The 498,426-nt window shown below is 45.0% G+C and overlaps 1 protein-coding gene and 2 pseudogenes across 1 annotated transcript; 2 read left to right on the top strand and 1 right to left on the bottom strand.

Annotated features, from left to right (window-relative positions):
- Nucleotides 1-12,122: 12,122 nt before the first annotated feature.
- lrrc1 (leucine rich repeat containing 1) lies at nucleotides 12,123-402,259 on the top strand. The gene is made up of 34 exons (XM_070884885.1): nucleotides 12,123-12,196; nucleotides 17,551-17,640; nucleotides 30,948-31,004; nucleotides 35,705-35,768; nucleotides 58,507-58,581; nucleotides 61,596-61,740; nucleotides 64,999-65,117; nucleotides 70,065-70,148; nucleotides 91,298-91,413; nucleotides 93,032-93,204; nucleotides 108,367-108,503; nucleotides 113,617-113,736; nucleotides 149,875-150,084; nucleotides 152,897-153,142; nucleotides 157,563-157,652; nucleotides 161,535-161,612; nucleotides 166,867-167,148; nucleotides 170,607-170,699; nucleotides 240,855-240,908; nucleotides 257,125-257,181; nucleotides 271,374-271,529; nucleotides 275,429-275,836; nucleotides 308,019-309,806; nucleotides 311,644-311,712; nucleotides 329,256-329,327; nucleotides 329,422-329,508; nucleotides 329,625-329,684; nucleotides 331,303-331,347; nucleotides 340,119-340,163; nucleotides 355,482-355,610; nucleotides 357,168-357,398; nucleotides 365,308-365,361; nucleotides 384,182-384,340; nucleotides 402,219-402,259. The coding sequence occupies exons 1-33, from the start codon at nucleotides 12,123-12,125 to the stop codon at nucleotides 384,311-384,313; spliced, it is 5,640 nt and encodes a 1,879-aa protein (XP_070740986.1). The 3' UTR covers nucleotides 384,314-384,340; nucleotides 402,219-402,259.
- LOC139267647 (U2 spliceosomal RNA) lies at nucleotides 230,586-230,824 on the bottom strand (annotated as a pseudogene).
- On the top strand, nucleotides 332,553-332,783 carry LOC139267641 (U2 spliceosomal RNA; annotated as a pseudogene).
- Nucleotides 402,260-498,426: the final 96,167 nt, after the last annotated feature.

The raw sequence follows: 498,426 nt of genomic DNA, 5'->3' as shown, positions 1-498,426 counted from the left end.
CGTGGTGCATATAGGTACCAACGATATATGTAAAAAGCGAGGTGAGGTCCTACAAGCTGAATTTAGGGAGTTAGGAGTTAAATTAAAAAAGTAGGACCTCAACGGTAGTAATCTCAGGATTGCTACCAGTGCCACGTGCCACTCAGTAGAAATAGTTAGGATGAATACGTGGCTTGAGAAATGGTGCAAGAAGGAAGGATTCAAATTCCTGGGACATTGGAACTGGTTCTGGGGGAGGTGGGACCAGTACAAACCGGACATCTGGGCAGGACTGGAACAGATGTCCTAGGGGGAGTGTTTGCCAATGCTGTTGGGTAGGATTTAAACTAATAGGGCAGGGGGATGGGAGCCAATGCAAGGAGACGGAAGTAAAATGGGGTCAGAAGCAAAAGGTATAAAGTAGACAAGTAGAAGTGGAAGGCAGAAAAATCAAAGGCAAAAATCAAAAAGGGCCACATTACAACATAATTCTAAAAGGACAAAGAGTGTTAAAAAAAAATCAAGCCTGAAGGCACTGTGTCTCAGTGCGAGGAGCATTCGTAATAAGGTGGCTGAATTAACTGCGCAGATAGCTGTAATGATGTAATTGGGATTACTGAGACATGGCTCCAGGGTGACCAAGGCTGGGAACTTAACATCCAAGGGTATTCAATATTCAGGAAAGATAGACTGAAAGGAAAAGGTGGTGGGGTAGCGTTGCTGGTTAAAGAGGAGATTAACGCAATAGTAAGGAAGGATATTAGCGTGGATGAGGTGGAATCTGTATGGGTAGAGCTACGGAACACCAAAGGGCAGAAAACGCTGGTGGGAGTTGTGTACAGGCCACCAAACAGTGGTAGTGAGGTTGGGGATGGCATCAAACAGCAAATTAGGGATGCTTGCAATAAAGGTACAGCAGTTATTATGGATGACTTTAATCTACATATAGATTGGGCTAAACAAACTGGTAGCAATATGGTGGAGGAGGATTTCCTGGAGTGTATAAGGGATGGTTTTCTAGACCAATATGTCGAGGAACCAACTAGAGAGCTGGCCACCCTCGACTTGGTGTTGGGTAATGAGAGAAGATTAATTAGCAATCTTGTTGTGCGAGGCTCCTTGGGGAAGAGTGACCATAATATGGTAGAATTCTTTATTAAGATGGGGAGTGACACAGTTAATTCAGAGACAAGGGTCCTGAACTTAAAGAAAGGTAACTTCGATGGTATGAGATGTGAATTGGCTAGGATAGACTGGCGAATGATACTTCAAGTGTTGACGGTGGATAGGCAATGGCAGACATTTAAAGATCACATGGATGAACTTCAACAATTGTGCATCCCTGTCTGGAGTAAAAATAAAACTGGGAAGGTGGCTCAACCGTGACTTACAAGGGAAATTAGGGATAGTGTTAAATCCAAGGAAGAGGCATACAAATTGGCCCAAAAAAGCAGCAAACCTGAGGACTGAGAAATTTAGAATTCAGCAGAGGAGGACAAAGGGTTTAATTAGGCCGGGGAAAATAGAATACAAGAGTAAGCTTGCAGGAAACATAAAAACTGACTGCAAAAGCTTCCACAGATATGTGAAGAGAAAAAGATTAGTGAAGACAAATGTGGGTCCCTCACATTCAGAATCAGGCAAATTTATAATGGGGAACAAAGAAATGGCAGACCAATTGAACAAATACTTGGGTTCTGTTTTCACTAAGGAAGACACAAATAACCTTCTTGAAATACTAGGGGACTGAGGGTCTAGCGAGAAGGAGGAACTAAAGGAAATCCTGATTAGTCAGCAAATTGTGTTAGGAAAATTGATGGGATTGAAAGCCGATAAATCCCCAGGGCCTGATGGTCTGCATCCCAGAGTATTTAAGGAAGTGACCCTAGAATTAGTGGATGCATTGGTGATTATTTTCCAACATTCTATAGACTCTGGATCAGTTCCTATGGACTGCAGGGTAGCTAATGTAACCCCACTTTTTTAAAAAAAGGAGGGAGAGAGAAAACAGGGAGTTATAGACCAGTCATCCTGACATTGATGGTGGAGAAAATGTTGTAATCAATTATTAAATATGTAATAGAAGCACATTTGGAAAGCAGTGACAGGATTGGTCCAAGTCAGCATAGATTTATGAAGGGGGAGTCATGCTTGACAAATCTTCCAGAATTTTTTGAGTATGTAACTAGTAGAGTGGACAAGGGGGAGCCAGTCGATGTGGTGTATTTAGACTTTCAAAAGGCTTTTGACAAGGTCCCACACAAGTGATTAGTGTGTAAAATTAAAGCACGTGGTATTGGGGTAATGTACTGATGTGGATAGAGAACTGGTTGGCAACAGGAAGCGAAGAGTAGGAATAAACGGGTCCTTTTCAGAATGGCAGGCAGTGGCTAGTGGAGTACCGCAAGGCTCAGTCCTGGACCTCAGCTGTTTACAATATACATTAATGATTTAGACAAAGGAATTGAATGTAATATCTCCAAGTTTGCAGATGACACTAAGCTGGGTGGCAGTGTGAGCTGTGAGGAGGATGCTAAGAGGCTGCAGGTTGATTTGGACAGCTTAGGTGAGTGGGCAAATACATGGCAGATGCAGTAAAATGTCGATAAATGTGAGGTTATCCACTTTGGAGGTAAAAACAGGAAGGCAGATTATTATCTGAATGGTGAAAGATTAGTAAAAGGGGAGGTGCAACGAGACCTGGGTGTCATGGTACATCAGTCATTTTAAGTTGGCATACAGGTACAGCAGGCGGTGAAGAAGGCAAATGGCATGTTGGCCTTGATAGCGAGAAGATTTGAGTATAGGATCAGGGAGGTCTTACTGCAGTAGTACAGAGCCTTGGTGAGGCCACACCTTGAATATTGTGTACAGTTTTGGTGGTCTCATGTGAGGAAGGACCATTCTTGCTATTGAGGGAGTGCAGCGAAGGTTCACCAGACTGATTCCCAGGATGACAGGACTGACATATGAAGAAAGATTGGATCGACTCGGCTTGTATTCAATGGAATTTAGAAGAATGAGAGGGGATCTCATAGAAACATATAAAATTCTGACTGGATTGGACAGGTTAGATGCAGGAAGAATGTTCCCAATGTTGGGGAAGTCCAGAACCAGGGGTCACAGTCTAAGGATAAGGGGTAAGCCATTTAGGACCGAGATGAGGAGAAACTTCTTCACTGAGTGGTGAGCATGTGGAATTCTCTACCATAGAGTTGTTGAGGCCAGTTCATTAGATATAGTCAAAAGAGAGTTAGATGTGGCCCTTACGGCTAAAGGGATTAAGGGGTATGGAGAGAAAGTAGGAATGGGGTACTGAAGTTGCATGATCAGCCATGATCTTATTGACTGGTGGTGCAGGCTCGAAGGGCTGAATAGCCTACTCCTACACCTATTTTCTATGTAACATTAACTGTTAATTAGAAGTCCATTTATAGTAACTGAGCTGATATCATTGAAAAATCTCACGGTTATATTAAATTAGAACTTCTGATTTATGGTAACAACTAGAATGAAACAACACCCCGACCTTAGTTGGACCAAATTATCTCTCTCTCTCTGGATCATTTTAGTGTTTTTTTTTCAAATAGCAGTTGAACTGGCTCCTTGCTTATTGTGTCTCACCTTCCCCATCTCCCACAGATTGTAATACTTTAACAATCATTATTGTGTTCCTAAGACAGATGAGACGCCACACACAGGTTAGAGTAACAGTGACCTCAGTCTTTATTAAGACACTCCAGAGTGAGGAACAGGCCTTGGGGATTGGCTTATATACCGTGCTCCCAAGGGTGTTGGGGTCCCTTGAGACTTCAGGGGATGCGTTCCCTGGTGGCGGAACATGGGAGTGCATGCTTTACAAATACACAACATCACTTCCCCCCCCCCCCCCCCGCAAAAGTCAAAGTGAAAACTATTTACAAGGGGAGGCGGTCGGGAGCCTTTCTTTCCCTGGTGGACCGTCTCGGTACAAATGTCTGTTCTGGTGTGTTGGCTGTGCCCTCGCTGGGCTGGCGTGCTGTTGGCCCTGCAGGGCTGCTGGGTGAGCCTGGCCTTGCTGGGCTGTTGGGCATGATAGGTTTGATTTCCTGGTCTGGGGTGGTGTCGTTGATCCTTTGGGTGTGTGTTGTGGGCTCGAAAAAGGTGGTGTCTGCTGTGGGTTGTTCAGGGCAGTTCTGTGACCCGCAGCCTCATTTGGTCCAGGTGCTTTCTGCAAATTTGTCCATTGTCTAGTTTGACTACAAACACCTTACTCCCTTCTTTAGTTATCACCGTGCCCGCGATCCACTTGGGACCATGTCCATAGTTTAGCACATACACAGGGTCATTCAGATCAATTTCCTGTGACACAGTGGTGCGACCATCATTTACATTTTGTTGCTGCCACCTGCTCTCTACCTGATCATGCAGGTTGGGGTGATTAGCTCTTGCATTTCAACGGGGATGCTGGCCCAGCTCCCATGCAGTATACAGTTTTTTTACTCGGGACAGCAGAGGATCTTGGCTGGTCCAAGTCCTAATCTGGTGGGTTGTCACGGGTGATTTATCATTTTATGTGTCCTTTTCATGAGTAGCTCAGCCTGCGGCACCCTTGCGTGCGGTAGCTGAGCAGTACTCAGGATAGCCGGGTTTGGAGTGAGCCTTCTGTGACTCGTTTGAGGCTCTGTTTGATTGTACTGCCCATTGGAGGCTGGTTTAAATGGGGCCGAGGTGACCTGTTTGATCCCATTGTCGGTCATGAATTCTTTAAATTCGACACTGGTGAAACATAGCCCGTTGTCACTGACCAATATGTCAGGCAGGTCGTGGTGTGTGCTGTGGAGATCCGAGATGAACGCCTCCCTGCCCTTTTTGGGTAGCACTACGCGGTTACCCCACAACAAGCAGTCTGCCTGAATGGACAGTTCGTCCTTTCGCCGCTGGAACGGCTTGATTAGCTCTTGCATTTCAGCGGGGATGCTGGCCCAGCTCCTATGCAGTACACAGTTTTTTTACTAGCAGAGGATCTTGGCTGGTCCAAGTCCTCATCTAGCGGGCCGTGAGTGGTGATTTATCATTTTCAAATGCTTCCATGACCATCAGCAAGTCTGTAGGCTGCGCCACCATCAACAAGTTTGCAGGCTGCGCCATTTCCACCCCCGTGGTGGGCAATGGTAGCCGACTGAGAGCATCCGCACAGTTCTCGGTGCCTGGTTTGCGCCGGATGATATAGTTATACGCTGATAGCGCGAGTGCCCACCTTTGTATGCGGGCTGAGGCATTAGTATTTATCCCCTTGTTTTCAGTGAACAGGGATATGAGGGGCTTGTGATCGGTTTCCAGCTGAAATTTGAGGCCAAACAGGTACTGATGCATTTTTTTTACCCCGAACACACACGCCAAAGCCTCCTTCTCAATCATGCTGTAGGCCCTCTCGGCCTTCAACAAGCTCCTGGAAGCATAGGCGACAGGTTGCAACTTCCCCGCAACGTTAGCTTGTTGTAATACACACCCGACTCCGTGAGACGATGCATCACATGTTAGCACAAGTCTTTTACACGGGTTATACAATACAAGCAGATTGTTGGAGCATAACATGTTTCTGGGTTTCTCAAAAGCAATTACTTTGTTTTTTTTCCCCATACCCAGTTCTCACCTTTACGCAATAACACATGTAGGGGCTCTAAGAGGGTGCTTAACCCCAGTAGGAAGTTACCAAAATAGTTGAGTCCCAGGAACGACCGCAGCTCCGTGACGTTCTGTGGCCTGGGCGCATTCCTGATAGCCTCTGTCTTGGCATCTGTGGGCCGAATGCTGTCCGCCGCGATCTTTCTCCCCAAAAACTCCACTTCTGTTGCCATGAAGACGCATTTCGACCTCTTCAGCCGCAGCCCTACGCGATCCAGTCGCTGGAGGACATCCTCCAGGTTTTGTAGGTGCTCGACGGTGTCCCGACCCGTGACCAATATGTCGTCCTGAAAAATCACCGTGCGTGGTACCGACTTGAGTAGGCTCTCCATGTTTCTGGAAGATCGCTACAGCCAACCAAATTCCAAACGGGCATCTGTTGTAGATGAACAGTCCCTTGTGCGTGTTGATACAAGTGAGGCCCTTCGAAGACGACTCCAGCTCCTGCGTCATGTAGGCTGAAGTCAGGTCGAGCTTGGTGAATGTCTTGCCTCCTGCCAACGTCGCAAATAGGTTGTCTGCCTTGGGTTGTGGGTATTGGTCCTGTAGCGAGAAACGATTAATAGTTACTTTATAATCCTGACTGTACCATCACTTTTGAGTACTGGAACAATCGGGCTGGCCCACTCGCTGAATTCCACTGGGGAGATGATGCCCTCACGTTGCAGCCTGTCCAGCTCGATTTTCACACTCTCCCTTATCATGTGAGGTACCGCTTGTGCCTTGTGGTGGATGGGTCGTGCCTCTGGGACCAAGTGGATCCGCACCTTTGCCCCGGAAAAATTTCCAATGCCTGGCTCAAAGGGAAGGAAATTTGTTACGAGCCTGTGTACATGAGGCCTCATCGACATGTGATAGCGCTCAGATGTCATCCCAGTTCCAGCGGATTTTGCCCAGCCAGCTCCTTCCAAGCAGTGTGGGGCCATCGCCCGGGACAATCCAGAGTGGCAGTTCATGCACCATGCCCTCGTAGGTGACCTTGACCATGGCACTGCCCAGGACAGTGATGAGCTCTTTGGTGTACGTTCTCAGTTTCGTGTGGATGGGGCTCAGGGCTGGTCTGAGTGCCTTGTTGCACCACAGTCTCTCAAACATCTTTTTAATCATGATGGATTGGCTAGCGCCAGTGTCCAGTACCATGGCTACGAGTAAGCCATTCAATTTTACATTTAGCATTATAGGTGGACATTGTGTCGCAAATGTGTGCACCCCGTGTATTTCAGCATCTGCCTCCTCTCTGAGGCTCGAAATTGCTTTGATCCGCCATGGACCGATCTTCATCTGCCACGTGGTGGTTAGCAGGTTTTGCAGAGCTTGCAGCTCGTTTGTAAGCTCATTGGAGGTGCCCCATTGTTCCACAGCTCTTGCAAACATACCCTTTGAAGCTGCAAGATAGGCTGAATGGAAGCCTCCATAATGCCAATAAGGTGTGAATTGCCTTGCATTCATCCTTTGTTGGGGACTCAGTCATCTGGGTCACCTGAGGCCTGCTGGCAGTTGCAGACTCGTGGTTTCTGTCCTGTACATTTCTGCTCGCAAACACAGTTCCAATTAATTTATGAACATTGCAAGCACTTGTGTGCTGAGAAATTTGTTTGGTGTTATCACTGGTGGACATAAATGCCTGTGCTATCGCAATGGCCTTGCTGAGGCTCGGTGTCTGTACAGTCAAAAGTTTTCGTAGGATGGCCTCGTGGCCAATGCCCAGTACAAAAAAGTCTCTGAGCATTTGCTCCAGGTAGCCATAAAACTCGCATTGTCCTGCAAGGTGCCTTAGCTCGGCAACGTAGCTCGTCACTTCCTGACCTTCAGATTGCTGGCACGTGTCGAACCGATACCTCGCCATCAGCACACTCCCTCGGGTTAAGATGCTCCCGAGCCAGTGTACACAGCTCCTCGTACGACTTATCTGTGGGTTTCACCGGAGCCAGAAGATTCTTCATGAGGCTGTAGGTCGGTGCACCGCAGACCGTGAGGAGGACCACTCTCCTTTTTGCAGTGCTTTCTTCACCGTCCAGCTCGTTGGCTACAAAGTACTGGTCTAGCCGTTCGACATAGGCTTCCCAGTCCTCATCCTCCGAGAACTTCTCCAGGATGCCCACAGTTTGCTGCATCTTTGTGTTGGATTTGTGTACTCGTCGCCAGTTATTGTGTTCCTAACACAGATGAGACTCCACACAGGGAGGTTAGAGTAACAGTGATCTGTCTTTTTTAAGACACTCCAGAATGAGGAACAGGCCTTGGGGGCTGACTTATATACTGCGCTCCCAAGGGATGTTGGGACTTCAGGGGATGCGCTCCCTGGTGGCGGAACATGGGAGTGCATGCTTTACAGATACATAACAATCATCATCATAGGCAGTCCCTGGGAATCGAGGAAGACTTGCTTCCACTCTTAAAATGAGTCCTTAGGTGGCAGAACAGTCCAATACGAGAGCCTCTGTCACAGGTGGGACAGACAGTCATTGTGGGTAAGGGCGGGTGCGACAGATTTGCCGTTCTTTCCGCTGCCTGTGTTTGATTTCTGCATGCTCTCGGTGATCAGCGCCCTCCTGGATGCGCTTCCTTCACTTAGAGTGGTTTTTGGCCAGGGACTCCCAGCTGTCAGTGGGGATGTTGCACTTTATCAGGGAAGTTTTGAGGGTGTCCTTCTAATGTTTCCTCTGCCCACCTTTTTGGCTCGTTTGCCGTGAAGGAGTTCCGAGTAGAGCACTTGCTTTGGGATTCTCGTGTCTGGCATGGGAACTATGTGGCCTGCCCATCGGAGCTGATCAAGTGTGGTCAGTGCTTCACTGCTGGGTTAACTGAGTTAAGGTGGTGTTTGCTGCTGCTGTCAATCAGCTGAGTTTGATGCACATAAAATGATGGATCGGCATAAACATTTTGTACTAGCATCAATCGATTGATATCAAATCATTATCACAGATGTTTTTTTGTAATGCTAATCTTCCAGGTTCTAGAGGTATGCAGTATTGAACAACATCTGCAGAGACCTCTTGTTAAAAAGAAAGACTTGCATTTGTATATCGCCTTTCATGACCACCGGACCCCTCGAAACGCTGTGCAACCAATGAAGTGTGTTTTTTTGGAGTGTAGTCACTGTTGTAATGTGGGAAACACAGCAGTTATTTTGTGCACAGCAACCTCCCACAAACAGCAATATGATAACTAAATCAGATAATCTGTTTTAGTTATGTTCATTGAGGGGTAAATATTGGCCCGGACAGCAGGGATAACTTCCCTGCTCTTATTCGAAATAGTGTTATGGGATCTTTTACGTCCACTTGAGAGAGCAGACTTGGTTTAATATCGCATCCGAAAAATGGCACCTCCAACAATGCAGCACTCCTTCAGTACTGTACTGGAGTGTCAGCCTAGATTTTTGTGCCAAGTCCCTGGGGTGGGACTTGAACCCACAACCTTCTGACTCCAAGGTGAGAGTGCTACCCACTGAGCCACAGCTGACTCTCTTTCACATAAATCAATAAGCTGAAGATTTTCACCCGTGGCTGATGTAGGGCAGCGTAATCATAAATTTGCTTTTAATTATATTGCGTTTTGGGAGAGGAAAAGGGAAGTTCTCAAATTCTCCTTGTTCTGTGGAAAATGTTTGTTTCAAATATTATAGTTAATGGTGTGCAGGAAATAAACTGCAGAAGTTACGAATTTACTGAAATTAGAGTTCGGTTGTATGAATGCTTTTGAAACGCTAAATTTTCTTCAGCCACCACTTGGAAGTAGAGTTAAGGGGTCCTTGGACAGTCTTTCAAGTTAAAATGATGGTTCACTTATTTGGAAAATGGAACCAGGGATTGAGGGACTTCAGTTATGTGGAGAGACTAGAGAAGCTGGATTTGTTCTCCTTAGGGCAGAGGTGGTCAAGGGGAGATTTATTAGAGATGTTCAAAATAATGAGGGATTTGCTAGAGTAAATGGGCAGAAACTGCTTCCACTGGCAGGAGGGTTGGTCACTCGAGGATACCGATTTAAGATAATTGGCAAAAAGCCAGTGAGGGATGACAATTTTTTTTTAAAGCAGCGCGTTACAATCTGGGATGCACTACCTGAAAGGGTAGTGGAAGCAGCTTCAGGAGCAGCTTTCAAAAGGGAATTAGATATGTACTTGAAGGGGAAAATCTGCAGAGCTTTGGGGAAAAAGCAGGGGAGTGGTACTAATTGCTTGGCTCTTTCAAAGAACGGGCAAAGACCTGATGGGCCAAGTGGTGCCCTTTTGTGCTGAGAGATTTTTTGACGGTTCAATACTCTGTTGTCTGTAACTTTCATTTAACCTTTTTTTAATCTGCTTATTCTTTTTCTGTAAGTTCCTTGACTGTGAAGAATTGGTGGAAGAACGTTAGATACTTCCTAAAGAAACTGCGATATTTGAATCTGGCAATTTGAACCTTTCCATTACTGAAGGGTCTTTTCAATTTTAATGTTCACAGTCCTCTCTTAGTTTAGCCTGTCTACACATTTTCACCAATATTATAAAGGACAAGGTTTGAAATGTGCAGAGGTCTGCAACATTTTAAATCGTAGTTGCTTTGGTATGGATGAATTGCAGTACTTCATTTTATCCTCCCCCCCCCAGAAATGCTGCTGCAGGACTTAACCATATTTTCTCTCTTGGTTAAGATTGCAGGAAAGGAGCTGGGTGTTGGGATATTGCCATGTTTGGGTTGTTTGGTGGTGTTGGGAGGAAGGAATAATATCTTGATTGAAAGATTCGGTGTCAAGCCATTATAAATCAGCTTTTATAGCTCGCAAATGGAGCATTTCCCAAGACAAATGTTTTCATGCATAAGCCTGTATGTCAAACCTTTAGTATGTAAACAAATCTATTTAACTGTATTCTTCAGTTTACAGTACACCCCCCCCCCCCCCCCCCCAACAACCATTGAACCAGTTTTCTGTTCTCCCTCACCTCGACCAGCCTGCGCAGTAAATGTCAGCAGGACCATGTGTGATGCATCAAAGCCCGGACAGAACCTATCCTTGTCCAAAGATTAAACAAGCCTACTTCCAACAGAAGTAGCTGAAAAGTTATTGGGTGCAGGCTTATTTTGGTCTTCCTAGCCTAGGGCTTCTGAGGTTAACTGTGATGCTGACTGAGATCAACTAACCCAGCGTAGACCCGGGTGGAACCTGGGATCTTTCCTGGTCTTTACTCAGCGAGTCTGTCCAGTGGTAGCAGCACCATCGGAGATGGAGGATGTGTAGATTGCACTTTTAACGGCACTGGAGGGAGCCATGTTGTGCTCCCTACTTGTCGTTTAGTCTAACACACCTTCAGATTTATACTGCACAAAGTGCTGATTGCCAGTGTCTTATTGTTGGAGAGAGTTCAAACAACAAAAAGAGCTGTTGCCACGGTTGGGTTATTCTGGTCTTTGGAAGTTGACGCGTGGCTTCCTGAGATGGTGTCTGTCCTTCTACTCCTCCTCTTCATGCAGCAGGCTTTACCTGCATCTGATAGTCAGCTCGCATTGGCCAAAATTGCCTCTTCAGTTTCTCATGCTCGTAGTGCCAGACTTAACACTTCAGTGAAATGTGACCGTGTTACACATGTTTGGTTCAGAAGATCGACATTTACACCAAACCATGCAGAATGACTGGAGTTGAGTATTGCACAGTCTTGGATAAACAGTGGCCCAGAAATTGCGGTCGGAGGCTTCCCACGGGCGGATGCCCCGACTTGAAAAATTTCTACGAACTTACCTGGTGGTTTCGGAGACTTCTGGTCCTGGGCCTCAAAGCAAAGATCTGATGAGAGGCCCACGTATGCCAGGGACTTGAGCGCTTCGTATACATCCCTGGGATGATGTGGGCCGGCCCAATCAAAGTAAGGGGATCCCCATTCATACTTATGGTGAGTTCCGTGTATATGAATGAGAATACCCCAAAAACACTCAAGTACTTAAGATTAAAAAAAAACGCATCACATATTTAAAATTAATCAAAATGGAATTTAATTAATTTATTTTTCAATTGTTTTTCAATAATTAACATTTTAAAGAGTCTAAAAATAATTTTTTAATTGGATTTTAATGGTTTAAATTATTGAAAATAAATGTATTTTTCTGTCCTTTAAAAGTCTTGCGCTGACAAAAACAGGCTTTACTCCTGCCTTTATGATTCATAAGCATTTCAAGGGCATTCGCTGGGCAAATAGCCCAACTCTCTGCCCGCGATGGCCCTTTACATTCGGATTCATGCTATGTGTCGATAGGATTCTTGACAAGATGGCAAGTTCCGGATTTAGGCGCATGTGCAGTGCATACCTAAACCCGGAACTCGTGCCACCCCTACGGGCACGTGGGCACCTCGTATACACCCGTAGGGGCCGCAAATTCAGTGTGTTTTTAGTGCAGTAAAGACTGCTGATGCTTTGACCATTTGTTTGCAAGGATAACTAGTTATACAGAGTACTGTTGGCAAGTATGTGACCAATTTCATCTTTTCTTGTTGCAGATATTATGGAAATTCCGGAAAGTATCTCGTTTTGCAAATCGTTACAAGTAGCAGATTTTAGTGGCAATCCCTTGACCAGGTAAAACAAACCACAAAAACAGGAGCTAGAATGCCTGATTGTAACTTTCATCGCACCTTGTCTTGTTTTAGTCTGAGCTGTTTGCTACTAGATATTAAAAGCCGCCATCGATTAAGTATAATATTATTAGCATAACTAAAAATAAAGTCATTTATGCATTAGTAGCATTACCATTTTGGTGATAAAGCAAAAGTTTATGCTAACTTAATGAAACTCTTGAGGTCTTCATGTTTTGAAACATAAACAATGACCTGGTGTTTTGAAAATGATCAATCTGAACGGGTTGGTAAAAGCTATGACAATGGAAGATAGTGTAGAGCTCTACAATCTAACGTGTCTTGTATCTTCATTGAACTCTGAGATTCTATAAAGGATCCACCTCGTATTTCATTTGCCTTTTAGATTCCACAGGAATGCATTATAAAGAATATTTTGGATACATGATACATGAAGAGTTGCTAACATATGCATTAAAAACTAAAGTTGGGCAGTTGGTTAGCAAAACAATTTGCATAATATGAGCAAGCCTTGACAGACTCTGATTATTAGGCTCATTATGCAGGTGTGTGTGTGACACACATTGTCTGACTGGACAGACACAACTTTGGAATTTAGTAGTTGACTAAAAAATCCTGCACTTCACAGATTTTCATCCTAAAATGACATCTTGAAGGAATACTCCTGAAGAAGAGTATATATAATTGTGTGCAATTATATGGGCACCCTCCCTTTGATGGGCCATTTTGTATACCAGAGTAATCAAAGAATCAACAAGGTCTTGGGCCTGTAAATTTTGACGAGAGCCTTGTTGCAGAGGTGAACTTGTTTACATTGGAGAAAAGATTGAGGGGACATATGAAGCAGGTGTCCAATTCTGAGGGTAGTGTATGATTAGAATCATAGAAACTTACAGCACAGAAAGAGGCCATTCGGTCTGTCGAGCCTGCGTTGGCTCTTTGAAAGAGCTGTCATGCTTTGTAACACATCCCTGCTTTCTGTCTGTAATCCTGTAAGTTCCTCATCCTCAAGTACCTGTCCAACTCCAATAATAAAATTATTTATGGAATCGGCGTCCACCATCACCTTGGGTAGAATGTTCCACATCCCAACCACCCTGAGTGGAAAATGAATTCTTCTTATCTCCCCTCCAGTGAACTTGAATCTATGACCTCTAGTTATTAATCCACTCACCAGAGGGAATAATTTTTCTCTAGCTGCTCTCAAATCTCTGATCTTGAAAACCTCTACTAGGTCACCTCTTAACCTTCTCTGTTCAAGGAGAACAGTCCCAACTTGTCCAACCTTTCCTCATAACTGAAGTCCCTCATTCCTGGTAAACCTCCCCTGCACCCTCTCTAAGGCCATTACATCTTCCTGAATTGTGATGCCCAGAATTGTCCATAATACTCCAGTGATTTAAAAAAAAAGTTTTAGCATGATCTCTTTGCTTTTATATTCTATTATAAACCAAAGTAACCCATATGCTTATTTAACCACCTTATCAACTTGCCCTGCCACCTTTAAGGATTTGTGTACATAAACAGCAACATTGCTCTACTCATTCACTATAAGCCCACTGACTCCCACAGCTACCTGGACTACACTTCCTCCCACCCCGCTCCCTGTAAGGACTCTATTCCATTCTCCCAGTTTCTCTGTCTCCGTCGTACCTGTTCTGACAATGCCACCTTCCATATGAGCACTTCCGATATGTCTTCCTTTTACCTCAATTGAGGATTCCCCTCTACTATGGTTGACATGGCCTTCAACTGTGTCCGTTCTATTTCCCGCACTTATGCTCTCGCCCCTTCCTCTCCCTCCCAGAACCACGATAGGGTTCCCCTTGTCCTCACCTTTCACCCCACCAGCCTCCACGTTCAACGGATCATCTTCCACCACCTCCAGCGTGATCCCACCACCCAACACATCTTCCCCTCCCCTCCCAGCATTCCGAAGGGACCGCTCCCCCCTGCGACACCCTGGTCCACTCATCAATCACCTCAATACCCCTTCCCGCGGCACAGGAGATGCAACACCGGCCCTTTTACCTCCTCCCTTCCTACTGTCCAGGGCTCCAAACATTTTCCAGGTGAAACAGCGATTTACTTATACTTTTAATTTAATCCACTATATTTACTACTCATGATGTCGTCTCCCCTACACTGGGGCGACCAAACGCAGATTTTGTGACTGCTTTGTGGAACACCTCCGTTCAGTCCATAAGTGTGACCCCGAGCTTCTGGTCACCTGTCACTTTAATTCTCCGCTCCACTCCCACTCTGACCTCTCTGTCCTCGGCCTCTTGCACTGTTCCAAGGAAACTCATCATAAGCTCGAGGAGCAACACCTTTTCATTCAATTAGTCACATTACAGCCTTCTGGACTCAACATCGAGTTCAACAATTTCAGACTATAACCTCTGTGCTGCTATTTTTCCTTTGGTAGCTGTTGATGATTCTGCCATTTCCATTTCCACCTCATTTAGACTCACCTATTGTTAATTTGTCCCATTTCCATCTCCTTTTGCCCTACTCTGTCATCCGTTTTGTCTCTTAATCTCTTCTGCCTAACGCCCTATCACAGACCTTCTCCTTTGTTCTTTCCTCCACCCCCCCACCCCCACCCCCCTCCTTTCCCTGCCCCTACACTTGCTTAAAAATCTGTTGCATCTCTAATCTTTTCCAGTTCTGACAAAGGGTCATCAACCTGAAGCGTTAACTGCTGCCTGACCATCTGTGTATTTCCAGCATTTTCTGTTTTTATCTCTCTACTAATGTACACTTTTCAAAATCGTGCCATTTAAAGTATACTTTCTTTCCATATTAGTCGACCCAAAGTTTATTACTTCATACTTCTCCGCATTGAGCTCCATCTGCCATGCTTCTGGCCATTTCACCATCCTGTCTGTCATCCTGAAGTCTACAAATCACTATCTACTATGGCCAAGTTTTGTACCATCTGCAAACTCTGTAGTGTGACTTCCGATACCTGAGTCTTGGATGTTTATAAAAATTAAAAAGAGTAATGGGCCCAAAGCAGACCCTTGGGAAACACCAGTGTGAAAAATATCTATCCACCACCACCCTTTGCTTCCTGTCACTGAGCCAATTTTGTATCCGTAGCGCCACTTTCCTCTTCATTCCATGGGCTTCCACCGTCTTAATAAGCCTCTTGTGTGGCACTTATTGAAAGCCTTCCAAAAGTCCATATATAAATCATCTGCACTACCTTGATCCATTTTCTCTGTTACCCCATCAAAGAATTCATTCAAGTTATTCAGACGCGATTTGCCTTCAACAAATCCATGCTGGCTCTCCTTGATTAACCAATGCCATTCCAATGAAAGTTTATTTTGTCCCTGATAATGGTTTCCAATAACTTCCCCATGTTAGGCTTACTGGCCTGTAGTTTACTGGTTTATCTCACTCCCTTTTTTTGAATAGTGGTATAACATCAGCAAATCTTCCAGTCCTCTGACACTACTCCTGTGTATACCTTTGCTCCTTTCAGCAATCTCGGATGCATTGTATGTTTATAAAATGTAAAGTTCAATTTAATCATAGAATCATAGAATAGTACAGTGCAGTTGGAGGCCATTTGGCTCATCGAGCCTGTGCTGGCTCTTTCGACGAGCGGTCCAGTTAGTCCCACTCTCCTCCCGTATCCCTGCCATTTTTGCTACTTCAAGTATTTATCCAATTCCCTTTTTACGTGGATCTGAATCTGTAAAATTGCTCGAATTTATATCTGTAAAATGGACAAAAGAGCTGAATTCCAGAGGTGAGGCGAGAGTGACTGACCTTAACATCAAGGCAGCATTTAACTGAGTGTGGTATCAAGGAGCCCTCGGAAAACTGAAGTCAATGGGAATCGGGGAAAACACTTCACTGGCAGACGTCATACCTAGCACAAAGAAGGATGTTTGTGGTTGTTGGAGGTCAATCATCACAGCCCCAGGATATGACAGCAGGAGTTCCTCAGGGCAATGTCCTAGGCCCAACCATCTTCAGCTGCTTCATCAATGACCTTCCCCCCCATCATAAGGTCAGAAGTGGGAATGTTCACAGATTGCACAGTGCTCAGTTCCATTCGCAACTCCTCAGATAATGAAGCAGTCCAAGTCGTGGACGACATTCAGGCTTGGGCTGACAAGTGGCAAGTAACATTCGTATCACACAAGTGCCCTTGATATTCAACGGCATTACCATCGCCAAATCCCCCACCATCAACATCTTGGGAGTCACTATTGACCAGAATGCCCTCCATTGCTCCATTACTGCTTTCAGCTGCAATTGTCTTTTCCAAACCACCTGTGCTAGATCCCTTCTTAAATCACTGAAAATAGCTCTTCCTCAGATGAACGTTTACCTTCGATATTTCATGGTCTCTTTCTGTAATTACTTTAAACCGAATTATGTTGTGGTCACTGTTAGCTCGATGATCTCCCACTGTAACACACGCCATATGCCCTAGTTCATTTCCCAGAACCTGATCTAACACTGCTTCCTTCCTTGTTGGACTGGAGACATATTGATCAAGAAAGTTCTGTGTACACATCAGAAATTCCTCTCCTTCCCTACTCTCAGTACTATGCTTTCCCCAGTCTATATTGGGGTAATGAAAGTCTCCAATGTTACTACTCTATTTTTGTTACACGCTGACAAATTTGCTCATCCATCTCCTCGTTATTTTAAGCTCTATTTATATAAAAAAAGCCTCCCCAACAATGTAACAACTCTCCCTCTGTTACTCAACTCAAGCCAAAAGATTCAATCCTGAAAACGTCTATTATACCCTTTCTATTTAGAACTGTAACATCATCTTTAATCAATGCAGCCACGCCCCCTACTCTTTTCCTTCTCTGTCATTCTTGAATACTTGGAAAAAAAATAGATTAAGGCTATTTAATTTAAAATGTGAGCAGTGAACTGAAGGGAACAACTCAAGTATTAAAAAGCTTCATATAAGTACAGTCTTAAGTATAGTGCCATCCAACAGCAGGAGCCTGTAATTATAGTGTGACAAGTTTACATTACAAATGAGGGCAAATATATTTATCATGGAACGTGTTAACACAAGTGTTGACAAATGTGACAACAGGAAGTAAGATTTTAGAAACATAGAAACAATAGAAAATAGGTGCAGGAGTAGGCCATTCGACTCTTCGAGCCTGCACCACCATTCAATACGATCATGGCTGATCATTCACCTCAGTGCCACATCGAAATATTTTGTCGACGGGAAGTGTGTGCAGATGAAAGCCTTTGAGCAGATTATGTGGATGAGGTGTATTAAAGCCACCATTGGCTGATGTGTGTAGAACATTATAGTGATGCTTGATGATCTGTCTACAGGTTGCCTGAAAGCTTTCCTGAGTTACGGAACTTGACGTGTCTCTCCCTGAATGACATCTCACTCCAAGCACTTCCTGAAAATATCGGAAAGTAAGTTTGATTGCTTACACAGCGGAGTTTCTCAGCTCTTGGGTGCACAATTTAAAAATGCTCAAATACATTTGGAGGTATTATGGTTTTTTTCAGCAATTTTATTGCTGTAACTATATGCTACCTCCACACAATGCAAACTAATTAAAAGGAAGTAGTTGGCAGTAGCCACAAAGTATAAATATTTTGGGCATTTGAAAAAAAGGATGGGGCCGATGAGGGACCAAAAAGAAAATCATCTTGTGAAGGCAGAGGGCATGGCTGAGGTACTAAGTGAGTGCTTTGCATCTGTCTTTACTAAAGAGGATGCTGCTGCTAATGTCACAGTAAAGAATGGGGGGTAGAAAATTGGATAGGATAAAAATAGATAAAGAGGAGATGCTCAAAGTCGAAAAGTCACCCATTCCAGATGGGATGCAACCTAGGTTGCTGAGGGAAGTAAGGGTAAAAATAGCAGAGGCTTTGGCGCAATCTTTTAAATCTCCTTGGATAAAAGAGTGTTACCAGAAGACTGGAGGGTTACAAATGTTACAACCCTGCTCTCAAGAAAGGGTAGAGGGATAAACCTGATAACTATAGGCCAGACAGTCCAATGTTGGTGGTGGGAAAACTCTTGGAGACCATAATCTGGGACAAAATTAATTGTCACTTGGAAAAACGTGTGTTATTAAATAACAGCCAACATGGATTTGTTACATGCAAATCTGACAAACGTGAGTTCTTCAATTAAATATCGGAGAAGGTTGATGATGGTTGTACAGCTGACATTGTGTGGATGGACTTTCAAAAGGAATTCAGATAATGGACTTTTTCACCAAATTGAAGTCCATGCGATTAAAGAGGCAGTGGCAGCGTGAATGCAAAATTGGCTGAGACAGAAAGCAAAGAGTAGTGGTGAACGAGTGTTTCAGACTGGAGGGAAGCATACAGTGGTGTCCCCAGGAATTGGTATTAGGACCACTGCTCTTTGAGACCTGGACTTGGATATCGGGGGCATAATGTCAAAGTTTGCAGATGAGACAACGCTGGGAAATGTAGTAAACAGTGAGGTGGATTGTCCTGGAAATCGGCACGGTCCCGGTCTGCAAGACCATCAGCAGGCCGGGGCCATTGGAGGGAGCAGCGTGCGGCGGCATACTACTGTAGGGAGCAGCGTGTGCTGATGCAGGAGGGCAACGGCTGCAAAGTCCGGTCGCTGATTGCAGTGCGGGCAGGCACAGCAGGAGGGACGAAGGAGCAGCAAGAGTTTGTAGAGGGAAGTGATCGGGACCCAGGAGAGGGCCCAGGGGCAGCACGGGCCAGCCCACACTGCGATGTGTGCGCATTAGGTCCGTGCAGCAGAGCAGGTCTCCAGTCGTCTTGGTTAACCCTTGTCACTGGACCAAGACCTAGCTCTGTCAAGCCCGTGTGGTGGCTGGTGAGCATCGGCCACCACATGTTTAAAAAAAATCCACACACAGGCATCTTCCACCCTTCACGATGTAGTTCGGGACCTGGAATATTAGGTCCTTCATTGAAACACCTGTAAATTTTTTGTCGTGGAAGCAAGTCATCCTCTCTTCGAGGGACTGATGATGATGATGATGATGGACAGTTGCAAGTTTCAGGAGGACATAGACCGGTGACATACACTGACACATGACTGATGAAATTCAATGCAGAGAAGTGTAAAGTGATGTATTTTGGTAGGAAAAATGAGAAGCAATATAAACTAAATGATAACTTTTTAAAGTAGGAACAGAGAGGCCTGGGGCTTCACATACACAAATCTTTGAAGACATTGGGAAAGTGGATAAAAATTTTTTTAAAAAGCATATGGGATCCTTTGCTTTATAAATACAGATGCAGCTTGGAGAATCTGAATCCTCGGGACCGAGGCCGTTCCGAATTCCGGGCTTTTCCGGACTTTAGATCGTCTTTCTGATGTCAAGAATCCAGAAATACCTGAGCCCAGGTTTGGGTATTTACGGATTTTGTAACGTCAGAAAGAAGGCAGGGGTCCCTGCCGAGGAGGAGCTGTTTGTCGGGCGGGGTCCTCGCCGAGGAGGAGCTGTTCGGGCGCGGTCCCCTGCCGAGGAGGAGCTGTTTGGGCGGGCCCTGCCGAGGAGGAGCTGTTCGGGCGGGGTCCCCTGCGAGGAGGAGCTGTTTGTCGGGCGGGGTCCTCGCCGAGGAGGAGCTGTTCGAGCGGGCCCTGCCGAGGAGGAGCTGTTTGGGCGCGGTCCCCGCCGAGGAGGAGCTGTTTGTCGGGCGGGGTCCTCGCTGAGGAGGAGCTGGTCGGTCCAGCCGGCCCCGCCGCAGAGGTGGTGTTCGGGCAAGCTGGTGAGGAAGCCCCGAGGTAAGGACAGCGGCAGTGGGTGAGGCGAGACGCGACGAGGTAAGGGCAGTCGAGGTGAGTGGCGGCGAGGCCAGAGGTCAGGCAGCAGCGGGGCTCTGAGGTTGGCAGGCCCTCTGGACGACCCTGCCACCGATCGGTCCGGATTCTGGAACTCCGGATTTTCGACGCTGCCACCTGTACAGGCATAAGAGTACAAAAGTAAGGAAGTTATGGTAAATCTTCATAAATTACTGTTTAGGCCTCAGCTGGAGTATTGTGTCCAATTCTGGGCACCACACTTCAGGAAGGATGCCCAGGCCTTGGGGAGTGAGCTTTGGAAATTTCCCAGAATGGTACCAGAGGTGAGGGACTTCACTTCTGTGGAGAGACTGGAGAATCTGGGGCTGTTCTCCTTAGAGCAGAGAAGGTAAAGGGGAAATTTAATAGAGGTGTTCAAAAGTAAGGGGTTTTGATCGAGTAGACGGGGAGAAACTGTTTCCACTGGCAGGATGGTCGGTAAGAAGAGGACACCAATTTAAGATAATTGTCAGAAGCTCCAGGGGGAGAATTGAGAATTATTTTACATAAGGAGTTATGATCTTGAATACACTGCCTGAACAGGTGTGGGAGCAGATTCAATAGTAACTAATAGTAAAAAGGAATTTGATATACTTGAAAAGGAGAAATTGGCAGGGCTACGGGGAAAGGGCCGGTGAGTGGGGCATTAGATCGCTCTCCAATAGAGCTGTCACAAACACGATGGGCCCAAATGGCTTGTGTCTGTGCTGTATAACTCTGACTTTCCGACTCACTAACAATAATTATAGCAACTATATATAGTCCTACAGTAGGCAATTCTAATTTATTACTTGAGCCTAAATTTAATATTTACCGGAGTACAGCAAACAACATTAACTGATCTCTGCATTATTTTGTAGCACAGATTTTAGAAGGTATGTGAACTTGAAGATTTAGGTGGTGGTGCAGATGACTTTGTGTAGCATATGTTTTCTTTAATTACTACCTCTAATTACTGCTTTGTTTTTGGTGTTGACATCTTTTCTGTACTGTAATAACCACTACCTGCATGGTAGTGTGCTACATCTGTTATTTCTTGGCAAATTACAAATAAGGGAAATCTATTGAAGTATCATACGGAGGAAGAATCGATTGAGTCATCCCATTGATAGTCTGATGGATTGTTTTGCAGCAGCCAGCGATATATTTGTGATTGGGGTCACTTTGTATTTTCAAATGTATGGCTTTAACTTTACCAAGTCACCCATTCTCTCTTTTAAATCAGCAAAATAAATAACCTTTGCTGGAGTTGTGTGCCTTTCACACAGCATTGCTGCTGTATGTTTTTCCATTTATTGGAGTGTAATTAATTTCAGACTATATTGATGCTGCATGCAAGCATGCCTGGGTCTTTTGCCAACATTATCTTGTGCGAACAGAATAGGAAATTGAGCTGTCTCTTTAAAAACGTGATTTAAACATCCAAATATTTGCACAGGCATGCTTGCTACAATATTTTGCCTGCTGCATTATTTCAACTTGTTTGTGAAAATAATCAAATAAAGTATGTTCCCTTGCACTGTGGTCGGAATTTGTTTGTACTACTTGAGCCTTGGCTGGTATTGTAAACTTGTTCCACATGGTGAGCATTGAAGACTGTTTGAAACCAGCTGTTTGTGATATATTGATCCCTGTTCCAGGCAGTGACTTGTATACAACACCCTTATGTGCTTGCCAGTGCCAAGTCAAAGTCTAAGTAATCAACAGTGATCTTCAGAAAAGTTTTTTAAAAAATCATTGGAGGATTGCTGAGGTACTGGGTTAGCAAAATGGCCTTTCACCTCTTAAGCCCTAGTTTGAATCTACCTCAGATTGTTGGGATGAAAACCTTCACTCTCTCCTGACTGTAAGGGTCTGATTTGCAATGAGTTTGGGGCCATGCTGATCTAGTTCCCAGTGAGTGTGGTCTCAGCAAAACATTGCTCCCAAGTTGGAGCAAAATGAGAAACTCCAAACAAAATACAGGATAGATGATGTGGGGAAATCTAAAGATTTCCACTGGTGCAGCAAGGAGTGGTCTTTTGAAGTCACCATTAAAGCACATTGTTGAGGTACAATTGAAGGAGCTTTACGGTGCATTTGACTGTGTTAAGTTCTCGGGCACTCATTGCTGAACCATTGGAGCACCAGTATAGATTGTAGTCTTGAAGGATTTGTTATATTTATCTAAGGATGGTTACAGTCCTTTGATAACAGCCAATCGTGTTTACAGTTTCTCACTCTGTACTCAGATAATGGAAAGCTGCATTAAGTTTTATAGATGTGGAGGTCATGGCATGATGTGCTGTTGTCTCAGTTGATGTATAATTTTTCATTTCTGTAAAGCTACTGATTTGTCGAAACTAGTAATGAGAAGCTTGAAATAATGCAATACAGTACATCCATTTCCCCATGTTTCTGAAACCTAAGCGTTTATGGGAATTCCAAATGTGACAGTGAAATACTGTAATTGTCCCTGCAAAACGTATTAGCTTTGTTCTGGTCTCCAACTGTGAGCCTCGTATCAGTACCTGAGTGCATAGCATTGGTGCATTGTTAGTGACATCCTTTGCATAAGATAGCATATGTAGTTCTCATCTGCCTGTTCTGATGGTTCAGATGATTGAACAGTGCCATGGGATCTTTTACAAAGAACAAGCAGCTTTCTCAGTGTCCTGGCAAACATTCCTCATTTGTGAGAAATTGCTGGTGCAGAATGTCCGCTGAATTTGGCCAAGTAACAACAGAAAATACTAGAAACACTCGGGAGGTCAAGTGGCATCTATGGAGAGAGAAACCGAGTTAACGTTTCAGTACTTCTGACAAAAGGTCATTGACCTGAAACATTAACTCTCTTTCTCTCTCCACGGATGCTGCCTGACCTGCTGAGTGTTTCCAGCATTTTAAATTTTATTTTAGATTTCCAGCATCTGCAATATTTTGCTTTTGTTGAAGTAACAGATAAAATATGCACCATTGTTTAAAAAGTTACGTACCATTTCAATGTGTGTGTGTGTGTGTGTGTGTGTGCATATATATAATATATAAAAACCAGGATGCCATTTCAATACAAACAAATTGCTTTGCTTTTTAAAATTGGCAATGCTTCAATCCACTGTTTATGTAACATTGCTGTTTAGTTTATGACTGTCTTCATTTGAAAACAAATAATTCATGTAATATGTTTGCTTGGAATTTAAGCCTTTTTAAAACTAGAATGGCATGTATTATGTGCAACAGAAATCTGCTAAATAACTCTGCTACATTTGATAATGAGATCATCCTAACTTTTAAAAATGAACTTTGCAGGTCAAACATTCATTGTGAACACACAATCAGAATTCCTGCTTTTCTGATTTAGTCACTTAACCACTAACTTAATTTAAACATATTGATTCATTCAAACATGGGTAGCAACGATCCTGCATCAACCAACCAACCAATTAATGAATTCATTATTTTATCAAAAAGCTCTGATCAGCAGCAGCTATCGCACAACAAGCCAATCACATCAAACACAAACAAAAGCAGATAATGCTGGTAACACTCAGCAGGCCAGGCAGCATCTGTGGTGTGAGAAACAGAGTTAAAGTTTCAGGTCTGAGGCCCTTCATCAGTCACATCACTTACTGATTTGCTAGCTTCAGTGGCTAAATTTAATTTCTGATCTAGCTAAATATATAGGCATATAAATAACAACTTACCGGTAAATATATTAAAATTAAATAATTCTGTGGATAAACACAAAATTGACCAAAAAAACAACTATTGTATGTTAGAAATGCCTTCAAGAAGCTTCCACTGCACAGGTCTGACTGTCGCTCTGCAGCTCCATTGTGTAACTTGGCCTTCCTTGAAAGTTCAACTTACTAATGCACTCACAGAGTACGCCAGTGTCACATTGTGCATGCCACAACGGTGACAACTCCTAGAATGCACTGGTGGTAGTGTGCAAGTCACTGAAGGACTACAGCTCTCAGAATGCACTTTATAATTGCCTCCTTTTCCTCAGTTATGTACTTGTGCTTATGTATTTGTGCATAGCAAGCACAGGATTAAACTACAACGCGTCACAGATCGGACAAATGTAATTTAAGGTTATTGCAGTAAAATTGTGAATAATAATAGCAACAAAGAATAAGAAGTGTCATAATTCATAGTTCCTGCCATACAGGAGAACATTTTAGAAATTGTTCAATGCATCTATAAAGCAATAAATACAGTTTTTAATACTCCACTATTTATCCATCCTTGTTATTTTTTGGTCATCACTCCATGTAATAAGAAATTAAACGTTAATTTCTATTCCATGAAAAGCCATTTGAGACTCCTAATTTTGGGCACAGTTGGATTTGGGGTTTGTATTTGCCAAATCTGAATTGTCAGGTTGAATAGAAACTTTTCTGACAAACTTCATTATCCTTACCCCGCCTTCCTTTCCAACCACTCCAAAAAAAAAGTGTGTCTGGACAAAATACAATTGCAGGCCCCTGAGATAGTGGCACCATTCCAACAAATTCAGCCACCGAGTCCAAATTATTTTCTGGTATGTTGACAGATTTGAAAATTGCGATGATTTGAGGTACGTTTTCTCATGGATCTCAAATAATTCCCACAAAGCCCTCGTAAATGTTGTCCTATTGCCAATAGGCAAGACTAGCTACTTGAAAAGCAGATTCAAAGATGGGAGAGGAGTTATATTTTTCACTTCAGCAAAAGATTAATTTCCAAACTATTAAAACCTTTTATGACTTGTGTTTTCATGAAGCAAAATAGCTGAGTCATAGCGACCATTTCAATCTTGTCTGTCTAAATCTGGTAGATTTTGAGTTTTATTAGTATCCTGTGTAATTAAACTTGGGATTTAGGATTGTATAGTAAATTGTATAATAGATGACTAGCGGTTAATGTCAAACAAATCTATCATCCTAAACTTCAGCAATTTGTGGATGTCTGGAGAATCTAGAGATTGAATTGCTGCCAAACAGCATTGTACAAAAAGCCTGATGTTTATAATTTTTTTAACCGTTAACATCGCAACCAAGTTATTTCCAGATAGACCAGGTGACTTCTGCAGTTTTGATATTCCTGTACAAAAGTGATGTCAAATGTTAACCTGGTCACATCTAAATTGTCTTGGTCAATCTTTATACGACTTGGTTTAGATTGGCTGAGCAAAATGTCTGGAGTGGCATTTCAACCAGTTGGAGACCAATTTCTTTGACATGGCTTCCAGCTCTCAAATGGATGATGGGATCTGTAAGACAGAGGAAAATGTGCTAACTTTTTTATTTAAAAGGTATGGAACAGACCCATATTAGGTTAAACAAAATAATAGTGTGGGGAAGGAAGTCAAGGTGGCTAGGAATAAAGTAACATTTTACTTATTACAATTTTTCAATACCAATTTTAGGGTTAATAATAATGACAACTTAAGGACCAGACTAGAGAGGTGCGATTCCCTGGAGTTGCTGGTACTCTAAAAGATAAGACTTCTGCTATTGATTCAGTGCGGGTGATGGAAAGTATGAATCTGCTCATTTGATTGTGACTTAGAAGTTGAAAGGTATATGGTGTCATGCAAGAAGATCCTAAGATGAGGAAAGCATTTTAGCCTATCCTAGCGCATCCACTTAGCAAGATCTTGGTCTCCCCTTCTCGATCTCTTCTCCATTCCCCACACCCCAACTCTCCTACCACCCCATGGGCATCACAGCATCCAGTTATTTTTTTCATGATTCCAAGGTTTTCGGTTTCAATGCCCTACTCCTAAGTCCATTCCACCTGCTGATCCTCTCTTTGTATGAAGAATTTTTGGTCATCAATCCTATATTTTGTTTTTTGCCAGTAGAAACTTGTTCCCTGGTGTGCTACTGTATCTGGTTTTCTCGTCATTTTCTTTCTCCTGCACAGAATATATGAAAATATAAAGTGTTCTATAGTTATAATAAACTTTTCAGAAAACATTGTTACTTTGTGTCCTTTCTGTTATGCAGACTGATCTACGTATGTGGTATTTGTTGTGTGTTTGAGATTCCTATCTTGTGCTGTACAAAGTGAGTGTTCACTCTACTTCCAGATACCTTAATTATTCAGTCTGATAAAAGTCTTGGAATTAATCTGACAAATGTGGCAACATGATCCCATGTTTTTGCACTTCTGTTGTGTTCCCTTGTTTCTGGTGCCTTTTTCATTTCCTATTTAAGTCGCTTAGCTCCAGCAACGAACCGTATTAATTAGTAACTTCAAAACGCACAGTAAAAAGTTCATTGTATGAAACAAAATAATGTAGGATATAATTAATAGACCATTGACTCGTATTCCGTGGAATTTGGGCACGTTGAAAGGGCCAAACAAAGCAGCGGAAAACATCTGCGAGATTTGATTTACTTTCCTAATATTGAATGGTGTCAGTGCTCGACATAATCACAATCCTATAATCTGCTTAAAATCTGATCCACATCAACTAAAGCCATTGTTTTTTCTCCAACTCACTCCCTTTTTATGCTTTTCTGTTCTGGGATATAGTTCTGTGGGCATCTGTAGCCCTGCATTACATTGCCTAAAGAGCCATTTGTCATGCGAGAACGACAATGAGTGCCTTTTGGCTATTCAACCATAGTTGAGCATGGCACCTGAATCTACAAATACAAATTCAGGTGCTGTGCTCAATTATGGTTGAATAGCCAAAAGGTGCTCAAGCTGATTCTGTACTCTCACTCTTACCTATAAGCATATATTCCAGCAGGAGTTGCTGGATAGTGAGCAAGAGAGAGAACATTAATTTTGTATGCCCTTCGATCACTCTTGCTCTCTTCCCTGCCCCTCAGCCTCTAGCTAGCAACTGGGGCTCACTGAAAACGTTTTTTAATGCCACTATCCCAAAATTATTGAAGACTGAGAATCAAACCCAAGGCCACCCTGGTCTCTCTGGCTTCATTCACACCAGGTAGTGCATTTGTAAACTGAGCAGTCAAGGATGTCCGAGCAAGCCCTTGTAAATTGCACAAGCTGTTGTATTTGTGGATATAGTATTTATGGCTGGAAAAATGTTTCCTTTCAGGTAAAATCAGCAAAACTTCCTCTAAATCCCTTTTGTGCACAGATGGGTTTGCTATATTTGGAAGAGATAGGATTTATCTAGATTTTAAGCAGATTATAGGTTTTTGGTAATGTCATACTCATTGAATTCAGCTCATTCATACTAAACCAACTCAATCCAAGTATAACCATGGCAATAGCAATAGTTATAAAAGCCTCCCTGTGAAGTATTGGGGCAGCTTAGTACACGAACAGCAGTTATAAAATTGTGAGTTGCTGGGGAAATTGGCCACTTCTGTGGTGTGTGTGTGTGTGTGTGTGTGTGTGTGTGTGTGTGTGCTCACGGTGAAATTTTGCTGGTAAATCTCGGACACTCACTGTCGGCATCCAAAAACAGCAACAACAACTTGTATTTATATAGTGCCTTTAACGTATTAAAATGTCCCAAGGCACTTCACAGGAGTAATATCAAACAACATTTGATATCTATCCACAAGATATTGGGACAAATGATGTAGGTTTTAAGGAGTGTCTTAAAGGAAGTGGAGAGGTTGAAGGAGGAAATTCCAGAGCTTGGGGCCTAAGCAACAGAAGGCATGGCCACCAATATGGAACAATTTTAAAATACGGAATGCTCAAGAGGTCAGAATAGGAGGAGCATGGATATCTGAGGGTTGTAGAACAGGAGGAGATTACAGAGGTAGAAAGGGGCGATGCCCTGGAAGGATTTGAAAACAAGGTAGAGAATTTTAAAATCGAGGTGTTGCTTAACCGGGAGCCAATGTGGGTCAGCGAACACAGGAGTGATGAGTGAATGGGACTTGGTGCGAGTTCAGACATGGGCAGCAGAGTTTTGAATGACTTGAGGTTTACGGAGACCAGCGCTCCCAGGCTAGGAATGGCCCAATTCAATGCAGTGTAAAGCTTGCTGTGCTTTCTACCAACAATGCACCTCCCTTAAGGTGGGGTTGAGACAGTTTTTCTTTGAAAATACCTTCTTTTCTCCCCACCTGCCCCTTGAGAATAGTGAATGCAAATCTGTTAGAGCTGCCGGAGAGTTTTGTCATGCACTCAAGATAACTGCTGTAATGGGAATTATTTAAAATCTTTCATTCAAGTCTTGTTTTTTGGTACTGCATCTGACACCAATCCTTGTGCTTTGTTAGAAGATGATAATGCAGTTATATGCCTGTAGAAGAAGAATGAGGAGTTTTACTGAAGATAACAATACTAATTAATACTGGGAATTGTGCTTGGAGAAGATTATTTGTTTCCTGTTGTCTCAAGTGGTTGTATGTTGAAAACCAAGTTGATGGTTTTTAGGTTCTGATTTTGTGTTTGGAAGTTTTTGTGTCTGAATTCAGTGCATTATATGCAGTAATAGTTGTGATTTAGCCCACCTTGAGCATCTGAGGGTTTCCAAATTTAGATGTATTCCAGAATATTATTATGTGGGGGAAAATTGCGGTTGGAGGCTTCCTTCGACCCGAAAACATTTTACGAAAATACCTGCCGGTCCCGGAGGAACGTAGGATTCCGGTCGAATGCCTCCATTCGCTATGCAGCGTACGGGAACATGTCTTTCAGGTACGTATGCGTATCCTGGAATCGCGTGGGCCATGACCACCAATCACTATTCAGTATTCTCATTGATGATAATGGGAATTCTGTTTGTATGAGCTCCCATTACTATCAATGAGAATAACCCCCAAAAACAAGAAACACAATGCAATAAATAAAAAAACACCTCACACATTTAAAATTAATTGAAATTGAATGTTTTAGAAACATTTTTTTTTTAATGTTTCAATAGGATTAAAAATAAACTTAATGGACAGAGTTTTTAAATATGAGTAAATTTAATTTTTCTATATTTTAAAACTCTTATGCTGGTAAAAGTCGACTATACATATGCTTTTACCAGGCGTAAGAGTTTGAAGGACACTCGCTGGGCAAGAGTTGGGCAAATAGCTCAATCTCTGCCCCGTGAATGTCCTTCTCCCATCGTAAAAGCTGGTTCTCGGCACATGCGCAGTGCGTGTTGAGAACCGGCATTTGCGAGGCCTCTTCGCGTGCGTGGGCACAACGTACGCACTCGGCGAGGCTGTGATATTTGGCCCATTAATTCCCTTCTAAAAAGTATAAAGAACATTTTAGGCAGTTTGTATGTTACTGAATGATCAATCATTACTCAAATCATCAGGGACATAGTGGCTGAGCAATTGGACCAGCACGAGCTGAGCAAAGAGAGTTGTCCTGGAAGGGCAAGATATTTCTGATTAAGCTAGTTGGATTTTTTGAAGATGTCACCTCTATGGATGTTGTCTGTGTGGATTTCAAGAAAGCATTTGATAAGGTTCAGTACAACAGATTAGCAAAATGAAAAGCACACTGAATTGGAAGTAACCTTGTGATGTGGGGTGGTAATTGGTTGGGAGATAGGAGACAGCAGAGATAAATAGATTGTACTCTGATGGGCAGAATGTGACGAGGTCTTCTCCAGGGATCTGCACTGAGGCTTCAGCTTTTCACCATATATATCAGTGATTTGGGTGAAGGGATAGAGAGTTGTACATTGAAGTTTGCAGATTACACCAATTTAGGAGGCACAGAAAGTAATGTAGATTCAACAGTCAGTTGCAAAGGGACATAGACAGATCAAGTGAGTGGGCAAAACTCTGGCAGATGAAGTTCAGCGTGTGCGATCTTTTACTTTGGATATAAGAAAATGAATTTGGAATTTTTTCTGTATGATGAGAGACTAGGAATTGTGGGGGAGCAAAGAAATTTGGATGTCCATGTGCATAGACCACTAAAAGCTAGTTGTCTGGTACAAAAAGTATAAACAAGCTCGCAGAATGTTGGCCTTTATCTCAAGGGGACTGGAATACAAAAATTAAGTAATGCTTCAGTTGTGCAGAGCTCTGCTTAAATCCCATTTAGAGTATTGCATTCAGTTCTAGGCACCGTACCTCGGGAAGGATATATTAGCCTTATGGGGGCACAGAGCAGATTCACCAGGGCTTAAAGGGTTAAATTACGAGGTTAGGTTGCATAAACTTAGCTTCTATTCTCTTGATTTTAGAAGGTTGAGGGGTAATCTAACTGAGGTCCTTTTATTTTAACAAAATGAAGGTATTTGATACTGAGTAGATACAGGTAAACTGTTTCTCGGGTGCGGGAATCCAGAACAAAGGGCATTATCTTAAAATTCGAGCTCGACTTTTCAGGAGGGGAATCTGAAACTTTCCACCGAATAGTTATGGATATTGGGGTCAATAACATTTTCAAGACTGAGATTGATACATTTTTATTAGGTAAAGTTATCAAGGGATATGGAGTTGAATTATAAGAACATGAGTAGGAGGAGCAGGAGTAGGCCATTTGGCCCCTCGAGTTGCTGTGCCATTCAATAAAATCATGGACTCAGCTCCACTTCCCATAACCCTTCTCTAATTACAGTTCAGTAATGATCTGATTAAATGGTGGAACAGGTTTGAGGGGCTAAATTGTTTCTATTTCCTATGCTCCAAATAGTTTGTATAATGGTACTTGTGATCAGTCAGTAATTTTGTATGTTGCAGCAAAAACGGAATTTGTTTTAGTGCCGATATACTATGCTGTCGGTTTTGTATCTGGTAGCTGCTGTTGCCTCTTCACCATTAGCATAAGGGCAATGTTGCTGCTGGCCTTGTACCTCCCCCAAGAATTCTCGGAATTTCCATGGTTTTCTTTTTAGTGGACTGTCAGACTATTTCTGGGATGATTCATTTTAAAAGGAGCTAAACATTTCATCTGTAAGATTCTCTCATTTTAATCCTTAGCATTGTTTGAGTACCTGTTTATCCAAAAGTTTTTTGTAAATCATTGTGTTTCTTCTTGCTGTTTGTTTCAGTCTTATAAACCTGGCATCACTTGAGTTAAGAGAAAACCTGCTGACCTTGCTACCAGAGTAAGTTCAAAGGATTTTTTTGTGTATTTGTGTAAATATACACCAATATAAGAATGTGAATGGGGATGAAATGAAAGTTTTTCAATCATAGGCAGTCCCTCGGAATCGAGGAAGATTTGATTCCACTCTATGGGCCCAAGTTTCCACACGATAAAAAACGGACGCTCCTCCGAGCTGGGCACCCGTTTTTCGTGCCTAAAACGGTGCCAAAAAAAATTACCGATTCTGGAGCGTTCTGCAGCTCCTTGTCTGTTTGGCGCGGCGCCCAGGGGGGGCGGAGCGTACACTCGCGCCGATTTTGTAAGTGAGAGGGGGCGGGTACTATTTTAATTAATTTTTTTTCCTGCCGGCAACGCTGCGCGTGCGTGTTGGAGCGTTTGTGCACGCGCAGTGTGAAGGAAACCTTGGCACTCGGCCATTTTTGTAGTTCTTTGTAGCTGTTTAATTTTTGAGCATTTTTTTAATAAAAGCACATTGCCATCAGCACTTGCAGCCTCCTCACTGTCTCTCCTCCCCCCCACCCCCCCTGCGGGAAGAACGGGCGCCTCCCCCCCCCACCCACCCGCGGGAAGAACGGGCGCCTCCTCCCCCCCCCCCCCCCCCCCCCCCCCCCCCGCGGGAAAGAACGGGCGCCTCCTACCTCCTAACCCGCCCCCCCCCCCGCCACGGGAAGAACGGGTGCCTCAGGCTGACTGCAGCATTCTCCCTGGCTGAAGCACTTTCACACAGGTAGGAAGATGGTTTATTGAATCTTTTCTTTGCTTATAAATGTTTATTCAAGTTGGATTTATTTGTAGAAGTATAAATAAGGATTTATTGTCTAATTTAATGACTTCCCCCCCTCCCCCCCCCACCTCGCTCTGGACGCCTGATTTTTTAATGTGTAGAACAAGTTTTTTCAGTTCTACAAAAATCTTCACTTGCTCCATTCTAAGTTAGTTTGGAGTACGTTTTCACTGTGGAAACTTTCAAATCAGGCGTCAGTGGCCGGACACGCCCCCTTTTGAAGAAAAAATTCTGTTCCAAAGTAGAACTGTTCTACCTGACTAGAACTGCAGAAAAAAAAAAATGTGGAGAATTGCGATTTCTAAGATAGTCCGTTCTCCACCAGTTGCTCCTAAAAATCAGGCGCAAATCATGTGGAAACTTGGGCCCTAAGAATGAGTCTTTAGGTGGCGGAATAGTCCAATACGAGAGCCGCAGTCCCTGCCACAGGTGGGATAGACAGTCGTTGAGGGTAAGGGAGGGTGGGACAGGTTTGCTGCTCTGTTGGAGGCCAACTGTTCCAGTTATCAGAAATACTTGCATCCTGTGTTCAATCTCACAAAAACCTATCTCTGTGAGATCTCCCTTCACACCCTGTGGCTGGATTCCCCGTGGATGAAATGACATTTCTTAGCTCTTGCTCCCAACGAGCTCTGTTTCTTATCCCTGTCAGTAAGGAGAGAGAAGGGAGATTGCTGGAAACTGCAGTTTTGCAAAAAAAATATTTTCAGCTTTTCAGTCTCTGACAGCGAAGAGATGACCACTTTAAATTTGGTGGGAGAGGCGGATTCTGCTACCAGATGAGCAAGGTATTTAAGAAATGTATTTTGTTTAAATGTAGAGAGGGAAAAGGGTATTTTCCCTACATATTCTCTGAAATTGTTATCCTGGAATATTCCTTTAATTATGCTGTATATGACCTGCTTCTGATTTAAATAGTTATTTGACCTAGCTCTGCTGGTAGTCTGTGGGCAAAGGTTCTGCACTGGTACATACCAAGAGTTCCGAGGTTCAATTCCTAGACTGTGCTGATCACAGCCAGAGCAACAAGTGGGGCTCTACAATTGGCCGTCGTTCTAGTTTGCTAAAAAGAGGAAAAAATTCAGACAACATTCCCACTGCTGCTGTAAAGTACTTGTGTGGTTTCTGGTAGCGACAGGTTCGGTCAGTCATGCTTCCATCAGTGAATAAACTTGACACGCCTGTCTAGGCTCACGCATGAATAATGGCCATGTCATGTGGCAGGGTAGTGAGAGGCTGTCGGTGCCTGTGATTTCAGCCATTCATTGCTGTTAAGGGAAGGTGCAAAGTGGGGTGGCGGGGGAGGTAAATCATGTTATCTACAGGGCAGGAGTTCGAAAAAGAATTTGAGGTAGTCACATAACTCCCAGAGACTACTTATAGAGCAATGAATATTTCAGCAGAGGATGACTGGCTCTGTCTTGGACAAAAAATTGTGCATGAGCAGGAAAGTTTTACATCTGTATGCTTTTCCCCCTAAATTGCAAACCAGTAAAAATTTGAATATATTTATTGTTCTTTCTCTGCACTACAAGATTAGAGACCTAGCATTGAGGGTAAGGCAAGAGGCATACATTAAGTACATAGACAGCAGGGGAGTGCATGATAAGGGAGAATATGAAACGATTAGGAGAAAAGTCAAAAAAACAATTGGGAAGGCAAAAAGGAACTTTGAAATTAAATTATCAAGGAATATAAAACAGAATATTTTACAGACACATCAAATAAAAAAAAAAAAACAGAAGGTTGGGATGGGAATAGGGCCATTAAGGAATAGACTGGATAATACCAAAGGTAATAATAAAGAGATGGCAGAAATATTAAATAATTATGTTGCTTCAGTATTTACCAGGGAGATGGAACAGGTGGACATGACATTGGATGATAGAAGTACATTTAAAATAATAAAAAAAGGGATATATGAAATAAACTAATCAAACACAGAGGATAAAACCCCTGGTCCGGATGGATTGCATCCATGCATTTTAAAAGAATCTAGGGAAGACATAGCAGAGGGATTACGACATGCAGGACTGGCGGATAACAAACGTAATACCTATATTTAAGAAGGGGGATTGAATATGTCCAGGGAATTATACCTATATTTAAGAAAGGGGATAGAATATATTCAGGGAATTATAGGCCAGTCCAGTTTAACATCGGTGGTAGGAATCATAATGGAATCCCTACTAAAGGAGAAAATAGAAGAACATCTAGAAACGAAAAATATAATAACAAATAGTCAGCATGGATTTTAAAAGGGAAAGTCTTGCTTGACCAACCTCATTGAATTTTTTGAAGAGGTAATAGAGACAGTAGACAATGAGAATGTAGTAGATGTAATTTATCTAGATTTTCAAAAGGCCTTTGATGAGGTACTCCATAATAGACTGATGAACAAGGTCAAGAGAATGCAGAGTCGGAACAAGTAGCAGAATGGATAGCTAGCTGGCTTCAAGACAGAAAGCAGAGAGTCGGGGTAAAAGGTAGCTATTCACAGTGGCAGAAGGTGGGTAGTAGTGCTCCACAAGGATCAGTGCTGGGACCAATGTGTTGACAATTTACATTAACAATTTCGACTTTGGAATTAAAACACAATTTCTAAATTTGCAGATGACACCAAATTTGGGTGGGATAGTCAATACTGAGAAGGACTGCCACAAATTACAGGAGGGCATTAATAAAGCTGCAGAATTGGCAAATGAAGTTCAACTCAAATAAATGTGAGATGTTACATTTTGGCAGGAAGAATATGGACGTCACTTATTATTTGGAGGGTGGGAATCTAGGTTTGGTAGAGGAGCAAAGGGATCTCTGAGTACAAATCACTAAAAGTTGCGACACAGGGTTAGCAAGGCCATTTAAAAAAAAAAGCAAACCAAGCAATAGGGTTTATTTCTAGAGGTATAGAATTGAAAAGTAGGGAAGTTATGCTTAACCCGTATCGAACCTTGGTTAGACCACACTTGGAGTACTGCGTACAGTTCTGGTCGTCATATTATAAAAAGGATATAGAGGCACTGGAGAGGGTGCAGAGAAGATTTACAAGGATGATACCAGAAATGCAATCGTATACATATCTGGAAAGGGTGAACAGGCTGGTTCTTTTCTCGCAAAAAAAAAGGCTGAGAGGTGACCTAATCGAGGTCTTTAAAATTATGAAAGGTTTTGATAGAGTGGATACAGAGAGAATGTTTCCACTTGTGGGGAAGAGCAAAACTAGAGGGCATCAAAAAAGATATCATCAAGAAACCCAATAGAGAATTCAGAAGAAACTTCTTTACCCCAAGAGTGGTGAGAATGTGGAACTCGCTACCACAGGGAGTGGTTGAAGCAAATAGTATAGATGCATTTAAGGGGAGGCTAGACAGGCATATGAGGGAGAAGGGAATAGATGGTTATGCTGATAGATTTAGATGAGGGAAGACTGGAGGAGGCTCGAGTGGAGCATAAATGCCGGCATGGACAGGCTGGGCTGCATGGCTTGTTTCTGTGCCGTATATCCTCTGTAATCCTATTAGTTGAATAAGGCCAGAGAAGAATTTGTGCTAATTGTGAAGAATTTCAAATTCAAATTATTGTTTTACTGCAGCCCTGAAATGGAAGAAACATTTTCTTTCCATTCCCCTTTAACAACTGAGCACAAGCAACAATTCCATGCAGATAGTAGTATCATTAAATTAAAAACTGGAAACGAAATTTCAAACCCAATTCCTAATGTGGGGAAAAAGGATTTTCAGAGCTGGTGGTTTCTACACCAATAAAGAGTACTTTTGTCTATGACCGATGCAGAACATTTGTGGTCAAATTTTGTTCAGTACATAACTGTTAATTGCTACAACAAACTAATTACCTGGGAATGAAAATGAAGTTGCATTAAAAATGTAATGTTCAGATACTATGTTAATTTACAGATCACTTGCCCTTCTTTGCAAACTGGAAGAATTGGACCTCGGAAACAATGAACTATATAATTTGGTAAGAATTTTTTAAAAACCAAGTGCTTTTAATTTTTTTCATGGCATGGAGAAGAACTAAAGTAATGTAGGTCCCATAATTTCATAACTTCTTAACATAAAAGATTACAGTGTACTGGGTTTGCGTATTCCACAGATTAGCCTATCACTTTGCCCGTTCTATCGGAGTTATTTGTTCTGACACCTTGAGTAAAGGTTAAGCTGTTTATTACATTGCGTACTTATTTTAGGATTCCTTATTTCACTTTGATTTTGGCAGTGTTTCTTTGACTTCAATGAAAAGAATGGAAACTCAACGATTGTGAACCAAACTGGGAACATTCTGCAAATTGTCCTTGTGAAGGGACAGACAATGCAGCAATGTTTAAGATTTAATTGCTTCAATCGATGTTGCTGTGACTCCTTGTAAATTGCCACTTGGAAAGTGTTGCGGCTGACTTGGGTTGTCGTTCATCTAAGGTGCAGCAAGAAGGTATTGGTTGGAATTTTCAGCTTTGCCTCAGTGCCACAGCACTTTCACCTGAGTCAAAAGATTGTGTTCAAATCCCACTCCAGAAACTGGAGCACTTAATCTAGGCTGACATTCAGTGCAGTATGAGGGAGTGCTTCAGTGCATCATCAGGGAGTGCTGCACTGTCAGAGATGCCGACCTCTCGGATACATGTAAAAGATTACACGCCACTTTGTTGAACAAGAGCCGAAGTGTTTTCCTGGTCTATATGTATCTTTATAACACATTATTAAAGCAGATTATCTGCTCATTTATGTCATTGCTGTTTGTGGCACCTTACTGTGCACAAATTGGTTACTACGTTACTACAGTGATTACACTTTAACAGTACTTCATTGCCTATGAAGCAATTTAGGTTGTTCTCAAAGTGAAAGGCACTACATAAATGCAAAGTCTTAATTTGCACCAGGAATTTCTCAAAACTTACCTCAGATTCTCCACTTAAATAATTAAGATTAATGGTTTAGTGTTGCCGTAACTCTAATAAGGTACAGGTTGAGTGTCCAGAATCTGGAATGATCCGGACTCCGGGACAATCCATGGCAGGGTCGTCTGGAATCCGTAAAATGTTCCAGAATTCGGACCGGATGACCCTGCCAACCTCAAGGCCTCGTCGCTGCCCGACCTCGGGGCCTTGCCTTGCCGCCCTTACCTTGGGGCCTCTTCACTGGCCCGCCTGAACACCACCTCGGTGGGGCTGGCCTGCCCGAATGCCTCCTTGGCGGGGCCCTGCCCGATGACGACAACATCCTTGGCGGGGCCCGCCAGCCCGACAACAGCCTTGGTGGGGCCTGCCCGAAACCACTTTCTCGGCAGGACCCGCCCGAACACCACCACCTGGACGGGACGGGTGACCGAATAGCTCCTCGGAGAGCAAACCCCCCCCCCCTGCTTCTGACGTTGGGAAAAACGCAAAAAACGGCTCGGCCTCGGCCCCGAGGTTGCCGCATTCGGGACGCTCAACTGTAATTGCTTGCATTGGAATAGTCAACCTAATTGATTTTACATTTTTTTGTTAAATTCAGTGATTTTCCAAACTTTATGCATGTTCTATACTCTTCTGTAGCAGAATAACATTAGTGGGTAAACTCCTATGCTAAGGTAGTACTGTAGTCTCTGTTCCATTGACATTCCCAATTACAATTCTAACCACCATCTTAAACCCCCCTCCCCTGTCTCCACCACATTCATCTCCAACAACGTGTGAGGAACTCATGGACTTCTTTGTCTAAAAGATTGAGACCATCTGATCAGCTGCCTCTGCCAGTTCCCTTCCTTTCCCTCGCCCACTGAGCCACACTGCTTCTGAGGCTCCCCCCTGCCCTAGCCCTGAACTCTCATCTCTCTCCAGTTTCTCTCTCTCCTCCCCTCTTGACCTCTTCATGCTTATCTTATCCATGAGACCCACTTCCTGCTCCCTTGACCCTATTCCCACTAAACTGCTGACCACCCAACTTCCTTTTCTGGCTCCCATGTTAGCTGACATGTTAACAGTTCTCTCTCCTCAGGTACTGTCGTCCCCTCCTTCAAATCTGCCGTTATCACCCCACTTCTCAAAAAAAACAACCCTTAACCCTACTATGCTTGCAAACTATTGCCCCATCTCCAACCTCCCTTTTTCTCTCTGAAGTCCTTGAACGTGCTGTCGCCTCCCAAATCCTGCCCATCTTTCCTGGAACTCCATGCTTGAATCCCTTCAATGTGGTTTCCGCTCCTGCCACAGTACGGGTACGGTTTTCATCAAAGTAACAAATTACATCCTTTGTGACTGACAAAGATAAACTATCCTTCCTCCTCCTTCTCGACCTGTCTGCAGCCTTTGATACGTTTGAGCACTCCATCCTCTCCAATACCTCTCCTCCACCATCTAGCTGGCTGGGACTGCATTTGCCTGGTTCCATTCTTATCTATCGAATCGTAGCCAGAAAATCACCTGCAACGGCTTGTCTTCCCACGCCCACATTGTTGCCTCCAGTGTCCCCATAGGATCTATCCTTGGCCCCCTCTCTTTCTCATCTATATGCAGCCCCTTGGCGACATCATCCGAAAACACGACGTCCGTTTCCACATGTATGCTGACGACACCCAGCTCTACCCCTCCACCACTTCGCTCAACCCCTCCATGGTCTCTAAATTGTCAGACTGCTTGTCCGACATCCGGTACTGGATGAGCAGAAATGTTTTCCAATTAAATATTGGAAAGACCAAAGGCATTGTCTTTGGTCCCCGCCACAAACTGTATTCCCTCGCCACTGACACCATCCCTCTCCCTAGCAGCTGTTTGAGGCTGAACCAGACTGTTTGTAATTAGGTGTCATATTTGACCCTGAAATGAGCTTCCGGCCACACATCCGCGGCATAACAAAGACCGCCTATTTCCACCTCTAACGTTGCCCGTCTCCGCCTCAGCTCATCTGCTGCTGAAACTCTCATCCAGACTTGACTACTCCAACACACTCCTGGCTGACCTCTCACATTCTACCCTACGTAAACTTGAGGACATCCAAAACTCAGCCCGTGTCCTAACTTGCACCAAGTCCCATTCACTCATCACCCCTGTGCTCGCTGATCGACATTGGCTCCCGGTTAAACAACGCCTCAATTTTTAAATTCTCATTCCTCCCCCGCCCAAATTTTAAAAAAGTTCAGGTACAGCAGAACTTTGCTGCACCAGTGTGACTTCTAATTTCTGCACAAATAGGGGCAGTTTATGCTGTGGGCACACAGCTACCAGGAACTGGATTCAGACAAAACTATCGTCCTCCATTCTCAACCCCGAACCCCATATCCTCTCAATCATAAGAGACTGCCTAATTGCAACTCTATATCATCGCCAACCTCCACCCCAACTGGGCTAATCAGCCACTGAAACACTCATCCATGCTTTTGTCACTTCTTGACTAAAGTATTCGAATACTCGCCTGGCCAGCTGCCATTCCTCCACCTTTCATAAACCTCACCTCATCCAAAATTTGCTGCCCATAGTATATCCTGCACGACTTGCCCATTATTCTTGCTGGCTGACTTTGGCTCACAGGCCAACACTTCAAAAAGGTAAAATTCTCACTTTGGTGTTTAACCTCCATGGCCTTGCACCCCGCCTTCTCCCACTCGCGCTCCCGCCCCTCGAGATCTCTGTAACCTCCTCCATCTCTATAAGCCCCCCTCCAACACTCTCCATTCTTGAGGCTCTAGTCTCTTGTGCATCTCTTCTTCCACTGGCAGCAATACTTTCAACCATTTGGATACTACGCTCTAGAATTCTCCCTTAACCTCATCACCACCAACTCAGTCAAGACCTCCATTAAAATATCTCTTTTTGGTCACTCTTCTTGATATCACCTTCTTTGACTCTGTGTGCATTTTCTTCCTCAGCTCGGTCATAGGGACATAAGAATTGAGAAACGCAATCTAGTTCAGCATCTACCATCTTGGTAGTTACATGATACAATGGTAATGGAGTTTTCGACTCCATTAACACTCAGGGCTCAAGTTTCGGCCTGAGTTGCTCCTATATTTTTGGAGCAACTAGTTTAGAATGGAGTATCTTAGAAATTGCAATTCTCGGCATTTAGTTTGCTCTACTTCTAGTGAGTTAGAATAGTTTCATTTTACATCAGATTTTTTTTTTCAAAAGGGGGCATGTCCAGCCACTTACGCCTGTTTTGGACGTTTAGGCAGCGAAAACTTACTCCAAACTAAACTTAGAATGGAGTAAGTGTAGATTTTCGTACGCTCAGAAAAACCTTGCCTACACTTATAAATCAGGCGTAGGGAACGAGAGATGGTGGGGGGGGGGGGGCGGTGGGGAATGGGGGTTTACAAACATTAAACACTTCTTTTACAAATAAAGAGCCATCATCAATAATAAATAAATCAATAAATCAACCAATAAATCAATCAAAAAAATTAATAATTTTTTAAAAAAAAATCAATAAATAAAAAATTAAGTTTCTACTCACCTACTGCAGCACCGGGAGCCCTCCAATAGCATGCTGGAACGGGGCCCCCCAGTGTGTGTGTCTGTGCTTCTGACAGCGAGGACTTGGGGGAGAGAGAGAGAGAGAGAGAAACACACACATGCAGGCAGCAGCAACAGGGACTGACTTGGGCACACGCTCAGCCGTCGGCAAGTGTGCTAGAGCCAGGCGGGCTACGTGTGGAAGGACACCGAAACACACGGCACCGCAGAGACTCTTTGGTAAACCGCCACCGAACCAAACGAACGCAAAGCCAGCCCAGCATGGCAAGCAATGTCGCTACATGACGAGCTATCCTCCAAACCACTAGACTGCAGCCAAAGATGACCAAACTCTCCCCCTCTCTCGCCCCGATCAGAACTCAGTTGCACCAACCTGTTTCTTGCAGCCCTCAGCGGCCGGCCATTCAGCCTGGGATAGGGGAGGGACGTGTTCTGCAGGCATCATCATCATAATTATGGGAAGGAGCTATTGCGCATGCACGACGGCTCTACTGCGCATGCGTGCAGCTGCCGGCACTGTTCGGCGCAGGACTGTAGCTCCGCCCCCCCCCACTCCACGAGGAGCGCCGTGCCAGGACCCGGGAGAGACACAGCAGAGCGGCCAGAAATGTGAGTAAGTTTATCGGCATCGTTTCCAGCGCATAAAGTCGGCGCATCTCTGGAGAGTGCGCTGAAAAAAGGGGTTGGGGAAATTTGGGCCCAATCTTTGCTTAGTGTGCGAGAACAGATTTATTTTGGTTTTAATCTTTTAAATTTTTGTTAAATTATTTTAAATGGGGAAAGACATTTTAAGGAGCCCATTGCTATAGGTTGTCCATGCACCAAATTCCTGTAACCCAAACCTCAATGTATCTAAGGAGTAAAAGAAATTGAAAAATCTACCTGTGCGTGCAAAATAAAATTCAGTGATAGCAAAATGTTTCATTTTCCTGTCTCATATATACATGCGACATAGAAAATATTTCTTCAAATGGAGGTAGAAATGCAGTCATTCTTCGAAGAAATTAAGCAACGTTGGGCATCATGTTTAAGAATTTATCACTGCTTCAGGCCTTGTTTTCAAATAATTACCTATGGCCTTGGATAACAATGGTTGTAGTGCTTAAGAGAGAAATTAAAACCTTGTAATGCAATGTGTTGTCATACTAATGCATAACGGTATGGAATGGTGGATTCACAGTTTTAATATTTCCTTCCACCTCGTCTGCTATTCTGAGTTCCCAGACACCGGGTGTGTGGCATTGTGGGAAGCCTCTCTGACATTGGGTGGGGAAAATTGCATGTCCTTCTCATAGTTAGCTCAGGGAAATAAAGAAAGAGCTTGCATTTATACAACTTCTTTCAGATCCTGAGGACATCCAACAATCTAGCACTTTTCAAGTGTAGTTGCTGTTATAATCTAGGGAAATGTGGCAACTGATTTGTGTATAGCAAGATGCCACAAACAACAATAAGGTAAATGACCAGATAATCTGTTTTAGCGATCTTGGTTGAGGCATAATGTTGCTCAGGACATTAGGAGAACTTAACTGCTCTTCAGATAGTGCTGTGGCATCTTTTTATACCAACCGAATATGGCCAATAGAGCATTGGTTTATTTTCTCGTCCGAAAAACGGCACCTCAGCAGTGCATCGCTCCCTCGGTGCTGCACTGAAGTGTCAGCCTAGATTATGAGCTCAAGTCGCTAAAGTAGGGCCTGAACTTGTGATATGACTGAGGTGGGGATGCTGCCACTGAGCCAAGGCCAACTGCAGTTAGTGTATGTTCTGAGCAGGCCATGCAGAGTGCACAGAAACTAGAATTTCTCAGTTTAGATCATTAGAATCATGGCAATTTTGACAACTAAATCTTTCAAATGAATCCATTTGTGAAGAAGCTCCAAAATGAGACTTGCAATAAAAGTTTGAAAGTTGAAGACCAACAGGTGAGCTACAAACTGATAGTAATATGTTTTCACCTTTTTAGTTTCTCCTTTTTGACCTTCTGCTGTTTTTGCTGTTGACTTTTTGTAACTGACTCAGTTTCTGTCTGGAGGAATTGAATGAGGTGTGAGTATACAAAGAGCTCTCTGGATAGTTAAGTAGAAAGTAGAAGAAATATTTTTTGCTCAGGAATCTGTGACGTAAGTAGGCTTCAGTAACTGTGAAGAAATGTGCAGGGATAAATCTCCAAGGTCCAAGGGTACACTTCAAAATCCTCAAGAAAATAGGTGATGCTATGCTAAATGTTTTTAGCGACCCAATAAACACAAGTCTTAGCTGAGGACTGGAGACAATAAATACTGACCTGAAAAAAGTGAATCTGGATTTTACAGACTAATTAGCCCAACATCTGTAATGGAGAAAGTGCTTGAGAGCATTGTATGGGGTGCTGTTGATGCTTATCTAAAGAGAACCAAGGTCATAAACAGTAGTTAGCCTGAATTTAAAGGCAACTTCTAATATTTGCATTTATATAGTGCCATATCTCAGTGCTCTGCGCAAACATACTTTATGGAATGAAGTGATGTATTTAGAAGCAGTAGGTCATGGCACAATAATCTTATGGAATATCTTGAAGGAGTAATTAAAGCAGTGGATGAGGCTATTTTGCGTATATAACGTTCTTGGATTTTAGAAGGTGTTTGATCAAGTTCCACAAGTAAATGGGCTAAGGAATGGCAGGTGAATTTTAATGTAGATTAAATAGGTCATTCATATTGAAACGGCAAACACGTACAGGAGAGAAAAGTGCTCATTAATGAAGCTGGTGAAGGAAAATAATTTAGGTGTCGTGAGTAATTACTGAAAGTTTCCAGCCAAAGTGAAGGTGTTCTCAAGTGGACCGAGTATTGAGTTCTGTTTTGAGAACATTTGACTTGTGCCAATATTTTGGAATAGTGTGCGCAGTTTTGGGCACCTTATGTTAAAAGCATATCCACAAACGGGAAAGGTTCAGACTTTGGGGAACCCCTATGGAAATTCTACCCATCAACCGCTAACTTCGGAGGAAGATCAGTGGAAACTAAAGTTCCACCACTTGTCTGCTAAAGTTATGGCGGACAATCGTGAGAATCCTTGCGGAAATTACTGGCATCGGATTGTAAGGACAGACTGGAGTACACCAAATTAGTTGGTTTCAAGTGAGACTGGAGTATTTACACACAAGCTGTCCCCAGGGAATTAAATATTCATCTCGAGTCTGTGGTAGGCTTTGCGGAAGGGGCAGGTTGATGAGCCAAATGGGGTTTTCTTTTCCCATATATCCTTGTTTCATCATGACAAAATGCCACACTCCCAAAAATTGGATTGTTCGGACGAACAATCATCAGTTGTCTTGAGAAGCAATTTGCTGAACAATAAAGGTTTTGCTGTATAACAGATTTGCTTGTCTGAAAAAAAGAAAACAAATGAAGTGTTTAAGTAGAATTGTTTCTTAAAACGCATAAAGATTAAAGGATGTTTTGGAGTAAATTTTCACAGCATGTCTGGTTGCGATTAGTCATTTAAGATGGATTCATGTGTGTCTGTAATTCATCTCTGCATAGTTAGTATGACATAAAAGCACTTTCTCCTCTCTCGTACCCTACACAACATTACCATTGTGAAACTTAGCTGTGTTGCACAGCTGGATAGTGTCAGTCATTGGGTATAATCTCATGGGAGCAAGAAAACCATGTTGGGTGCAGAAAATGTAATGAACGTTCTGACATGCCTGTGGTTTGCAGGGATATAATTTTCTGAAGTCAAAGTGAAGGTAAATGTTGGGTGGTACTTTAGATCGGTACACCGTAGAAATCTAGGAACATGCATTGTGATTTCATTTTAGAAAGCTGAGCCTTCACACAATTAACAGTGAGCAAAGTTGATAAATTTTTATTCTTCCTTCCTTCCTCCCCTCCAGACTTCAGCTATTTTTCTTGTATGACATCCACATGTACCATTCCTTAACTCAGCATGGTCTCTGGAGCTGGCCTGATGCCAAGATGCTAGAGTTTTGGATGAGACTTGATCGTTGCTGTGTAATTGGCATTGGTTGATGCTGACAAGCAACATTTGATGACAGTACCAGCTGTTGTGGAAGAAATGGACTAATGTGGAACTGAAACCACTTAGTGCATCTCCGCTAAGTTTGGGTGTCTTCAATCGATAATACAAAGCTGTACAGCATATCCTTTCCTCACTGTTTAGGATTAGGGGGTTCCACTTTTTTCCCCCCCCCTCTATTTGCTAAGTTTTTATTGAAGGTATTTAGTTATCTGGAGAGTTGGTGGTTTTTTCCATTGTGAATTGCAAATACCTTTAAAAAGAATTGCTCCTTCAAGACTTTCTTTCCTCTTTAATTATAATTAGCTGGAAACATTTGAGTGAGATTAGGCCATTCATATTGAGTTTACTCATCCATTATATCAGTTGTTCACCTTTTTAATTCTCAATTATCTGTTCTTTCTCCATATCCCTGAATATACCTGTCTTCCTTTTAAGCACCTCAATTAATTCTGCATAGTCAGGCCAGCACATGCCATTTTCTCTCAATTCTTTTTGTGTGAATATTTTTTCTTCCTAGATTCACTTTTGACAGGGTATTTTAATATTGCACCCCCTTGGTTTTTTAGTTCCCTTGCTAGGAGAAATAGTTGTTCTCTATCTCCCTTCATTATTTTCAACTCTTCACTCAGTAAGATCAACACACAGCCGTCTCTGCTCTACGAAATCTAACTCCAGTTTGTCCAGGCTTCATGTAGAAAAACGTCCCAAGGCATCACAGAAATTGATACCAAGTCAAAGAAGGATATATTTGGAGGGATGACTCAAAGCTTGGTCAACAGGTGGGTTTAATGAGCGTCTTGAAGCAGTAGAGTGAGATGGAAAGGTAGAGGTGTTTAGGGAAGAAATTCCAGAGCATAATGCTTAACAGCTGCATACACGGATGCCAGTGGCGAGCAGAATAGATTGGGGTTTCACGAGGTCTGGAGGAACACAGACTTCTCAGAAGGTTGTGGGGCTGGAGAAGGTTTCAGAGATAAGGAAAAGTAAAGGCCATGAAGGTATTTAAACAAAAGAATAATAATTTTACATTGAAGGCATTGGAGAACTCTGAGCCAGTGTAGTTCAGCGTGCAGGGGCGAGAGCAACGTTGTGGATTTAGTTGAAACGGTGGCCTGGATGGGGATGGAATCGGTTGCAAGGTTTGTGGCAGGGGCCGAAGACCATAGCTTTGATCTTCTACATGTTAAACTGGAGGAACTTGCAGCTCCTTCAAGACTGGATATCAGACAAACAGCATGTTAACAGAGGCTCATCATCATCATAGGCAGTCCCTCGAAATCAAGAAAGACTTGCTTCCACTCTTAGGTGACTGAACAGTCCAATTCGGGGATTACAGTCTCTGTCACAGGTGGGACAGACAGTCGTTGAAGGTAAGGGTGGGTGGGAGTCTGGTTTGCTGTATGCTCCTTCTGCTTGCTTTCTGCATGCTCTCTGCGACGAGACTCAAGGTGCTCAACGTCCTCCCGGATGCTCTTCCTCCACTGAGGGTGGTCTTTGGCCAGGGACTCCCAGGTGTCAGTGGGGGTGTTGCATTTTATCAAGGAGGCTGAGAGGGTGTCCTTGAAACGTTTCCTCTGCCTACCTGGGGCTTGCTTGCCTTGTAGGAGTTCCGAGTAGAGCGCTTGCTTTGGTAGTCTTGTGTCAGGCATGCGAACAATGTGGTCCACTCAACGGAGTTGGTCGAATGTGGTCAGTGCTTTGACGCTGGGCACGTTGGTCTGATTGAGGACACTAACGTTGGTGCGTCTGTCCTCCCAGGAGATTTGCAGGATCTTGTGGAGATTGCGTTGGTGATATTTCTCCAGCGATTTGAGGTGTCTACTGTATATGGTCCACGTCTCTGAGCCATGCAGGAGGATGGGTATCACTACAGCCCTGTAGACCATGAGCTTGGTGCCAGATTTGAGGGCCTGATCTTCGAAAACACTCTTCCTCAGGCGGCCGAAGGCTGCGCTGGCGCACTGGAGGCGGTGTTGAACCTCATCGTCGATGTTATGGAAAGTGGTCCACGTTGTCCAGGGCTGCGCCATGGATCTTGATGACTGGGGGGGCAGTGCTGTGTGGTGGGGTCAGGTTGGTGGAGGACCTTTGACTTACGGATGTTTAGTGTAAGGCCCATGCTTTCGTCAGCCTCAGTGAAGATGTTGACTGACTTGCTCGACAACAGAGGATGGAACGGTCTTGGATCTGGCCTGGAGACGACGAAGGTTGAACAGGTTCCCACTGGTCCTGTAGTTTAGTTCCACTCCAGCTTGTTGAGTGTGAGGTGGAACATTGCAGCGAGGAAGATCGAGAAGAGGGTTGGCATGATGTCGCAGCCCTGCTTGACCCCGGTCCGGACATGGATTGGGTCTGTGGTAGATCCGTTGGTCAGGATCATGGCTTGCATGTCGTCGTGGAGCAGGCGGAGGATGGCGACAAACTTTTGGGGGCAGCCGAAATGGAGGAGGACGCTCCATAGTCCCTCGCAGTTAACAGTGTCGAAGTCCTTTATAAGGCCAAAGAAGGCCATGTATAAGGGTTGATGTTCCCTGCATTTCTCTCGCAGTTGTCTCGCCGTAAAGATCATGTCCGTTGAGCATGTCAACAGAGGCTAGAGAGGTGGTGGAGGTAGAGCTTGGTGTCGTCAGTGTACTTGTGGACCCTGATCTTGTGTCTTCAGATGATGTCGCTAAGGAGGATCATGTCGATGAGGAAGAGGAAGGGTCGAAGATAGATCCTTGAGGGACTCACAAGGTAACAGTGTAAGGGTGGGAAGAGAAGCCATTGCTGCAGATGCTTTGGATTAGCTAGGTAAGAGCAGAATTAAGCAAAGGCAGTCCCACTCAGCTGATTAGCAAGAAAACGTGTTGGTGGAGGAGGATGTGACCAACTGTTGAAGTCGACAGAGAGATCTAGAAGGACGAGGATGTAATTTGTGACTTTGATTAAGATTGTGGCAGGTGTGGAGAGATTCAAACATTGAGTTACTGGAAAGGTGAACACTAATTTGGGATGCAACAACAAGGAGGTTGGAGATGGGGTAGTAGTTTGCAAGGATAAAGGAGTTGAGAGTATTTTATTTTGGGAGAGGGGTGATAATGGCAGTTTTGAAAGGGAGGGTGGCAGTACTTGAGAGAGGACCACTTACAATGTCAGCTAGCACGGGGATGAGGAAGGGGAGTTGAATGGTCTGCAGTTTGGTGCAAATGAAGTCAAGGGAGCAGCTTGTGGGTCTCTCAAGATGAAATTGACGATGGCATGAAGGGAGATGTGGGAAGATTAGTGGGTTCGGGGGTCAGGTAGTTGGGAACCTTGGGGCAACATGAAGCGGTAAAGGCAACTGACTGGATGGTCTCAATCTCATTCACCAAGAAGTCCGTTAGCTCCTTGCACGACAGGTTTGAAACCTATGCACTAGGGGATAGGAAACCAGTGGAGGTGGGTGAGGACAGGCATGAAAGGCGAGAGTTGGTGTAGGGTGGAGCTAACCGGTCAGCAAGGAGAGTATTGAACTTGAGTCTAAAGCAAATACAGAAAGGCTGAAGATGTGCTGAACTGAGTGAATCATCGGGCTGGATTTTGTTGTGAAAATAATGATGAGGATTACTGTTGTTTATGTGCAAATCAACTTCCGGCAAGTGCACATCCGCAGGTAAATGCGAAAATGCGGAAGTTGCTGTCCGAGATGCACTGATCCTCTCTAAGCTGCGCGAAAATGGCATCTCGCGGCTTAGCTCCCCATTCAAGTGTATTGAATGGCGACAAGTTATTGTACTGACGTCACAGATATGGACTAAATTAGATTTTAAAAAGTCAGATCTTTCTAGTTTAAGTCTCCTTTTTAATGGTGTGCTAAGTCTTAATTACTACTAAACAACCTCTCTGGCACTGAATATTAAGACCAACAAGCATGGAGTCGCATTCCTTCAGATTTTAATTATTTGAAATGTTTTTTTACTTTTTCTTTCTGTATCTTATCTCTCTTAACCCAATCTTTCTTTCCCATTCTTTATTGTGCTATCTCTATCTGATTTGACATTGAATTAAATATTTTAACTGACACTTTCTCTGGTTCAGACTCTGCGCTGCTCATTAACAATTCCTCAATCTGATTGATGAAGGAGATGCACAGTTGCTTGCCTTATTCAAACAGGTCCCAGGTGCCTGTAGAGAGCGCCGCACTGTTTGAATGTCCCTTTGACAGCAACGTGCCTTGCAAAAGCCTGTGGCAAGTGCAATTTAACCAACGGTTGGTGCCACTCTCAGCAAAATCCAGCTCGTTATCTTTTGGATCTTGAATAGGAGGTGATTTGGATTTATTGGGAGGTGAATGTTTATTAAAATACTGTTGCAGAAATCATCCAAATTTGAAGCATAATCTGTGTATTTTTGTTTCTGTATCACAAGCCAGGAAATAACTGCATCACACAAGAAATTGAGTCAGAGCATCATTAAATATCAAAGGCACATAGTGTCCTGCGAGATGAGCTATATTTTTGTAGTGTCGAACCTTTGGTTACTTGGTGTGTTTTTTTCCCTCTATTTTCCGAGTGGACTTTCTAAATGGAGGAAAAAAAGGAGGCCACAGAAGGAGACGCATGTTCACTGCACCATAGTGTAGTTAGATGTTAGATATCTGCATTAAACTGCAGCATATCCAGAGTGCTGCATGCTGGCTCACTATTGATGAGGTTTCTAATGATTGAAAACAGATGATTAGGCAATCTTTTTAAAATCATTAAAATGAGAATGGTATTACAACAATAACGACGGGTAATTATATAGCACCTTTAACACAGCAAAATGTCCCAAGGCACTTGGCAGGAGCGTTATTAAACAAAATTTGACACCAAGCCAACGAAGTAGATATTTGGGCAGATGACCAAAAGGTTGGTCAAAGAGGTAGGTTTTAAGGAGCGTCTTAAAGGAGAAGAGAGAGGTGCTGAGGTTTAGGGAGGGAATTCCAGAGCTTAGGGTCTCGGCAGCTGAAAGCACGGGCCCCAGTGGTGGAACGATTAAAATCAGGGATGCGCATAAGGCCAGAATTGGAGGTGCAGAGATATCTCAAAGGGTTGTTAGGGCTAGAGGAAGTTAGAGATAGGCGAAGGCGTGAAGGGATTTGAAAACAAGATTGCAAATTTTAAATTTGGTGTTGCTTGACCGGGTAGCAATGTAGGGGTCAGCGAGCACAGGGATGATAAGTGAACGGGACTTGGTGTGAGTTAGGACATGGGCAGCAGAGTTTTAGATGACCTCTAGTTTACGGAGGGTAGAATGTGAGAGGCCAGCAGGGGGGAATGTGTTGGAATACTTCAGTCTAGAGGTAACAAAGGCACGGATGAGGGTTTCAGCAGCAAATGAGCTGAGGCAGGGGCGGAGTCGGGCAGTGTTCGAAGTGGAAATAGGCGGTCTTGCTGATGGCGTGGATATGTGGTCAGAAGCACATCTCGGGGCCAAGGTTGCGAACAGTCTGATTTCAGTCTCGGACAGTTGCCAGAGAGAGCGATGGAGTCGGTGACTAAGGACGGAGTTTGTGGCGGGGACAATGGCGTCAGTCTTCCCAATGGGTTGATGGAGGCTTTTTTATTTTTGCTTTTGGAGGGGTCCACTTTTAAATTGCAGTTAATGTAGGATTATTATTATTATTAATAAGTTGTCCCTATATTTAGGGAAATAACCCTATTACTCGTTGTAACTTTGAATGAAGACAACCACCACAGAAACTGGCACTAAGATTATTAAACACATTATTCGATTGCCAAACAACAATAAGCAACGGATCTGAATAATTCTCAAGTGGGAACTGGTTTCAGAATAGGGATTGACCAGACCCTCATTCTGGAGGAGAGCCTGGGAGTGCCCACCACTGATTATTCCTTGTCGTCTTCATGTGCCCTCTCTTCCCGATGGCACAGTTCGTTCTTTCTTTATACAGCTCTGAGGTAAAATGAGCCTTCTGTGTCCAAGTCACGAACTTTCCTGTTCTTTCCTGTTTTTTTCTGGTTTTTTTCCCCTAGCAATCGACACAAGTCTGTGGCTTGTCACTGTTCCAGTTTACCTTTTTATGTTTTCTGTCTCAGCAGTAGACAAAAGTCTGTCATTTGTGGTTAACTTGCAGGCTGGGCTTTCCATTAGCCAAAGAGTCAAAAGCTCATGACATTTAAATGATCCAAAACAATCATGTACCCTATATTATGCTTTGACCACCAGTATTAGATCATCTTTTTCGAGATGGTTTTGTTCTCGGCAAGTTGATGCACATTTACCTGTTTTAAACTGCACTTTTACTGTGAAGCCACAGCCCAGGAGAACATGCTACCAACAAAAATGGACAGTATAAAAGAAGCATTAAATTATCGTCAATGACGCTCTCTTTTGCTGGTTTTATTTAGCATTTTCTTTAACTTGTACGTAATATTATAATACTTAGATTGAAAGTTTTATATTAATAGGATGGTAAAAGACAAATACAGAAAGGATTTAAAATGGGCCACAGATATCCATCAAATAAAACACAGTATCCCAGATGGCTGGAATGAGTGAATGTGTCTATAATTAAAAGTCTTGAATCCAGCACAGGCCAGTGGGGCAAAGAAAATGTGACTTAATAGTAGTTATTTGAGCCATTCAAATATAATGACTAAATGTGAACAAATGGAAAGCAGTTTAGCAGGTTGCACAAAATGCTAATGAGGAATGACTTAACTGGAACAAAACTGAGTAATCAAGTTGTTCAATCTTTTTCCAAAGGTATCATTCAAGAACCAAGTAACATAAAACTGACCAGAAAGATTAATTAAAAAGCAAAAACATTTTGTTCCAATATCTTTTGCCAAATAGTTTGTTTTTGAGCTACTGACTCTGGAGGGGCAGAACTCTCTCCCCACCACCCCCCTCCCCTGGACCATGGAGATGCCCATTGACTCCAGCCAACTTCACCCTTGGGTCATTAGCACGATGCAGGTGGACTTGCCAGCCTCTGCCAGCATTTGAGTTAAACCAAGGCCGGAAACTAGGCCTGTTGCAGTGAGATAGACGGTAGCTTACAAGCTGCAACTGGATAATAACATTTAAAGAATGCATTATTGATTCTCATGGGACTTGTGCACAACCATGCATTGAAAGTGATTGCACAGGCTAGTCTGTGAAGAAACCTCTGAGGGCTACTCCACTGAATTTTCAGTGTTTTATGCCAGGGTCCATCACTCACCCATTACATCTCATGTTCAAATGCGGATAATGCCATGAAACATGTCGGAGGCCATATTTCCCTCAATTCGATCTGCTTTACATATGACTGACCACATGGGTGGTGAGGGGGCAGAATTTTTGCAGTGTGTTCAGGAGAACTTTCTCGATCAGTATGTTTCTGGCTCAATGAGGAAGGAGGCAATGCTTGTTCTGAGGAATGAGGTAGGTCAAGTGGATCAAGGGAACAGTGATCATAGTATCCTAAGGTTTAGATCAGCTATGGAAAAGGACGGGGAGAAATCTAGAGTAAAAATACTTAATTGGAGGAAGGCAAATTTCAGTGGGATGAGAACGGATCTGGCCCGGGTAAATTGGAATCAAAGATTGGCAGGGAAAACTGCAGTGGGACAATGGGCTGCCTTTAAAGAGGAAATCGTTCGGGTACATTCCCACTAGAGGGAAAGATAGGGCAACTAAAGTGAGAGCTCCCTGGATGATGAAATAGATAGACAGTAAGGTGAAACAGGTCAAGAATACATCTGATAGTCAGGTTAAAAAAAGAAAGTTCAGAGGAAAAGTGAAAAAGAAAGAGGGGCCAAGAGAGGGTATGAGAATAGAATGGCAGCTACCATAAAAGGTAATCCAAAAGTCTTCTATAGGCATATAAATAGTAAAAAGGAGAGCTACACATGGAAGCAGACGGTATGACTGAGGTACCAAATGAATACTTTGCATCTGCATTCACCAAGGAAGAAGGTGCTGCCATAGTCATCATAAAGGAGGAGGTAGAGGAGATCGTGGATGGGATAAGAATTGATAAAAACGAGGTACTAGAAAGGCTGGCTGTACTTAAAGTAGATAAGTCATCAGGTCCAGATGGGATGCATTATAGGACGCTGAGAGAAATGAAGAAAGAAATCGTGGAGGTACTGGGCATAATATTCCAATCCTCTTTGGAAACGGCGGTGATGCCAGAGAACTCGAGAATTGCAAATGTTACACCCTTGTTCAAAAAAGGTGTAAAGATAAACCCAGCAACTACAGGCCAGTCAGTTTAAGCTCAGTAGTGGAGAAGCTTTTAGAAACAATAATCAGGGACAAAATTAAGTCACTTGGACAATTGTGGATTAATTAAGGAAAGCCAGCACGGATTTGTTAAAGGCAGATTGTGTTTAACCAACTTGATTGAGATTTTTGATGAGGTAACAAAAGATTGATGGGAGCAATGAGATTGACGTGATATACATGGATTTCCCAAAGGAGTTCGACAAAGTGCCATATGATGGGCTTGCCGGCAAAATTGAAACCCATGGAATAAATGGGACAATGGCAGCATGGATACGAAATTGGCCAAGTGACAGGAACAGAGAGTAGTGGTGAACGGTTGTTTTTCAGACTGGAGGAAGGTACACAGTGGTGTTCCCCAGGGGTCAGTTCTAGGACCACTGCTTTTCTTGATTATATATTAATGACTTGGATGTGGGTGTACAAGGCACAATTTCAAAATTTGCAGATGACATAAAACTTTGAAGTATAGTGAATAGTGAGGAGGATCATAATAGACGTTAAGAAGACAGACACATGGCAGATAAAATTTAAGGCAGAGAAGTGTGAAGTGATACATTTTGGTAAAAAGAATGAGGAGAGGAAGTATAAACTAAAGGGTACAATCCTAAAGGGAGTGCATGAACAGAGAGACGGTCGCAGGGCAGGTTGAGAAAGCAGTTTTAAAAAAAGCTTAGGGGATCCTGGGCTTCATGAATAGAGGTATAGAGTGCCAGAGCGTTGAAATTTTGATGAACCTGTATAAAACACTGGTTTGGCCTCAACTGGAGTATTGTGTCCAATTCTGGACACCATACTTTTAGGAAGGATGTGAAGGCCTTACGAGAGGGTGCAGAAAAGATTTGCGAGAATGATTCCAGGGATGAGGCACTTCAGTTCAAGGATAGACTGGAGGAACTGGCATTGTCCTCATAGCAGAGAAGGTTCAGAGGAGATTTGATGGTGTTCAAAATCATGGGTCCAGACAGAGTAGGTAGAGAGAAACTGTTCCCATTGTCATTAGGGTTGAGAACCAGAGGACACAGATTCAAGGTGATTGTCAAAAGAAATACTTTTTACACAGTGAGTGGTTAGGATTTGGAATGCACTGCCTGAAAGGGTGGTGGAGGCAGATTCAATTGCCACGTTCCAAAGGGAGTTGGATAAGTACCTGAAAGAAGACAAATTGCAAGGCTACGGGGAAAGGGCAGGGGAGTGGGACTAGCTGAAGGGCTCTTGCTGAAGGGCTCTTGCAGAGAGCCGGCATAGGCTCGACGGGCTGAATGGCCACGTTCTGTGCTGTAATCTGTATGGTTTCTATGAATAAAGTTGAGAGATTGTGCAGCCCAACTTTTCCTTCTGAAATCTTTGCTGCCAACAGAAATGTCGTTGGGCATCAAGCAATGTTTAGTCCACCAACGTACACTCAAAACTGGAGCCTAGTTATAATAAATACAAATAGCATATAGCAACAATACTAATACAGACATAACTGTATCCCAGGGCCCGGCCCCTTACCCCTCAATTCCAGTCCGAGGCTTGAGAATATTGCTGCCTCACCTAACCCAGGCTCTGATTTGCTTTCCCTTGTATGAATGTGATCAGGTGACACATACCCTAGCCCTCCACAGCCAGACAGAGGCAAAATCATTTCAGTGGTTATCAGATGTTGGAGTTCTGTTTGGTATAGAGAGGAAAGAGAATTTAAAAAGTTGTGCTCCAGAACTAGCCACACCTCCAGCCAAACATTTTCAGTACAACTGCAGCACTCGTATGTATGTATCTATCTAACAAAGTGGTAAATTGCCCAGGTATGTCCTGTCCACAAAAAGCAGGAAAATTCAATCCGGCCAATTGCAGTCCCATCTGTTTACTCTCAATCATCAGAAAAATGATGGAAGGAGTCGTTGACACTGCTGCTCTCAAGCAGCACTTACTCACCAATAACCTGCTCACTGATGCCCAGTTTGGGTTCTGCCAGGACCACTCTGCTCCAGACCTCATTACAGCCTTAGTTCAAACATTGACAAAAGAGCTGAATTCCAGAGGTGAGTTGAGAATGACTGCCCTTGACATAAAGGCAGCATTTGATAATGTGGCATCAAGGAGGCCTCGTAAAACTGAAATTAATGGGAATTGGGGTAAACTCTCCACTGGCTGGAGTCATACCTAGCACAAAGGCAGATGATTGTGATGGTTGGAGGTCAATCATCACAGCCCCAGGTATTGCTGCAGGGCAGTGTCCTCGGCCCAACCATCTTTAGCTGCTTCATCAATGACCTTCCCTCCATCATAGGATCAAAAGTGGGGATATTCACTGATAATTGTAGTGTTCAGTTCAATTCACAACTGCTCAGATAGTGAAGCAGTCTGTGCCTGCATGAAGCAAGACCTGGACAATTTAAACTTGGGCTAATAAGTGGCAAGTTACATTCGTGTCTCACACGTGCCAGGCAAAGATCATCTCCAACAGGTGAAGACAGCCACCACAGAACAAGTCTAACCACCGGCTCATAACGTTCAATGGCATTACCATCATAAATTCTCCCACTATCAACATCCTGGGGGTCACCATTGACCAGAAACTTAACGAGACCAGCCACATAAATACTGTAGCTACAAGGGCAGGTCAGAGGTTGGGTATTCTGCAGTGAGTGTCTTACCTCCTGACTCCCGAAAGTCTTTCCACCATCTACAAGGCACAAGTTGGGAGTTGAATGGAATATTCTCCACTCCTGGATAAGTGCAACTACAACAACACTCAAGAAGCTCGACACCATCAAAGACAAAACACCCCGCTTGATTGGCACCCAAGCCACCACCTTCAACATTCACTCCCTCCACCACCGGTGTACCGTGGCTGCAATGTGTACCATCTACAAGATGCACTGCAGCAACTTGCCAAGACTTCTTCAGCAGTACCTGCCATACTTGCAACCTCTACTACCGAGAAGAACAAGGGCAGCAGGCGCAAGGGAACGCCATCACCTCCAAGTTCCCCTCCAAAGACTCTCACCATCCTGACTTGGTAATGTATCATTGTTCCTTCATTGTTGTTGGTTAAAATCCTGGAACTCCCACCCTAACTGCAATATGGAAGTATCTTCTTCACGTGGATTGCAGCAGTTCAAAAAGGTGGCTCACCACCACCTTATCGAGGGCAATTAGGGATGGGCAATAAATGCTGGCCTTGGCAGCGACGCCCACATATCCATCAACACTTTTTTTTAAGCTGGTGCCGGGGAACACCACCACCTCCAAGTTCCCCTCCAAGTCACACACCATCCTGACTTTTTTGTTGTATTTATTCATGGGTTGTGGCCATCACTGGCAAGGCCAGCATTTTTTCCAATTAGTAATTGCCCTTGAGAAGGTGGTGGTGGTGAGCTGCCATCTTGAGCCGCTGCCGTCTGTGATGTGCTGTTGGGAAGGGAATTCCATGATTTTGACCCAGTGGTGATGAAGGAATAGCGATATATTTTCAAGCCAGGATGGTGTGTGACTTGTAGGGGAACTTGCAGTGGTTCCTGCTGCCCTTGTCCCCCTAGGTGGTAGAGATTGTGGGAATGGAATACTCCCCACTGATGCTGCCGAAGGAGCCTTGGCAAGTTGCTGCAGTGCATCTTGCAGATGGTACATACTGCAGCCACAGTAAGTCGGTGATGGAGTGAGTGAATGTTTAAGGAGCTGGATGGGGTGCCAATCAATGGGGCTGCTTTGTCCTGGATGGTGTTGAACTTCTTGTGTTGCTGGAGCTGCACTCATCTCGGCAAGTGGAGAGTATTTCATCACACTCCTGACTTGTGCCTTTGTAGATGGTGGAAAGGCTTTGGAAATATATCTCCGTTTCTTCATCGTCGCTGGGTCAAATCCTGGATCTCCCTCCCTAACAGCACTGTGGGAGTACCTTCACCACACGGAGTGTGGCTGCTCACCATCACCTTCTCATTAAAGATGGGCAATAAATGCTGGCCTCGCCAGCGACGCCCACATCCCGTAAATGAATTTAAAAAAAATACATACCCAAACCAAAGTCCCATTTTTACTCCAATTAAAAAGCCACAGTAAGCAAATGTGCTTTTAAACTCAATTTAAAAAAAAAAATAACACATTAATTTTAACATGATTTTGTCAACAGGATTTGCAATTAATTTTATTTTGTGTTTTTTTGTAACATTACACATTCTCAGATTTGTAGTGCTATTACATTTGCGCGAAGAGTTGGATAAATTTGCAAGGCCCTAATGAGGCTGAGATGCGTCTAAGGGAGTATTGGAAGGACCAAGTACTGTCTTACTGTGAGCTTCGTCTGTCTGATACTGGGTTGCTGTCAGCATGATTGAGATAGTCAGTTGAGGAATACGATTTTTTTTTGTGTACAAGACGTAGAGCGGGTGAGACATTCAATACAACAAACTCATTCCACGGAGCCACTTTGTGACCAGAAATTGCAACTACAGCATGATGGATGACTTGGCAAAATTAAATCCAAATATCGATTCAGGAATTTACAATGTATAATTCCCTGTACCTTCTGCAGAGGTAGTCCAATAGCTGTCTGATCCCCACACGTAAGAGTTACAGGTCCAGGTTTAGTTTTATCCGTGGCGTTAGAAAAGTGTTGGATCTTTTATTATTTATACCTGGGAAGGAGTGGCAGATAATTGTGCTGTTTCCAAAAAAAAAATAGTGTAGGTTGCTGCATTGGATCTTGTTGTTGCTTATCTGTACTTTTTAATAAACTGGCTCTGTAGCTTATGTGGCTTGTTCTTCCGTTATCCAAAATCTGGGAGGTAACGAGAGGACTTGTTAGATCCAGTAATGCCAAGTACAGTAATGAGGGTTTCTATTTGACCCACCCCGGGCAGTGCTCGAGTACGGGAAAGTGTGTGTACAGTCATACTTTCCGCTCGTGGAGAAGTGGGAGTGCACCTACAGGAATGGTCCTTGACGCTGAGCACAAGGCAAGTATCGGAGTAAAGCCTAAAAACACCACACTGAAATCCCGCTGCATCATGTGCATTGGAAATGTCTCTGCTAAATGGCTTGCTTACCTGAAAGCTCAGGGAATAGGAACAACAGCTCAGACATCCGTAAGAGTACCCATGTAGCGCCTCTGTAGCTTTTTGGACTGTGGTGCAATTCAGTAGAATAGATTTTCATGTTAAGATCACAAGGATTACTTTTCTTTGCCTGTATGAAACAGCCCTTTCTTCCAGTGTGCTAATTCCGAATGCAATTTATAAGCTAACTAAATTAAACATTCTCTGAATTCCATTAAAACCGATGTTAAAAAAAAAGGAAATGCCCGAAAGGAACTATCGATGCACTTTGCAAATTGGTCCAGATTATGGATCTTTAAGTTGTTGAGTGGATTGATATGTAGTTTGTGTGGTACCTGAATGATTGTGTGGTGCTCTCTACATTTACATTAAGTGTGAAGTCATTGGCTGAGAGATTGCTACTATTCTTCCCATGTCCACTATATCCCTTCCAGAAACAAACGAGCCCAAGTGATGTGTCTCCATTGTAACAGTTCAACCAATTTTAGGAACTATATCTGCTTTTCCCGGCATAACAGTCACATTTGTTTCCAGCTTTAATACATAATGTGAAAAATTAAAACGGTAAATGTCACTCCATCAAATTGGCCTCAAACGAGCCCCCAGTTTTGCATTGTTCTTCTGTCTCTGTTCCAGTGCTGTGTTTCGGCTGCACACTCAACCTATCCATTCCTTGTTTTTGCAAGTCAATTGTCAGTCAGCAATTCTACATTCACCCTCAATGATGGAGCAGTTACTGAAATAATTATAATCTGCTGTGAATATTTGCCAAAAACTGACAGGTTAAATAGTGCTTTAGAAAATATTATGAGGTATCTCAATTTAAAAAATACATACATATATTTTAATTTCTGAATGTTTCTGATGTGAAGTGAGTAGTACAATTTTCATAGTTGTATAGCAGTGATTAGTGAATTTTTATCCTTTTTATTTGTAGCCAGAAACTACTGGATCGCTTTCAAACTTGAAGGATTTGTGGCTGGATGGGAACCAACTGGTGGAACTGCCTGCGGTAAGCTTTTTCTGCAGTAGTTGTCTCCCCCCTCCCCTTCCCTCCCCCCTCCCCCCTCCCCCCCACCAAAAAAAAAACATCCATGCCTTAATGGTACTTTTCTATTGGAATTGTCCTGTTCTTTGTCTCTTGATTTTTCAGGTACTCTGTCTTTGCTGTGGTTCAGCTAATTACAAGTTCAATCTTGGCCCTTGCCCTTCTAAGTGCTGTTTGTACAGGTCTTTGATTTATTGCCCATCTGTATTTCCATTTGAGCATGCTTCGGCTGGAAAAGCTGGCACATTTATATTTATGTTTTGCCATAAAACTGAGATAGCTACTTTATATATTCCACATTTTGGAAAGCTTGCTGTTTGAATTATGGAGATTTATTTAAAAGGTTCATCATATTTCAGTTTTACTGTGATCAACTTTATCACATCAATATTACCTCCTCATTCTTACATTGGTGATTCTGTGCTATCTTTTAGATAGGAGGAGATGCGAGTACTGCTGAGAGCCTCTCCATGGCTGCCTCAGTCAAAAATAGGCATGCTTTTCAAGGTTAGAGGGGACAATTGTTTTCCTCTCCCAAGGTATAATGCTCTGTTTTCATGGAGTCCGCTATTCATTGCCTTCACAAGTATCAAATGTATCTAGCTGTTGGAGTACATTTATTTGTTTCTAGCTCTTAACGGTTTTCAAACCTCTCTCTCTGGGTAACACTCGCCCAAGGAAACCTCTGTCCTAATTTCTGAAAGTACCACTACCCAATGGAAAACAGAGCTTGTATTTAGACAAATACATTTTTCTTGGTATACGGCAATGTACTAGTCAATAAATACAGTATAATACAGAAATCTGTCGGCCTTTGGCGATCCTTTCACAGGTGGAAAGGTTGGCATGGAAGTGGGGAGAGGGATTTGCTTTTCCATGGAAGGGGGTGTTTGTTGAAACGGGGAGGAGAGACATTGTTTGTATTGGTGGGGAGGGGGATTTTCAAAACAAAAGTCATGCTGACTGTGATGGGGGAGTTGGTTCTAAAGTGAAACGGTGGCTGATTGAAGGAGGGGGTTCTGGACACCAGTCCTGTTGGGTGGCAGGGGGAGGAAGTACAGCAGCTTTCTAAGTAGGTGGGTGGAGTACTAATTAGAAATGCTGCTCATTTGACAGGCTTGGGTGAACACTATAGTATAAGGTATGCCGAGATGCCCCAGTGTAATTGCAGGGGTGCGAAGAAGCAGGCTGGGTCATGGGCAGCTGTATCTACGTAAGTCATCGGGAGGGGTTCAGATGGAATGAAAAGTGCCGGGTTTTACGGTATGCTGCCATCAAAGAAGGCAGAGGCAAGTATCGCCATGTCCCAGAGAGGAGTCTGGAGAGGTGAGCGAACTGAGGCCTGCGAAACATCAGAAGTTAGCAAGATAGATTTTACGCTTTATTGAAATATTTTGTGTTCCAAAGTTAGCTATTGGGCGCTGTCTGGAATGGGTAAGCAGCCGACAGTCTGAGAAGAGACACCGCCATAAGGACCAATAGCTGGAGAGCCCAAATAACACTTCAGTGAAAGTGATTTTTAAGTCAAACAGGAGTAAGAAAAATATGAACATTGTTGCATTTCAAAAAGATCATAGTGAAAAATAAATAAAAGATTGATGTGCTGTTTGATACTTAACTTATGGAAGTTGTGCTGAAAAATCAAGCTGGCACAGAGTGTTGAGAAAGCTGCTAGTCAACGTGTGTGAGAAGTTCCATAGCCAGGTTCAATATTAAATGTGGATGGAAAAAAAATGTTGAAAGCTTTTTGAAAATTGTGGGAATCCAATAGCACAACCTGGAGGTTATATTGCACATTGAGTGACAATATAATGTAGGCATTTTCCATTCTCAATGTGACGTAGAAATTTGTTGTTTAAAAATAGTTGGCACAAAAAGTGTGATAAACATAACAGGAAGTCAATTGGCACAGATGGGAAGTGAGTGCAGACAATATTTTTAATTTTGTATATTATTTCCTCTGGCCAGTGGGTCAATAACCAGAGGTCTTAGATTCAAAATCATTGGAAAACGATGTAGAGGGGAGAGGAGGAGATTTTTTTTCACTGTTATCAGGATCTGGAACGCTGTACCTGAAAGGGTAGTGGAAGCTGATTCCATAAATAATTTTAAATGGGAGTTGGACAGGTACTTGAGGGTTAGGGACAAAAAGCGGTGATGTGAGTCTAAGCACGACTGCTGTTTTTTCAGAGAGTCAGCACAGGCTCAACGGACCATATGGCATCATTCTGCTGTTTGTTTCTATGATTCACAAGAACATAAGAAATAGGAGCAGGAGTAGGCCATTTAGCCCCTTGAGCCTGCTCCGCCATTCAATAAGATCTGATCTTGGTTTCAACTCCACTTCCCCGCCCGCTCCCCATAACCCTTGACTCCCCTATAATTCAAGAACCTGTGTATCTCTGCCTTTAATATATTCAATGATTCACCCCCACAGCTCCCTAGGGTAGAGAATTTCAAAGATCCATGACCTTCTGAGAGAAGAAATTCCTCCTCATCTTTGTCTTAAATGGGCAACCCCTTATTCTGAAACTATGCCCCCTAGTTCTAGATTCTCCAACAAGGGGAAATATCCGCTCTGCACCTACCCATTCAGATGTTAGATGGCCGATCATCGATGAGTCCTACTCTAATAGCTAAAGAAGCTTAGAAGGAAATTGTGCAGGTGTGTTTAACATACAAACTTAAATTTGTGTTTTCAAAAGAAATTGGGATGTGCTAATCTTTTAATATCTGGTTAGCTGAACATTCGTTTTCACTTCTCATTAGCTTAATCTTTTGGGTGCTAAGTTAGCAAAAACTTCTAATAAGTACTTGCTTACCATTTTGGAAACGGTTGACTACCAATACAAACACAGTAGCTTTTTTTTTGTGTGTTTGAAATCGGTGGTGGTGAGATTGCCCTTCTCAGCAGTGCACTTTATCACGAAACCGTTCATGTATGGACATGAGTTCCATTTTATTTTTAATTAACACAGGAAATTGGAAACCTGAAGAACTTGCTGTGTTTAGATGTGTCAGAAAATAAACTGGAGAAACTCCCGGAAGAGATTAGTGGTCTTGGGTTGCTCTCTGATCTGCTGGTTTCACAGAATCAATTGGAAGTTTTGCCAAATGGCATTGGTAAGTTCACTTTCATGAAATTAGTGCGGTATGTGTGGGAGGGCTTCAATATGCTTTGACCAAGTTTATTTCCTCGGGTTCCATTTCCTTGCTTTTTGTTATGGAGCTCTATCAGTTAGGGAAATGTGGTCTTCTGGGAGAATATCTTGATGATCGAGGGATACTTTCTGTGTATGTATAACAAAAATTTTATTTTAATTTGACAGTGCTCTCGAATTTAAATGCCAAGAATTTTTTAAATCTATCTTCTCTCTTCCCCTTCCCGCTGCTGATGATTTTATTTTTAAATCGTTTGTCCCAAGAGGTGATACTGTAGTTTTTTGCAAGATTGCTCCAGAGACAATTTGGTGAGAACACCGAAGCATAAAGCACTTGTGTGAAATGTCTGTCATCAGTAGAGCTGTGTGAGAGTCCCATTGCAGGCATGATGAGCTGAATGGCCGCTTTCTGTGCTGTAAAATTCCATGTCTGGTTTATGGTTTGGTAACACATTGAGGAAAATTACAGTTGTTTCATATTCATCAGGCTTTATAAAATTTGAAAGAAACTAGCCCCAAACTATAAGTGTGTCCCAATAAGCTTTGCCTTCAGTTTCTTTTAGCGGGTGGATCTCCAGGCTTGAGAACACTTATGGAAGTGGCCCTAGAAATAGTGGATGCATTGGTGATCATTTTCCAACAGTCTATCGACTCTGGATCAGTTCCTATGGACTGGAGGGTAGCTAATGTAACACCACTTTTTAAAAAAGGAGGGAGAGAGAAAACAGGTAATTATAGACTGGTTAGCCTAACATCAGTAGTGGGGAAAATGTTGGAATCAATTATTAAAGATGAAATAGCAGCTCATTTGGAAAGCAGTGACAGGATCGGTCCAAGTCAGCATGGATTGATGAAAAGGAAATCATGCTTGACAAATCTTGAATTTTTTGAGGATGTAACTAGTAGAGTGGACAAGGGAGAACCAGTGGATGTGGTGTATTTGGACTTTCAAAAGGCCTTTGACAAGGTCCCACATAAGAGATTGGTGTGCAAAATCAAAGCACATGGTATTGGGAGTTATGTACTAGCGTGGATAGAGAATTGGTTGGCAGACAGGAAGCAGAGAGTCGGGATAAACTGATCCTTTTCGGAATGGGAGGCAGTGACTAGTGAAGTGCCGCAGGGCTCAGTGCTGGGACCCCAGCTCTTTACAATATACATCAATGATTTGGATGAAGGAATTGAGTGTAATATCTCCAAGTTTGCAGATGACATTAAACTGAGTGGCAGTGTGAGCTGTGAGGAGGATGCTAAGAGGCTGCAGGGTGATTTGGACAGGTTAGGTGAGTGGGCAAATGCATGGCAAATGCAGTATAATGTGGATAAATGTGAGGTTATCCACTTTGGTGGCAAAAACACGAAGGCAGAATATTATCTGAATGGCGGCAGATTAGGAAAAGGGGAGGTGCAACCCAACCTGGGTGTCATGGTTCATCAGTCATTGAAAGTTGGCATGCAGGTACAGCAGGCGGTGAAGAAGGCAAATGGCATATTGGCCTTCATAGCTAGGGGATTTGAGTATAGGAGCAGGGGAGGTCTTACTGCAATTGTACAGAGCCTTGGTGAGGCCTCACCTGGAATATTGTGTTCAGTTTTGATCTCCTAATCTGAGGAAGGACATTCTTGCTATTGAGGGAGTGCAGCGAAGGTTCACCAGACTGATTCCAGGGATGGCTGGACTGACATATGAAGAGAGACTGGATCAACTGGGCCTTTATACACTGGAGTTTAGAAGGATGAGAGGGGATCTCATAGAAACGTATAAGATTCTGACGTGATGGGACAGGTTAGATGCGGGAAGAATATTCCCGATGTTGGGGAAGTCCAGAACCAGGTGACACAGTCTTAGGATAAGGGGTAGGCATTTAGGACTGAGATGAGGAGAAACATCTTCACTCAGAGTTGTTAACCTGTGGAATTCCCTGCCGCAGAGAGTTGTTGATGCCAGTTTATTGGATGTATTCAAGAGGGAGTTAGATATGGAAAAGGGATCAAGGGGTATGGAGAGAAAGTGGGAAAGGGGTACTGAGGTGAAGGATCAGCCATGATATTGAATGGTGGTGCAGGCTCGAAGGGCCGAATGGCCGACTGTTGCACCTATTTTCTATGTTCTATGTTTCTATGTTACTTGCTCGAGTGACCTGCACTTTGAGCCTCTCGGGCAGCTCTCACTATATTGAGTAATCTAATCCTGGATGTTGATTACAGCACTCCAGTGTAACTAAAGATAATTGCATCATTTATGGGGGTAAGTAATCTGCCCCTCATTTATGACTGCACTCCCCTCAGAAGTAGTCCTACCTTTTGATGTGATACCTCTATATAAAGTGGAATATAAATAAAACAACGTGCTTGTATTGGTGGATGATCATTTATATCAACTAAATGTGGATGACATATAATGTAAACCTGCTGTGAACTTGCGGTGCTTACGATCTCAATGTGTTTTAAGTATAAACTTGTTCCAGAAAGCTGCTTACCTTCAAGCTCGCCACTCATCTTTGATGTATATTGCTGACTTTTGTCTGCGGTATGTCTCCGTTTTACTTTGCTCTGATTTCCTGTTTCCTTGGTTGCTGCTCACTGAGCGACATAAATGCGGTACCATATTGAAAGCTTTTTCTCCATTGCATTGTAACAACTGGTAGGATGTCCTTTCATACTCTGGTAGCCATTTCAGAACGGGCCTGGGAGCAGTTCACTCTCCCAGTTGGGATGGTTTAGAAAGAAAATTCCAAGAGTGTGAATTTTATTCTCTGAAATAAGGAAAGTCTAGATTGGATGGACTTTGCTCCCTCCTTGTGTGCATTGTCCTTTAAGGGGATTGCTCCGACTTGAGATTTCCTTTATCCAGTTAAGCAGGCACCTCTGATTTGATAACCTCCACTAACTGGTATAAACCCAAGACAATCTTCTTGGTTCTTTAATTAATGAAGATCATGATATTATTTGTACTACAATGATTAGAACCAAATTAATGTCTCTATCGATCTGAGTCCCAAAAAATTCAGCTTAATGCTGTATCATACGGTTAGAGCTTATAAATCTTGGAGGGACTGCCATTACTGACCCTGACTCATTTAAGTATAAACCTCTTTCAGCGCCTTCCCTGAGAGATGAGATTTCAAAACTCATTCAGTTGCAAAATAACTGCTTAATAAATTACCATAAGACGTTTCCTTTCTGATTTGTTTTTTTCCCCCCTCCCCCCTTCCTGTAGGAAAACTAAAGCAGCTTTCCATTCTGAAGCTCGATCAGAATCGTTTGGTTCAGTTGACGGACGCTATTGGAGAATGTGGAAACCTAACGGAGCTTGTACTCACAGAAAATCAGCTGGTGGTCAGTATTTCCATTTCACAATTCTTGCTGAGCTTACATCAGTAGCTCAGAATAAACTATGTGTGCGTGTCTGTATCTTCTCCCCATCCTTCATCTCCCCAGTTCGGTTGAGGTAGAATGACAATGGCAATGTTGTCACTCTGACGTGTTTTTGCAGCTACGAGTGACAAAACAGACCATTCGACCCAACTGGTCTGTGCCAATGTTTAATCTCTGTATGAGCTTCATCCACCCTATTTCATCTCACCCTATCAGCATAACCTTCTATTCCTTTATCCTTCATGTGCTTATCTCGCTAACCCATAAATACATTTAAGCTATTTGCCACAATCCCCCTGCACCACACAAAGCGTGGTCAGGCTTCCTAGTCAATGCCACTGTTAACAGGCCTCATCTCTCTCCCTGTCTCCCTAGACTCTGGTTTGGATGCCGGTTCCATGTGAAGGAGACAATTCTGAACTGGGAACCTCAGTCACAGCTGATCCGTACTTGGACATCACGCACTAAAACCATGCAGTGCAGACCGACCTGAACCAAACCAAGAGATCGCAGAAAGGGCCGTGGGCTCAGTGTTCGGGGAACTTCTCACAGGGCACACTGTCCCAAACCCAGCTCAGCACCAACATTTCTAAACCATTCCCTGAGCTCGGACTGGATACAGGAGAGTTTCTATAAAATTATAGAAATTACAGCACAGGAGGAGTCCATTCGGCCCCTGGAGCTCTCGCTCTCCCCTGTAACCCCCATCCCCCAAGAGATCCTTTCATATTCCTCCTTTTCAAATATTTATCCTCTTCCCTTTTAAATTCATTTTTAATCTCTGCCTCAGTAGCCACATATGCCGAACTATCCCACGGTCTATTAGTCCTCAGTTCAAGAACCTGCCTCCTCCTTCCCTCTTGGCTCTTCCAGAGTGAATCCTTGGTATCCATTCCCTAGTTCCCCGATCAATCTCCAGTGGGATAATTCTTTCACTATTTGCCCACTGTAAGGTGCCCAGGTTTCTCCCCTTTACTGGCTGCTCCTCTCGCGGTGCTGCTCCTGCTCACCACAATGCTACTGCTACTCCCGTCTAAAGGAATTGCTGGTCCCCACCCCTACTCCATTCTCCTGACCCCGAGTTCCATTCTCTCCCCGTACCTTCTCCCCCATAAGTCCTCATTCCTCAGTTTCGAGCTCTCTTTTCCCCCCCCCCCCCCCCCCCCCCCACCGCCCGAGACATTATTCCCAGTTTCCATCTCCCAAGCTCCCATTCCCTGGTATCCATCTCTCACCCGAGCCCCCAGTATCCACCTCTTTCGCCCCCTGAGCCCCCATTCCCATCTCCATCTCTTCCCCACCCGAAGACCTCATTCTCCATTCCTCATCTCGAGTCTGAGCCCCCATTTCCCATCTCTCGTCCGAGTGCCAATTATCCAACCTTGGAGGAACATTCGGAGACTTCCCAAGCCTTAACCTTTGAAAGTGTCTTTAGTGAAGCCAGTTTTTGAAATGGCATTGGTCCATTCCAGACATTTTTGAAAGAATTTTGACATTCCTTTTTGTATGGTATTGTGCTCGCAGACTCCGAGACTTTGCATACTCCACTAGCTTTCTTTAACAATGGACAAATCAGTAGTGGAGATGGTGGGTGACTCTGAGTACAGCATTACAGCTCAGGAGTGGATATTGGATGAATTGATTGAAATATATAAGGAACATCGCTTCCACTTGTAGATTCATATCGGTACTTGGGGAATACGGTGGTGGCAATTTTAGATTTGAAATAGTGGGACTCTTTATTTGTGCTGTATAAAATGTGACCAAACAATTCTCCTTTTATAGTTTGGAGCTCCTGGGAGTTGTCTGGAGGCTGGGCATGAGGCCACACATTATGGCCCCAAGTTTCCACATGATTTGCTCCTGATTTTTAGGAGCAACTGGTGGGGAACGGAGTATCTTAGAAATCGCAATTCTCCACATTTAAGTTTTCTGCAGTTCTAGTCAGTTAGAACAGTTTCACTTTTGAACAGAATTTTTTTTTCAAAAGGGGGCGTGTCCGGCCACTGACGCCTGATTTGAAAGTTTCCACAGCGAAAACGTACTCCAAACTAACTTAGAATGGAGCAAGTGAAGATTTTTGTAGGCCTGAAAAAATCTTGTCGACACATTAAAAAAATCAGGCGCAGGTTACAAATTAGGCGTCCGGAACGAGGTGGGGGGAGGGGGGCAAGGGAAGTCATTACAGTCCACAATAAATCCTTAGTTATACTTTTACAAATATTATACAAATAATTCCAACCTGAATAAAAATTTATAAGCAAAGAAAAGATTAAATAAACCATGTTCCTACCTGTGTGAAAGTGCTTCAGGCAGGGAGAAGGCTGCAGGAAGCCTCACAAGTTGAGGCAGCCGTTCCCGACGGCAGGCTGGGGGGGAGGGGAGGCCCCCCTGCCGTCGGTCGGGCCCGTCGGGAAACGGCTGCCTCAACTTCTGAGGCTTGCTGCAGCCTTCTCACTGCTGCAAGAAGCCTCAGTGCTGATCATGGAAGGGCAATGTGGTTTTATTTAAAAATGAGCAGCTACAAAGAACTACAAAAATGGCCGAGTGCCATTGTTTCCTTCACACTGTGCGTGCGATAACGCGCACGTGCAGGGTTGCCGGCACGAAAAAAACTAATTTAAATGGTATCCGCCCCCTCCTACTTACAAAATCGGCGCGAGTGGTAGGCTCCGCCCCCTGGGCGCCGCGCCAAGCTGACATCGAGCTGCAAAGCGCTCGAGAATAGCGCGGTTTTTTTTTCAGGCGCTGTTTTCGGCGCGAGAAACGGGCGCCCAGCTCGGAGGGGCGCCTGTTTTGCCGCATGTGGAAACTTGGGGCCTATATATCTATGTTTTGATGGCTACCATGTTGGAAAATGGAACTGAGCCTGTTCCTATGTTCTGTGGCAGAATCGGTAATCCAGTGCCTGAATCAGACTGGTTTGCTGTCCACCCAGATACTGTTTGGTTTGACCTGCCAGAATTCCTGAACAAGTCCGTGACCTGATGGGACCAGTAAAAGCTATACTCCCAGGCAGATTAGAACCCCACAACCATTGGAAATGCACAAGTACACCTTGAAGCTCCCTTACCTATTCACAGACATTTTGGAACATAAAGGTTCATGCCTATGGCCCCACCCCCACAAAGAAAGGAAGGGATGGTGGGATGAGGAGAGAGAACTTGCCCAATTGTTTGAAGGCATTATTCGAGCACAACTCCAAATACACAGCCATTTAATATGACTGTTGTCTTCAGGTCCTTCATTGAAACACCTGTGGACTCATCCTCTTGGCGTGGAAGCAAGTCATCCTCATTTCAAGGGACCGCCTATGATGTTGATGATGATGTCTCTAACTTCTGTGGAGGCCTTTCTTCAGATCTTGCATGGGCCACATCAAGTAGTTTTCATTTTAATATTTAATGTTTTGGGCAGTGGCAGTTATCAGATGTGCATTGCATTTTGAAAAAGTAGATATATATTATGAAACCAAGGACTCTAGCATTGGGAAATAGGTGTCTCCTGATTACTGGCTTTGCTTTCAGAGCCAGTAACCATGACGGTTAACCTGACGGTTTCTGTGTTTCTCAATCATAAAAAGTCAGAAGTATGACTCCCACAAACACTTCTAATTGATTATCTGCCACGCCATGTCATAGTATGCTACACAATTAATAGTGCTTGCAGTATACTGCTAATGTACATTAATATATTGCAGCTGGGCATGTTCCGAAGCCCTGTAAACAACCCTGAAACGAAAAGAGTTGTAAACAACCCTGACAATCAACAATAGGTTGTATTCTGATTGCCCAAGGGATATTGATGACTTTGCTAGGAATATTAGACGGGTTGTTTGCCCTTTTCTGCAAGATCTATAACTATTTTGTCTGGGGAGCTCTAGTCCCATGTATTTCCACTTTGGTGTTTTGTAAGGAGATTGCTGGTGTAGTTATCAGTTGCTGGCAATAAGTTAGTTTTCCTGTTCCCTCTTAATCTTGCCTCAGTCTTTGATTTTATTTGCATGAGGTGTCCTGCACAGTAGTTCAGTCCACATTCACGCAGTTGGAGAAATGGGCTGTCATACCATCATGGAAGATGCTGGCCTGCACTTAGAAAGAAACGGTGTGTGTGTGTGTGTATTTTTTTTATTATTGGATCACTTAGTTGGAGAACCAAGTACAGGACACGTTAATGTGAGGAATTCTCTCGTGTTGTGGTTTATGGGGGTGATTTGGGGAGACTGAAGAGAAGGCCAGGTTTATCTCATTGGTGAGTTGGTCAGTTTTACCGGATTCTCTCCTGCGGCCCTCTGGATCATTTGAGTTTTCCCCCAAATTGTGCCTTCCTCACCACATTTCTTCCCGTACTCTTCCAGGGCTTCAGGATTCCAATTTTCCATTTGATATCCCAGCACTTGCCTGCAAAATGTTGTTTGACACAGCAATATGCAATCCAGTATTTTGACTTGAATTGTATTTTTTTAAACTGAGCAAACTGTTAGTTGCACAGTTTAATTTCAATAACTTCTACTTGGATGCTGGCGAAGAGGAGGTGTGAAGTAAAACAACCATACGAGCCGCAATCCACTTAACTTGGAGCAAGCGTCCAGTTTAATGTTGGTTTAAACTTCAGATATTTAGTTAAGGATGAGATGAGCAAAGACTGATGATTCCTAGGCCACTAGAATATCAAGTGAAAAGGAGATATTTATATGCAAGAGAATGTGTGTATTGAAAACTGTAATGAAAATCATTTGATTTAAACCCTAATTGTTCTTTTAAATTGACTGTACTTCCAGTGTTTGGGTCGATAAGGAGATAAGAACTGTTTATACTTGGAAAATCCTTTTCAATATTTGAACAACATTATGAACTGGACAGATTTTGGATGTATTGTGTAACAGCTATAAACTTTTTTTTTAAAAAGAGTTTGCCAAGGAGTATTGGGAAGTTGCGGAAGCTGACAAATTTTAATGTGGACAGAAATAGACTGACCTCAATTCCTAAAGAGGTAAGGTTATGTGATTTATTTGTTTTGAATTGATGAAGCTGGTGTTTAGAAATTGTCTCAATTAGTGCTTCATGAATGTGCAGATGGTGCGTTTCTTTAAGTGCGTGCTTGCAGCAATCACTAGGATCACATTCATGACGCCTCTTAGACACCTGGTGAAGAGAGTGATCTCTCATATTGCTACACAATCTAGTATTATTTTGAAGAAGGCACCTGGCACAGGTCAAGTTCGCAGTCTTGAAAAGATTAATTTTCCAGAATGGGAACCACTCCAGTTTTCTGAAAATTGATCAAGTTCTCTAAGCTTTTCCTCAGTAACCTCTGATACCTATGTACATTGTGCGCTAGTACTTGGACTATTATTAAAGAGGAAGTAATTTAAATAATCTGTTGTTTAAAAATGTTTAACTTTTTGTTTTGAAATTATAACTAAATCATAAACTTTACTAGTTTATGATGTAAGCAAATCAATTTTTTATAAATTAGTCAGGATGCATACAATGTAGCGCTTCAAAGTGTTTGTGTTTCTTAGGCGTGATTCAAAAGAAAAAGCATTTCTAATGTACTATAAAATTTGGTGCACAAGTTCTGTGTGTGCATATGGCTTCACCTATTTTACTGTTGTCATATCAGTGCAAACAATGTCACTCCAGTGCTTAAGGCAGTTCCCTACAATTAGAAGACATGGAATATGTACTATTTCTATTTTCCTTGCCCCATTTTAAATCTACTGTCTTCCATCATTAAATGTTTTTAAGTCTTTCCTGCCATCCCATATCTAGCCACTTTAAAACTAAGTGTTCTGTACGCAAATATGACCCAAAGTATCCCGGCCAATGACTTCCCTTTTTTCCATGCTCTTCCAGTCCCCACCCTTCTTGGCCGTATCAAGGAATATCTTGCTATCTGAAACCGTTGTCAGTCAGAGTTGGAAACTTGATGCTTGGGGAACTGAGTGCAGTCTGCTGATGCACCAGTATGATGCATAAAACTTATTAGCTGTAATGTAATACTGTCGCATTTTAAAACTTGCATGTCAACGTAATTTTTAGGAAAGTATGCTGACACTTGGTTTATTTGTAGTGTACTTCAGATTAAGTGAGTTTAGTTTAATTAAGGAGGCTGGGAGGGGTTCTGTTAATTCCCATGCAGTTTGAAGTAAATGTCACATTTCTATTATTAAATATAGAAACAAATGCGCCTTTTATGTGAATTTAATATTTATTTAATTTGATATACTTTCTGGTACAAGTGAGCTTGATGAGCACTTCATTAGCAAAGCAAGTTATGCCAAAAATAATTTCAGTAACTTGATGGCATCCCATTGAGTCAACGATCATGTTAAAATTACAATGATCCCTGGTAAACTTTTTTCTTTCAAAATTACCATTTCTTTCTTTAAGCATGTTGAAAACTTGAAAATTCTGCCAATTTAGAATACAGTTAAGTTTTTGTAAAAGTTCAGCATAGTTTATAACTGCAGGAGGAAAACACGACCAGGTTAATTATTGTCAACAGTATCTTCTTCGAATTGCAAAGTTCTATGAGGATTTGAAAGCTTAATCCTTTAACATTTTTGCTTCCTGTGAATGTTCGCTGCTTGGGAAATGAGTGATATAGACATGTAAACCTGTGAGTATGCTTGAATATGAAGTCCATTTGCGATTGCACATGATCATGAAATGCTGTATTCTCGTTTGGGATCGTTGTTTGCTTGGCTTCATGTATTTCATATCCTGCTTGGATTGCTTGCAGCTTTGATATATTAACAAAATTGAATGTTTGACTGAAACAGCATGAGCATGCAAAAAAGTTTGTGTTTTTCGATGGTTCCGGGATGTTTCAGTGAATATTATGTGAATTTAAGGCATTGTTAACTTCAAGCGCCATTGCGCAATTGTTGTAATCGGGTTGCAGCGGGTGAATGCTGGAGATAACCCTTTCGTGGCAAGGCAGTGAGTGATAAACAATGTAGGGTTGTTTGTAAAATATTCTTGGAAAGTGACGATTTTATAGTGTAAAAATTATTTTCCTGTTCGCTGTCCTTGATAGGAGGCTTAGCTTCCTAAGAACATAAGAAATAGCAACAGGAGTAGGCCATATGGCCCCTTGAGCCTGCTTCGCCATGGCTGATCTGATCATGGACTCAGCTCCACTTCCCCGCCCATTCCCCATAACCCCTTATTGTTTAAGAAACTGTCTCTTTCTGTCTTAAATTTATCCAATGTCCCAGCTTCCACAGCTCTGAGGCAGCGAATTCCACAGATTTACAACCCTCTGAGAAGAAATTTCTCCTCATCTGTTTTAAATGGGCGATCCCTTATTCTAAGATTATGCCCTCTAGTTCTAGTCTCCCCCATCAGTGGAAACATCCTATCTGCATCCACCTTGTCAAGCCCCCTCATAATCTTATACGTTTCGATAAGATCACCTCTCATTCTTCTGAATTCCAATGAGTAGAGGTCCAACCTACTCAACCTTTCCTCATAAGTCAACCCTTCACCCCCGGAATCAACCTAGTGAACCTTCTCTGAACTGCCTCCAAAGCAAGTATATCCTTTCGCAAATATGGAAACCAAAACTGCACGCAGTATTCCAGGTGTGGCCTCACCAATACTTGTACAGCTGTAGCAATACTTCCCTGCTTTTATATTCCATCCCCTTTGCAATAAAGGCCAAGATACCATTTCTGATCACTTGCTGTATCTGCATACTATCCTTTTGTGTTTCATGCACAAGTACCCCAGGTCCTGTTGTACTGCAGCACTTTGCAATCTTTCTCCGTTTAAATAATAACTTGCTCTTTGATTTTTTTTCTGCCAAAATGCATGACCTCACACTTTCCAACATTATATCCATCTGCCAAATTTTTGCCCACTCACTTAACCTGTCTGTCCTTTTGCAGATTTTTTGTGTCCTCCTCACAGATTTCTTTTCCTCCCATCTTTGTATCGTCAGCAAACTTGGCTACCTTACACTCAGTCCTTTCAAGTCGTTAATATAGATTGTAAATAGTTGGGGTCCCAGCACTGATCCCTGTGGCACCCCACTAGTTACTGGTTGCCAACCAGAGAATGAACCATTAATCTCTGTTTTCTGTTGGTTAGCCAATCCTCTATCCATGCAAATATATTACCCCCAACCCCGTGAACTTTTATCTTGTGCAGTAACCTTTTATGTGGCACCTTGTCAAATGCCTGATGGTAAATGCTCTGTTTTTGACACAACCTTAGAGCAGATCCCAATGGTCATTACGGCAATGATAAGGAAAAATTAGTGGTGGTATTGGTAAGTGATCTTCCATGGTGAAAATCAAAATGGACAGACGTAGAAACGATAAAATATCCTTCTAGTTTGGAATGTTTTCAAGGCAGTTTTAAATTTAAAACACACAAACCTGCTTGTGCTTTTATAACCCACTCAGAGCATGTAATCTCTAAAATATATACAGCTATAATATACATTGGTTATCAAGTGAAACCATATTTTCTGTATTATTGGAAATGTTAACTTTTCACCTGTGCTCATCTCATTTTCTCCACCACATGGCTTTAAAAAAAAGATTTGATATCTATGAATGTGTGGGGTTGTTTATATACAGTAAAATAGCTGGTTGTGACTTTGAGGATTGATCTTGCCGTTTATGTAAGATAAACTGCCCAGGATGATTTAGACCACGGGCTCCAATCTGTTATCTGTGTATGATGCTGTGCATCTCGTGTGTCTGCAACGCGTTTCCCATGTTAATGATAGAAGATGAGCACTTTGTTTCGAGTCAGCTGTCAGGTTACATAGAGAAGGTAGTCACAGACTACTTTCTCTTCATGCTGGTTGTAGTGCAATCAACTCAAAGCAGCTTTAAACTTCGAAAAAGAACTCAGGCGGTTTTCTGAGACATCTTTATATTCCTAATGTTTAAAAAGAACTGACTTTCCAGTTAACATGAGAAATGTTACCAGCAATTGAAGGCCAGTGAACAGAGATTGGCATGTATTTAAATACGCCTGCACAGATCTCTGGTTTCCCTTGATTACAGAGCAGAGGCACTGTAACCCATCAATGGTGCCCATAAGCAGTGCTTTAATTGAACGGAGAGACTGGCACTTACTGTATTTGTGAACCATGCAAGGTTGAGTTAGATGACAGGCTCCAATCTGCCATTTGTGTATGATACCAGCTTTACCCTCGAGAGGTCCCAACATACAAGAGGACTTACTGCCTGTTCTAAATTGGAGTTTATTTTAGGACGAGATGAAGCAGATCAAAATCAGAGGAAAATTATCCGAGTTTTAAAAATGCAGTCCCATTCTCGCAGATGTTTCTCAACTTCTGAACAAAACAGAATTCATTTCAAGACCCATTTCCTTGTAATTATATTACAAAAATAGTCAAGTACGGATTTCCTTGTAGTTACAACAATTTTGAAGTGTAGTTCTTTCGTGGAACCCAGCTTGGCAATGGGGAAAATTGGGAAACGCTGCTTTTTGTTCAAGGATCTAAGAAGACATCCAAGTACATTTTTATGGTCAAGCCCACTAGAAGTTTTTCAGAAGCTTGTTCTTTCAAATGCAGTTTGTCAGTTAAATGAAACGTGATGAACTAGTAAAAGGTCTTCCTCATTTTAAATACCTGAAAAAAAGATGTCATTGGTTTTGCTGGAAGAATGCAGAAGCCAATCTTGGGTGACATTATTAATAGATGGGAAGGAAGACATGGTGTAACTTTCCAGATAATTACACCAGTGATACAAGACTCTTTTATAAACTGATTCATTTTAATGTTCACTGAGACTTCAGGACTAACAGGAGAAGCAAAAATGTGCAAAGTCTTTAGCTTTGTGGGAGGGTTGTGGTCGCTTAAACCTGACTGAATATGTTAAAAACACTGGTCTTTGAGTAGCCCAGCCATAGGAATCTTGTTAGTAGGTGAAAGGCAAGAAGGTGGTGCATGATTTCCCACAAAGATTAGTGGGAAAGCGGGTTGTGTAGAGGACACAGAGAGTCTGCAAAGAGATTTAGATAGGTTAAGCGAATGGGCTAAGGTTTGGCAGATGGAATACAATGTTGGAAAATGGGAGGTCATCCACCTTGGGGGGGAAACAGTAAAAGGGAATATTATTTGAATGGGGAGAAATTACAACATGCTGCAGTGCAGAGGGACCTGGGGGTCCTTGTGCATGAAACTCTATCCCAAAAAGTTAGTTTGCAGGTGCAGCAAGTAATCAGGAAGGCGAATGGAATGTTGGCCTTCATTGCGAGAGGGATGGAGTCCAAAAGCAGGGAGGTCCTGCTGCAACTGTACAGGGTATTGGTGAGGCCGCACCTGGAGTACTGCATGCAGTTTTGGTCGCCTTACTTAAGGAAGGATATACTAGCTTTGGAGGGGGTACAGAGACGATTCACTAGGCTGATTCCGGAGATGAGGGGGTTACCTTATGATGATAGATTAAGTAGACTGGGTCTTTACTCTGAGTTCAGAAGGATGAGGGGTGATCTTATAGAAACATTTAAAATAATGAAAGGGATAGATAAGATAGAGGCAGAGAGGTTGTTTCCACTGGTCGGGGAGACTAGAACTAGGGGGCACAGCCTCAAAATACAGGGGAGACAATTTAAAACCGAGTTGAGAAGGAATTTCTTCTCCCAGAGGGTTATGAATCTGTGGAATTCTCTGCCCAAGGAAGCAGTTGAGGCTAGCTCATTGAATGTATTCAAATCACAGATAGATAGATTTTTAATCAATAAGGGAATTAAGGGTTATGGGGAACGGGTGGGTAAGTGGAGCTGAGTCCATGGCCAGATCAGCCATGATCTTGTTGAATGGCGGAGCAGGCTCGAGGGGCTAGATGGCCTACTCCTGTTCCTAATTCTTCTGTTCTTATGATGTGCATGTTTCACTGCCAACTTTGAGAAATTGATCAAACGATCAGGAATGTTTTGGCATATTGTGGTTGTTCAAAGTCTGCTTCAAGACAAGATTACTGTCCAGTGTTGTCTGCAAAAGGCTGATTCCTCAGTGCCCCAAACCTCTCTAAAGGTTATTGGAGGTTACCTGAAACATTTTAGGCATAATCAGGTTGTCAGGTGACCTTTCGTTAGACCTTTCCTTAAGCAGTAGCAGTATTAGGAATCACGAGTGAAGTCGAGTGGATCGTTGTGGATAACCAACAAAGGCCCCGTTTCCATCATCGGCATGGAAATTGCTGAAGTCTGATGGCCAGAGTTGTGGGAGATAGTGGACCAGAAATTGTAGTCGGAGGCTTCCTGCGGGCGGATGTCTCTGACAGCAAAAATTTCTAAGAAGGTAGCTGGTTGTCTGAGGTTCGTCAACTTGCGGTCCTGGGCCTCTAAGCGAAGGCCAGCTTAGGGGCCCATGTATCTCCGGTGACTTGAGCAGTTCGTATCGATCTCTTAGGTTGGGCCGGCCCACATGATCAATCAGAGTAGCAGGATCCCCATTCAGGCTTATAGTGATTCCGTCTGTACGGAACTGCAATAAGTACGAATGGGAATGAACGCCCCTCACCCGCTGGGTTTAACCTCCGCCCCACCCCCGCTGGGCTGGAATCGCGACCCAGCGAGGGGTGGCATTTGAGCCCGGGGGTGGGGGGGGGGCGGTGGCGTGTGGAGGTCGAGCCCAGCGATGGGCGGCGTAGCATTTAATATCAGCAGAGTCGTGGCACAGCATATAACAGAGGCATCGTTGCCCAGGAGCGGCACAGCATACAACAGCAGCGGGGTCGGGGCCCAGCGAGGCACAACAGTGCTTGCTCTCCAGTCGTCTTGGCCAATTCTCGTCACTGGACCAAGACCTAGTTCTGTCACACCAGCTGGTGGCTGGTCTGCAACGGTCACCACACGCTAAAAAAATCCACGCACAGGCATCATCCACCCCTTTAAGATGAAACTCATTGTAACACCTGTGAGCCCATCTTTTTTGGTGTGAAGAGCGTCATCCTTGCCACGAGGGACCGCCTAGTAGAAGTAGAATGGGAATACCACAAAAACACTGAAAATAAACACAAAAAAAACATATTACATATTTAAAATTAATTAAAATGCAATTTAATTAAATAATTTTATCCTAAAATGTGTGTTTTGGGAATTTTTTTTAATGTGTTTTAACAGCTAAAAATAAACTCACCTTAATGGACAGGGTTTTTAATATATAAATAAGTGATAAAATTTTATTTTTCTATTTTTTTTAAAAAACGCTTGCATTGCGTTTACCAGAGTGAATTTGAAGGACATTCGCTAGGCAGGAGTTGGCCAACTCCTGGGTCATTCAGGGGTGATGTCAGGAAGCACTTCTTCACACATCATAATAGGCAGTCCCTCGGGGTCGAGGATGACTTCACACAAAGGGTAGTGGAAATCTGGAATCTCTTCTTCCAAAACGTTGTTGAGACTGGGTCAGTTGAAAATTCCAAAGCCGAGATCGATTGGTGTTTTAGTCGGCAAGCGTAGTAAGGGGAACGGAACCAAGTCGGGTAGATGGTGTTAAGATAAAGTAAAGATCAGCCCTGATCTAATTGAATGGCAGAACACGCTTAAGGAGCCTACTCCTGTTCCTATGTTCTTGCAGTATTATTCCAATTTTGAGGTGTGGGATTTCTGTATTGGAACTTCTGTGAGACAATGATATGAAGAATGAATGATCTGTTGCTTTGAGTATATTGTCTGCTCAGGTGCTGCCTCAACTTGAGAAATCAAACTGGGATAAAAGTAAATACTGGATTTACTAGCTGTGAGCGAGGGTGGCGGTTTGAAGCAAGAATGTGTGAGACAGCCACAATGTCAGCATTACTTACTCATTACTGAGTTGATGAGCTGTGAATGCATGCTTGAATGGATGTATAAAGGTAAATTCCCTCCTTTCTAGCTCCTCAGGTCTGGAATCACTCATGCACTTTCTCATCCACAGTCCAGGAAAACACTAAACATTTAACATGTTAAAACTGGTTTAGAGCATTTTAAGGGACACCAATGTTTGTTTCAAATTACCACTTCACTTGACCCCTATGTAAGTAGTGGAGAATAAAAGTTGATATCTTTGCATTCCAATTCTGGAGTCGTGAGCAGTCTCAGCAGAAGAGAGCATTAGGCCTGATGGTGTTTGATCAGGTCCAACCAGAGCTGGCAATGAATGGCTAAATCAACTGTGAGTCACATACGTTCATGTCTGTGCCCCTTGGGCCTAAGGGAGTGAAGATGTGGATTTAACGAACGGGAATGACCAGTGTGGGAGAGAGTAAGGGTTATACCTGGGACAAGGGCGTCAAAGGGGTGAGAGTGCTGAAGTGTCATGGAGAATGAAGGGCCAAAGCCTAGACAGTTGGGAGTCTGAAAGTGCCATGTTAACATGTAGGCCTGTTGAACCTTTTCTGCCATTCAATTCGATCAGGGCTGATTTTTATCTTAACTCTATCTACCCAACTTGGTTCCGTTCCCTTTATTACCCTTGCCGAACAAAACGCTAATCGATCTCTGCTTTGCAATTTTCAATTGACCGAGCCAGTGACTTGGGGAAGAGTTTGTTTTCCAGTAGTGGGCCCAGAAGGAAGTGGGGTTGGAAGGGGGAATGAGCGGTGAGGGATACAAGGATATGATCAGAGATGGCCTTGTCTGTGATTGAGACAGTAGGAGTAGAAAGGCCACATGAGATGGCCCAGTTGAGAGGGTGGCTGTGAATACAGATAGGAGAGTATCGAGGGAGAATTGGAAGGTAGTGAATCTGGAGGAGAGGGGGATGGCAAGCTGAGTCGAAATGGAGCCTGATATCCCTGAGGATAAAGAGTCGCTTCAGTTAAGGGCAAGATGTTGTCACCCATGATTAAGCCATGTTTTCATCAAAGCCATGATGTCAATGCAATCATCCACAGCAAGGTTGTGGATGACAAGGGTCTTGTTGGTGAGTGAATAGACAATCTGGAGGGAAATGTGGAGGCGGGTGACGATTGTTGACCTGGCGAAGTCCTAAAGGTCAGTGGTGATGGATGTAGGAAGTGGGGACAGGAAGGAAGTTGGAGAGATTCGTCTCCAGCAGGTGTGCAAGTCAGGAAGGTTGACTCGAAAGAAGGATGGGGCAGTTGGGGTTGCTAAGGAGGAAGTGGCAAGTGCCATGATGGTCCCTTCAGAGAAAGCTGATAGAGGAACAGAGGGTAGCTGTGGCATTAACTAAGAGGGATTGAAGCCTGCAATAGTGGCAGGAGAGTAGGAATGTAGAAGAATAGATAAAGTTTGGCATAGGGATTTGGGCGGTGGGTAAATACCTGACAGGGGAGAAATGAAAGGCATGATTAGGTGATAGGTTGGAGAGGAGACAGGAGAGGGCCCTGGGGCATTGAAGAGGAGAGAAAAAAATGCTATTTACCCGCCCCGTTCTTGTATCCTTTATCTGCTTTTCCTTTGCCCATCTATCACATCTAATCTGGAATGTTGTCATAATTTCTGCCTGAATCACTCACCCTAGAAGTGAATTCCACTGCATCACAACTCTAAAGTTTCCATTGTATATACTGATCATCTTTCCTTCAAATCATGTTACAACAACATAAATGTACAGTGATAAGTGACACAATCATTAATCATTAGTTGAGAGCATCAAGATCATGGATCAGACTGGCTGGTACCTGTCAGAACAGTCACTGGCAATTTAAATACAAATCATAAACACAATCGGGCCGAGACTGGAAACAAAATAAAACTGACGCCGTGCACTTCAAAATATATTTAAGTGAAGGACATTTTAATTCAAAAGCAAAATGCAATCTGCTTGAATTGGCAGATGCTGCTGGAACTGAAGGGAGTGGGACTGTCAAATCTGAATGATCTACAGAAAGTGAAAGAAAATCTGTAGACAGGCAGGTAGAGCAGTGATACATGAAATCCAACAAGGTTAAGTGTGAGGTATTACACTTGGGAAGAAAACAATGGGCAACATAAGTATTCTATGGCATTAAAGGTATAGAAATGGTCAATTGAGATGCTTCAAGTGATACTGTCATGGTGGGATATAGGCACAAATTCAAACTGGCAGAAGGGAAATTTACAACGAAATATCTGGAAATTCTCCACACAAACCATGATCCACACATGGAATGGATTTATGGTTAAAATCCTTTAATAATTTAAGAAACATTTGGAAGCTCTGATGGGGGGAAAGGACTGGATGAGTAAGAATGAGCCAAAACATTTTTGTTTTTCCATATTTATCCTTTGATATCAGGCATGCTTATAAGGCAGTAATCCTAGCAAGGATTTTGGTTGGCTTTCCAGCTTGTGTACTGTCCTCTCATCCCATGATGGTATTGAACTCCCCAATAAAAAGGTACAATTTTAAAAGGGGTGCAGGAACAGAGAGACCTGGGGGTTTACATACACAAACCTTTGAAGGTGGCAAGACAATTGTTGAAGTATGCAGGATTCTTGGCTTCATAAATAGAGGCATAAGTATAAAAGCAAGGAAGTTATGATGAACCTTTATACATCACTGGTTAGGCCTCAGCTGGCGTATTGTCTAATTCTGAGCACGCACTTTAGGAAAGATGTGACGGTCATGGAGAGGGTGCAGGGGAGATTTACCAGAATGATACCAGGGATGAGGGACTTCAGTGATGTGGATGTGGAGAGACTAGAGAAACTGGGATTGTTCTTGCCGTGACTCAGTCGTAGAATTCTCGCCTTTGAATCAAAGGTTCAAGTTCCACTGCAGAGACTTGAGCACAACATCTACGGTGTCACTCCAGTGCAGTACTGAGGTTGTGCTGCACTGCCAGAAATGCCATCTTTTGGATGAGAGGTTAAATCGAGGCCCTGTCTGACTTTTCAGATGGGCGGAAAAGATCCCATGGCACTATTCGAAGAGCAGAAGGGGAGTTCTCCCTGGTGTTCTGGCCAATGTTGGTTGCCACGTTTCTTGCATTATAACAGTGACTACACTTCAAAAATGTACTTTATTGGCTGTGAAGCACTTTGAAGGTCACGAAAGGCACTATATAAGTGCAAACCTTTTTCTTTCATAGCAGTGAAGGTTATGGGGAGATTTAATATTGTTCAGAATTATGAAATTTTGATACAGTCGGTTGGGAGAAGCATCTACTGGCAGAAGAGTCAATAATCAGAGGACACAGATTTAAGATAATCGGCAAAAAATTCAGGATGGGAAATGAGAAATATTTTAAAGCGGTGAATTATGATCTGGAATGCACAACCTGAAAGGTGATGGAAGCAGATTCAATAGTAACTTTCAAAAGAGTTCGATATCTACTTTCAAAGGAGACATTTTCAGGGCTGTGGGAAAGAGCAGGTGAGTGGAATTAATTGGGGAGTTCTTTCAAAGAGCCAGCATAGACATGATGAGCCGCATAGACATGATGAGCCAAATAGCCACCTCCTGTGCTGTACGATTCTATATTCTTTTGTTTATTTTGGAGTATATTACAGTGGAGGGGTGTGGTATTTGGTTATTGGGTGAGCAGCACGGCATGGCTGAAATTAGCCTGTGTACTCCACGTTGATGCCTGATAAAATGGTACTGAAGAGCTATCTATTGTGACACACTTTAATCAATATCATATTCGTTAACTCTTATTCAACAGATTATTGCTTGGCAATAAATAGGTGTAAGGTTACGAGGCTGCTGTCCTACCTGAGTTTGAATGATTCAGTGAAATTACGCCCTTGTAATCACTTCCTGTTGTCAATTATTTTATAGGTGCTTAGGAGTAGGCTGTTCAGCCCTTCGAGCCTGTTTTGCTGTTTAATCAGATCATGGTTGATCTGTATCTTGACTCCATTACCAGCCTTAGATCCATATATCTTGATGCCCTTATCTAACAAAAATCTATCCATCTCGGTCTTTAAAATTTCAGTTGCCCCACCTCATCCACGGTGTTTTGGGGAGAGGGTTCCTGATTTCCACTACACTTGTGTGGAAAAAATTCATCCCGATTTTACTCCTGAATGGCATAGCTCTAATTTTAAGATTGTGTCACCTTGTTTTGGATTCCCCCACCAGAGGAATTGGTTGCTTTGTATCTACCATAGCAAATCATTTTGTCATTTTAAACACTTCGATTAGTTCTCCCCTCCACCTTTTGCACTCCAGGAACACAAGCCAGCTTTATGCATCCTGCCCACATAATTTAATCCTTTTCGTCTCGCTATCATGCCAGTGAATCTATACTATTCCAAGGCCAATACATCTTTCCTGAGGTGTGGTGCCCAGAACTGAAGGCAGTACTCCAGCAGCTCTGTACAACTGAAGCATAACTTCCTCCTCTTTGTATTCGCCCCCTCGAGATAAAAGACAATATTCTGTTTAATTATTTTTTTGTACCTGTCCACTAGCTTTTAGTGGTCTATGTACGTGGACACCTAAATCTCTGCCCCTCTACAGTTCCTAGTATTTCACCATTTAGAGAACACTCTGATTTATCTCTCTTTGATCCAAAATGGATGACCTCACACTTCCCTACATTGAACTCCATTTGCCACAGTGTTGCCCACTCACTTAATCTGTCTATGTCCCTTTGTAACTTCCTGCTCCCCTTCCTGGTCCCATCTGCACAAATTACTGTGTCTCCCAACTTAATTTCATGTGCATGTTTACATATACAACTCTTTATTCCTTCATCCAAGTCATTGATATATATGGAGAAAAACTGAGGCCTCAGTACGGATTCCTAGGGAATTCCAATTGTCACATCCTGCCTATCGGAGCAACTTCCCTTTATCCCTACACTCCATCTCCTACCTCCCAACTAATGTTGCAAGGTTATCTCCAATTGCATGTGCTTTCATTCTTGCTAATAATCTCTGCAGAATGCCTGATCGAATGCCTTCAGGAATTCCATGTAGACAACATCCATAGACATTCCCTTATCCACCTTGTTACTTTCTTTAACTATTATTGTACCCAGAGTATTTGCATTTTCTTTATCTCTTTTGTGTTCTGACCTTTGCTCTCATCCTTTTTTCTTATCTGTAGGTTACTACAATTTCTACCCTCCCCCGCCCTCCTTTATTGGGTTGAAGTCATTACTCAGGTGCTCTTTTATCCTTTCTGTTGGGAGTTTGGTTGCAGCATGTTCCAGTGATACAGCTCCTTCCTGTCCCAGTACATGCGTCAGAATCCCATGAAATGAAACACCTCCTCCGCACACCACTCTTTCAGCCATTCATTTACTTTCCTGCTCTGTTTATTCCTTTGCCAGTTTGCATGTGGATCTGGAGATTACCTCTCTTGGTCCTGCTTTTTAATTTAGCTCCTAGCTCCTGGTACTCTCTTAGTAGGGCCTCCTCCCTCTCTTGCTAGGTTATTGGTTCTGACGTAGACCACACAACTGGTTCTCTCTTTCTCTCCCCCCTTTCCCACTACATATGTTTTTAATATTATAGATAGATTTTCTGCTTCTGCAGCTGGCCAGACTGCAATTTTCTTCTCCATTAAAATAAATAGGCTGGCAAACAGAAGCAGATAATTCTGGCTCGTCTGTCCACTGATTGTACTGTATTGGTTTCCATTGTTCTTTCATACCTAATCAGTATTGTGTACCTATTCTGCAAATATAAATTGGTTTTAATCGATTGTATGACTTGAATAGTGATGGTTGCTTGGTTAAAATTTCAGTTGTAGTTAATTAAATATAAATAGGTACATTTTTCAAGATATGGAAGCCTTATAATCCACATTTTGAATCGCTAATTGTACACTAATTTAAATTGACTACATTTGAGTTTGCATTACTCTTGTAAATGGAAGCTGAGACTGTTTAACTACTCTATTAAAATGATGTGTGTGTGTGCGTGATGTATTTTATTGTCAGCTTATTTTATGTAAATGTAATTACACACCGTTTGATTTAGTGATCAATGCTTTAGGAATATAAAGTAGAAACAATTGTTTCTTACTAATTTTGATCTGTATTGTATTTGGGCAAAAGTACAGGTGTACTGACAACATTTTTCTGCATGATATGGAATCTGTGCTATTGGGTCTTTCTATTAACTTACTGAAAGTTTAATGATCAGTTTTCTGAAGTGTACCTTTTCCGTTAAATTCTTGCTTTCCATTCAAGAAAACGGTTCTATTATTTCAAGGCATTTAGTTACTTGAGGAATTTTCTTATACACACTCGGTTCGTAATGTATTGAGTTTACCCTGGTTAAGAGCCTGACATAAAGTCATGTGGAGTTTTACTTCGATGCATGTCAGAAGTAATTTCCTGCTCATGCACCTGCCCCTTGCCTAGTCCTGTACTCCTGGTCTCTTACAGTCCAGTTCGCCAATAGGGGAAAACAGAGGCCTGCCAATTCCTATACTGTTGGAAGTATCAAACATAGAGAGTAATAGCACTGAGTGGTCCAACTTCTAGTTTTTGCTGACTCCGAGATTAATCATTCAGTAATCATTATTTACTTGTTTCAGCTGTGGTGTTGTTTTTTTTCCTTTCATGCTACTCTCTAACTGGGAGGTTGGTAAGGTGACTTGTTTCCCAGACTTTTGCCAACACTGGTCCGTTAACAGCTGCTCGGTAGTGCATGAGGACAGCATGGGTTGACTCACTTTTTTTTTTCTCTCTCTCTCTCTCTCTCTCTCTCTCTCTCTCTCTCCCTTCTCCTCCTCCCGCACCCTGCACCACACTAATGTGCTGTAGTGATTTGCATTCACAATTTCCCAATGGTGGATCACCAATTTGGATTGCGTTGTCGGTGGAAATGCCAAATTGGATGTGGCTCTTTCCCATAGGTGTTGTGAAGTGGGTGGGGGTGGGGGGGGGGGGAGTGGTTAAGTAGCACACAGACCACCTAAACCTCTACCAACATGCTCTTTGCGGCCTGATCAATGTAGATGCTGTCGGAGGGGTATGGGTGTTCATCGCAGGGGATGGATGAGCAGAGGATCAAGGAGAAGAGAAAACCAGAAATGACGGTTTTATTTTTCTTAATCTAAAAAAATCTTGAAATCCAGATGGTGATTATTGTAAAGATTAAATCATTTTGATTGTCACACCAACTACAGTCATTTCAGAATGCTGATACATTTTCCTGAGACTGTCCAACTTATCTGTCTTTTATATTCAATATTTGTAAAGGTATTTGACACCAGATTCAGACATATTATGATGTCCAATCGTTTCCCAACTTCTTTCATTTTATAGGATTTTTGATTCAAGCACAAGTCTTTCACCGGTCATCTCATTTTATGTTTAATATTGGCAGCGCAACTCGCACAAATTCTGTATTCGTATGTAATAGCCGTTTTAACTGCTTTTGTTGGATTTACAAAAGCAAAATACTGCGGATGCTGAAATCTGAAATAAAAGCAGAGAATGCTGGAAATCTCAGCGGGTCAGTCAGCAACCGTGGAGAGAAAGAGTTGTGACGAAGGGTCATCGACCTGAAACGTTAACTCAGTTTCTCTCTCCACAGATGCTGCCTGACCCGCTGATATTAAATTGGATTTAGTTGCACTGTAGATGATTACACTGCCTTAAAACTAGCCATTCTTGCTTCTTGTAAGTAGACTATAAAAACATTGATTCAAGTGACAAATGTATTGCAGTGTATTTGAGCAGCTTCCTGCTGTCTGCAGCTTCTGTAGTCGAAGCAGTTGTTGAGTTCTTTGTATAGCTCTGTCTGATACCATACAGTTTATAATGCCCCTACAGTAAGAGTTGATTTTATTATAAATTGCATTTTGTTATCATTTATTTTATAGAGCTTATTCCACATGATGTAATTCCTTAAAAGTACTCTCACTACATCTAAACAGTTATTATTTGCGTTGAGGATTTTTTTCTAAATTCATTCTCGGGACATGAGTGAAGCTGGCAAGTCCATGTATACGGCATCCCCAAGTTGTCCTGAGATAGCGCTGGTGGACCTCCTTTGTTAGGCCACTAGAGAGGGCATGAAGGTTCAACCACAAAGTGTGAACTAGAATGACATGTAGGCCGGACTGAGTGGAGGTGAAAGGGACCTTTCCCTGAAGGGCAGGACTGAAGTCTTTGGGTTTTTACAGCTTTCATGGTCAGTTTTCCAGTGATGGCCCATGAATTACCAAATTGTATTCAGTGCAGTTTCACAGATTGCCATAGATTTTAACTCTCCTACCTCTGGGTTGTTAGTCCAGTACCATAACCGCTATGGTTAAGGTACTAGACTTGTAATCCAGGCCTGGACGAATGATTTGGAGACATGAGTTCAGAATCTCATCACGACAGCTGTGGAATTTAAATTCAGTTATTGAAATAAATCTGGTATTATAAAGCTAGTATCAGTAATGCTGATCATGAAACCACCGGATTGTCATTAAAAACACATCTGGTTCACTCATATCCTTTAGGGAAGGAAATCTGCCGTCCTTACTGGGTCTGGCCTATATGTGTCTCCAGACCCACAGCATTGTGGTTGACTCTTAACTGTTCTCTGAAATGGCCTAGCAAGCCACTTATTTGTAACAAACCTCGACGAAAAACAACAATAAGAAAACCAGAGGGACCATACGGCATCGACCTAGGCACTAGATTCGGACACAGCAATAGAAAACCCAGCCCAGTTGACCCTGCAAAGTCCTCCTCACTAATATTTGGATACGAGGGCCATAATTGGGAGAGTTGTCCCACAGACTAGTCAAGCAACAGCCTGACAGTCATACTCACAGAATCATACCTTTTAGCCAATATCCCAGACTCCTCCATCACCAACCCCCCCCCCCCCCCCCACTCCTCCCCCCACCGAGTATGTCCTGTCCTGTTCCACCAGCAGGACAGACCCACCAAGGGTGGTGGCACAGTGATGTACAGTCGGGAGGGAGTGGCCCTGGGAGTCTTCAACATTGACTCCGGACCCCAGAAAGTCTCTTGGCATCAGGTCAAGCATGGGCAAGGAAATCTCCTGCTGATTACCACATACCGCCCTCCCTCAGCTCATGAATCAGTACTCCTCCATGCTGAACACCACTTGGAAGAAGCACTGAGGCAAGAGCACAAAATGTACTCATAATGGGAGACTTCATCGTCCATCACCAAGAGTGGCTCGGTAGCACCAGTACTGGCAGAGCTGGCCGAGTCCTGAAGGACAGAACTGCTAGACTGGGACGGCGACAGGTGGTGAGAGAACCAACATGAGGGAAAAACCTATTTGACCTTGTCCTTACAAATCTCCTGTTGTAGATGCATCTGTCCATGGCAGGATTGGTAGGAGTGTCTACCGCACAGACCCTGTGGAGATAAAATTCTGTCTTCACACAGAGGACACCTTCCATCATGTTGCATAGCACTACCACTGTGCTAAATTGGACAGATTCAGAACACATCTTGCAGCTCAAAACTGGACATCCATGAGGCGCTGTGGGCCATCAGCAGCAGCAGAATTGTATTCCACCACAATCTGTAACCTCGTGGCCTGGCACATCGCTCACTTTGCCATTACCGTCAAGCCAAGCAACCAACCCTGGTTCAATGAGGTGTGTAGAAGAGCATGCCAGGAGCAGCACCAGACATACCTAAAAATGAGATGCCAACCTGGGGAAGCTGCATGCTAGCAGCAGAAGCAGTATGCTATAGAGAGAGCTAAGCAATCCCACAACCAACGGATCAGATCAAAGCTCTACAGTCCTGCCACATCCGGTTGTGAATGGTGATGGACAATTGAAACAACGAACGAGAGGAGGAGGCTCCATGAACATCCCCATCCTCAGTGATGGCGGAGCCCAGCGCACGAGTGGAAAAAGTCAAGGCTGAAACGTATACAACCATCTTCAGCCAGAAGTGTCGCGTGGATGATCCATATCGGCCTCCTCCTGAGGTCTCCACCATCACAGAAGCCAGTCTTCAGCCAATTCCATTCACTCCACGTGATAGCAAGAAATGGCTGAGCACACTGGATACAGCAAAGGCTATGGGCCCGACAACATCCCAGCTGTTGTGCTGAAGAACTTGTGTTCCAGAACTAGCTGTTCCAGTACAGCTACAACACTGGCATCTACCCGACAATGTAGAATATAGCCCAGGTATGTCCTGTCCACAAAAAGCAGGACAAATCCAATTCGGCCAATTACCACCCCATCAGTCTACTCTCAATCATCAGCAAAGTGATGAAATGGTGTCGTTAACAGTGCTATTGAGCAGCACTTACTCACCAGTGCCCCTCTCACCAATGTTCAGTTTCGGTTCCCCCAGGACCAATCAGCTCCAGACCTCATTACAGCCTTAGTCCAAACAAGGACAAAAGAGCTGAATTCCAGAGGTGAGGTGAGAGTGACTGCCCTTCAGGCAGCATTTGACCGAGTGTGGCATCAAGGAGCCCGAGTAAAATTGAAGTCAATGGGAATCAGGAGGAAAACTCTCCACTGGCTGGAGTCATACCGAGCACAAAGGAAGATGGTTGTTGTGGTTGGAGGCAAATCATCACAGTCCCAGGACATCGCTGCAGGAGTTCCTCAGGGCAGTGTCCTCGAAAGAAAAAGACTTGGATTTATATCGCGCCTTTCATAACCACTGGACATCTGAGTGCTTTTTAGCCAATGAAGTACTTTTGGAGTGTAGTCACTGTTTTAATGTAAGTAACGCAGCAGCCAATTTGCACATAAACAAGCTCCCACAAACAGCAATGTGATAATCTGAATCTGTTTTTTTTGTTAATTGAGGGACAAATATTGGCCAGGATACCTAGAATAACTCCCCTGCTCTTCGAAATAGTGCCATGGGATCTTTTCCATCCACTTGAGAGAGCAGACAGGGCCTCGGTTTAACATCTCATCCAAAAGACGACAATTCGACAGTGCAGCACTCCCTCAGCACTGCACTGAAGTGTCAGCCGAGATTTTTTTGTGCTCAAGTCCCTGGAGTGGGACTTGAACCCACAACCTTCTGACTCAGAGGTGAGAGTGCTACCCACTGAGCCACAGCTGACACTGTCAGCTCTCACCTCCCTGTCTGGAGCTGCTACTCGGCCCAACTATCTTCAGCTGCTTCATCAATGACCTTCCTTCCATCGTAAGGTCAGAAGTGAGGATGTTCGCTGATGATTGGACAGTGTTCAGTTCCATTTGCAACTCCTCAGAAAATGAAGCAGCCCATGGCTGCATGCAGCAAGACTTGAACAATTTTCAGACTTGAACTGATGAGTGGCAAGTAAGCTTTGCTCCACACGAGTGGCAGGCAATGACCATATCCACAACAGAGAGTCTAGCCACCACCCCTTGACATTTAACAGGATTACCATCACCGAATCCCCCACCATCAACATCCTGCGGCTCATCATTGACCAAATTGGACCAGCCACATAAATACTGAGGCTACAAGAGCAGGTCAGAGGCTGGGTATTGTGTGACAGTTGACTCACCATCTGACTCCCCATAACCTTTCCATCATCTACAAGGCACAAGTTAGGAGTGTGATCGAATACTCTCCATTTGTCTGGATGAGTGCAGCTCCAACAACACTCGCAGCTCTACGCCATCCAGGGCAAAGCAGCCCACTTGATTGGCACCCCATCCACCACCTTAAACATTCACTCCCTCCATCACCAGTGCACCGTGGCTGCAGTGTGTACCATCTACAAGATGCACTGCAGCAACTCTCCAGGCTGCTTCAGCAGCACCTCTCAAACCCGCGACCTCTACCATCTAGAAGGACAAGGACAGCAGGTGCATGGGAACACCGCCACCTTCGTGTTCCCCTCCAAATTCCACACCATCCTGTTTGGAAATATATCGCCGTTCCTTCATCGTCGCTGGGTCAAAATCCTGGAACTCCCTCCTTAACAGCACTGTGGGAGTACCATCACCACACGGACTGCAGCGGTTCAAGAAGACGGTTCACCACCACCTTCTCGAGGGCAATTAGGGATGGGCGATAAATGCTGGCCTTGCCAGCAATGCCCACATCCCATGAATGAATTTAAAAAAAACACTGCTGTACTTAACAACTTATTGTGTTGCCTAGAAATTCTAACTACGCAGCTATTTTGACAGTAAATTTCCTCCAGAATTCATGCTGTGGGTCATTAACCTGGTTTCCTGGGTCAGGTGACTATCAACTGTCATGAAGTCCCAAAATTGTAATTTTCATTGCAGTCAATGAAACCTCACTGGGACATGGACTGATACCTGGTGATGTCAGGGAATGGTCTTGTTTTAAGTTTTTTCCTGCTATAACATGAAGGAGTATTGTTCAAGGGTGGGGAAGCAAGTTGGAGAAGTAAAGAACTGTTCTCTCATTTCCGCCCCCCCCCCCCACCAAAAAAAAAACTTCCCTTCTCCTTTACATTGGGCTGGGTCTTGCTGGAAAAATAATGAAGTGTTAACAACGCGCACTGTTATTAATGTGCAAACTGGCCAGCAAGTTCAGGGAATTAAAAGATGCGCGCGAGTTGTCAATCTCGAACTTACTGGTCGAATTACACTGTTTGCTTCACACTAAACAGCATCTCGCCCTTAGTGCCCCCGTTATTTTTAAGAACTTGCTAGATTTGCATGTTAATTGCCCACTAAACTCACTGCAAAAAGTTAGGGCTGGAATTTAACCGCAGAAGTACCTTTTTAACGATGTGGTGATAATGCGATGCCCAGAAATTCAGCAATTTAAACTGTTCAACCTCATTCCTGCATGTAGTGAATTGTTGGATTTAAAAAATGTTCAATTTAAAATTTTTACAATTTTTTTTCTTACTTTTCCTTTCTGCCTCTGTTTTTTCTCTCTCTCGCAATCCAATCTTTCTTCCCCTCTCTTTACATTCAAATCATGTACAGAAAGAAAAAGTCACCCTATTTCCTTCTGTCATTCCTCTGTTTCTTAATCGTTAAATCTCAGTGTTTAAGGAGATAGCTGTTCATCCCGCTTTTCACAGAGGTCCCAGATGTCACGTTGCCCTGACCGTGCTGTTATTAGCTCATACTTCCAGTAAGTTAAGCAACGGAAAAAGCTTCGAGCTGAAGGGTGGCGAAAATGGGCCCATTATTCTATAATTCAGTGATTGGTACTGGTTGCTGGCACTGTTAATCCAGTCCAGGTATTCGTACTAGTTACGAATGAATTCTAAATTCTGAACTGAGATAACACTGATGCAGGTAGATTCTAATCATTAGGGACAGCAAAAGAAGTTCGGAGACTTTTCTAACCACTCTGGTTTCAAATGCAGATTGGTGGATGCTGTAGCCTAAATGTCTTCAGTCTCCGAGATAACAGATTAACAAGAATCCCGCCAGAAATTTCGCAAGCAACTGAACTTCATGTGCTGGACCTAGCTGGAAACAGGTGAGCATGTTTTGGAGGGAGGATGGTTGGTTCCCTTTTGACATGGTTTCTTGCAATACATGAAGCTATTAGAATTGATAAAGATAATGAAAAATTAGGATAATCTTTTTGATAAACTTGCCAGTCAATATAGATGGTTTGTGCATGAATTTAGAATAGGTTTCGCAGTACACAATCTAAACAGAAAATAAATTGCTTTGCATTTAGTTTTTAGATATTGTGCAGTACCTGGAAGATATTGGGATGGGAGATTTTAAAAATACATTTGTTGTCTTAATGAACATCAGTATTATTTCAGTAGCAAACACTTTAAGGTCCAACAATAGCTCCAGGCCATTGCTGTATTCCTGAGGATACAGCACAAGGTAACCATTACAACCCAACTTCCCCTTTACTCCATGCAATTTTCCATGACAGCAGCAAATACAGAGACCAAGGTCACCCAATAATGGAAGGACTGGAAAGGGGAATAGCAAATCAATTTTTGTCATATCAGCTTTGTCAGCGATTGATCAGCCCGGCACTCTGCTGCAGTGCATCGGACTGATCTGGCCGGATCGTGGCTGCCATCGGGAAAAAGGTAAGTTCTTCTTTCACAGAGCCTTAAGGGAGAGGAGGAGACTTCCAACGCAGCAGCACTGCACAAGTACCACCCCGCCTGCTGCCTCTTGCGCTCCAGGAAGGAAGCTTGATTTAGTGCTCCACTTCCTTCCTGGAGTGCAATGCCAAATTTTTTTTAAGTTTGAAAATATTAGCGCCTGGAGCTAATTTTTCAAACTTTTAAAGATTCCCGAATTTCTCCCCCAAAGGAACTAAACAATCAACGAAAAATGTAGAGACAACAATTAAATGCCTATACTTGAAAGGTGGAAGCATTAGAAATAAGAGGGTAGATTTTAATTCTTAGGCATCCGATTGGCAGGGCATGTGGGTGCTGCTCAATCCTGCCATCGGGATGTCCATTCCTTACCATGCTACTGGCAAGTTGCATGCCCAGAATGGGTGTCTCAAACTCTGCTGCCCATGTCTTAACTCGCACAAGTTAAATTTATTGTAACTGATCATTGCAAGCAGGTGAATTTATCTTGTGTAGAACTACTGGCTCTTGGTGATAATTCATGTGTTAACCATTTGATTATTTTCTTTTCAGTGCCCCTCAACACTTTAAAGTTAAAATAACTCCTACAAAATACAATTTCCTTAATGTAACGTTTGGGTTTCAGCTTGTGATGGAATGTTAACTAGCTGAATTTTTTTTTTACTTTTGTGAACCACTCAACATTGTCCAGTTGAGAGAGAGAGAGAGGGAGTACTGCCAGGTACTGCTAATGCTACTTTGTAAGCAGTCCTATGACCCTCGTATGATTGTGGCTTGCAGTAACTTCCCCACTAATTTTTAACTTACTTTTCCCTTATCTTTCCTCCACTGGAAGGTTACACTCGGTCATGTCTCCATTTGTTGCTTCCTCCTGACATTCCATTGAAATTTAAGAATTGTGTATGTGGGGAATGAAAGTTGGTGAGCATGGTACTTTGGAACAGCTGAGGTGCTAGCCCACCAAACTGCCAAAGGCTCTAACAATTGATTTATATTGCCGTTTCTTTTTGTTCAACACAGGTTGACATACTTGCCATTGTCACTGATCACCTTGAAACTGAAGGCCCTTTGGTTATCTGAGAACCAGTCCCAGCCTCTCCTAACCTTCCAGACTGACATAGATGTAGAAACAAGAGAAAAGGTTCTGACGTGTGTTTTGCTTCCTCAACTGCCTTCTGAACAGAACAACCACGGTACAGTATCTGCCACTAGTTCTATTATAATCTTCAAGGACAGAATAGAAGGTCTTTGGGGGGGTTGTTGATGAAAATTTCAGGATTCTTAAGGAGATTGATTTGTTTCTGATTTTTTTTTTTTAAATCCAGTATACTTCCAGCGTGGGAGATCATCCTTGCATTTGTTTATATATGTAGACCTCCTTCTCTCCTTCCATCTTACTCGATAATCTCTATCAAAGTCTACATCGCTCTTGCTGCTTTCCCGCCTGCCCTTGCTTTGTTTGTGGAAATATTGAAAAATATGAGCACTGCCTTAGATTGGGTCAGTAAAATGTCAGGGAAAAGAGACTGCATTGCATGTATGCCTTTTTTTTTAAAATGTTCATGTGTAATCCAGTGGCATCATGTACACAGTGGAAGTATTCAGCAAGTGTCACTCAAGCACATGACATCATGTTGCTTGAATTTCATTCCATCTTCAGTGCTGTATGACAATTGTTTAGCAATGCTTTTGAGTTACTGTCTCGCAATTTCCCTGGTCCATACTTTTTTTTTCTTAGTCTTTCAATATGGGTGCTAATTTCTGTACTGTGCTGCTATGTTTGATCAGTATGTTCTGGAATCTTGTCTTGGCTCAGTTGGTTATGCTCTTGCCTCTGGGTCAGAAGATTGTCGGTACAACCCCCATTTGCTGCACATAATATCATCATCATCATAGGCAGTCCCTCGAAATCGAGGAAGACTTGCTTCCACTCTAAAAGTGAGTTCTCAGGTGGCTGAACAGTCCAATATGGGAATTACGGTCTCTGTCACAGGTGGGGCAGACAGTGGTTGAAGGAAAGGGTGGGTGGGGAGCCTGGTTTGCCGGATGCTCCTTCCGCTGTCTGCGCTTGTTTTCTGCATGCTCTCGGCGACGAGACTCGAGGTGTTCTACGCCCTCCCGCATGCTCTTCCTCCACTTTGGGGCGGTCTTGGGCCAGGAATTCCAAGGTGTCGGTGGGGATGTTGCACTTTATCAAGGAGGCTTTGAGGGTGTCCTTGAAATGTTTCCTTTGCCCACCTGGGGCTCACTTGCCGTGTAGGAGTTCCGAGTAGTGCGCTTGCTTTGGGAGTCTCGTGTCGGACATGCGGACGACGTGGCCTGTCCAACGGAGCTGGTCGAGTGTGGCCAATGCTTTGATGCTGGGGATGTTGGCCTGATCAAGAACACTGACGCTGGTGCGTCTGTCCTCCCAGTGGATTTGCAGGATCTTGCTGAGGCAGTGCTGGTGGTACTTCTCCAGCGCTTTGAGATGTCGGTTGTATTTAGTCCACATCTCTGAGCCATATTGGAGAGCGGGTTTGACTACTGCCATGTAGACCATAAGCTTGATGCCAGATTTGAGGTTCTGGTCTTCAAATACTCTCTTCCTCAGCCGACCGAAAGCTGCGCTGGCACACTGGAGGTGTCGTCATCGACATCATGCTGACAGTAGGCTCCCGTCTTATGGAAATGGTCCACGATGTCCAAGGCCGCACCATGGATTTTGATGACCAGGGGTCAGTGCTGTGTGGTGGGGTCAGGTTGGTGGAGGACCTTTGTCTTACGGATGTTTAGTGTAAGGCCCATGCTCTCGTACATTTCGGTGAAGGTGTTGACGATGTCTTGGAGTTCGGCCTCTGAATGTGCGCAGAAGCATGCGTTGTCCACGTTCTGTAGTTTGATGATGGAGGATGGGACGACCTTGGATCTAGCCTGGAGGCGGCGAAGGTTGAACAGGTTCACATTGGTTCTAAAGCCATTTTACCCGTGGCCATCCAATGCCATTCTACACCTTCTCTTCCCCCAATCTCTTCCCCCACCACTGTTTAAGTCGAAGTTTAAGCTTTAGCGCCCCCCCCCAGCCCTAAACGCGGGTACATTTCCCACCCCCCAAAGCATAAACCCATGCTGCACGAATACCAACCTTGGCCCACCTAACGGACCTCTCTGGAGTCCCAAGAACCTCCTGGATCTCTCCACTACACCTGGAACTCACTCCCTCTCCGGATTCCGAGGATTTGGAACAAATCCTCCTCCTCCTGAACCGGCGGAGTCCCTTCGGCCAGCTCAGAGCCTACCTCGGCAGGGACCCTCATAGTCCTTTCGGCCAGCACATAATATAAGCCAGAGGTGTCAAACGCAGTGAATATGGTGGTCCTGATCCGACATCCTGGCACGTGGTGTGGGCCACATTCATAGGATGCTATTTGGACAAATTGGGGTAGAAACTGCTGTGTTTGACCTGTTATTTGGACGTATAACATGCACAATGTCTACCATATTCTGGGCGTGAGGTCCTGCATCGACACCACATTGGTCTTCACTGTTTTTCAGCCTCCCTGGCGAGTGTCTGATATCAATGAAACACTGCACTGTCGGAGGAAGCTATCTTTTGGATGACATGTTAAATCAAGGCTCTATCTGTTCAAGGGTTGTTGTTCTGCTGTCCCTGATGATAATCCCTCAACCATCATCACTCAAACAGATTTATCTCATGGCTGTTGGTGGGACTTTGCTGTGTGCAAATTGCCTGCCACATTTGCCTACTACTTCTTGGGCAGTCCCCCGGAGTCGAGGATGACTTGTTTCCACACTAATGAGAGTTGTGAGGTGACTAATGAGTCCAATGCGGGATCTGCAGATGGTAGTTGAAGGGGACGGGTGGGTGGAGTGCTTGGTTTGTCCTACGCACCTTCCGCTGTTTGTACTTGGCTTCCGCGTGCTCCCGACGAAGAAATTCAAAGTGTTCGGCACCTTCCAGCAAATTACATTTCTCCAAAGGGGTTGCCATATGAAGAATTGTTGAGCAGGTTGGGCTTATGCTCATTGGAGTACAGAAGAATGAGAGGTGATCTTATTGAAATATATAAGATTCTGAGGGGTCTTGTCAGGGGAGATGCAGAGAGGATGTTCCCCCTCGTGGGGAAATCTAGAACTAGGGGGCATACTTTCAGAATAAGGGTCACATATTTAAAACAGAAATGAGGAGGAATTTCTTCTGAGGGCCGTGAATCTGTGGAATTTTCTACCCCAGAGAGCTGTGGAGGCTGGGTCTTTGAATATATTTAAGGTGGAGATAGACAGATTTTTGAATGATAAGGGAGTAAAGGGTTATGGGGAGCGGGCAGGGAAGTGGAGCCGAGCCAAGCCCATGATCAGATCAACCATGATCTTATTGAATGGCGGAGCAGGCTCGGGGGGCCAAATGTCCTACTCTTGCTCCTATTTCTTATGGTCTTATCCGCTTATGTTCTTCTCCTCCACTTTGAGTGGTCTTGGGCCAGGGATTCCCAAGAGTCGGTGGGGATGTTACATTTTTTCAAGGAGGCTTTGAAGGTGTCCTTGAAGCATTTTCTCTGCCCTCCTGGGACTTGCTTGCCGTGATGTAGCTTGGAGTAGAATGCCTATTTTGGGAACCTTGTATCAGGCATGCGGACAATGTGAACCGTCCATCGGAGCTGATTGAGCGTGGTCAGTGCCGTGTTGCCGACATTACCACAGTGACTACACTTCAGAAATACAGGTTGAGCGTCCAAAATCCAGACTCCGAGACGATCCGTGGCAGGGTCGGCCCGAATTCATAAAATGTTCTGGAATCTGCTGACCTCGGGGCCTCACCGCTGCCCGACCTCGGGCCTCGCCTCGCCGCCCTTACCTCGGGCCCTCCTCGCCGGTCCGCCTAAACACCACCTCGGTGGGGCTGCCCCGCCCGGCGACGACTTCCTTGGCGGGGCCGGGTGGTCCAAACAGTTCGTAGGTGGGAATTCCACCCACCTCTTTCTCCCCCCCCCCCCCCCCCCCCCCCCCCCCCGGCTTTCTGACGTTCCGAAATAAGGAAATACCTGAACTTGGGCTCAGGTGTTTCTGGATTTGTGACGTCAGAAAGACGTTCCAAAGTCCGGAAAGACGCAAAATCCGGAACGGCCTTGGTCCTGAGGGTTCCAGATTTAGGACGCTGCACCTGTATTTCATTGGCTGTGAAGTACTTTGAGACGTTCTCTGGACATAAAAGGCACTGCATAAATTCCTTCCTTCCTTCCCACCTTCCTTCTCTTTCTCTCCCGCCTTCCTTAAAAGCTGGCTGCTGGGAGGTTTGTGACTCGTCTTTGGCAATGGCCCCTCTAAAATTTTTTCCAATTTCGCTGTGGGCAAGAATGTTGATTCCACATGGCAACTCAGTGGCCTGGCTGAGGGTCAGAGTTCACTGTTGGGAATGATGGCTGCTGAAAATGTGCTGAGCTCTTGTAGTCCAGCATAAGAACATAGGAAATAGGAACAGGAATAGGCCATATGGCCCCTTGAGCCTGCTGCGCCATTCAATAAGATCATGGCTGATATGATCATGGACTCAGCTCCATTTCCCTGCCCGCTCCCCATAACCCCTTATCCCCTTATACCCTTATCATTTAAGAAACTCTCTATTTCTGTCTTAAATTTATTCAATGTCCCAGCTTCCACAGCTCTCTGAGGCAGTGAATTCCACAGATTTACAACTCTGAGAAAAGAAATTTCTCCTCATCTCTGTTTTAAATGGGCGGCCCCTTATTCTAAGATTATGCCCTCTAGTTCTAGTCTCCCCCTATCTTCTCTGTATCCACCTTGTCAAGCCCCCTCATAATCCTGTACGTTTTAATAAGATCACCTCTCATTCTTCTGAATTCCAATGAGTAGAGGCCCAACCTACTCAACCTTTCCTCATAAGTCAACCCCCTCATCTCTGGAATCGAATAAACCTGTTCTCAACTGCCTCCAAAGCAAGTATCTCTTTTTGTAAATATATAAACCAAAACTGCACGCAGTATTCCAGGTTTGGCCTCACCAATACCCTATATAGCTGTAGCGAGACTTTCCTGCTTTTATACTCCATCCCCTTTGCAATAAAGGCCCAAGATTCCATTGGCCTTCCTAATCACTTGCTGTACCTGCATACTATCTGTTATGCTAATAATAAAGTAAAGCAACTGTGTACTGTAAACAATGAGTAAGTGTGACCTTAGCTCCTATATTCAAACTCCAGAGTGCTGGTACAGCATGGGGGGCCTGCTTATATAAGAGTGCTCCCAAGGGATGCTGGGATCCCTTGGAACTCCAACAGGTAAGCCCTCTGGTGGCGGTATTATACAGGTTACCTGGGGTTGGATACATAACATCACTCCCTCCCAAAGTCAATAGTACTCTTATTTACAGGGTGAGACGATCTGGGGCTTTTCGCTCCATTGTTAATCATCTCAGTACAAATGCAGGTGTGGGTGAGTTGGTTGGTTCTTCGCTGGGCTGCTGGGGATGGCGAGTTCCATTTCGTGATCAACCGTGATGTTGGTTGTCACTTGTTTGTATGTTGGAGGGTCGAAGTTGGTGGTGTCCTCATCGAGTTGCTCATGGCTGTTTGTGAATCGCAGTTTGGTTTGGTCCAAATGCTTTCTGCAAGTTAGTCCATTGGCAAGTTTGACCTGAAACACCCTATTCCCTTCTTTGGCTTGACAATGCCAGCAAGCCATTTTGGACCATGTCCATAATTGAGTACAAATACAGGGTCGTTGACTTCAATATCGCGTGACAGGTTTGCGCGATCATGGTACGTGCTTTGATCATGCCACCTGCCCGATACATGATCATGGAGTACAGGGTGGACAAGAGAGAGCCTTGTTTTGAGCACCCTTTTCATGAGCAGCTCGGCTGGGGGAACCTTGATGAGCAAGTGGGTTCTGGTGCAGTAGTTGAGCAGGACTCAGGACAGGCGGGTCTGCAGGGAGCCTTCCGACACGGGTTTCAAGCTTTGCTTGATGGTCTGGACTGCCCGTTCTGCCTGACCATTGGATATGGGCTTGAATGGGGCAGATGTGACATGCTTGATCTCATTGCGGGTCATGAATTTCTTGAATTCAGCACTGGTGAAGCGCGGCCCATTGTCGCTGACCAGTACATCGGGGAGGCCGTGCATGGCAAACATGGCTCGTAGGCTTTCAATGGTGGCAGTGGATGTGCTTACAGACATTATTACACATTCAGTCCATTTTGAATAAGCATCCACAACAACCAAAAGCATTTTGCCTAGGAACGGGCCTGCAAAGTCGACGTGGATCCTCGACCATGGTTTGGAGGGCCATGACCACAAACTTAGCGGTGCCTCTCTGGGTACATTGCTCAGTTGAGAGCAAGTGTTGCATTGGCGCATGCACCACTCTCCGAAGTCTGAGTCGATGCCGGGCCACCACACATGGGATCTGGCTATAGCTTTCATCACTACTATGCCTGGGTGGGTATTATGTAGGTCGCGTATGAACGTTTCCCTGCCTTTATTAGGCAAAACCACGCGATTACCCCATAAAAGACAGTCCGCCTGTATGGACATTTTGTCTTTGCGCTGCTGGAACGGCTTGATCTCTCCATGCATCTCTGCTGGGACGCTGGACCAGCTCCCATGGAGGACACAGTATTTTTTTTACGAGGGACAGTAAAGGATCCTGGCTGGTCCAGGTCCTGATCTGGCAGGCTGTAACGGGTGACTTTTCGTTTTCGAATGCATCCATCACCAAGAGCAAGTCTGCAGGCTGTGCCATTTCCACCCCGGTGGTGGGCAATGGTAGCCGACTGAGAGCATCAGCGCAGTTCTCTCTGCCTGGTCTGTGGCGGATTACATAGTTGTATGCAGCCAACGTCAGAGCAAAGGGATTAATACCAATGCCTCTGCCCGCATCCAAAGGGATTACTACCAATCTTTGGATGCGGGCAGAGGCATTGGTATTAATCTCTTTGCTCTCGTGAGAATAGCGATATGAACGGCTTGTGGTCAGTTTCTAGCTCAAACTTGAGACCAAACAGATACTGGTGCATTTTTTTCACCCCGTAAACGCATGCCAGAGCTTCATTTTCAATCATGCTGTAGGCCCTTTCGGCCTTGGACAAACTCATGGGCGCATAGGTAACCGGTTGCAATGTTCCCGATTCATTAGCTTGTAACACACACCACACCCGACCCCGTATGAAGACTCATCGCAAGCTAGCACTAAACACTTATGTGGGTTATACAAGACAAGCAGTTTGTTGGAACACAACAGATTTCTGGCATTCTCAAAAGCAGCCTCATGTGATTTCCCCCATACCCAGTCATCTCCCTTGCATAGCAGCACATGTAGGGGTTTTAGCAGGGTGCTTAACCCGGGTATGAAATTAACGAAATAGTTGAGGAGTCCCAGGAACGACCGCAGCTCCGTCACATTCTGTGGTCTCGGCGGCCTCCCTCTTGACGTCTGCCGCGATTCTTCTCCCCAAGAACTCAACTTCTGGCACCAGGAAAACACACTTCGAGCGTTTCAACCTGAGTCCCATGCAATCCAGCCGATTTAGAACCTCTTCCAGGTTCTTCAAGTGTTCGATGGTGTCCCGACCTGTGACCAGTATGTCGTCCTGGAAAACCACGGTGCGCGGAACCGACTTTAGCAGACTCTCCATGTTCCGTTGGAAAATTGCTGCGGCCGATTGAATCCCAAATGGGCATCTATTGTAGATGAACAGACCTTTGTGCGTGTTGTTGCATGTGAGGCCTTTCGGAGATTCCGGCAGCTCCTGCGTCATGTAGGTCGAGGTCAGGTCCAACTTGGTGAACGTCTTTCCTCCAGCCAGGGTCGCAAATGGGTCGTCTGCCTTGGATAGCGGGTACTGGTCCTGTAGCGAAAAACGATTAATTGTTACTTTATAGTTCCCACAAATTCTGACCGTGCGGTCTCTGAGAACCGAAACAATAGGACTGGCCCACTCGTTGAACTTCACCGGCGTGATGATGCCTTCTCGCAGCAGCCTATCCAGCTCAATTTCTACTTTCTCTTGCATCATATATGGTACCGCCCGTGCCTTGTGGTGGATGGGTCGTGTACCGGGAGCCAAGTGGATCTGTTCCTTTGCCCCCGAGAAACTTCCGACGCCTGGCTCAAATAATGATGGTAACTTGCTCAGAACCTGGGCACATGAAGCATCGTCAACGGACGAGAGCGCTCGGATGTCGTCCCAGTTCCAGCGGATTTTTCCCAGCCAGCTTCTGCCGAACAGTGTGGGGCCATCTCCTGGTACAATCCATAGTGGGAGTTCGTGCACCACTCCATCATAGGAGACTTTTACCGCTGCGCTGCCAATTACACGGATCAGCTCTTTAGTGTAAGTTCTTAGCTTGATATGAATAGGGCTAAGCTTGGGCCTGTGTGCCTTGTTGCACCACAGCCTGTCGAAGGCCTTTTTGTTCATGATAGACTGACTCACACCCGTGTCCAATTCCATGGATACTGGAATTCCATCCAGTTCGACTTTTAGCATGGTCGGTGGACATTTCATGGTGAAGATGTGTACCCCGTACACTTCTGCCTCCTCGGTTCGAGTCTCGTTCAGTCTGATCCGCCATGAATCTGTTCTCTGCAAGGTGGTGGTTTGCACCTCGCTGGAGGTGTCTCATTGTTCCACAGCTTTTGCACACATAGTGTTTGAAGTGGCATTGATGGGCTCGATGATCACCTCCACAGCGCCAACAAGGTGTTAACTGCCTCGCATTAACGATTGATGGCGGGCTCTGGGTCATCTGAGGCCGTGCAGCTGCCGGCGTGTACATTCTGCCATGTTCATTCATGCTTGAAAACGACATTACTTTTTGTACAGTACTGGCCGAAACCTCTGAGTTGCGAAATTTGTTTGGTGTTATCGCTGGTGGACATAAATGCCTGGGCTATCGTTATGGCTTTGCTCAGATTCGGTGTTTAAACAGTCAATAGTTTGCAAAGGATAACCTCGTGGCCAATGCCAAGCACAAAAAAATCTCTTAGCATTTGCTCAAGGAATCCATCGAATTCGCAATGTCCTGCAAGGCGCCTTAGTTCGGCGACGTAGCTCGCCACTTCTTGGCCTTCAGACTGCTGACACGTGTAGAATCGATACCTTGCCATCAGAAAGCTTTCCTTCGGATTTAGGTGCTCCCGGACCAGCGTACACAGTTCTTCACAGGATTTGGTTGTTGGTTTCACGGGGGTGAGAAGATTCTTCATGAGGCCATAGGTTGTTGCCCCGCAGACGGTGAGGAGGATTGCCCTTGGTTTGGCAGCGTTCTCATCCCCTTCCAGCTCGTTGGCTCCGAAGTATTGGTTGAGTCGCTCCACGAAGGCCTCCCAATCGTCCCCTTCTGAGAATTTCTCCAGGATACCAACAGTTCTCTGCATTTTCGTGTGGCTGTTCATTATCTCGTCGCCAATTGTTATGCTCATAACAAAGTAAAGCAACTGAGTACTGTAAACAATGAGCAAGTGTGACCTTAGCTCCTTTATTCAGACTCCAGAGTGCTGGTATAGCGTGGGAGGCCTGCTTATATATAGTGCTCCCAAGGGATGCTGAGATCTCTTGGGACTCCGACACGCAAGCCCTCTGGTGGCGGTATTATACAAGTTGCCTGTGGTTGCATGCATAACACTATCCTTTTGTGTTTCATGCACAAGTACCCCCAGGTCCCGCTGTACTGCGGCACTTTGCAATCTTTCTCCATTTAAATAATAACTTGATCTTTGATTTTTTTTCTGCCAAAGTGCATGACCTCACACTTTCCAATATTATACTCCATCTGCCAAATTTTTGCCCACTCACTTAGCCTGTCTGTCCTTTTGGAGATTTGTTGTGTCCTCCTCACACATTGCTTTTCCTCCCATCTTTGTATCGTCAGCAAACTTGGCTACGTTACTTAGTCCCTTCTCCCAAATCGTTAATATTGATTGTAAATAGTTGATCCCTGATCCCTGCGGCAGCCCACTAGTTACTGGTTGCCAACCAGAGAATTAACCATTTATTCCGACACTCTCTGTTTTTTGTTCGTTAGCAAATCCTCTATTCTTGCTAATATATTACCCCCAACCCTGTGAACTTTTATCTTGTGCATTAACTTTTTATGTGGCACCTTGTCACATGCCTTCTGGAAATCCAAATACACTACATCCACTGGTTCCCCTTTATCCACCCTGTTCGTTATATCCTCAAAGAATGCCAGCAAATTTGTCAAACATGATTTCCCCTTCATAAATCCATGCTGGCTCTGCCTGACTGAATTTTGCTTTTCCAAATGTCCTGCTACTGCTTCTTTAATAATGGACTCCAACATTTTCCCAACCACAGATGTTAGGCTACACGGGTCTATAATTTCCTGCTTTTTGTCTGCCTCCTTTTTTTAAATAGGGGCGTTAAATTTGCAGTTTTCCAATCTGCTGGGACCTCCCCAGAACCCAGGGAATTTTGGTAAATTACAACCAATACATTCACAATCCCTGCCGCTACTTCTCTTACGACCCTAGGATGCAAGCCATCAGGTCCAGGGGATTTATCTGCCATTAGTCCCATTATCTTACTGAGTGCCACCTCCTTAGTGATTGTGACTGTGTTGAGTTCTTCCCCCTTCCCCCCCCCCCCCCTCCCCAACAGCCCCTTGACTATCCACTGACGGAGTATTGTTAGTGTCCTCTACCGTAAAGACTGATACAAAATATCTGTTCAGAGTTTCTGCATGAAAACTTTTCAAGTGCTTCATACTGACTTCAACTTTAGCAAAGCACAGAGACTGACTGAATCCTCAATCAGTTACCTTATCTTTTTGGGAATCACAATGAATTCAACTTTCTTTTCTTCTGAAATTCATTTAAAGTGGGCAAATAAGCAAATGCACCAGGGGAGGGGAAGGAAAGGTTACTTTGAAGTTCAATGTTTTTTTTGCAATTTTGTTTGCTTATGTTAAACAATTTGAATACCAGACATGCAGACCATCAGCTACCTTATCTTTATGTAATCTGAGCACGTCCCTGGTATGTTGGTATTTGTGCTGTTCCATCATAGTTTTCAATTCTAGTTTCCTTCACACCCACAACAGTACATTCAGCCAATCTGAGTAGAAGTGATTAAATTAATATTGACCTGTATGGTGCACCCCATCTACCAGCATACTGTGGGTGCTGATTTGGGAGAAGACAGCATGTTCAAGGACTTTGGAGAGGAAAGGGATGTTGGAGATGGGGCTGTAGTTTGCACGGACAGAAGGGTCAAGGGTGGGTTTTTTGAGGTGGGGCTGGCACATTTGAAAGGGATGGGGACAGTACCTGAGGCGTGAGAAAGATTTATAATATCGGCTAACATGGGGCCAGGAAGGGAAGGGATAAAGCAGTCTGCTTGATTTGCACGCCATCCACCACCTTAAATATTCACTCCCTCCACCACCGGCACACCGTAGCTGCAGTGTGTACCTTCTACAAGATGTTCTGCAGCAACTCACAAGGCATCTTCGGCAGCACCTCCCAACCCCGTGACCTCCACTATCTAGAAGGACAAGGACAGCAGGTGCATGGGAGCACCACCACCTCCAAGTTGCACACCATCCTGACATGGAAATATATCGCCGTTCTTTCATCGTTACTGGATCAAAATCCTGGAACTCTACCTGACAGCATTGTAGGAGTACTTTCACCGCAAAGACTACAGCGGTTCAAGACAACAACTCGCCACATGTTCTCGAACAACTAGGGATGGGTAATAAATGCCAGCTTTGCCAGCGATGTCCACAACCCAAAAATGAACTAAAAATTAAAGCATTCCCTACATGTGCTATTTCCATTTCCATCACACTGTCAGACTTGAATCTTTCTATTTAGCCTGCAATGTCTTATTTATTGCACTGAACTGTCTCTCCAACCTAGTTGCTGCTATTCTATTCATATTTACTATGATAGGATGATATTCCTTCTAACATTTTGGGATTTTTGATGGTTCCTTTTCTTTGAGGAAGGGATTTGGGGATTGCGATATGTTCAATGGTTGTATTTTAAAACAAGATGAATTTGCATAGGACTGAAAGTGAAAGCCACAGGCTGGAGAATGTATATTAAAGCCAGAAAAACCAGTATGATCAGGGTCTCAGGTGATTAAATAAATATTCAGCTCAATTGTCGAGATGAATTTATTCATGTGGACATGTCGTAATGTGTCTGGGGGATATACTCCTGCAAGCGGCATTAGTAAGTTTGGGTCATGGTGAATATCTGCTTCTTACTGGGGCCCGAATTAGGAGAGAAGAGGGCCACGGCAGCAATGGGGTTTTGAGCAGAGGTCTGCAATATGGCTCTTTAAATGCAGGTCAGATTTTTGCAGTTAGAAGTTGCTTGAAATAAAGAAGATGCTTAAAAACAAGTGAGTCGGCCCATGGAAAGGACATGGCATGTGGCTTATTATTCCACCCCCCCCCCCCACCCCCACACCTCCCCATGTTTTCAATGAGAGTAGGGGGATGGAACTTAGCAAGTGCGGTGTTTTTGACTGTTACTTTGTATGTCAGTTTCTGACTATGAAATAAAGCAGCTTGACTATTTCTATCTGGCCTGGTCTTACTGAGTGTTTCAGTCTACCCTCTCAAAATATTTTGAGAAATGCACGTGTGGACGTGTTTGAAAGACAGCATGAACAGTTCGCATCAGAAGCGGTGACCTATTGTTGCAGCCTTGGCTTGAGCTAGGAATAGTTGAGCAGTCGACACACTCCTGAATGTAAGGTGTTCAGCCCACTTGCGGGAGTGACCAGCAGCACTGTAACCAAGAGGCTATCTCGGGCAGACACTGTAACTCACCCCTGTGTGACTTTACTCTAAGCTGATCCTCTCGAACGTGTCTTCTAGGTATCTTCTTTTTCAGTGGACAGAATCCTTATCTTTGCTCTCCAAGTGTGGAATTTCAGAAGGATTAGCCGGTTTTTAGCTGCTTCTTGCAAAAAGACAAATTAATCTCATTGAACAAAAACACTCTGCAAATTGCAAGTCTATGAGGCTTTCCAATCCACAAACTGAAAATTAAATAAAAATATTGTACAATGGCTTCTAGCCTATTCATCTTTTATCACTACTTTAATTTATGCGCTGGCTACATGATGCTCCAATCTATAAATATTAAATTTAATGTGGTCCTAATCACACAAGGCAGACATGTAAATAAATGCTTTATTAAGCCTGCCCAGCTGCATGATCCGCAGGTTGAAAATTAAATGGATAAATGGTTGTGCTGTAGGTATCAACTGAGAAATCAGCTTTTGCAGGTTTAATTGATATGGTGGCTGCATGGTTTGCTTAATACTGTGTGCAGTTATGTGGAAATTAATTAATTCGTGCGAGTGCCTGACCTGGCCAAAAACTAATTCTGGGATGTATGCAGTTATTAATGACATTTTGGAATTTCAATTCATTTGTTTTATGAAAAATATAAATATTTGCTTTTCTGCATATTATGACGTTTGTTTTTTCAAGTCGCATTGTGCAATATTTTCTCTTTTTTTTGTTTTGAAGTCCCAATTGTGCACTTTGTTTGCTTTCTCCATTTATTTTCTTTAAAGCCTCTTTCTCTCTGCTTTTTTACGCCCTACTTTGTGCCCATTTAAGCACCATTGTGTACTTCCAATCCTTGCTCTCCCATTTTTTCTAGGTCCATTGTGCACTTTTTTTTTCTTGCCCTCTTTCTTTCAACCCTGTCGTCTTTTTTTTCTTTCCCATTTTCTCTTTCCACACTGTTTATCAAGGCTCTTTTTTTTTATTTTAAGCATCATTTTGTGTTTTTTTTCCCCTCTTTTTGAAAGGCATGACCCCCCTCCCCTCCCTTTTTTTAAAAAAAAGAAAAAACACCTATCACCTGTACACACTATTATTAAATAGATTTTTTCCCCATTGTCTTTTTTAAACACTCTTTATTTAGGTTGGGTTTTGATTTTGTTCTTTAGTATACTTTGTGCAGTTCCTGTGTTTGTTTTAGTTTGTGTCTGTGGTAGTTACTTTTCTCTTCCTCCTTTTAATTCTCATCCTCTTTACTTCTCTCCTTTCTCTCAACCCCAACATCACCAATCAGGCCAAGAAAAACAGTGTTTGTTTATGTTGATAAATGCAGCTAAATATTTGCCCTGTGGAATGCAAGAGTGTTTTATTTAAGTTTTGCAATTCAAGGGTAATTATGTCCTTTGCTTTCCAAACTGTGGAACATTTGAACAAAATAATAGGAGAAATTGTGTAAACTTTTAACTCCATGTCCTCTGCCATAAATGTCCAGTTCGGTTCGGATAACTGTCGAGCGCTAGTCATATTAGCTCTGCTCGTTCAGGTGAGGAATACATTTGATATTTAAGCTGGATTCAGTTCTGATTTCAAATATATGTCCCTGAATTTGCGGTCAGCGGCGAAGCAAAGGCGATCTCTGTGGCGAGAAGTTTGCTTTTTTCGTCGCGTAAGTGATTTCAGTGAAATATAATGGGGAATCCCTAGAACGCTCTGCTGTGACGTCAACAAGCTGTCTAAGCAGCCAATCACAATGCAGATTTCTCACGGACCGGGAACCAGGAAGTGAAGAAGCTGCTTTTATTCTGACTTAAAAATGTTACAGAGCAAAACAAAGATTGGAGCTCTCACACGGGAAAAGGTAAACCTGAAATAAATATGAACAAACTTTTTTTTTAAATGCAAATTTTTTTAAGTTTCTTAGTTTGTTTAGCAGTGATTACACTGTTGAAACCCCAGTTACACTTAATCCAACAAAGCCTAGCATTTAATGGGGTATTTGAACAGCCATATCACTGCGGAAAAGACCAGGTTTTCATAATTTTCACTGATTGTGGGTGGGTGGGTGGGTGGGGGGGGGGCGCTGAGAGAATGGTGGCAGCACACTGTAGCCTGTTGGAGCAGTGAATGACTGACTACAATTTCAGCGTTTAGATGCGCCTACGCTACGCCCTGAAGGTGTGGTCATTTTCAAAGGGGTAATAACAGCGAACGCTGTTAGTTCACCATTATCATCCACCGTGAGTTCGAGCCCATTATAATCTGTTTTGCAATCAGTTATTAACTGACGAGCATGTGAAACGTAGCGGAGAAAGCAACGAATCAAGTCAGAAATGGATGCTCAGTGCCAATTTAAAATTGGAAGAAAGTTTGAATGTAACCTTTGGAGCATTGAAAGGCTTCCTTCATAAAGAAAAATTTTATAAAAATGTTTCCTTTTGAATACAGGGCTACTTTTAAATAACTTAAGTTAGTGAATGTTGAGAGAATGCAAGTTTTTGACCAAGTTTTGGAAGCTTTTTATCTAAATTTGTTTACATCGTTAACTGTGTTAAACTGATTCCAGCAGATAACTTGCCACGCTGTGGAGCATTGGAAAGTTTGGTGAATGACGTGTCTGATGAAATGTGGAATGAACGTGCAGTGAACAGAATCAGTTCAATACGCTTCTTAGATGACCAAGATGAGGATGATGAAGAAAAGGTAATGGACGAGGTGCTCATTTCCAAACGGTGAAGGAGCATGTTTTCAAAGTAGAAGGCAAAACAAATGGTGTTTTCCATCAGCCTTAAATCTTTTAACCCTTACCAAAATTCATTGTTTTTTTGAAATAGTTTGGAGTAGCAGCTGTTAATATTCACACTAATGCTACACAATGCATCACAATTTACCTAAAGGAATTTCAACATGTAAATGAGTGATTATTTTGTGGTATAAGTAATTATAGTCCTAAACGCACCTTCCCCCACCAAAACGTAATCTTTTTACAGTGGACTAAAAAAAGGACCATTCCTGTTTTGGATTCACCAAGACCTTTGTCTAGGAATGAAGGCAAATGCTGCCGGATGAACCCCACTGCCCACCCTTCCCAGATTCCCTGGAAAAGTTCAGCCAAAGCCCAGAGACATCCAGTAATAGCACTAACTATGACACCCTGGAAAGAAGTATAGTCCACCCTGGAAGGGGCCCAGAGGCCCGTCAATTTGTCCCTGCTATTGTGTGCCCAGGGCCATCCAGAGGTTATGGCTGCAAAGTGCCTTGAAGACATGTCTGAAATGGGCAATACAAAATTGTGTCTTTCTAACGTTGGCTGACAAATTTCACCCCTCCCAACAGCATTACTAATGCTGTGCCCAAATCCCATGCCATATCTCAGACCAGGTGGTGCCACCTAAAATCTGGTGTAAGCCAACCCGATTTGAACTGGCCACGCGCAATATTGAACACACCCTGCAAAAATTGCCTTTGCTCAATATTGTTGTCTATGCCATTAAATAAGACGGGAAGCAAATTCTCAACTGAGGATTATGGCTTGGGTCACTCGCTCTCATTGGAGCAAAAGGAGGGAAATATGGAAGCTGGCTGTCACTATCTCTATCAGCAGTAGGTTGAAAGAGGAATGGTGCTAAATTCCTAACTGCTCAAACCTTGCCCCACACAATCAAATGAGCGATGTCAGATCTGTGACGTGCACTTCAGGGCACATTCTGGTCCTTCTCCTGGCTCCTGCCATTTTGACTGGAGCTTTTGGAGGCAACTTTAGCCATGATCAATGTTATAAACCACTATATCTGACCCCATATCTACTTGGCTTACTGCCAGTAGAACAAGGAACCGCTACCATGTGCAAGTTCACCCCAGCACTCACTCACTCGCAGCAAGAAAGTGCATCACGTCACTTTGGTGCAGCCCAAACCAACTCCTCCCCCCCACCCCCCCCCCCCCCACCCAACCAAACAAAAGTGGACAAAATAAAACCTCAGGACAAGTAGAGCAAGTAATGCACAGACGACATCCGGAGCTAGAAAAACAGCTTGCAGCTTGAGCCACCACAGCCGAAAGACTTGCATCAACCTTTGAATGAAGAGATTCTAGCCACCATTGCGGCCAAGACCCCCTCATTCATTTGCTCCTCCCCACTACAGAATAGTAGGAAAGGTTGTAACCCTGCCAGATATGTATAAGACTCTCAATATATGTACCTGCAGGTCCCATCAAACCTAATGGAGTCTATGACCTGTGAAGCATGTAAGTTTTTGTGAAACTTAATAGCAGCATAAAATTATTTGGATGGGGAGTAAAACAAAGAAAAAGAATGAATATGCTGGTGTACCAACTCACTGAGAACTGTAGATTTACATCTACACATTTTTCACATTTTGATTTTCTTGCTTTGACTTGGTTGTGAAAGAGAATTGCTCTGGATAAGAGATGCTTCTCATTCTTCCTCCCTGTCGCCAACACCACCAGCAAGCAGGGTGGAGAAAATTGCTGGCTAATCTGCCCTGTGCCATTATTTTGTAACTCCAGTAAACCTGTTTTCGTTATTCTTTATTATAACCCACAAAATCAAATGAATCAATTCAGACATGGTGTTCAAAAACCAAAACCAATGTCTACTTGTTTAAATTTAGATATACCCGATATCCACCTACGTCAAAACCTAACCACTTTAATAAGCCTATGCTTATCGACTGGAAAAGCAGATGCCTAATGTCTGAGCAGAGTTTAGATGTCAAAGATACCAATTCTATAAAAGGCTTCTTTCCAGTCTCTCATGTTGTCTTGCATTCAGTGAGCATTGCGTGCAAGTCAGTTAAAGTTTTAAAAATGTTTTAGTTTGTGTTATTCATAAAATATTCTCCCTTTTGTCCAAAATCTTTAAATCCTACAAATTCCATGCAGAAGTGATTCCTTACTTACTGCGGTAGAACCTGCTTTGTAAACCATATAAACTTGTAATCAGTGACCAGAACAACTGTTTCCTTAAGACTTGTTAGGGCCGAAATTCAGGGTCTCAGAGAGACCTGTTAATGCCCATTTGCGGCGCCCTTTCCTAAAAATCGAATGGCTGCCGTTTTGGGGTCAACTGGCCGACCCGACCTACATTCAGGTCAGGGATTTTTCGGCCTGGACCCCATCTCACCCAAGTAGATGCACCGCCAATTTAAAATAAAATAAATACTTAACTATCCATTTTCAGCTTGATCCGTCGATCCCCCGCCGTGTGGTGCCCCCGGCAGGTTTTTCTGCCAGTGCACACTCTGCAGAGTGAGTGCGGCCCAGCAGCACGGCCACCCTTAAAGGGGAGGGCACCCTGCCGCAGCCGCAATGAAAGATTTTTTGCCGGCCGGCAAAATACTGTCCCTGGGTTTGGCAGCCCGGCACCACCTCTTGGGTGTCAGGTTGCAAGCCCAGCTGAAATGCTCCCTGATGGGCCAGTGGCCAAAGTTTAAAATGTGCTCGAATCTCTCCCCTTTAATGGAGGGGAGAGAGCATGGTGACGCACACGCTGTGACATCACCACGTTGATTGATAGCGGCGGAATGCCCAACCCCACCCATTGTCAGCCAGGCTTTGAGTCCAAGACCCCCATTATGATCCGTTTCCTGTAGGACTTTGAAAAAAATTAAAAGTCCAGGGATTCCAGCAATAAGTACCACTCCAAAACCCATAGGTGCACCAGCTTTCTGGCCCACCTGAATTTTGGCCCCATTGTTTCAACATCCTTAATACTATCTATATAAAAGAGAATATTCTGAAATCTGTGAATCATGTTATTAAGTTGCCAAATAGCAACTGACAAACAAAGCTGCAATCTAGTGGTATAAATTACCTGGATCTCTGCGATGCTGTGTATTTGCTATGAAGCAGAATAAGTGGGTCTCCTGCTATATTGACCCATATTTTGCAGTGATCAGGGAAGAATTGGTGCTCACTGTTCATTGTACTTACAGCTGTCCACAGAATTTTCGTGGACTTTTGAGCGGCAAAAATTACGGTACCAATGATCCTTTTCAGCACGTGCCCTCCACAATGCATCTGTGGCATGTATGAGCAGGACAAGCAAACAGCATGTCTCTTCAACCAATTGGATTGAAGAATCCTCACCCTAATTCAAACCTGGAAGTATAAATTAGAATGTTTAATGCAATGTAAAATCATGTACAGAAAGCAAAATAAAGAGAGAGAGAGAAGAGACAAAGAAAAAGTAAAACATTAAAAAAAATATTTAAATGATTTTAATTTTTTTAAACTCCAACAATAATTAATTAAATTCGGAAGGATTGAGATTCCACACTAGTAATACTTAATTTTCAGGGCCAGAGAGATTGGAAGTAATTAAGATTTATCACTCCATTTAAAAAAAATTCACTTACACCTGAATGCACGAGCCCTAACTTTTTTTGGTGTATTTAGTGTGTAACTCGTGGGCAAGTACAGCAACTTCACACCCTTGCATGCATTTTAATATCGTTTCTCTCATCGAGGTACCGGTGGAGCACAGCATGTGGAGGAGAAGGGCAAATCAGACAGCAACTTTCAGATATCCACGTTTAACCGCACATGTGCGGACTGTGAAGTTGCTGTTCGATTTACTCCATAATAACGGTGAGCGCTGATAGCCTCACCATTATCCCAACCGCAAAATCTGGGGCCATTGTGTTTTTTTCCAAATAAAGCACTGTTTGGCTTCCTTCCATACAAGTAATCTGCTGTGCGACAAGCTTTGATGGCTAGACACAGTGACTCATACATTAGTTAGCTAATATAGTTTGGTAGTTTTTTCTTTCCTGTCTCAAGTGCACATTCTAAATATTGACTGCTCTTTGCAGTTGTTCAAGATGCACTGAGCTTGTGCAATGTTAAAATGATTTTATTAAATTTTTGTTGTATCTTGTAAAGCAGCATTGGGAGGTCTTTCAAGCTGGGTGGCAGATTGCCTCCTCATAGGAGCAGTTTATTCTAATCCTATTTCCCTGCTCTTACCCTCAATTCTTTTCTTTGTGTTTAGCTATTTCCCACTTAAATATGATTCACTCGGCTTTACGGGGCTATATGAGGCAAATTAATTGGTTTTAACAGTCTGGGGCTCGAATGTACAGCGAGTCAACAAATATCCTATCCTTACTGTTGTTCCACTAATCTCTTATGAAAAATTGAGAACAGGCACATTTATGCATGCAGGTATCTGATCCCTTTCCAAAAATGCCTGTAAATCGCATCCATCTTATTCATTTGACTGTCACGCATTTAAAAAAAGTAGCAATATGTTTTGAAATGTGGTCATCTTGCCGTGGGAGCTTCATTTACTCCCCTACCCTTCCTCATCTGCCTGACTATTTCCGGCACACATTTATACTGTATCTCTACAGCTTGTCAGCCTTTTCTATAGTCTGAGGGAGGAAGATCCCAGGCAACACCCCTCAGGCCATTCTTCATTCCATGTCCTTTTAAGTCCCAAGTGTGGAGAATTTGAGATATTTTGGTTATTGCCCAATGTCTAAATAATAACTTTAAAAATGTTACCATTTAATTTGAAATAACCCACAGAATTATAGGGTCAATAGGATTTAGACTTTATCTGCACCTCAGAAAATTATCAACTTGACAGTACTTCGAACTACTTAAACAGAACTGCCTCTGCACCCTCTGAAATATAATAAAATTAAAAGAAAACTGCTACCTCTGGTGAACACATTGCATTTTGTTTGTTTTTGGTTGAAACAGTTGGGTTACTTCCAGTGCCACAAATGAGATATTGTAGGTAGTAGCCTTGGCAACTGCTTTTTACTTACTTTCATTTTATGTCTAGGGTACACTTCTGAGGAGAGCCACTCCACATCCAGGGGAACTGAAGACCTTGAAAAAGACAGCAGAGAATGTGAGGAATGACCTGAATGCTGCTAAAGGATTGGACTCCAACAAAAATGAGGTCAATAATGCCATTCAAAGAGTGACCACTTCAGTATAGAGTTTTGCCTCAGACTCTCACCTCGTGTGTCTCCCTGACTGTGTAAACATTAACGTTAACCCATCCCTGGAACTGTTCCAGTCTGTTTGTGTACACCAATCCCACCTGATTTTGTTTCTTCATGTCAGCAAGGTTTATAGTAACTGCAACCTGGAAGAAAGTGCCTTGTTTCCGCCAGTGATTGCACCGATCTGCCCAAAAATATTCTGCACATTTTATCATGTCATTTTTTTTTTTAAAAGAACTATTCATTTTTTATATATATATATATATATGTGTGTGTGTATGTATGTATATGCATATGTATATATACGTATATATTTAGGTAGATGCACTACTGTATAGAATTAGAAATTCTTGCATATAATTTTGTTATACACAGGGTGAATGCATTTTTTTTAAAGTATATTTTTGGGGGTTGTATGCCCAGGTATTTGGACCTGCTGAAAAATAATTGTACAGTTTTATGTGAAATTTGATACTTTTATACGGTTTGGCAGCTTGGATTGTGTAAATTTTAAAATTTTGTATAGCAAGTTTAATAATAGAAGGTAATGCGAGTTTTGAATTTCATCAAGAGCTATCCTATACATTTTTAATAGCTGTAGAAATCAATTCTTAGTTTCCTAAATCATCCACAGTCTGTCTTCAAACTGTTGAACTACTCACTGCTCCTCCTTCCCCACCCTCCCCTCTCCATGTTGTAAGTCAAATTTTTGATGTGATGTACTAATAGCACAAAGCTCTTTTCTCCTTGGAATGATTTTGTAGAGGTTCGGTACTGTGGTTTTTTTCCAGGGGCGGGGGGGAGTGGGTACAGAAATACACCACACCAGAGGTGTACACGTCAAAATTTGCAGGTTTGTTGTAACTATTAAACCATGCCCTGCTGAATAAATGGAATTTGCACCAAACAAATATTATGTGACTAACGCTTGAAAGGGTTCATTCTAATCAGGGTAACCCCTTCCATCATGTTCCTGCTCTTAGCATTGCATTTTCTTTTGACTGGAATTTGTCAACTGCTGCACAGTTGCGAACAGTTTTATAATGTGTGAAACCTGGGGCCCAGTCTTGATTTTTGTTCATTGCTCACATCCTGCACAAGAAATGTTATGGTTTGTTTCACAATAAATGAAGGCTTTGTGCTGGCCAAACTTAACCACTAATGAATAAAATTTGGCAATAGTCCTTCAAACAAACAGGCCATTTTCCAGTTCAATTTATTTTCTGCTGGCGCTGGGAAATATCGAATTGATACCAGGGGTGAGGAAGGCTGTTATCTTATCATGTGACCTCCAGTGAGGTAAACTGTCGAACGGTTTGTGAACATTGTCCTAACATAGATTGTTACGGGTTTGTGGTCACGCCAGGCTATCTGTTCAGAATGTATCCCGAACACTTTCGTTTAGGTAATTAAATTGATGACTCTTTTCTAAGCTGTGGTCCTGTGTCTGGAAACTGTAGAGGTGGGTTTATATAGATTCATTGATCTGCTTGTTTGATAACATTAGATACATTTAAAAAAAAAATGTTTTGGCTGATAAACATGATTAACTTTTGTAAGAATCTATGATGAAAGCAAATGTTTCAAAATTAATTTTAATAAGTCGTCATGCCATTATGTGTGCTTTGAAATATTTACCTCCGGTGTTGTGTTGTCTACGCACGGTGAGCAGTATGTCTACCTACTGGGAGTTTGCTGCTTTAGACTTTTATTTATCCTTTGCAGTTAACACATTGATCAGGTTTGCTGGTTTTTTTCCCTCCAGTGCTGAAGCTTTTCAGCAACTACAGGTTTTTATTTGAAGGATATTTCTTTTTCTTTTGGTAGTTTTGCCCCAAATCTTCAGTTGAATTCATAAATGTTCTGTGTGTTGTATATATTGTAATTATATATTTCAACGGCATAATTTATGCCTTTTGTTAAGTTAATTGGTATTTATTAAGTCCTGTTGTTGACATCAATTTACTCCCTTGCTTGCAGTCTTGCTAACTTCTTCAAAGCAGGTTTTTGCGAAACTGAGTTACATGACCATGGTTTTACTCTAGTCTTTCATTAATGGGCAAATGATGGTGCAATTTGTTCCTATGTTGGGTTTTATGTTCTGACATTGTGCAGGAAATCTAATACTTTCCCATATCCTATATTTTGAATGCAAGCCTGCTTACAGTCTTGTCATCAGCTCTTGCCCCTTCCCGTGATTGGCAGCGATAAGCTATAAGTTTCAGCATGAATATGTCACCCACACCTTCTACCTTGTGAAGCTTTAGTCTTGATTCAAGATGTTTCGGTGTAAATCCTCTGCCTAGAGCATTTTATCTTATTTTTTCAAAAGGAAAGTGCTCCCATGCATCCCAGGCTTCAAAATATATATATTCTGAAGTTTGGCCTAATTCATTCAAGGATTCTCCACATGCTAAGAATCCGTCTTTTAAAATTGGATCTGTAGTTCAAGTCTAAAATGCAGCTCAGGTACTCCGTTAAAGAACTGTTTGTCTGCACAAGTGCTCATTGTATTTGGGTACTGATGCATGCCAAGGTGGCTTCTTTATTCTATGGCTAGGGACAAATCATTAAACATACTTTGAAACCAGCAGACTTCCTTCAGCTTGCACCCTAAAATCTAATTATTGGAAGTTGCTGATGGGTCTCTTGTATTGTGTGGCACTAGAACATCTGCCTCAGTGTCTACTGGGCAAAGGCAAAGATTTTGGCATGCATTTCGAAAGCTTTGCTATCTTGGTCATAACCCTTTCACCTTGAAACTTTGCTTAAACTGACACTCATGGTTCTGAACAGATTCTTGTGGTTAATGCCACTTCGCTGTTAAGATTTACAGTATGCTCTTGAATCCTTGATATTTTCAGGGTTCATTATCTCAGTCAGTTCAAGCTGGAAGTTAGATAGAATTACATATAAATTATAGCACAGAAACAGGCCATTCGGCCCAACTGGTCAATGCCAGTGTTTATGCACCACAGGAGCCTCCTCCTACCCGACATCATCGAACCCTATCAGCATATCCTTCTGTACCTTTCTCCCTCCATGTACTTATCGTGCGTCCCCTTAACTGTATCGATGCTATTCACCTAACAACTCCTTGTAATAGCAAGTTCGACATTCTAACTACTTTCCGTGTGAAAAAAGTTACTCCTGAATTGCTTATTTGATTATCTTTATATTTATGACCCCGAGATTTTTACTCCCCAGACATCGAAACGTCTTCTCTACGACTACCGTATCAAACTAATTTTATAGATCTCTTTTAGATTACCCCTCAGCTTTGTCTTCTCTAGACCTCTCTCTGGTATCATCCTTGTAAATCCTTTTTTAAACACCTCTCGAGTGCCTCTATATCTTTGTTGTAACATGGAGACCAGAACTGTGCACAGTGCTCCACGTGTGATCTAACCAAGGTTCTGTACAAGTTTAACATAACTTCTCTCCTTTTCAAATCTACTCCTCCTAGAAATGAACCGTAGTGCTTATTATCCTACATTGCTACTTTTAATGATTTATGAACGTGTACCCTTGGATCCCTTTTACTCCTCTATCCCATTTACTCTTATTTTCCAAGGAGTATGTGGCCTCCTTATTCCTCTTACTAAAATGCTTCGCCTCACACTTATCTATATTTAAATCCATTTGCCACTTAAACATCCGTTCTGCAAGCTTATTGGCATCATCCTGTATTTTGTCAGTCTTTCACAATATTAACTATTCACTCTCTTGTCCGTAAATTTTGAAATAGTACTTCTGATTCTTGAGTTCAAATCTTATGTAAATGATGACTTACAGTGGTCCCAACACTGATCCCTGTGGAACATCACTTCACGTCTTCTGCAAGTCTGAGAAACTACCTTTCACCCCCACATTTTGTTTTATACCCAGCTCGTTATCCAGTCTGCTACTTGCCCCCACCTCCACATTCTCTGACCGGAGCCATGAGTCTACCTTTATCGAAGGCTTTTTGAAAATCCAAGTATATTACATCTTCTGCATTTCCCTTGTCTACTTTGTTACTTCAGAGAATTTAATAAGTTGACTCTTTTGAAATCCATGCTGACTACTTTTTATTATAGTTTCTTTTTCCAGATCTCTCTATTACATTTTTGAGTAAAGATTCCATTATCTTTCCTACCACCGACATTACGCTAACTTCGTCTATAGTTCCCTACACTTGTTCTTATCTCCCCTTTTAAATATAAGAATAACATTAGCTGTCCACTAGTCCTCTGGCACTATTTCCTTTTCTGATGAATTTGTATATATGTATAGTGCGTCTAACTTTGTTTAAGATGCAAGGATACAATCTATCTGGAACAGGGTATTATCCTTTCTAAGTTTGACTAGTTTATCCATTATCTGCCCCCTGTCTGTCTAAAATGTTTTGAGAGCTTTTTTTGATCTCTTCTAATGTCATGCTGGTCTCCCTGGGAAATACTGAAGCAAAGTAAACATTCAATATTTCTGCCATTTCGCTGTCATTACCTGTGACTTTATCTTGTACAACCTTTAGTGGCCATAGACCTATCCTGATTTTCATTTTGTCATTCATGTGACTGGAATATTTTACTGAATTTTTATATTTGATTTAATTTTGTAGTTCCTCTTTGCCTTCCATTATTGGATGAGCAGAAATTTCCTCCAACTAAATATTGGGAAGACCAAAGCCATTATCTTCGCTCCCCACCACAAACTCCATTCCTGATCCATCAAGTCCATTCCTCTCCCTGGCCATTGTTTGAGGCTAAACCAGACCGTTCACAAATTTGCCGTCCTATTTGATCCTAAGTTGAGCTTCTGACCCCATATCCTCTCCATCGCTAAGACCGTCTACTTCCACTTCTGTTACATCACCTATATACCGCCCTGACATCAGCTCATCTGCTGCTGAAACCTTCATACATGCCTTTGTTACTTCTAGACTCCACTATTCCAATGCTCTCCAGGGCCGGTCTCCCAACCTGCTCTTTAAACTTGTCCAAAACCTGCTGACCTACATTGGCTCCCGATCTGGCAAAGTCTCGATTTATAAAATTATAATCCGTGTTTTCAATTCCCTACATGGCCTTGCCCCTTCCTATCTCTACAACCTCTTCCAGTCCTACAACCCTTTGAGATCTCTGTCCTCCTCCAATTCTGGCCTTTTGCACATGCTCGATTTTCACCGTTCCACTGTTGGTGCCTGTGCTTTCTGTTGCCTCGGCCCTATGCTTTGGAATTCCCTCCTTAAAACTTCCACTTCTCTACCTGTCGCCTCCTTTTAAGTCACTCGTTGAACCTACCTCTTTTGGTCAACTATCCTAATGTCTATGTGGCTTAGCATCAAATTTTGTTTGATAATGCTTCTGTGAAGGGCCTTGGGACATTTTTACTACATTAAAGGCACTGTATAAAAACAAGTTGTTAATGCCAGGTGAAACAAGAGGAAATCAATGGTGTCATGCTGTTTTCCCACTCCTTTTCCCTCCCATTGTGAAAAGTAACTCGGTGTTAAGTGACTAGTACTCTCCAGGATTTCTGGTATATAAAAATGTCACCGCGGTCAAAAAAAACAGCCTGTTATTGGTTGATTTCAGCCACACTTATTCCCTTCTCTCATTATCCCCCAGTACCTTCTTTCTTCAGAAACACATCTACTTGGATCTTAAACCTACTTGTGCTGTTTGCTTCAGTAGCCTCTCCTTCATAACTATGTCCATTGCCCTTTGTGACAGTTTGACCTGAATTTGTATTTGCCTCCTAATTGCTTCCTTAGTTTTTGAGATCTTTGTTAGCGTGGAATTTATCAATTCCTGTCACGATCTCAAAAACTTCGGTCATTTCATTGTAATCTCCTAATAATCAGATATCATTTTTATTGTCCAATTCTGCACTCTTGAATAATTATATTCTTCCTTACAGTATAGTGTCAGATAATGTAGACAGTACTCTACATAGCTCAAACCAATGCCTTCTACAGATATTTTCTTGTTTGGTATTTTCTTGCTGCCAGTGCAATCCTATATCTCGGTTTTCCGTTTTTATCTGCACCCGAGTACTGGGTAGATGGTTTCAACAGTTTGCTGCATTTTGATCAGACAGTTCTATTCAATATATATGACAATGCTGCTGTGAAGTGCCTTTGGAGGTTTTACTATATAAATAGAAGTTGTTGTATATATTCAAGCATCCATCATACACTAGGAACTTGTCCAACTTTCTGGTTCTAATAACAGAACTGATGATTTGGGTGTTTAACCTTTCATTCGACCATATAGCCTGTTAAATAGACATGTTTTCTCATGCCTGCTGGGGTGGGAGGGGGTGGCATGGTCTTATACGAGACTTTTTAAACAGCTACCTTTTATTAATGAGATGTGTTTACACACAGATTAATCTGTTATCGGGGTTAAGTGACAATTAAGCGCCAGTCATAATTCAACAGCTGTTATACAGCCAAGAGGTAGAAGAGGCTGAATTTGTTGTTGCCAGTGGTTATGACAATTGTTCAAATTATGTCACTTCAGTTATCAAATTTGTTTTGGTTTTCCTAATAGGACTCTGGTGTACCAAGATGAAGTGAAGTTTCAAAACCTTTTCGATGGTGCAGGTTTCTTCTGGTCAGGGCCAGTGTATCCTTCCCTACCTCCCTGGCGGGGGAGCTGAGATCTCGCATTTACCAGTCAATCTGGAGTAACTAGAAACTATTGGATTACTCCCCTCTGACTGGTGCTCAGAACCTCTCTTGTTTACCAGCACTCCTGATCAGCCCACCTTTAAATTGCTCCAGGTCTCATCTGTTCAAATTGCTTCCAATCTCAACAAGCACATTTGCCATAAAAGCACAAGTGAATGTATACAAGCAGCCTCCAAAGTTATTTCACACCCAACTGTGGAGGGTTTTCTCCTTTTAGCCCCTCTTCTCCTTTCGGGAAGGGAATACGCAAATAAAAGTAAATTAGTCATTTGTGGACTTAGTGAGTCAGCTCAGCATCTTAATTTTAACCTTACTGGAACATTCTTCTCTTCAGTCCAGAAATATGTTGGTGCATGAGAGATAAAGGATGAGACAGAGGCTACTGAATGCTTCCTGGAAAGATGGTGCCCTTGACTGTCCAAATCCACTGCTCTCCATTGGTCAGGATATCTTGCAGTAATCCTTGACTGTGCTCCATCTCCTTACACTTCAAAGTATAACCCAACTGGAGGTGATCTCATCCTCCTGGTGTGGAGGGACAATCACATGGTGATGGGCAGCATTTGAGTAGAGTGAATCGTCTCTTTTCATAACCTGTTACTCATTTGGAAGATTCTAATGGGCAGGAACAAAAGTGGGAGAGCTTGTAGTGATAGGGTATTCTATTCTAAGGCGAATAGATAGACGTTTCTGCGGCCGCAATAGAGACTCCAGGATGGTATGTTGCCTCCCTGGTGCAAGGGTCAAGGATGTCTCGGAGCGGCTGCAGGACATTTTGGAGGGGGAGGGTGAACAGCTAGTTGTCGTGGTGCATATAGGTACCAACAATATAGGTAAAAAAACGGGATGAGGTCCTACAAGCTGAATTTAGGGAGCTCGGAGTTAAATTTTAAAAGTAGGACCTCAAAGGTAGTAATCTTAGGATTGCTACCAGTGCCACATGCTAGTCAGAGTAGGAATTGCAGGATAGCTTAGATGAATATGTGGCTTGAGGAGTGGTGCAGAAGGGAGGGATTCAAATTCCTGGGATGTTGGAACCAGTTCTGGGGGAGGTGGGACCAGTACAAACCGGATGGTCTGCACCTGGGCAGGACTGGAACCAATGTCCTCGGGGAGTGTTTGCTAGTGCTGTTGGGGAGGGGTTAAACTAATATGGCAGGGGGATGGGAACCTATGCAGGGAGATGGAGGGAAGTAGAATGGGGGCAGAAGCAAAAGATAGAAAGAAGAAAAGTAAAAATGGAGGGCAAAGAAACCCAAGGCAAAAATCAAAAATGGCCACATTGCAGCAAGATTCTAAAGGGGCAAAGTGTGTTTAAAAAGACAAGCCTGAAGGCTCTGTGCCTTAATGCGAGGAGTATTCGTAATCAGGTGGACGAATTAACTGCGCTGGCAGCAATTAACGAATATGATATAATTGGCATCACGGAGACATGGCTCCAGGGTGACCAAGGCTGGGAACTCAACATCCAGGGGAATTCAAAATTCAGGAAGGATGGACAGAAAGGAAAAGGAGGTAGTGTAGCGCTGCTGGTTAAAGAGGAAATTAACGCAATAGTAAGGAAGGACATTAGCTTGGATGATGTGGTATCTGTATGGGTGCAGCTACGGAATACCAAAGGGCAGAAAACGCTAGTGGGAGTTGTGTACAGACCACCAAACAGTAGTAGTGAAGTTGGGGACAGCATCAAACAAGAAATTAGGGATGCATGCAATAAAGGTACAGCAGTTATCATGGGCGACTTTAATCTACATATAGATTGGGCTAACCAAACTGGTTAGCAATACAGTAGAGGAGGATTTCCTGGAGTGTATTAGGGATGGCTTTCCAGACCAATATGTCGAGGAACCAACTAGAGGGCTGGCCATCCTAGATTGGGTGATGTGTAATGAGAAAGAACTAATTAGCAATCTTGTTGTGTGAGACCCCTTGGGGTAGAGTGACCATAATATGGTAGAATTCTTCATTAAGATGGGGAGTGACAGAGTTAATTCAGAGACAAGGGTCCTGAACTTAAGGAAAGGTAACTTCGATGGTATGAGACGTGAATTGGCTAGAATAGACTGGCGAATGATACTTAGGGTTGACGGTGGATAGGCAATGGCAAATATTTAAAGATCACATGGATGAACTTCAACAATTGTACATCCCTTTCTGGAGTAAAAATAAAACTGGGAAGGTGGCTAACAAGGGAAATTAAGGATAGTGTTAAATTCAAGGAAGAGGCATATAAATTGGCCAGACGAAGCAGCAAACCTGAGGACTGGGAGAAATTTAGAATTCAGCGAGGAGGACAAAGTGTTTAATTAGGAGGGGGAAAATAGAGTCTGAGAGGAAGCTTGCTGAGAACATAAAAACTGACTGCAAAAGCTTCTATAGATATGTGAAGAGAAAAAGATTAGTGAAGACAAACGTAGGTCCTTTGCAGTCAGATTCAGATGCATTTATAATGAGGAACAAAGAAATGGCAGACCAGTTGAACAAATACTTTGGTTCTGTCTTCACGAAGGAAGTCACAAATAATCTTCCGGAAATACTAGGGGACCAAGGATCTAGTGAGAAGGAGGAACTGAAGGAAATCCTTATTAGGCAGGAAATTGTGTTGGGGAAATTGATGGGATTGAAGGCTGATAAAGCCCCAGGGCCTGATAGTCTCCATCCCAGAGCACTTAAGGAAGTGGCCCTAGAAATAGTGGATGCATTGATCATTTTCCAACAGTCTATCGACTCTGGATCAGTTCCTATGGACTGGAGGATAGCTAATGTAACACCACTTTTTAAAAAAGGAGGGAGAGAGAAAACGGGCAATTATAGACCGTTTAGCCTGACATCAGTAGTGGGGAAAATGTTGGAATCAATTATTAAAGATGAAATAGCAGCACATTTGGAAAGCAGCGACAGGATCGATCCAAGTCAGAATAAATTTATGAAAGGGAAACCATGCTTGACAAATCTTCTAGAATTTTTTGAGGATGTAACTGGTCGAGTGGACAAGGGAGAACCAGTGGATGTGGTGTCTTTGGACTTTCAAAAGGCTTTTGACAAGGTCCCACACAAGATATTGGTGTGCAAAATTAAAGCACATGGTACTGGGGGTAATGTACTGACATGGATAGAGAAATGGCTTGCAGACAGGAAGCAGAGAGTCGGGATTAACGGGTCCTTTTCAGAATGGCAGACAGTGACTTGTGGGGTGCCGCAGGGCTCAATGCTGGGACTCCAGCTATTTACAATATACGTCAATGATTTGGATGAAGAAATTGAGTGTATTATCTCCCAAGTTTGTAGATGACACTAAGCTGGGTGACAGTGTGAGCTGTGAGGAGGATGTTAAGAGGCTGCAGGGTGACTTGGACAGGTTAGGTGAGTGGGAAAATGCATGGCAGATGCAGTATAATGTGGATAAATGTGAGGTTATCCACTTTGGTGGCAAAAACACGAAGGCAGAACATTATCTGAATGGCAGTAGATTAGGAAAAGGGGAGGTGCAAATGAGACCTGGGTGTCATGGTACATCAGTCATTGAAAGTTGGCATGCAGGTACAGCAGGCAGTGAAGAAGGCAAATGATATGTTGGCCTTCATCGCTAGGGGATTTGAGTATAGGAGCAGGGAAGTCTTACTGCAGTTGTACAGGGCTTTGGTGAGGCCTCACCTGGAATATTGTGTTCAGTTTTGGTCTCCTAATCTGAGGAAGGACGTTCTTGCTATTGAGGGAGTACAGCGAAGGTTCACCAGACTAATTCCCAGGATGGCAGGACTGACATGAGGAGAGACTGGATCGACTGGGCCTGTATTCACTGGAGTTTAGAAGGATGAGAGGGGATCTCATAGAAGCACACAAAATTCTGACGGGACTGGACAGGTTAGATGCAGGAAGAATGTTGGGGAAGTCCAGAACCAGGGGTCACAGTCTAAGGATAAGGGGTAAGCCATTTAGGACCGAGACGAGGAGAAACTTCTTCACTCAGAGTTGTTAACCTGTGGAATTCTGTACCACAGAGTTATTGATGCCAGTTCATTGGATATATTCAAGAGGGAGTTAGATATGTCCCTAACGGCTAAAGGGAACAAGGTGTATGGAGAGAAAGCAAGAAAGGGGTACTGAGGTGAATGATCAGCCATGATCTAAATTCACTAAATTTATTCAAAATGGAGTTAGATGTAGTCCTTACTACGAGGGGGATCAAGGGGTATGGCGAGAAAGCAGGAATGGGGTACTGAAGTTGCATGTTCAGCCATGAACTCATTGCAGGCTAGATGGGCCAAATGGCCTACTCCTGCACCTATTTTCTATGTTTCTATCTTATCGAATGGTGGTGAAGGGTCGAATGGCCTACTCCTGCACCTATTTTCTATATTTCTATCCATTTTTCAGCAGTTGGGATGTCCAGAATGAAAAATAAATGGAGGGAGATGATGAAGATATTGAGTGGATTGATGATGGCGAGGGAGTGCCAGAGATCAGTATTACAGAAAGAAATGCCGTGTTTACTGAAGAATTTTACAGCTGGTGCAAAGGTTAGATGGTGCGAGAGTGCAGCATATTATGCCAGCAGTGCTTACTGGGGAATTGGTGAGTGACCATAGATACGAGGAATACATATTTTTACACAGCGATTCAACCCAACCAGCAACTATTTCATTTTCAGGATGTTAGTTACCAATACAGAGTTCTTCCTGTTGGCCTTTCCCAGGCTCCTCGAGGCTTTACCATGCATCTTTTCAGTAACCTCTGGACACCCATGTCTATGGCAAATTTATGTGTATCCCTAGGTAAGCAGCTGGTTATTATGAGCTTCCTGCCAGGACTCTGCCTGGAGGATTGTCCAATAAGCTACCGTGTACTTTGTAGAATTTGGTCAATTATGAAAAGTCTCAATTGGACTTCTTGCACAGCTTGTTTTTTGAAGGAGCGCAGTACATTAAGCACAGGGTGTTCTGGCCTGGGACAGATTTGTGGTGCTCAGGGACCACACATTCCTCTTGCAAATAATACCTGGAACTGGTTCCTCCAAGAGCAGCTACCATTTTTGTGGTTTCCAGTGCATGCCTATTTCAGAGCTCTTTGGTTAATCAGGTAATGGTGATCCCCCAGAAATATCCTTGCTCTGTTTAGTTCATGAAGACTGGGCATCAACATAAGATCTGTAGTGTTGGACTCAAGACAGCAATATACTTCTTAAGGTTCTCCTTCAGGTAATTTCCCCTTTAAGTCATAATGACCAGCGTCTGATGATGTGAGAGTGGGATGGGAGGCCTTATATTCAAGACAAATAGCGACAAACAGAAGGATAGGTCCTGGGGAAAGGAGGTCAAATAGAAGGGGGGTTTGAGCACGGGCTGGCCAGCGCCCACAGTAATGTTAAGAGTAACACACCTGTCCCGTCTGGCTCCACATTAAAGTAACATTTCTTTTACAACCCTATCTGCCCTCTTTTTCAACGGTCCCCTTTAAGGACTGCTGATTAGGCCACTGTAGAGCCTGAAAAACTAGTTGGAGCATGTGCAGTACAAGCACTTACTGGTCTTAACGAATTTCCCAGAAGTGGTTCTCGGACACTCAAATATTGAAATGAAGCCCGCGCTCATTACAGGCAGTGCCAGGGCCACCTTAAAAAAAAAAAAAGGCTCCTATGAATTTAGAGGCGGCCCAGGCAAGTGAGGCATGGGCTGTCGATCTGCTAAATTTGCCATTGTTGTGCCTGTTTCAAGCTCGTAAATTGGAATTTATGCCCCAATATGACTAGCCGAAGGAATATTTCTCTTGGTCCTTCACTTTGTGGGAGTGAACAACTCTTGGGCAAAGTTTCAATCACCTTATCACTTGAAAAGTCTATCCTAGGGTAATTCATAGAATATTCTGCAATTGAAGATCGACCTGTTTGCATGCACAGGGAATCTTCAGTAACGTTCCTGAAATAGGAGACACATCCATGTCGAAGCGGACAGCTTCTCTATTCCTGTAAATTTGAACTGTGTGTGTTTCCTCCCTTTCTCTGATCATCTAGTTTGCACAGAATTTACACGTGGTAGAACCCATTCTGAGCACCCTGTACTGACTCCATCAGCTATGTTTGATGATTTTGGCATTGAGCAGAACCAGTATTTGTCAACTCTGCAAGGGGGAGTGGGGATGGTGGTGGATATCAGAAACCTGTATCTCGAACTCTTTTGATTCAAGGCTTGGTTATTGGACACCAAATTTTGGGTACATTTCTATAGTGTGAAAGGGAGGTCTTTATTTAAAGAGCGATGATAACACCACAGGGTAAGCAATCTTTTTCCATCTTTTCGCCCATAGTAATTAATTTCATTGAGCTGTAAATCCCACTACTGTGTGGCACAGTATGTTGAAATTGTTCATTGTACTAAAGTACAGTCCATGTACAGAGCGAGAGAGATGTTGCAGATCTGTTTGATCAGATTTCAACAGAAAAAGAAAGACTTGCAATTCTATAGCACATTTCACAACCTCAGGACATCCCAAAGCGCTTTACAGCCAATTAATCATCATCATAGGCAGTCCCTTGGAATCAAGGAAGACTTGCTTCCACTCTAAAAATGAGTCCTTAGGTGGCTGAACAGTCCAATATGAGAACCACAGTCCCTGTCACAAGTGGGACAGATAGTCATTGAGGGAAAGGGTGGGTGGGACAGGTTTGCCGCACGCTCTTTCTGCTGCCTGCGCTTGATTTTTGCATGCTCTCGGTGATGAGACTCGAGGTGCTCAACGCCCTCCCGGATGCACTTACTCCACTTAGGGTGGTCTTTAGCCAGGGACTCCCAGGTGTCAGTGGGGATGTTGCACTTTATCAGGGAGGCTTTGAGGGTGTCCTTGTAGCGTTTCCGCTGCCCACCTTTGGCTCGTTTGCCGTGAAGAAGTTCCGAGTAGAGCGCTTGCTTTGGGAGCCTCGTGTCTGGCATGCGAACAATGTGGCCTGCCCAGCCGAGCTGATCAAATGTGGTCAGTGCTTCAATGCTGGAGATGTTGGCCTGGTCGAGGACCAAAGATGTCTCCGCAAGATCCTACAAATACCCTGGGAGGACAGACGCACCAACGTTAGCCAATTAAGCACTTTTTGTTGAAGTGTAGTTTGTTGTAATGTAGGAAACACGGCAGCCAATTTGCACACAGCAAGCTCCCACAAACAGCAATGAGATAATGACCAGATAATCTGTTCTAGTGATGTTTGTTGTGGGATAAATATTGGCCAGGACACCAGGGAGAACTCCCCTGCTCTTTGGGATAATGTTACGTGTACAGCACTGAAGTGCCACCCTAGAATCTGTACCCAAGTCTCGGGGTTGGACTTGAACTCAAAGACTTCTGCTGCATGCAAGAGTGCTGCCACTGAGCTATGGCTGATATTAACTAATTATATTTAACTAATAATATTCATTTATAAGATGCATGTGATGTGAACCACAGGAAAAAGAAGAGTACAATAGTCAGTGCAACCTGCTTCGACAAAATCAGTGAGGTATGTGTGATTCAAAAAATGCCATTTCTGTTCCATTTTATATATATATTCATCTGTCTTTGTTTAAAAATGATAACCAACATATTATTGACCACTTTAGCCTAAATACATATTTATTTTTGAAAAATCACATTATGGTGGCATTGTGTTTTTCCTTGAACAATAAGAATTTAAAATGTATCTATCATCCTCATGTCTACGCAATTTGTTCATTTTATATTTGTCTTGTGCTGTTATCGATGTCCACGTTCAATGTCCAACTCACTTGTACATTATCCAATCCTCTCAGTAATTAAAAACCTACATCATGCCTGTCTCCTTCTGAGTTTTTCTTTGGAGCTCAAAGCCCCAGCTCTGAAATCTTTCTCTTTCTCTCGCTCTCTTTCTCTTGCTCTCTTTCTCTCTCTTCTGATGTACCAGTGTCAGTTTGAAACAAGAGACCCAAAATTGCACATTCCAAATATGACTTCCCTAGTGACCTATACAAGGTGAGAATAATTTGTTTTTCCTTGTACTTAAATGGCTTTAAGATGCAGCCAAGTAATTGATGAACTTCATTTCATATATTTGCTGTGACTGGAAACTGTTACATGGTTAATAATTGCTTCCAACCCTTATCTGACTTGCTGGTTCCTTTATTGTGTGCAAGTTTCCTTTACTGGGGTGTGACAATTAAATTTTCTACATGTTGAAATCCAATGCCCTCCCTTAGTTAATTTTTTTCTTATGTTTGTCACATAGCATGCTGTCTCCAGAATGTTTTAAATTATGGGAAGTACTAGTATGAATAGTGGAATAGTCTGCACTAAAGTTGCACTCAGCATTTTTCAAATGCAAGATTTCTTTTATAAAATATTATTGTTAGGATTTGTATTGAATATATTCCTGTTTTATAACTTCTACATTTCCAGCTGAATTATCAGCAACTTTATATCGATAACCTCAATTAATTTTGAGAGCTGCTGTTATCAACTGATCTCTTGTGATGTCAAAGATCATTTGTCTGGTTTCTGGAAATAAATAGTGCTTTCAGAGATGGATTAACATCATCATCGGCAGTCCCTCGGAATCGAGGAAGACTTGCTTCCACTCGTGAAGTAAGTTCTTTGGTGGCTGAACAGTCCAATACAAGAGCCACAGACTCTGTCACAGGTGGGACAGATAGTCGTTGAGGGAAGGCGTGGGTGGGACAGGTTTGCCGCATGCTCTTTCTGCTGCCTGCGCTTGATTTCTGCATGCTCTCGGCGTTGAGACTCGAGGTGCTCAGCGCCCCCTCGGATGCACTTCCTCCATTTCGGGCGGTCTTTGGCCAGGGATTCCCAGGTGTCAGTGGGGATGTTGCACTTTATCAGGGAGGCTTTGAGGGTGTCCTTCTAGCGCTTTCGCTGCCCACCTTTGGCTCATTTGCCGTGAAGGCGGTCCGAGTGGAGCACTTGCTTTGGGAGTCTCGTGTCTGGCATGCAAACTATGTGGTCAGTGCTTCAATGCTGGAGATGTTAGCCTGAATGAGGACGCTGATGTTGGTGCGCCTGTCCTCCCAGGGGATTTGTAGGATCTTGCGGAGACATCGTTGGTGATATTTTTCCAGCAACTTGAGGTGTCCACTTTATATGGTCCATGTCTCTGAGCCATACAGGAGGACAGGTATTACTACAGCCCTGTAGACCATGAGCTTGGTGGCAGTTTTGAGGACCTGGTCTTCAAACACTCTTTTCCTCAGGCAGCCGAAGGCTGCACTGGCGCACTGGAAGCGGTGTTGGATCTCGTCGTTGATGCCTGTTCTTGTTGATAGGAGGCTCCAGAGATACGGGAAGTGGTCCACGGTGTCCAAGGCCATGCCATGGATCTTGATGACTTTGGGGGCAGTGCTGTGCGGCGAGGACAGGCTGGTGGAGGACCTTCGTCTTAAGGATGTTTAGTGTAAGGCCCATGCTTTCATACGCCTCTGTAAATATATCGACTATGTCCTGGAGTTCAGCCTCTGTGCGCAGACGCAGGCGTCGTCCGCGTGCTGTTGCTCGACAACAGAGGTGGTCTTGGACCCGGCCTGGAGACGACGAAGGTTGAACAGGTTCCCACTGGTTCTGTATTTAATTCCACTTCAGCGGGGAGCTTGTTGACTGTGAGATGGAGCATGGTGGCGAGAAAGATTGAGAAGAGGGTTGGAGCGATGATGCAGCCCTGTTTGACCCCGGTCCGGATGTGGATTGGGTCTGTGATGGATCTGTTGATAAGCATCACGGCCTGCATGTTGTCATGGAGGAGGCGGAGCATCGTGACGAACTTTTGGGGGCATCTGAAACTGAGGAGGACGCTCCATAGATAGACCCTCGCGGTTGACAGTGTCAAAGGCCTTTGTAAGGTTGACGAAGGCCATGTATAAGGGCTTGCATTGTTCCCTGCAATTTTCCTGCAGCTGTCGCGCTGCATAAATCATCATGTCCGTTGTGCCCCGTAGGGGATGAAATCCGCACTGTGACTCCGGGAGGAGCTCCTCGGCCACGGGAAGAAGACGGTTGAGGAGGACTCTAGCGACGACTTTCCCAGTGGCTGATAGCAGGGAGATTCCTCTGTAGTTGCCGCAGTCAGACTTGTCCCCTTTTTTAAAGATGGTCACGATTACTGCATTTCAGAGATCCTCCGGCATGCTCTCCTCCCTCCAGATGAGAGAGATGAGGTTGTGTATTCGCGCCAACAGTGCCTCTCCATCATACTTCAGTGCTTCAGCAGGGATTCCGTCCGCACCCATAGCCTTGTTGTTTTTAAGCTGTCTTATGGCTTTTTCTACCTTGTGCAGTGTTAGGGTCTCTGAGGTATTACTGATTAACATAGCACAGGTATATATATATATAGTTTGCATGTAATATGTGGGGAGCAACCTTCATCTTTACACTCCCATTTGTTTTGGGTGTGGGGATTTTAATAGTGAAAATTAAATATATAAAACTCAAGAAAAATTTAGAACATAAGAAATAGGAGCAAGAGTAGTCCATATGGCCTTTCGAGCATGCTCCTCCATTCAGTAAGATCATTGCTGATCTTCGACCTTAACTCCACTTTTCCGTCACCTTGCCATAGCCCTTGATTCCCTTAAGAGTCCAAAAATCTATTGATCTCAGCCTTGAATATACTCAATGACTGAGCATCCACAGCCCTCTGGGGTAGAGAATTCCGAAGATTCACAACCCTCTGAGTGAAGAAATTTCTCCTCATCTCTGTCCTAAATGGCCGGCCCCTTATCCTGAGACTATGTCCCCCAGTTCTAGACACTCTAGCTAGGAGAAACAGCCTCTCAGCATCTACCCTATCAAGCCCTCTCAGAATCTTGTATGTTTCAATGAGATCACCTCTCGTCTAAATTCCAAAGAATATAAGGCCATTCTACTCAATCTCTCCTCATAGGACAACCCTCTCATCCCAGGAATCAGTCTAGTGAACCGTTGTTGCTCCCCCTCTAAGGCAAGCATATCCTTCCTTGGGTACAGAGACCAAAACTGTACACAGTCCTCCAGGTGTGGCCTCACCAAAGTCCTGTCCAATTGTAGCAATACTTCCTTACTTTTGTACTTCAACCCCCTTGCAATAAAGGCCAACATACCATTTGCCTTTCTAATTGCTTGTTGTATCGGCATGTTAACTTTGTTTAAACTAATTAGCAACTTTTTTTTCCAAATATCTGCAACAATACATTGACATTTAAACCACAACTTTTATTCAGAATCTTCTTCATTCTTGACTAATGGTACAGTCCCCTGGGAGCCATCCTGGGTGCCAGGATCAAGGATGTCGCTGAACGGCTGCAGGACATTCTGAGAGGGGAGGGTGAACAGCCACAGGTCGTGGTCCATGTCGGTACCAATGACATACGTAGAAAGAGGGATGAGGTCCTGCAGGCAGATTTTAGGGAGCTAAAAGACAGATTAAAAAGCAGGACTTCAAAGATGATGATCTCCGAATTACTGCCGGTGCCACGTGCTAGTGAGTACAGAAATAGGAGGACAGAGCAGATGAATGCGTGGCTGGAGAGATGGTGCAGGAGGGAGGGCTTTAGATTCCTGAGGCATTGGGATCATTTCTGGGGGAGGTGGGACCTGTACAAGCCGGACGGGTTGCACCTCAACAGAACCAGGACCAATATCCTCCCGTGGAGTGGGGGTGGGGGGTGTTGCTAGTACTGTTAGGATTTAAACTAGCTTGGCAGGGGGATGGGAGCCTGAGAGTAGATTCAGAAGAGAGAGAAGAAAATCTGAAATGGAAGGCTGAAAATTAGTAAGCGAGTTTGGAAGGCTGAGGAAATAAAGGCTGGAAAATAGACAACTAGGGAGTTTGGCAGTGCTAAAATGGTACTTAAATGCAAGGAATCTGGGGTATGGCAGATGAGTTGAGGGCACAGATAGACACATGGGAATATGATATTTTATACACTGAGACATGGCTGAAAGAAGGGCAGGAATGGCAGCTCAACGTTCCTGGTTACAACGTTTTCAGACGAGATAGAGAAGGGGATAAAAAAGGAGGTGGTTGTGGTATCGATTAAAGAAACAATTAACAATTGCAGCTGTAAGGAGGGATGATATGTTAGAAGCATCATCAAATGAGGCCATTTGGGTTGAACTGGAGAACAAAAAAGGGGAAATCACACTGCTGGGAGTGTACGATAGACGCCCAAACAGTCGGAGTTAGAGGAGTAAATATGTAGGCAAATTTCTGAGAAGTGCAAAAACAATAGGCAGTAATAGGGGATTTCAACTACCCTAATATTAACTGGGATAGAATTAGTGTGAAAGGTGTAGTGGCAGCAGAATTCTTGTAATGCATTCAGGAAAACTTTTTTCGCCAGTATGTAGCAAGCCCAACAAGAGAGGGGGTAGATCTGGACTTCATTTTAGGGAATGAAACTGGGCAGGTGGAAGGGATATCGGTGGGAGTTTGGTTGTAGTTATCATAATCCAGTTAGATTTAGGGTAGTTATGGAAAAGGAAAAAGATAGACCAGAGTAAAAGTTCTCAATTGGGGAAAGCTCAGATATGATTTAGCCAAAGTAGACTGAAAATAGCTACTTGAAGATAAATCAGTGGGAGGCATTCCAGGAGGAGATCCAGAGGGTTCAGAGCAAGTATGTTCCCTTAAAGAAAAAGGGTGGGACTAACAAATCTAGAGCCCCCTGGATGTCAAGGGGCATACAGGGTAGGATAAAGAAAAAAAATGGAAGCTTATGACAGATACCGAGGGATCAACACTGCAGAAACCCTAGAGGAGTATAGAAAGTGCAGAGGTGAAATTAAAAAGGAAATTGGGAAAGCAAAGAGAGGGCATGAAAAAATATTGGCAAGTAAAATCAAGGAAAACCCAAAGATGTTTTATAAATACATTAAGAGCAAGAGGATAACTAAAGAAAGAGTAGGACCTATTAGAGACCATAAAGGTGGAGGTGGAAGATATGGGTATGGTTCTTAATGAATACCTGCATCTGTTTGCACAAAAGAGAGGGACGATGCAGACATTGCAATTCTGGAGGAGGAGTGTGAAATGTTAGCCGAAATAAACATAGTGAGAGAGGAGGTATTAAGGGGTTTGACATCTTTGAAAATTGATAAGTCCTCAGGCCCAGATGAAATGTATCCCAGGCTGATAAGAAAAGCAAGAGAAAGAAAGAAGGAAAGACTTGGATTTATATAATGTCTTTCATGACCACCGGATGTCTCAAAGCACTTTATAGCCAATGAAGTACTTTTGGAATAGAGAGGAAATAGCAGAGACTCTGACCATCATTTTCCAATCCTCTCTGGCTACAAGTGTAGTGCTGGAGGACTGCTAATGTTGTACCATTGTTTAAAAAGGGAGAAAGTGATCGATTGAGTAATAACATCCAGTCAGCCTAGCCTCGGTGGTGGGGAAATTATTGGAAAAAGTTTTGAGGGACAGGATAAATCTTCTTTTCACATGGATTAATCAAGGACAGTCAACATGGATTTGTTAAAGGAAGGTTGTGTCTGACTAACTTAATTGAATTTTTTGAGGAGGTAACCAGGAGGATCGATGAGGGTAGTGTATTTGTAGTCTTGTATGGATTTTAGCAAGGCTTTTGATAAGGTCCCACATGGAAGACTGGTTACTAAAGTAAAAGCCCACGGGATTCAAGGCACAGTGGCAAGTTGGATCCAAAATTGGCTAAGGGGCAAGAAGCAAAGGGTAATGGTTGGGTGTTTTGACTGGGAGGCTGTTTCCAGTGGGGTTCTGCAGGGCTCAGTACTAGGTCCCTTGCTTTTTGTGCTATATATCAATGATTTAGACTTGAATGTAGGGGGTATGATTAAGAAGTTTGCAGGTGATACAAAAATTGGCCATGTGGTTGATAATGAAGAAGAAAGCTGTAGACGGCAGGAAGGTTATCAATGTACTGGTCAGGTAGGCAGAACAGTGGCAAATAGAATTTAATCTGGAAAAAAGTGTGAGGTAATGCATTTGGGGAGGGCTAACGAGGCAAGGGAATGCTCAATAAATGGTAGGACACTGAGAAGTGTTGAGGAACAGAGGGACTTTGCAGTGCATGTCCACAGATCCCTGAAGGTAGCAGGCCAGGTGGTTAAGAAGGCATACGGGATACTTGCCTTTATTAGCCGAGGCATAGAATATAAGAGCAGGGAGGTTATGCGTGAACTGCTAGAGTACTGCATTCAGTTCTGGTCTCCATGTTACAGGAAAGATATGATTGTGCAAGAGAGGGTACAGAGGAGATTTATGAGGATGTTGCCAGGACTGGAGAATTTTAGCGATGAGGAAAGATTGGATAGGCTGGGATTGTTTTCTTTGGAACAGAGGAGGCTGAGAGGAGACCTAATTGAGATGTATAAAATTCTAAGGGGCTTAGAGTGGATAGAAAGGACCTATTCCCCTTAGCAGGTGGATCAATAACCAGAGGGCATAGATTTAAAGTAAGTGGTAGGAGGTTTAGAGGAGATTTGATCATTTCTTTTCACTCCGAGATTGTAGGGGTCTGCAACTCACTTCCTGAAAGGGTGATAGAGGCAGAAACCCTCATCATTAAAAAGTACTTGGATGTGCACTTGAAGTGCCATGACCTACAGGGCTATAACTAAGTGCTGGAAAGCTCTTTGTCGGCAAGCACAGACAATTTGGGCCGAATGGCCGCCTCCTGAGCTGTAAATTTCTATCAGCTTGCTACTGTGTATTTGAACAAGAGGTAGAAATTATTCTGGGCCAGTTTTTGAAACCAGGCTTAGCGCCGCACCTAATTACGTGGGTGAAATTCAAAATAAAATTGCTCGAGTGCTCGCATCATCAGGAAATGGGAGGGCTGTCAGCACTTTACTAGCTGTTCATTGGCAGCTCACTTTATTGGGGCATGTTTATTGTGTATTCCTGGAACAATCTAAAGGCAGAATGCACCTCTTAAAGGAGTGGTGCACTTTGGCTGCAGGCAACTGGAAGGCATCTTGTCAAAATGGCAGACACAGAAGAAGCTTGACGGGTCCCTGCAACTTGGATGCAGCACTGAAAGTCCTTGTGGAGGGTGAAGCAAATGCAGAATGACCAGAGGTTGAGGAGCTGGAAGGTGAAAGCATTCACAGTGACTCAGCGTCACTTATAAACTTAGATTTCGCAAGCACCAGCTCAGAGACTGGCATTACGCATACCTCATGGGATAGGCTCGCGGGATCTGCATTGGGAGGCTCACCAAGAACTCGTCCACAGGAGCATGACACGGCCCAGGAAGCAGCTTGCTGGTGGGAGAACTTGTATCCTCGACCTGCTGTGGAGGGCACAGATAAAGATCTCAAGGGCACAGTCTACCATCAAATTTCTATACACCTGGACGTTTCAAGTGCACTGGGCCGTCTGCCAGTGAACTTGCACACAATGGCAGAGGGCATGGAGGAGTCCAGTTTATTCTTCTTTGGGGTTGACCACCACAGCATTGGGACCATGCAGTCAACCATGGAGCAAGTGGTCAGCTCGGTTAACCCTGCAGCGGGGCCGACAATGAAGGAGCCTCTGACAACTTTGTCAGGAGCTCAGATGGATGCCACTGTGGCTCTGGGGTTCAGCATCTCTTCAGGCTTTCAATCCATGAAGGAGATAATTGATAGGAGTGAGGAGAACATAGATAGGGGCTTCTAGAGCATCATTATACTCCTTCACACTATTTTTTCACAGAGCGCTGGGAGTGCAGAGCCGCAGCCCCATGCTCCATAACGACTTGGAAGAAGGGACCGAGTGTAATGTAGCCAAGTTTGCTGACGCTACAAAGATGGGAGGAAAAGCAATATGGGAGGAGGATGCACAAAATCTGCAAAAAGGACATACAGGCTAAGTGAGTAGGCAAAAATTTGGCAGATGGAGTATAATGTTGGAAAGTGTGAGATCATGCACATTGGCAGAAAGAATCAAAGAGCAAGTTATTATTTAAATGGAGAAAGATTGCAAAGTGCCGCAGTACAGCGGGACCTGGGGGTACTTGTGCATGAAACACAAAAGGATAGTATGCAGGTACAGCAAGTGATCAGGAAAGCCAATGGAATCTTGTCCTTTATTGCAAAGGGGATGAAGTATAAAAGCAGGGAAGTCTTGCTACAGTTGTACAGGGTATTGGTGAGGCCACACCTGGAATACTGCGTGCAGTTTTGGTTTCCATATTTACGAAAGGATATATTTGCTTTGGAGGCAGTTCAGAGAAGGTTCACTAGGGTGATTCTGGAGATGAGATTGACTTATGAGGAAAGGCTGAGTAGAATGAGAGGTGATCTTATCGAAACGTATAAGATTATGAGGGGGGTTGACAAGGTGGATGCAGAGAGGATGTTTCCACTGATGGAGGAGACAAGAACTAGAGGACATGATCTTAGAATAAGGGACCGCCCATTTAAAACAGAGATGAAAAATTTCTTCTCTGAGGGTATTAAATCTGTGGAATTCGCTGCCTCGGAGAACTGTGGAAGCTGGGACATTGAATAAATTTAAGACAGAAAAAGAAAGTTTCTTAAACGATGAGGGGTTATGGGGAGCGGGCGGGGAAGTGGAGCTGAGTCCATGATCAGATCAGCCATGATATTGAATGGCAGAGCAGGCTCGAGGGGCCGCATGGCCTACTCCTGTTCCTATTTCTTATGTTCTTATGAACGTGGCATTGGCTCCATGGGAGAACCTGATCTTGTCCTTTCTCAGGGTGGCAGTACGCCTGCTCTCCTGCCAACCTCTGATGCAGTTCCATTGTTGGTTCCATGCAGCCAGCTGGTCCAGACAGCCCTGACCTGCACAGAGATACAACAGTCTACAGTTGAGCCTTCAACAGGTGCTGGAGGTTGCCGAGTACGACCATCTCAAGTCCCCTCAGTGATTGACCAACAGCCTACCACTTCCTGGCTCCTGCGATGGGGAAGCCATCTCCTCGGAGTGTGTATACATTTTATTTTTTTTATATATAGAGGAATACTCGAGTTAATGTTGGACAGCATTTAGAAGGTGAGTGGAAGAAGTGGGTCGAGTGATGGGACTTCTGGTATGCTTGGGGATGCTTTGCTTCAGAGAATATCTCAATATTTTGTTGATATACAGCTCTGGCAGCTGGCAGCATTTGGTCTTCCTCATCATCCTTCCTCATCCCTTCCTATAACAACTGCAAGGCTTGGCCCCTCCGAATGGAGTTGCGGAGCATACAGCAAACCACTACAAATCTGGAGACTTGCTCGGGGCTGTCCTGTTCTGGATGCGGTCCAAGCACCGAGAACGATTTGCTCAATGAGGGCTCCAGTTTGAGTGTGGCTCTCATTGTGTCGGTGCTCAGCGTCTGTGCCGTGTTCCTGACTGGAGTTATGAGCCAGGTGTAGAGGGGAAACCAGCTGTCTTCCAGGAACCAGCCTGCCACCCGGAGGCCTGGATGGAGGACGGAGTTGAGGACTGGCGTTATGACTATTGATTGGCAGGAAACCGGGCATTGACCCGCATTATTCACTGCCTGTGGTCACCGGCCAGCTGACTATTGAGGGAGTGGAACCTCTTCCAGTTATAGAATATGGCTGGATCATGATGGGGAGAATGCAGGGCATCGTGTGGGCAGTCAATAAGACCTGGGCAAACCCAGCGATACAAGTAAATCCCAGCCGCTGCTCTCCTGATCAGCCTGCATTGGGTGGGTGTGGATTGCTCTCTCCTTGCGAAGGGGACATCCTTCACCTGCTTGATGGTCCTATGGACAGCACACTGATTGTTATTGTTTGTCACCTGTTGAAGTCTGTAGTGAGCCTGTGGCATAGAAGAGCCATGGTTACCTTCACAGCAACAGGCAGTGCTGTGTGCACCCTGGTGTTTGGCTCCACTTCCTGTTTGCAACAGGTGATATATAAGAAATAGGAGCAGGAGTAGGCCATTCAGCCCCTCAAGCATACTCCGCCATTCAACTCCACTTTCCTGCACTATCCCTTGATTCTTTTAATATCTAATATGTAGGTCAGTGGCTGCCTGTCTGCTGAAGTACAACCTCCTCACACACTGCTCCTCTGCATTGTTTAGGTAAGAGATCCTATAGTGAAACATCCACATGCTGTAAGGCCTCTTTCGCCATCCTCTTTGACCTGCCCTGCTGGGTTTGCTGCTGCTGCTAATACTCCCTCTGGTGCAAGGAGCAGTTCACATAATGTTTTTTTGTATAAATACAAATTGAACTCTGAGGTAACTTTGAAAGCAAAGATAACTTGTACTATATATTTTATCAGTTCTGACGAAGGGTCATCGACCTGAAACGTTAACTCTGTTTTTCTCTCCACAGATGCTGCCTGACCCGCTGAGATTTCCAGCATTCTCTGTTTTTATTTCAGATTTCAGCATTGGCAGTATTTTGCTTTTGTATGTTGTGTTTTGTGTACTATATACTACATGATCTGTAAATATAGTTAAGTACAGGAAGGGAGCTGAACACGCAGGTACAGCTGAACCAAAATGGGAAAAGAGAGGGTCTTTATATTTTGTAATGTACTATAAATAGTTACAGCAGCCATCTTTATTTCTAATTATTGCTGAGAACTTAAAAACAATCGGTGGTAGCAATTCAATTGTGTTTTACCCTGTTTCTGGAAGTAAATCAACGTTCCACATTGCAATTTTACAGTGGGACGTCCTGCACCCGACATTTGCACAAAATTCAGTCATTTTCTCTCACTCCTTTGCTCACTCTCTCACTCATACAGTCTCTCACTTTATTAAAAAAAAGTTTTTTACATTTAACATTAATTATTAGTTTTACCCGTAAGGTTCCAGCCGAAGAAGTGCAATTGTGCCAAACATGTGCATGAGCTGGTGTGACACAGGAAATGTGATGGTTTTGTCAAGCGACTGTGATGGACAACAGGAAATATATGCACTCATAGCATGTTTTAAAAACCTATCTAACATAAAATAAGCACGTTTTCATGCACTTACCGTCACACTCTGGCATCATCCTTTGTTGATTGGCTCAGTGATAAATCAAGAAGATAGTGAATGTGCAAATTAAAAGCTAGGAAACTACCAATGAGAACTAATGAAAATGAGCAATCCTGAATGACCTACAGAGCCTGTCAACAGAAGGAAGGTTTATAACAATCAAACTGTTCAAAATATTTTTTTTAAGTTGCCATTTCTCACTACACCCTGCTGACTACAGGCTTACAACTAACCTATCAATAAAAGCACAATAACATGATTAAATTTAACCATAAAATTGTCAGTTGTTCAATAGCTTCATTAATGTGTTTGCTTGTTGAAGGCCTTTCACATGCTGGGCTGAGAATTTTATTTCACCGTAACTATCGCTCTATCTGTAGAAGGGAGTTCCTATTGAGTGTGCACAGTTTTCCAGTATGCATCAGTGCAAGTGGGAAGATATATCCACTGATAGTGTCAGGAGATTTCGGACATTGATTTTTTTTCTGGTAAAGTTTCACATTTTATCAACTGCTTAATTTTTAATTCAGAGAGTGAGTTCGAACTTTGCCATTATCTGCGCTTTGTTGAAATTTAAAGACAAATAGATAGTTACTTAGCATTTGAAAACACTGATAATGGAGTATTTTATTTTCCTTGGTGTCTTTCCTCGTGTTATCGAAAAAAAACATTAGAAAATAGGTGCAGGAGTAGGCCATTCGGCCCTTCGAGCCTGCACCACTATTCAATGTGATCATGGCTGATCATTCACCTCAGTACCCCATTCCTGCTTTCTCTCCATATCCTTGATCCCTTTAGCCATAAGGGTCACATCTAACTGCCTTTTGAATATATCTAATGAACTGACCTCAACAACTCTGCGGGAGAGAATTCCACAGGTTCGCAATTCTTTGAGTGAAGAAGTTTCTCTTCATCTTGGTCCTAAATGGCTTACCCCTTATCCTTAGATCATGACCCCTGGTTCTGGAATTCCTCAACATCAGGGACATTTTGTTGAAGCTTTTTTTTCCCCTGAAAATAAACTGGAATTTAATTCTGAAAGCTTTTCAGATAAATGTTTAACAAAGACAAAGGCTAATTATGGGCAACTGTGCTTTGTTTATACTTTCAGATTTAAAAAAAACATTGTAATGAATGCAGCTGTCTGACTAAAAGAAACAAATTTTGGAACTTTTTCTGACTAAACTGTTTCAGATGAAAACAATTATAGATGCCAAAGCAACAACACAAAAGCAAAATACTGCGGATGCTGGAATCTGGAATAAAAACAGAAAATGTTGGAAATCTCAGCAGGTCAGGCAACATCTGTGGAGAGAGGAAGCAGGGTTAATGTTTCGGGTTGATGACCCTTCGTCAGACCCTGCTGAGAATTCCAGTAGTTATAGATGCCCGCTGGAGTTCCGGCATAATCTGAACTTTCCCTCTCCCAATGTTAAGAATTATATCCAGGACCCTTGCCCCCCCCCCCCCCCCAATGCTACAAAAACCCAACAAACCTACCTCACACCTGATGGATACTGCAACGCATCTTGCATATTATATGCTGGACTTTACAAAAGTTGATGTAGAAATTGAGTTCGTCAGTAAAGGAACATGTGATAATGATCAACTTACAGATTTCCAAGATAACTGGATATAATTACTAGAATTTGATGCCTAAAACAGAGCTGAAAATCTCAGTTATGTAACCAACGTGTCAGCTGTGGCTTTGTGCTAGCTCTTTCACTTCCTGTTAAAAGGTTGTGGGTTCAAGTCCCACTCCAGAGACTTAAACACGTAATCTAGGCTGGCACTTAAGTGCAGTACTGAGGGAGTGCTACACTGTTGCAGGTGCTGTTTTTCAGACGAGACGTTAAACTGAGGTCTCATCAACCTACTCGGCACTATTTTGAAAAAGAGCGGAGATTTCCTCGGTGTCCTGGCCAATATTTATCCCTCAACTAACATCTGGTCATTTATTTCATTGCTGTTTGTGCGAGTTTGCTGTGCACAAATTGGCTGCCGCATTTTCTACAATTATAATAATGAATACACTTCAAAAAGTACTTAATTGGCTTTAAAGGTCCTGATGTCATGAAAGGCGATTTATAAATGCAAGCCCTTTCTTTAACAACAGAATTTAACTTTAAATCAGTCCCTTTAAATCAGTGGCCTCAGTATGTTTTACGTTACATGGCATAACACGCTTGTTATTAAACAGCATATCCTTTGGCTCACCATTAGCAATGCCACTGAGGATCTCCTAGTGTGTATGAATAAGATACTTATATATTGATTCTGCCACACAGTATTTAAAAAAAAAAAGATAATGTATAGTAATCATTTGATGTTGACTTTTTCTGATCTGCAAGCTTCTTCGTCAACAGCAATTAGTCTCTAATTTATACATATGACATATTGTGGCTTTAAAACAGGCCAATTTAAACATGGATTTGTCCCTTTGCCGTAGGGTAATATTTGTTCTGACACTCCTAACGCTATAAAACAACAAATTATCTGTCCTACTCTTGAGGAACTGCACGGGAGATCTGTTACTATTTTTTTCTTTGGAAAGTGGAGCTTAAACATATCAAAATTTGATAAATATTTTCTTTGACAGGGCGACAGTGCAGTGACTGTGTATTTGATTTTCTTTCTCCATTAGTTATAGATTTCTAAATGTACCAACATCATTAAAGCATGTATAAAGAATGGTTACAATCGTGCTATAAGCTTTCCCATATGACTCTCAGCTGTCAGTATTTATGCCTATGTCTATGTACATTAAACAATGAACACATACTGTACCTTTTGACATCAATAATTAACCTAAATTGCCGCTGCTTGAAACCAATGCACTCCTGCATGAGCAAACACGGACAACAAAATGCGCATGAAGAAAGCAAGACCTCCTGACTAGTGTGCTACAATTGTTTTTAGTTGTGATGGGGGGCGGTTGAACCTTCTTGGGTTTCATGGTGTCAAGTCACTTCTATAAGTGGATTCCACATCTATTCATGTGTAGAGCGTAACTCGGATTGCTCAATATCAACTGTTGTGACGGTGTTACCCAGGAAATGTAACCATGCATCATCCACTTTCGTGCATAAATTGGATATCGTGTTTAGTGTAGATGCCCTTGCAATGTGCTTCTCCGATCTTTCAGTTGGTGTTTAGACTTTAATGAGATATTATTTCTCAGTCAGCATGTAAACATGCACAGAAATAGTTACAATTAGATTTGTTTAGTTCAGTCAGTAAAAAGGAAAGATTGCATTCCGGTTGCACCTTTCACAACGTCGGGACATTCCAACGTGCTTTACAGCCAATCAAGTACTTTTTGAAGTTCAGTTACTATTGTAATGTAGGAAATGCAGCAGGTCCCTCAAACAGCAATGTGTTACTGACCAGATAAACGCTCTCAGTAATGTAGGTTGGCCAGGACACGGGGGGAAAATGCCCCTGTTCTCCTTTGAATAGTGCCATAGGATCTTTTACATTCACCTAAGAGGTTTAATGTCTCATCCAAAAGACGGCATCTCCGACATTGCAACTCTGCCTCCATACTGCACTGGAGTGTCAGCCTAAATTATGGGCTTAAGTCTCTGGAGTGGGACTTGAACCCCCCACGACCCTCTGACTCGGAGTGCTACCTCTGAGTCACAGCTGACCGTTTCTGACACAATAATGAACATGTTGCCCTTTCCTACATCAGTGAGCATCTAGTTAGACTTAAATAAAATATCTTCTAATTTCCCTCCTGCATCCAAACCTCTGAGCTTGTGCAAAAATATATCCTAGCATCTTTGTACTTGATGATTTCTGCCCCTATATTATCTGTGCTGTCAACCAGAGGACAGAGTCTGTGACCGATCACCCTGGGATTCGGGAGGTCCCAACACAATGGGTCTGAGATGTTTATCAATTAACCAGACATGACGACAAGTTGCTTATTGTTTACAATCTTTGGGTTGACAAGTTCAATAGCGAGCTCATTGGCATTTTAACCACATTTATTGGCTGTGGCTCTTAGTGGGTAGCACTCACCTCTGAGTCAGAAGGTTGTGGGTTCAAGTCTCACTCGTGAGACTTGAACCCACAAAAATCTAGCTTGACACTGCAGTGCACTGCTGAGGGAGTGCCGCACTGTTGGAGGTGCTGTCTTTCGGATGAGATCTTAAACCGAAGCCCTGTCTGCTCTCTCAGGTGTTCGTAAAAGATCCCATGGCACTATTTTGAAGAAGAGCAGAGGTGTTATCCCCGGAGTCCTGTCCAATATTTCTCCCTCCATCAACATCACTAAAACAGATTATCTGGTCATTATCACATTGCTGTTTGTGGGAGTTTGGTGTGACCAATTTGGCTACCGCGTTTCCTACATTACAACACCGACTACACTTCAAAAAGTACTTCATTGACTGTAAAGCGCTTTGGGACGTCCAGTGGTCATGAAAGTCGCTCTATAATTGAAAGTCTTTATCAGCGTGTTTTAAAAAATGTAAATGAGCATGAATACACTTTGTTTTATCCACCGGTATTTAAATGTAACTATTTTCCAAATCCTTTCGGTGTAAAAATTCCAAATGTGGTAGGATCATAAAAAAAACAATCTTAATTGGTGGTCAGAATCAGCAATATAATAATAAGGATAAAGAGAACAATTATTTCAAGAACTTAATGAAAATTAAAACTAAACAAAAGGAAAGAAATGATAACTTTGCCATGTGGGCAGTTTGATCGCAGCCCAAACTGATGGAATGAAAGCCTGCTTGAAGGTATGTTACATGAATGATGAGTTTGGGCACAGTCAACCCAGTGCCAAGTGTGCTTGAGACTATAGCACAAGACTGGTCTTAAATTGAAATTAATTGGGAAGGTGACGCAAGACAATTTATAATAGTTGATGGGGTGGGAGGAGAAACGGTCACACCAGTACAGGACTGGGTGCATTATTAATCTACAGTAACGAGCTTTATATTGCATCTGGCTATGTTATATCTGATGTAAAGTGCTCGAGATTGACACAGGATACCAAACATGGAAAGGGTTCCTGATGATTCTAATTCGAACAAGCACACACAAGATTCACTCCAAATCATAACATTTACAAAGAGGAATGTTCTGAACTGTATATTGATCAGAAACTTCTTTAAATTGTTTTCTGTTAGTGGAAGAAGAAAATATTGAAGGGTTTCATTACTAGCAGTATACTTGCCTTGGATGAGTTTTATTATCACCAGTATAATTTACCCCGGATGAGTTATATTATCACCAGTATAATTTACCCCGGGTGAGTTATATTATCACCAGTATAATTTACCCTGGGTGAGTTTATATTCTCAACTGTATAATTACCCTGGGCGAGTTATATTATCAACTGTATCAGTGTCAGCTGTGGCTCAGTGGGTAGCACTCTCGCCTCTGAGTCAGAAAGTTGTGGGTTCCAAGTCCCACTCAAGGGACTTGAGCACAAGAAAATCTAGGCTGACACTCCAGTACAGTGCTGAGTGAGTGCTGCACTGTCGGAGGTGCCATCTTTCAGATGAGACGTTAAACCGAAGCCCTGTTTGCAATCAAGTTGATGTAAAACATCCCATGGCATTATTTCGATGAAGAGAAGGGGAGTTATCCACAGTGTCCAGGCCAATATTTATCTCAAAATTTAACAAAAAACAAATTATCTGGTCATTATCACATTGCTGTTTGTGGGAGCTATCTTGTGCGCAAATTGGCTGCTGGGTTTCCTACATTACAACATGGACTATACTCCAAAAAACAGTACTTCATTGGTGTAAAGTGCTTTGAGACGTCTGGTGGTTGTGAAAGGTGCTATATAAATTCAAGTCTTTCTTTGTATAATTACCCTGGATATAGGTAAAAAGGAGCGTGCCTTTACCCTATGTTAGTGTTCGTGACTCCAGGTATATAGACCCATACACACAATGTTGGATTAACCATGAAGACTTTTATTTGCATAACTAAAGTTATATCTTGCACAGAGGCAATGATTATACTTAGCTAAACATAATTCAACTGAACACATACAAAGTAAGTATCTAAGGGCTCCCTTTTTATTCTACCCAGACCCAAGTGCTGGTCAGACCTACCTTGTCCTGGGTAACCTCATCTTGGCGACCAAATTAAGGGCATGTTCTTGACTGCAGTAAAAGTTATTTCTTCCTACCCTCATACTTATGTCTTGAATTACCGTGGCTGCTACCAAATGGTCCAATCTTGCTTGATCAGTGGTCCTTCGGTTGAAGACTGCTTGTTTGTTTTACAGAGCTCTCAAGGCATTAATCAGTTCTTCCCCCCCCCACCCCCAGCAGTGACACGGGTGTTGTGGCCTTGCATTATCTTGTTTCGATTTTACAACTTTGTTTTTGCAAGGCTCTTACCTTTTCCTTTTTGTAAGGCTTAGCTCATCTTGTATGTCCCAAATTATAACCGCCATCTTCCAGTTTAATAATTACAGCAGCCATCTTGCACATCCCCCCCTCACATACCTTCACTGATTGAAGGCCAGTGAAGGTATGTTCATTGGCAACTGGGTAGCAAAGACAAAGTTCCCCCTCTCGCGTTATAATTTACTTTCTCCCGCAGAGTATAGACATTTCACCATTGCCATCTGGCCCTGGGTAACCCGTAGGCTCCTCACCAGGCACCAAATGTAACAGCAATTCATAAGAGCTGGAGCATGTTACTGCAGCTTCCAGCACGAGCCGACACAAATGTGCGACGGCTTTGAAGTGGGCGACTGGATGACGTCATCCGACCTAGGTCGCCGTTTGGAGCGTGGGCAGAAGCATCGGTGGGCCCCTGGTACAGCGGGGAAGCGGGAAGGTCTTGGTGGACTTGCGACAAGTGATCGGGGCAGAGGAGTGATGAGGGATCATGCTGAGATTTGGTGGGTGATCGTGGCGGATATGTGGTGAATGTTCATGGCGAAGGAGCGGCAAATGTTTGTGGCGGAGGAGCGGCGAGAGATCGTGGCGGAGGTACGGCGAATGAGGATACGGGGGCCCAGGGGCAGCACGGGCCAGTCCACACTGCGATGTGTGTACACTGGGTCCGTGCAGCACAGCAGGTCTCCAGTCGTCCTGGTTAAGCCTTGCCACTGGATAAAGGCCTAGCTCTGTCAAGCCCGTGTGGTGGCTAATGTGCAACGGTCACCACACATTAAAAAAAATCCACGCACAGGCATCTTCCACCCTTCAATTGGAGTTTAGGACTGGAACATCGGGTCCTTCATTGAAACACCTGTGAACTCATGTGGAAGCAAGTCATCCTTGTTTGTGGGACCGCCGATGATGATGATGACATCGGAGAGACCCACCCGCGGAGTTGGTCGTCTGACACCCAGAAGGGGATCATCCTCTTTTCTAGGTCTTGCAGTTACTCCTGTACTTGTATTGGGAGAAAATTCCTATACACCATGCATGCTACCGCCCTTGCAGCTTGAAGATCTGATTCCCCATTTTCTGAAATAATGTCGTTAACTTTTTCCTGAGTTTTCCCCAAGTGCCTTCACCACCTCAATAATTGACTGGAGCGTTATGGTATGCTCGCTTAGAGACTGTTTTTGTTCCTCATTCATATCTTTCAGCAAACCGTGCAACACTTTGCGCATAGCCTGATGCTCCTCCCAAAAATCCTCTATGTCCCAAGAATTCATTGCTGTGGTTCCCAGGGCTCCTCCTATGCCTACCCGTTCCATAAGGTCTCTCTTTCTATGTGTACTCCCCTTCGATAACACTATTCTCAAAAGATGACCCCAGGACTTCTGTCCCTACATCATACCACCATATCTGCCATTATGTGCAAAAGCAGTGGCTGGCCATTTGATGCTGTTGGCAAAAGTCCAAGAAGGCCAGTCTTTCCTGACCTACTGTTATTAATTGGAATGTGGACACATTCATTGCATGAAACAAATATGTTACATGTGCCATGTGCCCATCCCACAGTAGCATTACCGATTGGTCTCCAATTCTGGGCATCTTCTATCCTTGTAGTGGTCCCCTTTTTACCGAGGCACATCGATAGTGTCTCTTATATTTAAACAGACTTGGCCATGGTTACACAGGGTGCTATTCATGTTGCATGCAATCCTGTTGACTGGAGGGCAATGATCACTCTGGACCCCAAGAGGCTCATAAGTACAAATCAGAGCATTGACCTTACGATTCTGCTAGACATCCCAATCTTCAGAGTCGTCATGGCAACCTGAAAGAGAATACATGGGTAACTCTCCTGATTGGCTCGTTCCTCAGGAGTATTGTGGGTTAAGTAGGTGAGAACCGAAGTGTCTTTCTCTTTTTCGGTTTATTTGCCTCAATTGTGGGGTAAACTTTCCAGTATCTTTAAAATTTAATTCAGCAATTCAAAAGTGGTTCCTTGCTGAATTAAGAAAACACTTGTCAGCTCTTTCTAGGTTTATAATAAGGCGGAGCAAAATATTGTCTGACGTCATTACGTCCCTTCACTTAACTTTAAGAAAACTTATCCACAAACAACCAAACGCCATTGTTTTATTTTCCTAGCAAAAATCATTATCAACATCATTTAACTTTAAACATTCTATGAACCAATTCTGTTCCCACTCTACAGTGTCTTCCCTTTTTCCCCATTGTGAAAGTCTCATGTCCGGAACTAGAGACATCACATAATTTCTAAGCTTTACTCTCGTCCTCTTGATTCACACGCTGACTTTTCAAACTTCTCTTCAAACTTTTCCTCCAGCTTCTCCTTTGCCTTTTCAAACTTTTCCGCTAACTTCTCCTCCAGCTTCCTCTTACTTTGTCTTCTAATTCCTTTCTACTCCTCTCCGGGCTAGCTTCTGACAATTTATTCCTCAACCTTGCTATTACTGCATCCTGGTTACTCAACTGTTCCTTCAACCGTTCGATCTCCCCATCTTGCAGAGTACTGTCCCTTCCTTTGTTTGTAATTTTACGATCCATGGTCGAAAGCCAGACCGCCCGTTCGGGGTATTCTTTTCCGGCCTAACTCTCTGACCTCTCAAACGCTTGGCCCCTCGGACTCGGCGCTTCCAAAATGGATTTCATTAATTCATCCTTCGGATTTACTTTCCCCAGACAATACTGGTACATTTACTCATGGCCCGGTGTGCGTCCCTTATTATTCCTTTTATTGCTTGAGCCCAGCACTCTGTAAAATAATCTGAACTCTGTGTCCTACCGCAGATCACCAATTCTGTCGGTAAAAAGAAACGCTCTTTTACCCTACGTTACAGTGCTCGCGACTCCGGGAATTATAGGCATATGCACACACTGTCGGATTAACCATCAAGACTTTTATTTGCAAAACTAAAGTTAGATTTTACACAGAGGCAATGATTATACTTAGCTAACCACAATTCAGCAGAATACATACAAAGTAAATACCTAAGGGCTCCCTTTTTATTCTACCCAGACCCAAGTGCTGGTAAGGACTACATTGTCCTGGGCAACCTCACCTCGGTGACCAAATTAAGGGCTCGTTCTTGACTGTAGTAAAAGGTATATCTTTCTACCCTCATAGTTATTTTCTGAATTACCGTGGCTGAAACCAAAGAGTCTAATCTCACTTGATCAGTGGTCTCTCAGCTGAAGATTGCTTGTTTGTTTTACAGAACTCTCAAGATATTAATCGGCACCCCACCCCCCAACAGCAGTTGTCAGGGGTGTTGTGGTCTTGCTTTAACTCGTTTAGGTTTTACGACTTTGTTTTTGCAAGGCTCTTGTCTTTTGCTTTTCTAAACACTTTTTGTAAGGCTTAGCTCATCTTACATGCCCCAAATTATAACAGCCATCTTACAGTTTCCTAATTTAATAATTACAGCAGCCATCTTGCATGGGCGAGTTATATTATCAACTGTATAATTACCCTGGGTGAGCTATATTACCTGTATAATTACCCTGGGTGAGCTATATTATCACGTGTATAATTACCTTAGGTATACTATATTAGCAGTATAGTTATCACTTGGGGGCGGTGGGGTGACTCGGAAATTAGTATATTTAACTCTGGTATATTTAGCGCAGCTCTGCTGAGATTAAAGAGTTTCCTGTCTACCCCCACCCCCCCAAAAAAATATTATTTGAAATGTTACTTTGATGAAATGTTCTTAGTGTTATTAATATTCGTCCTTTTATGTTATCACAGTATTGGATATCATTGTAGTAACACTTTTAGGGTCCTCCAATAATTAAACGGTAATTTGTTGTTAAGAATCTGAATTACATTTTGAACATTTGCATTCAACAAAATATTCTTGTGCTACTGGTTTTGGTGGTGAGTGGGAACAGGCTGACTTCCTGGGTGAAGACTATGCGATAAGGGCGATGTATCCCGTCAGCGTACACATGCAAATTGAATTATTTGTTATTAATGTTTAAACCATGTGACATGATTTCTGATGTCTCAGATAAAATTGCAGTTGACTTTTTTTTCCTCATTTCTCCATATGCATATTCACCGCATTTGATCCCAATCTTTGTTTCTTGACCATAGGATTCCTTAAAATGCCATCCTAAATCCCCAACAATCTGTGCTGTTCCTGGCTGGGACTTGAGTGGTGTATACTGGGCTGCTTCACTGTCCGAACAGCAACTCCCTTTTCACGAACATGAGTCCAAATGTTCTTCAGCCCGTGACAGGTGGATTCGTCGCCAAGCCAGCCCCGAGCAGGAGGCTGAGGAATTGGAGGATCACTATGAGGAAGTAAGGATAGTTTGTACAGTAATAGAAACATTGAATGAAATATTATTGAGCAGGGTTTAGGGACTGTATTATGTGATAAATTACAGGGGTCAATAAGATTGCTTCTGTCATATTGAAGTGTGCACCAATGATTAGCTGACATGGAGCCATAATTAGAGGTCACTTGATTTCGCATCTGAAAATAACATTTAAAACTCTTGCTTCATGTAACCTTTGACCATAATATTGTTAAAGTTGTTTGTTACCACACCCACCTGTCTTACCAATGTATTGCCACACCTCAGTGCAGCAGCTAAGGTGACCAGATATGTGCCTGAAAATCATGGTGTGTTGGTTTTAGATTTTGTTTTGCATTTAAATTGTATAAATGCTAAATATGGAAGCTGTGTATCACTAGAGTCCGGTTGAAATACTTTCTTGTACTGTTTTGTGTTAATTTTATTCAGACACATGCAGGCTATTTACGTAAACATGCCCAATCCTTCTGCTATTGCATCATTTGCCATTTTAATATTATAATTTCTGATTCTGTTCATTAAGCTTGAAACATGAGAGATATTTAACAATAAACTGAAACAATTCTGATACCATGCAGCAAATGTCATAATTAGGGCACTTTATTCAAGCCAATAAAGGAGCTATTGCAGATTATAAACTAAATGGTACAATTTTAAAGGGGCTGCAATTTTAGAAAGACCTGGGAGTTCATGTAGACAAACCTGGTAGGACAAGTTGATCGGGCTGCTAAAGCATTTTGGATCCTTGGCTTTATCAATACAGGCATCGTGTATAAAAGCAAGGAAGTCATGCTAAACCTTTATGAATCTCCGATTAGTCCTTAGCTGGACTATAGTTTCCAATTCTGGGCAACGCACTTCAGGATGTTGAGGTCTTGGAGAGGGTGCAGAGGAAATTTACCAGAAAAGTACTAGGGAAGAGGGTCTTCAGTTATGTGGAGCGACTGGAGGAAGTGGGATAATTCTCCTTGTAGCAGAGAAAGTTCAGGGGAGATGTTCAAAATGATGAGGGGCTTTGATAGAGTAAATAAGGAAAAACTGTTTCCTGTGGCAGGGTCAGCCACTAGATTAACACAGATTTAAGATAATCGGCAAAAGGACCAGAGGGGAGATGAGAATTTTTTTTTAACATAGTGAGCTGTTATGATCTGGAATGCGCTACCTGAAAGGGTGGTGGAAGCAGATTCAATAATAACTTCTTTGAAAAGGGAATTGGATACATTCTTGAATGGAAAACAATTTCTGGGCTATGGGACAAGAGCAAGGAAGTGGGGCGAATTAATAGCTCCATCAAAGAGCCGGTACAGGCACGATGGGCCGAATGGCTTACTTCTGCGCTGTATGATGTTATGATTATATGTTGTCAGCAATATTAAAATTCAGCATAATTTTCTGAAAGAAACAAATTCAATCTTTAATTCTATGCCACGCATGAATAGTTATTGTATTGAATTTGATTTAATTGTTCATTAAAATCGAAGACTCTGTGACAAAAGACTACAGCCTGAAAATCATCATGGATGATATCCACAGATGAACCAATAACGCAATCTGTTGTCTGCAATTGTTGCCTACTCTGCTATTTTTGCAGTGGCGTTCATCCATTTAACACAGTGGGTTGATTCCTGTGCTGCTCTTGTCCTTTTTGATTGGAACGATCACAGGAATGGGATGCATAGCAACAATACATCAATTGAATAGCAGACAAAGGATCATCACTGGAGCAAGTTTCATTTGCTGATATCGCTCACCGTAATTTCTAGTCTTGGATTTACGACAGTGTAAAATTCAACAACTCCAGCAAATAGCCTCCATTTTTACACTGAAGACTTGCCATTTAGATGCCTGATTGCTGCACCGATGTAACCCAGTCTTGTGATGTCTACCACTGAAAAGGGGAGAAACAACAATGTCACGGGTACATACAAGTTCCCCTCCAAGTCGCACATGATCCTGACTTGGCCATGTATGTTGCTGCTCCTTCATCTTAGAATTCCTTCCTAAACTCCAACACAGGAGCAGCATCACCACAAGGTCTGCTGCGTTTCATGAAGGCCCACCACCATCTTCTTGCGGCAACTTTGGATGCGGAATAGGTGCAGCCTCGCTAGTGTCAACCACGTACTGAGAACAAATAAACTTATTAATGCTCATGGAACGACTCTGAATTATATACTCAAACTCGTACATCATTATAATGTATACATTTGCAGTTGAATTAGCTGATAGAACAGTTAAGCACAATGGAACATCAATTAAACAAAAACAAAATCTACATTGTCCAGTATGTATGGTTACCATATAAACATGCCAGTCTTAGCTCAGTGGTAGCACTCTCGTCTCTGTCGAAGGTCATGGGTTCAAGTCCCACTCCAGAGACTCGAGCACATAATCTAGGCTGACACTGTCGGAAGTACTGTCTTCTGGATGAGATCTTAAACTGACCTCTCAGGTGGACGTTAAAGATCCCATGGCACTATTCGAACAATAGCAAGGGAGTTCTGCTGTTATCTTGACCAATATTTCTCCCTCAACCAATACCTAAAAGAGATTATCTGGCCATTATCACTTTGCTGTCTGTGACTTTGCTGTGTACAAATTGGCTGCCATGTTTGCTGGATTACAATAGTGACTACACTTCAAAAGTAAAGCGCATTGGGATGTCCTGAGGTCATGAAATGGATATATAAATATGTCTTTCTTCAAATGGGATTTTCAAACTTTTAAATGTTTCAACTCTCTAAAATTTCTTAATTGTTTTCTGGTACGTCACATATATCTTTTTAACACTTCAGGAACCTGTATCTAAATTTTCTGGCAGCCTGTTTGATACAGAAGAAGGTTTTCGTCGTAACCGACACACGAGAGCTTTTCTGCGCGACAATCACAGGCAAACCAAGCTCCCATGCACCTCGGGCAGCAGCAAGCAACAGGCCTGTAAATCACCGAACAACGCTGGTGTAGAGAGTAGGTGTCCAGAACGAAACAGGGGCCAAACAACACTTTTTATAGCCACTGGATTCAAAGGAACTTGGACAAAGGTAATATAAAAGCATCTTTTAAGTTTTTATGGTTAAATTATATATATATCTATATCAAAAGCAAAATACTGTGGACGCTGGAAATCTGAAATAAAAACCGAAAATGCTGGAAATACTCAGCGGGTCAGGGAGCATCTGTGGGGAGAGAAACAGTTAACATTTCAGGTTGATGACCTTTCGTCAGAACTGGAAAAAATTAGAGATGTAGCAGGTTTTAAGCATGTACAGAAGCTGGGAAAAGTGGGAGGGGAAAGGAGGGGAGGAAAGAACAAAAGGGAAGGTCTGTGAAAGACAAGAGAGATGAAATAACAAAAGGGATGATGGTGCGAGGCAAAAGGGCATGGTAATGGGACCAATAAAGAAACAAAAGATGGATCTAGAGGAGGTGTAAATGGGGATAGTGGAATCATTACCAAAAGCTGCCGTCTGGAAAAAATGGGAACAATGGTTATGATCTGAAATTGTTGAACTCGATCTCATGAGATAAGAAATAGGAGCAGGATTAGGCCATTTGGCCCTTTGAGCCTGCTCCCCCATTTAATAAGATCATGGCTGATCTGATCATGGACTCGGCTCCACTTCCCCGCCCGCTCCCCAAAACCCTTTATTCCCTTGTTGCTCAAAAATCTGTCTATCTCCGCCTTAAATATATTCAATGACCCAGTCTCCACAGCTCTCTGGGGCAGAGAATTCAACAGATTTACAACCCTCGGAGAAGAAATTCCTCCATCTCAGTTTTAAATCTGTGTCCCCTTATTCTGAGACTATGTCCCCTAGTTTTAGTTTCCCCTATGAGTGGAAATATCCTCTCTGCATCCACCTTGTCGAGCTCCCTCATTATCTGAAATGTTTCGATAAGATCACCTCTCATTCTTCTGAACTCCAATGTGTATAGGCTCAACCTATCTTCATAAGTCAGCCCTCTCATCTCCAGAATCAACCTAGTGAAGCTTCTCTGAACAGCCTCCAAAGCAAGTATATCCTTCCTTAAATACAGAGACCAAAAATGTACGCAGTACTCTCGGTGTGGCCTCACCAATACCCTGTACAGTTGTAGCAGGACTTCTCTGTTTTCATACTCTATCCCCCTTGCAATAAAGGCCAACATTCCATTTGCCTTCCTGATTACTTGCTGTACCTGCATACTAACTTTCTGTGTTTCATGCACAAGGACCCCCAGGTTCTTCTGTGCTGCAGCACTTTGCAATTTTTCTCCATTTAAATTATAATTTGCTTTTTTATTTTTTCTGCCAAAGTGGATAACCTCACATTTTTCCATATTATATTCCATCTGCCCAATGTTTGCCCACTCACTTAGCCTGTCTATATCCCTTTGCAGATTTCTTGTATTCTCCTCACAATTTGCTCTTCCATCCATCTTTGTATCATCAGAAAATTTGGCTATGTTACACTCAGTCCCTTCATCCAAGTCATTAATATAGATTGTAAATAGTTCCAGTCCCAGCACCGATCCCTGCAGCACCCCACTAGTTACTGTTTGCCAACCAGAAAATGACCCATTTATTCCGACTCTCTGTTTTCTGTTAGTTAGCCATTCCTCTATCCATGCTTATAAACCCCGTGAACTTTTATCTTGTGCAGTAACCTTTTATGTGGCACCTTATCGAATGCCTTCTGGAAATCCAAATACATCACATCCACTGGTTCCCTCTTATTCACCCTGCTTGTTACATCCTCAAAGAATGGCAGCAAATTTGTCAAACATGATTTCCCTTTCATAAAACCATGCTGCCTCTGAATTATGCTTTTCCAAATGTCCTGCTACTGCTTCCTTAATAATGCACTCCAGCATTTTCCCAACGACAGATGTTAGGCTAACTGATCTATAGTTCCCTGCTTTCTATCTGCCTCCTGTTTTAAATAAGGGCATTATATTTGCGGTTCTCCAATCCGCTGGGACCTCCCCGGATCTCGAGTCCGGAAGGCTTGTAAAGTACCTAATTGAAAGATGAGATGCTGTTCCTCGAGCTTCCATTGAACTTCATTGGAGCAGTGTAGGAGGCCAAGGACAGAGAGGCTAGAGTGGGAGTGGGGCGGAGAATTAAAATGACAGGCAACCGCTAGCTCCGGGTCACAATTTCAGATCATAACCACTGCTCCCATTTTTCCAGACAGCAGCTGTGTGCGACTGGTGTTTGACTTGGGGTGGAAAGGGGATGTTCTTTGATATTGAGCTTGGGGATTACAGCTGGAGCCAGTCAGTCAGGCAGTCAGGGCAATACCATGATGAATGACTGACCACCTGTTCAAGGTTCTGCTCATTTTGAGGATCAACAGTGGGGGTGGAATCTAACCTGGTGCAGTGCTGCACTGACAACAATTACTATACCACCATCATGGAAAGTAACTCTGAGAAAAAATATCTTTTGTTGTGAATAACTGAGAGAGAATGGTTTGGGGCGGGTAGAGAAAGTAAAGTGAGCAAATGAATAAAAATTACTTGCAGGTTAAGCAAAAATATCCAATCCACTGCTGCAGACAGAGTACAAAAATATATAATGGTGCGAACAGCTAGAACCAAGAGATTTTGGGGAGGGAAGAACAATGTTACTTATACTTGAAACAGTTTTAATGGGGTCAAGTTTCGGCCTGAGTTGTTCATATTTTTTTTGGAGCAACTGGTTTAGAATGGAGTATCTTAGAAATTGCAATTCTCGGCATTTAGTTTGCTCCAGTTCTAGTGAGTTAGAACAGTTTCATTTTGGAACAGATTTTCTTTTTCAAAAGGGGACGTGTCCGGCCACTTACGCCTGTTTTGAAAGTTTAGGCAGCGAAAACTTACTCCAAACTAACTTAGAACGGAGTAAGTGCAGATTTTTGTATGCTCAAAAACCTTGCCTGGGGGGTGGTGGGGGGAGGGAGAGAGGGAAGTTTACAAACATGAAACACATCACTTTTACAAATAAAGAGCCACCATCAATAATAAATGATAAATAAATCAACCAATAAAGCAATCAAAAAAAAAATGTGAAGATCAATAAATAAAAAATTAAGTTTCTACTCACTGACTGCAGTACCGGGAGCCCTCCGAGAGAGAGAGTGAGAGAAAAAAGAGGTGGGGGGAGTGGCAGGCAGTGGAGCGGGAGAGAGCCAGAGGGAGTGTGAGCTGAACAGGGAGGTGCAGTCCAATCTTCGCCGCTCCAGTGAGCCCATTCATCCTGGGCTAGAGGGGCGGCGTGTTTCGGGCGCCTGGAGCTACTGCACATGCACGCACACTGTAGCGCGCATGTGCAGAGGTCCTGGCACTGTTTTCAGCGCAGGGACCTAGCTCCGTCCCCCACAGCTTGTGCTGTGTTGCACCGAGGGCCTGGATCGACCCGAGGGAGTGGAGAATACCGAGGTAAGTTTTCGGTGTGGTTTTGAGCGCGGAAATTAGGCATGGCTCGCGGGGCTGCGCCATTCTATGCGCGGCCCGAAACTTGACCCCATAAAGTGGGAAGTAAATAGTATTACAAATATTATATGTGGGGCATGTAATTAGCTAGCTAGCTTTAGGTGAGTTCATTCTATGATAGCAAGACAATAAGCTCACAAGTAAAGTTTCACTTATTTAAACTTTAAGGCTCCAAATAAGGTGAAGTGATTGCAAATCAAACGGACCTGATTCAGGTCTATCAAGTATGCAGTTATTTGAACTCCATCTTCCTCGGTTGAGTACAAATTCCTTTACAATTAGCTGGTTTATATACCTTTCTTATACCTCTCTAAACTATAAGATGTGTATATATGACATGGATAAAGTTATACTATTGATTGATGTGAGGTAGCCCCAACCCCGCCCCCGCAGCCCATCACACAAAGATAGCCACTCAGTCAGGGTTTCATAGCTTCTAGCAGCCCTCAGAATCCCCCTCAGGTTATCAAAGGCAAGTATCGATACATTATAGTGCTTTAAGAAAGACTTGACAAGTTGGTAAGGGAGAGTGACTTTGGGGCATATTAGGGTTATGGGTTAGTTAAGTTTGTCCAGTGATGCATTACAGGTAAAATGTTGGACTCCCTCAGGAATTAGCATTGCAGGTGGTTGGGGAGGGTGCTGTACAAAGTTTAACTGTCCAGTTAATGGGGTGGATACTGATTGACCTAATAGTCTTTCCTCTATTCCCTACTTTACATTTGTCCATAGTTGTTGCCCATGACATTGACAGTGATTTTGACCGGTCTGTTTGCCTGAGCCCATCCTGCTCTCACCTAACATCCACATGCCAACTTTCCAGTAACTGGGGGGAAAAAAAATCTTAAAAATAAATAAATACATTTTTAAAAATCCCTTCTAGGGGAGCTGTGACCACTGGTATTGCAACAGACAAGGCATTTAACCGGTGTGACTGCCCGTATATAAACACTTCACAAAAATACATTACCAAAAACAGTGCTCTTTTCGATTTTTTTTTTAAAGCTCAATATTACAGTGTACAGCCAGAAGGGAAGTCTGGGCATCAGCATTGCTGGAGGAAAGGGGTCGTCTCCATATAAAATCAATGATGAAGTAAGTTTTTCAAAGTTAAACATAATTGAAAAATATGAATTTAATTGACTTGCAATCTTGGAGAAAATATTTGCTCTTGATGGTGAATTTTGGAAGAAAGTTTTAGATGAATTATATTACACTAGCAAAGCAGAAATATGTTGTGTTCTGCACACATTGTGAGATATGTAGCTGCTTATTCAAAAATATTCCAGATTGCCAAACTCATTTCCCCAGCAGATTTCTAATGCCCACGGGTGCAGCTGCTGGAGAATTATTAACGAGTACCCATGAATCATTATGGGTGTGGTAGCCCGGTATGAATGACTAGAATAGATATCAACTCAGCTGAACTATTTATGATGACGATTATTGATACTTTAGAAGTTAACAGCTCATCACCCCTGTTGTGTGCTGCTCTCTGGCGTTCAAATCAATGCCCAAATTAGTTTTTGTTTTCTGGCTACGTGGCTCTATTTTTGAAGTATTTTATTTTCTCTCCCGATCTAAGTCTGCCCTTTCCCATTGGAGAAAGTTGGTAGGGGGTCATGTGTCCAGACCAGTTTAAATTGGTTGGGAGGTAACATGCAAGGTTAGGATGGTGGTGGTAATAATGGTTGTAAACCCTTCCAAGGCTCTTCACAGGAGTGTTATTAAACATAAGTCTGAGTCTCTCACACTCGTGAAGTAAGCCCAGGAGCAATCTTCCTTTGCTGTGATATATTTTTTAATTTGTTCCTGGGATGTGGGCATTGCTGGCAAGGCCAGCATTTATTGCCCATCCCTAATTTCCCTTGAAAAGGTGGTGATGAGTGGCCTTCTTGAAATGCTGCAGTCTGCAAAGTGAAGGTACTCCCACAGTGCTGTTAGGGAGGGAGTTCCAGGATTTTGATCCAGCAATATCCCAATAATTGGTGCTTTTGTATGTGTGTATCTGCTAAGTTGACTTTCTGTTTTATCATTTTGAACATCTTTTATTAGGGCTTTGACTCCGGTTATTTATCTTATCTGGCCCTTTCCAAAGATTATGGATGCAGTAAGGATCTTTTGCTAAATACTGAACACTCCTTTGAAGTTGAGAATTGGATAGAATGCATTGCTTTAGAATGAAGTTGGCTCTTTGTCCTCTTTATTGAAAAAACTGGAAACATACAGCAGGTTTGTCAGCATCTGAAAAGAGAAAGCTAAGCTTTTGGGTAGAGAACCATTGTTAGAACTTTTACTTGAAACAAGCTGCATGTTTTTTTAGATGCTGATGAACCTGCTAGGTATGAAGACCTTTGTTTTTGTTACAGAAGCATTAGCTAACACTTTAAATATTTCTCATGCCATCCTGAAAAAGGTTTACTGTATAAAACATTTATCACTGATAGTTTCAAAATGTGAATGGAGAGCAACTTCAGGGGCAGGATTGGATGTTAAAACCCATTTCAGCAAATTAAGACAATTATATTTATTCAGGAGCCTGTTTACGATTCTCATTGTCAATGTTTAAACAGAGTTTGTGAGATTATTTTTTTGCAACACTTTTATTACGAAGGTGACTAAAAGTCTGCCATGAAGGCCCATAAAAAGAGGAAGGTGTCTTTGATGACAATAGATGGGTGTGGGAGTATACACTTGAGCTCTGACTCTGCAAGGTTCCGCTGGGAGCAGCCAGCTTCGATTGACGAGTTGTGTACCGGTGAGGGTTCAGGCTCACAGGCTTGATTTGCAGGGCGTCCCATTTTATGACAAAGGGAAGTCGCAGGGCTAACGCGCGTCTCTTTGTAACGCGCCAATTATAGTAATCAGATCCCACAATAAATGTCACATTATTCAGCTGAACTTTGCCCCTGCTGCTTATCACCCACATGTAAAATGGCCACATGATCTGTTGAGGTTTGATTCTCAAAGTTCAAAGTGTTGGAAAAATTGATGCTAATTTTACTTTTGTTTTTGACTAAGCATAGCTGTTAAGTTGGATTTTGCTCCCTGCGTTGGTTTCTGTTGCTGCAAAGGGTAATAATTTTGCAAGGTCGATTCCCCTCACTGTTTTTGCTGTTGTAAGCAAAGTTGCAGCAAACAAAGGGCTGAGGGTGGGCATTCATTAAAGGGTGTTTCCATACCCGGCCACAATTTAGATGAGGAAGATGAATTCTTAAGGAGGGCATCGAATGCAGACTCAATGACTGAGGCATCTGCACCCTTGGTGCCCCAGTCCTTGCAGTTGTTGACCCCTGACCCTGAGCATGTCTGAGGATATTAGTCCCCGCTGCTTCTGCTTCACTGGAGAGGCTGTCGCAGTTAAATCATCTGCTCCAGGCTGCCCGGCAGACAACTTCTACCACAGGGGTATTCCTTTCCGTAGCTGTGAAGGTTACCACAGCAGTAAGCTTTCATGTGACTGGATCTTTCCAAGCCAGCGCAGGGGATATCAGCCAGGTCAGCCAGTCTGCAATCACACATGTATCCAGGAAGTGACGGACGTTATATGTTTACTGCTCTCTCCTTGGGAAGGAGGCATCAGTTGGATAGTACACTGGTGGCAGAGTTGCTATGAGTGCAGGGCATAGTCGATGGCACCCCATGTTGGTATCAGACCTTCCTCACGTCAATCTCACAACCTACATCGACAGTAAAGTCTTTCATTTAATTAATATTCAGGTGGTTTGTGACCACAGAAATATCACAACAAAATAGATGGCCATTATCAAGAAGCACCACCTTATGCGGCAGTTAGGTGGTTTGCATTGCTTGAAGAATGGTTGCTATCCTCTGTACCAATGATGACTCACTCCACTGAGAACCCCCTGAGCAGTAGTGGCATGTAAATACGATGAGGCAAATACCTCAACCAGAAATACTGCAGAGCAGACCGTTAGAATGCTAAAATAAAGCTTCTGCTGTTTGGACAGTTTAGGTGGGGTGCAAAGAGGAGTAAGCATTCAGCTAGACGGAGAAGTGCAGCAGTAGCAGAGGACGAAGAAGCGCAGATGCAGCCAGAAAGATTGGTGCAGCAGGTACACATTGATCACTGCTTCTAGTCATTCCCAGCCCCTGCACAAGCATTGCAGCTGAATGAAACCTCTTGCAGTGGACCCACAAACAAAATATGCTGTATCTTAAACTGTGCCACCTTGTGCCATCCTCCCATCGTTTCCCACCTAAACATGGTCCTTCCCAGCAAAAACTGGCTGCAACCAAGGAGAAATAAAATCAAATACCCCAAATTTATTAGGTGATATTTTCCTAACAAAGAACTTCTTGTGTCTACCACTCTGCCTCCCCTTGGGATATCTATAAAGTGTGTTTCTTCTATTTAACCTACTGCTACATTGAAATGCTCCCTCGGGTCGGGTGCCAGATTCTGGGTAAACTGAGGCCAATTGTCGTGTTCCTATTGATTGAGATCAGAACAGACCAGTGATCACACATGAAACTTTCCTGCTCTGTATGGCTTGAGATTTCTTTATAATAGACTGTGTAATTGGTACTGTCAGGGACTCTGTATGTTTTAAAATCTCCTGATGGTGAAGTTCCAGGGATAAGAATGCAAAATTTCTCCCTAATCTTCAGTATGATTGAGTGTAAAAACTCCAAGCTGCTGAGACTAGAATCCCGGGAGAATTTTCACACAATTGTAAGGTCCTTCTCGTGAACAGCTGCTGGGTACCTATTTGTTCTTTGCTGCTTTTGTTATACGAGGGGATAGGGGAAAAAAAAGATATGGCATTTTGAGAAAACAGCCCGAATCTTCATTGTCTTGTCTTGTACAAAATGCTTCCCGCAGTTACACGCAGGGTTTTGATACCGCATGTAATTGCAGTCTGATTCAGAGAGTTAACTCACTTCTGATTTCAAAACAAGACTTGTCCTTTAATTAATGTAACAAATACTGATTGATAGTATTGTCTGTGCCAGGGAATCTTCATTTCAAAAGTATCGAAGGGGGGCCCTGCTGACCTTGCTGGTGTAGAAGTTGGAGACATGGTACTGGAGGTATGTTGGTGAAACTCCTTGTGACCACTTCAGATTGATCCAATTCCATTAATAGCAGAATTTGAGAAACATTGCTGGTCTCTGTGTTTACATCCCTGTTTGAATATATCAAGGCAATCTGGTAAAGATAAAGAATAAAAAGAAAGACCACCATTTATATAGTGCCTTTCATAACCTCCAAAGTGCTTTACAGCCAGTGAAGTAATTTTGAATGTTAGTCATTGTTGTAATGTAGGAAATGTGGCAACCAATTTGTGCACAGCAAGGTTCCAGGAACAGTGACGTGATCATGACCAAATGATCCATTCTGATGATGTTGGTTGAGGGATAACTATTGGCCAGGTCACCGGGGAAAACCCTCCTCCTCTTAGAAATAGTACCATAGGATCTTTTGCACCCACCTGAGAGGGAAGACTCTGTTTAACGTCTCATCCAAAAGATGGCGTCTCTAACAGTGCAGCACTCTCTCGGTACTGCACTGGAGTGATAACCCAGACTTTGAGTTCAAGTCTCTGGAGTGGGACTTGAACCTACAACCTTCTGACTTAGAGGTAAAACTGCTACCTGCTGAGCCACAGCTGACGCGAGATGTTATGGTGCACTTTCAACAGGCTGAGTGAGCTTGGTTTGTTTAAGGAGGTGGGAAGTGTTCCCATTGGAAAAGTGGAAACTTTGAAATGACCCAACTGTTGTTTTCCAGCATATGAAGTGAGTTGACAATATTGACCCAGCCAGTGAAGGGTTCCGATACCAGGGACACCAGTTTTAAAAAGTAGGAACTGAGGAGTAAGGGAGGAAGGCAGGCAGAGGGCAGGGGAATTGTGGATTAAGACTTGAAATCAACACTACCGATGAGTTCAAGCAGCAGCTAGATGTGTTAATGGAGAAAGAAGGGATTGGGATTATGTGAGGGGGTAAGTGGGGTTCAGATCTATTTAAGAGGGACATGCACCTATCCTTGAACATCTCTCTCTACTTGTAGTGTGCTCATCTCCCTGCTCATACTCAAATAATTGCAAGTTTTCAACACCTTCCTGACAGAACAGGTTAGCACATGTGCAGAAATGATTTTATGATTGTTCAGAATGCCTCCTATAGATAGGGTCGATTAACTTCAGTTTAAAAAAAAAATGGTATGCCGTGTCCTTGATGATTCTCATAGCCAAGTTTTCAAGGTTTTGCTGGTTGTTTTATTGAATTAAACGCAGTGTAAAAATGCATGTCAGCCCTCGGCCCATTTCTCTTTCAAACCTTAACATGTGGCTCCACAAATATTGGCTGACCCAATTAAATAATATTCAAAGCAGTTAATGTACCTACCCATAAAATAATATTCAAAGACCAAACCGAGAACACGTTTGCTGTAAGCGTTCCCTCTGTGGGGCACACAGTTGACTTTTATAGTGTTGCTGTTATTACATAACTACAAATCATTCCCAAATAATGCACTGTCGAAAACTTTGTTAACTACTGTTACACCGTGCTCGAGGCCCAGAACAAAATTCAACACACACCTGTTATCTCACATACACGGAATGTGCCCATTTTATTCCAGCTTCAGTTTGTGAGACAACACCCAAGTGGAACTACTTTGTCATCAGCCACAGGCAATTCAATATATAAAAAAAAAACACCTTCAAACTGCTGCGTGCTGGCTCCCTCCTCAGCAGACTAATACTTGTAGTCATGGCAATATCCTTGTAGTTACTGCCACTAAGCATTGTGGAATGTTAATAGTGCAAATAAAAACCTTTGCTGTTGTTACATGGCTGATTTGCAAAAAAAAAAATGCTTGCATAATCTACCTGGAACTCAAACATCAGCTGCTAAGGAAAAAGAAACCGGCACCTCGACTTCCATGTTCATAGAAACATAGAAATTAGGTGCAGTAGCAGGCCATTTGGCCCTTTGAGCCTGCACCGCCATTCAATAAGATCATAGCTGATCATTCAACCTCAGTACCCCGTTCCTGCTTTAGCTCCATACCCCTTGATCCTTTTGGCTGTAAGGGTCATATCTAACTCCCTTTTGAATATATCTATCGAACTGGCCCCACCAACATTCTGCGGTAGAGAGTTCCACAGGTTAAACACTCTGAGTGAAGAATTTTCTCCTCATCTCGGTCCTAAATGGCTTACCCCTGATTCTGGAACTCCCCAGCAACGGGATCATTCTTCCTGCCTCTAACCTGTCCAATCCCGTCAGAATTTTATATGTTTCTGTGAGATCCCCTCTCATTCTTCTAAACTCCAGTGGACACAAGCCCAGTTGATCCAGTCTCTCCTCATATGTCAGTCCTGCCATCCCGGGAATCAATCTGGTGAACCTTCGCTTTACTCCCTCAATAGCAAGAACATCCTTCCTCAGATTCGGAGGCCAAAACTAAACACAATATTCCAGATGTGGCCTCACCAAGACTCTGTACAACTGCAGTAAGACCTCCCTGCTCCTATACTCAAATCCTCTACATGCCATTTGCCGCCTTCACCACCTGCTGTACCTGCATGCCAAACTTCACTGACTGATATACCATGACACCCAGGTCTTGTTGCACCTCCCCTTTTCTTAATCTGTCACCATTCAGATAATCTGTCTTCCCGTTTTTGCCACCAAAGTGGATAACATCACATTTATTTACATTATACTGCATCTACCATGCATTTGCCCACTCACCTAACCTGTCCAAGTTACCCTGCAGCCTCTTGGCATCCTCCTCACAGCTCACACCGCCACCCAGCTGAGTGTCATCTCCAAGTTTGCAGATGACATTACATTCATTTTCTTCATCTAAATCATTGGTGTATATTGTAAATAGCTGGGGTCCCAGCACTGAACCCTGCAGCACCCCACTGGTCACTGCCTGCCATTCTGAAAAGGACCCATTTATTCCAACTCTCTGCTTCCTGTCTGCCAACCAGTTCTCTATCCACGTCAATACATTATCCCCAATACCATGTGCTTTAATTTGGCACACTAATCTCTTGTGTGGGACCTTGTCAAAAGCCTTTTGAAAATCCAAATACATCACATCCACTGGTTCTCCCTTGTCCACTCTACTAGTTACATCCTCAAAAAATTCTAGAAGATTTTCCAAGCATAATTTCCCTGTCATAAATCCATGCTGACTTGGACCGATCCTGTCACTGCTTTCCAAAATGCGCTGCTATTTCATCTTTAATAATTTGATTCCAACATTTTCCCCACCACCGATGTCAGGCTAGCCGGTCTATAATTCCCTGTTTTCTCTCTCCCTCATTTTTTTTAAAAGTGGTGTTACATTAGCTACCCTCCAGTCCATAGGAACTGATCCAGAGCCAATATAATGTTGGAAAATGATCGCCAATGCATCCACTGTTTCTAGGGCCACTTCCTTAAGTACTCTGGGATGCAGACTATCAGGCCCTGTGGATTTCTCGGCCTTCAATCCCATCAATTTCCGTAACACAATTTCCTGACTAATAAGGATTTCCTTCAGTTCCTCCTTTTCGCTAGACCCTCGAACCCCGAGTATTTCCGGAAGGTTATTTGTGTCTTCCTTAGTGAAGACAGATCCAAAGTATTTGTTCAATTGGTCTGCCATTTCTTTGTTCCCCATTATAAATTCACCTGATTCTGACTGCAAAGGACCTACGTTGGCCTTCACTAATCTTTTTCTCTTCACATATCTATGGAAGCTTTTGCAGTCAGTTTTTATGTTCCCGGCAAGCTTCCTCTCATACTTTATTTTCCACCTCCTAATTAGACCCTTTGTCCTCCTCTGCTGAATTTTAAATTTCTCTCAGTCCTCCGGTTTGCTACTTTTTCTGGCCAATTTATATGCCTCTTCCTTGGATTTAACACGATCCCTAATTTCCCTTGTTAGCCATGGTTGAGCCACCTTCCCCTTTTTATTTTTTACTCCAGACAGGGATGTACAATTGTTGAAGTTCATCCATGTAATCTATAAATGTCTGCCATTGCCTATCCACTGTCAACCCTTTAAGTATTATTTGCCAGTCTATCCTAGCCAATTCACATCTCATACCATCAACGTTACCTTTCCTTAAGTTCAGGGCCCTAGTCTCTGAATTAACACTGTCACTCTCCATCTTAATATTGAATTCTACCATATTATGGTACTCTTCCCCAGGGGGCCTCGCACAACAAGATTGCTAATTAGTCCTCTCTCATTACACAACACCCAGTCTAGGATGGTCAGCTCTCTCTAGTTAGTCCCTCGATACATTGGTCTAGAAAGCCATCCCTAATCATCAACTGGTGATTTCACATGTATTGGGCTGACATCTGCCATAAGCATCTTGGGATGTTATGACATACTGCTTCATATTGTTGGTCTTTTAAACTATTCTGCACAAAAGTCAAACACCAATATTGTTTGACTGGAATGATGCTAGTGAAGCTGTTGGAAAATTATGTTGATTGAACAAGTGAGGAAACCTGTAGAACTTAGTTGTGACTTTGACATTAGTTGGGGTTGGGATGGGGGTAATGGGGGGGGGTTGGGGGTGGGGTGGGGTGTGGTGGTTCGGAGGTGTTGGTGGCGGGAGGGGCGGTCGGGTACTTTGGGTTGCTGTGGTTACCGGGCAGGTGGTGGGATTTGCGGTCGGGCCGTTTGCCACGAGCGAGGCTCTGGGTCCCAAACCATCTTGGTGGTCGGGCCTCGGGAACATGTGGCCGAGGAGCTGTGGGTGGCACGTCAAGGCTGGTGGTAGAAGCTGGGTAATTGGCCGGTTCCTACTCCGAGCTTGCTGACTGTACTGACCTGGGGGATTGTGGGGGCAGAGGGTCCTGTGGGGAGCCATGCGGAGACGGTGAGCAGGCCCGAGTGTGTATTTATGGGGCCTGGAAGAACACTCCCACTCCTCCTCCTCCTGGCCGCACAAAAATGAGGGAAAATAAAAATTGCAGCCTTTATGGAGTGGCCTGGGGTGGTCCCTGGTTAGGCTGCTCCACGCCTTGGACCAAAGGGCGTAGGACATGCTCGTGTGTCACCAATGGGTCCACAAAGATCACAATGAGCGTAGGACCTCGATTTTAAATAAGGCTCCCCTGGGACGGGGATGTCTATATCAAGGACCGCCCGATGACATAGCAGGATGTGACTTGCCAATTTTTGTTCTTCCCAAGAAATGGGGCAGCGACCAGAGAAAAGTTGGTCCGATTGTATTTAATAATGTAATATTCACCATCCTCTATTTACAGGAACTTCCAAAATGGCCAATAATAACTGTTAGTATGGTCTCTGTCTTTGCAGGTCAGTGGAATAAGTCTACAAAATGTTACCCATCATGAAGCAGTGAATGCTCTGAGGAATTCCGGGGCTGTGATTAAGATAGTTATTTTGAGGGACAGGGCGGTGACAACTGATGGCACAGTTGCCTCCAACTCGAACAGTGGTGAGGCAGGCAGCATCCGACCACATCAGAATGAGCGTTCCACCTTTATAACTCATCCAGCTGCCAGTAACAAGGAACCAGACTCGGAGGGTGTCTCTCTTGAAGAAAGGATGGCAACTACATGCAACGGAAGTAGCTTGGTAAGCCCGTCTTTTGGATGAGACGTTAAACCGAGGCCCCGTCGGCTCTCTCAGGTGGATGTAAAAGATCCCATGTCTCTATTGCGAAGTTATCCCCAGTGTCCTGGCCAATATTTATCCCTCAATCAACATAACAAGAACAGATTATCTGATCATTATCACGTTGCTGTTGTGGGAGCTTGCTGTGCGCAAATTGGCTGCCTCGTTTCCCACATTACAACAGTGACTACACTCCAAAAGCACTTCATTGGCTTTAAAGTGCTTTGAGATGTCCGGTGGTCGTGAAAGGTGTGTTATAAATGTAAGTCTTTCTAAGTAAAGCTCAGAATTAAGTAAACTCATTCTGACCTTAGCTAGTTTCTTCGCCCCTCCCTCATTCCAATTCACTTTCCTTGTCCTCATCTCCTAAATATTTGTTGAGTACATCTAAATGAGCACTGACAGCTCCTACCGTCTCCACATGTGAGCCTGGAGGCTGAATACCTTCACACATGCTGATTTTAGGGGGTCATTGGATAGCAACCAAGAGCACTTGTCTCTGCTGATTTTTCTGCTTCTTACCTTGAAAGTGTTGAGGACAATTTTAACGAGCATCACTCTCACCAGTGAAATTAGACAATTCAGAGATTAAATTTGGGCCTTTCTGATGTGTGAAGTCAGTGTCGGTCCAGGTTGGTGATTGGAGCATGGGCAGATATAGCAGGAGTGGCGAGGTCGGGGCGAAGGAGCAGCGAGAGATTGTAGAGGGACATGTTCGGGGCCCAGAAGAGGCCCAGGGGCAGCACGGGCCAGCCCACACTGCGATATGTGTGCGCACTAGGTCCGTGCAGCAGAGCTGGTCTCCAGTCGTCTTGGTTAATCCTTGCTACTGGACCAAGACCTAGCTCTGTCAAGCCCGTGTGGTGGCTGGTGTGCAACGGCCACCACACATTAAAAAAAATCCACACACAGGCATCTTCCACCCTTCAAGATTTAATTTGGGACCTGGAATATTAGGTCCTTCATTGCAACACCTGTGAACTTTCTGACGTGGAGGCAAGTCATCCTCGATTCGAGGGAATGCCTATGATGATGAGGGACTGAGCCATTAGGGAAACCAGAATTGGTGAGTATGAGAAAGAAGAGCTCAATACAGTTAAATAAATAGGTTCAGTTTTACTTACCTGAATCCTTGGTGGTAAAGCTGGCAAATGTACATTCCTGTCTGGCATAGAAATAAAAAAGGGAAGGTGGCTCAACCGTGGCTATCAAGGGAAATCAGGGATAGTATTAAAGCCAAGGAAGTGGCATACAAATTGGCCAGAAATAGCAGCGAACCTGGGGACTGGGAGAAATTTAGAACTCAGCAGAGGAGGACAAAGGGTTTGATTAGGGCAGGGAAAATGGAGTATGAGAAGAAGCTTGCAGGGAACATTAAGACGGATTGCAAAAGTTTCTATAGATATGTAAAGAGAAAAAGGTTAGTAAAGACAAACGTAGGTCCCCTGCAGTCAGAATCAGGGGAAGTCATAACGGGGAACAAAGAAATGGCGGACCAATTGAACAAGTACTTTGGTTCGGTATTCACGAAGGAGGACACGAACAACCTTCCGGTTATAAAAGGGGTCGGGGGGTCTAGTAAGGAGGAGGAACTGAGGGAAATCCTTATTAGCCGGGAAATTGTGTTGGGGAAATTGATGGGATTGAAGGCCGATAAATCCCCAGGGCCTGATGGACTGCATCCCAGAGTACTTAAGGAGGTGGCCTTGGAAATAGTGGATGCGTTGACAGTCATTTTCCAACATTCCATTGACTCTGGATCAGTTCCTATGGAGTGGAGGGTAGCCAATGTAACCCCACTTTTTAAAAAAGGAGGGAGAGAGAAAACAGGGAATTATAGACCGGTCAGCCTGACATCGGTAGTGGGTAAAATGATGGAATCAATTATTAAGGATGTCATAGCAGTGCATTTGGAAAGAGGTGACATGATAGGTCCAAGTCAGCATGGATTTGTGAAAGGGAAATCATGCTTGACAAATCTTCTGGAATTTTTTGAGGATGTTTCCAGTAGAGTGGATAAGGGAGAACCAGTTGATGTGGTATATTTGGACTTTCAGAAGGCGTTCGACAAGGTCCCACACAAGAGATTGATGTGCAAAGTTAGAGCACATGGGATTGGGGGTAGTGTACTGACATGGATTGAGAACTGCTTGTCAGACAGGAAGCAAAGAGTAGGAGTAAATGGGTACTTTTCAGAATGGCAGGCAGTGACTAGTGGGGTACCGCAAGGTTCTGTGCTGGGGCCCCAGCTGTTTACACTGTACATTAATGATTTAGATGAGGGGATTAAATGTAGTATCTCCAAATTTGCGGATGACACTAAGTTGGGTGGCAGTGTGAGCTGCGAGGAGGATGCTGTGAGGCTGCAGAGCGACTTGGATAGGTTAGGTGAGTGGGCAAATGCATGGCAGATGAAGTATAATGTGGATAAATGTGAGGTTATCCACTTTGGTGGTAAAAACAGAGAGACAGACTATTATCTGAATGGTGACAGATTAGGAAAAGGGGAGGTGCAAAGAGACCTGGGTGTCATGGTACATCAGTCATTGAAGGTTGGCATGCAGGTGCAGCAGGCGGTTAAGAAAGCAAATGGCATGTTGGCCTTCATAGCAAGGGGATTTGAGTACAGGGGCAGGGAGGTGTTGCTACAGTTGTACAGGGCATTGGTGAGGCCACACCTGGAGTATTGTGTACAGTTTTGGTCTCCTAACCTGAGGAAGGACATTCTTGCTATTGAGGGAGTGCAGCGAAGGTTCACCAGACTGATTCCCGGGATGGCGGGACTGACCTATCAAGAAAGACTGGATCAACTGGGCTTGTATTCACTGGAGTTCAGAAGAATGAGAGGGGACCTCATAGAAACATATAAAATTCTGACGGGGTTAGACAGGTTAGATGCAGGAAGAATGTTCCCAATGTTGGGGAAGTCCAGAACCAGGGATCACAGTCTAAGGATAAGGGGTAAGCCATTTAGGACCGAGATGCGGAGGAACTTCTTCACCCAGAGAGTGGTGAACCTGTGGAATTCTCTACCACAGAAAGTTGTTGAGGCCAATTCACTAAATATATTCAAAAAGGAGTTAGATGAGGTCCTTACTGCTAGGGGGATCAAGGGGTATGGCGAGAAAGCAGGAATGGGGTACTGAAGTTGAATGTTCAGCCATGAACTCATTGAATGGCGGTGCAGGCTAGAAGGGCCGAATGGCCTACTCCTGCACCTATTTTCTATGTTTCTATGTTTCTATGTTTCTATGATGTTCTCTGTGACAACTGCTTTGAGTTCTGTCTATGTTGATTCCACAAGGTGGTGCTGCAGTCAGCCCAATACCCAATCACTGGGGTTAGTACTGATTTTGTACAGACTCTGACCAGTAATATTTATACGCAACAGCTCAGTGGCCTTTTCTTTCTTTTATTAGGGATTTATGACATCGGAAAATCGCACCGTTAATTCTGCAAGTGAGATGCCACAAAAAAGCACCTCGTTCCGTATCGTGAATCATTCAATGCCAGTGAGTAGCAGTGTTTTCCTGTGGTTTGAGGGTATTAAGTCTTGGAGGTGTAGACAAAGTGTTTGAACTGTCGACGTAACCAATTGACCACCACTATAATAATAGGTTTTGTTCCAGCTATGCTTGTGGTAGACCAATGATTCTTTATTAAAATTATTAGCTTAGATCGTAAGAAAATGTTTAAGCACACAGTGTACAGTGCACTAATACAAGGATCATGCTAGATACTGTTCTCAAAAATGGCCAATGGTATAATTTTCCCCATAACCATACCTGCTTTTCAACCAAATGTTAAATTATCTTTATGGTCAAGTATGGCTCATGCCATAAGTTTCACAAGTTCCAGCAGCTCTCGTGTGTGAATCTAGACGGTGTGTTTCGGCAAGCATGCGACACCATAGCCAAAACTCAATCATGTCCTTAGACCGAGCGCGTGTAGCTGCAATTTCCAGCAGGAGTCATTGGATAGCAATCGAAACCACACTCACCTTTGTGTTCCCCCCCCCACTCCTCCTCCCCCCCCCCCCCCCCCCCAACACCTCGGGGATGATGAGGCCAAATGTACTGGTCCCTTTGACATCCCAGCTAAGAGAAGCTACTTCAGCGCAGGCTGAGGTTATAACCTGGGTCCTTGCTGGTTCGTGCCCATCAATGCCACAGCAGGTGGTGCATGCATTTCTTGAGCCATTGGGACACATTGTTCTCTAGGTGTTACTGGTGCCTGAAAAATATGGCCAACACAGTGCATAAAATCCACTGGGTAGACATAGCACTTAATTCCAGTGGCTGAAAGCAGGTGGGGACAATTTATAGGTGGGAAAAAAATGTATTCTTTCAATCCCTCCAGCAACACCATCAGGGGTTGAAAAAATCTGTTTCCAATAATAGATCATGAAAACTAACTCGAAGAAGGATTATATCAGGAAAAAAAGGCTGTTTATGTGATAACTCGATAGACTGAATACTGTAAAATCACTCAGGTGCAAACCTGGCTCAACTTTATTCCAACCCAAAGTGCCTACATTACGTGGTGGCTTGCTTTATATACCTGGCCCGCATACATGTGCGTACAGCCCAATGACCTCCGACAGTGGCGTCCCCAGTTGGCTAGTAACCCTAAGCATACATACATGACAACATCCCCCTTCAAGATCTTAGCATCAGTCTTTTTACAAGTTAAGATGGTTACGGGGCTTTCCGCTCACGAATTGATCATCTCAGTTCAACTCCAGTTCTGGGCGAACGTTCTGAGTCAGTTATGATTGGAGGCTGGGTAGCCAATCTGATGGGAGTGGCAATGACCATGTCAGAGACTGAAAGTCCAGATTCATTGATGATGGCGGAGTTCTCTGATGAATGAATATAGGTTGGTTGGTTACTGATCGTATTTTCCTCAACTTGTTCCAGTTCATCCGTGTGCCGCAGCTTTATCTGATCAACATGATTCCTGTATGTTTGCCCATTCTTGAGCATGACAATAAACACTGTTACCCTCCTTGACCATAACAGTACCGGTGACTCACTTGGGACCTTGACCATAATTTAGCACATACACAGGATCGTTAACAAAGATGTCACGTGACACAGCAGTGCGATCATGATACCACTGCTGATTTTGACCTCTGTTTTCAACACGATCGTTCAAGTCAGGATGGACGAGAGAGAGCTTGGTCTTGAGAACTCTTCAGCAGGGGAGACCCCGGTAAGCGTGTGAGGTCTTGCCCTGTAACTAAGCAATATGCATGACAAGCGAGTCTGCAGTGAACCCTGAGTTACATGTTTCATACTCTGTTTGATTGTTTGGACAGCACGCTCTGCTTGACCATTAGAAGCAGGTTTGAATGATACTGACTTCTTAATTGAGTTTCATGAACTCTTGAAACTCCAGACTTGTGAAGCAAGGTCCATTGTCGCTCACAATGATGTCAGGCAGACCATGAGTAGCAAACATGACACGAAGGCTCTCAATGGTAGCTGTTGATGTACTGGATGACATGATTATACGCTCTATCCACTTGGAATATGCATCCACCACAACAAAAAACATCTTGCCCAGGAAAGGACCCACAAAGTCGATGTGGATCCTCGACCATGTTTTAGATGACCACGACCACAGACTCAGCGGAGATTCCGCTGGTACTTTACTTAGCTGCATGCAAGTGTTGCACTGATGCACACATGATTCCAGATCAGAGTCAATTCCAGGACACCATACGCGAGACCTGGCGATGGCTTTCATCATGACAATACTGGGGTGAGTGCTCTGTAGATCATGTACAAATTTCTCTCTCCTTTCTTAGGCATAACACAATTATCCCACAGTAAAAAATCTGACTGAACGGATAGTTTGTCTTTGCGATGGTTGTAAGGTTTGGTCTCATCACCCTTTTCCATAGGTATAGCAGACCAATCACCACTAAGGACACAACGTTTTACAACCGATAAAATCGGGTCCTGTTTGGTCCAGGTCTTAACTTGTTGAGCAGTGACTGGGGTTCCTTCACTCTCAAAAGCGTCCATAACTAACAGTAGGTCTGCAGGTTGTGGCATCTCCACCTCCAGTGTGGGCAAAGGCAGGCGGCTCAGTGAATCAGCACTATTCTCGGTGCAGGTCTATGGCGAATGACATAATCATAGGCAGATAATGTCAGCGCCCACCTCTGGATGCGGGACGATGCATTGGTATTGATAACTTTGTTTTCCAAAAACAATGAAATGAATGGCCTGATCCGTTTCGAGTTCAAAACGAAGACCAAACAGGTACTGATGCATCTTTTTAACCACGTACACACAGGTTAAAGCTGCTTTTTCCACCTTTGACAAACTTTTCGAAGCATACACAACAGGTTGTCGTTTACCTGACTCATTAGCTTGTTGGAACACGCAGCCAACCCCATATGATGAAGCATCACAGGCCAATACAAGATGCTTACACGGATCATAATGTACCAACAACTTGTTAGAGCAAAGCAGATTGGTAGCTTTCTCGAAAGCTCTATCTTGAGACACACTCCAAACCCAGTTGTTGCCTTTTCTGAGCAGGCTGTAATAAAGTGTTCAATCTAGGTAAGAAATTACCGAAGTAGTTGAGTAGACCAAGGAACGAACGCAGCTCCGTCACATTCCGAGGCCTGGGTGCATTTTTGATGGCCTTGGTTTTCAAATCCGTAGGCCTGATGCCATCAGCAGCAATCTTCCTCCCCAGAAATTCGACCTCCGGTGCCATGAAGATGAACTTCGAACGTTTCAGCCCGAGTCCCACTTTGTCCAGATGATGTAGAACCAGTTCAAGCTTGTTCAGGTGTTCGGCAGTGTCACGACCTGTGACCAGAATGTCATCTTGAAATAACGATGGTTCTGGGGATGGACTTCAGTAGACTCTCCATATTCCTCTAAAATATGGCTACAGCCGAGCGAATTCCAAAAGGACACCTGTTGTAGATAAACAGTCCTTTTAGTGTTGATGTACATAAGTTTCTTTAACGAGCTCCTGTGTCATTTCGGTCAACATCAGATCCAGTTTAGTGAATGACTTCCCACCGGCTAGCGTTGCAAACAGGTCATCAGCCTTCGGTAATGGGTACTGATTCTGTTTCGAAAATCGGTTGATCGTAACCTTGTAGTCTCCACAAATCCTGACAGTGCCATCATTCTTCAACACAGGAACAATGGGACTGGCCTATTCGTTAAGTTCGACCGGTGATATGACCCCTTCACTTTGGAGTCTGTCTAGCTTAATTTCAACCTTCTCCCTCATCATGTACGGAACAGCCTGAGCTTTGTGATGGACGGGTCTTGCACCCGAGTCCAGGTGAATCTGCACCTTGGCTCCCGTGAAATTGCTGATGCCCAGTTCAAACAGCGAGGGAAACTTGCTCACCACTTGAGCACATGAGGTGTCATCCACCAATGGCAATGCTTTGATATCATTCCAATTCCATTTGATTTTTTTTGAGCCAATTCCTGCCGAACAGCATTGGACCATTTCCTGGAACGATCCATAATGGTAGATCATGAACCACACCATCATATGACACCTTGACTACTGCACTGCCAATCACCGGTATGATTCTTTGGTGTAAGTACGCAACTTGGCATTGACTGGACTCAGCTTAGACTTCACAGCCTTAGTGTCCCACAGCTTGTCGAATGTCCTTCGGCTCATTATCAACTGACTCGCACCCGTGTCCAATTCCATCGATACCGGCTGCCATTTAGTTTCACATTAACCATTATCAGTTGGCTCTTTGTCAGGAACGAATACAGTCCATACACTTCCTCGGTTATCTCGGGTTGCATATCCAGGTCTGCGTTGGACCAGTCGTCATCATCCACGTGGTGAGTCGCAGCACGCTTGTTCAGTTGTGGACACATTCGCTGAAGGTGCCCCACTTTTGAACAGCCTTTACAGAAGTAGTTTAAAATGACACTGATGATGCCAATGATTGCCCCCACAACGCCAGCAGGGTGAAATCGGATTCGTACCCATTGGCGGACTTTGAGCAGCTACAGGTTTTGCATACGCAGTCGAGTAGGCCCTGCCATAAGCAGCTCTGACATACGATGACACAATCTTGTTTACAGTGCTCGCCGTGAAGCTCCGACTCTTCGATGATATCTGCCTCAAATGATCATCCGTCGTCATGCATGCCTGGGCAATCGCGATGGCCTTGCTCAAATCCAGCGTCTCCGCAGCCAATAACTTCTGGAGGATCACCTCGTGGTTGATTCCTATTACGAAGAAATCTCGCAGCATGTCTCCCAAAATGTCTTCGAACTTACATGGCCCAGCAAGACGGGGACAAATTCCGACACATCCTGGCCCTCAGAACGAACATGCGTGTAGAATCGATAGCGTGAGATGATGCCGCCTTTTGATTTGAGATGGTCACGTACCAGAGCGCACAATTCCTCATAGTCCTTGTCCGTTGGACATGCAGGCGAGAGGAGATTCTTTGAGGCCATAGATTTTCAGACCGCAGTGAGGAAAACCGCCCTGCCCCTAACTGCGTCAGTAGCTTCCTCCATTTTGTTGGCCACGAAGTACTGGTCCAGGCGATCGATAAAATCCGACCAGTCCCCTCCCTCCATGAATCTCTCCAGAATTCCAATGGTGCTCATTTTGCATGCGAAGGTTCTTGAGTTACCTCGTCGCCAAATGTTGTGCATTTAATAACTCGATAGACTGAATACTGTAAAGTCACTCAGGTACAAACCTGGCTCAACTTTATTCCGGCCCAAAGTGCCTACATTACATGGCTTGCTTTATATACCTGGCCCACGCGCACGTGCGTACAGCCCAATGACCTCCGACAGTGGCGCCCCCGGTGACTAGTATCCTCAAGCATACATACATGATAAAGGCAAACAATTTAAGCTAGAGAAAGCAAGAAACATATGAGCGAATTTATGTTTACTGGTGTTTCTTTTGCCCAGTTTGCTGTTGGTGAGGAAGATTTCCTCTGTGGGCTGTGTGCGATGAAATTGTAAAGATGTTCTTTACCAACAGCTTTATGGGGTTTTTTGCACTCAGTCCTCCGATGCCATTCTTGAAAAAAAATCTCTGTTGTAGAACAATTAAATATTAGTTCCCGCTGCTGAAATAATCTTTTGTATGTGCTTCAGACAAGCACTTTTGGGAGTCTGTGGCAGGTCTCTTAAACCCAAAGGTTGTCGATTCAATTGCTGTCAGCTCAACGTGCCTCGTCTGGTGCACTTTGTCAGCCCTTGGCTGGAATATGTACCTCAATTAGGCCTTCTCACCTCCGAGGGGAGGAGGTGGGGAGAGGGGTGCGTAAAAACTGACAGCAGTTTGAACCGTACATTCTTTTGGGTGTTCACAGAGCAGCATTTGATTGGCAAGACCAATTCTTCCCTTCCAACTGGAGGGAGATTCACAGTGAATGGGGAGAAATAGGGGTTTAAAAACTGATCAACTGTTGATGTTGCAGGTTTCTTTTTAACTCTATATCTGATTAAATTGTTGGATTGCATTGAGAATCTTGTGATGATGTTTCGCTCTGTGGACTTTAGATTTTTTTGCTATGTTGTATGCTAATTTTAGATGAGCTTTATCATCAAACGGGGCTGGGGGACACGTTCGGTGGGAACACTACTGTTCCATTTTTCAGGACTGAGCTCAAAACCAGTCCGAGCTCATGGGGTACGAGTCTGTTCTCTCTGGCGCCTGAGAGCAGTTCACAATACATACATAACTGGCCGTAATTCAGAACCATACTGAGCAATCTCTCTCAACATGGCCATGAGGAAAAGAATGAAATGTATCCAATATGTATCTGATGCGATTAGACTTGAGGTAAATTGAGAGAGCTCTGAACTGGAACTAATCTGTAAATATATCTGTTTTGACTGGTGCTTGATGAGGCTCCTCGGTGGGAAGGGTGGGCCATGTTCCATTCTTCAGCATTATCATTCCATACTTGATGAAAACAGGTCAAAGCCACTATCCTTTCCGCAGTTTCTTGTTTATTAGTATGATCTTAATCAACCAGAACACTGTGTGCTTTCATGAGGTAGCTGATCTCAAAATAATTTATTACCTTTAACTCTGTGAAGTGAGCAAACAGTAGACTAAATGTCGGTTTGAAAAATATTGATATAATCGGTGGGGGTGGGGTTGTGATAGTTTAATTGATCTGAACTGCCATTACATTTTCAAATAGTTTTGTCTACTCCCACAGCTTGTATTTAGCTTTCCTTCCATATTGTGTGGTTTTTGATTAAAGGCTCAGTCTCACCCTCTGCAGGCATTAAATCCCTCAGCAGGGTCAATTAAGAATGGAGATGGAATATGCCAGCAGAAAACTATTGGCGTATAGTAAACTGGTTTTAAAAGGGATGCAGCAGTTATTTGAAGTGAGGAATTCTAATTCAAAGTATTTCTTCTTCTGCCTTCCATTGTGTATAATTTTGCTTTAATATTTTTAAGATGTGATCATTCATGTTTGTGTTGAAAGTATCTTGTTTATGTACAATCACTTTAATTTTAATTTTTGTTTTTTCTGTTTCCTCCTTGTGTGTATTTCAATTTTTTTTCCCCTTAATACTTGTACCTGATTTTCTTGCTTCATCACTTCCTATCCTGATCCTAACTGTGTTCCCAAGATGCCTCGGATTATCCTTACTCGCCCTTCGACTTCAGATGAGGAATTGGATCAGTTAACATTAGAACAGGATGACTATTGCTCAGGACAGTTTGAAAACCCAGAGAGCAATGATTATTCAGGCTATTTAAATAGTGCATTTTATCCCCCATAAATGAGCCCCCTCCGTTAAAAAATAAGTATTTCCCACAAAGATTCACCATTTTTCAAGTAGAAAAAAATGGCCTTATTTATTCTGTAAACCATTAGTTAAAGTGATTTGAAAGGGGGCTCATTGCAGAGGACGGGTATAAGACATGTGACAGTACAATGTGCAGTGACATTTTGGTGCTGCAATGATGGTTTTCGTTTTCTGTGAGTTAGGTCGTGGTGTCTCACATTTAAGCAACAGAATGGAAGCTGGCAAACTAAAGCATGCGATCGACTGAACGTGGTGAAGTGCAGTGCGAACATCTTTGCACTAAATGTGTGTCACTAAAGTGCCCATTTTCCTTTCGAAACAATAAAACCACTAGGATCTCCCACACTGCCTTGTTTGAAACCGTGACACACAGACCAGGGAGATCCCTGAATCTATGCTTGTTAGCAAATCTCAGTCAGGGCAGTGCAGAGATGAGTTAGTTGGTCTCAGCCACCCGTGTGTGAGGGAAAATCTGCCCGAGTTCCTACGCTTGACTGCTGTCTCGTGACTTTTGCTGGAAACTGTGCTATGTGCATGTCAAGTGAGGACAGGATTAGTTCTGCTGATGTCCCCTCCCCTCCCCCATCCCACTATCAAATAGCCGACTGTCTACGCTCACACTTGAAGAATGTCTACTATTGAGATTAGGGGAGAAAATCGAAGGGGTAAAAAAAATCCAAATCACCAGAAAAACTTATAAGAAGGACCCCCAATAAATCACCTGTGAGCAAAATACAAATACAGTGAGAATTTTGCACTAACCTCCATTTCTTTAATTTTGGGATTTTTTACCCTTTTAATATTTCACCAAAATGGAATGTCTGTCTTTCTTTCAATAAAATATAACCATCTAAAACAACGAGTCAGTTTTTTTTGTATATGAAGTAATTTAAACATGATTTCTTCTCCCAGTTATTTTTTTAAAAGGCCTTCCTGCAGTCCGTACAATAAACTCCTGTGCACGGAGATCGTGGCAGCGGGTAAACATGTGGTAATCGGGTATATTTTGCAAAATCAGCACATGATTATAAACTGAAGACGCCACAAACTAAATTAAACTGAGCAGATCCTACATACTTAAGTATTTGTGCCGTAAGTACTGATTAGGTTGAAGTATTTAGGAGGAAACTGGATTAATTCCTCTTTCATCAGGAACATGGGTGCGGTATAGAGGAAAAATGAAAAATATTCAGGTCGGGTCCTGAAACAAGAGCTTGGAGGATGGAGCAAACTGGATGGATTGAATTAGCCGTTCTCATTCCTCTACTCTTATGTTCTAGCTTAAATCCAGCTAGTAACCAACCATGCACGTACAAACAGATGTTGGCAGCATTAAATAGCTTGCCAGATTTTTCTTTTACAAGCTCTCGGAATTGTTTTCATCACATAACGATTGGCATGAAGTAACTGAGAATAAAGGCAATGCAACCCTCCTCCCCTGACGGTAAATGTACAAGAAGGCCTGTGTGGAACTGAGCCATACTGAACAGAAAGGTCCAGGTTCAAACCCCAGTCTGTGCTGAGTTTGCCAATGTCAGCCAGGGCAGTTGGCCGCGGTGCCACCGAAGGGGAAAATGAGCCCGGATGCCTGCTCTTTTGAATGCCACCCACTGATTCCTGTCTGTGTGTGTGTGTGTGTGCGCACGTAAACAAAATTGGGCACAGTTGGATAGTCTGCGACCTTTACTGTGGCGACCCACACATGGGCAAGGCAGGTGAGGTGAGCCACCCCCAGAGGGACTACATGCCAGCACAAGCCACTTTGGACTACAGAATGGTCGAGCCAAGTGCCATTACAAATATTTTGAAAAGAAAAAGACTGAAATATTTTGAGAACTATAAAGACAAACATCTTGCGACAGAAAATTTACCAACTTGATTTGGGATCTTTAAATGAATGTTCACAAAATGATTAATTTTATTCTGGGTTGCAAAGGCCAGCTGTGTAATTAATACAAATGTGTCTCTCTGTGGTTTGGACAGTCAGTGAGAACTGTACACTCTCCTCCTTTTCCACCATTCTGGGATTTTACCTTTTCAATGTTTCATCTAAAATGTTTACAATAAAATAGAACCATTTAAAACAATCAGTTGTCCTTTCATAAACGAACTTTGAACATTATTTCCACCTCTCTGTATTTGTTTCAAAGTTCTTCCTGCAGAGGTAGCGGGGGAGTGGTGTGATCGAGGAATGTAGAATAATGATGTGAGTCACTAACATGTGGTCAACAGGTTATATTTCGCAAAATCAGTACTGGACAATCGAGCAACAAGATTGTAAACTCGAGATGCCACACGCTAAATTAAACTTAGCGTCATCACACTTGGATTTGTTGATTTGTGCAATAAGTACTGATTAGGTTGAAGTACCGGAGTTGGAACGGAGTTCATTTCTAATTCATCAGGAATATTGGTATGGGTTATAAGGGAAACACTGAAAAATAGCTCAGGTCCTGAAACACGAACTGGAGGAAAGAACAAACTGGATGGAATGAATTAGCCTTTCTTAGTCCTCTGCTCTTATGTTCTAGTTTAAATCCAGCTAGTAACCAGCCGTGCACATATAAGCAGATGTTGGCAACACTAACTAGCTCGCCAGACTTTTCTTTTACGAGTTCTCAATCATTGTTATCGCATAAAGAATGGCATGAAGTAACTGGGACTAAAAGCAAAGCAACCCTCATTTCCTGATGGCAAGTGTACAAGCCCGATGTGTTTTTTTTAATCCTTTCAATATTTCACCTAAATTGTGTTTTTTTTCTTTTCAATAAAATATAACCACCTAACCAATTGTTCTGTCTTTTTTTATAAACTCACTTTAAAATGATTTCCTCCCGCCCGGCATTGTTTAAATGTTCTTCCCACGGCCTGTACGATAAACTTCTTTCTTGAAAAGACAACAGGGGTGTGGTGTGCTCCAGGATTCAAGATTTAAAAATATTGAAGTGAATCACTAACATGGAATAAATAGCTATATTTTACAAAATTAGGACAGGAGGATCAAGGTTATGAGATTATAAACTAAAGAAGCTGCAAGATAAATTAAATATCGACAAGCAATTTGTCCTTACACAGCCATTAAATTCTAACATCAAAAAAGCAATGCTAATCCAGATGTTAAAAAAATAAGCCTTTCAGACTTGTTCTATCCCTATTCCTGTAACTTCAAAAATATGTTTTAGCACCATCGGTTTTAAACTTGGAGGACATTTGGGAATGCTGCTTGAAAGTTGGAACAGTGGACCAGGATTTAAATGCACTGGCAAAAAGGGGAAATTCAGTGAAACATAGGAATTGCTGATTGGAAAAAAAAGTCCCAAGGTCCATCTAGTTGGCCTTCTGCCATTCAGGTAGTTGCATAATACAGTGATTGTGGTGTAGTTGACTTATTTGCAGCCAATCTCTCTGTTAGTCTACAACAGACCCAGAAATGACACGAGGAAACCCCAGTAGGGGAGAGCTTTGGGAACCATAAACCATAGGTCCAACATCCCCTTTCTCCTACCAAGCATGTACACTTAACCACATGCGAGATCTCTCATTATTCATATACTGTTATTCCAAATGTCAGCCATTGTGATTTTCAGATCAGGTTCATCTTATACCTAACAGAGTTATCAGCCGATAATTTTGGAAAGCGTCACCACCACATAAATGAGAAAACACAAAAGAAGAAATTCATATCTGAGAGTGCAGTTATTCTTCAGGGAATTAGACTCCTGAATTTTTAGCATTGACTTGGTGAGTAATCAAAACAAAGGCTTGTGGTTTGTTTCAGATTAAAAATAAAAATACTTTAAAAAAAAAAAAAAAAACCCCACGATAACTCCCTTCCATTTGATTTGAGTAAAGTAGAAACTTGGGAGTGTTTCTGCCAAAGCAGGATTGACTCATGAAAACATCATGCAAAAATAATTCTGCCATGTTCTATAATTCCAAGTGTTTGTAATTAATGAAGCCTTTGTGAATTATTTGGGGGGGGGGGAAGACATAATGAGGCCGAAATTACCCCCCGCCGAAAACTTTCAGTTTTTACCGGCGCAGTGGATGCGGTGGCTTCTTGAGCGAAATTCTGCTCTTTAGCCTTTTTTTTTCCAGCGGATTGGAAGTCAATCATAATGGGGGCGGAAGTGCGGTGGTGAGCGGAAATTCATACACGGGGGGCGGGCGGCGTGTCTACCGCTGTCACTCATCAGCTTGGCGCTGATGATGTCATCGCGCTGGCGCGTCATCACGTCTTCCACCCCCCCCCTTCACTTAAAGGAGAGAACCTGTGCGATTCTTGAAGTTCGGTCCACTGGGCCACCAGGGAGGGTTTCGGCCGGGCCAGTGGCCTGGCACCTAAGAGGGGCTGCCTGGTGACAGCCTGGCCAAACCCGGGGCATAATTGTCAGCCAGACATGGCAGCCGGCTGACAAAAAAAAAATAAGATGGCGGCCGCGAAAGTAGGCCCTCCCCTTTAATGGCAGCCGCACCGCCATTTTGAGCACAGTGCACTGGCAGAAAAAACTGCCGGTGGCACCGAGCGGCAGGAGGAAGATTTTCTCAGAGGAATTTTGCGATCGGTGGATGGGGGGGAAGGAAACATCAGCGATGCGTGCATTGATGACACACTTGAGATGGATCGACAGCAGCGGAGCGGTAATGGGGGGAGCGGGTCACCGCTGGGATACCGCAGGAATGGAATTTTCAAAATGGCGGCAATTCCACTCCGCAGCATGGCTGCCGATTTCTAGTGGTAACAGGTCTTGAGGGAAGGGGCACTTTCGGCCCCATTGTGTGGCGTAGTCTTACACTAGACAGGCAGCAACATATCGCTCTCCCTGTGGAATGTAGTATACAAGGAAATGAGGATTCAGTATTGTTTTTCTGGTTAGTTAAAAGGACTAGATAGCCAAGAGGAGAAATTATCTTGAACCCGAGGCTTATCTGGAACTGACTGTTCGAAATTAACTTTAAAAAAAAAAAGGATTTTAGTTAAATAGGAAACTGAGAGAAAACAGGCTTGTAAGTAGCAGATGAGATCCCTGGTAAAGACCAGCCTTTCCAGGCTTTGTACAGATGGTTCAAGTTACTAGTACCTGGCTGCAACCTCACCCTTCTCCCTGTTAGCCCTCTGTCCCTCCCCTACAGCGTGCACAGAGCCAGTGCTGGCAGACGGAAAGACTGACAGCACCAGCTGGAACAGGAATGTGAACTGTCTCCCCGTCATGGAATAACATCACAACGAAGGATCTGATTTCACTCCAGTGGTAAGCAATCAAGAAAGTGCACTGGTGAAACTCAAATTACACAGGACGTTGTTCAGTCAGAGTGATATTGCTCTTTGAACAAATGCTGCCATTATTTAGACCTCTGAACATGGACAGCTCACAGAAAGTGATGTTCCCTTATCTTAACATCAGGCTCAGAGGCACTTGCAGCAGTACACAATTCATAATAGACACTGTGGAGTCGAATTTTAACTCTATCCACCCGCCCAGCAGAAACTGGGCAGTGTAGGATCGCCCTGAGTCTGTGTAGGATTGCTCTGTGTCTGGGTAGTGTTATATATGGAGACTATAGATATACTCTCTCTGTGTAGTCACTGTATAGTTGCATAAGATAGAGACTTGTTACCTGATGTACTATCAATATGGTTTACACTGTGTATATACTATGCTGGCACCATTGGAGGGTGCAACTGGTGGAGACTGGGGTTTCTTGCCCCTGTTGCAGAGGCTGTCCACCAGAGAGCACTGCGGTGGGAGACCTGAGGGTCACCTGCATAGAGGTGTGCAGGGCCCAGTATAAAAGCCTGCCCACCATGCATGTGCCTCACTCTGGAGTTATGAATAAAGGACCAAGGTCACTACAGTTTGAGTACAACACATTGCCTCATGGAGTCATTCATAAGTGCATTACAGACATAACAGGTAGGATCTCCCTAAGTCTGGGTAGGATCTCCCAATGTCTGCATAGAAGCTCCCAAGCAGGTTACTTACCTGCTTGGAACCCAACCCTTTCCCTCCATTTCTGATTTGAACCTGTAGGCAGAGGAGGCCCAGGCAAGTGCTGCAAATCAGGGATCTATTGCGTCAATCTAACCCCGATTGCATTTTAACTGGGGTCTGAGAAGAGATCCTGTGGCTTTCTCGCCAGGCTGAATCAGGTCTGAAGTAGGTCAGCAGATAGACAAAGGCCCTCCAGGGTAAGTGTGAAACTTTCCTTTGTCTGCCAGGAAGAGCAGGAGAGTTCCTCCAGACCCCACAAGTTAAGTCCCAGACTCCCCTACCCTCCTCAAATTCTCTCACTGCCACTTGGCTGCCTGTTGGTTTGTAGCTAAGAGTCCCTCGATTTTCATCTGCCAGCCTCTCTGTGCCCTTTTCCTGTCTGTTCTGGCGGGATGTGGACCAACGGCAGTTAATTGAGGCCAGGGAGTTGAAATACCTGCGACTAGAAACGTTTCTCTCCTAAATGGAGAATTTGAATAAAATTGAAGTGCCACCATTTTTGAGGGATGGCGGATTGATTTTCAAATTGTAATTCCTTTCCCAACCCCAGGCCTGATTTTAGCTGTGGCCCAGTTTTGGGCGGGTAGATAACTGTTGCGAGTTAAAATCTCACCCGCTGCTCCAGAAATGAGGTACTTTAACTCCCTGTCCCCATGTAAATCCCTTCGATTTCTCACCCATTTCAGAACATCGGTGACAAGGGACAGGACATCGCTCACCTTGGAGGCATTACTGCTCCCCCTGGCCTCGCAGGACATCAAACAACTGTTTGGGCCGCCTCTGGCTCCGGATTCTTTTCCCGCGGTCCTGACCAGGCTGGGAAGCCACAGCAACTTCCCGCTCGGGCTGGCATTTAGAATGAAACCAACACGCATCAGTAAAAATGGACCCTGACAGCTGTTGGACATGTACTTGACTCCTGTGTAACTACTGGGGTATTCTGTCCCCTGCATGTCCCCTAATGGGAATTTTAACCCCAAAAACAGATGGGTTTGAGTCGGGTGGGAGGCTAAAGGATTAAAAATCTGAAATCCGCCTCCAACCCGCACACGTGAGGTTTTAACGGAGGAGGGGGTGGTTGGGGGTGGGGCGCATGGGCAGCCAACTCGCTCCCAGGAGGCAGTTTGGCACTTTAAAATACGATAATGAGGCTGGAAGTCTTAGATTCTTAGATTTAACCTGATTTCTGGCTTTACTTGTGGCCGGGCCTTGGAATTCCCGGCAGCTGCAGCAAGGCGAGGGCAGGCTGGAGCAATGCTTGCGGGCTGGGAGGAGCAGGAGTGCTCCCCCACGGCCCCCCCCCCCCCCCCTCAGGGATTGGAGTTCGGACCTCGCCACCCCAGGTTCGGGTTCGGAACCCCCCCGCCCCGGGTCAGGGATCAGAGTTGGGACCTCCCCCATCCCAGGTTCGGGATCGGAGTTCGGATCACCCCCACGAGGTTGGGGATTGGATTTGGGTGGGGTTGCGGCCTCTTGTCCAGCGTTCCCCACCCGAATGGAAGCCAGCCTGTCAATCCGGTCGGGGTAGCTGTCCGTGACGTCACCGTCAGGGAAACCCGGACTTCTGTGTTTTTCGCACTCCAACAAGCCCCCTTGTTCCTGGCGGGTGTTTAGATAAAAATTCCAGCCAATTTCTCTGAAGGTGCCAAGCACGCTATCAAATGCAATATGTTCACTATTGTCTGAAACTAAATGGCACCTTAGATGGCCTCCATTAACTGCCTTGATGGGAGCGGATATTCTGTTACAGAAGAAAAATATTACTTATAATGTTGAGTAAGATTTACTGACTTACATGCCTTACAGCCACTCGGGTCTGTCGTGCCACCCTTGCAGGAGAAGAGAGTGCAGAATACCTGGGAGAGGGCGAGGACTGGAGGCGGAACCCCACTGATCGTGGAGCTATACCCAGCAGAGATTACCTGGCTTTAAAGATTAGTGCCACATCAGCCTCTCTGAGCATCGAGTTGGCGAGACTGGTAATCCATTGCTGCAGGGCGACAGAATTAATCTCTCAGATCCTCATCTCCTACAAGACACAGTCATCTTGATTTAACTTCAACCCTTTAGCAAATATGATCACTTGAGTCATGTGTATTTCAACATTTGTAGAATTCCAAGTCTAATCATATCCATCTCTTCTCTCCAGGACCATCACACGAAGAACAGGAGCCCCTGCCCGAAGATGACCAGGATTCCTCAGATGAGCTCATTCCTGCTGAGATTGCACAGTCACTGGATACATGAGTACCAGGCACCAGCATCATCATCATAGGCAGTCCCTCGGAATCGAGGAAGACTTGCTTCCATCCCCAAGTTTTTTGATGGCTGAACAGTCCGATATGAGAGCCACAGACCCTGTTACAGGTGGGGCAGACATTCGTCGAGGGAAGGGATCGGTGGGGCTGGTTTGCTGCACGCTCCTTCCGCCACCTGCGTTTGACCTCTTCATGATCTTTGCATTGAGACTCGAAGAGCTCAACGTCCTCCCGAATGGACTTTCTCCACCTCAGGCAGTCTTCGGCCAGGGTCTCCCAGGTGCCAGTGGTAATGTCACACTTTACCAGGGAGGCTTTGAGGATGTCCTTGTAACGTTTCTGCTGTCCTCCTTTGGCTCGTTTACCATGAAGCATTTGCTTAGGGAGTCTCGTATCTGGCATGCGAACTATGTGGCCTGCCCAGCGAAGCTGATCAAGTGTAGTCAGTGCTTCAATACTGGGGATGTTAGGTCGAGGACACTGATGCACCAGCACAGATATAAACACATCGGTGGGTCCTCTTCGAGTTAGGTGGGATGTCACCTGGTGAATCGCAGTTCACACGTGACCATGAGCAGAGAGTGGTGACAGGGGCAGCTCTGGCGAGTTTGCGTCTGAGGGCACCATCTTCTTTCCAAGTTCTGCTCAGCTGGACAGAAATGCTGGGGGGTGGGGGGGCCCATCAATGAAAAGGAGAATGATAGAGGGTCAGCAACAACTGTGCAAGGTACTGGCAGTCCTGCCGGGCGCACGCTCCACAATGTCCCAGAGAATGGAGGAGTCCACCTCGAACAAATGTGGAGTGGTGTTCTGAAGATACAATCCTCCATTGAGAGTCTGGTCTGCTGTACGGACGTTGAGTCATGGCACACTGATGGGTCCCTGCAGCCCAGATAGCAGCCTTGCAAACTCTGAACGCTAACATGTCTATGGATTACACAGGCTGAGAGAGACTGGATGTGGGCTTCCAAGGCGTCGCTGATCTGCTCCAAGCTGCTCTCCCGCAGAGAGGCTGGAGAGATGTACCGATGGCCCAGGAGAGGGAGCGTTAGAATAAGGGAGATGAAAGTTCCAACGCCTCTCAAAGCGTTTACATGTCTCAGCCGTTGCTCCATGCTGCCTCCTCTCCTGCTGGCTCAGTCTGCCCTGCACAGGCGCAGTCTTTGACGGGGCCCTCACGGACTCCAACACCCAGAGCTCATTGGCCTTGAGCACCTCACAAGTCACCAGGGATCAGAACAACCTGTCACTACCTCTGCTGAAGCCACAGGGATTGCACCATGTAGGGGTGCGAGAGAGAGAGAAAGAAAGCGAAAAACTTTATGGTTCACGGAAAGGATGTGCATGGGTGTTTTTGAAAATGTGTTACTATATTTCATTTATTATGTCACATTAAATTCACTACTTTACACCAGATTCCCATGTTCCCCATTCTTGAACATTGTCAACTCTGCTTTTCATTTGTTTGGTGCTGAATGTGAAGACATGAATTGACTGACACCAATTGGGGGATGTGCAAAGAGTGGAAAAATGGTTTCAGGGCTCCTTGTGTAAGTGGGGGAGGGGAGGCGGGGAATGCACCAGTTACTTTGGTCCAAAGTGAGGGGTTAAATGAACCGCCAAACTATCAAGGCAACCTTGGCATTTCCCTCCATTGGAATCCTCATCAGATGAACAGTGATAAGTGACTTGTTCCTCCTGCACCTCCAGTCGTAGCTGCAAAGCTATGTTGTGCAGGGGAAGGGCGGATTGGGTCCTCTCAGCAGCAAGAGCTTCCTGAAGAAGACACCTTGTCAGGAGGACAATCTTCCTGAGGATGCACTGTCATGTGCTCCATCCATCCCAAGCACCAGCACAGACACTGCTTACCTTCTCCTTGGTCTTCCTCATCTGTTGCTCTGCCTCCTCCAAATGCAGGCCTCTCTATGTGGCTGTGTTGTGAAGTATGCAGAATATTGGGGATGGATCATTGTGCTTCGCAGGATAAGTGCATTGAGAGGCGTGAGTTCGGGGCCAGAAGAGGCGAGGGACCAGGGGCAGCACGGGCCAGCCCACACTGCGATATGTGTGCGCACTAGGTCCGTGCAGCAGAGCAGATCTCCAGTTGTCTTGGATAATCTTTGCCATTGGACCAAGACCTAGCCTCTGTCAAGTCCATGTGGTGGCTGGCGTGCAATGTTAAAAAAATCCATGCACAAGCATCTTCCACCCTTCAGGATGTGGTTCGGGACCTGGAATATTAGGTCCTTCATTGAAACACCTGTGAACTCATCCTTTTTTGGCGTGGAAGCAAGTCATCCTCATTTCGAGGGACCGCCTATGATGACTTCCAGTCGTTGCTGCGACACTATGTTGTGCAGAGCACAGCACACCACGGTTATCCTGGAATGCCTTGCAGGTGAGTACTGAAGGGCGCCTCCAGACCTGTCCAGGCACTTCAGCATGCTGATGGCTTGCTCAATGTCACACCTGGCTGACTTATGGCTCATGTTGCACCACTCCTGGTGTTCACCACTGGGTTTCCTCAGTGGGGTAACCAGCCAAGTTGGAAGGGGGTATCCTTTGTTGCCTTAAGGCTGGTTCCAGGTGTGAACGCGTCAGGGAGGTTAGACTGTCGCAGTCGTCTTCTTAGGCAGTCCCCCGGAGTCGCAGTATGAAAGCATCATGGCAGCTTCCAGGGAATCTGCCACAGACCTGCGTGAGCCTTGTCTTGTGGTTGCACATTGATGGAATGAAACCCCTTGCGATTGACGAATGCTCATGGTTGGACTGGGGTTGCTTGGATTGCCATGTGTGTGCAGTCGTTGACGCCCTGCACCTGTGGAAAGCCAGCCAGACACTCGAAACCTAGTGCCTGCTCATTCTGGCTATTGTCATCACAGAGGAAGTTTATATACCACCCAGCCCTGGCAAACAATCCCTCCTTATCTGCCTTATGCATTTATGTGCAGCCAACTGCCGAGACCCTCGCTGCATCTCCGGTGGCGGCCTGGAAGGAACAGAGGCGAAGAAATTGAGGGTGGTGGTGACTTTCACAGCTACTGGTGTGTAATGCGTGTCCACCAGGCCCAGAAGGCAGCAGGTCATCTTCTAGGAGGCTGCAGATGTCTACGGCCACCTTCAGAAGCACCGTAGCTCCAACAGGTCAAGGAAGCTGAGTCTCTGTCTGTAGACCCCATTAGGTGGGTGAGGCCTCCTGCGAGCTTGACTTCTCTGCTGGCTACTTGAAGTTTCCTCTACAGCAAACCTTTGCTGCTGCTGATGCTTGTTCTCTACCTCGTCCGAAGTCCAATCATAGAAACATAGAAAATAGGTGCAGGAGTAGGCCATTCGGCTCTTTAAGCCTGAACCACCATTCAATATCATGGCTGATCCTTCACCTCGGAACCCCTTTCCTGCTTTCTCTCCATACCCCTTGATCCCTTTAGCCATAAGGGCCATATCTAACTCCCTCTTGAATATCTCCAATGAACTGGCATCAACAACTCTCTGCGGTAGGGAATTCCACAGGTTAACAACTCTCTGAGTGAAAAAGTTTCTCCTTATCTCAGTCCTAAATGGCTTACCCCTTATCCTTAGACTGTGTCCCCTGGCTCTGGACTTTCCCAACATCGGGAACATTCTTCCTGCATCTAACCTGTCCAGCCTCGTCAGAATTTTATATGTTTCTATGAGATCCCCTCTCATCCTTCTAAACTCCAGTGAATACAGGCCCAGTCGATCTAGCCTCTCCTCATATGTCAGTCCAGCCATCCCGGGAATCAGTCTGGTGAACCTTCGCTGCACTCCCTTAATAGCAAGAATGTCCTTCCTCAGATTAGGAGCCCAAAACTGAACACAATATTCCAGGTGAGGCCTCACCAAGCCTCTGTACAACTGCTTAAGACCTCCCTGCTCCTATACTCAAATCCCCTAGCTATGAAGGCCAACATACCATTTGCCGCCTTCACCACCTGCTGTACCTGCATGCCAACTTTCAATGACTGATGTACCATGACACCCAGGTCTCGTTGCATCTCCCCTTTTCCTAATCTGCCGCCATTCAGATAATCTGCCTTCGTGTTTAATCCCCCAAAGTGGATAAGCTCACATTTATCCACATTATACTGCTTCTGCCATGCATTTGCCCACTCACCTAACCTGTCCAAGTCACCCTGTAGCCTCTTAGCATCCTCCTCACAGCTCACACTGCCACCCAGTTTAGCGTCATCTGCAAACTTGGAGCTATTATGTATATTGTAAATAGCTGGGGGTCCCAGCACTGAGCTCTGCAGCACCCCACTCGTCACTGCCTGCCATTCTGAAAAGGACCCATTTATCCCGACTCTCTGCTTCCTGTCTACCAACCAGTTCTCTATCCGCATCAGTACATTACCCCCAATACCATGTGCTTTAATTTTGCACACCAATCTCTTGTGTGGGACCTTGTCAAAAGCCTTTTGAAAGTCCAAATACACCACATCCACTGGTTCTCCCTTGTCCACTCTACTAGTTACATCCTCAAAAAATTCCAGAAGATTTGTAAAGCATGATTTCCCTTTCATAGAACCATGCTGACTTGGACCGATCCAGTCACTGCTTTCCAAATGTGCTGCTATTTCATCTTTAATAATTGATTCCAACATTTTCCCTGCTACTGATGTCAGGCTAACCGGCCTATAATTACCTGTTTTCTCTCTCCCTCCTTTTTTAAAAAGTGGTGTTACATTAGCTACCCTCCAATATAGAGCAGCCATGGTGCCACTCGCCATGAGCTTCTCTGTGTGAAAAAAATATAAATATGTATATATTCACTTCCATTTTGAAAGTTACTATTGAATCTGCTTCAACCATCTTTTCAGGCAGTTCATTCCAGAATAAAAAAAACTTCTCTCCTATCCACTGTGGCTTTTTTGCCAATTATCTTAAATCTGTGTCTTCCGGTTACCGATTCGCCAGCCGGTGGGAACTATTCTCCCTTTGTATTTTGTATGTTATATTCATATTGTGAATGGTTTTATACAGGAGCAAAATTGGTTTACAAACATGGATGAATTTTGCGAGAATGCTTGTGAAGGGTTCGAGTATAATTGTCTTGGCTACTTGGAATCTAACATCTAGTTGACCGCGGCTAGACTCTCAAACAAAAATAAATGTCTCTCTTTTGCCTCATTACTTGTCTCCCACTCCAATTCTGTGTCGGAAATGTGGGGTTTAATCTCCCAATCTTGTAAATTTACCAACTTACAAGTCATTTTAATTTACAATCTCTCAAAAATTGACAGCAAATAACATCATAATATGAAGGGGAAAGAGCAGGAAGCTGGGGCCTGGGCTGTGAATGGATTTGTGGGGGCATCAGAGTGGTCCCAGGTAATCGTGGTTTGCATCGACCAATCAGAAGTGAGTTGCATGACAGACACATGGGCCCAACTTTTAAATTTATCTGCCAGGATGCACAGACCAGGTTATTACTTTTCCCTCTGCCCAATAGGACAGGCTGGTTGGTAACCTTGGACTGTCCCCAGTTCCCTTCACAGATACCAATAGGTTACTATATTTATTTTATGTGCAGATATTTAACTACTATATTTATTTTATGTGCAGATATTTAACCTATGTACTATTGGGATGGATTTTTTTTCTAATACTATTTCCTTAGTTTCTTGTTATTTTTAACCTTGCTCCCTATTTAATCAATCCCCGGTGTAAGCTTTCTTTCTCGTCACTCCCCAGCTTTCCTATTTTTGCCTTATTATACTTCATTTCTCCCAATTTATGCTTGCTATTTCCTCTGATGTTGCTCAGTTGTTCCCACACCTGCATGCCTCTTGATGCCTTTATTTTGTTGGCCCTCTGTCGGGCTCTCGCAGATCTTTTCTCATCATGCCTGTACTTGCGTGTCTCTGACTTTCCTTCTTATTCCTTCTATGGGATAGCAACTCCAGAATGACCAATTTTAGCAGGATCTGCGAGTTAGAAAAACTTACATCTTTGAGTCAGTATATAGTTAGTAAATTCAATGAAATGAGGAAAAAAGTTAAAGCCAGTGGAGGGAAGAGGTTGTTCAACATCACTTCAGTAGGAGCCAAGCGAATCACCTTTTGTCGGTCTTAATGTTGAGCATGTGGGATAAATACATTTTGAAATTCAATTATCTCAGACTAAATAAACATGACGGATTATCAAGCAAATTAGAAGAGAGATGAAGAGGAAAAAATGGTCTGTCCAAATCCTTCAGGAAGAATGGGGAAGGGATTTACTGCGATGAATACAAGAAAATGCAGCAACACTAACTTGTATTTACATAGCTCCTTTTAACATAGTAAAATGTCCCAAGGCATTCACAGGAGTGTAATAAGACAAAAAATTTGACACCGAGCCACATAAGGGGAAATTAGGGCAAATGACCAAAAGCTTGGTCAAAGCGAAATATTAAAACATTTTTTTAAAAGACTGATCAGAGAACCAAAGAGAGGCCGAGCAAAAAGCATAATAACTTCGATGATTTGAGGCGTGAATTGGCTAGAATAGACTGGCAAATGATACTTAAAGGGTTGATGGTGGATTGGCAATAGCAAACATTTAAAGATCACATGGGTGAACTTCAGCAATTGTACTTTCCTGTTTGGAGTAAAAATAAAACAGGGAAGATGGCTCAACCGTGGCGAACAAGGGAAATTAAGGATCGTGTTATATCCAAGGAAGAGGCATATAAATTGGCCAGAAAAAGCAGCAAACCTGAGGACGGAGAAATTTAGAATTCAGCAGAGGAGGACAAAGGGTTTAATTAAGAGGGGGAAAACAGAGTACGAGAAGAAGCTTGCCGGGAACATAAAAACTGACTGCAAAAGCTTCTATAGATATGTGAAGAGAAAAAGATTAGTGAAGACAAACGTAGGCCCCTTGCAGTCGGATTCAGGTGAATTTATGATGGGAAAGAAAGATATGGCAGACCAATTGAACAAATACTTTGGTTCTGTCTTCACGAAGGAAGACACAAATAACCTTCTGGAAGTACTAGGGGACCAAGGGTCTAGTGAGAAGGAGGAACTGAAGGATATCCTTATTAGGCGGGAAATTGTTTGGGAAATTGATGGGATTGAAGGCCGATAAATCCCCGGGGCCTGATAGTCTGCATCCCAGAGTACTTAAGGAAGTGGCCCTAGAAATAGTGGATGCATTGGTGATCATTTTCAAACAGTCTATCGACTCTGGATCAGTTCCTATGGACTGGAGGGTAGCTAATGTAACACCACTTTTTAAAAAAAGGAGGGAGAGAGAAAACAGGTAATTATAGACCGGTTAGCCTGACATCAGTAGTGGGGAAAATGTTGGAATCAATCATGAAGGATGAAATAGCAGCGCATTTGCAAAGCAGTGACAGGATCGGTCCAAGTCAGAATGGATTTATGAAGGGGAAATCATGCTTGACAAATCTTCTGGAATTTTTTGAGGATGTAACAAGTAGAGTGGACAAGAGAGAACCAGTGGATGTGGTGTATTTGGACTTTCAAAAGGCTTTTGACAAGGTCCCACACAAGAGATTGGTGTGCAAAATCAAAGCACATGGGATTGGGGGTAATATACTGACGTGGATAGAGAACTGGTTAGCAGACAGGAAGCTGAGAGTCGGGATAAACAGGTTCTTTTCAGAATGGCAGTGACTAGTGGGGTGCCGCAGGGCTCAGTGCTGGGACCCCAGCTCTTTACAATATACATCAATGGTTTAGATGAAGGAATTGAGTGTAATATCACCAAGTTTGCAGATGACACTCAACTGGGTGGCTGTGTAAGCTGTGAGGGGGACGCTAATAGGCTGCAGGGTGATTTGGACAGGTTAGGTGAGTGGGCAAATGCATGGCAGATGTCGGATAATGTGGATAAATGTGAGGTTATCCACTTTGGGGGCAAAAACGCGAAGACAGAATATTATCTGAATGGCGGCAGATTAGGAAAAGGGGAGGTGCAACGAGACCTGGGTGTCATGGTTCATCAGTCATTGACAAATTGGCATACAGGCACAGCAGATGGTGAAGAAGGCAAATGGTATGTTGGCCTTCATAGCTAGGGGATTCGAGTATCGGAGCAGGGAGGTCTTACTGCAGTTGTACAGGGCCTTGGTGAGGCCTCGCCTGGAATATTGTGTTCAGTTTTGGTCTCCTAATCTGAGGAAGGACGTTCTTGTTCTCGAGGGAGTGCAGTGAAGGTTCACCAGACTGATTCCCGGGATGTCTGGACTGACATATGAGGAGAGACTGGATCAACTGGGCCTTTATACATTGGAGTTTAGAAGGATGAGAGGGGATCTCATAGAAACATATAAGATTCTGATGGGACGGGACAGGTTACATACGGTGTTGGGGAAGTCCAGAACCAGGAGACACAGTCTTAGGATAAGGGGTAGGCCATTTAGGACTGAGATGAGGAGAAACTTCTTCACTGAGAGTTGTTAACCTGTGGAATTCCCTGCCGCAGAGAGTTGTTTGAGGCCAGTTCATTGGATATATTCAAGAGGGAGTTAGATATGGCCCTTACGGCTAAAGACATCAAGGGGTACGTAGAGAAAGCAGGAAAGGTGTACTGAGGTGAATGATCAGCCATGATCTTATTGAATGGTGGTGCAGGCTTGAAGGGCCGAAAGGCCTACTCCTGCACCTATTGTCTATGTTTCTATGTTTCTATAACAGCTAAGGCTGAAATCAATGACAAAAAGTTATTTTAGTACCACAAGAGTAAAAGAAAAGAGGTGAAAACCATAAAAATTGTAAATGATGATAAAGATAGTACATATACAAGGCCCAAGTTTCCACACGATAAAAAAACGGCGCCTAAAAAAAAAATCGCGATTCTGGAGCGCTTTGCAGCTCCTTGTCTGTTTGGCGCGGTGCCCAGGGGGACGGAGCCTACACTCGCGCCGATTGTGTAAGTGGGAGGGGGCGGGTACTATTTAAATTCATTTTTTTCCTGCCGGCAACGCTGCTCGTGCACGTTGGAGCGTTCGCGCACGCGCAGTGTGAAAAAAACATTGGCACTCGGCCATTTTTGTAGTTCTTTGTAGCTGTTTAATTTTTGAACATTTTTTTAATAAAAGCACATTGCCATCAGCACTTTCAGCCTTCTCACTGTCTCCTCCCCCCCCGCGGGAAAGAACGGGCGCCTCCTCTCCCCCCCCCCCCCCCCCCGCGGGAAGAACGGGCGCCTCCCCCCCCCCCCCCACGGGAAAGAACGGGCGCCTCCTTTTTCCCCCCCCCCCCCTCCCCGCGGGAAGAACGGGTGCCTCAGGCTGACTGTAGCATTCTCCAGAAGCACTTTCACACAGGTAGGAAGATGGTTTATTTAATCTTTTCTTTGCTTATAAATGTTTATTCAGGTTGGATTTATTTGTATAATATTTGCAGAAGTATAAATAAGGATTTATTGTAGAATTTAATGACTTCCCTTCCCCCCCCCCCTCGTTCTGGACGCCTAATTTGTAACCTGCGCCTGATTTTTTAATGTGTAGAATCGGTTTTTTCAGTTCTACAAAAATCTTCACTTGCTCCATTCTAAGTTAGTTTGGAGTACGTTTTCACTGTGGAAACTTTCAAATCAGGCGTCAGTGGCCGGACATGCCCCCTTTTGAAGAAAAAATTCTGTTCCAAAGTAGAACTGTTCTACCTGACTAGAACTGCACAAACAAAATGTGGAGAATTGCGATTTCCAAGATAGTCCATTCTCCACCAGTTGCTCCTAAAAAATCAGGCGCAAATCATGTGGAAACTTGGGCCCACAATGTCAGCTGTGGCTCAGTGGGTAACACATGCATCTCTGAGTCAGGAGGTTGTGGGTTCAAGTCCCACTCCAAGAACTTGAGCACATACACCTAGGCTGACACTCCAGTGCAGTGCTGAGGGAGTGCTGCACTGTCAGAGGTGCAACATTCAGATGATGCATTTAACCGAGGCCTTGTCTGCTTTCTCAGGTGGATGTAAAAGATCCCGTGGCACTATTTCGAAGACAAGCAGGGGAGTTATCCCCGGTGACCTGGCCAATATTTATACCTCAACCAACATCTCTAAAAACAGATTATCTGGTCATTATCAGATTGCTGTTTGTGGGAGCTTACTGTGTGCAAATTGGCTGCCATGTTTCCCACACTACAACAGTGCCTACACTTCAAAAAGTATTTTGTTGGCTGTAAAGTATTTTGAGACATTCGGTGATCATGAAAGGTGCTCGATAAAAATTCAAGTCTTGTTAAGTATTTTTTTTCCTCCAAATATTCAGAAGTGAAGACATGAGCATCAGACCTTCCTCAAACAAAGATATCCCAACAACAATCCGTGACTTGGATATAAATGAGATGTAAGTGCTGGGCAAGCTAAATGGGCTCAAGCAAAATAAATTGCCAGGGATTGATGGTATTTACCCGAGTGCTGAAATTAGGGAAGAGATTTGTGAGGCACTGCAGGAGGCAATGTATAATGGGGAGATACTAGTAGATTGGAAACAGCAGTCAACATGGATTCAGAGGGTCAATATCACGCCTGACCAAACTCCTTAACTTCTTCCAGGAAGTGACTATGGAAAGTCCACTTGATTTCCGAAAAACTTGAGGTAGTTCCACATGAAAGCCTATTTGTAAAATGCAAAGCTGTGGGGATTGAGGATCATAGAAACATAGAAAATAGCTGCAGGAGTAGGCCATTCGGCCCTTTGAGCCTGCACCGCCATTCAATTAGTTCATGGCTGAACATTCAACTTCAGTACCCCATTCCTGCTTTCTCGCCATACCCCTTGATCCCCCGAGTAGTAAGGACTACATCTAACTCATTTTTGAATATATTTAGTGAATTGGCCTCAACAACTTTCTGTGGTAGAGAATTCCACAGGTTCACCACTCTCTGGGTGAAGAAGTTTCTCCTCATCTCGGTCCTAAATGGCTTACCCCTTATCCTTCGACTATGACCCCTGGTTCTGGACTTCCCCAACATTGGGAACATTCTTCCTGCATCTAACCTGTCTAAACCCGTCAGAATTTTAAACGTTTCTATGAGATCGCCTCTCATTCTTCTTAATACAAGCCCAGTTGATCCAGTCTTTCTTGATATGTCAGTCCCGCCTTCCCGGGAATCAGTCTGGTGAACCTTTGCTGCACTCCCTCAATAGCAAGAATGTCCTTCATCAAGTTAGGAGACCAAAACTATACACAATACTCCAGGTGTGGCCTCACCAAGGCCCTGTACAACTGTAGTAACACCTCCCTGCCCCTGTACTCAAATCCCCTCGCTATGAAGGCCAACATGCCATTTGCTTTCTTAACCGCCTGCTGTACCTGCATGTCAACCTTCAATGACTGATGTACCATGACACCCAGGTCTCATTGCACCTCCCCTTTTCCTACTCTGTCACAATTCAGATAATAGTCTGTCTCTCTGTTTTTACCACCAAAGTGGATAACCTCACATTTTATCCACATTATACTTCATCTGCCATGCATTTGCCCACTCACCTAACCTATGAGAGCTTGAGAATTGATAAGAAAATGGCAGAAGGTTATCAAATAATGAGTTAGGTCATGGGGGGGTGCGGTGGGCAGTATTGAGTGGGGTGCTGCAAGGCTCAGTGTTTGGGACCACAACTGTTGGTAATTTATATAAATGACCTAGATTCAAAAATTGAAGGCAAAGTGGCCATATTTGCAATTGACACCAAACTAGGAGGACAGTGGAATTGGAGGAGGTAGCTCAGAAATTACAGAATCAGTTGGACAAGATGTGTAACTGGGCAGAATAATGCACGTGACAAGTGTAAAATGCTACACATCAGAAGAAATAAAATGTGTACTCAATGGATGGTGGTCAAATGGTTAAGGATGAAGCCGAAAGAGACCATGGAATCTTGGCAGTCTTGACAATAAACCTCTCCAGCCAATAGAGAACAGCAATCAACAATCTCAAAAGATTATTTAACGACATAATCAATAGTAGAATACAAGCCTGTGCCGGCTCTTTGCAAGAGCTGTCCAATGAATCCCACCCTCTGCGCTTTCCCCATAGCCCTGCAATATTTTTCTCCAAGTATTTAACCAATTCCCTTTTGAAAGTTATTAGGGAATCAGCTTTCCCCACCATTTCAGATGGTGCATTCCAGATCATAACAATTTTCTGTGTATTTTTTTTCCTCATGTCGTTTCTGGTTCTTTTGCTAATTACCTTAAAACTGTGTCCACTGGTTACTGACACCGCTGCCACTGGTAACAGTTCTTGCTTATTTACACTGTCAAAACCATTCATAAGTTTGAACACCTGTATCAAATTTTCCCTTAACCTTTGTTCTAAGGAGAACATCCCCAGTTTCTCTAGTCTCTCCATGTAACTGAAGTCTTTCAGCCATGGTACCTACCATTCAAGTAAATCTCCTCTATGGTGCCCAGAATTGAACACAATACTCCAGCTGGGACCTAACCAGTGTTTTTTCAAGTTTAGCATAACTTTCTGGCTCTTGTACTCTATACCTCTGTTTATAAAGCCAAGGATCCCATCTGCTTTTTTAACATGCATCTCAACTTGTCCTGCCACTGTCAAATACCTATGCATGTGCACCACTTCTAAAATTGTACCATTTAGTTTATATTTCCTCCTCTCATTCTTCCTACCAAAATGAATCACTTCACATGTTTGTGTTAAATTTCATCTGCCATGTTTCTGTCCATTTTGCAGTGTGTCTGTCTATCCTCCTGAAATCTGTTATAACTCTCCTCACTGTTTACTACACTTGAGTTTCATGTCATCTGTAAACTTTGAAATTATGCCCTTTATGTCCAGATTATTAATGGCCCAGAAATTGCGATCGAAGGCAGATGCCTGCTGAGAGACCCATGTATCCCAGGCACGTAAGCACTTCGTATGCATCCCTGGGATCACGTGGGCCGGCCCAACCAATCAAAGTAGGGGAATCCTCATTCATACTTATGGTGAGCTCCGTATATACAGAACTCACCATAAGTATAAATGGGAATACTCCCAAAACACACAAGCACTTAAAATAAAAAAATTTTAAAATCACATATATAAAATTAATCAAAATGGAATTTAATTAATTATTTAAAACAAAAATGTTATTTTTTGAAAAATAAATTTACATATTTTAAAGGATCTAAAAATAAACTTGCCATATTTAATAGGATTTTAAATGCTTAAATTATTGAAATGTGTTTATTTTTCTGTCCTTTAAAAGTTTTATGTTGATAAAAGCAGGCCTTGCATCTGCTTTTAACAGTCATAAGAATTTCAAGGACACTTGCTAGGCAGAATTTGGGCAAATAGCACAACTCTCCACCCACGGAGACCCTTTACCTTCGGATGTAAAACGGCGATTAGCTGTAAAACTATCTTGGGAATGGTTTTTAATTTTTTTTGTGAAATTTTTTTTAAAAGTTTCCCCCCTACCTAGGCCCAACCGTAGCCTTGGAGTAAATAATTTTTTTTTTTAAGAGCCGCCCGTTCTCGCTACTTTCGGCTGTAACTGCCGAGAATCTTGGTGTAAGAACCATTTTCTCGCCAGGCGGTTTTAATTACCTAATTAGTGGAAACTTTCGCCGGCGTTAACTGATGAAGCTTAGCGGTATTTTCTGGGCGGCAATCGGGCGGTGAGGGCCTTGGGGAAAGTATACCCCATGGTGTCCATCTAGTTCCTCTGCCTCCACAAGATCTTTTTGGTCCCGAATCAGCCCTTTGATGATCCTTTTACTATTTATATGTTTATAAAAGACTTCCGGGTTCCCTTTTGTTTTACTTCCTAATCTATTTTCATACACTTTCATTGCCCTCCTTATTTACTTTTTCAGTTCTCCTCTGTATTTTTTTTGTATTAAGCTTGGTTCTCTACTGAATTATGAACCTGGCATTTATCAGAAGCCTCCTTTTTCTGTTTCGTTTTCATCTCTGTATCTTTAGTCATCCAGCGAGCCCCAACTTTGGATGCGCTTCCTTTCCCCCTCATGGGAATATGTCAAGCCTGTACCCAAACTACCTCCTCCTTGTAGGCCTCCCATTGTTCAATTACTGTTTCACCTGCCAATCTTCGATTCCAATCCACTTGGGCCAAATCCCTTTTCAACTCACCGAAATTAGCTCCCCTCCAGTTGAGTATTTTTACATTTGATCTTTCCTTGTCCTTTTCCATAACTACTCTAAAACTAATGATATTATGATCACTGTTTCCCAAATGGTGTCCCACTGAAACATGCTCCACTTGCCCCACTTCATTCCCCAGAACTAGATCCAGCACTGCTTCCATCCTCGTTGGATTGGAAACACACCGATCAAGAACATTCTCCTGTACACATTTCAGGAATTTCTCTGCCTCTTTGCCCTTTACACTGTTATTTTTCCAGTCTATCTTAGGATAATTAAAGTCCCCCCCTTATCACTACTCTGTAGTTCTTGCATCTTTCTGTAATTTGCGTGCAAGTATACTCCTCTATCTGCTTCCCACTATTTGGTGGCTTACGGTATACATGCAGCAGTGTCTAGCTTTCTTTATTGTTAATTATAATTAAATAGATTCTGTCTTCGAACCCTCAAGTACACTTTGATCAATGAGCCACCCCTCCTTATTTTCCTTCCCTATCTTTCCTGAATACATGGTAGCCAGGAATAGTAAGTGCTTATCTTCCTCTTATTTAAGTCTGGTCTCTGTTATTGCCACTATATCTTAATCCCATGGAGGTTACATGTGCCTGCAGCTCATCAACCTTATTTATCACGCTTTCTGAATTTATGCACAAACGCTCTAACACTCTAAACCCATCTTAATCTGCCTTGCATTTCCCCGCTGTCTGATCCCTCCTATTTCTGAACTATTCTTTATGTGTCAGCTGTGGCTCAGTGGGTAGCACCCTCGCCTCTAAGTCAGAAGGTTGTGGATTCAAGTCCCACTCTAGAGACATGAGCACAAAAATCTATTTCCAATTTAAAAGCCGGTGAGCGGCCAGCGTGGGACCTTGCAGGTTACCGCGCAGCCTGTGCGCACCTTAGTGGGAACATTGCTCCTGACTCCCCAATGTCTTTCCACCATCTACAAGGCACAAGTTAGGAGTGTGATGCAATACTCTCCACTTGCCTGGATGAGTGCAGCTCCAGCTACCCAAGAAGTTCAATACCATCCATCACCAAGCAGCCCACTCACCTTAAACACTCACTCCCTCCACCACTAGTGCACCGTAGCTGCAGTGTGTACCATCTACAAGATGCACTGCAGCAACTAGCGTAGGCTTCTTCAACAGCATGTCCCAAACCCGCGACCTCTACACCTAGAAGGACAAGGCAGCCAGCACATAGGGACACCACCACCTGCAAGTTCCCATCCAAGTCATCATCCTGACTGGAAATATTGCGTACCTTCATCGTTGTTGGGTCAAAATCCTGGAACTCCCTCCCTTACAGCACTATGGGAGTACCGTCACCTCACAGACTGCAAAGGTTCCAGAAGATAGCTCACCACCACCGTCTCTAGGGCAATTTGAGAAGGGCAATAAATGTGGGCTTTGCCAGTGATGTCCACATTTCATCAATGAAAAAAATATATATAAGAAATCAAATCCGGCCAATTACTGCCCCATCAGTCTACTCAATGATCAGCAAAGTGATGGAAGCTATTGTCAACAGTGCTATTAAGCTGCACTTACTCACCAATAACCTGCTCACCGATGCTCAGTTTGGGTTCCACTTGGACCACTCAGTTCCAGATCTCATTACAGCCTTGGTCCAAACATGGACAAAAGAGTTGAATTCCAGAGGTGAGGTGAGAGTGACTGCCCTTGACATCAAGGCAGCATTTGACCGAGTGTGGCATCAAGATCTTGCATAGTGTATTCACTTCCTGTCCACAAACCTTACTTCCTGTTATGATTTTTGGACATGCTTCAATTTCCATTCAATTTTGCTGTGTCAACTGTTTCAATGTAGTTGCAGGTTTTTGGCCACTGGGTAGCTCTGTGGAACAAGATTCTGAAGTCGATCTCCCAAGTCCATCACCATCTTGTAAATACAAAAAAACTATATTAGAATCATAGAAATTTACAGCACGGAAGGAGGTCATTTTGGCCCATTGCGTCCGCGCTGGCCGACAAAGATCCATCCAGTCTAATCCCACTTTCCAACTCTTGGTCTGTAGCTTTGTAGGTTACGGCACTTCAAGTGCATATCCAAGTACATTTTAAATGTGGTGAGGGTTTCTGCCTCTATCATCCTTTCAGGCAGTGAGTTCCAGACCCACACAACTCTCTGGGTGAAGAAATTTCCCCTCAAATCCTCTCTAAACCTTCTACCAATTACTTTAAATCTATATCCCTCATTGTTGACCCCTCTGCTGAGGGAAGCAGGTCCGTCCTATCCACTCGAACTATGCCCCTCATAATTTTAAGAGGCAAAAACCCTCACCACACTAAAGGGTACTTGAAATGCGTAAGCTACAGGGCTACGGACCAAGAGCTGGAAAGTGGAATTAGACTGGATAGCTCTTTGTCGGCTGGCGTGGACATGGTGGGCCGAAATGGCCTCCTACCGTGCTGTAAATTTCTATGATTCTGTCAGATGTCCGGTGGTCGTGAAAAGCGCTATATAAATCCAAGTATTTGTTCTTCCGGTATGTGTTGATTTACAAAAGAATAATTTAACTCTTTAGATCCCTATGATTCAGAGCTTTATTACCAAAATATTACCATTTATCTATAAAATTTCTCGCAAGATAGATTATTTGTTGTAACTCAATCATCTAAGGATATTTTTGTAGATATTAGGCAAGGACTGGATCAGGCATCAATGTGATGGCTCTCTTAATTGAATAATTTGCTAATATACACCGACAAGGCTCATACATGAATATTAAATGTATAGATGATGTACCAGATATGATAGTTGACCTTGAAACTGTGGAGGGAATTTTAACCCCCAAAAATGGGTGGGCTGGGGTTAGATGGGAAGTACAAGTGTTAAAAATCTGAATCCTGACCAGACCCGCCCACTTCCGGTTTTAATGGAGGCGGGATGGGATGGTGAGGAAGCCACCTCACTCCCAGGAGGCGGTTAACCAATTTAACTATTATAATGAGGCTGGCGTACCTCAGTTTTAATCTCCATTTTAAATTTTACTGTGGCTGGTTGGGTTTTGCAGGCCTCATGAAATCTGCCAGCTAAAGTAAGGTGAGGACTGCCTGATCCAGCAGCTAAGTGCCTTGACACTTACCTCCTGGATCCAGAATCCCTATCTAACCTAACCTCTGCAATCGGAGACAACCCCCCCCCCCCCCCCCCACCATGATACCTCTGATTTCTCTCCCCCACTCCTCCTTACCCCGCCTCATTTGCTTTGGCTCCTCCGCTCCTCCAGCTGCCGGTCTGGCGCTCCAGCCCCCACTCCTCTGGCCCCCACGTGATCCCGCCTCTCTACGGCCTTGTGCCGCAGGCCTACCTGCCTGCAGCCAGCCAGCCTATCCATCTGGCTGGCTGTGGATGGGAAACGGAGATTTCCAATGCAAATCAGGCTCTGTCTTTAAATTCAGCAGGGCCTGTGGGAAACCGGTTCTCCCGGTTTCCTGGCAGTTTCCTCGGCCCCCCGCTCCCAACCCGCCTCCCAATGAAAATTCAGGCCTGTATCTCAGCGAGGAATCATTACCTTCAGGGGAGCAATGGAAAAATTGGTAATAAAAGAACAAGTTGTGCTTTATTTATGGGTGATTTATGTCTTAAAGAGCAAAGCTATCTTAGCCAAAGTGTTTGGGAGTTTATCTGTTATTGTCCCATTAGCTGTTTGGATTTTCGCACTGGATACTTCCTTGAGTTTCATATCACTGGTCGCTTCAGTAAGTGGGCTCCCCTATGAACCAGAGTGTGCAAATAATATTTTTAGAACCTTTGACAAAAACAAAGGCACTTTTCCTTTGCTAAACCTCAACATAATACTGACCTTTGCAGCCCTTTGGCTTGCTGCGTATGTGGCTGTACAGTATCATTCAGTCACTGATTAGTCCTGTAGTTCTGTTGCCTTCAGACTGACTGCTGACGATACAAAGCTTGTTGGGAAAGCTGTGAGGAGGACACCAAGAGGCTGCAAAGGGATATAGACACGTCAGGTGAGTGTCAAGAACATGGCAGATGGAATATAATGTGGAGAAATGTGAAGTTATCCACTTTGGTCGAACAAAATAGAAAAGGAGAACATTTTTTAAATGGTGAGAGATTGAGAAATCTTAGAAAGTTAATGTGCAGGTACAGCAAGCAATTAGGAAAGCAAATGGTATGTTGGCCTTTATTGCAAGAGGATTTGAGTATAAGAGTAAAGGGGGCCGAAATTCACCTCCTCCCTTCTTCGCAGTGGATGAGGTGGCCTAACTGGAGAAATTCAGCTCCTCATACTTTTTTTTTTCAAGCGGAGCGGAAGTGGGGGCAGACCTGGCAGTCGGCCGACAAAAATAAATAAAATAGTGATGCCGGGGGTGCCACCTTCCCTTTAAGGAGGCCGTGCCCCCAACCATCAAGGCCCAACAAGGAATGTACCGACACAAAATGCTGTCAGGTTCACCGAGGGGCGAGTGGGAAACTTTGGAAGGTGAATTTTCCTCTCGGGGCGACTCCGTTGCGGGTCGTCACATCACAGCATGTAAAGCCTTCCGGCATAGCAGAATGAAATGGACATTTTCTGCACCTTACAGCAAAAGCAAGCAATAACCCATGATTAGCAAACCAAAATCTAATAAATAATCCATCATATCCTGAAATGGTTCATTTTGTCCCAGTATGTTATATTCCCAGCTCAGTACAATAACCAGAACAAAATTACAAACTTCTTATCTCTTATCAATACTTCTTGATTTGTCTCATATTATCTGTTCTACCCTTTCCAAACTTGCAGATGCCCCATGCTCTAGGATTTGGACCTGCAGTTCACAAAACACTGTTCCTCTTGGTAGAATGGGCCTATACTCTCTGGAGTTTAGAAGAATGAGAGGTGATCTCATTGTCGGGGGTGGTCTCAGGGGTCAGGTTCACCTCTGACCTTCTGAGCGGTTCGAATCACTCCCACTCCCTGGGTTCTAGACTTTGGATTTATTTGGGGATGTGACAAAGTGCAAGAGACGACTGGTTTTGGTGCAAGAAACTTCGATTTTATTAAGGAAAAGAAAGTACAATGTCAAAACATTCAATCACTAGAACAAGGAACACTTTATCACACATTCAAAAGGGGTTACAGAAAATAATACATCTCCCACCTCCCAATACCTAACTCTGACTAGGTTGAATTCTAGGGCAAACAGGGATTATGCTCACCAATCCTTTTATTGCCATTAAGTGTTGGTTCGCGGTTTCGGGGTTCGCTGGACTCTGTAGGTTCTGCTTGCCGTACCCCAAACGTCGTGGAAGACTTCTTACTGCATAGTCTTCAGTTGGGTGGTGTCCGCTGATGCAGTAGGATGCGTATTGGATTTATGGGGTGAGTACCCACTTCCTTCCATTCGCAGTAGGTTCTAAAGTTCTTTTAAGCAATGTTTCACCTGTTGATGGCTAGGAACAGATTCTAGAGTGGAAACTTTCGAATCTTTGGTTTTTTCTTGAGTCTTTTCTGAGGATTTGTCAATCGCGGTGGTTCGATGTTACCACGTTGGCTGTGGTCAGTTGTTGTTGCGATGATGATGTCCGAAGTTACTGGAAACTGCTTTTCTCTGCCGGTTCGATGATGTTTTTCTTCCTTCTTCCTTCTTCGGTGGCAGAGCAGTGTAGCCCAGGAGTGTCGTTGAGGCTGAAGACGTTGATCTCTCTGAAAGTTGCTCTCAGAAAGCTGTTCCCTCGACCCGTGAAATAGGGCCCCAATTATACTTTGGGAGCCGTTCTAATCTGTGCGTCAAATCAATCTCAATTCTTTGTCTTAATTTTGGCGGGCTTAGTAATTCTTTGTCATGTTTTGGCAGGCTTGTTAATGATAACTCGCTTCGGATGTGTCGATCTGTTGAATTCGTTTTTCAATTGGGAAAATAGTTTTGGTACTTACATTGTCTGCCTAGGCCTAGGTTTTTCGTGCGGGCTGGATGGACTATTAACATTATGCATGCGCTGGGCGGGTTTCTTCGAGTATTTTCTTAGAGCTATAGCTGGTTATCTCTGGGTTGATTGTTGCTACTTTAATGTCTCCTGGGGAGAAGGGTTTTTGAGTTTACACAATTCTCCAGACAATGTGTTTTAGCTCAAATATTCCAGACAGCTCCAATACCCAAAACTGGTCTTTTCAGAGGTTAATGTTCCCCCCTGGGTTTTGTAGTCCTTTTCCCTTGCAGACCCATGCATCCCTTAAAATCCCAAACTCAGTTAAACCTCGTAGATTTCTTCCATAGGCATCCCATGAATTTTGCAACCTTACAGTCCCCCCCCGTGATACTCTACATGCTAGAGTGTCATGCTAGGTGAGGGAAATTCTTGATTCCCGAGAGCCAACATTCCCCTGTATTTACCTAGCTAAAACTTAAATGTGCATACCCCCTTTGAAATGTAATGCAGTTTACAGGCAAATACAGTTATTTTGATTACATTACAACATTGAGGGGGTTAGACACCTCTCCATTTCTCCGGTTTTACAGAAAACAAAGGTACACCGTCAAAACACATGAGCAACAAAAAACTCTTACAACATTTGACCTCTGCATTTTTACAGCAGGTAAAAATCACAAAACAAAATCAGACATGACAATATGGTACTGCCCCTTCCTGTGCGATCCCCAAGTTTGGTCAGGGAGCATACAGCACCCTTTGGTGCCGGACTCGCCGGCCTCTGCCTTTCACTCGGCAAATGAGGCACCATAAGTAAAGAATAATCGCGAGTTGACAGACAACTAAAATATGGGAAGCTATTCTGACCCCAGTTGGGACTTTTATGTTTCTGAAAATGTCCCACCAAGGTGGAATTGTAATCTCCAGAATTTTTTACCCTATCGCGATTGTTTTCTGTTCTAGAGTATAGAAATGCTTCTGAGAGATTACTGCAGCTTCCAGTAGAGCGGTAAGATGTTCGGGTTGAGGGGGGATTTCGTAGCCAAAATGTGCAACATAATCTTGCAGGTTTGTGATGTTTTCTCTGACAGTGAGGTGAACAGTGGAGGGTTCAGGAAAGGGGACAATCCATTCCTGGGTCACTTGAACTTCTGCCTCGGGTTTAAAGCAAAAACTGCTGTCACTCACCGGACACCAGAAGTGTTGTCCGTGCTGGTAGTGGGGTACACTGGTGGTGACACAATATGTCCCACCCCCTATGTATGCTCCTGGTGGAGGGACATGGTCTTGTGCCATTACCTCCATGGTACAGCTGATAGGCTGTGCACCAGCAGCTTTAAACCCACACCGTGGTTTAGAATAGGTATTCAAGTGCTTGAGACACAGTATTATGTGTGCACCCCGGCTCCGGCACCCGGAGAGGTCAGTACCTGTCATAGCATGCTCCCACTTTATGACATATGATGGGACCGCTGTGAAACGAACGTGTGCACTTCCTTGAATGACTCCAATGTTCTCCACCCTGTATACCGGTGCGGGTCGGGCTGTCCCATCCATGACCGCCATCCTTAGTACTATCCCCAAGATGGTGTGATTAGAATGCCCGCAATCCACTGGGACAGGATAAGCTTCAGAAGCTAGGTGGAGCTGGCATGGGCTTAGTGAATTACTGTACGGGTGGAGGGCTGCGAGGTGCTTGTTGCTGATCCAGGAGGGGACTAAACCTTGTTTTAAATCCTCCAGGTTGTTGTGGCCCTCGCCCAACAACCATGCCCCGTACAGCACGCACACCTCGTTCTGTGCAGCCTGGTCAGAAGCATTTCTATCCTCCTGTATGAGTGCATTTACTGTTTGTGTGTGCCTTTCCAGCTCAGCATTAACCTCTTTTAAATGGACCGTCATGGCCTGGTCCTCGTGTAGCTCTGAGCCCACCACTGTGTTTTCCTCTTTTAGGATCTTGCTTAGTTGGTTCTTTCGACCATTTATTTGCGTTTGCAGTTCTATATCGTCTAGACTATTTATCACAGAGGATCCTGTGTCATATGCAGTAAAAATGTCGTTCCAGGTTCCCCTTCTTTGTCTCCCCATGTCCATGGTGTCCCTAGCGTGTAGGGTGTATAAATCTGCTTTGTCTACGTTGCCAAAGTCTAACTCGTAAAATTTCTTGAACATTTCTCTGAGTAGGGCCTGGTACAGCTGCTCTGTTTCCTTCGGGCACCAGTCAGGTAAGTGCACCTCGGTAAGGTTTAAAATAACCGAAGCTACTGCATAATGTACCCTCTAGTATAACACCTTTTCGGTCGGTACCAATACTAATCCATTCCCTGGTCCCTTGGTGGTGGTAGGACACCTCTCTATTATTGTCCATACTGGCGGGGTCGTGGGCAGGGGTTTCTTAATGCGTGCTACAAGTTCGGTGGCATCAATTGGGAGTGTGGGACCGCGCACGCGTGTAGGCTGGAATCCCACCCCATCCCTTCCCCGTCATCTTGCCATTGCCTGGTGAAGGCAATCGATATGCCTGTGGGACAGATCTCCTCTGACCCCCACAGGCAGACATAAATTCCCTGTTCGGACTCCCACCACTTGTTCCAACACATCTTCACTCCTCACCGTCTCCCCGTGATGGTCCGGTACGTATCATTACCAAGTCGTTCCCAGTCAGATTCCTGGTCCCCTGCGTCCTTGCTCAGCTTCCTGAGCCACCACCATCTACCCAGGGGAATCTGTCCTTTACAAGTCAAACACACACATTTTCCTTCCGTAACACTGACCCACACAGCAACGATTCGTATCCTGGGGCATGGGATGGAAGCCTCCCCGTAGGTGAACCCTTCTTGGCTGGAGAATTGAGTGGAGTTGGACCTCATCCACCCTGGCCACCTCCCCTCGTGGGAATAAACGGCGAGCTCTTCCACACCCAGTGTGCCACCCCCTGCAGTTACGATCGGGGCTCTCTCTCCCGAGCACCCATAAATGAGGGATTCTTCCATGTCACCTCGGTCACCGATGCTCATCCCCATCAGGGCGAGCAGGAGCAGGACTCTTTTCATGTTGATCATCTTCCTGTAGGGACACACAAAACAGATAGCCCAGCCTTGAGAAAAGCTCTCCGGCTTAACAAAAGGTGATCGAGTTCCAGTTTAAGCTCATTTCTTTTTCAGAAGCTGCTTAAAGTCTTTCACCACTTGTGCTGTCTTTATCCCAGTTTCTACCTTGGAACTGGTGTCTGTTTTTAACTCCTGTCTCTTGGTCATTTTAACCCTATTGTCTTCATAGTGCCTCCTCTACTGACTACAAAGGTGAGGTCTTTTCTTTTTCCCCCAAAATACTGCCAGGTACATGTCGCTGGCGCCTCCTTTAATAGCTGTAAATGTGGATTCTTCATACTCCTGGATACTACCCGGTCTGTGTCACTCAGTGCCTCTTCTAATAGCTGTACAGGTGGATTCTTACTCTTACACACCTTCCCAAATACTACCAGGTCTCGGTCACTAGTTGGACACCAGCTGCTGGCCAAACCTCTTTCATGACCGATCCGATTTTTTATATTCGTTTCACTACTTCTCTACGCGTGGTTTTCTTGAGGTCGTGGTGACCTAAAATCATTACACACTTAATCTTACACTAAACTAAACTCTTAAACATTCTTAGACTCATTTTGTACTATTATATACATTTGCCACCCGGGTGGCCAGGTTAAGCCCTGTTCTTCTCTCTTCTTTTGCGGCCTCTGGGCTGCTTGAATGGCCGTCAGTAAAGCGTCCTGGACCACAGGACCCGGATGTTCTGACCGGAGGTGGGTCTGAGTCCCACATTATCGGGGGAATGGCCCCTCTGGTGCTACAGCACACTGCCCCTTTAGGAGTGGCTGTAAAGTTCATTTTGTTCACTGGGGGTTCTGCGTAGCCAAGGGCTACAGGCTGGGGACTCCCAGTTGGTGGCTGGTCCACCACTACCTCTCCCGTGAGTCCCTTGCCGCCCAAGACTACAGGCTGGGGGCCCCTGTCCGCAGACTGGTCCCTGGTCTTGGGTATCCCTTTTCAGGGGGCAAACCTCCCGGGGCTGACCCACCGAAACTGGGATGCTGGTGACCATGGTGTTCTTGGCCATGGTGTGCAGGGAGTCCTTCTTAGGGCTCTGACTACTGGGGGTGTGTCCAAGTCCCAAATGGTTTGGGGGATAGCTCCTCCAGTAATACAGTTCACCGCCACTCTAGTTACAGCCTGTGGGTCTGCCACGTCCCCTGTGGGATTGCCACAGTCGGGGGCTGCTGGCTGAAGATCCCTATCCCCAGAACGGTTCACTGTTCCTGTCTGCCCCTTGCGCTTAGCAGCTATCCCGGGGTTAAACAGTTTATGTGGAGCAACTTTGTACGGCGGGGCATCTTTACGGCATAGACCATGGGGCTTGCCTTGTTGACAATGTGGTACGGCCCCATGTACAGTGCCTCAAAAGCCACTACTCGAGCGTAGTTCCGTACCATGACCTGGTCCTCTATCTCCCATTCATGGTGTTTGCAGGGCTCGAGCAGCAGTCGGTTGCTCCGATGCGGTTTCCCCATGTTGTTAGCAGCCTGCTAGTTAATCTGTTTAAGGTTTTCAAATAGATTCCTGACAAAGTTGTCCGGCTTGCTTCCCTGAGCTGACCCGTGAGCACCAGGGCTAGTACATAGGTGGGGGTACGCATAGCTCTGCCGGTCATGAGCTCGTGCTCTTTGACTGGCTTGCCCGGATCCCCATGAGGACCAGTGGCAAGACCTCCACCCACTTCTTAGGTGAGTTTCCCGTCTCTTTTCGTAACCTTTTTTTAATAGTGCGGTTTAAACGCTCCACAGGTCCGGATGACTGCGGGTTATGGGCGACATGCCATTTCCCCTCGATGCTGAGCACCTTAAGGGTCTCCTGCATCACCTGCTCGGTGAAGTGACTCCCTTGGTCAGAGTCCACGTACTGTGGTAATCCCCATCGGGAGAACACTTCCCTGACCAGGATCCTAGATGTTCCCAATGCAGTAGCTGTTCGGCATGGGAAGGCTTCCACCCATTTGGTGAATACATCCACTAATACTAGGCAGTACTTGTATCCTCCCTGGGCAGTGGGTAGGGGCCCGGTGTAATCGGTCTGGATCGACTGCTCGGGTCCCTCTACCCTCCTGATATGTCCCATAGACACCTTCCTTTTCTGGGGGGTCAGGGTTGTTGGCAGTGCACACCAGTCACCTGCCGCAGAACCCGTGAACATCTTCCCCGAGTCCCAGCCCCCATCCTGCCTGTTCCACCCGTTGCCAGGTGGTTTCACATCCGGGGCGTCCTGCACCTGGACTCACGTGGGCAGGTGAAGGAATTCTCTCCGGTGTTGTTGTGGTACCACCCATTGCTCCCCCCTGAACAGCATGCCGCCTTTAATGGCAATCGCTGCGGTGCTGTACGGGCCGTCTACCTTTTCCCCTTTAGCTAGTGTGTTCAGGACAGTTTTGAGGACAGGGTCTTGGGTCTGAACCATTTCCAGGTCCGGGGGCAATGCTATCACTGACCTCCCTGTCATCCCAATCCCGCCCCTAACCGCTGCAATGGGGCCTGGGTTGTACAGATCCCAGAGCTTGCCCGTGCGAGCACCTTGCTTGGCCAACATGTCAGCCTGCTGGTTTCCCTCGCTACGGGGTTCAGTGGTTGAATGCGCCTTCACTTTGTGTATACTGTAGTGTCTGTAAGATTGTAATGCTTGTAGCTCCACACTGTGGATGTGGACGTATTGTGTACTGCAACTGTATAGTTAATCATTAAACAGAACAGGCTTTCCGGAGAGTTCCGAGAGAGCAGCCTGCATGTTAGGAAGCTGCGTGTGCTGTGCTATGTGAAGATATCTCAGTTGGCGGCGAGATGGGATATTTTTCGGATGTTTAAAGCTTAAATTTTGTTGGTGAAGGATTCAGCCAGTCGACAGAAGACTTTGGAAGTTTCTGTCTCTGAAAAAAGCTACAAAAATCCGAGGTTTAAAAAAAACAGCACATGGTGTGAACAGCTAGAGTTTAAAATGGCAGGTGTAATCGGATATTTGGGTGAATATAGACACGACCAGGAATGTTTTAAAGCATATGTGGATCGGCTAGAAATGTATTTCATTGTAAATAACATAATCGAAGTTCCAGACAATGCAGTCCAGAACCAGGCTGTGTTGGAACATAAGAAAGCGATTTTTTTTATCAGAGGCAGGTCCGGCATTATACGAAACCCTTGTAAATCTGCTAGTGCCTGACGAGCCAAAGGACACAACGCTTAGAGATTTTAATGAAGCTGGAGCAGCACCATAACCCCAAACCGTTAGAAATTGCTGAAAGCTATCGTTTTGGGATTCGGAATCAAAAGGCAGATGAAAGTATCGCTGATTACATCATAGCATTAAAAAAGCTATCGATGCACTGTAATTTTTGGAAACTTTCAAAACCGAGCATTTCGGGATCGTTTTGTTTGTGGGTTGAAAAATGATGCGATCAGAAGGAAGTTATTGACGACAGATGACTTAACTTTTGAGATTGCTTGTCAGACAGCGAGGTCGATGAGCGTGGCTGAACAATATTCCCGAGAATTAAATAATGATTACGATCGTCAGTCAACCGAGGTAAATCACCAGCAGGTTCAAAGTAAAAGACGACCATGGCCGAAAGTCTCAGAAACTAGAAATTCTAACAGAGCGTCGAAGTTGTGCTATAGGTGCCTGGGACAACACATTGCTCAAAGTTGTCCATACATGAAGGCAGAGTGTTTCTTCTGCAGAAAGACTGGGCATCTTGCGAAGGCATGCCGACTGAAGGGTAAACCAGTTTTTAAAGCTATGAGTCCAGCGTTCAAAGCTATGAGTCAAAATCCAAAGAGACTTCATAGCATGGAAGAACAACAACAGGACGAGGAGATGTTAGAGTTACACGTCATCAGGAGCACGAGGTTAATGGACAGCGATTCGGAAAGCATCAAAATCCACATAGATGTTGTGGGATTCAAGATACCAATGGAAATTGACACGGGTACCTCCGTGAGTGTAGTACCGGAGTCACTGTACCGTGACAAATTGCGTGATTTCCAACTGGAGAAATCCAAGATAGAGCTGCGAGGCTACTCGGGAGAGAAAATTCCTGTAGTAGGCCGTATCATCGTACCGGTGAAATATAAAGATCAATTTCAGAACTTTCCTCTAATAGGCAATGGGCAATGTTAAGCGAATGGGCTAAGGTTTGGCAGATGGAATACAATGTCAGAAAATGTGAGGTTATCCACCTTGGGGGAAAAAAAAACAGTAAAAGGGAATATTATTTGAATGGGGAGAAATTACAACATGCTGCAGTGCAGAGGGACCTGGGGGTCCTTTTGCATGAATCCCGAAAAGTTAGTTTGCAGGTGCAGCAGGTAATCAGGAAGGCGAATGGAATGTTGGCCTTCATTGCGAGAGGGATGGAGTACAAAAGCAGGGAGGTCCTGCTGCAACTGTACAGAGTATTGGTGAGGCCGCACCTGGAGTACTGCGTGCAGTTTTGGTCACCTTTCTTAAGGAAGGATATACTAGCTTTGGAGGAGGTACAGAGACGATTCACTAGGCTGATTCCGGAGATGAGGGGGTTACCTTATGATGATAGATTGAGTAGACTGGGTCTTTACTTGTTGGAGTTCAGAAGGATGAGGGGTGATCTTATAGAAACATTTAAAATAATGAAAGGCATAGACAAGATAGAGGCAGAGTGGTTGTTTCCACTGGTCGGGGAAACTAGAACTAGGGGGCACAGCCTAAAATACGGGGGAGCCAATTTAAAACCGAGTTGAGAAGGAATTTCTTCTCCCAGATGGTTGTGAATCTGTGGAATTCTCTGCCCAAAGAAGCAGTTGAGGCTAGCTCATTTAATATATTCAAATCACAGATAGATAGATTTTTAACCAATAAGGGAATTAAGGGTTACGGGGAGCGGGCGGGTAAGTGGAGCTGAGTCCACGGCCAGATCAGCCATGATCTTGTTGTGGCGGAGCAGGCTCGAGGGGCTAGATGGCCTATTCCTGTTCCTAATTCTTATGTTCTTGTGTAATAGTAGTGAAAGGCAACAAGCCTGCCTTACTAGGAAGAAATTGGTTGAGCTCACTAAAGCTGGATTGGAGGAAGATTTTCTGTGTGGAAGCGAGATTTTTATCAATGGAAGAAGTTATCAAGCAGTATCCGAAGGTGTTCTGTGAAATGGGCAGTCCGATCCAAGGCTTCAAGGCGAGTGCCAGGGTACAGAAGGATGCTAGATCGGTTTACTACAAGTCACGTTCTGTACCATATGCACTCAAGGAGAAAGTTGAGCAAGAACTCAAAAGACTAGAGACTGAGAACATTATTTGTAAGATAGATCGATGTAATTGGGCTACACCCATTGTTGTTGTACCTAAGCCTGATGGTAAAGTAAGATTGTGTGGTGATTATAAGGTAACCGTAAACCAGGTTCCAGAGGGTAATGTCCCCAATACATTGCCGAATATAGAAGATTTGTTCACAACACTGACAGGTGGTCAGATCTTCTCAAAACTGGATCTTACCAATGCCTACTTTCAGCTTGAACTAGATGAGGAGTCCAAGTCATGTTTGACTATAAATACTCATCTAGGCCTATATCAGTTTAATAGGCTACCGTTTGGAGTGTCTTCCGCCACTGCCATATTCCAAGGGGTGATGAACCAGATTTTGCAAGGTATTGAAGGGTTAGTATGTTATTTGGATGACATGCTAATTTCAGCAAAAAATAGGCAAATTCATAATAACATTTTGAATGAAGTCCTCAAACGGCTAGAGAAGCACAGAGTACGAGTGTCTGCTCCTAAGTGTGAGTTATTTACAAACTCAGTGGAGTACTTAGGGTACAGAGTAGACAAACTGGTTCACATCCAACCATGGAAAAATTGGCGCAATTAGAAATGCACAAACTCCCAGGAATGTCACTGAACTTCGTTCATTCTTGGGTCTTTTGAACTACTATGGGAAGTTCCTACCAAATTTGGCTATAGTATTACATCCACTGAATGAACTTTTGAAAAAACAGGTCTAGTGGAAGTGGTCAAAAGAATGCGAAACTGCATTCAAGGAGTGTAAAAACAAATTGGTAGAGAGCACCATGTTAGTTCACTATGACATATCTGAGAAGATTAAGCTAGCATGTGATGCCTCTCCATATGGAGTTGGGACAGTAATCTCTCATGTATTAATTAGTGGGGAGGAGAGACCAATTGCTTTTGCTTCCCACAGTCTCAGTGCCAGTGAGAGTAATTATGCTCAAATTGAAAGGGAAGCTTTCACATTAATTTTTGGGGTCAAGAAGTTTCACAAATACTTGTATGGTAGTAAATTTACCATCGTTACGGACCATAAGCCCCTAACAGCAATCCTCCATCCAAAGTCCCCAGTTCCGACATTAGCTGCAGCCTGAATGCAGAGATGGACTTTGATTTTGTCAGCATATACATATGATATTGAATACAGACGATCAGCTGATCACAGAAATGCTGATGCAATGTCTAGATTGCCTTCCCCATCACAAGTTACACCCAATAGGGAGGAAAATGTTCCTCAGGATGAGTCTCAAATGAGTGTGAAATCAATACCATGTTTGGAAGGTTCTGTTCGAGAGCGAAGGTATTCTCTTCAAAACAGAAAACAAGTGGTAAAGTTAAATTTGTAAATATGTATAAAAATTGAAAATTATTTATGATGTTTGTTATGATGGCTTTTTTCATTAAGGAGGGAGAAGTGTAATGACTGTAAGCTTGTAATGCTTGTAGCACCATACTGTGGATGTGGATGTATTGTGTATTGCAACTATATAGTTAATCATTAAACAGAACAGGCTTTCCGGAGAGTTCCGAGAGAGCAGCCTGCATGTTAGGAAGCTGTGTGTGCTGTGCTATGTGAAGATATCACATATATATACCTTCCCTTCCTCCCCTACGGCTGCCATGATCTTTTCCAGCAAAGGCTTAATCGCTAGGGGTCACCTGTCTGCAGATGTGTATCCTTGACGGGACCAGATAGCCAGGTATTCCGTACACGAATTTCATGTGAACACACTGTCCGAGCAAATCGTGTACGGGGTAGGGAATTCCTCTGGGTGTGTGACCACGTACACCACCGCCGACAGTTCAGCATGCTGGACACTCATATAGTACTGGGGAGTTTAATCGCCAGGGCAATGCCTGCCTCCGGGTCATAAACTCTGCAGCCTGAGAGTCGTTCACCCACAGATACTGTGCTTGAACCATTTACATAGATTTCTCGGCCTGTGGGGTGTAACCCGGCCCGAAAGCCTGTGTTAATTTCCCTTCTCTGGAACACCGGTGGGATAGATCCCTGGATAGATCATGTTGGCTGTGAACCTCGGCTCACAGAGACATTTTACCCTTAGGTCCATCTGGGAGAGGAGTAGGGTCCAGCACGCAATGCGGGCACTGCTCACTGTCCCGTCCTTGATTCTCTCGTTCAGGAGCATTTGGGTGGGCATATGGTGGGTGAGGAGTGTGATAGGGGACCCCCCTGTGAAGATCAGTGATCTTTTCACAGCCCAGTGAGTGGCTAGGAGGTGCCTCTCACAGTTGGAGTACCCCTTCTCCACGTCAGTGAGTATCCTGGAGGAGTAGACCACTGGCCTCAGCCGGTCGTGCCGCTCCTGGAGCAGTACTGCGCTCAGACTGTCCCCGCTGGCTGCTACTTCCAGGAAAAACTCTCTCTCCCCATCAATAGCCCCTAAAGCTGCCGCGGTCTGCAGGTCTTTCTTGAGTTGGATAAATGCTGCCTCGCAACCTTCGTCCCAATCCCACTCCACTCCCTTGTGTAGGAGTCGGAACAGAGAGGCTGCTGTGGCTGCATAATCCTCAATGAAATCTCTGCAATACCCGGTTAGCCCTAGAAAAGATCTTACTCCTGTTACTGTGTTGGGGGCTGGTAACTTCTGCACTGCTTCCCTTCTAGCTTTGTCAATGGCTCTTTCCCCAGCACGCACAGCCAGTCCCAGGAATTTTACTTCCTTCTGGCCGATCTGTGCCTTCTTGGGATTAACTTTAAACCCTTTTTCCTTCAGTAGCTCCAGCAGTTCAGCCAGCAGTGGGCTATGCTCCTCCCCCTCATCGGTGAATAGGAGCATGTCGTCCACATACTGTACCAACTGCTGGGGTCTACTGATGTTCTTTAAACAGTTGGCCATACATTTGTGGAAAATGCGAGGGCTGTTATGGAAGCCCTGAGGGAGACAGTTCCAAGTGTATTGCTGGCTTTTAAAGGTAAAGGGGTGGACCAAAACCCGTTGGAAGTATCCAGCACTGTGAAGGTGGTTGCGGAGGCTGGGATACTTCCAGTGAGGCCGGCGTCGGCAGCAAACGTGGGTGCACAGGCGGAGATGTTACGGTTGAGTACTCGATAGTCCACCGTGGCTCTCCAGGAGTTGTCCCGTTTCTTAACCAGCCACAATGGGGAGTTCACATGGGTGGCTATTGGTCTCAATACCCCCTGCCTAACCAAGGAACCCAAGGCTGCTTCCATGTCTGCCTCTGCCTCCCTGGGGAAATTGTACTACTTTTGCAGTCGGGTCATGGGGTCTCCATCTATGCTAACCTCGACCCCGTTTATCCTTCCACAATTGTGTTTGTGAGTGGCAAAGGCTGCAAGGTTTGCCCTCACATACTCTTGGTATTCCCTCGGGGTGTTACTGACCAGTGATTCATGGTCGTAACCCTCCTTTGGCTTCATGGTGCACACTATCCCCTTGCCCCGTTTTTCTGGGATAACCACCACCTCACTCTGCTGTCCCGTACACACTGCCCCCCCAAGGACAATGTTTCCTTAAATCCACTAGGATCCCGTGGCCCAGAATGAAATCGGTCCCTAGAATCCCCTTCCCGTCCTGCTCCTACTTCATTAGGACACAAGTCCACTTGGTGTGAAGTGTCCCCAAATGGATAAAGAGCGGAACGGAGAATGGGCCAACCTGCTTGGTGCCTGTGAAACCCACTAAGCTGTATGGGACCCCGTTAGACAGAGGTGGGGCAGCGGGGTTAGCTGCATAGACAAGGGCATTTGATGCACCAATATCCAGCAGATAAGTCCTCTTCACCTTCGCCACCTCCAACTGAACGGTCGGTCTCCCCCATGCATCGTACTCTAGCGAACGCAGGTGAACAGGCTGTGCCTGTTCTAGTCACTGTTTCAGATGGGATGGGGCAGATGGGATTTCGGTACCAGTGGCGGCGGCTACCCTCCAAGGGCCATCTAGCATTGTTTGGAGCGCAGTCATAAATGTCTCAAACGTGTGTGCAGAGACTGGTTTTCCAGTCTCAGTCTTTTGGACAGGAGCTGGAGAATTCTTCCCTGCGCTACTCTTCCATGGATTCCTGCAGTCCTTTCTCCAGTGCCCACTCTCCCTGAACCCGAAGCAGGTACGCTTTGTATCGGAGGGGTTGCCCCCTTCCTGGTGCCATTCCCTCTTATCCTGACTAGGTCTGATTTTGTGGACCCTTCCTTTGGGTGGGTGCTCTTCCATTCTTCTGCTGCTCCAGTGGGCTAGGGTCAGATGCCTGACCACTACCTCCTCGGTGGCACGGGGATCTCTCGGGTCAAACCAGGCCTCAGCCTTCGCTTTGATCCGTGGTGAGCTGTTTGCCACTCGGCTTCGGAGCCAGCGGGCTCTCTTGTACTGGGTTAGGTTATCCCGGTCGAGAGCCCCATCACAGACGCCCTGGTACACAGGCCACAGTCTGTCTGCGAAAGCCTGTGGGGGTTTCCCATGTGAGCTGCACTGTCTTTTCCACTTAGGAGAAGGGACTCCCGTCATTACAGCCCATGGCTTCCAAAATGTCCTCCCGGATGGCAGCATTTGTACTCTGCCCCCTTTTACTCTCGTCAGAGAGGGACTGATACAGCTTGCCATCCAGTGAGAGGAGGAACATTTTTGCTACCTCGGCATCATCGCACCCATTAATATCCCCCTACCTGTTCCACTTCCATAAAGTGGACCGAGGGGTCTTGAGCTTACTCAGGTGACCTATCATAGCCCTAAGCTGTTGGGTAGTGTGGGGAACCATGAACTGATTTTCTAGGGGCCCCTGGCCCCCACCACCGCCAGGCGGGCCAAACCTTTGTTGCCGGACCGGGCACATCGGCCCCGTCTCTGGCTCTGGCTCGCCCACCTCTCCCTGCTGCCAAACCGAGCTGAAACTCGGTGCCACAGGTGGTGGTGGTCCACTATCCATGTCCGCCCCGCAACTCGTTCACCCCTCCTGCTGCCGAGCCGGTACCAACACCGGCGGCACGGATGGTGGTTGAAGTTTCCTCCTTCTCTTCCAAGTTTACCCGGGCCACACCTGGGCTTATTCGGCATACCATGTCTTTGGCCTTAGACAGAGCACGGATTAAACTTTTGATTTGTTGCTGACAGGGACAGTGGTCTCCTGACTCAAACCTATTAGTGCTGGCTACTTTGTAAGCTGCATGTACATCTCTTAGTCTCTCCTCCTGCTCTTTTACTAAGGGTAAGGCGAGTATTCTCTTCCCATAGTACCTTTTCATTATTCTTAGCCTCCGTGACCTGATACTGAAAGTAATCCTGGCTGTTCTTGAACCTTTCCATTAGCTGAGTTTTTCTTAGCTTCAGCTTACGTAGTTCTCCCCATAACCTTTCTCCTGCCAGAGCCCTTTCATGTGATTTTTCTGCACATTCCCACAGTTGTGCCTGCAGTGACTCAACTTTCCTGTCTCGGAGCTGGACCTGTTGCTGTAAGCAGACCAACCAAATTGCCTTTTCTACTGATTCCTTATGGTCTTTGCTTGCAGTCCACTGGGCTGCAGCGTCTCCCGGACACTCAGCACGCAACAGACCAAGCACCCATTTCTTAGTGACATTCACTTTCTTATAAACATAAGAGAAAATCCTCTCTTCCATCTTAGTTCTTTCCTCCAAAACAGTACTCTCTGCATCACATCCTTTGTACCAAAGTCCTGCCGTGGTCGCCATTCTGTAGGGGGTGGTCTCGGGGGGCCAGGTTCACCTCTGACCTTCTGAGCGGTTCGAATCGCTCCCACTCCCTGGGTTCTAGACTTTGGATTTATTTGGGGATGTGACAAAGTGTAAGAGACAACTGGTTTTGGTGCAAGAAACTTCGATTTTATTAAGGAAAAGAAAGTACAATGTCAAAACATTCAATCACTAGAACAAGGAACACTTTATCACACATTCAAAAGGGGTTACAGAAAATAATACATCTCCCATCTCCCAATACCTAACTCTGACTAGGTTGAACTCTAGGGCAAACAGGGATTATGCTCACCAATCCTTTTATTGTCATTAAGTGTTCGTTCGGGGTTCGCTGGACTCTGTAGGTTCTGCTTGCCGTACCCCGAACGTCGTGGAAGACTTCTTACTGCATCGTCTTCAGTTGGGTGGTGTCCGCTGATGCGGTAGGGCACGTATTGGATTTATGGGGTGAGTACCCGCTTCCTTCCATTAGCAGTAGGTTCTTAAGTTCTTTTAGGTAATGTTTCACCTGTTGGTAGCTAGGAACAGATCCTAGAGTGGAAACTTTCGAATCTTTGGTTTCTTTTTGAGTCTTTTCTTAGGATTTGTCGATCGCTGTGGTTCGATGTTACCACATTGGCTGTGGTCAGTTGTTATCATGATGATGATGTCCGAAGTTACTGGGAACTGCTTTTCTCTGCCGGTTCAATGAGGTTCTTCTTCTTTCTTCGGTGGCAGAGCAGTGTAGCCCAGGAGTGTCGTTGAGGCTGAAGACGTTGATCTCTCTGAAAGTTGTTCTCAGAAAGCTGTTCTCTCGACCCGTGAAATAGGACCCCAATTATACTTTGGGAGCTGTTCTAATCTGTGCGTCAAATCAATCTCAATTCTTTGTCTTAATTTTGGTGGGCTTAGTAATTCTTTGTCATATTTTGGCAGGCTTGTTAATGATAACTCGTTTCGGATGTGTCAATCTGTTGAATTCGTTTTTCGATTGGGAAAATTAGTTTTGGTATTTACGTTGTGTGCCAAGGCCTAGGTTTTCCATGTGGGCTGGATGGGCTATTAACATTATGCATGCGCTGGATGGATTTCATTCTTAGAGCTATGGCTGGCTATCTCTGGGTTGATTGTTGCTATGTTAATTTCTCCTGGGAAGAAGGGCTTCTGAGTTTACACAATTCTCCAGACAATGTGTTTTAGCTCGAATATCCCAGACAGCTCCAATACCCAAAAATGGTCTTTTCAGAGGTTAATGTTCCCCCTGGTTTTTGTAGTCCTTTTCCTTTGCAGACCCTTGCATCTCTTAAAATCCCAAACTCAGTTAAAACTCATATTTCTTCCATAGGCATCTTAGGATCTCAAACTTTCTGTCTGATAGTCCCAAATCGAATTTCCTTTTCAATGAGTCCAAACACTTGGGTGGGGGGTTCCCACAAATTTTGCAACCTTACATCATTGAAACATACAAGATTCTGAGGGGGATTGACAGGGTAGATGCTGGGAGGTCGTTTCCCCTGGCTGGAGTGTCTACAACTAGGGGACATAGTCTCAAGATAAGGGGTCCACCATTTAAGACTGAGATGAGGAGCAATTTCTTCCCTCAGAGGGTTGTGAATCTTTGGAATCCTCTGCTCCAGAGGGCTGTGGATGTTGAATGTCAAGGCTGAGTTCGATAGATTGTTGGAGTCCAGGGGAATCAAGGGATATGGAGATCGGACGGGAAAGTGGAGTTGAGGTCGATGATCAGCCATGATCTTATTAAATGGGCCGTATGGCCTACTCCTCCTATTTCTTATGTTCTTATTTTCTTATGTTCTTACATCTGTAGATTTTCTTTTACTGAGGGAAATTGTCTATTTTATATCTTTGATCTGTTTTTATTGAAATTAAGGCTTGAGCTTCGCTGATGGCCTAGTGGGTTCACTGCCAGTACAGAGGTAACTTTCCCAGTGTGGCTACAGTTGATCACTAACAGTTGTCCTTAGCGCCCATGTGTGAGGTTTCCTAGTACTGATTGCTATTCAGTGACCCCTATTGGAATACTGGGTGCAGACAGGAATGGGCTTAGCTGTGATTTTGTCCGCTTTTACCCCAGAGTCAAATAGCCTGCTGATGGTCACTATCGGGCCAATACATGAAGGACAACAACAACAACAAACTTGCATTTATATAGCGCCTTCAACATGGTAAGACATCCTAAGGCATTTCACAGGGGTGATTATCAAACAAAGCCCCACACCGAGCAACATGAGAGGACCGATGATCAAAGGTTTGGGCAAAGAAGTAGGTTATAAGAAGTGTCTTAAGGACAATGAGAAGTAGAGAGGTTTAGGGAGAGAATTCCAGAGCTTGCTCCTTGGGTTAATGTCGGTCGGCGAGAACAGTGGTGATGGGTGAACAGGACTTGGTGCGAATTAAGCTCGTGGTCAGGCCGATGAGGTGCTGGACAATTAATTACCTGAGTGTGGGATTCATGCCCCAATGTGAATCATCATCCTCAACAGAGGAGGGGAGAAAAATAGGAGAAAAACAATGTAAATAGAATGAAAGACTGTCCTATCTCTGCTGCTGACCTGGAAAGTTAAAAATCAAAACAATGGCCAGTGTTATCGGTGGCTTGCTGCACACTCTCCATCGTTCTATTTGTAGCTTTGGTAAATATATAAATAGAAAATCAGTCTACACGGCCGTTATCACTCTGGCTGCCTGAAGGTTCTGCTGAAGAACAGTGCTGTGAATTCCAACATGTCGATGACTTTTTAAAAAACACATTTGTGCAGGAGTACGGTAACTGTTTTGGGAGCACAGAGGAATAAACAACCGGGGCTTCAGTTAGTAAGACATTTTAAAAACGCTGATGGTAAGAAAATAAAAATGCATTTACATTAGTCATGTTCTATTTGTAAGATCGTGTTGGGTGTAAGTGCAGCTGTTGTTAAATTAAAAAAAAAAACCCTCATTGCTTTGAGTAACAGAGCTGTTCATCTATCATTCATCTTTAGCCTGTGCCCTTGAAGATTCACGGCTTTTTCAGTTTGGGCTCTTTGTTTGGACTTTATCATCCTAAAAAGGTAATCCTGCATTATTGAAAGTTACTGGATGTGTTAATGCAATGATATAATAATTGGAAAACAGTTTTAATAACTTCACAGCTCATCTGCTAGCTTTCCAACGTTGGCTGTTTAATGGAGCTATTTCTCTTTGCTTTGCACACAACATTACATTTACACAGATTGTAACTGCCACCTGGGGAAGATATCTGTGCAATGGTGTTGAATTTGAAGTGCCAGAGGCTTAGCACATATGAAGAAGAATATTTCAATACTTAAAATAATAACACGATTGGGATATTTGGTTTATTCTAGGAGGACTGGTAATCATGAAATGTTGCAGAATTCTCTCTTTATTTCGCTGAAGTTGCTTGGCACAGTAGTCAACAGCAGTGGAAACCTCTGGAACTTTTTGTATTTCCTGTTCAAAGTAAGTTTCTTGAAAGCTGCTGCAGGGTTGAGCCAAGAAATTCCACCTTTATGGAATTCGGGAGCTGTAGCACCGGAGGGGCTGAAAATTGGGGTGGAACCTGTCCCTGTGGATTTCCGCCCTTTGATAGCAACACTTTAAATTACGACAGCCTGCCACCCCCATCCCAATGTCAATTTTGGGGCTTGTCGTGGGTGCGGGGAGTGATTTACTCATGGTCCCTCCAAGGAAATCCTGTCTATGTGAGCCAGTGCAGGAAGCAGGCATATGTACTGTACAGGGCTGCATGAGGCTCAAATAGCAACTGATCCCAGAAAGATTGATTGACGTTACTATACGGGCCTCCCAGTAAGGGAGCAGCATTCTCCTACTTGGGGAATTCATGCCACCATTGGACAATCCAGCCTGTGCCTCCTCCCGTGGACTCCACATGTGTCCATTCTAGCGGACACCCTTGGAGTGCTGGAACAGGTTTGCGTGCACACTCTTAATGTTAATGACCCAAGTTCTGAGATTTAGGATAGGTCATGATGGGGATGAAGTGAAAGGTGGAAGATCCTTTAATATATTAAAGAACACAACTAATATCCTAGAATTTTTTTCGAAATGAAAACCCACTGATAGTGCAACAACTTCTTGAATTTAAATTTCAAACAAGGCTGAGGCTCTTACTGATTAATGAATGACAGATCTACCATTTTGGGCAGGGGGGGAAAGGAAATCTACACAGGTAAGTCAGCATCTTAAAGTGAAAGGTTGGTTAACGTTTTGGGTGGAATTTTTTGTCAGTATGTATATCCAGGTTGGAGAAACTCCTTACAGGTTCTACCAAAACGAAGGGGGAGGGGAACAGTCAAAAGTTCATACATACCTGGACCGCTTTTGTCAAAAAGCAGTTAATTGCTTTAACAGCCATTAAATTAAATGCTGAAGAGGGGAAAAGCCTTGTTTACTATACCAAAGTAATCCTAGTCAGTCGTTTCGTGAGGCAAAGAGAAAGGGCAAGTCAGACATAGCTTCAAAATGGAAGGCAAAGCTACAGAACGTGAATGTGAGAATTCAGCAATAAAACTGGAGAAATAGCTCAAATTTAAAGTTGAAGACATCAACTTGATGCGTTGTTGCACATTTGACTTTATTATAATAGTCAGTCTATTTATAACCTTTTTGTTAATCATATTTGAGGCATTGTCTGCATATTTTTGAAGCATGTTCTTGCATCCAATGAACTGGTACAAAACCATGGTGGGGGGATGTAAAACTATAATTGGTTCAGATACTCCCTTGTTTGTGTATTTGCTGGGTTTAGTTACTAAACTTTAGTGGTCCGTTTCAAGATACATGGCTGACTATGGGCCATTTAAAAGTATGCTAAACTTTTGGCACACGTGGATTTTCACTCTTGTTTGGTCTCCAAAGCTAACGCTGTATGAGCTGATTCCTGATATAGTAAAAGATTTAATTGTTCAAGGGTTGCACTGTATTTCTGCTGTAAGCTAACGTGATCTGTCTAAGTCACTTGATTGATAGTGCTTTCAGCTTTTCTTTAGATGAAGTGTTGTTGTGAAGCTCCATTGTGTGTTCTCCCCACCTCGTGTGTTTTTTCTCTTCTCTTTCTCTTCCACACCCCCCTCCCCCTCCCCCTCCCCTGCCATTCTAAAGACACTGGGGCGATATTGCGTATCGCCCTGTTTGGGGATGGTAATGTTTACGAGGCGGGACTTCCTGCGCCTGGTGCGTAAGTCCCGCTCCACGACCTAAATTGTGGTTGCCGCCCCCAAGAGGAAGTGGAGCACAATATCGGGTGCTCCACTTCCTCTCTGGTGCGAATCTGGGACATAAGAACATAAGAAATAGGAGCAGGAGTAGGCCATTTGGCTCCTTGAGTCTGCTCCGCCATTTAATAAGATCATGGCTGATCTGATCATGGACTCAGCTCCACTTCCCCGCCCACTCCCCATAACCCTTTACTCCTTTTATCACTCAAAAACCTGTCTATCTCTGCCTTAAATATATTCAATGACCCAGCTTCCACAGCTCTCTGGGGCAGAGAATTCCACAGATTTACAACCCTCAGAGAAGAAAATTCCCCGAAGCTCAGTTTTAAATGGGTGGCCCCTTATTCTGAGACTATGTCCCCTAGTTTTAGTTTCCCCTATGAGTGGAAATATCTTCTCTGCATCCACCTTGTTGAGCCCCCTCATTATCTTATATGTTTCAATAAGATCACCTCTCATTCTTCTGACCTCCAATGAGTAAAGGCCCAACCTGCCCAACCTATCCTCATAAGTCAACCCCCTCATCTCCGGACGCTAATACGTGCAAGTCATACCGCTAGGCGGCCTCTCTGTGCAGCGCTAACGCGATCACAGGGCCCTCCCTTTCCGTTAAAGGGGAGGGCATGCTGCGAGCTCTGCCGAGGTTTTGAGGGGGCTCCACAGGCCACCAGGGATGCGGGGTGATGTGGCCGCAGCCTGGCACCGAAGCGGAGTGTGCCGGGCTGCACCATCGCAGCAAGGGCCCCGTGGAAAAAATCACCGAGGCCGGACTGATAAGTTGTCTGAAAAATAAAAATGGTGCCACCACGCACCTGCCCTTCAATTTCGCCCCACGATCGAGGTGCAGCCAGGTTTGTGACCCGCGAGGCTGGCGCTAACATCATCCTCAGCAGCCTCACGGGGCGCTGCCCAATTTCCACCGCGGTGCAAAAACGGGTCGCTGCGCACGCCAATGATGTCATCGGCGGGGGCGCTGTCGGCTTTGCGCCTCCGCTAACTCCCAGGCAATTTTATGGGAGCCGGTAGCGCCCTTCCCCCCCCCCCCTGCGTTCCCTGGGTCCCCTGTTAGCACCCTCGGAGGCGCTAATGGGACGTGCACAGCATGCCAATTTCATCCCCACTCACTCCTTAAACGGATTCCCGGGCATCATTTGAGAATAGGTTCACAGGTTCTACCAAATTGAAGGGGGAGAGGAATGGTCAATAGTTCATGTCTGGACTGCTTTCATCAAAAAGCAACTCATGGGTTTAACAGCTGTTCAATATAGATTTTAAATGCCGAAGAGGGGCCAAGCCTTGTTTACTATACCAAAATAATAATCAGATGTTTCATCAAGGTCCCTTTTAGAATGAGATAGCTAATTAACATAATTCTAGGTATTCCCTGAATCTTTGGCATGTACGACATATTAAGAATGGTTGTTACAAAAACACACGCACTATTTTAACTATGATAGGGGTCAGCGAGCCATTACATATTGTACAAGACCATTGAAGGATTCTGCAGGGCAGATTTGGGTAGACTCCCAAGTTACGGCTGAAATTTGAATGCTTATTATGCATCAGTCTTCGTGATGGGAAGCTACCAGTGTTGTTACATAGAGGTAATTTTAAAACTGAATATAAAAGTGAACGTATAAGTAGCAGGGCTGCAGGCCCATATGGTATTCGCCCTAGGGTGCTAAAACACATGGGGGGGCTGTATTATGCAAGCCAGTGACTCATATATTTATAAAGCTGATTGAGGGCTGGGTTTATTCCCATGGACTGGAGAGAGGCCAACGTGAGGCCTATATTTAAAAGGACTGAATAGTGGCATAGGATCGTGACTTCTGTTTCGGGATCTCCTCTGATTATGTGCATCACACTGCCTCTGCCTTTCTGAAATCAACTCCCTGGCTGTTATTCCTAAACTCGACCAAACATGATGCAGGCTCGGTGAGGTTGGAGAGGAGGGGGAGTTGCGGGGGGAGAGAGCACGATGGAGGTATCTGGGTGGAAGAGGAGAGCACGATGCCCGAACCATGAACCCGCATCTTTCTCTAGTTTCTCTCCTACCTCCCTTCATGCCTTCTCCGAGCTCATCTTGACCATCAGGCCCACTTCCATTTCCTTGACTCTATTCCTACTAAACTGCTGACCATTCAACTTCCCTTCTTAACTCCCACGTTAGCGGATATTGTTAATGATCCTCTCTCCTCAGGTACTGAACCCCTTCCCCTTCAAACTTGCCATCATCAGAAACCAACCCTTGACCCCTCTGTCCTTGTAAACTCCCATCTCCCTTTCTTCTCCAAAGTCCTTGAACATGTTGTCGCCTCGCAAATCCATGCCCACCTTTCTTGGAACTCTGTTTGAATCCCTCCATCAGGTTTTCGCCCCTGTCACAGGACTGAAATGGCTCTTATCAGTCACAATGTAATCCTATGTGGCTGTGGTAAAGTATCCTTTCTCAACCTGCCTGCATCCTTTGACATGGTTAGAATGGTTACAGCAGAAAGGAAAGTCATTTGGCCCGTCAAGCCTGTGCCGGCTCTCTGCAAGAGCACTTCAGCTATGCCCCACTCCACCGCCCTTTCCCCTTAACCCTGCAATATCTTTTCCTTCAGGTACTTATTCAATTCCTATTTGAAAGCCACAATGGAATCTGCCTCCACCGCCCTTTCAGGCATCATGCCCTCTGTCTTCTCACCTGGCACTGACAACGACAGATTCAGCTGTCAAGTTTCAGTCGGGTATTGGCTGGAGGAGCGCTATTTAAAGGGAGAAGTCTGCGTAGTTTGCGCCTCCCGTTAGCGTCCCCATGGGGCGCAAATGACTTCTCGCCCGGGGTGGGGTGGGGGGGGGCCGCTACCGCCTCTTGTGAAATTCTGCGGGAGGTAGCGGAAGCGCAAACCGGTAGCACCTCGCTCCTGTTTGTAGTGCCTCAGGCGATGACATTATCACTATGCACAGCCAACCATTTTCGCCCGGTAGCAAAAAATTTGGTAGCGCCCCGTGAGGCCGTCGTAAGCGATGTCCGCGCCAGCTTCGCTGGTTGTGAACCGGGCCTCTCACCGCTCGAGGGCTGGAAATAAAAGGGATGGTGCGGTCTGCACTTTTATATCATAAAAAGAATGGGCAACTTACCGGTCACGGCCTTGCCTAATCTAATTCGCAGGGTCCGTGCCGTGACGTTGCAGCCCGGCACTCCGCTTCCGTGCTGGGCTTCTGCCACGGCATCCCTGCTCCCCCGTGGTGAAATTCTGGCCCCTTCTCCCCGATGCAGAGTTTGCAGCGTGCCCTCTGCTTTAGATGTGAGGTCACAGATGCTCCGTACAGAAGGAGAAGGGATTACATTTCCTCCCCCATGACTAGAGCGAAACAGTTGGAGTGTGCACGTGGCTTTGCCAGATAAGTGGGCTTCCCCATGGTGTCATCGACTGCACCCACGTCGCTTTGTGAGCACCGCATAACAATACTGAGGTATTCCAGAACTCACTGTGCAGCTGGTGTGTGACCACACCACAGAATCCTCACCGTCAATGCCCGCTACCCTGGCAGCAGCCACAATGCCGTCATTATGCGCCAGCTCTGTTGCAGCCACCACATCAAACTTGCAGCTGGCTGCTCAGAGACAAGGGCTATCCGCTCTCCACCTGGCTCATGACTCCCCTCCGCAACCCCAACACTCCTGCCCAGCACTCGGACAATGAAAGCCATGCCGCCACTGGGAACATCATTAAGCTGACCATCAGAGTGCCGAAGCAACGGTTCCGCTACCTTGACCGCTCGGGAGGAGCCCTCCAGGACTCGGCTGAGCGGGTGTCCCTTTTTGTCGTTGTCTGCTGCATGCTGCACAACTTGGCCATCATGAGGGCGCAGCCATTGCCATTAGGCAAAGCTCCACCATCTCAGGAGGAGGAGCAGGAACAACGCCTGCGCTAGAGGAGGTAGCCAGTCAATCGTGATTCTGCATGGGTGATCCACAACTGTCTTATCAGACTTCGGTTCCAGTGAATTCTATCCCACTTCCCGGTTCCTCTGGACGTCCCCATCAGCACATCAATTTGCTCTTCCATACCACAGCCCCAAAACTGAAATGAGAGACAATAGCAAAGATGCAATTTTCCAATTAAAGTTATTGTCATAACATTTAACAGTATCATAAAAAACAAATGTACTTAACAATCACCCTTGTGCATTTCCTTATATCTTCTCTTTGCTTTGACTATTCCAGTGCTCCTCTGCAATGTGTCTCCTGTGGCTGCGGCATGGCTGGTGGAAGGCTGCTGTATGTCAGGGCCAGAGACTATAGATGGCCTTGCAGGACGCTCTCGACCAGCTCTGGGCTTGGAAGGCCTGGCTGTAGGCTGTACCGCCTCAGACTGGGCGGCGTCAGTCTGGACTAGCTGGGTGACAGGCAGCAACAAGTGCAATGGCGGAGCGGCAGTGGTGGGATCAGGAATGCTGTCATCCTGAGAGAGGACAACAGGTTCCTGCTGCACTGACCCACCACCACTCCCCCGGTACAGCACCTCAGTCTCCCCACCAATCTGCTGGAGCACAGTTTGGTGGGCTGCTGCGACACAGTGAGATAACCAGTCGACTGTGGTGGACCTAGCGGTGATGGCAGCAGTCAGAGCTTGCATGGCATCCAGCTGAGACTGCATGAGAGCAGTCTGAGACTTAGTGCTGTCATGCAGACAATGATTGATGGCACTAAGACATTGCGTTGTCTCTGCCTGTGCTGCAATGGAAGCTGCGACATGGCCCATGACGTGAGTCATGAGGTCTGGATCCGCACGGTCTCTCTGGGAGTCCACCATTATCTGCACACTGGCAATGATGGGCTGCATGGTGTGTACAGAGCTCGGTGCAATGCTGGAGGTGGACTCCTCTGTGCTCCTTACCATAGCGGAGAGGCTTTCGGGCACCTTTGCCATTGCACCTATGATTTTTTTTTTTGAAATTCGTAGCCAATCGTTCCAATTCTTTGTCAAATCACAAACGCCAGAGGTCACCTTGCACACATCAAGGATCACTCTGCGCCAATGCTCTTAGCCAAAAGGCCTAGAGCCACTGCACCGTTCCTGGAAGTACTGCAATACCAGGTTCGTGCCATGGAGGTGGATGGGTCAGGTCCCCCACACACCTCCGTGGAGGTGGATGGGTCAAGCCACCCCACCCACCTCCTATTTCCAAAAAAGCAAGCATATACCTTCCTGATCCAGGGAGAACCACCTTGGGGTTATGGTGGTTACTCCCCTGTCAGGTCAGTTACGCATGATCTTAGCCAAAAGGCCGAGGATGTCAGAGTTCCTGGCCATCACCCTTGTGAAGGCCTCCCCATTGAGGTCCTCATCTGAGTCGTCCTCCTCCTTTTCTTCTCCCTCCTGAGTGTGATGGGGGGGGGGGGGGCGGCGGGGGGTTCAGGTACAGGTGGCACATCTGCTGGCTGATTATCTGAAAGCATAAATGGCACAAGACTCGCGTTAAGGTGAGGGCAGTGGGGCAGGCATGGGGCAAGGAAGGCAGAAACGATCAGTTGGAAAGTGATAAAGCCTTCTGGTGTGAGGGGCAAGTGGGATGAGAAAAGGAGAGAGGATAAAGATACTGTTGCCCCCAGTGGGGTCGATGTCTCCGCCAGCCACGGCGCCCATCACCTGCGGGCCAATGATCTGCGGCACTCCCTCCTCCAGGTCAGTGAGCTCCTGCAGTTAAACTATGTGGGAGATATGCCTGACATGGTTGAATAGCTGTGAATGTAGGCAAGGCGTGAGATGCGGATGAGAATTTGAGTAGCTGCACATGTTTGGTGGGGGAGTGCTGGTTTGCTCAGTGTGCACAGACAGAGATACAGAAACTGGTTTGTAGGAGGTTTGGAAGCTTGTAGTCACCTTGACCACCCAACTGAGGTTGCTGAACAGAGAGAGAGGGACCCCGTGTGTGTGTGTGAGGGGTCGATCAACAACCGTGCTTTCTGACACCTCCTCGGCCACTTCTCTCCACAATGGCCCTGAAGACAGGTGTTGATGGCCTCCTTCCAGATGCAAGGAACAGCAATTCCCTCCTTCTCTCCACTGTACCCACCAACGTCTCCACTGCCATATCATTGAATCACCTGGTTCTCTCCCGTGCAAGAGGATTTCCAGCGACCATCCCAGAAAGTTGCTTCAGTAGCTCACGGGTCTCCCTGAAATGCAGCAAGCTGAAAATGAGCAGGTCGAGCTTGATATTATTGCCCCTTTAAGAGCTGGAATTAGTCAGTGTGAAGGATTGAAGGATGATTGCTGAATACAAATCACCTGAAATTGGATAGCGCTCTGCACTTAGCACCCCTGCAGCGCCCCATTGAGATCATTAGTGCTGCGTTTACCATCCTCCCCCCTCCCCCTCCCCCCTCCCCCCTCCCCCCTCCCCCCTCCCCCCTCCCCCCTCGCCCCTCGCCCCTCGCCCCTCGCCCCTCGCCCCTCGCCCCTCACCCCTCACCCCATCTTCCTGGGGAGCTAAAGCCCAATTTAGTAGAAGTTAGCAATCGTTTGCATCTAGCGTTAACTTATCAAAATGTTAAAAGTTAACGCCCCAAATGGCCCCATACTTTAATAGGGAGATGGGGTGATGCATTGGGTTAGGACACTAACCTTTCTATGTTTTTCACCTCTACAATCTATGTTCAGATTGATAGAATGAAAGTGCTGAGAACACAATACATGGATTTTTGCTGACCCTATTGAGTGGATGCTAACTGAACCAACCGACTATCTAATTGTTTGGACTGATACATGATGGATGCATCAGAAAACAACCTGTTGAGATGAATACAAAGCCACTTTTATGATGAATATAATAGTGTAACAGTCATGAAAGGTAATGGTGTGGTTAGGTGATTTGACATTTATATGATGCTGGGCTATAAATTACCTTGGACAGAAACGCTACAACTTTAAATGAAACTTCTCAGATCCCTCCATGGCCTCGCCCCTACCCACTCCCCGGCCCACTATCTAGCCTCTTCCAACTGTACAACCATACAACCCTCAGACTGGGGAATTAATAATGGAGAACAGGGAAATAGCAGAGACGTTGAACAAATATTTTGTATCGGTCTTCACGGTAGAAGACACTAAAAACATCAAGGGGCTATAGGGAGGGAGGAACTTAATACAATCGCTATCACTGAAGAAATAGTACTCAGTAAAATAATGGGTCTAAAGGCGGACAAGTTCCCTGGACCTGATGCCTTACATCCTAGGGTTTTAAGAGAAGTGGCTTCAGATATAGTGGATGCATGGTTTAATCTACCAAAATTCTTTGGATTCTGGGGCGGTCCAGCAGGTTGGAAATCCGCAAATGCAACGCCCCTATTTAAAAAGGAGGCAGACAAAAAACAGGAAACTATAGACCAGTTAGCCTAACATCTGTCGTTGGGAAAATGATGGAGTTCATTAGTAAGGAAGCAGTAGCGGAACATTTGGAAAAGCTTGATTCAATGAAGCAGAGTCAGCATGGTTTTATGAAAGGGAAATCATGTTTGACAAATTTGCTGGAGTTCTTTGAGGATGTAACGAGAAGGGTGGATAAGGGGGAACCAGTGGATGTGGTGTATTAGGATTTCCAGAAGGCATCCGATAAGGTGCCACAAGATAAAAGCTCACCGGGTTGGGGTAATATATAGCATGGATAGCGGATTGACTAATTAACAGAACATAGAGAGTCGGGATAAATGGGTCATGCCAACTGGAAATAGTGGGGTGCTGCCGGGATCGGTGCTGGGCCTCAACTATTTACAATCTTAATTAATATGAATTGGATGAAGGGGCTGACTGTAATGGAGCCACATTTGCTGATGATACAAAAATGGGTGGGAAAACAAATTGTGAGGAGGACACAAAAAATCTGCAAAGGCATACAGACAGGCTAAGTGAGTGGGCAGATGGAGTATAATGTGGAAAAATGTGAGGTTATCCACTTTGGCAGAAATAATAGAAAAGCAAATTATAATTTAAATGGAGAAAAATTGCCAAGTGCTACAGTACAGAGAGACTTGGGGCTCCTTGTGCATGAAACACAAAAGGTTGGTATGCAGATACAGCAAATAATCGGGAAGGCAAATGAAATGTTGGCTTTTATTGCAAGGGGGATAGAGTATAAAAGCAGAGAAGTCCTGCTACAACTGTACAGGGTATTGGTGAGACGACATCCGGAGTACTGTGCACAGTTTTGGTCTCCGTATTTAAGGAAGGATATACTTGCATTGGAGGCTGTTCAGAGAAGGTTCACTAGGTTGATTCCGGTGCTGAGGGGGTTGATTTATGAAGGTAGCTTGAGTAGGTTGGGCCTCGACTCATTGGAATTCAGAAGAATAAGAGGTGATCTTATTGAAACTTCTAAGATAATGAGGGGTCTCGACAAGGTGGATGCAGAGAGGATATTTCAACTCATAGGGAAACTAAAACTAGGGACATAGTAGAATAAGAGGCCACCCATTTAAAACTGAGATGAGGAGAAATTTCTTCTCTGAGGGTTGTAAATTCATGTAATCCTATATCCCAGAGAGCTGTGAAGGCTAAGTCATTGAATATATTTAAGGCGGAGATAGACAGATTTTTGAATGATAAGGGAGTAAAGGGTTATGGGGAGCTGGCAGGGAAGTGGAGCTGAGTCCATGATCAGATCAGCCATGATCTTATTGAATGGTGGAGCAGGCTCGAGGGGCCAAATGGCCTACTCCTTCTCCTATTTCTTATGTACTATGTTCTTATATCTGCGCTCCTCCAAATTATCCCCTTGCACATGCAGAATTTTAATCGCTCCATCATTGGCGGTTGTGCTTTTAGCTGCCAAGCCCCTAAGTTCTGGAATTCCCTGCCTAATCCTCTCCACCTCTACCTCTCTTTCCTCCTTTAAGACGCTCTTTAAAATCTACCTCTTTAAACAAGCTTTTGCTCACCTGCCCAAATATCCTGTGATGCAGCTCGGTGTCAAATTTTGTCTGATAAGGCTCCTGTGCAGTTTTACTACGTTAAAAATGCTATATAAATGCAAGTTGTTGTTGTATTAATCCTGACTGCACATAAATAACATGAAGCTATAAACCAATACTCGGAAACTTGAAAGATCACAACTAAGTGTATGATTGATGTTGCAATTTGACACGCTCACTGAAATCCAAATGGTATTCCGCATTTGCCAGTTAGAAGTCATCACCATTGACAACTCCATTTTCATTCCAGTTCAGTGCAGCCGAATAAGATACAGGAAAAGATTGTCTGCTTCTCACTCTTTACCTGACAATTGCTTTGATGTAGCAGTGACACTGTTTTCTTTCACTACAATTATATAATTTCACTTTCCCACACTCTTGCTTTTTATTTTGTGCTTTTTATTGGCAACTATACCCCCTCATTATGAAATGGTATGACTTGATACATCTCTCCCCACCTTCAAGGCTTCCCTAAAACCTACCTTTTTGTTTGGTTGTCCGTCAACTTCCCCCCCACCCCCCCTTACTTTCGTTTCAGTCCCACACCCAATTGTGAATTGCCCTGGATGTTTTGTAGCATTGGCCCAGAGTTTGTGGTCGGAGATTTCCCGCGGGCCGATGCCTCCGACCTCAATAATTTCCACGGAAGTACCTGCCGATCACAAGTTCCAGGCTTAGGTGCCTGCGCTTCGCATACTTAAACCTGGAATTTGCGCGGCCCCTATGGGCATGCGCGCACCTCGTACGCGTCATAGAGGCCACGCATTCAGGGCCATGAAAAGCATTATATAAATGAAAGTTGTTGCAGTTAAGACATTTTGTTTGTAGCATTGGTTCCAATACCCTCCCAATGAGAGAAAAGTCCACTTCTTTGATAACCATGTAAGCATTCATCTTTGAGCTGTGTTGGCTCAGTGATGAGATCAAGTTTTGTGGTACAGGTGCCTGGAAAGTCGTGATCTTATTGAATGGTGGTGCAGGCTCGAAGGGCCGAATGGCCTACTCCTGCACCTATTTTTTATGTTTCTATGTTTCCCTCTGCTCTGAGTTTCTGTGCCACCAAAGCAACAGTTAGGGTTGTCACTTGTTTCCTGTCCGTAGATATTCCACAGAAACCAACAGGCCTAGAAATCAGATTGCACCCACAAATGTCCTCATAGTGGGGGCAGAGCATGCATTGCATGCATCTGTTAGTGTTGTCCCAGGCAGCACGTAATATTTGTGCTGTGTGCTCATTATACAGAGTCAGGCGTGCAGCCAGCGCTACTTGCACTATTCATTGGCTACATGCCTGTTACGGGGCAGTGGGGTGGGCGGGGGGGTCCGTACTGGAAAGTGGGCATCTCCGACACCACTTAAAGGCAGCCAGAACTTCTTAAAGGAGAGGGGTATTGATGAGGTCCCACCTAGAGTACTGCATACAGTTTAGGTCTCCGTATTTAAGGAAGGATGTGGCTTGCATTGGAGGCTGTTCAGAGAAGGTTCACTAGATTGATTCAGGAGATGAGGGGGTTGACTTATGAGGATAGGTTGAGTAGGTTGGGCCTATACTCACTGGCGTTCAGAAGAATGAGAGGTGATCGTATTGAAACTTATAAGATAATGAGGGGACTCGACAAAGTGGATGTGGAGAGGATATTTCCACTCATAGGGGAAACTAAAACTAGGGGACATAGTCTCAGAATAAGGAGTTGCTCATTTAAAACTGAGATGAGGAGGAATTTCTTCTCTCAGAGTTGTAAATCTATGGATTTCTCTGCTCCAGAGAGCTGTTTGGAGGCTTGGTCATTGAATATATTTAAGACGGAGATAGATTTTTGTGCGATAAGGGAGTAAAGGTTTATGGGGAGCCGGCAGGGAGGTGGAGCCGAGTCCATGATCAGATCAGCCATGATCTTATTGAATGGCGGAGCAGGCTTGAGGGGCCAAATGGGCCTACTCATGCTCCTATTTCTTATGTTCTTAGGTGCACTGTGACTACAGACAACAGGAAAACATGTGAATAGAGACATGGCTGCAGCAAATACTGAGAGGGCACTAAGGATTTCAAATACTGCACTGGAGGCCCTGGTGCAGGCAGGGACAGGAGGGGACACAAAGTCCTCCAGCAACACCTCTGCTGCCAGCGGGAAGGCATCACAGAGGTGGTCAATGCCAGGAACAGATCTCTTGTGGCATTGCTCATCTGTGGTCTGGAGTCTGTTGTGATGTTTAAATGCTGAGAAATAGCCATGTTCAACCTGCATTGTCCTTTGGAGGCATTTGCTTAGTTACTTCCCGCGGGGAATTGGTACAAACAAGCGCAACCTGCAGTCCTGTAGATACTGATCACTCTGGGAAGTTTCTGTAGATTGGTAGCTGTAGTGAACCTCTAGCTGATGCCCTTGAGGCAAGGGCATGCTATCGAGGTCAGAAAACCCACTAGGAACTCACTGCCTTTCCTCTTAGAATGTATTGCTCGCATTTTCGGATGGAAGCAAAAGACTTTGAGTTAGAAGGAGCCATGCGCAAACTATATAGTCTTCTGGGAAGTCCACACCTTGAGTACTGTGTCCACTGCTGATGCTGAGGCACAAGAGAGAGACACACACACAGTTCCGAGCAGAGTCCTGAGGCTGGTCTCTAGTATGACGTCTAAGATATGAGGAATGATGTGAAACCACAGCTTTTAATGTCTTGAAATTACACAACTGAGCAGTGATTTTTTTAGGGATATAGAAGATAGTAAAGAGTATAAAAAAGGTAGATCTGGAAAATTTGTTCAAATTAAATTGCTAGAGCAGGACAAGGAAACATGGTTTAACATTACGGAAATGTCTCCTTGAGGCCTCCATACTTGCTTAATTTCAGGTAAGACAAACTGGACTGTTTTCCTGCAGCTTGACTTCAGTATCCATGTTGAAATTTGATAAGGAAAGATAGCTTCCATTTTAACCATTTCTCAAATACTGTATGGAAATAAAGACAGAAATGTTCCTTATTTCACATGGGACAAACTCTCTGCTTTGGTCACAGCAAGGAATTGTATGAGCTGAATGAGCTCATTCTTGAAGTGTTTCTCTCACTCCCGTTTAGTTATTTTGTTCCGTTTACTCCAACTGTTCCCATTCCACTCCATACACAGTTCTTTGCCGAAGAGAACAGACCTGTTTTCAGGCCCAGCCACCAGAAGCTGTGTTAAAATGGTATTTGCTAACTTGTCCTTTAAATTTGTTTCTCTCCTCCCTTCATGGGCCGTGCCACCTGTTCACAGGAAGCTCAGCTGATGTGCGCCTATCCCAAGGTAAAGCCTACATTGTTTATTGACTGCGGAAGGGGAAATCAGCCAGGTTACTGCTCCTGATGGCTATGATGCAAACATGCAGTGTCTCTGTGTCTGTGTGTGTGTGTGTGTGTGTGTTGGAGATAAGCAAGAACAGGCTCGGTGTGATGTGTCTTCCCTGATAACTAGTCTGCTGATACTCATGAGGGCCTGAAATTCCCAGTGTCCCACTGAAACTGTGGTAGGAGACCAGAAGAACCCCCCAAAAACCGTGGTGAAGCAGCATAACCAGGGTCACACTATCCCGGTTCACTCACGAACAAAAACCACCTGGGATTCTGCTGGCAATTGTGGAGCCGTTACACAATAATGCCCTCAGAACGGGAAGGTTCAAGAAAGTTGGAATACCACAATAAAATATGACCCATTTGAGAGACAAAAGGCTGTGATTTGGATTACTTCAACCACAGAGACATTAACCAATTCAATAGCTGTTATTCCTGATAAATTGTGGACTCTAGATAGACAAATATTCCATTGGATGAGGGGAAGGAAAAATACCTACAGATTTTGGCCCAGAATTTGCTGTGAAAATAATGGCTAGTTAAATGCACATGCTGCTGTTAGTGTAAAAAATACAGTAATTTGTGGCGAGGAAAAGCTATGCCATGAGTTGCGAAGTGCTGCAAATCGCTCCGCCTTGAGCCTCACTCAAACGGAATCTGGCCGCCAAGTTCCCCATGAGTTTCAAAAATTGCTGCATTTGTGCTGTTAAAACAAATTAAATTCGCCGCAGAAAGTAAGGGCTGGTATTTAATGTCGTAAGGACCCTTTCACTGATGTGATTTTTGTTCCTACAATGCTACTCAACCTCTTTGGCCCAGAAAGGGAACAATTGAATCTGTGGAGTCTCACTCCTGCAGGTGGTAAATTGTTCCTCAAGGTTTTTAACATTTAAAATTTGTTTTCTTTCTTTTCCTTTCTGACACTTTTGTCTATCTCTCTGAATCCAATCTTTCTTTGCCTCTCTTTATTTCTCACTCCTTATCTAATTTGACCTCAAATTCACCTTATTTCCTTCTCCATCATTCTCCTTTACTCTCATTGTTTAAGGAGATAGACAGTTGGTCCCATTGTTCACCAAGCTCTATGATTCCCCGTTGACCTCGCTGTTCCGTTATCAACTCGCTGTCCACCAATTTGCGATGCAAACCTTTTTTCAGCTGAAGGGTGAGGAAAGAAATTCAACTTGCGACACAATGCTAGATGCACTGCTCCAGCAAGTTCTGGGCCAAAGTCTTATCCAGAATTGTGTCCCCTAGTGAAGGATTACAGAATGATTGGTGAACATTGAGCAACAAGCACTTTGGTTGCCTCTGAAGCAGGATGTGAGGGTATTGAGTGGCATTGCTTGGAGGGAGCAATAGAAAAATGAAAATTTGGAACTACATTAACAATGATAGTGATGTCTTAGTTTGTAAGAGATAAGAAACCTGGCCATTGGCAACCACCGCCTAAATTAAACATCGTGCTCTATAGTCACCTGGGCAATGTTGTGAAGATTAGGGTGTTAGTAATAAAGTAAGATGGGGAACCTTTGACAGGCAAATTGTTAAAAAGAAAGAAAGACTTGCATTTATATAGTGCCTTTGACCACCACCAGCTGTCCCAAAGTGTTTTACAGCCAATGAAATATTTTTGGAGTGTAGTCACTGTTCTAATGTAGGAATGGTTCCTCGTAGGTCGGGGCCTCGCTGTGATCCAGGCTGCCACACCTCTGCTCCTTTTATGGTTCCGATCAGCAGCAGGTCAGGGCCATAAAAGGAACAAGGTACAGCGCGAGCCAGTCCAGGAGGGTGATGGGTGTGAAGAGGGCGACTGGATTGGCCGTCGCCATAATCCAGGTCGGTGATTGGAGCGTGGGCAGGTACAGCAGGAGCGGCAAGGTCGGGGCGAAGGAGCGGCGAGAAATTGCAGAGCAGTGCGATGGGTGCCCAGGAGAGGCATGAGTTCGGGGCCCAGAAGAGGTGTGAGCCCAGAGGCTGCACGGGCCAGTTCACACTGCGATATGTACGCGCACTAGGTCCGTGCAGCAGAGCTGATCTCCAGTTGTCTTGGTTAATTGTTGCCACTGGACCAAGACCTAACTCTTTCAAGCTCGTGTGGTGGCTGGTGTACAACGGCCAACACACGTTTCAAAAAAAAAGTTCCACACACAGGCATCTTCCATCCTTCATGCAGTTCGGGACCTGGAGTGTTAGGTCCTTCATTGAAACACCTGTGAATTCATCCACTTTTGGCGTGGGAGCAAGTCATCCTTGATACCAGGGACTGCCTAAGAAGAGAAAGAGAAGAATGTAGGAAACACGGCATCCAATTTGCACACAGCAAGCTCCCACAAACAGCAGCGTGATCAAGACTAGATAATCTGTTTTTGTTCCATTCATTGAGGGATAAACATTGGATAGGGCACTGGGGGGAATCACTCCCCTGCTCTTCTTCGAAATAGTGCCATGGGATCTTTTACATCTACATGAGAGAGCAGACGTCTCGGTTTAATGTCTCATCCAGAAGACGGCACCTCTGACAATGCAGCACTCCCTCAGTGTTGCATGATTTTGTGCACAAATCTCTCGAGTGGGACTTGAACCCACAACCTTCTGACTCGAGGTGACGGTGCTACCCACTGAGCCACAACTGACATTTGCAGAAAGTATGTGTGACACAGAGAGTGCAATAAATATAATAAATTTATTTATTTGCCATGTTTCTTAGATACTTACAGGTGTGCCTATATGGATTTGTATATGCATGGGAGGGGTTAGAGATGCATTAATATCAGTAGTATTGTCTAGTGGCTTTTCAGGAGAAATGCAGTGGTTACATCACAGATCTTGCTATTTAGCTGGACTGCTTCGAAGTCTCCATCTTTTCCCTGGCTTAGCTCCCACCTCTCTCCTGTGAAATATGATCTCTGGCAGTCCCTGTGAAACTCAATGCAATAAAACATCCCACAGGGCAATAACAACTGGTGCCTTGGAAATTCCAGGCATACTCATTCCTTACTTTGAACATTCTGTTTGTTTGTCACCTTATAGGATCCTATAATTAAAAAGAAGCAAGCCCAAGGGTGCTCTGCGATGAAGTCAGTGGTAAGTGTTAATAAGAATCTACTTCAACTAACACTAACTTTAAAAAATATCAGATACTGCGGAGGCACAGAGCTAGGTAACCGTCCGAGTGTGATGCAGATCTCCTCTAGCCAAACCCTGAGAGTGCAGCTGTTGACTGCTCCATAAATGCTACTGCTCCTCCTGTGTCGGCTTATAGTGTTCCAGATAAATTACATTTGAGAGTTATTGCAGATAAATTCATCCTTAATCTAAGTTATTTATAATGCATTCGTGCATGGCTGATTGAAGCTCCCCCATAACACACAGCTAAATCTAGTATTAAGTGCTAGGAATAACATCAAATTGTACACTTCCATCACGAGGCTTAGTAAAAACTTTATATGTAGCAGGATTGTAGTTGGTTTATACAACAGTTTCACCCAAAGGAGTCTTTTTCCAAGCAAAGTGCGTTGTTGTCTGTGCTTCTTAGCCCAATGCAGACCAGATCTGCACCTCAGTTAATAAATGTTGTAACTAGGCTTCAGTTACTGTTGACATTTGTTACAGAAGTTAGGGTTACATACAAATTGAATATATAAAGAGGGGCCATCCTGCAGCAGACTACTTTTGCTGCAGTTAAGGCATAGTAATAGCCATGTTGGAATTGATTAATTTAATCATTGATCATCAAGCAAGAGGGATTAGAAATATAAACAACAGCTTAAGATACTGCAAACTTATCCATTCAAATCAGGAGGATCGAATAACCGCAGATTGTCGAAACTAATTGCTATTTGAAATGGTGGATTTTGCGAAGGCACCACTGATAGGATTGGCTCATGTCAGATCATTGTTATTGTACATAATTGGTAGAATGCTGTGCCATTGCACATGGATTTATATATTTTGGGCTAATACCTCTTTCCACTGCAGCTTCTGGTGGGCACTGCTCAGTGCTGCTAGTTTAAATTTCAGCCCAGTAGCCAACATTGCCCAACATTGCAGCTTCAGCAAAGTAAAAGCACACCATCTCCTGTGAGCTTTGCTCTGCTCTTCAACGGAACATCTTGTAATAGTGCTTGATGAATGGAAGCAGGTTTCGCAGCCGTTTACAGTTAATGCTGCTCAAGTGCTTCCATCTTGCAATCTCTTTTGTAACCTTTTGAATGTTGTGGCCTTGCTACTGCAAAGTCAACTTTTGTAAAATAATTGCTGCATGGTCGAGTTCACGATGCTGACTCCGCCACCAATCAGATTCACTTAGCTTGGGCCTCTGCCTTGCCATCTCGCCATCTTTAAAAACTTTCTTAAGACTCATCTTTTTGACCAACCTTTTGGACGCTCATACTAATCTCTTCCTTCCTGGCTCTCTTAGTATTTTGAAGCCCCCTTGGCACGTTTTGTTACATTAAAAGACGAGATAAGTACAAGTTATTGTGACAGATTTTTAATAGCTGATAATCTTATCATGTATTAAGGATGTAGAATTGTACTGGCAGTCAGCATGAGCATTGACCAGCAGAAGTCACTGGTTAATAACCACACCGTGTACATCGAAAGCAGTAATAATGATATAAAAAAAAGTGTATGCCACAGACTGATTTCAAAGCTGTAATTTGTCTTTAGGGTCAGAGGACAGTTTAATTAATCCGGCTTCTCACTATCAGAAATTAATGTGCAAAATTGAAGCACGTGGTATTGGGGGTAATTTATTTACGTGGATAGAAAACTGGTTGCCAGACAGGGAGCAGAGAGTCGGGATAAATGGGTCCTTTTCAGAATGGCAGGCAGTGACCAGTGGGGTGCCACAGGGCTCAGTACTTACAATATACATCAATGATTTAGATGAAGGAATTGAGTGTAATATCTCCAAGTTTGCAGATGACACTAAGCTGGGTGGCGGTGTGAGCTGTGAGGAGGATGCTAAGAGGCTGCAGGGTGACTTGGACAGGTTAGGTGAGTGGGCAGATGTAGTATAATGTGGATAAATGTGAGGCAAAAACACGAAGGCAGAATATTATCTGAATGGCGGCAGATTAGGAAAAGGGGAGGTTTAACGAGACCTGGGTGTCATGGTACATCAGTCATTGAAAGTTGGCATGCAAGTACAGCAGGCAGTGAAGAAGGCAAATGGCATGTTAGCCTTCATAGCTAGGGGATTTGAGTATAGGAGCAGGGAGGTTTTACTGCAGTTGTACAGGGTCTTGATGAGGCCTCACCTGGAATATTGTGTTCAGTTTTGGTCTCCTAATTCTTGCTATTGAGGAAGTGCAGCGAAGGTTCACCAGACTGATTCCCGGGATGGCAGGACTGACATACGAGGAGAGACTGAATCGACTGGGTCTGTATTCACTGGAGTTTAGAAGGATGAGAGGGGATCTCATAGAAACATATGCAGGAAGAATCTTCCTGATGTTGGGGAAGTCCAGAACCAGGGGACACAGTCTAAGGATAAGGGGTAAGCCATTTAGGACCGAGATGAGGAAAAACTTCTTCACTCAGAGAGTTATTAACCTGTGGAATTCTCTACCACAGAGAGTTGTTGATGCCAGTTCGTTGGATATATTCAAAAGGGAGTTAGATATGGCCCTTACGGCTCAAGGGATCAAGGGGTATGGAGAAAAAGTAGGAAAGGGGTACTGAGGTGATGATCAGCCTTGATCTTATTGAATGGTGGTGCAGGCTCGAAGGGCCGAATGGCCTACTCCTGCACCTATTTTCTATGTTTCTATGTTTCTCACTACCACTAGTATCTTGAACCCCTTGATTAGATTCCTGCTGTGCAGGACTCCAATTTTCTCTCCTCCTTTCCTGAAGGCGCTTACTGATGCTGGGCTCTCACTGCCCTCTGGTACCTTGCTCAAGTGGTAATTCTTAATGCAAGCCCAAGATTGCCATTGTGCAGACCTCAGCCAAGATTGAGAAGTGTAGGAGAGAAGATAAAGCAGATTGGAAGCTTTAAGTAAGATTGTTCACAGCTGTGAGCAACATTGGCAAAGCTGCATTTATTCTCCATCCCTATTTGTCCTGAGGTGGTGGTGCTGGCCCCTGTGGACCCTTAAACTACTGCAGACTCTGTGACCCTCAAAATGGTAGGAGATGGTGAATGCCAGGATTTTGATCCAGCGACAATGAAAGAATGGTGGTCTATCTTCAGGTCAGGATTGTGTGTGAACTAGTGGTAGTTGCAGGCGACGGTGTTCTCTCAATGTTGCTTTATTGATGGTTGTAGGGCTGGGAGGTGCTGTCAGAGTAAGTTTCGTCGATTGCTGCAGTACATTGTATTGATAGTACATACGATCGCCACAGTGTGCTGGCTATGAAAGGGCAGATGTTGAGTAAAGTGGCAGTATCACCGGTCAAGCCGACTGTTCTATCCTGGATGGCATTGAGCTTCTTGAGTTTTGTTGCAATTACGCCCATCCAGATGAGTGGCCAGTATTCCAGTGCACTTCTCATTTGACCTTTGTATATGGTGGAGAGGTTTTGACAGGTCAGGAGCTGAGTCAATGATCAGAGAGTACCCAGACTTTGCCTTGCTCTTGTAGCCATGCAGTTGACATGGCTGATACAGTTCAATCACGATTCACTCTCAGATAATGGAGTATGCCGTAAAAGTCAGGCAGAGATAGTTGGAATTTCTCTTGCTGGAGATGGTCATCACCAACTACTTGTGTGGCATGGATTTTATACACCAGTGCAAGCCTAGATGTTTAAGTCCTGCTTTGGCTGGTTTGTGCTGCTTCATTATAGAAGGAGTTGTGCATAATGCTGAACACAGACCTACTCTACTATTCCTGATGGCGCATGATAGAGAGAAAGTGATTGATAAAGCAGCAGAAGGTGGTTGGGCCAAAGATGCTGCCCTAAGGATCGCTGGCAGTGATTCAATGGGGCTGTGATGATTGTTCTCTAACAACTGAAACCATCTTCCTATTGGGTTTGGCTACAGCCACTGTGCAGTTCAGTTTTTGGGCTGTTAGGGCTCTTAGAAGGGGCCAAAAAAAATTGGAAGGGAAGAGTTACTCATGGGCGGCCCTTGGTGCTTCTTGGTAAGCAGCTCAAAAGATTATGGTGGCAGCCTGGAAGAGTGCCATGAACCCTCCCTCTCGGCTGCAGGTGCCAGGCATCTACAAGCAGGTGTAGAAAAGGTGATAAAAATACAAGAGAATAAAGTGGGAAACCCAAATATTCCCATGAAAACAAAGCTTCAAACAACTAACAACATTCAAAATTGGAGTGACGTGTCCTATCCTCAAACAAAAATCAGAATGGTGGCTGTGGAATCGTTCTTTTGAATGCTAAAATATTAATTGACAGCTTGACCCATTCTGGTCAGTGTAGAGGCAAAGCATCTACATAATAGTCTACCCTTTGTCACTTCCCAATGCTGAATGTGTGAGCAATTGACTATGGCTTTGCTCAAGCTGACCTACATTATCATTCTGGCTGTAGGAGGTTTCATTTGAGCAATAAATAACCTAAGTGGAGAGTATTGCATCATAAAAGTGGCCCCTACCCCACTGCTTTAAACTGGGGTTCAGTGCCTACCCCAAACTAAACTGGCACTGATTGGAGATTTGAATTTGCAATACTCCTTTCCCCCACCCAGTACTGCATTGTTCCCAGTTTCCCTACATTACAACCATGACAACGCTTCAAATAAAACACGTATTTCATTGGCTGTGAAGCACATTGGGATGTCCTGAGGTCATGAAAGGTGCTACACAAATGCAAATTATTTCTTTCTTAGTAAACTAAATCTGGATTGGATGCATATCTCAACCAGTAGCCTGTCCACTCTCACTGGAGTAGGTAGGCGTGACTGACACCCCTCCAGCTAACATTCTAGCAATCAATGACATCCCCTCCCCCAATATATCCACCAGACTAAAAGGAGGCAATACATGTCTTTGTTGCTCGATCCCCACCTCCCATTGCCACGTCAGGTTCAAGTCCCACTCCAGAGAGTTAAGCATATGAATCTAGGTTGAAACTCCAGTGCAGTGCTGAGAGAATGCTGCATTGTTGGAGGTGCCGTCTTTTGGATGAGACGTTAAACCGAGTCCCCGTCTGCTCTCTCAGGTGGACGTAAAAGAGCCCCTAGCACTATTTCAAAGAAGATCAGGGGAGTTATCCCCGGTGTCCTGGCCAATATTTATCCCTCAATCAATGTAACAAAAAGAAACGGATTATCTGGTTATTATCACAGTGCTGTTTGTGGGAGCTTGCTGTGCGCAAAATTGGCTGCCGCGTTTCCCACATTACAACAGTGACTATACTCCAAAAGTAATTCACTGGCTATAAAGCGCTTTGAGACGTCCGGTGGTCGTGAAAGGTGATATATAAATGCACATTTTTCTTTCAACTGGACCATCAGCAATCAAATACAATCCCACGGTTCGATACCAGGGTTTGGATATGCACCCAATGCTAAGCCACTGTAGATTAATTACTTGACCAGCAAGTGCAATCATTTGTAACTAGTAATTACTCACAATGACAATTCTATATCCCTGACCATAGTGACAAATAATAAATAATAAAAAGCACCTAAAATAAAAACAGAGATTGTTGGAAAACACTCAGCAGGTCAGGCATGCAGCATCTGTGAAGAGCGAGAGAAACAGAACTAATAGGAGTAATTTTAACCCCCAAAAATGGGTGGGTTTGGGTCGGGTGAGAAAATAAAATTGAAAACCTGACTCCAACATGCCTCGAACTCGCTCACTTCTGTTTTGTGGGAACGCCGCCCCCCCACCCCCCCCCCAACGATCTCAAAGCTTCCCCATACCACGATCCCCAACCGCCCCCGCGATCTCTCTGCACCCCCCCAACAATGTACTCTCCCTATATGCTCCCCCGCTGCGTCATTCTGCTACGGGCCTTCCCGCCCGACGGGCAACCCACCTGTCCATCAGGCTGGTCGTTGGGCGTGAAACCTGGAAAAACATGTGAAAGGTGCAGGGCGTTCGGGAAACCCGTACCTGGGATTCCCGTCCATAACACCTTTCGCCTGTTCCAAACGCGCGATCCCCTTAAGTATCGGGGCCAATGTTTCAGGTCAATGATCTTTCATCAAAACAGAATAAAAAGAACTTGTTTTCCCAGCCACAATGGAAGGAACTTTTTGTGGAAAAATTATGTGGTGCCATGAAAATGGCCAGGAGCATTTTGCTGAATCTGGACATTAATGACTGAATTGGTTGAACTGAATAGCTTGAAATTCCCCCTGTTTGGTGTCCACTCTTGAGGTTGACCGCTCATCCTCTACTTAACTTTGGTCCATTTCTACACAGGTCGAACCTGGTAAACAATCAAATCCAAGGCCCAGTGCTGCTGTGGCATGTTAAGTGTGACATCTCACTTCTGTCACATTGCTGTGTCGCCTTGTCTGTACTTCCACAATCCACCTTGTGGCAAATACCTGATCCCATCCAGATGATGGTGCTGCACGGAGGCTAGGCAGATTCTTCACCAAGGGAGGGCAAGTCAGTAGAAGTGCCAGCCTATATTCGGGCTAGCAGCTGGTTGTGGAGAAGCATAGCCGAGAGTTGCCAGGCAATACTTTGCTAAAATGGTGCTGGCAATAGGAACCTAAATGGAGATGCGAAAATAAATTTAAATAACGGAAAAAAAGATAAATCCATAACACAGCTCTATAGCATTTATTAGTCCGGTGAACAAATTAAATTGTTATCCTGCAAGTGTTGCTGTGTTGTTCTCATGTAACCTTAGGCCCATTTAAGCTGTTTACAGACACAAGTTATAAATAGGGGGGTAGTTAATACTATAAATAGCCGCATAAGTGAAATGAGCTGATTATTGATGAAGCAACATTTCTAGTGAGTCTTTTGTCAGGACCATGTTATATTACTCTCATATAGTTATTTATTTATTCCATTTTTGAAAAGAATAAAAATATATATTTAAAATGTAATTCTTAAGAAACAGATCAATTAGGTGTAATGTAACTGTGAAAGCATCTGAACTGATTTAGCAAAGTAATCCTGTCATTGAATCATAGAATGATACAGCACAGACGGAGGCCTTCGTACCCGTGCTGGCTCTTTGAAAGAGTTATTCAATTAGTCCCACTCTCCTGCCTTTTCCCATAGCCCTGCAATTCTTTCTGTTAAATATGGAAGAACTCCACAAGACTGAGTACTGTGAGCTAAAACTGATGTAGCCTTAGTCTCCAGAGTGGCTAAGCAGCATGGCAGACAACCGTTTATACTCCCTTGCATGAGGTGTGCAGGTGACCCTTGGGCCTCCAACAGTTGTACCCTCTGATGGCAAATCTTACACAGTTACAATGTTTACATACATAACACTTTCCTCCTCCAAGTATTTAATCAACTTCCTTTTGAAAGTAATTATTGAATTTGCTTCCACTGCCCTCTCAGGCCGTGCAATCCAGATCCTAAAAAAAATTCTCCTCATCTAATTTCAGTCACGTTGCATCAGGTCTGAGCAGGGAGAAGCTGGAAGTCGGACACAAATAATGGAGCAAGAGGCTGAGGAGAATACTCAGAAATCAATCTGTAATTCCCCCAGTCACAAACCTTTCCTTCTCAAAATAATAGATTCTAATGGCTATTGCAACACCTGACTTGTGGAAACATTGAAATGTGATGATAGAAAATAAGAAAGAAATAGAAGGCAGGATGTGACTTCTGTTCTGATATTATATCTATGTATGAGTGAGTAACATATATGTAATTTTTTTTAAAAACTTGAATTTTTCATATAACACCTTTTGCACCATCAGAATCTCTAAGTATTTCGCAGCCACTGACTAACTAGAGTCACTGTTACATAATTCCAGGAAAGCTCCACTGCTCTTCAAATAGTGCTGTAGGATCTCTTACTTCCACCTGAATAGGCAGGCAGGGCCTCAATTTAATAGGGGTGAAATTGGTCTTCAGCGGTCGCGTATACAGGAGAAAGCGAATCAGCAGTCCGTTTTACACCACACCTGATTTTCTCTTCCATTGAAGTCGGGGCGTAAAACAGCTGCCGAATCATTATCACCCATTTTGCGCTACAGGGTAAAGGCCAATTTCACCCCCATTATCTCATCTGAAAGATGGCCCTTCCGACAATGCAGGAAGCCCCTCAGTGGACGCCTTTGAAGTGTGAGCCTCGTTTATGTGCTCAAGAGCGGGGCTTGAACCACAGTAAGAGGTGCGAGTTCCAGAGAGAAAAATCTTCCTGAATTTTTCAAGATTATTTGAAGGGAGCTGAGAAAGTTGAACTGGGAAAATTGTTCACCATTGTGAAGGGTTCAAAAACTAGATAACACAAGTTTAAAAATAAGAAGAACTTGAGAGCAAAAGTCAGGTGGAGTGTCCTCACCTCAAACAGTGAGAGAGTAGTGGAAAAATGTACTAGGCAATTAAACAATTAAGTATAAATGAGATCGAGATAAATGGATGTGTTTCTGGAGAGCAGTACAGTGAGTATAAAGTTATTTGTTCATAGAATGTGGCTGATGATGACCAGACTGCATTTATTGTCTATCCCTAGTAGCTCTTAGAAGAACAATAAACAACTTGCATATATGGTCATGCCTTTAATGTAGAAAAATGTCCTAGGATGCTTTACAAAGATTACATAGAATATATAGCACAGAAACAGGCCATTCGACCCAAACAGCCCATGCCGGCGTTTATGCTCCACTCGAACCTCCTCCCATCTTTCCTCATCTAAATCTATCAGCATAACTCTCTCTTCCCTTCTCCCTCATATGCTTGTCTAGCCTCCCCTTAAATGCATCTATACTATTTGCTTCAACCACTCCCTGTGGTAGCGAGTTCTACATTCTCACCACTCTTTGGGTAAAGAAGTTTCTTCTGAATTCCCTGTTGGATTTCTTGGTGACTATATCGATGGCCTATAGTTATGCTCTTCCCCACAAGATGCACTGAAAATGGAGACAAACCCAAATAAAGAAAGATTAGGAAGAATGATCGGAGGCTTGGTCAAAGAAGTGGGTTTTAAGGAGGGTTCTAAAGAAGAATGAGGTGTAGGAGTTTAGGGAAGGAATTGCAGAATGTGGGACTCAGGTGTCTGAAAGCCGACCACCAATTTTGGGGTGAAGGAGAGGGATGCACAAGATGTCGGATTCAGCAGAATGGAGAGCATAGGGTTGGTTGGAGTTGGGAGCAGGGTGAGACCATAGGAAGTTTAAACACAAGAATGAGGATTTTAACTTTAAGGCTTTGAGAGACTGGGAACCAATGCAGGTCAGTGAGAAAAGGGATGATGGGCAAGCTGGACTTGCTATGGGATAAGAAACAAGCAGCAGAGTTTTGAGTGAGCTAACGTATACGGAAGATGGAAGAATCGAGACCAGAGCTGACAAAGACATGGATGAGGGTAAAGAGGCAGATGTAATGAGGTCGGGGCAGTCTTTGTGATGGAGAGAATCTGGGGCTGGGATCTCAGGATTAAGTAGGATGATGAGGTTATAAGCAATCTGGTTCAAGCTTAGATGGTGATCAGGGAGTGGGGATAGCATTGCTGGAAAAGGTACTGAGATGGAAAATGGAGGAGACTGGGACAGTGTTGGAAACTGCAGAAAGGACAGGGAGGAATAATGCACCATGGTTACGGTGACAATGTTGTTCGTACTTTGGGATGTTTTGAGATGCTGCACCAGTTGGGGAGGACAGAGGGGTCAATAGTACCTTTTCATCATCATCGGCAGTCCCTCGAAACGAGGGTGACTTGCTTCTACGCCAAAAAAGGATGAGTTCACAGGTGTTTCAATGAAGGACCTAAAATTCCAGGTCCCGAACTACATCCTGAAGGGTGGAAGATGCCTGTACGTGGACTTTTCTAACCTATGATGGCCGTTGCACACCAGACACCACACGGGCTTGACAGAGCTAGGTCTCGGTCCAGTGGCAAGGGTTATCCAAGATGACTGGAGACCTGCTCTGCTGCACGGGCCTAGTGCGCGCACATATCGCAGTGTGGGCTGGTCCGTGCTGCTCCTGGGGCCCTGGCCCCGGCCCCGAACTCACGCCTCTCCTGGGCCCCAGTCACATCCCTCAAGTCTCTTGCTGTTCCTGCTGTATCAGCCCACGCTCCAATCACCAACCTGGACCTTGATGATGTCGCTCTTCACTGCTGTCGCAGCTCGTGCTGCTCCCTGGAATAGTATGCCTCCACCCTGCTCCCAGGCCGCTGCTCGCCACTCCTTTTATGGCCCTGACCTGCCACTGGTGTTCTCCCGCAGGTCAGTGGTTTTGAAAGAGAAGGGAACCGTGTCAGTTAGCTTGGGGGTGAGGAAAGGAAGTTGTTTTTTTCCAGAGTTGAGTGGGAATGAGATTGAGGGTGCAGAAAGTAGGTCACATGGATGGGGTGAGGTTTGAGGGGGCATGGGGAAGATGGGGGATAAACTGGAGAGGGAGCATTGGGTTCAGGTCTAGGGTAACGGGGGGCCTTGAGGGAGATTTGTCTTGGTGCGCATGGCGAAGAGAGAGAAAGTAGCTGAATGGATGATCTCTATTTGATGTCAAAGAAATCCATGAGCTCCATACAGTTGTTAGAAGTGGTTGGTGGGCTGCTATCTTTGAGTGCTGCAGCATTTGTGTGATGGTACTCCTATAATGTTATTTGATAGGCATTCCAGGATTTTACCCAATGATGATGAATGAACTGCAGATATGTCAACATGTTCAACTCTCAATGGTGTGTGACTTCCAGGGGAACTTGGAGGTGATGATATTCCCACAATATTGTTGTTCTTGTCCTTCTCAATGGTAGATGTTGCGAGATTGGGAGGTACTGTTGCGTAAGCTTGGTGATTTACTGCAATGCACTTAGTAAATAGTACATACTGCAGTCACAGTGCACCAGTACTGGACTGGTGGTTAGGTGGTTATTGAGTGGCTGTGTACCAATCAAGCGGACCTCTTTGTCCTGGCTGGTGTCAAGCTTCTTGAATGTGTTTGCTGCTGCTTCCATCCAGGTGAGTGTTCTATCACACTCATGACTTGAGTCTTGTAGATGGTAGAGAGGCTTTGAGGGGTCAGGAGATGAGCCACTCCAAGCAGAATAACCAGCCTCTGACCTACTCTTGTAGCTATGGTATTGATAATAGGTGCAGGGAGGAAAGATGACCTCTGAAAAAGGGATAGGCTTTTTTTTAATTTAATGTCGTCTTTCAAAATAGTCTTGTGTTAAACTACAGACGAATAAAGCCTGGCTAGCTCCATGAGCTGTATAAGTGTAGCATGGCTTTTTATTGTGCCCTATTCAGCCAAAACAACTGAGAATTGACAGGAATTTCATAGTTTGTAAAATCTCAGCTTAGAAGAACTTTTAGTGTGTGTGTATGTGTATATCTAGAGATGTAGTAATACCCAGCAGAGTTCAGAGAATGGAGTTTAATACTTATTTTCCCTCACTTCCTATTCTGAAGGCATTGACTCCTTGCTGGGTTAAGGCTCCATGAAGGCTGAGTGCCCTCCAATGTCACTTCCAATAGGCCAATGCTCATGTGTGAGCCTTGGCGATGAAGGGCAGGCTATTGATTACAGTAGGGGGGAACACAATCAACCTTGTTCCTGTCCTCACCTGGGGGCCCAAATTCAGCCTCAAGGCAAGGCCTCTGGCTGCCTGAAAGCAGCGGCCACGGTGCGGTTCCGAATGAACGGCGACTTGTGGCGGTCTGACCGCCGCTCGCTAATTTCAGCTCGGGACTTTTTGCTGTGATGTGACGATCCGCCCCACTCCTGCAGATACGTCTTAAAAACGTCATCAGAGCGCGCATTGCAACGGAGCACCGGAGGGAAATTCACCTGCAAAAGTCTCCCGGCCGCCGATCAGTGCCCCGACAGCTTTTTGTGTTGGGGCACTCCTTGTTGGTTGGGGACGCAGCCACCCTTAAAGGGGAGGGGGCGCAGCCGGCGCTGCCATTTTTTAAATAGTCAACCGACTGCTAAGTCGAGCTGACACTTATGCCCCTGGGCTCGGCCGGGACACCAACAGGCAGCCTGGCACCCCCTCTTGGTTTCCCGGCCAAAAGCCTCCCTGGTGGCCCAGTGGCCCTAACTTAAAAATGATGCAGAGCTTGCAGTGGCCCTCCCCTTTAACTGAAGGGGAGAGACGTGGGTTGAACCAGTATGATGATGTCGCAGCGCTGATGAGTGACGGTGTCGGAGACTACTTCCCGTCCCACTTTCGCCCCGCTAGTTAATGCCACTCCGCTCCACTCCTACTTCCGCCCCCATAATGAGGCCACTTCCGCCCCGCTTGGGGAAAAAAAAAGTTCAAGGAGCTGAATTTCTCCTGATAAGCTGCCGCATCCATTGAGGCGGCCAGAAGACTTCGAAAATGATAAGTCCGTGCCATTTCGAGCGGAGGCGAATTTCGGCCCCCTGATGTCCATACATGTACACTTGCAGTAGGGGCCACTGGACAATGATCAGGGGCAGGAATCTTGGTCAATTTTCCCCTTTTGAACCCAGGGGCACTGACATCCCTTGCCTTAGCTGAGATTAACTAACGATGCAAAAACTGGGATCAAACCAAAGTTGGGCTCGATTTTCGGCTCGCTTGCACCTCAGTTAGCGCCCCGGAGGAGTGGTAAAGGGTATTTCTAGGTGTTTCGCCGGGTGTCCAGCTTTTATTGCACGGCCGGCAAATTCGGCTCATGGTTTGCGGTGGTGCAAAAACTTAGAGTTCCACCCTCTAATTTCACTGAGATGATGATGTCAATCGTCGTGCAAAACTCCGCTAGTGCCCTGGATGCTAAATTCGGCCCTAACGCCTCATTAATCAGGCATTCCCAGGGTGCAACAGGCGGTTAATTTATTTTAATGGAGGGAGGAGGATCCGACATGGCAGGTCACATTGACTGCAATGATTTCACACATCACATTGCGCAAAGTTCCCACTTGAAAGCATCAGTTTTATCTGCCATTACAGTCATCATCATAGGCAGTCCCTCGAAATCAAGGAAGACTTGCTTCCACTCTAAAAATGCGTTCTTAGGTAATTAAACAGTGCAATACAGGAATTACAGTCTCTGTCACAGGTGGGACAGACAGTCGTTGAAGGAAAGGGTGGGTGGGGAATCTGATTTGCCGCACGCTCCTTCCGTTGCCTGGGCTTGTTTTCTGCATGTTCTCGGCGATGAAACTCGAGGTGCTCAGCGCCCTCCCCGATGCACTTCCTACACTTAGGGCGGTCTTTGGCCAGGGTCGGTGGGGATGTTGCATTTTATCAAGGAGGCTTTGAGGGTGTCCTTGCAACGTTTCCTCTGCCCACCTTGGGCTCGCTTGCTGTTCCTTACAAGGTCAGTGAAAGAATTTAATGGGGGCATTACTAGTTCGCCAGCATATCATGCTTCATGCTATTGCTAGGTGGCATCAGGATACAACAAGGGGTCTTGGTCATGTCGGGCCACGGATGAGGAGAGGCCAAAGATGTCTGGGGAGGAGGGCTTACCCCCCACAGGTTTACAGGCACCAATGCTCATACCTCGAGCTCTCTGAGGAGCAGTGTGTGAGAAGGCTGCACTTCTTCTGAAAGGAAGTGCTGACAGAGATATGCCATCTCCTACAGGCAGATCGATGCCTGGACCACTCCAGAGGCAGCCTTCATTACTCCCCTCAACAGGTATCCGAATTCATTGTGGTGTGCTGCATGTTGCACAGCTTGGTCATCATGAGGGGGCCAGGCATTGCCAGTGGGGATTGCAGGCCCACCTCAGGAGGAGGAGCCTGGTGTGGCCCCCATTTAATAGCCACACCATCCACGGGGAAGGCGGCAGCGTGGATGCTGCCGGCCAAGAGTCACACGTCACCAGCTCATAATGAACTGGTTCTCCTAAATGGAGGAAACTAAGGGATGGAGCTAATACTGGACACGCTATGTGCCCCCATAAAGGCACATCTCCGATGAGCGTTGGAATGATACACAAAACATCAATGGCAAAGGATCAAACAGACATTTTACTGCAACAAAGTAACAAATACCCTACCCAACAAAAGAAAACAATGCAGTAGGCAACGTTATGTTGCTGGGCACCGAACAACAATGAAGTGCATTAAATCAAAGAAACTATGTACAAGCATAATCAACAACAATCAGGGCATCTGTACAACCTTGTCCTGCACTTATTCTGACTTGCTCAATGCTGCGATTTTGTGTCCCCAATCATGGAACATTATTTTTTGCCGAATTTTGCAGATGAGGGTGCAAACATTTTCCAGGCGGTATCGGGGCCGCCATTACCGCCCCGAAATCTCAAATGCCGAAAATCCAGCCCAAGGTCCTTTTGATCTGTATTACACGTACTAAGTTACTCACTGATAAACTCAGTGAGCCATCACCAGGGTTTTGGGAACATCATATTTTATATCGACTCTCCTTTATATGACCACATGAAATTCTGCTCACAGAAATGCATTTTCATCTCCAGCTCTTTTGGTGCATCATGTGCTGGGGACATTTATTGGGAATTTGGGTACAGGACACCCTACGATTATCTATCCATTTAAACTAATATGCCAAGGCAGAAATTTATCTAATGATATCATCTATAAAGTGTATACTCCCAAATGGTTTCTAACCAGCATTCTTAATGTATAATCAATGCAAGACACCAGTAAAAGTACTGGGAGTTCCTTTTATAACTTTTAAGATTATGGGCAATTTGATACTAAATGCTTTTACTAGTTCAGTTTTTGCAGGAACTTCTTTGCTATACCTTGTATTAACCATCACAGTCCAACACTTCGTAATCCTTAGTTCAATATTTACATTTTCTGTTAATGGAAAATCTGTACTTCTCGTTATGCTGTACTCTCAAATCACTGACTGTCATACAAGGGGTTGGCAGTGTAGATTTATGACTGTAGCCCTGATCCATGCCACAGGTCTCCTGGCTAGAGTTATCACATTGACTAGATATATTGTTGAGATGGGGTTGAAGGTTGTAAGGTTAAGAACAGACATAGATGACAAATATTCTGTGGAAAATAATGGTTCCCATGGTAGTGGGGCCATGCAAAGGTGATACATGGAGTGTAATCAGTCAAGATTGAACAATGTAAATTGAAATGTCAGACTGATCTCTTGCAGTGTTTGATGATTACCTTTGAGAGTCAGGGAGAAATTTAACAGAGCTTTATCATCTTGGAAGTTTTACTGTTAGTCATTCACCTCCCTCATCAAATTCTAGATTGGGTGGAGTATGTGATAGTGAGAATTACACATGGTCTGCTGCAGAGAATGATCTTGGACATTGAATGGCATTATTATATTCCATAGTTCCTTGTATTCTTTCTATTAGACATCATCATAGGCAGTCTCTCGGAATCAAGGAAGACTTGCTTCCACTCTAAAAGTGAGTTCTCAGGTGACTGAGCAGTCCAATACGGGAATTACAGTCCCTGTCACAGGTGGGACAGACAGTGGTTGAAGGAAAGGGTGGGTGGGGAGTCTGGTTTGCCGCACACTCCTTCCGCTGCCTGCGCTTGTTTCGGCATGCTCTCGGCGATGAGACGCGAGGTGCTCAGCGCCCTCCCGGATGCTCTCCCATTGCTATTTCACAATGGCGTTTTCTCAAGCATTCAAGGAGCCACCTCAGCTATGTTGTTGATGCTAGATATGAGGGGGAAAAAATGCAAATACGAAGTAACATTAAAGATGACTGCATCTGAACATTCTGGATAATATTGAGTTCTGTATCTCCTGAGCACAAAGTCCGCTTTTCTACATCCCAGTGCCCATTGATTGTGAAAGTAGTATTGCTATTTTAAGGAGCTTTATGCACTTTATCTCCAAATCCCTTTTAATATCACTTGCCTCCACCACACTAGTTGTCTTTCTACATCATCTATTGTCAGCAACAACCTTGGAGATCCTGCTTTCAGTCATCCTTCATTAGATCATTTATCAAAATTGATGCACGGCCCGTACTCGTACTCATACATTTGACAGCTAATCACATGTTAAAATACAATGCTTCCTTACATAATTAGTGCAGTTAAATGCCAGTTTTGGGACACCGGTATTCATGCCCCCACCATGACATTTTAAGACCAGGAATTATTTAGGGCTTGCTTAAAGCCCACGCAGTAACTTACACAAATAGAACTTGTCAGCACAGTCCTCCCATGCAGTCTCAGCATTACTTGTACTCAAATTATTATTCCTTGCACTCTGTGTGCACGTGTGTGCGTGTGTGTGTGTGTGTGTGTTTCTTTCCTCTCACTGTATTTCTTCCATTCAGCTGGAGAGTGAAGACTGGGCTGTGAGTTTAACACCGAGTCCCCAAGCCACAGAGCAGGTGAGAGTTTGAGTAAATCATTCATATTTTAATGTGACTTTCACCTTCACTAATACTTTGTTTTGCCGGTTTGTATCTTGAGTGGCAAAAGTGAGCTGCCTTCTGGTTATGCTGTGGGATGTCCTTCTACTGTTTGTTGACCTGTCTTATTTAAAAAAGAGAAATGAAATGTCACTTGCAGCAGAAATTGTAGCGTCCCTTTTTTTTTACTGGTTACCATGAACTATATTTAGTGATTGACAATGGTCTCCATGCAACATATCATCTGTGCACTGACCGCCTTGGGGAGGTTTCTGCCGGCTTTGTGCCAAGGTCCACAGTCTTTGTTGAAAACTAAAGCTACAGATTAAAAAAAAAACAACTGCGAATGCCTTAGATCTAAAATAAAAGGAGAAAAATGCTGGCATGCACAGCAGGTCAGTCTGCGAGTGGGAGAGAGAGAGATGTGTTGGGTGGAATCATTCATAACTTGAGTTGTTGACTTACCTATTGTCTATTTCCAGAATTTCTTTGCTCGTTTTGTTTTCATTGACTTTTCAGGAGTTTATATACAAATCGGGGCAAATTTTAACTTGCAGCGGTAGCAGAAAACAGGCGGTGAGCAGATTGGCTGCCCCGTTCTAAAACTCGGCCGGTTGGTAAATCAGCTGGTGATATAACGGGTGGACAATCTGCTGCTGCCCAATTTCTGCCATCACCAGCAGTTAAAATCAGCCCATAGGCTATGATTATACTTTGCTGTGGGAGGGATACATTGCTGCATTGAGGTTTCTTGGCACGGTTGTGCTTGTGTTGGGAGCACTGCAAGTTTAACGATTGAAGCAATATCTTCCTGGTTGAGTCGGGGAGCAAAGGCTGAAAGCGTCTTGTAGTTGGTTAGTTGCTGGCACTGACTTTACCCGTCTCTGGGAAGTTGCTGCTGCTGGTCTGCATTCTTCACCCAAGAGGAGATTTGGGAAGGAGAATTAAGGCGAGTGAGCCTCCATAAATAGGACACAGACTGCTCGGAGTTCCTCTAATTCCACACCCCGGCCAACATTCTCAGATGCTTCAGCCACATGGCTGTTGAACTTTTCCATAGCAGGAGGAGCAATGCACCTTTTGGCTCACCTGCGTGCTGCGGAGGATGCTCCCTCCCCTGCAGTTACGTTCACTAGGCAGTGGGAGGGAGCTCAAAGACTTGTCATAGTTCTTGTGGTCTCCTTGACTCTGTCCAGAAAGGCTGAATATGCTGCAAGGTACAACCAGAATAGGCAGGAGGAGGTTCTTCTGGCCAGAGCCCCTCCAGCAGTCATGCAGTCTGGAGGTAATATGTCTCTACTTATCTGTAGAATAACTCCATGAGGCCTAGTGCTGTGCTTGAACTGCTGTGACCTTCGTCTCTCTTGTCTGCAGAGTGCCTTCACTGCGTGGTGACCAGCCTTTTATACAGCTCCTGTCTGGGCCTCCCACAGTTGCACCCTCTAGTGATACCAGCATAGTATATACACAGAGTGTACATATATGACAGGAGGGGTGACATTTGTGAAGTTTATACTTATGCTAACTATTAGTGTTTCATGTTGATGATATTTGTGGGCCTGTTCCAAAAATCAGCACAGACTTGGTCCCTCTCTCCACAGTGCAGCTCTTACCTGAGCTCTGCTGCTAATTGAAGAGATTCCGGCCATTGTAGACTATAGGCAGGAATTTTCACAAGTACTAGAATTCCTGCCTAAAGTATGCAATGACTGGAATCACTTCCATTTGCAGCAGGGCATGGGGAGGAAAATGGTTGGTAATGGAGAAGAGAGGGAAGGGTAAAACTAGTGGTAATAGAAGGATTGGGGAATTGAAGAGTGCAGTAGCTGGGAATGGCACTTGTGTGGGAAAAGTGAGGTGAAGGTGTGAGCAGTGCTCTGGGATGGGGAGGGAGAAGAGTGTCAGATTAATTAAGAAGGAGTGAGTAGGAGACGTACCGTTTTAACTCATGGGCAAGAGGCCAGCATCGACCGAGGTGGAGAAGAGTGCCCGCTTAAATTGAGGGAGTTGGAGGGGGACAAATATAACTTGAATGGAGGGGAGCAGAGTGTGGACATACACTGGGGACGGGGAGGGGGTGGGGGGAGTGTGAACATACACTGGATGGGGGAGCGAGTGTGAACATACACTGGGTGAGGGGGGGGCGAGTGTGAACATACACTGGGTGAGGGGGGCAGTGTGAACATACACTGGGTGGGGGGGGGGAGTGTGAACATACACTGGGTGGGGGGGGGGGGGGGGAGTGTGAACATACACTGGGTGGCGGGGGGGGGGGGGGGGAGTGTGAACATACACTGGGTGGGGGGGGGCGAGTGTGAACATACACTGGGTGGGGGAGCGAGTGTGAACATACACTGGGTGGGGGGGCGAGTGTGAACATACACTGGGGGTGGATGGGGGAGGGGAGTGTGGATATACACTGGGTGGGGGGGGCATGGACATATACTGGGTGGGGGGGCGCGTGGACATACACTGGGTGGAGGTGGGGGGAGTGTGGACATACACTGGGTGGGGGGGTGCGCGTGGACATACACTGGGTGGAGGTGGGGGGAGTGTGGACATACACTGGGTGGGGGGGGCACGAGTGTGAACATACAGGGGGTGGGGCAAGTGTGAACATACACTGGGGGGGGTGCGATTGTGAACATACACTGGGTGGAGGGGGCGAGTGTGAACATACACTGGGTGGAGGGGGCGAGTGTGAACATACACTGGGTGGGGGGGGCGAGTGTGAACATACACTGGGTGGGGGGGCGAGTGTGAACATACACTGGGTGGGAGGGGGGCGAGTGTGAACATACACTGGGTGGGGGGCGCGTGGACATACACTGGGTGGGAGGGGGAGTGTGAACATACACTGGGTGGGGGGGGCGTGGACATACACTGGGTGTGGGGGGGGGGGTGCGTGGACATACACTGGGTTTGGGGGGGGGCGCGTGGACATACACTGGGTGGGAGGGGGACGAGTGTGAACATACACTGGGTGAGGGGGGCGAGTGTGAACATACACTGGGTGGGAGGGGGGAGTGTGAACATACACTGGGTGGGAGGGGGGAGTGTGAACATACACTGGGTGGGGGGAGTGTGAACATACACTGGGTGGGGGGAGTGTGAACATACACTGGGTGGGGGGGGGCGTGGACATACACTGGGTGTGGGGGGGGGCGCGTGGACATACACTGGGTGGAGGTGGGGGGCGCGTGGACATACACTGGGTGGGGGGGGCGCGTGGACATACACTGGGTGGGGGGGGGCGCGTGGACATACACTGGGTGGCGGGGGGGCGCGAGTGTGAACATACACTGGGGGTGGGGCGAGTGTGGACATGCACTGGTTGGGGGGGCGAGTGTGAACATACACTGGGTGGGGGGTGGGGAGTGTGAACATACACTGGGTGGGGGTGGGGGGAGTGTGGACATACACTGGGTGGGGGTCGCGAGTGTGAACATACACTGCGGGTGGTGCGAGTGTGAACATACACTGGGGGTGGTGCGAGTGTGAACATACACTGGGGGTGGGCCGAGTGTGAACATACACTGGGGGTGGGCCGAGTGTGAACATACACTGGGGGTGGTGCGAGTGTGAACATACACTGGGGGTGGGCCGAGTGTGAACATACACTGGGGGTGGGCCGAGTGTGAACATACACTGGGGGTGGGGCGAGTGTGGACATGCACTGGTTGGGGGGGCGAGTGTGAACATACACTGGGTGGGAGGGGGGGGAGTGTGAACATACACTGGGTGGGGGAGCGAGTGTGAACATACACTGGGTGGGGGGTGGGGAGTGTGAACATACACTGTGTGGGGGGGTGCGAGTGTGAACATACACTGGGTGGGGGGGCGAGTGTGAACATACACTGGGTGGGGGGGCGAGTGTGAACATACACAGGGTGGGGGGGCGAGTGTGAACATACACAGGGTGGGGGGGGGCGAGTGTGAACATACACTGGTGGTGGGGGGCGAGTGTGAACATACACTGGTGGTGGGTGGGGAAGGGGAGTGTGGATATACACTGGGGGTGGGGGGAGTGTGGACATGCACTGGGTGGGTGGGGGTGGGGGGAGTGTGAACATGCACTGGGTGGGTGGGGGTGGGGGGGAATGAGTGTGAACATACACTGGGTGGGGGGGGCGTGGACATACACTGGGTGGAGGTGGGGGGAGTGTGGACATACACTGGGTGGGGGGGGCGCGAGTGTGAACATACACTGGGGGTGGGGCGAGTGTGAACATACACTGGGGGTGGGGCGAGTGTGAACATACACTGGGGGTGGGGCGAGTGTGGACATACACTGGTTGGGGGCCGAGTGTGAACATACACTGGGTGGGAGGGGGGCGAGTGTGAACATACACTGGGTGGGGGGGTGCGAGTGTGAACATACACTGGGTGGAGGGGGCGAGTGTGAACATACACTGGGTGGAGGGGGCGAGTGTGAACATACACTGGGTGGAGGGGGCGAGTGTGAACGTACATTGGGTGGAGGGGGCGAGTGTGAACATACACTGGGTGGGGGGGCGAGTGTGAACATACACTGGGTGGGAGGGGGACGAGTGTGAACATACACTGGGTGGGAGCGGGGAGTGTGAACATACACTGGGTGGGAGGGGGGGCGAGTGAACATATGGGTGTGGGGGGGGGAGGGAGTGTGAACATACACTGGGTGGGTGGGCGAGTGTGAACATACACTGGGGGTGGGGCGAGTGTGGACATACACTGGTTGGGGGCCGAGTGTGAACATACATTGGGTGGGAGGGGGGCGAGTGTGAACATACACTGGGTGGGGGGGTGCGAGTGTGAACATACACTGGGTGGGGGGGGCGAGTGTGAACATACACTGGGTGGGGGGGCGAGTGTGAACATACACAGGGTGGGGGGGCGAGTGTGAACATACACTGGTGGTGGGGGGCGAGTGTGAACATACACTGGTGGTGGGGAAGGGGAGTGTGGATATACACTGGTGGTGGGTGGGGAAGGGGAGTGTGGATATACACTGGGGGTGGGGGGAGTGTGGACATGCACTGGGTGGGTGGGGGTGGGGGGAGTGTGAACATGCACTGGGTGGGTGGGGGTGGGGGGGAATGAGTGTGAACATACACTGGGTGGGGGGGGCGTGGACATACACTGGGTGGAGGTGGGGGGAGTGTGGACATACACTGGGTGGGGGGGGCGCGAGTGTGAACATACACTGGGGGTGGGGCGAGTGTGAACATACACTGGGGGTGGGGCGAGTGTGGACATACACTGGTTGGGGGCCGAGTGTGAACATACACTGGGTGGGAGGGGGGCGAGTGTGAACATACACTGGGTGGGGGGGTGCGAGTGTGAACATACACTGGGTGGAGGGGGCGAGTGTGAACATACACTGGGTGGAGGGGGCGAGTGTGAACATACACTGGGTGGAGGGGGCGAGTGTGAACGTACATTGGGTGGAGGGGGCGAGTGTGAACATACACTGGGTGGGGGGGCGAGTGTGAACATACACTGGGTGGGAGGGGGACGAGTGTGAACATACACTGGGTGGGAGCGGGGAGTGTGAACATACACTGGGTGGGAGGGGGGGCGAGTGAACATATGGGTGTGGGGGGGGGAGGGAGTGTGAACATACACTGGGTGGGTGGGCGAGTGTGAACATACACTGGGGGTGGGGCGAGTGTGGACATACACTGGTTGGGGGCCGAGTGTGAACATACATTGGGTGGGAGGGGGGCGAGTGTGAACATACACTGGGTGGGGGGGTGCGAGTGTGAACATACACTGGGTGGGGGGGGCGAGTGTGAACATACACTGGGTGGGGGGGCGAGTGTGAACATACACAGGGTGGGGGGGCGAGTGTGAACATACACAGGGTGGGGGGGGCGAGTGTGAACATACACAGGGTGGGGGGGGCGAGTGTGAACATACACTGGTGGTGGGGGGCGAGTGTGAACATACACTGGTGGTGGGTGGGGAAGGGGAGTGTGGATATACACTGGGGGTGGGGGGAGTGTGGACATGCACTGGGTGGGTGGGGGTGGGGGGAGTGTGAACATGCACTGGGTGGGTGGGGGTGGGGGGGAATGAGTGTGAACATACACTGGGTGGGGGGGGCGTGGACATACACTGGGTGGAGGTGGGGGGAGTGTGGACATACACTGGGTGGGGGGGGCGCGAGTGTGAACATACACTGGGGGTGGGGCGAGTGTGAACATACACTGGGGGTGGGGCGAGTGTGGACATACACTGGTTGGGGGCCGAGTGTGAACATACACTGGGTGGGAGGGGGGCGAGTGTGAACATACACTGGGTGGGGGGGTGCGAGTGTGAACATACACTGGGTGGAGGGGGCGAGTGTGAACATACACTGGGTGGAGGGGGCGAGTGTGAACGTACATTGGGTGGAGGGGGCGAGTGTGAACATACACTGGGTGGGGGGGCGAGTGTGAACATACACTGGGTGGGAGGGGGACGAGTGTGAACATACACTGGGTGGGAGCGGGGAGTGTGAACATACACTGGGTGGGAGGGGGGGCGAGTGAACATATGGGTGTGGGGGGGGGAGGGAGTGTGAACATACACTGGGTGGGTGGGCGAGTGTGAACATACACTGGGTGGGAGGGGGGGGCAGTGTGGATATACACTGGGTGGGTGGTGAGGGGAGTATTGGCTTTAATGGGAAGTGCATGAAATGTGCTGGATTGATTTGAAGGGAAAAGGGGAGCGAGAAGATGGTAGTAAGAGGAGAGAGTGTCTTTGAAAGGATAGGGTCCGGTGTGAACTGGGGCAGGGGTTTAGATGAGAGAGCGTGACTGTTGAGGAAATATTTGGGTAAGTGCTGCTGTGATTGATGTGTTGAAAATCTAAATATCTTTTGTTTTGCCCGTCCAAAAAGTTGAAGTTTATCAACTCTGACATGTAAACTTGCATAAAGTTAACCAGAATGCATATTTTTAATACCCTGGAACTCCCTAGATGCACCAGCAATATTATGCCTTTAACATCTGGATTTTCCCTCCAAGCTTTCGTGTATAGCTGAAGAAATGTTGGATATATCTACAGTTTAATTTACCATGGCCATTTAACTACTTGTCTTGTGGCACAGGCCTACAAATATCAGTTGTCAGTATTTTTGTGGGCTGTGCCAGCTCATTTGGGCATCTTTTGGTGGTTTGCTGGGTTGGCATGTATGTGCTTGGTGGGATGAATTCAGAAGGATGTATGATCTTGAGTTGGCCCTTGAGCATTTTGCTGCAGATGGTATTGTTGAGGTCACCAAACCCCATTGACATTCTTTCTCTGTTAACTGATGGGCCAAATTATGTTCTGCGGTTCTCTCTGGATTTTCTGTGCTACTTTTTACCATGGAGGGGAGCATAGTAGAGAATATAGGGGGCCGAAATTCATCACCTCACCGCCCGCTGCCGCTGACTGCCGCCCACTGCCACCGACATTCCTCCTGAAGATCCGCCCAGTGCCACTTTGGAGGTGGGCTGGAGCGGGCGGGAGTGGAGAGCCACAGGGAACCGCCTGCTGATGTCAGCGGACGGCTGAGTGGCGCAAATGAGCTCCCGCCCGCCGAGCTCTCAGATTCCTGTGGGCGAGAGTCGGCAGAACATGGGTGGGCCGCTGGCTGGAGGCTGGTCTGTCCCCGACGGTGAGTTTGAAGAACCTGAAAAAAAAGGTAAGTGAAACATTTTAAACATTTTTTCAACTGCGACTTACCTGGATGGGGTCCCCTGAAGGTCTTCGGATAGTTTTTGTATTTTTTACTGTCGATCTTTTTTTTTTCAGGTCTTCGACCCTCCGTGGGCCCGACTCCATCCTCGGCGGCACTTGGGCGGCAAGCTCCTCTGCCGCCGAGGATGAGATCTCCCGCCCACTGCTGCCCAGATTGCCGGCGTACGTCATCCATTTGCCGTCCGCCGACCTTCGAGGGACCTCGGCCATGAATATCCCGGCCACAGTGCCATCCGGTACCTCGGCGGCACTTGGGCGGGCAGAGGCCTTGCTGAATATCAGCCGCCTAGGTTTTATTTTTAAATCTTTAGGATATGAAAGTTAGGAGTCAACTGAGACTGAAACACTTTGGGATGGTTTTACACTCTAAATAACGTTATCAGCATTAAGACATGACAGTTTTCCAGATAAAGATGCCACAGAACCTGATTGGAGGATTGCAACTCGAAACTCAGAAAGATCAGTTTCCCTGATCCGTGAGCTGAGAGATTAAATTTTCGGCGATGACTTCTTCTTTGATTGTTTCTTCTGATCTCTTTGAAACCACTGTAAAATGGCTGTTTTATATCTTCTTTACTGACTTTGTTTCTGGGCAGAACACTGGTATTTACAACAGTTTTTTTCACTCTTCCCAAGGGTCAGCTGGTGTTTATTAGCCTCTGCTTACCTGCCCCCTTGTCCTTGCCGACAGACAGCCTTTTCTCGCCACACATCATGGACAGCAGGCAAAGACCATCATGCACTCTGATTTTGGCCAAGCTGATGGTTCTTTGTTCTTTCCTTTTTTGTTCATATCTTTAACCAAATCCAGCTCTTTTACCAAATAATCCAGGATTTCAACACCATCCCTTTAGTCTTCCTTAAAAGCAGGTATTTAAGGTGCGTATTGAGAAGTAGCAAAATCCTTCAAGAGGATAGTCTGTGAATTGTCACGGTGGAGAAGTGTCAAATCCAGAGGCAATGGTAATGGTTGACATTTATTTTTGCTAACACAGGCATGTAATAAAATAATTCATGTCAAAACACAGAACTACATCAGAAAACATATGTATACCAGAATTTTGAAAAAAAAGATGACTCACCATTCCTGCTTGTAAAGTCAGTGTCTCTTCAGTATGATATATAGCACATAACTGTTGCAATTGTTTTCCAGTATGTAACATCTGGGGAATATTTTTCTCATTCTGTTACATAATGTGAAAAATACATCTCTGCAAATTATTTTCTTCATATTTGAGCCAGTTTTTTATTGTGCTCATCAAAATGAGTGACACACCAGCTATTTTGTACCATTTTCGCCTCTTCCGATGGGAAGTCCCATTGCACGCCACACTCGAATCCTTAACTCGCAAGGCAGCCAGGTGACAGTACGCACTACAACCTCACCATCTGAGCCCACACACTGCCACTCTGTAACACATCACATTACCACATCATTATAGCGTGTGACTTGGCTGGCGGTCTGAGCAATTGTAACTCTCAATTTTGGAAAGGACCACGGTGAAGTGCAGCATTGCAAACACTTCGTGGGCTGAAGTTTCTCTGGAAATTGTAATCTGGACATTTAGTTTGTTTTTTACAATAGAAGAAATTCTACCACAGTGATCAAAAGGTGAATCTTTAAAAATGAATGCAGCACAAATAAAAGGCAAGAAATGAGACAATAACTTAATGTTTTTAACCAGCTGCCACATATAGTGGTCCCCACTGACACCTGGGAGTCTCTGGCCAAAGACCGCCCTAAGTGGAGGAAGTACATCTGGGAGGGCGCTAATCTCCTCGAGTCTCGTCGCCAAGAGCATGCAGAAATCAAGCGCAGGCTGCGGAAAGAGATTGCGGCAAACCAGTCCTACCCACCCCTTTGCTTAACAACTGTCTGTCCCACCTGTGACAGAGACTGTGGCTCTCATATTGGACTGTACAGCCACCAAAGAATTCATGTTAAGAGTGGAAGCAAGTCTTCCTCGATTCCGAGGGACTGCTTATGATGATGACGTATGTAAAGTAAAGTATGTAAAGTGAGCAAGTTATGCTGTCTTTCAGGGGCTGAAAGTAGTGGGGGTTGTGTTATATGTGAGGCACTTTGGTAGGTACTTTTCTACATCTGACACAGCATTCTGTTCCCAACTTGAGCCTGATCCAACTCCTCTCAGACACACCTGACCTGACCCTACTGTGAGCCAGGCCGATTAGAAACAAGATCAGTTGTAAGATATTTTAGCAGGAGCTTTGTATCTGTGTCTGGCTTTCCTATACCTGACCTAGATCTGCTCAATGTTTGTGTTAAAGGAGAGTAAATATTCTTTTCCATTCAATTTCACAAATTAATCCTATTGAAAAACAATAGATAAGAACTATTAAAGGTTATATAAAGGTGACTGAATATGTAAGGATAAAGTCAACGAAACCCGGTTGGGTGCTGCACTCAAAAAAAAAAAAAAAAAAATGTTGTGGCTCTGTCTCCAACCTGCACTCTCATCGAGCATTGACTCCCACTGGAAGTGCAAGATCACTCAATTCACCCTATGATGAAGAATGTAAGCATGCAAGAGTGGCTGAAACATTAGCACTCCTGTGAAAATTATTTTGATATTGTTAAACTGTTAGAAATGGAATTATCCTGACGAATGAGAAAAGAGCATTGTGCCAACAAATGAGAATGATTGAAGAGGACATTGTAACGTATGCACCTGTGAGTCGGCTCACAGATTTGTAGAGCTGTTGAGTTATGAATGGCTTAGCCAGTCACGTGATGTCCACAAGACTCAATAAATCCCAGCCAATTGTGTTCAGGGGCTGCACAATGAGGTATGCAGTTGTGAGCCTGGTGGATGAACTGGTAAGTGTAGTGTGATTGTTAAACCTTTGCTAATAAACCAACTAGTTGTTAATAGCAATGTGCTGCTATGAATTCTTAAGCAAAGAACCCATGAAGCAAATACATTGCAGTCATCAAGTTCTATCACACACACACACACACACACACACACACACACATACACGCGAGATATATACGTATATAAATATAAGCGTACTTGAAAGTTGAAAACAATGGAAGAGGAACATTAACATCTTGAGGCAGCAGAGATGCTTTTGACTTACTGTTTGACTTACAGCAGGAAAGTTTTACAAAGTGAATAGGGGGCTGCATAGTAGCTTTAGGCATTTCAAGTTGGCATTTGGCAGAGTGTTCTGGATTTTGCAAACAAGCTATGGAATGGCTGATAACTTATACAAGTTACTAAAAGAGCTGTACAAGTGTCACAGAATTTGGTGAGGGATTCATATTCTTGCCATTCTTTCATCTCATGCCAAAGCCTGCCATCCAAATGGAGCTCGAGGCTGTCGGAAGACGATGCAGAGGCCATTGTAAGTGTAAAGGGATCAGAACTGCAGGGAAGTTTGAGTTAAAGATCAGCTTCCAGAAAAAACAGGAGATTTTAAAATTCCATAGTCCTTGCAACGCGATCTTGCTGCAACTCTGGCGGGAGCGAGGTAGAAAGACTGGAAAACAGGTTTGGTCCCAGCCTGGGCTGCAGTATCTACAGGGGCTTGTAAGGGATGTAATGTGTGTCTGCGTCAGAGGGGGTGGGGCTGGGGACTTCCTATACTGGGAGTTCCTGGATCCTGGGGATGTTGGGATGCCAAGGGAGAAGAGGTGTACTAGGCTTTTGAAGGGCAGATGTGGGGACCATCATGGGGGTGCAGGCTAGGGAACTTTTCTGGACCCCTGAAAGTGAAATTGATTGGTCGGTATGTTTATCTTGGAGACATTATTAATGATATAGGAACTGCATTGCTGATGGCAGAAAGAAAAAGTTTGCTCCTGGTAATCTTTAGCAGACTTCTGAACACGACGTGGCTTTTTTTTAAAAAAAGGAAAATAAGATAAGTGGTACAAATCACTGGTACAATTTATTCTGGCAGATGGGCCAAGCTGCAGAAAACACTGTAATTGAAAAGCAATTGAGGAACACTGCAATCAGAACCCATTACTTTGACTTTGAACAGTAGGTGTAGAGAAAGTTGTGAAATTAAAATGGTTTTGATTTGCACGCTAAAATATGACTTGATTTCATGATGACTTGGGAATACAGGACATAATTTCAAAAATTGCAGATGATGCGCAACTCAGAAAGGTAGTAAACAGTGAGGTGCATAATAATAGACTTCAGGAAGACATAGACAGGCTGGTGAAATGGGCAGACACGTGGCAGATGAAATTTAATGCAGAGAAGCATGAAGTGAAACATTTTGATAGGAAGAATGAAGAGAGACAATATGAACTCAATGGTACACTGTTAAAGGAACAGAGAGACCTGTATTACATAGGAATACGACACAGAAACAGGCCATTCGGCACAACCAGTCCATGCCGGCGGTATGTACACAAATCTTTGAAGGTAGCAGCATAAGTTGAGATGGCTTTTTTTTTAAAAAGAAAGCATATGGGATTCTTGGCTTTATTAATAGAGGAATAAAGTACAAAAGCATGGAAGTGATGCTAAACCTTTATAAAAGACTGTTTAGGCCTCAACTGGAGTATTGTGTTCAGTTCTGGGCACCGCACTTTAGGAAGGCATCAAGACTTTGGAGAGGGTGTAGAAGAGATTTACTAGAATGGTACCAGGGCTGAGGGACTTCAGTTAAGTGGAGAGATTAGAGAAGCTGGTGGTGTTTTCCTTAGAGCAGAGAAGGTTAAGAGATTTGATAGAGGTGTTCAAAATCATTAATAGTTTATAAGAGTAAATCAGGAGAAACTGTTTCCAATGCTTCAAAGATTGGTAACCAGAGGGCACAGATTTAAGGTGGTTAGCAAAAGAACCAGAGGCAACATGAGGAAACTTTTTTTTTAAACACAGTGAGTTTTGTTGTGATCTGGAATGCACGGCCTGAAAGGGTGGTGGAAGCAGATTCAATAATAACTTTCAAAAGAGAATTGGATAACTACTTGAAGGGAAACATTTTGTAAGGCTAAGGAGAAGGATCAGGGAGAGTGGGATTAATTGGATAGCTCTACCAAAGAGCCGGAACTGGCACAATAAGCCGAATGGCCGCCTTCTGTACTGTATCATTCCATCTGATATATTTTATCAATTGTATGATTCTATGAAACGTAAGAGCATTCACAAAGGTTGATGATCCTTCATCAGCATCATCATCAGTCCCTTCTTACTTCAGACATTCACATGAGGGTAAATTTCAACCCCTTGGAATGTCGTTTAGAAGATGTTACCAGAATGATGTATGTTGGCTCAGAGATACTTCTTCAGCTGGCAGTAATGAACCATGTAAGCTGGAAAGTAGTAGAGGAAGGTACAGAATGAATTACATGAACAAGGACATGTCAGTGAGGTAAATCATTTAGGAATGGCAATTGTGTTGGCAAAGAATAGTGACCCTTCATCTAATGTCTTCATTGGCCCTTGATGAATGAGGTGAGGGAGAGGCTGGGGCACTGGAGCTACTTGCACAAAATGTATAATATTTCTTGTCAATAAGATTTTTGTATTTGTAGAACCAGAAGACATTAGTAAGCTAGCATAGTTTATATCATGTGACATTTTGAGCTGATAAAAGATACCCACCCTCCTGAAATCTGGTGTACTCACGATGCCAGAAACGCTGTCAAAAGGTAACTTCCTGAAACAAAGCTGGTTGATTAGGTTAGTAATAAATTCCAAGGATTTGTTGATCCCAAGTAAATAGAAATAGCTTATTTTTGTTGACCACTTTTTATGGCTGGTTTATTGATGAGATAGAGGACTATTTTGTTTCTTTGCTCATCCGCTCTCTCTCCAAACCCTCTCTTTCTCCCTATATAATCTTCATCCATCCATCAAGAAGAGATGATGCTGATAAGAATCACCAAATTTGCCAACGCTCTTGCTGTTGCCAAAAGATTCCATTTCATCCTGGAAACCTATGTCATTTGGACACTGCAATCTCTCAGAAGATATGTCTACAAAGGCTTTTGTCTCTTGTTAATACTTGTACAAACTTACTGAATATTAGATGTTGAAAACTATTATATTGGGCTTCATGAGAGTAATATTAGTGGCATTCATACTGTTCTAAATTTTGATCAATTTTCTTCGATTACTTATCCCCATTTTTAATTTTAGGCTTTTCTTTGTTGTGAATCTCCATGGTGTTGCATTTCATGTTGGTTTGGGGAGGTATTGAATCATTACGAAGGCAGATATTGAATATGTTTGCTTTCTTGTTGGGATAATGTCTTTACATTCTGTCTGTCCTTTATTCAACATAGGATGTGACATTTTAGAGACTTCATTTAACTATGATGTGGGATAATGCCACAGTGCCTACTAGAAAGGATTTGTACCCAACATACAGCATACCGCTGATCTTTACTGTTATCACCAACACTTGAGAGAAGAAAGAAAACTAATGAGAAAATTAATTTCTAATTTATTGAACCTATATTAATCACATAGGCCCACATTAATGAAACAGCCAAGCCTTTGGCCTTCACATTTGTGCCAACTGTTAGAAGACTTCCTGTTCACATTCAGATAATCGATACCACCAGATTCTCACCCCAGCCTGGAAAACAGCAAAACTCTGGAACCAATTCTTCAGTGATGGATGAGGTAATGTCATCATTTTCAACATTGATGCAATTTTTTTCACCTAACAGATGTTTTAATTAAGTATTTTTGAGAAGAATGACTTCCGACGTCTGTTGAAAACCAACTTTATTTAGTACTTTCCTCTCAACCATGAATATATATTCCATGCAAGTTTGTCTCGATGTTTCAGTACCCTTGCTGGCTTGATGTATGCTAATGAAAATCTTATCAGACATTACACTTGGTGGCAACTTTTTCCAAAATAAATACCTAACTGCATCTTACCATTTTTTTTTATGGATTTGCCATATTGAGAAGCCTACGCATCACAGGGTGCTCTGTTACTATTATTGCATTATGTTCTCAGATGAGCTGTTGATGTGACCTTTCGCAAGGATGAGTGCTCAAACACTAATGGCTGCAATACACTCAGTTACCAGAAATAATCTCTATTTACAAATGGTCTTTATATTTGATAGACTAGCAAAGTTTTATGTATGAGTCAGATTTCATATTCAATCTGTGATGCAGTTATTTATAATGCCTTGTCTGGCAACTGGGAAATAAAGCTAAATATTCCCACAGTTGGCAAACCTGTCAGTCTTTCTGGCACATGGGACAACTTAACCTTGCATGTTTTCATCTTCCAGCATTCTTAAACTACTGCTTCTTGCCCTGACACAGTTTACATCTCCATTTTCATCCCTGAGACCATCTACTTAATGATGATCTTTTCAAGACTGCTTGATACTAACAGTAACTTCTGGCGTTCCATGGAACCGACTCCATTTGTTTCCTGACTGCCTCTTCCAACCGGCCCCCCGCCCCCGACTCTGAGATAACGACAACCTTGAGACCACCTAGATTATCCTTTAAGACAATGGCCCAGAATTTACTGGAGCGGAACATCTTGTGGCCTGCCCCGTTAGTTAGACTTGTTGCTGCACCCTTCAGCTCAAAATTGTTTTGTTACTGCAAAATTGCTGGAAGTGTGAGCAGCAAGGGCATCTGGGACTTTGATGAACGATGGAGCAAAGTGATCAATGAGATTTAAGGATTGAGAAATAAGCAGAGGAGGGTGAATTCGAGTGGATGAATTCAATGTCAAATCAGGTACAGAAAGAGAGTGAAAGAAAGATGTATAATGGCACTTCAGAAGTTGCCTGTGATGACCTACGCAAGGCCATTTACAGTGTCTATGTTCCCCATGGCTGCCTATTACAACGCTTTCCTGGCTATGGACACCTACACTCTACCAACTTCTCAAGGACTACTTCAGTAGTTTTCCTCTCTGAAATTGATTGCCATCACTTTTCTCCCCATGACTTGTGTGCAGCGACTCTCTGCTGTATCATTCCCTCCTCTGACTGCAGACCTGTGTAATGGATGCAGTTTGCTACTTTTAACCATGCTTATTTCTCCTTTTGGCAGCCGATACCGATGCAGCTAAAAATCTCACATCTGGGATTTGTCGAATTGTGAGAGCCCCATTAATTCTTGTACATAGCTACGTGCAATGTTCATGGAAAATGGTCCCAGTTCTCTAAATGCAGACATTTTGGCCCAGAATTTGCTGGCATGGGATTACCTCGCAGCAAGCGCTGTGAGGTGAACTTTTTCCTCACTCTTCAGCTCCAATTATTTTTGCACCGCAAATTGCTGCAAGTACGATTTGATGAAGGGTCAACAGGGCATCTGGGATCTTGGTGAACGATGAAGACCAATGGTTGATCTCCGTAACTAATGAAATTTAAGGATAAAGAAAGAAACAGAATGAATGACAGAGAAGGGAAGAGGGTGAATTAGAGTCAAATTCGTTGCAGAAAGAGAACTAAAGAAAAGGAAATAAAGATGGATTAAGACAGAGTCACAAAAACAGAAATAGAAAGGAAAAGTAAGTCTTTTTAAAATTTTAAATGTTAAATGTAAAATTCCTCTAGGAACGAGTTATTACCTGCAGAAGTGAGATTCCACGGTTTTGTTGTTTCCCTTCTGGGCCTTTATTGTTGAGTGGCATGTCAGGACCATAAATCACATCATTAGCAGGGTCCTTACGCCGTGAAATAGCAGCCCTAACTTTATGCAATGAGTTTATAGAATCATAGAAATCATGGAAATTTACAGCACCGAAGGAGGCCATTTGGCCCATCATGCCTGTGCTGGGTCTTTGAAAGCGCAGTCGTGCTAAGTCCCACATCCCTGTTATATGTCCAGAACCCTGCAAGTTCCTCATCCTCACATACTTTCCACCACCTTTTCAGGCAGAGCGTTCCAGATCAGAACAATTCTGAATGAAAAAAATTCTCCAAATCTCCCCTCTAAATCTTTTGTTCAATGATTTTGCATCGATGACCTCTGATTATTGACCCACTCACCAAAGGGAATAATTTTTCTCTATCTATTTTTATCAAACCCTCTCATCATCTTAAAAATCTTGATTAGGTCACCTTCTCTGTTCCAAGGAGAACAGTCCTAACTTTTCCAACTTCTCATAACTGAAATTCACTCATCACTGCTAACATCCTGGTAAACCTCCTCTGTACCCTTTCTAAAGCCTTTACATCTTTCCTGAATTGTGGTGTCCAGAATTGTCCACAATACTCCAGCTGAGGCCTAACCAGTGGTTTATAAAGTTCTGACATGGTCTCTTTGCTTTTATATTCTGTGCCTCTATTTCTAAACCCAAGTAACCCATATGCTTTTTCAACCACCTTATCAACTTTCCCTGCCACCTTTAAAGATTTGTGTATATGGACACTAAGGTCTCTCTGCTCACCTATACTTTTCAAAATCGTGCCATTTTTCTATACCGTCTTTCCATATTAGTCCTCCCACAATGCATCACTTCACACTTCTGCCAATTCCGTATACATCCCGCCACTTTCCCATTAATTCCAATCTTAACAAGCCCCCTGTGTGGCACTTTGTTGAATGCCTTCCGAAATTTCATATACACAATATCTACTGCACTTCCTTGATCCACCTTCTCTATTACCTCATCAAAGAATTTAATCATGTTATTTAGACACCATGCTGGCTCTCCTTGATTAACCCATGCCTTTCCAAATGAAAGTTTACTTTGTCCCTGATAATGATTTCTAATAACTTCCGCACCACCAATGTTAAGATGACTGGCCTGTAGTTTCCTGGTTCATCACTCGCCCCTTTCTTGAATAGTGGTATATCATTATCAAGCCTCCAGTCCTCTGGGACTACTCTTGCATCCAATGAGGATTGAGTTATTGTGACCAATGCCTCTGCTATTTCTACCGTCGCTTCTTTCAGAAACCTAGGATGCATTCCATTTGTACCAGATGACTTAGCAATTTTCAGTAATGCTAATCTTTATAGTATGTCTTCTCTACCTATTATTATCCTGTCCATAACTTCCCCCTCCTCTTTTAGTGTAACCTTCACATAATTTGCTTCCTTTGAAGAGAGATGCAAAGTACTCATTTAATACTTTAGCCATATCCTCTGCCTCTAGATGAAAATTTCCCTTTGGATCCTTAATCGGCCCAACTTTTTCCCGAGCCAACCATTTACACTTTATATGTTCATAAATTGTTTGTGTTCAATGTAATGTTGCCTGCTCATCTTTTCTCATTACCTCTCTTTGCCTCCCGTATTAACTTTTTCAATTCCCTTCTGTACTTTCCATCATCTTCCTGGTTATTAACTGAATCTTGCTCCTGACATTTGTCATCAGCCTCCTTTTTCTGTTGTACTGGTACTGTTATTTCCTTTGTTATCCAGAGCACACTAGCTATGGTTGTTCTAACTTTTCCCTTCAAAGGAATATGCCAAGTTTGTGCCTGAATTATTGTGTCCATTTAATGCATATGTGTGGTGAACTTATTGTGTAATAAATATCATTTGTAACTGGGGAAAAAACCCAAAATTGTTATGTTTTCTTGCAGCCTTTACATATCACCGAAGAAATGCCCTCTGCAGGTGATGCAATGAAAAATACCATTGGTCGAGGAGCTCCAAGGCAGCACATGGAGATCAGGCAAAGCTGGTTAAATAATGAAGGAGGATATGTGTCTGCCGAAGAGGCTTCATCGCGACAGGGGATTTTCAAAGCTGAGCTCGTGTTCTTAGCAGATTCAGATGGAATAGACAGTGAGTGTTGTTCTAGAGAAAATGGAGCAGAAGTCAACCTTTCAGCAAAAGCATTAACTTTGTCAAGTTCGTCTCCAAATCCTTTTGCTGATGACAAGAGCAGCTTTGTTCGAGCAAAAGTAATAGTGGGTGAATCAAAAGTTCCCTTGTTGCAAGATGCTGAGCAGCATGTGGATGGGGCTTTGCAAGAACCATTCTTTCAGGCAAGAGAAACACATTTTTATTCACTCATATTTAATTACTTTCTTTAAAAAGGAATATGATGTTAAAGTGCTTTATTCCAGTATTGAAAATTGTAACCTAATATCAGCAGAAAAGCTCCCATTAACCTCCAGGGAAGGATTTACACATTACATCCTTTAATGCAAGGTAGATATCTAGAAAAATAAGGTATTTATTGAAGATAGGTGCGACCAGTTACTGCCCTGCCATAAACAGTGCAGCATTAATGGACATTACTTGGGAACAGTGCACAATGTTAATGGACATTAGTTAGGAACCCTGCAGTGTTAGTGGGCATTTTGGGGAACTGTGCAAGGTGTTAATGGACATATTTATAATGTTAAATGTTCAATAGGGCATTGGGGTGTTGAAGTGGCAAGAAGTCAAAGGTCTCAAAATTCGGGTCGGTTAGCACCCCAGGGGGCAGCGCTAATGGGCGCAAACGACTTTTCACTCAGGCGTGGATCCGCCAACGGCTCCCGCTAAATTCCGCAGGTGGTGCCCCCCTGCGGGCAATCCATGCACAGTGCCCCGCTACTGCCTCAGACCCCAGCAACAGCTTCACCGGACATTAACTGAGTGGCAGGCCGCTCGGGGGGGGGGGGGGGGGGTGGGGGGTGTGATACTTAAAGGGGAGGTGTCGGCCATTGAAAAAAAAATCTGCTGACTTTCTTCTGCGCCCCGTTTGTGGTTCTAATGCGCGGTCCGTGCTGCGGTTGGTCAGGCCTGGCTGTTGGCACGGCACCCCTGCTCTCCGGTGATCCATAGAGGTCGATTTCATCTCTGCAGAGTTTGCAGCTTGGGCCCGTCCCTTTAATGAAGGGAAGGGCCCCTCCTACATGGCAGTGCTACGTGGCCCAGTGACTAGCGCTGTGCCCCGATCCCGACCCGTCCGCCTCACTACCACCCCAGAAAGGAAGTGGAGCGTGTGATCTTGCGCTTCACTTCCTGTCAGGGATGGCAACCCAAATTTAGTTCGCGGGGCGGGACTTCCGTGCCTGGCACAAAATTTCCCGCCTCCCGGATGTTACCTCCCCCAATGGGGCATAACACAATTTAATCCCCAAATTGGGTGACTTCGCATCTGTAGACCTCCACACATCGTTTACTGATCTAGACTGTGCCAAGAAGAGAAATTATGTACCTCTTCAGGGACATGGATTGGCAAGTCAGTCCAGGGGTACTCCGAGAAGACGTGGCACTGGCAGGATGGGCCAAATGGCCTCTTTCCATACTGATAAAATAATAAAAATATATGGTACAGAGGGAGGCCATTCGGCCCATCGTGTCTATGCTGGCCGACAAAGAGCTATCCAGCCTATTCCCACCTACCAGCTCTTGGTTCGTATCCTTCTAGGTTACGGCACTTCAAGTGCACATCCAAGTGCTTTTTAAATGCGCTGAGGGTTTCTGGCCCTGCCACACTTTCAGGCAGAGAGTTCCAGACCCCCTCCACCTTCTGAGTGAAAAAAGTTCTCATCAACTCCCCTCTAATCCTTTTACTTTAAGTCTATACCCCCTGGTTATTGACCTCTCTGATGGGGGAAAGTCATTCTCATCCACTCTATCTAGGCCCCTCAATTTTGTACATCTCAATCAAGTCTTCCCTCAGCCTCTTATGTTTCTAAGTAAACAACCCCAGTCTAGCCAATCTTTCCTCATAGCTAAAATTCTCCTACCTGAGAAACATCCTCGTAACTCTCCTCTGTACCCTCTCTAGTGCATTCACAGTTTTCCTGTAATGTGATGACCAGAACTGCACGCAGTACTCCAGCTGTGGCTTAACTAGTGTTTTATACAGTTTAAGCATAAACCCCTCTGCTCTTATATTCTATGCCTCGGCTAATAAAGGAAAGTATCCCGTATGCCTTCTTAACCACCTTATCTGCTTGTCCTGGTACCGTCAGAGATCTGTGGATATGCACTCCAAGGTCCCGCTGTTCCTCTACACTTCAGTATCCTCCCATTTACTGTGTATTCCATTGCCTTGTTAGCCCTCTCCAAATGCATTACCTCCGGATTAAATTCTGTTTGTCCCTTTTCTACCCACCTGACCATCATCATCATAGGCAGTCCCTCGAAATTGAGAAAGACTTGCTTCCACTCAAAGTGAGTTCTCAGGTGGCTGTACAGTCCAATACGGGAATTACAGTCTCTGTCACAGGTGAGGCAGACAGTGGTTGAAGGAAAGGTTGTGTGGGGAGTTTGGTTTGCCGCACACTCCTGCCGCTGCCTGCGCTTGGTTTCTGCATGCTCTCGGTGATGAGACTCGAGGTGCTCAGCGCCCTCCTGCATGTTCTTCCTCCACTTAGGGTGGTCTTGGGCCAGGGATTCCCAGGTGCCGGTAGGGATGTTGCACTTTATCAAGGTGGCTTTGAGGGTGTCCTTGAAGCCTTTCCTCAGCCCACCTAGGGCTTGTTTGCCGTGTAGGAGTTCGAGTAGAGCACTTGCTTTGGGAGTCTCGTGGCTCGCCCAAGGGAGCTGGTCGATTTGTGGTCGGTGCTTCCATGCTGGGGATGTTGGCCTGAGCGAGAACACTAACGTTGGTGCGTCTATCCTCCCAGCGGATTTGCAAGATAATGCGGAGGCAGCGCTGGACCTACTTCTCCAGGGCTTTGAGCTGCCTGCTGTAGATAGTCCATGTCTCTGAGCCATATAGGAGGGCAGATATCACTACTGTAGACCATAAGCTTGGTGCCAGATTTGAGATCCTGGTCTTCAAACACTCTCATCCTCAAGCGACCGAAGGCTGTACTGGCAGCACTGGAGGTGGTGTTGGACCTAGTCATCGATACCTGTCCTTGCTGATAATAGACTCCCGAGGTATGGAAAATTGTCCAAGGCCACGCTGTGGATTTTGATTACCGGGGAGTAGTGCTGTGTGGCGGGGTCAGATTGGTGGAGGATGTTTAGCGTAAGACCCATGCTTTCGCACGCCTCGGTGAAGGTGTTGACGATGGCTTGGAGTTCGGCCTCTGTGCGCAGATGCAAGCGTCGTCCACTTACTGTAGTTCGATGACAGAGAATGGGACAACCTTGGATCTAGTCTGGAAGCGACGGAGGTTGAACAGGCTCCCATTGGTTCTATAGTTTAGTTCCACTCCAGCGTGGAGCTTGTTGATAGTGAGATGGAGCATTGCAGCGAGGAAGATCGAGAAGATTACCCACCTGACCAGTCCATTGATTTCTTCCTCATTATCAACAACATGGCCAATTTTTGTATCATCTGCAAACTTCTTAATCGTGCCCCTACATTGAAGTCTATATCATTGATATATTCCATGAAAAGCAAGGGGCCTAGTACTGAGCCCTGTGAAACCCCACTGGAAACAGCCTTCCAGTCACAAAACACCCATCGACCATTACCCTTTGCTTCCTGCCACTGAGCCAATTTTGGATCCAACTTGCCACTTTCCCTAGGATCCCATGGGCTTTTACTTTTCTGACCAGTCTGCCATATGGAACCTTGTCAAAAGAATTGCTAAAATCCATGTAGACTACATCAAATACGCTACCCTCATCAACCCACCTTGTTATCGCCTCAAAAAATTAAATCTGGTCTGAAACCACCTTTCCTGAACAAATCCATGCTGACTGTCCTTGATTAATCCATGCCTTTCTAAATGGCAATTAATACTGCCCCTCAGAATTTTTTCCAACAATTTGCCCACCTCTGAGGTTAGGCTGACTGGCCTGTCATTATTCGGTCTGTCCCTTTCTGAACAATGGTACAATGTTAGCAGTCCTCCAACACCACACCTGTAGCCAAAGAGGATTAGAAATGATTGCCAGAGCCTCCACTATTTCCTCCCTTGCTTCTGAACAGCCTGGGATATATTTCATCTGGGCCTGGTGATTTATCTACTTTCAAAAGATGCTAAACCCCTTAATACTTCCTCTCTCTCTATGCTTATCTCATCTGATATTTCACACTCCTCCTCAACTAAATGTTTACATTGTCCCTCTCTTTCATGAAGACAGATACAAAGCATTCATTAAGAACCATAACCACATCTTCTGCCCCAACACAGATTACCTTTATGGTCTCCAATAGGCCCTACTCTTTCTTTAGTTATCCTCTTGCTCTTATTGTATTTATAAAACATCTTTGGGTTTTCCTTGATGTTACTTGCCAACATTTTTTCATGCTCTCTCTTTGCTTTCCTAATTTCATTTTTGATTTCACCCATTGACTTTCTATACTCCTCTAGACTATCTGCAGTATTTAGCTCTCACTATCTGATAAAGTTTTTCTTTTTGGCCTTATCCTACCCTGTATGCCCCTTGACATCCAGGGGCTCGACATTTGGGAGTCCCACCCTTTTTCTTTGAGAACATATTTGCTCTGAACCCTTACTATCTCCTCCTTGAATGCCACCCACTGCTCCGACACTGATCTACCTTCAAGTAGCTGTTTTCAGTCCACTTTTTCTAAATCACATTTCAGCTTCGTAAAATTAGCCTTTCCCCAATCGGGAACTTTTACTCCTTATCTATCTTTGTCCTTTTCTATAACTCCGCTAAATTTAACTGAATTATGATCACTGCCACCAAAATGCTCTCCCACTGATACCTCTTCACCTGCCCAGCTTCATTCCCTAAAACCTAGTCCAGAACCATCTCCTCTCGTTGAGTTTGCTGTATAATGTATGCATTCAGGGAAATGCATTCTCTTGAATGTATTTTAAGAATTCTGCATCCTCTATCTTTTACACTGATTCTATTTCAGTTAATAGTAGGAGATTTCAACTACCCTAATATCACTGCCCTATTGTTTCTTTATTTATTCATTTGTTCATGGGATGTGGGCGTCGCTAGCAAGGCCAGCATTTATTTTCTATTGCTAATTGCCCTTGAGAAGTGGTGGTGAGCTGCCTGCTACAACTGAGTGGCTTGTTAGGCCATTTCAGAGGGCAGTTAAGAGTCAACCACATTGCTGAGGATCTGGAGTCACGTATAGGCCAGACCAGGTAAAAGCTGCGAGGAGGATGCTGTGAGGCTGCAGAGCGACTTGGATAGGTTAGGTGAGTGGGCAAATGCATGGCAGATGAAGTATAATGTGGATAAATGTGAGGTTATCCACTTTGGTGGTAAAAACAGAGAGACAGACTATTATCTGAATGGTGACAGATTAGGAAAAGGGGAGGTGCAAAGAGACCTGGGTGTCATGGTACATCAGTCATTGAAGGTTGGCATGCAGGTGCAGCAGGCGGTTAAGAAAGCAAATGGCATGTTGGCCTTCATAGCAAGGGGATTTGAGTACAGGGGCAGGGAGGTGTTGCTACAGTTGTACAGGGCATTGGTGAGGCCACACCTGGAGTATTGTGTACAGTTTTGGTCTCCTAACCTGAGGAAGGACATTCTTGCTATTGAGGGAGTGCAGCGAAGGTTCACCAGACTGATTCCCGGGATGGCGGGACTGACCTATCAAGAAAGACTGGATCAACTGGGCTTGTATTCACTGGAGTTCAGATGAATGAGAGGGGACCTCATAGAAACATATAAAATTCTGACGGGGTTAGACAGGTTAGATGCAGGAAGAATGTTCCCAATGTTGGGGAAGTCCAGAACCAGGGGTCACAGTCTAAGGATAAGGGGTAAGCCATTTAGGACCGAGATGCGGAGGAACTTCTTCACCCAGAGAGTGGTGAACCTGTGGAATTCTCTACCACAGAAAGTTGTTGAGGCCAATTCACTAAATATATTCAAAAAGGAGTTAGATGAGGTCCTTACTGCTAGGGGGATCAAGGGGTATGGCGAGAAAGCAGGAATGGGGTACTGAAGTTGAATGTTCAGCCATGAACTCATTGAATGGCGGTGCAGGCTAGAAGGGCCGAATGGCCTACTCCTGCACCTATTTTCTATGTTTCTATGTTTCTATTGCCTTGCCTAAAGGCCATTAATGAACCAGATCTGTATTTACACCAATCCGGTAGTTTCATGGTTACCATTACTCGCTTTTTAAGCCAGATTTTTTATTTAATTAACTGAATTGGAATTCACCAGTTGCTATGGTGGGATTTGAACTAATGTCCTCAGATCATTAGTCCAGGCCTCTGGATTATTAGTCCAGTAACATAACCACAATGCTATCATACCCGTACTAAGTTACTGCCTTCCATTTCCAGTTTTGTTTCTCTTCCTTTTGAATCTATTTCCAGGTTACCATCCCCCTGGCAAGCTAGTTTAAACCCTCCCCAACAACACGAGCAAACCCCCCTGCGACGATATTGGTTCCGGTCCTGTTGAGATGCAATCTGTCCAGCTTGTACAGATCCTACCTCCCTAAAATGCCTCAGGAATCTAATGCCCTCTGTCCTGTACCTTCTCTCCAGCCATGCATTCATCTGCTCTATCCTCCTATTTCTATACTCACTCACGTGTGGCACAGGGAGTAATCCAGAGATTATTACCTTTGAGGTCCTGCTCTTTAATCTCTTTCCTAGCTCTCTAAAATCTGCCTGCAGGGCCTCATTCTACCTATGCCTTGGTCCCAATATGGGCCATGACCTCTGGCTGTTCACCCTCCCCCCTCGGAATGTTCTGCAGATGCTCAGTGACCCTAGCACCAGGGAGGCAACATACCATCCTGGAGTCACGTCTGTGGCCACAGAAACTCTGGTCTTTTCCCCTAACTATTGAATCTCCGATCACTTGCTTTTCTGACCTTCCTGCTCCCTCCTGCCCACTCCGTACAACTGAGCCACCCGTGGTGTCGTGGGTCTTGACTCTGGCTGCACTCCTCAGAGGAACCAGTATCCTCACCAGTATTCAGAACAGAATACCAGTTGGAGAGAGACGGAGAGAGACGGAGAGAGACGGAGAGAGACGGAGAGACATAGAAACATAGAAAATAGGTGCAGGAGCAGGCCATTCAGCCCTTCTAGCCTGCACCGCCATTCAATGAGTTCATGGCTGAACATGAAACTTCAGTACCCCCTTCCTGCTTTCTCGCCATAACCCTTGATCCCCCGAGTAGTAAGGACTTCATCTAACTCCCTTTTGAATATATTTAGTGAATTGGCCTCAACTACTTTCTGTGGTAGAGAATTCCACAGGTTCACCACTCTCTGGGTGAAGAAGTTTCTCCTCATCTCGGTCCTAAATGGCTTACCCCTTATCCTCAGAGTGTGACCCCTGGTTCTGGACTTCCCCAACATTGGGAACATTCTTTCTGCATCTAACCTGTCTAAACCCGTCAGAATTTTAAACGTTTCTATGAGGTCCCCTCTCATTCTTCTGAACTCCAGTGAATACAAGCCCAATTGATCCAATCTTTCTTGATAGGTCAGTCCCGCCATCCCGGGAATCAGTCTGGTGAACCTTCGCTGCACTCCCTCAATAGCAAGAATGTCCTTCCTCAAGTTAGGAGACCAAAACTGTACACAATACTCCAGGTGTGGCCTCACCAAGGCCCTGTACAACTGTAGCAACACCTCCCTGCCCCTGTATTCAAATCCCCTCGCTATGAAGGCCAACATGCCATTTGCTTTCTTAACCGCCTGCTGTACCTGCATGCCAACCTTCAATGACTGATGTACCATGACACCCAGGTCTCGTTGCACCTTCCCTTTTCCTAATCTGTCACCATTCAGATAATAGTCTGTCTCTCTGTTTTTACCACCAAAGTGGATAACCTCACATTTATCCACATTATACTTCATCTGCCATGCATTTGCCCACTCACCTAACCTATCCAAGTCACTCTGCAGCCTAATAGCATCCTCCTCGCAGCTCACACTGCCACCCAACTTAGTATCATCCGCAAATTTGGAGATACTGCATTTAATCCCCTCGTCTAAATCATTAATGTACAATGTAAACAGCTGGGGCCCCAGCACAGAACCTTGCGGCACTCCACTAGTCACTGCCTGCCATTCTGAAAAGTACCCGTTTACTCCTACTCTTTGCTTCCTGTCTGACAACCAGTTCTCAATCCACGTCAGCACACTACCCCCAATCCCATGTGCTTTAACTTTGCACATTAATCTCTTGTGTGGGACCTTGTCGAAAGCCTTCTGAAAGTCCAAATATACCACATCAACTGGTTCTCCTTTGTCCACTTTACTGGAAACATCCTCAAAAAATTCCAGAAGATTTGTCAAGCATGATTTCCCTTTCACAAATCCATGCTGACTTGGACCTATCATGTCACCATTTTCCAGATGCACTGCTATGACATCCTTAATAATTGATTCCATCATTTTACCCACTACTGAGGTCAGGCTGACCGGTCTATAATTCCCTGTTTTCTCTCTCCCTCCTTTTTTAAAAAGTGGGGTTACATTGGCTACCCTCCACTCCATAGGAACTGATCCAGAGTCAATGGAATGTTGGAAAATGACTGTCAATGCATCCGCTATTTCCAAGGCCACCTCCTTAAGTACTCTAGGATGCAGGCCATCAGGCCCTGGGGATTTATCTGCCTTCAATCCCATCAATTTCCCCAACACAATTTCCCGACTAATAAAGATTTCCCTCAGTTCCTCTTCCTTACTAGACCCTCTGACCCCTTTTATATCCGGAAGGTTGTTTGTATCCTCCTTAGTGAATACCGAACCAAAGTACTTGTTCAATTGATCCGCCATTTCTTTGTTCCCCGTTATGACTTCCCCTGATTCTGACTGCAGGGGACCTACGTTTGTCTTCACCAACCTTTTTCTCTTTACATACCTATAGAAACTTTTGCAATCCGCCTTAATGTTCCCTGCAAGCTTCTTCTCGTACTCCATTTTCCCTGTCCTAATCAAACCCTTTGTCCTCCTCTGCTGAGTTCTAAATTTCTCCCAGTCCCCAGGTTCGCTGCTATTTCTGGCCAATTTGTATGCCACTTCCTTGGCTTTAATACTATCCCTGATTTCCCTAGATAGCCACGGTTGAGCCACCTTCCCCTTTTTATTTTTACGCCAGACAGGAATGTACAATTGTTGTACTTCATCCATGCGGTCTCTAAATGTCTGCCATTGCCCATCCACAGTCAACCCCCTAAGTATCATTCGCCAATCTATCCTAGCCAATTCACGCCTCATACCTTCAAAGTTACCCTTCTTTAAGTTCTGGACCATGGTCTCTGAAATTACTGTTTCATTCTCCATCCTAATGCAGAATTCCACCATATTATGGTCACTCTTCCCCAAGGGGCCTCGCACAATGAGATTGCTAATTAATCCTCTCTCATTACACAACACCCAGTCTAAGATGGCCTCCCCCCTAGTTGGTTCCTCAAAATATTGGTCTAGAAAACCATCCCTTATGCACTCCAGGAAATCCTCCTCCACCGTATTGCTTCCAGTTTGGCTAGCCCAATCTATGTGCATATTAAAGTCACCCATTATAACTGCTACACCTTTATTGCATGCACCCCTAATTTCCTGTTTGATGCCCTCCCCAACATCGAGACAGAGAGACAGAGAGACAGAGAGACAGAGAGACAGAGAGACAGAGAGACAGAGAGACAGACACTCACTCAGGGGACTCCTGCACGACCTGCCTGGTCCTCCTGGTCTGTCCAGCAGCCACCAATTCCCTCTTTGTCTGCAAACTCTATAGCGGCAGGGTGACCACCTCCTGAAACATGCTATCCACAAAGCTCTCAGCATCACGGATGCACTGTATTGACAGCAGCCTCTGCTCAAACTCAAACCTGGAACTCGAGCACCTCCAGCCCACATGATTGTCCAGGACACGAGAAGTAACCTGGACTTCCCACATGGCACAGAATGTGCATTCAACAGGACGGAGGGGCCCTGCCCATGCCTCTGTTTAATAGACTTATGACTTTAATGCTCATGAATGACTCAACAAGGTCTAGTATTGTACTTGAGCTGTTGTGACCTTAGTCCCATTTATTGTAACTCCAGAGTGAGGCACATGCATGGGCCCTGCTTACCTATGCAGGTGACCCTCAGGTCTCCCACTGCAGTGCCCTCTGGTAACACACCTTATGTGATTATACAGTTAGTATATATGGTCTACATACATGACATCACTTGCCCCCCCACACACACACAGATCATGCTAATGGCCCGTTACACGCAAGTTGCATTCAAGTTCATCACATGGGTTTTATATTTGCATCTTGGTACATTTGTTGGGTGGATTACAGTTACGTTCTTTTTGTGTGGTACATTTATATTATCAGTATAGGTACACAAGGACAGTCTAGTTCCAATATGGCCGGATGAGATCCGGGTCGTCTGGTGGCGACGCAGCGTCCCATGCTAGTGGGTCTGTGGGCGAGGTGAGTATAGGCCCATTCTGCACAATCTCTCATCGTACGATAGCCCTCTCTTCCCAGGAATCAATCTAGTGAACCTTTGTTGCTCTGCCTCCAAGGCAAGTATATCCTTCCTTCGATAAGGAGACCTTAACTAAAAAGCACGGCGAGCACAGTGAGGATGGGGGAAGAAAGTGATTCAGGTCTAAAGGGGGGAGCGGGAGGGAAATTGAGAGTGAGAATGTGATGCAGATGGTAAGATGGATCACGTTCTTGCAACCACACCCCCTTTATACTCACATCACGTTCTCTCTCTCCTCCCCTACACCAGGTTGATTTCTCGGAAAGCTCAGTGCATGTGCGGCAAGTGACATCATTGGACTGGACAAAATCTGGAAGTGACGAAACTGTTGCTATTCACATACCCAATAAACCTGTTCACAATCCATGATCCACACACAATGCCCCATCTATGGTGGGGGGTGTGTAAAATCAGGAAATTGTTGGAGGGAGAAGGTCATAAATCCATGGGGGGGAGGAGGGGGGGAACTTGGGTGAAGGTCAGGAACCCAGGGAGGGGGGGTTAGGGGTGGTGGGGGAAGGTGGTCAGGAACTTGGGTCAGGTGGGGTGGAGGAGGCCAGGAACTTGGGCAGGGGGAGAAGGACAGGGACTCGGGTGGGGGGCTGGGGGGGAAGCTCAGGCACTTGGATATAGGGGGATAGAGGCAGGAACTTGTTTGGGGGGTGGGAGAATGTCTTAAACTGTGAAACATAGAAACCTAGAAAATAGCAGCAGGAGTAGGCCATTCGGCCTTTCAAGTCTGCGCCGCCGTTCAATATGATCATGGTTGATCCTCTATCTCAACTCCATATTCCCGCTTTTTTCCCTTATCCCTTGATGCCTTTTGTTTCTAGAAATCTATCTATCTCCCTCTTAAATATATTCAGTAATTTGGCCTCCACAGTCTTCTGTGGTAGAGAATTCCACAGGTTCACCACCCTCTGAGTGAAAATATTTCTCCTCATCTCGCTCCTAAATTTCCTACCCTGTATCCTGAGACTGTGACCCCTTGTTCTAGACTTCCCAGCCAAGGGAAACATCCTCCCCACATCTAGTCTATCCAACCCAGTCAGAATTGTATACATTATAAATGAGATCCCCGTTCATTCATCTAAACTCTAGTGAATACAGGCCTAGTCGACCCAATCTCTCCTCATGCCATCTCAGGAATCAGTCTGGTGAACCTTCGCTGCACTCCCTCTATGGCAAGTATATCCTTTCTTAGGTAAGGAGTCCAAAACTGCACACAATACTCCAGGTGTGGTCTCACCAAGGCCCTGTATAACTGTAGTAAGACATCCTTGCTCCTGTACTCAAATCCTCTTGCAATGAAGGCCATTTGCCTTCCTAACTGACTGCTGCACCTGCATGTTTGCTTTCAATGACTGGTGTACAAGGACACCCAGGTCCCTCTGTACATCGACATTTCCCAAGCCATCACCATTTAAATAATGCTTTTTCCCTTATGTTTTTCCTACCAAAATGGATAACTCACATTTATCCACGTTATATTGCATCTGTTTGCCCACTCACTCAACCTATCTAAATCGCCTTGCAGCATCTTTGCATCCTCCTCACAACTCACAATCCCACCTAGTTTTGTGTCATCAGCAAACTTGGAAATATTATATTTGGTTCCTATGGGGCCCAAGCACTGATCCCTGTGGTACCCCACTAGTCACTGCCCACCACCCCGAAAAAGACCTGTTTATTCCTACTCTCTGTTTCCTGTCAGTTAATCAATTTTCAATCCAATACATTACTACCCCCAATCCTTTGTGCTTTAATTTTGCACACTAACCTCTAAAGTCACCTACATTTACTGTAGTACCCTTGCTACATGTATCTCTAATTTCCTGTTTGATGCCATCCCCTACACTACCACTACTGTTTGGAAGCCTATAGACAACTCCCACCAATGTTTTCTGCCCCTTGGTGCTCTTTAGCTCCACCCAGACTGATTCTACATCTTGATTTTCTGAGCCAAAATCCTTTCTCACCATTGCTCTGATTTCATCCTTTACTAACAATGCCACAACACCTCTTCCTTTTTGCCTGTCCTTCCTAAATATCGAATATCCTTGGATATTCAGTTCCCAACCTGGTCACCCTGCAACCATGTCTCCGTAATTGCAACTATATCAAATCCGCTTGCGCTATTAATTCATCTACCTTATTACAGATGCTTCATATATTCAGATACAATGCTTTTAAATTTGTCTTTTTAACATTATTAAACATCTTAACATTATTTTGTACTATGACCCTATTTGTCTTATCGCTATTTTCTCTTACCTGGACCCTATTTGTTAGTGCACTCTTTTGTTTGTATGCTCTGTCCCTTCCTGACATAATCTGGATATCCTTACCATAATCACTTTCCTGTATTGCTTCCTTTTCTTTTCTCTTTAGCATTCTAGATTGCTCCCTACTGCAACCGTCCTCCCCTCCCCTCCCCTTATTTAGTTTAAGGCCCTATCTACCTCCTTAGTTGGTCGGTTTGCTAGAACTCTGGTCCCAGCATAGTTCAGGTGTAGTCTGTCCCCATGGAACAGCTCTCTCTTTCCTGAGTATTGGTGCCAGTGCCCCACGAATCAAAACCCACTTCTCCCACACCAACCTCTGAGTCATGCATTCATCTCCCCAATTTTATTGACCCTATGCCAATTTGCTCATGGTTCAGGTAATAATGTAGAGATTATTACCTTTGTGGCTCTGCTTTTCAATTTAGTCCCTAGCTGTTCAAACTCTCTTAGCAGAACCTCTTTTTTTTCCTACCTGTGTCATTGGTACCTACGTGTACCACAGCAACTGGATCCACCCCCTCCCACTCCAAGTTCTTCTCCAGCCTGGAGGCTGGAGAACTGTCTGTTCCAAGTGAGCTCTGTTCTGTTCTGTCTGGAGTCGGCAGTCAAAATGGTTCGAATTACACTTTGCAAAATCACTGATTACGTAGGCAGGGGTGATTCTAATTACACATACCAGAGAAACTGCTGGGTGTGTCTTATCCTCCAATTGGACCGATCAGCAATCAGGTCTTGTGATGAAGGGGACCCAATCAGAGCTTTAGGTGTTGCAAACTAACGCTTCCTTATTTGGGACCTTTGCACAGTGATAATCAGCATTACTTGGAAGCTGAGCACAGTGATAATGGACATTACTTAGGAACCAACCAACATTCCCTGGATTCTGAAGAGGTCCTAGCGGATTGGAAAACTACAAATGTAACGCCCCTATTTAAAAAAAGGAGGCAGTCAGAAAGCAGGAAACTATAGACCAGTTAGCCTAACATCTGTCTTTGGAAAAATGATGGAGTCCATTATTAAGGAAGCAATAGCAGAACATTTGGAGCAGCATAATTCAATCAAGCAGAGTCAGCATGGTTTTATGAAAGGGAAATCATATTTGACAAATTTGCTGGAGTTCTTCGAGGATGTAACGAGCAGTGTGGATAAGGGGGAACCAGTGAATGTGGTCTATTTGGATGTCCACAATGCATTCGATAAGGTGCCACATAAAAGGTTACTGCGCAAGATAAAAGTTCACGGGGTTGGGGGTAATATATTAGCATGGATAGAGGATTGGCTAATTAACAGAAAACAGAGAGTCGGGATAAACGGGTCATTTCCCGGTTGGCAAACAGTAAATCGTGGGGTGCCACAGGAATCGGTGCGAGGCCCTCAATTATTTACAATCTATATTAATGACTTGGATGAAGGGACCAAGTTTGCTGATGATACAAAGATGGGTGGGAAAGCAAATTGTGAGGAGGACACAACAAATCTGCAGAGGGATATAGACAGGTTAATTGAGTGGGCAAACATTTGGCAGATGGAGTATAATGTGGGAAAATGTGAGGCTATCCACTTTGGCAGAAAAAATAGAAAAGCAAATTTTAATTTAAATGGAGAAAAATTGCAAAGTGCTTCAGTAAAGAGGGACCTGGGAGTCCTTGTGCATGAAACACAAAAAGTGAGTATGCAGGTACAGCGATTAATCAGGAAGGCAAATGGAATGTTGACCTTTATTGCAAGGGGGATAGTGCATAAAAGCAGAGAAGTCCTGCTACAACTATACAGGGTATAGGTGAGGCCAGACTGAGAGTAGTGCGTGCAGCTTTGGTCTCCGTACTTAAGAAAGGATATACTTGCATTGGAGGCTGTTCAGAGAAGGTTCACTTGGTTGATTTCGGAGACGAGGAGATTGACTTATGAAGATAGGTTGAGTAGGTTGGGTCTGTACACATTGGAGTTCAGAAGAATGAGAGGTGATCTTATCGAAACATATAAGATAATGAGAGGGCTGGACAAGTTGGATGCAGAAAGGATATTTCCACTCATTGGGGAAACTAAAACTAGGGGGCGTAGTCTCAGAATAAGGGGCCGCACATTTAAAACTGAGAAGAGGGAGCGGGCGGGGAAGTGGAGCTGAGTCTATGATCAGATCAGCCATGATCTTATTAAATGGAGGAGCAGGCTCGAGGGGCCAGATGGCCTACTCCTCCTATTTCTTGTGTTCTTGTGAACCTTACACAGTGTGAATGGACATTATTTAGGAACCTTACACAGTGTTAATGGACATTATTGGGAACCGTGCAAGGTGTTAATGGACATCACTTGGATCATATTTACAATTTTAAGTGTGTGGCAAGAAGTCAAAGTGTGTGACTTTGCTTCTATAGACTTCCACACATCGTTTACTGATTTAGACTGTGCCAACTCTGCTTGCTGTCCGTATCCTAATGCTCACCGTCCGATTCACCCATCACTCCTGTGCTCGCTGACCTACATTCATTCCCAGTCCGTCAAAAACGTAATTTTAAAATTCTCATCCTTGTTTTCAAATCCCTCCATGGCTTCGTATTTCCCTATCTCTGTAACCTCCTGCAGCCACACAACCCTCCAAGATCTCTGTGCTCCTCCACTTCTGACCTCTTGAGCATCCCTGATTATATTCGCTTCACCATTGGTGGACATGCCTTCAGCTGCCCAAGCCCTAAGCTCTGGAATTCTCTCCCTACATTTTTCCCTTGTTTACCTCTCTCCCCTCCTTTTAAGATACTTCTTAAAACCTACCTCTTTGATCAAGATTTTGGTCACCGGTCCTAATACCTCTATGTGGCCCGGTGTCAAATTTTGTTTGATAACGCTCCTGTGAAGCGACTTGGGATGTTTTAGTACGTTAAAGGCGCTACATAAATGCAAGTGGTTGTTATTGCTGCAGTGTGAGACTTAAAAGCACCATTTGAAGATGCTGAGAGTTGGTATCCTTGCTCTTACCTAGCCATAACAGTAGTGAGAGACCGAAATAGTGGGAACAAACGGCTGGGGTACGAGTGTTATATTGAACAGCATCCATGCACCGGCATTGAAAGAGTAAACATGGTGCTATCCCATGAACTGGCTTGTTATTTTTTTTAAAATTATTCTTCAGATGTGGGCATGATGGATTTTATTGTTTTCTTGTAAGGCCAGTATTTATTGCCCCATTCCTAATTGTCCGTGAACCGCTGCAGTCCCTGTGGTGAAGGTACTCCCACAGTGCTGGTCGGGAGGGAGTTCCAGGATTTTGAACCAGCAATGATGAAGGAACAATGATATATTTCCAAGTCAGGATGATGTGTGACTTGGAGGGGAATGTGGAGGTAAAGGCATTCCCATGTGCCTGCTGCCCTTGTCCTTCTCGGTGGTAGAGGCCGCGGGTTTGGGAGGTGCCGTCGAAGAAGCCTTACTGCAGTGCATCTTGTAGATGGTACACACTGCAGCCACGGTGCACCGGTGGTGGAGAGAGTGAATCTTCAAGGTGGTGGATGGGGGGCCGATCAAATGGACTGTTTTTTTCCTGGATGATATCCTGCCAAATGCTTGTCACTTGGCACATTTTGTTGCATGCGTGACCCGATTGTTTGCAGGGATCTTATAATGTGGGACTGATCAGATGGTTGGACGTCCGTAAAATCCAAATTTAATTTTCCAGAATGATGGATTTTATTGTTTTCTTGCTTCTCTGTGTGCTGACTCACTTCTCGTGGAGATTCAAGGGGCAAAAAAAAAACTGTGGTTACAATACAAACTTAACCACATCCAAAGCGACTACAATGTGGTCAACAGTTAAGGGAAAATTGCAGTCAAACTGGACTGTGATCCAATATATCAGCCATGATTTCATTGAATGGCGGAACAGTTACAGGGGCTGAATGGCCTACTCCTGTTCCTATGTTTCTCTATAGCACAAAGACACAATTTTCTCACAATACTTGGTTAAAAGTCAGCCTTGGCCACATGATCCACTTCCTGTTCTATGAATGTCAGGATACTGTGAAGCCAATTTGATTAGAATGCTCTTCAGTTCTTATTTCAAAATCATCAACAATGCAACGTGAAACAATTTCCAAATTATATGTTACTATCAAGGCTACTTATCATTTTACTCAGTTTTCAATTGAGACCATTCGAAAGAACAATGCAGATCATTTCCCAGCAAGGGTGGCAATGGGCAACTGAGACAACATCTTCCAATCCATCATTCTGGAAGATTATATTTGGCTTTTGCTGAACAACTAGCCATCTGATTATCACAACCATATCATAAGATCTCTGCAAACAATCGGGTCAGAAATGCAATACCAAATGTGCCCAGTGATCGATACAGAGCAGGATAATAAGCCAGCACATTTTGGAATTGCAGCGACTTTAAAAACTGCAGTTTCAACGGTTGTGCATTATATTTCCTGCAGCACATCTACGACTTTTGCGTTGAGCACACTTTCCTTTCAGTTGTAGTTGGTCAGTGCCATGTCCTTGGAGAGGGTATTTACCAGAATGATACTAGGGGTGAGGTATTCCACACAGACTAAAGTGTATCTTCAAATATTTTCCAATCACTGTTTAAAAAAAAAAAAAATCTGTTTTTTCTAAGCACAATGGGCCCAAGTTTCGAGCCACGCCTAGAACGGCGCAGTCCTGACCTGGACACCCGTTCTACGCGCCACAAAGTGCGCCTAAAAAAAACTTCCAGATTCTCCAGCTCCCTGCAGGTCATTTCCAGCTCGGCACAGCGCAGCACGAGCAGTGGGGAGCGGAGCCAGGTCCCTGCGCTGAAAACAGTGCCGGGACCTCTGCACATGCGCGCTACAGTGGGCGAGCATGTGCAGTAGCTTCAGGCGCACAAAACTGTGTGGGAGGGGCCGAAGCACGAAGCCCCTAGCCCTGGCTGAATGGCCTCACTGGGGCTGCGTGCATAAGGCTCCTCCCACGGCCAGCTCCTGCTTTCTCCCGACCCGACTCGACTCCCGCTTCCTGCCCCCCGCCTCCGGACCGGACCCGACACCGACCCGACTCCCGCTTCTCCGCCCCCCCTCCCGCCCCCGGACTGGATCTGACCTGACCTCCCTCCCCCCGACCTGACCTCCCTCTCCCTCCCTCCCCCCGACCTGAACCGAACTGACCTCCCTCCCACCGACCTCCCTCCCACCACCCCCCCGACCCCGACCCGCGTTCCTAACCTGACCCAACGCCACACCTGTAAATCTGGTGCTGGGGACGGGCCCTGCCCGAAGTCTCGGGCCCGGCCAGGCCAGGCCCGGCCCGTTCAGCCTCCCTCCCCCTTCTTCTCCCCCCCCCCACCCATCTCCTCCCCCCCCATCTCCTTTCCCCCCCCATCTCCTTTCCTCCCATCTCCTTTCCCCCCATCTCCTTCCCCCCCCCATCTCCTTTCCCCCCATCTCCTTTCCCCCCATCTCCTTTCCCCCCCTCTCCTTCCCCCCCTCCCCCTCTCCTTCCCCCCCTTTTCCCCCCTCCTCCCCCCTCCTTTCCCCCCTTTTTCTTCCCCCCTTTCCTCCTTCCTCCCTTCTCCTCCTCTCCTCCCCCTTTCCCCCCCATCTCCTTTCCCCCCCATCTCCTTTCCCCCCCATCTCCTTTACCCCCCCATCTCCTTTACCCCCCCATCTCCTTTACCCCCCATCTCCTTTACCCCCCCATCTCCTTTACCCCCCCATCTCCTTTACCCCCCCATCTCCTTTACCCCCCCATCTCCTTTACCCCCCCATCTCCTTTACCCCCCCATCTCCTTTACCCCCCCATCTCCTTTACCCCCCCATCTCCTTTACCCCCCCATCTCCTTTACCCCCCCATCTCCTTTACCCCCCCATCTCCTTTACCCCCCCATCTCCTTTACCCCCCCATCTCCTTTACCCCCCCATCTCCTTTACCCCCCCATCTCCTTTACCCCCCATCTCCTTTACCCCCCATCTCCTTTACCCCCCATCTCCTTTACCCCCCATCTCCTTTACCCCCCCATCTCCTTTACCCCCCCATCTCCTTTACCCCCCATCTCCTTTACCCCCCCATCTCCTTTCCCCCCTCCCCCTCTCCTTTACCCCCTCCCCCTCTCCTTTACCCCCTCCCCCTCTCCTTTACCCCCTCCCCCTCTCCTTTACCCCCTCCCCCTCTCCTTTACCCCCTCCCCCTCTCCTTTACCCCCTCCCCCTCTCCTTTACCCCCTCCCCCTCTCCTTTACCCCCTCCCCCTCTCCTTTACCCCCTCCCCCTCTCCTTTACCCCCTCCCCCTCCTCCCCCTCCTTTCCCCCCCTTTTTCTTCCCCCCTTTTTCTTCCCCCCTTTTTCTTCCCCCCTTTCCTCCCCCCTCCCCCTTCTCCCCCATCCCTCCCCCTTCCCTCCCTCTGCTCCCCCCCTCTCTCCCTCTACCCCCCTCCTCCCCCTGCCCTCGCTGTCAGAAACACAGACACTGACAGACAGAGAATGAGAGACACACACAGACAGACAGACAGAGAGATAGAGACACTGACAGAGACACACTGCGGGGGAGGGGGGCATCCCAGCACGCTGTTGGAGGGCTCCCGGTGCTGCAGTCGGTAAGTAGAAAATGTTTTGTTTTATTGATTTTTTTAATTATTTCTTATTAATTTTTTTTGATTGATTTATTGGTTTATTTATTGATGTTTTTATCATTTATTATTGATGATGGCTCTTTATTTGTAAAACTGAAGTGTTTAATGTTTGTAAACTTCCCTTTAAACCCCCCCCCCCCCCGCCCCCTATTCCCTACGCCTGATTTGTAATCTATGCCTGATTTTCTAAAGTGTAGACAAGGTTTTTTCGAGCGTACAAAAATCTTCACTTACTCCATTCTAAGTTAGTTTGGAGTAAGTTTTCACTGACGAAACTTTGAAAACAGGCGTAAGTGGCCGGACACGCCCCCTTTTGAAAAAAAAATTCTGTTCCAAAGTGAAACTGTTCTAACTGACTATAACTGGAGCAAACTAAATGGCGAGAATTCCGATTTCTAAGATACTCCGTTCTACACCAGTTGCTCCTAAAAATCAGGAGCAAATCATGGCGAAACTTGGGGCCATTGTGTTGCTTTGTAGATGGCAGAAACCTATAATATGTGGGTATGTTGATATTCGAGCTCCATAATGCTAGAAGTCCTTTATTATTCTGTAATTTTAATTAATAAATCATGTATCTGGGGGCCAAGTATTAAAAGATCTAATTTTGAAAACTGCTGCAATGGGATATTTGTGACATCTTAGAGTTTTGTGGACCAAGCAGCTAATCCCAGGCTCCCACTGCTACCTGATCTGCATCAGGATAGAACCCTCTCCACCCTAAGGGAGCTGTGTTTTAGCTGAAAGATTTAATTACAAAGCTAAATCTTGACAGTCAACTTCAATTAGAAGAAATTAGCAGAGACTTCCAAAGCTTTTTTGGGAATGACTAAGGTTTCTTACTGGAAACACAATGGCCCAGAATTCACGATGTTAGATGCATCTATGTGATCTGACATTGCTACTGTTTATACACTATCTTCAGCATCAAGTCAATTTGCTTCAACACTAAAGATGGTGGGTTCTAAGTTAGATTAAAAAACAAAATTTAGACAGACTCAAATTCCATTTAATGTCAAATGCAAACCCAAGGTCAAGCAATACCAGATAGCATAACGTCTTTACCAAATATAATTTTGTTCCTGAGTGTCTTGCTATTCATTATCGTTTCAAAAACTCCTTTTGTGTTGTGCAAGTCTGCTAAACACTAATCCAGAAAATTTTGCAGATTTGCATCACATCAATTTCATATTCTGAATGTGCACAATAGTTGCAGAATATGCTTCTGTGGGTTTTAAAACCTGTGGAGGGAGTATGACGAATTGATGTTATGAGTTTGCATCAGTAAACCCTGGTTGTGGGGATTTTCAGCTCAGGTGAACTGATGCGATACAAACTCGGAGAGAATGATTATTTCCCCCCCCCCTGATAGCTGAGGGGATCCCATTTGAAACATGTTTGAGCAGTCTTAATGGTTACCTGGCGAAGATCCAGTACACAAATCTCCCCATAATGTGACACAAGGTGAGGGGAGAACAATTATTTTGGTTACAATCTGTACCAACAACATAAATGTATTTAAGGAGAATGTGTTGATGATTTTGTCACACAAGGGCATTTTATCTCACAGGTTGACATGAAAATGAAGATTTCATTCGCCAATGAATACCTCATTCAGGAGGAATTCCTGAAATGTCGACAAGAGAACTTTCTTGATCAGTGTGTTTCCAGCCTAGCGAGGATGGAAGCAGTGCTGGATCTTGTACTGGGGAATAAAACGGGGCAAGTGGAGCATGTTTCAGCGGGAGAGCATTTGTCGAAGAGTGATCATAATATCATCAGGTTTAGAATAGTTATAGAAAAGGACAAGGAACAGTCAAACTTAAAAGAAATTAACTGGAGGAGGGCTAATTTCAGTGAGTTGAAACGGGATCTGGCCCAGGTGGATTGGAATCAAAAATTGGCAGGCAAATCAGTAATTGAAGAAGGCAAGATGGTTCAGGTATAGAGTAGACACATTCCTATAATGGGGAAAGAAAGGGCATCCAAAGCCAGAGTTCCCTGGCTGACTAAAGATATAGAGGTTAAAATGAGAGAGAAAAAGAGGTTTATGACAAATGTAAGGTTCATAATATTGTAGAGAATGAAGCTGAGCAGATAAAGTACAGAGGAGGTCTAAAAAAGGGAATAAAAGAGGCAAAGAGAGATTCTGAGAATAGATTAGTGGCTAATATAAAAGGGAGCCCAGAGATCTTTTATAAACACATAAATAGTAAAAGGGTAGACAAAAGGAAGGGTGGGGTCAATTAAGGACCAAACAAGAGATCATCTTGTGGAGGCAGAGGGCAGGGCTGAGGTACTAAATGACTACTTTGCATCTGTCTTCACTGGAGATGAGGATGCTGTAGCAGTAAAGGAGGAGGCAATAGTGATATTGGATAGGATAAAAATAGATAAAAAGGAGGTCTTTAAAAGGTTGGCAGTCTTTAAAGTAGAAAAGTCAACCAGTCCATTTACATAGAAACATAGAAAATAGGTGCAGGACTAGGCCATTCGGCCCTTCGAGCCTGCACCACCATTCAATAAGATCATGGCTGATCATTCCCTCAGTACCCCTTTCCTGCTTTCTCTCCATACCCTTTGATCCCCTTAGCCGTAAGGGCCATATCTAACTCCCTCTTGAATATATCCAATGAACTGGCATCAACAACTCTTTGTGGCAGGGAATTCCACAGGTTAACAATTCTCTGAGTGAAGAAGTTTCTCCTCATCTCAGTCCTAAATGGCTTACCCTTATCCTAAGACTATGTCCCCTGGTTCTGGACTTCCCCAACACCGGGAACATTCTACCCGCATCTAACCTGTCCCGTCCCATTAGAATCTTGTATGTTTCTATGAGATCCCCTCTCATCCTCCTAAACTCCAATGTATAAAGGCCCAGTTGATCAATCTCTCCTCATATGTCAGTCCAACCATCCCGGGAATCAGTCTGCTTAACCTTCGCTGCACTCCCTCAATAGCAAGAACGTCCTTCCTCAGATTAGGAGACCAAAACTGAACACAATATTCCAGGTGAGGCCTCACCAAGGCCCTATACAACTGCAGTAAGACCTCCCTGCTCCTATACTCAAATCCCCTAAATATGAAGGCCAACATACCATTTGCCTTCTTCACTGCCTGCTGTACCTGTATGCCAACTTTCAATGACTGATGGACAATGACACCCAGATCTCGTTGCACCTCCCCTTTTCCTAATCTGTCACCATTCAGATAATATTCTGTCTTCCTGTTTTTGCCATCAAAGTGGATAACCTCACATTTATCCACATTATACTGCATCTGCCATGCATTTGCCCACTCACCTAACCTGTCCAAGTCACCCTGTAGCCTCTTAGCGTCCCCCTCACAGCTCACACCGCCACCCAGTTTAGTGACATCTGCAAACTTGGAGATATTACACTCAATTCCTTCATCTAAATCATTGATGTATATTGTAAAGAGCTGGGGTCCCAGCACTGAGCCCTGCGGCACTCCACTAGTCACTGCCTGCCATTCTGAAAAGGACCCGTTTATCCCGACTCACTGCTTCCTGTCTGCCAACCAGTTCTCTATCCACGTCAGTATATTACCCCCAATACCATGTACTTTAATTTTGCACACCAATCTCTTGTGTGGGACCTTGTCATAAGCCTTTTTGAAAGTCCAAATACACCATATCCAGTGGTTCTCCCTTGTCCACTCTACTAGTTACATCCTCAAAAAAATTCCAGAAGATTTGTCAAGCATGATTTCCCCTTCATATATCCATGTTGACTTGGACCTATCCTGTCACTGCTTTCCAAATGCGCTGCTATTTCACCCTTAATAATTGATTCCAACATTTTCCCCACCACTGGTGTCAGGCTAACCGGTCTGTAATTACCCGCTTTCTCTCTCCCTCCATTTTTAAAAAGTGGTGTTACATTATTTACCCTCCAGTCCATAGGAACTGATCCAGAGTCGATAGACTGTTGGAAAATGATCACTAATGCATCCACTATTTCTAGGGCCACTTCCTTAAGTACTCTGGGATGCAGACTATCAGGCCCCGGGGATTTATCGGCCTTCAACCCCATCAATTTCCCCAACACAATTTCCCGCCTAATAAGGATATCCTTCAGTTCCTCCTTCTCACTAGACCCTCAGTCCCCTAGTACTTCCGGAAGGTTATTTGTGTCTTCCTTCGTGAAGACAGAACCAAAGTATTTGTTCAATTGGTCTGCCATTTCTTTGTTCCCCATTATAAATTCACCTGACTCCGACTGCAAGGGACCTACGTTTGTCTTCACTAATCTTTTTTTCTCCACATATCTATAGAAGCTTTTGCAGTCAGTTTTTATGTTCCCGGCAAGCTTCTTCTTGTACTCTATTTTCCCCCTCTTAATTAAACCCTTTGTCCTCTTCTGCTGAATTTGGTATGCAACCTAGGTTACTGAAAGAAGGGTATCAATTGCGGAGGTTCTGGCCACAATCTTCCAATCCTCCTTGGATATGGGGTGTGGGACCAGAGGACTGGAGGTTTGCAAATCTTACATGCCTGTTTAAAAAGGGGGAGGGGTAAACCTGGCAACTACAGGCCAATCGGCTAATGGTGGTGGGGAACTTTTTAGAGACAATAATCAGTGACAAAATTAACTGACATTTGGAAAAGTATAGGCTAAAAAAGGAAAGTCAGCACCGATTGGTTAAATGCAAATCGTGTTGGACCAACTTGATTGAATTCTTTGATGAAGTAATGGAAAGGGTTGATGAGGGTAGTGCATTTGATATTTTGTATATGGACTTTCAAAAAGGCATTTGGCAAAGTTCCACAAAGTAGACTTGTTAGTAAATTGAAGGGGCAGTGGCAGCATGGATACAAAATTGGCTGAGGGACAGAAAGTAGAGAGTAGTAGTGACAGTCATTCTTCAAATTGGAGGGAAGTATACAGTGGTGTACCCCAGGGGTTGGGATCAGGACAACTATTTATAATATAAATAACCTGGACTTGGGTATACAGGACATAATTTCAAAGTTTGCAGAGGAAACGAATTTCAGAAATGTAATAAACAATGAGGTGGATAGTAACAGCCTTCAGGAGGACGTAGACAGACTGGTGAAATGGGCAGACACAGGGCAAATGAAATTTAATGCAGAAAAGTGTGAAGTGTTACATTTTGGGAGGAAGAATAGGGAGAGGCAATATGAACTAAATCATACAAGTTTAAAGTGGGTACAGACCTGGTGGTGTATGTACACAAATCTTTGAAGGTGGTAGAACACGTTGAGAAGGCTGTTAAAAAGCATATGGGATCACTGGCTTTATTAATAGAAGAATAGAGTACAAAAGCAAGGCAGTTACGCTAAACCTTTAAAACTGATTAGGCCTCAGCTGGAGAATTGTGTTCAATTCTTGGCACCACATTTTAAGAAGGGCGTTGAGGCTTTAGAGAGGGTGCAGAAGAGATTTACTGGAATGGTACCAGGGCTGAGAGACTTCAGTTACGTGGAGAAACTGAGATTGTTCGCCGTAGAGCAGGCAAGTGTAAGTGGAGATTTGATAGTGGTGTTCAAAATCATGAAGTGTAAATAAGGGCAAACTGTTTCCAATGACAGGAGGGTTGGTAACCAGAGGTCATAGATTTAAGGTGATTGGCAAAAGAACCAGAGGCGACATGAGAAATCATATTTTTACACAGTGAGTTGTTGTGATCTGGAGTGCACTGCCTGGAATGATGGTGCAAGCAGATTCAATAGTAACTTTCAAAAGGGAATTAGGTAAATACTTGAAGGAAAAAAAATAGAGGGCTATGGGGAAAGAGCAGGGGAGTGGAACAAATTACAAAGTTCTACCTAACAGACATGATGGGCCAAGTGGCCTCTTTCTGTGCTGTATCATTCTACGATTCTTCGATCCCACAAATATATGTAGTGTGGAACATGGAGAAAGGTGTTAAAGAGGATAGTTGGAATAAATTGGAAGTACTGTTTTTTTTCCACCTGGTCATGAATGCAGACAATACTCAACATTGTAAAATATTTAATTTCCCAGTAATTGCATGCATTATGTTAACGAAGATAAAATTGACCAAACAAATATGTTCCTTAAGGCTAGGGAAAAAAGCAAGAAAGACTTGCATTTATATAGTGCCTTTCACGACCACCGGATGCCTCAAAGCGCTGAAGTACTTTCTGAAGTGCAGTCACTGTTGTAATGTAGGAACAGTATGAAGTATACTTCCTCTGCTGCAGGTGGTCAGATATCTGCAGTGGCTGACAGAGGAGCAGATCAATAATAGAGTTACGTAATTTATAACTATAACTAGAAAATGCTGGAAATACGCAACCAGTCAGGCAGCATCTGTGGAGAAAGAGAAACAGAATTAATTGCATCAGGTTGGTGACCTTTCATCACAACTGGAAAAAGTTACAGATGCCACAGGTTTTAAGCAAGCCCAGGGGGAGGGGAAGGGGGAGGGGAGGGGAGAAATGAGCAAAAGGGCAGGTCTGTGATAGGGTGGAAGGCAGGAGAGATTAAATGACAAAGAAATGATAGCACAAGGCAAAAGGGGTGGGAATAGGACAAGTAAAGAAACACAATATGGGTCTAGAAGAGGTGCAACTGGGAATAGCAAAATCATTACCAACAACTGCTGTCCAAAACATTGGGGCAGAGGTTATAATCTGAAATTGTTGAACTCTATGTTGAGCCCAGAAGGCTGTAAAGAGTTTAATCAAAAGATGATGGGGCCAAAATTGCCCTCGACTGAAAGGGTCATACTCAGTTTTTTTAGTTCATTCACTGCCCCAATCTATGGCATGGGGCAGTGTTTTGCACGGTTTTGCCCCTTTTATTCAACCGCCAGTGTCTGGGAGGTGAAGTCGGGCGTTTGAGGGGCGTAAGTGGTGTTGGTGCGGAGCGGGCTTTGAGAGCTGTCATCAGTTAAAGGGGAGGGCCGCTACAAGCTCTGCAGCCACTTTAGTGGCGCCCACTGGGCCACCAGTGAGGGTTTCAGCTGGGCCAGTGGCCTGGTACCCAAGAAGGGGTGCAGGGCTGCCTGTTGGTGGCCCGGCCGAACTGATGGCCACCAAGCAAAATAAAATGGCGGTCGTGGCAGTGCGCCCTCCCCTTTAAGGCCAGACGCGCCGCCCAGCCTCAGGCAGCTTTCCCGCAGGGGAACGCGGTCAATAGCACTGACCGACGGCGGTGCCGCCCTTTGGGGCAATTTCCCGCAAGGGACAGAAAAAGGGTCGCCGCCGCCGCCGCCGGTCAGTAAGGGTTCGACGGGCCGGCAACATGGGCAGAGCAGGAACGTTGTCCACTGGGAAAATCCACGAGGGCAATTTGTGAAATGTCGGCGACTCCACACCGATTAGGCAGTGATTTCTTACCGTGCCGTGGCTGCCTCTTTGAGCCGGTAATGACTCTTAAAGAAAAGGGCAATTTTGGCCCCAAAATGCCATTCCTCGAGCATCCTTTTAGCTTCATTGGAACAGTATAGGAGGCCAAGGATGGAGAGGTCAGAGTGGCAGTGGAGTGGAAAATTAAAATGGCAAGCGACCGGAAGCTCAGGGTCACGCTTGCGGACTGAACGGAGGTGTTCCACAAAGCAATCACCCAATCTGCATTTGGTCTCTGTGAATCTGTGGAATTCTCTGCCCAAGGAAGCAGTTGAGGCTAGCTCATTGAATGTACTCAAATCACAGATAGATTTTTAACCAATAAGGGAATTAAGGGTTACGGGGAGCGGGCGGGTAAGTGGAGCTGAGTCCACGGCCAGATCAGCCATGATCTTTTTGAATGGTGGAGCAGGCTTGAGGGGCCAGATGGCCTACTCCTGTTCCTAATTCTTATGTTCTTATGTTCTCCTCAATGTAAAGGGGACTACATCGTGAGCAGTGAATACAAATAAATCGCTGTTTCACCTGGAAGCAATGTTTGGGATCCTGGATGGTGGGAAGGGAGGACGTGAAAGGGCAGGTGTTGCATCTCCTGCTCTTGCACGGGAAGGGAAAGGAGTGTTGGAGGTGATTGAAGAGTGGACCAGGTGTTATGGAGGGAATGGTCCTTTCGGATGCTGAAGAGGGTTCTTGGCAGGAGGGGAAGGGGTGTGAGCAGAAGTATGGGGAATGGGATGGTTAAAGTCCTGTCACCCACAGTGGAGGGGAATTCTTGTTTGAGGAAAAAGAAAGATGTTTCAGAAGCACTGATATAGAAGGTGGCATCATCAGAACAGATGCGACGGAGATGGAGAAACTGGGGGAATGGACTGTTATAATGACTTATAAACTTGGCTGACAACCACTAGGAACACCCATTCTGCTGTGGCTGCTTAGTAAATTTATCTCGCTGTAATGATAGATGAGCAGATTTTGAGCACAGATTAGCCAAATTCAACCCATGCCCAAGTCGGTGCCTTCAGGTGCCTAGGCCATAAACTTGGGAACTCCCTACTTAAACCTCTCCGTCTCTCTCTGTCTCTCTACCTCTCTCTCCTCCTTTAAGATGCTCCTTAAAATCTACCTCATCTGTCCTACTATCTCTTTATGTTGCTTGGTGTCAAATTTTGTTTGATAACGCTCCTGTTATCAATGAGAGTTATTGTTGAGGACCATGATGGTTTAACTTCCCACCTAAAGGCCCGCTACCATCTGCTTATTGGCTGGCAGCTCACCAAATGCGACAAACGACTATTGACAGCACATAAGCAGCAGTGTGTTCTCGAGACAATTCTGGGAGGTCATCAAGCTGCTAATGAACAACCTGCCAAATGGCTCAACACATCTATAAACGGCATGCCAAAGCCAACATGCTTCAAACTGAAACTTACTCGGAATGTATTAAAGACGATCGGTCTAAGTGAGATGATCCAATTAAATTCTCTCATCATGAGAGATCTAGAAACAGTGCTAATCAGAGGTAATTAAATGAAAGTATTATAAAGGCAGAATGCTATATTTGAATGGAAATTCAAGTGATGTTATCAATTTGGCATATCTGATTGATTAGCATTCACATCGCTGTTCCCATTGGAATGGTTGTGGTGTAAAAAAAAGTGACATTTATTTGGGCATGTTTTGCCTTTCGGAGACCGACTCTTCAGGTATTTTCTGCCCTTCCCTTTCTTGTGTACATTGAGGCAGTGTCCTAGAAATTATATACAGCACCTGATATTCAGACCCACTGACTGCAATGGAACTGAATATCAGAGGCTGCATATAACGGGCGGCCGATCACATGCCGCCTGTTTTGCGCCAACGCTCGAGTCGAATTTCTAGGCCCTTGTGTGTGTAACCTGCTCTCAGGCTTCTGCTGATGTTGATCGAAAGGTGCTTGCTAGAGGGCGCTGGAGAGCAGTTGTGGGAACACATCCCTCCCACTCTGTGACGAAGGCCATGACTCCAGTTGGCAGCCCCCCGGGGTGTGATTGAGGTGGGGGTGCAGTCCCAGGCTCTGCACACGTGATCCTGCCTGTATCTCGGTAATGCAGTGCTTTGAAGCTCCAACGTGCTGTGAATCTGCATTGTTTATTTGGGCAAACATACATTGACAGCTGCTAGTGCACATTGTAGTTATAGTTAGCTGTCTCAAGACGCCATGGACTTCCCAAATGTCTCTGCTTGCTGGGAGACAGTGCAGGCTTCAAATAACTCCTCATGACTCAGGGCTTCAAACACGTCATAGCACAGAGCACGGACACTACTAATTAGTAAGGTCATATTGCCCGGCTCTGAGAAGACTTGAGGGGGTGATATTCCCCTCCTGTGCGCCTCCGGGGAGCTAGCCTGTTTGCGCCCGTGGGTTGCTACTGGTTCCCGCGCGATTGCAGAGGCGCGAACACGGCGGAGCCGCGCCTTGCTAGTAGCGCCCCGAGCTGCTGCACCTCTAGCGATGACATCACCACCATGCGCGGCGACCCTTTTCTGCCCCGCACCAGCCTCACGGGTCATGAACTGGGCTGATCTCCACTCCCGGAGCGGAAGATAAAGTGGAGCATGCAGCATTTCTTTCTTCGGCCCGTGCTCCATCAATGTTGTGTGGTCCAGGCCATGATCGTGCAGCCTGGTGCCCCAGTGGAGGCCATCAAAGGGTCTGCAGAGTTTGTAGCAGCCCTCCCCTTTAATGGCACTGATGCGCATCAGCACTACACGAGGAAACCGTGTAGTGCTGCCGATCCCGCCCGAGTAGCGCCCTGGACATCGACCCAACAGGAAGTGGAGCACACGACATAGCGCTCCACTTCCTGTGCGGGGCGGTAACCTGAATTTCCCACCCCGACTCGGTTACCGCCCCCAGGGCGCAGGCCAATTTCGGCCCCTTGAATTTCTCTAAGTTTAGCAGCATGCTTAACACGGTGGGTGACTTGAGTGACTACTATTGTTGCTGTCTGTGTAGGAGGAAGGAAAATGTTGGAGGGAAAAAGAGAGATAAAAGAAACTGTTTTGTGAATAGCATTTATGGAACAGATTGTGTGGGGGCCAGCGGGCGTGATCGGTGGTGGGTCCTGTGGGAAAGTGTGCGTTTTTTCTCCAAATGTCAGCGCTGAGCAAACATGACACGCAGTGGTGGGTTCACAGCGGATGACCCAATTCAGGTAATTATTGGCTTGTTTACAATGAATTTCAGTTCACCTGCATTGGACAGCTTGCTCACGGGGTCCACACTGATCGTGGACTATGTCTGTCTAGCTGAGGCAGGTGTTCAGCGGCCATTGAATCAGCTGTTGTGTTGATCGATTCAAATGTACAATAAAAGCTCCCACCTGCTGGAGATATCTTCCCTCAGCCACAAGCATTTCCACAACAGATTTACCATGCTGCAAGTCTTTACACAAGTCTCCATCCAGTCTGACCTCATTACCTCTCTCACCATTGACAGATCGCTTCTGTCATCTCAATTCACCTACCATCTATTCCATCAGCATGAGTGCCCTTTATACTCTCTCACCTTGGTCCTCAGAGTCCCGCCGTGATCATCCCCAACAACAGCAGCACCAGGCACACCAGCAGCACCAACAACATCAACCTTCTCCGCAATCAACTGATGCTGCACGAGACAGAGGGCTTCAGCTCCTGACACCATTGCTGTGCAGGAGGCTAGGTATGGCCTCACCATGGCCAGATTTACTTCACTTGATGCTGTGCACCCTGGTTGCCACATGATGCGCAAGATTGGCACCACCCCACACCAACACCATAAAGCTACCCTACAATGCCCAAGCCATTCCTTTCACACTCCTCACCATTGTGGGGGCTGCTGTTATGTCTCACCATTCACTGTAACTCACCAAGCCATTCCCAAAGGTGCACACCGATCTGTCCAAGGCGGCAAAGTGTTGAAAATAAAGACTTCAGTGTTTGACACCACATTCACAGGAACTTTACAAGAATACTGCATAAAACACCCAAGTGGCTACCCTTGTGTGTTGTTAGTTGGTATGATTGGACAAGGATAAGGGTGAGTGTGAGGTGTGGCTAGTGAGATGGGGATGTGATAATGTAGATAGAGAGGGATGGGTGGAGGTGCAAGGCAAGTTGGTGTGAGTAAGGATGTGCAGGAGTCGGGTAGGGAAGGCAGAATGATGGGGATGTGATGAGAGGCACAGCAGGATGAGCTTGAGTGTGGCTTTGTACAGAGATCATTGAAACGTTTGTGGCACTGCACCCTGGTCCTCCTGACGACATCCCTGCTTGTACCCTCCTCTGCAATGTGCAACCAGGCTGTGTTAATCTCCTCCTGGGGAGGTTTCTTACGTCCATGGGATGGGAAGAGAACCTCCTTGCCTGCTGCGACTCCCTCCATAAGCATATGGAAGGAGTGATGGGAGAGCCTGGGTGCAGCCATGCACCTCTATGCAGTGCTTGTCAGTGTTTGCAGCACCTCAATGTTGTGGAACACTGACAGCACAAATGTCAAAAGAAAGTTGGTCATGGCCCCTTTAAGGAAACTGGCTGATGACGAATCATCAAATGACGTCACCAGATCCGCTTCCTCTAATTGGCCGGGAAACGCGCTGGGCAGACTTAACAAGCCCCATCAGGGGAGAATCATTTCAGAGGCTGGGATGGAGCCAGCAGCGGGGTCGGGACCCGCCACCGACATTGCCCGCCACGGGCCTACCGAGATTCTTAAAATCACGACTATAGGAACTCTATGACTGAGCTCAGTGATGTTATTACTTATGGGATCAGAGGCTAATAATTACAAAGTGACCATTTTCAATAGAGCAGGGAATTGCTTGTGGCTGTCAAAAAAGTATTTCTGTTGCCTTTAAAACAGTGCTAACTTTAATGTCACACTCTAGACAGCAGGGTGACAGGTGAAGTTTAATCACATGCTTTTAGGTGTGTTTTACTGCAGTGAACATTTAAAAAAAAAACATAATTCTACCAGGCTTTCTTCTTACAAACTAGTATTCAGGAACTTTCAGTATTAGTTTTAACTGGGTATGGTCAATGTAGTGTTTATGCTACTGGGCTAGTCATCCAGAGGCCTGAAGCAATAATGCAGAAAAGGTGAGTTTAAATCCCACCATGGCACTTTGAGAATTTGAGTTCAGTTTTTTAAAAAAAACATGTTTTTAAATCTGGAAATAAAAAGGTGGTATGAGTAAAAGTGACCATGAAGCTATCAGATTGTCGCGAAAACCCAACTGGTTCACGAGTGTGCTTTAGGGGCGGAAACCTGGTCTGCCCTATATGTAACTCCAGTTCCACACCGATGTGATTGATGCTTAACTGCCTTCTAAACTGCCCTCGCAGGCCACTCAGTTGTATCAAACCTCTACCAAGCCATTCAAAAGGCCCAACAGTACTTTCTCAGGGCAACTAGGGATGGGCAATAAATGCCAGCCTTGCCAGCAACGTCCACATCCTGAGAATGAAATTTAAAAAAAGAATCTAATGGCTAAATGATAACTGAAAGGAAAAGCTCTGAGACAAATAATGCACAATATATGTTAATTTTTCATTACCACATTGCTTCTGTTACTTATTTTCTCTTTTTTTTACCTTTTACAGTCAAGCACTTCTTCTCGTACTCCTGATAACCTCATTACTCAACCACTAACTTCCACAATTGAGAATGAAGATTCCGTCCCAGCTGATATGAAACATGCTTGTATCTCACCTTTGTTAAATAAATCTTCGCTCTTTTTTACTGCCACCACAAATTCAGATAAAAAATCTTCTAGTTTACCCAGGTCCACTTTCCTGACCACCTCCTTATCTTCCAGCTCCTTGCCCTCAGCCCGACATACCAAATCCCTTTTCTCATCCAACTCTTCCCTTCAAAAGTCTAAAACAGCTTCTCCCTCCTATCCCCCACCCCCATTACACTTTCTGAGCTGTAGTAATTTGCATTCTTCTCCAGCCTGGTCCTCGTCATCTCCACCTTCTTCAAGGTCCACCATTTGCTCTTCAACTCGTGTGCAGTCGTCATTTCATTCTTCAAGTAAGAATATACTTTCTCCCACTTCTCAGCAACTTTCATGTCATTCTCCGAGAATTCCTAATTATTCTTGTCAGACCTCAGCACTCACTACTTCAGCTAAATCTGGTGTAGTGTCTTCTCCTCCAACTCAGCTGTCATTATTGACTTCAATTCTAAGGTCTGGAAAACTGCCGCCTCTTTCATCCAAATCCTCAGAACAATCAAAACTAGTTTCCTCAGCCCCATCCCTGAGCACCATTGGTTCACAATCTTCTAGCAAATCTCCAATTCTGATAACCGCACAAGCATCATCTTCCTGTCAAAAAGCCAGATCACTTTCCCCCACTCCAGGAAAATACCTCCAGTGTCCTTCTCGAATACTTGGAGGTGTTTCTTCAGTCTCATCAAGATCCCTAACCTCTCCTTTGTTCCCAGAGCCTGCAAAACATCCTGTTCATTCCTCTTTTAGATCTTTATCTCAAAAACATGGAAATATTTCCACAGAGGCAGCTAAAGCTCCACCAGACCTCTTGTCCACAAAACATAATGCTCATTACTTGAAGTCAGGTAATTCCACACCCGCATTATCTTCATTGTGTCACAGCTCAAAGCCCCCTATATCATCCCGTTCTCCCTCCCCGAGACATGGACTGCTTTCTTCTGCCCCAGAACCTTTTTCTTCACATTGTTTCTCACCAATCAGTTTACTCTTCCCAGCGCAAGAACTGCAGTCTCCTTTATCAGACCACAGTTTAGATCATTTACCCTCTGAAAGATCTAGTAGAATTTCCTCCACCGCTGATTCGAACTTGAATTACTGCCCTGTAAGATTTGGCAGTCTTACTCTTACTCCAACAAGTCCTTCCCTTTCTCCTTCTCCAAGACCTTACAATATTTCCCCCTTATCAGAACAGTCTGTGCCATCTTCCCCAACCTCCATTTCTTCTTCCCCTACCCCAGTTAATTCTTCCCCACAATCTGGTTCCCTTACTCCTACTCCATTGAATACTGGTCTTTTCTCTTCACTAAGATCAAGCCCTGTTTCTCCTTCCCAAAATCAAACCTCTTCTCATTACTCTTCATTAAGACTGAGCTCCCATTCCCCTACCCCAACTTATTCTTCCTCACTAAGACCTCCTACCCCACGACAGTTATCTCTCCATCCTTCTCCTCTCCCTAGATCCAATGACAGTGCAATTACTCCAGCTCACTCTGCAGCACATGTCTCTAACCCAAGGATCGACATACCATCACCTGGTCCAGTCCTATCCCCTCCACCACCATCACCATTACCGTTATCAAGGTTTGGCACACAATCTCCAGCACAATTTTTATCATGTTCGACTGAGAATGAGAGTAAGAAACCAGAACAAAAGGTACTTTGCATCTCTTTCTTTTGCATGTGCTAGATAGCAATGGATACTGTTCTCATGGAATGGCATGGTCACCCTTCGCTCTTATTAATTGAACCAGCCTGCATGAAATAATTAAAGTTTTAATCAGAACTATTCTGATTTATATCACATTACATAGTTAATAATCTTCTTCTACTAATAATTAGAAAAATCCCACACTTTTTAAACTTGCCTGAGTTTGCCGGAATTGTTATATTTGAGACTTCAGACGTCGTGAACATTCATTATTTTTATGATGTTAAATACAGATTTCTGGGGATCTGAAATTGCTCAGCAGGATTCTGTTGTAAAATCAGCATTTCAGTCTCCTTTAGCAAAATGTTTCAAGACCTGGGGGTGAGATACTGAAAATTGCTCTTAAATTGGTCACTAAAATCCGTTGAAACTATTTCTTATAATGTTTTCAGTGTTTTAAACTAGCCAACACTGAAACATTTTTTATTTATAGTAATTCTTAGGAGTATACTACAGTTTTCAGCTTTGTGAGAAAAAATTGTGCAAGAATGAAGAGTTTGAAGACTTCTTCTCAGATGGCACGGGACATTGGTTATCAGTGTGCTGTACTATGGAATGGTTTCACATACTTTAACCTGTGATTTCTCCCCCCATTGAGTTTACAGTCCCAATGTTGTAGTCTTACTGCATGGAGGTGAGTCTGTTTAACACAAATTGGATATCTCCGAATAGCAGTAAGAGGCCTGGGCACAGGTTATTTACACCTATAAAGTATCGTGTGATGTGGTAGGAAGAAAAAATAAATAAAAGTGCGATAGAAACAAGACACTTTTGGGTTTTTCCCAAAGAAGTCTTTTTAATAACTGAAGCAATTCGAGTAAAGAAACAGCCTCGCATATTCCGGTACATTGAGATTTTATACCTAGGGTGTTCTAAATGAACAAAATACACTAATAACTGCTTTTCCTACCAATATTAAGTACAATTCATACATTTGATGCAAAATGTAAGTGCATTAGGTATTAACAGGTATTTTTTCTTAAATATAAATTCTTAAAGGGGCGGGGGATGTTGCTATGCAAGAGTTTTCTGGGCAGACTCCGTTTTCATGTCAGCCATTGAAAACTCCATTGCTTAATTTTATTTAAAAGTTGAGCATTTTTAAATTAAATATACAATAAAATAGATCTGCACTGTAGATTCACTAGTTGCAGCACTGTTTGTTTCAATGTACAAAGGCAGTAGTCTTTCAGATACAGTCCTTTTCAACATTGAAATAGTGCATTTTCCCAATTCAGGGACTTGAGCACAAAAATCTAGACTGACACTTCAGTGCAGTGCTGAGGGAGCGCATGGCACTATTTCAAAGAGCAGGGGAGTTATCCCCGGTGTCCTGGCCAATATTTATCCCTCAATCCACATAACAAAAGCAGCTTATCTGGTCACTATCACGTTGCTGTTTGTGGGAGCTTGCTTGTGTGCAAATTGGCTATTGCATTTCCAACATTACAACAGTGACTACACTCCAAAAGTACTTTATTGGCCCTAAAGCACTTTGAGACGTCCAGTGGACGTGACAGGCGCTATATAAATGCAAGTCTTTCTTTTTTTTCCTCTTTATTTTAAATGAAACACATCACTACTGGAAATTATACAGATGTATTTATTGCAGGGTTACAAAAGGTATTTGTTACCACCTTAACAACTTATTTTATTGCAATTAATTTGAAATTTTAACCATATTCTATCATCTCTTCATAATAAATCTTTTAATTATTTTTTCTGCATCTCTCACTTTTACTGCTTGTTCCTTTTTTGATTCTTTCCCTCACTTCTTCTGCAGTACAAGATTAAGTCAAGTTATAAGGCTTTTGCAGCGATACCAACAAATACACTGCTTATGGAGCAGAAGGTCAGTGTCAGCCACAGAAAATTTACTTTGCAGTCTTGCTTTCCTCTTTGTACAAGTCACAGACATTTGAATATCAGTCTTAAATAGACTGCTGACCAAGATTGAACATAGAACATAAGAACATAAGAATTAGGAACAGGAGTAGGCCATCTCGCCCCTCGAGCCTGCTCCGCCATTCAACAAGATCATGGCTGATCTGGCCGTAGACTCAGCTCCACTTACCCGCCCGCTCCCCATAACCCTTAATTCCCTTATTGGTTAAAAATCTATCTATCTGTGATTTGAATACATTCAATGAGCTAGCCTCAACTGTTTCCCTGAGCAGAGAATTCCACAGATTCACAACCCTCTGGGAGAAGAAATTCCTTCTCAACTCGGTTTTAAATTGGCTCCCCCGTATTTTGAGGCTGTGCCCCCTAGTTCTAGTCTCCCGACCAGTGGAAACAACCTCTCTGCCTCTGTCTTGTCTATCCCTTTCATTATTTTAAATGTTTCTATAAGATCACCCCTCATCCTTCTGAACTCCAACGAGTAAAGACCCAGTCTACTCAATCTATCATCATAAGGTAAACCTTCATCTCCGGAATCAGCCAAGTGAATCGTCTCTGTATCCCCTCCAAAGCCAGTATATCCTTCCTTAAGTAAGGTGACCAAAACTGCACGCAGTACTCCAGGTGCGGCCTCACCAATACCCTGTACAGTTGCAGCAGGACCTCCCTGCTTTTGTATTCCATCCCTCTCGCAATGAAGGCCAACATTCCATTCGCCTTCCTGATTACCTGCTGCACTTGCAAACTAACTTTTTGGGATTCATGCACAAGGACCCCCAGGTCCCTCTGCACCGCAGCATGTTGTAATTTCTCCCCATTCAAATAATATTCCCTTGTACAGTTTTTTTTCCCCCAAGGTGGCTGACCTCACATTTTCTGACATTGTATTCCATCTGCCAAACCTTAGCCCTTTCGCTTAACCTATCTAAATCTCTTTGCAGCCTCTCTGTGTCCTCTACACAACCCGCTTTCCCACTAATCTTTGTGCCATCTGCAATTTTGTTCCACTACACTCTGTCCCCTCTTCAAGGTCATCTATGTATATTGTAAACAGTTGTGGTCCCAGCACCAATCCCTGTGGCACACCACTAACCACTGATTTCCAACCCGAAAAGAACCCATTTATCCCGATTCTCTCCTTGCTGTTAGCCAGCCAATTCTCTATCCATGCTAATACATTTCCTCTGATTCCGCGTACCTTTATCTTCTGCAGTAACCTTTTGTGTGGCACCTTATCGAATGCCTTTTGGAAATCTAAATACACCACATCCATCGGTACACCTCTATCCATCATGTTCGTTATATCCTCAAAGACTTCCAGTAAATTAGTTAAACATGATTTCCCCTTCATGAATCCATGTTGCGTCTGCTTGATTGCACTATTCCTATCTCGATGTCCCGCTATTTCTTCCTCAATGATAGCTTCAAGCATTTTCCCCACTACAGATGTTAAACTAACCGGCCTATAGTTACCTGCCTTTTGTCTGCCCCCTTTTTTAAACAGAGGCGTTACATTAGCTGCTTTCCAATCCATTGGTACCTCCCCAGAGTCCAGAGAATTTTGGTAGATTATAACGAATGCATCTGCTATAACTTCCGCAATCTCTTTTAATACTCTGGGATGCATTTCATCAGGACTAGGGGACTTGTCTACCTTGAGATCCATTAGCCTGTCCAGCACTACCCCCCTAGTGATAGTGATTGTCTCAAGGTCCTCCCTTTCCACATTCCCGTGACCAGCAATTTTTGGCATGGTTTTTGTGTCTTCCACTGTGAAGACCGAAGTAAAATAATTGTTTAAGGTCTCAGCCATTTCCACATTTCCCATTATTAAATCCCCCTTCTCATCTTCTAAGGGACCAACATTTACTTTAGTCACTCTTTTCCGTTTTATATATCAGTAAAAGCTTTTACTATCTGTTTTTATGTTTTACGCAAGTTTACTTTCGGAATCTATCTTTCCTTTCGTTATTGCTTTCTTAGTCATTCTTTGCTGTCGTTTAAAATCTTCCCAATCTTCTAGTTTCCCACTAACCTTGGCCACCTTATACTGATAGTGGTTGGGGAGGACTGAGTGAAGTGGTTGGGGGAGGACTGAGCGAAGTGAAGCCTTTCTGTCATACAATGAAAGATCCTAAACCAACATCATGGATAATATTTTATATGTTGCTGCCTGTTGAATAGATGTTCTGTGGTGAGTGTCCTCCCAGTGTTTTGTTCTGTAGAATTGTATGTATTTTGCAATGGATTCTTATGTTGTCATGGTGAAGTCTTGCAATGGTACTTTCTTCTTCCATTGAAAGTGATGGGAATGTGACCACATATACTCTGCTCAGGCAGTATAGATTTACCTCCTTGCGCACCTTTTGCTAATCAACCAGAATCCAAGCAGATCATGCCTTGTCAAGGTCAGCGTGCATTTTCATCGTCAAGCATCCTAATCTGCAGCCCTTAATTCTATATCTTAATTAAGATATTACTGAACTAAACTTCTGGCATTGGTGTTGAGTGTTAAATAGCTCAGGATTGTTGTTAATCTAAAAAACTAGCAAAAGCTGACCAAAGCCTCAAAAAATTTAACACAGCTCTCCAAATGATGACCGCTTAATTATAGTCCTGAATGAAGACAAATGCTTGAACTAAAAGTGCTGAGGCACACATGTTTATCATACATTAGGTCTGCAATTTCCCCTACCTTGACAGGTCCAGTGCGGTCGGGGTGACTGGTGGGTCGCGACCTCGCTGCTGGCTCCAGCGCATTGTGTAGAATGATTTTCCCTTGATTGGGATTGTTAAACCCACCCTGCGCATTTGACGGCCAATTGAAGGTAGTGGGCAGATGACGTCACTTGTTGACGCGTCATCAGCCGGTTTGACTCCCTCCATATGCTTATGGAAGGAGTCGCAGCACACAGAGAGGTTCTCTTCCTTTCCAATGGGTGGAAGAGACCTCCCTAGGAGAGCAACACAGCCTGGTTGCACAGTGCACAGGAGGGCACAAGCAGGGATGTCATCAGGAGGATCTGGCTGCAGTAGTGCAAACCTTTAAATGATCCCAGTATCCCAGTAGATCACAAAACATTACTGCAAAGCCTCAATTAACCTCATCCTGCTGTGCCTCTCATCACAGCCCCATCACTCTATGTTCCCTACCCTACAGCTGCACATCCTTACTCATACCAACTTACTTTGCAACTCCACCCTTCCCTCTCTCTATCTACATTATCATTCTCCCATCTCACTCGCCAACCCTCACATTCACCATCATCCTAGTAGAATCATACCAACTAACAACACACAAGGGTAAGCACATGGGTGTTTTAGTCAATGTTCATGCAAAGTTTCTGTGACTGTGGTGTCAAACATTGAAGTCTTTATTTTCAACACTTTGCATTCTTGGGCAGATCTGTGCGCACCGTTGGAAGTGGACTAGTGAGTTGCAGTGAATGGTGAGACATAATGGTACCCTCACTGGTGATGAATATAGGGACGCTTTATGGCGTTGGTGTGGGGTGGTGCCAACCTGGCGCATCATGTGGCAACCAGGGTGTACAGCGTCAACTGAAGTAAATCTGGCCATGGTAAGGCCATCACTGGCGTACCGGACAGTAATGTGGTCATTGGTGACAGAGGTTGTTCCGATGAGTTGACACTGGATGCAGAGTTTATTCCAAACACTTGCAACCTGCATAAAGCTCAATGTTCCAAATGCAGTAAGCAGTAGCTTCTGAGCTTGGAAAGTGAACAGCTGTGAGATGGGAGCATTTATAGCATGTTTGCTGCTGTCAAGTAAAGAGATGATTTCATGGTCACACAACTCCCGACCTCTTTACCTGATGTGATCCCCGAGCAGCGTCGATCCAGTGGGCGACCTTGTAAAATGTAAAGGTGAGCTCAAAATACTTTTTAAGTGGCTGTTAACAAGGTCATAATGACCTGAATTGCCTCCCCTGCCGCTGTGTGTCGGGTCTGTTCAGTGCTGACAGACCTGGTATTTGGGAAAGGCGTGTGGCGGTGAGTTAACAGCGGGGCCCCAATCTGCTGTCAAAAAGAATTCACACCCGACCCCCCACCGCTCACGCTCGCTGAGCCCCTACAAAGTACCCCCCTAATTTTCAGGTATATCCAACATTCAATCATTTTTATTGTAGTAAAAAAAAACTAAAGTGAAGTTTGCAGCAGTGGTGGGTTTAGAAATGACTGATGCGAGTGGTGATGGCAGAAGATTTAGGCCTAGAAATTGGCCTGCTCAGTGCCTCCCATCCTCACCTCCGGGGGCTATAACGGGGCGCTAACGTCTTACCGACTGGGTGTGGCAGGATGAACGACTCCCGTTAACTTCAGCGGGAGCTTTACGGCGGTGATAGAACGTTGCGCCCCGATCTCCGTCGCCCGGAGATCGTGATGTCATTGCCGTGTACATCGCCCCGGTAGCGCCCAGATCCGAACTTTGGTTCTGTCCCCTGCAGCATCGCTGGGGCGAAAACACCGGCAGCTGCAGGAGTCGTTCATCGGGAGGCCAAAGTTAAAGGGAAGGTGGCCGAGGTAAGTACAACCTTTTTAAAAAAAAAAATTTTTTTTTAAATGGTGCGTTTCAATTTTTTATATTCCTCTTCAGCTGCAATCGATCAGCCCGGCACTCTGCTGTAGTGCATCGTGCGATTGGGCGGGATCGCGGCCGGCGTCGGGGACCAGCTTGGATCTCGGCAGTGCTGCACAACTACCGCCTGCGGCCTGTTGCACACCCGGAAGGAAGTGGAGTGCTTGATTTAGCACTCCACTTCCTTCCTGGAGTGCAAACACCGAATTTTTTGAAAGCTGAAAATCTTTCAAAAGTTAGCGCCCCAAATTTCTCCCCCTTATTTGCGAGAGGAGTCAAGGGAATAAGGTCGCCAGACATTGTAAATTTTTGACAATTTGAGTGTCAGCCGTGGCTCAGTGGATAGTACTGTCGCCTCTGAGTCAGGAGGTTGTGGGTTCAAGTCCTACTCCACAGACTTGAGCACAAAAATCTGGGCTGGCATTTCAGTGCAGTACTGAAGGAGAGCTGCACTATCAGGGGAGACTTCTACTCTTTCAAGTGAACATAAAAGATCCCATTGAACTATTTGAAGAAGAGCAGGGGGAGCTCTCCCTGGTGTCCTGGCCAATATTTATCCCTCAACTAACACCTAAAACAGATGATCTGGTCATTATCCCATTGGTGTTTTGTGGGAGTTTGTTGTGCGAAAATTATCTGCAAGGATACTAGAACTGAGCGATCAGGAAAGATTGAATAGGCTGGGGCTATTTTCTCTGTTCCAAAAAATTCCTTGAGAAAAGTAAATTTCCTTAAGGGTTCTGCTTGACTCGTGCTGTAACTCCACTGGATGTGTGGCAAAATCCTTTAGACAAAGAAAAGGATATTGTTATTTTAAAAAAAATTATTCATGGGATGTGGGCATCGCTGGCAAGGTTAGCATTTATTGCCCAACCCTAATTGCCCTCGAGAAAGTGGTGTTGAGCGGCCGCTTTGAACTACTGCAGTCCGTGTGGTGAAGGTGCTCCCACAGTACTGTTAGGGAAGGGGTTGCTGAATTTTGATTCAGCGACAGTGAAGGAACGGTGATATATTTCCAAGGTGGTGTGTGACTTGGAGGGGAACGTGGAGGTGGTGGTGTTCCCATACGCCTGCTGCCCTTGTCCTTCTAGGTGGTAGAGATCGTCGGTTTGGGAGGTGCTGTTGAAGAAGCCTTGATGTTTGCTGCAGTGCATCTTGTAGATGGTACACACTGCAGCCACGGTACGTCAGTGGTGGAGGGAGTGAATATTTAAGGTGGTGGTTGGCGTGCCAATCAAGCAGGTTGCTTTGTCCCTTCCCCTTCTGGCCCCCATGTTAGTTGATATTATAAATCATTCTCTCGCCTCAGGTACTGTCCCCATCCCTTTCAAATGTGTAAAATTAACTGTAGCTAGCCGGGTTTTGCAGGCCTTGTGAAATCCCCCAGCTAAAGTAAGGCAAGAACTGCTGGATCCAGGGGGTAATTGCTTTTACACTTACCTCCTGGATGCAGTGACCCTGCCGAACCCACCCCCGTGATTGGAGACCCCCTCATGATGCCTACCCTCTCCCCCACTTTCCCCGCCCCCCCCCCCCCTCCCTCCTCCCATGCTACTCTGGCCCTCACTTGATGAGCTCCTCCAGCCACTCCGATCATCAGCCACTCCCGGCCCCCACCCGATCCTTCAACCCTCCGAAGATCACCCCGTGGCCTCCCCCACTGCTCCTTCAGCCCCCGATCAGCTGCCCCCAGCCCTCTGATGCTCGTCCGAACCACATTCCCCGTCCCCCGCCCCTCTGCTATTCCATTAATCCTATCGGTCCCGACCGCCCCCCCCCCCCCCCCCTGCTCCATCAGCCACCCGTAGCTCCCACGCGACCTCTCTGTCCCTCCTTTCTGCGGCCTAGCCTCAGAGGCCTACCTGCCCATAGCCAGCCAGCTTCTCAGGCCAGTGGGAAACCCATTCTCCTGGGTTTCGGGTTTCTAGACCACTTTGGAGTCCCTGCCGCTCCCAGCCCATCTCCTGATTAAAATTCAGGCCATTGTCTTCAGCCTCCACCATGAACTTCATTCCCTTGTCACCGATTCTGTCCCCCATCTGGCCACTGGCTCAGCCAGTCTGTTCGCAACATTAGTACGCATTCTCCAGGTTCCTATTCCATATCCCTCCATCACCAATACTGCCTAATTCCACCTTTTGTAACATCGTCTGTCTCTGCCCAGCCTCAGCTTATCCATGCCTTTGGTGCCTCCAGACTCGACTTTTCCAATGCTCTCCTTGACGGTCTCCCATCTTCCAGCCTCTGAAAACTTGAGCTCATCTAAAACTTTGCCACCTGTATCCTAACTCTCATCAAGTCCCGCTCTCCCATCACCCCTGTGCTTGCTGACCTACATTGGCTCCCGGTCCAGCAACACCTCTAATTTGAAATGATCACCCTTTTATTCCCTCCATGGCCTCGCCTCTCCCTTTCTGTGTAACGTCCTCCAGCCCTGTAACCCAACAAGAACCCCGCATTCCTCCAATTCTGTCCTCTTGCACACCCCTCGATTTCCTTCATTCCACCATTGGCGATTGTGCCTTCAGCTCTCTAGGCTCCAAGCTTTGGATTTCCCTCCCTAAATCTCTACACTTCTCTTCCTCTCTTTCCTCCTTAAACCCTTCTCTCTCAGTTAACGCTCCTGTGAAGCGCCTTGGGATGTTTTTCTATGTTAAAGGTGCTATGTAAATGCCAGTTTTTGTTGTTGTAATAGGTGGCACTCTATTCCATGCATCGATTGCTCTGGTTACGTTGACCATCACTAAGTAATTACTTAGTCTGACCAGCAGGGGTCATCGCACCATACCAGATGCTGATGGAAATGAGTGGAAGAATTTCCTGCCTTTGAGTTTTAAAGTGTTGCTTGCAGTTTACCATCCAGTATTCCTTTTCAAATTTAATCACTGGAAAAAAACAATTTTCTGATGAGACTTGTCAAAAAAAACAGACAATGGAGTTTAAACAAAAATAGGTCAGTGACTTTGGCATAATCTCCAGTTTAAATAGGACACAGAGCATATGATGAATGGTAAGCCTGTAACATTGAACAGATTCAAATGACCTTGCGAGTGAAGGCCATTTGGTTTGCAGGCATAATTTCAAACTAGAGATGAGATCACAGCCTTGAAGTCTAAGGGTATCTAAGGGTTAAGGCATGGCAGGAGAGATCGGTCAAGTGATATGCTCCTCCTGTGCCATGTGGGAACTCAGCGACGCTTCCGGTGTCCCTTACAACTACATGTGTAAGAAGTGTATCCACCTCCATCTCCTGATGGACCACATTGCGGAATTGGAGCTGAGGGTGGATTCACTCTGGAGTATCCACGATGCTGAGAATGACATAAGTGGCACGTGTAGTGAGTTGGTCTTACCGCATGAGAAGGATCCACAGCCAGCTAGGGAATGGAAGACCAGCAGGAAGAGTAGTACAAAGAAGGTAGTGCAGGGGTCCCCTGTGGTCATCCCCCTGCAAAACAGATACACTGTTCTGAGTGCTGTTGAGGGAGATGACTCATTAGGAGAGAGCAACAGCAGCCAAGTTCATGGTACCGCGGCTGGCTCTGTTGTACAGGAGGGCATAAAAAAGAGTGGGAGAGCGATAGTGATAGGGGATTCAATCATAAGGGGAATAGATAGGCGTTTCTGCGGCCGCAATCGAGAGTCCAGGATGGTATGTTGCCTCCCTGGTGCAAGGGTCAAGGATGTCTCCAAGTGAGTGCAGGACATTCTGAAAAGGGAGGGAGAACAGCCAGTTGTCGTGGTGCACATTGGTACCAACGACATAGATAAAAAAAAGGGATAAGGTCCTACGAGACGAATTTAAGGAGCTAGGAGTTAAATTAAAAAGTAGGACCTCAAAAGTAGTAATCTCGGGATTGCTACCAGTGCCACGTGCTAGTCAGAGTAGGAATCGCAGGATAGCACAGATGAATACGTGGCTTGAGCAGTGGTGCAGCAGGGAGGGATTCAAATTCGTGGGGCATTGGAACAGGTTCTGGGGGAGGTGGGACCAGTACAAACCGGACGGTCTGCACTTGGGCAGGTACGGAACCAATGTCCTAGGGGGAGTGTTTGCTAGTGCTGTTGGTGAGGAGTTAAACTAATATGGCAGGGGGATGGGAACCAATACAGGGAGACAGAGGGAAACAAAAAGGAGACAAAAACAAAAGACAGAAAAGAGATGAGTAAAAGTGGAGGGCAGAGAAACCAAAGGCAAGAAACAAAAAGGACCACTGAATATAAAAGGGCTGCAGGAGGGGTAAAAACTAAAAATCATGGTTTAAAAACTAGGATGAAAACACTCTACCTAAATGCATGCAGCATTAGAAATAAAGTAAATGAGTTGACGGCAAAAATCATTATAAATGGATATGATTTGGTGGCCATTACAGAGACATGGTTGCAAGGTGGCCAGGACTGGGAATTAAACGTACAGGGGTATTTGACGATTCGGAAAGATAGGCAGGAAGGGAAAGGAGGTGGGGTAGCTCTGTTAATAAGGGATGATATCAGGGCAGTTGTGAGGGATGATATTGGCTCCAATGAAAAAAATGTTGAATCATTGTGGGTGGAGATTAGAGATAGTAAGGGGAAAAAGTCACTGGTCGGCGTAGTTTATAGGCCCCCAAATAATAACTTCACGGTGGGGCGGGCAATAATCAAGGGAATAATGGAGGCATGTGAAAAAGGAACGGCAGTAGTTATGGGGGATTTTAACCTACATATCGATTGGTCAAATCAAATCGCAGGGGGTAGCCTGGAGGAGGAATTCATAGAATGCATACGGGATTGTTTCTTAGAACAGTATGTAACAGAGCCTACAAGGGAGCAAGCCATTTTGGATCTGGTCCTGTGTAACGAGGCAGGAAAAATAAACGATTTCCTCGTAAAAGATCCTCTCGGAATGAGTGATCACAATATGGTTGAATTTGTAATACAGATTGAGGATGAGGAAGTTGTGTCAGAAACGAGAGTACGATGCTTAAACAAAGGGGACTACAGTGGGATGAGGGCAGAGTTGGCTAAAGTAGACTGGAAACAAGGACTAAACGGTGGCACAATTGAGGAACAGTGGAGGACTTTTAAGGAGCTCTTTCATAATGCGCAACAAAAATATATTCCAGTGAAAAAGAAGGGCGGCAAGAGAAGAGATAACCAGCCATGGATAACCAAGGAAATAAAGGAAAGTATCAAATCAAAGACCAATGCGTATAAGGTGGCCAAGGTTAGTGGGAAACTAGAGGATTGGGAAGATTTTAAGCAACAGCAAAGAATGACTAAAAAAGCATAAAAAAAGGGAAGATAGATTACGAAGGTAAACTTGCGCAAAACATAAAAACAGATAGTAAAAGCTTTTACAGATATATAAAACGGAAAAGAGTGACTAAAGTAAATGTTGGTCCCTTAGAAGATGAAAAGGGGGATTTAATAATGGGAAATGTGGAAATGGCTGAGACCTTAAACAATTATTTTGCTTCCGTCTTCACAGTGGAAGACACAAAAACCATGCCAAAAATTGCTGGTCATAGGAATGTGGGAAGGGAGGACCTTGAGATGATCACTATCACTAGGGGGGTAGTGCTGGACAGACTAATGGGATTGAAGGTAGACAAGTCCCCTGGTCCTGATGAAATGCATCCCAGGGTATTAAAAGAGATGGCGGAAGTTATAGCAGATGCATTTGTTATAATCTACCAAAATTCTCTGGACTCTGGGGAGGTACCAGCGGATTGGAGAGCAGCTAATGAAACGCCTCTGTTTAAAAAAGGGGGCAGGCAAAAGGCAGGTAACTATAGGCCGGTTAGTTTAACATCTGTAGTGGGGAAAATGCTTGAAACTATCATTAAGGAAGAAATAGTGGGACATCTGGATAGGAATAGTGCAATCAAGCAGACGCAACATGGATTCATGAAAGGGAAATCATGTTTAACTAACTTACTGGAATTCTTTGAGGATATAACGAGCATGGTGGATAGATGTGTACCGATGGATGTGGTGTATTTAGATTTCCAAAAGGCATTCGATAAGGTGCCACACAAAAGGTTACTGCAGAAGATAAAGGTACGCGGAGTCAGAGGAAATGTATTGGCATGGATAGAGAATTGGCTGGCGAACAGAAAGCAGAGAGTCGGGATAAATGCGTCCTTTTCCGGTTGGAAATCAGTGGTTAGTGGTGTGCCACAGGGATCAGTGCTGGGACCACAACTGTTTACAATATACATAGATGACCTCGAGGAGGGGACAGAGAGTGTAGTGCAACAAAATTTGCAGATGACACAAAGATTAGTGGGAAAGCGGGTTGTGTAGAGGACTCAGAGAGGCTACAAGGAGATTTGGATAGGTTCAGCGAATGGGCTAAGGTTTGGCAGATGGAATACAATGTCGGAAAGTGTGAGGTCATCCACCTTGGGGGAAAAAAACAGTAAAAGGGAATATTATTTGAATGAGGATAAATTACAACATGCTGTGGTGCAGAGGGACCTGGGGGTCCTTGTGCATGAATCCCAAAAGGTTAGTTTGCAGGTGCAGCAGGTAATCAGGAAGGCGAATGGAATGTTGGCCTTCATTGCGAAAGGGATGGCGTACAAAAGCAGGGAGGTCCTGCTGCAACTGTACAGGGTATTGGTGAGGCCGCACCTGGAGTACTGCGTGCAGTTTTGGTCACCTTACTTAAGGAAGGATATACTAGCTTTGGAAGGGGTACAGAGACGATTCACTAGGCTGATTCGAGAAATGAGGGGGTTAACTTATGATGATAGATTGAGTAGACTGGGTCTTTACTCCTTGGAGTTCAGAAGGATGAGGGGTGATCTTATAGAAACATTTAAAATCATGAAAGGGATAGACTAGATAGAGGCAGAGAGGTTGTTTCCATTGGTGGGGGAGACTAGAACTAGGGGGCACAGCCTCAAAATACGGAGGAGCCAATTTAAAACCGAGTTGAGAAAGAATTTCTTCTCCCAGAGGGATGTGAATCTGTGGAATTCTCTGCCCAAGGAAGCAGTTGAGGCTGGCTCATTGAATGTTTTCAAGTCAAAGATAGATAGATTTTTAAGCAATAAGGAAATTAAGGGTTATGGGGAGAGAGCGAGTAAGTGGAGCTGAGTCCACGACCAGATCAGCCATGATCTTATTGAATGGCGGAGCAGGCTCGAGGGGCTAGATGGCCTACTCCTGTTCCTAATTCTTATGTTCTTATGTTCTTAAGTCACTGACATATATAGGGCCATTTTTATAATACAGAAATTGTGGGATTTGCGATTGGTTTGATATTTGGTATCTTTTTGCTGTTGATGCCACAGCAGCCTGTGGGCTCCATATAGTCATAGAATCATAGAAACTTACAGCACAGAAGGAGGCCATGGTGCTCATTGTACCTGTACTGGCTCTCTGAAAGAGCAGTCGTGCTTAGTCCCACATTCCCGCTTTTTGTCCCTAACCCTGTAACTTCCTCATCCTCAAGTACCTGTCCAACTCCCATTTAAAATTATTTATCGAGCCAGCTTCCACCACCTTTTCTGCTAGAATGTTCCAGATCCCAACAGCTCCGAGTGGAAAAACAACAGGGAAGTGGACCTGATGCTATGATCGGATCAGCCATGATCGTATTAAATGGCGGAGCAGGCTCGAGGGTCCGTATGGCCTACTCCTGCTCCTATTTCTTATGTTCTTATGTAATTCTCCTCATCTCCCCTCTCGATCTTTAGCCAATAATTTTGAATCGATGACCTCTGGTTATTGACTCACATGCCAGAGGGAATCATTTTCCTTGATCTAATCTATCAAGACCTTTCGTCGTCTTAAAAATCTCTATTAGGTCACCTCTTAACCTTCTCTGTTCCAAGGAGAACAGTGCTAACTTTGCCAACCACTCCTCATAAACTGAAATCCCTCATCCCTGGTAACATCCTGATAAACCTCCTCTGAACCCTTTCCAAGGTCTTTATATCTTTCCTGAAGTATGTTGCCCCGAATTGTCCACAATACTCCAGCTGAGGCCTAACCAGTGATTTATAAAGTTCGAGCATGATCTCTTTGCTTTTTATATTATTTTCCTCTGTTTATAAACCCAACTAACCCATATGCTTTTTTAATCACCTTATCAACTTGCCCTGTCACCTTTAAGGATTTGTATATATGGTCACCAATGTCTCTCTGCTCATCTACGCTTTTCAAAATCATGCCATTTATAGTATACTGTCTTTCCATTTTCCTCCCAAAGTGCATCACTTCAAATGTCTCCGCATTGAACTCCATCTGTCATGCTTCTGCCCATGTCACCATCCTGTCTGTCATCTTGAAGCCTTTCCCTACCCTCATCATTATCTACTATGTTCTCAAGTTTCTTATCACCTGCAAACTTTATAAACTTTATCTACACCTGAGTCTAAGACATTTCTAAAAATTGTAATGTACCCAAAACTGACCCTTGAGGAACACCACTACAAACCACATCTCAGTCTGAAAAACATCCATTCACAGCTACCCTTGGCTTCCTGTCACTGAGCCAATTTTGTATCCATGCTGCCACTTTCCCGTTAATTCCATGGACTTCCATTTTCTTAACAAGCCCCCTATGTGGCACTTTGTCGAATGCCTTCCGAAAGTCCATATATACAACATCTACTGCACTACCTTCATCAGCCTTCTCTGTTACCTTATCACGGAACTCAATCAAGTTACTCCGACACGATTTGCCTTTAACAAATTCATGCTGGCTGTCCTTGATTAACCCATGCCTTTCCAACTGAAAGTTTATTTTGTCTCTGATAGCTTTGAATAATCTCCTCACCACCGATCTTAGGCATAATGGCCTGTAGTTTCCTGGTTTATCCCTCTCCCCTTCTTTGAATAGTGGTATATCATTATCAAGATTCCAGTCCTCTGGGACTACTCCTGTATCCAATGAGGATTGAAGTATTGTGACCAATGCCTCTGCTACTTCTACCTTTGCTTCTTGCAACAACCTAGGATGCATTCCACTTGGACCAGGTGACTTACCAACTTTCTGTAATACTAATCTTTATAGTATGTCTTCTCTATCTATTACTATTTTGTCCATAACTTCCCTCTCCTATTTTAGTGTAACCTTCACATCATTTACTTCCTTTGAAGGCAGATGCAAAGCACTCATTTAATACTTTAGCCATATCCTCTGCCTCGAGATGAAGATTTCCCTTTGGATTCTTAATAGGCCTAACCTTTTCCCTAGCCAATCGCTTACACTTTATATGTTCATAAAATGTGTGTGTTCAATTTAATGTTGCCTGCTAATCTTTTCTCATAACCTGTCTGCCTCCTGTACTTGCCATAATCTTCCTGGTTATTAACTGCATCTTGCTCCAGATATTTGCCATGAGTTGCCTTTTTCTGTTTTATTTGAGCTTTTATACTCTTTGTTATCCAGGGCACATTAGTTTTGGATGTTCTACCTTTTCCCTTCAAAGGAATATGCCTGGTTTGTACCTGGACTATCTCTTTCCCTTACTGTTTACCCTGAAATCTCCTTTTCGAATCTACCTGTTCTAGAACCCTTTTTAAATCACTAAAATTAGCTCTTCCCCAGTTGAGCAATTTTACCTTCGATATTTTCTGGTCTCTTTCCATAAGTACTTTAAACTGAATGATGTTGTGGCCACTGTTAGGTAAATGATCTCCCACTGTAACACACTCCATTTCCCAGAACCGAATCCAACATGGCTTCCTTCCTTGTTGGACTGGAGACATATTGATCGAGAAAGTTCTCTGTACATACACCAGAGATTCTTTTCCTTCCCTACTCTTAGCACTGTATGTCCTGGTCTATATTAGGGTAATTAATGTCTCCTACTATTACTACTCTATTTTTGTTATACAACTTTGAAATTGCTGACAAATTTGCTCATCTATCTCCATTTCACTGTTTGGAGCTCTATTTAAAAAAAACTCCCAACAATGCAACAGCTCCCCCTCCGTTCCTCAACTCAAGCCAAATAGATTCAGTTCTTAACCATCTAGTATATCCTTTCTATTTAGAACTGTAATATCATCTTTAATCATTACTGACACGCCCCCTCTTCTTTTACCTTCTCTAACATTCCTGAATACTTGGTAACCAGGAATATTAAGAAACCTTGTTTGAGCCATGTCTCCGTTAACGCAGCCATGTTATAATCCCATGTAGCAATTTATGCTGCAGCTCACCAACCTTATTAGTTACACTACAGACATTGAGGTACATACAATGTGATACTTCCTTCGTCATCATTGCTATTTTCCTCAATCTGATCTCTGCAATTTTGGGAATATTTCTAATTCTGCTGTTGATCTCTGGCCTCTGATCTCATTTTTGCTCCTCTCTGCTATTTTCTGGTTCCACTCCCCCTGCTAAATTAGTTTAAACCCTCCCCAACTGTACTAGTTAACCAAGAACATTGGTCCCGGCTTTGTTTGGGTGCAACCCGTCCATCGTGTACGGGTGGCCCTTCCCCAGAACCGGTCCCAATGCCCCAGGAATCTGAAACCCTCCCTCCTGCACCACTTGTCCAGCCACGCATTTACCTGCAATATCTTTCTGGTTCTATACTCACTAGCAGGTCGCACTGGGAGAAATCCTGAGATTACTACTTTTGAGGTTCTGTTTTTTAATCTTTTTCATAGCTTCTGAAACTCTGCCTGAAGGCCCTTAACACTTTTCTACCTCTGTCATTGGTTGCAACATGGACCACGATTTCTGTCTGTCCTCCTTCCCCTTAGAGAATGTCCTGCACCCGCTCGGTAATATCCTTTACCCTGGCACCAGGGCGGCAACATACCATACAGGAATCACGTTTGCGGTTACAGAAACACCTGTCTGTGCCCCTAACTATCAAATCCCATGACTATTGCATTTCTACTCTTTCTATTTCACTGGTTTGGGGGATTCCTGCACTTCCTGTGTCTTCCTCTTACCCTGTCTGGTGGTCACCCATTCCCTCACCTCCTGCACCTTCTGTAGCTGTGGGGTACGTACTCTTGAGGAAACTCTCAGACTCCCGGATCACTGCATTGATTCCAGCTGCTCCTCAAGTTCCAAAACCCAGAGCTTGAGCTCGAGCAATTGGCAGCACTTCCTGCACACACGGTTATCCAGTGTCCTTGCTTCATGCCCCGCTCTAGCAAAATCTAGGCTACTATTTCAGCTTTAAACACTGGAACCTCCCATCACATTAGATACCCATTGGAGAATTGCAACTCCTACGAGTCCCAGGCTCGTTAGACCCAGTTCAACAGGTTTTTCTTTGTCCCTTCCATAAAAAGATGTATTGGTTTCTCAAAAAGAATCTTATTCTTTTTGTGTTATTTATTTCCTTTTTACTTTGCCGTTTCTTTGATCTTTTCAATATACTTTATTTTACTTTTGCCCATCTTGATTTCATGTTTACCTTTCTTCTTCTGGATCCATTTCATTTGTTTCCATTTGCTCATTTTCTTCAATTTTTCATGTTTACTTTTTTTACTTTTTTAAACTTTATTAGTTTTCTGAGTAAGCTTGGGCCCTTGTTGCTCGTGTGTTGGACCTTTGATAGTAATTTTAACTCCTACTGCAACTCCTTTCCATAAGTGCTTATAAACATCTAGTTAATCAAGAGATTAACGATTACATGAATAAGTAGAGACAGAGCTAATCAAATACACTCTGAAGCATTCTGGTAACTGGGACCCTGGACTTTGCTTTGGAATGTGGTCAGTTAGGAGTGAATAATGCAGATTGCAGTGTTCGATCGATATTTAATAGTCTCACTCATTACTGGACACCTGAAAGAAACTATACTGAGATGAGTGAAATGATAGAATATCAATCTATCAAAGGTGCTTCTTTCTAGTCCTAATATCACTGAACAAGAAGGCTAAGAGAAGATTTGATAGAGACATTTCAAATCTTGAACATTTCAGATAGAGTGAATAAAAAGGAACAGTTTCCAATGGCTGAAGGGTCAATAACCAGAGGGCACAGACTTAAGGTGATTGGCAGAAGAACCAGAGATGACATGAGGAAAAAAAAATGTAATGCAACGAGTGGTTCGGTTTTGGAATGCACTGCCTGATAGGGAGGTGGAAACAGCTTCAATAGTAGCCTTCAGAAGGGAATTGGATAAATACTTGAAGGAGAAAAAATTTCAGGGATATGGGAAAAACGCAGGCGAGTGGGACTAACTGGATTGTTCTTCGAAAGAGCCAGTGCAGACTCGATGGGTTGAATGAACTACTTCTCTGTGGTATTGTTCTATGATTCTATTCTATGACATGAGGAAACATATTTTTACGCAGAGAGTTATAACGATCTGGAATACATTGCCTGACTGGTTGATGGAAGCTAATTCAGTAGTAACTTTGAAAAGAGAATTGGATAAATACTTGTAGGGGGGAAAAAACTACAAGGCTATGGGAAAAGATCCAGGGGAGTGGGACTAGTTGGGACCAAAGAGCTGGCACAGGCACGATGGGCCAAATGGCCTCCTTCAGTGCTGCACTATGATTGTACTAAGTTCTTTAACAGCAGCATTTAATTTGCAGTTAATGGCCTCCTATTATTCAGCACAAGGCAATGCCAAAGAACATAAGGAAAGAATGAGGAAAGAGCACTCAGCCCATCTAGGCTACCCCTTTGTTTAGCTCCACGTATGCAGACCACATATTGCACTTTTAGGGAAGAAAGCCTAATTAGTATTCAGTCTCTGGATGGTCCAATTAACAAATGGGTATTTTCACTGACTGTGCTGCAGTATATTTCCTTGCAATGCAGAATCACAGGGTTGATAACATCTCAGCGCAGGGTTTGTTTATGAGTAAATGATTGAGATGCACCTCTTTGTAATCAGGTTGGACCCTCAGATCCACATGGCTATTTTTAGGGGGTTGTTTGTGAAAGATTTTGCTTTTGCTTTGAATAGGCCACCGATGAAGCAATCAGTGACTCGGAGGAATCTGCAGCACCTAACGCATCAGAGGAAACCCAGTCACAAGTAAGCTTTATAGACACAACATGAATTAGTATTGCTGGTGTTGTGGTGAGTGGTTGTACAATTAATGTACATAACATTGTTTACCTTTACACAGTTCCGATTTGAATCCAAGAGTCTCAGGCAGCAGTCTGAGGAACTCTACGCTACTATTCAACAATTGCTAGACGACCCACTGCCAACGGTAATGAAAGATTTGAGCAAACATTTACTCTCTTTTTTTCTGTTTCCACCTTGCTCCCTCCTCCCGCCAAACGAACCTTTAACCGTGTCCTCACATTTCACCCTCCCCTCTTCTAGCACTGCTCGAGTTCCACTCCTAATCCCTCGCAGAAGCTGCTGGACTCAGAAGCACACAAAGTAAGTAAGTGAGTGATGATGTGTGAACTGTAAAACTTGCACATACCTGCAGCGTGAGGCGGTAGCATGGTTTCTACTGAAACAAGCTGTTCAGAAAACATCGGTGAAGAAAATTAATTTAGAAAGAAAAGCACAAGCTGTGAGACATTTTTGCACAAATGAAAGTCAGTTTCAACCTAACTGCAATCAGGGACATGTCCACATGCTGAGTCATTGATTAAATGTTTTCAATCACATTGGCAAATCTCTGTAAAATCCAATGTTCCACTTGCAATTGAAATTTAATTGCTTGATTCCTCAAAATTCTGGTGTTGACATGCTTTGCTGAATATTATTCCAGGTTTGGAACCGTTTTGATTCTGCTGTCCTGTGTTGTTTTATAACAAGCTGTTGAAAAATAATTATTCTTAATCTTATTTTCCATGATCTGGTTTTATATCTGCGTCAGGCTGTTAGTAACTTACCTCTCCTAAGTTAAAAGCTTTAAATTATCAACAGTGACTAAGTTATTTCTCATACCCTTTTTAAAAAAAATATCTGTTATACTTTAAAATCTCTGGGTGGCTCATGGCTTTCTGCACAATAATTCTTACACCAGTAGGTGGCACTGTGACAGTTGCAATGATGAGAAGTCGTGTAATGTTACCGGCTGAATCACAAACTGCAGCTCAATCCTGGCTCTTTGTACATACCCTGACCCAGTGGGTGGCACTGCAGCAATCTGTGTCCTTCAGGCAGAATCTCTGCTCACAACCCTCAGTTATAATCATGTTTCCAAAAAGCTAAGCCATTTTAATAATTGAAATGAACATAATGTCCTCTTTCATGCACAAGCTCAAACTTACATCAGAAAAAATGTGCTGATACCCCGTCCTGAACTCTCCCCTCTTCTGTAGTGTAGCTGTGCAATTTTCCTTGCATCTCTGATGGACTGCAGAAGTACCGATGTAATGCCATTGTTGCCATTCAGGGGAGGCTAGACCAGCATACGTGGGAGAAGGGAATAGAGGGTTAAGCTGATAGATTTCGATGAGGAAAGACAGGAGGAGCATAAATGCCGGCATGGACTGGTTGGGCCGAATGGCCTGTTTCTGTGCCGTATATCCGATGTAATCCTGCTGCATCCCTGGTGCAACTGATCCAGTATTAATCCTGGCACACGGGGTTTACTGAGGTGTGTGTCTCTTGCTGAGAGAAATGATTGACTTTCCCGCTTCAATTTGTTGTCTAAACGTATCAGTTCAGAGGCTCATCATTACAGATCTTGTTGAGTGAAAATCTTTAGCAAACTATAAAATAATGTAACAAAAATAGAATCAGTTGGGAAAATGGTTTAAATTGAACTGAATACCCTTTAGCCTTGTTCGCCTGTACATGTTACCAGTAACTATACATACTAAATTGTCTTTTGAAGTCTACATTTTAGGTCTCTGCAATGCAGTTCTTATGAAAGGTTTTTCAGCCTTCGCTATGTTTTGCTGACCGATTTTGAAGTCAGTGGATTAACAATTGTTTTCAACCATTCTTAAGTAATTTCCTCAATTGCCATTAACACAGATTGCTACCTCCCCATTCCATTTCAGCTGAGAGGTAATGCTTGAATATTTTTCCTTTCTAGCCTGTTAGTCCCATACCGAAGTCAGCTGGGAGAGAAACCAAATATGTGAGTTTCATTTTGTTGCGATGTATATTGTGAACAGTCAAAAGTTCCTGACTTGCTGGAGAGGGTATGTCGAATGTTCGGGACTCAAAATGAGGCCATGTAGGATTACAATTTTATTTCTGCTGTGCCATGCCAAAAAGAGTAACCTTGCCAGTGTCTACCTGGGAAGGTTTACTTTCTTCCCTCAAATAACTGTGTGCTGATGTGCTTTGTGGTAGCTGTGGCTCAGTGGGTAGCACCTTCATTTCTGAGTCAGAAGGTTGTGGGGTTCAAGTCCCACTCCAGGAACTTGAGCACAAAATCTAGGCTGACACTCCAGTGCAGTGCTGAAAGAGAGCTGCACTGTTTGGATGAGACATTAAGCCTATCTTTCCTCTCAGGTAGATGTAAAAGATCCCACGAAGGAAAAACAAAGGGATTCTCCCTGTTGCCCTGGCCAACATTTATCCCTCAACTAACATCACTAAAACAGATTATCTGCTCGTTATCACATTGCTGTCTGTGGGAGCTTGCTGCGTACAAATTGGCTGCCGCATTTCTTACATTACAACAGTGACTAAACTTCAAAAAGTACTTCATTGGCTGTAACATGCTTTGGGACATCTGCTGTAAGTTTGTCTTGCTCTTTTCGCTTTGTTGCTTTAAACATCGAATTACACGCACACACTTAGTTGTAGTAAAGGCCGGATCGGGTCTTTTATTCATACTAAACAAACTCTCTGCTTGCAAAGGCAGCTCTCCAAGAAGTGACTTTTTTTTTTCCAAAAATATACTTTATTCATATAAAATTTTCACAATACATTGGAAAATAGTTCAGTACCTTGCGGTCAGCAATTCCATACAATTCGTTTGGATGCTGACAGCAGTTCCATACAATGCACTAGCGTGCATTTCATTTCAAGGTATAGTTTAGTACAATCCGTAAATCACGTTACATGCAGTATTATGCAAATAAGGGTATTACATGGAACAGATGAGAACAGGTTTACATTGCATTCCAGGATACATTTCAATACCGACCACGAATCACGTTATATGTAGCACTATATAGATGAAAGCACTACATGGAATGGATGGGAATACATTTACATTTCTTTACAAGTAACTAAACAGTGCAGAGACTTTCATTATACATGGCACAACACAGGTGTTTTTCAGTACATGGTGCTCTATGTATACAAGCAGATTAACAAGTACAGCCCGAGGTGGCTTCTCGGCCTTTTGGCTAAGATCTGCATAACTAACCTGACCAGCCACCATGACCTCCGGGTGGTTTCTCCCTGGTCAGGAAGGTATATGCTTACATTTTTGTAAACAGGAGGTGGGTGGGATGGCTTGACCCATCCACCTCCACGGAGGTGTGTGGGGGACCTGACCCATCCACCTCCATGGCACGAACCTGGTATTGCAGTACTTCCAGGAACGGTGCAGTGGCTCTAGGCCTTTTGGCTAAGAGCATTGGCGCAGAGTGATCCTTGACTGGTGCAGGGTGACCTCTGGCGTTTGACAAAGAATTGGAACGATTGGACACGAATAAAAAAAAAAAAAAAAAAAAAAAAAAGTACAGCCCGAGGTGGATCTGATTCTATCCCCTGGGTTTCCTTAGACTGTGGCTCTTCCCCATCGTGCCTTTGCGGCGACTGCACCAATCTTTAGTGCGTCCCTCAGCACGTACTCCTGGACCTTGGATTGCGCCAGTCACCTTTCGAGATTCCAGTGTCACTGGTATCCGTGTGTGTGTGTGACAAAAACCAGTTCCATCTCTATTACCTAAAAAGCCTTTGAACTCTTATTTCTTTGCATTCAGACAATCACGGCTAACTGCTTTCTGAATCGTTTAACATACAGATGATGTCATCAAATAGTAACAAGGTACACTCAAATACAGACAATGCCATGAATTACTATTCGCATAGTAACACTCAAATAATTAACATACAGATGATGTGAATTACTGTACACAAACCAGGTGATCAGCATGCATAGATAGTATCAATGATACATACAAATAATTAACATACAGATGACCAGCACTCATTTCTATGGCTAAAAGGCACCATATCGTCGAGCAGCCTGTTTTAATCCAATCTTGAATCTTCCAACTTTTAACCCTTTCGATCTCCAGACCGCGCCGAGGCAAAGATTTTCAGAAATGTGGGCTTACGCTCCCACAACATCCTGAGGTCATTAAAGGCACCATATAAATGTGTCTTTCTTTTTATAACTCAGTATTGCTGGACTCAAGAGGCAAATGGAAGTATTTCACAAGAGAATGGATTGAAGCAGCATGAGCAATGGGGGAGAAATTCAACATTGTTAATGGTGGCAAATTTATTGGAGCAATGGCCTGTGCCAGATCTCCACGTGCCTTTGAGTCACTGCTAAATTCATCAGGGCCTTTTTTATGCAACCCTTACAGCTGCCTGAAATAAGTGCCGGCCTTATTTCAATATTAAAATTAGGAACTAGCGCTGGGCAAATGTTGACTAGTTTTTTCCAGATCTACAGTGGCCGAGTGAACAGGGATTGCTGGAGCCCACTGAAGAAACGCTCAGATAAGTTTTGTTTTTTTACTTGTCCCATTATAGAGCCAAGGAGGAGCAGGTGTGCGCATCCTGCTTCTACATTAATACTGCAGGTCGCTGCCGGTCTGCACTCACACTGTCTCTCATTTGCCTCCTCCTCTGGTCTCACCTGTGGGACGCTGCCAGCCAGGCAGCCAGCCCAAACTGGAGCTGAGCAAAGCGGTGAGCTGCCTCTGAAGGCACAACGCGTGCCGACAGCTGCTGGAGCTGCCTTGTTATTTATGAGCCCCAAAATGGATCATAACGAATTTTTAGCCCGATGGGTTTAAAAGGCAAGTAGATGTGTTCTGAACAGAAGGGATTAAGAGAGAGATGATTTTCTCTCTGTTTGCTAGGTAATCGTGAAAGGATAAATACCACTCTAATAAGCAAACTACAATCTTCCTGTCTTGGTGGGAAGATAGATAGATGGTACTGAAATCAATCAGAAAGGAATGAGCATGTTATGACCTTTTCTGTTATTAATTATTTCTCTCATTCCTGTGCATCATTTGATGTTGGAATTGTCATGGGGCAAATTTTGATTTTGGTTGCATTGCCATAAAATGACCTTTCCTCTTTCTGTTGTCAGTACAAACGTCATATGAACAATGACGAACAGGTAAAGACCCTCTGGTCCATTGATCCTGTCCCACACAATTTTGATATCTTGTGTATCACAATATACATTCCATCCCTCCTTAAGCCATGTGATTTCCTGGAAGATGGAAAAAAACAGATTGAAAAACCCTCTCCAATTTGGGGAAAGAATCTGGGAAATTTCTCTCTGACCCATCTAGACGATTGAAACTAGTCCTGGAGATCTGACTCTGGCACTGAATTCTTTGCAGTACCTACCTTCTGTAGGAGGTGATCTCTGCCCCAGCCAGAAACAGGTCCAGCTTTCGCTTGAAGAAATTTTGCGAATCAGCATCCACCACATTAGATGGCAGCCTGTACCAGTGGTCCACTATTCTCTGGGAAAAGATCCACCTCCTGAAATCTAACCTCGATCTGGCCTTATACAACTTAAATTTGTGACCCCCATCTGGTCCTCCCGAACCTACTTAATTGGAACAAACTGTTAATTGCAACACAATCTATTCTCTTCATTATCTTATAAACCTCAATCAGATCACCTCTAATTCCACGCTTCTCTAAAGTGTAGAGTCCCAACTTTTTTAGCCTATCTTGATAACACAAGGTGCTTTAAATTGAGAATTCATCTAGTGGCCTTTCTCTTCACCCTTTCCAAAACCTCTATCACCCACCATGTGAGGAGACCAAAACTGGACACAGTTTTCCAAGTGTGGCCTGACCAAGGCCTTGTACAAGTTTATACACATTCTGCATGCAGTGTTCCATTATGGATGTGGACACCAACATCTTACTCATATTTTGAGATCAGCCTCTGCTTGACCTGTGGTGGGACACTATTCCTCACCAGAGGGAGGTACCAGTGGCATAGGTCCACTGGGAGCAGAAATTCCTTGCTTTTAACAAAGTCTTCAACATTCATGAAACAAATTGGTATCTAACTTTGTTAAAACAGAGGAATTTCACTTGAACATGAATTTGTTAAAAGTAGCACACAGTAATTTCTCCGAAATGTTTTTAGCAATGAGCCAAGAATTCTCAACAGCTTTAGTGTGCTTTCCTCCAACCATTGGGGAAAGCAATCTATTTACTTTTTTTAGTGCTCCAAATGAGATCACTTCACCCTGACTTAATGTACTCAACGATTCCATTGTTGAAGTATTTATTAGAGATACCACTGATCAGAAATCAATCAGAAAAGACTTCAATGTCGAGGAGATGGCGGTCCGAGATAATGTTAAAGCAAACACATTCCCAGGGATGGGTGGTGTGACATCCTTACATCATCACTAACAAACACGCTCCATACAGAAACTGTCATCATGTGATTTTGCCACATGACCATTTATTGTCATACATCAATAGTTGCATTACCACAGTAGTCCACTAGGTGGAGCTCTCTATTACAGGCGATGTTTATATCAGGGTACTGAGAGAGAGAAATGGCCACAATTGTGACCTAGTGATGATCATGTTGGGGGTGTTGAATGCTGGAGGAGGTACTACCTTAGCTGGATTGTCATTCAACTGTTACTGTCATTGTGCAGATAGTGGCAAAACATCACACTGGTGCTGTATGGGGTGCTCTTGTGAGGTGAGGCTTGTGCACATTATTGGGGCAGGACAGAAGAAGCTACACAATGCATACAATTGTGCTGTACCTGAGCTGCGAGTTCTTGACTCTGACAGGAGGCAGCCGAAATAGAAAATGTTCCTCTTCCCATTACTAACATCCCTTGCCTTCATGAAAACAACTTTTTAAAAAGAAAGTTCGTCAGTTATATAACTTTTAAGTATCAGTGCACGAAAGGTTGTATGACTACAATAAAGTAATTGAATTCTGCCCATTATTTTTAAATTATTGTGGACTGTCAAGCATACAGTAAGAGAATGACTTTCAAAGGACTGCATTCATTTTGACTGTGATTATGTGTGCTTTTTGTACAATAATGGGTCTATGAGAAAATTGGGAGTTTGATCTGTTACTGATCAATAGAAAACACTTCTATTGATCATTGTAGTGCCTTTCCTATTTAAAGCCTGTCCAAAGCATTTCATAACTCTGAATTACTTTTGAAGTGTAGTCATGGTTGTTATGCAGGTAGATGTGGCAGACAATTTGCACACGGCCTGCCATACACAGCAATGAGATAACTCACCTGTAAATCTGTTTTTTTTCTAATAGTGTTGGTTGAGGAATAAATGCTGCCTAGGGTACCTGGAGAACACCACTGTTCTTCAAATAGGTGCCTTGGGGTCTTGTACATTCATCCGAACATCGGCATTAATGGAGAGGAAAATTGGGTGGGGTGTATAACCGGTAGCTGATCTGCTACTGCACATTTTGCATTCCCTCTCCCGCCCCCCACCGAGGTTGAATCTCACCCCCACTCTCTCTAAATATGTAGTGCTCCCTCAGTACTACGATGAAGTGTCAACCTAGATTATGTGCTTAAGTCCTAAAGTGGGTTTGAACCTGCAAACATCTGACTCAGAAACAAGCGTGCTATCACTTAGTCAATCTATGATGGGTCTAAGTTGTATTTTTAAAGATCGGGTGCAGAGTTTCCACTTTGGGCCCAATCAAAAACAGGGCAAGTTGCGCTTGTAATTGTGCTGTTTTTACGAAGTGAAGTTATGGTTCTAGTTAAAAACATGCTGGAAATACTCAGCAGGTCAGGCAGCGTCTGTGAAGACATGGTCCTCGACCATGTCCGTTCTATTTCCTACACCTCTGCTCTCACCTCTTCCCCACCTTCCCAGAACCAGGATAGGGTTCCCCTTGTCCTCCCCTTTCACCCCACCAGCTTCCACATTCAATGGATCATCCTTCGCCATTTCCGCCACCTCCAGCGTGATCCCACCACCAATCACATCTTCCCCTCCCCTCCCCTCTCAGCATTCTGAAGGGACCGCTCCCTCCGTGACACCCTGGTCCTCTCCTCAATCACCCCCAGCATCCCCTCCCCTTCCCACGGCACCTTCCCGCGCAAGCGCAGGAGATCTAACACCTGCCCTTTTACTTCCTCCCTTCCCACTGTTCCAGGTGACACAGCGATTTACTTGTACTTATTTCAATTTAGATTACTGTATTCACTGCTCATGATGTGGTCTCCTCTACATTGGGGAGACCAAACGCAGATTGGGTGACCGCTTTGCTGAACAACTCCATTCAGTCCATAGGCTTGAGCTTTCGGTCGCCTGTCACTTTAATTCTCCACTCCACTCCCACTCTGACTTCTCTGCGTCGTTGGCCTCTTACACTATTCGAATGAAGCTCAACGCAAGCTCGAGGAACAGCACCTCACCTTTCGTTTAGGCACTTTACAGCCTTCTGGACTCAACATCGAGTTCAACAATTTCAAACCACAACCTCTGGCCATCTTTTTCTCCTTTTTTCTGTTTTTTTTTTCTTTTTCGCAAGGCAGCTGTTGATGATTCTGGCATCACCATTTGCACCCTATCTAGACTCATCTTTTGTTTCTTAACTTGTCCCATTACCATCTCCTTTTGCCTTGCCCATCATCCCTTTTGTCTCTTAATCTCTTCTGCCTTCCATCCTATCACAGATCTTCCCTCTTGTTCTTTCCTCCTCTACCCCCTTTCCCTGCTCCGACACTTGCCTAAAATCCTGTTGCATCTCTCTTTTTTCCAAGTTCTGACGAAAGGTCATTGACCTGAAGCGTTAACTCGGTTTCTCTCTCCACAGATGCTGCCTGACCTGCTGAGTATTTCCAGCATTTTCTGTTTTTATTTCGGATTCCAGCATCTGCACTATTTTGTATTATGGTTCAAGTTTCTACTCAAACTAATTCACCTAATTAAAAATGTAAAATCTTCCATGAACCAGCGCAACCGGGCAGCATTATAGAACATAATTGTTTTTTTTGCATTAAAAAATATTCCTTGATGTATTTAAGAATGGTAACATGATGCAAATTTATTAATACTGCTGAAAATGGGTTTATCACAAAAAAATAAGCATTTTTAATCAAAGTGCCTCGTCCACCACCTGTGAGAAACCTGATTTTAAATAACTTAAAATAACTTTTTAAATAAAACTACACAGAACCATTTACCCGTTTCATTGGTGCACATGAGTCAGTTTTAGTAAATTAAATATTTTTTAATATTTGAAAACTATTAAAACATGCCTACCAGTCCCTTTATACCTACAAATACAGCTTAATTTTAATCGCCTCCTCGAAAGGTCGCAAACGGGTGCAATAGGTGTCAACTTGCTATGCTGATTAATTCAGTCTGGGGGCATGGTCATTTTCATGGGCAGCGCAACATTTTTAAACCAGTGTTAAAGATCATGGAAACTCGACTTGCGCTCGACATAACTTGCTCTTAAAATTCCGTGATCTTCTCGCTGGTTTTGCCAATTGTCAGGTGAATTGTGTTGGTTTTACCTCTCGGAAACTCTAGGCCCAGATGTAATAAATGATTAGCACAAAAAATACTGATACTTTCAAACCACATTGTAAACCCATCCATAACATTTATAAATATGTGTTCTCGCACTGAAGTGCTTTTTGAGGCGACTGATTAGAGAATTTTTGTGATTTAATAGATAATGGGCAGGAGTGTTCATTCACATTGCTGTGGGTTCAAACCACAGATCTAGTCCTGCAATCAACTGAATAATTTTGTTTTGCCATTTTAGTAATTAAATAGCAACAAGGGTGGAACTTTGAACTTTGGCAGGGGAATAAAACAAGCAGTAGAAGATCAGCCCTTACTATACACTCCATGAGATTCTCTGACCCATTAACTTCACTTATTCTGCATCAATGTCTTGCACTTCTAAATTCAAGGGGCCTGAGTTTGGTCAAACCTAAGTTCTGCCCATTTATTGTCGAAAAGACTGCTAAGGTTCTGATGGTACTTTGGGTGGACGTTTGGTGAAAAAATTGGAAAAGAAAAAACGCCAGCGGAAAAAATGGGCGTTACACGGCGATTCTGGGCGGCAAATGCAATCCTCAGCAAAGTAACGCCAAGGCTAGAGTCGGGCCCAGGGAGGTGGAGGGGGGTGCGGGGGGGGAGAAACGGGAAAAAAATCTTCAACAAAAAATCTTGCAGGTCTTCATACCTACCGTCAGGTAAGACCTGCTTCCACGTTGGCGGTCTTTTCTCCTGCCGGAGCAGAGGACCGCCCGGACCAATCTCGGCGGGAATGGGCGGGAGGACTTTCTTCAGCGTTGCAGGCCAGCAGACGCACCCCAGCGGTCTTCCCACACCGCCGGCGTGAGGGCCTCACAAAATTTGCTCGGAGGAGAGAGTGCTGAAAAAACAGGGAGACCGCCGAGAAAACTTGGTGGCAGCCAGCGGTTGGTTGACCAAATTCGGGCCAAGGGCAATGGGGTTAATTGCCACTTTAGAATTTTGTACCTTTTTTATGCAGAGGATTAGCCACCACTTGTTGCACCATGGTTACTGGAGATTCTGGTAGATTGCTACCCCAGAATATTTTCTTGTGTGCTGCCAGCAACCACTAGAATTAGGTTACTTAAGTTATTTGTTACCTACAATGACCTCTTGCTGTGTGCAGCCCGATGTTCTAAAATGACTGCTGCTTCGTAATCACTTCTTGTATTTCTTTTGCAGGCTAATCTCCATCTGCCAGTATCGGAGGCCACAGAGTGTAGGCCTGTAAGTACCACACGCAACCGTTCCTGCTGGCAGGTTAAGGTTACTGTTTACTGTGGTTTGTGTGGGTGTAAAGCTATCAGTGACACTGAAGAATCGTTCATCATCATCAGCAGCAGCAGTTCATACTGTCTTTCACCAACTGGTTTTCTCTTACTGAGCACATGCGTATAGGAGGCAATGTAGCGATTAGTTTCACCTTGGCTGTAGATACTTTGGGTTGTATTTTCCTCTACTATAATAGTGATGGAAATGGGGCAGTGAAGCCTCCTTGTTCTAAACTGAATTTCTCGCCCCTTCTTCTGTCCCACGTCTGTATTATGTAAAAACCAGTGGTGCCACGGGTTTCTGGCTCATCTCCCTTCTATCAGCCCCTCTTCCTGCCACTTCCCAGCATGACCTTGGGAGCAGTGGGGGTAGGCCCCGGGTAGTGGCAGTTAAGGGCCTAAAACTCTCTTGTTGCAGGTAGAGGGCCTGGTAGAAGCCTCCTATCCTATCCATTTCTGACCCATCCACATATTTTGTAATATCTCGGCCAAGGCATTAAGACAAATCGCTTTAGTCTTCAGGCACTATCTGTCCCGGTATGGTCCTTTGCCACATATTTGGGTGCAGCAGGTGATGTCTGACTGCAGCACTCCCCATTAGTCCTCTGTCACACTGGTGGGCTCCCTCTTGGTGGTGTGAATCCCACTGGCAGCCCTCCATGTAATGTATTTGCTGCATGGGTTCTTTGCTTAACAATAATAACTTTTATTTATGTAGCACTTTTAACATAGTAAAATGTCCCAAGGTGCATCACGGCTGTGTTACAGCCAAAACAGATAAATTTGATACTGAGCCACACAAGAAGAAATTACGGCAGGTGACCAAAAGCTTGGTTAAAGAGGTCGGTTTTAAGGAGCGTCTTAAAGGAGGAAAAAGAGGCAGAGAGGTTTAGGGAGGGAGTTCCAGAGCTTAGGGCCCAAACAGCTGAAGGCACGGCCACCGATGGTCAAGCAGTTATAATGAGTGAAGTTCAAAAGGCCAGAATTTGAGGAGTGCAGACATCTTGTAGGGTTGTGAGGCCATGGAGAGATTTGTATACAAGGATGAGAATTTTGAAATCGAGGCGTTGTTTAACCAAGAGCCAAAGTAGGTGATGGATGATCGTGACTTGATGCGAGTTACGACACGGGCTGCTGAGTATTGGATGACCTCAAGTTTACGTAGTGTAGAATGTGGGATGCCAGCCAGGAGTGACAAAGGCATGAATGAAGGTTTCAGCAGCAGAAGAGCTGAGGCAGGGGCGGAGGCGGGCAATGTTACGGAGGTGGAAAAAGGCGGTTTTAGTTTTGCCACGAATGCATAGCAACACATTACTAATAAGAACTAGTTGGTTTATTAATAAAGGTTTAACAATCAAACTACACATTACCAGTTCATCCACTAGGCTCACCACTTCATACCTCATCGTGGATCCCCTGAACCTAACTGACTGGGGTTTTATTGAGTCTTGTGAACATCACGTGATTGGCTAAGCCACTCACAATGCAACAGTTCTACAACTATTTTGTTGTAATTTGTAAAACATAAATCGTTAACTCAAATGCCCCCTGATTAAAGGGGTGGGTAGGCACTAAAACCGACACAATAAACAAAATAAATTTTGGCCATCAACTCAATTCAAATCAAAATTTGGTTGCCGGGGGTGATCATACACTCCAGTCCCTCCGGCGCCCACCTCTCGCGGAAGGCCACAAGCGTACCGGTGGACACCGCGTGCTCCATCTCCTGGGACACCCTGGCTCGGATGTAACCGCGGAAGAGAGGCAGGCAGTCGGGCTGAACGACCCCCTCGACTGCCCGCTGCCTGGACCGGTTGATGGCCCCCTTGGCCATGCCCAGAAGCAGTCCTATGAGGAGGCCTTCCACACAGGGTGCCCAAAGATTAGGAGTGTGGGACTGAAGTGCAACCAGAATTTGAGGAGCATCCCCTTCAAATATTGGAAGAGGGGCTGCAACCTCGCACATTCAACAAAAACATGGAACACTGACTCCTCCAGACCGCAGAAATTGAGCCCGTGAACTGACTTAAAAACCTATTGCATGGGACTGCTCCGTGCACCACCCTCCAGGCCAAGTCCCCAATAAATAAAGGGAGGACTTCCACGTAGAGTGCACTCCAGTGGGGACCCCCGCCTCCTCCGGACGGCAAGATGGTGCGCCATGGCGTGTCCGGACGGCAGACGATAATGGAAAGGTGGAGAGTGTGTAAGAGCAGCCCATACAAGAATCCCCTCCGCGCAGAATTGAAAGGCACGTAGGGGATTTCCCGGAGGAGGTTCATGTTTTGAGGCACCGGCTCCCGAAGGAAGTTTCGGAGCTTGGCGCCGATGAGGAATTCCGTCCGGACGGCGGTCAGTTCGGTAAGGATCTCCCCACATGCTTGAGCTTCCTTGACACACCTAACGGAGTCAGGGTCCAGTGCTGTTTTTAGCGACTCGATGGCATTGGACACGTGTCGCATGTCGGCCCAGAATAGTCACCATGCCAGCTCGATTGGTGCCATCCAGCCCGCTCCTCCGCCATAGAGTAGGTCCCTAACCCTGGTCACCTCGCCAGCCACAGCCCTCTTGTCCGCCTGCCACCTTAAACCGCGGTCGTGGAGGTACGGATTCCTGAGCAGCAGCTCCCGAAGGACAACCGCCACTCAGACGGTGGAGAGCTGCGCGTGATGGAGACTCTTTTCCAGACCAAGATGAGTTCCTGGTAATAGACAGGTTGCCCCCGCATGGCGGTCCTGATGCCCCCCAGGCTCACAAACAGGAGCTGCGTGTCATAATTGAAGCAGTACTGCTGGTGGAAGAAGTGCTTCCTGTTGTTCCAGAAGAAGTCCACCAGCTTCTTCTGTATTTTGGTGACAAATGCAGGGGGAGGGGTCAAAGTGACCAGCCGGTACCACGGCATAGCGACCACCAGCTGGTTTATGACTAGCGCTCGACCCCTGTAGGACAGCACTCGGAGCAGTCCTGACCAGTGCCCTAGGCGAGCGGCGGCCTTGGCCTCCAGCTTTTGCCAGTTCGCCGGCCAGGCTTCCTCATCAGGGCGAAGGTAGACTCTCAGATAGAGGAGATGGGTCGTGCTCCAGGCAAAAGGCCTGAGCTCCTCCGGCAGGGAGTCCACCCGCCACTGACCCACCAGGGGGTTTCTCCCAGTTGATCCTGGCGGAGGATGCGGCCGAGTAAATCTCCTGGCACTCGCATTCTCCGCAGGTCAATGGGATCCTCGACCATGAGGAGCACGTCATCGGCGTAAGCCGAGAGAATGACCTCCACGCCCAGCCCTTGCAGAGCCAGTCCCATCAACCTCATCCGCAGGAGGCGCAGGAAAGGCTCCACGCAGATGGCATATAACTGGCCGGACATGGGGCATCCCTGGCGCACCCCTCTCCCAAAGTGAAGGGGTGCTGCAACAGCTCTACAACTCTTTTGTTGCAAAAACAAAATCAATTAAATCAAGTGCCCCTGATTAAAAGGGGGGGACACTCCAAACAGTCTTCAAGTGCCCTTTTTTGTTTCTTTTGTGCTTTTTGGGGGGCACTAAAACCACAAATTATACAAGTGCCCCTGGCTAAAAGGGAAGGGACACTAAAACCTGGCACAATAAAACAAATTAAACTTTAAAACATATAAAATCAAATTAAAATTTGGTTGCCGGGGGTGATGATGCACTCCAGTCCCTCCGGCGCCCACCTCTCGTGGAAGGCCGCGAGCATACTGGTGGACACCGTGTGCTCCATCTCCAGGGACACCCTGGCCCAGATGTAGGCGCGGAAGAGAGGCAGGCAGTCGGGCTGAAAAATCCCCTCAACCGCCCGCTACCTGGACTGGCTGATGGCACCCTTGGCCGTGCCCAGGAGCAGTCCTCCGAGGAGGCCCTCGGACCTACCTGCTCCCCTCCGCACAGGGTGCCCAAAGATCAGGAGTGTGGGACTGAAGCACAACCAGAATTTGAGGAGCAGCCCCTTTAAATAATGGAACAGTGGCTGCAACCTCGCACACTCAGTAAAAACGTGGAACACGGACTCCTCCAGACCGCAGAAATTGCAGGCGGCCTGGGAGCCCGTGAACCGACTCAAATATTTATTGCACGGAACTGCTCCATGCACCACCCTCCAGGCCAAGTGCCCAATAAATAGTGGGAGGATACCCGCATAGAGTGCACTCCATCTTGGACCCCCGCTTCCTCTGGACGGCAAGATGGTACGCCATGGCAGACGAGGATGGCAAGGTGGAGAGTGTGCAGGAAACCCCTCCACGCAGAACTGAAAGGCACGGAGGGGATTTCCCCGAGGCGGCTCAAGTTGTGAGACGCCGGCTCCCGAGGGAGGTTCCGGGGTTTGGCGCCGATGAGGAATTCCGTCCGGACGGGGGTCAGTTCGGACGGGATCTCCCCACGTGCTTGAGCCTCCTCAACACACCTAACGAAGTCAGGGCCCAGAGCTGTTTTTAGTGACTCGATGGCATCGGCCGCACGCCGGACTCCGGCCCAGTTTAGGCACCGTGCCAGCACGTCCGGCGCCATCCAGCCCGCTCCTCCGCCATTGAGCAGGTCCCTGACCCTGGTCAGCTCACCAGCCACAGCCCTCTCGTCTGCCTGCCACCTAAAACAGCGGTCGTGGAGGTACGGATTCCTGAGCAGCGGCTCCTGCAGGACAGCCGCCACTCCAGACGGGGGAGAGCTGCGCTTGGTGGAGACTTTGTTCCAGACCCTGATGAGCTCGTGGTAAAAGACAGGCAGCTCCCACATGGCGGTCCTGACGACCCCCAGACTCACAAACAGGAGCTGCGTGCCGTAATTGAGGCTGTGCTGCTGGCGGAAGAAAGACGTCGCCAGCGCACACCACCTAGGAGGGGGCTCGACATAAAGGTATCTCTGCAGGGTCTGAAGATGGGTGCTGGGTGCCGACACACACCAACGCCTGACCGCCCTCCCTAAGCGGGAGACTCAAGACCGCAGCAGAGACCCAGTGCTTCCTGTTGTTCCAGAAGAAGTCCACCAGCTTCTTCTGTATCTTGGCGACAAACGCAGGGGGAGGGGTCAAAGTGACCAGCCGGTACCACAGCATAGCGGCCACCAGCTGGTTTATGACTAGTGCTCGATCCCTGCAGGACAGCACTCGGAGCAGTCCTGTCCAGCGCCCCAGGCGAGCGGCGACCTTGGCCTCCAGCTCTTGCCAGTTCGCCGGCCAGGCTTCCTCATCAGGGCTAAGATAGACTCTCAGATAGAGGAGATGGGTCGTGCTCCAGGCAAAAGACCTGAGCTGCTCCGGCAGGGAGTCCACCCGCCACTGACCCACCAGGAGTCCGGAACATTTCTCCCAGTTGATCCTGGTGGAGGATGCGGCCAAGTAAATCTCCTGGCACTCACGCATCCTCCGCAGGTCAATGGGATCCTCGACCATGAAGAGCATGTCATCGGCGTAAGCCAAGAGGACGACCTCCACGCCCGGCCCTTGCAGAGCCAGTCCCGTCAACCTCTCCGCAGGAGGCGCAGGAAAGACTCCACGCAGATGGCATATAACTGGCCAGACATGGGGCATCCCTGGCGCATCCCTCTCCCAAAACGAAGGGGCGCTGCAATAGCTCTACAATCCTGTGAGCATACTCACAGGTGCATACATTACCCTCCATGCATGGCCTCCATGGGAATGACATCCGACCAGAATAATAGTTACGAAATATTCCTTTGAAAAAAATGCAATAGCTTTATTTCATCTGCAATTCAGCAACCCACAGGCTTGTAAAACTTCAAAGGTGATCATTGAGCTCTGTTGGAGAATTAAAAAAGTAGAGCCAACAGAGAGAAATAATTGTAGTTTATTCTCTCATATATTTTATTGATGTTGAAAGCAATGGCTCCAGGCAGTGCATTGGGAACCTTTTGAAAGTTGCACTTGCTCAGAGAATTTCAAAGCATAGGTTTGATTTGTGGATTGTAGATTAAGTAGTTGTAAAATTGATGAATTTGTCGATGGGAAAAATATCACAAGTAGTTATAATGTCAAACAAAGCAATCAACCAAAATATGAGTCATTACACAATTATACGAACCCAGGGTAATGCCCAAGTGATGTACAAAGAACATGTTGAGACTGGTGCCTCAGTACAATACATTGTGTGAATGAAAACAGGAACAAAGTGAATACACGAATGGGCCAGTGTGGTCCGTACTGAATAAACCGGAGTCTAATTTTAATGAAGGCCTTCTCCTGGTTTGTGCTAAGTTAGCTGTTGATCCCAGTCAAGCCTGTGGTAAGACTATGGTAATTTTCAGCACCCCTGATCTAGGGGGTGAAAAAATCAGCAGGGCATTCCTGATTCCTATATTTCATTCCCAGCTAGAAATTTGTCAGTGTATGGGTGCCACGTGAGGGCAGCGTCAGCCTTGGCTGTGAACTTGCCCAAACTTCATGGATCAATAGCTTTGTGGCACTCACAGTCAAGACTGTGAAGAATGATCACTGTGCAGAAGTACTCAAGGTGCTGCCACCCATTGGCTCATTGAATTCTGTAAGAACTGTGAAAATTGTACATCGACCTCGTAAAATGCAGATCTGTACAATGAAGTCTGAAAAGATATTTCTTAAAAAAAATATTTATAGCTTTCTCAATGATTGCATCATTGTAACAATGAAATGGCTGACAGCATCTAATGTAACATTAGAAACAACATTTTCTCCATTTGTATTACTCAGTGTTTTGGTTGGAAAGTTCTGAATAGCCTTTTGTAACAAGAAGTATGGTGTAATAATCTACACCCACTCTGTTAATGACTTGCAGATTAGTTAAAGCTGCAGTTGTCTATCCTGTGTGTATGCTGCAGGCGCTCGCGGCCTTCCGCGAGAGATGGGCGCCGGAGAGACTGGAGTGCATCATCACCACCGGCAACCAAATTTTAATTTGATTTTATGTTTTAAAGTTTAATTTGTTTTAATTGCCCGGGTTTTAGTGTCCCCCTCCCCTTTTATAGGGGGCACTTGTAAATTATATGATTTTAATGCCCAAAAAAAAAATCACAAAAGGAAAAAAAAAAACACACAAAAAAACCAAAAAAAAGAAAAAAAAAGGGGGCAGTGATAAGTGTCTGGAGTGTCCCCCAGATCGGGGGGCACTCGATCTAATGTTTATTTTGTACCCCCAAAAGAGTTGTATGCTGCAGGGCTGTAATGACGTACACAAATTCTGATTGCTGGCATGAAATACTTATATCTTGTTAGAATCACTTCTTCGATTACCTCTCACCCTTCCTCCTTGGAACCCATCTGTTTGACTGTGCTTTTGCTCTTTTTCCCCCCAAATACTTCCTTTTCTGATTGGTGCTGACCTCTCTCTCCGTGTGATAGGCTCCAAGAGGTTCTTTTACATGAAGAACGATGCTTAAATTAAAGTTCTTGTCTCTTATAATGTAGAGCTGTGCCGATTTTACAAATGGATGGACATTATTTCAGTCTGGACAGGAGGCATCTGAGGGGTGTGCTTATATATATTATATATATATATATGATGGTTAAAGGCATGGAAAAGGTCAAATCTGAACTTCTTCAATTGCGAGTATAGGACAACGGGGTGCAGGGTTCAAACTAGTAAAAAGGTCATTTTCAGAATGATAGCAGAAAGTTTATCTTTACACAAATGAGTGACCAACGTGTGGAATGGACTCCCAGATAAAGCTTGTTGTATTTGTTCTTGGGATGTGGGTGACACTGAGAAGGCAGGATTGCTGTTGCCCATCCCTACTTGCCCTGAGAGTATCAGTAGTCAAACATGTGATGTGGGTCTGGAACCAGGGATTGTCGATTTGCTTTCTTGAAGGACATTATCAAACTACTTGGGTTTTTACAACAACACAGCAGATTTTCTGGTCATGTTCAGGTGCTAACCCACTAATTACCAGACTTATTGGGGGTCAAATTAGATGACCCTGAAAACGGGTGCAGGGATTGCGTTGCGCGATTAACCTGCGCCTATTGATTGCACTGCAGTCGGACGCCAACTTCGTGCTGCCTGCTCATATCCATGATTACTGCATGCAGCCAGCACTCCCTGCGCTGTTCATTGGCTGCACGCATCAACAGGGGGCCCAATATTGTTAGTGCCCAGCACTGCTTAAAGCTAGCCTACACCTCTTAAAGGAGAGGTGCATTGTGACTGCTTAAGGAGCTGAGATCATTCTGAATATTACACTGTGGGAAAATCAACAATGGCTGACCAAGGGAGAGAGCGGCACCAAGGTTTTCAGATGCTGCACTAGAGGTCTTGATGGAAGAGGTAGAAAGAAGGCGAGATGTCCTGTATCCTCGGGGCTGGAGGACCTCCACTCACATGCTTAGAAGAGAGTGGCAAGAGATCGTTATGTATGTATCTATATATAGTTGCCACCAGAGGGCGTGACTGCAGGAGTCCTACGGGTCACCCATACCTCGTGCTGTGCTGGTATAAAAGAGCTTGTTCTTCAGGCACTCTGGAGTTACAATAAAGAGACCAAGGTCATACTAGTTTCAGCTTACAGTACTCGGCCTCGTGAGATTATTTCATACACGATAGAGATAGTGGCAGAGGTCAATGCCAGGAGTATAGTCCCAAGGACCTGGATGCAGTGCAGGAAGAACTTTAATGATCTCACAAGAGTTATCAAGGTCAGGGAATGCATCTTCAAATGCCATATCCTACCAACTGCATCACATACCCTCAGCCACTGCTCAATTCACCACACCCCCATCTCTCACCTATCAACAAGGTCTATCAATCAGTACTCATAACTACCATTCATATGCTTTACCTCACCCATACACTGTTGCAAGACCACTCACCCACATCTCAAAGCTTGCTATTCAACCATAACATCCACATCCCCCAAATATATTGCATGACATTCACTGACACACTTCCCTTTCTTTTGCAGGACAAGGTGGTGCATAACTGGGGGCAGCAGGAACTAACCCGAGGGGGAGAGGCACGCCAGCATGCTCTAATCCCCATGAAGGAGACCGTGCTAACTATTATGGGAAGAGCCATTGCAGAGGCTGTGGCTACCGGCAGGCCTGAAGTGATTGAAAACGAGGGTGTTTGCATACCTAATCCTCCTTCTCTTATCACACTTCACCCGCATCCCTCAATCCGTTCTGACTCACAAGCTGGAGATGGTGTAAGCACGCACGCACTTACTTTCTCCCCTCCTCTCACCACAACCCAACCCATGTCCCTTTTTTTATTTCTGATACTCAAGAACTGGAGTCCAGGCAATTGTGGAAGAGTAAGAAGACAATGAAGATGAAGGGGCACCTTCATTCAATTTCATGGTCACAGCCACCAGCTCAGATACTGATACTGCACATAATTTAGAGGATAGCAGAGAGACGGGATCGGCACATGGTAAGACACTGGGTACAAGTGCGCTAGAGCATGGGTTGGAGTAAAGAATAGTGCAGCTGCTGACCCGCTGGAGGGTGAGGTTGCACACTGGTTCTGCTGCAGAGGATTTCGATGGGCCAGGTTACAGAAAAAGGCTAATGGCTGTACGCATCCAAATGCTTGGTGCACTGGAAAGCCTGACGGAAAGCTTGCATTCAATGTCAAGGAGCGTAGAATCAAAGAATCATAAAAGTTTACAGCACGGAAGCAGGCCATTTCGGCCCATCGTGTCCGCGTCGGCCAACTAGAGGCTATCGAGCCTAATCCCACTTTCCAGCTTTAGGTCCGTAACCCTGGAGGTTACGGCACTTCAGGTGCACATCTAAGTACTTTTTAAATGTGGTGAGGGTTTCTGCCTCTATCACCTTTTCAGGCAGTAAGTTCCAGACCCCCACAACCCTCAGTGTGAAGAAATTTCCCCTCAATCCCCTCTAAACCTTCGACCAATTACTTTAAATTTATGTCCCTTGGTTGTTGGCCAGGGAAATGGGTCCTTTCTATCCACTATATCTAGGCCCTCATAATTTTATACACCTCAATGAGGTCTCCCCTCAGCCTCCCCTGTTCCAATGAAAACAAATCCAGCCTATCTAATCTGTCCTCATAGTTTAGATTCTCCACTCCCGGCAACATCATTGTAAATCTCCTCTGTACCCTCTCCAGTGTAATCATGTCCTTCCAGTACTCCAGCTGTGGCCTAACCAGTGTTTTATACAGTTCAAGCATAACCCTCCTGCTCTTGTATTCTATGCCTCGGCTAATAAAGGCAAGCATTCCGTATGCCTTCTTAACCACCTTATCTACCTGGCTTGCTACTTTCAGGGATCTGTGGACTTGCACTCCAAGGTCCCTTTGTTCCTCTACACTTCTCAGTATCCTACCATTTAATGTGTATTCCCTTTCCTTGTTAGCCCTCCCAAAATGCATTACCTCACACTTCTCTGGATTAAATTCCATTTGCCACTGTTCTGCCCACCTGACCAGTACATTGATATCTTCCTGTAGTCTACAGCTTTTTCTTCATTATCAACCACGCAGCCGATTTTAGTATTATCTGCAAACTTCTCAATCATACTCCCCATATTCAAGTCTAGATCATTGATATATACCACAAAAAGCAAGGGACCCAGTACTGAGCCCTGCGGAATCCCACTGGAAACACCGCAAAAGCTCCCATCAACCATTACCCTTTGCTTCCTGCCTCCGAGCCAATTTTGGATCCAACTTGCCACTTTGCCCTGGATCCCATGGGCTTTTACTTTTGTGAGCATGGAGAAGTCCAGCACCAACTTGGCACAACGCTTTGTGCAGAACTTGGAACTCATCCTTTCCAACGTGGAACAAGTGGTCACCTCCATCAACACTCCTGTGGAACCAAACATGATGCAGCATCTGATGGCTGATATCTCAGCTTCCATTGCAGCATATGCTGCATCCACCCAATGTCTGAGTGCTGCAGCGGAAGCTCAGCCTGCTGCCATCACGACTGTGGATACCAGTGTGCGAAGGGGCTGCCAGGGCATCATAGCCAGAGGCAATGCCCACGGAGAGTGGCAGTGGCTCCATGGAGCATCAACCTGCTGTCCTCTCTCAGCATCACAGCATTCATGCCTGTTGTCTGTCAGCCAGCCAGCCTAGACTGTTGCAGCTCAGGCAGTCTGTAGCTGGGCCTTTTGGCCCAGAGCTGCTCGAGGTTGTCCTCCAAGACCATCTGCAGTCTCCTCCACAAAATCAGCAGCTTTACACCAGCCGTGCTGTAGCCATTGGGGATGCACCTTGTAGAAGCACTGGGATAAGGAAAGGCACTTGGGGAATGTACAAGGCTGATTAGTTTATTTTGTATGATTTATTTTATCATTTTGGATTGGAATGTGTATTTTCTGTTGGCTTTTTATTTGTGCATTGTGGGAAAGTGGACGATATGATGGGTCAGTGACAGAGGAAAGGTAAGGAGTGTGGGATTTTTGGTGAAAGCGGAATTGGGTTTGAAGTTACTGGTATCGTTCATCTGCAGCAGAATTATTTGTTCATGTACAGCAGAATTATTTGTTCATGGGCGGAAAGGGGCTGTCCAGGTTGCAGCCTCCCTTCCTCTTCTTTCACCTCCTCCTCATCCTCCTCCTCGTGCTCCTGATCCTCAGCTTCTTGCCTGATAGGTGGTGGCAAGAGCTGCTCTCTCTCGATGACAAGGTTGTGCAGCATGCAGCCTAGCATGACAAATTTTGAGACCAGCTCAGCCGAGTACTGCAGGGCTCCTCCAGAGCGGTCCAGGCAGCGGAACTGTTGCTTGAAGATGCCAATGGTCTGCCCTATAAGATTCCTTGTGGCAGCATGGCTCTCGTTGTATGCCTGCTGTGCACATGTACATTGATTCTGGACCGGAATCATGAGCCATGTCGTCAGCAGATAACCCTTGTTGCCTAGTAGCTATTCTTTGGTTTTGCAGTGGTGGTTGAAATACAGCTGGCACAGAGGACTGCCGCAGATTGACTGCATTGTGACTGCTGCCAGGATACCGGGCATTGACAAGCGTGATGTGCTGCCTGTGGTCACACACGAGCTGCATGTTGAGTGAGTGTACAAGGCTGAGGTCACATGAGTGTCCGCAAAGCAATGTGCGTGCAGTGAATGGCATCCTGCACCATGGGGAAGCCTGCAATCCTCGCAAACCCTCGTGCCCTCTCCACCTGCTTGCCTCTGGCAAGAGGGAATGAGATGGAGTTATCTCTCTTTGTATAAACAGCCTCAGTGGCTTCCCTTATGCAGCAGTGCACTGCAGACTGCGAGATATAGCTAATAGCACCAGCCTGGAAGGAGCCACGGTCACCTTCATAGCCGCAGGCAGTGCGATCCTTGCCCTGTTCTGAGGTTGCAGTTGTGGCTACAACAATTGGCAGATTTGAGACATGACCTCTTTAGTGAAGCTCTGGTGTCTCAAGCATTATCGTCACTGAAGTTCAGATACAAGAATTGCTCCCTTAACACCGCCTGCGGATATGGTCTCCTGCTGGGAGACCTTCTCATCCTCCTCCTCCTCCCTCTTCTGGCAGCTTGTCCTGCTCTGCGTGACCTCTGCTTATTCTCCCAGTCATGGTCGGTGCCAAGGGGAAACCCAACTAGGCCACCCGTGTCAGGAAGCAACTGGTTTGTGCACAATCCTTTAAGTCCCCAAAAAAGTACTTCAGCGCCAGCTAGACCCTCCCTGTAGACTATTGAATCTTTTAACAAGTATGGAAAAGCTTACCAAAATGTGTAGAATTGGAACAACAGCCAGAAGAAATAATCCAGCAACTAACCTGTAAGTAGTTCATGATCCCTTTAAATAGTGCTGGTGGGGGTTCCTTTCTGGCATTTAGTGTCATGTTCAGATGTGTGAAGCTAAGAGAGGGCATAGGTTAGAGCATGGTGCTCAAAAATGGCCGTGTTGGCATCAAATCTCCTGATCTGTCTGCTCTGCATGCTGCCGGCGGTCGTTAGATGTGCGTGCACCAACCCTTTACATATATGGCGTCCGGTGCACTTCCTGTAGGAAGTATGCATGTGTGTCGCGGACACCATTTTGTTAGTTCAAGAGGGCTCGTAGCGCCCCAAAAACTGCCGCTATAGGACCCAATTTTGTCTCCGTTGAATTTGAGTTCACAATTTACTGTGGTGGGATTTAAACTCACAACCTCTGGGCTGCTACCACAGTGCCATAAGTAGTGGAGTTGAAAACCTTGGAATTATTCAGAACCAATTGAATACTGCAATGGGGGGGAGTTTATGATGATTCAGGATGGATGAATTCGTCCAGCTGGGTGGAACTGCACTCGTTTGATTCCATTCTTATCTATCTAATCGTAGCCAGAGAATTGGCTGCAATGGCTTCTCTTCCCGCTCCCGCACTGTTACCTCTGGTGTCCCCCAAGGATCTATCCTTGGCCCCTCCTATTTCTCATCTACATGCTGCCCCTCGGCAACATCATCTGAAAATACAGCATCAGTTTCCACAGATACGCTGACGCTACCCAGCTCTATCTCACCACCACTTCTCTCGATACCTCCACTACCTCTAAATTGTCAGACTGCTTGTTGACATCCAATATTGGATGAGCAGAAATTTTCTCCAATTAAATATTGGGAAGACCGAAGCCATTGTCTTTGGTCCCCACCACAAACTCCCTTCCCTAGCTGCCGACTCCATTCCTCTCCCTAACATCTGTCTGAGGCTGAACCAGACTGTTCGCAACCTTGGTGTCATATTTGACCCTGAAATTAGCTTCCAACCACATATTTGCAGCATAACTAAGAGCGCCCATTTCCGCCTCCATAATATCGCCTGCCTCTGCCCTTGCTTCAGCTCATTTGCTACAGAAGCCCTCATCCATGCCTTTTTACCTCCAGACTTGAATAATCCAATGTACCCCTGGCTGGTCTCCCACATTCTACCCTCTGTGAACTTGAGGTCATCCAAAACTCTGCTATCCATGTCCTAACTCGCACCAAGTCCCGTTCACCCATCTCTCCTGTGCTCACTGACCTACTTTGGGTCCTGGTTAAACAATGTATCGGTTTTAAAATTCTCATCTTTGTTTTCAAATTCCTCCATGATGTCGCCCCTCCCTATCTCTGTAATCTCTCCCAGCTCCATAACTCTCCCCATGCCCCCTCACATCCCCCCCGAGATATCTGTGCTCCTCTAAATCTGCCCTCTTGAGCATCCCTGATTATAATCGCTCAACCATTGGTGGCCGTGTCTTCTGTTGCCTTGGCCCCAAACTCTGGAATTTGCACTCTAAATTTCTCTGCCTCCTCACCTCTTTTTCTTCCTTTTAAGACACTCTTTAAAACCTACCTCTTTGATCAAGCTTTCCCTAATATCTCCTTATGTGGCTGAGGTGAATGATCAGCCATGATCTTATTGAATGGCGGTGCAGGCTCGAAGGGCCGAATGGCCTACTCCTGCACCTATTTTCTATGTTTCTATGTGTCAAATTTTGTTTTATAACACTCCTGTGAAGCGACTTGAAATGTTTTACCATGATCAAGGCGCTATATAAATACAAGTTGTTCTGCATCTATGACTATCTTATACTCTCACATTGGGTGTGCTGAACACCATCCCCAAATTCCCATTATTCACTTTCGTCACGCGGAGCTCTGCAGCTAATGTGCTAATCCTTAAAATCTGGTTTCAAACAGGAAGTCTGAGCAAAAAACAGTGCTGCTAGTCTTCTGAGCCAGTAAAATTTGCTGATTTGCCAATTCTACAGGCAACCATGATTCTGCTCCCAAATGCCAGATTGAATTCCATCTTTTTCACACATTGCAGGTCGCGAGCTATGCAATGATGTGGTTTGGAGTGCTTGAAGCCACTATGGGTTGGTAAATAGCTTCAACTAATATTTTTTACCTGCAGATATCACTCTGGTAATCCATCAGTGACATCACCAATAATGCTTAAATATATGAAAAAAATCATTTCTTTATATATTGTAAAGAAATACAGGTGTACCATGAAAATCTCATCTGGGGGCTGAGTTAGAAAATGACTTGAACTTTGGTCTCCTGGTTTAGGACTTGTTTGAACCTTTTGGCTTTGAAGTTATGTCACGGGATGTTGTCTTACATGTTCATATGAAACACCTTCCTTTCCTATTTGAACAGACAGTAATTCATTTATTTTGTACCCTGCTTTCTTTACACTAGTTAATGCCTGTGTTAAAATAGCAGAGCAAGGAATTTCAAATGCATTAATAATTCATATGCTCGTATCCCACAATGTCATTTCAGACCTTTGAGATTATTCTTGTAATCTTTACTTAGCTGCATGCAGCACACTGCCCTGTTATATCTGTGTTACTTTTCCTCCAACGTTTGAATCTAGACTAGACCTGGTGTGATTCGTCCAGTTACCATTGTTCAGAAGACACCTGCAACCCAAAAGATGGCAGAGAACTGTCCCAATCCTTTTCGGCAACACCCTGAAGGAACCAGTGATGCTGAATTCAAAGAGGTAGGCAGCTTATAAAGCTAAGTGCCATCAAATGTTCTCAAAAAGCCTTTGAATTATCCTTTGAAGATATATATAATATTAATGGAATTTTTTCTGCTTGCTGCTTCTTCTCATTCATATGCACTGAAATGATTTAATCTTAGCTGCGGCAGACTGTGAATTATGTAGTTGATGGTGTTGTTCACTGAACAATAATAGTTTTGAGCTTAGTGTGTGTTTCATTGTTCCATTGATAGCAACCATTGAAATCCTTTTCATTAAGTTGTCATGATCTCAAAGCTGAGATAGTGGCACTTGTTGTTTCTATTGCACTGGCTGTTCCTATTCATTAGTTTCCTCAATATTTTTTGGTGTTTTTAAAACTCGGCACTAAAAAGATTGATCAGTGTTGCCTGAAAAAATTTTGAACAGATTTGGTTCTAAATATACAATGCAACACAATGTGATTGATGATGGGATGATATCAGTACAGCATTAATTACATCTATTGGGGTAATCATAAACTATATATTATTAATCACAAATTATAGTGTGTAACATTAGCATTGCAGAACTTCTACTTCCTGAGTGTAAAATTACCCTGGAAGCCTTTATGCAGCCTCCTTCATGATGGTCAAACTCCTTAAGGAAACCGAGCAGTGGAAAGATCAATGGTGAGGTGTTATACTAAAAGCTAACAAACTGAAAACTAGTCATTTAAAAATTGTCTTGCTCCATTTGTCCCAGTTCCCAAATTACCTGTTAAAAGATGATCTTATTAGAGAGTTGAGGTAAATCATCATCATCATAGGCAGTCCCTCAAAATCGAGGAAGACTTGCTTCCACTCTAAAAGTGAGTTCTCAGGTGACTGAACAGTCCAATATGGGAATTACAGTCTCTGATATAGATGGGACAGACATTGGTTGAAGGAAAGGATGGGTGGGGAGTCTGGTTTGCCGCACACTCCTTCCGCTGTCTGCGCTTGCTTTCTGCATGCTCTCGGCGATGAGACTCGAAGTGTAGACGAGGTGAGTTACGTAGCAAAAATGGTGCTTTCCAAACTCCAGCTCTGACATTAAACACAGTTACAATTGTCTTCTCAGTCCTTGTAACGAAGGATGTGCTGTAGAGAAACAATTCCTCAGTTGAACTTCATTTTAGCTCAAACTAATTTTCTGCCGTTTTAATGGTGTTCATTTTGGACTCTGCTTCTTGCTGTGTATAGTATTCATACATTGCTTTACTCACAAATAACCTTTGCTGCAGTGAATCAAATTATTGTGATCAAATTTTACATTTCCATTTGCTATCAGAATTACAAAATAGGTCTTCATTTTTCTGATTATCACTGATGTGTGTTTTGCACTGTAAATCTTTTTAGAGTGTGACATTCCTGTTGGACAATTTTAATGAGAAGTTTAACGAGTAAATAAATAAATCCCTTTATGTACTTGCACTGACTGGTTTTCTTTTGCTAAAATTATCTCCAGTAGAAAATACACCTGCAAAATGTTATTGAGTACAGGATTTCATTCAGTTTTCTTCCCTCTGTTTTATTGTCTGCTCTTCTTCAACAGTGGCTGTTCCCATTATCCACCATCCTAACTTCTGTCCCATATCCCAGTTTATGCCATGAAATGCACCAGACCATGCTGTGCTCTCCGGACATGTCCCAATCTATTCCTCTGTCTCTCTCACCTGTCACTTGCCTAACCTCTGGATCACATATTCGCTTCTCTCCCATTGTCCCATGTAACTACTACATGACCTCTAACCTCTCTCGCAGTCTCCACTCCCTGTATATAAAGGTGAGAAGCTGGTCAGTAATGTTTTCTTGTGCTGTGATATGTTTTCCTGTCTGACTCTAATTGTTTCACTCAACAGAGTTTTTGTTCTGCATGGATATTGCTAAGCAAGGAATACCAAACACATATAGAGTGCTTGCAATGACATTACAAGAAATCTTAAATGATGGGTTTAATTTTCTTTTTACTTTGAAAATTGTTGCAACCCTTGCGGTAGATGCACAATTGAGTGTAGGTGCTGAATATTTCATTTTTCAATATTCTGTATCTGAGTTATGGGTTTGAGGTTATGAGGACAAGAGATGACACTTGAAAAGTAAGATTTTCCTCTGTCTGCCAATGTTAACGAAAAAATCGGTGTGCGTATAAACCTCAGAGTGAACAGAGAAAATTCACCCCTATTTATCCCTGGGCTTTGTGCCACACTGAAGCAGTTCACCAATCCAGCACTGTCACGCTGTATTAAACCTAGTGTCAGATGGATTCTCCACCCCGCTCAATCTTGTGCTGTTAAATTTCATGGTAATCACATTCATTGTAGTGGACTTAACCTTATTAATGCACTTAAAGCCATGATAACAGATGCTTTCATTAATTGTGGCTGAAGCATTAATAGATACTTCATTGTTTTGTACTGTAATGTAAAAGTCCGCTTGTGAAAATAACCAAGACAGTTGAGATGGCACATTTGGCTATTGATGTTAGAAAAATTTCAGTCTGAACAGTAGAGGAAAAAAAAATCAATTGAATATACAATGGGGAATGGTGAGGTCTGCAGTATACTCCATTGGTAAATGTTGTGAGGCTCCATTCCTGAAGAATTAAATTGAGAATTAAGTGTGGAGATCAATGCTCTCCGTTGGCTGTGCAAATTTTCCAATGACCAGCGGAGAATCGGGACGCTACAAATTGGTCATGTTGGCCCTCGCACCCAATTCTCTGACCCATGCGCCAGTTGAGCCAGGGTCTGTGGTGGGAACTGTGCCTCATAAAATCTATCGTCGTGAGTCGGGGAAGACCCATCATCCATGGGTAATAACATCGATTACCATCAAATTCCTTCAACTTCACCAGATCAAAATCCTAGAACTCCCGACCTGATATCATTGTGGGATTACCTTCACCACACGGACTGCAGCGGTTTAAGGCGGCGGCAGCTCACCAACACCTTCTCGAGGGGAACTAGGGATAGGTAACAAATGCCAGTTTTCCACCAATGCCCACATCCCGATGAATGATTTTTTGTTTAATGTAGTTTATTATGACCTGACTCATGAGTAGAATAAAATAGTTATTACACTGTCAGAAACTAATAATAAAATACAACTTTTTTTTAACCTGTCCCCATTAGAAGTGTTAACCATGGATACTGCCAATGAATTTCTCTCATGGAGTCATGTGATATATACTGCAAGTCTCTCTGTTTTTGTCTTTTTAAATAATGAAGGACTGCCTTCAAGAATCTAAACAGTAGAGCCCGTTGGTTATTCTGTCTGTTAACAGTACAATCCATTTAACACCACCAAATTGGAGAATGCCAAACCATTTTCTGTTCCTTTAAAAAAAAAAGTTATTTTTCACTTTAAGGAACTATTCTAAGAGAGTGTTGAGAAATGAATAAAACATGCACCTTATATAAATAATAAATATACTTCATGTAAATATAAAAATAAATATGCCATCAGGAGTCACTGCAAGAGGACAGAAAGCAAGGGGAGAAAACTGGGGAAAATATTTCAATCTGGCTTCAACTGCATCGAATGTGGAAGTAAAATGAAAGGTGTGATTGTAGGAAATCTGAAATAAAAATAGGAAATGCTGGAAGGGCACCAGTCAGTGAGCATCTGAAAAAGAAAAGTTGGATTAACGTTTTGGGTCCAGTTCTGATAAAAGATCCCAGCTGAAGCACAAAGCCGTCTCTCTCTCTCTCCCACAAGTACTGACCGTTCTGCACAATCCGAACAATTTTGCTTTTGGACCTAACGCGAACACGTGCAGCACTTAAGCTGCCCTTTACTGTGGCTTTTCTCCAACTGCAGAAGCTGTCTGGAATTCCTATTTCACTGCACCCATTTAGTAAAGCTCACACGATTATGACTGCATTGCCGTTTGAGTGTTTCGTTTCCCACAAGTTATGTGGGATTTGTTGGAACTTTTTCAGCAGTGTGAATTTTAAATCCATGGGCAGTTATTGACAGAGAGGATTTACTTCGGCGTCCGATTGAGGACGAAAAAAAATTGATTCTGTTGGTTAACTCCTAAAAACAATAAAGGAATTGTGTAGTTACTCTGCGGGAGATAAAAGTGTGTGTGCATATCCCACGTTGCAAAACCTGGTTACAGAGAGCCTCCAGAGGTGGATCATTAATTGTTTCCTGTTTTTTTAAATGTTACAATGCTTTTTCTCCTCACTGGCTTTTAACTCTTTGAATGCTGAGATTCTTCCTCCCTTCGACAATCTATTGGCGCTTTTAAAAGTAAATTTTGGCATCACTGAGCCACTACTTCCTCATTTAGCTTATCAGACATGCTGTCAACTATTACCCATTGCAGCAAAACAAAATGCAGGATTTCTCAAAGTGCTTGAAGGTGACTGTTGTAAATAGAGGAGCTGGAAATCTGAGTTTAAAAAATGTGTAACTATTGAGGATCAAGCAATGTGGTTAGGAGTGAGTAAAGAACACTTTAAAACCAGCTTAAAATAGATTCCTTTTATCCAGTAAATTAACACTTGTTGACAGTTTTTTTTTTGTTGGCCAACTTTCCACTCCTTTTCCGTGCTGCTGACCAAAGTGGTTCATGTGTGACCTTAGACATTGAGTGTCGGTGTGTGGTGTTATGTATGTAATAACTCGATAGACTGAATACTGTAAACTAACACAGGTACAAACCTAGGTCGCACACACGTGCGTACAGCCCAATGACCTCTGACAGTGACACCACCTGGTGGCTAGTAACCCCAAGCATACATACATGACATGTGGGGTCTCACGACACGGCCCAAACCCTTTCTCATTTCAGTCTCACAAGCTGCACTTTCTAGCGAGGGCCAGTAGATGGGAACTGTGCCTGATATTGTCTGTCTCTCGTTTAGGGATGCTGAGGCTAACTGCACCACACCGAGTGCCACCCTGCCAGAGATCAGTAAAGCTCAGCACAGATCTTGAAGTTGGGATTTTCTGGCTTGTCTGGCATTGTGGAGGTCACACGGAGTGTTGCTGAGGACAGCAGTGCACTGATTCAGATAGTCTCACTGTGATGTGCACTGGCTTTGTTCATTGTAACCTGGCCTCATTATTTAATACCATTTTCATTCTATATATTATTACAGTAAATTTAAAGAAATAATTTCCGTTTTGATTTCTTAGATGACAATTTGTTCTGTTAGTTATTTGTCCAGACCAGTGATAAAGTCCGAAACTGATGAAAACATTTGGATTACAATGTTGTAACATAACATAAAAATATTACCATATTCTATAAAGGGGTTCCCCTCACAGCATGCCCAGGGCATTTTGTAGTTTTAAAATTAAAATCTGTTTCCTCTCGCACTATAGTCTGATCTTGAACCCTGAGGATTAATGTGAAACTACATTGCAGAATTAGACAACATGATAAATCCACAGTACATCTCAGGAAAAAAAAATTCCACTAGTTTTTCTCAGTAGTGCTGTAATTTCAGTACTCAAAGAGTTGAGAGTATTGGTGAAAATCCACATGATAAACGAGTACAAAAGGGTAGAAGCTAGAACGTCACAGACCACTGGCACTGGTGTCTGTGTCGATGACCTGGCACGTTCACACGCAAAGAATTCATGCACCTCAGGGTTGAATCCCACAATTCAAACACAAGGTATTGCAAACCGTTTGGCAACATTATATTTCAGAATTATTCGTAACAAATTTGAGAGTTCTTCTGATATTTTCCTATAGAATGTACTGCAATTACACCCCTCCCCCACCCCTTTGCTAGCTCTGTGTCAGTTCCTCCCTGCCCCCCCCCCCCCCCCCCCCCCCCCCCCCAGCTTTGCTGGCTCTGTGCTTGTGTCAGTTCCTGCCCCCCCTGCTTGCTGGGTCTGTGTCAGTTCCTCCACCCCCCCGCTCCACTTGCTGGCTCTGTGTCAGTTCCTCCACCCCCCCCCCCCCTTTTGCTGGCTCTGTGTCAGTTCCTGCCCCCCCCCGCTTGCTGGCTCTGTGTCAGTTCCTGCCCCCCCCCGCTTGCTGGCTCTGTGTCAGTTCCTGCCCCCCCCCCCCCCCCCCGCTTGCTGGCTCTGTGTCAGTTCCTCCCCCCTCCCCCCCTTGCTGGCTCTGTGTCAGTTCCTGCCCCCCTCCCCCCTCCACTTTGCTGGCTCTGTGTCAGTTCCTGCCCCCCCCCCCCCACTTTGCTGGCTCCGTGTCAGTTCCTCCCCACCTCCCCACCTTCCCCCCTCCCCCCCCCCCCTGCTGGCTGTGTGTCAGTTCCTGCCCCCCCCCCCCTTTTTGCTGGCTCCGTGTCAGTTCCTCCCCACCTCCCCACCTTCCCCCCTCCCCCCCCCCCTGCTGGCTCTGTGTCAGTTCCTGCCCCCCCCCCCCCTTTTTGCTGGCTCCGTGTCAGTTCCTCCCCACCTCCCCACCTTCCCCCCTCCCCCACCCCTTGCTGGCTCTGTGTCAGTTCCTGCCCCCCCCCACCTTTTTGCTGGCTCTGTGTTAGTTCCTGCCCCGCCCCCCCCCCCCTTTTTGCTGGCTCCGTGTCACTTCCTCCCCACCTCCCCACCTTCCCCCCCTCCCCCCCCCCCCCCCCTGCTGGCTGTGTGTCAGTTCCTGCCCTCCCCACCCCTTGCTGGCTCTGTGTCAGTTCCTGCTCCCATTGCTGCTGGCTCTGTGTTGTGCTTTTGCATGTGGCTCTGTGTCGTTTCCTGCACATACCCATGGCAGCTCCCAAAATTAGTTCTGTCCCCGTCTCCACCCAGGTCCCAACAGCTCCCAGAGTTAGCAATTTTATCCATTGTGTTTCATTCCAACTCAACACTTCTTTCTCCTTGATAATATGGCACTTTTTGAATTTTCAGAACTGGTGATGCACTGAGGCAGCATCTTTACACATGGGCATTAAACTCATTAGAGTAGCTGCCACATTAGATTAATATATAATATATAATATGGAGTACAATTTATTTTCTGCCAAACCCTATTGAAGCAAACAAACAAGCAGCAACAATTATTATTGCTATAGTACAAATCTTATGATGCCATATAGCAGATCCCACACGACAATCATCTTCCATCTATGATGTGCAGCCTTTACCAAGTACAGCTTGCCTGCTGCATAACACGGAGTAATTAAAATACACATTTTAAAGTTAATTGGAAAAATTATTATGAAGAATAGCTAATAGCTGGCAATTAGTCATTCAATCTTGGGATTGTATTGATATTCATAACATACTCAAATTTTGAGGATTATGATATTAAAACTTCTCAATTAGATTGCTGTCTTGCAACTCACTTCATTATCCTATTTAAGAAGAATTTCAGAGATAATTAATGCAGAAATCTCAGTGAAAACAGCATGAGGACAGTCTCACTTTTATATGTAAAGATTTCCAACCATTTCCCACATTTGCTGCAGGTAACATTACTATCGCTTGACCAATGCTGCCTCCCATCATAGTGCCAATAAATCTGGCTGCTGTAATCTCATCTCAGTTTTATAATGTCACCTGAATGCTTAATTTGATAATTGTCCTGATGGTTACTTAAGATGTTATTCCATATTTCACCCAAACTTTCAAAGTCTACTGTTTAGTTTCACGCTATTATTACTCAAATTCTGATAGTCTGCATCCCAGAGTACTTAAGGAAGTGGCCCGAGAAATAATGGATGCATTGGTGATAATTTTCCAACAGTCTGTCGACTCTGGATCAGTTCCTATGGACTGGAGGGTAGCTAATGTAACACCACTCTTTAAAAAGGGAGGGAGAGAGAAGGCGGGTAATTATAGACCAGTTATCCTGACATCAGTAGTGGGGAAAATGTTGGAATCAGTTATTAAGGATGAAACAGCAGCGCATTTGGAAAGCAGTGATCGGATTGGTCCAAGTCAGCATGGATTTATGAAGGGGAAATTATGCTTGACAAATCTTTTGGAATTTTTTGAGGATGTAACTAGCAGAGTGGACAAGGGAGAACCAGTGGATGTGGTGTATTTGGACTTTCAAAAGGCTTTTGACAAGGTCCCACACAAGAGATTGGTGTGTAAAATCAAAGCACATGGTGTTGGGGGTAATATACTGATGTGGATAGAGAACTGGTTGGCAGACAGGAAGCAGAGAGTCGGGATAAACGGGTCCTTTTCAGAATGGCAGGCAGTGACTAGTGGAGTGCCGCAGGGCTCAGTGCTGGGACCCCAGCTCTTTACAATATACATCAATGATTTGGATGAAGGAATTGAGTGTAATATCTCCAAGTTTGCAGATGACACTAAACTGGGTGGTGGTGTGAGCTGTGAGGAGGACGCTAAGAGGCTGCAGGGTGACTTGGACAGGTTAGGTGAGTGGGCAAATGCATGGCAGATGCAGTATAATGTGGATAAATGTGAGGTTATCCACTTTGGGGGCAAAAACGCGAAGACAGAATATTATCTGAATGGCAGCAGATTAAGAAAAGGGGAGGTGCAATGAGACCTGGCTGTCATGGTTCATCAGTCATTGAAAGTTGGCATACAGGTACAGCAGGCGGTGAAGAAGGCAAATGGTATGTTGGCCTTCATAGCTAGGGGATTTGAGTATAGAAGCAGGGAGGTCTTACTGCAGTTGTACAGGGCCTTGGTGAGGCCTCACCTAGAATATTGTGTTCAGTTTTGGTCTCCTAATCTGAGGAAGGATGTTCTTGCTATTGAGGGAGTGCAGCAAAGGTTCATCAGACTGATTCCCGGGATGGCAGGACTGACATATGAGGAGAGACTGGAGTTCAGAAGGATGAGAGGGGATCTCATAGAATCATATAAGATTCTGACAGAATGGGACAGGTTAGATGACGTTAGAATGTTCCCGATGTTGGAGCTGAGCCCAAGATCAGATCAGCCATGATCTTATTAAATGGTGGAGTAGGCTCGAGGGGCCAAATGGCCGACTCCTGCTCCTATTTCTTATGTTCTTAAATGTTGGGCGAGGAATTAGAGGACTATTAATGCTGTGATCAAACCCAGGAATGAAGCTGAGAAAATTGGGGAACTAAAGGTGGAAAAAGGTAAGAGCAGCAGAATAAATGTCTCTGCTCACACCAGGACATTGTTCCCATTGAAGAGTTCTGTACTCTGGAATCACAGGTCCAAGATATTAGTTAGCATATTATTTGCTGAGTGAGTTTGTGTTTGTCGTCCGTCATTCTAAATATCTATGTATTCATACTGGGGACTGAGAAATGAAGTACCACACTCACTCACAGAGTGCGAAGGATCACTGTGTTCGGTATTGCCGAACTAGGGAAGCTTCTGACCACATTGAAATCCTGCATCCATTGAGAATGCAGCAATTCGGCTTGCCGCAACTAAAGACAATTCTTCAACTAATTTAGTATAACTGTACAATATATAATGTAACTGAGGATATATTATAGAGACTCATGATATATGATTTATAGTCCACAAAAGGAGGCATTGTCTTCTGACAGAAATTCTGCTCACTTTTGTTCTATACGTTCTGTTTTAACATTACTAACTTATTTTGGTTTGCCTCATTTGGCGGTTTTGTTGCTGTTTCAATGCTAATAAGCTTAAAGGAATGAATTATAATAAAAATCATACCAGCGACCCCAGTATGTACACAAACCATAGCTGGCAGTAGTGCATCACTGTGCTGAGGTGTTTGATCAGCGATGATTGTATTCCGCACTTTCACTCTCCTTGTCATTCTCTACTTGTATGTTGTGAAGCCGTGTCACTCAATATCGACAATCCATGAAAATGAAGCTCTTGGCATCCATGAGGTAAACTACTCAATCTGCATTCATAGAACTTGGCTTTAATTACTTACATTTTATTTGCCATCCTCAGAATACAACCGGACAAACATCATGTTTTCAGATGGTTTTTGAAACTTTATTCTTTCTGCTATGAAGGATTTAACATGCCGTGTTTAGATACTGGCCCAGAGTTTCCGCTAGGTTGCGTTGTTTTTTTTTCAGGGCAATTCGCCTGAAATTGACCAAACCCATGCAAAAGATCGCAGAATTTTAAGCACAATTTATCTTCAGCGGAAATGGAGTTTCTCCACCTTATATCGCTGGTTTAAAAACCATCATGTTAGAAGCTTGTCCCACACACAAAACTGGCCACACCCCCAATCAAATTAATCACCATTGTTCGTTTGTGGGCCTTTGAGGAGGCTCTTCAAATTAAGCCTTTTTTTTTAGGCACAAGGACACTAATAGGCACATTTGAAAAGCTTTCAAATATTCTTTGAAGAGGTAAGCGAGAAGGTGGATCAAGGTAGTGCAGTAGATGTTGTTTAAATGCATTTTTGGAAAGCATTCGACAAAGTGTCACACAGGAGGCTTATTAAGAAGATGGAAGCCCATGGAATTAAGGAAAGTGGCAGTATGGATACAAAATTGGACCAGTAACAGGAAGCCAAGGGTGATGATGGATGGATGTTTTTCAGACTGGGATGTGATTTCCAGTGGTCCCCAAGGGTCAGTTTTGGGTCCATTACACTTTAAAATTTTTATAAACGACTCAGGTGTCGGGAGAAATATTATAAAGTTTGCAGCTGAAATGAAACTTGGCAAAGTCGTAGATAGTTGTAGACTTCAAGATGACATAGACAGGAGGGTAACATGGGCAGAAGCGTGGCAGATGGAGCTCAATGCGAAGAAATGTGAAGTGATGTCATTTGGGAGGAATATGGAAAGACAGTATACTATAAATGGCACAATTTTGAAAAGTGTAGATGAGCAGAGAGGCCTTGGTGTCCATATACACACATCCTTAAAGTTGGCAGGGCAAGTTAATAAGGTGATTAAAAAGCATATGGGTTAGTTGGGTTTATAAATAGAGGAACAGAATATAAAAGCCAAGAAATCATGCTCGAACTTTATAAATCACTGGTTAGGCCTCAGCTGGAGTATGGTGGACAATTCTGGGCACCACACCAGGAAAGATGGAAAAGGCCTTAGAAAGGGTTCAGAGGAGGTTTACCAGGATGTTACCAGGATGCGGGACTGCAGTTATGAAGAGAGGTTGGAAAACTTAGGACTGCTCTCCACGGAACAGAGAAGGTTAAGAGGTGACCTAATAAAGATTTTCAAGATGTTGAAAGGTTTTGATAGAGTAGATAGAGAGAAACTATTCTCTCTGGCGAGTGGGTCAATAACCAGAAGTCGTAGATTCAAAATCATTGGTAAAAGATCTAGAGGGGAGATGAGACATTTTTTTCACTGAGTTATCTGGATCTGGAACACTTTACCTGTAAAGGTGGTGGAATCTGATTCCATAAATAATTTTAAGTGGGAGTTAGACAGGTATTTGACGATGAAGAATTTACAGGGTTACAGACAAAAAGCGGGGATGTGGGACTAAGCACGACTCTCTTTCTAAGAGCCGGCACAGGTACGACGGTCCAAATGGCCTCCTTCTGTGCTATAAGTTTCTATGCTTCTACGATTTTTTCTTAAAGTTACGATTGAACTTCCCTTGTCCAGAATTCCCTGATCCGGAACCACCCCTTGTCCAGAACCATTCCCGGCCACCAGGTGGCGTATGCGCAGAACTCTGACATGAACAAATTGAAGTCCTTCCTCCCTGCCGACTCCCGCAATCGTTGGCCTGACCCCGCGATCCACCGCCCCCCCCACCCCCCCCACCCTCACCATGATCTCTCTGCTGCACTCCCAGCTCCAAGCCAGCCAGCCCCGATATCTCCTTGCTCAGTACCTGTATCATCCAATTTAACGTGACTACCCCTCGTCCGGAAAAATCCCTTATCCAGAACAGGCCAGGTCCCGAGGGTTCTGGGTAAGGGAGATTCAATCTATACTAAGGAGCTGACTACTGTGCCTCAATATAAGTAGTAAATGATTCGATATAGTTTTTCAAAGACACTTTCAGTTATTTTAAATTGGGTTACTCACAGGTGGTGAATCTGACACGCTGATTAAAAATGCTTATTTTTTTGTGATAATCCTATTTTCAGCTGTATTTATTAAGCTGCACCAGGTTACTACTTTTAAATACATCAAGGAATATTTTTAATGCCAAGAATTTTCTTTAAATAAATTACGTTCTGTAACACCGTCCGATTGTGCAGGTGCATAGTAGATTTTATGTTCGGCCATTCGCAAATTAGTTTGAGTGGAAACTTGAGGACAAAAAACCCTTCTGGACCAATTGCACCCAAAACAGAAACTCTTGGCCACTGTCTGTGTTCTGTGACTAACAGCACATTTTAATTCTTTATAATATTGATATAAATAGGAAGCTCTAATCATGTAATAATTAGCATCTTGAAAGTAAAACATAATTACTGGAATAACTGTGTCCTGTCGGAGATACTACAAGCATCCAACTTAAATATTCCATTTTCATCCAGATTTGAGAAGATCCATATATCGGTGTCAACATGGACTTCTCCAGGGGGTGAATAATTAAATAGAATTTCGAACAAAGTTAGTTTGCTGGTAAAGAAAGAACAGAGAAGTATACAAGAAATGCGAGGGTATACATATCAGGAAAGGATGAACAGGCTGGGTCTCTTTTCTCTTGAAAAGAGAAGGCTGAGGGGTGACCTAATAGAGGTCTGTAAAATTAGGAAAGGTTTTGATGGAGTGGATACAGAGAGAATGTTTCCACTTATGAGGAAGAGCATAACTAGGGGCTATCAATATAAGATAGTCACCAAGAAATCCAATAGGGAATTCGGAAGGATCTTTTTTTACCCCAAGAGTGGTGAGAATGTGGAACTCACTACCATAGGGAGTAGTTGAGGCAAATAGTATAGATGCATTTAAGGGGAGGCTAGACAAGTATATGAGGGAAAAGGGAATAGAGGGTTATGCTGATCAGGTTCGATGAGGAAAGAGGAGAGGTGGCTTGAGTGGAACATAAACGCCGGCATGGACTGGTTGGGCCGAATGGTCTGTTTCTGTGTCGTATATCCTATATAATCTTATGTATAGTTTGACTGTTTAGAAATGCAGTCAGCAACATCTGAGAGATTTGCGTTTCCTGCTGAAATAGCCCTACTGCTGAATTTTACATTCTTTGAATAATTCATCCTTTTAAAATTGAAGTAAATTAATGCATAAAAATTAAACTTTTCACAAAATCTCTCAAAGGTTATTTTGGTTCTAAATGTGCGACCCTAAAACTGTGAGCTGACCTGGAACATAGTGGGTGATGTTCACCTCGCTCTAACCCTGGAGCCAAAAATCAGGCCTCAGCTAGTCAGGCTGACCCACTACTGCGTTGTCTGTTCAGATTTTTGGGTGGACCTGCATCCTGGTGGCCAGAGCTACCGCCTGAAACTGGCAGAAAAGAAAGAAAGACTTGCATTTATATAGCGCCTTTCACAACCTCGGGATGTCCCAAAGCACTGTACAGCCAATGAAGTACTTTTGAAGTCGTACTTTTAATGTGGGAAACGTGGCAGCCAATTTGTACACAGCAAGCTCCCACAAACATTGATGTGATAATGACCAGATAATCTGTTTTAGGGATGTTAGTTGAGGGATAAATATTGGCCAAGACACTGGGGATAATTCCCCTGCTCTTCTTCGAAATAGTGCAATGGGATCTTTTAGAGCGATCAGACGGGACCTCAGTTTAACGTCTCATCCGAAATTTGGTAACTCCCTCAGTACTGCACTGGAGTGTCAGTCTAGATTTAGTGCTCAAATCTCTGGAGTGGGTCTTGAACCCACAACCTTCTGACTCAGAGGCCTCATGCATTATTTAAAATAGGGAGGGCAAGTAATCCAGTGCCATTGATTGTGTTTGTCCACCTGACTACTGCCAGTTCCTGCTCTCTCACACTAACCAAGGGCAGTACTAGTCGGGGGGCAGCCATTTGCAGCAATCGTTTTAGGGATCCTAAGGTGCTGTCAGCTAATCTGCAGGGGCTATTGGAGTTCCTGGCCGGAATCTTACCAGCCCTGCGAGTGCGAGTTTGGAGGTGGTTAACAGCGGGGCCGAAGTCTGCTCTGAACCTGCCTCCTTGTGAATTTCCAAAGTGCCAGCTCTTTCTGCGGATTGCAGACCTGCCACTAAGTGTGTCAAGCAATTGTGCTAGTTAAGAAGCTGCTTAAAGATATTTAAGCAGCATTCTACCAGGCCCAAAGGATTTTTCCAAGTTTTTTTTTTTTACAAGGTTCACTTCCCTCGGATATTACATCAGGTAAGTGTGTTGGGTTCTCAACAACTCGGGATTGGTTTGACTCATTGACAGCTACAGAAGTGGTATAAAAGCTACCATTTCACAGCTGTTCACTTTTCAATCAAAGAAGCTGGAGCCTTCAGGATTTGGAAGACACTTTTCAGCTTTATGGAGGTTTGAAGTGTTTGCAGTGAACTCTCTATCAAGTGTCACCTCCTTGGAGCAACCTCTCACCTTTGACAGATCGCTTCTGTCATCTCAACTTCAGCTGTCATCTATTCCAGCAGCATCGGTGCCCTTGACACAATCTCACCTTGGTCTTCAGAATCCCACCACGATCAGCCCCAACATCAACATCACCAGGCAGACAAGCATCACCAACAACACCACCAACCTTCCCCGCAACCACTTGATGCTGCACAGGACACAGGGCATTAGCACCCGACCACATTGCTGCCCGGGAGGCCAAGGATGGCCAAACCATGGCCAGATTTACTTCACTTGATGCTGTACACCCTGGCTTCCACATGATGCGCCAGGTTGGCATCAACCCACACTGACACCATAAAGCATCCCTACAATGCCCAACCCATTCCTTTCACACACCACATCATTGGGCGGGGGGGGTGGGGGAGGTGGGGGAGGGCGGTACCATTATGTCTCACCATTCACTGTAACTCACAAAGCTATTTCCAAAGGTGCACACAGATTTGTGTGTTGTTGTGTTGTATTATTGGTCAAGGATGAGGGTGCGTGTGAGAGATGGCTAGTGAGATGGGGATGTGATAATATAGATAGAGAGGGATGAGTGGAGGTGCAAGGTAAGTTGGTGTGAGTAAGGATGTGTAGGGGTAAGGATAGGGAAGGCAGAGTGATGGGGATAGGATGAGGTTGGGTGTGGCTTTGCAGTAACGTTTCGTGATCCACTGAGATCATCGAAAGGTTTGCACCACTGCAGCCTGGTCCTCCTGATGACATCCCTGCTTGTGCCCTCCTGTGCAATGTTGCAACCAGGCTGTGTTGGTGTCCTGGGGAGATCTCTTCTGCCCACTGGAAGGGAGGAAAAAACTCCTTGCATGCTGTGATTCTCTCCATAAGCATATGGAGGCAGACACAGGAGAGCCTGGGTGCAGCTGTGCACCTCTGTGCAGTGCTTGTCAGTGTTTGCAGCACTGCAATGCTATAGAATAGTGACAGCACAAATAATGAAACATATGTGGGCATGGTCCCTTTAAGGAAACCGGCTGATGATATGTCATCAGATGATGTCATCAGTCCCGCTTCCTTTTAATTGGCTGGGAACCGCACTGGGTGGGCTTAACAAGCCCAATCAGAGAACAGTCATGCCGGAGGCCGGGATCGAGACAGCTACGGAGTTGGAACTCGAAAAGGACGTTGACCGCCCTGGGCCTGCCGAGGTTGGTAAAATCCAGCCCTTTATCTGGTTTCCCACTTAAACAGGTCTGAAATCTTATGTAACTTTGTGTGGCCTGCTGCTCCACATTGCTGCTCCTTTCTGTTCCCAATGTTAAAGGCAGCTCCCTGTTAAGTTACCGCGGCAAGCCCTTGATATGTTGCTGCACCGTCCAATTTCCCCCCTCCAAATCGGAGGCTGCCCATGAGGAACGGGCATTATAATAAGGGCTGACTAAGGGAATCGCACAGGTCCCCAGTCTGACTCCTCCAAGAGATTGGTGTGCAAAATCAAAGCACATGGTATTGGGGGTAACGTACTGACATGGATAGAGAACTGGTTGGCAGACAGGAAGCAGAGGGTTGAGATTAACGGGTCCTTTTCAGAATGGCAGGCAGTGACTAGTGGAGTGCCGCAGGGCTCAGTGCTGGGACCCCAGCTCTTTACAATATACATCAATGATTTGGATGAAGGAATTGAGTGTAATATCTCCAAGTTTGCAGATGACACTAAACTGGGTGGCGGTGTGAGCTGTGAGGAGGACGCTAAGAGGCTGCAGGGTGATTTGGACAGATTAGGCGAGAAGGCAAATACATGGCAGATGCAGTATAATGTGGATAAATGTGAGGTTATCCACTTTGGGGGCAAAAACATGAAGGCAGAATATTATCTGAATGGTGGCAGATTAGTAAAAGGGGAGGTGCAGCGAGACCTGGGTGTCATGATTCATCAGTCATTGAAGGTTGGCTTGCAGGTACAGCAGGCGGTGAAGAAGGCAAATGGTATGTTGGCCTTCATAGCAAGGGATTTGAGTATAGGAGCAGGGAAGTCTTACTGCAGTTGTACAGGGCCTTGGTGAGTCCCCACCTGGAATATTGTGTTCAGTTTTGGTCTCCTAATCTGAGGAAGGATGTTCTTGCTATTGAGGAAGTGCTGCGAAGGTTCACCGGACTGATTCCCGGGATGGCAGGACTGACATATGAGGAAAGACTGGATCGACTGGGCCTGTATTCACTGGAGTTTAGAAGGATGAGAGGGGATCTCATAGAAATATATAAAATTCTGACGGGACTGGACAGGTTAGATGCAGGAAGAATGTTCCTAATGTTGGGGAAGTCCAGAACCAGGGGACATAGGCTTAGGATAAGGGGTAGGCCATTTAGGACTGAGATGAGGAGGAACTTCTTTACTCAGAGAGTTGTTAACCTATGGAATTCCCTTCCACAGAGAGTTGTTGATGCCAGTTCATTGGATATATTCAAGACGGAGTTAGATATGGCCCTTGTGGCTAAAGGGATCAAGGGGTATGGAGAGAAAGCAGGAACGGGATACTGAAGGAATGATCAGCCATGATCTTATTGAATGGTCGTGCAGGCTTGAAGGGCAGGATGGCCTACTCCTGCACCTATTTTCTATGTTTCTTTGTTTCTATGACTCGCCCCCATGTCCAGTTCCATCAATACCGGCACCCCATTAAATTTCACGTTGATCATTATCGGTTTGCTCTTAGTTAGGAACGAGTACAGTCCATGCACTTCCTCCTCTGGTATCTCGGATTGTGTATCCGGATCTGCGCTAGTCTGACCGTCATCCTCCATGTGGTGCATCACAACACGCTTGCTCATCTGCGGACACTTGCACTGCGGATGCCCTACTCTCAGACTGCCTTTGCAACTTTATTGCTTAAATCGACACTGCTGGTGCCGGTAATTTCCCCCACAACGCCAACACGGAGAAATCAGATGCATTCCCGCTGGCAGACTTTGGGCAGCCACAGGTTTCGCGTACGCAATCGAGTAGGCCCCGTCATGTGCCGCTCTGTCGAACGGCGAATCAATCATATTTACATTACTTTCCGAGTTTCAATTTTTCACAGATATCTGCTTTAGACTTCTATCCATCTTCATGCATGACTGAGCAAGCGTGATGGCCCTGTTCAAGTCCAACGTCTCCACCACCAGTAGTTTACGCAGGATCGCCTTGTGGTTGATGCCGATTACAAAGATGTCCCGCAGCATGTCTGCCAACACAGCCCCGCACTTACACGGTCCCGCTAGACGTCTCAGGTCGGCAACGAATTCTGCCGCATTCTGGCCCTCTGAGTGAATGTGTGTATAAAATCTGTATCTCGAGATGATGATGCCTTCATTTGACTTAAGGTGGTCCTGTGCCAGTGTACACAATTCTTCATACGTCTTCTCTGTTGGACTCACAGGCAAGAGTAGATTCTTTATCAGACCATAAACTTTTGGACCGCACATTTATCCACATTATACTGCATCTGCTATGTATTTGCCCACTCGCCTAACCTGTCCAAATCACCCTGCAGCCTCTTAGTGTCCTCCTCACAGCTCACACCGCCACCCAGTTTAGTGTCATCTGCAAACTTGGAGATATTACACTCAATTCCATCATCCAGATCTTTAATATATATTGTAAAGAGCTGGGGTCCCAGCACTGAGCCCTGCGGCATTCCACTAGTCACTGCCTGCCATTCTGAAAAGGACCCGTTAATCCCGACCCTCTGCTTCCTGCCTGCCAACCAGTTCTCTATCCATGTCAGTAAATTACCCCCAATACCATGTGCTTTGATTTTGTACACCAATCTCTTGTGTGGGACCTTGTCAAAAACCTTTTGAAAGTCCAAATACATCACATCCACTGGTTCTCCCCTGCCTACTCTACTAGTTACATCCTCCAAATATTCCAGAAAATTTGTCAAGCATGATTTCCCCTTCATAAATCCATGCTGACTTGGACCAATCCTATCACTGCTTTCCAAATGTGCTGCTATTTCATCCTTAATGATTGATTCCAACATCTTCCCCACTACTGATGTCAGGCTAACTGGTCTATAATTACCCGTTTTCCCTTTCCCTCCTTTTTTAGAAAGTGGTGTTACATTAGCTACCCTCCAGTCCATAGGAACTGATCCAGAGTCGATACACTGTTGGAAAATTATCACCAATGCATCCACTATTTCTAGGGCCACTTCCTTAAGTACTCTGGGATGTAGACTATCAGGCCCTGGGGATTTATCGGCCTTCAATCCAGTCAGTTTCCCTAACACAATTTCCTGCCCAATAAGGATATCCTTCAGTTCCTCCTTCTCACTAGTCCTTCGGACCCCTAGTACATGAGGAAGGTTATTTGTGTCTTCCTTTGTGAAGACAGAACCAAAGTACTTGTTCAATTGGTCTGCCATTTCTTTGTTCCCCATTATAAATACACCTGAATCTGACTGCAAGGGACCAACCTTTGTCTTCACTAATCTTTTTCTCTTCACATATCGATAGAAGCTTTTGCAGTCATTTTTTATGTTCCCGGCAAGCTTCCTCTCGTACACTATTTTGGCCCTCTTAATTAAACCCTTTGTCCTCCTCTGCTGTATTCTAAATTTCTCCCAGTCCTCTGGCTTACTACTTTTTCTGGCTAATTTGTATGCCTCTTCCTTGGAATTAACACGATCCTTAATTTCCCTTGTTAGCCACGGTTGAGCCACCTTCCCCGTTTTATTTTTACTCCAGACAGGGATGTATAATTGTTGACGTTCATCCATATGATCTTTAAAGGTTTGCCATTGCTTATCCACTGTCAACCCTTTGATATCATTTGCAGTCTAATCTAGCCAATTCGCGCCTCATACCATCAAAGTTACCTTTCCTTAAGTTCAGGGCCTTAGTTTCTGAATTAACTTTGTCACTCTCCATCTTAATAAAGAATTCTACCATATTATGGTCACTCTTCCCAAGGGGCCTCGCACAACAAGATTGCTAATTACACATCACCCAGTCTAGGATGGCCAGCTCTCTGGTTGGTTCCTCGACATATTGGTCAAGAAAACCATCCCTAATACACTCCAGGAAATCCTCCTCCACTGCGTTGCTACCAGTTAGGTTAGCCCAATCAATATATAGATTAAAGTCGCCCATGATTACTGCAGTACCTTTACTGCACACATCCCTTATTTCTTGATTGATGCTGTCCCCAACCTCACGACGATTTGGTGGCCTGTATACAACTCCAACTAGCGTTTTCTGCCCTTTGGTATTCCGTAGCTCCACCCATACCGATTCCACATCATCCAAGCTAATGTCCTTCCTTACAATTGCATTAATTTCCTCTTTTACCAGCAACGTCACCCTGTGTCCTTTTCCTTTCTGTCTATCCTTCCTAAATGCTGAGTACTCCTGGATATTGAGTTCCCAGCCTTGGTCACCCTGGAGCCATGTCTCCATGATGCCAATCACATCATACCCATTAACTGCTATCTGCGCAGTTAATTCGTCCACCGTATTCCGAATACTCCTCGCATTAAGGCACAGAGCCTTCAGGCTTGTCTTTTTAACACACTTTGACCCTTTAGAATTTTGCTGTAAAGTGGCCCTTTTTGTTTTTTGCCTTGGGTTTCTCTGCCCTCCACTTTTACTATTCTCCTTTCTATCTTTTGCTTCTGTCTCCATTTTATTCCCCTCTATCTCCCTGCGTAGGTTCCCATCCCCCTGCCATATTAGTTTAACTCCTCCCAAACAGCAATAGCAAACACTCCCCCTGGGACATTGGTTCCGGTCCTGCCCAGGTGCAGACCGTCCGGTTTGTACTGGTCCCATCTTCCCCCAGAACCGGTTCCAATGTTCCAGGAATTTGAATCCCTCCCTTCTGCACCACTACTCAAGCCACGTATTCATCTGAGCTATCCTGCGATTCCTACTCTGACTAGCACGTGGCACTGGTAGCAATCCTGAGATTACTACTTTTGAGGTCCTACTTTTTAATTTAACTCCTAGCTCCTTAAATTCGTCTCGTAAGACCTCATCACATTTTTTACCTATATCGTTGGTACCTATATGCACCACGACAACTGGCTGTTCACCTTCCCTTTTCAGAATGTCCTGCACCCGCTCTGAGACATCCTTGACCCTTGCACCAGGGAGGCAACATACCATCCTGGAGTCTCAGTTGCGGCTGCAGAAATGCCTATCTATTCCCCTTACAATCGAATACCCTATCACTATTGCTCTCCCACTCTTTTTTTCTGCCCTCCTGTGCAGCAGAACCAGCCACAGTGCCATGAACCTGGCTGCTGCTGCTCTCCCCTGATGAGTCATCCCCCTCAACAGTACCCAAAGCGGTGTATCTGTTTTGCAGGGGGATGACCGCAGGGGACCCCTGCACTACCTTCCTTGCACTGCTCTTCCTGTTGGTCTTCCATTCCCTATCTGGCTGTGGACCCTTTACCTGCGGTAAGACCAACTCACTAAATGTGCTATTCATATCATTTTCAGCATCGTGCATGCTTCAGAGTGAATCCACCCGCAGCTCCAGTTCTGCAACGCGCTTCGTCAGGAGCTGGAGGTGGATACGCTTCCCGCAGACGTAGTCGTCAGGGACATCAGAGGTGTCCCTGATTTCCCACATAGTACAGGAGGAGCATAACACATGTCCGAGTTCTCCTGCCATGACTTAACCCCTAGATTAACTTAATTTGGCAACTACAATGCCAAAGGTTACTTACTGAACTAGAAAAGATAAAGAAAAGTCAATCGATAATGAGCCAGAGGGCATTTGACAAGCTGTGGGATCCTAAGGCTGTAAGGCCCAGGCTGAGTCCAGTCAATGCCAAGTTGCACACGTGCACCAAAGAAATCATAATGGTGATTGGCAATGCCACAATTAAAGTGTCGTATGATAGTGCAGTTCACGAGTTATCGCTATGGATGGTCCCAGGCAATGGCCCAATGCTGTTTGGCCGGAATTGGCTTGAAAAAAAATCAGATGCGATTGGAATGACATCAAGGCATTGTCGTCGGTGAAAGATACATGTGCCCAAGTCCTGAGCAAGTTCCCCTTCGCTCTTCGAACCAGGCTTCATGGGAACCAAGGTGCAGATCCACGTGGACTCGGATGCCCATCCATCATAAAGCTCGGGCATTCCGTATTTGATGAGGGTGAAGGTCGAAATTGAACTGGACATACTCCAGCGTGAAGGGATCATATCACTAGTTGAATTTAATGAATGGCCAAGCCCCATTGTTCCTGTGCTGAAAAGTGAAGGCACAGTCAGAATTTGAGGAGACTACAAGGCTATGATCAACAGGATTTCGAAACACGATCAGTACCCGTTACCGAAGGCTGATGACTTGTTTGCAACACTAACCGGGGGGAAGTCATTCACCAAACCGGACTTGACATCGATCTACATGACACAGGAGCTGGTCGAGATGTCGAAGAGACTTACGTGTATTAACACGCATACAGGACTTTTTATTTATCACAGGTGTACTTTTGGAATTCGCCCGACTGCAGCAATATTTCAAAGGAACATGGAGAGTCTACTGAAGTCCGTTCCCAGAATTGTTGTGTTCCAAGATGATATCCTGGTTACAGATCGTGACTCCGAGGAACATCTGAACAACCTGGAAGAGGTTTTACATCGTCTGGACAAAGTGGGACTCAGACTGAAACGCTCGAAGTGCGTCTTCATGGCACCAGAGGTCGAATTCCTGGGGAGGAAAATTGCTGCTGACGGCATCAGTCCCCCGGACACTAAAACCAAGGCCATCAAAAATGCACCCAAGCCACAGAATGTGACGGAGCTGCATTCGCTCCTGGGTCTACTCAACTACTTGGGGAACTTACTACCTAAATTGAGCATCTTATTAGAACCACTGCACATGCTGCTAAGAAAAGGTAACAACTGGGTGTGGGGTGCGTCTCAAGACAGAGCTTTTGAGAAAGCCACTAATCTGCTTTGCTCTAACAAGCTGCTGGTACATTATGACCCATGTAAATGTTTAGTATTGTCCTGTGATGCTTCATCATATGGAATTGGTTGCGTACTCCAACAAGCTAATGAGCCGGGTAAACTTCAACCAGTCGCGTATGCTTCAAAAAGTTTGTCTAAAGCGGAAAGAGCCGACAGCATGGTAGAGAAAGAAGCACTAGCCTGTGTGTATGGGGTTAAAAAGATGCATCAGTACCTGCTTGGTCTTTGGTTTGAACTGGAGACAGATCACAAGCCGCTCATTTCACTGTTCTCTGAAAAAGTTATCAATACCAATGCTTCATCCCGCATCCAGAGGTCGGCGCTGACATTATCCGTTTACGATTATGTCATTCGCCATGGACCTGGCACCGAGAATTGTGCCGATGCTTTGAGCTGTCTGCCGTTGCCCACACCGGAGGTGGAAACGCCACAACCGGTGGACCTGTTGTTTGTTATGGATGCTTTTGAGAGAGAAGGAACCCCTGTCACAGCTCAACAAGTTAAGATCTGGACCAGCAAGGACCTGATTTTATCGGTGGTGAAGAGTTGTATCCTCACAGGTGATTGGTCTACCATACCCAAGCAAATGTGCGAGGAGACCAAACCTTACATTCGTCGCAAAGATGAGTTGTCTATTCAGTCGGATTGTATACTGTGGGGCAATCGTGTTGTTATGCCCAAGAAAGGGAGAGAGAAATTTGTACGTGAGCTACATAGCACACATCCCGGCATTGTAATGATGAAAGCCATCGGCAGGTCTCATGTATGGTGGCCGGGAATTGACTCTGAGCTGGAATCGTGTGCATCAGTGCAACACTTGCATGCAGCTCAGCAAAGCACCAGCGGAATTGCCGCTGAGTCTGTGGTCGTGGCCATCGAAACCATGGTCCAGGATCCACATAGACTTTGCAGGTCCCTTCCTGGGGAAGATGTTTTCAGTTGTGGGGGATGCATATTCAAAGTGGATAGTGTATAATCATGTCATCCAGCACATCCATAGCTACCATTGAGAATCTCAGTGTCATGTTCGTGACATATGGTCTGCCTGACATCGTTGTTCACAACAACGGATCGTGCTTCACCAGTCAGGAGTTTCAAGAGTTCATGAAACTCAATGGTATCAAACATGCAAGGTCAGCACCATTCAAACCTGCATCCAATGGGCAAGCAGAACGTGCTGTCCAAATCATAAAGCAGAGTATGAAGCGAGTAACCCAAGGGTCACTGCAGACCTGCCGGCCATGCATACTGCTTAGTTACAGGACAAGACCACACAGGCTTACCGGGCTTTCGCCTGCTGAACTAATGATGGAGAGGTCTTAAGACCAAGCTATCTCTTGTACATCCTGACTTGAATAATCATCATCATCATAGGCAGTCCCTCAGAATCGAGGAAGACTTGCTTCCACTCCTAAAGTGAGTTCTTTGGTGGTTGAACAGTCCAACACGAGAGCCACATACTCTGTCACAAATAGGACAGACAGTCGTCGGGGTTGTTGTGTATCTGTAAAGCATGCACTCCCATGTTCCGCCACCACGGAGCTCATCCCCTGAAGTCCCAAGGGATCCCAGCATCGCTTGGGAGCACTGTATATAAGTCAGCCCCTAAGGCCTGTTCCTCACTCTGGAGTGTTGTAATAAAGACTGAGGTCACTGTTACTTTAACCTCCCTGTGTTCAGCCTCATCTGTGTTAGGAACATAATAACTGGCGACGAGAATACAAATCCAACACAAAGATGCAGCAAACTGTGGGCATCCTGGACAAGTTCTCGGAGGCTGAGGACTGGGCAGCCTATGTCAAACAGCTAGACCAGTACTTTGTAGCCAACGAGCTGGACGGAGAAGGAAGCGCTACAAAAAGGAGAGCGGTCCTCCTCACAGTCTGCGGGGCACTGACCTACAGCCTCATGAAGAATCTTCTGGCTCCAGTGAAGCCCACAGATAAGTCATATGAGGAGCTGTGTACACTGGTTCGGGAGCATCTTAACCCGAGGGAGAGTGTGCTGATGGCGAGGTATCGGTTCTACACGTGCCAGCGATCTAAAGGTCAGGAAGTGGCGAGCTGCGTCGCCGAGCTAAGGTGACTTGCAGGACAATGTGAGTTTGATGGCTACCTGGAGCAAATGCTCAGACTTTTTTGTACTGGGCATTGGCCACAAGACCATTCTAGGAAAACTTTTGACTGTAGAGACACCGACCCACAGTAAGGCCATTGCGATACCACAGGCATTTATGTGCACCAGTGATAACACCAAACAAATCTCTCAGCACACAAGTGCCAGCAATGTTCATAAATTAACTGGAATTGTGTTTGCGAGCAGAAATGTACAGGGCAGAACCCACGAGTCTGCAACTGCCAGCAGGCCTCAGGTGACCCAGATGACTGAGTCCCCAACAAAGGATGAATGCAAGGCAATTCACACCTTGGCATTGTGGAGGCTTCCATTCAGCCTATTCATGCTGCTTCAAAGAGTATGTTTGCAAGAGCTGTGGAACAATGGGGCACCTCCAACGAGCTTGCAAACGAGCTGCAAGCTCTGTAAAACCTGCTAACCACCACGTGGCAGAGGAAGATCGGTCCATGGTGGATCAAAGCAATTTTGAGCCTGAGAGAGAGGAGGCAGATGCTGAAGTACACGGGGTACACACATTTTCGATGAAATGTCCACCTATAATGCTAAACGTAAAATTGAATGGCTTACCTGTAGCCATGGAACTGGACATTGGCGCTAGCCAATCCATCATGAGTAAAAAGATGTTTGAGAGATTGTGGTGCAACAAGACATTCTGACCAGCCCTGAGCCCCATCCACACGAAACTGAGAATGTACACCAATGAGCTTATCACTGTCCTGGGCAGCGCCATAGTCAAGGTCACCTACGAGGACACAGTGCACGAACTGCCACTCTGGATTGTCCCGGGCGATGGCCCCACACTGCTTGGAAGGAGCTGGCTGGGCAAAATCCGCTGGAACTGGGATGACATCTGAGCGCTATCACCTGTCGATGAGGCCTCATGTACCCAAGTCCTTAACAAATTTCCTTCCCTTTTTGAGCCAGGCATTGGAAACTTTTCCGGGGCGAAGGTGCGGATGCACTTGGTCCCAGAGGCACGACCCATTCACCACAAGGCATGAGCGGTACCTCACATGATGAGGGAGAGAGTGGAAATCGAGCTGGACAGGCTGCACACAGGGAGGTTAAAGTAACAGTGACCTCAGTCTTTAATAACACACTCCAGAGTGAGGAACAGGCCTTAGGGGCCGGGTTATATACAGTGCTCCCAAGGGATGCTGGGATCCTTGGGACTTCTGGGGATGAGCTCCCTGGTGGCAGTACATGAGAGTACATGCTTTACAGATACGCAACAGGGGGAAGGGGTGGGGTGGGGGGGGGTGGCACTGATTTACCACACGCTCCTTCCGCTGTTTGCAACGTTGAGATTTGAAGAGCTTAACATGAATAATCATGTTGAATACAGAAGACAAATTCAGCAAGGGCATCACGATCGCGCAGCTGTGTAACGCGATAGTTCTGTAAATGATCCCGTATATGTTCTGAATTATGGTCAGGGTCTCAAGTGGATCACTGGTACTGTCATGGCCAAGGAGGGCAACAGAGTATTTATTGTCAAGCTCAAAAATGGGCAAACATGCAGGAAACATATGGATCAGACAAAGCTGCGGCACACAGACGAAACGGAACAATAGGAGGAAGAGAAAATCAACGTCCAGCCAACCTACCCCCAGTCATCAGAGGACTCAGTGGTCATCAGTGAATCAGGACTTTCAATCACTGACATGTTCAATGAAAATGGACTTTCAATCCCTGACATGGCCATTGCCATTCCCACCAGGTCAGCCACCCAGCCACCTGTCACAACAGACTCTGAACACTCACCCAAGGCTGGACTTAAACTGAGACAGTCAACCCGGGAGCGTAAAACATCGGACCATCTCAATTTGTGAAAGACCATGTTACTATCTCAGAGGGAGGGTATTGTCATGTATGTACTTTTGGAATCACTAGACACTAGATGGCATCACTGTTGAAGGCAATTGGGCTGCACGCACGTGTGTGGCCAGCAATTTTGTATATTTGTCACTTTGGGCCTTTATAAAACAGAGCCAAGGTCATACCTCTTGGAGTTAAACAGTACTCAGTCTAACAGTTATTGCATACACAACAGGCCACTGGACAGCACGTCACATATAATGATGCACTTATGTACTGAAAGCAGCGATATAATCTGGAATGTGATGGCAATGACGCATTTGTCACTGTAAAGTGCCGGACGGTTACAGACTAACAAGTTGCTGGATTGCCAGCTGCATGCTTTTCAACTTGATGATGCTGTGACTAAAGTGAGAAATGTCTCTGCATGAACTTAGGTCAGAGGCATTCCACATGGTTGAGCCAGATTGAGTAGACAAGTGATGGCCTTTGATGTGAGGGAAGCATGATAATGTCAATGGATATAGAATTGGCCACACAAGTATAATTGCCAGTTGTGGAAAATGTCAGCACATCAATAATTACGGCCTATTGGCCCCATTGTCTACCGCAATGCTATGACTGCTAACTATTTGTTAGCTTGACTGCTTTACAACTCTTTTAAATACTGTACATTCATGGTAAGTGCTTGTCTGCTTTACTTTTACCAGGTCAACAATTGTTAATACAATTCTTTTTTAAATAATACAATTCAACCACCAGAACCTGCAAATTAACAAATAAAGGTTAAAGGGAACCTTAACAAATCAAGTTAAAATTCTGTTCCCTGTTGCGATGATGCACTCCAGTCCCTACGGTGCCCACCGGTCACAGAAGGCCTCGAGCGTACCGGTGGACACCGCATGCTCCATATCCAGGGACACCCAGATGTGAACGTAGCCGCAGAAGACAGGCAGGCAGTCGGGCTGAATGACCCCCTCGACCGCCCGCTGCCTGGATCGGTTAATGGTCACCTTGGCCAGGCCCAGGAGGAGGCCCTCCGACCTGCCAGCTTGCCCACCCCCCTCACACCTCTCCCGCACCGGGTGCCCAAGGATTGGGAGCGTGGGACTGAATTGCAGCCAGAAATCAAGGAGCAGCCCCTTCAAATAATGGAAGAGGGGCTGCAACCTCATACACCCTATAAAGATGTGGAACACAAACTCCTCCAGGCCGCAGAAACTGCAGGCGGGCCTGGGAGTCCGTGAACCGACTTAAAAACGTATTGCATGGGTCTGTTCCGTGCAACACCCTCCAGGTCAAGTCCCTTGACTGCTTCACATCACTTGGCATGAATTAATTTTGATGGGATTAAAAATCTGGTTTTGAGCTTTTTAATTCTGGCACCAGGTTCTGTGTTTGAGACTCAGTGGGGGTTATTTTACCGGAAAGCGGGATCGGTGCCGGGTGAACAGGAAGTTCACCTGCCAGCACCGCTCGAGTCCCGGAGAGATGCCAGCTCCTGGGCCTCATTCCCATAATGTAGATCGGACTGCTGTCCGATTCCGGCGAGAATCATTCCCTGACCAGCGGGAGTGAGCAGGAATTTGGACGACAGAGGGGGGGGGTGCCCAATGAAACAGTCCCCAGCAGTCATGTAAGTGGATCGGAGGAGTCGGGTAATGATTGTGGTCAGGTAAAGGTCGGGGGTGGGGGTGAAGCCCAGAGCACGGGAGACCCAAGGTTTCCTTGTGAGGTCCGGATGATCACACCTGCTGGAAACCTTTTTATAATTTTTTTTTTAACGTCTTCTGGTTTTCGAACCAGCTCACCCACCTACTATGATGAGACTACACAACTTCATAATTTGCGACCTGACAATGCTCACTGTCAAAGCTCACCGATAAATAATGGCCACTTGGATGGGGTCGAGAGAGCAAGTGCCACCTGTGGATCCAAGCCCCAAGTAAATGAGTTAATGTCTTCAGGAGATGAATATTGGCAGGCTATTCAACTTTAGGGTGCATCACAGCTGTGCTTTATTCTATGCTCCTCTGACACCTGCAGATGCTGACTTGCAACTCAAGGTGCTGGATAACAATCGAGTGGGAACCCTTGCTGATTTTTCTTTCTTTACCCATGAATATTGATGCCAAGTGTAGTGCTCCCTTAACTTAAGATCAATTAACTCTTGAACAAAACAGCAGACAGTTCTTGTATAATAGACTGATTGTATTGTTGCAATGCACTCAATGTTAACTATTTTGAATTAATATTTTTTGGGAAAAAAATAACGGTTACTTTCCTTGGCTTTGATTGCTGTAGCTCGTGGATGCGACAAGAAAACTGACCAGGGGTCAGCATCAAAGCAAAGGCACTCAAAAGGGACCCCAGAGGCCACTACCACAGAACACTGACTGCCACCAGGAAGCCCTGGTGATCTTGGAAGAGGAGTAAGAGTAAGCTGTCAAATCATGAGCAAAGGTGAGCGCCGCACTTCCTTGATACAAAGCCCAGTAAATAAAACAATGATTTTGAGATTGCAAAAATAAACAGGCAGTGTGACACAATGTGAAGTTAGCACAAAGTTGTTGCTGTGCACTTGAACAAAAGCACTGATTAGGAAAGGGCTAGTTGCATTCATTAAGCCTGGCTCGTTGGCAGATCGTGTACCATGGATACTGGCCAAGTAATTCTGCACATAGCCTGCCTATTTACTGAGCAAAACTGCAGACTCTGTAGTTCACCTAATTTCCCAGTGTGTTTAACCCTCGGGGCTGCTCTTCACAAATGACATTGAAGGAGTTAATCAACTGCTTTTGGTTGGAATCCATAGCACATAATCCACTATGCTATGAGACATGGGCGGGGGCTGGGGATTATTGTAATCACTATTCTCACATGAGGCTTGTTAAATTTATACCTATATTGGATTTTCTGCTTATTGTTCCAGTTCGAAAGTCTCTTTGCATTCACATTATTCGTGCCCATCGACATTTCAAAGACCTGTACATCATTTACAGGCTCCCTCCCCACCCCCCAAAACTTTGGCCTCAATATTATTCCCCACCCCCATGACGGGCGGGGGGGGGGGTGGTGGGGTGAGTGGGGTGGTTACGGAGGTAAGTACGGGGAAGGCGGTAACAATCCACCACGCATGCGTCCAACGTCTTTTTTACGGCAGTAGATCGGCAGGACACTTAATTAACATATTTAAATCGGGTTTCTGCAGTGCAGTTGGGAGCCTGATTTTAAATTGACCGCTGCCGTGCAGGATTCCCTGCGGTCGGGAAACTTGGCAGTGCACAGGAGGCAGGAGCTGCCGGCTGCACAAGGCAAGTGCCTTTTTCGGCACCTCTTGTGGCTCAGGAGGAGCAGGAGTGCTCTGCCCAGGTTCCTCAAGGAAGTCCTTGGCCTTGTCCAGCCCCGATCACAAGTCTACACTCAACCCCTCCTTCCCACCCCTGCCCACCTCCTGCCACCCTATCTCTTCCCTCACTCCCTCCCTTCCCCCTCCCCCCCTTCCCCCTCCCCTCTCCACCCCTTCCCCCTCCCCTCTCCACCCCTTCCCCCTCCCCTCTCCACCCCTTCCCCCTCCCCTCTCCACCCCTTCCCCCTCCCCTCTCCACCCCTTCCCCCTCCCCTCTCCACCCCTTCCCCCTCCCCTCTCCACCCCTTCCCCCTCCCCTCTCCACCCCTTCCCCCTCCCCTCTCCACCCCTTCCCCCTCCCCTCTCCACCCCTTCCCCCTCCCCTCTCCTCCCCCTACCCCTCCCCTCTCCCCCTACCCCTCCCCTCTCCCCCTACCACTCCCACAACCAATGTTGCCCAGCAGCTCTCTGCCAACCCAGCGCAGCCCGGGACCCGCTTTTCCAATGTAAAATTTTGTGTATGCGCGAACCTTTGAATGTGCCACCCAACCCCTTAAAGGAGCTGCCCCCCCCCCAAAAAAAAATTAGGGGGAACATTGCCCCCAACCCTCCCAATTGCCGACCTCTCTTTCCCCGCCCCCCCCCCCCCCACCCAATCTCTCTCTTTTCCTCCCCCACTCCCGGCCTCCTGTTGCTGATGTTCTCTCCCACCCGACGATCAGGCCATTTGTCTGGCTGTCAAGTAGGGAACGGAGCTAAAAAAAAATGTTAATGAGGTCCTGCCATTAAGATCAGCAAGGCCTACACATCCCCGGCCTTGCCGGGCACATTGGCTGTTTTCAGCCTCACCCGCACCCGCCCTGCCTACCCGTAAATATTGGGGTCTTTGTGCTCACAGCAACTCGATGGTTTCTGTAAGCAGGGTAAGTCTTCTCAGTACTGAAACCTGTATCCCTTCTATCTGAGACAGCATGCCCACAATCGGCAATTAACCTGTAACTGGGTTATTGGCCTTGGAGACAACCTGGGTTGCCGAACGCGATTTCCTGTCTTCTCTGCATCATCAGATCAGTGTGTTTGGGCTAAAACTAGTATATTTACTTGCAAGTAAGATAATACTCAGAAATAGTAAATCTCCGCAGGATACCTACAATACAAATACTTTAAAACGTTAAATATAGAATCAATGGGCAAGGGATTAGAATGCTCGTTACTGGAATGTACTTTTTATTAACACATTTCGTAACCGGCCAAAGCTTTGGGTAAAAGTCTTTTATAGACCTTCATGATGTGATGGTGTCAATGGTCAACACGAAGTTCCTGTGCATTTCAGAGTCTGGAGGCTCAGTTAGAATTGAGCTAGATGTGAGCAGGCAGGGAATGATATTGAACGGAAGCCTTTCATGTCTCAGCCTGGTTTTTGAAGGGCGAGCAGTGACCTGAGATTTCCGCAGGATCCTACACGTTGTGAGGCAAGGTGTTAATATTGAGACGTTAGGTATGATTGTCTGAGTGAACCAGCCAGCAGTGGATGTCTCTGGAGCTGGGAGTAGGCGCCAGTGATACAGGTTCCAAAGGGTCAAGGTTCCTCAGCTGCAGTGCATACTCTGAAAATTGTCTCTCTTAATTATCTTCCTCTCAAACAATTCCCTTGCGAGCTCAGCCATCAGAGATAATGGGTTCATTTTCCATCTTCACGTTTCAGGCAGAAGTGAAAGGGTGAAAAATTACTTCTAATGAGTTCATTATCTGGCCTCACAGATGTTAACATTTCAATGAGGAACTTCCCACGCCAGCAAACAGTCTTTCACTTAATTAGTCTCTGAATCCAGGCAGCAAAGTCTGGAAATTAAATCCCATTTTTGCAGTCATACAACGGGGTCAAAAGTGACCAATTTTTGTCCCGCTATGGGTGCGCGCTAGCAGCCAGAGGCTCAAAGCTCACCCAAAATTGGGACTCGGGCCTAATTGGCACAGCACCGCGAGCTGCAGACACCAATCAGGCCTCCAGAGGCAGTTCGCTGGTTTGGCCATGACAATTTTGGCCGGCTACCCCACTGCCAGTGGCTCTCCGGTAAATCAGAGGGAGGGGGGGGGGGGGGGGAGGAAGGAGAATGGGAGGGGCTTACAAGCAAGCAGCGGCTCACCGGAGTACTGTGGAATGGGGAGGAGCATTCCTGCTCCTCATGAAAATAAAATAAAAATAAAAACTTACTCTTTTGGTGAAGCCGCAGCAATCACTAAAAAAGCTGATGCCCATCGTTGACCAATTTTGTAGATTTAAAGAAAAGAAAGACCTGCATTTATATAGCACCTTTCACAACCTCAGTACAGCCAATTAAGTGCTTTTGATGTTTAGTCACTGTTGCAATGTAGGAAACACAGCAGCCAATTTGCGCACGGCAGGCCCCACAAACAGCAATGTGATAATGACCAAATCATCTGTTTTAGGGATGTTGATTCATGGATAAATATTGGCCAGGACACCAGGATAACACCCGTGCCCTTTTTTTAAATAGTGCCATGCCATCTTTTACGTCCACCTGAGAGAGCAGACTGGCACTCGGTGAAACATCTCATCCGAAAGACGGCACCTCTCTCAGTACTGCACTGGAGTGTCAGCCTAGCTTTTTATACTCAAGTCTGTGGAGTGGGACTTGAAACGGCAACCTTCTGATTCAGAGAGGCGAGGCGTTCCCTGACCCTTAAACTCATTAGCATATGGGTGTACCTTCACCACATGGCCTACAGCGGCTCAAGAAGGCGGCTTACCACCACCTTCTCCAAGGCAATAAGTGCTGGCATTGTCAGGGACGCCCACATCTCGGAAACGAATATTTAAAAAAGAAAATTAGCATATACAAAAGCCTAACAACTGTTAAACAATTTATACCTTGTTTATTGTCTTTTCGATATTGGATTCATTAAAGTAATTTGATATTTGTTGTTCTGGCTTGTGAAACCACTCACTGTACTAGTGGGGATTTTACAAGGTGGAAGAAGATTGCTTCTGCCCTCCTGTAGGTCCGTCCACACGGTGATCCCTCAAACTTGACCAGTGCGTGTGGATCAACTTAGTCAATATCTAACGAAAAGAAATGAAAGTGGGACATGAGCTGGGGGGCAATATGTCAGTAACAAAAGCATGCTGCCTCAGGGAAACTGACGTCAAGTTGTTTTCTTTCAAAGTCACCATTTTGCCAAGTGAGCTTGCCTGTATCTTGCAATGGGACACACCTGTTCGCATGCTCAGGAATATTGGGTGTTTGGAAATTACCATCACAATTAAAGATCCGGCATTAGCTTTATGTCTCGTGTTCAGTTAAAGAGGAAGTCTCGCAATGCATTTGCAATTATAGAATCTTACAGCACAGAAGGAGGCCATTTGGCTCATCGTGCCTGTGCCGGACTGTACTCATCAATCTCCCACAGTGCTTCACATGGTGACACAGGGCTAGGGGGCAAGGATCATGGAACCAGGGCCTGCAGATACAATTTAGTCCTCATTTTAAACGGGCTAAAAATGAGTTTAAAGATTCCGTACTTCAATTTCTCTTGGGAGGGGAAAATCAGCAGGGTTCCTCCTGTGACTCATTGCAGCTCAGCCAAGCCTGTTGGAAAGTGTGTGTTTGAAGGAATCAGTTAGGGACGGGATCAGGTTTGACTTGAATACCCCCCACAGTCTAACAGTGCTCACAGACATCATCTGTTTCCATGCTTGGGAATATTGCTTCCCCGACCTTGTAAAATCCCCACTCATCCTCGCACTTGTACAATCAGAGTGGTTTCACAATCATCATCATAGGCAGTCCCTCAAAATCGAGGAAGACTTGCTTCCACTCCAAAAGTGAGTTCTCAGGTGACTGTACAGTCCAATACAGGAATTACAGTCTCTGTCACAGGTGGGGCAGACAGTGGTTGAAGGAAAGGGTGGGAGGGGAGTGTGGTTTGCCGCACGCTCCTTCTGCTGCCTGAGCTTGTTTTCTGCAAGCTCTCGGCGACGAGACTCGAGGTGCTCAGCGCCCTCCCGGATGCTCTTCCTCCACTTAGGGCTGTCTTTGGCCAGGGACTCCCAGGTGTCGGTGGGGATGTTGCACTTTATCAAGGGGGCTTTGAGGGTGTCCTTGAAACGTTTCTTCTGCCCATCTGGGGCTCGCTTGCCGTGCAGGAGTTCCGAGTAGAGCTTTGGGAGTCTTGTGTCGGGCGTGCGGACAATGTGGCCCGCCCAACGGAGCTGGTCGAGTGTGGTCAGTGCTTTGATGCAAAGCAACATGAAGACACACATCAGATTCAGTCGATGAATCCAATCATGGTCAGGACAATAAACAAGGTGTAACTGGTTTAACAGATGTGCGGCTCGTTGCAGATGCCTGTTTAAGGATCACTTTGCAAAATTAATCAGCGCTGGGCCTTAGATTTTTCAGTGATTGCTGCAGCTTCACCAAAAGTTAAGTTTCTTTTTTAATTTTACTTTGATGAGGAGCAGGGCCTCCTCATTCCACAGCACTCCGGAGGGCCACTGCTAGCCCGTAATTACTTGCCCTCCCATTGTCCTTCCCTGCCCCCACCGCAGCACCTTCTGATTTACCTGAGAGCCATTAGCTGCGTGGTAGTTGGCCAAAATTGTCCTGATTGGTGTCAGCATGCAGCTCACCGGTATAATGCTAATCTCTGATCCAGTGCTCTTGCAGTGCAGAGCACTCACTAGTTGTGTCAGATTGTGGACTAGCCCTTATAAAGAGATGGCCCCATGAGTTCGTGAGGGAGCGGGCTGCCGACATCTATGGGATCCATACCCTTCAGGGGGAAAAAAAATGGAAAAAAATGTTTAAAATTCAGTGTGGATGTGTGGGAGCAGGAAGCAGCACAGAGGAGGGGAAATGAAGCAACAATAATTTAATCTTAACCGAATGCCATTCGAAAGTGAAAATGTTTCCTGTTGGGATAGTCCTGCTGTTTTCCTGTATTTCACACAACTGTGCTAATCAGTTATGCACATACGAACGAACAATGACAGACAGGTAAAGACCATCTAATCCATCGAGCCTGTCCCACACAATTGCGATACCTTGTGTATCACAACTTATACACTCCACGTCACCTGAAACCACGTGATCTCCTGGGAGAGGCAAAAAACGAGATTAAACACCCAGGCCAATTTGGGGGAAAAAATCTGGAAAATTCCTCTCCGACATATCTAGGCAATCAAAACTAGTCCTGGAGATCACTCTGGCCATTAAATTCCCTGCAGTATCTACCTTCTGTAAGAGTTCTTCATCGCTGCCACAGCCAGAAACACATCAGTTGTGGTAGTGTGTTGACTGACTGTAATCTGTAGTATGGATGGGGCCTGCCACATATGGAAGATATTTTTGAGCACCATTCAGTTGCTGTCAAGCGGTCTCAGATGTGCTGTTAACTAATCCAGAATAGCTGCTGGCATTGCCCTGGTTATGTGAAAGACAATAGAGTGACAAAAGCTAATGGCTCCACCAACCGACATAAGTTGAATGCTAAGTATCACTTAGCTCCGCTCCATACAAGGTACACAAAGGACACTGAGCCAAGTTCAGTAAAATTGTTGGAAAAAAAACATGGATTTCTTTCCCCAAATGAGTTTCTCAATCACTTCAGTGCTGCACTGTTGGAGGTGCCGTCTTTCAGATGAGACGTTAAACCCAGACCCAGTGAGTACCCTCAGATTGACATACTAGATCCCATGGCACTGGTCGAAGAAAAGCAGACTTCTCCCTGTATCCTGCCCAATATTTATCCCTCGGACAACATCACTTGAAAAACAGATTATCTGCTCATTTAGACGTTGCTGTTTGTGGGATCTTCCTGTGTGCAGGCTCGAAGGGCCGAATGGCCTACTCCTGCGTCTATTTTCTACGTTTCTATGTTTCTAAAGTATTTCATTTTGGCTGTGGCATCCTGAGGTTGTGAAAGTTGGTATATAAATGCAAGTTCTTTCTTCTCTCTCTATTTAAACTTTCAAAAAGTCAACAGCCACCTTTCTACAAGATCATGAAAATATTCTTTATTCTAATTAAAACTCTAGTCAATCTCATGGTTAGCCAGAGAAAATGGTAAGTCTTTTAATGGTGCCTGTTGTAACAGGCTGAAAGAGGTTGCAGCGCCACCTCTGGTACAAGCAAGAATAGCAAGCAAAGCTTCTCAGACTTTGCAAAAAAAAATGCACTTCATGCAAACTGCAGAGCCCTACACATGAGATTGTCCAGTGAGTAGCATCAAAGAAGAACCTGCTCCTGACCTCACCTAAAGTCCTCACATACATTTCTAGCACGGGTCGCTGTAAAGAGATCAAGAGCAGGAAGCTTGGTCGAGACTCCCCTCCTTAATGCAGGGGCTACAAAAGAAGAAAGAAAGACTTGCATTTATATAGCACCTTTCACGAGCACCGGATGTCTTGAAGCACTTTACAGCCAATTAAGTACTTTTGGAGTGTAGTCACTGTTGTAATGTAGGAAATGAGGCAGCCACTTTACACCAATTTATCTAGAACTAAGGGGCATAGTTTAAGAATAAGGGGTCACTCATTTAGAGATGAAGAGGAATTTCTTCTCTCAGAGCATTGTAAATCTGTGGCATTCTCTACCCCAGAGAGCTGTGGAGACTGGATCATTGAATATATTTAAGGTGGGGACAGACAGATTTTTGAGAGATAAGGGAGTGAAGGGTTATGGGGAGCAGGCAGGAAAGTGGAACTGAGCCCAAGATCTTATTAAATGATGGAGCAGGCTTGACACGCCAAATGGCTTACTCCTGCTCTTATTTCTTATGTTCTTATGTACGCACAGCAAGCTCCCACAAACAGCAATGTGATAATGACCAGATAATCTGTTTTTGTTATGTTGACTGAGGGATAAATATTGGCCAGGACACCAGGAATAATTCCAATGCTCTTCTTCGAAATAGTGCCATGGCATCTTTTACGTCCAGTTGAGAGATCACTGGGGCCTCGGTTTAATGTCTCATCCCAAAAGGCGGGCACCTCCGTTATTGCAGCACTCCCTCAGCACTGCACTGGAGTGTCAACCTAAATTTATGTGGACTTGAACCCACAACCTTCTGACTCAGGCGAGTGTGCTACCCACTGAGTCACAGCTGGCACGAGACACCTCCACTGTTACTCTGGCTGAAATCAGCTAGCTCAGCAATTAATCTGGGCCTTTCCTGGTTTGTATGGCTAAGCTGTTTACTGGATAATCAAATTGAACCATCTGCCAATCCCTGTAGTAATAGTAATTGTAGTTACCGTACTAACTGCAAGGAGGAGTGACCAAAAGCTTGGTCGAAGTGTTGGTTTTCAGGAGAGTCTCGATGGAGGAGAGGGAGCTGGAATGACGGAGGAGTTTAGGGAGGAAATTCATTCACCACGTTGAACTTTGCCATTTACATGTGACTGTCAGGCTGCACAGATGGGATAGGAATTTAGCCTTGCTGGATATAGAGTATCATAGTTACCAGCTGCTGTTTGGATTAGCATTATTAGTCATGTATCGTGACTTGTGCTGACAAAATAAGCTAGGAGCAAATGTTCCAGCAAAAATAACTGCGAGCATCAAAGGTATTTTATTACCTGAAGAATGAGTCCTTTCAGTGTGTGATCATTTTTCTTTTCAAGTTTTCAAAAACTGAACACAAAATTACATGTTATTTCCTGTATTTTAGAACAGTTGAATATTATAAAATTAGAACACTGTTCAGGATCACAAATCATTTCTGCATTAAAGATATTCATTGAATAAACTTAAAAAAAAATTAAAGCACGAAAGCACTGGTGCAGAGTTCAAAGGTCAAATAATGTTTGTCTCCTGAGGTCAGCAATGGAGTCTCACACTTTGAGCGCAGGATTATCTGAGAATTGGCCACTGTTCCCCTTCAGCAATTATTACATTTGGACTAGCCCTTTCCAAATCAATAAATAGGCAGTGAATTTCCTTGCTGTTCTGGGCACGTTGAAAGAGCTAGAATGGCGTAGGAAAAATTTTTCAGCAAGGAAACTCGTGTTGTAGCCGATTCTGGCATTTGTGTGTTTAAATGGCTTCCCCCGAGTTTTCTCGTGCTGTGGAGCCGTCCCGTGATGCACCCGCAAGTCACCATTGGCCTTATTTACATGGGACTACATGTTGGCTAGACGTACTGTAGATGAGAGTTTGCTGAATATACCCTGCCTTTGCACCCGGGGCAAGTTACACCTGTTTGTATGAGGTAGGAGCAGCTGCCACGACCATCTCTTTCTGGTGGAATTGAGGAGTTTCTGACAAAGAAGAGTCTATAGATCTTTTTTTCAAGATTTACGAAGGCGGGAAACTTTTTTTAAAAAAAGTGTTTAAAGTGCCTACAGACACTTGCATTTGCTTCTGACTCCTTCTCAGAGGGTCAGAGCACAGCCACATTTTTGTTCTCCTACTCCCAACTGACAATCAGAGCCTCGATTTCAAAATTCTCATTCTTATTTTCAAATCTCTCCCTGTCTCTGTAAATCTCCTCCAGCCCCACAACTCCGAGATATCTGCGCTCCTCTAATTCTGCCCACTTTAGAGCATCTCTGATTATAATCGCTCAACCATTGGTGGCCGTGACTTCTGTTGCCTAGGCCCCCAAGCTCTGGAACTCCATCCCTAAACCTCTCCACCTCTCTAACTCTCTCTCCTCCTTCAAAACGCTCCTTAAGACATACCTCTGTGACCGTCACCTGCGCTAATTTCTACTTATGCAGCTCGGTGTCAAAGTTTTATTTCATAACACTCCTGTGAAGCGCCTGGGGACGTTTCACTACGTTAAAGGCGCTATATAAATACAAGTTGTTCTCAGGACCAGCTATGGCATTTCCTATGGGCCTACTCTTGTATGCCATTATCATGGATAGGCATTAGCACCACATGACGGAGCAGACTGGGACAGCATTTACTAAAAGAGGCATCACAGCATGTCTCATCGCTGAAGTCTTCCCTTTTGTGGAACATTGTCTATCTTTGACACCATGCTCCTCAAACCATGGCCATCCTACCCAAAGAAAATGCTGTAACTTTCTTTGTCCCAGCGATCATCACATCAATGAGGACATCCGCACCACATAAGTGCAGCTTTATGACTGTAACCTCATCAGAAATAAAGCAGCAGGACAGAGTCAGACTGGACTTTATTACAGTGAATTCCAAAGTGCACACAGTCAAGCTGCTCTTTTTTCACATGTGCTTCCCCATGGGCGCCTACCTATCATTGTACTTCTAGTAGCCATCTGAGGTTAGGTACGCAGGAGGTAGTTAACTGCGCATATTCTTTTTAAAAAAAAAAAGGCTCATTGGACTGAGGTGGCATTTGTCTCCGGGCTGCGAGCTCCATCAGCTTGGTGTCACCTCCCACATTCCACTGGTGCAGTGCTAAGAGCAGGATTGATGGAAGGCCTGGCATGTGCTGCTGGCCAGAGTGATGCCAGTATCGTGCAGCTGTGACTGCTTGGGTGGCTTGGCCCTCATGATTTTCTTCACCACCATCTTCCTCCTCCTGTACCACCAATTGCTGTGCTAGATGTGCTGCAGGAGCGGGTAGAAGCCAAGAATGAGTGAGGAGAGAGGGAAGGGGTTGAAGGTTGTGACTTGTGCGGTGTTTCACGAGGAATGCTGGGGTGACAGTGCAGGTGCTCAGTTGATAGCCTGGTGGCAGCAAGATGCTGCTGAATGCCATCTTCCAGAGCTGAGCTGCATGGCTTTCTCCTCAAAGTGAGTGAGGTACTTAAGGTTAGAGAAGCCCCCCCCCCCGCCGCCCCCCCCCGTGGGCCTGTCTGTGATGATGCAGCAAATTGTCCTGCAAGATAATCGAATAATTAAGGGTAAAGTTAAGCAGCGTCTACCAAGTAGCATATACCATAGAAACATAGAAAATAGGTGCAGGAGCAGGCCATTCAGCCCTTCTAGCCTGCACCACCATTCAATGAGTTCATGGCTGAACATGAAACTTCAGTACCCCCTTCCTGCTTTCTCGCCATAACCCTTGATCCCCCGAGTAGTAAGGACTTCATCTAACTCCCTTTTGAATATATTTAGTGAATTGGCCTCAACTACTTTCTGTGGTAGAGAATTCCACAGGTTCACCACTCTCTGGGTGAAGAAGTTTCTCCTCATCTCGGTCCTAAATGGCTTACCCCTTATCCTCAGACTGTGACCCCTGGTTCTGGACTTCCCCAACATTGGGAACATTCTTCCTGCATCTAACCTGTCTAAACCCGTCAGAATTTTAAACGTTTCTATGAGGTCCCCTCTCATTCTTCTGAACTCCAGTGAATACAAGCCCAGTTGATCCAGTCTTTCTTGATAGGTCAGTCCCGCCATCCCGGGAATCAGTCTGGTGAATCTTCGCTGCACTCCCTCAATAGCAAGAATGTCCTTCCTCAAGTTAGGAGACCAAAACTGTACACAATACTCCAGGTGTGGCCTCACCAAGGCCCTGTACAACTGTAGCAACACCTCCCTGCCCCTGTATTCAAATCCCCTCGCTATGAAGGCCAACATGCCATTTGCTTTCTTAACTGCCTGCTGTACCTGCATGCTAACCTTCAATGACTGATGTACCATGACACCCAGGTCTCGTTGCACCTTCCCTTTTCCTAATCTGTCACCATTCAGATAATAGTCTGTCTCTCTGTTTTTACCACCAAAGTGGATAACCTCACATTTATCCACATTATACTTCATCTGCCATGCATTTGCCCACTCACCTAACCTATCCAAATCACTCTGCAGCCTAATAGCATCCTCCTCGCAGCTCACACTGCCACCCAACTTAGTGTCATCCGCAAATTTGGAGATACTGCATTTAATCCCCTCGTCTAAATCATTAATGTACAATGGGGCCCCGGCACAGAACCTTGCGGCACCCCATTAGTCACTGCCTGCCATTCTGAAAAGTACCCGTTTACTCCTACTCTTTGCTTCCTGTCCGACAACCAGTTCTCAATCCATGTCAGCACAATACCCCCAATCCCATGTGCTTTAACTTTGCACATTAATCTCTTGTGTGGGACATTGTCGAAAGCCTTCTGAAAATCCAAATATACCACATCAACTGGTTCTCCTTTGTCCACTTTACTGGAAACATCCTCAAAAAATTCCAGAAGATTTGTCAAGCATGATTTCCCTTTCACAAATCCATGCTGACTTGGACCTATCATGTCACCATTTTCCAGATGCACTGCTATGACATCCTTAATAATTGATTCCATCATTTTACCCACTACTGAGGTCAGGCTGACCGGTCTATAATTCCCTGTTTTCTCTCTTCCTCCTTTTTTAAAAAGTGGGGTTACATTGGCTACCCTCCACTCCATAGGAACTGATCCAGAGTCAATGGAATGTTGGAAAATGACTGTCAATGCATCCGCTATTTCCAAGGCCACCTCCTTAAGTACTCTGGGATGCAGTCCATCAGGCCCTGGGGATTTATCGGCCTTCAATCCCATCAATTTCCCCAACACAATTTCCCGACTAATAAAGATTTCCCTCAGTTCCCCCTCCTTACTAGACCCTCTGACCCCTTTTATATCCAGAAGGTTGTTTGTATCCTCCTTAGTGAATACCGAACCAAAGTACTTGTTCAATTGGTCTGCCATTTCTTTGTTCCCCGTTATGACTTCCCCTGATTCTGACTGCAGGGGACCTACGTTTGTCTTTACTAACCTTTTTCTCTTTACATACCTATAGAAACTTTTGCAATCCACCTTAATGTTCCCTGCAAGCTTCTTCTCGTACTCTATTTTCCCTGCCCTAATCAAACCCTTTGTCCTCCTCTGCTGAGTTCTAAATTTCTCCCAGTCCCCAGGTTCGCTGCTATTTCTGGCCAATTTGTATGCCACTTCTTGGCTTTAATACTATCCCTGATTTCCCTAGATAGCCACGGTTGAGCCACCTTCCCTTTTTTATTTTTACGCCAGACAGGAATGTACAATTGTTGTAATTCATCCATGCAGTCTCTAAATGTCTGCCATTGCCCATCCACAGTCAACCCCCTAAGTATCATTCGCCAATCTATCCTAGCCAACTCACGCCTCATACCTTCAAAGTTACCCTTCTTTAAGTTCTGGACCATGGTCTCTGAATTTACTGTTTCATTCTCCATCCTAATGCAGAATTCCACCATATTATGGTCACTCTTCCCCAAGGGGCCTCGCACAATGAGATTGCTAATTAACCCCCTCTCATTACACAACACCCAGTCTAAGATGGCCTCCCCCCTAGTTGATTCCTCAACATATTGGTCTAGAAAACCATCCCTTATGCACTCCAGGAAATCCTCCTCCACTGTATTACTTCCAGTTTGGCTAGCCCAATCTATGTGCATATTAAAGTCACCCATTATAACTGCTACACCTTTATTGCATGCACCCCTAATTTCCTGTTTGATGCCCTCCCCAACATCCCTATTACTGTTTGGAGGTCTGTACACAACTCCTACTAATGTTTTTTGCCCTTTGGTGTTCTGCAGCTCTACCCATATAGATTCCACATCATCCAAGCTAATGTCTTTCCTAACTATTGCATTAATCTCCTCTTTAACCAACAATGCTACCCCACCTCCTTTTCTTTTTATTCTATCCTTCCTGAATGTTGAATACCCCTGAATGTTGAGTTCCCAGCCCTGATCATCCTGGAGCCATGTCTCCGTAATCCCAATCAGATCATATTTATTAACATCTATTTGCACAATTAATTCATCCATCTTATTGCGGATACTCCTTGCATTAAGACACAAAGCCTTCAGGCTTTTTTTTTTAACACCCTTTGTCCTTTTAGAATTTTGCTGTACAGTGGCCCTTTTTGTTCTTTGCCTTGGGTTTCTCCGCCCTCCACTTTTCCTCATCTCCTTTCTGTCTTTTACTTTTGCCTCCTTTTTGTTTCCCTCTGTCTCCCTGCATTGGTTCCCATTCCCCTGCCATATTAGTTTAAATCCTCCCCAACAGCACTAGCAAACACTCCCCCTAGGACATTGGTTCCGGTCCTGCCCAGGTGCAGACCGTCCGGTTTGTACTGGTCCCACCTCCCCCAGAACCGGTCCCAATGCCCCAGGAATTTGAATCCCTCCCTGCTGCACCACTGCTCAAGCCACGTATTCATCTGCGCTATCCTGCGATTCCTACTCTGACTATCACGTGGCACTGGTAGCAATCCCGAAATTACTACTTTTGAGGTCCTACTTTTTAATTTAGCTGCTAGCTCCTTAAATTCGTTTCGTAGGACCTCATCCCTTTTTTTACCTATGTCGTTGGTACCAATGTGCACCACGACAACTGGCTGTTCTCCCTCCCATTTCAGAATGTCCTGCACCCGCTCCGAGACATCCTTGACCCTTGCACCAGGGAGGCAACATACCATCCTGGAGTCTCGGTCGCGGCCGCAGAAACGCCTATCTATTCCCCTCACCATTGAATCCCCTATCACTATTGCTGTCCCACTCTTTTTCTTGCCCTCCTGTGCAGCAGAGCCAGCCACGGTGCCATGAACCTGGCTGCTGCTGCCCTCCCCTGATGAGTCATCCCCCTCAACAGTACTCAAAACAGTGTATCTGTTTTGCAGGGGGATGACCACAGGGGACCCCTGCACTACCTTCCTTGCACTACTCTTCCTGCTGGTCTTCCATTCCCTAGCTGGCTGTGGACCCTTTCCCTGTGGTAAGACCAACTCACTACACGTGATACTCACGTCATTCTCGGCATCCATGGAGGAAGTGAAGCAATGGAGGGGGGGGGGTATATGAGGCTATTAAAGTGGAGGAAGGGGTTTTAAGGTTGTGCATGTCAGTAATTGCTGCGGCACCATAGTGCAAGAGACCAAGTTGCAGCCCTCTTTAACTAGCGAGCACTGTGTAGTGTTAGTTTTGTACAAATTGCTTTAAGAAGGTGAAGAGTGCTCAGGGTGTACTAGGAGCAAATGGGTGAGGTCTGCCATGTGTTACTTGCTGAGGTTGTGGAACTTCCTGGGATACTATTGTGCAGCCCTATTGTGAGAGAGCTAGCATGCCATGTCCCTCCAAGTAACATGATTGATAATTCTCGGTGACACCAACACCCAAGGGTCTGTTCGTTTGGTCTTCAGTGCACTCCAGGAGGGCTTGACAATCTGAAGAGCAAAGTTGTGTGTTTTTCTCCTCACCACATTTAAAAGGTGCTTGGATGGGCACTTAAAATGCCATAACCTGCAGAGTTATGGACCTAGAGCTGGTAAGTGGGATCAGACATCATCATCATCATCATCATCATCATCATCATCATCATAGGCAGTCCCTCGAGTTGAGCATGACTTGCATCAACGTCAAAAAGTTCACAGGTGTTTCAATAAAGGACCTAAAATTCCAGGTCCCGAACTAAATCATGAAGGGTGGAAGATGCCTGTGCATGGATTTTTTTTTTAAAGTGTGGTGGTCGTTGCAAACCAGCCATCACATGGGCTTGACAGAGCTAGGTCTTGGTCCAGTGGCAAGGATTAACCAAGACGACTGGAGACCAGCTCTGCTGCACGGACCTAGTGCGCACACATGTCGCAGTGTGGGCTGGCCCTTGCTGCCCCTGGGCCCTCTCACCTCTTCTGGGCCCCAAACTCATGCCTCTCCTGGGCCCCGATCACATCCCTCTATGAACTCTTGCCGCTCCTTCACCCTGACCTCGCCGCTCCTGCTGTATCTGCCCACGCTTCAATCACCGACCTGGATTTTGGTGACGTCCCTTTTCACTGCCGTCGCTCTCCTGCTCCAGCACGTGCTGCTCCCTAGAGTGGTACGGCACCACACTGCTCCTTCTGCTCCCCGGCCTGCTCCGATGGTGCTTGCAGGCCGGGGGCCAAAGGGGATACCTTTTAGACTGGATAACCTTTTGTTCACCAGCGCAGATATGATGGTAAGTACTGCAGGGAATCGAACATGGCTAGGGTCATCTCCTGGACTCGTTTTGATTGCCTGGATGGGTCGGAGAGAAATTTTCCCAGATTTTTTCCTCTAATTGGCCTGGGTTTTTATCTGGTTTTTGCCTCTTCCAGGAGATCACATGGCTCCGGTTGGGGTGGAGTGTAGAATGTTTCAGTGTCAGGGGTGTCACAGTTGTGTGGGGCGGATTGGTTGGGCTGGGTGCTATTTACCTTTCCGCCATTGTTCATAGGTTTATATGTAACCTTCAGGGCTGCTGACCGAGGGCTGTGTGGCTCTTTGTTGGTCGGCGCGGGCACGATGGGCCGAAATGGCCTCCTTTTGCGCTGTAAATTTCCAAGTTTCTATGTTTCTCCTCTGGTTAGGTGCAGTCTCAGCACAGGTTGTGCTTGAATGGTCATAATTCTATCCAAGCATAATATGGAATGGGTAATTCCATGCAGTGAAGTTATTGGGGAATGAAGTGAAGGAGCCAAGCACTGTTCCTGTCTTACAGTTTGCCCCTCAATCTGAGTGCTCTTTTCAAATATGCCGCTTCCGTCGGTTGTACGCCAATACCTGCACCAATGGGTATGTAAATGAACAGACCCGGAAAACGCCTGAGTGAGTCCCTCTAGAGGCCACCAGCAGGTGCAACACTTTCGTAAAAAGGTGGAACAGCATTGCAAATCACATTGAGAAAATCCCACAAACAGTAATCCTGATGGCACGTTGTAAATGTGACTCCAGTACCAGGAATTTCATAGGGGCCTCTCCCACTTCCCCAAAGCCCCAAGGAAATTTCAGATGTGGGTATCTAATTGGTATCAGAATTACTGCACTGCACAAGACAGGGCTACCTGAAGGTTATGGAAAATTAGAGGGCATCAATTTGTGTATAATCCAGCAGCAGAAGATGAACAGACTTTTCCTGTAAATTTTTTCTGTATATATCCAGAAATTGGAATGTGCTCAGAAAAGTGCGGCCGCAGTGAAATTTTGTGCACTTGTGTCTGTGTGTGTACAAAAACAATCCACATTTCTAGCATTTGTGGTTTTGCTTTTTGGTTTTTAAGCATTACGCGGGTCTCCAGGAACCAGTCATATAATTCGTGAACAGTTGGCCAATGTGGTTGAGACTTTTACACATAAAGCAGAGAGGGAGGTCCATCACTGGCCCTGGCTTATCTTATTTGAGGGAAAACACTGGTTTGTACACTCAGGGCTCACACTGACTTTGTTGATGCATAGCCTTTTTCATATCTGAATTAATAACGGCCCCACAATAGAAACCTTTGTACCCCATCTACTCTGTAATATTGATTCCTTCCCCCTCATGTCGCAAACTCTTCTTCCCCGAAAGTAATAGCTCTTATCTCCACTTTCTTAATAAACGAACAGGAGATTTCAAACCCCTGTCTTTAGCAAAATATTTAAAGTGCTGTTCAGTCATTTTCAGCTGGTATAGATCACTGCTTTATATTGGAGGTTGCGAAAGTGTTGCAATTATAACTACAGCGAAGATAGCTATACAACATGTTGTAAATGGAATTGACATGAATTACGCAGGCCATGCTTCAGTGCACGCCTACTATAATATGCTATGGAATCGTGTACAGGAATGTGCCCTTCCACCAACTACCTTACCACATGGCGAATGTCCAGCCTCAGCTATGCCATCAAGGAAAACTGCAAAGTATAAGTCAGGATATTGCTTTCCACATCTCCCACCCCAAACAGGTAGGGAATGTGGGTGGAGGAGGCTGGGTTAGGGTGGGGTGGGGGGGGGGGGAAAGAGAGAGGTTGAATGGCAAGTCATAACAGACTGTGTTCACACTCTTCTGTCCCCCTCCAGTATCTCATGTGAGCTACACTAGCAGATGTCCACACTATCATCTGAGAGACAATGTGTATGGATCTGGGAGACTGCAAGATCACAAGAAATTTATAGTGGAGAGGGGGTAAAAGGGAGGAAAGAAATAAAAGGGTATGACTTTTTCTCTGCTTGTTTTGTAAGAAATTCAATAGGCTGCTGATTTAGTTGAAGGGCTAACTATTGCTTTCTTCCTCCCTCAGGTATAAGACGGCAACTTGTCACACGCCACTGTGTGAAGTAACACACACCTTACTGCATTTAAAAGGGCTTCTTTATTGTAAATTTGTATTTTAAAAAATCTAATATTTTATGAAAACTGTAGTAAGTGGGTATGCATCACCATTTTAAGCAAAATTCTCTGCTGATCATTACATCATTTATTTTGTATATTCAAAACCGTTCAAAATATGTATCTAATCATTCAGTATTGTTGGTCACCAATAATCAGTCTCTCAGTTCTGTAAGTGTTGCACCACGAACTGCAGCAACAGATAAATAGCCGAGACATTTCTGCAGACGTATCTGGAGTTTAGTTCCGATGGGGGTCATTTTCTACATCCACTGAACTCCCAGGGAGAGAAGGTAACTGGAAAATGATTTGGGCATACAACATTTAAATGCCATATGTTCCCAATGTATTTGCTTTTTATGTTTTGCAGTCAGGCTCAAGGGTATTTTGGAAAAGATAAGTTAATTTTCAGACCTACTCATTAGGAAAGGTATCTACAGATGGTTTCAACTGATGTCACATCATATTTTCTGTATGAATGTATGCATTTTTGATGCTTTTTGGAAAAATAAAGTGTCAAATTTTATTGATACTATTTTAAAAAAGGGTATCTTGAGTTTCAAATTGTTACATTTAAGCCTTACAGAGTTACTAATATATCACTGTGCACCATGTAGATAAACACGATTAGAAATGGCAATCATACATTTCAAAAGAAGATACAATGTACCACTTTATCTAAGTTAAATGGAAACGATGAAACATGTTAAATCAAATGAAACAACCTTTTTACATATATCATGGTTTGCGTAAGATAAATTGTTCAAAACCTTAGCATCTCCTACAATGGCCTCCATAAAGATAGCACATTTTGCAGTTGATAAGCATGACTACCTGGGATATTTAAAAACATATTGCAATGGGCATATTAGAACAGTCAAACAGGTATTACAGGTACAACCTCCCAAATCCGGAAATCTCGGGACCAAGGCCATTCCGGGTATTTCCGGATTTCAGAACAGAAATCCGACATCCAGAATCCGGGAATGCCTGGGCCGAGGTTTGGGTATTTACGGATTTCGGAACAAAAATCCGAAGTCCCGAATCCAGAAACCTTTGGGCCGACTTTCCTGTACCTGTATTTTCCGACAGCGAGCCGACCCGACCAAGGAGGGAACACTGGAGACAGCGGGGAGAAGAGGAGCAGCCAGCCCCAGGACACAGCGCGCTGACCTGACCAAGGAGGGAAAACTGGAGACAGCGGAGAGAAGAGGAGCAGCCAGCCCCAGGACATGGCATGCTGACCCAACCAAGGAGGGAACACTGGAGGCAGAGGGAAGTTACTTTGCTTCCTATAAAAACAAATTCCAATTTTCAGGACATATTTCCGGGTTCCATTCATAATTCCTCAGATAATGAAGCAGTTCATACCCGCATGCAGCAAGACCTGGACAACATTTAGGCTTGGGCTGATAAGTGAAAGTACCGTGTGCCACATAAGTGCCAGGCAATGACTATCTCCAACAAGCAAGAGTCTAGGCACCGTTCCTTGATAGTCAATGGCATTACCATCATCGAATTCACCACTATCAACTTCCTGGGGGTCACAATTGACAAGAAACTTAACTGGATCAGCCGCATAAACACAGTGGCAACAAGAGCAGGTCAGAGGCTGGGTATTCTGAGGGCACGTGACTCACCTCCTGACTCCCAAAAACGTTCCACCATCTACAAGGCACAATCCATGAGTGTGATGGAATACTCTCCACTTGCCTGGATGAATGCAGCTCCAACAACACTCAAGAAGCTCGACACCATCCAAGACCAAGCAGCCCACTTGATTGGCAGCCCATCCACCACCTTAAACATTCACTCCCTTCGCCACCGGCACACCGTGGTTGCAGTGTGTTCCATGCACAAGATGCACTGCAGCAACTCGCCAAAGCTTCTTCGACAACACCTCCCAAACACAAGATCTTTACTACTTAGAAGGACAAGGGCAGCAGGCGTATGGGAAAACCATCACCTGCAAGTTCCCCTCCAAGTCACACACCATCCTGACTTGGAAATATATCACCATTCCTTCATCGTCGCTGGGTCAAAATCCTGGAACTCCCTCCCTAACAGCACTGTAGGAGTATCTTCACCACACGGACTGCAGCGGTTCAAGAAGGGGGCTCACCGCCACCTTCTCAAGGGCATTTAGGGACGGGCAATAAATGCTGACATTGACCACGACGTCTACATCCCATGAATGAATAAAAGAAAATACCAGGAGATATATGTATTTCTTAACTAAAGAATTTTTCTTTGCCTTCACTCTCACAGCATTATATACTAATGGCATTTTTGAATGAAAAGGATAGAAATTTGTTTCAACTTGTATTCATTAATCAGACTATTAAATCTTTGTTTGGATAAAGGTCAAGGAGATTTCCTGTTGCAACATCCTTGAAAATTATCTCATGCCAATTACTACACAACAGTAGAGATAAATAGATATAATCCACAGTGGAAATCTTGGAATAAAATCAAAAAAGGCTACGAATTGCTGTGTGATCACACCCAAACTAAACTGTTTTTCTCTTTTAAATGCTGATTGACCTGCAGCACAATTATACAGTTTGTCTCTATGATCACCTGAAAAATATGAATTTGATATTGCACATTTCAAGCACTAGCTAAAATTGTCCACACTAGATTTGAGAGCAGTTGGCCTTTTTTATTGATGTTGCCTCTTGCTAATCTCTTTCAGAACTAAGTTAGCATTTTCTGAACGAGTGTAATCACTGCATACTATTATCAGCCTTGCTTATTTCTGCTGGGCATCTTTTTGCACGATAAAATGTGAATAGAGAACGACACATCACAGGTCACCACATTACAGGAAAGATGTGATTGCACTAGAGAGGGTCCAGAGGAGATTTATGAGGATGTTGCCTGGACTGGAGAATCTTAGCTATGAGGAAAGATTGGATAAACTGGGATTATTTTCTTTGGAACAAAGAAGGCTGAGGGGAGACTTTATTGAGGTGTATAAAATTATGAGCGGCCTAGATAGAGTTTATAAGAAGGATCTATTTCCTTTAGCAGAGGCATCAACAACCGGGCATAAAATTAAAGTAATTGGTAGGAGGATTAGTGGGGCTTTGAAGGGAAATTTTTTCACCCAGAGGACGGTGTGGGTCTGGAACTCACTGCCTGAAAGGGTGGTAGAGGCAGAAACTCTCACCACATTTAAAAAGTACCTACAAGGCTACCGACCAAGAGTTGGAAAGTGGGTTTAGTCTGGATAGCTCTTTTATGGCCGGCGTGGACACGATGGGCCGAAATAACCGCCTTCCGTGCTGTAAATTTCTATGATTCTTCTATGAACACAAACTTGCCCTTGTACAATGCCTTTAGTACCGTGGAATGTCCCAAGAGGACCGACAAAGGAGAGGACATGGGGGGATAGGGAACAGATTACCAAACAGAAGTTAGGGATGATGGCCAAAGATGTGGCGCGAAGACTTTAGCAAGGTGGAGGGAATTAGGAAGAGAATTTCAAAGTACAGGGTGCGATGACGGAAGACTGCACAAAGGTAGAGCAGAGGGAGGGGAGATGTGCAGTAGTCGAGAGTTAGAACCCTTATGCAGTACATTTCTGTGGGATCAGAAGTACTCATGCAGTGAATGCACGTCATCAGGTACTACTTTTGAGTTTGTGGAAGTTCCTCAATCATTCACGTTTTTCCCTTCTTGAAATTATTGATGTGCATTAATAGCTATTGTCCAAGTTAAAGGCTTTTTCACAAGGGTAAATTTTGTGAGGCCCTATACTGCTGGCGGGTCTTGCATGCATTCAGTGTGGATTGGAACGGTAGCAGAGTGGTATTGTTACTGAACTAACAATCCGGAGGCCTGGACTAATAATCTGGAGACATGAGTTCAAATCCACCATGGCAGCTGGGGAATTTAAATTCAGTTAATTAAATAAATCTGAAACGAAAGGCTTGTATCAGTAATAGTGACCGCAGGAAACTACCGGATTATTGTAAAAACACATCTGGTTCACTAATGTTCTTTAGGGAATGAAATCTGCCCTCCTTACCTGGTCTGACCTAGATATGACTCCAGACCCATAGCATTGTAGTTGACTTTTAACTGCCCTCTGAAATAGCCTAGCAAGCCACTCAAGGTGAATTAAGGATGGGCAATAAATGCTGGCTTTGTCAGCGACGCCCACATCCCGTCAACAAATAAAAAATTGGAAAGTTCCAGGCCCACTGCACATGATTTCTTGCTATGCTCTGGCTGTATGCAATCCACACTGGCGGTGTGGGGCAACAGAAAATGTACCACCTTGCATCACTGTAAGCGAACAATTAATGGAAAATATGCACAATTTGCTCAGGAGGCGCCTTCAATCAAACGTGGAAAAATTCCCCTAACACTAGCTACTGCGAAAGAAGCATAGAAAATGGATCACTGGGGCTTGCTGCGACACAACACAGTATTAGTACCACACATGGTAAGGAACAGTGTGTGTGTGGGGGCTGTTTCTCACCACTTACAATCAATGATCTGGCATCTTAACACAACCAAGGAGTAACATTCAGATGGCACTGCCAGGCGAAGTGTGAAGTAAGCATTCTCTGCTACCGGGTCCTGCTAAGTAGATGATGAAACATAGAAAATAGGTACAGGAGTAGGCCATTCGGCCCTTCGAGCCTGTACCACCATTCAATAAGATCATGGCTGATCATTCATCTCTGCCCCTTTCCTGCTTTCTCTCCATACCCCTTGATCCCTTTAGCCATAAGGGCCACATCTAACTCCCTTTTGAATATATGGAACAAACTGGCATCAACAACTCTCTGTGGCAGGGAATTCCACAGGTTAACAACTCTCTGAGTGAAGAAGTTTCTCCTCATCTCAGTCCTAAATGGCTTACCTCTTATCCTTAGACTGTGACCCCTGGTTCTGGACTTCCCCAACATTGGGAACATTCTTCCTGCATCTGACCTATCCAGTCCCGTCAGAATTTTATTTGTTTCTATGAGATCCACACTCATCCTTCTAAACTCCAGTGAATACAGGCCCAGTCGCTTCAGTCTCTCCTCATATGTCAGTCCTGCCATCCGGGAGCAGTCTGGTGAACCTTCGCTGCACTCCCTCAATAGCAAGAACGTCTTTCCTCAGATTAGGAGACCAAAACTGAACACAATATTCCAGGTGAAGCCTCACCAAGGCCCTGTGCAACCGCATTAAGACCTCCCTGCTCCTATACTCAAATCCCCTCGCTATGAAGGCCAACATACCATTTGCCGCCTTCGCCGCCTGCTGTACCTGCATGCCAACTTTCAATGACTGATGTACCATGACACCCAGGTCTCGTTGCACCTCCCCTTTTCCTAATCTGCCACCATTCAGATAATATTCTGCCTTCATGTTTTTGCCACCAAAGTGGATAACCTCACATTTATCCACATTATACTGTATCTGCCATGCATTTGCCCACTCAACTAACCTGTCCAAGTCACCCTGCAGCCTCTTAGCATCCTCCTCACAGCTCATTCCACCACCCAGCTTAGTGCCATCTGCAAACTTGGAGATATTACACTCAATTCCTTCATCTAAATCATTGATGTATATTGTAAATAGCTGGGGTCCCAGCACTGAACCCTGCGGCATCCCAATTCTGAGAAGGACCTGTTTATCCCTACTCTCTGCTTCCTGTCTGCCAACCAGTTCTCTATCCACAATAACAGGTGCTTTAATTTTACACACCTATCTCTTGTGTGGGACCTTGTCAAAAGTCTTTTGAAAGTCCAAATACACCACATCCATTTGTCCACTCTGCCAGTTACATCCTCAAAAGATCCTAGAAGATTTGTCAATCATGAATTCCCTTTCATAAATCCATGCTGACTTGGACCTATCCTGTCACTGCTTTCCAAATGCGCTGCTATTTTATCTTTAATAATTGATTCCAACATTTTCCCCACTGCTGGTGTCAGGCAAACAGGTCTATAATTCCCCATTTTCTCTCTCCCTCCTTTTTTAAAAAATGGTGTTACATTTGCTACCCTCCAGTCCATAGGAACTGATCCAGAGTCAATAGACTGTTGGAAAATGATCACCAATGCATTTAGGGCCACTTCATTAATTACTCTGGGATGCAGACTATCAGGTCCTGGGGATTTATCGGCCTTCAATCCCATCAATTTCCCTAACACAATTTGCTGATTAATAAGGATGTCCTTTAGTTCCTCCTTGCTAGACCCTCGGTCCCCTAGTATTTCCAGAAGGTTATATGTGTCTTCCTTCATGAAGACAGAAACAAAGTATTTCTTCAGTTGGTCTGCCATTTCTTTGTTCCCCATTATAAATTCACCTGATTCTGACTGTAAGGGACCTAGGTTTGTCTTCACTAATCTTTTCTCTTCACATATCTATTGAAGCTTTTGCAGTCAGTTTTTATGTTCCCAGCAAGTTTCCTCTCATACTCTAAATTTTCCCCCTCCTAATTAAACCTTTGTCCTCCTCGCTGAATTCTAAATTTCTCCCAGTCCTCAGGTTTGCTGCTTTTTCTGGCCAATTTATATGCCTCTTCCTTGGATTTAACACTGTCCCTAATTTCCCTGTTAGCCACAGTTGAGCCACCTTCCCCGTTTTATTTTTACTCCAGACAGGGATGTACAATTGTTGAAGTTCATCCATGTGATTTTTAAATGTTTGCCACTGCCTATCCACCGTCAACCCTTTAAGTATCATTCGCCAGTCTATTCTCATCAATTCACGTCTCATACCATCGAAATTACCTTTCCTTAATTTCAGGACTCTAGTCTCTGAATTAACTGTGTCACTCCATCTTAATAAAGAATTTTACCATATTATGGTCACTCTTCCCCAATGGGCCTCGCACAACAAGATTGCTAATTAGTCCTTTCTCATTACACATCACCCAATCTCGGATGGCTAGCCCTCTAGTTGGTTCCTCGATTTATTGGTCTAGAAAACCATCCCTAATACACTCCAGGAAATGCTCCTCCACCGTATTGCTACCAGTTTGGTTAGTCCAATCTATATGTAGATTAAAGTAGCCCATGATAACTACTGTACCTTTATTGCATGCATCTCTAATTTCTTGTTTGATGCTGTCCCCAACCTCACTATTACTGTTTGGTGGTCTGTACACAACTCCCACTAGCGTTTTCTGCCCTTTGGTATTCTGCAGCTCTACCCATACAGATTCCACATCATCCAAGCTAATGTCCTTCCTTACTATTGCGTTAATTTCCTCTTTAACCAGCAACGCTACCCCACCTCCTTTTCCTTTCTGTCTATCCTTCCTGAATGTTGAATACTCCTGGATGTTGAGTTCCCAGTCTTGGCCACTCTGGAGCCATGTCTCCGTAATCCCAATTATATCATATTCGTTAATAGCTGCCTGCGCAGTTAATTTGTCCACCTTATTACGTATATTCCTCGCATTGAGGCACTGAGCCTTCAGGCTTGTCTTTTTAACTCATTTTGTCCCTTTAGAATTTTGCTGTAATGTGGCTATTTCTGATTTTTGCTTTGGGTTTCTGTGCCCTCCACTTTTACTTTTCTTTTTTCTATCTTTTGCTTCTGCCTCCATTTTACTTCCCTCTGTCTCCTTGCATAGGTTCCTATCCCCCTGCTATATTAGTTTAACTCCTCCCCAACAGCACTAGCAAATACTCCCCCTAAGTCATTGGTTCCAGTCCTGCCCAGGTGCAGATCATCCGGTTTGTACTGTTCCCACCTCCCCCAGAACTGGTTCCAATGTCCCAGGAATTTGAATCCCTCCTTCCTGCACCACTCCTCAAGCCATGTATTCATCTTAGCTATTCTGCCATTCCTACTCTGATTAGCACGTGGCACTGGTAGCAATCCTGAGATTACTACCTTTGAGGTCCTACATTTTAATTTAACTCCTAGCTCCCTAAACTCAGCTTGTAGGACCTTATCCCGTTTTTTTACCTATATTTTTGGTACCTACATGTACCACGACAGCTGGCTGTTCACCCTCCCCCTCCAGAATGTGCTGCAGCCGCTCCGAGACATCCTTGACCCTTGCACCAGGGAGGCAACATACCATCCTGGAGTCTTGATTGCGGCCGCAGAAACGCCTATCTATTCCCCTTACAATAGAATCCCCTATCACTTTTGCTCTTCCACTCTTTTTCCTGCCCTCCTTTGCAGCACAGCCACCCATGATACCATGAACTTGGCTGCCGCTGCCTTCTCCTGATGAGTCATCTCCCCCAACAGTACCCAAAACCATGTATCTGTTTTGAAGGGAGGTGACCGCAAGGGACCCTGCACTACCTTCCTTCCACTGCTCTTCCTGTTGGTCACCCATTCCCTATCTGCATGTGTAACCTTTACCTGTGGTGTGACCAACTTTCTAAACGTGCTATTCTCCAAATCCTCAGCATCGCGGATGCTCCAGAGCGAATACATGCGCAGCTCCAGTGCCGCAATGAGGTCTGTCAGGAGCTGCAGCTGGATACACTTCCTGCACATGTAGTCGTCAGGGACACTGAAAGCGTCCCTGAGTTCCCACATAGCACAGGAGGAACATGACACGGCTCTGGGCTCTCCTGCCATGACGTAACGCTTAAATTACTTAATTTGGCAACAATGACAAGGTTTCTTACTGCTAAGAACAAGAAAAAAGATAAAGAAAAAGAAAACTACTCACCACTCAACCAGCCAATCAATTACCCTCTTGGCTGTGATGTCACACTTCGATTACTTTTTACTTCTTTCTTACTTTTGACCCTGCTGCCTCCGCATCCCTCACAGGTCAGCCCGCTTCCACTGCTGCCCCCGACTAGCTCGGACTGGGCCTCGAGCCTCGGGCTTTATTGACACGCTCCGCTGCCACCGCATCCCTCACAGGTTCGCCCGCTTCCACTGCTGCTCCCGACTAGCTCGGACTGGGCCTCGAGCCTCGGGCTTTATTGACGCGCTCCGCTGCCACCGCATCCCTCACAGGTCAGCCCGCTTCCACTGCTGCCCCCGACTAGCTCGGACTGGGCCTCGAGCCTCGGGCTTTATTGACGCGCTCCGCTGCCACCGCATCCCTCACAGGTTCGCCCGCTTCCACTGCTGCCCCCGACTAGCTCGGACTGGGCCTCGAGCCTCGGGCTTTATTGACGCGCTCCGCTGCCACCGCATCCCTCACAGGTTCGCCCGCTCCCGCTGCTGTTCCCGACTAGCTCGGACTGGGCCTCAAGCCTCAGGAGGGAACTGGCAAAAGTTCTGATGAAAGGTCATTGACCTGAAATGTTAAGTCTGTTTCTCGCTCCACAGATGCTGCCTGACCTGCTGAGTATTTCCAGCATTTTCTGATTCTATTTCAGATTTCTAGTTCTTGGGTGCCAGGCCGCTGGCCCGGCCGAAACCCTCCCTGGTGAACCAGTGGATATAACTAAAATAATCACAAAGCTCGCAGCGGCCCTCCCCTTTAAGTGAAGGGGAGAGACGTGGTGATGCGCCAGCGTGATGATGTTATCAGCGCTATACTGATGACTGACAGCGACGGACACTCTACCAGCCCCCACTTCCCCCCCATCCCTCCCATTATGACCGACTTCCGCCCCGCTTGGAAAAAAGACGAAGAGCTGAATTTCTCACAAGGGTCCACCGCGGCGGTGAAAACACAGGAAAAACGGTAGGTGCTACTCGTTTCCGGCAGAGTGAATTTCGGCCCCGACTATTCCAACGCACTCAAGTCAGGATGGTGTGAGACTTGGAGGCGAACTTGGAGGTGATGGTATTCCCATGCATCTGCTGCCCTTGTCCTTCTAGGTGGTAGAGATCGTGGGTTTGGGAGGCGCTGTCAAAGAAACCTTGGTGAGTTGCTGCAGTGCATCTTATAGATGGTACACACTGCAGCCACGGTGCATTGGTGGATGGAGTGAGTGTTTAAGGTAATGGATACGGTGCCAATGAAGTGGGCTACTTTCTCCTGGATGGTGTCGAGCTTCTTGAGTATTGTTGGAGCTGCACTCATCCAGGCAAGTGGAGAGCATTCCATCACACTTTTAATGTGTGCCTTGTAAATGTTAGAATATACCATATTACCTTGAACGGAAGCAAAAAGTTAAATACAAAATAAGTCTTATATTAGAATCAATTATACGTCATGAAACAAAACCCAGCACAAAGATCAACCATGCAGTGAGAATAACCATCAGTGCTAATCAATGACAAAATAAAACTGAAAGTCTTACTTATCTCTGTATAGAAGAACCTGCTCTTTGTTACAAGCACATAGTTGTTAATTTAGGAAAAGCATTTAATAAACCAGAAAATTTGGGGGAGTCTGGACTGGCGAAACCGTTCTGACGAAAATTCATCGACCTGAAACGTTAACGCTCTCCACAGATGCTCTCTGACCCGCTGAGTATTTCCAACATTTTCTGTTTTTTAATTGAATAAATCAATTGGTGGAGAAAGAAAGAGATCTGCGCTTTCTCGTGCAAAGATCTTTAAAGGTTAATGACTGATGTCATGAAGTAATAACTAGAGCAAAAAGGGTGCCAGGGTTTATTACAGGACAAGTCACTATAAAACAAAGCATAGTATTTTGTCCTTGTACAAGACCTTGGTTAGTCTTCAGTTGGAATACTGCCTCCATGGATCAATGTGAGGTTATCCACTTTGGTGGCAAAAGCAGGAAGGCAGAATATTATCTGAATGGTGGCGGATTAGGAAAAGGGGAGGTGCAATGAGACCTGGGTGTCATGGTACATCAGTCGTTGAAAGTTGGCATGCAGGTAAAGCAGGCGGTGAAGAAGGCAAATGGCATCTTGGCCTTCATTGCTAGGGGATTTGAGTATAGGAGCCGGGAGGTCTTAGTGCAGTTGTACAGGGCCTTGGTGAGGCCTCACCTGGAATATTGTGTTCAGTTTTGGTCTCCTAATCTGAGGAAGGACGTTCTTGCTATTAAGAAAGTGCAGCGAAGGTTCACCAGACTGATTCCTGGGATGGCAAGACTGACATATGAGGAGAGACTGGATTGACTGGGCCTGTATTCACTGGAGTTTAGAAGGATGAGAGGGGATCTCATAGAAACATATAACATTTTGACAGGACTGGACAGGTTAGATGCAGGAAGAATGTTCCCAATGTTGGGGAAGTCCAGAACCAGGGGACACAGTCTAAGGATAAGGGGTAAGCCATTTAGAACCGAGATGAGGAGAAACTTCTTCACTCACAGAGTTGTTAACCTGTGGAATTCCCTACCACAGAAAGTTGTTGATGCCAGTTCGTTGGATATATTCAAGAGGGAGTTAGATATGGCCTTTACGGCTAAAGGGATCAAGGGGTATGGAGAGAAAGCAGGAAAGGGGTACTGAGGTGAATGATCAGCCATGATCTTATTGAATGGTGGTGCAGGCTCGAAGGGCCGAATGGCCTACTCCTGCACCTATTTTCTATGTTTCTATGTTTCCAGGTTTGGATTCCTCACATGCTGGGTGATATTGAGGCTTTGGAAGATTAATTCCCAGTTAAAGCATTTTAGGTACCCAGATAGGCTAAAAGCGTTGGGTTTCTACACTTTGGAAATGCATAGATTTAAGGGTAATGTGATTGAGGTGATGAACGGAATAGATTGCATTTGTGTAGGCAATTTGTTTCAATTAAATAGGTTAGGGAGGACCAGGGGTCACAACCTCAAGTTGTGTAAGGCCAGTCCTAAGTTAGATGTTAGGAGGTGGTTCTTTTCCCAGGGAATAGTAAACCTGTGGAACAAGCTGACAGCTCGAGCAGGGAATGCTGATTCATTCAATTCCTTTACGCGAGAGCTGAACCTGCTTCTGACTAGAATGGAGATCACCTCACACAAGAGGCAGGTACAATATAACATTAATCAGGGCCAGAGTTGTCTGTTCGACTAATTTGACTGTCTAAGTGGGTCGGAGAAGAATTTAAGATTTTTGTACCTATTTGGCCACACCAGGAGATCACATGATGGGGAGTGTATATATTGTGATACACAAAACATCATAATTATATGAGACAGGCTGAATGGATCAATAGATATTTTCCTGTCTGTCGTTTTTTGTATGTTTCATATGTTCCAAAGACAAGGAAGATCATGTGACATCACACGATAAAACAAATAACTGAAAAGTAAAATCCTTTGATCCCTGGACACACTGCAAATTCACCAGGATATCTGGGCAGGTGAAAACACTTTTGAGACAGGGGGTTGGGCTCACCTATGAGAATAGCCTTAAACATAGATGCAAATTATTTAAGGTAAAAAAGTAAGGAAACCTCCAAAATGTATTCCATTCAACGTCCTCACATCTGTTCTCACTTCCACAGTGCATTTCTTTGCATTCTGAGACTTAAAACCACTGGCGTTAATCCTTAATGAAGTTGTGCTTTTGATGACAGTCTGTGTCCATTGTGTCTGTCCCAGCTTTTTGCTGGAACAATCCAAAACTAAGTCCTGCTGACTTCATAGCCCTATCTTCCTCGGCTTCCAATAGATATCCACTTTGCCATAGAATACTCCCAACAATCCTCAACAAAATTTCTCCTAATCCTTATCCTAACTCTTGAGTGACTATTTAAAATTGACCAGTTGTTGCTGACTCCCCAAACGGAGGAAATCGACTTTCCTTATACACTCTATCAAAACCCTTCATAGTTTTAAAAACCTATATTGCCTCACCCTTGGCCTTCTCTGCACCAGTGAAAATCGTCCTAGTGTCTCTCGTGTCTCCCCTTTACAGGCATACGCTCCGACCCAATCAAATTTGCTCTTCATCTGTCCATATTAAAGACATGATTAAGACTTAAAGGATTATTACAAATAATTACATAGTTCAGTCATTTTTCTGCGATTGTTTCATCAAGTGAAAAGTTGAGCAGGAACTGAACAGTCTGAACTTATTTATTCAGGTTAGCCTACCCTAGGCAGATAGCCAAGTATCGGGCACTGATCAAAAGCATCATTGTGACCTGTGCAAATCAGTGTGAAATGTGAATACCTTATTACCATTCTCACTACAACTACTCAAGAAATCTTTGATTGTATTTTATTGTTATGAAAGGAAAATTGGAGGGCGTAGTGGGGGGCGGGGTTGGTGGTTCCTTTACAGGCATATGCTCTGACCCACTCAAATTCTTTTATGCCCAGCTAACCCAGTGCACCTGGACACAGACCCAGGCAAATCGGCTCCTTATCTGTCCAAATGCACCATAGTTACCATGAATGAATTAAACAGTTCTCCATTTCTGCCTGTTGTCCATTCACCATGACATTTCTGCAGCCACCAATCTGCTCAGCCATACTCTCACCACCATATTTGATGCCCTACTCCCTATTAAAATGATTACTCCCGCTCACCTTGGCCGTTCCCCCGGTACGGCCCTCATCTTCGCTCCCTCAAGTCCAAGGGACGCAGACTTGAACGGATGTGGCGGAACAACTGGTTTAGCCATTCACCGCCAGATCTGACTAGACCACATAAAGCATTATCGGGTCCTACCATTGTCTGCCAAAACTGCTCACTATTCCAGGATTATTCTGGAATGCAAAGATAATCCCTGGCTTCTATTCTCTACTGCTAATCATCTTCTTAAACCCCTCTCCCATGTCTCCACCATACTCACCTCAAATGACAAGTGTGAGGAGCTCATGGACTTCTTTGACACCAAGATTGAGACCATCTGATCAGCTGCCTCTTCCAGTTCGGTTCCTTCCCCTAGCTCACCAGGCCAAACTTCCTCTGAGGACCCCCCCTTGCCCGAACTTTAAACTTGTACCTTTCTCTAGTTTCTCTCTGATCTCCCCTCTTGACCTCTCCATACTCATCTTGTCCATGAGACCCACTTCCTGCTCCCTGGACCCTATTCCCACTAAACTGCTGACCACCCAACTTCCTTTTCTGGCTCCCATGTTAGCTGACATTGTTAACGGTTCTCTCTCCTCAGGTACCGTCCCGCTCTCCTTCAAATCTGTCGTCATCACCCCGCTCTGCAAAAAAAAAACATCCCTTGACCCCACTGTGCTTACAAGCTACCTCCACATCTCCAACTTCCCTTTCCTCTCCAAAGTCCATGAATGTGTTGTCGCCTCCCAAATGCGTGCCCATTTTTCCCGGAACTCCATGTTTGAATCCCTTCAATCCAGTTTCTGCCCTGCCACAGTACCGAAACAGCTCTCATCAAAGTCACAAATGACATCCTTTGTGACTGTGACAAATGACGTCCTTTGTGATTATCCCTCTTCATCCTTCTGGACCTGTCTGCAGTCTTTGACATGGTTGACCACTCCATCCTCTCCAACGCTTCTCTACCACCGTTCAGCTGGGTGTGACTGCACTCGCCTGGTTCCATACTTATCTGTCTAATCATAGCCAGAAAATCACCTGCAATGGCTTCTCTTCCCACTCCCACATTGGTACCTCTGGTGTTCCCTAAGGATCTATCCTTGACCCCCTCCTATTTCTCATCTTTATGCTGCCACTTGGCGATATCATCCGAAAATGCAGCGTCAGTTTCCACATGTACGCTGATGATACCCAGCTCTACATCTCCACCACTTCTCTCAACCCCTCCATGGTCTCCAAATTGTCAGACTACTTGTCCGACATCCATTACTGAATGAGCAGAAAATTTCTCCAATTAAATATTGGGAAGACCAAAGCCAAAGCCATACAAACTGTATTCCCTAGCCACTGACTCCATCACAATCCCTACCATCTGTCTGAGGTTAAACCAGACTGTTCACAATCTCGGTGTCATATTTGACCCTGAAATGCACTTCTGGCCACATAACCATGCCATAACCAAGATCGTCTAATTCCACCTCGTAACATCGCCCGTTTCCGCCCTGCCTCAGCTCATCTGCTGCTGAAACTCTCATCCATGACTTTGTTACCTCTAGACTTGGCTACTCCAATGCACTTCTGGCTGGCCCCCCATATTCTACCCTATGTAAACTTGAGGTCATCCAAAACTCGGCAGCCCGTGTCCTAACTCGCACCAAATACCGCTCACCCATCAAACCCCTGTGCTTGCCGACCTACATTGGCTCCCGGTTAAGCAACACCTCGATTTCAAAATTCTCATCCTTGTTTACAAATCGCTCCATGGACTTGCCCCACCCTATCTCTGTAATCTCCTCCAGCCCCACAACCCCCCGGGATGTCTGCACTCCTCAAATTCTACCCTCCTGAGCATCCCTGATTATAATCGGTCAACCATTGGTGGCCGTTGTTATATCTTCAGTATAACTCTCAAACACACAGAAGCTATAAGATGGCTGCTAACATCAGGAACCTAGTCAGGTGACCTGTTCCCTCTTTATTGTTGTAAACAGCACTGGTTGCAGTGCCATAGTAGTCCACCAGATGGAGATATATATAAATATATTACAGCCATGCCTGCAGCTGCCTAGGCCCCAAGCTCTGGAACTCCCTCCCTAAACCGCTCCGCCTCTCTACCTCTCTTTCCTCCTTTTAATATGCTCCTTAAAACCTACCTCTTTAACCAAGCTTTTGGTCATCTGCCTTAATTTCTTCTTATGTGGCTTGGTGTCAAAATTATTTGTTTTGTGAAGCGCCTTGGGACATTTTACTATGTTAAAGGCGCTATATAAATACAAGTTGTTGTTGTTATAGCTGATTCTTTCCATTACTTGAACTGACCCTCGTGCGCTGATATTTTATGAGAAGAATTTAGATAATTTTTTACTTTCAGCTGGTAGGCCAGAAGCTCCAGTCATTTTTGGGGAATGAACCTGGTTGATGCCTTCCAATTCCGTCCGGGAACTATACCACCTTCCCCTGCAGTGATGGACACTCGTAAAATAACACTGAGTTCCTACACTTCTGATAGTCCAGTATTACTTTTCAAAATTAAATTCCATTATGTGATAATATAAAATTCTTTTGACTGCTAGTTAAACTAAGGCATTGCCAAGATTGCACAGCATGAGGTCAAGTCTCTCTGATTCAGAATGATTTAAGAGAAATTCGCAGGAAAGCATAAAGGAGATAAAGGTCTCTCAGTATGGCCTAGGGTGATATGAGATCCACCACTGAATACAAACTAGGAAATAAAATATCAGTATTGCAATTTAAAACATGATAAAGAAAAAGATGGTGCATTTATCACATTCTGCCATTTACTGGAAACTGAAGTAAATAAAATCCCTGGGTAGTTTTATTTCCACATATTTATGGTTCAATCCCACAGATACAATCCTATTTAAAGCTGCAGGGCCCCGCAGCTGTCTCTTGATTAGATTCTTCTCTCAAAATGGGAAGGTGTGAAATAAATTTGCCACTGCCCTTCACCCCTTGACCCCTGGATCTAGGCTCTGTTGGTTGCTAGGAGGTGGTGGGCAATATCGGAATAAAAGACCCAGCACCAGAATCAATCTTCCTGCAAAGTTTGAAGTGGCTTCCAAAAAATTGCAACCAACACAAACGTTTCAGAAGTGGGGTTCTCTTGTTCCTTCTTACACTTGGGGAACAATACATCACAGAGCCACCTTAATGTATTATATTATACTATATTACATTATATTACATTATATTATATTACATTGTAGTAGAAATAAACTAACTCCTTGAAAAAAAATGACCTGTCAAACTCAAAACAAAATGATTGATTTACTGAGCTCTAGAAGTGCATGGTTTTTCGAAAGCCTTTCATTTCTTCACTGAAAGTGGTTTGTGAAGCTGAACAAGTGGTGCTCCTATTGAATGCTAGATTAGAAGTACCAGTATGAATTGGATGCGCTCCTCAGTTATTTGAAATCAAATGCAAAGCCGTATGTCTGACTTTTGGGGACCATTGCTATAGCCTGAAGCCATGTGTGAATTAGCCAATACATTAGCCAATCCCAAATGCTAGCTGAGCATCAGTATAACCTTAATAATCTTTGCCCAACATGCCTCAGTCGCATCAGAATGACATGTTTTCCATTTGCAATTAAGCGCCCCTGTCCTCCCTCGTTGGATTAGGGACAGTTTGTACTGTTGACTTTTGCCCAAAGGGTCTGCCCACATTGAGCCTGTCCAAATACTGGGAACACAGCACAATGGTCCTTCAGTTCTGGGGCCTGGATTCAACTCTAGCCTAGAGGGATGGGACGAACTCTGTTTGCTCGCTATCTTCAATATCTGCTCATTTAATATTTACACCCATGTCATTCATCTCCTTGTTTAAGATAAGGTGACAACATATTTTCTCATTGTGTCAATAAATGTTTTTTTCCTATATCTGTATTAACGCTATATCCGTCCTTTGCTGCTACTTTACAGTAATGCTCGTTGCTCTTCTTCAAGTACTAAAATTTTCTAGCGAAGGTCCCTGGCTGAAGGTCACGTGACAGTTCCAGCTCCTCACAGTTGTTGAGTTTAAGCTCACATGCTCCAAGATATATTGTCATACTTTTATTCTCTGGAGCATGTTTGTGGATACTCTGCTGCACGATGAAGGCTCCCCCATTTCACAGTGATGCAATGTGCCAGGATCTGTACATCCTGGTCAATGCAATAGGCTGTGCCATCAATGAAAAGTTCTGTGTACTGGGTGAATGACATTTTGATCATTTATACTGGTTAGGTTGGTTGTTAGCTGCCTGAGTAGCGTAGCGGGAGCATTATTAATGTTTGACTGGCCTTTTGTTGCTCCCATGAACAAAATCAGGTTGCATGAAATCAAGGTCGTTCTCACTCAACTCTTTGATTGAGAGTCATTAAAATCTACAGAACCGGACAAAGCCGATTTCTACCATTTTTCCGACAAAGGGAATAGCATGTGTTTACATCATATCCTGTGACCAAAAGTAGGTGTGCTTTCAAAGGAGGTATGAAGGTCGGCCTGAAGACACCTGACTTCAAGCTCAGGGCATCTAAGGTTCCATCCAACTACATGTCATAGTGCGGACGCATACCACTTATGTGTTTACTATGCTTCATGTATCAATGTAAGATAAGACAGAGGTCAGACAACCTGCTAAGTTTATAGTACTTAATAAAGTATTAATGCTGCTGACAGTAGACTCTTGGACCTATTAAGTAATAAGATTGTCCGGAGTGGCTGTAATCTGACAATGTAATCTGTTAATAATGTAAGTGATAGAAAATTTGTCGGTAATAGCTGTAAATATTTGCAGTCACTATTTATATTGCTGCTTCACATAGCAATTTCCCGAAAAGGAAAAGAACATGGGAAATGTGTAAAGTATTGTTTGAAAATTCCTTTCTCCTATTGTTTGGGATGATCCTTCTGTTACTTACAGAACATTGAGTTATGCATGTCTTTTTACAGTTGGTCCTCTTACATTTGTGTTCAGCCCAGCTGTGAATTTTCTTCAAGCACTTTCACGTATTTCAAAACTTCAAAAAGATACGACGGAGGAAAATACTGGGTCTGAAATTTAAACGTAAATGCTGGAAGTCCACAGCAGTTGGCAATTGACAGAGAAAGCAGGGTTGGCACTGCCAATGTAACAACAGTCAGCGTACTCCACATAGTAATTCGCAGTGAAAAATGTTTCAATGATGTGATAAAATGCAAGTCTTTCTTTCACACGGGATTCTTCATCGGAGCGTTACGATGAAGGATGATTCCCGAAACCTTGGGGCCGATTCTGCGATTGGACACTCTCAGCAGGGAGCAGGTTTGGAAATCATGGAGCCACAAACCATGACATCCATCCATTGAAATGATTGGGATTGAAGATTTCACCCTGCGGCCCACGATTTCCTATCCATCGCTCCCTGAGAGCACCCAGTCACTGACCCCACCCAGCTAAGCTGTCTCTCTCTGTCAGAAGCTGACTCAACGTGCTGTGCATTTCCAGCATTGTAACCTAGGCAACATTTGTAAATTGGATTTTGTTATTTTAAATATGAAACATTTCATTCCTTGTATTGTTTGATGGGATGTGGTTGTGTAATATTCTACACATGTTCACAGTGCACAGCATTATTTAAAAACAGCTCTTTGTTTTACTATGATACTGAAATAATGAAAGAAAAAAATGGCCTGGTACAGGTATGTGATTGACCGAACCATAATGTTGTTCCGTTTCCGTGCAGGGTCAGTATTAGAGGCTTGTGTGTTTGGTTACAGCTTCGATAGGTTGAAACGGAGGTGGCCATTAGGTCTTTAGATTGCTGAGCCTTTTATTGTCTGTTTAATAGGCTTGGATTTACCAACGGATCATTTGTAATCATTGCAGTGTGGGAACATGGCTGTTAATACGTGAGAGTCTGACTAGGTAGTATGGGGGGTGAGATTGAGTGTCTTTGAGAGGTGATAAATATAGCTTTGTGATTAATTGGCTTTGACTGATGGTGTATGAAGAATGGCTAGACTGTAGCATGGAGTATGGTCGGTATCCTGTAAGGAGAACTGACTATTACAGCTTCGATACCTATCTCACTTCATTCAGTTTCAAAATCAACCACGACTTTGTCCATGAATTACAAGGTCTGTATGAAAACTGAGTGCTAATGTGTCCCATTGTATAGGACTCATAAAACCAAATTCAGGTTTTGTGTGTATCAAAAACTCGCTGTAAGTGTTATACTTACTTCCTGTAATGCTTTCCCCCTCACACGTTGTTTAATCGCCAGAACCAAATTTGGCTTATTCACTCACTTGGTTGTATGGCTCTGGGTAGTGCAATCACCAACTGAGTCAAAGAAAACATAGAAACATAGAAAATAGGTGCAGGAGTAGGCCATTCGGCCCTTTGAGCCTGCACCGCCATTCATTGAGTTCATGGCTGAACATGCAAATTCAGTACCCCATTCCTGCTTTCTTGCCATACCCCTTGATCCCCCTAGTAGTAAGGACTACATCTAACTCCTTTTTGAATATTAGTGAATTGGCCTCAATAACTTTCTGTGGTAGAGAATTCCACAGGTTCATCACTCTCTGGGTGAAGAAGTTTCTCTTCATCTCGGTCCTAAATGGCTTACCCCTTATCCTTAGACTGTGACCCCCTGGTTCTGGACTTCCCCAACATTGGGAACATTCTTCCTGCATCTAACCTGTCTAAACCCGTCAGAATTTTAAACGTTTCTATGAGATCCCCTCTCATTCTTCTGAACTCCAGTGAATACAAGTCCAGTTGATCCAGACTTTCTTGATATGTCAGTCCCGCCATCCCGGGAAACAGTCTGGTGAACCTTTGCTGCACTCCCTCAAAAGCAAGAATGTCTTCCTCAAGTTAGGAGACCAAAACTGCACACAATACTCCAGGTGTGGCCTCACCAAGGCCCTGCACAACTGTAGTAACACCTCCCTGCCCCTGTACTCAAATCCCCTCGCTATGAAGACCAACATGCCATTTGCTTTCTTAACCACCTGCTGTACCTGCATGCCAACCTTCAATGACTGATGTATCATGACACCCAGGTCTCGTTGCACCTCCCCTTTTCCTAATCTGTCACCATTCAGATAACAGTCTGTGTCTCTGTTTTTACCACCAAAGTGGATAACCTCACATTTATCCACATTATACTTCATCTGCCATGCATTTGCCCACTCACCTAACCTATCCAGGTCACTCTGCAGCGTCATAGCATCCTCCTCGCAGCTCACACTGCCACCCAACTTAGTGTCATCCGCAAATTTGGAGATACTACATTTAATCCCTTCGTCTAAATCATTAATGTACAATGTAAACATCTGGGGCCCCAGCACAGAACCTTGCGGTACCTCACTTGTCACTGCCTGCCATTCTGAAATGTACCTATTTACTCCTACTCTTTGCTTCCTGTCTGCCGACCAGTTCTCAATCCACGTCAGCACACTACACCCAATCCCATGTGTTTTAACTTTGCACATTAATCTCTTATGTGGGACCTTGTCAAAAGCCTTCTGAAAGTCCAAATACACCACATCAACTGGTTCCCCCTTGTCCACTCTACTGGAAACATCCTCAAAAAATTCCAGAAGATTTGTCAAGCATGATTTCCCTTTCACAAATCCATGCTTACTTGTACCTATCATGTCACCTCTTTCCAAATGTGCTGCTATGAAATCCTTAATAATTGATTCCATCACTTTACCCACCACCGATGTCAGGCTGACTGGTCTATAATTCCCTGTTTTCTCTCTCCCTCCTTTTTTAAAAAGTGGGGTTACATTGGCTACCCTCCACTCCATAGGATCTGATCCAGAGTCTATGGAATGTTGGAAAATGACTGTCAATGCATCTGCTATTTCCAAGGCCACCTCCTTAAGTACTCTGGGATGCAGACCATCAGGCCCTGGGGATTTATCGGCCTTCAATCCCATCAATTTCCCCAACACAATTTCCCGACTAATAAGGATTTCCCTCAGTTACTCCTTCCTACTAGACCCTCTGACCCCTTTTATATCTGGAAGGTTGTTTGTGTCCTTCTTAGTGAATACCGAACCAAAGTACTTGTTCAATTGGTCTGCCATTTCTTTGTTCCCAGTTATGACTGCCCCTGATTCTGACTGCAGGGGACCTACATTTGACTTTACTAACCTTTTTCTCTTTACATATCTATAGAAGCTTTTGCAATCCATTTTAATGTTCCCTGTAAGCTTCCTCTCGTACTCTATTTTCTCTGCCCTAATCAAACCCTTTGTCCTCCTCTGCTGAGTTCTAAATTTCTCCCAGTCCCCGGGTTCGCTGCTATTTCTGGCCAATTTGTATGCCACTTCCTTGGCTTTAATACTATCCCTGATTTCCCTTGATAGCCACGGTTGAGCCACCTTCCCTTTTTTATTTTTACGCCAGACAGGGATGTACAATTGTTGTAGTTCATCCATGTGGTCTCTAAATGTCTGCCACTGCCCATCCACTGTCAACCCCTTAAGTATCATTCGCCAATCTATCGTAGCCAATTCACGCCTCGTATCTTCAAAGTTACCCTTCTTTAAGTTCTGGACCATGGTCTCTGAATTTACTGTTTCCTTCTCCATCCTAATGCAGAATTCCACCATATTATGGTCACTCTTCCCCAAGGGGCCTCGCAAAACGAGATTGCTAATTAATCCTCTCTCATTACACAACACCCAGTCTAAGATGGCCTCCCCCCTAGTTGGTTCCTCAACATATTGGTCTAGAAAACCATCCCTTATGCACTCCAGGAAATCCTCCTCCACCGTATTGTTTCCACTTTGATTAGCCCAATCTATATGCATATTAAAGTCACCCATGATAACTGCTGCACCTTTATTGCATGCACCCATAATTTCCTGTTTGATGCCCTCCCCAACATCACTACTACTGTTTGGAGGTCTGTACACAACTCCCACTTGCGTTTTCTGCCCTTTGGTATTCCGTAGCTCCATCCATACCTATTCCACATCATCCAAGCTAATGTCTTTCCTTACAATTGCATTAATTTCCTCTTTAACCAGCAACGCCACTCCGCCTCCTTTTCCTTTCTGTCTATCCTATCCTCAATGTTGAATACCCTTGGATGTTGAGTTCCCAGCCTTGGTCACCCTGGAGCCATATCTCCGTGATGCCAACCACATCGTATCCGTTAACTGCTATCTGCACAGTTAATTCGTCCACCTTATTCCGAATACTCCTCGCATTGAGGCACAGAGCCTTCAGGCTTGCCTTTTTAACACACTTTGACCCTTTAGAATTTGGCTGCAAAGTGGCCCTTTTTGATTTTTGCCTTGGGTTTCTCTGCCCTCCACTTTTACTCATCTCCTTTCTGTCTTTTGCTTATGTCTCCATTTTGTTTCCCTCTGTCTCCCTGCATTGGTTCCCATCCCCCTGCCATATTAGTTTAACTCCTCCCCAACAGCACTAGCAAACACTCCTCCTAGGACATTGGTTCCGATCCTGCCTAGGTGCAGACCGTCCGGTTTGTACTGGTCCCACCTCCTGCAGAACCGGTACCAATGCCCCAGGAATTTGAATCCCTCTCTGCTGCACCACTGCTCAAGCCACGTATTCATAGAAACATAGAAAATAGGTGCAGGAGTAGGCCATTTGCCCCTTCTAGCCTGTACCGCCATTCAATGAGTTCATGGCTGAACATGCAACTTCAGTACCCCATTCCTGCTTTCTCGCCATACCCTTTGATCCCCCTAGTAGTAAGGACGACATCTAACTCCTTTTTGAATATATTTAGTGAATTGGCCTCAACAACTTTCTGTGGTAGAGAATTCCACAGGTTCACCACTCTCTGGGTGAAGAAGTTTCTCCTCATCTCGGTCTTAAATGGCTTACCCCTTATCCTTAGACTGTGACCCCTGATTCTGGACTTCCCCAACATTGGGAACATTCTTCCTGCATCTAACCTGTCTACCCATCAGAATTTTAAACGTTTCTATAAGGTCCCCTCTCATTCTTCTGAACTCCAGTGAATACAAGCCCAGTTGATCCAGTCTTTCTTGATACGTCAGTCCCGCCATCCCGGGAATCAGTCTGGTGAACCTTCACTGCACTCCCTCAATAGCAAGAATGTCCTTCTCAGGTTAGGAGACCAAAACTGTACACCAGGTGTGGCCTCACCAAGGCCCTGTACAACTGTAGCAACACCTCCCTGCCCCTGTACTCAAATCCCCTTGCTATGAAGGCCAACATGCCATTTGCTTTCTTAACCGCCTGCTGTACCTGCATGCCAACCTTCAATGACTGATGTACCATGACACCCAGGTCTCGTTGCACCTCCCCTTTTCCTAATCTGTCACCATTCAGATAATAGTCTGTCTCTCTGTTTTTACCACCAAAGTGGATAACCTCACATTTATCCACATTATACTTCATCTGCCATGCATTTGCCCACTCACCTAACCTATCCAAGTCGTTCTGCAGCCTCATAGCATCCTCCTCGCAGCTCACACTGCCACCCAACTTAGTGACATCCGCAAATTTGGAGATACTACATTTAATCCCCTCGTCTAAATCATTAATGTACAGTGTAAACAGCTGGGGCCTCAGTACAGAACCTTGCGGTACCCCACTAGTCACTGCCTGCCATTCTGAAAAGTACCCATTTACTCCTACTCTTTGCTTCCTGTCTGACAACCAGTTCTCAATCCATGTCAGCACACTACCCCCAATCCCATGTGCTTTAACTTTGCACATTAATCTCTTGTGTGGGACCTTGTCGAAAGCCTTCTGAAAGTCCAAATATACCACATCAACTGGTTCTCCCTTGTCCACTCTACTGGAAACATCCTCAAAAAATTCCAGAAGATTTGTCAAGCATGATTTCCCTTTCACAAATCCATGCTGACTTGGACCTATCATGTCACCTCTTTCCAAATGCGCTGCTATGACATCCTTAATAATTGATTCCATCATTTTACCCACTACCGATGTCAGGCGGACTGGTCTATAATTCCCTGTTTTCTCTCTCCCTCCTTTTTTAAAAAGTGGGGTTACATTGGCTACCCTCCACTCGATAGGAACTGATCCAGAGTCAATGGAATGTTGGAAAATGACTGTCAATGCGTCCGCTATTTCCATGGCCACCTCCTTAAGTACTCTGGGATGCAGTCCATCAGTCTCTGGGGATTTATCGGCCTTCAATCCCATCAATTTCCCCAACACAATTTCCCGACTAATAAGGATTTCCCTCAGTTCCTCCTCCTTACTAGACCCTCTGACCCCTTTTAATTCCGGAAGGTTGTTTGTGTCCTCCTTAGTGAATACCGAATCAATTGGTCCGCCATTTCTTTGTTCCCCGTTATGACTTCCCCTGATTCTGACTGCAGGGGATCTATGTTTGTCTTTACTAACCTTTTTCTCTTTACATATCTATAGAAACTTTTGCAATCTGTCTTAATATTCCCTGCAAGCTTCTTCTCGTACTCCATTTTCCCTGCCCTAATCAAACCCTTTGTCTTCGTCTGCTGAGTTCTAAATTTCTCCCAGTCGCCGGGTTCGCTGCTATTTCTGGCCAATTTGTATGCCACTTCCTTGGCTTTAATACTATCCCTGATTTCCCTTGATAGCCACGGTTGAGCCACCTTCCCTTTTTTATTTTTACGCCAGACAGGAATGCACAATTCATCTGAGCTATCCTGTGATTCCTACTCTGACTAGCACATGGCACTGGTAGCAATCCCAAGATTACTACTTTTGAGGTCCTCCGCTTTAATTTAGCTCCTAGGTCGTTAAATTCGTCTCGTAGGACCTCATCCCGTTTTTTACCTATATCGTTGATACCAATGTGCACCATGACAACTGGCTGTTCACCCTCCCTTTTCAGAATGTCCTGCACCTGCTCCGAGACATCCTTGACCCTTGCAGCAGGGAGGCAACATACCATCCTGGAGTCTCGGTTGCGGCCGCAGAAACGCCTATCTATTCCCTTTACAATTGAATCCCCTATCACTATCGCTTTCCCACTCTTTTTCCTGCTCTCCTGTGCAGTAGAGCCAGCCACGGTGCCAAGAAAGATTTGCATTTAAATAGTGCCTTTTACAACCTTGGGACAGCCAACAAAGTACTTTTTTGAAGTGTAGCCACTGTTGTAATGTAGAAATGTGCAGCCAATTTGCGCACCACAAACAACAATGTGATAATGACCAAATAATCTCTTTTTTTTTTTACTAATGTTGATTGAGGGATAAATATTGGCCAGGACACTGGGGATAACTCGCTGCTCTTCTTTGAAATAGTGCCCTGGGATCTTTTCCATCCATCTGAGAGATAAGACAGGGCCTCTGTTTAACATCTAATCTGAAAGGCAGCACCTCCGACAGTGCAGCACTCCCTCAGCACTGCACTGGCGAGTCAGACTAGTTTTTTTTTGTGGTCAAGTCCCTGAAGTGGGACTTGAACCCACAACCTTATGACTCAGAGGCAAGAGTGCTACCCACTGAGCCATAACCGACATTCATCAGGCATCTTGTGCCAGTGGTTTATCTCAGAAGTTGAGTTGAAACCACAGGAGTTCTTAAACACCTCAGAGGTAGGAGGGACCTCTGCATGTAACTGCATCCTTCGAAAGAAAAATAATATTTTGAAAAGTTCTCCTTGTGTGCTGAGAGCAAGATTTTGCTGGCGTTGCACTGTTGGCACTTTATAGATTGTTTAGCTGTAGTCTTGGGTGGTCTCATCGAACAGCCTTCAGGGCTGGGGGCCATGGGAGAGCAGCAAGGAAGTCAATGGAGAGCCAGAGTAGCTGCCACAAGAGGAAGGAGGGCAGTGAACAGCATGCAAAGCTGGCTTCCCCAGGGTACAAGGTCTGCATTGCCATGCATGCTCCCCATCACCAGCCTGGCATCTTTATCAATCATAAGCAATTCCGTTCCCTTAACATACAGCTGGTTTGTGATCACAGGCACTGCATTATGCAGGTCTATGCCCAGTATCCCAGCTGCAGTAATGACTCTTTCATCCATGCACCAATCCTCTGTGCTGCATTCATTCCAATAAGGCCAGTAAGGTATACACTGGCTCCTGGGTGACAAGAGTTATCTGGTGTTTTGAGACCGAGAGATTTTAACTATCCAGATATTGAATGTAATTTAGGTATTGCTAGTAGTAAAAAATGAATCATAAATCCTTGGATTTGATGAGGGAATCGAACATTGAGCAACCTGTCAGAGGAAATTGTTAATTAAGCTGTATTTGGTGTAAAGCTGACTAATAATGAGAACATTATAGCAGGAGTTGAGGTGCTGGGGAATAGAAATCATAAAGAGTGTAAGCTTCAGAGTAAGGAAGGAGAAAGAAAAGAGTAGCAGTGGCATTAGACCATGACACTTTGAGGAGGCTGATTTTAGGAGAATGCATACTTGGCTAAAAGAATGCGTCAGGGCTAAGAAAGGTATATTGTGATAGCTAAATGGAACAGACTTCAAAAATAATTGATAGGCAGTAGGATGATTTATAACGAGGAGATGTTATAAGGTGGCCAGCCTATTTGGCAGAGCAGACAAAGCATAAAACAAGTAATTCCAATTCTATATTATCTGTGACAATGGAGACTAAAAACAAGGATTTTTTAAAATTGAGTGTAAACAAACTCTTAAAATCGCAAACCATCTTTCAGAGTGTAGGAACTTGCCAAACTTTACTAGTTCTGAGGATGCTCTTTATCCACTTTGGCAGGAAAAACCAAAAAGCAAATTATTATTTAAATGGAGATTACAAAATGCTGCAGTACAGAGGGACCTGGGGGTCCTTGTGCATGAAACACAAAAAAGTTAGCATGCAGGTACAGCAAGTGATCAGGAAGGCAAATGGAATGCTGGCCTTAATTGCAAGGGGGATGGAGTATAAAAGCAGGGAAGTCCTGCTACAACTGTGCAGGGTATTAGTGAGACTGCGCACAGTTTTGGTCTTATTTAAAGAGGGATATACTTGCATTGGAGACAGTTCAGAGAAGGTTCACTAGGTTGATTCCTAAGATAAAGGGGTTAACTTATGAAGGAAGATAGGTTGAGCAGGTTGGGCCTATACTCCTTGGAGTTTAGAAGAATGAGAGGTGATCTTATTGAAACATAAAGGATACTGAGGGGGCTCAACAAGGTAGATGCAGCGAGGATGTTTCCACTAGTCGGGGAATCTAGAACTAGGGCCCATAGTTTAAGGATAAGGGGTCGCCCATTTAGAATTGCAATGAGGAGAAATTTCTTCTCTCAGAGGGTCATAAATCTGTGGAATTCTCTGCCCCAGAGAGCTGTGGAGGCTGGGTCATTGAATATATTTAAGGTGGAGATAGACAGATTATTGAGCGATAAGGGAGTAAAGGGTTATGGGGAGCGGGCAGGGAAGTGGAGTTAAGGCCAAAATCAGATCAGCCATGATCTTATTGAATGGCCAAGCAGGCTCGAGGGGCCAAATGGCCTACTCCTGCTCCTATTTCTTATGTCCTTATGTTCTCATGTTGATGTCTCCTCCAGCATTGCTGGTTGCCATGACCTCGACTCTTCCCCTTCCCATGATGGCCAGCACGCTCTCTTTTCCCCCCCGTCCCCCCACCGATGCCAGCCTGCTTTCTTGGGTAGTGTGCGACCTTCTGCAAGAAAGGATTGATAGTGCTAGTGAGAGAATGTGCCTGACACGGTAAGTAACTATTAGTCAGTGTGTGAAGGTGACAGGACAAGTTGATGAGGCTGTTAGCACACAGGATCCTGGGCTTTATAAATAGAGGCACAGGACTGGATTTTTGGATCGTTTGCGACTGGATTTTCACCACGTTTTGACCTTCTGCGGCGCAAAATGGGGGTGATCAGCTGTTTTGCGTCCGGGCGCGATCCTTGGGTCGGTTTTTGTGGGGGCACTTAGAAGTACTGCTGGGGAGAGCTGCGCCGGTGTGCAACGGCTCGCATTGTGACACCAGCAGAAGTTTCATCAAACACCCGACCCATACGCCCCGAAACGCGCCCCGCGATGCCTACCAGGGAAAACACAGCGGTCCAGCCCTGCTGGCAGCGGTGAGGTGGATAAACTGTAAAAAAAGGTAAGTTCCAGTTTTTATTTTTTTTATATTTTTGCAGCGATTTGTGTGGTAAGGGTGCTGCCAATGTTTTTTGAAAGTTTGTCTGAATTTTTTTTTTCACCTCCCAAGGCCTCAGAGTGCTCCCGGCCCCGCACTAAAGTTGGCGAGTACCCCGTTTTTGCGCCGCGAAACTAGTGCGGCGCCTCCCTTTGCGCAAGGCCCAAATGACGATAGTTGCTCCACAAGGCGCAAACGTTAATCGGGCGGTAAATTTCCCGTCCCGCATCCGTTTTCGCCGCGAAAAGCCAAAAATCCAGCCTATAAGAGTACAAAAGCAAGGAACTTATGCTAAGCCTTTATAAATCGCTGGTTAGGCCCCAACTGGAGTAATGTGTCCAATTCTGGGCACCCCACTTTAGGAAGGATCTTAAGGCCTTGGAGAGGGTGCACAGGATACTGATCAGAATGGTACCAGGGAGGACGGATTCCAGTTACGTGGAGAGACTAGTGAAGCAGAGAATGTTCTTCTTAGTGCAGAGAAGGTTAAGGGGAGATTTAACTGAGGTGTTCAAAATCAGGAAGGATGTTGATAGAGCAAAAAAGGAGAAACTATTTCCAATGGCAGGACAGTCGGTAACTTGAGGACACAGATTAAAGTAATTGGCAAAATAACCAGATGGGAGATGAGGAGAATTTTTTTAATGCATTGAGTTGTTATGAGTTGCCTGAAAGGGTGGTGGAAGCAGATTCTACAGAAACTTTCTAAAAGGAATTAGATATGAACATGAAAAGGAAAAAAAAAATGTTGGCCTATAAGGAAAAAGCAGGTGAGTGACTTTAATTGGTAGCTCTTTCAAAGAACAGGCACAGGTACGATGGGCTGAATGGCCTCCTTCTGAGCTGTATGATTCTATGATGTGAGTTGCGGATAAGTGAGGCTTGTAATAGCAATAAGGGTGAGGAGAAGGAGGTGCAGTGATTATAGCTGAGTGAAGGGGAGCGGCGGGGGGATTCTATGTGGGTCTTGTGATTATTGAGGCTTCAGGTGGTGGTGATGTGAGCAGCGACTAAGAAAGCAGTGTTCTTACCATACATAGAATTTACAGCACAGAAACAGGCTATCCATCCCAACTGTTCCATGCTGGTGTTCGTACTCCACACAAGCCTCCTCCCCATTTCATCTAACCATATCATCGTATCATTCTATTCTTTTCTTCCTAGCTTTCCCTTAAATGCATCTATGCTATTTGCCTCAACTACTCCCTGTGGTAGCACTTTCCACATTCTTATAACTCTTCAGGTTAAGAAGTTTCTCCTGAATTCCCTATTGGATTTATTAGTGACATTATTATATATATGGCCCTTAGTTTTTGATTCTCTACAAGTGGAAACATATCTATGTTTACCCTATCGAACCCCTTCTTCATTTTAAAGATCTTTATCAGGTCACTCCTCAACCTTCTCTTTTCTGGAGAAAAGAGCCCCAGCCTGCTCTGTCTTTCCGGATGGGTATAACCTTGTAGTTCTCATATCATCCTTGTAAATCTTTTTTGCACTTTCATCATTTCCTTTATGTCCTTCGCAAAATATGGAGACCAGAACTGTTGATAGTAACTAAGTGTGATGTAACCAAGGTTCTATACAAGCTTCATATCATTTCCCTGTTTTTCAATTCTATCCCACTCGAAATAAGCCCCAGTGCTAGGTTTGCTTTTTATGGTGTTATTAACCTGCTACTTTTAGTGATTTGTGTATCTGTACCCAAGATCCCTTTGCTCCTTTACCCCATTTAGAGTCTTATTAACTAAACAGTATGTGGCCTCCTTGTTCTTTCTACCAAAAGGCTCACCTCAAACTTATCTATATTGAAATTCATTTGGCAATTAAATATCCATTCTGCAAGTTTATAAATGTCGTCTTGTATTTTGTCACAATCTTCCTTTTGTATGAACTATACCCTCCAATTTGGTGTCGCCCGCAAATTTAGAAATGTCACTTCCGATTCCCGAGTCCGAGCAGCCATTCCTGTGGAACTCTGGATCTCTGTGGATCCCTTGACAACTCTGGTGAGGTCATTGACCTTACTCCACATTGCCGCAACATCCTGCGAGCTAAGCTTGTGGCCCGAGAATGACAACACTAGAATAACTTTATACGAGCAGAAAGAGTAATGGGTTAATGAGTAAGGAGAGCTGCAGAGAGAGTACATCATGTGATACAAACATTTCTGCAGAACCGATCGGCACTTCGCTGCAGGCAGAACTTTGCCTGATTTTGCAGCTATCTCCTGGGTGATGAGCTCCTGGCAGTCGCATGCTTTGCGATCTCCTTCCACTGTCGGCGGAATTGAAACCGCCCCTTTAAAAGATGCTAGCTGCTATTAAGTGGTTTCAGAAATGCCCACTATCCGACAGACGTTCAGTCAATAGTGCAGGTGTGCTGGCTGCATGCCAGCGAGATTAAAATGATCAGGCAGCAGGAATATTGCCTGCTGACTGAGTCAGTAATAACAGACATGTGCACTGCGTGCCCCGCCCCCTGTCCACCTCACCGCCCGTGCGTTCTACCCCCTGCGTGCCCCATCCTCTGTGCACCCCAACCCCTTTAGCCCCCTCCCCCTGTGCACCCCACCCCCTGTGTGTCCCATCCTCTGTGCACCCCAACCCCTTTAGCCCCCTCCCCCTGTGCACCCCACCCCCTGCGTGCCCCATCCTCTGTGCACCCCAACCCCTTTAGCCCCCTCCCCCTGTGCACCCCACCCCCTGTGTGTCCTATCCTCTGTGCACCCCAACCCCTTTAGCCCCCTCCCCCTGTGCACCCCACCCCCTGTGTGTCCTATCCTCTGTGCACCCCAACCCCTTTAGCCCCCTCCCTCTGTGCACCCCACCCCCTGTGTGTCCTATCCTCTGTGCACCCCAACCCCTTTAGCCCCCTCCCTCTGTGCACCCCAACCCCTTTAGCCCCCTCCCCCTGTGCACCCCACCCCCTGTGTGTCCTATCCTCTGTGCACCCCAACCCCTTTAGCCCCCTGCCCCTGTTCACCCCACCCCCTGTGTGTCCCATTCTCCGTGCACCCCCAATGCGTGCTTGCCTGTTTCGAGCACGATTGGATTTCCAGCCCCTGGTCTACGCTTTTGGTTCTTTCAGTCTTGCTGGTGTCTTGCACCACGTGCCTTGGACCTCTACCAGTTTTTGTAATGAAAGAAAGCTCTTTGATAAGTTTATTTTCCTTTTGCTTCGGTGGAACAAGGGTTATTTGACATTTATTTTCAGTGAAATAAAATGATCATTAGATTCTGAATACATGACCGAAGCGAGTGTTGGAACTAACTAAAATCGCATCTCAGCCTCGGAGCGGAAGCGCTTGTTCCTCCGGGACCACCAGGTATTTTCATAATTTTTCATACGGTCGGACGCATTGCCCGCGGAATGATACTTTGTCAGTTCTTGTTTCTGACACAATGTAATTCTAAATATCGAGTGGTGTTCCTCTGACTGCTAAAGACAAGGGCAGCCTCAGAACTGTTTATTGTGCCGGTGGTACTTCATCCTGCACTGAGTTTCCTCTGGGGGGTCTTCCCGCGGGCAACTGCCCCCTCGCTGGTGGTCTCGGAGGCGCCCTGATTTCCGATGGGGAGACCTTCTCCTCCCGCACTGTGAAGCGCGCTCCAGCCCCAGAGGGTTCCCACGCAGAAGATGCAGGACTGCTCAGCCAATTAGGTAAGTATTTCACAGGTTCCCATTAATAGCACCGAGACTCGCGGAACTACGAGTTCTCGGTGCTATTAATGGGAACAAAAGCAATCACACAAAATAATTACAAATAAAAACCAGACTACACATATTTAAAATTAATTGAAATTAAACTTAGTCTTACAAAAATAAAATATTTTCCCGATTTTTAAAAAAGTTTTTTTAATTATGGTTAAAAATAAACTTACCGTAGTGGGGAGGGTTTTTAAGAATAAAAGGTGTTTTTATAACTTTATTTAAATTTTATTTTGTGTATTTTTAAACACTTACGCCTGTAAAAGTAGGCTATGCGCTTGCTTTTTCAAGCGCAAGATTTTTGAGGACATTTGCTGGGCAAGATATGCGTAAATATCGGAAATCTTGCCCTGCAAGTGTCCTCGCTCCCGATCTGCGGATGATCTGTCAAACTAGAAACTTGACAGATTGGAAAAGCCGGTTTTCAGTGCCTTCCCGGGTCCATAGAAACTTCGTACAGATCCGGGACATCGGAATTCCAGCACCAATGTTAACTCTCTGGAGCACATGTTAGCATTGTTGCCTCAAAGATACAACACAGACAGTTGAGAATGTTCCCATGTATTTAGAGAGTATTAGACATTCCGTTTGTTCCTACAAATCTTTGGGTTAGAAATTGTCTAGGTCCTGTTTGATAACTTTTCAGGGAGCGCAAAAGTATCGCCAGGTGAGAACGATTTGCTGCTCCGGGAACTTCTGCTTTAGCGCTTCAAAAGGGAAGTGGAGCATTAAATTAGCCGCTATCACTTCCCTTAGAGCGCTAAAGTGAGTGAGAAGGGCGGTAATGGCAGAGCGACGAACAATGTCCCGTGCAATGCCGCTCTCTTTGGAGGCTCTTAGCCCTCGCTTAAAGGAAAGGGCCAATGTTAGTTTGGTTCAATCTTCATCAGATTGCTGTGAGGCCACGGGACCTGCGCTACATGCATAACAGCCCCAAGCCTCTAAGAGGGCGCAGGGCTGACGAATCGCGGCATCAAAACAAGGAGGCACCAGACTGGGGAGTTGAATAAAAGTCGTCCTACCTGACCACCACTGCCTTTAAATATCGCTCCCTAAGCGGCCAGCCAAGGTGACAACGCCTCCTGCAGCTGCCGTTGTTGCAGCCCGGCGATGCTGCAGGGGGCGGAAGCGAATATTACATCTAGGGTGGTAACGGGGCACTGTGCACCAGATGACATCACCACCTATGGGGCGCAAGAGCGTGAGGTGGTAAGTGTTAGCGCTAGCACAAAACTGCCAGGGATGTTCGTAGGTGTTGGTGATTTCGCCGCTCCCGGTCGGTTAGCCCTAAGTGCCCCATTACTGCCCCCCGCATGTGCTAACGGGAGGCGCAAACCATGCCAATTGTTTCGATTCAGTATTTTAAAATTAGAGACATATTCATTTTGTAAGTGTTCAAGAATGTCCTAGCCCCTGAAATAACTTGATGGGATGCTAGTGCACAATGTTTATTGCATTCTATGAAATCCCTCAATATAGTACTTTTAACAGATTTTGGCCATTATCCAAATGCATAAAGATTTCTTCTCATAAAATTAGCCTGACCTCATTATTGCCTCTGCTTTGTTTAATATTTCTCTAGTTTGATTATTTTTTCTGATGAAGATATCAAATCATAAATCCCTCTATTTTCTCTCCAGTCTTTCCTAGTAAGTAATAGCCTGTATTAGAGAGGACATCCAAGCCATCTGCTTCCAGGCATCCTATATATAGCACAACCACAGAAGGAGCTGCTGTGGTGGGATTTGATCCTCTATCACTTTTTCATTAATCCAGCTAGACTAGCAACATAACTATTATGCTACCGTTCCTGAGGTGTTGTGAGAGTGACTGCCCTTGATATCAAGGCAGCATTTGACCGAGTGGGGCATCAAGAAACTGTAGTAAAATTGAAGTCAATGGGAATCAGGGGAAAGACTCCACTGGTTGGAGTCATACCTGGCACAGAGGAAGATGGTTGTGGTTGTTGGAGGTCAATCATCTCAGCCCCAGAACATCACTGCAGACATTCCTCTGGGCAGTGTCCTAGGCCCAACCATCTTCAGCTACTTCATCAATGACCTCCCCTCCATCATAAGATCAGAAATGGGGATGTTCGCCGATGACTGCACAGTGTTCAGTGCCATTCACAACTCCTCGGATAATGGAGCAGTCCATGCCCACATGCAGCAAGACTTAGACAACATTCAGGCTTGGGCTGATATGTGGCAAGTAACATTCGCACCACACAAGTGCCAGGCAATGACAATCTCCAACAAGCGAGAGTCTAACCACTGCCCTTTGACATTGAACGGCAGTACCATCGCCGAATCCCCAATCATCAACATCCTGGGGGTCACCATTGGCCAGAAACTTAACTGGACCAGCCACATAAATACTGTGGCGACAAGAACAGGTCAGAAGCTGGATATTCTGCAGCGAGTGTTTCACCTCCTGATGCCTCAAAGCACGTCAGGAGTGTGATGGAATACTCTCCACTTGCCTGGATGAGTGCAGCTCCAACAACACTCAAGAAGCTCAACACCATCCAGGACAAAGCAGCACGCTTGATTGGCACCCCATCCACTACCTTAAATATTCACCATCTCCACCACCGGTGCACCGTGGTTGCAGTGTGTACCATCTACAAGATGCACTGCAGCAACTTGCCAAGGTTTCTTCGACAGCACCTCCCAAATCCATAACCTCTACCACCTAGAAGGACAAGGGCAGCAGGCGCATGGGAACACCACCACCTCCAAGTTACGATCCAAGTTACACACCATCCTGACTTGGAAATATATCACTGTTCCTTCATTGTCGCTGGGTGAAAATCCTGGAACTTCCTCCCTAACAGTATTATGGGAGTAAATTCTCTCCGTAACTGCAGCGGTTCAATAAGGCGGCTCACCACCACCTTCTGAAGGGCAATTAGGGATGGGCAATAAATGCCTGCCTTGACAGAGACGCCCACATCCCAGGAAAGAATTTAAAAAAGAAACACAGGAAGGACCCTAAGCTGAATAGGCCATTCAGCCCCTTGAGCCTGTTGTACCATTCAATTAGATCATGGCCGATTTGATCATCCAATTTGACCATGGATGAACCTTGGAGATAGTTGGCTGACCTGCCAAATGCAGCACACACCCGGCACCCTGCCAACTGCATGACTCCAGCATCACCTTGTAGAAAGTAGGTTTGAGAAAGCTTCCATCTAACATAGTTCAAAGAGACATCATTTCAATGTAACTACGTGTTAGAGAAAAATCACTCACCTTTCAAAAATTAGAGTTTAAATAGCCATGAGTTCTTCTGCTAGAGTCCCAACCTAGATAACATGTTATATATTAAACCTACACACACAAAGATGGCTTAACTTCTTCTCAACAACTAGTGACAGAAAATATCTGCAGTTCTCCTGATATCCCATTTATGCCATTTCTCCAGGGTTTCCTCCGGAATGACGGCGGGAGATTAGCAGATCACTTCGGAGGACAGGATAGTCCCCGTGGAAATTCCAGGCACATATCCTCTAACTCACCATCAGCAACATCGTCTAAATAAATGGCGAATAAAAAATCTGTAGCTTAAAATGTTGCTGGAAACCGAATACAGCTGCTGAGTATGCCCATAACTCTAGCAATTATCTGATCAAGTTCAGTAGTGACAGGATTTGCAATCCAGAGTTCTATGACTCAGATCATGTCAATATTGAGACAGGTGGAGCAAGCCAAAGGATTCATCATCATGCTCACTGTGGCATTCTCCTGCAAGCAGGTATTGTTAAATAGATGTGTGTAAAGTTAAAGTAGGATTTCAAGGGTAGTGCGCATTTATAATCGTTAGTCATACCAGTTATGCATCTAACTTGTATTTACATACCACCTTTAATGTCGTGAAACGTCCCAAGGCGATTCACACGAGTATTATGAATTATACAGCACTAGTTAGGAATGTTAAAACCACAATCTTTTGTAGGGGACTTTGTTTTAAATGTTCATGCCTTAATATTCAAGGATGAGTTTCACTGTTCCAAATGGCTTTTTCTCATCCCTGACTTATGTGCTTAAGTGTTTTACCTCAATGTGATCTGTAAATTTTAATACAAATACTGCAGATGCTGGAAACTTGAAGTGATTTTTTTTTTTAAAAACAGTGCAAGCACTCAGCAGGTCAGGCTGCATCTGTGGAGGGAGGAAAGATAGGTTTAATGTATCAGGTCGACGACATTTCGCCAGTGCTGCTTTTATTTGTTAAATTGTAATGTTTGGTTGCAGTGTGTGTAATGTGCCAGCAGGTGGCAGTGTGTAGTGATGTGCCTGTCTGGACTTTCCTTGTCTTCCAGGTCACTGCAACCTGACGGGAGAGTCATGGGGAGAAACGGGCTGTTTCAGGAGGGAATGAATGTGATACTGAGCGGCTAATGATAGGAGTCTGAGGTTATGTGACCTTCGATTGCATGTACCACGACAGAGTTTGTGTTCATCAATAGATACAGGCATGAAAGAAAAATAAGAGAAAAATGCAACTTCTATCTTTATGCTTAAAATAAAGTTTGTTACTTGTTGCCTTTATAGCCATGGCATCTGATACTCCTTCTGGATGTGGATGTCTCTGAGAGGATGTAAGACTGATGGTGGCAGCTCTGTGCCATACAGGTCTGGCAGTTGCTGAATGAGAGAGGCTGTCGGCTCCTGTGAGCCAATTATTGTTTCCAACAAAAATCTATTTTTTCTCAGAAAAAAGGTTTTGTTTATCATTTGTTAAAATTTGATTTTCGTATCTTTGAATCTTTCGCTATTGTTTTCATCGCATTTTGGTATTTTTAAGGAGCCCTTACAAATGGTGAGTAATTTGAATATTTGAATGTGAGACACAGTGATCCCTCTGCAATTTTTGTTTAACTTGTGCTGAGCAATTTGACATCGGATTAATTGAATTCTGATATATATTTATTTTCCATTATTGATTTCAATAAGGCCAATCATTGACAAACAAGTGGGTTACAAATTGAGATGGGAAAACAGCCGCTGATTAATGGTCAAGGGTTTAAAATCCTTTTATTTGTGCAAGAAACAAACCATTGATTCAGCAGTGGTGTATAAGAGTAATGTGATGATCTACAACACCATTACCACAGCTCCATACAGAACAGAAATAGGTTATAACATTGGATGCCTGCTTTGTTGAGCGCCCTATTTTATGAGGTGTTCTTTGAGGGCAAATAATAAGGTTGGGCTGCCAGCACAGGCGGCCTTACTGAAATACTAACATCCCATCCTACACTGCAACCTTCTGGATTATCAGAGTTCAACATTAGTCTTGCCTATAAAAACTGGCAGCACAGGGGCTGGTCTGTTCAAGTAGGTCCCTTAAAGGACAAGGTAGGTTTTCGGCTGGTTTTTATTTTGTGGTTTCACCTTCCTGTTGCTACATTTTGCTCAATCATTAGTTGGTTTGGCTGGGTAGTCCTCCATCTTTGTACGTTGAAGCTATTTTCCCTGCCAGTGACTTTGGTATCCTCACTTGCTGCTGGCGCTTTGACATCACACCAGACCAAGAGGTGAGGGTGGACAGTCCTGTGGGGGCTCCTTACTCATTGCATTACAGAGTGGAAAAGAGAAGTCCATGAGGGGCCGACAGATGCAGCTGCACTAATCCCAGGAGATGTTTTGACCAGATCCACACGACTTGGGAATCTGTACCTGGACCAGGCTTTGCTGCCCCCTGCTTCAAAAGGCAGCTGCCCCAGAGCAGAGCAATGAATGTGTGAGATGATCACTGCACAAATGAGGAGTTCCCAGGCCATCGACATCTTCTCAGCCTGTGACATCCATAGTGGCCATCTTGCAATAGCTAAGGGGTTTTATCTGTCATGTGCCACTCCCAGTCCCAGACTGTTGAAGGTCACCTCCTTCTGCAAAGAACAGAACAACATGTACTGCCTGAGGTGCTATTTTGCAACGAGAAGCCGTGCGGCAGCGTGTGTATTACCAGATTTAATTAAAGAAAACATAAAATGCCTTTCCAGCTCCAGAGTGAGGATGTTTGCGCTGACTGTTCTGTTTCTGCTTAAGGAGCCAAAGACGTTAGGAGGAGTGACCAAAAGCTCGGTCAAAGAGGTGGGCTCCTAATGAGGGTTTTGAATGAGGAGGTGGAGGGATTTAGGGAAGGAATTCCATGAGCATGGGCTTAAGCGGCTGAATGCAAAGCCTCCAATAGGAAATTAGGGAAGCAAAGAGAGAGCATGAACATTTTTTGGCAAGTAAAGTCTAGAAAAACACAAAGATGTTTTATAAATACATTAAGAGCAAGAGGATAATTAAAGAAAGAGTAGGGCCCATTAGAGACCATGAAAGGTAATCTGTGTGTGGAGGCAGAAGACGTGGGTCTGGTTCTTAATGAATACTTTGCATCTGTTTTCACAAAAGAGAGTGGTGATGCAAACATTGCATCAGGGAGGAGGAGTCTGAAATATTAGATGAAATAAACATAGTGAGAGAGGAAGTATTAAAGGGCTTAGTAGTTCTGAAAGTGGATAAGAACATAAGAAATAGGAACAGGAGTAGGCCATTTGGCCCTTTGAGCCTGCTCCGCCATTCAATAAGATCATGGCTGATCTGATCTTGGGCTCAGCTCCACTTCCCTGCCCGCTCCCCATAAGCCTTTACTCCCTTATCACTCAAAAATCTGTCTATCTTCGCCTTAACTATATTCAATGACCCACCCTCCACAGCTCTCTGGGGCAGAGAATTCAATAGATTTACAACCCTTTGAGAGAAGAAATTTCTCCTCAGCTCAGTTTTAAATGGGAGGCCCCTTATTCTAAGACTATGTCTCCTAGTTTTAGTTTCCCCTATGAGTGGAAATATCCTCTCTGCATCCACCTTGTCGAGCCCCCTCATTATCATAAGTTTCAATAAGATCACCTCTCATTCTTCTGAGCTCCAATGTGTATAGGCCCAACCTACTCAACCTATCCTCATAAGTCAACCCCTTCATCTCCGGAATTGACCCAGTGAACCTTCTTTGAACAGCCTCCAATGCAAGTATATCCTTCCATAAATATGGAGAACAAAACTGTACTTTATGCACAAGGACCACCAGGTCTCTCTGTACTGTAGCACTTTGCAATTTTTCTCCATTTCTCCATTTAAATTATAATTTGCTTTTCTATTATTTCTGCCAAAGTGGATAACCTCCCATTTTCCCACATTATACTCCATCTGCCAAATTTTTGCCCACTCACTTAGCCTGTCTATCTCCCTTTGCAGATTTTGTGTGTCCTCCTCACAATTTGCTTTCCCACCCATCTTTGCATCATCAGCAAACTTGGCTACATTACACTTGGGTCCCTTCATCCACGTCATTAATATGGATTGTAAGTCCCCTGGCCTGAATAAAATGTATCCCAGGCTGTTAAAATAAGCAAAAGAGGAAATAGCAGAGGCTCTGACCATCATTTTCCAATCCTCTCTGGCTACAGGTGTAGTGCTGGAGGACTGGAGTACTGCTAACGTTGTATCTTTATTTAAAAAGGGAGAAAGAGATAGATCGAGTAATTAAAGGCCAGTCAGCCTAAACTCGGTGGTGGGAAACTTATTGGAAAAAATTCTGAGGGACAGGATAAATTTTCATTTAGAAAGACACTGATTAATCAAGGACAGTCAGCATGGATTTGTTAAGGGAGGGTTGTGTCTGACTAACTTGATTGAATTTTTTAAGGAGGTAACAAGGAGGGTCGATGAAGATAGTATGTTTGATGTAGTGTATATGGATTTTAGCAAGGCTTTTGACAAGGTCCCACATGGTAGACTGGTCACGAAAGTAAAAGCTCATGGGATCCAAGACAAAGTGGCAAGTTGGATCCAAAATTGGCTCAGAGTCAGGCAGCAAAGGGTAATGGTTGATGAGTGTTTTTGTGACTGAAAGGCTGTTTCCAGTAAGATTCCACAAGACTCAGCACTAGGTCCTTTACTTTTTGTGGTATATTATCAATGATTTAGACTTGAATGTAGGGGGTATGATTCAGAAGTTTGCAGATGATACTAAAATCGGCTGTGTGGTTGAAGAAGAAAGCTGTAGACTGCAAGAGGATAGCAATCAACTGGTCAGGTGGGCAAAACAGTGACACATGGAATTCAATCCAGAGAAGTGTGAGGTAATGCATTTGGGGAGGGCTAACAAGGCTAGGGCACACACATTAAATGGTTGGACACTGAGAAGTATAGAGGAACAAAGGGACCTTGGAGTGCATGATCACAGATCCCTGAAGGTAGCAGGCCAGGTAGATGAGATGGTTAAGAAGGCATTCGGAATACTTGCCTTTATTAGCTGAAGCATAGAATACAAGAGCAGGGAGATTATGCTTGAACTGTATAAAACACTAGTTAGGCCACAGCTGGAGTACGGCCTACAGTTCTGGTCACCACATTACAGGAAAGATGTGATTACACGAGAGAGGGCACAGAGGAGATTTACAAGGATGTTGCCTGAACTGGAGAATTTCAGCTATGAGGAAAGATTGGATAGGCTCAGTTTGTTTTCTTTGGAACAGGGGCTGAGGAGAGACCTTATTGAGGTGTATAAAATTATAAGGGGCCTAGATAGAGTGGGTAGGAAAGATTTATTTACCTAAGCAGAGGGGTCAACAACCAGGGAACATAGATTTAAAGTAATTGGTAGGAGGTTTAGAAGGGATTTGAGGGGAAATTTTTTTGCCCAGAGGCTGCGGGTCTGGAACTCATTGTCTGAAAGGCTGGTAGAGGCAGAAACCTCTAATAGATAGCTTTTGGTTGGCCGACATGGACACGATGGGCCGAAATGTCCTCCTTCCGTGCTGTAAATTTCTATAGGCCAGACTTTCCACTTCACATCACCCATATATCGCCCAAAACGGACGTTTATCACCCATTTTGAGCAAAAAATGGAAACTCAGGCTGGAACATCAGGCTGGGAAAATAAAGCCCCCAAGTTTCAGCTCACTTCGCCGAGCTGATTGATGAGGTGATCGCCCGCACATTGCCGAGTTGAATTTCCAGCACATCGCCGTCACATTGCCGGGCTGATCACTCGCCGAGAACACCGCTGGATAATAGTTGCTTTTCCTGGGCCTTCCTCGCTGAACTGGGCACTACGGACGCCATTTTGAATTTCAGAGGAAGGGAGGAGGCAACTAAAAAACTCGAGCTACGATATTTATGAGTTATTTAAGGGTCTTTTACAGATAGATCTACTCAGATTTATACTTATATTTAATTGTACTAATCGTAGCTTAGTAGGTTAGGCATTTTTTACTGAAAAGTGCATTTATAGCAAGTGAAAATAATTATTGATAGGGGCCTATGCTTTCCGTGCCATTACTCGTAACTGCTCACATGCTGGTTTCTGAAAGGATCAATCGAAGAGATGGCAGAGTAATGCGTAGACAGAGACAGAGGAGACAGAGGACGCGAGCGTACAGCCAACGAAGGTACAAAGAAACGCAATCTTATCTCAACTTATCTGAAAACACGTGTCTTAGGAGACTACGCTTCTGGAAGGAGGTCATTGATGAGATTTGCCAGATCATCATGGGGGTTCTGCAGCCTTCCAGCACCAACAGAACCGCACTACCCGTTGAGGTAAACGTTACTGCGACACTATCCTTCTACGCATCGGGATCCTTTCAGGCTTCAGCTGGCAACATCTGTGCTATCACTCAGCACGCCACATTCGGCAGGTAACTGAAGCCCTTTACGCTCGCAAGATGAACTTTATAAGCTTCCCTATGACCAGGGAGGCACAGACCAGGAGGGCTTTGGGTTTCTCAAGAATAGCAAACTTCCCCAAGGTGCAGGGAGCAATAGACTGCACGCACATTGCCCTGAAAGCCCCTTCACAGAATGCTGAGGTGTTTCGTAACAGAAAGGGATTCCACTCCCTCAATGTGCAGCTTGTTGTCGACCACAACCAACTAATCATGACAGTAAATGCTACATTTCCAGGCAGCATCCATGATGTGCACATCCTACGTGAGAGTGCTATCCCTGACCTGTTTGTCAATCAGCCAGAAGGTCATGGTTGGATGCCGGGGGATAAAGGATATGGCCTTGTCAGCTGGTTGGTGACCCTACTGCGTAATCCCATCACTGAAGCAGAGAAACATTACAATGAAAGCCACATAGCGACACGCAACATCATCGAAAAGACAATTGGAGTCCTAAAGCAGCGCTTCAGATGCCTGGACCACTCTGGTGGCAGCCTACCTGGTGGTACCACCCTGACCAGGTCGCTGAGTTTATTGTGGTGTGTTGCATGTTGCATAACCTAGCTATAAGGAGAGGACAACAAATACCAGATGGGCCTGCCGGTCCACCTCCAGAAGGTGGGGAGATGGAAGAGCCAGCCAGTGAGGTGCAAGAGGAGAAGGAGGAGGAAGAGGAGGCAATCAGCCTGGCGATCTAGCCATGGTCTCACCCCCCTCCCCCCCCAGAAGACCAGTACCTTGTGGGAGTTATGTGGCTGCAAAGCTGTTGCACCAGCGGCTCGTAAATGAATGCTTTGCGTGACGTTACATTGGGGATAGTCACATTTACATTTACTGTTACGGTTAAACAAAAGTTGCATTTGCGTTGAGTTACATTTTGGCCTTGCCTGCACTGGCCTGGCCTTTGTTGCACAACATTTGCATTAATGCTTAACTAAACTTATGGTATGATAAGAGAATGCACAACAAATGCACAACAATTGTTAAAATGTTAAATTTTAAAAATGCTTAACTTAACTATAAGAGAATGCACAACAATTGTTAAATTCAGTAAAATTTTTTTATTGCAAACAATGAATTCTAAATGTTTTTTTATCAGGCCCTCCAACAGATCGTCCATGGGAGGTGATTGCTGACCTCGCTGACTCGGCCTCCGTGGGGTCGGATTGCGCAATATAATGTGCCTTGGCCATTGCCGGCTGCACACCGCTTGGTCCCGGTGCGTCTTCAATGTCAAGTGAGACGACCGCAGGTTCAACCCCCTCCCTCCACAATTGTCTGCTGCTGCTGCTGGTGCTCCTCCCCCTTCTCTCCCTCCTTGAGCTCAGTGGTGGTGATGGTGTTGTCACGCTCCTCCTCCTCCTCCTCCTCTTCACCAGGTGCTGGTTGCACCTCGACCAGCATCTCAGGTTGACCTTAAAAACACATATGACCTTATTACAGAGCTTATTAGAACATTAACGAGAGACGTTACATATCAATACATTTCAGTATGCCAGAAAGCTGCAGCAGCAGCATCTCCTGCTTCTTATGCACCAGGGCTGCATGACATGACATGACATCATTCGTATATTGCATATTGCGTGGAGGCCCCGACCACCATCAGCGGCAGGTCAGGGCCATCAAAGGTGCAGCGAGCGGCGGCCATGAGCAGCGTGGAGGCATGCCACTACAAGGTACAGCGCGAGCTGGTGCATGAGGGTAACTGCAGTGAAGAGTGACGTCAGCAAGGTCCAGGTCGGTGATTGGAGCGTGGGCAGATACAGCAGGAGCGGCGAGATCGGGGTGAAGGAGCGGCAAGAGACTGTGGAGGGATGTGATCGGGGCCCAGGGGAGATGTGAGTTTGGGGTCTGGGCCCCCGGGTGAGCTCAGGCCAGCCCACACTGCGATATGTGTGCGCACTAGGTCCGTGCAGCAGCGCTGGTCTCCAGTTGTCTTGGGTAATCGTTGTCACTGGACCAAGACCTAGCTCCGTCAAGCCTGTGTGGTGGCTGGTGTGCAATGGCCACCACACGTTAAAAAAATCCACGCACAGGCATCTTCCACCCTTCAGGATGTAGTTCGGGTTCTTCATCCGAAACACCTGTGAACTCATCCTTTTTAGTGTGGAAGCAAAGTCATCCTCGTTTCGAGGGACTGCCTATGATGATGATGATGATGATTGCATATTGCATTATAATTACAGGGCATTACATTACTCTTTAATACTGTTTAACACATTACTCACGAGAAGCATAGCTGAGCTCCGCCAGACCACGGGTGGTGGCCGAACGGCTTTCGTGGCACACCAGCGCGACTGCACTGTAAGGTCCGTATTATCTGAATGGCGGCAGATTAGGAAAAGGGGAGGTGCAACGAGACCTGGGTGTCATGGTACTTCAGTCATTGAAAGTTGGCATGCAGGTACAGCAGGCGGTGAAGAAGGCAAATGGCATGTTGGCCTTCATAGTTAGGGGATTTGAATATAGAAGCAGGGAGGTCTTAATGCAGCTGTACAGGGCCTTAGTGAGGCCTCATCTGGAATATTGTGTTCAGTTTTGGTCTCCTAGTCTGAGGAAGGATGTTCTTGCTATTGAGGAAGTGCAGCGAAGGTTCACCAGACTGATTCCCGGGATGGCTGGACTGTGATATAAGGAGAGACTGGATCAACTGGGCCTTTATTCACTGGAATTTAGAAGGATGAGAGGGGATCTCAAAGATTCTGACGGGACTGGACAGGATAGATGTGGGAAGAATGTTCCCGATGTTGGGGAAGTCCAGAACCAGGGGACATAGTCTTAGGATAAGGGGGAGGCCATTTAGGACTGAGATGAGGAGAAACTTCTTCACTCAGAGAGTTGTTAACCTGTGGAATTCCCTGCCGCAGAGAGTTGTTGATGCCAGTTCACTGGATATATTCAAGAGGGAGTTAGATATGGCCCATACGGTTAAGGGGATCAAGGGGTATGGAGAGAAAGCAGGAAAGGGGTACTGAAGGAATGATCAGCCATGAGCTTATTGAATGGTGATGCAGGCTTGAAGTGCCGAATGGCCTACTCCTGTACCTATTTTCTATGTTTCTATGTTTCTATGGCTGCAATTGAGCAGGTTCCCCTCATAGAAACATAGAAAATAGATGCAGGAGTAGGCCATTCGGCCCTTCGAGCTCGGTTATTATATATTTTATTCTACAAACGAGAAAAGAGCATAGCATAAGCTAATTGACTAGGTAGTAACATGAAGTCGCAACAGTTTAAACCGTTACATGCTACAGCTTGAAACATATACATCTCTATACTGCGGCAGCCAGAGAGACTTCCATTCCATCAAAGACTCCCAGGGCAGCTGCATCATGGGGTTATGTACAGAGTAAAGCTCCCTCTACATAGTCCCAGGTTCAGAGCCTTGTCCGGATCTTAACATGGAGTTTATGTAATACATTTATGAATAAAAAACTTAAATTCAATACCGGAGATTCATTATTATAATAAAAATTTGCATCAGTACAATATAAAATGCAACTTACTCTTGCTGCAGCTACCAAGCTGTTCCAGCATTTCCGGCACTGGTCCGACCCCCTCGCCTCATGGGATGCGGAGGACACCACATCCGCGATCTCCGCCCAAATTTTTCTATAAACATGGGCTGGGGGTTTCCCGTGCGCACCCCTAGTCAATTGGCCCCACTGGGAATGCACCTCATTGACAAGGGCCTCATTGGCCTCGTCACTAAAGGGCTTCGCCCTCTTTCTCTCCCCCTCAACACCATGATGTATTTCTGACATTTTTACTAATATAACTTTTAACTATATATTGTAAAGTCTGTAAATTATCTTATAAGTCTGTAAACTATTTTATGTCTATTTGTAAACCTCTTTTCTGATCTCTCCTCTAATTCACTGCCTTCTCGGTATCTCACCTCTCTCTCTCTCTCTCTCTGCCCTTCCCTGTGCCTTCTGCGCAAGTGTGGATGACCCCTGACCTCCCGAAACGTGGGAAAACCAGTCATTAAGAAAAAAAATTGCATATGCAGAAGACCGTTGCTAGGGAAGCTTTTGCCTTCCACATCGCTAGCCGTTCGCTGGGCGCACATCACATCGCCGACCTTTCGCATTGCCCATTTCACATCGCTGGCCATCGCCGAGAGGAAAATCGCCATCCAAAAAATGGGCGATGTTCCAGCGATCGGTAAGGCCGAGACATCGTACATCGCTGGACTATCGCCCGTTAGCCAGCAAAGTGGAACGTCTAGCCCCATGATTCTATGAATCTGTAGAGGGTGACGGGAGCGGGGTTGCACAAGATTCCAGAAACAGAGGAACAGAACATTCAGGGGAAGGAGTTGTTTGAAGGTGGTTGTAATTGATAGAGAGGGATTGTGGCCATGCAGGGATTTCAACACCCGGCAGAAAATTTTAAATTTGAGGTGTTGGGGGAGCGAGGTCAGCGAGGAGAGGGGTGATGGGTGATGGGACTTGGTGCAGGACAGGATACGGGATGGCAGGCTGACCAGTAGAGCATTGCAATAGTTAAGTCTGGAGGTGACAAAGGCAAGGCTGAGGCTTTCAGCGGGGGATGGGCTGAGGTAAGTGGTGGTGGATGTTTCCGAGGTGGAAGAAAGCGGTCTTTAAGATGGAGAGGCAATGGGTTTGACAGTTCAACTCCGGGGTCGAAGTGGTCCGTGCAGGCAGTGGGTCTCATGGAGCGGGCATGGGGAATATGAGAAAGAAATCAGGTAGATCTAGGGATTCTGTGCTAATGAGAGGAGATTTTTATTAGGTGAGGAAAGGGTAAGGTGGAAACAGTAGAGGCAGCTGAACGCATGGCTTCTAAGTTGGTGAAAGCTGAACCTATGACATCCTTGCACTGGTTGTTAGAGGTGAAGGTGGACGGGAAGGGGAGAGGGGTTAAAGTAGGTTGGCGGTGGAGAAAAGATAACCGCCGATTACCTTTGCCCTCTGGCATGGGATTAGCACAATGGCCGATTTTGGCGGTGGGGAATGAGGGCCAGCAGAACTCGATATAGCCAGTAGGATTTGGTGATGGACGGCTAAGCCAATTGTGTGCAAGATACACTTAAGTGTCAGCTCCTTGGACTAGCGGGAGTGAAGATGTGGCTGGGCCCGTGGGAATGATCAGACTGGGAGGCAGTGAGGAGAAGATAAAGCTGAGCACATGTTGAGAAAATCAGCAGCTGTAGCGGCATTGTGGAGACTGGAGGGCCAGAGGCGAGGCGATTTAAAGTGCAGTTGTAAGTGACTTGGAGATTTTTTCATTGGGTGAATGCAGAAGCAAGTGGGGTAGGAAAAGGATTATAGGGGGAAGTGGGTTGGGGGTGGAGAAAGGAGGAAGTGTTTGGTGACAGCCTGGTCAGTGTTCAAGACCACAGGAATACAGAGGCCGCACGAGATGGTAAAGTCGGGTGTTTGGCCGTGAATATGGAGCGGTGGAAGACAATGAGGACTTTAAAGGACAGACAAAGGGGGTTGAACAGAGAAAATGTGCCGGAGGAATGGTGGAGACACCAAGTACGACTTGCTGCCAGTTTGGGTGGAGCAGGAGGTGGAAGGTATAGCCAGGTGGGAAGGTTTAGTTACGGGGAAAGACCCTTGTTTATGAATGAGCAGACATTCTGGAGGAAGGTGCAGAGGGGCAGTGATTGTTGATTTGCTGGCACATTCCCAGGGATCAGTGGTGGTCGGGGTGGGCAGAAGGTTGCCATCCCTGTCCCCAAGATGGTGAGCTAGGCGGTGGGTGAGGAATTTGGAGGTACTTAATCAGTTTTGGTGGTGTTGGTTGAGGGATAAATGTTGGGCAGGATATCTGGAGACCTGTCCTGCACTTCTTTGGATCGTACCATGAGGTGTTCTGCCTCTATCCACTGTCAGTCTTGACTCCGTGATGGCGCTGGTGCCTCTTAGTCAGAAAGTTGTTGCATCAGTGCTGTAATGTATGCACCTGTGAGTATGCTCGCAGATTGGTCGAGCTGTTGACCCCAATGGAGTGCACTCTACGCGGGAGTCCTCCCACTATTTATCGGGGACTTGGCCTGGAGGGTGGTGCACGGAGCAGTCCCGTGCAATAAGTTTTTAAGTCGGTTCACGGGCTCCCAGGCCGCTTGCAATTTCTGCGGTCTGGAAGAGTCCGCGCTCCACGTTTTTATGGACTGCGCGAGGTTGCAGCCCCTGTTCCATTATTTAAAGGGGCTGCTCCTCAAATTCTGGTTGCACTTCAGTCCCACACTCCTGATCTTTAGGCACCCTGTGCGGAGGGGAGCGGGTAGGTTCGAGGGCCTCCTCGTAGGACTGCTCCTGGGCACGGCCAAGGGTGCCATCAGCCGGTCCAGGCAGTGGGCGGTCGAGGGGGTCGTTCAGCCGGACTGCCTGCCTCTCTTCCGCGCGTACATCCGGGCCAGGGTGTCCTTGGAGATGGAGCACGCGGTGTCCACCGGTACGCTCGCGGCCTTCCGCGAGAGGTGGGCACCGGAGGGACTGGAGTGCATTATAACCCCCGGCAACCAAATTTTAATTTGATTTTATTTATTTTACAGTTTAATTTGTTTTAATTGCTGGTTTTAGTGTCCCCCTCCCCTTTTATAGGGGGCACTTGTAAAATATATGATTTTAATGCCCCCAAAAAAATCACAAAAGGAAAAAAAAACACACATTTTTTTTTAAAACAAAAAAAAGAGGGCAGGTATAAGTGTCAGGAGTGTCCCCCAGATCGGGGGGCACTTGATTTAATGTTTATTTTGTCTCCCCCTAAAAGAGTTGTAGAGCTGTTGACCCCAATGGAGTGCACTCTATGCGGGAGTCCTCCCCCTATTTATTGGGGACTTGGCCTGGAGAGTGGTGCACAGAGCAGTCCCGTGCAATAAGTTTTTAAGCCGGTTCACGGGCTTCCAGGCCGCCTGCAATTTCTGCGGTCTGAAAGAGTCCGTGTTCCATGTTTTTATGGAGTGTGTGAGGTTGCAGCCCCTGTTCCATTATTTGAAGGGGCTGCTCCTCAAATTCTGGTTGCACTTCAGTCCCACACTCCTGATCTTTGGGCACCCTGTGCGGAGGGGAGCGGGCAGGTCAGAGGGTCTCCTCGTAGGACTGCTCCTGGGCACGGCCAAGGGGTGCATCAGCTGGTCCAGGCAGCGGGCGGTCGAGGAGGTCATCCAGCCTGACTGCCTGCCTCTCTTCCGCGCTTACATCTGAGCCAGGGTGTCCCTGGAGATGGAGCACGCGGTGTCCACCGGTACGTTCGTGGCCTTCCGCGAGAGATGGGCGCCGGAGGAACTGGAGTGCATCATCACCCCCGGCAACCAAATTTTAATTTGATTTTATGTCTAAATGTTAGTTTGTTTAATTTGCCGGTTTTAGTGCCCCCCCCGCCCTCTTTTTAGCTAGGGGGCATTTGTATAATTTGTGTTTCAGTGCCCAAAAAAAACAAAACAAAATAAAAAACAAGGGGGCACTTGAAAAGTTTTTGGAGTGTGCCACCCCCCCCTACTGATTACAACTAAAATAGTTGTAGAGCTGTTGAGCCAGTCACGTGATGTTCACAAGACTCAATAAAACCCCAGCCAGTTGGGTTCAGGAGATCCCACGATGAGGCAGCTGCGTTGTGAGCCTGGTGGATGAACTGGTAATGTGTAGTGTGATTACTAATAAACCAACTAGTTCATAATAACAATGTGTTGCTATGAATTCTTATGCAAAGAACCCATGAAGCAAATACGTTACAAATGCCCACTCCAGGACTTGAGCAGATAATCTGGGTTTGGCATTTCAGTGCTCTACTGAGGGAGTGCTGCAGTAACAATTATAGTTTGCCTCTGATTGAGCCGAGGAGCTACTTACACCACTCCCCCTGCAGGGTGTCCCTGAACAGTAGACACTTTTTGGATTAGATGTTAAACTGAGGCCCTGCCTGCCCTCTCCAGTTACAGTGAAAGATCCCGTGGCAGTATTTGAAGAACCGGGCGTTTGTCTCCTGATTTATCCCTCAACCACCATCACTGAAAGGTGATCTGCCCATTTTTCTCATTTCTGATTGTAGGTTCTTGTTATGCACAAATTGGTTGCTGTATTTATCTACATTACAACAGTGAATGCACTTCTAAAATACTTCAGTGGCTGTGACATGCTTTGGGAAGTCCTGAAAGGTATTATATAATTGCAAGTTCTTCCTTTACCACACAGCAATACAGAGGCCTTAGGCCTGGAATTTGCCGTCAGCAGTGAAGCATCCACTACTGGCCCCGAAGTACGCTCCGCACAAGGATCCCGCAATCCCTGTGTCGAGAACTGCGGGTTTTCCCACTTTCAATACAATTCAATGGAACTTAATGGGGATCCCCTTGATCAAACTGCTGTGATGTCAACAGGCTGTCTAAGCAACCAATCAAAAGATAGAATTCTCACAGACAGTGAACAAGGAAGTGGGTAAGCTCTTAAAATTCTAAGGGGAGAAATTCGGCATGTTAGGGCCCCCAGTTAGCGCCTGGTGGGACGAATGCCGTGCCGCATGGCAAATTCGCCAGCCCCATAGCGCTGGCGATAACAGTTAGCGCCCCGGCACCTTTCATCATGCAGATCGTGACATCAGCGAACGTGCAACACTCGCTGGGCACCCGATCTGCAGACTTCAGAAGCACTCCCCGCCTTACCGCCTCACACTGATAGCGACAGGGAGCGGAGGCATGAACAAGCGGAATGGCGGCTGGCGGGGCGCTACTTAAAGGGACGTGCCCCAGCTGTCAAAGATCTTGCATTCCAAAGGTTAGTTATGATTGTCAGAGAGCGCAGGATGTATCTGCAGCCAAATAAAGCCTGCTTAGTCCCCGGAGTGTTGCGGGCCGTCAAAGGACTTTGCAGTTCGTCCTATAGTATATCACCATTCTGCACTCCTCAAATCATTGGGGGCTGATGTGCCGACTCCAGTGACCCTCCCCTTTAATGGCTGGAAGACGTCTTCACCAATGCTCACTCCCGATTACACAACACCTCATACTCGTTATCGCATGGAGCCTAACGCTACTCACCTACGCTATTCACGCCTGATTGAGCGCTCCCCTATATTCTTTGAGCGCTGAGGATGATTTTAGCAGGCAGCGAGATTGATTAGCGCCTGCTGTTAAACTTCCAACTTCTCCAAAGTTATTGCCCCAACCGGGGCGATACCGAATTTCTCGCCCCTAACTGTTAAACACAGTTGGAGAGAGCAAAACAAAGAATGGGGCTCCCACATGGGGAAAAGGCAAACCTGAAATAAAGATGGACAAAATTTCATTTTTATTAAAATGGACACATTTCTCACTATACAAAATTAAAATGAGTTTTCCAGGCCCTAAACAGTCAATACGCTGTTAAAACCCCAGTTACACCTAATCCCTTTGGGTCTAACTTTGAGTGGGGAACTTAGCAACGTAATTATTGCTGAAGAGCTGAAGTTTTGTTCAGTTTCAATGATTTGGCTGATTACACAGATTGTCCAAAAGGCAGCAACACTCACTTTGCAGCGCCCATTATAATGAGAATGAATAATGCAAACTACTTTCTTGGTTGTTACTTTATAACCTGCAGAGTACTTATATGGCGATGGGTTGACTTCTACAAGCACTAATTGGAAAGGCTGTAGTTTTGACCTTCAAAATATCAATCAGTGTAATAAATGAAGAGAAATATCCAAGTATAATTTGGCAGGAACTGATTTTGTTCTATCTGGGAGCTTAAAGATGTGATAGAACTGGCTAGAGAATATATTAATGAAATTTGGATGATTTATCAAAGGCCTGGCTAATGTTGTCCAGCAATGTGTCTGCTGAAATAAAGAAGCTAACTCAAGATCCCTGCTGTGTCTGTTTACTGATGTCTCTGAAATGATACTGGCACAAAATCTACCTCTCAGATAATAAATTGCCTGTGTATACAGGATAATGGGGAATTCACATTGCTGGCTGACTCACTTACCTAGAATCTGCCATGATATGCAAATCTTCTAAATTAACAGTTACAGATAATATACATCCTCCAAAACTTATGCTAAATACTAAGTATAATTGCCAATTTTTTTCACTAACCCTACAAAAAACTCTGCCACTCTCTAATTTGATTCTGATAGTAGAATCAGCTTTGATGGAATGTCCACATTAAAGCAGGAAACAATTGTGTGCAGTATGTCTCTGTTCATGAATTGTGAATTAGACAATGTTCCCAGTCTAGGTGATCCTCAAGACTTCACTGTCCAACTCCTCTAGTGTAGGCCCTGACTCACCTCCATTACCAAACTTGGATGGAGCCCTGGACACAGTTGGGAAAAAATAAAACATTTATTGAGATGCAAGAAGCAAGTTATCAACTGTACAGCCAGGACGCACGTCATGCTGGAAGCAATCTCATCAATAGGTATAGTTATTCGACGACTCAGCAGGTGCCACTGTGCATGCAGCTGGGCAAGGTAACTGGAATCAAATAAATGCTCCTATTTAATGAAGAGCGACATTTTAATTTAGGAAACTAATTGTGGGAGAACGTGACTGAAATCGCAAGTTCCAAGTAGTGAAGAGCTGCTGGAGAGCTAGAGAAAGACAGGAGGACTATCCATTGAGCTATGGGTCAGAAGTAAAGAGAGCGACGTTACACCTCCTGCTTATACATAGTATGCGGGATGTGCAACAACTTGCCAATCAAATTCTGTCTGCACGAGCCATTGTGTGTTTTTTAGGACTGCTGCTCTGGCTGCATATTCTGCTAATGGGCTATTGAATACTAATAATAATACTTCTATTTACACTACAGGATAATTATTGACGAAAGCCTGTCGGACAATCTTGGTTCAGCCATCTAGAAAGATCCTAAAATCTCCCTATTGCAACAATCAATCGATTCTTAAGTGATTGCAGGGTTTCTGCCTCCATGACTCTATCTGGAAGTACATTCCAAATATTGATCAGTCTTTGTGTGAAGAAAGATTTGCTGATACCATTGTTAAATTTTCATTCAGCTGGTTTGAACCTATGTCCCCTTGTCCTACTCTCTCAAAAAAAAAGTAATTTACAGGATCTGCCGTTTTCATGCTATATATTATCTTATAGAAACATAGAAATTTACAGCATAGAAGGAGGCCATTTCGCCCATCGTGTCTGCGCCGGCCGAGAAAGAGCCGCACGGCCCTTCGTCAGCAGTCCTAAAGGTTACATACAAACCCATGATCAATGACGGAAAAGCAAAGAGCACCCAGCCCAACCAGTCCGCCTGACACCACTGCACCACCCCTTATACTAAAAACATCTACACTCCACCCCAACTGGAGCCATGCGATCTTCCGGGAGAGGCAAAAACCAGATAAAAACCCAGGCCAATGTAGGAGAAATAAATTTGGGAAAATTCCTCTCCGATCCATCCAGGCGATCGAAACTAGTCCAGGAGATCACCTTGGCCATATTCTATTCCCTGCAGTACTTATCATTATATCAGCGCCGACCAACAAAAGGTCATCTAGTCTAATCCCAATTACCAGCTCCAGTTCCGTAACCCTGCAGGTTACAGCACTTTAAGTGCCCATCCAACCATCTCTTAATAGTGGTGAGGGTTTCTGCATCCACCACTCTTCCAGGCAGCGAGTTCCAGATCCCCACATCCCTCTGCGTAAAGAAGCCCCCCTCAAATCCCCTCTAAACCTTCCACCAACCACCTTAAAACTATGCTCCCTCGTAATAGCCCCCTCCACCAATGGAAATAGACTCTTACTATCCACAATGTCCAGGCCCCTCAATATTTTGTACACCTCAATGAGGTCTCCTCTCAACTTCCTCTGTTCCAATGAGAATGAACTCAGCCTATCCAATCTGTCCTCATAACTAAGATTCTCCATTCCAGGCAGCATCCTAGTAAATCTCCTCTGCACCCTCTCTAGGGCAATCACGTCCTTCCTATAATACGGTGACCAGAACTGCACACAGTACTCCAGCTGTGGCCTAACCAAAGTATTATACAATTTAAGCATAACCTCCCTGCTCTTATATTCTATGCCTTGGCCAATAAAGGCAAGCATTCCTTATGCCTTCTTAACCACCTTATCCACCTGGCCTGCTACTTTCCCGGGATCTGTGGACAAGCACTCCAAGGTCCCTTTGTTCATCTACACTATTAAGTGGCCTACCGCTTAATGTGTATACCCTTTCCTTATTAGCCCTCCCAAAGTGCATCACATCACACTTCTCTGAATTAAATTCCATTTGCCACTGCTCTGCCCACCTGACCAGTAGATTGATATCCTCCTGCAGCCCATGACTTTCCTCTTCATTATCAAACACATGGCCAATTTTAGTGTCGTCTGCAAACTTCTTAATCATACTTCCTATATTCAAATCTAAATCGTTGATATATACCACAAAAAGCAAGGGACCCAGTACTGAGCCCTGAGGAACCCCACTGGAAACATTTCGGATCTCCTCCTTGAATGCCTCCCACTGTTCCAACACCAATTTACCCACAAGTAGCTGTTTCCAGTCCACTATGGCCAAATCACTCCTTAACTTAACAAAATTAACTTTTCCCCAATTCCAAACTTTTATTCCAGGCCTATTCTTGTCCTTATCCGTAACTAACTTGAATCTGACTGAATTATGGGCACTGGCACCCAAATGCTCCCCCATTAATACCCCTTCAACTTGCCCAGCTTCATTCCCCAAAACTAAATCCAAGACCGCCCCCCTCGTGTTGGGCTTGCTACATACTGACTAAAAAAGTTCTCTTGAAAGCATTTCAAGAATTCCGCACGCTCTATATCCTTCACACTAAATTTGTCCCAATCAATATTTGGATAGTTTAAAACCCTATGGATTTTAGACTGCACAGCAATTTGCCTACATATTTGTTCCTCTATCTCCCTCCCACTATTTGGGGGTCTATAATACACACCCAGCAGTGTGATCGCCCCTTTTTATTTTTCAATTCGACCCTAACCCTAACCCTAACCCATATGGCCTCAGTTAATGATCCCTCTAACATATCATCCCTCCTCACCGCTGTAATAGTGTCTTTAATTAATACCGCAATACCCCCCCCCCCCACCTCCCCTTTTACCCCCTCTCTATCTTGTCTAAAAATCCTGTAGCCAGGAATATTAATCTGCTAAACCTGCCTCTCTTTCAGCCATGTTTCTGTAATGGCTATAATGTAATACTCCCAAGTGTCTACCTCTTAGCTCATCCGCCTTATTTGCTATACTCCTTGCATTAAAGTATATACCATTCAGCACAGGAAGATCTCCTTGCTTACTACATACTAAGCCCTGTTTCCTCTGTCTTACAGATTCGCTTTCTAGATTCTTGCTATCCAACTCTTGCTTTATTTCCTTCCCTTTTGAATTAGTTCTCAGATTCCCATCCCCCTGCCAAGCTAGTTTAAACTCTCCCCAACAACACTAGCAAAACTCCCCTCGAGGATATTGGTCCCGACACTGTTGAGGTGCAGCCCTTCTGATTTGTACAGGTCTCATCTCCCCCAGAAGCGGTCCCAATGCCTCAAGAAGTTAAAGCCCTCCCTCCTACACCAATTTTCCAGCCACGTGTTCATCCTCTCTATCCTTCTATTCTTGTACTCATTAGCACGTGGCACCGGTAGTAACCCGGTGATTACAATCTTTGAGGTCCTACCCTGTAATTTTCTTCCTAGCTCCCTAAATTCTTCCTGTAGGACCTCATCCCTCATTTTACCTATGTCGTTGGTCCCGATATGGATCACAGCCTCTAGCTGTTTACCCTCCCCCCCACTCCCCCAGGATGCCCTGCGTCCGCTCTGTGACATCCTTGACCCTGGCAACAGGGAGGCACAAAACCATTCGGGAGTCACGTCTACGGCTGCAGAAACACCTGTCTGTTCCCTTAACTATAGAATCGCCTATCACTAGGGCTTTTTTGTTCTTTTATGTACTTCTATAAGATCATCTTCTCCTTCTTCTTAGGCAGACCCTCAGAGTCGAGGATGACTTGCTTCCACACTATGGGCTCAAGTTTCCACACGATAAAAAACGGGTGCCCCTCCGAGCTGGGCGCCCATTTTTCGCGCCTAAAACGGCGCCAGAAAAAAAACGCGCGATTCTGGAGCGCCCTGCAGCTCCTTGTCTGTTTGGCACGGCGCCCGGGGGGGGGCGGAGCCTACACTCGTGCCGATTTTGTAAGTGGGAGGGGGCGGGTACTATTTAAATTAGTTTTTTTCCTGCCGGCAACACTGCGCGTGCGCGTTGGAACGTTCGCGCATGCGAAGTGTGAAGGGAACATTGGCACTCGGCCATTTTTGTAGTTCTTTGTAGCTGTTTAATTTTTGAACATTTTTTAATAAAAGCACATTGCCATCAGCACATCAGCACTGAGGCTTCCTGCTTACTGCCCCTCCCTCCCTCCCTCCCGTTCGCGGGAACGATGCCACATCGCTGAGCTGACTGAAGCACTTTCACACAGGTAGAAAGATGGTTTATTTAATCTTTTCTTTGCTTATAAATGTTTATTCAGGTTGGATTTATTTGTATAATATTTGTAGAAGTATAAATAAGGATTTATTGTAGCATTTAATGACTTCCCTTCCCCCCCCCCTCCCCCCCCACCTCGTTCTGGACGCCTAATTTGTAACCTGCGCCTGATTGTTTAATATGTAGAACAGGTTTTTTCAGTTCTACAAAAATCTTCACTTGCTCCATTCTAAGTTAGTTTGGAATACGTTTTCACTGTGGAAACTTTCAAATCAGACGTCAGTGGCCGGACACGCCCCCATTTGAAGAAAAAATTCTGTTCCAAAGTAGAACTGTTCTACCTGACTAGAACTGCAGAAAAAAAAAATGTGAAGAATTGCGATTTCTAAGATAGTCCGATCTCCACCAGTTGCTCCTAAAAATCAGGTGCAAATCATGTGGAAACTTGGGCCCATAATCACATTCTATAAGATCATCTTTCAGACAGCCCCTTTCAAGTTTTTCTCATAACTCAGACATTCTGGGCCCGAATTTGATTACCTTACCGCCGACTGCCGCCCATTGCCGCAGACATTCCTCGTGACGATCCGCCCAGTGCCACTTTCGAAGTGGGCGGGAGGGGAGAGCTGCCGGGAACCGCCCGCTGACGTCAGCGGGGTAAGTGACCTCCCGCCCGCCGAGCTGCCGGATTGGTGTGGGCGGGAGTCGGCGCCAGAACGGGGATAGACCGCTGCGAGGAGGCTGGTCTGTCCCTGATGGTAGGTAGGAAGATCCTGAAAAAAAGGTCAGTGAATTTAAAAAACTTTTTTTTCACAGTGACTTACCTCAATGGTGTCCCCTGAAGGTCTTCCGACGGATTTTTTTTTTCCCTGACGATTTTAATTTTCAGGTCTTTGACCCTCCGTGGGCCCGACACCGTCCTCAGCGACACTAGGGTGGCAAGCGCCCCTGCCGCCGAGAATGAGAGCTCCCGCCGGCTGCCACCCAGATTGGCGGCGTACGTCGCAGATTTGCCGCCCGCTGACCGAGGGATCTGGGTGATGAAAACCCCGCCCAAAGAACCGTCGTGGACCTCGGCGGCCATCGGCAGTCCTTTGAGCGGCACTTGGGCGGGCGGGGGCCTTCATCAAATTGGATCTTATCTGCACAATCTCCAAAACTTGAAAGTCTACCTTCTGTCGTATTGACCGAAACTAACAAGGTACTCGGGGTATTATACCATTTAACCATGACATCCTCTGACTTGTATTCAACATTTTTGTCTTTGTAGCTAAATATTCTATTGACATTTCTGCTCTGTATTGATTGAAATGTTAAGCATTGAGTCTACTAAGACTGATGGGTCTTTTTCAACCTCATCCATAGCTATTTCAACACCGTACATATGTATGTACACTGCACATTTTTCCTTCCTACATTCCTTGTTAGCAAAATTGAAGCCCATGGGATCAACAGGGCAGTGGCGACAACATTAGTTTAGAGAAAGGAAGCAAAGAGTAGTGGTGAACTGTTGCTTCTCAGATTTGGTGTTCCCCAGGGGTCGCCTCTCAAACCGCTGCTCTTTTTGATATTTATTGCTGACCTGGACTTGGGTATAGGGGGCATAATTTCAAAGTTTGCAGATGACACAAAACTTGGATATGTAGTAACAGTGAGGAGGATAGTAACAGACTGGTGAAATGGGCAGAAACATGGCAGATAAACTTTAAGGCAGAGAAGTGTGAAGTGAAGCATTTTGGAAGGAAAAATGAGAGGCAATATAAATTAAATAATAATTTTAAAGGGGGTGCAGGAACAGAGAGACCTTGGGGGTTCACTTACACAAGGACACCCTCAAAGCCTCCTTGATAAAGTGCAACATCCCCACCGGCATGGAGTCCCTGGCCAAAGACCGCCCAAAGTGGAGGAAGAGCATCCGGGAGGGCGCTGAGCACCTTGAGTCGAGTCGCTGAGAGCATGCAGAAAACAAGCTCAGGCAACATAGAAACATAGAAAATAGGTGCAGGAGCAGGCCATTCAGCCCTTCTAGCCAGCACCACCATTCAATGAGTTCATGGCTGAACATGAAACTTCAGTACCCCCTTCCTGCTTTCACGCCATACCCCTTGATCCCCCGAGTAGTAAGGACTTCATCTAACTCCCTTTTGAATATATTTAGTGAATTGGCCTCCGCTACTTCCTGTGGTAGAGAATTCCACAGGTTCACCACTCTCTGGGTGAAGAAGTTTCTCCTTATCTCGGTCCTAAATGGCTTACTCCTTATCCTTAGACTGTGACCCCTGGTTCTGGACTTCCCCAACATTGGGAACATTCTTCCTGCATCCAACCTGTCCAAACCCGTCAGAATTTTAAACGTTTCTATGAGGTCCCCTCTCACTCTTCTGAACTCCAGTGAATACAAGCCCAGTTGATCCAGTCTTTCTTGATAGGTCAGTCCCACCATCCCGGGAATCAGTCTGGTGAATCTTCGCTGCACTCCCTCAATAGCAAGAATGTCCTTCCTCAAGTTAGGAGACCAAAACTGTACACAATACTCCAGGTGTGGCCTCACCAAGGCCCTGTACAACTGTAGCAACACCTCCCTACCCCTGTACTCAAATCCCCTCGCTATGAAGGCCAACATGCCATTTGCTTTCTTAACCGCCTGCTGTACCTGCATGCCAACCTTCAATGACTGATGTACCATGACACCCAGGTCTCGTTGCACCTTCCCTTTTCCTAATCTGTCACCATTCAGATAATAGTCTGTCTCTCTGTTTTTACCACCAAAGTGGATAACCTCACATTTATCCACATTATACTTCATCTGCCATGCATTTGCCCACTCACCTAACCTATCCAAGTCACTCTGTAGCCTCATAGCATCCTCCTCGCAGCTCACACTGCCACCCAACTTAGTGTCATCCGCAAATTTGGAGATACTACATTTAATCCCCTCGTCTAAATCATTAATGTACAATGTAAACAGCTGGGGCCCCAGCACAGAACCCTGCGGTACCCCACTAGTCACTGCCTTCCATTCCGAAAAGTACCCATTTACTCCTACTCTTTGCTTCCTGTCTGACAACCAGTTCTCAATTCACGTCAGCACCCTACCCCCAATCCCATGTGCTTTAACTTTGCACATTAATCTTCTGTGTGGGACCTTGTCGAAAGCCTTCTGAAAGTCCAAATATACCACATCAACTGGTACTCCTTTGTCCACTTTATTGGAAACATCCTCAAAAAATTCCAGAAGATTTGTCAAGCATGATCTCCCTTTCACAAATCCATGCTGACTTGGACCTATCATGTCACCATTTTCCAAATGCGCTGCTATGACATCCTTAATAATTGATTCCATCATTTTACCCACTACTGAGGTCAGGCTGACCGGTCTATAATTCCCTGTTTTCTCTCTCCCTCCTTTTTTAAAAAGTGGGGTTACATTGGCTACCCTCCACTCGATAGGAACTGATCCAGAGTCAATGGAATGTTGGAAAATGACTGTCAATGCATCTGCTATTTCCAAGGCCACCTCCTTAAGTACTCTGGGATGCAGTCCATCAGGCCCTGGGGATTTATCGGCCTTCAATCCCATCAATTTCCCCAACACATTTTCCCGACTAATAAAGATTTCCCTCAGTTCCTCCTCCTTACTAGACCCTCTGACCACTTTTATATCCGGAAGGTTGTTTGTGTCCTCCTTAGTGAATACTGAACCAAAGTACTTGTTCAATTGGTCTGCCATTTCTTTGTTCCCCGTTATGACTTCCCCTGATTCTGACTGCAGGGGACCTACGTTTGTCTTTACTAACCTTTTTCTCTTTACATACCTATAGAAACTTTTGCAATCCGCCTTAATGTTCCCTGCAAGCTTCTTCTCGTACTCCATTTTCCCTGCCCTAATCAAAACCTTTGTCCTCCTCTGCTGAGTTCTAAATTTCTCCCAGTCCCCAGGTTTGCTGCTATTTCTGGCCAATTTGTATGCCATTTCCTTGGCTTTAATACTATCCCTGATTTCCCTAGATAGCCACGGTTGAGCCACCTTCCCTTTTTTATTTTTACGCCAGACAGGAATGTACAATTGTTGTAATTCATCCATGCGGTCTCTAAATGTCTGCCATTGCCCATCCACAGTCAACCCCTTAAGTATCATTAGCCAATCTATCTTAGCCAATTCATGCCTCATACCTTCAAAGTTACCCTTTAAGTTCTGGACCATGGTCTCTGAATTAACTGTTTCATTCTCCATCCTAATGCAGAATTCCACCATATTATGGTCACTCTTCCCCAAGGGGTCTCGCACAATGAGATTGCTAATTAATCCTCTCTCATTACACAACACCCAGTCTAAGATGGCCTCCCCCCTAGTTGGTTCCTCGACATATTGGTCTAGAAAACCATCCCTTATGCACTCCAGGAAATCCTCCTCCACCATATTGCTTCCAGTTTGGCTAGCCCAATCTATGTGCATATTAAAGTCACCCATTATAACTGCTGCACCTTTATTGCATGCACTCCTAATTTCCTGTTTGATGCCCACCCCAACATCACTACTACTGTTTGGAGGTCTGTACACAACTCCCACTAACGATTTTTGCCCTTTAGTGTTCTGCAGCTCTACCCATATAGATTCCACATCATCCAAGCTAATGTCTTTCCTAACTATTGCATTAATCTCCCCTTTAACCAGCAATGCTACCCCACCTCCTTTTCCTTTTATTCTATCCTTCCTGAATGTTGAATACCCCTGGATGTTGAGTTCCCAGCCCTGATCATCCTGGAGCCACGTCTGCGTAATCCCAATCACATCATATTTGTTAACATCTATTTGCACAGTTAATTCATCCACCTTATTGCGGATACTCCTTGCATTAAGACACAAAGCCTTCAGGCTTGCTTTTTTAACACCCTTTGTCCTTCTAGAATTTTGCTGTACAGTGGCCCTTTTTGTTCTTTGCCTTGGGTTTCTCTGCCCTCCACTTTTTCTCATCTCCTTTCTGTCTTTTGCTTTTGCCTCATTTTTGTCTCCCTCTGTCTCCCTGCATAGGTTCCCATCCCCCTGCAATATTAGTTTAACTCCTCCCCAACAGCACTAGCAAACACTCCCCCTAGGACATTGGTTCCTGTCCTGCCCAGGTGCAGACCGTCCGGTTTGTACTGGTCCCACCTCCCCCAGAACCGGTTCCAATGCCCCAAGAATTTGAATCCCTCCCTGCTGCACCACTGCTCAAGCCATGTATTCATCTGCGCTATCCTGCGATTCCTACTCTGACTAGCACGTGGCACTGGTAGCAATCCCGAGATTACTACTTTTGAGGTCCTACTTTTTAATTTAACTCCTAGCTCCTTAAATTCTTTTCGTAGGACCTCATCCCTTTTTTTACCTATATCGTTGGTACCAATGTGCACCACGACAACTGGCTGTTCTCCCTCCCATTTCAGAATGTCCTGCACCCGCTCTGAGACATCCTTGACCCTTGCACCAGGGAGGCAACATACCATCCTGGAGTCTCGGTTGCGTCCGCAGAAACGCCTATCTATTCCCCTCACCATCGAATTCCCTCTCACTATCGCGCTCCCACTCTTTTTCCTGCCCTCCTTTGCAGCAGAGCCACCTACGGTGCCATGAACTTGGCTGCTGCTGCCCTCCCCTGATGAGTCATCCTCCCCAACAGTACTCAAAGCAGTATATCTGTTTTGCACGGGGATGACCACAGGGGACCCCTGCACTATCTTTCTTGCACTACTCTTCCTGCTGGTCTTCCATTCCCTATCTGGCTGTGGACCCTTCTCCTGCGGTAAGACCAACTCACTACACGTGATACTCACGTCATTCTCAGCATCGTGGATGCTCCAGAGTGAATCCACCCTCAGCTCCAATTCCGCAACGCGGACCGTCAAGAGCTCGAGGCGGATACACTTCCCACATACGTAGCGCCCAGGGACACCGGAAGTGTCCCCGAGTTCCCACATGGTACAGGAGGAGCATATCACGTGACCGAGCTCTCCTGCCATGTCTTAACCTTAGATACCCTTAAATTGGTAATAACAATGTTACAGTTCACTTACTGATATAAAAAAGAAAAGAAAAGCTACTCACCAATCACCAGCCAATCACTTACCCCATTGGCTGTGACATCACTTTTTGATTACTTTCTACTTCTATTTTGCTTTCTCTCCCACTGTAGCTGCACCGGTACGCTTTTTATAGGCCGCTCCGACACTGCTCCCACCTCTCACCAACTGCCGCTGGCTCTCGATCTCCCGCTGGGCTTTTGATAGGTCGCTCCCCTCTCACCAACTGCCGCTGGCTCTCGATCTCCCGCTGGGCTTTTGATAGGTCGCTCCCCTCTCACCAACTGCCGCTGGCTCTCGATCTCCCGCTGGGCAACGGAAGGAGCGTGCGGCAAACCAGGCTCCCCACCCATCCTTTCCTTCAACCGCTGTCTGTCCCACCTGTAATTCCCATATTGGACTGTACAGTCACCTGAGAACTCACTTTTAGAGTGGAAGCAAGTCTTCCTCAATTTTGAGGGACGCCCATGATGGTGATGACATACACAAACCTTTGAAGGTGGCAGGACAAGATGATAGGGTTGCTAAAATAGCGTATGGGATCCTTCGCTTTCTAAATAGAGGCATAGAGTACAAAAGCAAGGAAGTTATGCTAGACATTTACATACCCCTAGTTAGGCCTCAGCTAAAATATTATGTCCAATTATGAGCATCTCACATCAGAAGGATGTCAAGGCAAAGGAGAATAACTAGAATGGTATCAGAGATGGGATACTTCAGTTATGTGGAGACACTAGAGAAACTGGGATTGTTCTCCTCAGAGTAGAGAAGGTTTATTGTGTTCCTAGCACAGATGAGACTGCACACAGGGAGGTTAAAGTAAGAGTGAGCTCAGTCTTTATTAAGACACTCCAAAGTGAGGAGCAGGCCTTAGGGGACAGCTTATATACAGTGCTCCCAAGGGATGCTGGGATCCCTTGGGACTTCAGGGGATGCGCTCCCTGGTGGCGGAACATGGGAGTGCATGCTTTACAGATACATAACATCACTCCCCCCCCAAAATCAAAGTGAAAACTATTTACAAGGTGAGGCGGTCGGGAGCCTTTCTTTCCCTGGTGGACCGCCTCGGTACAAATGTCTGTTCTGGTGCGTTGGCTGTGTCCTCACTGGGCTGGCACGTTTTTGGCCCTGCAGGGCTGTTCGGTGAGCCTGGCCTTGCTGGGCTGTTGGGCATGATGGGTTTGATTTCCTGGTCCGGGGTGGTGTCGTTGATCCTTTGGGTGTGTGTTGTGGGCTCGAAAAAGGTGGTGTCTGCTGTGGATTGTTCAGGTCAGTTTGTGAACTGCAGCCTCATTTGGTCCAGGTGCTTTCTGCAAATTTGTCCATTGTCTAGTTTGACTACAAACAACCCTACTCCCTTCTTTAGCTATCACCATGCCCGCAATCCACTTGGAACCATGTCCATAGCTTAGCACATACACAGGGTCATTCAGATCAATTTCCCGTGACACAGTGGTGCGACCATCGTTTACATTTTGTTGCTGCCGCCTGCTCTCTACCTGATCATGCAGGTTGGGGTGAACCAGCGAGAGTCTGGTTTTAAGTGCTCTTTTCATGAGTAGCTCAGCCGGGGCACCCCTGTGAGCGAGTGGGGTCTCGTGCGGTAGCTGAGCAGTACTCGGGACAGGTGGGTTTGGAGTGAGCCTTCTGTAACTCTGTTTGATTGTTTGTACTGCCCGCTCTGCCTGCCCATTGGAGGCTGGTTTAAACGGGCCGAGGTGACATATTTAGAAACATAGAAAATAGGTGCAGGAGCAGGCCATTCAGCCCTTCTAGCCTGCACCGCCATTCAATGAGTTCATGGCTGAACATGAAACTTCAGTACCCCCTTCCTGCTTTCTCGCCATAACCCTTGATCCCCCGAGTAGTAAGGACTTCATCTAACTCCATTTTGAATATATTTAGTGAATTTGATCCCATTGCGGGTCATGAATTCTTTAAATTCAGCACTGGTGAAACATGGCCCGTTGTCACTGACCAGTATGTCAGGCAGGCCGTGGGTGGCAAATATGGCCCTTAGGCTTGCAATGGTGGCGGTGGCGGTGCTTCCCGACATTATTTCACATTCAATCCATTTTGAAAAAGCATCCACCACCACCAGGAACATTTTACCGAGAAACGGGCCTGCATAGTCGACATGGATCCTGGACCATGGTCTGGAGGGCCAGGTCCACATACTTAGTGGTGCCTCTCTGGGCTTATGCATCTTTCTCAATCATGCTGTCGGCCCTCTCGGCCTTAGACAAGCTCCTGAAGGCATAGGCGACAGGTTGCAACTTCCCCACAACGTTAGCGTGTTGTAATACACACCCAACTCCGTACAATGACGCATCACATGCTAGCATAAGTCTTTTACACGGGTTATATAATACAATCAGCTTGTTGGGGCATAAAATGTTTCTGGCTTTCTCAAAAGCAATTACTTGTTTTTTCCCCATACCCAGTTCTCCCTTTTACACAATAACACATTTAGGGGCTCCAAGAGGGTGCTTAGCCCAGGTAGGAAGTTTATAAAATAGTTGAGGAGTCCCAGGACGACCGCAGCTCTGTGATGTTCTGTGGCTTAGGTGTGTTCCTGATAGCCTCTGTCTTGGTGTCTGTGGGCTGAATGCTGTCCACCGCGATCTTTCTCCCCAAAAACTCCACTTCTGTTGCCATGAAGACGCATTTCGACCTCTTCAGCCGCAGCCCTATTCGATTCAGTCACTGGAGGACCTCCTCCAGGTTTTGTAGGTGCTTGATGGGGTCCCGACCCATGACCAATATGTCGTCCTGAAAAACCACCGTGCGTGGTACCGACTTGAGTAGACTCTCCATGTTTCTCTGGAAGATCGCTGCAGCTGACCGAATTCCAAATGGGCATCTGTTGTAGATGAACAGTCCTTTGTGCGTGTTGATGCAGGTGAGGCCCTTCGAAGACCCCTCCAGTTCCTGTGTCATGTAGGCCGAAGTCAGGTCGAGCTTGGTGAATGTCTTGCCTCCTGCCAGCGTCGCAAATAGGTTGTCTGCCTTAGGTAGTGGGTATTGGTCTTGAAGTGAGAAACGATTAATAGTTACTTTATAATCGCCGCAAATCCTGACTGTGCCATCACATTTGAGTACTGGAATAATCGGGCTGGCCCACTCGTTGAATTTCACTGGTGAGACGATGCCCTCGCTTTGCAGTCTGTCCCGCTCGATTTCCGCTCTCTCCTTCATCATGTGAGGTACCGCTCGTGCCTTGTGGTGGATGGGTCATGCCTCTGGGACCAAGTGAATCCACACCTTCGCCCCGGAAAAGTTTCCAATGCCTGGCTCAAAAAGGGAAGGGAATTTGTTCAGAACCTGGGTACATGAGGCCTCATCGACATGTGATAGCGCTCGGATGTCATCCCAGTTCCAGCGGATCTTGCCCTGCCAGCTCTTTCCAAGCAGTGTGGGGCCATCGCCCGGGACAATCCAGAGTGGCAGTTCGTGCACTGTGCCCTCGTAGGTGACCTTGACCATGGCGCTGCCCAGGACAGTGATAAGCTCGTTGATGTACATTATCAGTTTCGTGTGGATGGGGCTCAGGGCTGGTCTGAGTGCCTTGTTGCACCACAGTCTGTCAAACATCTTTTTACTCATGATGGATTGGTTAGCGCCAGTGTCCAGTTCCATGGCTATAGGTAAGCCGTTCAATTTTACATTTAGCATTATAGGTGGACATTTCGTCGAAAATGTGTGCACCCCATGTACTTCAGCATCTGCCTCCCCTCTCTGAGGCTTGAAATTGCTTTGATCCACCATGGACCGATCTTCCTCTGCCACGTGGTGGTTAGCAGGTTTTGCAGTTCTTGCAGCTCATCTGCAAGCTCGTTGAAGGTGCCCCATTGTTCCACAGCTCTTGCAAACATACCCTTTGAAGCGGCATGAATAGGCTGAATGAAAGCCTCCACAACGCCAACAAGGTGTGAATTACCTTGCATTCATCCTTTGTTGCGGACTCTGAGTCATCTGGGTCACCTGAGGCCTGCTGGCAGTTGCAGACTCGTGTGTTCTGCCCTGTACATTTCTGCTCGCAAGCACCGTTCCAGTTAATTTATGAACATTGCTAGCACTTGTGTGCTGAGAGATTTGTTTGGAGTTATCACTGGTGGACATAAACGCCTGTGCTATTGCAATGGACTTGCTGAGGGTCGGTGTCTCTACAGTCAAAGGTTTCGTAGGATGGTCTCATGGCCAATGCCCAGTCCAAAAAAGTCTCTGTGCATTTGCTCCAGGTAGCCATCAAACTCACATTGTCCTGCAAGTTGCCTTAGCTCAGCGATGTAGCTCGCCACTTCCTGACTTTCAGATATGGCACGTGTAGAACCGATACCTTGCCATCAGCACATTCTCCCTCGGGTTAAGATGCTCCCGAACCAGTGTTCACAGCTCCTCATACGACTTATCTGTGGGTTTCACCGGAGCCAGAAGATTCTTCATGAGGCTGTAGGTCGGTGCCCCGCAAACTGTGAGGAGGACCGCTCTCCTTTCTGCAGGGCTTCCTTCTCCATCCAGCTCATTGGCTACAAAGTACTGGTCTAGCCGTTCGGCATCGGATTCCCAGTCCTCACCCTCCGAGAACTTCTTCAGGATGCCCACAGTTTGCAGCATCTTTGCGTTGCATTCGTATAGTCGTCGCCAGTTATTGTGTTCCTAACACAGATGAGACTGCAAGGGAGGTTAAAGTAAGAGTGAGCTCAGTCTTTATTAAGACACTCCAGAGTGAGAAACATGCCTTAGGGGCCGGCTTATATACAGTCCTCCCAAAGGATACTGGGATCCCTTGGGACTTCAGGGGATGCACTCCCTAGTGGCGGAACATGGGAGTGCATGCTTTACAGATACACAACAAGGTTAAGGGGAGATTTGACAGAGGTGTTCAACATCATGAAGGGATTTGATAAAGTAAATAAGGAGAAACTGTCTCCACTGGCAGGAAGGCCGGTATCCAGAGGGCAGTGATTGAAGATAATTGGCAAAGAACCGGAGGGAAGATGAGAATACATTTTTTACACAGCGAGTTGTTATGATCTGGAATGCATTGCCTAAAAGGTGGAAGCAGATTCAATAATAACTTGCAAAAAGGAATTGGATATACAGGAATACGTGAAAAGGAGAAAATTGTAGCACTTTGGGAAAAGAGCAAGGGAGTGGGATTAATTGGATAGCTTTGAAAGAACCGGCACAGACACAATGTGGTCTCATTCTGTGCTGTCTGATTTTATGATACTTGCAGTATTTTACAGCGACAAGCATTAAATTTCACTTATCATTGTTCTATCCAATTACATCTTGGACTTGAAATTCGTTGGTGCCGCACCATTTTACAGGCGTTAAACGGCCCCTAACCATCCAATATCTCACAGCAGAAGTGCGTCACCCACCATATTGGATCGGGCTCCACCATAGCTGCCCAGGGCAGGTGCCGGAACAAATCAGGAAGCTCATTATAATATTGAAATAAAGTCCCTATGCTGGTTGTAGCGCAGTTTCTAAAATTGTACTGCCCCAGCACCTGATTCTTCATGTGATAAACTCATTCAGCAACTTGTGATGCTAACAGCAGCGAGGACCCTTCGGCAGTGCTAATTAAAGGGCTCATCCACTACGTACGGGTTAGTTGCTGGTTCATCCTTTTAGGCTGCTGCTTAAATTCTGTCCGTTTCTGGTCCAATTTCTGACTTTTACAATGGAATTTTGAATTCTGATAAGGCCTTTCTGCTGGTGCTGGACTGTACTTTGCTACCTTCAGAGCAGATTTACTGCAGTCTTGTTAGATCTGTCTTTGGGGCCTGTAGGGAGCAGCCAAGAAGACAGTAGAGAGCAGGACTAGCTGGGAGAAGAGGGAGGAGGAGGGGTGCACTGTTCAGGAGGCCGAATCCACAATGTGTCTTTAGGGAGCACTTCTCCTACATGGACTTCACTGAGGATCGATCTCTCAGGCTCCTTTGCTTCACAACGGAGACTGTCACTGAGCTATGTCATTTACTGCAGCTGTCAAGGACACGGTGGCCCTCAACTTTATGCAACAGGCTCCTTTCAGGTTGCAGCAGGTGACATTCGAGACATCTCCCAGTTTGCAGTCCACCGCCATACAAAGGAGGTCATGGAGGCTCCTTACACCAAGTGGAACAGCTACATATCTTGCCCAATGGACAGAGCAGAGTAGTACAAAAGGCTTCGCTAGTTTTGCAGGCTTCTCCAGACTGCACTCACATTCCCGTTCATGCTCCCCATCATCTTCCTGGCACCAGAGGGCTCATTCCCTGGAGTCCCAAGGGATCCCATAATCCCTTGGGATCACAGGTATTTAAGGAGGCTTCACAAGTTGGAGAGGCACTCTGGAGACCTGCAATAAAAGACTACGGTCACACTTTATTTTGAGCTCACAGTGTTCAGTCTGACTCTTTCTTTCTTTCTTTCTTCTTTCTCCTCCTGCTCCTTCTGACCCTACTTGTTCTCCTTCTGCACTTCTTGCTGCTCAGTTGGTGGTAATGGCTGGTCTCTCATGATGACACATTGGTGCAGCATTCAGCTTACGACCACAAATCTCGGTGCACAGTCACACTACAAAACTCCTCCGGAACAGTCCAGGATGCCGATTGTTTGCTCTGTGATGTTTGTACTGCCTGTGTGGCGCTCGATGTTGCTACCAGGAGTCATGAGCAAGGTTCCCTGCGTGGCAGTGCAGCTGTTTGTCAGTCCCGTGCAGCTCGGGACCGCCTTTTTCAATGTTATGCAAAACTATGAATGGGCCATGCAGCCCCTTAAAGGGGCCGCACATCCAAAATAAATATATGGAGGAAGATTTGGTCATGAGCCATGTCTGGAGGGGATGCCCCTTCTTGCCCAGTATCTAGCCTATGGCCTGATGGCCTGCTTGGAATAAAGGTGGCACAGAGGACTGGTGCAGGATGATTGAATCATTACTGCTGCCAAGAAACCAGACACAGAGCTGCATGATGCGCTGCTTGTGATCACATACAACCTGGATGGTGAGAGAGTGAAATCCCTTTTCTTATGTATGGAGAAAGAGTCAGACTGAACACTGTGAGCTCAAAATAAAGTGTGACCGTAGTCTTTTATTGCATTTATATAGGCCCTTTCAGGAACACAGGACGTCTTAAAGCGCTTTACAGCCAATAGAGTACATTTGTAATGTAGTTACTTTGTAATGTGGGAAGCATGGCAGCAAATTTGTACACAGCAAGCTCCCACAAACAGCAATGTGATAATGACCAGATAATCTGATTTAATGATGTTGATTGAAGGATAAATATTGGCCAGGACACCGGGAATATCTCTTCTGCTCTTCTTCGAAATAGGATGGGATCTTTCACGTCCACCTGAGAGAGCAGACTGAGCCTTGGTTTAACGTCTCATCTGAAAGAAGGCACTTCCGACAGAGCAGCGCTCCCTCAGCACTGCACTGGAGTGTCAGCCTAAATTTTTGGATTCAAGTCACTGGAGTGGGATTTGAACCCACAACCATCTGACTCAGAGCAGGAACGGCATCAACCACCAGTGCCCCAAACTGCCAGAGCTCTCAGAGAGCAGATCATCAAAGAGCGCTTCACTTGAACCATCCCTCCCTTTCCCAGTGCACCAACAGTCCCACAATCCTTCTCACCACCATCCTTACTACCACCATTCGATTCCCTTCCTTCAGTCCAGCCTTATGGTCTTGCCCTCAACTTCATTACAAATATAAACAAAAACACCAAAATCCAGAACAAAAAAAAATCCAATAATTCAACTATGTCTAATATTTAGCAGGAATATGAATCACCCTTGCACAAGCCCTTGGGGGTCTGTTTCATGTGCTTGTTTACCTATCTCATTGTTCCAACAAAGTCTTCACACAGGCCACTGCTTGGGAGGTGGAAGGTTGCTGTGCTTCCATTGAGGCCGTGCTGGCCTCGAGCAGCTCTGGGCCTTGAGGGCCTGGCTGCAGACTGCAACACCTCCGTGTGGGCCGGGGCAGTCTGGGTGGGCTGACTGTGTGGCACAAACCAGGGCAGAGTGGGTGGTGGGTGAGCAGGCATGCTGTCACCCTGAGCAAGGAGAGCGGGTGCTTCTCCCAGGGAGCCAAGGCCACTCTCCAAGGCAATGCACCCACAGCTCTGTGTGCGTGCAGGAGTGACGTGATGCTCTAAAAGCCCCTGTCAACACTGGCCCCCAGAGCCATCTGAGCTTCCATGGCAGCAGTGCGAGCAGCCATGGCAACTGTTCATGGAGGTTCCATTATGGTAGGTACCACTGAAATGTTCATGGAGTTCATGTTCACCATCCCTATGTTGGACAGAATGGTTTGCACGAAGCCCCAACATAAGTTGCTCTGAGCCATTACATGCAAGCTCGCTGGCAGGCTGCCCAGTGCACTGAACATTTACCGATGTTTTTCCATCGGCCTTTTTCAGTAGGCTGGGCCTTCAAAGTCAGTAACTGAGCCTTCTGCCGCAGAGCTAGTATGTAACACAAGACTCCCAAGGCAAGTGCTCTACTCGGAACTCCTACATGGCAAGCGAGCCCCAGGTGGGCAGAGGAAACGTTTCAAGGATGCCCTCAAAGCTTCCTTGATAAAGTGCAACATCCCCAATGACACCTGGGAGTCTCTGGCTAAAGACCGCCCTAAGTGGAGGAAGAGCATCCGGGAGGGTGCTGAGCACCTCGAGTCTCATCGCTGAGAGCATACAGAAAGCAAGCGCAGGCAGCGGAAGGAGCGTGCGGCAAACCAGTCCCACCCACCCTTTCCTTCAACAACTGTCTGTCCCACCTGTGACAGAGACTGTAATTCCCGTATTGGACTGTTCAGTCACCTGAGAACTCACTTTTAGAGTGGAAGCAAGTCTCCCTCGATTCCGAGGGACCGCCAATGATGATGAGTATGCCATCTCACCTTCTGGCGAGCTGGCAGCAGTGGCACTCTATTCCCCCCCTGCTCTAGCTCCTGTGGTTCAGACCGGTGATTCACCCCCCTCTATCTTAGACTCTCAAATACGTGTGGCGCGAGTATCTGAGCTGCTGCTTTCCAGTGTCCGATCAAGCGACGGTGCATGATCGGGAAAGCTGGCCTCCTCTTCGTGAAGTGGCAGAGGTCTCTCCACATCGTCAGCAGCCGAAATGAAAGAGAGGGGCAGGGATTAACTTTTAGTGAGGAGGAAGAGTAGAAAGAGAAGTGGCTGGTGAAAATGTGTAGGTTGAGCTAGAAGTAAAAAGAGAGACAGAGGTTTTACTTCGGTCATGCCCTCCTGTTGCAAGTTATGTGCGTTCTCCTCCTACAGGAAAGGGAGTATGTTACTGACCAATGTTCCCCGTTATTTTTTGGGGGGCCGCGTGGCCCCTTTAACGGGTTGCTTGGCCCATTCAAAATTCCATGTTTGTGCGTTTTTTTCAATTTAAAAGCTGTCTCACACCGGCTGCTCGGGGCCCCTGGAGCGCTGCTATGCAGCTAAAAGGGAACATTGCCAAGTGACAACCTTGCGAGGTGTTTGGAGAATGTGCCTGTCAGGATCCAATCATTCCTATGTTGTGTGTAAGATGTGAGGTGTGGGGCAGTAAAGGTTGGAATAGTGATGAGAGTGTGGGGAGGTTGAGCAGGCGGTGGAGTGAAGTGCGGTGGAGTGATCGCAGGAGAGTGAAGGGAGGTGTGTATTGTGCGCGGTGGGGCTGGAGGTGGTGGAGGTGTGAGCAGAGAGGAAGAGAGCAGTATTCTTCCCTTGACAACTCTGGTGAGGTTGTTGACCTTTTTAGGCAATGCAGCCATGTCCTGGGAGCTAAGCTCTTGGCACTGACCTCCGTGTTTTAGGGGTAACAGCAGAAAATGACTAGAATCACAGAAATATACAGCGAGCGCCTCTGATAGAAACATAGAAACGTAGAAACCAGTGCAGGAAATATAGAAACATAGAAAATAGGTGCAGGAGTAGGGTATTCGGCCCTTCGAGCCTGCACCGCCATTCAATGAGTTCATGGCTGAACATGCAACTTCAGTACCCCATTCCTGCTTTCTCGCCATACCCCTTGATCCCCCGAGTAGTAAGGACTACATCTAACTCCTTTTGGAATATATTTCATGAATTGGCCTCAACTACTTTCTGTGATTGAGAATTCCACAGATTCACCACTCTCTGGGTGAAGAAGTTTCCCCTCATCTCGGTCCTAAATGGCTTACCCCTTATCCTTAGACTGTGACACCTGGTTCTGGACTTCCCCAACATTGGGAACATTCTTCCTGCATCTAACCTGTCTAAACCTGTCAGAATTTTAAATGTTTCTGTGAGATCCCCTCTCATTCTTCTGAACTCCAGTGAATACAAGCCCAGTTGATCCAGTCTTTCTTGATATGTCAGTCCCGCCATCCTGGGAATCAGTCTGGTGAACCTTTGCTGCACTCCCTCAATAGCAAGAATGTCCTTCCTCAAGTTAGGAGACCAAAACTGTACACAATACTCCAGGTGTGGCCTCACCAAGGCCCTGTACAACTGTAGTAACACCTCCCTGCCCATGTACTCAAATCCCCTCGCTATGAAGGCCAACATGCCATTTGCTTTCTTAACCGCCTGCTGTACCTGCATGCCAACCTTCAAAGACTGATGTACCATGACACCCAGGTCTCGTTGCACCTCCCCTTTTCCTTATCTGTCACCATTCAGATAATAGTCTGTCTCTCTGTTTTTACCACCAAAGTGGATAACCTCACATTTTATCCGCATTATACTTCATTTGCCATGCATTTGCCCACTCACCTAACCTATCAAGTCACTCTGCAGCCTCATAGCATCCTCCTCGCAGCTCACACTGCCACCCAGCTAGGAGTAGGCCATTCTCTCTCCGAGCCGGTACCACCATTCAATATGATCACGGCTGATCATGCAACCTCAGTACCCCATTCCTGCTTTCTCTCCATACCACTTGATCCCTTTAGCCGTAAGGGCCACATCTAACTCCCTCTTGAATATATTTAACGAACTGGCATCAACAACTCTCTGCGGTAGAGAATTCCACAGATTAACAATTCTCTGAGTGAAGAAGTTTCTCTTCATCTCGGTCCTAAGTGGCTTACTCCTTCCTTAGACTGTGTAAATGTAAGTTGCTCCATTTAACTTCAGGAAATTAAATCAAATTTCCACTGATCTGTAATGCTCACTATACTTCGGACACCCCCGAACAGCTAGATTTTGCAAAATGGTCTGGTGATACTACGGTTTGTTTTTACCCCCAACTTTTCAGTTGCGTTCTTAAAGTCCAATCCTGGATGTAAATGTTTAAAAGGAAGGCAAGGCTGAACAATGCAGTTAGAAAAAAGATAATACACACTTTACAAGTTTGGTAATGGGATTCCACAGTAAAGACGTGTTGCCATGGTAACAAGCTGGCTTGGTTAGGCGTGCACAGCTATGCTCACCTGTCAAAAGGTCACCAGCCACCAGTAGTAATATACGTGGTAGAAATGATCCAAGCTGTCAGCTACTTTTACAAGGTCGAGAAAGACTGGCATTTCCTCAGTCTCAGAATCAAGAATAGCTCTTCCTATGCTGAAAGTTGTAAAGGTGGAAAGGCCACCTTCTGTGCTGCGATCTCAACACCCACTCGACCGGGTAGGTTACATAACAGTTAAATATAACAGAACCACTAAGGTTCAATTTTCCCCAGTATTTGCGCCGTTTTTTTTTTGGAGCAAGCTGCTTATTCTGGCCTAACTTAAAAATCCCCAGTTTCCCCAATCAATTTGCACCAGCGTAACTCAGTTAGTTACGAATTTTTTAAGTCAGTGTTTTATTCAGCCAAAGGGAGCGTAACCAGTCACCTACGCCAATTCTGGCCAGTTATGGAAGTTTGGCCAGCTGAGAGTTACTCCAGTTCTGATTAAGCCAGCGTATGTGGCCTGTCCTGAAAAACCTTCCCTAGAGTTAAGGAAATCGGCGCAGGTAAGGAAAGTGGCTCAGCACGGACACACTGTGTCATGTATCTCACATTACTGTATATAACTGTATCTTACCATGCTATACGTGACTGTAACTGGATATGACCTGTAACAATAAGCATACCTCACCACCAGGGGTGCACTTGCAGGAGACACTCCATACAAGCTGGAATTAAAGATGCAGGCCCTGAGTGACCTTGACTTCAGCATGTGACTCGTGTAAGTCAGTACATTAGAGTCAGGACTTAATACACTGAAAAACACATAGCAGCAACTTACCTCCAACCCTGCCCGAAGGCTGTCCAGTTCCATTCTCGGTCCCCGGTTCATTCACAGAGAGAGAAAGAGACCCGAACCACCGGCCGAGAATGGGACCGGACCAGACAGCCTTTGGGCAGGTTTGGAGGTAAGTTGGTGCTATGTGTTTTTCAATTCTTTTAATATGGAGGTGGCTGTCGGCTTCACTTTGCAGCCTCAGCTCACATTATGTCCCTGGTTACCATGGCAGCCTCAGCTCACATTGTGTCCCTGGCTTCACTTTGCAGCCTCAGCTCACATTGTGTCCCTGGTTACCACGGCAGCCTCAGCTCACATTGTATCCCTGGTCACCATGGCAGCCCGATCTTTTTGGCGCAGATCAAGGCTCCACCCCCCCCTCGAGTTAGGCCACGCCAAAAATGAAGAGATCCAACGGTGAAACTTACAATACTTTTTTTGACGTACTTGGGCCCCCAAAAATTGGGCCTAACTCTTCAAGTACGCCAAAAAATGCTTTGGGGAAAATTGAGCCCAGAATAGTGCAGTTATTATTTAATGGCACTTCAAAAGCAATTCATTGGTTGTGAAGTGCTTTGGGATGTCTTCAGGGTGCAGTAAGGGTCTGGCTGCATACATGCAAGTTGTTTTATATCATTAACACACTTACAAAAATATAAAATTCATTTTGAGGCAAATCCAATGAAGCCATAGACATGACTTCTTGCAGCCTTTTCTAACACATTAGTATATAGGCTTAGAGAGCCGGTCCAAGCTACAGGGGCAGAGAGTGCTGTAACAGTCACAGATACACCATTATTAGCGTCGTGTGGCGAAGATCATGTCTGCTGTACCACTTAGTGGACGGAATCCACATTGTGACCCTGGGAGGAGCTCTTCAGCCACAGGGAGAAGACGATTGAGGAGGATTCTTGCAATGATTTTCCCTGTGGTCGACAGCAGGGAGATTCCTCTGTAGTCACTGCAGTCGAACTTGTCCCCTTTTTTGAAGATGGTCATAATTATGGCATCCCTGAGATCTCCCGGCATGCTCTCTGCCTTCCAGATAAGAGAAATGAGGTTATGTATTTGAGCCAAAAGTGCTTCTCCGCCATGCTTTAGTGCTTCGGCGGGAATTCCATCTGCTCATGTTGCCTTGTTATTCTTCAGTTGTCAGATGGCCTTTTCTCCCTTGTGCCGGGCTGGGGCTTTGCTGAGGTGGTGGCGGGTAGCATGCTGCAGGATGGAGTCGAGGACACTCGCATCGAAGACAGAGTCTCGGTTAAGAGATCTTCGAAATGCTCCTTCAACGGGCACTGACTGGCTCTCTGTCCTTGATGAGTACCTACAACTACAAGAGAAATGCAAGGAAAAGCACCAACCCTTGTACATGGCCTTCTTTAACCTCACAAAGGCCTTTGACACTGTCAATCATGAGGGATTATGGAGCGTCCTCTTCCGTTTCGGCTGCCCTCAAAAGTTTGTCACCAACCTGCCTTTGCTCCATGATGACATGCAAACCGTGATCCTGACCAATGGATCCACCACAGACCCAATCCACGTCCGGATGGGAATCTGTTCAAACTCCGCCATCTCCTGGCCAGATTCGAGGTCATCCCATCCTTTGTCATTGAACTACAGTACGCCGACGCGCTCGGAGGCCGAACTCCAAGCCATCGTTAACACCTTCATCGAGGCGTACAAGAGCATGGGCCTTATGTTAAACATCTGTGAGACAAAGATCTTCTACTAACCTGATCCCGCCACACAGCACTGCCCCCCGATTATCAAAATCCACGAAGAGGCCTTGGATAACGTGGACCATTTTCCATACCTCGGGAGCCAACTGTCAGCAAGAGCAGACATTGATGACGAGGTCCAACACTGCCTTCAGTGCGCCAGCACAGCCTTTGGTCTTCTGAGGGAGAAAGTGTTTGAAGACCAGGACCTCAAATCCGGCACCAAGTTCATGGTCTACAGGGCAGTAGTGATACCCGCCCTCCCATATGGCTCAGAGACGTGGACTATGTACAGCAGGCACCTCGAAACGCTGGAGAAGTACCACCAATGCTGCCTCTGCAAGATCCTGCAAATCCATTGGCAGGATAGGTGGACCAACATCAGTGTTTTCGCTCAGGCAAACATCCCCAGCATCGAAGCATTGACCATGCTCGATCAGCTCTGTTGGGCGGGCCACATCGTCCGTATGCCCGACACAAGACTCCCAAAGCAAGCGCTCCATGCGGTGCTTCGACATGGCAAGCGAGCCCCAGGTGGGCAGAGGAAACGCTTGAAGGACACTCTCAAAGCCTCCTTGACAAAGTGCAACATCCCCACCGACTCCTGGGAATCCCTGGCCCACAATCACCCAAAGTGGAGGAAGAGCATCCGGGAGGGCGCTGAGCACCTCGAGTCCCTTCGCCGAGAAGAAGCAGAAACCAAGCGCAGACAGCGGAAGGAGCATACGGCAAACACAGGCTCCCATCTACCTTTTCCTCCAACCACTGTCTGTCCCACCTGTGACAGAGACTGTAGGTCCCGCATTGGACTCCTCAGTCCCCTGAGAACTCTATTTTAGAGTGGAAGCAAGTCATCCTCGACTCCGAGGGACGGCTTATGATGATGATGATGATTATTAGCGTGGCATGGATAATATTGTGGTCGTTGTTTTCCTTTTGGAATATCATAGATGTGTCATGAGTTAAAATTATTTGCAGGTAGATTAATGGAGGACTGGCTAACAGTGCTGCATTTAAACACGTTGGTAAACCATTCTTTTGATCAGCTACTTGAATCATGAACTCATTTAAAAAATAAAAAACACAGATTGGTACCATAGTTTTCATTCAGCCTTTTAAGTGCTGCAGCAAATGCCGAACATTCAGATATATGACAGAACCGGATATAAAAGGGGTCGGAGGGTCTAGTAAGGAGGAGGAACTGAGGGAAATCCTTATTAGTCGGGAAATTGTGTTGGGGAAATTGATGGGATTGAAAGCCGATAAATCCCCAGGGCCTGATGGACTGCATCACAGAGTACTTAAGGAGGTGGCCTTGGAAATAGTGGATGCATTGACAGTCATTTTCCAACATTCCATTGACTCTGCATCAGTTCCTATGGAGTGGAGGGTAGCCAATGTAACCCCACTTTTTAAAAAAGGAGGGAGAGAGAAAACAGGGAATTATAGACCGGTCAGCCTGACATCGGTAGTGGGTAAAATGATGGAATCAATTATTAAGGATTTCATAGCAGTGCATTTGGAAAGAGGTGATATGATAGGTCCAAGTCAGCATGGATTTGTGAAAGGGAAATCATGCTTGACAAATCTTCTGGAATTTTTTGAGGATGTTTCCAGTAGAGTGGACAAGAGAGAACCAGTTGATGTGGTATATTTGGACTTTCAGAAGGCTTTCGACAAGGTCCCACAGAAGAGATTTATGTGCAAAGTTAAAGCACATGGGATTGGGGGTAGTGTGCTGACATGGATTGAGAACTAGTTGTCAGACAGGAAGCAAAGAGTAGGAGTAAATGGGGACTTTTCAGAATGGCAGGCAGTGACTAGTGGGGTACCGCAAGGTTCTGTGCTGGGGCCCCAGCTGTTTACATTGTACATTAATGATTTAGACGAGGGGATTAAATGTAGTATCTCCAAATTTGCGGATGACACTAAGTTGGGTGGCAGTGTAAGCTGCGAGGAGGATGCTATGAGGCTGCAGAGCGACTTGGATAGGTTAGGTGAGTGGGCAAATGCATGGCAGATGAAGTATAATGTGGATAAATGTGAGGTTATCCACTTTGGTGGTAAAAACAGAGAGACAGACTATTATCTGAATGGTGACAGATTAGGAAAAGGGGAGGTGCAAAGAGACCTGGGTGTCATGGTACATCAGTCATTGAAGGTTGGCATGCAGGTACAGCAGGCTGTTAAGAAAGCAAATGGCATGTTGGCCTTCATAGCGAGGGGATTTGAGTACAGGGGCAGGGAGGTGTTACTACAGTTGTACAGGGCCTTGGTGAGGCACACCTGGAGTACTGTGTACAGTTTTGGTCTCCTAACCTGAGGAAGGACATTCTTGCTATTGAGGGCGTGCAGCGAAGGTTCACCTGACTGATTCCCGGGATGGCGGGACTGACCTATCAAGAAAGACTGGATCAACTGGGCTTGTATTCACTGGAGTTCAGAAGAATGAGAGGGGACCTCATAGAAACGTTTAAAATTCTGACGGGGTTAGACAGGTTAGATGCAGGAAGAATGTTCCCAATGTTGGGGAAGTCCAGAACCAGGGGACACAGTCTAAGGATAAGGGGTAAGCCATTTAGGACCGAGATGAGGAGGAATTTCTTCACCCAGAGTGGTGAACCTGTGGAATTCTCTACCACAGAAAGTTGTTGAGGCCAATTCACTAAATATATTCAAAAAGGAGTTAGATGAAATCCTTACTACCAGGGGAATCAAGGGGTATGGTGAGAAAGCAGGAATGGGGTACTGAAGTTGCATGTTCAGCCATGAACTCATTGAATGGCGGTGCAGGCTAGAAGGGCCGAATGGCCTACTCCTGCACCTATTTTCTATGTTTCTATGTCTATGTTAACACGTAAGGGGCTGGATTTTCCAGTCCTTTGCGCTCAGAGTTTTGCCCCGGAGTGGTGTTAAAGGCGGCGGTGAGGTCTCTAGTGCCCCGCAGCGATCCGTGGCTGCGACACCGGTGTGAGTTTTGAGTCTTGCCCGAACCGTCCTCCCGGAAGTGTGCCTGCAATGACCACCTGGGGAATCAGAGCGCTCCAGCAATTCTGGCAGCGCAGAGGAAGGATATGGGCGCCTAAGGTAAGTGCGATTGTTTTTTGTCTTAATTTTTTGTGCGATTTGTGTTGCGGTGGCGTGGGCAATGTTTTGGGAAAGTTTTTTGTGGGTTTTTTTTGGTTCCCCTCCTCGCCACCCCCAGGTGTCTCTCGGAGCGCTCCCTGGCTGGCTGTTTAGCTCGGGAGTTTCCCATCCTAGCTTCAAAAGAGGTGCACAATGCCTCCCTTAGCGCTGCACCCCCGGCGCACGGCCCAGATGCCCAAACTTAACAACTAAGACGCAAACTATTCCCGGCTGCTAACTTTCCTGTCCCGTCACCATTATCGCCCCAAAAACATAAAATCCAGCCCAAGGTGTTGAACTCTTGTTGCAAATTTTACCAATCGTCTGATTTTTGCGCTACAGTCTTACTCGGCGTTTATTAAATGCCAATATATTTTTGATGTCTGATGCTATAGTTTCTAATGCTTTACGTATCTTATTCACAAATCATTTGGTTGAGATGCTAAAGCGAGGCCCCATATGACCTCTCAGGTGGACGTAAATGACCCCAAGACACTATGTTGAAGAAGAGCAGGGCAGTTCTCCCAAGTGTCCTGGCCAATATTTATCCCTCAACCAACATTTACTCAAACAGATTATCTGGTCATGATCACATTGCTGTTTGTGGGATCTTGCTGTAGCAAATCGGCTGCCACATTTCCTGCATTGCAACAATACTTCGAAAGTACTTAAATGGTCTTTAAAGTTCTGTGGTCGTGAAATGTGTTATATAAATACAAGTTAGTCTTTCCTTCCTTCCTTCCTTCCTACCTCCTTCCCTCCCTTTCTTCCTTTCCTTTCCTTTCCTTTCCTTTCCTTTTCTTTCCTTCCTTCCCTCCCTTCATTTCCATATTTATCCCTCAATCAACATCCCAAAATCAGATTATCTGGTTATTATCACATTGCTGTTTGTGGGAGCTTGCTGTGCGCAAATTCCCACATTACAACAGTGACTACACTCCAAAAGTACTTCATTAGCTGTAAAGCACTTTGGGATATCTTGAGATTGTGAAAGGCGCTATAGAAATGCAAGTCTTTTTATGTGCGAAGGTGTGCAGTGGTTCTTCACTACTGTCCCAGTGGGAAGTTACTCTCTGCCTCCAGTTTTTTCTGTATTTTCTCAGCGTTGCAGCTGCCTCCTTATGCTCAGTTGTACGTGTCAGCTGGCCAAAAACTTTTAGTTGTTGATAAATATAGAACTTCTATTCAGCAGATTTTTATTGGGGGAAAAAAAAACCTCCCTGCCAATCAGCAAACACCTGGAACTAGGATTAAATAGCACTTAAATAAATCTGCATGGAGATCAGCAGAAAAAGGCCAAAAGCCAGCAAGTGCAGGAAATCCGAAAAATTGCTGGCATGCCAAAGTAAAAAATAGAACATTCCAGAAAAGCACAGCAGGTCAATTAACACATGAATACCTGAAAGGTCGAAAGAACATTTGGATTGTTAACCTGATTCATCATCATCATAGGCAGTCCCTCGAAATCGAGGAAGACTTGCTTTCACTCTAAAAGTGAGTTTGCAGGCGACTGTAGAGTCCAATTTGGGAATTACAATCGCTGTCAGAGGTGGACAGACAGTTGTTGAAGGAAAGGGTGGGTGGGGAGTCTGGTTTGCTGCACGCTCCTTCCGCTGTCTGCGTTTGGTTTCTGCATGCTCTCGGCAACGAGACCCGAGGTGCTCAGCACCCTCCCAAATGCTCTTCCTCCACTTAGGGTGGTCTTCGGCCAGGGATTCCCATATGTTGCACTTGATCAAAGGAGGCTTTGAGGGTGTCCTCTGCCCACTTGAAGCTCACTTGCCTTCTAGGAGTTCCGAGTAGAGTGCTTGCTTTGGGAGTCTTGTGTCGGGAACCTGATTCATTCAGGTGATGGCTGACCTGCTGTGCATTTTGTAAATTACTATTCTCTTAACACATTAAATGCATATGATAGAATATAATACAGTAATAATTGTTAGGAAAGTAGGAAAATAATCTTGAACAAAAAACAAAATGCTGTGGATGCTGGAAATCTAAAATAAAAACAGATGAAAGGTTACTAATCTTCAGAAAATTGCAGACGATGAACTAAAAATTGACTGATACAAGCTTTGGAATTAAACTGGACAATTAAGGACATCCTATGGTCAGGAACCAAAAGGTGGATAAAGGGGAACCAGTGGATCTGATGTATTTGGACTTCCAGAAGGCATTTGACAAGGTGCCACATAAAAGGTTACTGCACAAGATAAAAGTTCACGAGGTTGGGGGTAATATATTGGCATGGATAGAGGATTGGCTAACTAACAGAAAACAGAAAGTCAGAATAAATGGTTCATTCTCAGGTTGGCAATCAGTAACTAATGGGGTGCTGCAGGGATCAGTGCTGGGACCCCAACTATTTACAATCTATATTAACGACTTGGAAGAAGGGACTGAGTGTAACGTAGCCAAGTTTGCTGATGATACAAAGATGGGAGGAAAAGCAATGTGTGAGGAGGTCACAAAAAATCTGCAAAAGGACATAGACACGCTAAGTGAGTGGGCAAAAATTTGGCAGATGGAGTATAATGTTAGAAAGTGTGAGGTCATGCACTTTAGCAGAAAAAAAATCAAGTTATTATTTAAATGGAGAAAGATTGCAAAGTGCTGCAGTACAGCGGGACCTGGGGGTACTTGTGAATGAAACACAAAAGGTTAGTATGCAGGTACAGCAAGTGATCAGGAAGGCCAATGGAATTTTGGTCTTGATTGCAAAGGGGATGGAGTATAAAAGCAGCGATGTCTTGCTATAGTTATACAGGGTATTGGTGAGGCCACACCTGGAATACTGCGTGCAGTTTTGGTTTCCATATTTACAAAAGGATATACTTGCTTTGGAGGCAGTTCAGAGAAGGTTCACTAGATTGATTCCGGAGATGAGGGGGTTGACTTATGAGGAAAGATTGAGTAGGTTAGGCCTCTACTCATTGGAACTCAGAAAAATGAGAGGTGATCTTATCAAAACATATAAGATTATGAAGGGGCTTGACGAGGTGGATGCAGAGAGAATGTTTCCATTGATAGGGGAGACTAGAGGGCATAATCTTAGAATAAGGGCCGCCCATGTAAAACTGAGATGAGGAAGAATTTCTTCTCTCAGAGGGTTGTAAATCTGTGGAATTCGCTGCCTCAGAGAGCTGTGGAAGCTGGGACAGTGAATAAATTTAAGACAGAAATAGACAGTTTCTTAAACAATAAGGGAATAAGGGGTTATGGTGAACGGGCAGGCAAGTGAACCTGAGTCCATGATCGGATCAGCCATGATCGTATTAAATGGTGGAGCAGGCGCGAGGGGCCGTATGGCCTACTCCTGCTCCTAGTTCTTATGTTCTTATGTTCTTATAACAGCAATGGAGTTGTTATGAGAGGCCCTGATCTTGATTGACCAGGGTGGGGAAAACAGCCACTGGAGACATCGAGTCCGTAATAAAACTAGACAACAAAGGACCCCCACGAAGTGCAAATTTTTGGGCTAACAGCATTCAGCATAAGGAATCATCTTTTGCATTGTCGACTCTGGGTGCAAATTAGTAGCCATTTAAACTTATCACCAACCAGTTAACCAGATCGAAAAGACGAATTTCGCCCCAGCGGGAAACTTATTCAAAACCTGGATATAAATATATGGACACAGACACAGAAGGAGAAGCAACAGCAAGCAGAGAACACAGGAAGAAACAGCAGAAGCAGGAGGAAGAGACAAAAGGACACGAAAGGAACAGGCACTGCAGAGAACGGACAGAAGAATAGCTACAGCCAGGGCTGGTGGTTGTATGACTAAAGTCAAATTTCTCTCAGCAGTCTAGTACTGTAGTTTTTAGTCAGTTTTTGTTGTGTAATGAAACGGACACTGGGTTAAGCCTAACATTTTGTGCCACATGTCCTTTCGCACTATATGCTCCAAGGTCTAAGAATCAGACTAGAGTGAACAAAAGAAACACCCTACACAGAAAATGCTGGAAACTCTCAGTAGATCAGGTAGCATCTGTGCAGCGAGCAGGTAAGTTAATGGGCCAAAAATTGTGGATGGAGGCTTCCTTCGTATGAACACCTCTGACCTGAAAAAAATCTACAAAACTACCTGTTGGTCCCGGAGGAATGTAGGATTCCAGTCGGAGGCTTCATTCGCTGTGCAGTGCAGTGCATGGAAACGTGTTTGCGAGGTACATTGTAATACGAGATGTGTTGGCGTCACGTGGGCCTTGAAGAGGGCAAAATTCATGGGAAACCCCCCCAGTGTTTGGACTCATTGGAATGGAAATTTAATTTGGAACTATCTACCAGAAAGTTTGAAATCCTAAAGTACACATGGAAGGAACTACGGACTTTAGTCGAAATTTACAAGACAAATTTAGTCTGTGTGGGTGGGCTTAGAGAAACTAAAGGGTGACCATCCTACAAAGAAATCAATTTGAGTATTGACGCTGTCTGGGGTATTGAAACTAAAGTAAATTGTCTCGAAATGTGGATACTCGAAAACCCTTCTCCACAAGAGACATTAACATAGCAACAATCAATTCCGAGATAACCAACCATCACCCTGAGCAGGAAACCAATTAAGCCCATGCATAATAACAAAAGGCACATGGAGAAAAAAAATCAAGCACAGACAGACATTGCAAATGCCAAGCTAATATTTTAATCAAGAAACAGATTTAGACACACCGGAGTCATGTTAACATTTTTAATGAGCCCGCCAAAATATGACAAAGAATTTTCGGATCGGCAAAATTAAACAAAGAATTCTGGACTGATTTGGCACGAAGATTAGGACAACTCAAACAATATAACTGGCCCCTGTTTTAACAAAGGGTGTGCTTGTGCTATGGTGTGCTATCCACACAGCAACCTAGCATCAAGAAGGGAGAGAGACCACCACAGCAGTTGTAACTAACTTCTCCAGCCTCGTCATCCTGGAATCGAAAAGGAAGGAAGAACATCACCATCGCAGCAGCAACCAACCACAGCCAACGTGGTACCACCAAAACCCACTGCGATCGACTAATTTCGAAACAAAACTCCACAAGGAAGAAACCGAAGAATTGAAAGTTTCCACTCTACAATCTAGGCCTGACTACCAACAGGTGAAAAAATTACCTAAAGAGACTTTGAACCTAATTCTAACGAAGGAAAACGGGTACTTACCCCATAGATCCAAAACGCGCCCTACCACATCAGCGGACACCACCCAACTGAAGACTACGCAGTGAGAAGTCCTCTACAATGTTCGGGGTAAGGCAAGCAGAACCGACAGAATACAGCGAATCCCGAAATCGCGAACCACTGCTAACTAACAGTAAAGAATTGGTAAGCATAGTCCCTGTTTGCCCTGGAGTCTAATTTAGCTAGTATTAGGTATTGGGAGGTGGGAGGAGTATTTTTCGCTGTATCCCTCTTGGTGAATGTACTGTTCCTTATTTTAAGTGATTATAGGTGTGACATTGTATTTTCTTGTCTCTAATAAAATCAATTCTTTTGCACCAAGTCAGTTGTCTCTTGCATTTTATCACCCCCCCTCCCAAATAAATCTAGAGTCTAGAACCCAAGGGAGTGGGAGCGATTCGAACGCTCAAGAAGGACAGAGGTGAACCTGACCCCCGAGACCACCCCTTACACCCTGGACCACCAATCACTATGGAATATTCTCATTGATAATAATAGGAGCTGTTTGTATGGGCTCCCATTACTATCAATGAGAAAATCCCCTAAAACAAGAGTCACAGCACAATAAATTAAAAAAAACATCTCATATATTTAAAATTAATTGAAATTAAATGCAATGTAATGTTTTAGAAAAAAACATTTTGTGGGGGTTTAATGTGTTTTAATAGGGTTAAAAATAAACTTATCTTAATGGACAGGGTTTTAAATATAAAAATGAGTGATTAAATTAAATTTTTCTATGTTTTAAAAGTGTTACGCTGGTAAAAGTAAGCTATGTGCTCGCCACTCAACATGCATTGTCAGAAAAATTTCCCCAGTATGATTGTCTTCTCCAACTGACCACCTTATAGACACTCAGAGCAAACCAATAAGCAGAGCTGAATGAACAGCCAGCTAGCAGCCAGAGCAGGCCCATGAGGATAAGTATTTACTAAAGAAATGCCTTGATAAGAACATAGGAAATAGGAGCAGGAGTAAGCCATTTTGCCCCTCGAGCCTGCTCCGCCATTTAATAAGATCATGGCTGATCTGATCATGGACTCAGCTCCACTTCCCTGCCCGCTCCCCATAACCCTTTACTCCCTTATCCCTCAAAAGTCTGTCTATCTCCGCCTTAAATATATTCAATGACCCAGCCTCCACAGCTCTCTGAGCAGAGAATTCCACAGATTTACAACCCTCTGAGAGAAGAACTTTCTCCTCATCTCAGTTTTAAATGGGCGGCCCCTTATTCTATGTCCCCTAGTTTTAGTTTCCCCTATGAGTGGAAATATCCTCTCTGCATCGACCTTGTCGAGCCCCTTCATTATCTTATAAGTTTCAATAAGATCACCTCTCATTCTTCTGAAACTCCAATGTGTATCGATCCAAATTACTCAACTTATACTCATAAGTTAACCCCCTCATCTCCAGAATCAACCTAGTGAACCTAGCGTTGCTAGGTAGTGGTTTTTTTGTTTTGGGAAAATTCACAAACCGCATAAGACCACAATTCTTTTTAATGAAGTATGCACTGGTATGGTTTTGGGTCAAAAAGTCTATTGAGTTCTTACAGACTAAATAGGATGACTACTCTTGTACACCGAAGAAGTGGTTCACTGAACATTTAGGGAGGAACATGAAAATAAAAAATAGAATAAAGCTCAGCTGAGGTATTACCTGTATGAAGAATACACTTAGGACAAGCTTCACCAATGATTCTGAATTTAAGATGCTGCAAAATGAATAACAACATTTTAAAGTGGGGTTTCTTTAAACAACCAAATAAAAGTTATTAATATGGAAACCACATAGGTATTTCCTTCCCTAACATACTTCAGTCTACCTACAGACAAGAATGCTTATCGCCCACATAACTGAGAGAAGTTAACTGAAGAAAGCCTAGTTAACTGACTGTCTCGCAGACTCGCTCCTGTCTGTAGAGCATGCAACAGACTAGTTCTTCCAGCTAAAAATTGCTGGTGATGGATTTTATTACTTCTCTACTCCACCCCTGCAAGGACTCTCTCCAATTGTAAGAGAGGGATCGGCATATCCCTCCTCCACTGCCAGACTGGGCATGTTCGCCAGTACAAGTGCCTGTACAAGGCAAACACAAATCCATCATTGTCACTGCTGATGGAGGAAGAAGGATGGCATGCAGCCCAGTTACCACACTGCACTGCCTGGGGGCCTGCAGGAGGTGACAGACACTTACCAACATCCACTCAGAGAGAATTATATTATGGGGGGTCACAAACTCTGGCCCATCCTGAGCAAGCATATGACATTGTTTCAAAACAATGCAATAAATCAGGGAACACAATGTTCCAGCCTTAACTCAAGGGACTGGAGCACATAAATCTAGGCTGACACTCCAGTGCAGTGCTGAGGGAGTGCTGCACTGTCAGAGGTGCCGTCTTTTGGATGAGATGTTAAACCGAGGCCAGTCTGCTCTCTCAGCTGGACGTAAATGATCCTATGGCACTATTTCAAAGAAGAGCCAGGGGAGTTATCCCCGGTGTCCTGGCCAATATTTATTCCTCAAAGGACATAACGAAAACAGATTATCTGGTCATTATCACATTGGTATTTGTGGGAACTTGCTGTGCACTAATTGGCTGCTGCGTTTCCCACATTACAACAGTGACTACACTCCAAAAAGTACTTCATTGGCTCTAAAGCACTTTGGGACATCTTGTGATCGTGAAAGGAGCTATAGAAATGTTAGCCTTTCTTTATCAGCTCTACACATTAATATTGATATCATTGGAAAGCTAAACTGGAAACATAATGAGATATATTAAGTACATGCTAATAAAAGCACATTAACTCTGACTTATATTTGAGTGAGGATGCTCTGGAACCTATAAAAAGGAGGCAAATGTTAATACTAATGCACTTTGTTGTTGGGATTATTTGCTTTAGTGCACTTCAGTCAGAAATTTGAATGTGAAAGAGTGAACAGGAGCTATGTGATACCTTGCCATACAGTGTACTTCACAAGCACTAAGCATTTTCACCCTGGTATTACTATATTGCTCCTGAAGCCATGCCCATTGTATAATGGTTATTAAAACCTGGAGTTCTTGAATATTCATATGTGCATGTGGAATGAATTCAAGAGTAGTTAAATAAATCTTATAGGAACATAATGAAATGTACAGGACCGTGGTCTACCTGATCGGTCCCAGTATCCAGGGAAAATGATATGTCATAATCACTCATACCCTTTTGATAGACATTTGAATCTGCTGTAGATACCTTCTTGGATGCAATAGTGTCAGTCACTCCCATAAGTGGATTCCATTCCGCTTATATGCCAAATATCTTATATGCCTAAGATATATTAATGATCTGGACTTGGATATACAAAATTTCACAAGTTTTCAGATCACAGTGAGGAGGACAGTAACAGACTTCAGGAGGACATAGTCAGACTGGTGAAATGGGCAGCCACAGGGCAGATAAACTTTAATGTAGAGCAGTGTGGAGCGATGCATCCTGGAAGGAAAAATGAGAAGCGGCAATATAAACTAAAAGGTACAATTTTAAAGGGGCTGAAGCAATGGAGACACCTGGGCTTGGAAATCCAGCCGCGCCTCAGTTTGGGGCGGAGTCCAGGACGGAGCGGTTAATTTTGCGCCGGCAAATGGTTTGCGTTTGCTGCCACATAATTCATCAGCTGGGCCTGGAGTTTGGAGCGGGGAGATAAGGGAGGCGTTGCACGCCTCTTTTAGGGTGCTAGGCCGGCTGAGCAAGGGAAAATCCCGAGCTAAACAGCTGGTCTCGAAGCGCAGTAACAGAGGCCCGGGGGAGGGGGGGGGGGGGGAAACCTTTTTAAAAAAAAAACACCAAAAACATTTGCAATACCATAACAAAAATCACAAAAAAAGTTTTAAAAAAGCAATCACACTTACCTCAGGTCAGCATTACTTACCTCACTGTGACCTCTACAGCTTGGAATGCCTGCTTTCACAGGAGTTCCCACCAGGATGCGCTACACAGCGCTAAGGGTTGGGCAGCAACCAAAAATTGATCGAGTGTTGAAACCAGGGGTTTTGCACACCGGCTCGCCACTTCTGGGTGGTAAGGCTTTGCGCCCCGTCGATACTGGCACCGAATGTCCCGGCGGGATGCTGTAAGCTGGCCGCCCGGGCGCAAGTGCTTTCCGCCACCAGTGCCGCCCCTCCGGGGCGCTAAGAGGGGCGGCAGAAGACTGAATTCCCACACCCTGGGGATGCATGTACAGAAATCTTTGATAGGTGCCAGGACAAGTTGATAAAGCTGTGAAAAAGCATATGGGGTGCTGGGCTTTATAATTAGAGGCATGGGGGGGTGGGGGGGGGAATTTAACCTCAAAGAACGGGTAGGCTGGGGTCGGGTGGGAGGTTAAACCTGAATCCCGACCCCAACTCATCTCCAACCCACACACTTTCGGTTTGAATGGAGGCAGGACAGGGGGCGAGGCAAGACTGGGGAGCGAGGTGGGGGGGGGGGGGGGTCGTGGCGGGCAGCCAGCCCGATCCCAGGAGGCAGGTTGACACATTAAATACGATAATGAGGCTGGAAGCCGCAGATTTAACTGTCGGGGTTCCCAGGCCTTCAGATTCTTTGTAGTGACTGCAGGTTCCATTTGCCCGTTGCTGGGAAACAGGACCTCCTTTGTGGCCCATACTGAACCCAGCAGGACACCCATGAATATGAATATGAGGCATCTCAATTGAAATCAGACATTCCCACGCATCCCACGACCTTGTGCGATTGTCACATGCTATCACACCCCTCCCCCCCCCCCCCCCCGTCATTATCTGTTGCCACGTTAATATTGATGGCCCATGTCTTTGGGCTTCATGCACAGCACAAACTTTGCCCATAAAAAGTGGACGAATGGGGAGTCTGGGAATTTGGCCTGCTCAAGTTGGTCTCTCTTAAAGGGATATAGTGCTTTTTGTTGCAGATAATTTTAAAAATTGGGTTTCACCTGCATTTTGGTTTTGCTGGTCATTCCTCCATTTATGCAGCTTTGGGTTTTTTTTCTTGTCAATACTTTGTTTCATTATTCCAGGTTCTTTCTGACATTTTATTGGGACCATACAAAATCCTCAGCATTTCACACCAGCCACTCCTTCTTTATAAGAGACACGTGCCATGCAGCTTCGGCACAATGAAGGCGTGTACAAGAGTGCGTACAGAGCATCGAGTGTTACCTCCCAGAGGGTGCTGCAGCTTCTAGTTTAGGTTTATGTCATGGTTGATGGTCCCCTGACTTTCAGCTCACTCTTGAAACCAGCAAACTTCTTCCACATTTGCAGCCAGGAACAAGGGATCAGGATGAATACGCTGACTCGGTCGGCAGCATCCCTCCATGCAGCATGTATGTGTGCTTTTACTGCAGGGTGTTCTCCTTGATGTATCGCCTGCAGTAGGACCTCCAACTCCGCAGAGCTGCAGCCGTTGAATTGAATCTTCCTCACTTGTCAGCTGTGGCCCAGAGCACAGCAGCCTAACCTCTGAGTCAGAAGGTTGTCGGTTCAAGCCCCACTCTCGGGACTTGAGTACATAAATCTAGGCTGACACTCCAGTGCGGCGCTGAGGGAGTGTTGCAGTGTCGGAGGTGTCGTCTTTCGGATGAGTCGTTAAACCGAGGCCCCATCTGCTCTCTCAGGTGGGCGTAAAAGATCTCATGACACTATTTCGAAGAAGAGCAGGGGAGATACACCCGGTATCCTAGCCAATCTTTATCCCTCCATCCACATAACAAAAACAGATTATCTGGTCATTATCACATTGCTGTTTGTAGGAGCTTGCTGTGTGCAGATTGGCTGCTGCGTTTCCCACATTACAACAGTGACTACACTCCTAAAGTATTTTGTTGACTGTAAAGCGATTTGAGACATCCAGTGGTCATGAAAGGCGCTATATAAATGCAAGACTTTATTTAGAAACATAGAAAATAGGTGCAGGAGTAGGCCATTCGGCCCTTCGAGCCTGCACTGCCATTCAATGAGTTCATGGCTGAGCATGCAACTTCAGTACCCCATTCCTGCTTTCTCGCCATACCCCTTGATCCCCCTAGTAGTAAGGACTACATCTAACTCCTTTTTGAATATATTTAGTGAATTGGCCTCAACAACTTTCTGTGGTAGAGAATTCCACAGGTTCACCACTCTCTGGGTGAAGAAGTTTCTCCTCATCTCGGTCCTAAATGGCTTTCCCCTTATCCTTAGACTGTGACCCCTGGTTCTGGATTTCCTCAACATTGGGAACATTCTTCCTGCATCTAACCTGTCTCAACCCGTCAGAATTTTAAACGTTTCTATGAGATCCCTTCTCATTCTTCTGAACTCCAGTGAATACAAGCCCAGTTGATCCAGTCTTTCTTGATATGTCAGTCCCGCCATCCTGGGAATCATTCTGGTGAACCTTCGCTGCACTCCCTCAATAGCAAGAATGTCCTTCCTCAAGTTAGGAGACCAAAACTGTACACAATACTCCAGGTATGGCCTCACCAAGGCCCTGTACAACTGTAGTAACACCTCCCTGCCCCTGTACTCGCTATGAAGGCCAACATGCCATTTGCTTTCTTAACCGCCTGCTGTACCTGCATGCCAACCTTCAATGACTGATGTACCATGACACCCAGGTCTCGTTGCACCTCCCCTTTTCCTAATCTGTCACCATTCAGATAATAGTCTGTCTCTCTGTTTTTACCACCAAAGTGGATAACCTCACATTCATCCACATTATACTTCATCTGCCATGCATTTGCCCACTCACCGAACCTATCCAAGTCATTCTGCAGCCTCATAGCATCCTCCTCGCAGCTCACCCAACTTAGTGTCATCCGCAAATTTGGAGATACTACATTTAATCCCCTCGTCTAAATCATTAATGTACAATGTAAACAGCTGGGGCCCCAGCACAGAACCTTGCAGTACTCCACTAGTCACTGCCTGCCATTCTGAAAAGTACCCATTTACTCCTACTCTTTGCTTCCTGTCTGACAACCAGTTCTCAATCCATGTCAGCACACTACCCCCAATCCCATGTGCTTTAACTTTGCACATTAATCTCTTGTGTGGGACCTTGTCGAAAGCCTTCTGAAAGTCCAAATATACCACATCAACTGGTTCTCCCTTGTCCACTCTACTGGAAACATCCTCAAAAAATTCCAGAAGATTTGTCAAGCATGATTTCCCTTTCACAAATCCATGCTGACTTGGACCTATCATATCACCTCTTTCCAAATGCGCTGCTATTACATCCTTAATAATTGATTCCATCATTTTACCCATTACTGATGTCAGGCTGACCGGTCTATAATTCCCTGTTTTCTCTCTCCCTCCTTTTTTAAAAAGTGGGGTTACATTGGCTACCCTCTATTCCATAGGAACTGATCCAGAGTCTATGGAATGTTGGAAAATGACTGTCAATGCATCCGCTATTTCGAAGGCCACCTCCTTAAGTACTCTGGGATGCAGACCATCAGGCCCTGGGGATTTATCGGCGTTCAATCCCATCAATTTCCCCAACACAATTTCCCGACTAATAAGGATTTCCCTCAGTTCCTCCTTCTTACTAGACCCTCTGACCCCTTTTATATCCGGAACGTTGTTTGTCCTCCTTAGTGAATAGCGAACCAAAGTACTTGTTCAATTTGTCTGCCATTTCTTTGTTCCCCGTTATGACGTCCCCTGATTCTGACTGCAGGGGACCTACGTTTGTCTTTGCTAACCTTTTTCTCTTTACATATCTATAGAAACTTTTGCAGTCCGTCTTAATGTTCCCTGCAAGCTTCCTCTCGTACTCTATTTTCCCTGCCTTTGTCCTCCCCTGCTGAGTTCTAAATTTCTCCCAGTCCCCGGGTTCACTGCTATTTCTGGCCAATTTGTATACCACTTCCTTGGCTTTAATACTATCCCTGATTTCCCTTGATAGCCACGGTTGAGCCACCTTCCCTTTTTTATTTTTACACCAGACAGGGATGTACAATTGTTGTAGTTCATCCATGCGGTTTCTAAATGTCTGCCATTGCCCATCCACAGTCAACCCCTTAAGTATCATTCACCAATCTATCCTAGCCAATTCACGCCTCATACTTTCAAAGTTATCCTTCTTTAAGTTCTGGACCATGGTCTCTGAATTAACTGTTTCATTCTCCATCCTAATGTAGAATTCCACCATATGATGGTCACTCTTTCCCAAGGGGCCTCGCACAACGAGATTGCTAATTAATCCTCTCTCATTACACAACACCCAGTCTAAGATGGCCCCCCCCCCTAGTTGGTTCCTCGACATATTGGTCTAGAAAACCATCCCTTATGCACTCCAGGAAATCCTCCTCCACTGTATTGCTTCCAGTTTGGTTAGCCCAATCTATATGCATATTAAAGTCACCCATGATAACTGCTGCACCTTTATTGCATGCACCCATAATTTCCTGTTTGATGCCCTCACCAACATCACTACTACTGTTTAGAGGTCTGTACACAACTCCCGCTAACATTTTTTGCCCTTTGGTGTTCTGCAGCTCTACCCATATAGGGCCCAAGTTTCGGCCTCAGTTGCTCCTGATTTTTTGGAGCAACTGGTGTAGAACGGAGTATCTTAGAAATTCAAATTCTCGGCATTTAGTTTGCTCCAGTTCTAGTCAGTTAGAACAGTTTCACTTTGGAACAGAATTTTAATTTCAAAAGCGGGCGTGTCCGGCCACTCACGCCTGTTTTCAAAGTTTCGGCAGTGAAAACTTACTCCAAACTAACTAAGAATGGAGTAAGTGAAGATTTTTGTACGCTCGAAAAAACCTTGTCTACACTTCAGAAAATCAGGCGTAGGTTACAAATCAGGCATAGGGAATGGGGGGGGGTGGGGTTTAAAGGGAAGTTTACAAACATTAAACACTTCAGTTTTACAAATAAAGAGCCATCATCAATAATAAATGATAAAAACATCAATAAATCAACCAATAAATCAATCAAAAAAAATTAATAAGACATAATTTTTTTTTTAAATCAATAAATAAAACATTTTCTACTTACCCCTGCAGCACCGGGAGCCCTCCAACAGCATGCTGGGATGCCCCCCCTCCCCCCCCCCAGAGTGTGTCTCTGTCAGTGTCTCTATCTTTCTGTCTGTCTGTCTGTGTGTGTCTCTCACTCTCTGTCTGTCAGTGTCTGTGTTTCTGACAGCGAGGGGAGGGGGAGGAGGGGGTTAGAGGGAGAGGGGGGCAGGGGGAGGGGAGGGGAGGGAGGGAAGCAGAGGGGGGGAGGAGGAGAAGGGGGAGGGGGAGAAGGGGGAGGAGGAGGAGAAGGAGAAGGGGAAGTGGGGGAGAAGGGGAAAGCGGGGGGAGAGGAGAAGGGTAAGGGGAGAAGGGGAAAGTGGAAAGTGAGGGAGAAGGGGAAAGGGGGAGAAGGGGAAAGCGGGGGAGAGGAGAAGGGGAAAGAGAGGGGGGGAAAGGAGGAGGGGAAGGAGAGGAGAGTGGGGGGGAAGGAGAGGAGGAGGGGGGGAGGAGAAGAAGGGTGGGGGGAGGAGGAGAAGTGGGGGGGAGGCTGAACGGGCCGGGCCGGGCCCAAGACTTCGGGCAGGGCCCGTCCCCAGCACCAGATTTACAGGTAGGTGGCGTTGGGTCAGGTCGGGTCCGGGGTCCGGGGTCGGGAGCGCGGGTTGGGTCGGGGGGGGGTGGTGGGAGGGAGGTCGGTTTGGTTTGGGTCAGGTGGGGAGGGAGTGAGGGAGAGGGAGGTCAGGTCGGGTGGGGGAGCGCGGGCCCGGTCCGGTCCGGGGGCGGGGTGAAGCGGGAGTCGGGTCGGTGTCGGGTCCGGTCCGGTCCGGGGGCGGGGGATGCGGGTGTCCGGTCCGGTCCGGGGGCGGGGGGGAGCGGGAGTCGAGTCGGGTCGGGAGGAAGCAAGAGCTGGGCGCGGAAGGAGCCTTATCCATGCAGCCCCAGTGAGGCCATTCGGCCAAGGCTAGGGCTGCGTGCTTTGGGCCCCTCCCACAGAGCTTTTGGGCGACTGTAGCGCGCATGTGCAGAGGTCCCGGCACTGCTTTCAGCGCAGGGACCTAGCTCCGCCCCCCACAGCTCGTGCTACGTCGCGCCCGACTCCAGAGGACCAGCAGGGAGCCGGAGAATAGGTAGTTTTTTTTTAGGCGCACTTTGTGGCGCGAGAAACGGGCGTTCAGGTCGGGGCTGCGCCGTTCTCGGCGGGGCCCGAAACTTGGGCCCATAGATTCCACATCATCCAAGCTAATGTCCTTCCTAACTATTGCATTAATCTCCTCTTTAACCAGCAATGCTACCACACCTCCTTTTCCTTTTATTCTATCCTTCCTGAATGTTGAATACCCATGGATGTTGAGTTCCCAGCCCTGATCATCATGGAGCCACGTCTCTGTAATCCCAATCACATCATATCTGTTAACATCTATTTGCACAGTTAATTCATCCACCTTATTACGGATACTCCTTGCATTAAGACACAAAGCCTTCAGGCTTGTTTTTTTTAACACCCTTTGTCCTTTTAGAATTATGATGTAGTGTGGCCCTTTTTGTTTCTTGCCTTTGTTTACTCGGCCTTCCACTATTGCTTTTTACCTTTCTACCATCTGTTTCTGACTCCATATTACTTCGCCCTATCTTGCTGCATACTTAATTTTCCACTCCCTAGCCAAGTGCTCTCTGGGCAAGTTTTCCATGTTCCAGTACCCTATTCAAATTGGGGGAAGGACTCCCATCAATAAATTGGTTGCAGCCTGACCATTGAGTTGCTGGCCATTCATGCATCTATACCATCAGGGTAGCTTTTCAAACCATGCCATATTGCTCACAAACGTAAACTAATCACCCTTGTACATTCCCTTACCGCCTGTCTTCCGTGTGTCCTTGCCTGTCCTAGTGCTCTGACGCTGTGCTACCCCGCTGGCTGCAACATGGCTGGTGGAACCCGTTGACTTTCAGTGGAGGCTTCTGAGGACAACACGAGCAGCTTGGGGCCTAGAAGGCCCAAATGTAGACTGCACCATCTCCGCATGGGCGGCAACGATCTGCGCTGACTGGCTGACAGGCAACAGCAAGGGCACTGATGGAGTGACAGGGTGGGAGGAGTAATGCTGTCATCCTGAGAGAGGACAGCAGGCTCGTGCTCCACGGCGTCCCTGCCACACTGCCTCAACAGTCCCAGTGATCTGTTAGAGGACAGATTGCTGGCCTGCTGTGACATTCTGCAAGCCCTTTTGAGCACTGGTCTCCGCAGCCTTGATGGCAGAAGTCTGAGCTTCCACTGCAGCAACCAGACGTTGGCTTCTGCATGTGCTGCAATGGAAGCTGAGACATCAAGCATCAGATGCTGCGTTGTGATTGGGCCTAGAAGTGCGCTAATGGAGTTGGCCACCACTTCCATGCTGGAAAGGATGGGCTTCAATCTCTGCAGAAAGCCCAGTGCCAAGTTGCTCCTTAAAATTGCACGTAGGCTTTCTGGCAGGCATTTCATTATGCACACCCATCAGCCGCCTTCTGTAGCCCGTCCCATCGAAATGCTTATCTGAGTCCTCCATTGCAGAACTCATCTGCGACCATGCCT

The sequence above is a fragment of the Pristiophorus japonicus genome, chromosome 7 (assembly GCF_044704955.1).
Source record: "Pristiophorus japonicus isolate sPriJap1 chromosome 7, sPriJap1.hap1, whole genome shotgun sequence".
NCBI lineage: Eukaryota > Metazoa > Chordata > Chondrichthyes > Pristiophoridae > Pristiophorus > Pristiophorus japonicus.
The sequence above is the reverse complement of the archived record's forward strand: the minus strand, read 5'-3'. Positions and strand labels throughout refer to the sequence as shown.

Excerpts from the sequence above, each read along its gene's own strand:
- lrrc1 (XM_070884885.1), top strand. The coding sequence starts at position 12,123 with ATGGAAATTCCGGAAAGTATCTCGTTTTGCAAATCGTTACAAGTAGCA. Across the intron at positions 70,149-91,297 it reads TGACCTCAATTCCTAAAGAG|ATTGGTGGATGCTGTAGCCT; the intron begins GTAAGGTTATGT and ends TTTCAAATGCAG. Across the intron at positions 153,143-157,562 it reads TCAAAGGAACTTGGACAAAG|CTCAATATTACAGTGTACAG; the intron begins GTAATATAAAAG and ends TTTTTTTTAAAG.